Source organism: Thermobia domestica, chromosome 9 (genome assembly GCF_964235325.1).
Source record: "Thermobia domestica chromosome 9, izTheDome1.hap1.1, whole genome shotgun sequence".
Lineage (NCBI taxonomy): Eukaryota > Metazoa > Arthropoda > Insecta > Zygentoma > Lepismatidae > Thermobia > Thermobia domestica.
Genome location: NC_137462.1, coordinates 39,609,673 through 40,164,672, shown reverse-complemented (window position 1 = coordinate 40,164,672; position 555,000 = coordinate 39,609,673). Strand labels below are relative to the sequence as shown.

General features: G+C 35.9%; 8 protein-coding genes across 11 annotated transcripts in view; 6 read left to right on the top strand and 2 right to left on the bottom strand.

Moving 5' to 3' along the window:
* The window catches only part of LOC145694597 (uncharacterized), a 27,907-nt gene extending 4,711 nt beyond the window's left edge, over positions 1-23,196 (top strand). The window contains exons 2-11 of one of the 4 annotated variants that reach the window (XM_081770968.1): positions 2,195-2,391; positions 4,427-4,544; positions 9,638-9,729; positions 10,714-10,850; positions 13,811-13,877; positions 14,957-15,122; positions 16,289-16,479; positions 16,927-17,092; positions 20,047-20,186; positions 22,849-23,196. In XM_081770968.1, coding sequence (XP_081627094.1) covers positions 2,195-2,391; positions 4,427-4,544; positions 9,638-9,729; positions 10,714-10,850; positions 13,811-13,877; positions 14,957-15,122; positions 16,289-16,479; positions 16,927-17,092; positions 20,047-20,186; positions 22,849-23,193 — 1,619 coding nt within the window. In that variant the 3' untranslated portion in view covers positions 23,194-23,196. Of the gene's footprint in view, positions 1-2,194; positions 2,392-4,420; positions 4,545-6,759; positions 6,782-9,637; positions 9,730-10,713; positions 10,851-13,810; positions 13,878-14,956; positions 15,123-16,288; positions 16,480-16,926; positions 17,093-20,046; positions 20,187-22,848 lie in introns of those variants that run through there. The other 3 variants (XM_081770967.1, XM_081770970.1, XM_081770969.1) reach the window with 3 other exon arrangements.
* The window catches only part of LOC145660795 (putative fatty acyl-CoA reductase CG5065), a 75,583-nt gene extending 41,411 nt beyond the window's left edge, over positions 1-34,172 (bottom strand). The window contains exons 1-2 of the mRNA XM_081726204.1: positions 33,958-34,172; positions 30,579-30,827 (exon numbers count right to left, since the gene is read on the bottom strand). Coding sequence (XP_081582330.1) covers positions 30,579-30,827; positions 33,958-34,170 — 462 coding nt within the window. The 5' untranslated portion in view covers positions 34,171-34,172. The remainder of the gene's footprint in view (positions 1-30,578; positions 30,828-33,957) is intronic.
* Positions 34,173-100,164: 65,992 nt separating this feature from the next.
* Positions 100,165-102,072, bottom strand: LOC145660794 (ionotropic receptor coreceptor Ir76b-like). The gene has a single exon (XM_081726203.1). It carries the CDS (start codon positions 102,070-102,072, stop codon positions 100,165-100,167), a length of 1,908 nt encoding a protein of 635 aa, XP_081582329.1.
* Positions 102,073-174,854: 72,782 nt separating this feature from the next.
* LOC145660793 (uncharacterized) lies at positions 174,855-175,769 on the top strand. Its single transcript, XM_081726201.1, has one exon. The coding sequence runs from the start codon at positions 174,855-174,857 to the stop codon at positions 175,767-175,769; it is 915 nt and encodes a 304-aa protein (XP_081582327.1).
* Positions 175,770-223,091: 47,322 nt separating this feature from the next.
* LOC145693969 (chymotrypsin-1-like) lies at positions 223,092-373,346 on the top strand. Its single transcript, XM_081770129.1, has 7 exons — positions 223,092-223,365; positions 336,119-336,182; positions 341,570-341,756; positions 345,542-345,726; positions 359,693-359,791; positions 366,231-366,367; positions 372,982-373,346. The coding sequence occupies exons 2-7, from the start codon at positions 336,122-336,124 to the stop codon at positions 373,147-373,149; spliced, it is 837 nt and encodes a 278-aa protein (XP_081626255.1). The 5' UTR covers positions 223,092-223,365; positions 336,119-336,121; the 3' UTR covers positions 373,150-373,346.
* On the top strand, positions 324,542-325,516 carry LOC145660791 (uncharacterized). Its single transcript, XM_081726200.1, has one exon. It carries the CDS (start codon positions 324,542-324,544, stop codon positions 325,514-325,516), a length of 975 nt encoding a protein of 324 aa, XP_081582326.1.
* Positions 373,347-381,261: 7,915 nt separating the features above from the next.
* Positions 381,262-491,633, top strand: LOC145694596 (multicopper oxidase 3-like). The gene is made up of 12 exons (XM_081770966.1): positions 381,262-381,491; positions 402,684-402,786; positions 413,485-413,605; positions 429,111-429,321; positions 449,755-449,975; positions 457,762-457,966; positions 465,422-465,609; positions 467,255-467,450; positions 469,467-469,688; positions 484,923-485,147; positions 488,533-488,677; positions 491,470-491,633. The coding sequence occupies exons 1-12, from the start codon at positions 381,386-381,388 to the stop codon at positions 491,525-491,527; spliced, it is 2,001 nt and encodes a 666-aa protein (XP_081627092.1). The 5' UTR covers positions 381,262-381,385; the 3' UTR covers positions 491,528-491,633.
* Positions 491,634-537,384: 45,751 nt separating this feature from the next.
* LOC145694595 (G-protein coupled receptor Mth2-like) overlaps positions 537,385-555,000 on the top strand; it is a 54,317-nt gene continuing 36,701 nt past the window's right edge. The window contains exon 1 of the mRNA XM_081770965.1: positions 537,385-538,222. Within this exon, the coding sequence (XP_081627091.1) occupies positions 537,448-538,222 (775 nt within the window). The 5' untranslated portion in view covers positions 537,385-537,447. The remainder of the gene's footprint in view (positions 538,223-555,000) is intronic.

Here is a 555,000-nt window from a genome sequence, read left to right as displayed (position 1 = left end):
TCGGCCACCTAGCATAGGTTGCTTTGTGTTTTCTGACAATTATTTCTGGTAACAGAAAGTGTTTGTTTAGGTATCTGGGGCCTACCTGGACGTAACCAAATCTACTCTAAGTAGGCCAATCGACAACATAGTTTGCGAAAACAGTAATCCTATTTACGTATATTTAATACAGTCGTGTGTAGTAGTAATGGCAAAATTATTATTTTTTGTGCTACAGTTTCGTTTTAGTCACATGGCGATGCTGAAGAAAGTGAAAGCGGCTACCCTGAGGACCCAACGATAAAAATACTCCTCCCCTTTTGGCTTTCAGCCCGCAAATCTGCCTCCGCTTTACATATTTGCCCGTCATTACATTTGAAGTAATTTTTGAAGCACTTTTGAGATACCCAATAAAGTAAACTTGTTCCGCCACTTTGTTTGTACAGCGTTACCTAAAAATATCAATAGGTTAGATTAGATCTGTTTTTCACCTTGTAATCAAGGGGTCCAGGTATCGATTCCCGGTGGGGCCCTATAAATTATCTCATTTGCAAAGCGAGTAGTGATTAGGATGTCAGTTGAAACAGGAAGGCTTTTAGTGTTCATTTAGCACCCATAGCTTCTTAGTGGCTGAACTAACGTGGGAATCAGTGTACGTTTTATCAGGGTTGGCTGGTTTAAACCAAGGTGGTTTAAACCATGGTTTAAACCAAGGTTTAAACAGCTGGTTTTTTCAAAAAAAACCAACTGGTTTAAACCAAAAAACAAAAAAATGTTCGTAAAAGTGTAAGTGTTTGTAAAATCTTGATGAACACACATTTGTGGGTTACCACGTTTCACTCCCGTATATTATTCGTATTATATTCAGACCTAAATTCCCCATTCATTACTCAAAAAGATTATACTACAAAAGCAACTTTTTTTTTTTTACAAGTTTATAAATGTTTATTTTGTGATTTTTTGTAGTTATTATTATTGTTATGTAATTGTAATCGAAGAAAAATTCTAAATATTGTTTCGTTTCAATGTTTACTATTGATAAAATACATCGAAAATGCCGTACTTTGTGTGTGTGGGGGGGGGGCGTCATACAGACCCCACGAGAGGCATTTAGTGAAATGAGAAGTATCTTTGGTATCTATTTATGTATAAATGAGTCTGAGCCAAAGTGGACTCAAATAATTCGTATCTTTAATCACTTTTCTTACTGATTATTTCTTTAATTTGTACGAATAAAAGTCGTTGTTAACTAACTTGAACTAGATTAGTTCTTCTGTACTCCGTCGTACTTTGAAATTGTTCATATGTAATTAATTCTGTGTAATGGTTTCACTTGTGCAACTGTTTATCTTTTTGTCCTTCTGAAATGACTCTTGACAGTTATATTAAGAAGCATGTAAAGATCAGTACAACGTATTTTTTTTTTATCAGGATTCCTTCGTGAGTGAGTCGGCAGACGTATCGCATTTGTGGCCAATTAGTCCTGGTTCCGAGTTCAAATGGAGGACAATTTCTCTCGGATGTAACTCGAGAAGCGGTTTTTATTCCGCTTTAAGCTTATGTGACCCCTTCCAGCATAACCCGGTTGTTGCATAATAACATCAAGGCGAAACAAACTTATTTTTGTCCATATATGATATGAATATATAGAGCAAATCATTTAAACCATATACCTTAAACCTGGTTTAAACCAAAAAAACCGGTTTTTTTGGTTTTTTTAATAAAAACCATGGTTTTTGCCAACCCTGCGTTTTATAGTAGGATCTTATTTTAGTTGCATGGCGGAAAACGATTAGATCATTTGAAATTAACATTTCGACCAGGATATTTATGATGTTACTTTGATTAAAGTGCGTATTCTAAGTGGGAGCTGGAAAGTCAAAATTGGTACGAAAAGTTGACTATCTCACGATCTTTTCAAGCTACGAAGATGAAACTTGAAAGATTAATTGCATATTAAATATAAGTGGACGCGTGTCCCAGTGGTTTTGAGAATTCTCATTTTAAGGGAAAGAAGAGGGCATTTCCTATGATTTCTTCATGTTGATAGCAATGCTGCCTGTTGTTTCTGATCACATCAGAAGGAAACGGTTGAACAATTTGAGATAAATGTATGAACATTTTTTGTGCCCACCGTAAGTCTGTTCTTATCATTACTTTGATTCAAGGGCCAGTTTTAATACCTTAAAAATCATCACTGAATTCGTATTTACAGATGAAGAAATTGACGACGACACGTTCCAACATCTCACTCCGGATCTTATAAAGGAGTTAATCCCAAAGGTGGGTCCACGAATTAGATTTATGAAGAGCTACGAGAAGTATAAGGAGGATATGAAATTACACCAGCCGATATCTTGTTCCACTCCAGTGTCAGAAACAACGGAAAGTAGTAGTTCTTCTGTTAATGAGGTACGAAATTCAGCAGAAATACAGTTAATTAACTAAGTACGTTTTTTAGGGTATTTGTTCGAGCTTCCCCAATTAGTAATAACAGATACTTTATCAATACACTAATTTTAATACAGCGCATTTCCTAAAAGCGAAAATATCTAATTCATTTGTTAATATTCATAACTGTTGGATCACACTGATGACAATCAAGTAAGGTACAATATGTACTCATTTTTGTACTAAGTTTAGCTCCAATCAGTTCATAATTGTTCCTGTAATTTTGTTTTTATTTACAGACTCTCTTGTGTTGCATATCAACTGAAGGGCATTGCAACAACTTTAAAATGGGCCGGAAATTAGTTTTATATGACTGAGGGTTACGGACTTATGACAACTTATGTATATAAAACTGCGGAATTTTTTGTGGGGTTGGGCAATTTTCAAAAATATGTTTAAAAGTAAAAAAAAAAAAAAAAAAAAAAAAAAAAGGACTTCTGTCTCACCGTGTACTAAAAGTTAAGTGAATCTGAAAGGTTCAAGCTTAGTGTTGATTTGACATGGAATGACTGCAATATGGATGAGCGTTTGATCTTGTATCTCAGTAGCATCTTCAAGTGAATGTTAAAAGTAGAACTCCGGACACATATCTCAGAAGTGATTATGATAGGATCTACTTTCAGATAAATATTCATAACTTTAAAACTGCATATGATTATACGTGACAGGTTTTGCGACAATTTCTTTTTTCAGGCTGCGCCATTCTGGAAAAAAGCACGTTATTAAAACCCACTAAGCTTTGCACATTATCTTATTGTCGGAACTATATCTGAAATACTGATCTTTATAGGAAGGACAGTATTGCAAATACATGAATTTTAGTATTAGATATCAAGGTGAAATGACTTCCGTGATATTTTTTTCCTGTATATCTCCCTGATTTAAATCAGTCCACAGTGCAACATACTAGTTGTTTGGTTTTTGATCTACTTACCTAAAACTTTTTTTTTCTTTGTGAGCAACATCTTCGGGACGGTGTTCCTTAACATGTTGAAAGGACCATATCTCAGTATGACAGAATTGCCTATAGGCTATTTCTATCTTGTTGGAAGATATTGGTCCATCAGCCACGCATCGTCGTTTAGAAAAAATACCATGCTACAGGTAGACTTTTTGGAAAAATATCATCTTTTTTTGTCATTTGTAAAATACGCCTATCGACATTACGCTTCTAGTTCTACTTGTTTGATAGAGCGATCAATTGGAAGAAAATATTCTCTACAATACGATACGGAGTTGAAGAAAATATTTATCCAACGTGTAGCTATGGTTCAAGATGCTATTTATCCAACGTATAGCTATCTTTCAAGATGCATTCTTTTCGCTTCTCCAAAACTTATTTATGTAGTTATTGTCTTGGTGAGGGCCTTAATTCACTTTGTGACACATAACACTGACCGAGTATTTCTACTGTGAGGAAAGAGTGGATTATTCAGTGGCCTCTTTGTATTCTCGACTTTCTAGTCCAAAAGAATGCTGTGGCGACGAAGCTATGGCTAACATGATATATATTTAGATAGACGCATGGCGTTGATTTCTGCGAAATGTTAAGATCAGTTTCTGTGCTACAGGATCTACTTTTTTGTGTGTGTGTATGTTTGTTTGTTTGTTTGTTTTGTAGTGGATTCGTTTTGTTTTTTAGCCTCAATGAAACTATGTCTTTAAACATTATACAATGCGTTTCTTTGTATTGAAGATTGAATTTGTAATAACATTCAAGTCATTATAGGATGCTTCATGCCGAAAATGGTAGATTTTCCGAAAGAAAAAAAAAAAGCTTCACGAGATGAAAATACGTTCTAAATTTATTGGTACCAAGAAATTAATTCAAAAACTAACAAACATATTAACGAGTCTTTTTAATGCTAAAATATACAGCTATTATCTCTTTAAAAGATTACACATGTAACTGAAATATCACCAGAAACTGGCATGTATCCTTTGTACAACGAATGAATCTATTTTCAGTAAGTACTGCATATAATTTCAGTTTCAGGTGTGTGACTTTACTGTTATTACCGCTGCTGCTGGTGAAAGCGCTGAAACGTATTTGTACGAAAGTTTAAACTGTGAAGACGTGTTGGATTCAGCGGTTAATAACTCACCGGAGCCACGTAAGTTTAACTTTGATTACAGTTCAACTTCAAACCTACATTGTGCACATGAATGGTATGGTTATGGCAAATTATCATCTCTGTGATAAATTTTAGGGTAAATGGAAGAGTTTGTAACTTTACCGTACTCAAACGATGACCCTTATTAATGAGACAAAAGTAGGTATCTTTAGGCCTCAGAAAAGCTAAATATCTATTATTGAAAGGATTTGATTATCTATGAGAAAGACGTCGCAAAGTATGTATTTCAACCGTTAATGTGAAGTATTGTTACAGCAGCGGATATGGCCATTGTTGTTGAAATTTTGGCTACTTTAACAACGTTTTACAGCTGTCTGGATCCTATATTTTAAAGCTGCTATAACATACTGTATATATTTCATCGTTTTAGTGGTGAGAGCTTTAAAACTGCATTTCTTTCTTCGATCCACCCTAATAAACGTATTTACATGCTTTCCGGATAGTTTCTTTCCCTGAATGATCGAAACTCGCGATTTACACGGTGACCAGTCAACCAAGAAAACCGGAAAAATCAGGAAATTCTGTTTAGAATCTTTAATTTTGTGAAGATTTGTAATTTTATGTCGTTTCGAAACAGGGTATTTCTGTTTAGATGCAAATATAAGATACTATCTTCCAAAGATAGCCGTTGATTTGTGCTGTTCCTATAACAAAATCACCCTTGTCTCTTGGATTCTGCCCGCAGACATCTATTCAACACTTAATGATTACTATTGATGCGAAGTTTCGTCTTGTAGCTATACCGGTTTGAACTGCATAGTTTGGCATGCACTGTTGTCAGTCAGTCAGTATTCATGGGTTTTATAGTATACTAAAAGGTCATTGAATACTGCATGTGAATTGAGCTAGAGCGAGTGCTAAACAATTTTGTAATAAACACAGTAGCTTCGTTCGCTGGAGACTCAGTATGAACACCGTGCTCGTGGGTTTTCTCGGGGTTCTCCCGTTTCCTCCCACTTTCTTCATTCCACCATTTCATTCATTACTCATCATCACCGTCTCCTTTAGCCTAACCGTCATAAACGTGGGACGTAAAACTTAAAGATTTCATTTCATTTTTCCGTATGAACACCGCTCTGGAATTCGCCCGAGACCCCATTTTTCCCCGTTAGGAACTTTTCTCCAAACCACGTTTTAGCTCTATGGGTTTTTTTTCCCAGACCCCATGCTTTCTCTCGATTGTTACACCGCCCCTACTCTCTACGAGTAACATTTTTTCTCTAGAATCCAAATTTATTACTTCTTATAAAAGTTATCATTTGAAAGTTTCAGATTGACCTCAGAGATATTGCTAGTGTTATTAATATGAAGTTAAAACCTACGTTCTCAGATGTTTATGAGAGGAAAGGTTTCAAATGGTTAGTACTGCTGTTCAAATCACCTTCTTTTCCCACTGAAGAGGTGCCTGTAAGAAAATAGTGGTGATTTCAGAATTGACTGTGAATAAACAAGGTAAGTTTAAGTGAATAAACAATATTACACGTCACGTGAAAAGTGAATGACTAAACGGGGACCTTTGGCATACCGTGCCGATACATTAACCACTACCCTACTCAGAACAGCCACACACACACACACACGTTCACTCCTGAAGTCTGTGATCTCCACTCAGACTACAATCTTGTACTACGGCCTAGCTCTTGTGCTTGAATAATCCAGTATTCATGTATTGAGAACATCTTTGGTCCAGTCATTCATTTTTTCACTGTTTCTGTGTTATTGAATTCGCACCTACAGATGACGTGGTGCATAAACAAATTGGATTGTTCTCTCCTTTCACGAATGTATAAGTTAATTTTATCGTTTCTAGTGTCACAGGAACAATTTCACATCACCCCTCGTGTTGAGTATGCGCATAAATCCGGCATCTTCATCCAATGGTGAACTAACTGTTATTCCTTATTAAATAATTGGTATAATCGGGTTAAAAGGAATTTAAGTTCCGATAAACCTGAAACAGACATGAAGGATAAAGATGGATAGGATTGCCTATTTTTCCTAGACTGACAACTACATTAAATCAGGGTTCTTAATGGTCAGGGAAAACTCAGTGAAAATGGTGCAGGTGAGGAAACTCAGAGAAAAAGGCTGAAAATCAGGGAAAGTCAGGGATGTCTTATAAAATATATTTTTTTCTAACATTAATTGTCCCCAATTTCAGTTTAGCCAACCATTAATGGTCACAGTATGAGACGTAGCTCAGATTTTTATGGGAGGTAAGTGGAATGCACGATGAGCAGTTGATTACTATTTGTCTCTATAGAATAAATGTTCTCATATATATAAATATTCACCGTTATCTATTCTTTATTTATATGTCAGCGTCATCCGACATACGTCATGAAAAAGTCATGGAATTTCCTATCAAAGGTCAGGGAGAAGTCAGGGAAATAAATTTCTCCAGATCAGTAGGAGCTCTGGAAATAGTATCTACACACAATACGATTTACGTATAGGTTTAAAACCACCTAAAACGCTAGAAAAGCACATCACCCAATTTAAGAGTTATTACACAGATGCCAATGAGAAATATGGTATTTGCGAAATAAAATGCAGTTGCCAAGAGAGTGAAGGAACACATTAGAGATTCGAAAGCGAAAATCCGGTGTCAGGTTTATCGAAACATTTAAAAGAAACGCAGTGCAGGGTAGAAGATTCAAAAATTTTATTTGGAGCCAGAAATGAAGTAGAGAGACTTTTTTGAAATTTTATTTATTCATTTAACGAAACCAAAAGTAAATCTAGACAAGGGATGACTGAGTGACGAATGGGAGGCTGTTATCACAAAATTTTCACAGTATTGGCATTATAATAAAAATAACATGAGTTAGCAAACTTCCAACAGAAATAGAAAAGGCGCACAAACTGACTGCCATATTTCAGTTTGTTTCAAGACCATCTGCAGATAGCTGACGCACTTGACAATGTGTTTTCCACATATCTTGTCCTCTTTGTAAGTCCGTTCCTTTCTGTTCCTTGATGTTTCTGTTCTTTTTCTTCCTGCTTTTAACCTTCATGACCAAGACTCCAGGGGAGAGTTGAAAACTTGGAAATTTAAAACTTCAAGAATTACAGAAACCTGTAAATAGAATACTCTCCAAATTGCTCTTGTCAGTTTGGTTTCCAGAGGTGACCTCTCCATTACTTTCAATACAGATTTCTGACATCCTACGCGACAATCTTTTCGAAATTCAAGAATGTCTTTTTCCGATAGTCTTGGCTTTTCGTAAAACATCTTTCGGTGTATAAGTTAGTCATGTTTACAAACTTAGCTTACTTTACGTTTTCACTTTCCTTGAAATCAATCATAACTAATCGCTGGCTCTTCAAAACGCTATCTTTTACAAAACAACCAGCAGCAGACAATATACTGGCCTGGAGGGAATTGCAATCGGAAAGAGCTAAGCCAGCTTTCGAGGGTGCGGGATCTCAGTGGTCGAGCGTTCACCTCCGGTGCTTAGGATCCCTGCTTCGATCCCAGCTCGCGCCGTGTGGACTTTGTAATGGACAAAAACCGTGCTCATGGGTTTTCTTGGGGTTCTCCCGTTTCCTCCCACTTTCTTCATTTCACTCATTATCACCGTCTCCTTTAGCCTAACCGACATAACCGTGGGTCGTTAAACTTAAATATTCCATTTCATTTATAATTTTCTAAGCCAGCTTTCCCTGAAACTCGCGAAGAAAAGGTTCATCAGTCTTTGGTAATGTTAAAGAACGTAGCTTTGCAACAAGAAGCTTGTCATTTGTGAAATGTCGTACAGTATCAAAACTTCCACATTGTGGTACTTTCTTCTTGCCAGCAGCACTTGTTCTTTGTTCAGCATTATTTCCATGGCCCGAGAAGTAACATCTAAATGTTTATGTTCATGCTAAGCTGGAAATTTGTTTGGGAAACAGAAATTCTGCGAATCTTTTGTAGTTTGTTCGACGAGCTGGAAAATTGTTAAATAAGTTATAAGTGGTTTACAAATAATCATCTACTTTCCAGCACATTTATTGCATGGGAGCTTAGAAAGCACAATTGATAAAGTGCTTCCCACAACTTCCAATATTAAGAAGGATCAGATCTGAGGTGAACTAGGAAGTACGTTTTGCAGATCACTTAAGGAAAAAGATTTTCTCGAAACCGGGAAAATGTCACGGAATTTTGAAATCACGAAAGAGTGGTTACCCTGACTTAATGTATCATTGTTGGTATCTGTAAATGATTGTTAGGCGTTACTTATGGATATTGAAATTCACATTGTTCTTGCAGTTTAGTTAGGACCCTTCTATGTACTTTTCTTCGTCGCTGTCCCTTCTTAATTGAATGTTCAGACGCCTATTTTTTCATATCTTTGCGTTCTTAACGTCCAGATTCTGAGATATTACATTTTCTTGGGTTACGAATGATATTCTTCGTGTTCCCTCCATCTTGGCAATACTGTTAGATAAGAGTATACGGGAGAATCTCCTTCAGTTTTCTCCACTTTTTCTTTGTAATGGTATGCATGAAGAATTAAGATGGCGTTCATCGTCCAACGTAGCTCCCAAAAACGTGCATCCAAAGGAAAGAAAAAAAATCGTTACTGAAGTTAGAGATCGTCTGTGCTTAACGTATGTCTTCAAATATCAACATCAATTCAATTCCTGCTTTGTATGAAGATATTGCACACGCTGGTTAGATAACATATACTACTCACCAATATACAGGATCCACTTTTAACAATTACATGTTCCTGTAATATAAAGCTTGATCAACAAGCAGCTATCATCATGTTAACACCTGTCTTCTTACTGTCATTAGGCAAGACCCGCCATTTTGTATCAAAAGATTCCTTTATCAATCTTGCATGTAGTATGTGTATGTAAAATACGTAAGTGTACGTTTGTGTAAAATTAGATGTTTTTTAATGATGTTTTTTTTTACCTCTGTAATAAAATGTTCTGTGCCATGTACTGTTTTACTTGACCCCATACTGACATACTGTACCTCACATTGCAATTATGAGTGAAGATAGTATACGTTCCTGTACACATATATATGTAGATACATGGATAAAATAACCATTTTCTTTGCAATATGCTTCTAGCAAGAGGAGGAATTAAGACGGCTCAAGCTGTAGTACCGGTCAATGTAATAGGAGAAACCAGTTTCCAGGCACAATGTGTACTACAGAACTTTGTAAGTATTCAGACTGTGACCCACTGCATCATTTTGCGGTGTTACTATAGTTAAATCCTCGTAGGTTGGTCTATGTTCAAATTTAGATAGGACGTGAAAATAAATTTCTTCAACGCGTATTATAAGCATGTAAATTGTATTGAAGTTCAGACATTTGTATATACTATTACCTGATACATATGTAAACTTTATAGTGGTAAAATACTTAAATCTTTTAAACAGCTGTCGACGGAAAGTCTACATTTTAGGCATAAAATTCTAACCACTTTCCTTTCAATTTAAAAGTAATGTCACTCTTACTACTATTACCGCAAAATATGATAATGTATTTTAATACTGCATGAAAGGTATCGTAATATATGGTTTATTCTGTTGGTAGATTTGTTTTTTCCCTGATAGTTCTTATTGCATAGCAGAGGCGATTTATTTTAGAAACAGTTATTTATGTTTCTCCCAAATGATATTGCAGTCAACTCTTGCTCTTAAGAATGAACCACATTTTATTTGGATATAATCATTTGATTTTATCAGAAGGTAGAATGATCTTTAGAAATGAAAGTATTTCAAAAAGCAGAAATAAAGAATCAGAATTAGGCACAGTTATAAGACGTTAAAGGGTTAGACTTCCTTCTCTGAAACTTTCGACTCTTTAGGTTGCCATTTGTAAGAGCAAGGTGTTTTGAAACTTACTGGCAGAAACATAATCGGGTGATTCTGAAGCTAAGTATTGACAGAGGGAACCGCTTCAAATAATCTTCAAATAATAGTAATATATTTTGGTCAATTTTCGTTTGCCATCACCAATATTTGTGGAACTGATTGTGATAAAATCAATTGCTGCATATCACTAGGATTTCTCAATATAATGCAGATATTGATTTTCGTCATAGAAGTTGTATTTTACTTACAAATTTCCCTTATACTACTGTGCTCAATATTGTATCCTTGAGTTACTGTAAACAATAATGTAATGTTTTCTTGTAGGATCTGTTAACCATTTTGGAAAATTCTTTAGATGGAAGAGAAGTTTTAAGTGAGTACAAGATACATAATTGTTTGAGCTCCAGGACGAGAAATTTACTAACTGAAGTAATCATACGTCACATTGGCGCCGACAAAAGGTTTGTTCAGTAAAATACTTGAATAAAAGAGCAGTATTTTCTGTTTTTGTTTTGTTATACGTAAGATTTATTTATTAAAGTATTTTTAATTGCATTCTTATTGTAGCTCTAAATTTGTTTTATATTTTGATTTGTTTCAAAGTGTGATTGAAGTGTAATCATGATATAGAGCGTGTAGTGACGTGAAAGAGGTTAAGTGGTAATTAAAGTTTTTTGTTTTTTAAGAAAAACCTGAAAGGGCTAACATGTAATATATCTGTGTGGCAAATTAGTAATAACGTAATGACTAACCTTGAAGAATCTTAAATCTTGCGTACAGTGAGTGAGTCAAGTATTCGAAGTAGGATCAGTTCATGTGAAATCATCCAGTCCGTGTTGCTCAAAGTTTAGATTTGCTTGAATTTTTTACAGTTAATGTGGCAGTATATTGAAAATTCAAGACGAGGGTTTTAAACATTCTGAACTCTTGTTTTATTTCTTTCGTGTTTTTTTTTTTTTTTTTGTTACTATTTTTAAGTGATGACACGAGCTGTTTTTGGAGAAATTTATGTTCGACGGAAAACTTCATAACTATTATTTTTGGAGATATCAAAATGATTAAAAGTCCATTCGATTCAGCAAACAATGAACGTAATTCAGATAGAAAAAAAATTTTAGAAACTGTCAAAGTGATCGCTGAGAATTGACTTTCAAAATAGTTGATTTACCGTGGAGGAATAGTAGTTTCGACTTAAATTTCAGTAGAAGAAAGTGATACTCATTTATATATATATATATATATATATATATATATATATATATATATATATAATAGATATTCTGTACGACTGTTGTTTGGGTAAATATGAAATCTTTGCAGCTGTTTCTATTTTATATAGAGTAATAACGAGCAAGGGTACGCATTAACACTTTCAGCCCCATGTGTATCTTTTTGATACACAGTGAGGGTTTACTGATGGACCACGTGTATCAAATAGATACACATGGGCTGACGGTGTTCATAGCAAACTGTAGTCTGGTCCCGGGATGAAATTTACTCAAACAGGGTTGGGGCTGAGAGTGTTAAAAAGTATCATACATATGGTCCATGTGTGTTGTAATTCGAAGACTCCTCGTGCCATCACTCTTTACACATCCCACGTTAAAGCCAACGAAAATAAAAAAAAACTCCACAACCACCACAAAAAATGTTCTCTTCCTGTTTTTTTGGATGAAGAATGGCCGGTAAATTTGAAGATAGTTAAGAATGTACTTTGTCTCTTTGGCTTAATATCTTTTGCGTGTGTTTTCCAAACTTCTTCACAAGAGGCTTTTGCTTCATTGCTTTTATACCATCTTGTTTTTAAATGGTAATTCCCAAAGACTTTCTCATGACCGTCAATTCCTGGCACTAAAAGGAATTTTCCTTGATTCAGTCTTACCGATAGAGCACTGTGGGCTTTGTTGTGATACCCTATATTAACATTATTCGGCGCTCTCATTAAAAGAAAATAAAGTGGTTCCGTAACTCCTGTCTATCATTCTCACTCACAGCCAGTTTGCGTGATATAGATCCAAATCTTGCGAGGTGCAAGATGCTGAATTAATATCAGCTGAAACATACTACACTGTAAAATACACCTCGATCATTTATATATATCGGAAATGTCACTGTTCATCTGAGTGATCCCGAAAACTATGGATTAGACACTAATATAGGTCATTTTCGATCATTATTATATATAGCTCCCCCTCCTTGCTGCGGCACAGGGGCATCAGAATTGTCACTGTTAATCTCAGCTACTCCTAAAACTATGGATTCGACACTAATATTAGTCATTTTCGATCATTTTTAACCCAACTATCTGGGCTGAACTTGGATTGAAACAGCATCAGAAGTGTCACTGTTTCTCTCATCGACCCTGAAAACTATGGATTCAACACTAATACCGGTCATTTTTGATCATTTTGAAATGTCTCTCCCCCTCCCCTACGCTGCATCGTCAAACTGAATAGCCTAAAGTAATCCCTGCCCCTAAACTCATGTATGTTGAAACTTTGATTGAGATCGGTCGGGTGGTTCAAGAGTAATGAAGTCACAGAGGCAGTTATTTTTATTTCGATTGTGTTTCGTATATCTCCCCCCTCCCCTCCGCTAAGTTGGCTTGTCAAAGTGAAACGATAGAAAACACCCAAGGCCCGACCCTCGTATATGTTGAAAATTTGATCGAGATTGGTTATGTGGTTCAAAAGTTATTAGGTTTTATTAGTTTTTATTTATACGTCCCTCCCCCTCCGCTAGGATCTACCATTAAAGTGAAATTGCAAATATGTTTTCAGATCCGAACCTCATGTATCTTGAAAATTTGATTGAGATCGGTCGGATAGTTCAAGAGTTATTAAGTTACAAAAATAGTCACTTTCAGTCTTATATAAATTGATTTTTATATATCTCCCCCTCCTTCTCCACCCCTACGTTTCTCCATCAAATTAAAATCATAAAAACGACCCCAGACCTGAACCTCATCTATGTTGAAAATTTGTTCAAGATCGGTCGAGTGGTTCAGGAGTTATTAAATGTTATTTATTTTTACACCACCTTTCTACCATCAAAGTGAATAGTCTAAAACTAGCCCAGCCTCGAACCTCATCCATGTTATAAATTTGATCGGCATCGGTCGGGCGGTTCAGGAGTTTTAGAGTCACAAACATAATGATTTTCAATTATATATATATATATATATATATATATATATATATATATATATATATATATATATATATATATATATATATATATATATGTGTGTGTGTGTGTGTGTGTGTGTGAGAGAGAGAGAGAGAGCATTATTTATTTATTTATTTATTTATGATGTTCATGCATGAATCAGTGTCTTCTGGTTTGCTGAAAACACTCGTAACAGTAATATCCACATGGCATATATCGTACAGTTATGATGTGTTTGTATTTTTCATTCCAGAATCACTAGTCAAACGTTTTCAACAATTACTGACTCCATTGTTCAAGTCTTCCCTACAGAAAACAAGGTTAGTACGTTCACATATGGGTCAGTTTCTTTCAAGTAATCCAAGAACTGGTTGCTTGTTGATTCGTAAAATATCTCAAGCTTACTCTACTCTTCGCCTCATAAATTACGAACTTTGGTCATGTTTTTTTATTAAGCGATTTGTCTTTGGCAGCCATATTATTGCACTCGCCTATTTTCACTGTTGAAAGAATTGTCAAAAACATTAATTGCTAAAACAAAACATATTGTCCTAGGACAATGTAACCAAAAGCAGTTTGTTGGTAATTTATTATTGTAAAAGATGACTCTGCTGGTTTTTTTAATTTCTATTCTCATTTTCAAGACAAAATTAAAAGTAAACATAGTAAAATGTACTCACAAGGATGACATCCGAGTACTAGAAACTTAAAAATCTAATACGTAAAGCTGAATCATTCACGTTCTTTTACGTTAGTGATTCACGTTAATTTATGTGATCTTTAGATTTGTAATAAAACAAATAATAAAAATTCATGTGTGAGGCCTTATGGCGTTGGGACCGTCCCAACGACATCTGTTAACGATTGGTGAAACTACATCCGCCTGAGTAACTAGGTGGGGGTCACCCGCTTGCGTCACTGCCCGCCAACAGGCGTATCAGGAACTTTCTAGACTAAGTTGTTATCAAGTCTGTATCTAGGTGCCTCCCCAGTTCGCCGCCTGACGCTGGATGGGCCCTAAAAGTGGTATTCTCCAGCCGGAAATTGAACGCAGGACCACGAGGACACTGGTCGAACACCATAGACGAACCATAGGAGTCCCCTTAATTTTTAATACTCACGTTTCTCTAATCATATTTACCTTTTCCTTTTACGTTTATGCGTGATGTGCAGATTGTCTTGCAGAGTCGAAAGCTCTCATCTAGTGTTTTTAGCTTCGAGAAATTTGGAATTTGGTATCCCTTGGTGAATACATTTTACAATCTTTTGCTTACTGCGCAGATATAGTGAACACAGTTAAATATACTATGTGAACTTTAAGTTAAATTAATTTGTTTTGTTTATTTATCTTTTGTTTTGTTTTGTGAGTCACACCTAATTTTAATTTTCTCTCAAATAGCATACCTACTATGTACCATATAGTGCATTTCAAGGAAAGAAGGTGTTAGCAAGAGGAAAATTATGGGATAAATACAATAATCGAAAGCGACATCTTAGACACAGTGGAGTTCTTCCGATTAAAGGAAAAAAAGATACTACTCCAAGCAGTCCAATTACTCCCGAAGGTAAAGAGTTTGATATAAATGTAGATATGTTAAATTATGAATCCCACAAATATTGTAGAACGTGCGATAGAACGTTCCAGGTGCTTACAAACCGAGTAATCAACCTTTTATACATTTCTCCCATCGTGTCGTCTGTCATTTTTAGAGCCTTGTGAATCAAGAGAAAATCGCCTCGCGAGGTCACGGTTGCATCCATCCGTAGATTTGAACTGTGTTAGTATATCTACAGTTATAGGGTTTCAGGAGCCAGTTCTCATTTTCGTGAGTTATCGGGGTATTATGATAAATTTTCGAATTATAATATTTACATTTAAGTGGATACCTAAGAAAATCAAAATTTAAGTGTTAGTTTAAATAAGTTCTTTATTTAGAGTATCACTTCAGTTCGATCAATATTAAAGCACAGTTACGTGTTCAATGGCAAGTGGTAGAAACAAGATATCTGAATAGTTAGAAGCACGTAGGGCATTACAGAGTACCGGTGTTTTATGGACCTGACTTCGTTGGTGTCTGCGTAACGAAAAAACATTCACAAGAGCGCATTCACTTATGTAGATCGAAAACCAGTCTTCTATTTTCCAAGTTTTTGCAATGTATGAAGTGATCGATAAATATTAGAGAATCTTTAAACGTACAATTAGTTGCTTGATATGGTTATTCATTATTATTAAGTCTTTAGACTATATTGAGTGTTGAATTCCAATGGACAGCAGATTCCTCGAAGCTTAAACTACAAATCAAGAGCTTTCGATTGTACAACACAATCTTCTTCGGTTTAAAGTTAAAAGGAAACTTAAAAAGTATAGATGGTAAACGATGACCGACGTTCAAATCCTAAAAAATCACGTTAGTAAATCAAGCAGTGCGTCAGTGCTTTAGTTTTACTTAATGTGATATTTAGATTTTGAACTATCAGTCGTCTTTTACCGTTTTTACCTTTTAGTCTCCTTTTATTGTTACGACCGAAGAAGACAGTGTTGTTCAATCGAAAACCCCTGATTTCTAACTTACACGTTGAGCAATCTGCTGTCCGTTGGAATTTGGTCTCCAATTGGTGATGACATTTTATATTATTTTCTTCACTGAGCAGATAGTATGTATAATGGATATTATTGATCCATGTACATAATTCACACTACTAATATTCGAAATCCTGATAATTTTAGAGAATGACGAGGAAGACCTTGAGGAATGCATTCTTTGGTTAAAAAATTCCATGGAACCTTGGGAGAAGGTCTGTGAATATTGGAAGAAAACTTCATCCAAACGAGTAGCTGATCTGCGTAACAGCAGTAAACCAGTTGCAGAGTATTTTTCGGAATTTCCAGTTTTAAAACAACCGTTGGGATATACATTGGTAAGTGATAGATATGTAATTAAATCTATGATTAAACTGTATAAAGTTGCATATTTTTTGTATTTCAAAATCATGTATACCGAGTGTGCTGAAGTGGGGTCAGCCCTCAAGAAACTTCTCTCCGGATGCATCCACTTTTAATTGCAAAATAAAACTACTTAGATACATCTGTATGAAGATTATTCACAGCTGGTTAAACAGCCAGCACCGGAAGAAACCGCTTTTACGATTACATCAAGCTTAATACTCCCATTTAAAACATATCTGGTTTTCTGTCTTTCACTGATGTTTCCCACAAGTCTTAGAACACGGATGGTCAAAATATATCATACGTTTAAGTTTAAGTCATAAGTTTAAAATATGGTCAAAATAGGTTGTGAAAGCTAAATAACTTCTTACAATTTTCGAATAAAAGTGATCTTATGTTACTTATTGTTCTTGTTTTAGATCGAAAGTGATTTTACCAAAAGGTTTCCTGATAAGGAAGTGTCTTTATATGCAAAATGGAACACAGAGAGTGAAAAGTTGAAACACATTTTCTTGAAAACCAAGCAAAGTGCACCAGACGCAGCGATCTATGCAAGACTTCTTGAACAGAATGAGTTAGATGTAGGTAAGTAGCACATTCACTCAGCGCATGTTTAACTGTTGTGAACTGTAACAGGAAAGCTCAATTATTATCAGTATTGTAGGGAGTGTTGTTAACAGAAAAAAAAAAAAAAAAACGTTCGTATTTTTTCAGAAATGAACATTTTTTTTTACAAAACAAAACATTGCCTCTCGTTTTTTTCTGAATTTCGTTTTTTTTTTTTTCAAATAGCCTACGCACAGCGTTACCAACTATGGATATTAAAGTTTCCCTAAATTTGGAAAAAACTTCGAGAATTTTGTTTATAAATCCGTACTTATATGTCCGAGCGCAAGTCAACTTACGGCAGTCGAACATTGGTCCTTACTGAACAAAAGCGGGTACAGACCGTTCCAGTGGAGTAATTAGGGGGCGCACTAACAATTCGTATTAGGTTCTAACCCTTGATTTTTTTTTTTTTTTTTTTTTAGATTTTCTCTACTTTTCTGTTGACCGTAATCTATTTTTTTGTAATTAGAAGCTTTGTTTCTTAAATATCGCCATGATACTTGTAGGCCATATTAGTGGTGTACCAATGTTCATTTTAAGATAGTTTGCGTCTGTCTGGTAGCAGTGTTGCCAGCTATAGAAAAATTTAATTCCCGATTTTAGAGGAAAATTTTGAAAACAAAATCCGTTTTGTCTCCATTGTTTCCTTCCTGTTGGCTACATCGGGACGAACGTACCAGCGTATCAAAGAATCGTTTTTGCTCTATACAACAACAGTATAGGAAGTTTCAATAGAATAATTGGGGGAAGTATAGTTGAGGTTTACAGTAGACCTTGTTCTCTAAGTGGGAAGATAACTCATACTTTTATAGGTAGAATGAGATATTTTTAAATGGCATGCTTACTTTATTAGATACCGTCACGATACTTGTAGGATATATTAGAGGGATGCCAAAGTTTATTTTAAGATAGTTTTTGTGTGTCTGGTAGCAGTGGTGCCAGCTAACAGAAAATTTTATTTTCCGATTTTAGGGAAAATTTTGGAAAATCTCCCTTTTGTCTTTATTATTTCCCTCTTGCTGGCTACATTGGAAGAAACGTACCGCTATCTGAAAGCCTCTTCTTTGACCTAGAGGATGCACCATAAAAGTTTCAATAAGATAATTTATTAGGGAAGCTGTAGCTCCGATATATCTTGATTTTTGCTCCTGAGGCGTAAAAACTGTCGAAATTTCATGTGTATGATGACAGATTTTTTTTCTTTCTCTCCTTGCATCTAAGCCAGCGACTTCAGGTTTTCACTGTACCTTATCAACAGACCAAAAATATTTTTAGGTGATTTGGACCGATGTAGCAACAGTGGTGCTGAATACAAAGAATCTTGAAAATCGGTTAGGGAAGTTTTTGTAAATTTTCACCCTACATTTCCCTCAATATTTCCCTCCCATTGGCAACAGTGCAACGTAACCTACATGAAAAATAGCAACATCCCTTTTCTAACAAACTAGGCCTTAACCAATTCAATCGGATTAATGGTTTTTGAGCAATAACTCACTAACTGAAAATGTAGGGAAACGCCAAAAATGACCTGGGTCCGAAAGGGATAATCAGACAATTTTTTTCGTATAGGTACAAAGAAATGAACGATATGTAAGTTACGAGGGCTTCGACTCAAGTTCTGCTGATTATTTCACGTATCTGCAACATAAATCAATAAATAATAGTTCTCAGAAAAAAAACACATTTGAAAAAAAAATGAAAAAGAACGGCTTTTTATTAAAAAAAAACTTCACAGTAAAAAAACGTTTTTTTACAACACTAATTGTAAGACTCACGTAGTATGTTAAATATAATTAAGTATTTGAGTGTGTGAGTAGTGCAAATAAGTTTCATTTGGTAATACAGGAATGGTTTTCCAGTACTTTATGTGAAGCGAGCAAGTGTTGCGAATTTTTTTTTTTTTTTAAATGATATGTGCCATCCTGGGATCGTTCGTCAGTCAACTTGGCAATATCACACGCCTGCTTTAATACGCTCGCCGAACATATGTACATGATTAAATGTACATTTATATGAAAATCATAATCTACACTAAACAGTTTTAGGTTTAGCTTGACATTTCACTGAACTTCAAAACGAGCTAAATCTCTCTATTGATACGCTTTCTCAGTTCTGAAGAAACGTTATCTTACAAAATATACAAGAACTCTTCTGAACAACATCAGATCAATTTAAAACTTGATATACGTATTAACAATAAACTTCTTTAAAAGCTATCATAGTTTGGTTTCGAACAAATGAGAGTAATTCAAGTTATGAATTGTTGAAGTCAGCCCTCCGTTCCAACTTGTCGAAAACCAGCACTTTGTTTTAACATACGGTAGACATTTAACGAAACCTTAAAACTTGTTCTTTACTTAATTTAACCCAGATTTTTTTTTAGCTTAGCTTAGCTTAGCTTTATGTACTTCTAGGAGTAAACATTTTATTTATATCTAAACTCGTGTGTCTATAGTTTCCTCATGACAGCAAATATGTTATAAATTTCGACGCGACCACATTTTAATACCAGCAATAAATTTTGTAAAAATTAATGATTAAATTGTGGCTATTTTCTGTGAATTAAACAATTAATATGATCGTACTTGAATTGTACATCGTACTTGAATGGATTTAAATGTCAGTCTACTTCTCTTTTCACCCTATAGAAACTGAAAGTACACCGAATGTCAACCTCACTTTTTAGTCACATTCGTATAGTGTAAAATCGTAGTAAAAATGGAAACTACTCATTGGATCTGTATCAAAACTAATCCAACGTATGCGTAGTTAGAAACCAATGCAATTAGGATATGGTATTTGGTATTCAATACATTGTATCCATTAGGTTTCGTAATGTGATATTATTCATGTTATATAGGCATATTCTTTTAAGACGTTACAGTTTAAAGCAATTGTACTAATTACATTTACATTTTTTATACTTACAGGAGCCAGAAATGTAATTCTGCTGCTACTTTTAGGTAGACATTTTCCTCCTGTTACTTCGTCGGTAAAGAGGAAAGATAGCGGAGGATACTGGAAGCCAACAAAGTTAGAAGCGCAGCAGGGATTCCTTTTTCATGTTAAGGTATGTTGCTTTTTAAGTTAAATACCGTATAGTAGAAATAGAGAAGTATATGGATCAAATAAAACCTGAGGAAGAAATAAAATGAAAAAGTGCAAAGGAAGAGTGGATGTTTGCGTCAGATCAATCGAAAGATTGTTTATCCGAGATACATTGTTAAATGATTCAAAAAGGTGGTCTAAATCGAGTAACTGTTTCTTCAAGTTTCATAATAAATTTTCGAAATCCCATAAATATTCAGTTATATATATTCGAATTATATATATATATATATATATATATATATATATATATATATATATATATATATATATATATATATATATATATATATATATATATATATTGCTGTAAGTTATATTTCAAATTTTCTGAAAGAAGAAATGCGAAGGTTTAGAGAGAAAGAAATTACTAACACTCATTCTCTCTGTCAGAACAGAGGAAATATATATATGACACTTTAGTATTGAGTCTGACGTCACTTTCTTTTTCAACTCTTCGCATTTCTTGTTTCAGATAGTTTACAATGTAACCTAGCAGCAACCAGCAAAATTTAAATGTATGTGAAATTAATTTTTATGGTTACGTTTCATCGAAAGTTTGAGGGGACACATTACATTTGTTGGCACTATTTAATTATTCACATGTACTTTTGCACAGCCGAACGTGAGTTTCGTTATCGACGCTGCAGAAAGGGGAAAATTGATTCTCAAGTTTTAAGATCATTTCCATATTGCAGCTAAAGCGAACGTAGCAGAAAAATCAGTGTAATGTCAAAACTCACAAGTTCGATATAAAGTTGGACGGTGCTTTCTTGTATAAAACTTATACAGCTGGATAACGCGTCTCAAACTGGTTCAGTGTACGGAGTCTAATTTTTCGCAATCTCTTAGTCATAGTGAGACCTTCAGGTAGAAAATGATGTTACTTATGTCCAAACGCATTATAGCTACCAAATATCAATTTGGTATAAAATGTGTCGTTGTGGCCAAATTGAAAGCGTTCCGTACTCACTTCCAAGTCGGCTACAAATACACTTCACATGCATTGATACTAGGTGGCTCTTGTGCGTTTGTTACATTACATCACTTGCAACCTCCAAATTTCGCCCTTGATAAGGGGCTGCGAAAAATGAAACTCCCCTACACTGAATCAGTTGGTCACGTCCTCCGCCACCATAAGTTTTATACAGCTTGGCGCCCCACTTCGTACCGTATTCTTATCACTCATTGCGCAACATAATTTTATATGAATTTACACATAAAGCCCCAAAAGCAGGGGATGAAAATCGTGTTTTGTGTGTGTGTAATTTTTATCAACGAACAGTTTTTTTTTCTAATTCTTAAATTAGAATTGCGATTTTATCTTTTTGTTTAGTGGCACAGTTCCATTGAATGCTGCTTATAGCGAATATGTGGTTCTAAACGAAAATCATTGTATTGGTACTATTTACCCATTTACTTTACTGAATTGTGATATTTGTACTCAATCTAAAACCCGTCTATAATGCAACTAAATCACGCAATATGCCTTTTTATTTTCGAATTATAAGTAATGTTTAAGGACTGTAATTTTACTAGGTAAAATGTACCCTTATTATCTTTCATGGCTTTGAAAATTTACAGAAAATGCATGAATTTAAGGACCATCGTTTTTTTTCTTACTCTTTCCAATTTCCCTTTAAGTTCATCCCAGGGGCGAATGCAGGACCGACTTCTGGCGGGGACGGTGGGTTGCCATACTGTTACTTTAAGGGCTCCAAACTTTGGGATGGGTTTTATTTATATATATAAAATAAGAAAGTTTCCTCTTCTGGGGGGGGGGCAATTGCCCCCCCCCTTGGATCCGCCCCTGGTTCGTCCTAGATAAAGGAAGGCACAGTTTTCATCTTAATACCGTGTTTATATTGTCTCAGAAAGTAAACAACTGCGTCAAGTGCTATATCACCTTAAACGCACTCCCGTGTTGCGGTACAATACCAAAAGTGAAGAAAAAATAAGAGTTCATTTTGATACGTTGAACTTCAATTTACCTTTTCCAGACATAAATTCAACTATATGAGCATATGAGGAAGATTTTTTCACGCGACAAATTGTCAGACTTTTCTTGGTGTAGTAGGAAGCGAATTTTAGATGAGACCTAAAGAAAGACCGAAAGGATCAAATACTCCTAGTAGCTAGTTAACTTTTTCCTCCGCAGTAGTGAATAATTACATAAATGTAATTCCGAAATCGAACCCATTGGAAAGGTTTCATTATCATGTCCACATGGTAATTTGTACATTCTTTTATTATTGGTTGGAACGTCCAAAACTCAAGAATCACGAATCATATTGATGCGCATAAAAATAGCGGTAACCTCACATGCAAACATAAGAAATGCCCCCAGGACTTCTATAATGAAGAATGGAAAGCCAATAAATCACCATCACTTAGCTAGCACCTCGAACCAATACTTCTCGCTAAACGAAACTTCCAAGGCGAAGACTCACTTTCATTGGGCTAATGCTCATACATCCATTGTCTGCAGTATTTCCTCATTCATTGAGCAGAGGGTCCGCATAAATACATACATTAAGATTGTCCCTACAGTAGGTTTTATTTCAAATGCATGATATTTATTCCAGCTTTTGAACATAATCTTATCAAATATTTGTGTTTTGCAGGAAGCATCTGACCTCCAGGCAAATTTAGAAGCACATCATGAGAAGATGAAAAGATTCGGCTGTGGTGTTCAACCTTTGCCTGTAGTTATAGCGAAGGATATAAAAAATCCAGAAGCATATTTCGTGTGCATCGAAACTCAGTTATACAGGATGGAAACAATTTTGAAGGCCATGGATATCTGCTTCAAGTGTTTCCATGTATTACACTTGCAGTACCCGAAGGAAAGTGAACAAGCTTGGATATTCATCCAACAACATATCTACGAAATTTTTACCCAGTGGGACAAGAAGTTCACAGCTGTAAGTAGTTTAATAACGCAAATAAACTGCAGCAGCCTTGAATAATGTTTTTGCAGTTGGACAAATATACAGCTGTAAATGAATTTATGTTAGAGGAACTGCTGTAGAAATCAATAGTGCGTATTTTGTTTGTTGTGAAATATTGACATAAAGTAAAATGCCGAAGTGTTATATATGTAGATGTAATGTCAGGTCAGTTAAACTGTTGTTGCAACATTTCAAATGTATCCACAATTTGCACATAAATAGTGTGTATCGCTGCGGAGAACATTTGTGTGGGCGTGAATTTGATATTCTTAATTCTTTTCGTAAGCATTTACATAAGCAGCACGGCTTCCCAGATGTTCTGTCTATGTCTCATGTTGTTCGAAATAAAATACATGTGTCTAAACATAAAACAACTTGTGGTGTTGATACTGATGCTGCTATAGTAGCAAATGAAAACATAGATGAAAAAACAAATGAGAGACTTTCAGAAAGCAGCTTACCTGAAATCTATCAGGAGGCTATGGAGGAAGAAGTATTTTATTTTATAGCCAAACTATACAGTGAACCGCATCTCACCAGAAAGCACATCCAGTATATTTTACAATGTGTAGAGGAGCTCTTGAACGGCAGTATCGTACAACTTCTCAGGGATAACATTTTCAGCAAGTTATACACATTTCAGACTGACGAAAGAATCGTCAAACAAGTAGAAAACATGTTCACCATTGTGGGATCTTCATTTCATAACTTCAATAGCGAATATAAGCGATTAAAAAGCCTGGAAAAAACTGGTGACCTTATAATGCCTCAAAATTACATCATAGGACAAAGGCAGTGTTACAAAAGAAAAAAGGAAAAAATAGTTTTAGAAAATATACCTGTGTTCGGCAAATTTGTTCCAATGAGACATGTACTAAAGCGGTTTCTGGAAATGCCTAACGTCTTGTCAACATTGATTCATTTATCAGAAACAGCTCTCGAAGAGAGTAGTGTGCTTTTCTCATGCGTTCAAGGACGGCATTGGAGAAATATTTTGACATTTTCCGCTCAATTAACTTTTCCTTTGTTTGTTTATTACGATGATTATGATACAAACAATGCTTTGGGAAGCCATGCTGGTTTAAAGAAAGTTGGTGCTGTATATTACACTGTTGCGTGTTTGCCTCCAGAATTCATGGGGAAACTGGAAAACATATTTTTAGCTCAACTTTTCTACACGAAAGACCGAAAAACTTACGGCAACAAACAAACATTTTCTGTTCTCATTGAAGAATTACTCTTTCTGGAGCGTATAGGTATCTTCATACATTATGGTGAAAATGAGATAAATATTAAATTTAAGGTATGTGCCATACTGGGAGACAATTTGGGGCTTCATTCGGTTTTGGGTTTCACGGAATCCTTTTCAGCCAATTTTCCATGTAGATTCTGCTTAAGTACGAAAACTGACATTCACAGGCAGGTAAAAGAAGACTGTGATGCTTTACGAACAAAGGAAAATTATAAAGAACAACTTGTTATTGGAGACTGTTCCCAAACTGGTATAAAAGAAGAGTGTGTGTGGCATGTATTATCAAATTTTCACGTTACAGAAAACTATAGCGTAGATATCATGCACGATCTGTTAGAAGGCGTATGTAATTACGATATGAGCCTTATCTTAAACTATTTTGTAAACGAAGTACGAATTTTCACCTTAGAAATGTTGAACAGCAGAATCGGAACCTTCCGAAGTACACCAAGTAATGTTAACAAGCCGCCACCTATATCTTCAGACCACCTTCAAAATAAAAAATTGCATGTATCTGCTTCAGAAATGTTATATCTTGTACGATATTTTGGTTTGATGATGGGAGATTTGGTTCCTTCAGATAATTCTGTTTGGCATTTATACATATTGCTAAGAGAAATCGTAATCATTGCTACTGCAAGAGTCCTTAACGTAAATTGTTCAGAATTGCTTGCTGTTCAAATTCAGGAGCACCATGAACTTTACGTATCGCTATTTGGAGAGACACTAAAGCCCAAACATCATCACATGATACATTATGCACGTATAATTCGTGAAATAGGTCCACTTGTTAACACCTGGAGTATGCGCTATGAATCGAAACATCATCAATCTAAAATGGTAGCCCGAGTTTCCTGCTCCCGAAAAAATATTCTGAAAACACTGAGCCTAAAACATCAGTTACATCTCTGTTATCGATTTCGTCAAAACCACGGATTACATTCAGATCACGAATTAGGACGTGGATCAAGGGTGTTTCTAATGAGAAGTAATCAGTTTCTCGACTATTCAACGTCTCTGCCTCCTTCTTTGCATAAAGAATGCCTTAGTGTAAGTTGGTGTAGATATAAAGGGTATGTGTTTCACGTACAGATGGTTGTCTTCGAAATTGAAGAAGACGGTCCAGTTTTTTACTGTATACATCAAATTTTGTCGGATGAATATTCCAACATTTTCCTTCTGTGTAAATGCTTAAAAACAGTGGGATACAGTGAACATTATTGTGCTTATGAAATAAGTTTCACCGACCAGTGGAACTGTATCGACATTAATAATTTTCTTTCAGGACCCCCTACTTATTTTAAAGAGATGAGTAATGGAGCCTTATACGTTTCTGTTTGTTTGTAATGTATTTTGTTATTCAGCAACATGAAAGATTTTGACAACTAATACTGTGACAATACTAACTGATATTAGGCCTTAAAGGGTATTAGTTATTGTTTAGAAAACAACATTGGCACGGATAAATTAGGTAGGGCTTATGAAGCATAAAGAAGTGAAGTATGAAATACAGAAAGGCACAAGTTAATATTACAGTAAAGGGGGCGCAAAGATGTAAACATGGTTACACTAACGTGTTCGTTTTCAGCCACACTATGGTTTCCACTGACTTGGAAATCCTTAGAAAGTCAGGGAATTCTTGAAACTACAAAAACTGGAAATATGAGGCTTTATATATATGAGGATTTTACAGGTCTGCTGCGTTTATTTGTGCCTCACCTGGCTATTTGGTAGGTGATATATTACAAAAGAAAGTAATTTGGTTTGCAAATCTTTCGTATCTTCAATCACACAAAAAATATACACATGTACACACAGCTTGGAAAGAGAATACCACCTTTATTCGGCACATTCTTCAAACTTAGACAACAAACTAGACGTGGACGATTTTAGTTCTCTTTTTATAAATATTATTAAATGGGTATCCCTATTAATAAAAAAGAAACTAAAATTGTCCGTATGTGATTGGAGGTGCTCTTTTGGAGCCGTGTCTACATGTGTAGATTAAGAAACTCTAGTTGGTTGGTATTGTTTCTTTTACATTATATATAAATCTTGGAATTTGTAATTGTGAACCTGGAAAAGTCAGAGAATTCTCCATCGTGAAAAAATTAGAACCCTGCTAACAATTCTCAGAATGTAACAATTTATCCTTGTGTTTTTCCATTATCTACTGTAATCACTAATGAAGGCTTTCTGCATTCTATACTTTCTCAGTTCTTTATTCAACCTTCCTACCTATATACGCGTTCCCATGTTGCTGTTTAAACACTAACTAATACTCATTAAAGCACAATGATGTTCTGCAAAGTGTTATTTTGCAACGTATGTAGATAGATTGTAATGTCTTACAATTACGATTTTATATACAATGGTTGATTGCATACAAGTTACAATATAGTAATTTAATGAACAGTTGGTAATAAATTAAAGATTTAACGTTACTGTCATACCATTCAAGTTTCTAGTACGGTCTCGTCTATCATAAAATTCTTGTGGAAACAGTTAAGTAATTTCTACTAGTGTTACACTGCACGTTTCGCCCAGACATCTTCTGTCCATCCCTCACAAGTAATTTTGGGGCTGTGAGTTAGATTTGGGTGGCTTATGGAAGATTTTTTTGTAGCGTCAAAGTGTATACGATCATTCTTGTAAGTAAAATGCCAACAAAAGCTGTCTCAGAGCGATGTAATTAGTAAACCATGGGGAGAAGGTGGGCTTCTATTGAAGTTTCTGTAGCTCAGGATATTGCCTGCAAATACTTTTATAAGCATGCCACTGCGATGTTAAACCTTTTCCTTGTCGTCTGTTGTTTCTTATTTGAAATCTAGTTAAAAGCTACATAATACTGGTACAGTTACATATAAAATTGACTAGTCTCAAATAAATGTTTAGTTTGTATTTGAAAGTTTTATTACGTATACAGAGTGGCCCAAAAATAAGTATACAGTCCCGTACTGATCGGCTCATGACATTTTATATCATTTACTTATTATTATCCATACATGTTTAACTTAGTTTCTTCGTTATTTGTTCTTAATTTCTTTTCACTTATACCTAAAGCTCGGAACAGACCGAAGGAAATAAATGTATTATCTTAATAAGTTAAAATGTCAAAGTTGATCGATATTGGTCTATATACCTACTTTTGGGCCATCCTGTAGTTTATTATCAAGTGGTGTGCAATTTAGTGGACGACCATGACGGTAGTGATTTAAGCACATTAAAGATATTGTCAAATTCTTTTGTACTGTTGCATAATACTAGCTGGTGAAACATTTTACACAACAGATGTGTTCTTAATAAAGTCTATCAAATTGTGTATGAGGTCTGTTATATTCTTTAATAACTGGAAGTCCCCAGTAGGTTGTAATAAACATTATGTAATTAACACGTCCATGTTTGTATGTTAAATACTAAGGAAAAATTTATTTTTTTAATGCAAATGTTTATATGGTAAATGTATTATTCGTTGTGAGCATCTGGAAAAATGCTCTGCTTTTGTTTCTGTACAATGTGTTCTTGACTAAGTAAAGTCTATAAATGTCTGGTAAAAGTACAGTGTGTAAAACAGTCTCTAGTAGAGTGTAATCAGAAAGTTTGATTGCTAATGTTCATGTTTGTATAGTAAATATTCAATGAGAAACATTCCTTTTAAATACTTATATGGTAAATGTAAATTTAGTTTTTATATTTAGCATCTAGAAAAAATACTCTTCTTTTGATTTCGATGTTGTGTGCTAATAGTATAGTATTTGATACGAAAACACAAAAGTGTAGTATTTAGTAGGGTTTAATAAATATTTCAGTTAATTCACTTAATTGTGAGAATAAGTTTCATTTATAACGTTTCGGTAGTAAAGTGAAAGTAAAATATGTCTTTGTAAAGTTACGTAATTGTCACTTTTCTTTTGAAGGAAGTTCTAAACAAATTCTGTATATATTTTTTCATAAAAACATGTTACTCAAATGAGTCTTTCTATTACGTCTAACCTTGCTTATTCGGGGTACGTGGGGGTTCCACCTCATAATCTTCTTTACTGCTCTACAGTCTTCCCTCATTATTGTAAATCAAGGTTTACGGAGGACAGAGTTTGTAAAGGCAATCAAGTAGAATTCCCGGTTGATCCGTCACTCGATAATAAAACTTTTCCTGTGTGGAAAATAAGTTTGTAAATAAAGTTTAATTATGGTCTTTTGCTTTAAAAACGCTTTGTTCAAGTTTATGGTAGCTTCTGTCGTCATCTGGTAGGCAGATGTGAAATTCATTTTTCCCCACACTTTCGGAGGTGTATAGCTATGCCGCTTCCCACTTCTGAAGTTCTTTCTTAAATAGGCTTTGGTTTCATGCGAGGAATCTCTGGTCTGAGTTTTTAATATTGTTTATGAGACGCCCTGTACATTTTTTTTTACCATGGTCCTATCGTTTGTCGTAAACCATTCATTTACACTTCACTTATTCGATTCTGTAATAAAGAAGTGATCAAGAAATATACCGTCTAGGGACCGAGATCGCTGTTGAACACATACAAGAGAGGAAATTAGTGCGAGGTATTACATGCATAGAATTGGAGAACATTCACTGCTTTCCCACCTGAAATTTATTTTGAATGGAATGCATGTCCTGAGTCTGTATTGTATTTGTTACTATAGTGTCTTCATACGATATAATGAAAGTGTATATTGCATTGCTGGTATAAGCAACGCATTTTTCAAGTTTCCAGAGTTTTTTTTTTTTTTTCAGAGGCTATATTGTACCTGTTACTATACTATGTTTTCGTACGATGTAATAAAGGTTTATATTATATTGGTAATAATTACGGCGCTAATTCAAGCATCCGTAGTGCAGTTTTTATTTTTTTTTTATTTTTAGCTAAAACTTATACTTTTGCCCTTGTAGATACAAATAGCAGTGTATCATTGTGAAAACAAAATACATGAAAGAAATTGAAAATTTGTGTGGTACAAATTGAAAAAAGTTGCTATTCAAGGGTAGGATACAATAGAGCAAAATAGTTCTTATACAGGGGCAAGGTAATACGTAACGTAATCTTGTAAGACACGCCTCCGTTTCTCAGGACCAAACTGCGTTATGGAAGCTAGAAAAAGCGCTATCGAAAGCGTGTCGTATGCACTATCAATGCTATGTAGACTTTCAAGCCATCGTACGAACAGCCACATAGCATGGTAATAGGTACAATAAGACACAGGTACAGTAAGGGACACTTCAGGATGGTACACCCATATGGAAATTTACGTCAAAAGTGTACCATCCAGAGGTGTCCCTTACTGTACAATATAGACTCTACAAAGATTTTACGAACAACTATACAGTCTAGTAGGGGGTACAATATTGGCTTTCACGACATGGTTCGACCAACTATATATTATAGTATCTGGTACAATATGGACTCTCAACAGATCGTACGAACAACCATCAAACATAGTTGGCAGTACAATCCAACATCGTTCCAGCAGCAATATAGTATAGTGCACGATACAATATGGACACCACGGATATTGTATTGCCAACAATGTAGTATTGTTACAGTTGCCATGCTGTATGGTTGCAGACACAATATAAACAGTGAAGATATTGTCAGGTGTACCACACTCTATGGTCACGACAACAACAATATATTGTAATAGCAACAATACAGTATGGTGGAAGCTACAATCGTCGCTCCAATAATATCGTATCTCTAGCAATGCAGTACTGTTCGTCTTACAATATTTTATCGTCCTCACAGCAATACAGCATTGCATTTTCAACTATATAGTATTGTTACGTGTATTGGCTACTTTTGAGATGTGGTTTTTGCAACTATACTGTATTGTACTTCCAGCTACATCTTGTCTATATAGTTGGAAATACCAGCTAAAACCGTTGTTCATTGAACAATAATATAGTTCCTTTACCCCAATTTTATTGTAAATCTAGCTATATCATTTCAACAATATTTTATGGTATCAGTAGCCTAGAAGCATGGTCGTCACTTTTTTAACCATGCAGTATTGTAACTGTAACCCATTTTCTGGCTTTTCTAACTATACTTGTTTTTTGCGTGAAGGTGCAACAATATAAACAAAAATCTATCCATAAGAAAACTCATAATTTCTTCGAAACTTGCAAAAATTTTATTTTACTTACAACAAGCTGAGTCATTTCCTTTGCTACATCAAGTAGGTTTCTGGTGCCAAAAACGTTAGTTACAAAGAGCGATCGTGCATCTTTCATGAAGGATACTTCTGCTGCTGAATGAAAAACTATTGAAACATTGTCCACCAGCAATTTGTGACTCTCAAAATCCAGTCCTAATCCTGGGGAAGCAAAATCTCCCTTAATGGCAATCACTTTTTGAAATATTTCAGGTTTAGTTTCTTTCAGACGAGCGAAGAGCTGTTTCAAAGTAAAATGAATAAACATGATATAAAAATAATAAACAAACATTAGGAATAATAGATGTATGAATGTAACGTTAAAATGATAATTAACTGGTTGTGAATTTTCTGCTGCTGACAGAGATGCTAAAATGTTTGAAAAAGTAATTGGTCCTTAATATTATTAATACTTTGTATATGACGTGGAGATATAATGATCATGATGGTGTGTTTTGTCTAGTGGTGAAAGTCAAAATCTATCAGCCACACGACTTAGATAAGCGTGGAGAGTCTGTAACCTCTTTGTTATTTTGCTTATCAAGAACTTATTAACTCTGACGAAACGTTTGAATAATTAGCACACTTTAAATTATACACGTTTATCTAGCAATTTTAAATCCTGATATTGATGTTTCAATTATATATTCATGTCGATTTTCATTCAATATGATGTCAAATTCACTGGACGTCAAAACTGCAATTAATTCCGTAATCTATATAGTAACAATGTTAAAATAAAACATTTTTTTAGATGGAACAACCAGGAACAATTCCAACCTGAAATTAGCGAATATTGGGGTTTTTAAAACCACATCCCTGCCAACTTGACGTTATATATATATATATATATATATATATATATATATATATATATATATATATATATATATACGCGTTCAGGGCCTCAATGCAAGAATATAAAGAATAAAAGCATATAAAAGACTAGTCAGAAAAGCCTGATTGTAGAGATAAGGTCAATTTAATATAATTGTTAGAATTCATCGTAAGGTGGCCACACTGAATAAATCAAGAAGCAGGTTTCTTAAATATGTTCAGGACCACAACACGACATAAAAGTGTATCTGCGACTATCCTGAGAAAAGCCTCATTATGAAGATGAAGCGAATTTTATAATTAGTATAATTGATATATTAAAATAGTATTTAGTATAAATGATATTAGAATGTGTTCCTTAAATTATTACAACTAATTACCTTAAATTGAACCTTTCTGTGCAATTAATCGCTTCAAACTAAAGTAAAAGATAAGGAATTTTCTTGTATCCAGACCCTGAACACATAGGCGAGGTTTAATTGTTTTTGACGTCATATTGCATAAGTAAAAGTCCAAATATACATGTGACGTTTATTGGTTAGGTAAAATACGAGCATTTTCTTGAAGTAACTCGACTTGAATATAACTGAACGACAAAAACTTCAACGTACTCCAAAACTCGAAAGCAAGATAGGGATTTATTTGTTCCTGATACTGTGCGTATTAGTAATATTTCACAAAAGCTACCTCGAGAACTGGATATGAGGAATATTTAAAGTAAAAATTATTGTAGCGAAAAGATCCACCAGTTTATGAAGAGTTAAAATATCAACTCGTCGATGGTGTTTTCTATAGAGAAGAATTACAACCAGTACCTCTACCTTCCATGTTCTTAATTGTAAAATTTTGTATACAAAAACAAAAGGTCGCAAAGGTCGTCCAGTGGAAAGAATATCCTAATTTCAATTCGCGGATCTCTGTAACTTTATTGGGGAAGAACAATGGAACCTGATCATGATTTTTACGTTAATTCCCCCAGTAATACTTCCATGGATTATTTTACAGAGGATATATTGACTTCATATATTACGTGCCGTGTAGAATTCGTCAGAAATAGGATGTGGCAATTGTGGAAACTTCCTTCCCATATTCTTTACTGAACATTAACAGTGAAAACAATAAAATATATTACAAACTATCAAGTAGTGATAAGGAACCATGGAAGATTGTAACGATTCTTATACGCTTTTATAATAACATACTGAATCTTATTCATGTAACGCATACACATGCAATGAAACTAATTTATTTATATCCTATAAAGGAGTTAATATTGTACGCATAATAAGACATCTCAACAAAGAAATTCATACTTCTGTATAACTCTCACCGAATGTTGTTTTAATGTTTGGCTTTGAACCGAAAAGTGATTTAAAAGATATGGAAAAGTGGACAACATACACCTGATGTACGATTAGTGTTACCATCTCAAATATACATCTACTGTGACATTGTTGAATTTGCCATCGCTGGAGATACAATAGTACCATTGTTACTGATTGCCAACGTGGGTCCTACAAATCATACATTTGGAAGTTATACAATACAAATCTTTAATCTTCGATATTATGTTCTGATGGAAAAAATAAATTACGAGCAAATACAAATCAATATAAGGGATGGTATAGGACAATCGTATGTCATTCACCTTTGGAACTGAGTGAACAAAATGACATTTCCGTCGTCGTCATCTATCATAGAAAAGAGTTATCTGGGATAGGAAATGTCTACGTGGGAACTCCCTGTTAAAGTTTACACGGAACTGCTCTGGTGCGTAGGGTTGATGGTTCGTTCCCCGGTCAAGTAAGTTTGTGGTGGACAGCATCGTGTAAGTGGATTTTCTCGGGGCAATCTCGTTTTCTCGGTCTCTTCATTCCGCCATTCATCCATCAACATTCACTTACTTTAATCATTCGCTCCCTTAGCCTAAATGGCATAATCATGGAACGTTGAACTGAAAGATTCCTGTAGAAGGGGCACTGTAGGAAAAGAATTATTAAAATCTGGTACCAATATGTTTAACGATGTCATGGTATTAAATATTCCCATATCCTGTGAAAGGTAACGATTCCCTGTACACACCCATATAACTATATAAGATAATAAGACCTCGTGAAAGAGGGTAAAATGTGTCAAAAACCTCCGAAATTTACATTCTTGGCAATTTTTTGCCCATGAAAGGGAACGAGATGGACCACCAAAACTTACAGGGATACGTACTACCATACCGAATTTCCAGTTTTGGACATTTCCGAACTTGAAGGAGGTGTCCTATGTATTCCTCCCGGAATGGGCCAAGGTATCCCTGCCCAAAATTTAGAAGGGGTGACTCTATGCATGCCTAGATCATTGATCCCTGGACATCCAAAGTTATTGCTGATTCAACTAGATATCCAACTCCCCCTACTATTGCTAATATGGTACCGGTATATAATAAAATAATTAGATAGACAGACAAATAGATAGATGAGAGAGATATGAGTTCAGAAATAATAGTTTTGCAATTGTAATAAATGTATAATATTTGCACTTACTTGAGAATCAAATAACTTGTTCAACCGTGCATAAATATCATTTGATTTCTTTGGTCTCAGAATGACGTAAATCTGATCTATTCCTGGACATGAGTTTAGAAGTTTCTCCAGCAGTACAGCTCCAATGAAACCTAAGGCTCCAGTTATAAGGACACTTCTTCCAGTGAAGAATCTTCCTATGCTGCTTTCAAATTTTGGAGGATCAGAAATCATGTTGCTTTCTGCTACAGTAAGAACCGTAAATTAAAAGAAATGACTATGTTTTCTAAGTTGTTATCCAATAAACCCTATTTTGAAAATGTTGTAATGGTAGATAAATAAACCACAAAAACAAGAACAGTAAAGATACGAAACAAAGTATCAAAAGTAGTTAACAATAATATTATCATCTTATTTATAGGGCTTGCCTGTCTCCACTAGGAAAGTTGCGTAGCTGAGAAGGAAGGATAAGACGATGAAATGTGGCGATAGGTGACAGCTATGTGTTATTCAGTCAAACGCAGCAATGCCATAAAGTACAGCAGACTCCAAGTATTCGGCCTAATATGGCGGAAGGGCAGGCCGGATAACAAAAAAGCCGGATAGGCCGGAGTTCTATGAACTTATTTCTTTGCAGCACCCATACCAGAAGACAAAGTTCTTATACCAGAACTCACTGTTATAATACACCGTTATATTTAAATCTTCACTGAAGCTCATTTAAAAAAACATTAAGCATGCTCAAAGAACAGATTACTAATACAGTACTTTACAGTTATAATCAGGAACAGCGGTAAGCGTACTATATTAAGGTCCGTTACACCCTGACGAAACAATGAAGTGAACAAGGAGCAGAACGCTGCTCTTTTTCTGTCTCAGCTAGTATTTTGCACACGACCGGCAGTGGGAATATTCCCGGTGGGAAGGAATATAAAAATGGGAATATTCCCGGGTTTTTTCCCTGGCATATAAATTCATGGGAAGGAATTTATTTCCATTTCTTTACTTTATCTTCCAAATTATAGGAACCATGTGACTAACTATTTTATTTTCATTTATTACTGTTTACTTCTAGGTTTTAAATAATTTGCAGGTTAAAAAAATTAAAATTTTTGACAGTAATTTATACAACTAATAATATGATATTTTAAGTTCCATTTCCATTTCCACAAAATAGTAGCAAAGTACTAATTTACAAATGATTTAAGGGGAACCAATTGTAAAGCAATAAAGAAATTATGTAGAAATAGAGATGAAGCACTGTTAATACACCCCGAATCACCGTTAGTAGTAGACGTCTTTCTGTCTCCTGTCTCTGACTTGAATTTCAGAAAAGGTGATCGGACTTCTCTTACATGTGAATTAACGCATGAAATTTCGATAAATAGGTAGGAAGAAAGGTCGTATGTGACAATATTACGTGCAAAATTATAAAACTAAGTCAGTATCCTGCAACTATTGTGAACATAAATATGTATGCGCAAATGTGTCTTCTGAGACATGGTGAGTCATGTGTCTTCTGACAGTTACCAAACCTATTTTTTTTATAATATTTAAAAATTTAATATGTTTGTAATATCAGTAGTAGATACAATTTTAAAAAATCCACTTACATATAAATTTAAACTGTTTAGCTTTGTAAATGTATGTGAACTTACTATACCAATTTTTTCATATATTTCCTTGCACAGAACATATTGTAAGTAAATATACATTTATGCGTACTCTATAAATATAATAAAATATTAATAAAATAACATAATACCGTTCAGAATATACATTTTAGATAATCCTCTGGACATAATAGTAATAATATATGGTGATAAGAAAAGAATTTACCTTTGAAACCACAATATAGTAATAGAATTAAATTTTCTTTGTGTTTATACATAAATTCCCGGAATATTCCCATTTTGGGGAATCTTCCCGGGAATTTTCCCAGAGAATATTCCCGAAAAATGTCTTTCCGGGAATTTACCCATCACTACACAAGACACGTAGGAGGATCGTAGCAGAGCAGACGTCCCAGTGATGCCAACCGGAAACATTATGAAATCCCATGTCGAAAGGCAAAAAATCCCATTTTACGTATGAATTTCCCACGATATACTAATTAAAAGTACGCTATAACATTAAAAATTAAGTTTCTCTGCTTAGTCACTTTTTACAATATCTAACTGAATAAGCCATAAATTTCGATCTTCTCGAAAAGTCCCATATATGCTGCTTTTTATCTCTTTCCAAGAAAATAAAGTCAGAAACTCCCAAGATATGGGATTTTTTCCACAGGTTGGCATCCGTGAGACGTCCGCTTCCAATGCCTTCGCAATGTTGCCAATGCAACGCCTTGCCTTCCTCATTTTATTACAATAAAAGAAAACTAGGTCGGATAGTCGCAAATCAGATACTCGGGAGTCAACTATAAAGAAGGAAAGTGGTAGGGACGCGCACAAGGCGAGTCGAGACAGGATTTTCCTGACAAAATTCGAGTCGAGACACGGCTCATTTACGAAAGGCAAACAGCAGAAGTGGATCAAGCTTATAGGGGCATGTGAGTGCAGTGTGCACCAATGTTTTCAGGGAGTTCGTGAGGAACTTTTCCCAAAAATTAAGGAACAATTTCGCGCCAAACACTACGACACAAGAGAAGATAAAGTGTGTCCCAGAAAAAAATGTAACATGTTGTTAAAATAAGTTCTCGTAAATAACAAGTAGAACAGGACTCATTTCATTGTGTACTTGAAGCTTGCAGTTGTGAGTAGTGCTGTAGCTAGTAGACGTGTGGCGTTGTCAAACAGTCGTGCAAGATGGCATCAAAACAACTACAGACACGTAAACAAGTGATTTACAAATATGAAGAAAATCCTGAACGGTCATATGCATCCATAGCAAAAGAACTTAAATTGAATAGGATAACCGTAAGGGACATTATTCTCCGTTTCAAGGATACATTAACGTGTGACAGGAAGAAAGGGAGTGGAAGGAAAGCTGGTGTAAGTGACAGTGCATTAGTGCGAAAAATTGTGAGTGCACATCGAAGAAATCCAGCACGTCTGTACGCAGAACGGCTGAAAGGTATAATACAACAAAGTCAATTGTACAGAGGATTAAAAAACAGCAAGATTTAAAGTCGTTTCGAGCTGTTAAAGTGCCGGACAGAAGCGAGAAACAACTTTTTTATTGCAAAAATGCGTGCACGAAAACTGTATGCGAATATGCTTCTCAATTTTCGAGGTGTCTCATTATGGATGACGAAACTTATGTTCTGGCCGGCAGTCAACAACTGACAGGACCAAAATATTATGTGGCAAAGAGTCGAATGGACGTTTCTACAGACGTAAGAACCAAACGCACAGCAAAATTTCCACTAAAGTTCTTGATATGGCAAGCAATTTGCTCCTGTGGAAAGAAAAGTGAGGCGTTCATCACTTCAGGGACAATTAATCAGGATATTTACATATCAGAATGTTTAGAAAACCGGCGTTTGCCGTTTATTAGGCAACATAATGCTAATACTATTTTCTGGCCCGATTTGGCTACTCCTCATTACAGTTGCAGGGCTTTAGTATGGTATGAACACAATAATGTGAACGTTGTGCCGAAAGCTGCCAATCCACCAAACTCCCCTGAACTTCGCCCCATTGAAAAATATTGGGCAGCAATGAAAAGAAAGTTGAAGGAGAGCAACGTAGCAGCGAAGAACGTGCAAGAATTCAAACGGCACTTCAAATGTGCTAGTGATAAATTGGACAAAAACTTTGTAAATCGCCTTATGTCGCGTATTAAAGTAAAACTCATTCGTTTTTTTTCTGGGCGTATTGATTAGTGTTCTTTGGTGGTAGAAACGAACATACACACCCCAACATATGTACAGAACATCTTCTCACATCATTACAATTTTTTGTTTTTATACTCATGAATGTTTTAATTGTTACATTTTTTTCTGGGACACACTTTATCATCCATGCAATATGGTGAACGCCTGTGAGACATCGAGAAAGATTTACGTGATAACGGTGTACGACGTCTTTGACACGTGCGACATAAGGTGATATACTACCATCTATTGCTCTACAGTTTAATCTCAACCAGTGGTCGAAGTGAGACGGTATGCAGTGGTATGTCATACCGGCTCTGGTTTTTCAGTGATGAAGACATACCGCCTCTGATTTTTCAGAGATCAAGACATACCGTCACTGCAAAGTGGATGCTAATACACCTTTAATAAATCAATTTTTATACACAGCAGTTGATGAAGAGCTTTGCATGTCAGAGATCTTATTCCTTATGTAGAAATAATGTCTAAGTTGACAACACCAACATTGTTGTATTTTTTTTGTTTTTAAAATGAGGTGTCTACAAAGAAGTTCACACTTTCCTCCTATGAAAGAACTTCTGTTGGTTAAGTGTTACATAACAGAAAGGAGTGAGTCATGGGCCCAATCCAAACAAAAGGCAGTGTAATTGAGGTGACTTGTTTAAACTAAAATCGGAAAGTATTATTATAAGTTTGTTTCTTTTGTGTCTACAATGATAAGGAAATATATATAAATCAGTCCGGTATTAACGAAAAAAATATATGTAGTTTATGCAGTCAAAAAAAATCTGTTGCTTTGTTTAAGTGTTCGGTTATTATGCGATATGTTAAGAAGCGTACATTGATTCAGCTTGTATATTTCATTAAAACGTATTTTTGCGACTTTCTAATAATTGAATAACAAACTTCCGGAGGTCTGGAATACCTCTCAGTAGAGTAGGGAGTCCCACGGGAAATTGTTTAAACATTGTTAATATAAAAAGTCGGTTTAGAGCATTTTTGTATATAATTTTCTACAATACAACATTCGGGGATCCTTTTTTTTTTCATTCTCAGAAATTTGGAGACGGGGCAAAATCTCTCCATCCCCCCTGTAACTATTAAGAGTTCTCCCATGGTTTTGAGTCATTATGTAAACAGAAATGCAATATTTTAGGCAACATACCCTCACTGCATTTCAACATTTAGATAGCCGGTGTGTCAAGTGAAAATTATTTTAAAAAAACATACCACCTCTGCTTTTTTTCCACGTCGAACACTAATCCCAACTCATTCCATCTAATAACTCCTTTTCACTGGAAGAGGTTCTTATTATCAGAAACTAATGAACGGACAAATAAACTGATACGAGTGATACAAAGATAAAAAATATTGTGTTCGGTATCAACTGGTTTTGTATTATATATCAGTATATTTCTATATGTGATTCTTCCATCGTACAGGGAATGTCAATTGAATTCTTAAATGGCTCAGCATGTCCAAATCACAAGTGGTTATCGGGTTGGTTATTCGGGCTTTCAGCTTATCAACACTCATCATTTTTTCTTATAGACACTTTTTTTTTTAACATATTCTCAGAGAAAAGAAAATCCAATATGGTTATATTGGGTGTCTTTGGGGGTTACGGAATCAGAAAACCGCATCTTATCCATCTTCTTGGAGAATGTTTATTCAAAGAACTACAAACAATGATACGTTAGTAAGATAGGACTTCGTCCTCTTGGAGAGTAATGACCGACTAAAGCTCTTTGGTTTGTGGAAATACATTTTCAACGTGTCTCAGTAACTAATTTCTGCGACAGCCAATTTCGGAAGATAGAAAGAACCAATGACACGACCATACATAACAATACATCACATTTTGATTTTGGGAATCTCTTTCCACTTCATGCTATGTGTGCTCTCCGCGATTCACTATATATTATGACGATTCACTTGCGTACGAATACTTATCGGACGCGTTGGTACCTTCATTGCATGCGTCTAGATGCCCCGAACATTTCTGATCTATAAAGCTTTCAGTATTTTATTATTATTATTATTATTATTATTATTATTATTATTATTATTATTTCTAGAAGGAGGAGTTTCCTATTAAGTTCTGCAATTTCTCTGTCACTGTTTTGTGTCGTGAAATTATCAAACAGCTTGAGCCTTCGCCGGTGTAGTCGCCATTTTCTTCCATTTGTAAAGCTTCCCTGGTAACACTCTATAAACTCGCTTGTGAGATGGAAATGAGAATTTTTTTTTAAGATTATCTACCAGGTTCAGGTCAATATATATGTAGCCTATCTTCAGTAGTTTTTGATTTATGAATAGCTAGCAAATGCCTCAATATTTATTATAGGCAATACTGTGCGTTCTTCTTTCTACATTTTTATAGAGGTTTATATGAACTGGAAGTCTCGTACAAATTTCGAACGAGTCCTATGAACGTCTTAGAGATTCACCCCAATCACTTCATTATAATTCTAGCTCAAACGTAAACATACTTAAATATGTATTTAATTATTTTAGATAAAAGTTCCAAAGCAAATTTTATATCTCTAATTTAAGAGATAGCGAGATTAGAACATTTTATAATAATAAGAACAACCCTCTCCGCTTTTTTTCTCTTTTGGCATAAATATCAAATACGGTGAAACACATATTTAGTTATCCTAATGAAAGGTCTAAACACTACATTCCATTTGGTGCGCGGGATCTACCAAGATCCCCTACCGTATTCTTTCCATTATCAAAACTAGAACATCTGTTCTTCGCACAGGAAGAACACTTTCATTTTGCATATAAAGGGGTGAATTCAAATTTAAATGACATCGGAAATGTCACTGTTTGTCTCAGCAGACCCGAAAACTATGGATTTAACACTAATACCGGGTCATATTTGATTACTTTTATATATATATCTCCCCTCTCCCTCCCACAAGTTGAGGGGCTGAACTTCGATTTAAACGGCATCGAAAGTGTCACTGTTCATCTCAGTGACCTCGAAAACTATGGATTTCGGTCATTTTCAATCATTTTTAAATATTTCCTCCTCCCCTCCCCTAAGTCTCACCGTCAATGTGAAATAACATGAACCATCCCAGGCCCGAACCTGATCTACATTGAAACTTTGATCGAGATCAGTCGGGTGGTTCAAGAGTCATAGGGTTTCATCTATTTTTATATATTTCCTTCTCCTCTTTTCCTGCCCTGCGCGGTGGCTCAGTGGTAGAGCGTTCACCTCTGGTGCTTGGGGTCCCTGGTTCGATCCCAGCTCGCACAATGTGGACTTTGTGGTGGACAAACACCGTGTTCGTAGGTTTTCTCGGGGTTATCCTGTTTCCTTCCACTTTCTTCATTCCACCATTTCATTCATCACTCATCATCACCGTCTCCTTTAGCCTAACCGGCATACGCGTGGGACGTAAAAGATTTTATTTCATTTCATTTTCTTTCTTTTTCTTTTTTGAATTAAACAAATTGTCAACTGTAGAACCTTGTAAATGGAACCAGTTCTTAATCCATTGCCGAATCATTTCTTCAATTGAATTTTAAAAAAGTAAAGTCACAAAAATTGTCAACCTAAATATAGATTTATACGTTTGTAAAACTTCTAGTTTCTATTGGGCTTTAAGGCTTGGTTTGTATTCTAACATTTGTTTAGTTCTCCAATATTATTTTTTTTCCAACAGCATTACGGATTGTATATTTATCCAAATAGGTAAATACTTCATCTATTTCAACATATTTAATATCTATACTATTTAACTTTAGATTGCATGGATCATCTAACCATGATCGTTCATGAGGTTAAGAGATCCAAAGATATAGAGATCTTGTTCGAAAGTAGATCTCTTATCATAATAATTGTAGGTTCAACCTTTTTTCTGTCCACATCCCATTTTCTTCCCTTCCAGGAATAAATAAATAAAAAAAAACTCCGAAACATGTGTCATAATATTTTAAATGGGAAGTGAAAATACCAAATTTTAAATCCTTAGCCTTAAGAGATTCCCAGTTATATACTCCTCCTCTTCTGTTTTTTAACCCTCTTTTCTGGGTCAAATACGAGAAAGCGTTGGAAGACTTACCTAATTATTTTAAATGAGAATTTTGTAACAATATTTTATGTCACTAACCTTCATAAATTGAGAGATATATACACTCATATCTGAAATGATTGTCGCAAATCTATAACTGTCTTCTTGTAAAAATATAATTTGATAATTATTTTGCAGGGTACGTTTAATACTGATATTATGTGTATAATCGGGAAATGTATATCTGTGGTAAATTTCATAGGAAAAGAATTATAAATACGAAAATTGGAATGAGTAAAATAAAATTTTGCTAAATGAACAAGAAAGGTTTTCTTTCGTTATATTTTTCTTATTTACTGTTCTTTTGACATGAAATTTATCACATACATATCTTTGCCGATTATACACATACTAACATTATAAGAAATACCGGGCGAATTCGTTATCAAATTATATTCCTACAATAACTTATTTATAGACATGCGACAATAATTTTGGACATGAGTGTACATTTTAATTTAATAATTGGCACACTTATCCTCCTGTCTCCCGTCAAATTTCTAAAACAAAGATCTTTCCTTTAGTGGAATCTTACATCACAATTTCTATGCAATGTTCAAATTTCAATTTTTTTAACTTACTCAATTTAACCTGGGCGTGGAGTAGGCAGTCATTCACTCAGGACTCCTTTTTCCTTTATATGTATATATATAAACTGTAGAGAGAATAAAATGTCTCAGAGACGTTGTATACACAGTGTATATTAAGCAGTACTCACTTCGAATGTTCTAGAATTACACATTTAAGACGTATTCCTATTAATAAAATAATAACGACTATCAAATGTTCTGTAATTATTCTTAGGATTACGTAACATATTTTCTCACTTATTATGATGAACAAATTCACACGTTAGATAAAATTTCAAGGAAATGAAGAAGAGTTGCATGTACATATGCGTTATTCTGTAACTATATGAAGGAATCTGAATGTTGCATTTTCCTTGTGCATCATTTACATTTTATTTTTCTTTTTTACTATTTTTTGCAGTATAACATAAATATAACACTTTTCTTCTTTGTGTTAGTTGAAAGTGAAGCAAGTAACATTGTATTTTCTTTCGTTTTTTTTTAAACTAGCAAAGATATATTAGTTTGCATAAAATGCAGTGCATCTAGGTATGTGTTCTGGGATGGAAAGAGTAAAAGAAACATTAAACCAGGGCCGGCGCGAGGGGGGGTCGAGCCGTGCCACCGCCCAGGGCGGCACGTCTAGTGGGCGGCAAAATTTGAATAAGAAAACAATACTATTAAAATATAAGGCTTCGTAATAGTCCCACATGGAAAAATAAAATTGTGTTCCCTGAGAATGTAATTAAACTTACTTCAGGAAAATACTCACTTAGGAAATTCAGAGCATTCTCCCTCATTTCCAATTATCAAACTACTAGCCACAGGTATCTCGTTCAAGATTTCCCTTGCAGCGGCGTAGATAAGATTTTCAGCTAGGGCGGATAAGATTGTCAAGTGTCTGTTATATTTTTCTATTCAGCAATATTCTAACGCTCCACTCCAAGTACGCAAACGGTACACTCCCACTTGAGACAGGCCGTTCTAGCCTACAGCACCTAGAGACACTTAGGTTCTAGCAGCGAGTTTTTAACTAATTTACAAATTGTTCATTATCGTATCTTATCAACAATATATATATATATATTTATATATAAAATGATTTTTATATTTAAGCAATACAAGCTTGACAGCGTCATGGCCGAACACATTAAAAGAACCATGGGAGGACAAAATATATACCACCATTAGTAAGGAAAAGATGTCCAAAAAAATTTTATTCCAATTCTTAGTAAGTAAATTGAAAGTAAAATACTGCTTTTGTTGAAAGCTGCAACATATTATAGGCTACCATAATGCTAGACTGTACACCAAATATTTCTGGTACGGAGCAAAGGATCGTTCGTTTTGTACAAATTACATATAGTAATGGAGAATGGCTTGTAAAAAATTGCGAACACTTTCTTGGTTTCGTACCAGTAAAAGACATCACTGGTCTAGAAGTGACAGAAGTAATAATTAAACACCTAAAAGAAATGAACTATCGAAGACATGAAGGGCCAAAGATGTGACAATAGTTCCAATATGAAAAGCAAAAATAAATTCCAAGCCTTCTATGTTCCTTTACTAAACTTTGTCGTTAACGATTTGGTCACAACATCTTAGTCCACCGTTTCATTTTTTTTGTATAGTTAAAAACAAGTTTATGATGTTTTTTCTGCGTCAGTTCAACGTTGGGTCATACTGAAGGAACATATTAGCAGCCTCACTTTAAAACCATTCATCATCACAAGATGGGAGAGCCGAGTTAACGCTCTGACTCCACTTAAATATTAAATAGAGGTTTATGATACCTTACTTTAAATAAGTAACGACAATAGAATAGATAGAATGATCGCCCATGATGCTCTGTGTATAGCAAACCAGATGCGTGGCTTTACTTACCTTTGCTCACTCTTTATCGGGTATGACTTTTCACTCCACATAAACATAGTAAACAAAAGTATCCATGTGTTGGATGCAGTCGGGTTTCTTCAAAATATATCTAAGTACTTTGAGAAGAGCAGAAATTATGCAAAGTTCAACTTTACTTAGTTGATGCGATAGAGTTGGCATCAGCATTAGATATGGATGACCCACGGATAGGTAATGAAGTGCAAGCTCGAAGTCGAAAGAAGAAGAGACGATTTCAGTACGAGCCAGAGGATGAAGCTATTGAAGATCCACATAACAAAATACAAGATCGATTTTTATTACAAACTTCTAGACTTGATTGTGTTAGCTTTAAGAAAAAGGTCTGAGCAACGTAAACATCACTGCGAGTATTTCGATTTTCTTTACGATATAAGTAATCTGAACGATATGCCACCTGAACGTCTGTCTAAAAAGTGCCTGCATTTTAATACGCGAAGAATCGAAAGATATTAACCCCAGTGATTTGAAAGACGAACTGAAACTATTAACCGCTACAATTAAGCCTAAACGTTCACCAAAAGAGACTAAAATTAATTAAGAAATATGACTTTGCTCCCTATGTTAGTGTTGCAGATATGATTTTGTTTACCTTACCAGTAACCGTGTTAAGTTGAGAAAGAAATTTTTCGAAACTTACTCTAAGCTTATTAAAAACTATCTACGTTCTTCCATATCTCAAACACGTTTAAGTGGTCTAGTGCTAATATCAATGGAACATTAATTGGCTGAAACATTGGACTACGCGAATGTGATAAAGGAATTTGCTCATACCAAAACAAGAAAAGTTTTTTTTCAATTAAAGTATGATCAATTTGTGTATTTCTATTGTGTTTTAGTTCATAATAAGTCTTAGGCTAATTACTTACTTTTGCCGTAATATTTGATTCACTATATTATCTTTTTGCTCCATGCTATATGGGAAACACCTTTTGATATAAAATAAGCTTAAAAATTAAAATTCTTAGTCGGACTAAAGCAAAAGAAAAAAAATTAGGTAGGCCTATGCCCTGCTGTATATCACGTACAGCGAAATCGAACATACTGAATATTGTGACATGTATGGAGTCGTTTAAATATTACGTAAGCATTTGAGAAAGGTAGTTCAATTTTTTGTTTAATTTTCCTTTTCATATATGTTTTTAAATATGGTATCTTACTTTTCTTAATACCTGAACGTCTTCTGTCAAAATAAGGTTTGCTGATTAAAGGGGCGGCATTTGAAAATACCGCCCAGGGCGGCAAAAGTGCTAGCGCCGGCCCTGCATTAAACTAACGTAGGGCTCTCTCTGCACCTCCTCCGCCTTATGCAGAGTCGTTTTGACGTGTGATTAGAGTAGTACTAAAGGCTTGACTACTGCAGGAAACATATGTTAATCGAACTAAAGGGCTAATCATAAGGGGCTACTCGAAATCCAAAAGCCCCTTATGACTACTTTACTTGTCTTTCATGCACGGGTCCCCTTTTTTCAATCCTTGATCGAAGAGGATTGAACACTACTCTGGTGGGATTCCCAAGTTCGATTCCCGGCGAGAGCTCATGTGGTTCAAATTCCACGTTAATTAGTAGGTCGCGTCTCATATAGTCTCGCTGGTGAAAGGGGCGCTAAACTCAAATTTAATTCAACGCTTTACGGTAGTTTAGATTATATCCTAAAACTTTGTGTCCCACCATGAAACCAAAATTTTGAAATTCTCCTCTCTGATCAACTGGTTGCACAGTGAAATCAAGTTGCAGCATTGATTACTGCTGCTGTCTGCGGTACAGAAATGCAACTAACACTTGACCTAGATCAGCAGAAGGTACCACGCAACAAACAATAGTGAAAAATTAAAAACAATATTTTCTATTTAAAAATAATCTCAAAGTATAACTTTAATTATATATGTGCCATTTTCTTTCAGAATAATATTTTTAAAGATAGGCACTGCACTTTTCTGTGTGTCAACGAACGCAAAATTTGCGTTTTAGCGTAAAATAGTCGATATTACAGTTACATTTACTGTTTAAATTACTATTTGCGTTACGTTGCGATCCACAAATCTTGAGAACATCCTTACGGAATGGAGCTATGGTACTCAAATGATTGAATTCTCGGTCTCTAAGTGTTATATAGCCACGGTGGTAAAAAGGAACATTAACCTTAAATCGAAAACGACATAAAACTAAGATAGCACAGAAAAAATGAAAAATTTTACACAAAACAGAATTTTACAGTTCATTGACCAATGCGGCGTTTATAGACAGTGCATTTCTAGCTACGAACTACCTCAGGATGTTGTACCCAATGGACAATACTTTTTCAGGATTTAAGATTTAGGATTTAGATTTCTGGTCTTTCGGCATTTATGTCCATGTTAGCCCGTCATGTATAAAAAGATGACATCCCTCGGCGACACACTATCCGAGGAAAAGGAAGGAAGAAAGGATTGGGGAAGGAAGTGGCCTGAGACCTGTATGTTAGGTATCACTTCGGTGAATGAGGATTGGTGTGAATGAGAAAACCCAAGAAAACTTTATTCAGAATGACTGACCTGAGAAAGCTTTTTACACTTTTTTCGACCGAGTACTCCACCGGGAATAGAACCCGGGATCGCTCGCACCGAAGGCAAGAGCGTTCGCGACTACGCCACGTGGGGCCATTCATTGTTTTCTCAATGATTTTAGTTGACCACAACTGATCTATATATTTTGTCTATCTTTTCAGTTGTCTTTCCATCCGAAATACAACAAGAAGAAAAAACAATCAAAAGCTACTGTACGTGATGGATCACCATCGTTTTTGGTCAGAAATTGCATCATCAAAATTTAGGAATAGATTTCATTGATGAAGTGATATTCAAACCGGAAGTGGTTGTAAATAAGCCATGTTTACTTTTAACAGCGATCAGTATAGAGCAAAATATCTAATAGACAGGAAGAAGTGGTTTCCTCCAATAGATTAAGCACCCGAAGTACACAATTTATCCTTACTTCTCCTAACTAACTAACTCTTTGGCCTATGGAACCCGGAGGTTCAATGAAACGTTCAGAAAAGCTCTCCACTGACTTCTATCCTTAGCCAATTGGATAAAGTTTCTACTTTGTATTCTTATCTCTGCGAGATCCATCTTAACTTTTAAGTACTACACATATGTTTTGCCACATTAGTAACACGCGGAGTACTCCGAACAATAAATTGCGGACAAACCAAAAACACATTGTTAATTTTCGCACACACACTAAATATAACCAAGAAATTAGAGGAAGCGACAATCGGGAGAGGCGGTACAACGGTAGGTTACGGCGGAAAGCGGAGTCTGACAGACTCCGCGTAGTACTTACGGGTTTTAATATTGTCCTCCCATCTGCGCCTAGGTCTTCCTAATGGTCGTTTTCCGGTTGAACTTCCAGTCAAGACTTTGAAAGCGTTTCTACTTTCTTCCATCCTAGCTACCTGACCTGCCCATCTAAGCCTACTAGACTTGATGATCGTAACAATGTTTGGTAAACCTTATAAATTACATCCTTACCTCTACTAAAATCATAAAAGAAATTCAGCACAACTCCCACTTTCAATGCTGATGTATCATTCATAGAGCAATAATGATATAGTGAGAAGCATTATTTTCAACGAACGAACTTAAAAAGTTTTTTAGTAAATTCTCTGTCTCTCTGTGTGTCTGTCGTTCTGTTATTTGAGAACTTTTCAATTTTGAGCCCTCCATTTGATGTAACATTAAAAACTTTCTTAAACAAGTAATGGAATTTTCGCGACACTCTTTCCTTTCCCGAGATATTAGCGAAAAACGTTCCCATCTCGGGAAATTTAAGGAGACATATCTCGAGAACCGGAAGCCATATAGAGATGAAATTAGCGTTGATGTTTCAATTTTGAGCACTCCATTCAATAGAGAATCAAAAACTATCTGTAAGAAGTGATGGAGTTTTTTTGCGTCACTCTTACCGCCCCCCAAAAAAGTTCCGATTAATTCTTTTTAACTGCTTTCTGGCAATGCCCTTCGAGCATTCTCAACTGGGTTAATGTTACAATCGATTTAGAATTCTACAAATTAGTACCAACTCTCTATTAACGCAATACTACAACCGGAAGTGACGGAACTCAAGCAGTTTTGGTTTTATCGTTGATCAGTGTAAAGCAAGAATTGCCAATATATAGCGAGAAGCGGTTTTCCGCAAACAATTAATCGTCACAAAAATCATATTTCATGTCCATTCTAGTTTCTCTACTAAAACCAAAAGCGATAGTAATCCAAACCACTTTAGACTTCAATATTAATTGCGAAAATATCATGCCGTATGAACCAAACTCCTTCACTTCGGAGGGGCCATGGTGACTCAGTGGTAGAGCGTTCACCTCTGGTGCATGGGGTCGCAGGTTCAAACCCTACTACTGCGAAGTGAACTTTGTGGTGGACAAATACCATGTGCGTGGGTTTCCTCAGTGTTCTCCCACTTTCTTCATTCCACTATTTCATTCATTTTTCATCATCACCGTCTCCTATAGCGTAGCCGGTATAACTGTGGGACGTAAAACTCAATAAGCAACAAAGCCTGGAATGGATACATCCATCGTCTTTTGTACCCAAGAAATTCCAACATCAACTATATTGTAACAAAGTGATCCTAATGCTGTTTTCAAATGTTAAACGACCAACCTGGCGGAGTTACACCCGTACGGTGAAACTATGAATAGTATTGAAACCTGCAGTTCGTCAAAAGCGGCGAGGAATGTTGTCTAATGGAGAGATGGTCATTTTTCCTAACCCTCCCTCACCCTCACCATCAATTGACGCCCCTCACCCTCACCCTCCATTGATGCCCTCACAGTCACCTACCCTCACACTCACCCTCCATTGACGCCCTCACACTCACCTACCCTCACACTCACCCTCCATTGACGCCCTCACACTCACCTACCCTCACACTCACCCTCCATTGACGCCCTCACACTCACCCTCAATTACTTTATCACCCTCACCCTCCAACGCCCTCACCCTCAACTACTAAAATGAGGGTGAGGTGATGATGAGGGCGGCCGTCATGAGGGCAAAATGAGGGAGGATGACCATCTCTGGTCTAATGGGGTGCTCATAGTCCACAGCAATGAAAGGCCCCATGTATCTAGGGCAACAGTAGACACTTTGCACCAGATTGACTTTAACTTTTTGATTACCTTCTTATATTAGTAAAACAAATACCATTCGGCTAACCTAGACTTCGAAAACACACAGTAACATTTATGAAATTTTGTACATTATACTCAAATAAACGTAGTAAACAATATTAAAAAGTCAAAAGATATATTTTGATTAATTATCAAGTATCGTCAGACTTACAAGGATTAACGTGTATCATCATCAACACCACAATTTACGGTAAAAAAAAAAATAGTATCAGAAATACAAAGAAAAGCGATAGAAAATATCTTATATCACAGATCATAATGAACTCAATGGTATTGCAGGATGCACCATATGAAGTCCTCCTACAAGTATTTGCTTGGGACAAAATTTCATGGATTTTTTTCCCATAAGCTTAAAAGTTACAAACGTGTTTGAAAAATAAATGAAATGTAATCTTTGAGTTTTACGTCCCACGGTTATGCTGGTTAGGCTAAAGGAGACGGTGATGATGAGTAATGAAGAAAGTGGGAGGAAACACAAGAACCCCGAGAAAACCCACGCACATGGTGTTTGTCTACCACAAAGTTTACTTGCCGGGAGCTGGAATCGAACCTGGGACCCCAAAGCACCAGAGGTGAACGCTCTACCACTGAGTCACCGCGGCCCACAAACGTGTTTGAAGGTGAATGTTTTACTCTGTGTATATGTACTGAGTAGACCATTTATCTTGAAACACTGTTGTAACTTTCAAACTATTAGACCAACATTTATTCAAATTTGTAGGATACATATCTTCGAGAGCAGATATTGTGTGAAACACTCTACAATACAACATGGTTACTAGTGTTTCCGACCCCACATAATATTGTTCGGGTTACAAGTTATCCGTCGAGCTATTACATACGTAAAATCTACATATTCAACAAAAATTCTAGTAAAATTCACAACATACAGTGTTATAAAAAACAAAAAGAATGCTATAGTATCACAAAATCCACAAACGTCGCGATTTTGAACGCCCCTACAACAGTAATAACGCAATTGAGATGTGCATGTCAAAGCATATCGGAAGTATCTTAACATGGCCATAGTATGATGTATTTTTAATAAGTATACAGATAAGCATACTAATAATGTTAATACGGAAAATTGTGGAGGCGTTAAAATATTAAATAATACTTTTAATAAAGTGGATACTTTCAAATATTTAGGATCAATATTAACAGGCGAAAATCATATTCACGAAGAAATTAAATGTCGAATTAAAAGCAGGGAATTCGTGTTACTATTCGATTCAAAATCTCTTGTCGTCGCGAATTCTGTCGAAGAATTTGAAGCTTAATATATATATATAACGATAATCATGCCTGTTGTTCTGTATGGTTGCAAAACATGGTCGCTTACTCTGAGGGAAGAACATAAACTGAAAGTATTTGAGAACAGGATCCTGAGAAGAATATTCGGACCCAAGAGGAATGAGAATGGGGAATGGCGGAAACTTCATAACGAGGAACTACATAATTTATACGGTTTACCCAACATTGTTAGGGTCGTCAAGTCTAGGAGGTTTAGGTGGGCAAGTCATGTAGCCAGGATGGAAGAAATTAGAAACGCTTTCAAAGTCTTGACTGGAAGACCCATCGGAAAACGACCATTAGGAAGACCTTAGGCGCAGATGGGAGGGCAATATTAAGATGGATCTCGCAGAGATAGGAATACAAAGTAGAAACTGGATGCAATTAGCTAAGGATAGAAGTCAGTGGAGAGCTTTTGTGAACGCGGCATTGAACCTCCGGGTTCCATAGGCCATAGAGTTAGTTAGTTAGTTAGTTACTAATAATGTTAGAAGGGATTGAAGATGTTACCTTCTACAAAATGTTCTACTTTGAAAACCTGCTTATATAAGTACCGCATCCAATTATATAGATGGTTTACAATAAACGTAAAGGTCATAATATCGTTTAATGGAATTTGATATCTGACTGTTCCGGAGATATGAGAAACACAGATAGAGAGTTTAGCTGTTTAGCTGTTTAAAGTTATAGATTCAACTTCGATCTGACCAGTAAGTAAATATTCTGATGAGCAACCTCCGTAAGTACATTTTCTGGATAAGCACACATTATACATGAAAGATTAACAATTTTTAACTAACTAGTTCATACTAGCTTTGCTATTTTAGATAACTTTCAGTAAAAATAGAAATCGCTGAGCAAATCAAAGTTTATTTATATAATAAAATAATAAATGTGTGACAGTTTCGCCAACTAACTGAATTTATTGGCTTCATCAGATACTATCTGTGTCACACATGGTGGATGAAAAAGTTTAAGAAATGTCGAAGATTGTCTGATAACGAACACAAGCTACCTCGAACACCGACAAGTTTGATCTACGTGTCGCTCAACTGCATAAAAGTGGTATTAAGTACCGACAATTAGATGTGTGTAATATTATCCTAGGATTTAGCACTTCCATGCGATCTGTTTTGACTGTTCTAAAGGAAGATCTGAAAACGCGAAAGTTTCTTTAAGATGAATTCCCCGCAGGCACTCTGCTCAAATAGCAATATGTCAATTAATGGCAAAACAAGATGACGGCATGAATTGCGCTTGCTTTTCATGAATTGTCAGAGACATTAAAACACTTCTCACTTTATAAACAAGACTATAGTCGACAGAACGCAAGCTTATAAACTTCTCCCTACTCAACAAATTTCAGGTTACGGTTACAACGGAAATATGTTTGGGGAACAGTGAAGACGTATAATTCACACTATTGTGTTCCAGAATCCTCTACAGTTACTGCTACATCTTAGCAAGATGTTTTGAAGTATAAGTTATTCCAACTTATTGCAAGCAAAACGACCAAGAAGCGACCATGCCTGGAGCGCTTTATCATCAAGAAACAGTTCATGCTCATCGTACGCTCGAAATACAATTTTTTCTTCGTCGCAACAACTGGAGTGATCTCCCATGTTTCTTAATCAACATACCACGACTCTAGCAATTCTTGCCTGTTTTTGACAATACTGTGAAGGATTTTCCGTGAACTTCACTGGCCAGTCGAGCCATTTTTAAGTCATCAATTTTCCAATGATTAACCTACCCCTAAACATGCGTTCTTGGTATCCATATAATCATGGTGCCGCTGTACTGATACTAATCAATTGAAAGTTCACTTTAAAGTGATAAAATATTTCTACTTTATGAGGCAAGGAATTAGTAAAATTAAAAATACGGGAACTTAGAACTTAAAAATAACGTCTATGAATTTACTGAGAAAAGAAAAATTTGAAATATATATTTTTGTATTATCACTTGCAAGGTTATGCACGATAGAATCAAACATAGAATGCTTGTATAAATGACATAAATATCAACTTTTACAAAAAAAAGTCTTTACTTAGGGATGTTCTTATAAAATAAAAATAAATTCAATTTCTTATTCTCTGGCTATTTTCAAATCTCTCTCATCATTTCTTAAATAATTATCAAAGTATGCTATCTTTGTATAAAAGTTCATGAATGATTGTTAAATGATAATCAAAAATAGCCCACATCATCATTAGTAATTTCTGTAAAAGTAATCCAATAAGTAAGACATAGAACTTATACTTACGAACGAAATCCTTGATCCAATGCAACTAACCAATTGTATAAAATGCTTCGTAATATATACAATATATAAAAAAAACTTTGACATTTCACGCAATGTTTTACCTCTTTCATGATGTGTGGAACAAACAAATATATTAAATATGTATTTTTTCCTAATGTACTATTTTGGTTCATAACTATGTGAAAATCTTTTGATATTTTAGTTTTCTTTATGCTAATGACCAGGATGTCACATTACACAGTAACATTTTCTTAAAAATAACCTTGACACTGTATAATCATAAATACTCAGTCCATATACTGGTTAGAAAATATGGATATCTGATCTGCATTAAAAAATCGTTTTAAAAAAAGATAAACTACACAATATTAAATATCACTTTCCATTTGACTTAGCACTCTTCGAATGCCTTAAACTTAGCTCTCGTTCTCGATATACTTAAACAATTATTGAAATAAGAATGTAAAAAGTCGAAGTAAAACATGTATGAATCAGTAGTGTAGAATTTACGAGCATACAATGGTTTCTTTCATTGTACATATAATAATCTAGTATATAAAGAAATAATGCAAGTAGAAATATCGTACGCCATCTTACTGTCATTTGTTAGCCAAAAGTTGAATGCTATTGACAGGTTTTAGAATTTAAAAACTTCCCTTCCTCCCGAAATAAAATAAATCAATAGTAGCAACAGAATGAAACTAATGCCTCACCAGTCACCAGCGTATTAATATGTTAAAATTAATCATTACGAACCTGTAAATTTAGACTTCTAATTGTGCTATTAAATAAGATGAGAAGTTTTACAGAATGTCAACTTCTGTGGCCGTCTGTCTCTATACATGGTTTCAGCATCCGAGTAGTAGCTGTTATACATGTCCTTATTCCTGTACTGAAACCAGAAGTAACAGGCGTCTCGGTTTCAATGTGATTCTTATAATTTAGAAGTATATGTTTCACAATATAAATAACTAATTTATATGATTATTAGAAGATTTGCTTAGCATGACACAAGTAACTAAGAATAGTAAAGAAATACAATATATATTTAGTGATTGTATAATGAATGAAGTCTTACAGAAAAATACACTGAGAAAAATGTTATCCACACAGAGATACAGTATATTGTATATACATATAACCTTGGAACACACTCACGTATTGAGTTCTTGACTAATTAATACACGAGAACATTTTCTCACTTAACCGCTTATATTCATTCAATTACAACATGTAATGATACCACTTTTTCATTACTTTATTTTTAAAGTTCTGCGTACTACTATGGTGCTATGCTCCAAGGATAAAGAGACTCTATTAATAATAATGAAACACATGGAATTAAGGAAGTGAGAGAGAACAGAAATACCCTTAAAAAAAACATATGCACATGGTGTTAGTCCATAACAACTCCTACTTAGCGCAAATTAGGAATAAGCTAGGATTAGGGATAAAATGCTTCGTGTCTAGTATTGTACTGTATCGCTCAGAAACAAGGACATTACGCAAAAATTATGAGAAACGTCCGGAAGCTTTCGAAGTGTGGGTGTGGAGAAAAATAGAGCAAATTAGCTGGGTTGATGGGGAAAGCGAATGAGAGGGTGTTATAAATGGTAGGAGACAAAATAGCAGTTTTTGATATTATTAAGAAGAGGAAGAGAAACTGGTAGGAAGGGATAATAAGGAACTGTACCATGAGGGACGTATCAAAACAGAGAAATCATACGTCAAGACGAAGAGGTTAGCGGAAGACCGTGGAGCTTCTCAGTTGCAGAAAGTGACCTGCCAATACGGGCAGAATAGCATACCAATGATGATGATAGACGAATAGCCTGAATTTTCCGGAATCCGGGTTTCGTAAAATTGATTTATCCGGAATCGGAAATTTCACTTTCCAGATTTCGGGAAAATTCCGGAATTTTAATGAGTTTGAATTTTTTCGATTTTATTTATGTTTTTCGCAATCCGAAAAGTGAAAATTTCGGAGTTGGCCATCCCTAGCCAAGACTGAAGACGCTAGAGATGAGTGCTTTATAATTGAACCAAGGAGCCCAACTTATTTTATTAATATTACCACCATGGGAAAGCTACTAGGTACACAGAGAAAAATCCGTTCTCCGGACAGCGGTATGTTGTACAAATATACGGTATCCTCTTGCTTACTATAGAAATCAGTGCGGAGCATGCGTTATTCGTATGCTACATATGCACTGCCCTTAGATGTTACATCATGCTGTTGCAGGATGTCTGACATCTAACAGTTTTCCGTATATCACATACAAATACTTATGTTACCTTCGTCAGCTATATGTTATATACGTCCATTTGTATGTGAGATTCTGACCGCCTATATTGTTTCATACAGAAAGTACGTATAGATGGAACACTTATACAGAAAGTATTATAAAACATGCGTTTTCAGTTATGCGTCTGCTGTACGTTAAGTCCAAAAACTACAGGAATTACGCATGTAACCTATCTTTAAGTACGCCACCTACAATTTTTTTTCTCAGTGTACTCCATCTGAATCTGAATCACGGTAGGACATCACGTAAATGCATTACTATGTACCGAGTTCCAAAGTAAATGGAAAGTCCGGGCTTTCTGTAACCTCGGTACTGAAATAGGACGCTAAACTTCATAAAACAAATAAACAATCTCCCAATTGACTGTGACCAGTGACTTGTGATCTGTTAATTTCACATTGGAAAAATACAAAAACTACTGCCTCTTAGTACTTATAAACATTCTGTGTTAGTGAACATCTTTTTATGTTCTGCTGTGTGCAATTAACAGACTACACGCTACTAGAAGGTTATAAAACCAGTTAGGATTGTAAAGTAGCTGAAATCGGTATCGGTATTTTTCAACTCCGAAATTTCAGTAGTACTGATAGCAACATACTGAAAACCGAAATATCCAAATACCGAATCATACCGAAATATGAAAATGCCGATCAATGTCTTAGTTATTTTTTTCTCTTAATTTTCTCACTTGTTCAGTGGCGGTTCCAGAGTTGAATAAGTGGGAAGTCACAGCCTCAGTGCAGGCTTTTCCCCTCCTCGCAAGCCCCTTCAAGCTTTGGGGCTTATAGTGATTTTTTACTTTGAAGGCAACATTTAAATCAGCGTTTCCCAACCTTTTTCAACTTGCGGCACACTACAGATGTAACTTGAATTCTCGCGGCACACTATATAGATATTATTATTATTATTATTATTATTATTATTATTATTATTATTATTATTATTATTATTATTATTATTATTATTTGTAAACATAAAACACCTTGGTAATTTTTTCTGTGATTACTGATATCTGTTTCACAGACAAGAAAGTTCGATCACTGGTTTCAATCCGTGATAATCATTATGCTTATTTTTCATTTTAATTTAAAAATAGAAAACAATTACATTGAAATATAGAACTCAGGTTTATAAAAATACACTTTCTTTTTCGAAAATTGTATCCAACCTTTCACTAAGAAGGAAGATCACTAAATAACGAACGAACAAACAAATCTCTTGTACTTTTAAAACACAAATGAAAGTAATTTGTATGCAGGTTTACTTTCTCGAAATGATTGAATAATACACTGCTCCACAAAACTTAAGCAACCCGAGAGAACGTGGTATAAGTAACGTGTGGAGCCCATTCAACACTGGTTAGTGACATGCACATACACAGAGACACACAAGCAAGGCGAGCACCCACTCTATATCATAATCAGCACCGTTGCAAGCGCGGTGAACAACTTATGCCATGAGGCGTACACCACAGCCCAGTAGTGTCCGAGGCTCCAAGCATTGAGTTACTGGTTTTTGTGTGGGGTACACACCTTGCAATGACTGGTAGACGACATTTGAGTGTCTTTGACCGCGGGCGAATAATTGGTCGGTTGGAATTGGTCCGATCGCAAGTGGAAATGGCGCAGGAATTCAACGTGAACAAAAAATTGTGTCGAGGCTGTGGAGTCGCTTCCAAAATGAAGGTGAAGTCAATAGACGTCATGGAAGAGGCCGTCCGAAGAAGACGTCGGCCGTCGATGACCGATTTCTCACAATTGCTGCCAAACGTAACCGTCAAGTTTCGTGCTCTCAACTGGCCAATGAGTTGTTTCAGGCTACAGGACAACGCGTGAGTCGTGAAACTGTTCGTGGGCGGCTCAATAGAGCATGACTGTATGCAAGAAGGCCTGTGCTGTGTGTGCCATTGAAACTGGAGCACAAACGTGCGCGTTACACATGGTGTCTGGAACATGTTGCGTGGGGGGAACACCAGTGGGGGCGTGTCATGTTCTCCGATGAGTCGAGGTTCAGCCTGTCGTCTTATTCTGGTCGAACTTTAGTGTGGAGAGAGCCAGGAACACGCTATCATCCAAACTTCATTGCTGAATGGCCGTCCTATGGCGGTGGTTCCATTATGGTGTGGAGTGGAATTATGCTTGATGGGAAAACGGACCTCCATATTGTGTAGCATGGCACTTTGACAGCACAACGGTACCGGGATGAAATTCTCAATACACATGTGCGCAATTTCCGCGGAGCATTTGGCCCAGACTTCCTATTCATGGATGACAATGCCCGCCCACACCGTGCACATCTTGTGTCCGAGTATCTGGAGTGCAAAAACATTACGCGTATTGCATGGCCTGCATATTCGCCGGACTTGGAACCCATCGAGCATGTGTGGGATGCTCTTAGGCGGGAAATAGCGCAGTGCAGTCCACCAGCACGCACTCTCCTTGACCTGCAAACAGCTCTCCTCGAGGAGTGGCGCCATCTGCCGGAAGACTTGATCAACACTCTGATTTGCAGCATGGAGGCCAGATGTCGTGCCTGTATAGCTGTTCGTGGTGGTCACACGCCATATTGACTCCCTATGCCCTCGCACAATCCAGCTTCACCTGTTGAGGTATCGTTGTGCTGAACTTTTTGGTCACTCTGTACATCCTAACTGTATTGTTCGTCTTCACTTGTGCTGCATTGTGCATCTGGACCCTCTGGTTGTTCATTATACTTGCTTCAGTGTTCGTGTCGTTGTATTTTCTGCCACTTTCTTCGAGTTGCTTAAGTTTTGTGGAGCAGTGTATTTTAAAATTTCAAGTTACGAAATAGTCTGCAACAATAAAGAAGCAATAATGGTGATAACAATTATAACAAATACCTTTTTAACATTGACAGAATAGTAACACAGTATGGAACTTAAAATTGTAGATTCATAGTAGACGCTCAAAGTAATGTGAAACACAAATATACATTTTCCCCCACAAATATAATGTGAGACACAATGTCTTGCAATTTAATTGCAATAGAATTAATAATTATATTTCGATTTCCTCGCGGCACACCAGCGGCCTATTCGCGGCACACCAGTGTGCCGCGGCACACCGGTTGGGAAACGCTGATTTAAATTCTTCTTTGAGACGCAAGTATTACAAGAAAACTAACAACGAATTGCATAATCATTATATTCAGTATATGTCTTATATACAGAATTATCGAGCTTAAATTTAAATTCAGTGCAGGCCGGTAGCCAGCCAAAAAATGTGAGGGGGCCTGGTAGAAGTTAGGGGGGCCAATCCAACCATATTATAGTTCATCACCACATTATAATTAATTTGCAAGCCTACCGTGAAAATTTTAGGGAGGGCCGCTAAAAATTTAGGGGGGCGCCCCCTAGATACGGGTCTGATTCAGCATGAAGAATTCAAGCTATGCAAGAACTGGAAAACAGTTGACGATATCTCAGTTTATTTCTTCAATTTGAGTTGTTAAACCGACTCTTTAAAAATTACTTAGTTACATACGCATTAACATACTAACTAACCACTACCATGATACCTCTTATGAGTCTGAGCTGCTCCAATGCCATCTGCTAGCGACTGACTGAACAATGTTCAGCTTAGCGACGTCACGTGGTCAACGCGCTGTGTCGCCCTCTCTAACAGACATATCAGGAAATCTCTAGACCTAGTAGTAAGTTATTCACGTGACTCCCCAGTTTGCCTCACTACGTTGGATGGACGCCACACATTGGGAAGCACCGTCCAGGAATCGAACCCCAAACAACGCAAACTGGAATCCAACGCTCTAACCCCTATACTATATTATCCCATGAAAGGTTAAGAAACTTTATTTTTCGTACATTTATAACATTTATTAAATTGTAAAGTGTTGACATGATAATACTTGCACACTGTATTGAAATTCATGTATGTATTCGATTTTGAACGTTTCTAACACAATTCATTTTGACCATTCATTTTCAGCACCAAGACTTAAAACTACTGTTTATCGTAAAACCAGAATAACGCGTGCTCCTATTCCATGCCGAAAACGTGTTATCTACGAGGAAAACCAAAATTTGCATGATGTTTCACAAGTATTACCGCGGACAGAAATTACTGAACCTTTTCTTGTGGTTGTTAGCCTTAAGCGAACATTACATGCCAACTGACCCAAACCCACGATGATTCTGACCTTCAGACTATAAAAACAATAGAAATTCATGTTTATGTAGCCAATTTCTTCGTAAAGTTCGAGATTTTATTTCTTGAAATTTACCTATTCTTTTACCTCCTGATTGTTTTATAATTATATATTTGAATTAAAAATGTAACACCTACTTTGTATAGCTGTGACCTTGTATGCACGTTTTCCCAGTAAGACTTCAGATTATATCGCTTTAGAATGCACTTCAAGAACATTTATTCAATCGTAAAATGCTTTAAAAAACAAAATGTTACTTACGTACATTAAGTGTTAAATTTCGTAACCCTAAAATACATTGAGCAAGTTTTTATCTCCCTTCATAATAATTTATATAAGACCGCTGTAAAGCAAACACAATCTTTCTTTGGGAACTTACAGCAGAGCGCTCTCTCACCCTTGAAACAAAATGACCCCACGAGAAGCAGAATAAAAATTCCTCTTCCGAGAACCTCTCTCCTTCCATGCAGCCGTAACAGAGTTTAGACTGAGTTACCACCCTATTACCTTGTCTTCCCTCTGCAACAAGGCGGTGCAAAAAGAAAAGAAATACCACAAGATGTGTGATTGTATGTAAGTCCAGATGTTTAAAGCACTGTTCTGTGACACCCACGTACATAACAATAGGAACGGCAAAGACAGAACTCGTGAAGAGAAGGTAACATCAAGCATTGTGACTTGCGGTATGTTACCATACTTCTCATGGACATCAATGGGGGTTGCAAACTCCTTATTGAAATAACTAAAAAAAAAAAAATCACGTGTCCTGTATTATATGCAGGAATAAATGGCAATAATATTGTTTCCTTTTTCTTTAATATATTTTCCTCGCAAGAAAATCACGGAACTTTGCAACTACTTTACGAAACCGCTCCTGCACTTGCTAAAGCACAAACCTAATATTGTTTTGTTAGCTCCTTTACGAACAAGCCAAACTATATTATCTTCACTTTTGTATACATAAATACATTTGATCATAGAACGACTCATACTTTTTGTTTTATTTTCCTTTATTTTTTTCTTTCTTTCTTTCGCTTTTTTCTAAATGCAGTTGCGTAATCTCAACGTACAGTCAGTGTTGCGTAAAGTTGCAAAACACCAAAAGTCAAGCTTAATCTGACACATTAGTGTTTTATTTTTTCTAAAATATATTATAGAAAGTGATACTTTAGGGATTTCTGCACTTAAAAAATGAGATAATTTTCAAGACATTCTGTAGTATTTTAGAAACTGAATTAATTGTTCTTTCCAAACTTCTGTCTTTTACCGAAGCATGTGTAACACTTGAAATGTCTAGCTATATTTTTGTTGTCATTATAGCCTATTTTAATTTTCCAGTCTTGACGTCTTTCTGTATTTTCAGTTTCTCCGAATTTTATTATTATATCATCATCATCATCATAGGTATTCTGCCTTTATTGACAGGTCACTTGCCGCAGCTGAGAAGCTTCCATGCTCCACGGTCCTCCGCTAACCTTTTCGTCTTCGCGTATGATTTTTCTGTTTTAATACCATCCATTAATTGTAGTCTCCTTCGCCCCCTCCCTCTCTTTCCCGCCACCATACCCTCTAGGGCGTCCCTCATGATACAATCTCTTCTTAGGCAATGTCCCAACCAGTTTCTTTTCCTCTTCCTAATAATATCTAAAAGTGTTATTTTCTCACCCACCATTTCTAACACTCTCTCATTCGTTTTCCGCTCTACCCAACTAATTCTTTCCATTCTTCTCCACACCCTTTATTATATAGCTAACTGATGGGTCAGATAAAATATCTAGTAAAAAAAAGTGAACAACGAAAGGTAATATCGGTCATTTTCTACTACTTTTACATATCCGGTAAACAAAGTCTGAGACCCCCTGGTTCGAATGTTTAAAGAAAAACGTCTCTGGCCCGCAGCCGCTTGGGTCTGTATTTAGAAGTCAAGGTCAGTGAGAGTATCACCATTCATCTGAGCGACCGCGAAAACTATGAATTTGACACTAATATCGATCATTGTTTACTACTTTTACATGTCTCGGTAAACGCCCTCCTGATATCTCCCTAGTTCGAATTAAAAAGAAATACTTCGTCCTCGTCTGAGACCTGGACCAATGTACCCGTGACCAAAATTTGGTAACTCTCAGTCCTCTCATCTGGACCCCAGGTAACTCTTTATTTTATTAGATACGACTTTCTCTTGTCTTATGCTATTTCTGGGTTGGTTGTATTGATGTACAGCCCTGAAAAGAGAGTGTTTAGTGGCAGACCGTATACAAGGTGGGAGATAAGTGAGGACGAAGTGCGAACGTAGAAAATATCTAGAAATGCCATGATAATTTTGAAACAAGTAGAGGAATTGGGGTCAAATGTTGGACATGAGGAATGTATGTAGAGCTCCACTGAATAGACGTAATATGAATCATGGAGTATATCTGAAAAGCAGTCATGTTGGAATTAGCGCAAGAAGAATATACGGGAAAGAGGTCATGTGGCATATGGCTCTTGATACACACCGTCTATTGAAATCAATATTTGCCAATACAATTTGAGACCTCTGTTTAATTGCAACTGTTATGCAACTTAAGAATGATTGCGCAGTTGATACAAAAATGGAGACAATATGTGCGCATTTGAAAAACGATAAAGATGGACAATCGTCTCGTCACAGCTGTCTCCGATATTGAAATTGAAGCAGTAGTAAAGAGGTGTCGAATGCGTCAGATGCTGTTTCCACATATCCAATTTTGTGGAAGGCATATTTAATCATAGCTTGGGACCTTGATGCTGTAAACTGGAAGTGCGTGAGTGATTGTATGTTAATGAAGTCGTATCGTTGTCATATCTTGAAGTCAGATGACAGAAAAACGTGTCTGTTATATATTTTACGAAATTCTTATATGGACGGGAAAAAGAACACATCCAACAGTTATATAAATGAAGTGAAACCTTCAGGGATAATGAATCGGGCAAGTTCAACATTGTCCGGTTTCTGCATCAACTCTTCACCTTCATTGGTTCTACATGAACCAACGAGGAGCAGCTGTTTCATCTGCTCTATAGAAGGCCAGAAAACGTCAGTTCTTAATTCTTTCAGGCTGTCCTTGGTTATATTTGAATTTTTACCAGTATCTGAACAAATATTAGGTGAATCGGGACATTTGTGGGCTGGAAAGTGGACTCATTCACGTTTGTGGTTTGCATTTGATCTGATTCCAAACAGTTATCGTCAAATATACACGGTTAATGGAGCACTCTGATTAGAAATATTAAAAATACTTCAACGATTTATCACTCTACAAGCTGTGTCTTCACAATCGTCTCCGTGGCGAATTCGGAAGAACACGCACCTAATAACCCTAAGGTTGGTGGTTCACGCCCAGCTCAGGGCACTTTATTTTTACTTTTTTTAAAAATGTTTGTAGACTCACCTTAATGCAAAGGCGATTTAACGTATTTTAGGGGAACAATTTTGTGGTTCGTTGGCGTTCCGTCGCTTCTCTGCCAGTGGTGGTATAGTTTTCAAACCGGAAGTGGGACCAATTTTTGGCTGGGGGACCACCAATTTTTGGGGACATGTCGCTAGTTGCCTATCAGTAGTCCACCGACGCTTACGGCATGGGGTTGTCCCCTCACAAGTGAGGCAGATTGTAATCGACCAAGAGTGCTTGGGAAAAATGGGAAACATCTTCCGACTTCGACTTCTGAATAACCCGTTTAGCATCAAGTCGAATCAAGGCTGAGTCACGGGAAGGTAGAACAAGTGAGGCAATCTTTCCAAGCACTACGCTGAAGAGCCTCTGTCTCATTCAATACTTAGACTCTCTAGGAAAAGTAACAAGTTTATTACTTGTAATTTATTCTTTGAGTCAAAGTATTTTGCAATAAACCATCGTTTTGTAAGATATTTTTACGATTGTATACTATTAATTTCGAAAATTGTACACATAATATAATTTCCCATCATGGATTTGAAAAAATCAAAGTTCGAACAAAGAAAGATCTTCGATCCACATGTCTCTTTCATTATTGACCCTTAATTTATTTTAGTCCTAGGCAAAGCGAATCGACGGGATGGCTCTAAGTGAAAACATTCATTTAGATGGTTAAGTAATCTGGAAATTCCTGCTGTTATTTCACGAAACACAACAAATCTTGAGAAACAAAAACAATTTTGCTTACCAGGGGAAGGGAATAAATCATCTGCTTACGTTTGCTTAACTAGGAAGAAGGCAAGGGGGCCGGGCCCCCCAAAGCTCATGTAGGCCCCCTTTGTATTTATGAATATACAATATTTGGCATAATTTGAATGCAATTTGCCTTAAAATCCTAATATATATCGTCTGCATGTGAGTGCCCTCCCAGAAAAAAAAAATTACAGAGAAATCGGCGCCCTTTGAAGAAGGTTTAGTGAAAGGAATAAAAATGTGATAACGTAATGCTTGAACAACTCTATCTAATGGAGAAAAGTAAATTAGTATTCAACACTTCTTTCAATTTTAAGCATTTCAAAGATTCTCGTAATTTAGTAGCGTCCCGAATTTGCATTTTTGAAGTACGGGTACTCTATCTATACCTTAACGTTTCAGACCACGCACTTAAGCCGCTTTACCACAAGAGGCACATAGGAGTTTTTCTTTCGATTTCCTTAGGAATATTGAGAATGGTATGACTTTTAAAACTATGTTTAAAAAAGAATACATATCGACACAATAAGATGATAATCTAATACCTAGGAAATATATTGAATTGTTTTTAATTTGTTCTCACGCTACCAAAACAGTATTTATTTATTTTTTTATTCCAGCCTTTTAATATAAGCATTTCACACTATTGTCTGTTCTAGGACAATACAATTCTAGTTCATGTATATGCTAGCTTTGGAAATACAGTAGAATTTCGCTTATCCGACATAAACAGGCAGGCAGAACGCTGGATAATATGGATGTGTTAAGAAAAGACCTGTTAAAAGTAAAACTTATGATATAATTTTACATATTACACATCTAATAATAATGTTTTATAACAAAAAACTGCACTGCACTGAATCAGGGACGTATCCAGCGTGAGGGCCTGAGGGCTGTCCCCCTCCGAAACTCAAGCACTTTTTAAGAAACATGCTTTTACCCTTTTGAGATTCTTTTATATCAGTTCACTAATAGTCAGTGTCCAAACTTTGGGCAATGTGCTGTTGTCTTGTTATAATTCTAAGAACATATATTAATGCCATTATACCATTTGGAATTAAAGAACAGGAATTAAATAGGATTAACATTTTGTTTCCGTTCTGTTTTTAACTTTAATATATTAGAACGATACAGTCAATGTCTTCTTGCTATTTTTGTTATGTGATATACGTAGCAGACAGTTTTCTTTAGTTACATTTCTCTCGAAAATATGTTTCATTTTGTTTGTGCTTTAATGCAGTTTCCAAAGTAAACCGGTTTATAAATGAAAAGTAGGAAAAAGTTTAAGAGAAATACAGAACTGTTGCATTATTATTATTATTATTATTATTATTATTATTATTATTATTATTATTATTATTATTATTATTATTATTATTATTATTATTATTGATATTTTTAAAACATTAGAATTACGTGCTTACGAGGATTCGTGTTGGGCCCCCTCCGAATAGAAAACCTGGATACGTGTCTGCACTGAATGATAGATGTATGAGTCAACGTGTAGACGGGGGCGCTAGGCGATATACTCCAGAGCATGAAAAATATATTAAGACCACAACTTGCAGTTCCTCTTGCCGATTGGTGCTTTCTGCAATGATATATCGGATCATACGGTATGTGTAACAAAGGATGGTCGGATAAACGAGACCATGGTGTATTGGTGTTTCACGCACCTAAACCTGTAAAATGTTTGTATAAACGATTATCTTTCACTCCCTAGCTAAATTTGTGGGTATGGTCACACACCTTGCCTCATAAAGTATAGTCTTATGAAGAAAAAAATATTTTTTTTAGCTAGAAGCTAAAGGGAAGTCAACTTCAGTAATTTACTTTAGTTTTTTTTTTTTTTTTTTTTTTTTTTTTTAATAATGGCAAACTAGTCCATTTCATCACGATAAATCACGTTTGATATTAAGATGTCTTTTTCTGTCTGTATATATCCTTTACATTTTGTTGGAGACAAAATTGTTATTTTCCCAAGAAAACAGGGTGAGAGAAGCTATACAACAACATGAACTGAAAACAATAGCTATTACCAATACTGTAATCCTGGATATCAATAAGTTGTCCTTAGTATATTGCTTCGGTTCTTATTAACATGAAAATTATAATGTTTTGTAAAAAAAAAAAAAAAAAAAAAAAAAAAAAAAAAAAGAAAGAATGGGATAGGATGGGATTCGATGTGGTGTCAAAATAATAAAATATCCACGAGTCCGCCACTCTATCCACCTAACCACAGAGGCTACATTATGTTCGTTCTTTTTTCTTAAGAAATAATCTTCACAACCATGGTGCGTATCGCTTCGAACCTTAACATAAGAGTTTTTCTGTTTAATTCTATATTTTCGTACGACATCTTAGTTACAGAAGCTAATTTATATTTGGCAGGCAATCTACACACTAGGTTTTAACCAATAAATGCAACATTTTAGTTCAGTATCCAGTTCCTTCATCCATCTCCTCGACTTCCCTACTGAATTCCCTCCGCAATCATGCTGTACTACTGAAAAAATCCCTAGAAATCATCGTTGCCAGTATACACAAAACCGAGCATAATTTTGTTTTTTGTTTATATTTTTATTATTTTATTATATTTTTTGGAAATATCTCCTTAGATGGATTGCTCTCTATTATCTCCACATACTAATAACTCAATTTTACCCATAAACGTAAGGGAAAAGGAATATATACGGAAAATCGTGAGTTACAGTATACGCGCATTTTTTTTTTGCGCATGGGAGTACGTATAACCTTGGAACACACTCACGTATCGAGTTGCTTGACTAATTAACACACGAGAACATTTTCTCACTTAACCGCTTGTATTCATTCAATTACAACATGTAATGATACCACTTCTCATTACTTTATTTTTAAAGTGTTACGTACTACTTTGATGTTATGCTCCAAGGATAAAGAGACTCTATTAATAATAATGAAACACGTGGAATTAAGGAAGCGAGAGGAAACAGAAATAATCTGAAAAAAATCATATGCACATGGTTTTAGTCCATCACAACGCCTACCTGGCGCAAACTAGGTATAAGCCAGGACTAAGGATAAAATGCTTCGTGTTGAGTATTGTACTGTCTCGCTCAGAAACAGTGTTGAATTCAGACATTTTCACCCGGGGGGAATGTCAACTCCTCGGGGGGAAGGTTGTTTTTCTGTATTTTTGCAAGAAAGCAGCATATTTAACAATTCCATTCACACGAACATCTTACCTAATATTGACAAGGTACATTCGCGAAGTGTCCCCTCGGGATTCGTCTAAAAATTTATTTAAATGCAAAGTTTTCCGCGGCCCAAAGTGTATTGTACTAATTTTAGCGGCCAATACGGGTAATTTACATATTTATGGGCCTTCATATATCCGGAATTCATACATTATTATAACGCTTGGTCACAAAATTGCTTTTAGTTTCTTTAGATGTAACTGAATATGAATGTGGGCATATGCAAAACAAATTGGATCAAGTACTGCTTCTCTGACAGGTTTTATCCACACCGGCCGCCATCTTGGATCCGCCAGAGTGAATTCAACTTTTGGTTTTTCAAATGGGAATAGGTGCATATGATACATCAAATTCATACAAAATTTTCTCGGAAATTCATTGGTGTAGTGAGTTTTAAATTAGTTTTACTTGAATCCCGAGGGGACACTTCGCGAATGTACCTTGTGAGACTAATTGCTGATAAATATTCTATGTGAGATTACAATTGAAAAAATCAATCCTTTAATTTTATCTAAAACATTAAATAAAGACTGGCAAAAATATTTTAGACTAAACTTTAACTGCTATTTACAGTAGCTATTTTTGTTATTATTTCCTTTATTTAGTAGTTACTGTTTGTTACTAATGTAAAAGCTTTTAAAAGATTTAAATTAACTCAAATATTTTTGTCCTAAAACAAACATACATAGGAATATCTTAACAAAAAGTTATCATTCTTTCTCACACTTCTGATTCTAAATCAAGCATATTAGCCTTGGTTTCTTCCCTGCATACACATCAATCGTTTAGTTTACGAAATCTTCAGTTGGATTAGTGCCGTGTCGTGGAAAAACAGCGCTTGGCGCGAGTGTATACGAAGTGCACCCCCGTATGAGGTCGACGGACCAGCCGCGAAAGGTAAGAAAATTTTAAAAAGTAAACCCTGCTTTTCCTTGATTTTGAGCACTTTTCATTACTTTTTTCCTTTCATTTTATATATGTGCACATGCCAACATTGCACTTACTTCGGCGCCCGAGGCCGTCGCCTCGCTTGTCTCTCCCACATGGCACGGCATTCAGCAGGATTTTTCATCACCTTCAATAGCAATCTTTCATTTATATACTACTATTATATTGATAAATTCTATATAAATCTCTAACCCAGGAAAGATAATTGTTCCTCCCTGATCCCTCTAAATGACGCCCTCTGAATCTCACCCTTTAACTGACTTATTTTTAATTAAAGAAAAGTGTGTTTACTTTAACAATCGTAAAACACATTACGTCTGTTACTTCCGATGCGAGAAATGGGATTTAGGCGCTCTATTTCAGATAATGCAAGAACTGTACATTTTCAAGAACTGAAGTCTGCTGACATCAGAGATCATATAGAATGATCGAAAGATCTTCTCTATCTTTCCCTTCCTATCTCAATCTGTGCTAGTGCTACCTACTAATATATAATATAGGGCGAGAGTATATGTTTCTAGTACCTACTAAAATACAAACCTTTCTTCAACAGTTAACAATGTCATGTTCTGCCAAACTCGGTCATAGCGTTAAGAAATACAAGTTTTATTCACTATTTGGTATCCTATCTTAGATGTTACATGTTTAATATTTATATAGAATGGGTCTGCGTCATTTATGTATATTGAGAGATCGGATTTCGTCTGCACGTGCACGGAAAGAAAAGCAAATAATTGGATGAAGTAATTTCTACATTTTGTGACTGAAATGTTTTGTTTCTCCGGGGGGGAATGAATTTTCTTCGGGAGGAGATTCCCCCCGGGCCTGAATTCATCCCTGCTCAGAAACAAGGACATTACGCAAAAATGATGAGAAACGTCCGGAAGCTTTCGAATTGTGGGTGTGGTGAAGAATAGCGCGAATTAGCCGGGTCGAGGGGGAAAACGAATGTGAGTGTGTTATAAATGGTAAAACATTTTTTGATATTATTAAGAAGAGGAAGAGAAACTGGTTGGGAGGGATACGAAGGAACTGTACCATAAGGGACGTTTGAGAAGGTATGCTGACAGGAAAGACAGGGAGGTGGCAAAGGGGACTACAATTAATGGACAATTTCGAAACAGAGAAATCGTACGTCAAGACGAAGAGGTTAGCGGAAGACCGTGACGCATGGAAGCTTCTCAGTTGCAGAAAGTGACCTGCCAATACGGGAAGAATAGCATACCAATGATGATGATGGACGAATAGCCTGAATTTTCCGGAATCTGGGTTCCGAAAAATTGACTTATCCGGAATCAGAAATTTTACTTTCCAGATTTTGGGGAAACTTCCGGAATTTTAATGAGTTTGATTTTTTCGATTTTATTTATACTTTTCGCAATCCGGAAAGTAAAAATTTCGAAGTTGGCCATCCCTAGCCAAGACTGAAGACTAGGGATGCGCACGAGACGAGTCGAGACAGGATTTTCCTGACAAAATTCGAGTCGAGACACGGCTCTTCCAATAGAGAAATATACATTTTTCGAGTCGAGACATCACTTTTAAGGCACATTTTCGAGTCGAGACAGCCACAAATCTTGTCTTGTGCGCATCCCTACTGAAGACGCTAGAGATGAGTGCTTTATAATTGAACCATGGAGCCCAACTTATTTTATTAATGTTACCACCATGGGAAAGCTACTAGGAGAGAAAAGAGTGGTATTACTCCATCTGAATCTGAATGGCGGTAGGATTTCACGTAAATACATTACTATATCGAGTTTTATCGTAAATGGAAGGTCCGGGCCTCCTATAGCCTCGGTACTGAAATGAGACAGAATTTCAAAAACAAATAAACACAGTCACCCAATTGACTGACTTGTGACTTGTGACCTGTTAATTTCACATTGAAAAAAAAAAAAAACTAGTGTTCGTTAGTACTTATTATAAACATTCTGTGTTAACACTGGCGGATCCACGGGGAGGGCGGAGGGGGCGACCGCCCCCTCCAAAGGGTTTTTTGAACTTTCATCATTTATCATTGGGAAATACTAATATGGTCTTTCTCCCGACCGATCAATCTGTGTGACAAGCCTAGCAGAGTCTAATCAAAATGTGTGGTACTTAATAGTACTTAATACAGACATATTTGAATTGTGAATACTTCTCTCCCTAGTTCCTTGGGGCAGTCACCGTAAGTCCCAAAGTAGCGAGAATATGATTCATTTGTTGAACGAACAACTGTAATATGGAGGCAGTGGCGTATTTACGATTTTGTTTCGGGAGGGGCTTTGCTAACTTTCGGGGGGGGGGGGCTTTGCCTGGAAATGTGAAAATTCTGCAAGATATTTCATTTACTTTACTATACTAAGTAAGATTTCGGGGGGGGGCTTAAGCCCGGAAGCCACCCCCCTAAATACGCCACTGTATGGAGGGTAAGACGGCTCACTCTTTGTACTAAAAATGTGTTATTGTGTCCTAGAAAAAGGATATGAAATGGATTTCGGAATTCCGGATTATAACCTCAATTACCTTTACCTTTAATAAAGAGAAATATAAAATCTTCAGCGCTCCTTACCGAAAAGCTCTCTGAATCTAAGAGGAGACTTTTCGGTTGGTTGATTGATTGATATGTATTTACGTTGATTGTCAAATGCGATGCTTTAAGAACGAGAACTAGAGTTTAAAGTTGGATAAAGTTGGCACTGTAATGCGTTAGATGCTCACTCACTGGGAATCAAATCACAGAATCTCATCAATGAAATATATCAAAGATACATTCGCTAGCTACTAGATCAACAAAGAGAGTCGTGACTTTTGTTGTTCAACACGGAAACATTAGGAAGGGACCAGGGATTTATTGTGACTTCAAATGGCATTCCATCTTTTCTTGAGAAATAACACAAGCTTGTTATTGTAATTCACACATAAAAGACAAAATCCTGAGTGAGTAACTTCGCACAGGCCAAACCAATTAAGCTAGAAACTGGAAATTAGGACAATATAAGATTTGTTACGTAGGGTATCACTAAGGGAGGATTTTTTTTTTTTTAATTCGAAGAAAGGAAGGGAGAATGGAATGGAAATTACTTAAATAAGATGTTCATCTCTTCGAATCAGTTAAGACTAGAGACTTGAAATTTGGCATTGGGTTTCTCATTTAAAATAATTTGACACGTGTTTCAACTTTTTTTATATTATAGTAAAACGGAGAAAAATGAGATGGAAAGAAAAAGTGGCGGCGATTGCAAATATTATAATAAGATATCAATATCTAAGAATCTTTGAAGGTTAGAAACATGAAAATTCGTATATTGACTTTCCACTTAATTCAATACGTATAGCAGCATTTTTGATATTTTACCTAGAAGGGAAGAAAAGGGGTGGGATTATTATTATTATTATTATTATTATTATTATTATTATTATTATTATTATTATTATTATTATTATTATTATTATTATTATTATTATAAGATGCCATATCTCGGGTTCCCTTGCGGTTAGAAACATGAAAGTTGGTAGTTTGATTTTTCATTTAAAATAATTCAACATGTATTTGAAGTTTTTTTTTCACTTAACGTAGAAGAGAAGAAAAAAGGTTTGGGTGATTCATTAAAATACCTTACGAGGTGCTGGAATTTCGTGACAGTTTTAGCTCAATTCAATTCTATATGAAAGACATAAGGAAGAACGCGAAATATTGTGCCACAGTACCACGTAGGAGCATTTGCTATATATGTGCAAGGCCGTATGCCGAGCAGATTGGAGATCTGGGTGCGAGCCCCACCTAGACGAAGGCTAGTATAATATACCTAAGTAATTTTATTGTTGTAAACTTAATTATAGTTATATTATGTTTCGTGGACCCCACACAAATATAGAGATTAAATTTTTGTAACTGTTGTCCCGCAATTGTTACTCAAAATATAAATGTTTAGAGCAAATTGTACACTCTTTCGTTAAAATGAATGATATCGTCAATACAGTATTTTCTTTTGTGCAAGTACCGTGTCAGGCAGTGCATCTCATATGTTGCGGTGACTGTGTGTGAAGTGAATCATGACACCGTCACGCCTCCGAAACGGAAGTACGTATTTAATTTAAATCTACAGAGAAAATACTCCCATTCCCCCCCCAAAAAAAATAACTTACAAGTTCGGGTCCCAAAGTGGATTCTGGGAATCATTTTTACACCCACCCCCCTCCAGCCCCGTATTCATATGAGTCTCATTCTTGTAAATTAAAATTTTGGTCAACTTGAAGTTACGCTCATCTTTGAGAAAGCGTACCGCCCCTCCCAAATGATCCTTCTGGATCCGCTAGTGTGTGTTAATGAATATATTTTTATATTCTACTGTGTGCAATTAAAAGACTACACAGTACTAGAAGGTTATAAAACCAGTAAGGATTGTATTGTAGCTGTATTGTAGATAGTTTCGGTATTTTTCAACTTCGAAATTTCAGTACTACTGATAGGGACATACCGAAAATTGAAATATCAAAATACCGAATGATACCAAAATATGAAAATGCCGATCAATATCTTAGTTATTTTTTCTCTTAGTTTTCTCGCTTGCTCAGTGGCGACTTCAGAGTTGAATAAGAAGCAATCACACCGTCAGTGCAGACTTTTCCCCTCTTCGCAAGTTCCTTCAAGCTTTGGGGCTTATTGTGACTTTTTACTTTGAAGACAACGTTTAAATTCTCCTTTGAGAGGTAAGTATTACAAGAAAACTAAACGACGTGGCAAACATCTTGGCATTTGAAGGCAGCGCTCCAAGTTCCCTTTAAATGCTGCTAGCAAATGAGAGGCCTGCGGTATTGCCACGTTTATTTTGTACACAATCACTTCGGCCTATTCCCTACCACCTGATCGCACTGTAGTTCGTCTGCTTAGCCAATTCATAGTCGCATCCCGTTACCACTTGGCAACGTCGCGTCAGAGCTTGTGTTTTATTCGTTTAGCTGAAATGCCAAGATCTTTGACACAGGCTTTAACAACGAATTGCACAATCATTATATCCAGTATATGTCTTACATACAGAATTATCGAGCTTAAATTTAAATTCAGCATAAAGAATTCAAGCTATGAAAGAACTGGAAAACAACTGAGAATACCTCAATTTATTTCTTCAATTTGAATTGTTTAACCGACTCTTTAAAAATTACTTAGTTACGTACGCATTAACATACTAACTAACCCTTACCATGATAGCTCTTATGAGCCTGAGCCTCTTCAACGCCATCTGTTAGCGACTGACTGAACAATGTCCAGTTTAGCGACGTCACGTGGTCAGCACGCTGTGTCGCCCTCTCTAACAGACGTATCAGGAAATATCTTGACCTAGTAGTTAGACATATCAGGAAATATCTTGACCTAGTAGTTAGACATATCAGGAAATATCTTGACCTAGTAGTTAGACATATCAGGAAATATCTTGACCTAGTAGTTAGCCATATCAGGAAATATCTTGACCTAGTAGTTAGACATATCAGGAAATATCTTGACCAAGTAGTTAGCCATATCAGGAAATATCTTGACCTAGTAGTTAGACATATCAGGAAATATCTTGACCTAGTAGTTAGGCATATCAGGAAATATCTTGACCTAGTAGTTAGACATATCAGGAAATATCTTGACCTAGTAGTTAGACATATCAGGAAATATCTTGACCTAGTAGTTAGACATATCAGGAAATATCTTGACCTAGTAGTAACTTATTCACGTGACTCCAGTTTGCCTCACGTCGCTGGGTGGACGCCAGAAATTGGGAAGCTCCGTTCGGGAATCAAACCCCAGACAACGCAAACGCGAGTCCAACGCTCTAACCCTTATACTATATTGTCCCATTAAAAGTTAAGAAACTTCATTTGTTTTGTACATTTATAACATTTATTAAATTGCAAAATGTTGACATGATAATACTTGCACACACTTTATTGAAATTCATGTATATATTCGATTTTGAACGTTTCTAACACAATTCATTTGACCATTCATTTTCAGCACCAAGACTTAAAATTATTGTTTATCGTAAAACCTGAATAACGCATTCTCCTACTACGAATTAAACCCCAGGTATTCCATGCCGAAAACGTGTTATCTACGAGGAAAACCAAAATTTGCATGATGTTTCACAAGTCTACTGCAGACAGAATTTACTGAACCTTCTTGTGGTTGCTAGCCAACATTACATGCCACCTGACCCAAACCCACGATGATTCTGACCTTCAGACTAGAAAAACAACAGAAATTCATGTTTATGTAGCCAATTTCTTCGTAAAGTTCGAGATTTTATTTCTTGAAATTTACCTATTCTTTTACCTCCTGATTGTTTTATAATTACATATTTGAATTAAAAATGTAACACCTACGTATATATCTGTGACCTTGTATGCACGTTTTCCCAGTAAGACTTCAGATTATATCGCTTTAGAATGCACTTCAAGAATATTTATTCAATCCTAAAATGCTTAAAAAAAGAAACTGCTTTCACTTTGCTTTAACACACATACATCAAGTGTTAAATTTCGTAATCCTAAAATGCATTGAGCAAGTTTTTATCTCCCTTCATAATAATTTATATATGACAGTTGTAAAGCAAACACAATCTTTCTTTGGGAACCTACTGAGAGCGCTCTCTCACCCTTGAAACAAAATGACCCCATGGGAAGTAGCATAAAAATTCCTCCTCGGAGCCCCTCTCTCCTTCCATGCAGCCGTAACAGAATTTAGACTGAGTTACCGCCCTATTGCCTTGTTTTCCCTCTGCACGCGGTCCAAAAAGAAAAAAAAATATCAGGAGATGTGTGATTGTATGTAAGTCCAGATGTTTAAAGAACTGTTTTGTGACACCAGCATACATAACAATAGGAACAGCAAAGTCAGAGCACATGAAGAGAAGGTAACATCAAGCATTGTGACTTCTCATGAACATCAATGAGGGTTGCAAACTCCTTATTGAAATAACTAAAAAAAAATTTCGCGTGTCCTCATTTAAATGCAGGAATGAATGTCAGTAATATTGTTTCCTTTTACTTTAATATATTTTCCTCGCAAGGAAAAGCACGGAACTTTGCAACTACTTTATAAAACTCCTCCTGCACTTGCTAAAGCACAAACCTAATATTGTTTTTTACTCCTTTACAAACAAGCCAAACTATATTATCTTCACTTTTGTATACATAAATACATTTGATCATAGAACGACTCATGTTTTTTTTTCCTTTATTTTTTTCTTTCTTTCGCTTTTTTTCTAAATGCTGTTGCGTAATCTCAACGTACAGTCAGTATTGCGTAAGGACGCAAAACACCAAAACTCGAACTTAGTATGCCCCATTAGTGTTTTATTTTTTCTAAAATATATTATAGAAAGTGATAATTATGGATTTTTGCACTTAAAAAATCAGATAATTTTCAAGGCATTCTGTAGTTTTTTTAGAAACTGAATTAATTGTTCTTTCCAGACTTCTGTCTTTTACCGAAATTTATGTGATACTTAAAATGTCTAGTTATATTTTTGTCGTCAGTATAGCCTATTTTAATTTTCCAGTCTTGACGTCTTCATGTATTTTCAGTTTCTCCGAATTTTATTATATAGCTAGCTGAAATACCCATTCTTCGCATGGGTCACATAAAATATCAATGTAAATAAAGTGAACAACGAAAGGAAAAATATCGGTCATTTTCTACTACTTTTACATATCCCGGTAAACACCCTCTGAAACCCCCTGTTTTGAATTTTGAAAGAAAAACGCTTCTGGCCTGCAGCCGCTGGTTTCAGCATTTGGAAGTCAACGCCAGTGAGAGTATCACCACTCATCTGAGCGACCGGAGCTCCTCCGTGGCTGTGGTTAGCGTACGCGCCTTAGGCGTGGGAGACCCGGGTTCGATTCCCGGTGGGAGCTCATGTGGTTCGGATTCCACGTTAATCAGTAGATCCACGTCTCATATAGCCTCGCTGCTAAACGGGACGTTAAACCCAAAATCAACTCAACTCATCTTAGCGGCCGCAAAAACTATGAATTTGACACTAATGTCGGACATTTTGGATTATTTTTATATGTTTCGGTATTCCACCTCCCGGTGACCTCCGGCCTGAAGTCGAATGGGGTGAATTTGGAAGCTAGTGCGATCGAAGTTTCACCATTGATCTACAAATATTTTCCGTACTTTTAAAACATCTTTAAATCGATAACGTTAAATGTTTATTTATTTATTATCTTTGATTGCTAGGTTGTTTATTAGTTCTTGATTCTTTTGTTACATGTGTGCACAAAATACATAAAAAATATACTTTAAATCACTTCCTTTATCAAAAGAAAATATTTTTCTTCTGAGAAGAAAAAGGAAACAGCAGTACAGTGTACAGCAGAAATGCCGCTCATATTCAGTTTCAGTGCCCAAAGATGGGATTTAATTAAGAAAGTTATTGGATGTTATCTTCAAAGCATGTCAGATACACGTTGGTCTGCAAGCGTAGCATGTGTGAAGCCATTTGCAACTAATCTTCGGAGGTAAAAGAATGTACCAGCGATCTGAAAGAGGTCAAAGTCAGATAATTTTAAGATAATTTGATAATTTTAATTTTGATAAGTCCTGAAACTCTGTATGACATAAACGGAGTTGAAAGTTACGCAAACACGTTTGAGTATATACACTTATGTCATCAATATGGTTTAAAATACTGACAGCCATCAACTACAGGAAAGTTGTCTTGCAAGCAAGATAAATTACTTTGGATGTCGAAGTTGACAATATCACAAGATTGATACAAGATCTCATATTACTACGCAATAAATGGGAAAACATTTTGCAGGAATGTTAACTTGTGAGCAGAAATCTAGTAATGACTTCAGATTTTCCGGAAAAGCACATATCAAGAATCGTTTAGCAGACGGAACTATTGAAGAACAAGAAAGAAAGAACCGCGAAGGAATTTTTAACCATTTTTTTTTTTTTTTTTAATTCTGTATCGAGTTACAGTCAACCTTAAATGCTATAAGAGAATACATGATCTAAACACGAAATTCAATTTCTTGTGGAAGTATCCAACGTTGAGCAATGATCAACTTAAGCGAAAAGTAAGAAAGTGGTTAGATTTATAAAGTGATGATGTATCAGATATCATTATTAATGAAATGGTTCGACTACAAATGATTCATCTGCCAACTTCAGTGCTGCTCTGACACTATTTCAGTTGCTCAACACAATTCTTGACCAAAAACTAGTCAACATTTTTTCGAATATTACTATTGCTCTTCGTATTTTTTGTACCAAAGGATCCAATATATTTGAGGCAAAAATTTCTTGTAGGCCTTATATCTCGAGAACTACATATAGTGTAGCCAAACCTAAATTAACAATATACTCAGTATTATGTGCTTAGTCCGTAAAAAATGTGAAAATTCGATTTAGGGACCGTTCAAAAATTTTATGACCCTTGATCCAAAAAATTCAATATATTTCATTCAGTCAAACATTTCCTTGTACGCCTTATATCTGGAGAACTACATATAGTGTAGCCAAATCCATACTATCACTTAACTCAGTTTGGTTATTCCGTAAAAAATACGAAAATCCAACTTCGGGCCGTTCCAAACTCTTGTGACCCCTGATCCAAAAACTAATTATTGGCCAAGGTCGCGATCTTTTGATCCATTTTTTGTGTCATTCCTAAAATTCTTGTTTGTATTCTACAAATGTCTGTGGCGGAAGCTGAAAGATCTTTTAGTGCACTTGCAAGGGTAAAAAGACGAAGAAGAAGAAGAAGAAGAAGAAGAAGGCCTCCGGTCATTGATGACAACAATTTTATCCGACTTGGAAACTCTTATAATGGAGTCTACTTTAACCCATCAGCTAAACTTTAGTGATATCGTAGATACATTTGCTAGCAAGAAAGCAAGAAAGGCTGTTTTGTAAAGTACGAAGTGCAACTCTAGTAATGTAATTAGTATATGCATTTAATGTAATTAGTATAATGCAACTAGTAAATATGCCTATATGAGTTGGCAGTTTTTATACCGGGCCCGATGATATCTCAACCCCGGGGTCCCAGTTGGCTTTCGACGGGCCTGCCCACAATAGGTTAGATGGTCAGAGCGATTAAGTAGGGCAAGTACCGAGTCAACCCTTTAACATCTTGACGGGTAATGAAGACTTTTATGGTGGTAACCCATATTCCATACATGGATTACAGGATGCTTCAACTACAAGCATACAGTAGATACTTTATTTATAAATGTAAGTTTCGTGCACGTACGCATCCATGCTGGGAAACCACCAGGTCCGGACCTCCTAAAACTGCATAATTTAACTAATCAAGGCTATAAATATTCTTAAAATACATTTTAAAGTTATTTAATCTTAAATGTTACTGGAAAAACGTATATGCAAGTCACAGATGCATATGTAGGTGTTATACTTGTAATTCACAGAAATAACTGTAAGACATTAACAAGTTGAGAATAGGAAAATTTCAACAAATAAAATTTCGAAATTTACGAAGAAATAGGCTACATAAACATGCATTTCTATTGTTTTTTTTTTTTTTTTTCTAGTTTGATGGTCAGAATCATCACGGGTTTAAGTCAGTTGTCATATAAAATTCGTTTGAGGCGAGCAAGAACAAGGTGGTTCAGTAAATTCGGTCTCCTATAGCAGGGCTGATTTAACCCATCTTGAGGCCCGTTGCTAGAAAAAATATTGGCCCCTGCTGACTTCGCCTAATAGTTTTCTGTGAAAGTATAGTACGAAAGTTAAGGAAATATCTTTCATACTTTTGGTCATATTTTATTTTATGATAATGACCGTATTTTCATGATTCTTTTTCAGATAGTCACTTGAGATTTTGATCAGAGTAGAGACCCCTGTCCAGCTGGAGGTCCGAAGCTATAGCCCCCTCTAAGACCACCTGAATCCGGCCCTGTCCTGTAGACTTGGGGAACGTCATGCAAATTTTGGCTTTCCTCGTAGATAAATGGTTAGCAAACGCGTCTTCGGCATAGAGTCACGTGGTTTAGCCCTAATCCTTGATGGGAGCACGCGTTATTCAGATTTTACGTTAAACAGTAGGTTTAAGTCGTGGTGCTGAAAATGAATGCCCGAATGAATTTTACTCACTTGTTTTTGAAACGTTCGAAGTCAAATACATACCTGAATTTCAACACACCGTGCAAGTATTATCATCTTCACATTTTACAATTTAATAAATGTTATAAACGTACGAAAAATGAAGTTTCTAAACTTTTCATGGGACCCTGTAATCTAGAGTTTAAAGCATTGGACTAACATCCGCGTAGTACTACTGGCTTCGATTAGGGATGGCCATTTCCGGAAAAAGAGTTTTCCTGTTTCCTGAAATCACATTTTCCGTCTTCCGTTTTTCCGGAAAATTTTTCGTCTTCCGCTTTTCCGGAAAATTTTCCGTTTTCCGTTTTACCGGAAAATTTTCCGTGTTCTGCTTTTCCGGAAAATTTTCCGTCTTCCGTTTTCAATTTTCCGGTTTCCGGAAAAAATATTTTTCCGTTTTTCCGGAAAATGTGGCCATCCCTACCTTCGATTCCCTGTCGGTGCTTTCCAATTTCCGGGGTCCATCCAGCATCGTGAAGCGAACTCTAGAGTCAAGTGAATAAAAGACAGCTACAACGTCTAGAAACTTCCTGGTACGCCTGTTAGAAACAGGGAGACGCGTGTTTGCCGCTAGTCTGGAGTTACAAGTAACGCTTTGGTATCGTCATGTACGTCGTGGTTCGGAATAACTTTCAGTCTCTTATTTTACTTTTCCATTGTCCAACCAGCAATGATCTGTAACAGCATGTAAATCGAACTGCAAAAGTCCCGTTTTCTGAACTCAAGATAGCAATCAGAAAGGGAGTCGCTGTTTCCACATTGTATGTCCATATATAACCATGAAATCGGACTGAGGCTCACCAACACAAACGAACAAAAACATACCAAAGCGATGAGAGAAGAGTTTCTAGAATGTTAGGAAATATACGAGGCTTGGTTAATAAAGTTTAAAATCTATCAATTTTTTTCCTGATTCTCCTCAAATGCAATAACATAGGCTGGGGGTTGGTGATAACTTACAAGTGTAACACTCCGATTTTGATAAAAGTTTGGCAGGTAGATATTACACATGAAATAAACGAATACCTTTTTTTTTCTGTCGTAAAACGGTTTCAGGGAGCAAAAGCCTTCACCCAAAATTTTGGATTTAGACATCCGAAAGGCAAAAACAAGTGGACTGATGTGAACGAAATTCCTGGAAAAAAAAATGGTTCGGTGGGGCACGGATCAATCCAAACTTTTCATCACGAAATATCAAAAGTGCTAATAACAGTACGCCAGATGTGTGTAAAGAACATGAAGAATTGCAACGAAACTTTCTATAGGGAAATATGCAATAAATAAATAAATATAAAAATAAAAATAAAAATAAAAATAAAAATAAATAAAAACGGATTTTTTTTTTACTTTCCGCGGAAAAACAGTTTTAGGGGCAAAAGCACCCACTTAAAATTTTGGAAGTTGAAGCTCGAAAATCAAGAAGTGGACCTAATTAAATTAAATTGTGCACAGATATTGTAGACGTAAAATGAGGAAATATGTGTTTCCTTAAAAAAAAAAAAAAAAAAAAAAAAAAAAAAAAAAAAGGACGGTTGGGTGTAGGGACAATTTGCAAAACAATAAACGAAACTTGTTTTAATTTGTGCGGAGAAAGAGTGTTAGTGTTACAGGCGCGTCCTTAAATACTATAAAATACGCTATACTGTTTGTTCTTACTGTTGATCTGCCAAATTTGAAGAAATCGGATGGGGACACTTGTGAAACACTGAAGTCCTTGTTTTACATATACAATATCTACACACAATTTCGTCCGCTTCGGTCCACTCCTTCCAACACCCAACGCCTTGGTCCACCGAATAGTTTTTTTTTCTTTTCAGGAAAATACAAAAAAGGTATTCCCTCATCTTACCTCTAGAATATCTGTATTCAATTTCATTCACTTCGGTCTACTTCTTCTTGCCTTCTGGGGTCAAATTTCAAAATTTTGGGTGTGGGCTTTTGCCCGTAAAACCGTTTTTTCGCAAAAAATAAAAAAAAGGTGTTCGTTTGTTTCATGTGTAGTATCTACCTGCCAAATTTTATCAAAATCGGGGGCGGGTTATATTTGGTAAGTGTTACTTGTTATTTCAGTCGGTCGCAAACAGATAGTGTCGGAGCAGCTCAGGCTCATAAGAGCTATTATTTCACTGGTTAGCTAATATGTCGGTGGTTATGCAACAAATCAATTTTTGAAGAGTCTATTAAGGAATTCGAATTGAGGAAATACGCGTATATTGAAGTAACATAAATTGTTTTCCACTTCTTGAATTAATTCTTTATGCTGAGTATTTAAATTTTAGCTAGATAATTCTGTATGTAAGATATATGATTATTTAGTTAGTAAGATATATGATTATATATGATGATCGTATACCTGATATATGATTATTTAGTTTGTTGGTAATTTTTTGTAATACTTGTGTTTTAAAGAAAGCAGAAATTAAACAATGCCTTCAAAGTAAAAAGAAATCACTAGATGACCCAAAGCTTGCAAGGGCTTCGAGGAGGAGAAAAGCTTCTACTGATGGTGTGACTTGCCTCTTATAGAACGCTGGAGCCGCCACTGAAGAAGTGAGAAAATTAAGGAGAAAAAATAACTAAGATATTGATCGGTATTTTCATGCTTCGGCATGATTCGCTATTTAGATATTTCGGTTTTTGGTATATCGGTGTGAGTACTACCGAAATTACGGTACTAAAATAACGAATACCGGTTTTAGTCATTTTACAGTGCTAACTGGTTTTATAACCTTCTCGTAGCGTGTAACGTTTAGTTGCACACAGCAGAACATAAACAGGCAGCGGTGGATCAGTGGTAGAGAGTTCACCTCTGGTGCATGGGGTCTCTGGTTGGATCCGAGCTTGCGCCAAGTAAACTTTATGTTGGACAAACACGGTGTGTGTTGGTTTCCTTGGGGTTCCTCCCACTTTCTTCATTCCAACATTTCACTCATTTCTCATCACCATCGTCTCCTTCAGCCTAGCCGCATAACTGTTAGACGAAAAACTCAAAGATTTAATGTAAATAGCTAAACATAAAGAGATGTTTACTATTGTTTATAATTAGTACCAGCGAACAGTAGTTCTTGTGTTTTTGCAGTGTGAAATTAACAGATAAGAAGTTTCGAGACTGCTGTTTAATTATTTCTTGAAGTTTAGCGTCCCATTTCAATACTGAGGCTATAGGAGACACGGACCTTCAGTTTACGGTGGAACTCCATCCACAGTAATGCATTTGCGTGAAGTTCTACCACTATTCAGATTCAGCTGGAGCAGCGTTTCCCAACCTTTTTTAACTCGCGGCACACTACGGGTGTTACTTGGGTTCTCGCGGCACATTTATAGATATTATTATTTGTAAATATAAAACACAGTGGTAGTTTTTTGTGATTATTGATCTCCTTCTCACAGAGAAGAAAGCTCTATCACTGGGTTTTCCCCGTGGTAAAACATTATGCATATTTTTCATTCTAATTTAAAAATAAAAAGCAATTGCAAAGAAATATTGGACTCAGGTTTTCAAAAATACGCTTTTTTTAAAAAAAAACTGTATATAACCTTTTACTAAGAAGGAAAATCATTAAATAACGAACGAACAAACAAGTCTCTTTTACTTTTAAAACACAAATGTAGGTAATTTGTCGAAAGCATTGAATGACATTTTAAATTTTCAAGTTACGAAATAGTCAGCAACAATAAAGGAACAATAATGGTCATAACAATGATAACAAATACTTTTTTCAACTTTCGAAATGTACAGAAGATTAACCCGGTATGAAACTCAAAATTGTAGATTCATAGTAGAGGTTCATAGTAATGTGAAATACAAATATACATTTTTCATTACGTTTTCAATTTGATTGCTACAAAATTAATAATTTTGTTTCGATTCCTCGCGGCACACCGGCGGCCCATTCACGGCACACCGGTTGGGAAAAGCTGAGCTGGAGTAATATCATTGTTTTCTCTCCTAGTAGTTTTCCTATGATCGTAATAAAAAAAATAGTCGAGCTCGATACTTCAATGATCTTTAGCGACTGTAGCCCTGGCTTATTCCCAGTTTGAGTCAAGTGGGCGTTGTGGTAGACAAACACCGTGTGAATGTTTTTCTCAGCATACTCCTGTTCACTCTCACTTCCTTAATTTCGCAATGTCGTTCATTTTCATCATTACAGTTTCCTTACCTTCGGAGCATGACACTATAGTTAAAGGTTAAAATAAATACAACTTTTAAAAAAATGTAACGTTACATGTTGCAGATCGCATGCAGATAAGAGAGTTAAAAAAAATGTTCTCGTGTGTTAATTAGTCAAGCATCTAGACACGTGACTGTGTTCCAAGGTTATATATACATACATAATTGAATGTTGATAAAAATACATTCGTTTTAAAGCGCATTTGGGAACAATGCTATAATAGTTGTTAGAAATTATGCTGATTAAAATTGATTACACAATATCATAGGCTCACAGATTTTTACTCATTTTTTTTTTTTTTTATAATAAAGAGGGCAATAAGAAAGCACATGTGTACCTAGTAAAACTAACACAAAGAAGTGGTAATGCTACATGTACATCACATGGAAAAGTTTGGTTTGTATGGCATGATATTTTCTAAGTTAAGATTGAAATCGGAAGTAGTTGTGGATTTTTATCACTTTCGGTTTTAGTAGAGAGACTAGAATGAAGATCCATTGTTATGATGCTGAATCATGCCTCCCCTCCCCCCCCCCAGGCTCACGAAAATTTACAATATATATTTCCAGCACTGGGATCCGAAGTGGCACTTTTTTTATTATACTAGCTCCACCGATAGACACAAGCAGGTCCGTGTTTATAATATTTTTTTTCTTCTTTTGTTATTAAATTTAGATTTCTGTGAAATGAGAGAATTATTTGGAATATTGCATCCGATATCATACGAAGTAATTTAACCTAAGCAACTAAGTCTTGGAGGGTGTTAAGGATTAGTGTGTTTGATCACCTCATCTTTCTGCTGCATTCTCCGGAGGTAAGATTCTGGTTTTCGAAAGTATTCAGTTGCGCAAATCGTCTCTTCTTGGCTTCTCTCAGGGTTGCCAGGACCCCGATTGATTGATTGATTGATGTTGAGTTTTACGTCCCGTTCAGCAGCGAGGCTATATGAGACGTGGACCTACTGATTAACGTGGAATCCGAACCACATGAGCTGCCAGGACCCCGAGTTAGGAGTTGAGAAGTTGACATAAGAAGCTGGTCGTTACGTATTTAGACTTGTAATTAACGTTACACCTTATTATTTGTTTCCATTTACTTACCTAAGATGAGTATATCTAAGTGAAAAATGAACTTCAGACACTTTTGAATATTGATATTTGTAATTGTAATAATAGCAATATGACTTATACTACTGCTTGGCTTTCGAGATATATATCCTGTGAGTTTTTAGAGAAGCTAACTACTGGAAAAAATAGTTTTTGAATCATTGTAATATATAAATTATTATATAAAAAATTGAATGTAACTATGTGTGCCTGATCATCACGGCCAAATTGCAAAGTCAAATGAAATGACTTTTGGTATATAGTTAGGCTTTAATCCAAACTTCGATGTTATCATATCGCTTTCATTGTGATACATATTCTAGGAGTAGTGGAGATCCAAATTTTGAGAAAAAAAATGAATATCTCGGAAGCAATTAAAGTTACGGAGCTGAAACCCAATATATTAACTCTTTATTGAAAATGAACAGAACGTGTCCGAACATTTTTTTTTAATCTCCTTTATGGATTTTTAGGAGACGGCACTTTCTATATATGGAAAATTGGTAGTGGGTTGGTTTGCAAAAATAATCGAAAACGATCGATATTCGTTGAGGAACAAATTCAGAAACAATTATTAACCCTTTTAAATTTTAGGGTTTTTTAGGTATTTTGTAGACTTCCAATCAATCAGCTATTGCGTCAAGACTATTTATCATAGAATCATGATTCCTACCTCGTTTTGTTCGTAATAAAGACGTGTTTCCAACTATATCAGTCACATTTCTCTACTATGTACCTAAGGTGGGAAATTCCCACCGAAATCGGGAAAAGGTTTTATTAAAAGGGCCTTGTCTATCGCGAATTTCTCCCCTCAAGTAAGTGACACGAACATGCGAATAGTACCAAAGGAAACTTTGCTTCATTGTGAAGAGAATGAGGTACGAAGGATGGTCCGAGAAAAAATAGGCTTGACACTTTAGCCAATTTACCATGTTTCCTGGATAATACATTTTCAGTCAATGTTTATTCAATCATCTTCAGCATAGACTTTTCATTATAGGAACATGAATCGTCCCTCGTTTTCTTCAGAATGAATCAGGCTTTCAAATGGTCCCACTCGGATGTCGGTACCATGAACTTCAGGAGAGAAAATTCCTTAAAAAGGGGATTTTTTCAGAAAAATCTCTTTTTCGAAATTCTGGGCCTCTCTGGGCGGCCCCTGTGCTAACGCCCAGTTCCCAAAATCACCAGAAACATACTACGTAATGTATGTAGTAGCTGTGCAAAATTTTAATCTTATATCTCGGGAAAAATATTTTCCTATTTGTAAGGAATATCCCACGTCCTTTTTCACCATGACAGAGAACAAGATATTATATAAAAATTTCGTGGGAGATCCCTAATTACCATAGTACCATGAATTGTACCTCGTTCTATTCAGAATAAATCAGCCTTTCGAACGATACCACTCATATGTCGGTACTATGTACTTGAGGAGAGAAAATTCCGTAAAAGGAGATTTTTTTGTGAAAAGATCCCTTTTCTCAAACCAGGGAAAATTCTTTGCTCATGTACATGGTACCGACATGCGAGTGGTACCGTTCAAAAGGCTGATTCATTCCGAAGAGAACGAGGTACGATTCATGATTTTAGGATAAATAGTGATATGTAGTTACTTTACTAAACTAATTGAATAAAAATATGTAAATAGGGAAAAAAATTCAAACATTCGAAACTTTTTTGACACATCCTAGGATCCTAGGATCATGATTAGTACCTCGTTTTGTTTCGAATGAGGCTGGGTTTCAAACGGTACCACTCGCATGTCCCTATCGTGTACGTGAGGGGATAAATTCTCGGAAAAGGGAAAATCTCTCCCGAAATATCCCGTTTTCCAATTTGGACTAGAGTTTCTCGCTTCTGGTACATAATAAGGAAATCTGAGTGGTACAATTGCAAACATTGCTTATTACGAACACAATGAGGTACGAACCATGATCCTAGGATAAATACGGATATGTCAAGATTTTTTTTAAAAAGCTCTAAAATTTATCCCTTTCCTTCTTCCATATTTCTGACGTCACTGTCCCCAGGTATCGCAAGCGTGACTGCAAAATGCGCTGGAAACATGTTCTTAAATGCTTCCATTCTTAAATGAATGCAAAAAACCCGATGTGGAAAGCTTTACTAGAGATTTATAAAGCAAATTCCGAAGGTTGGCGCCATGGTCGATATATAAGCCATAAAGTGTAAAAGGGTTAATTGACAAACAAAAAATAGAGTGCTTCGCTTCATGTATCCATTGCTTTATACTATAATAATTGCTGAAGCTTATATTTATTATATGGAGCGCTTAGAGCACAGGACAATCAACCCATAAAGTTGTGACAAAAATAGACATATAATAAAATTTGTACTTTAAGCTTAATTACACGGAAATATTTTAATTTTGAACTGTATGCATAATTATTTGGAAAATTTCCCACCTTTTTTCCCTTTACATTCGTCTACTTACCTTGAATTTGGAACTTTCAAATTTCATCCTTTTTTTCCACTGAAAAATATCTAACATTCAACTTAATTTGGTCCATGACAAACATTTTTATATCGTAAAGGCCAGATCCACCATGATTGTAGCAGAGCAATGCTTGAGTGATTGACTGTAGAAATTCAAACACCGATTAGTTAGAATTCCACAACATAGTTTTATTACAAGTGTACACCATTTATTCCAGCGTTTCCCAACCATTTTCAACTCGCGGCACACTACGGGTGTTACTTGGATTCTCGCGGCACACTTATAGATATTATTATTTGTAAATATAAAACACAATGATATTTTTCTGTGATTATTGATCTCCTTCTCACAGAGAAGAAAGCTCGATCACTGTTTTTTCCCCGTGGTAAACCGTTATGCTTATTTTTCATTCTAATTTAAAAATAGAAAACAATTGCAATGAAATATTGAACTCAGGTTTTTAAAAATACGCTGTCTTTTTTAAAGAACTATTCAAACTTTTACCAAGTAGGAAAATCACTAAATACCGATCGAACAAACAAATTGTAAATTCCCTGATCCCTGGAAACTAGCTAAAATTCTGCCATTACCAAAAAAGCCTTGTATTAAATCAACTAGTGACCTTCGGCCAATAAGTATATTCCCAGTTCTTTCAAAGGTAATTGAAAAGTTAGTGCTTCAGCAAATGATTTCATATATTGATAGATCTGGCATACTTCCATTCGAACATTCTGGGTTTCGTAAATTTCACAGCACTTCTACTGCTTTGTTAGGTATTAAAGACAATGTGCTTCATGCACTAAATGACAAATGTGTGGTCATACTAGTCTTATTAGACCTCTCAAAGGCATTTGACCTTGTACAGCAAGGTGTTCTCTTAGCAAAAATGAAATACTATAACTTTTCAGTAAATACCATGAAATGGTTTGAATTCTATCTACATAAGAGAAAACAGCAAACTACTTTAAGTAGTTCCTCTCATTATAAAATTTCTGAAGCTGCTGTACTTGATAGAGGTGTTCCACAAGGCTCAATTTTACGGCCAGTTTTGTTCACCTTATACACTGCAGATCTGGTATCTGTTGTACAGCATTCAAAGATGTATTGTTACGCAGACGACACAAAATTGTTTATAAAAGCCTTGCCTCAGGACTTATCACAAGTTGTTCGACTCCTTAACCAAGATCTTAAGGCTATCAGTATCTGGTGTATTGATAACGGTCTTGTTATTAACCCCTTAAAATGTACTTATACTGTTCTAGGTTCCGCTAATCAACTTAATAAAATTGCTCCTGACAAATTATAATTACAGATAATGGACTCAAACGTTAGCTATTCATCTTGTTGAGCTGAGCGAAGCGAAGCTCTTATACTCGGGTTAGCCGTTTGGTTGTCCGCGAACTCCTCCTAGACCGTTTGGCCGATCTCAACCAAACTTAGCACGCTGATAGAGTATGTCATGCTGAGTGACAACATAGGTTGAAATCAAAAATCCGATGTACCATCGAGGAATAATCACCGAAAAACGCTTCCTCCTAGACCGTTTGGCCGATCTCAACCAAACTTAGCACGCTGATAGAGTATATTGTGCTGAGTGACAACATAGGTCGAAATCAAAAATCCGATGTACCATCGAGGAATAATCACTGAAAAACGCTTCCTGATTACGTAGTTTAAGCTCGCTCAGCTCATTTCATTGCAATCGGGTATATCCATTGCATTCCTAGTGTTAAAAGTCTTGGAGTAGAAATTGACGATAAACTTTTTATGAACAATCACGTCTCTACTCAGTGTTCAAAAGCCCTAGGAATACTAAGAAACTTGTACAAAATGCGAGACTGTCTGTCCAAAGATACCAAGCTACTCCTGACACAAACGCTGATACTGTCTTCGTTTGATTATTGTGATGTGTATGGCCCGCTTCTAACTAAAAGCAATGCCATCCTGATCCAAAAGGTACAACATTCATGTATCCGCTTCTGTTAGAACATTCGAACATTCGATCATATTTTGCCTATTCTGAACAGCAATAGCATGCTGACAATTTCCAAAAGACGACAATTGCATTATTGCTCTCTCATTTATAAAATTCTTAAAACAACACGCCCCGCGTATTTATACAAGAAACTGCTAGGTCAACTATTCACACTAACTTAACACGCAAAAGAAATACGTTTGATATTCCACACCATAGACTCAAGCAAACCACTGCGGCATTTTCAGTATTAGCACCAAGGTCATGGAATGCTCTATCAAATGTAGTAAAACAAGCTAAAACATTTAATTCTTTCAAGAAAATGTTAAAATTTTATTTACTCAGTCAACAAAATTTAAGTTCAGGTATCCATTATTTGTATTCTATCCCTTGAACCACGTAAATGAAATCAGACTTGACTTGGTACATATGCATTGTAAAAATATTTCATCACCCTCCTCCCTGCATTGTGAATCACAAGCATAGCTTATTTTGTCTCTATGTTATTGATCGGTATGTGTTTGTTTTCATGTTTGTATTTGTATGCTTCTTTTTTTTTTCTTTCTTCACTTGTACTTGTGCGTGTGTGTGTTTTGTTAAAAGTACCACTTTTTTCTTTTCTTTTTTTTTATCATCTTACTGTATACCTGTATTTTTGTTGTATATAACCGCTCAATTGATTGTATGTTTTTTGTATAACTCTATGTACTTCCTTGACAAGGGTTAGGTGGTAGAGCAGGAATATACTGAACCTCGCCCGCTTGAATAAAGTCTTTTTCAATTCAATTCAATTCAAATCTCTTTTACTTTTAAAACACAAATGTAGGTAATTTGTCGAAAGGATTAAATTATATTTTAAATTTTCAAGTTACGAAATAGTCTGCATCAATAAAGAAGGAATAATGGTCATAACAATGATAGCAAATACTTTTTTCAACATTAGAAATGTACAGAACAGTAACACGGTAAGAAACTTAAAATTGTCACAACCACAACACAGAAATTGTCACAACCACAACACAAAAGGACAAAACCCCCACACCATCGGACAAATCTCCCTCACTTTGAAATGATCCTCGTTGGACGTCTTGTAAGTTTCACACGCCGAACATATTAAAAAGAAGTCAAGGGAGTTTTGACCGTTCGTGCATTTGGGAGATTTATCCGTTTGTGTGGGAATTATGACCGATTGTGTGGGCGTTTTGACATTTCTTGAGTATGGGAGTTTTGGCTGTGGGAGTTTTGTCCATTTGTGTGGCGGTTGTGACAATTTCTGCGTATAGGAGTTTTATCCATTTTTCAATTTTGCGGGTTGTCTTTGGTCCCAGTTAGTCCGGACAAACGAGGTTATACTGTACAGTACATTACAAATGGAGTGTTCCAATTTTGTATCAACAAGAATGCCTAAACTGAAGTGCACGTTTTCTTCTAATTTGAAGGAGAAGTACCCATTTCTGAAAGCAATGAATTTGAACTATGAAGTTGACGGCAAACTTCGCAATGTTGCCTTTCCATTGCACCTGGTGGGAACTCGGTCGCTCTCCAACAGAAAAAAACAAACAAACTTTAAATGGCCGCCATATAAGCAAAGGGAAGAAGAGTGGCTTTTTCTCCAGCAAAATATTAGATAAGAATTATAAACAGGGCCATCTCTATCATATGTGCAACACGTGTATTTGCAAGGGGCCTTAAGTTTTGAGGGGCAACAAAATTGCTCATAACTATATTATTTAAAATAAATATTTCTTGTTGGAAACAGACTTTATGATTATGATAACTAAATTTATTCAGCTGACCTTCTATTTGAATACTACATAGATAAATCGTGTTTAGGTCGCATTAGTTTAAGATCACGTGGACAGTGCTAAAGCAAATAGTCAATCAAATCCCAGCATGAATTGCTTGATTGGCCAAATACAAGAACTTAATTCTCGAACAGTAGCGAACACCTATTCCGTTTAGTTAGTTATCACAGTGTTGACATGAAACCTACTCTTGCTTTGTCTCAAACAATTTCCTTATCATTGAAGGTGGAAACAATTTTTTCTATAGATGCTAGTTGCACTGGAATTGCAAACTGATATATTGAGATTGAAGCTCGATATTGCATTCTATAAAAAGAATTATCTTTTCCTTTGTAGGTGTGTTTGCTTTATCTTTCAATGATATAATAGATTATTTAAAGAAAAAAGACAGACAAACGAGATTGTATTCGCAGTGCTTAGGCCTTTCTGAGTGCTAGTGCTATTTCTCTCCCCTTCGTTGTTCATGATAGAATGGCATACTTAAAATATTGTCTTTTATGATTTATTCTTTCTGGAGAAAGGAGAATGCAAATGATGTCATTGCACAAAGTGGTAAATTGCCTAGGGCCAACCCTGATTATAAATAATATTTTTGAGGCTATGTTCACAGAAGTGTGTTTTGGTCTAGTGATTAGAATTATGTAAGTCCGGCCCTGACAATTACACGCGACACAAGAAGAAACCTAAGCTCTTTCCACCAGATTAAACTGACAAACAAAATTCTGGCAAATACAGCCATAAATATAAATATTGCTAAACACAGCAAGAATATTGAAGGTAGATTGTATCACTCATTTGAATGAAACGAGATTATTTGTTAAATAAAACGAGGCGATTCTTTTGTAAATAGTTGAATTGTAAATATCTTCACTCCGTATAATGCTTCCCGTTTATTCTTCTATGAGAATTTACTGTTAATTGCAGAATAGATGCTAAGAAACTTACACAAAAGCATTGCATAAACCACATTTTCATTAAATAGCTTATTTTTTAAACTAGTTCACGATTATATAACTGAAGAATTCAGTGCTATACATTGTAAGGTTTATCTTTTTTATAATAAATTTGATTGATTATTTTTTGTACTTCTATCTCTTCTTTTACTCCTCGGATCGATTCAGATCTGATCGCTTTATATCTACATGAAAACCATAAACCTAATCGAGATTCTTTATCCACCACTCTAACGAGTCTGCCAATTTTACCTTACAACATAAGAAATAAATTCCTTAAGAAATAATTCGTCCGCTCGCTGTTGTCTAGGAAACAGGTTCAAAATACGATTGAGTTAAAAATAACAACTCAAGGGATTTAGGTGGATAACTAGATTTATTAAACTTAATATTTCTTTAATTAAGGTAAGGTGAGTGAAGAGAATTTTGAGATTTAAAGAACGTTACTTTGCCCTTGAAAGAAAGTCTTTAATATTTTACTCGGCTTCCCAAAAAACTCATCAGGAGAGTTCAAGGAGCACAGACTCTAATTTAAATATCACAAATCATAAACAACAAAAAGATTTCTCCAATATTTCTTTGGGAACTGCGGTAATATGGAAACTAGTACTCTCTCTACTCTAGTTTCATATTCCTTGCTTTCAAAGACTGTTTAACTTCACTACAGTAACAGTATGGCCTACACCTGGTTTGGACTCAACACTCTGAGAAATCCAGAAAAGGAAACTAACTAAAATCTTAGGATTGGTAAACGTAGGGAATTAGGAGTAGCAGCCGTCACTCATGGCCCAGCTATATTATTACGTCTTCCATTCAAGACTCTAGGTTAAAAGGTAAACACACACTCTGATACTTTCAAACACGAAAGTCGCAGTGTGAAAACAAAAACACCGGCCAAGCCTCACTATTGTCTGACTATACGGGGAACGAACCCAAATCGCAACTTGGATTCAATTTTTATGGGGGGAAAAACCTCCAGCACCTGGAGAGTTTTAAAACCTAAGTGCCCTGGGTTCACTCTCTCCCTAGGGTCACCCCAAGAGTAAATTACTTTTCACTCCTTCTAACGATTAACTAGAGCCCATTTAAGTCAGTACTCTGACGTAGAGCTCAAAACTCCTACTTTATTCTTTAATTCCTATTCCTAACTCTGGAATTCACCTAAGTTACGGCCAGAGACCACTTTCCCTAGCGGGACAGGAAGCCACGAACTAACATATCCACTGGTCATCCAGTAGCTAATCTAAAGGAAAAACTCCCAGGAAAAAGCTTACTTGCTGATTCCCTTTGGACTGAACAGCCACCAGCTTAGACCTGTACTCTACAGGCCTCCCTAGCTGAAACACACTCTTAAAAATTTCCTTGCTCAGAAATGAGAAAAATGCATGTTCAAAACAAAATAAGTAATTTTTACTCATATTTGAGGAAAAATGTCTCATTATTTCCAAATGTGTTTTCATTTATGAGCTCAAGGCAAATTTTTAGGTTCCCATTTATAAGATTTTCTCACTTCTTAAAAATGAGAATGGAATAGTGCGTGATTTTCAATATCATAGATGATTTAAAAAACAACGATAACAATCTTACCGAAATAATATTACTATGTTTTACTAGGGAGTAATATTATTAGGGCTTAATTACTATTCAGAAAAGGAGATAAAGGATTTCAGCTGTAGCAGAGTGCGAATGGATATGAGTACGCAGTAGGTGATGCAGCTGAGGTGGCGTATGAATACACGTCATGTGACAGTGGCGAGGAGCAGCGTACATATCAACTTTCGAACGTAAGTTTGGGTGAATTGTAAACACTACCATACACTAAAAGTTACTGTAGTATACTGTAGTATAGTAAAAGTACTGTAGTGTAGAACGCTGACCCCCCCCCCTTCATACAGGTTATATAGGCTATAGCAGTCAGGTTGGCTCTTTATGTATCAAAGCTCAGTACTCAATTTACATAATAACGAGTGCAGCAATAACAAGTGAAGGCGGGTTAGAGCCCCGTAGGACACGTTGTTTTCTATATTACAATAGAACGGGGAGGCATGTCAATGTTTTACACCCTTCGTCATTCGTTATAATGTGCAAAATAGCTTATGTACGGAAACAAAGAATACATAAGTCATCTGTGTAGTTAGAAACAGCATTACAAAAGTGTGATTTATTATTATGGAATTGTAATACAAAGGTACTTTGTACTGATCACCTAGCATAGCTTGGCGCCTCCGTTCTTTCACTAAAAGTAATCGTTTTAATGACACGCGTTTGCTGGTTATTTATGACATAGTACTGTACGCATTTGCTCTTGATTTAACGTAGAGGCTGCGGTAGCTCAGTGGTAGAGCGCTAACCTCTGGTGCGATGAGGCCCTTGGTTTGATCCCAGGATTTCCAGCTTGCGGCAAGTGGGCTTGCTGGTGGATAAACACAGTATGCATAGGTTTTCTCGGGGTTCTCCCATTTCTTCCCACTTTCTTCATTCCACTATTTTTTTCATTCTCATCATAATCGTCTCCTTTAGCCTATCCAACACAACTGTGGGAAGTAAAACTCAAAGATTTCATTTATTTTTTTTAACCCAACGTCCCAGAATTTTGCTCCAAGGCTAAAAGAGACAGTGATAGAGATGGATAATAATGGTGTAATGAAAATGTGGACGTACGTTTCTTGGCAGTTTTTGCATGGGTTTGTGACCTTGTTTCCAATCTGAATTGAATCCTAGCAGTGGAGTTTCAGCACATTTATGAGGGGCACAAACTGTCGCATTCCCCTGCAGTAATGAAGAAGGTGGAAGGTAGGGGGTGATTCCTGGAGCTCCGGACCTTCCCCGAAATCGCTACTTTTATGTAAATTTTATCTAATTTTAGGTACAATTTTACATGTTTTAATACAATTTGTCCTCGTATTGAACTTGGAGCATCTCCGAAATAAATTCCTGCGTGCGTTACTTGTAGGAGGAAACTGAAAAATCCTGGAAAAACCCACGAACACGGTGTTTCTCATGTAGGTAACTTTTTTATGGTAGAGAAGTAGGCATATTGGACTGCGATAACTCAGTGGTAGAACTAAACTCCGATGCATGGGGTCCCTAGTTTGATTCCACCTCCGTCAAGTGGGCAGTGTGAGTAAACATATTATGTATGTTTGCTCGGGATTCCCTCACTTTCTTCATTACTGCATTTTCGCTCATGATCATCATAACGTCTCCCTGAGCCTCGTAGCATTAGCGTGGGACGTTACACTCCAGCTGAAATTGTGCTGTTATTCTGAAGTAGACGGATAATTATTGAATCTGAATTATCAAGAAGTTGGTATAATGTTGGATCAAACGGAACAATCTTGAGTAAACCACGTCGATGAAAAAGAAAAGTCTTGAGAAAGTGGACAGTGATGAAAAGAAAAATGTTCAACTGTCTGATGCAGTAGGAATAAGTAACGCACCTAAAATACAAGTCATCGTGGTATTCGTGGAATTTTCATGAATTGAAGTGAAGATTAAAATGTTATGTTTTAAAAAAATATCTATAACTGTAGGTGTTTATTTAATATAAATTCTGGGTGTACTAATAGTTTGAATATTTTTGCAGGTTTATATTTTGTTTATATTCTTTTCCGTCTTCTCGTATTTGAGAACCCTGTTTCTGTGCACCGTTTCTCGCTTTTGAGGGAGATATTTCTCAAATCTTTTTGAGAAATGTGTTTCTCAAAATTGGGGCTATACGTCTCATTTCCTCAAATGTTACTTTCTCAATTTTAAGAAAAAATACACTTTTTCTCAAATTTGAGAAAGCATTTGCACCCTTAGAAATGAGACATAATTCCTCGCATTTGAGTCATTATTTCTCAAAATGATTTGAGAAAATCGAAATCTCACTTTTAAGAATGTATTACTCGGTGCACAGATAAGAAACGGATGTTCTCAAATACGAGGAATATTTTCTCGAATTTAAGAAACCATTTTTAACAGTGCAGCAATAACCATATAAAAGATCCGCATTTTTATATGTTTTGCCGGGGACAGAAAAAATGAAGAAAAAAATTAAGTATTCAACGGTTCTAAAAACTTCTACGGCAGTGGAAAATTACTGGAAAAGCAAGCAAGAAAGAGAAATCTTCAAAAAAAACTAGCCTCTCTACCAGATCTTTAATCAAGTGGGAGCGAGAGTAATACTCGATCTAACTAACTGAATCTTAATCTTAAAAGAAAATTTGGCATATATAAAGGATTGGGATAATGCACTAATTGATATTTACATACATTTACATAGTATAAACATAGTAAGATTATATATTACGCTATACTTTTTAAATAAATAGTACTAGATAAATGCGTTAGATAAATACGTGTCAGACCTGACTTACTAATTAATATACACAATTATATATATATTAACAACCTTCTCACGTCGTGCCTATTAAATTTGGGGATTATTGCGTGTTGACGTAAAGAAGTTGCTGTTACCCATTGTCTGAAATGAGTAGGATTGAGCAAGTAGAATTTCTAGCGAGAAGATTATCTAGTATATCACAGAAACATTTTAATTCATTTAAACTTCATGTATTTGAACAGTGAATGTAATAGTGTAAGTGTGTGGAACTTAGTGGATATGACTTAATCGTTCAGATCACAGTATGTCAAATGTCTGGAGCTTCGATCGCAAGTAACACACATAACTGAGGTACACACACCTTGATATTCAGGCTTCAGGCTGGAACGACGAATATCCACTGCTGGGCTCTCTCTCTCTCTCTCAGGACGATGTTTGTATCGGCTATTCGGCTTCCACAGTTAGCCGACTAATGGCCAGCCATTAATAGATGGTTGTTCGTAGTACTTGGAACTCAAGATTAAGATCTACTTCCGATCTACTTCCGATCTACTTCTGATCTCCGTCTGATCGGCATCTGATCTGCGTCTCATCTTGATACCATACAGATCTGGGTTTTTGTTTCCTTCCACAGACGATGGAATTCGTCATTTCGTGATTCGACTTTGTTTACCTCAGCTATTGGCCAAACCTTCGTTTCAGACCGTATTACATTGTGACCTAATTCCCAGACTATCAATCTCTGCAAATCTGAATACTATGCCATATCCGAATTGTGTCAATGTTAACAAATGGTTTCATTACACATTTCAAGCTGACATTTATTTTCTTAATTTCTATTTACATAATCCTGCGAGTTAGCGTCTCGCCAGGATTTCACGAGTATCAAAACATAAGCATAACCATGTGCAACTGCATATACAAACAGACAGACAATAACAAACAATAACACGTGCCATACATGTCACAATTCAACATCGTTGTAATATTCTGAGCTTAAGTTTGACTTTTAAATTATAATTATCCCAATCACCTAATAAAATCTTATAATCTTTTAATATGTATCTACAATATATAAATTTAATATTAAAATGTATAACATGAATAATCAAGCAAAGTAACCAAGTGTCCCTTGCAACATTGAGACTCCATTCCAAAAAAAAAAAAAAAAAAAATGTCTGGTGTGTAATGAAATTATCGTATGAAACATTTTTCAACTCTTCTTGATTAAAAAAAATGCAATAAGTATGACCTGTGGAATCCCAATATTTGTGACTAAACATTGATTTACGTATGTATGGTGCATAGAACGAAAATTACATTGAAATACTCAAAGAACTGTATCACTGTTCTTCTCCACAGTGTTTCTTCCAGACATGTTTTTGGGGAGGCACTGCCCCCCCGGAGCTCTGTGAGTGCCCCCAAGGACATCAAAATAATACGTCTATAATATAATAATAAATAGAGTAGTACCAACAGTGCTTCCCTCCCTCCAAAATATTAAGAGTGTCCCACGGAACATTTTTTTTTCTTTCTGAAAGAACGATTGCTCCTGCATAAATTCGGTAAGTGGACCTTATGTGGTAGTCGAGAGGTAATACAGGTCGATCAGGATTGAACAGAGAAATCTCATAAAACTGAAAAGCAACATTTTGAATTCAGCTTTAGAATTAGTATTTTTTTTTTACTGGAAGTAATCGATTAGAAACTAGAAAAGACTGGAAGGTTAATACCAGAGTTTAGACAGGTCTAATAAACAAGATAGTGCCCTTCTAGCAATTGACAATTACTTTATTTATAGGCTCTATTTATTAAAGCTTATTTCACCGTTTCATTATGTTTTCCTTTTTCTTATTACATAAATTTCCAATTTATTTTCGTTTAAAATTTATATTTTGGAAGAAGCTTTTAGACTCCGTAGCGCTCACATTAAGTCCTCGCTTTTAATTTTAAAGTCTATAGATCATGGTTATTATGAAATATTATAGAACCTAGAACCTTTAATATATGGCAGTAATGTTTCAAGACAGGTACTTTTTTTCTAATCCAATTTAAAGCAATTTAAGAACAAATTATTGAAATTAAATCTCATCCTTTCCTTCTTTCCGAAAGATAAAATAAAAGTAATATTATTTAATAATGTTATTGGAGATATTTCTTGCGTATTTCCCAATTTTACAAAAACAAAATAATTATCTGTCAATAGTAAACGAAGAGAAAACGAGAGATACGATATTAAACAAATACTGTTTGTTTCTGTCAGCCATCATCGTTGAAAGAAACTATTCAAACACTGAAGTAAGAATTATTTTACAATATAACATAATTTCGAAATCAGTTATATTACTACAAGCATTTTTCACTACGAGTTCAAAGAAAAAGTCAAAATATATAAGTATTTTACTTACACACTATTAGCTACTTTCGTATAGGAAACTGTAAAGACATTCAATTTATTTAGTTCAATAAAAAATATAAATTTTGTGCGCTATTCTATGAAAGCAACAGATCAGCATAAAAATTACAGTTAAATGAGATTCATATTTCTCTTTTACAGATTAGCTATCCACCTTCATAACTGATTATTAGTCACTATTCCTCATATAATTCATTTTTCTAAAGTTTTCCGAAGTTTTCTGAAAACGAATACGTATACAAACTTCATCGATGTTGAGAACCAACTCCATGCCACTAGCGCGTGTTGAATGAGAATTTTTTTCGATTCCGTGTCAAGCATAGTTAAGTCAGTGGAATGTACGAAATTAAAAAAAAAAAATAGTAATAAAGTAAAAAATGAGTTTTGATCTCTGATGACCGCAAAGTACCAAAATACACTTACTTTGTCAACATGCTATATATACGTAATGTGCAATTAATTGCTCATATATTTTCACTCACAAAGCCAGATCTCCATATTCGCCATTTCTGGAGAATAACCCATATATATAATGTTATCCTGTATTGATAACGTATAAGTATGTACAAACTATTCATACCTGATGATAATTGAAATCTATAATTAAGTATTAGATGTAGTTTGTGCGTAACAACTTTATGTATCATTGTTATGTAAGGTCAAACAGTGACTTGCTACTTGACAACCTAGTTTACTACATAAACCATTACCAATTAATTACAGCAAATAGAAATATTGTGAATTAGAATTAGAAACAACATACTTCTAAGCGCAACAAAACTTAGTTTTATTAACTTTTTCAAAAACTGCATATAAGAATTTTCCTTCAAACACGTTAAATTTTCAGCTCGATAAGCTCTTATCCAACACATACACGTTTTCACTTTAACAATGCTTAATTAAATAATAATTAGAATTTAAGAATTATTTATAATTTTCGTTCGTATTTCATTAACCATATTTTTGTGTTGCTAGTGTCTTAACGGTAGGTTTACTCAATGTCACTTTTATATCAATAAGCGACATGCTTCTCGCATAATAACATATTATATGTTTACATATGAACTGTTTTTTATCATGAGAAATACGCATCAACTTTTTACACCGACACATATAACTTTGATGAGCGCAGAAAGACCTATCGTTTACCATGCTTGGGTATAACGTTGCAGAATAATTATATTCCTCTCCTTAATCAGCTAAGTGTGAAAAAACATATAAAAATAAATGTATCTTCCTTTACGGTAGGAAATTAAATTCCATACCATATACTTCTAACAGAAAATTTTCTGCAATACTCTTGACATTTAGTGGTATTCTGACTTTAGAATTTGCATGTGGAAGATATCAACATTTTGGTCTTATTTACTATTGTACTGGAATAATTCACCCAAGAATTAAAAAAGTACAAAACGTAATCTCACTACCTATTTTGAACCTAAACACTCAGTCACAGTTTCACTTAGAAACATGCCTTATAATGTTTAAGAATTTGACCCGAAAAAATGGGATGCATCACCATTATCCTAGCATAATAAATTATTAAATGAATACATTCCTCAGAAATAAATTTTTCATGCATTTATAAGCCATTTCTTGACATGATTACTAGAAAAGTTTAGGTATAGTTGCTGATTCTGTGATAACTTATGTAAATTAAATACACTTTATAACCTTCACATGCAGCTGTTAATAAATACGTTTCTTGTTTTACTTGAAGGTTGCATCTTAATAGGTGTTAAGATGCTTTGTGAGTGCAGCCTTTTTATACACTATAATCATTGATATACAACTTCATTATACGATATGTTGATGAACTTTCTAAATAATTTCTCTAATAACTAACTTAATATATATTTTAATATTAACACCTATACTTTAGTTTCAGTTATTGCAAGCCTTTAATCACCTAATAGCACACACTTATTTGTGTTTCTTTAACTGACAAATACTTGTAAGTGTTAGTTCAAATATGAATGCCAAAATACTGACACATAATCCTGAGATAAGCAAACCGAAATGACCCATTAAATCCATAAGAGAAATCACTATCGCACTATCTTCTTTGTTACGGAGCATAAGATTTCGTTTCCTTATACGAATATCATAAAACAAGTCCGTTAACCATTTCTCACGTAACCCATTTTCTACACATTCTTGAATAGCTTCATTGAAAGGAGTCACATAAGGAGAACTTTTTCGTAAACCGTAAACAGTAGGCAGAGATGCAATATTCTCTTTGACTTTATGAATCAAAGGTTTACCATTAGAATCAAACAAGGAGTTTGTGTATATCAAATAATCAACAGTACTAGATATGCAAACAATTCCCCACTTTTCGTCTCCGGAAAGATATGCTATCTTTTTCGTTAAAACATCCCAAGAACTGAAATTCTTCCATTTTTTTAGAATTCTTTTCATAAGGTGATCAGAAGGATCACTGAAAAATCTTCGATGTTCTGCAAAACCACCAAACGGAATACCTGACTGTAGAAGATCATTCATTGTATTAATCGGCGGGTGATGTTTTGGTTTGGTCACAAATCCAAAAAGAGATGCGTGGTAGCAGTAATTTAGAATGAAAGAACCAAGCACCCACATTAGAAATATTAGTTTCAATAGAGGTATACGAGGTGGCTGTGGTACAGAAATACCTAAGAGTATTGCCAAGTTGTACAAGGAAGTAGAAGAAAATATTAAATTATTTTCCTTTTTAACACAGGTTTTCACTACTTTGGTGTAAATAATGACAACACAGTAAACCGACATAAGTACAATCCAACATGGAAGCTCGAAAGGAAAAAATATGCTCATCCTTTTTGGGTATATAGAAGGTTGAGGTACTACCCATACCACGTGGTAGAAATCTCCACTCATTATGGGGTGAAAATATTTATCATGTGCTAAACTTGCGGTCACACCTACAAAACTGCCCTCCATCACACCTGAGAAAATATCTACGATATCGCCAGTCCAGGTTCCGTTAGGATGAAGCATGACATGGTCTTTTATATTAATTCTATTCACCAGTTCCCAAGTAAAGTTCATTTTCTTTGCAATTGCAAAAAGTATATTTGGAGTTGGGCCTCTAGCAATAATATTGCCATTCGTATCGTTTTCCAGTACAACTGAAGGAGGTAAACTGGTTGTTCCGCCTTTCAATATACATGAATGTAAGTTTCTTATCTTATTCGGAAATAACTCTGATCTGTTCAACATGTGACCTTTGTGCCATTGATCTATAAGTATTACTCTGCCGATGGATTTACAGTGAGTTTCTGAGAATGGAAAATATGTATATATGTTGATGGTTTCCAATGAAGTCATATCGTCTACTGTAATAACAATTATGTTGAATATGTCTTTTCGAAACGCACTATCTAAAATGTAAGTAGCCCCGTTTGCTGATTTATTATCTTTACCAATAACAAGTATGAACTTACTTCTAGAACTAAAATAGAACAACTTTAGTTTATCAATTACTTCCAAAAATTCATCGCTTCTGTACAAGAAGAGCAAGAAAACTGTTGAGTCTTCGGTTAATTCAGATATCTTCAACCTTGATACATTTAGTACATGTGGTAAAATAGAATTAATAACTGATATAGCACTACTATAGTTCGCTATGATCATATTGAGTGCAGTTGTATTCTGTACATAAACTGCTAAAGTTCTTGTGTAATTCTCTTCCCTGCGTATAATATATGATACACAATCAAACAATTCACAATTTGGCACTTTCTGAGGAAGAATATCATTAATATTTCCTTCCATTAGAGCAATGTTTGAGATTGCTAAAATCACCACATTAATCAGAATACAGTTCTTCATTTTAATATTCAGATATCTGAAAAAGACTAGAAAGACATTTTAATAATTAGTGTGTTTTTTTTTATTTTTTCATAATTTGTATATTTGTCTTTTAGTGAAGACCGGAAATGTAAAGAATCATTAATAACTTAAAGGAAAATACAAATACTTCTTCCTTCAATCGTTACTACCATGTTATTGTTTTCAGAATCAATAACAATAATGTCGAAAATGTTTATTTAGCAGCATAATGCTTGTGCAGCCACATCTGCTATGAAAATGAATAATATATACATACACACACACACACACACACACACACACACATATATATATATATATATATATATATATATATATATATATATATATATATATATATATACCCTCCATTCCAAAAGAAACCGAAGTTTTGAAAACAAATAGTACCACTAGTGCCATCTGTTGTAATATTTTACCGGTAGATGGCGTAGTCCCTCATTGACAACTGGTATAAATGTCATGACTAGGCTTCGGATTTTTGCATATTTGCATGTTTTTTTCCTGATGTGATATTGATATGCTCTTAAAACAGAAATTCGTTTCAGATGTTTTGGGATAAAATAACTAAGCTTTATAGTGCATATATTTGCATATTTCGGAGGTTAGTGCATGTTTATGTCGTTACTGCATATAAATGCATATCTAAAGGAACGACCAAATTGATAATTTTTAACGTCCAACAACTTTCCTCATAAATGGAATTTCAAGTTTCTAATATAAATTAGACTCAAGAACTTAAAATGGTTGATTGTTGTCGGTTTAGAATATCTTCCAAGGTCATGTGAAATAATAACAAAAGGGTGAGTGATTCATCCTCCCCGCAATGATGCGTGACTGTCACCTTTTTGAAAGAAGATATAAATAACGGTGTCAAATCACTCACAATAAAATTTCCAAGTCATCCATCTCAGAAGTTAAAGTTGTTACTGTTGTGTGTGTGTGTGTGTGTGTGTGTGGACAGTGCCGGTCTAGAGCAATCACGGGCCCTCGGCTAAAGTTGGTTGTGGGCCCCCTGATCGAGAAACTTTTCACAGCGTATCTTCGGTACTTACAACAATGATTAAAGGTTTGTTTATGAAAAAAAAACGTTTCTGAAGTATTTTAAATCTATCTATGTTATGATAAATGACAAGGTAAAATATACTTAAACAATATAACGTAGATATACCGGTAAATCATGATATAGGTTTCGGCGTCAGTTCAGCATTGTACTATATGATGTAATGAGGCTATGAGTGAAATAAAGGGAAATGTGTTGATATGGCAAAATTATGCGAAACCCGTACAGTTATAAACATTTTTTTTATTCTATGAGAACTAATGACAAATACTTAACGTGTATTACAACATTTATATGACCACATATAACTGTAAAAAGACGAAAATATTGATATGCACTAACAAAGTGAAGCTTATTCTACATTTATATTAATACAAACAGGCAAATTATTGATTACTACTAATAAATGATTACAATATCATAAAGCACATAATTGTAAAATTGAAAATGACTCAGACACACACAGGAATTACAAAGTATCAGGAACATATCAATACATTAATTTTCTTTTAAAAATTCGCTTGTCAGCACAATTTCATAAATGATTTTATTTTTGTCCAAATTTATAAACAAGTCTCTCTCAACATTCATCAACATTAAAGGAGATAGTAAGTTCTCGCTTAAAGAATATCTGAGTCTGTTTTTTTACAATTTTCAATTTCGAAAAAACTCGTTCACAAGTCACCTGAGTGAATGGAATGGTCATTATATATTTAAAGACAGTATATAAATTACTAAATAATCCAGACTGTGACGATAGTTCATAAAGAATGGGAAATGCACATGAGAGACATCTGAAACATTTCCTTTTAGTACCACATTGAGTTTCAGACCTTTTCTTTTAATCTTCAGATTCTTCTTCAGATGTCACACTTTCATCTGAATCACCATCACCATCATTACATGTTAATTCCCACAAATTTATACACTTCTTTCTCTTCTGGTTCTTCAGACTTGTCACTAAAATCTGCACTCAAATTACGATACTGGCTTGCAAACTGTTTCAGTTCTAACAACAACTCACTTCTATTCATGTTTGCTAATTGAGAAACACTTTGCAAGCAATCATCTGGAAAATCTTCTACCTGCATTGCAACTATATCCTCGTACCTTTTTGAGTCTAACCAGAAACAATTAAGCAGTAGAGTCTTGTTGGGTACAAACCGTTCTTCTATACTTTTACTCGCATAATGGAGAATGTTAAAGTATAGTGCTTTGTATTTCTGGTCATGTGACAAATTTCTAGCCTCGTCAGAAACTTGTTCACAAGGCATTTTCTTCACCTTGGGAATTCTTTTTTTCTGGAAAATCACCTTCTATATCAATTTCTCCACTCCTAAAATAAGCTTTGATGTCTTTAACCAGGGACTTGCATTTGTCATGCAATCTTTTAAAATTTTTGTCACTTCTTCTTCTAATTTTGTCTAATAATGCATCTACCGACTGCCAGGCCTTTGCATAGTCTAAAGACTTGCTTTGGAGAAAGATGAACACAGAATAAGTAACTGAAAACATGTCTAGCATGACTACAGCTAGAAACAAATTTTCGAATTTGCACCACTGTCCTAGAAGGGAACGCACTGTAAATTTTGTTTTGCAATCGAAATTGCCTGTTGACATATCTAACAATACTGACAGAAATGTAACTAATTTAGAAGATTCAACATTATCATAATGTAAATCTATTATGGATGATAAAGCTTTGTGTTTGCTCCACCACCTAGTTTATAATTATTGTTACTTTTGCTCACCTGTACTTGAGAAACAGTAAGACTGATTTCTGTTGTTCACTCTCAGCAGAACGACGAAAATATGAATGAATTAAAGTGTTTTTTTTTTTTCAAATGTTCTTCTCTTTCATTTCTCCTCTTCCGTTTTGCAGCACCACTTGTTGAACTCATTTTCTACAGCTTGTTACATGTACATTCTCAAAATCAACTCATAGTCATTACAAAGGACTTTTCAACTTGCCGGACGTATAGATTACGAAATACGAATCACTAACAGTTTCGTTTACAAAACAAGCCTGAACGTACACGAATATATTTTGCTATACACCACTTCTGATTTGTGCTTCCGAAATGCTATCGCGTGACCTCTGACTTAGCTTCACCTAATAACAATCACTGTTCACTGGTTTGCATCTACATGCACCTGACTTGAGATGATTCATTGACCACTGTTGTCAAAATAAGAAGCAAAAAAGGGTGGGGCTTAACACTGAAACGAGGGTGACAAGCTAACGCTGACCTCACCCCACTGTAAACATCCAATAATAGACTAAGCTACCGCTTCAATCTTTTTTCTAGTGATTAAATGACTGTTTTAAGGAAGTTATACATGCAGAGAACACACACAGGAAAATATGTTGGAATTTAAAAAAATGTTTAGTAAACTATTTCACTCGTTTTTGTCGGGAATTAATACAATGTTAATGTTAGAGAATTTTCGGAAAAATTTTGAAAAATACGAAAAGAAAGGAACAATAAATCTATGAAAACTGTCACAAAGGAAAGTGCGGCAACTATAAAGTCCGAAGGGAAATAGTATAACAGATAAATAGTTTTCGGTACTGTATCTAGGTAATGTTATTAGAGAAGATACTGAAAATTAAAATTAGATAGGAAAAAATGTCATTATATCCAACTTACTTTTTTAATATTTTGGGGCCCCTACAAGAGTGGCGCCTTAAGCTATAGCTTGTTATGTGTAAATCTGTTACTGTTTTTTTTTACTGGTTTTCAAGCATTACATTAAACTATGTTGTTGTGTTTTAAAATTATCAGTAGTTAATTCTGTTTTTGTATTCTAAACATCTGATAACTAAAGTTATTTTTTAAGTTTTAAATATTTATTTTCCTATGCGTCCGGACCCTCCCAAAGTCTCTCGGGCCCTCGGCGATTGCCGAGCAGCCGACCTAGCCAGACCGGCACTGTGTGTGGATTTGAAATTGCGTGGTCTTGTGGCAGTATAAGAATGTCAAAAGAAATATCTGGGTCCATTTAGTTGTAGTGCGACATCTTCAAATTCGAATTTTAACTAGCTCACAAGTAAGGGACCATATGGTTGTCGCGCAAATAGATGCAGACATACGCCATCTGATTGAGCATGAAGAGATATGGAGAACACAGAAATTTAAGGTGCTAAGGGCCATAGGGAGCGGAGCGAGGAAAGAGGAAACATTGAATGTCGGCAAAATTGAAGAAAGTCAGGAATGACGGGAAAAGTTAATTTCTTGCAAACAGGGAAAGAAAGTCAACCAAAAGAAAGAAACTAAACATAACAAGGGCATCAAGGACGAAGAAAGATCATAATTAGGGTTGCCATCCGGCCCGCAGTGTTGCCAGCTCTGCATAACATTGATATGGAAGATATAGCACAGTATAGCAATTCATGCAAAAGGAAAAATATTAGTAACACAAAAAACAATTGAAAAGACTCTGTACACGAGCGTAAAAAGGTTTAACGTAGTCGTGACTGAATATTACACCCGCGTGAATACAAATGGAGGAAAATATAGAACAGTACGCACCATTTGTAGTTTAATGGCAGTTGACGTGAAGATCACGAATGCATGCGTGGTCAACATACAAACATTTCTGACAGTGAGCACAGCAGATAAAAGCAAGCTGGTCACACGCGTCTCTGCAGCATTTCTCTGTGAGTCCTTTTGCAAAGCAATATGCGGAAGGTGTTTCAAACGGTCCAGGATGTTCATTGGAGTAGCCACATTTGAAAAACGCAAAGCGTATCATCTTTTGGAATCGCCTAGAGGAAAACTGGTAATGAACAAATGACTGAAGGCGGAGAAAGTTCTCACGTTGCCACACATTAATACTGGAGAACACTAACGTATCTGTGATGAACGATTATCATCATCATCATGGAACGATGCTCCCAAACACTTTCGTTTCTGTGTTATCATGTGTACCCCCTTCACTTTCATGTCTATATTTGTCCTCCCTCATGTACATTGTTTACTCACAGCTATCGTTAAACCTTTTTACGCACGTGTACAGAGTCTTTTCAATTGTCTTTTGTGTTACTAATATTTTTCCTTTTGCATGAATTGCTATACTGTGCTATATCTTCCATATCAATGTTATGCAGAGCTGGCAACACTGCGGGCCGGATGGCAACCCTGATTATGATCTTTCTTCGTTTTTGATGCCTTTGTTATGTTTAGTTTCTTTCTTTTGGTTGACTTTCTTTCCCTGTTTGCAAGAAATTATCTTTTCCCGTCATTCTTGACTTTCTTCAATTTTGCCGACATTCAATGTTTCCTCTTTCCTCGCTCCGCTCCCTATGGCCCTTAGCACCTTAAATTTCTGTGTTCTCCATATCTCTTCATGCTCAATCAGATGGCGTATGTCTGCATCTGATTTGCGCGACAACCATATGGTCTCTTACTTGTCAGAATTTTGTCCAATTTTTGTTCACCCACGAAAGAAATTTTTTACCATTCAAATAAACGAGGGAGGGCCATTTCAAAATTTGTCTTCATCGATCACCTGTATTGCGGCGTCTTAAAACTTGAATTTTAACTACCTCAGAATTTTGTTCAATTTTTTGCCCTTTTTTGTCCACCCAAGAAAAAAATTTGTACCATTCAAATAAACGAGGGAGGACCATTTCAAAATTTCGGCCACTTCAATTACCTGTAGTGCGACATCTTAAAATTCGAATTTTAATTAGCTCAGAATTGTGTAGAATTTTAAAACATTTTAGTACCACCAAGAATAAATTCTGTACCATTGAAATAAACCAGGGACGGTCATTTAAAATTTGGCCACTGAAATTATCTGTAGTGAGACATTTTCAAATTCGAATTTCAGCTATCTTGATGGTACAAAAATCTACAAAAAATAGGGAAAATTCTAAACTAGTTAGAATTCGAATTTAAAGATGTCACACTACTGGTGATTGAAGTGGCCAAAGTTTTGAAATGGCCCTCTTTTGTTAATTTGAATGGTACAATTTTTTATGGTACAAAAATGTAAGGAAATTGGGCAAAATTCTGAGCTAATTAAAATTCAAATTTGAAAATGTCGCACTACAGGTGATCGAAGTGGCCGAAAATTTAAATAGCCCTCTCTCGTTTATTTGAATGGTACATTTTTTTCTTGGGTGAACAAAAATGGACAAAATTTTGAGCCAGTTAAAATTCGAATTTGAAAATGTCGGACTGCATGTGATCGAAGTAATAAAAGTATAGAAGTATAACAATATACACTTCTCTCTCATACCTATTCTGTCTATCAATACAAAACTTGGTACACACATTTCTTATCCCCTATACTATTTTACATTTAGATTGTCTACTTTTACCCGAGGCCACTTCAGATGGGTCCAAAGTTGATGAGAGGGATTTTTGGAGGGAATTTTCCCAACATTTTCTCACCTGTTCAAATGCATTATGGGCCCCAATACATAGCACCTCTGGAAAGCTTGTTTCATGCTGAAGAGAATGAACTATAAACCATGATTTTCCAATGAACAGTGTTGATGCAATAGCTATTTCACTGCGATTTTCTTTATACCAACGGAGTTAATGGACCACAGGGACTTATTCCGTTGTCCATGGTACCTAATTTTTTGTGCATGAACATATCTTTATGTTTATCGAATAGACTAGGTTTGATTCGGATGTCCGGATGGCACGTTCATGTCCGTTCCTTGTTAGCTAGTTAAAATTCAATTTTGAAGGTGTCTCACTACAGGTGATCGAAGTGGTCGAAACTTTTAAATGGCCTTCTTTTGTTAATTTAAATGGTACAATTGTTTTCTTCGTTGGACAAAATTCCTGAGCTAGTTAAATTCAAATTTGATGATGTCGCACTACAAGTGATAGAAGTGGTCGAAATTTGTAAAAGGCCCTCTTTCATAATTTGAATGGTAGATATAATTTTTTTCTTGGCTGGACAAAAATTGGACAAAGGCGTCGCACTACAACTAAATGGGTTCGAAAATTCTTCTAGAAGTTATCTTCTGAAGCAATAGATTGAAGCTGAGACACGTTAACAATTCAACATGAAAATATATTTGGCAAAGTGTATGTTAAACAAGTAATACTTTCAAAGTAAGTAAGCTTGTTTTCAAAAAAGGACATTTCTATTTTGTACGACAACAAAAGCTCAAACTTCAGCAACTTTTTTTCTTATATTTTCATAGCAGTTTCAAGTCTGGTAAAAAGTTTACGCAACTATGAAACAGCCTAGATGTAGCTTTCTTTTGGCATACTTGACAGAGTTCATCCCAAAGAAACCGTTGAAAAATTTATTTCGGGAAGAAATGAACAACCTTTTTAAAAATGAGCTCTAAATATGAGAGTATTTAAATATAAGCTTGTGTGGCTTTCATACACACCTCTGTCTCCAAACGTAAATTCCCTACTAAGTCTTCAGTTATGTTTTCGATAACTTTCCCTTCTTCCAATTTATTCCTTGTTCAAATAACTTTATTCCATTTAAAGTATCAATATTATAGTCTAAATTGTAAATTATTGCCGTTTGAAAGGACAATGTTACGGCAGCAGAAAATTGGATACAAAAAGTAATTTCAAGTGGATTTATTTTCTTTTAAACAAGAACATAAGGGTTTTTAATATAGACTTTTATTACAGTAAAAATTGCCTTCAACAGACCTTTTATTAAACGAAAATTTATTTTAAACGGAAATATTTCACGATCCCATGAATTTAAAGGTAAATAAAATGTGTTAAATTCTCTTGATTAGGCGTAACCTGTGTTGCGAACAACGGATATTAAAATGCACTTTTTAACGGAAATTTTCAAGTTCCGTAATACAGTGTTTACATTTTTTTAAAACATTCTGTGAGAGGTTAGGTATATGAACTACATTGTAAAGGTCTTCGTTTACTTGTTACCCTACACATTTACTCTTTAGTCCACCACCATGTAAGGCCCTAGATACCGTGCGAGTTTTTGAACGAAGTGCAATTTACATAGTTATCTGCAAATAACAATAACGCGTTCTCTAGCTGCTCTAGAGACAGGAACAAGGAGCATAATATACACAATAGATCAAAAGGGAGCCAAAAGTAGAGGGAGGAGCGCTGAAAAGGGCATACAGGGTGTTTACTAAAATTCCAAAATAAAATTTTGTGACTTTTTCGTGACCTTTCCTTTATCAAACCATAAAATTTCGGAACATTCTTAAGAGCGAAGTTGGATGCGAATTGGGCCGAATTTTCATGCGTGCGATTTGGTAACGATTTTGTAGCGTCTAAAGCTGATCATAGACATCTTTCGTTGTGAATTTTGATGTTTTGTAGAACAAAATTTTCCAGTCTTTACGTATATTTGTACAGATTTAAAAAAATCGTGACTCAAAAGCTAAATTTCTTGACTTTCGTGACCGTTTTCTCATTTCGGGACTTTCGTGACTTTCGTGACCGATAGACACCCTGGCATAGCATCTACTTCTTGTCTTGGCCTTTGAAACCGTATGTAGGCTTTTTTTTTTGTTTACTGTAAGTTTTATGTGTATTAATTCGTAGCATAATATAATTGAATACGTTAGGCCTATATACAACATTTTATTTTATCTCACTACGTCCATTATATGTATGTACCTTATTTATTTTTCTAAGCATAGAGCTTTCTTGGTTAACTTTGAAACCTTTAACGGAAATATTTGCGAGTCCTGTTCAATTTCGCTAGACAGGTTTTATCATGTGCTTATGCCAGAAATGTTTATTTACTTCTCCTAGTATATTTATTCTTTATTCACAGATACTTGGCGCATTATTTGTAAAACAATGACGGATCCAGGATATGATCAAGGGAGGGGCTAAACCATAGTTTGCAGCTTTATCCAGTGTTAAGCAGGATTGAAATACATTTTACCCAGTTTATGCCTATATATATATATATATATATATATATATATATATATATATATATATATATATATATATAAGTATATAAGTATAAATAGATGTATTTTAATTTCACACACTGACTGTGAACTGTTTGAACCCAAAGAAACCAAATTTATTTAAGAAGCCTTGAACGCTTGCGGAGCTGAAAACATTAAAAGCGACCTTGCGTTTATCAATACTCATTTCAGTTCATAACGAGATTAGAAGAGCGAGGATTAGGACTTTGCAGTGCATTTGAGCTGTTTGATTCAATAAATAAGCAGACGCCCCCAAGACCAATCGCAGAAGCATTTATTCAAAACGTACATTCAATAAACGCGAAAAATTCTGGCATAAAATTCTTGTCTAATGTGAATAAAGTGTTACTGGGAACAACGACGCACGGATTTCAGATTTATCGGGAAGTAACATTGTTTCTTTGAAATACTGTCCCTTAACGACCCGTGACACGGAAGGAACATGTTCCATGTACAGTAATGTTTTAACAAATAAATGAAAGTTTTAGCAAGGAAACACCGAAAACTACATAGTTGTATATTGTAGCATGAATGCATCATTGTTATACACAAATACATGTAGTTTAAGTAATACAGCCTTTTTCTCTAAAGATAAAAAAATCCTCATTTAACTTTAGCTTTTGATTGGTGCATATTTACAATTTTTAGTGCATATTTGCATATTTTCAGTGCATATTTTCGTGATTTTTAGCGCATATTTGCATGCATATTTTGCCGGCTTTTAGTGCATATCGATCCGAAGTCTAGTCATGACATTTGGATGCAAGGCAACAAAGTTATTGCGTTTCAACTGTCAGTGTGTTGTGTACATCGGTCGGAAAATGAGTTTCAAACAACGAGTTGCAATTGAGTTTTGTGTTAAACTGGGTAAAACTTTTAGTGAAACGCACCAAATGCTACAAAATGCATATGGTGATGAGTGTCTATCCCGTACGCAAGTTTACGAGTGGTTCAGGCGATTTAAATCGGGTAGAGAGACGCTGGATGATGACGAAAGATCAGGCCGTCCCAGAACCGGATTATCGGAAGAAAACATCGAAAAAGTGCGTGAATTCATCAAACATAACAAAAAATCGTCGGTGAAAGTTATTGAAATGGAATTAGGTATTCCTCAAAGAACCGCATACCGCATTTTGACCGAAGTTTTGGGCCTTAAGAAGGTTAATTCGCGGTTTGTACCACACAAACTCACCGAAGACCAAAAAGTTGATCGAATTGCGCATTGCAAAGACATCGTTAAAAGTGCTCGGCAGGATCGAAACTTCTTGAAATCGATTGTAACTGGTGACGAGACGTGGTGTTTTGAATATGAGCCCGAAACAAAGCGGCAAAGTGCTGAATGGAGAGCGCCGGATGAAGGAACACCCAAAAAAGTCGCTTGGTGAAGTCAAAAGTTAAGGTGATGCTGATTTGTTTTTACGATTCAAAAGGAATTATCCACAATGAATTTGTCCAGGCCGGCCAGACAGCCACTGGAGAGTTTTACTTGGGCGTCATGAAGCGTTTGCTGGCAAGAATTCGTCGTATTCGGCCCGAATATCGCGAAATCGGCAGTTGGACTCTTTTGGACGATAATGCACCATCACATCGTTCGCGACTTGTAACTGAATTTTTGGTCAAAAATCACATTATTCGGTTGCATCATCCGCCCTATTCACCAGATCTCGCTCCGTGCGATTTCTATCTGTTCCCGAAACTGCATTTGGCGATGAAAGGAAAGTGGCACGCATCGATTGATGCCATTGAGAAGGCGACGACCGCCGTCCTAAAGACCATTCCAATAAAGGACATGGAGAAGTCGTTTGACAACTTGTTGGAGCGTGCAAATATGTGTATCGATGCAGAAGGGGAATACATTGATTAATAAAAATGATTTGTTCCAAAATGTACATTGCTTTTTTGTTTTTTTAAAACGTTCGGTTTGTTTTGGAATGGAGGGTGTATATATATATATATATATATATATATATATATATATATATATATATATATATATATATATATAAAGAAAGAAATACAAATACAATACATAAGAAACATACGATAATAATGTCATACTAATCATGCTCCAAATTTAAATGTACAAAATATTATTAAAAGATCAATGTATGATCAAGTATAGTACATACATCGGTTATATAAACAATACTCATGGAGAACTTAGAAAAAATATAAATTGTAATAAAATAAGCAACTTAAAAATTATAAAACATAAGTGAGAGAAATTCTTTTAGAAGTCTAGGCATCCGTCAGAAAGGAGAAAAGAAAGAGTGAGGAAAAGAATATGCAAAAGAAGCATAGAAAACAAAAATAATTAAATAATATAATATTCATTTCGGACCAATGTATTATAATTAGAGCTACATGATCCTAAGTTGAAATAACCGATAAAAAAGTTTTACTATCACCAGCATACAACAAACATATATGTTGTATATTGTGACATATCATTAGTGAACAAAAGAACGTACAATATATCCAAATTGGAGTCCTGAAATTCACCTGAAATAATATTACAAATAAAAAAAAATTATATTACGTAAACTTTCCTATTAGATGAATATGAGGCAAGCCAATTGATAATACAGTTTGATAAATATATATTTCTGTAATTTATAAAGGAGTGAATGGTGAGACAACTTGCCAAAAACCTTTAAAAAAATCGAGAGAAGTGGTATCAATTTGTCCTCCCATTATGAATTACAGGAAACACATTATACAAATAGCTTGATAAATAAGTTACTGCGGGCTCACCGTTCATTAATCTATACGGATTAATATATATTTTTACAGGTACTATTTCAATAATATTTAAATGTCGTTATATATATATATATATATATATATATATATATATATATATATATATATATATATAATTTTAGGTTTCTAAGATAATTGTTTCTGTTCTAAGATTACGAAGTTCCTGTAACAATACAGGCTAATATTATTGAAAACCCCTTACATTAGTTCAGATCAAATCTCAGAATGAATACATGATCGCTTATGACTGAGACTTGGTTGATTTTTTTTCCTTTGTCCACTATCTTAATTTCTAAATTGTTAAAATCATTTACACCACAAGCTGCTCCATGAGTATGATTATCTATAAGATTAGGCATACATATGCAGATATCACACTTATAATAACTTGAGTAGTGTTCGCATCTTTGCAAAATAGTTCCAGAAATGTAATGGCTCTCACGTAATCATAAAATACGTTTTACAGTTGTGTTTCCATAATTCGATTGTTTACATAAGGCAATGCAGGTGGCTATGTATACATAAGATTACAACATATTGCGAAAACATATAATAGTATTAGCCAGTAGGGTGGAATCAAACAGAAGATGAAATTAGAATTTGCTTGTCGAGTGTTAGAATATGTAAATAAATGAAGATCTCACGAATCCTCAGAGGCAATAGATATGAAAGATAGGGATAAAAATGATGAACAAAGATGAAATTGTTCTATTCGGCCATTGTGAGCTCTGTTGCGACATCTAATCATTGTAATATATTCTAACAGCCACTGAATGACTAATGCCATTCAGTGTTAATCAGGGTCATGAGCCAAAGATATATAATGAGAACTAATAACAAGCACTTTGTCACTCTTTGAGAAAATGATGGCTGTTCAAGTTGAAAGTTGCCATATAATAAGAAAATATTTTTTTCTAAACAGAGTTCCCATGGAGCCAAACTGGGACAAAATAAATTAATAATAATAATATTGCATTATAAAATTTTATTGCAGTATTATTTTTGTTAATAGCTGATAATATTATATCTAGTATGCAATGCAATTATTTTAGTTATTTATTTAACTGTAACCGAAGTTTTTAGGAAATTTAAAATCCCCACTAGCTTTGTACAACCTAGGCCTACTTTGCTGAAATTAGATAAAGAAAATAAAATTTGTAACTGAAAGAAGCAAGAAATTTAAATTGAAAATTAATAAGTAAAGCAAAATAAGGAGAACCGTAAATGATAGGGCAACGTGAAAAATTTTTACAGACTGAGTAGTGTATTCTTTTTCAATACGCTTATACAAGATTATAGAAATTGAAACCGATGCAACTGCATAGTGACCAGTTGTAGCAATGAGAAATTGTATTCATTGCAAGGCAATTTACACTTTGAGATTAAATTACTGCACCTTAACGTCAGTTGATTACCAAAGTGAAATAATAATTTCAAAGAAACATCTAGACTCCAGTTCTTCCCACAAATGCTGATACCAGATCTATCTACTTGTGCCTTAATGAATATTTTTTCTAGTGTATGAATTTCCCTAAGAACGTAGGATTACCAGAATACCTTCCAAAACAGTTTTGAACTACATGTTGAGTTTTATTAGTTATCCAACCTATGGTATCCATAAGTGTCGGAATTCTTATAGAACTGCTTTCTCTGTCCGTCTTTCGACAGGTATCTAAGATAAGATATATAGAGATGCTTGTTCTTGGAATCGATTCAGAGTCCCAAGAATGGCTATGGTTACTCTTTACCCCAAATGGAAATGGTTCAAATTATCCGTTTTGGTTTCAACATTTATCAGCATAGAACAAAATGGTTCTGTCGTCATTCAGACTCTCAAGAACACATACCATCACAACCCACAACACTCTAGCAAATCAGAAGTGCTTGAAATTAACGATTTCCGTTTGCAGACTTCTATTCCAATTGATCAAATACAGTAAAGCATAGCGACTGTATATTGATATAGATTCAGCTTTCGATTAGCAGGCTCAATCTTTAATTTTATTAATCTATTGTGACAAGTAGTTGTAGATGTACCACTTCAAATTTGAGTATTTAATTCTCATAGCTGGAAATCTACCGTAGTCTCATACTGTGAAACAGAATTTACTTATTACACATGCAGTCACTTGTTAAGGATACCGTCGTGGGTCGAAATGAGTGGTATTAAAGTTACATCTAAGTTGGTAGGCTCCACAACAATATTGTGTACAAATCAGCATTGTAGCTGAAGTATGAAACTCTGTATCAACGAAGTAAAGAAGTGAGATCGATATTAACCTAACTGCAAAGTGTTCTAAGATTATGCCCCATAAACAACAGACAATTGCGAGTTGTATTTCTTTAATAGTATTTCTTTACGACTTCAATCTCAGAACGTTTATTTTTTCGAAACTAGACGAGACACTCATCGATCCTGGCTCCACCCATCTAATATTACTTGCAAACATAAGCCGTGACGAAGCAACTAGAAATTAAATTTAACAAAAGACGTCAGCACACTAGTACTTAAATTATACAAATACAAGAAAGAGCAGCAAATTAGAGCGCATAGTATAATATCTGTATTTGAGGAAAGAACTGATAGGATGTTGTAGCACCTCTCTGCGTATTCCAAGGTTAGGGTGATCATAAAGAATGGCATATTTCTGTAGGCAAAACTAGGATTGGGTACACATGTTTCTCAGGCAATATTTATCTTGTTAACAGTCCGAATACAAAAGTAAGATATGTTCAAAAGCAGAGAGAAGAAAGTGATTTAAGAATCTAATAAATGTGAAACAAGGCCGATTTGAACCTATGATATGCATAATTTGTACAGGTAGAAGGGCAAAAGGTGAATATAAAACTGTTCCTCAAGTCTTAGTCCGATTTAAAAAGTTTAAACTCTGAATCTTCAAATTGAATTTGAATGAAGCACCTACAATTAGAAAGCAAGAAAGCCTACAATCATACATATATCTAGTTCTTCTACATATCATCCAATTCTAAAGTGTTGAATCGGTTTCAGAACACGAGAAAAATTTGATACAGAATGTACAGTTATTGTAGTTACATCACGTTATCACCTCACAAACGTTCAATTCGGGCTTTTTCAGCCACACATCAATTCGATAGTACCTTGAGCACCGACGGAAGTTGGTGAGTTGACCGACGGTTGATGGGAGATGGTGGGAGATGTTAGTTAAGTATGTCGATCCTATACACTATCTCCGCCAACTTGAAGACTCGCTCTTTCGATCTCTATGTACTTGATTCAAATAGTATCAGTCGTTTTCAAATTATAACACTTCGCAATCATGTGAAGACTGTAGAGATATCCTGTATTTGGCAGTATTTATGCAAAAGCCATGACCCGGGAGAACTAATTTTTTTTGGGATAATTTTCTCATGAAATTTCAGTAGACTAATCTTCTGTGTAGTCGATCACGGGAAAATAGCTGAATAGATTGAGATGGTTTGTCGAATATAGCTATCACCTACCGCAAACCGCTTTTTTTTTTTTTTTTTATCATGTTCTTGATTCAAACGAATATACTCCACAGGTTTTCTATTATTTTCTAACATTATGTTTGTGTGTTCAGTTTCTACTTTGATGATCGTTATCAAAATCTCAAGCTGCAGAGAGGTGTCATTAGAGAGACTAAACCCACTTTGATCATTTCCAGCTTCCTTAAAACGTATTTAGATAAATATATGAGAAAAATGAACAGTCGAGAAATTCTTATGTCGTATTTCTTTGTAAACGAAAAAACTTATTCCATTGTGGTGCGAAATAAAGGACCAACAACTAGCGGATTCTTTCCTCAAAAGCAGGCAACAGTTTTATTTAACTTGATCGTTCTATCATGTTTTTTAAAGTACAAGTTTTATTAGTTAAGTTTTACCATTGCTTGTCTTACTCTATTTGAGATTCTCTTCTTCTAGATGATTTATTTCTGTTTTTGACTTCACAACGATTGCTTCTTTTATCGTTGAGGAAGGAATAGAACTAGTCATTTCTTGTTTTTAGAAATGCAAGTGCTTTGTCGGAAGAATGTTTAGAAGCTGGCAAGACTACATTAAACTGTGCTAATTGTTCAATGTATTTCAAATGATTTTGTTTCTAAATGATCTATTAAAGAAAACAGTGTCTCATATAATAACGTTTGTTTACTTGCACACTAGAAATATAGCCTGCGGTAAATTTAACTTAGCTCTTCAAGAAAGTTTTCAACCTCACCCAATGTCTTATTGCTCTGCTTAGAAGTGATTATAGCATACGGAGTGGATATGGTCTTCTTTCTAGAGACCTTTCGTTTACGAAACCACTTCTTAATCGCAATATATTTGCAATAAATAAACACTTGCTAAAAACGTTTATTCCTTGTTAGTGGGAAACGTTTGTTATATAACCATGTGATGTACGTATTATGAAAAAGTGGAACGCAAGGAAACTAGGTCCCTGATATCCTTTGCAATAACATTAAAACTAGCACAATATTACTCAACAAAGATGTTTACCTGGCTATCAACACAAACTATACGAATCCTTCCAAACTTCTCTGCGATGAAACCTATGAAATAAGCTTAATATTCTGATTTCTTCACAAATAAAGTTTGCTCATGCCGTTCCTGAGCGCATGCAGTCGACTGGAATGTAGACACAATGGCGCTGTATTAGCTCACGAAATGTCAATAGCAACAAATTAAACGTGAATATTTAGAAAAATAGTATCACGATATAGTTTTACCTGAATATGTATTCCGTTTGTAATAATTTTATCGACGTTATTAAATATTCTACGAACGTTTATCACGCAATGACTATAATTGTAATAAGTTGACTTCTGGGCTCTGATAAACAGAATAACAAAACAAAACTATAAAGTAAGGTCTAAATACTAACTTATGTATATATATATATATATATATATATATATATATATATATATATATATATATATGATACAATTATATCGACTAGCAGACAATTATACAGTAAACTTCTGTTTTGCAATATGTGACTCGACAGTAGTGTCACTCTTTCAATTACAAAGAGAATAATACATTCATATGCATTTTCCATAAAATAAATAAATAAATAAAATTAAATGAAATGAAATCTTTGAATTTTACGTCCCACGGTTATGCCGGTTAGGCTAAAGGAGACGGTGATGATGAAAGATGAATGAAATGGTGGAATGAAGAAAGTGGGAGGAAACGAGAGAACCCCGAGAAAATCCACGCACACGGTGTTTGTTTGTCCACCACAAAGTTCACTTGGCGGGGGCTGGGATCGAACCCGGGACCCCAAGCACCAGAGGTGAACGCTCTACCACTGAGCCACCGCGGCCCAAAATAAATAAATAAAATAACGCTTAGTAACATATATGTGACCTCAGTGACTTTCTAGTTGTAACTATAACTAAAACAGATTCTTGCCTATTCCACAAGCAGACAGAGTAGGATACAGAAGATGGGTCTTATAACTTAAGTATAGTACAATGCGCCAAAAATGTCGCTCCTGTAGTGAATTAGGACAGAGATGCATTCTAATACTCCATTATATTAAACGTTAAAAAAATAAGAATTATTTTACTGTTAGTTTGAAGGCACAAATCAATCTTCCTACACGTTTTTCCGAACACTTGAGTTAAAGACTGGTGATCCCTAAATTGTACAGGGTGGCCACAATGTCCCGTTATATCTGAAAATAAGTAACATATAATACTGAACGTAGGTAAATAATTACAGGGAAAAAATTAAATGACATGAAACACAATACTTTCGAGAAGCTTTATTCAGATAGGAAACATTAAGTGTCCAAGGGATCAGTCTGTCCACCGTCCTTGTCTTGACAAAGGATGGCGACATGTTTACGCTCGTGTGAATGATCTGTCACTTCTTTCCTTATCCTTTAGGTCCGTTACATAGTCACGCAGAGGCCTGCGCGTGGCCTTATCCGCGCTCCGTCCTCCGAGAGGCGGATAGGTCCATTGAGCAAATGGGTGCTTACATAGTCAAGCGGAACTCCGTGAGCGGAGCAGCCACTTCAATTTAAAATGTAAAGAGCAAGGTGCATAGTAGCAAAGCCAAAATGGAGATTGATCCAGAAAGACTTATTACAGAAGTTGAATTAAGACCATGTTTGCGGGATCCCGCTTGCGTAGCATACAAAAATCGTGAGATTCCCAAGTTTTCCAAATAATTCATCGAAGACCGGACTGACATGCGAAAATAATTTAAGAACTTTTTCTCATCTTCTCGCAAACCTACATATAGAGTCACAAAAGCTCCCTTCAAACTTCTTTGAGTAACTAAGGGGTGACTTTGGAACCGCCTATTTTTCTGTGTTCTTCGTTTTCTCTTCTTACAGAGATAATAAGAAGCCAGTATTGTCGTTTCGATCTTACTCATGTTGACTCGCAACACTGACTGAGGAGAATTGTGTATGTAATCATGTGAAGCTTAGCGCGTAGTTACGGATGACTGTGTAAGCACACACGCGTAACGCGGAGGGCGGAAGACGGAGCGCTTGACTGTGTAACGGACCTTATAGTTGCTGTAGCGAATAGTTTCTGTTCCCATCGTAAAAATGGTTGTTTCGGGGAAGGATCTCGTTGAAACCTTCTCCGAAAGTCTGCACGCACTTCTGCCAGTGTCTTACCTGTGTGGTTTCTCTCATGCTCCCAACAACTTGCGATAACACGTCCTTTAATACTTTAACTAGAAGTATCAACCATTGTTCACACCATCTGAAGCAATGAAAAAAACCTTACATTAGCATTTAGAAAGGAGTAACGGGAAAACTTACATTAACATTTATCAACGGATAACGGGACTTTGTGGTCACCCTGTATGATCCGTAGGTATGACACAAAAAAACGAGACTAAATGTGTAGTTTGAAGAAGGAGTGGAGATGGTGACAACTGTTTTGATGACGTCATCCCACATATCTCTTCTATCCATGCGGCCAGTTTCGACTTACGGCATGTTGGAAGTACTGCATCATTGAGTGAACACTTCAACTGCATTCAGCCGGAAAAATGTCTAATGTAAAACCAAACAGCGAATCAACAACAAGTTTCTCGTGAAACTTAAGAAATCAGCCCACGGAAACATTTCAAATGTTAACCGAGACTTATGGATATGAAACTTTGTCTCGTGCACGTATGTTTGAATGGGATAAACGATTTTAAGGGGGAAGAGACAGTGCACGCATGTCAAAATCAAAATTCAAGGCAATATTAATTGTCTTCTTCGACATTTATGGAATTGTAATGATTGAGTGGGTTCCCAGTGGTCATACTGTTCATCAACACTGCTACATTGAAGTACCAAAAAGACTCGTTAAAATATTATTCAAAAAAGGCCACAGTTGTGGCGTGATAGATGGCTGTTGCACCAAGACAATGCAGCCGCTCACACAGCCCTATCTGTCAAACAGTTTCTGACCAGCAAAAACATTACTGTGATGGGATATCCTACTTATTCAGCTGATTTGGCTCCATGCTACATTTTTTTATTTCCCAAAGTTGAATCTTGTTTAAAGGGAACCCGTTTTACCTCAGTTGAAGAGGTTCAGGCGAAAACGGAGAATCTCCTGAAGGGTCTTCAAAAAAAACTCGTTCCGGAACTGTTACCAGCAATTGCAGCACCGAATGCAGAAGTGTGTGAATGCTGAAGAGGACTACTTTGAAGATGATAGTATCACGGAGAACTGATTTTGTAAGTACAATTATTTATTTTACCGGTCTCGTTTTCTTGTGTGCCATATGTGATAGACTCCTTCGGTACTTCAATAATTTTAGGTCGATATTAATACTGTTCAATCAATACTATAGAGCTATTCTTCAATGAGTAGTGTCTTCCATATTCCTCTTCCACACGGATCATTTGCTCTGCTTAAAAAAAAAAATCCTCTATTGTTAGCGTTGTAACACATCTATATTACTCGATGCTCAACAGAAGTCTGGCTGACCTTTGAGCACAAAACTGGTTATATTTGACCGTCTTCACTGTGCAGTGTATGTCTCTATTCAGTTGAAGGACCGTTTTTCGTAAAGCTTTGTGTTTGTCTGTGTTGGACATTCACATAAGAAAACACACATGCATTAGGATAAAAGTGAATGTTTCAAATCTACCCTAACAATTATGTGACTACATCCTTAGCGAAGCAAGTTTTTGAACGAATTGTATACTAATCCAAATTTATTTTTTTCTAAAATCTTCAATTATAACTTAAATTCTTCTCTCCATATAATTTCATGTTGAAACTGTTTTTTTCTTCTTTAAGTGTCTATCCTCTCTCACCCCTCAATATTAATTAACTACTCTACCTCTCACCATATTGTATTCAACGCCCGGTAAGTTTATATAAGTTCCGTGCCTATATAAACTGGGGAACCTCTCTTCTCATCGTTCCAAAGGAATCAAATACAATTGTATATGATACTTCTACATGATGGTGGTCATGCTCTGCATTTAAAAAAGAATACTAGGTTTTAAAGAGGTCAATACTGTTGGACTGAGATGTAGGTCGGTCCAAAAGTCGTCACTTCTTCGAGTTCCCTCAGCCTGCCACTTACACATTGTGAGTGCCACACTTGATATTGGTCTGTTAAATTTATTGTTTCCCGACCCCTCGAATAACCAATTCCAAAACATTTCTTTTTACGATTAAAGCACTACCGAGGGCTCCATGGGCGAGTATTGAAATTTCAACGCAATATAATGTTTCCAATTTCACTTTAAACTGTAGGAATAAGTCTCACATAGCCTTGGGGCTGAAAGGGAACGCTAAATTTCAATAAACAAATAACAAAACCATATCGAAAACTGTCTTATCTGAAGTATGTGTAACTACGTAGTTCCGTTGCATATAGAAATACAACACACACGATTCACTATATTGATATGGGGTACACTATATATTAACAATATGATTATGGTAGTAATACGTATGTTAGAATTCATAAGCTTAGGACCTTTTCATCAATTCCAAAAACAGCTTGTCTTCATCCGAAACGTAAAATCAGGATAAAAATTAACAAATATAGATTTCTACTTTTGAGCAACATAAGGAGAGAATAAAGTATAGTGATCGTTGAAATAATTGAATTCGAGATTTCAACAGGTTTCGTACCCCATAGATATCGAAAACGTTATTTTTCGACTGTCTACCTGCTCGTCCGATTGTCCTTAGCTACACTCGCCTAGAGGCAATACCAGTCAACATTTCTCAATTAAACATTAGACTTAAGTTGTTTATTGATTCTTCTGTTTTTCTTTTTATAATTTTCTTTCTACCATTTAAAGTTAGAGTAGTTAACTGATGGGTGAAAAAAAAATTTGGAAGTTTCTCAAAAACGTCCCTAATGACTTCTCTTATTGCTAACAAAACAACAGACCAAAGCAATGAATACATTTTTAGTAGTATATATCTGTGTTAAGATAATGTGTCTGAGGAAGGCTGTGTTACATAGCCGAAACTTTAACATATATATATATGCACTGCCTTGGTCATTTGGAGTTTTATTGGCAATTTTCAATTTTCCGAAGCTTATATTTCATACATCAATCTTTTAATATAAATCCCGTAATGTAGTATAATTAATTTATCTGGGAAAATGAAGAAGGGGTAGTTTTCTCTTAAGAGTATATTTTCTTGGATAATTTTCTCAAAACCGACTGAGGCGATTTTGTTCACATTTCGTTCACAAATATGTTATTAATAACGCATAACTCATTTGTTCTTACAAAATATACAAAGAAAGAAGTATATTCTTGGGGTTTAGTTTTTCGAACTAATTTTCTCAAAAACGACAGTGGTGATTTTATTCATATTCTATAAATACATATTTCATTAATAACCTGAAAATACGGTACTATTTGTCCTGGAGAAATACACGAGGAAAAGCGTATTCTTGAGGCGTGTTGTTTAGGGACAATTTTCCTACAAAAGACTCAGAAGAATTAGTTCATAATTCATAAATAAATATTTCATTAATATTTCTTCCATCTCTCACAAGAATATCCTTAAAGGGTAGTTTAATCTTGAAATAAGATTTTTGAGTTTTGTAAAATACAATTCATTTGATTTTGTTGTTATTTTATAAACAAATACTTCATTAATAACCCTAACATATGTCATGAGTCATTTCTTATGGAAAAATCTATAAGTGGTAGTTTTCTTTTAGAGAAGAGATTTCTTTGGGCGGTGTTTCGGAAAAGCTTTATAATTTTGTTCGTATTTCATAAGAACTAAATATGATTTAGTTCTTCAGCTAAATATGATTTAGTTTATTGTAGTGAAAAAGTGTAATGTGTTCATTTTATTGTGCTTTCGTACTTAGTGTTTCTTATATCAGTTCGCTCCATCCATTAAAGCTGTTTCAATAGAATACACTTTATGTGGCCTTAATGCATTCAGAATCAACTAATGTACATGAAATTGATTAAATAACATTTCCATTAACGTACTATGTTTGTTGCATGACTAGTTTACTGCGTTGTTTGTGATCTTTACCTTTCGATATATGTATACAGTATATTTATCCTTTTCGTCAGAAACACATATTTAGATTGGCCTCCTTTAAAACACAAGATAGATTCACTAGTAATTGTTTTAATATTCTTGTGTTTGTACTTATAGCAAGTGAGGACACAATATTCTAGCAAAGTAAGTGCTCATGATTTTAATGTTTCGTGTATATATATATATATATATATATAACATTTTCAGTTATGCTTTAGCAAGATGAGTATGTGGTAAATTTTAACGTTAGGTATTCTGAAGAGAAACATGTGTGTGTTAAATAGAAATTCTATAGTCCAACCGATTTGAAAATTTAATGCTCTACATTTAAGAAGTTTGGTTTACCAAAACATCTTAGTATATTTATCCTGTCCATGTGTCCGCCCGGGAAACAAAAAAACTTTAAGTACTACTTGGTGGATCATCAATTTGATCATAAGTAAGTTAACAGTTAGGAATCGATCTATTGATATTCTAAGAGTAAGAAATCAACCACTTCGAGTATTAAGTTGATCATTATAGAATGAAAACATTAATAGAAAGGAAGAACAGACTTTCTGTAATCGATTAAGTGTTCCAACAATAAATTGGGTTCATATCTTTAACTCTCTAGTAAACTTGGAAGAGATAGAAATTCACTACAAGTTCTGCTTTCAATTGATCTACAAAGAACAAAGTCGATAAGAGATAGTGAGAAGCGGCTTTTTGAATCTATTAATTATTCCAAAAATACATATGTCTTCTCTCTCCACTAAGAATGAAAGCGGTAGAAATATTCTACTACTTCTATCCTCAATATTAATTCATAAAATATCAGTAGTGCAAACCAAACTCCTTCATGTGATGTACACGTGATACTATAGTTGCATAGTTACACTGGTTTACGGACCACTTCGTTAAGTTTTGAAACGTGTTATGTTACGGTTGGTTTTCATAGAAGTTTTTAAAATATAATATTCGAGTATTAATTCTTGAAGTCTCAACTAGCAAATGCTAAGAACGAAAAGCAATTTTATTCAATCAGAACCTGTACCATCACGAGACATGTCTTGAATCTCTGCGAAAACGAAACAAGATTCAAGTTTATACACGTTTTGTGGGATTCGAGACGAGGCGAGGGAAACATCTACCTCTACTCGAAAGGATATTTATCTTTGAAAAGCGATTTATCTTATGGATACTGATAGTTTCCACCGTTAAAGAAGTCTGTACTAATGGTTTTCGGCGTCATAACACTTATATTTTGTTCTTCATTTTGTATTTGATTATGGCACGTATGCTCTTTCAATTTCTTAATATTTTATAAATAATTTCCTTCAAAATTCGCTTTAATTCTTACTTCTTCAAAATATGACGTTAGAAGAAATATGTTGAGGGATACTGTGTACGGAGTTAATCTAATAATAATTTTATACATTTGCATTCTGAAACATGGCTATTACTTCGTTCCGTGTTAACTGATAGCTGCATCTTCATGACTACTTCGCCACCACATCAATGAACTTGGAAATTAATTAAACTTACCACGATTATTATACGTGGTGAAGGCTCAGTTAAAGTTACAAAGGTCAATTACATTCAATTACAACTAATACTACTGGGACTTATATTTTTACGTATCAAATTCATTCCATTTGACAGAATGGTGCAAGTCACTTGTAGAGTAAACACGATGCTAATATAATGCCATTTTTCTGATTTCGTTCCACTGGCAGCTATATGGTATGATTACATGATTTTTATTTTCAGATAAACTAGAATGAAGAATTAATAATATAAAACTTTTATGTTATTTTCTGGATAGTTTACCATCCGAGTACCTCTTCTGCTCTGCATCTTATATGATTTCATTTGTATTTCAATCATGACCTTCCCTGGGTACTTTTCCCTGTGCCTTTCTCCGTATAGTTAACAGTGTGATTCTTTCTTGTCACATAATGTGTCCATCATCCTATATTATATTTTCGAAATAGTTATCTGTGTGCACCCTTTCTGTCAAATATTCCCATCACTCAATTGTATAATCACGCGTCAAATTTTCAACAAGTTTGTAGAAAACTACACTTTGAAGGCTTCAGTTTCATATGTTTCTTCATCCCTATTTACCAATATAAAGGCACACACATACACTATTGCCAGTTAAGAAGAATTTAATCAAATTTTTGAAAGTATCTCACAGTGTTGTACATAATTGTTGTTCTTCCGATAAATATAAAGAACCAATGCCAAGTAAGAAATAGAATATTAATGTAACGGAAATTTTTCAGGTAGAAAAGAAAGTAAAGTATTACCAAATTAGATAACAAAACATAGGATTTATCCTCCTATATTTATTTGACTTGTTTTAAATTATTCAGGTTATTCAGGATAATTCAGACAGCTTAACACATGTCTCACTAGTCACATCTTGCCATTGAATTTTCTTTTCATCATAGGTGCTAACCGCAGATGAAGCTATTGGAGATAATCAGTGCGAATTTAGACGAAATCGATCAACTATCGATCAAATATTTACAATTCGAAAAATACTGGAAAAGAAGTGAGAATACAATACCAAGGTACATCAACTATTTATTGATTTTAGAAAGGCCTACGACTCGGTTAGGAGAGAAACATTGTACAAAATTCTTACACAATTTGGAATACCGAAAAAGCTAATTAAATTAATTACGATATGTTTAAATGAACCCCAAAGTAAAGTCCGGGTAGGAATATTTTGTCCAGAATAGCCTGAAGCAAGGAGATGTATTGTCGCCATTATTATTCAACTTTGTTCTGGAGAACAGTATAAGGAAAATTAAAGATAGCAACCAGGGCCTAGAGTTGAATGGTACTCATCAAGTTATGGCGTAGGGTAATGATGCAAATTTAATAGGGGTTGATAGGAGAACAATAGAAAGAAATGCAGTTGTCTTGTTAAATTTTTGCAGGGACATGGGTTTAGAATAAATGCAGAGAAAACTAAATACATGGAAGTTCACTGGAATCGCAATACGCAAATTTTGGATGCGTTAAAATATAAAATAATACTTTTGATAAAACGGATACTTTCAAATATTAAGGATCAGCATTAAGAGACAAAAACCATATTCGAGAAGAAATTAAATGTCTACTAAAATCAGGGAATTGGTGTTATTATTCAGTTCAAAATCTCTTGACGTCTCAAATTCTGTCGAGAAATTTGCAGTTTAAAATATATAAAACTATAATCATGCCTGTTGCTTTGTATGGTTGCGAAACATGGTCTCTTACTCTGAGGGAAGAACATAGACTGAAAGTATTTGAGAACAAAATCCTGAAACTAATATTGGGATCCAAGAGGAACGAGAATGGTGAATGGCGGAAACTCCATAACGAGGAACTACATAAGTTATATGGTTTACCCAACATTGTTAGGGACGTCAAGTCTAGGAGGCTTAGGTGGCCGGGTCATGTAGCTAGAATTTAAGAAAGCAGGAACGCTGTCAAAGTCTTAGCTGGAAGAATAATCGGAAAACGACCATTAGGAAGACCAAGGCGCAAATGGAAGGACAATATTAAGATGAATCTCGCACAAATAGGAATACGAAGTAGAAACTAGATCCAGTTGGCTAAGGATAGAAGTCAGGGGAGAGCCTTTGCATTGAACGTCCGCTTTCCATAGGCCATAAAGCTAGTTAGTTGGTATGTACTAACACATTCTTGAAGACTATCCTCTGCGTCCTGAAAGTGCCCCAAGATACCTCTCTGGTTATATTAATATAATGCGTTCTGAGATGTCGTTCACATTGAGTACGTAGCTAGGTTTTCAGCATATGCATTTTTGTCCAAACCTCTCAACTAAAACTTATATGTGTAAAATCAGTTAAACGCGTTAGTTAGATTTTCCTTCAAATATAGTGCATTATCTCATATCTCTCTCTGATTTCAGTTCCTGGACATAGGAGTAACTAATTTAGAAAGTCTTGGTGTTTTATTTATTTTTTCGTGAAATAACGGATATTTTTTATTTCAGCAAATACATCTCTTGTTCTTCATTTATTTCAACATCAAGTAGCGGTTATGTTCTAATACTCACATACTCAAGTATCTAAGAACACTCATGGAAAATATATGCCATATTCCATGACAACTGAAAATTTTATTAAGAAAAACTTTGTTCAAATGGGTTATGACATAAGATTATGTACATGCTGAAACGCGGAAGTTAGGATTGAATTTACTCCGTATTAATCTTTATATTTTGATGATAAGAAACTGGGAGAACTTTAAAGCGAAATTATATCATTTTACAACAAAATTGAATCAACTTTACTTTCATTAACGCAAAAATAATTTTATCTCTTTATGAATATCTCCAAAGTGGGGACAATTTTACAGTATTTTTCTGTCTTATTCTCATGTTTTACTCTAAGCGATAGATTCGAAAAAAAAAATAAGTTAGTTTAAATACTATGTTTATGTTTCGTAAAGCAACCAAAATCCGTGTAACGTGGGTTCCTGTCACCACGGCATGGCGCGTCCTCAGGTTGCGGATCGAGGAGAAGGCCTCCAGATATAGAGGTTAGCTGCGAATATACTGAATAAGCAGTCGCGGACAGACGACTAGGAGTGGTCCTCCAGCTTGGGGGTTTGGGTAAGGCTAACACCCTCATTCTGTAAAAAAAGGTACTTGTTCAGAAACATTCACAAAAGCCTCGGACAAGGACTGATAACTTGGCACGACATCAGCAAAAGAAAATGGACATGAGATTTGGAACATGGAATATTAGAAGTCTTTATAGGGAAACAGGCGCGTTAAAATCTGTAACGAGTGAGTTAGAGAAATACAGGATGGACTTAGTAGGAGTTCAGGAAGTTAGGTGGGAAGGAAATGGATCTGAGAATTCCGGAAATTTTACGTTCTTTTACGGGGAAGGAAATAAAAATCACCAGTTAGGAACAGGGTTTTTCGTTCACAACCGAATATTACCAGCAATTAAACGGGTTGAATTTGTTACAGACAGACTTTCTTTTATTACTCTTAAGGGACGGTGGTGTGATATTATTGTTTTAAATGTACATGCTCCAACTGAAGATAAGGGTGACGATATAAAAGATATTTGACGGGAACGGATATTTGACCAACTCCCGCGATACCATATGAAGATTCTATTAGGGGATTTCAATGCGAAGGTAGGACGAGAGGATATTTTCAAACCGATTATAGGGAACGAAAGTTTGCATAAGGAAAGTAATGACAACGGTGTTAGACTCGTGAACTTTGCAACATCCAAAAACCTAATCGTGAAGAGTACAAAATTCCCACATCGCGACGTTCATAAATACACTTGGACATCACCAGACGGAAAAACACATAATCAAATTGATCACGTTTTAGTAGATAGAAGAAGACAATCTAGCATAATTGACGTCCGGTCGTTTAGAGGGGCTGATTGTGACACTGATCACTACCTGGTAGTAGCGATAATACGGGAAAGATTATCGTTGAATAAAGGTAATATTCAGTGTCCGAAAACGGAGAGATTTAATTTAAAGAAATTAGAAGAGAGCCAGGTAAGAGAGGAATACCAGACTGAAGTTTCGAATAGATTCGCGGTTTTAGAAGACTCGGAGTGCACTAGTGTTGAGGATACTTGGATTGAAATTAGAGATAGCATTAAAAGTTCAGCAATAGAAAAATTGGGACACGCGGAAATACGTAGGAACAAACCATGGTTCGACCAAGAATGCATTAAACTAGCAGAGAAGAGAAAACAGGCAAAATTACGGTGGCTACAAAATCCGAATGAAACAACTACACAAAATTTCGCAGATATCAGGCGGGAAACTTCCAAAACTTTTAGAACAAAGAAACGGGATTTTTTGAAAGCTAAAATTAAGGAACTAGAAGATAATAGTAAAAATAAAAATATTCGGGACATGTATAAGGGGATCAGCGAATTTAAGAAAGGCTATCAACCTCGTGCTTATATATTAAAGAAATCTGACGGAACAGTTCTCACCGATACGGATAGCCTCTTAAATAGATGGAAAGATTTCTTTGACGATTTGCTGAACACGCAGCCAAAAACTAATGTGCGTGGAGAAAAGGAGATACACACCGCAGAACCGTATATTCCAGAACCCAATCGAATAGAAGTGGAAGCCGCTATAAAGAAATTGAAGAAACACAAATCTCCGGGTGTAGATGAAATTCCGGCTGAGTTAATTTTAGCTGGAGGCGAAAAATTGTGGAACAAGATACACAAACTCATTCTCCTTATCTGGAACAAGGAAGAATTGCCACAAGAGTGGAAAGAATCAATCATTGTTCCAATCCACAAGAAAGGCGACAAAACTGACTGTAATAATTATCGAGGCATTTCTCTTCTGTCAACATCCTATAAAATCCTTTCAAATATTCTGTTAGCAAGATTGACCCCATACGCAGATGAAATTATTGGAGATTATCAGTGCGGATTTAGACGAAATCGATCAACTATCGACCAAATATTTACCATTCGCCAAATACTCGAAAAGAAGTGGGAATACAATACCCCGGTACATCAACTATTTATTGATTTTAGAAAGGCTTACGACTCGGTTAAGAGAGAAACATTATACAACGTTCTTACAGAACTTGGAATACCGAGAAAGCTAATTAGATTAATTAAGATATGTTTAAGTGAATCCCAAAGTAAAGTCCGGGTAGGAAAATTTTTGTCCACGAGCTTCCACGTCGAAAATGGCCTGAAACAAGGAGATGCGTTGTCGCCATTATTATTTAACTTTGTGCTGGAATACGCCATAAGGAAAATCAAAGATAGCAACCAGGGCCTAGAGTTGAACGGCATTCACCAGGTTATGGCATATGCTGATGATGTAAATTTAATAGGGGATGATAGGAGAACAGTAGAAATAAATGCAGAGATCTTATTAAACGCTTGCAGGGACATGGGTTTAGAAGTAAATGCAGAGAAAACTAAATACATGGAAGTGCGTCGGGACCGTAATACGGCAAATTGTGGAGGCGTTAAAATATTAAATAATGCTTTTGATAAAGTGGATACTTTCAAATATTTAGGATCAATATTAACAGACGAAAATCATATTCACGAAGAAATTAAATGTCGACTAAAAGCAGGGAATTCGTGTTACTATTCGGTTCAAAATCTCTTGTCGTCGCGAATTCTGTCGAGGATTTTGAAGCTTAAAATATATAAAACGATAATCATGCCTGTTGTTCTGTATGGTTGTGAAACATGGTCGCTTACTCTGAGGGAAGAACATAGACTGAAAGTATTTGAGAACAGGATCCTGAGAAGAATATTCGGACCCAAGAGGAACGAGAATGGGGAATGGCGGAAGCTTCATAACGAGGAACTACATAGTTTAAACGGTTTACCCAACATTGTTAGGGTCGTCAAGTCTAGGAGGCTTAGGTGGGCAGGTCATGTAGCTAGAATGGAAGAAAGTAGAAACGCTTTCAAAGTCTTGACTGGTAGACCCATAGGAAAACGACCATTAGGAAGACCTAGGCGCAGATGGGAGGACAATATTAAGATGGATCTCGCAGAGATAGGAATACAAAGTAGAAACTGGATGCAATTAGCTAAGGATAGAAGACAGTGGAGAGCTTTTGTGAACGCGGCACTGAACCTCCGGGTCCCATAGGCCATAGAGTTAGTTAGTTAAAGCAACCAAAATGTCTTAAACCAGAGCTTCAATTTCAAAATATTCAACTTCATTATTTAGCCAATGTTTTCATGTATTTTATTTATTTTATTTTATTTTTTTTACAGGCAATCAAAATTCCGCTATGAGAAGACACCTTATAATGAGTATGGTCATATGTTGTTTAATTGTAAACATAGTGGCAATGGTAGAAGATATTATAATACGTTGTCAAGAAAATCATATAAATTCTGAATTGTTTGTTGCAGTTCTAAACATTATACAAATGCATCGTAATAGTACTAGAATTTTAATGGTTTCCTCAGAAAAGACAACACCGGACCTTGATATGTTACTAGCAAGCTACGGTGGTGCTTATGCAATTGTTAATAACAAGTTGCCGGCTACATTGATAATATCAAAATATAATACTTTTCTATTGGAATTGTCGGAAAACTCTGTTTGTTTATTATTTTTGGATAATTCTGATAACTTTCTGGTTTTCCTCCATAAACTGAAACAACTTTATGTAAGTTCTAGAAGTAAATTCATTGTCGTTTTTACAAAAGAAACTTCTTCTTCAAGTGAAATTGGCAGTGTGTTCGTTACTGCATTTAAACAATACATTATCAATGTTATCGTACTTTCATTAAATAATTCAAGTTTGGACAATGTCACCAATATATATTCGTCCTTTCCATTCTCCGAGACAAACTGCAAATCAGCGAATACCGTTAGACTAATAGACCAATCTCATAAAGGACTTTTGGTAAGAGGATCTGATCTATTTCCTAATAAGATCAAGAATCTACATTCGTGTCCGTTAAGTGCAACAACATTTCACTTACCCCCTTCTGTTATATTAAAGGAAATTTCAAATGGAAATGTCAAAGCAACTGGTGTTACCCCAAATATACTTAATACAATTGCAAACAAAATGAATTGTACTTGGAATCTAATCAAAAGAAATGAAAGATCGAAACATGGCTACATTTTTCCTAATGGAACCAGTTCTGGTGATGTGAAACAAATAGAACTAGGAAAATTGGAAGGCAGTTTTATAGGTTTGACTTCAACACCAATATTCTACAAAGCTCTACAACCAATATTGACTGGAGATTTTTGGCGTATGGTATGGGTGGTTCGTCAACCTTCCACATATCCTAAGTGGATGAGCATGTTTTTTCCTTTCCAAATTGCTTCCTGGATTTTGATTGTAATTCTCTATATTCTCATAATAATTTTAATAAAATTCATTAAATATCTTGTTAAGAACAAAAGTAGGTTAGTATTTCGGTCTACTCTTATGTATAGCTTTTCAATATTACTAGGAATATCTGTTGAAAAGCCACCACGAATACTTCTGATACGACTAGTATTTCTCATTTGGGTTCTTGGTTCTTTCATACTGAGCAATTGTTACCAGGCTTTGCTTTTCGGATTTGTAACAAAACCAACTAAATACCCTTACATAAACACAATGAAGGAACTTCTTGATGCTGATATACCGGTTGGAGGCGTTTTTGTACATAAACGATTTTTTACAGATAATTCAGATCAAATAATGAAACAAATTCTACAGAAATGGAAGAGTTTTCCTTCTGGCGAAGAATTAGAAGAAAATTTACTGAAAATGGCTGAAAATGAAAAAATTGCATTACTATTTGAGTCGGGTGTAACTGATTATTTCATGTACGCACACTCGCTCTTTGATTCACATGGGAAACCTTTGCTGCACAAAGTTCAACAGATTGTTACGTCAATACCAACTGTTTACCTGTTAAGTCCAGGTTCTCCTTATGCTAATAGTTTCAGTAAAATTATTCAAGACTGTGAAGAATTTGGCCTACGTAAGAAATGGCTAACAGATGCTTTATTTGATTTCCAGACACGCCAACAAAATTATTCTTCAGGCAACAAAGAAGAAAATATTATAATTATTTCTATCGGGGATGTGATGGGTGCTTTTGGTTTATTAATTTTTGGATTATCTTTCAGTGCAGTTGTATTTTGTGTTGAATTACTACCAAACAATTTGTTTCAATTCAGAGAAACTAAGCAAAAGTAATGTTTTTCGATATGATTACTCTGAATTGATTGTGCATGTCTTACAAAAATTGGTACTTAAATAGCGTTGCCCGATAAGTACAGCCTAATCCAGAAATGACATATAGACCAAATGATAAGCATCTAATTCACTGAAATATGAATGTTCACTTTACCAAATAAGCTCTCATGCAAATGAAATGTGCTCTAAGATATTTGAGATAAAATAAATCGGAGATAGGTAGTTAATGAGAGGTACCTATCTACCCGGTTTGAAATACGAATGTGAAAGAGATTTCAACCAACGGTTTTCAGAGGGAAACAGGAAAATGCCAAAATATATCCTTTTGTCTTTTTAAGTTTCAAGGCAGAGATTGAAACTATTCTCGAAATCAATGTTGTTTCTCTAAATAGAGGGAATCAGTGAATATTTCCTACTATGATTGCAAATATAGCTCCTATATTAAGTAACTGTAGATAATGATGTAGATAATTTGGTCCAGTGATGATCGAATGATAGTCTGTAGGCCGTATCTGGGCCGTGAATAAAAATTTTTAAAAATGTATAATTTATTATTTCTTTAAATTAATGCATAACAGAAAAAATGTAGCTGTTCAGCATAATATACTTGAGTCGAAACTCGACTTATAACTTTGAAAATACTTCGATTAGCTTTTGTGCATTCCATGTCCATTATGATGATCAGATCATTAGTTCCGAGACGATTTTTAGAAAAATACAAGTACTGCTTTCAAATCTTTCAAGTTCAGCTCTAATTCTGCATCCTAGAGCAGTGGTTCCCAACCATTTTGGACTGATGACACACTTTACTGAGCACTTAGGACTTTGCGACACTTCACCTCTGGCACTTGAAGTCTTTGGTTCAATCCCAGCTTCCATTAAGTAGACACATTAGTGGACAAACTCCATATGCGTGGGTCTTCTCGAGGTTCTCTCGTTTCCTCCTCCTTCCGTCATTCCACCATCGTAATCCATCTTGCCATCACTGTTTTCCTTATCCTTGATAAATAATATTCTGATGTTAAACTAATGAACATCACGACTCTTTTGTTTGATTTAGTATTAATAATAATATATATCATTAATTATACGTACTCATAATAATAGTAATTTATAATAGCTTAAACCTATAAGTTTTATTACAATAGTGACTTTATATAGTACTAAGCATTGTTCCTTCCATTAAAGCGTCTACATAGTCTGTATCAAAATTAATTTCAGCTAATGACTATATGCTTCTTGGTTCTCAAATTATAGAATTTTGAGACACATCCGTCTGTAACTATTGTCCTAGATACATGAAACAAGAGGCAAGATACGCACAATAAAACAAATTCCGGTAACTTATAACATATGCATATTTCGTGAACCGTCGCTTCAAAGGCGAAGGCGGGAAAAATGGATAATGGATCGAAATAATGGCTCTTATATCATTAAGGGCTATAGTGTATCATAACTTGGCCATCACTATCTAGAGCATGCTCATGTTTTAAAAATAACATAAATATGATGAAGTATAAATTACTACTTTCATAAAAACAAATACTGACATTTATACTGGTGACAGTCCTGACTTGCAAATTTTAATTAAAAGTGGGTGATTATGAATTTTGGTTGCAGTGTTGCAGAAAAGCTTTTAGGTATCTATTTGCTGTTTTCCTGGCTCGGAAAACAAAGAGAACACACACAGAACAACACTGATACACACAATTACTAATTTATTCCAAGACAATGTTTTACCTTTGTATAATTTTGATTTTCATACTGAAATTCTCACGCTAATGCATTAGTATGATGGGTTTTGCCAAATGCAGAGACTATCTGTTTTTCCGGCTAGTCTTATATACTGAACACAAGCGAAAGAATCAAAGTGCTAGAAAATTGCTTATCATCAACGTTCTGTAAATATACTATTTCACTCATACTATTAGAGCTGAAGATAATTGAAATTTGTCAAGAGAAAAATCTTGAACATTGTGCTGTCTTATATGCTGTAGTAACAACATTATTAATTACGGGATAAAGAGAGCAAGAAGAAAAAATTTCCAGCTCTAAACTGATCTTGCTCTGTAAAATAAATTCGTGTAGTCAAGAACATTTCGAACGAAAATTGTATCAAGTGAAGGAATAAAGGTAGAATGGATTTTGGGTAATAGAATAATTGAAATCTCATCTATACGGTATCCATACCCAATAATACACTAGAATGGAATAAAAAATAAGCACATTAACATTAAAGGAAGAAAATACGAAATAGACCGAACTATGTGGCCGAAAAAGAGAAGAATCTAATGAAGATACTCTTATCAGCTCGATAGGAAATAAAGGCAGATAAGTCAGACTAAAACAGACAGATAAGTCAAGTGTTTGTTAACAAAACACAAAGCAAAAGCAGCAAATGAACAAGAGTATCAACAGGTATGAAAGAAATTAAAAGCTAAAGGCAACTGAAGCTCATATGAGAAGAGAAAAAAGTATGTGATCTTAAAGGAATTTTTCGATGGTACAGTGCAAGACAACCAACGAATTTGGTAAGATCGTAGCATGGTAATAACATTCGAAGAAATCAAGGAAAAGAAACAAACGGTATATCATGACAGTCAATATACTTACCAAAGATATTTGGGAAGATCTATTAAATATTAAAATAATAAATGATTAATTTAAAACAGAGAAAAGCTTTCAATTTGTAAATTACAGTAAGGATTTTGCACGAACAAGATGTCATGAACATATTGGTTAAATTAGCAAAATATGATACGAGGGAAATATATATTGTTAATTGGAATGAAATAACCCAGACAGCCTCGAAACAAAATACGTACATATGATGTTGTTCCTCACAAACTCGTATGGACATGATTCAGATCAGGGACTCTCATCTAAGTTCAATGCTCTATCACTGAGTCATCGTGGCTAACAGTTTCGCTTCGTGTACCATTGACAACCAAAAGGGATGGTGAACTCAGATCAATAAATCAAACATGGCAATGCCATTTCCGCAAATCTTTCGTAAGTCGTTTCTTCGCATTTTCCTGGTACTGGTATCCTAAGAAACATAATAAGACAAGAAATATATAGAAGATCCTCAGAATGTTTCCTTAGATATTTGCTGAAGAAAAAGCAGTGATCAATGTGAGTACTTTCTGCTTAAGTATCTGTTGTAATGGTTCAGTTCTTGCTCAAAAGTTTACTGTTCTTGTATGTGATTTTCAAAATAAACGGCAAGAGACTCTTATACACAGGTGGGCAATCTCGATCGCTGTACGTTTTGTGTTAATTTTTACCACTACTACGTATTTTTCTTTGACGACGCCCTATTTCAAACCTAGTATTGAACTGGAAATGGATAAATGTCAGGTTATCTAAGAAGTATTGTCATCGGAGGTCAAATGTAAGAATACATTAATTGTTATTTGAAAATAATAGTATGAAAACAAATACTCGTGATTTTGTTCAACGGCCTTATGGCTGCCATTTTCTCGATAATACCACAATCTCCTATAGAAGTACTCTAGATTCTGGGCAAAAATTCTGACACGTAGTTTTCATAGATCTCCTTTCAAACTAAATTAATAGAAATCAAAGAGCTCACCATAGGCCTAAGCAAATTATAGCCTAACAGTGTCAGATGTGGGCTATACTATGATTGCATTAAAACTGAAAGCCAACTTCTCTTAATTTCTAACGGATCTCCAAAAATGTAAACGGTCTGGCGTTCTCAGCGTGGCATACAATTACCGTATTCTTTCTGCTGATTAGTTCCGTTTCTTTTGAATTGCTAGATACACTAGTGCTAATTGTCGATAGTGATTGTTAGAGTTTATCTTTCTGCCCTGCGGTTGCAGCTTCTGATATGCAATGCCCTTTCAATAGCACTAAATACATAGAATAATCTTCCTGGGTGTCATTGTGGTCTTTGGCGTAAACTGTGGAGTTTTCCCTCGCTTCGACCACAGTTTCTTTTGCATATTTGTATCGTGAGCTATCCCAACTCTTCAGAAGTGCCTCGATTCGTTATGTTCTTTTAGAGGTACGCAGATAGAAATTCAATCTAGCAGATGTTTCTTGAATCAAATCATATGGCGCAGAAACGTCTAGCTTATTTTTATAGCCAGCTTCCATCCAATTCTTTAACTGCAAGTGATGGATGTATAAGTATAGGTGATGCCATAATTGTTTACATGCCAGTCTTGCTTAACTTTTGCTAGAATATTATTCGTGTTTTCCTATGATTAATCATCTCAGAAATTCAAGTCCATGTTATTATATTCTATTTAAAAATTTATTAATTTCAAAAATATATGTTATTCTTTATCTTATTTTTGTTAAATATTAATATTTACGTAACATAAATAAACATGTAAACTCTGATATTATGTTTCGTAACCTGAAAAATATAAAAACATCATGTTACGCTACATATATATTATGATGCAAAGAGTTGTGATATAAATCAAGAACTCAACATTCGATTATACTCATGTGTATAATAGCCTCTGTTCATTTAAAAATAATAATAACAAAGTCAATTAGACATATTGTAGTTGAAATAACAAAGGCATATCTCAAAATTTGCGTTATGATCTCAATACCGGTATCTTTTACGAGATTCACCGATTGCTGTAATTATCTTTAAGAACAATAGACAATGGAGACTTCGTGCTTGAAATAACGAGTTGATTGGATGGCAGAGGGCTCTACAAATCTCGTAAGAGGTACAAATGTCAACTCAAAATCACAATTTTAAGATGTGCCTATAGATTATTTCAATGGAAATATATCAACAAAGATTTAGAGTTAAAACTATCTCAGGTTGTCTATAAACTTAAGTTTGACAAACGCTAATTTTAACTATTCTGTTAAAGTGTTCCTATACTAACATAAAAATTTTAACAAAACCAATCCACTACAGTTTGGTAAACATAGTGCTCAAAAACTATATTGTTTTAAATTTCAGACCAACATAAAATATAAAAATCAAACTAAGTATCAACTTCACCAAAAATGCCATTCTCATCTGTAATTAGTGCAAACAAGTCATATTAGTCCTACCTATAATAATCACGGTGATTTAGTGGTTGATTCAAGTAATAACCATCTTGTGGCGAGCGTGTTAGAATGCCTTGCTAATGTGTTTTGCTGAGTGAGCCCCTTGATATTGGAAACGTTGCTTTCTGTTAGTGTGATAGACTGGGCAATAAATACAGTACGAAAAAATATTGTCAAATTAATGTATGATCAAAATTTAGGGCTTTTAAGACCAAAACCTATTAAGGTTCATTTATAGCTTGAAGACGAACTACGTAAAACTCTTTTGGATAAATTTGAAACAGTTTAACTTCATAATGAAAAATATTCTATGTATATTAAGCCTATAGCTCTCATAACATATGATAACCGTTTGTGTACAACCCTATACAATTGGACTTCACGTATAATGACAATACTTTGAGCATCATAAGTATTATGAGTGCAAATGAGGTCAACCGATGGAAACTTTTGGACTTGCAGATTAAATTCAGTATTGAAGTGTTTCATGCAACGTTAAACCCTTGTGAGTCTTCATCTAAAGCAGTAAATAAACAGTGGTCCTATAAATGTCGTTGTCTTGTGTATGATTGAACCCGAGTGATGCATTTTGTTCTAAAAGGCACACCCTAGCTAAATTGATATTTCAGAATTGTTCGTTATAGTTTTGTATCTGGAGAGACCCCTGCATGCTATCTTTGTAACAGTAGTTCTTGAGCTTATAGCAATGTACTATACTTCAGCCTCGTAATATACCAACTTGACATTCACCAGGTACCTCATATATTGCTCAGTTGTTTAGATGTCCTTTACCCGAAAACCCTCAGAATCCATGCTCTACTACGTCTCGGTCTAACATTGTCCCAAGTAATGAATGTGTCAGAGCTAGCACTAGTGTTAATAACATGCCAGGTGTACAACTCTTCCTCTCAGTAGAGCTCCTTCGTGGCTAAGTGGTTAGCGTACGCGCCTTTGGCGTGGGAGACCCGGGTTCGATTCCCGGCGGGAGCTCATGTGGTTCGGATTCCACATTAATCAGTAGGTCCACGTCTCATATAGCCTCGCTGCTGAAAGGGACGCTAAACTAAAATCAACTCAACTCAACTCTTCCTCTCAGTAAATCCGAGTGCTATCTCTATGCTGAGTTGGAGAATTTACAGAGGTCGCCAAACTCCGAGCCATAGGCAATAACAGCGGATCCTCTTCATTGCAGGCATTTTTCTAGCAGCGTGTGCGAGCCGAAACTTTGTGCCGCATATTTCCGTATAATACGGTATGCAGTGGCACGACCTATACGCACTTGCCACATTCTGCGATAAACAACGCGGTGAACTTCACGTTGAAAAGTGCCGCAATGAACCCCTCTCAGAATCAGAACCGGCAACAGACTACTAACGAGATACTGTTGCTTGTCTCTTGGCAATCTCAGGGCAATGAACGCATGCGAGATAAGTTGCACATTGAATTCGGGTCAATATAAATGAACCAATCTCTGAAAAACGCAAGGTATCTAACAGCTTCAGAACGTCATGTGACTTTCGTTTAGTCAACACAGAAGTAGATTTTTTCTAAAGCACCAAGTGACTCTCAATTTCAAACAATAGTAACTCTATTAATTAATACTCAGCTATAGTGTTTAAATTTTGTGTTTCTCTTTCTGAATATAGTGTGGTACCCAATAATACTTCTCTGAAAAATTACCTTCTCATTAGTGATACTTTCTTTACTTAGCTTTCCTCCCAACGTGCATTAAGTTTCCTTTACATCTTTTACCAATTTCAGGGTTCCGGGTTTGACTTTAGGTAGGAACATTCTGTCAGAAAAGTATAAAAGTCTTTTCAGGCCAGGTATTCTAGGTAAGGGTTTTATGGGTTTTCTTCATGGACACCAGGTAACTGTTAGGATGTTACTTAACATATGAATCTCAGGTCGCTTTCTTCCTTCCCCACTATTCAGGATAATACGATCACAAAGAGACTTTGTCTCTCAAACGTGATGAGCTGAAATGGACATAGAATGCCGACAACCCAGAAACATTTAGATTCCCTAATCCTTATTCATCAATTTAAATTTAACAAATCAAATAGCGATCTCATATTTATTGTTTTACAAAATCTTTTACGATAAGATTCAATTGATGTGTCCGTCGAAGTGTACATTTTGACAATGTTTTCTTTTTATGCATTTAGTAATTTGCTGATTAGTTTGATTTGAGGAAATAAAATCTTAGATGCAATTTGGTTACCATCGAAAAGAAGTAGATATTCATATAAGCAATATGTTATATGCAACCTACTAAATGCATGTATTCTTTTACTCCTCTAAGAAGAATGTTATTAACCCGTACATCAAACAGAATATCTCCCTATACACAGGCGCAAACCCGGGGGGATGAGGTGGACATGTCCCCTCCAATCTTGGAACTGGATGGGACTGTTCCCCAATTCGATTAATTGTTTTTTTCTTCTTTTTGTGGAGGAATGTGATGATTTGTGTCTGACTGCCACTTCATCTACATCGCCTGATATATAATATACAACAGGTTCACTCAGAAATTAGATTCATCTACCGTAGTATGAGATTTATCTCACCCCCCCCCCCCAGAATAAGCCTTAAATCTGCCCACCTCCCAATGTTGAAGACAACTCTGCTCCCCTGATCCTCTACAGCACTGTTTTTCAACTCCATAAATATTTTGAACATCGCTTAAGAAGAAAAAGATTATGGGAACAATTTTAACCGCCCCCCTCCAATATTGATGACAGATTTGCGCCGCTGTTCCTATATATATATATATATATATATATATATATATATATATATATATATATATATATATATATATATATATATATATATATATATATATATATATATATAATTGCTTTGAGCAAATGGATAATACGTCAGACTTAAAATTACGTATGATTTGCTTTTGACGAAAATTTTCTGTATCATTAATATACGTGTTATTCTTCCTAATAGAAGTGCACTGTATTGAGAATTGGCATAACATTTTATCATTATCTCGACACTGGTATCGAATTATTAATTGTTTTAGTATTGTTTCCTGAAGCTTACACCACCAGCAGTCTTGTGGCTATGAAATATTATTGTAACCTTTTCTCACCCAATTTGATCAAAATATTGGTGTTTAAGTTTGGTTGTTTCAGAAATTTAATGGTTAGACTTATGGTAAATACAAAACAAAAGCCAAGTATCATATCAGATTAAGTACAATTATTATAGAAAATGTTTATTGATGTTGAAGTTGATGTCAAAAATTAAAAAAAAAAAGATATGCATATAGGAAAATTTACAGCGAGATCAGTTTTCATATTGTTGCAACTATATGAATATTGAACACTTTTTATATCATTCCCCTTTGACATCAGTAATGAAGATTAGGAAAGTAAGGAGTATTAGATCCAAAGATTAAAAATGACTTTGAAGTGTAGACCTCTATCAAAATTAAGATTGCACATGTAACTTTAATGTAAATGTACGTAATACATAAAATATATATCCTAGTATACCAATAAGAATTGAGTATTCCTCACAAAAAGGGGTAAAAATTGTGACAACTGAAAATCGAGACAAATGTAAATTAGATGTGAGCCCAACTATCAAGCTGAGTGTGTCGTGATTAAAATGGTACGTATGTTATTTGTACCGTTAGACGGCAAGGTATTACACGCAAAATTTGGAACAAATTTCTCACAGATAGTTTCTTCAACACATTAGTACATGTCAACAATATTTTATTGATAAACTATTGTATTTATAGGTCATTACGAGAGAATTTCGGATACTCAAGCCGAATTTTCGTTAGCAATTTAATCATATCTACTAATTTAACTGTGAGAAAAAATTATATTGTACTAATAATATAATCTATTAGTCATTTGGGAAGCAGAGTGTAAGTGAATTATTGGTTAAGACATAAGTGTAAGAAATCTTTAGGGGATTTTACATGATTTCAATTGTGACAGTGGTTTCACAACGACCAAAGTATGCTCGGGTCTTCAAATGCTCCTTAATATGTGCACTTGGCAAAGTTGTAGAATAGGAATACATATAGGATGTCCGGGCCCACATCAGCCAGAACAAGGATTCTCAGTTTGATGACTAAAAAGGTAGGAATTCTTTCTACCCATATCAGCTGGAGAAGAGGAGGTGAGATTGATCAGTCAAATGATGACTGATACCATTGAAGGTGCTGCACGTCCTTTATACTCTATTCTCACGTTGATCCATGTTGATCGTTGTTGGTTATAAGGTAGGGACCGGATTTTAAGTCTTCATCCCGGCGAAATTAAAATACCGCTAATTTTACAGTAATTATGTGATATCTTCAAATAGATAAAAGATAGTTGAAATATGGAACAAGAGCGCCCTAGACAATATTATTTTGCGTGAGGTGCCGTTATCACGAGTCACCTAGTGGCTTCCCGTTTTCAGCTGTTTAGAAACGCGAAAATAAATGCCGATTTTCAAAATGGCTCGAAATCGAAAGCAGATAAATGAGTCGTGATAACGGTTTCTCATGTAAAATAATATTGTCTAGGGCGCTCTTGTTCCACATTTCGATTATCTTTTACCTATTTGGAGATATCACATAATTACTGTAAAATTAGCGGTATTTTAATTTCGCCGGGATGAAGACTCTTAAGGTGCAAAAATGTGATAGGCAAAAGGGAATAAAACGGCTGATAAATCATTCAAAAGGGTGCACAAAAGGTGTTAATAGGATATCATTATTAAGTGCTATAGTTTACGGGTACATGAACATTCCTCATTCATTACACAAGCAAATATTGTTAAAATCTTGGCTTTAAACATTTGACATAAATTGCAAAATTGTTTTATTTAAGCCCAAACTTGTACAGCATTCAACATTCTTGTAATAAAATTGTGGTTAAAACAAACTCGGTACCAACTGATTAAAACCAACAGAAAACTTTAATTTAGCAATATTGTGGCTTGAGAAACAGTTACACATTACTGGGTCTTCAGAAACTGGTTATACTTCATAATGCACAACATTTCTATGTTTTCGAATATTAGATTCTGTCGCTTGGGGCTCAGGAGATCCTTGTGTGCGAATTAACTTCGCTCTACATAAACGGAAACCAGTGGGTCATATCTTGTAAGCACATGCACAGGAAGTTCAGTTTGCATTACAAAGGTTTCTGTCACGATTGTTTCTCTAATTCAGTTCAAATTTATCCCTAGCCAATCCGTGAAGATTGCGTCTAAATTTATGGAATGTTATGTGTAAACTATTGAAAATAAAACATATTGTTCTGTCCAAATTTTAAAAAAACAGAGAAAAAAGGAATAATAAAGGTGCTGAAGGCTAAAAGAAGTGGAAAAAGAGGAGAGTTTATTAATCTAGCGAAAAAGGTGTGACATTGACTAAAAAGTGCAACAAAATGCGTTCATTTCAGTTCATTTTATGCACGAAAATACATATTTTGAACTTTGGTTGTTATAAAAACTTCATTTTTAGAAAAGGTGCTGCACCTTAAATTTCGCTCTCAAGTTATAACATACTCCTCTTCGGGTCACATGCAGATGGCACAGTAACAAGCCATCGTCTTTTTCTGTTGATGTGTATATCATGCACGTGGAGTTAGCAAAAATGTAGAACTTCATCATACGTAGAAAAAGCAAAAAATAAGCTGTATCAAATTTTCTCTGAATTTAACAGTGATTACTTACCATTATAGACAGTACTATTATACGTATTGCCTTCACTACTTCATGTAACAAGACGTTTAGTACTTATAACGTAGCAATTAGTTATAATTGTCTGTATTATTATTTTATTTCTTTATGCTATGTAAGAAAATTGAATTGCTACGGAATATGCCTCCATCGATAACAAGTTTCTAAAAGTTATGTTGAGAAACATTATACTGAGAAACAACCGCAAAACCAACATGTTTCTTTTAACTTCCAATATTCAACTTTATTTATCAATAGGTACTAATACTATTCAAAATAAGTATCTCTTAAGAAGAGGAAATCAACCTTATTTCTTTAATATTGATATAATACTTTGTAATTCTTAAGGTCGTATTTCAATATAATAGTTGCACATTTTTCGTAAGATGCCATGTTTTTTTTTTTTTTTTAACAAAACCTCGCCAGTTTATTTATTTATTTATTTATTTATTGAACAATTTCCCAGATACAGCATAACTTTGCCATTTAATAAATACTTAAAACTATGGCTGGTATATTACGTCATGTAAGCTAATCTATATATATAAAAGAGAACGCACAAAATCCTTTGTCCGCTCATCACGCTAATACGGCTGAACCGATTTCTTTCATTTTTGGGGGGTTGTTAGGATTTGGACCCTAGATGGTTTTTATCATATCACTTTAATTTTCAATTACCAGTGTCTTGAGATAATTGACCAATCAGGTGTCAATACGTACAAAAAATCCTTTGTCCGCTCATCACGCTAATACGGCTGAAGCGATTTCTTTCATTTTTGGGGGGTTGTTAGGATGTGGACCCTAGATGGTTTTTATCATATCACTTTAATTTTCAATTACCAGTGTCTTGAGATAATTGACCATTCAGGTGTCCATACGTACAAATCCTTTGTTATTAGTTCATCATAGGTATAAAAATAAACGTATTTATATGCAACCCGCATGACCCTGTGACTCGGCGGGTTAACATAACTGACAGGCGCTATAAATCACTTGAAAGCGAAAAAGTAAAAATTATCTAAGTAACAAAGTTTATTGCGTTCCGGGATGACCGCAGCGAAGCGGGGCGGGTTGGGGTGACCGCAGCGAAGCGGGGCGGGTTAACATAAATGACAGGCGATATAATGTTAACATTTACTGCAATCTTCTATGGTTTTTATCATATCACTTGAAAGCGAAAAAGTAAAAATTATCTAAGTAACAAAGTTTATTGCGTTCCGGGGTGACCGCAGCGAAGCGGGGTGAACGCTGCTAGTTCATTATAATTCAAATGAGTAATGTTAAGTAGTAAAATGGTGCCTAATTGGAATTACGAAAAACATAAAGTGTAGTTTACTAGATAAACAATTCAATGCTGAACGTTCAACCTTAGAACTACAGCAATTTCGCAACATATGTGTAGCACATATCTAAAAGTAACGGAAAACTCACTTTAAGTGTGTATTAGAAGGATAGAAAATATCTTAAGCTTAATTTCCTTTCCCCAAAAATCTAAACTCTTTGAAATGTGTATAATAAGCCAACACATTTGACTCCCAGCTACATTGACTACACCAGTCAAATTCGGTTCATAAAATTCAAAGGCCATTGATTTGAGGTCTGTTAAATCGTATACTTATTGTATTTGTATTTTGTACAGACTCAATACACCAAGTGTCGTGCCTCCACATCCAGTATTTTAAAACTATACACAATAACAGTAAAAACCTCTCATTTCCTCCAAGAAATAAAAAATAAAAATGGATATAACGTATTTCAAGGGTACACATTTTATCATCTCTTTCAATCTTCAATAAGAGAGCAAAAAGTCTTCCCTTGCTCATCCAACCGAGAAATGTCTTTGGAAGTAATCAGATAAGAAATTTTGCAGGTGTCCACTCAGCCGTGGACTCAACACCTCTCGTTATCTTTCGATCAGCTTTTTCTTCAAGGAAGTGATTCATTGTCACGCATTAAAAATAACAAAAAATCACTAACTAGTTCATGTTTAAAATACTGATTTCATTTCACAGGTAGGGAGGTATATGAAGACACAATTATATATAAATCTCCAAAATTGAATTATAAATTAGATATTTAAAACAAAAAATCTGTGCATTGAGATTTATATAAAATTCGTTTATATGAGTTTTAAACTCGTAAGCAACAAAAGCTCAAGTTGCTATTTCGATTCTAATTGTCTAATATATATGATACATACATATTCCTTTTTTTGATATGCGAGACGGGACATAAGTGGATCTGAACCACTACTCAAGTTTGTATTTCCCCGGTTAACACGGTTCTATAATTATATCCGGAGGAATTGGTGCGAACATAAATAATCATACAAAATCAAATTCCTCGTAACGGGGAACAAACGCATCAATAATTATGTGCCCATTAACTCTACAATCAATTAGTAAATCAAAAATCATGTTATATGAGTATATGGTAGATTTTTCTTACTACTGTTTCTCGCTTCCAAGAGATGGTTTAGGGGAGCATTTACATCCGTTTGAATACGATATACGTATATACTTTGAATTTTCATTATCTAAATGTAAGTTTAGAGACCAGATTCAAATAAATGCAATACCTATAAAAAAAAACCCGAGTTAGAGAATAAGAATATAAATAGATTGTTCAAATGGAAACATAGAACAGATCATGGGCGTCTCTGGCGGGGGGACGGGGGGGACGCGTTCACCCAATATTTTGAAGTGACACAATCTAAAATTCCACTGAGATACTAGCAGTTAGATCATTTCCTTTGATGTCCCCCCCAAATTTTACATGCCAGAGACGCCAATGGAACAGATTACTAGAATACTTTACGATTTATGAAATTTAGAAAAGGAGATGCTAGATGACAAAAATTACAATATTTGAATGTGTTTCAAGTACCAGAAGTAGGCTAAAAAACAAGCGAATGTATCCCAACCTTCCTCTCACGAATTAAACACTAAAATTTAGTATGTTTAAAGCTTTGAATTAAAAAAGTAAAAGGAAAGAAACTTTTGGATGTAATAGTACGCAAGAGATCAAAGATAGCCACATGTTGTACTAATATATCTAATTATTTATTGGAGGCAGTTAGTGAGGCCAGTGAGACCATAGGGGTTAAAACCTAGGATCATGTGTCTCTAATGGTGTCTTCTTGTTTGACCAATTTTCTTGTCGCCTGCTGACTTAATTACCAGTTTACACTATGATTTTTATTTCATTTTAGACGGCGAAATGGTGTATGTCCATTTCACTGACGCTCACTCAGCAAAGCATATTTAGTCTGATGGAATTTCTAACAGAGATTTATTAAGAAGATTCATTTCTCAGAGTAAACAACAGCACCCACAGCCATCTGTAACAATATATGTAGTGATGTGAGGTGGAAAATTTTCAGCTATATTTTTCCGGAAAATTTTCCGTTCTAAAAAAAAATATCAGTAATCAATTCCTCAGCAATCATAAAATTGGTTGAATTCATGTACAGAAATGTAAAAAAGCGAAAGATCGTTTAAAGAATCTGAAAATTTGCATGGCTCACATAATTTTCAGTAGTATGTAGGAACAAGTTAAACAATTTTTCATGACTCGAAATATTTTCTATCTTATATGTAGAGACCGGATGTTAGGCAAAATGCCTATTCTTTATTATTAAAGATATGATCAAAAATAACGTTTTAAAGTTTATATGGGGGTTTATACTTTCGATTTAAGTCAATTTTATTTTGCCTATTTTGCCTATTTTGACCTTTAGTGCCTAATATGGCCTATTCTATGCATTTTCTTCAAAATAAGCCTTCATTGGGAAAATATTTAATTTATATAACATAAATAATACGCACATATTAAGTGTTTGTAAACACGAGCACGTGGTACGTTACGATATATATACATGGTGAACTTCAAAGATGTGCACATACTTCGGGAGATGAGTAGTAATATCAAAAGAAGACAAAATGTTTTCTTGTATTTTGTCGAACTCCGTGTCTTCTACGACTGACAGAGTGCCAATTTGGTATTGAAAATTGAATCCTGACAATTGGAACGGAACCGAAAGATGTGCACATACTTTGAGAGGTGATTCGTGACATGAAAAGAAGAAAAAAAGTCCTCTTGGATGTCACGAATCACCTCACGAAGTATGTGAACACCTTTATGGCTCTTTCCAATTGTCAGGATTCGATTTTGGATTCCAAGTTGGCCCCCCTGTCACTCGTACACGACGCAGAATTCGACAACATGCAACAGGACTTTTTGTCTTCTTCTGATGTCATGAATCAGCTCCCAAAGTATGTGCACATCTTTCAGATTCACCCAGTATGTATGAAATGCGTAACAAGCTTCGTTTTTATATATACAATAAAATAAGATATTAACAAACAAGTATGTTTCTATATTCTTTGAACATTATCTATGACTTGAACCTATTTTTTAATGGTATTGAGTATTTATCTTCATTATTTCGAGTTACATTTTAGTGCCTATTTTACTGCCTATTTTTTAAATTTTTAGTGCCTATTTGCCTGCCTATTTTCCAGGTTTTTAGTGCCTAAACATCCGGTCTCTACTTATATGGAAAACTTGAAGAACTTTTTATGAGTCGGAAAATTTTCATCATTTTGAAGCAAAAAGTAAAACAACTTTTTGTGAATCGGAAAGTTTTATTGCTCTGTAGAAACAAATGTAAGGAATTTTCATGAATCGGAAAATTTTCATCACGATGTAGAAGCAAGTGGAAAAAAACTTTTCATAAGCCAGAGAATTTTGGATATTATATATAGTGATGTTAGTTGGAAAATTTTCCACTATAACTGCACATTCAGCTACAAAACTGAATTTCTGTAGAGGAAAGTTAGTCAGCAACAAATTATAATTTTCAATTAGCTTTCGCGAACCGGAAAATTTTCTAATATTTCAAGTTGGGAAGTGAACTTTTACACAGTCTTTCTCTCTCTCTCTTCATCTGCGACCTCCTTCGTTGCAAAGCGGTTAGCATACGCGCCTTTGGCATGGGAGACCTGGCTTCGATTCCCAGCGGGAGCTCATGTAGTTCGGATTTCACGTTAATCAGTTGGTCCCTTGGTCCAGTCTTATCTAGTCTCGCTGGTGAAAGGGACGTTAAACTCAAAACCAATTCTGGGGGCGCGGTGGCTCAGTGGTAGAGCGTTCACCTCCGGTGCCTGGGGTCCCTGGTTCGATCCCAGCTCGCGCCGTGTAGACTTTGTGGTGGACAAACACCGTGCTCATGGGTTTTCTCGGGGTTCTTCCGTTTCCTCCCACTTTCTTCATTTCACTCCTCTCTCATCATCACAGTCTCTTTTAGCCTAACCGGCATAACCGTGGGACGTAAGACTTAAAGATTTCATTTTTTCAAAACCAACTCAATTCAACTCCTCTCTCTCTCTCTCTCTCTCTCTCTCTCTCTGTGTGTGTGTGGTGTGTGTGTGTGTGTGTGTGTATGCAAAGAGCAGAGAACATGAGTTCGTAGAGTGCAAATATCCCATTCTATTAATTAAAATTTCAATTTATTAAAAGTCATGAATATTTTCCGATTCATAAAAACATCCTCCACTTATTCCTACATCGTTGTTTAGCCGTAGAATTTATTGGTAATAAATATTGTTTTAAAAAGTTTCATGAAATGAAAATCTAACGATTCTTCATTTCAAGAATGTTTCAAAAACTTCAATGCGTTCTTCCCTCAGAATCCACCTTTGATCTTACAATATTAGATTTCGTCAGTTTAATACGCATAAGACGGTTTTCTCATAGCTTTACTACTTTTATAGATTTACACTCTGCAACATTTAGAAATAAGTAGATATAAGAGAGAGAGAGAGAGAAAGAGAAACACTATGTAAATTTTTACTTCCCAACTTGAAATATTAGAAAATTTTCTGGTTCCCGAAATCTAATTGGAAAATTATAATTTGTTGCTGTCTAAGTTTCCTCTACAGGAATTGTATGTCTCAATGTGCAGTTAAATATAGTGGAAAATTTTCCACCTAACATCACTATTATATAATATCCAAAACTGTTTGGATTATGAAAAGTGTTTTCACTTGTTTCTACATCGTGATGAAAATTTTCCGATTCATGAAAATTCCTTAAATTTGCTTCTACAGAGCAATAAAACTTTCCGATTCACAAAAAGTTGTTTTACTTTTTGCTTCAAAATGATGAAAATTTTCCGTCTAAAAATTTCTTCAATTTTTTCATACAAGACACAAGATATTTCGATTTATGAAACATTGTTTCACTTGTTCCTACATAGTACTGAAAAGTGTGTGAGCCATGAAAATTTTCAGATTCTTTAAACGATCTTTCCAATTTTAACATTTCTATACATAAATTCAATCAATTTTATGAATACTGAGGAATTGTTACTTGATCACTGATATTTGTTAAGAACGGAAAATTTTCCGGAAAAATATAGAAGAAAATTTTCCACCTCACATCACGGCTAAACAACGATGTAGGAATAAGTGGAGTATGTTTTTATGAATCGGAAAATTTTCCGTTTCAAAATACCGGGCAAATGCTAGGTTAGTACCTTGATCTAAGGCTCTGGAAACCTTCCTTTCATTCCTTTTCCAATGTTGTTTTCATCTGTTGATTACTACAGTGTAAAGTGGCCTCTGAGGATGTATCTGATAGCTTATAGTAAATAAACAATAACGACATAATATATCTTTACGAAACGTGTGGGTTAATTTAACTACGGCCTTACAGTCCCAACAGATAGCTCAAGTTTTAATATCAATTTCCTGACTCTTAAATACTATTTTTATATTGTTTTAGCTTCCAATTGTCTCATGTGTGTTCCCACCGAGAATTGAACCTGAGATCACATGAACAAATGCAAATATGTTAAATATTTTTGAACACTTTAATATACAAAACACAAAACGCTTCAATGATACGATGCATGAATATGTTTTGGTTACGTCCTGCCATGTATGATAAAAGAAACCTCAGGGTGAAGAAAAATAACAGAAATCTTTTATATTTACTCCTTCAACAAACTCCCAACCTCAGAAGGGCAAGCCATAAAGTACGTGATAAAGTCACACAACGAACACTTTTTTTAATGCTAATAATACTACATAACCATATCGCTTTCCTGAAATTCTCGTGTGTATGTTTAAAAATTTACTGTTGTTCCTTGATTCCTTGAAACGCTGAACCGATTTCCAAAAACCGTTCGTCCCTATATATTACCGTTTTTATGGTACGGCTATCAACGTTAAAATTTGAAATTGTTGATTTTGACACTCCTTGTTTCAATAGAAGGTTAACGGAGTAGATAGCATGTATTGTTGGGACGTTTAATCGATTCCAGGAAAACATTTCTCGGTATCTCTCGCCGTTTTTGCTTAATGGAAATCAATAATGAAACCAGAGGTACTAGTAAATTTCAAAAATGTTCGGTTTTAGAAGAATGTTAAGAGTAGAGATGATATATTTTATTGAGAATTAGATTCAATTCTAAAAATACAGTTTCTAGCTATGCATTATCGTTTTTTGTTCTATGTCAATCAACGTAAAGCCCTAACTTGAACGTCCATATATGTCTACACTTTTATAAACTATTCCCAATGATCAGCAATAAGAAATTCAAAGCAAGAATATTTATTTGAAATATATACTAGACGACTTTAACTGGAATAGCAGTGAAGTTTGGAGATTCATATACCTATATAATTGTGTCTTTATGTACCTCACTACCTGTGAAATAGAATCAGTATTTTAAAAATGAACTAGTTAGTGATTTCCTGTTATTTTTAATGCGTGACAAGGAATCACTTCCTTGGAGAATGTTTACAGTGATCTTAGAAGAAAAACGCTGATCGAAAGATAACAAGAAGTATTGGGTCCACGGCTGGCAAAATTTCTTATCTGATTGCTTCCAACGACATTCCTCGGTTGGATGAGCACAAGGAAGACTTTTGCTTTCTTATTGAAGATTGAAAGAGATGATAAAATGTGTACCCTTGAAATGCGATATATCCATAAAAATTAAGAGCACCTGACAGTTTTATGTGATATTTTCGTTGCTTGGATTCCTTCCGAGGTGCTAGATACTGAAATTTTCGTAATTAGAAAATGTCCTATGGAAATTAAATATGAAGTTCAGTGGTAAACTTTTATCTTATTAATATGTACGATAACATTATAAAAGACTAGACCCATTTTCTGAGGTTTAAAATTACATAAATATTATGGAATTCTATTGAGTAATGTTGCCATGATCAAAGGAATAGAGATGTTATTTCTTACTTATAAAAAATAAAAGAAAGCCACTGTACATTTAATTCACACCTACACCTTATGTTATAGGTCAAATATATCGTTATTGTATTTAAAAACCTTAGATAACTTAAAAACACTATTCAAATGTACCTGAATAAAACCATTGTATTTTTTTTTAGAATATCAGGAATTAAATGAAAAGTTTTGGATTAATAACACTAGTCAACAAAAAAAAACTTTTTCTCTGGCACACGGAAGAAAATACCTGATTCTAATAGAATTTTTCACTTGGATTATAACACTAGTCGGCAAAAAAATACTTTTTTCTCTGGCACACGAAAGAAAATGCCTGATGCTAATAGAACTTTTCACGTAGAATTCGAATCTGCAATCAGTGTTTCTCCATCACTCTCAGTTTCCCCGTGACAAAGGGATTTTCGGGAAATTTCCCCTCAAATTTCCCTTTTTTTTACCATTTTCATACCTGCAGCTCGGGTACCCTTAGGTATATAAACACACCTATTATATTCTATGTTAGCTTGATTTATACTTAGTTTGCCCTCTAAGTTTCATAAGAATCGCATTATTCTTTCTAGAAAAATAAGCATATTTATATAAAAATATGCTAGCTGTACTGTTCATTTTATCATATTCATTAGTGCAGATAAAATCACATATAACTTCCACGAAAATTATAATATAAGCACGGTTTATACCTCATTGGATTTGAAGTAAAACATATTTTCAATGATGTATACACCGTGTACCATTTTATATCTACTTAATAAAGAATGCAAAAGAAGTGAGTGGTATCTTCTTAATAAATGAACACTTACTTACCTTAACTAAAATGTTTTAGTTGCCAACTTTCTTCTGTGTTTGGCTTCTGGAATATCTCTTTTGAGTGTCCAACAGTAATCAGCTAGCATTTTTGAACTCCACTGTCCCTGGTATCTCTTCTCCATGTAGGAAATGTCCTTATGAAAACGTTCCCCATGCTCATCACTAACAGTACCAAGGTTTTCAGGAAAGAAATCCAGGTGGGAGTCTAGAAAGTGAACTTTAAGGCACATGTTGCAACCCATTTCTTTGAATGATTGCAGGAAATCACTCAAAATTTCACGTAATTTGGGGCTTTCTGGTTTCTTAAAAAATTCTCTCTTAAACATTTAAATGAACACCAAGCTGCTTTCTCAACCGGAGTTAGATCCCCAAATTTTTGGTCACGAATGAAACATCTTATTTGAGGGCCTACAAAAATCCCTTCCTTGATTCTAGCGTCACTAACCCGAGGAAATTTTTCCTTGAGGTAACAAAATCCTGCAATGCTTTTGTCCATTTCCTTAACAAAGTTTTTGAAGAGCCCCAATTTTATGTGAAGAAGAGATAGAATTATCTTATCAGGGCTCACCAGTGAGGAATAAACAACATTCTTCTGTCCAGGAGTTAATACACGCTTTGGCCATTCCTTCTTGATGTAATGTTCTGCTTTGTTCATGCTCTCCCATTCACAGAGGAAACAATAATATTTCGTATAACCAAGCTGCAAACCCATTAACCAAGAAATAACTTTTAAATCACAGCAAACTGTCCATTTGTATTTCTCATATTGAATTCTTTGTAACACTATTTTCATGTTTTCATAGGTTTCCTTCATATTAGTTGCATACGCCAAAGGCACTGAAGGAAATTTGTAGCCATTATGCAAAAGGACAGCCTTCAAACTAGTTTTGGAAGAATCAATAAACATTCTCCACTCTGTACTTATATGTGCTTGTCCGAGTGTATCCACCACAGCACAGACATTATTACAATACACTAAATCATTTTCTTGAGAATAGTAGTTTTGAAACTCTGTATGAAGGTTTCGAAAAATACACACTTCAGTGTCACGATGGAGCAGATTCCAGCCTTTAAGTCTAGAAGCAAGAAGTTCTGTCTGTATCTTGGAGAGTTTTAAATCCCGTACGAGGTCATTTAGGTCACCCTGAGTTATCAGATGGGGATCCAATGTAGATGTGCTTCCTACATAAGTAGGATCATCTTCTTCATTTGTAACTTCAGTAGTTGCCTCAGGTACGTAATCCTCATTTACCGTAAGATGAGCAGGAGGTACTGGTACAGGTAATTTTGTACTGTGTGGAACTGGCCTAATTGCTGATGGCAAACTAGAGTACTGTACTGTGTGCTTAGATTTACTGGTTATTCCTTTTATCTGTGTCATACAAAAGTTAGTAGCAGTCTGAAGAATGATCTTTTGGTTCCCTCCAGATCATCGGTACTGCGAGGTTCATGTTTCGTTCACAATTTGCCCACCCTGTCAGACCTTTCATGCTAGTACAAGAAATGTAGTGAGGAGCCCAATTCTTATCTTGGTCTCCTACACAGCAACCAAAATATAACTGATAACACTTCCTCACAAGTGAAGTAAGACATCGACGTAGCGATTTAAATGTCAGCTCCCCACATGCATAAAAGAAATTGTCCGGGTGATTTACACACTTTCTCGGCATCTTGTATCCTGTAAGGTATCACACACACATACACACACGAACCTACACTCCATCAATCATGAAGCAGCATAAACGTAATCTAACTCAGTGCATCACTACACAACACAATCTATTCGAAGTCCACAATGCACAAACACTTCAACTTACACGCGGCCACATCTAAAACATGTCCAGCTTGGACCGTCACTCAACGCTACTAACAGTTATCAGACTACGTGAGTCATCAATTTTTTAAGCAACATTGCTATCTTATAGATATACTGTAGCAGAGTGTGCCAAACAATACCACCTTGTCTATACATAAAAGTTACACTTTTTCGTACACACACACACACACACACACACAAGAACACAACTCCCTATAACAAGAGAAAGTTCCATATTCTGGTTTATTAATTCCGTGTGAAGCATAGTCACCTCCGTGGAATGTACGAAATAAAAGAAAGTATGTTGTTTAAACGTGAGAAATGAGCTTTGATTTCTGCTGACCAAAACGCCAAAGTACACTTTCCGTAACAATATGCTCCAAAATATAAAAGAAATTACGTTCTTGTTCAAACATTTTGGTATATATACATATGCAGGTGTTAACGTGCACAGTTGACAACGCTTGGGAGGTGGATATCCTCGAAACTACTAGCCATTGAGCTGAGACAGATGTTATTTTCTTGCACTTGTGATTTGACTTATTCAAAATTGTATGAATCAAAATTCTTTTAGTGAGGTGTAAGGAACTCATTTACAGGTAGTGAGGGATTTCTGGATATTATCTTATGATAGGTAGGTAAAATTCATAACGTGACGATAGTAACAAACATTTGTTGACAAAACATCGACATCTTAATCAGAATGTAAATGAAGAAGGGTTTTTTAGGTGTTTTTGAAGTGCTTACATAACTATAGAAGAGAATTCTTGTAACTGATGAAATGAAATTAAACACAATTCTTTATTTTGTTACATCATCATATGATATGGGTTAAGAGAGACAGATACTTATGATATATAATAATTTTGAAAGAATTTGCGCATTGGCAAAGTGCTAGAAAATAGGAGTATCCAGCACAAGGAAACATGAACGTGACAATCTCCCATTACAAGCTCACTTGATCTGGGATTAAATGTAGTACGCCTTCCAGTAGAATTAATTATTTGTAATAACTGCTAACAAAATGCGCTGTCTGCTTTAAAGTATTTCATATTGTGAAAGCTTTTCTTAGTTTCCTCAGATACAAATATTTGGCACCTACATCATTTAGAATTTCATATATATATATATATATATATATATATATATATATATATATATATATATATATATATTATGTGATCCTGTATTGTTAGCGAATAAGTACGTACAAATCACTCATAAAATACTATAAAGTAAATCCACAATGAAACATTAGAAGTAGTATGTGTGTAAATAGAATTTGTGTTATTATATGTAAAGTCAAATAACAATCTGCTGGCTAACTGTGTATTCTGCTACATATACAGTTAACAAGTTATTCCGGCAAACAAAAAGGTATCAATTTGAATTGACGACAAACGACATATCTTTTAGCGTAACAAAATTTTGTTTGTTACTACTTTTTCAAACATTACACGTGAGAATTTTCCTTTCAACATGTTACTTTCAGCTCGATTTGATTTATCGATTGATATATATATTTTTTTTTGTATTTTAACAATGTTTTATTTAAACAAAACCTACAATTTTACACTTAATGATAATTTTAATTCACAATTCACTAACCATGTTTTACTTTTCTTGCTAGTATCTTAACGAAGAGCTTAATAAAGGTTTTCTCAATATCAGTTTCATCTCAATAAGAAGCATGCTTCTTGTATAGTAGCAATTCTTCCGTATACAAATGAATTATTGTCTATCCATTTTCTTGAAAACTACCATGAGCTTTTTCACACTGCCACATATCACTTTGTTGAGCTCAGTAAGAACCGTGGGTTTGTATATGCTTAGACTGTTTGTTGTTGTTAAAGATTAATAATGTTGTGGAATAATTATTTTGCTCGCTTTAATCAAGTAAGTGTAAAATACATCTAAAAATAAATATATATTTCTATTACGGTAAGAAATTTAATCATGTGCCGTATACTTCTTAATATATTGACATTATCTTTTAATTTTTTCGCCAATACTCTTCAAATTCAATGGACCTTAATAGTATTCTGCATTTAGAAATATCATGTGTAAAATATCAACATTTTGGGCCTATTTACTGTTATGCTGGAATAATTCAAACAAAAGTTCTAAATTATAAAAAGCAATCTTACTATGTATTTAGAAATCTAAACATTGCGTCAGGATTTTATTTAGAAATATTAATTTGTACGTTTAAGAATTTGATCTCGACACAAAATGGCGTGCTTTGACACTTATACTATCGTATTAAGAAACTAAGTTTATACATTTCTCAGAAACATACTTTTCTTTTATTCATACACCATTTCATATATTCATACACCATTTCATTTCTTGGTTACTAAAATGTTTATTTATAGTTTTTGATTTTGTTACATAATATATAAACGGAATAACATTTGTAATGTTTCGATGCTGATGTAAATAAGTAAGTTCCTCTTTCACTTGAAGATTGAAACGTAACAAGGTGTTAAAATGTTTTGTCAACGCAATATTTTTGTACACTATAATTATTCCATTATGTGATATGTTGATGAATATTTCAAATAATTTTTCTACTGCCTTAAACAATGTATATTTTCAAATTAACACTCAAATTTTATTCTCACAGCTCATTAGCTTCAAATCTTTAATTATATCATGGAGTTGAGTTGATTTGAATTTTAACGTTCCTTTCAGCAGCGAGGCTATATGAAACGTAGACTTACAGATTAAGGTGGAATCCGAACCACATGTGCTCCAGCTGGGAATAGAACCCGGGTCTCCTAGGACAAAGGTGAATACTCTCAACATTTAGCTACAAAGGAGTTTAATTATATTATGCAATAGAAGGATTAATTATGTTTCTTTAACTGACGAAAACACGTAAGAGCAATCTCTAGTATGAATGACAAAATACTGATACATAATCCTGAGATAAGCAAACCGAAATGGCCCATTAAATCCATAAGAGTAATCACGATAGCACTCTCTCCTTTATTATGGAATACTGGATATCGTTTCCTTATACGAATATCATAAAAGAAGTCAGTTAACCATTTCTCACGTAACCCATTTTCAACACATTCTTGAATTACTTCATTGAAAGGACTTATATAAGGAGAAGTTTTTCGTAAAACATAAATAGTAGGTAAGGATACAATATTATGCCTCAATTTGCGAATTAAAGGTTTACCATTTAAATCAAACAAGGAGTTTATGTACATCAAATAATCGACAACACTGGAAGAACAAACAATTCCCCAATTTTTGTTTCTGGGAAGATTTACTAATGTTTCTGTTAAACTGTCCCAAGAACTAAAATTCTTCCACTTTTTTAGAACATTTTTCATAATATAATCAGAAGGATCATTGAAAAATCTTCGATGTACTGAAACACCACCAAATGGAATACCTGATTGTATAAGGTCATTCATTGTATTAATCGGTGAGTGACTTTTTGGTTCGGTCACAAAGCCGCAAAGCGATGCCTGGTAGCAGTAATTCAGAATGAAAGAACCAAAAACCCAGATTAGAAATATTAGTCTTAACAGAGGTATACGAGGTGGTTGTGGTATAGAAATACCTAGGAGTATTGCCAAGTTGTACATGACAGTGGAACGAAATATGAAATTAATTTTCTTTTTAACACAGATTTTCAAGAGTTTTGTGTAAATAATAACTATACAATAAATTGACATAATTAGAATCCAACAAGCAAGCTGGAAAGGAAAAAATATACTCATCCATTTTGGATATGTGGAAGGTTTACGTACTACCCACACCATGCTGTAGAAATCTCCCGTTATTATTGGATGGAAGAATTTGTAATAGTTTCGTGATGGAGTTACACCTCTGAAACTTCCTTCTAACTCACCTAATAATATTTGTAGAAAGTCACCAGTACAGGTTCCATTGTTGAAGACGCTGCCATGATCATTTCTATTAATCCTTTTCACCAGTTCCCACGTAAAATTCATTTTTGCTGCAATCGTAGTAAGTACTTCTGGAGTTGGGCCTCTGGCGATAACATTGCCATTGGTACCGTTTTCCACTAGAACTGATGGAGATAAACTGGCCGTTGAGCCTTTCAATATACATGAATGCAAGTTACTTATTTTATTCGGAAATAACTCAGATCTCTTTAACATATGACCTCTGTACCATTGATCTATAAGTATTGCTCTGCCGACTGATTTACAGTGAGTTTCTGAGAATGGAAAATAGGTATATATGTTGATGGTTTCTAACGAAGTCGTATCGTCTACTGCAATAACAATTACGTTGAACATATCTTGCCGAAATGCAGTGTTAAAAATATTAGCAGCCTCACTTGATGGATTATCAACTTTATCAATAACAACTATAAACTTACTTCTAGAACTGAAATAGAAGAACTTTAATTTCTTAATTACTTCCAAAAATTCATCGCTTCTGTGCAAGAAGAGCAAGAAAATTGTTGAATCTTCGGTTAATTCAGAAACCTTCAACTTTGAAATGTTCAATACATCTGGCAAATGAGAATTAACAACTGATATAGCACCAGTATAGTTCATTAGAATCACATTAAGTGCAGTTGTATTCTGTACATAAACTGTTAAAGTTCTTGTGTAATTCTCTTCCCTGTGTATAACGTATGAGACACAACCAAGCAATTGAGAACTGGGATCTGTTTCAGGGAGAATAGAAATATTGTTGTCGTCTGTTAGAACAATGTTTGACATTGCAAACAATACCACATTAATCATAATGCAGTCCCTCATTTTAATATTTATGTATCTGGAAAATATTAGAAACATATCTTAATTAATTAGTATTTTTTTACGATTTTAGCACAATTTAATTATCCAGCTTTCACCGAAGATTGTAACCATAAGAAATGATTAAGAATTAAAGTGCAACACAAAGAATTCCTTTCTAACCGACTTGTTCCTTCTATTTCCTTACTTCTAGAATCAATGATGATAATGTTATTTTGTTGGCTTATTTAGCAGCAAACATCTTCTATAACCACATGTGCTCCAAGAGCGATAAGAAACATGCAATAATAAAATCATGCTCGAAATACAAATATTTTAAGTATGATAAAGTGTGGCATACATCAGTTATATAAATAACGTGCACAAAAAATCTACCACATAATACAAACAATCATTAGCATACAACAAATACATGCTAACAGTGATATATGATTTATGAACAAAAGATCCCATAGTAGATCCAAATTGGAGCCCTAAATACACCTGAAGTAATATTATGAATAGAAGAAGTTCTTCCATCTTACCTTCCCGAATTTGTTTCTGTGAGACAAATGTAATGCAAGCCAGTTAAAGATACAATACAATATAAGGTATTTTTTTTTTAATTCTTTAGTAGTATATGGTGGGGCAACCTAAGATAAACCTGAGAGAAATCAAGATAAGTGAGATCAATTTGATCTCCATTATGAATTACAGGAAATATACATTAAACTTGATTAATTAGTTCATGAATACATGTTAATTAATATTGCATGTACAAATGTACAAAATTCCCTCATGTTTAAATGTTGAGTTTCTTTGATTTGGTATACACTCATATTTCCCTTCTAGTAATTGTTCTAATAATATATTCTCTGTTTTAAGAGAACTAGACGTTGAAATTCCTGTAACAACACGTGGCTACAGGGTCGTACTGGCCAGGCAGGGACCGGGAAATTTCCTGGTGGACCCTGTACGGTGAATATTTTAGTGGGCCCTCCGCCTTGTATCGTAATTAGCTGTAGACCTATATGTAAAAAAAAAGAAAAAAAGGAACACTCACCCACTCCGTGCATACGGAAGTAACGGAACGGAGGACGATAACACGTCGAGTACCGGCATTACATTCAGCTAATCCCAGACCAGCATTGCTAGCCTATGATGTTGCGAAAACAGCCTTTCACATTTTTCGTAATTCAACCATTCAAAGGTTTCTGACTTCCCCCTCTGCTTTATAATTTTGCTAATATTGAAGTATTAATCTAAATTGAAATCGCAAATGTTGCCATAACTTGAAACTAAATAATCATTTACATTTTACAGCACCATTTTTTCCTTATAAAAATATACAGGGCCAGAGTAAGACCATTGGGAGCCCTGAAGCAGAAAACTACAAAGGGGTCCATCAAAAGCTTTTATGATGGGCCCTCTCTCAACATGTTAAAATAGGGAACATGAATTATATGGGAAAAACTTATGTTTTTCAAACTTTTATGGTGAAAACATTTCAGTATATTTTTTTTAATTTTGGGAGCCCTCTTTTTCACGGAGTTCTGGAATAAAGAATAAAAGCTCAGTTCATTTTTCTTTTTCTAAAAAAGAGGAAAATGTTTATATCTTTAGAGGAAAATCACAAAAGCAATAATTATGTTGCAGGTTTTAAATTATGTATTTTAAAACATGTGTTAAGAGCATCATAAGGGACCTTATGCAGATGCAAATTTAAGTAAGTTTTCTTTAAGTTCTGCCAGAAACGCTTAAAGGAAATAAATAAAATCCATTCATTCATACCTTACTTTATAAGGTTTTACCTACGTAGGGTTTTCCTAAGGACTGTGTGGTTCAGTGTGAAATAAGTCCTTTGTAGGCCCATGATCTTGGCTTGTGCGAAATAATACATTTGCTTCGTACATGTTAGGAGAGGGCCAGTTCATACATGTGCATTGTCCCCCTAGAAAGTACCTACCGATGGGCCCCTGGGTTGTAGTATGGTGCTGCTGGCTAATTCATTAAAAGCTTACTTTTAGCAGGTTAGATAGAAACTCAGAATGAATAGGTGATGCTTATAACTGAGATTTGATTGGTTTTCTTTCCTTTGTTCATTGTTGGAATTTCTAGGTATACAACCAAAATTTAAACCAGAAGTTGCTCCGAGGTATAATAATCAATAAGATTGAACATCTGTATATAATTCTGACACTCATTTAAGTAGTTTTCACATCTTTACTGTGTAGGTCCAAACATGTAAAGATGGCTCCCATTTAATCGTAAAATTCAATTTACAGTTGGACTTGCATATTTCGATTGTTTATACTTAAGACAATGCAGGTGCCATTAATATGCATAAAGTTACAAAACATTTCAAAAAGAACAAGAAAACATTGTTCTATTATCTAGTAGAGTGTAATCAAACAGAGGATGAAGTTAGAATTCACTTATCGACCTGCTAGGGGATCTAATCTAGTGAAGATCTTACGAACCATCCTGAGCAATACAAACCGGCGATAGATATATAAATGATGGACAAAAATGGAATTGTCCTGTTCGGTCATTGTAAGCTCTGCTGTAATACCCAGTCTTTGCAACATATTGTAACAGCGACCGGTTGACTAATTCCATTCAGTGTTAACCTGCCCCACGAGGCAAAGATGTATAAAAGGATCCAATAACAACCACTTTGGCACTCTCTGAGCAAATGACTAGTGCTCAAGTCGAAAGTTCACCAGATGATAAGAAAGAATCTTCGGAAATGGAGTATCCACGGGACAAAATAAATTAATAATCTTAATATCACATTATTATAATATTTTTACTAAAAGTATTAATTTAATATTATACATAGTATTGGCAAGGTGACCAGAACGTTTACTTTTAAAAACGGGACGCATTCGAATCGGCGACCGGCTCGGGGAACTTCCATATTGCATTTTGGGACTCAGCAGTGTTTTCAATTTACAAAATACACAAGAAAGAATGATAACATAGCATTTCTAACTTAAGTACTACCCAAAAATACTTTTAACTACTTCAACACTGAGAATTACCAGTCAATTTTCATTTGAACCACAGAACACTCAATGTTCATTTGAATATTCAGAAGTTCTAGCCACGGCTGAACCTTCCCAATGAGTGTTGGTACGGAAGAGTATAGAACTAGCATTAACCATTTATATTTTGAATAATAATTACGAGACACCTGGGTCATGTTTGCTTAAAAACGAGACATTTAGACGTCCCGTTTGAGAATCAGAAAAAAACGGGACAACGGTTGAAAATAAGGGACTGTCCCGGCTAAAACGGGACGTCTGGTCACGTTGGGTATTGGTTGCAATTAACTTAATTATCCTACTTAACCGAAACCGCATTTTTTAAGAAAATATAAATCCCTGAATTCATCTTCGTTCAAAGCGCTTTGCTGAAATTAGATAACGTAAAATAAAATGCTAAATGAAACAAACATAAATCTAAATGGAATATTATCAAGTAAGGGAAAATAAAAGGATTATAGTGAATTGGGAATGCAAGAAATTTGTGTAGAATCAGTGGTAGGTATGTACTTTTCACATTGTTGATGCAAGGTGTATGGAAAGTAAAATCGATGCGGACGCATAGCGAATATCTGTAGCAATGATAGATTGTATCCATTTGTAATACAACGGACACTTTGATATTAAATTATGTGAACTTGACGACAGTTGGTGTCCAAAGCGAAATAATATTTTTTTTTAATCTAGACTCAAGCTCTGTCTGCTGTTCTAGTGGGTAGAGCGCGATTATACTGTTTTCAGATGATTTTTTTTACTTGTTCCTTGGTCAAGGTGACCAGACGTCCCGTTTTAGCCGAGACAGTCCCTTATTTTCATCCGTTGTCCCGTTTTATTCTGATTCTCAAACGGGACGCCTAAATGTACCGTTTTTAAGCAAACATGACCCAGGTGTCCCGTAATTAATATTTAAAATATAAATGGTTAATGCTAGTTCTATACTCTTCCGTACCAACACTCATTGGGAAGGTTCAGCCGTGCCTAGAACTTCTGAATATTCAAATGAAAATTGAGTGTTCTGTGGTTCAAATGGGAATTGAGTGGAAATTCTTAGTGTTGAGGTAGTTAAAAGTATTGTTGGGTAGTACTTAAGTTAGAAACGCTGTGTTATCATTACTTGTGTATTTTGTAAATTGAAAACACTGCTGAGTCCCAAAATGCAATGTGGAAGTCACATACCCCCTCGTCGCCGATTCGTATGCGTCCCGTTTTTCAAAGTAAAAGTTCTGGTCACCTTGTCCTTTGTGAATGAAAATTTTTCTAGTACATCCGTTATCAATTTATTTAAAAAATCCACAGCCGCATTGGAAAAACGTAGGATTACGAAAATACCTTGCAAATCACAGTCTTGAACAAAATATTGATTTTAATTACACATAGAGTGAATAAAAGTGTAGCAGGTCGAAGGGTGAAATGAGTTTTGTCAAAGTTACATCCTGATTGCAAAGTCGCATAGCAATGTTGTTTATAAATTAGCATTGTTACTGAAACTCGAACTCTAGAGCTACCAAGCGAAGAAATGAGATGGGTATTGGACAAAGTGCAACGTCTGTAACCGTCTTTCTTTGTTTAAAGGTGAATAAATCTCGCATAATTGTTGTTGCTTTTGTAACTTTTGACTCTGACAATTTATGATGTAATCGTCGTTTCTTTTACAGTTAAGTGTTAAATATAAGAAAACTTAGAATTTAATACTACAATTAGCATTGAAACCCACCGATTTCCCTCCGAATGACTCTATTAAAGTATTAATAATAAGTTTGGAAACACCTTTAAAAAAAACTAATTTAAACAAAGAAATAACTACCATGTTTTTATGTATTCATGAAAATAGTGTATAAGTCAAGCAAAATTTGACTTTCGATAAGACGATCTTACCAACTATTAAAATATGGGGCATGGGCGCCCATTAGGGGGGCCAATTGGGGGCACTCGCCCCCCCTTGATGAAATTATACTACGGAAGATCGAAAACCCAATAGAATTTTTAGAACGGTTACCGCAAAATTTGAGACTATATTTGAAATGTCTCTTATACTTGCCCCCTCTAGAAACTACAACATGGGCGCCCTTGATATGGGGGTACGAATTCTCAGTAGTACAACGTTCTCAACAGTTTTAGGGTAATGAACGATGTTGTACCGTTTACTCAGACATGCTCACTCAGTTAATTTCTTCCCTAATCATTCACTCTAATTAACTATGTGCAGTGCCGGATTTACGTATAAGCTAAACAAGCTATAGCTTAGGCCCCGCTCTTGTGGGGGCACCAAAAATTTTCGACAAAAACGGGCTGCAATATAATTTTCGAATAATAAGAAAAAGTAAATAAGATAAAACGCACATATAACAACAGTATTTTGTGTTGCTATGCACTAGGGTCTTATGAAGCAAGTAATGAGAGCCTCGCTTGTAATGGGGTCCTGTTTCCCAGCCCTGCTTGTAACAAGACCCCTGTTATCGTCTCGCTTATAGTTGGACCACCGTTTCTCAACCCAGCTTGAAATGGGTCCCGTTTCTTAGTCTCAATTGTATTGGAGCCTCTGTTTCAAGGCCCTGCTTGTACCGAGGACCCTGTTTTCCAGCTCCGCTTATAATGGGACCCCGTTTCCCAGTTCTGCATGTAATGGGACACCTATTTCCCAGCCCTGTATGTGATGGGGCACCTTTTCCCAGCCTCCCTTTTAATGGGGCCCATGTTTCAGAGTCCTACTTGCAATGAGGACCTTGTTTCCCAGCCATTACATTTAGCTACTTTAATAAGACTTCACAGTATAAGTGTTATGGTATCTTGTACTTGTATGCTGATAGAACTCAAGTGCTGCCCTTCCTCGCACTCTTTGAAATACAACAAGAAATCAGGGCTGGTAACGTGGATTCATTAAGAAGATATGAAACCACAAGCTGGCGAAATAATTGTAAAATATCAAGAAATTACAGCTGAAGACATTTGAGACAAACTCTATCACGACAGTATTTATGCATGGGTATAAACCGGGAGAATAAATTCCTCAGGATAATTTTTTCCATACTCCAGTTCTGGAAATTTCAGAAACGTTCTATGTTCGCGCGTATGAATATAACATGAGATCTCTACACCTATAATATCAATTATCTTTAACAATATAGAATAAACTTCTTGAAAATTGAATCACTGGAAAACTGATGAACCGAAAATGATTTTTCGAATATAGTTATCACCTATGGCAAACTGGGAGCTTATCGTGTTCTCCATTAAAATGCATATTCCATATATTGTACAGATTTTCTGTTATTTTCTAATATTATGTTTGTATGTTCCCTTTCAACTTGGATCCTGGTCAATAGAACGTCATGCTACGTGGAAGTAGATGAGGGTGAGTAGAGGAACTTAGGCGCTCTTGACCATTTTTAAGCTATCATGAAAGCTCCATTTTTTAAGACAAACGAATTTTTAAAATTAAACCGTCGAGAAAAACGCTGATTGGATAGTCGTGTGGAGTTGAAAACCAACAACTAGCCCGTTCGTTCCTACAGAGAAGGTAACAGTATTATTTGACTTGATTGGTATGTTATTTTCAACATCTCTGTTGATGTGACAACGATTCCCTACATCGTTGAAGAAGGGATGGATCTATTCATTACTTGTATTCAGAAATGCAAGTGCTTTGTCAGAAGTTGGTAAAACCACATTAAACCGTGCTAATTGTTCAATGTATTACAAATGTATTTGTTCGTAGAGGACCGATGAAGAAAAATATTATCTCATATAATACAGTTTGTTTGCTCGAACTGTAAATATAAGCCAAAGTTAAATGTTAAGTTAGTACTTCAAGAAAGTGTTTGCGCTCGGCAATTGTCTTGTGGTTCTGGTTGCGAGCCTGCCAGGGTATATCTTAGAGGTGAATGTAACATCCGGAATGAATATAGCGTTATGTTGCAATGATTCTTTTTACTAAATAACTTCTTAATAACAATATATTTAATAATAAACAAATATATTGTACATATGTTTATTCTTTGTTAGCGGAAAATAGTTTGTTATGAAATTGTATGATCTACGTATTAACAAAAAGTGGAACTCTAGCAAAATAAGAACTCTTTCTCTTGATACCCTTTAAAATTACGAGGAGCATACTGAAACTCATGAGCAACATTTTTTCACAACCGTAATCTTTATTTGTAACTGAAACCATATATATCATCTCAATCTACAGACCTTCCTTTCGTTTTTCCACAGATTCTCCATCGTTCTGCAGGTTTGAAAATACCCTTGGGGTAAAATTCCGTTCCAGCTGCCCGTAGACACTGACGTACTGCTTGCCGAATATCCTGCAGTGTCTCGTAAGAATGGCCTCGCATCTGTTCCTTCACAAAACAGAAAAGATGGTAGTCGGAGAATGCCATGTTAGGGCTGTAGGAGGATGTGGAAGTGCTTTCCACCCAAATCTCCTGATCTGCTCCATAGTAGCACGTGCAGTATGCGAAAGCGCATTACCGTGTCGAGAGATGTACTTATTTCCAGGACGTTTATCACGCAAGGCGCGACGAAGCTTCAAAAGTGTTCGGATGTAGCGGACAGAATTTATAGTTTGTCTAGGCTCAAGAACGTCAACCAGAATGCAACCCTGTGCATCCCAGAAGACGCTTCCCATAACTTTCCTTACCGATTGCACTGTCTTCGCTTTCTTCTTCGGTGGCGAATTCAAATCGTGCCATTCCATACTCTTTCGTTTTGTTTCGGGTTCATAATGGTGGAACCAGCCTTCATCTCCAGTCACAACAATTACGTCAAAAAAAAGTCATCAGTTTCATGTCGAAATCTCTGAAAAAGGGTTTGGGCAATGATTAGTCTGTGACGTTTGTGGTCCTCTGTTAATAAACGTGGGATTCAACGGGCATAAACCTTCCGATAACTTAAGCTGTGAATCATTTCTTGCAACGCACTATGTAAAACACCAAGTTTTGTAGCGATTTCATGCACAGTGATACGTCTGTCTCCCCTAATCAGCTCATCAACAGTTTCCTTGTTTGCTTTTCGTGTAGTCAGTTCGAGGGCGTAGGCTGCAAGGCTCATCTTCGATATTCGTGTTTCTATCCTTAACCCTACAATGCATATTGTATCATATTTGATACAAAATAACTTATGGCTTGTATTAGTGTTCAGGTCGTGAGCTGTATCACAAATACACATTGTATTATATCTGATATTTCTCCTGAGCACATAGTTCACCATATAACCAGTAGATGTCAGGAAAATGTTTCTTCAGTACATAGAGAAAGAAGTCATGCGCGTGCTTAGCGAAGGTGAGAGTAGAAGAGCTTACGGGTCGTCTACTCTGAAGGACAAAGAATAGTTTCGAAGTTGCAAAAATTCCAAGTTCATAAAGTTTCCTAATTGTTTTTATGTATGCTATAATTAGATTTTGTAGGAGAGAGGAACATGAACTGTTGATGCATAATGTATCATAAGTGATACAAAGTTTTTTTAAAAAATATTATAGCACGAAAAATTCCTTTAGGACATTTTTCTATTCGGATATTAATTAGAAGTGTCTTATCATATGCCTGTATATTATCTCACTTAAATACAAAAGAATCATGCACTCTAGGGTTAAAATGTTTTATCCATCTCCTAACATTGCTGGCACTCATTCACACATGTCCATAGGTACGCTGCAGTCTGCGGAGAATGTCACAAACAGATAGATCCTCTTTAACAAGGAATTCAATCACAACACGCAGTCGAAACGAAACATCGCTGCCCACCATTTTGGACATCCTGCCTGTGGTTTCGTGCTACCAACAAACAGCGTCAACATCTGGAAATAACGAAATAAAGGTCTGTAGATTTAGATGATATACTTGGTTTCACTTACAACTAAAGATTACGGTTGTGAAAAACACGTCCACTATTTTCAGTATGCTCCTCGTATATATTAAAACTAGCAAAGCATTACACAATACGGAAGTTTACCTGCCTACTAACACAAATATGTACTCACTTTTGTCCAAAGAACTCTATCCTACTTCTCTGCCATGAAACACATTAAATAAGCCTAATATTCTGGCTTCTTGGAAAAGGAACTTTGTGACGCTGTTCTTAAGCGCAAACTCTTTAGTTGAATGTAGACACAAAGGTGCTGGTAACTCATTAAATGTCAAGGTTAAACAACAGCAAATTATATGTAAATATATACGAAATCCATTTCACAATATCGTTTACTTTGATATTTGTGATTGGATTGATAAAAGAAACGTATTCCGTTTGTAATATATTTTTTATCGACCTTATACTTATTAAATACGGTATGAATCCCTAACACGCAAGCAGTATAATTTAATGAGAATATATCTGACCTTTGATGAATGGAAGAACAAAACTATAAGGTGTCAATATTAACTTTTATATATATGCAGGGGTTAGACCAAAAAATATATAAAACGTTTGCAAAAATGTGAAAATCATACCTAATATGGTGTTTCGTCTCCTTTTGCGTCCAAAAGAGCTTGAATCCGACGTGGAATGGACGTATACAGCTCCTGAATTGTGGTGTGTGGAATTTTGTACTATTGTTCCTCCAAAACATGCTCCAGTTCCTTAAGGGATGCTGGTGGAGGTTAATGAGGCCGAACACGCCTTTCTAACTCAGACCACTATTGCTCAATGGTGTTTAGATCTGGTGATTGTGGGACCCAGGGGAGGTGTGATAGCTCCTGGTCATGCTCCTCAAACCATGACAGGGTGCCAAATCATTTTGGTAGATGCCATCAACATAAGGGAACAATATTTGGGCTATGGGTAGAACCTGGTCCTCCAAAATGGCCTCATACGCCTTAGCATTCATCATTTAATGCAGGGCTATGATGGGACCTACAGAAAAACACGATATCACTACCCATACTGTAACAGAACCACCCCCACGCTTTACAGTTGGGAGCAGACAGTCTGTATCATAGGCCTGCGACGCTGTTCTCCATACGTAAACACGAAAGGTTGTTGGAAACAAGGTGAAGGTCAATTCATCGGACCACATTACGTGTTTCCACTGCTCATGAGTTCACACCTTGTGGTCCTTGCACCACTGGATAGGCCTCTTCGCATTTACTGCTGTGACCAGGGGGTTGGAGATAGCCACCCTGCCATGAATTTTCATTTTATGAAGTTCCCGTCCCACTGTTTTCGATCAAACCGAGTTCTGTAGGCCGGAATTGAGTTCAGACGTAATTTTCATTGCTGTGTTCTTCTTTTTAGCTGCTACAATCATTTTTTAATGCTCTCCGGTCCCTATCTGACAGGATTGTCTTTCGATCACTGTTGTGCTTTGCAGACGTCGTTTGCCCATGAATTGTGTATGCCTTCGTGACACTGGACACGGTGCCTTTCGATACCCTCACAATGTTAGCCAATGTTGCCACTGAATCTCCAACCAGACGAGCACCAACGGTCATACCATATTGGAAGTCTGTCAGGTCCCCATTTTTACCGCGCCACTTTGACACCACGACACTCACAGGTGAACTGGTTACTTCTCACGGAAGACGAAGGTTCACATGACACATTGAAAACAAAAAACGATCGGTAACCGCAACATGTGTTGTACAGTGGAGGGCCAAACTTACGAGTTCTGTATGAAGTGTTTTTAGATTTTTTTCTACCTCTCTCTCTCTCTCTCTCTCTCTCTCTCTCTCTCTCTATATATATATATATATATATATATATATATATATATATATATATATATATATATATATATATTTGGGAGGTGATTCCTGACACCGAAATAAGACAGAAACTATAGACCAACCTGGGCGTACAAGTACTTAATTTCGGAGTTATAGACTACTGAAGCATAATATTGAACTTTAAAAGTCCATATGGGACAAGACTTCACTTAGGAACTAGTATGTGCCTTATCCAAAATTACATGTTTCAAAATCCTGTGGTACTTCCGCAACAGTTTTTATAGAGGGAGTTTGGCTACGGGCATATCATTTGAAGTACTCACCAACTACCTCTATAAAAACTTTTGAGGAAGTACCGCAGGATTTTGAAGCATGGCTATTTGGATAGGGCACATATTAGTCCCTAACTGAAGTCTTGACTCGACTACGGTTGGCACTGGGTTTGGAGCTACGGATATTTAAATTTCAATTTTTCTTGATTTCGTCAGCCTATAACTCCGAAAGGAAGTATTTGTGCACGCAAGTTGGTCTAAAGTTTCTGTCTCATCTTGGTGTCAGGAATCACGTCACAACCTTTGTCGTTGTTGTTTTGAAACACCTTGTACACTGCATATATATATATATATATATATATATATATATATATGTGTGTGTGTGTGTGTGTGTGTGTGTGTGTGTGTGTGTGAAACAATATTAGCCACTAGTAAATACTTATAGAGTACATTTTTTATTATTTTCCCCGACTCAGCAGTAGCATCAGTCTATTAGCTACAAAAAATACATTCATACATGTTTTCCATAAAACAAATGTTCCAAAATAAATAAATAAACCTCCATAACATAAATATGACATCTATGACCCTTCAGTTGAAGATGTAACAAAAACAGACTGTTGACTATTCCGTAGCAGATAGATTAGGATACATAAGCTGGGTCATGTTTTAAGTGTAGTATAGGGCGTTCAAAAACTCGCTTCTGCAGTGAATTATGACAGAGAGATAGCATATTAACACTCCATTATAATAAACGTTAAAAATATTTTATCTTAGCCAGAAGACACAGATCAAACCTCGTACATGTTTTTTTTCGAACACTTGAAGTAAAGATTGGTTATCGTTCAATTGTATGTTCCTTATATATGATAGGATTCCTCGGTACTTTAGTAGCTTTAGTAGTTCCCAATACTGTTCAATGAATACTGTTGAACCACACCATTCTTCAGTGAGAAGTGCCTCAAATATTCCTCTTCCACACAAAACACTTCCTCTACTACAAATATGTTGCTCTATTGTTAACATTGCAACACATGTCTATATTATTGAATCCTCAACTGAACTATGACTGAACTTTGAGCACAAAATTAGTTATAATGTAAAATGAACCGTCTTCATTGTGCAATGTAAGTCTCTTTTCACTTGAAAAATAAAGAAAGCTTAGTTTTTGTCTTGACTGGACTTTCGCATAATAAAGCACACTCATGCGTAAAGTGAATTGTGAATGTTTGAATTGAGGAGCTCAATTCCAAGTAGAAAGTAAGTAAAAAAGAATCAGTTTTTCAGGAGACGATTTTTTGGGTGTGTTTCCATCATTCTATTTCTGTGAAAGAAAAGTAATCTACTCAAAAAAGAAAAATTGTAATTGCCTACTTTTCGTAAGATAACGGTGAAATTATCATCTATAGCAAGAGTTATATAAACGTCTTTAGGCATGACCCAGAAAATAACTTCAGAGAATACTGTTGACTAAGGACATTTTGGAAAACAACACTGTTTTCTTTTGAATACAATTAATTTGATTTATGAAGTTTTGGCATAAAATCCAGTTTAATATACGGAGATGCTGAGATGGAACTTAAAAGAACCAATATCTCAAAATTGACAAAAATTGACTTAGGCTCTTTCGGAATCCACCCCTTCTTTTTTCTACTCACGTAGTCACACTTTCTTTTGAGAAGCGACTTCTTGAATTCACTGTATATTAAACTAAATTTAGTTTCTCTAAAATATGTAATTCTAGCCAGAAACTGTCTCGTCATATAAGTTCCTGTTGAAATTGTTGACAGATGTGTTATTAAGTGAAGAAAGTCTGTTATTTGCTTGCAGTGTTTGCAAATCAGACAAAAAGTGTTGTGGTTAATGAGATACAGACTAAAATTATCTAACTCTTAAATTTTAATTTCTGTGTTACTAAAATGGTGTCCAAGATGACATATATCAGTTATAGGTCACACTGATTTCAAAAAAATGAACAGCTTAAGGGAAATTTTGATGAAAATTTAAGATAAATTAAGAAAATCGAAGGAAACGATCTTTCATAGCGTTAAAAAGTCTGTCAATCATTAGTAATAATAACTGATACCTTCTACTTCGCTGGAACATATTGTTATTTACATATGTACCTGGACCCCTGACTGTTATAATTCCATTACTTGGGGTCAAGGTCATTTGCAGTTGTGAGACAGATGCAACCCAACTTACACGTAACTTTTCTCGGTACTGACAGCAGTTGATAGCACTGAGTCAGGTCTTTTTGCAAGTAAAATTCTGAGTACATGACTCACGAAACGTTTTTCCATTCTGAGATGAATCTCTCTGGTTCAGAGCGTGTTGTTCAATGAACATCATATCTTAAACTCAATATTGCTGCGTATGTAATATTTTATTTCAATATATACTGTATATTCAAAGAAATAAAAACACTGATCACACATGAATCAGAAAATGATTGAAAGTAGACGGAAATATCAAATCTAGAACAACTGCTGGAAATAAGTTTGTAAATCACTGTCCCCATTGACAGGCCTCTAATTGTCTTTATTCCAACATCTTTTTCGTTCTAGAGAAGAGATCTTGCTTTTCACAGTGAGTATGGAGAGAAATTGAAATTGAAAGAGAAACACTTGAAAAGTTTCAGCCTGGCCGAGATTCGAACCCGGGTCTACCGAATAGAAGTTCAATGTGCTAACCACTTTTTTTTAACAGTCAGTTTTGTTGCGAGAAATTACATTACATATATGTATATATAATAAGAATAAAAGAGTAATCACAAATTACAAAAAGGATACCACTGCAATACAATTGAAAATCAATCACATGAAGTATACACACAAACACACACACGAAAAAAAATAGTAAACAGCAGTCGGGTAGTGGGCAAAATGACGCAAGCGTAGATCTGAAGGTATTGTTTTTAAAGAGCACTGTAGTCTAAAAATGTACATGGCTTGTGTCACCAGCTCATTTTCGGTAAGTAGGATAGCCGCTGTGTGAATAGTTATTATTTGCTCGGTTCGGGACTATTTCGAACAGGAAAGGGACAATGGAGGACCCATTATCTCTGTAAATAAGGTGCTTGACAGGACTGCCGCTGCTGTAAAAGTAAATAAATGTACCATCGTGAAAATTGGCAAGGAGAAGTTCGAAAATGAAGAAAATCAATCCGGGTCTTCAAAATTAGAAACTCCAGGCAAGAAGAGAAAAGTAAGTAAACGTGTGACGAATTTGGATACTTTCCAAAAAGACGCTATACGGCGACATATTTATTCTTATTATCAAAAGAAGGAGCACCGCACTCTCCTGAAATTACACGCGTCACTCCAAGAAACCGAACTTTTTCAAGGAAGCAAAACATCCTTGTATAGTATTATTTAAAAGTTGGGGTTTTCGTATAAGAAAATAAATGGAAGGAGACTTTTAATGGAGAAGCCGGACGTTTCTGCATGGCGATGTAGATTTCTTCGGGAAATATTAAAACATAATTTTGATAATATAGTGTGGCTTGATGAAACCTGGGTGAACGTGAACCACAGCGTTAATAAAGAATGGACCGACGACACGCTTCAGGGCACAATGGGATTGCCGTTAGGTAGAGGGGGAAGGATTATACTTCTTCATGCTGGTACGTCTTCTGGGTTCCTCCCAAACTGTTCCCTTCTCTTCACATCGAAGAAAACAGGAGATTATCATGAGGAAATGAACCAAACGAAATGTCTTCAGTGGTTTCAGGAATCTCTTCTCCCCGAACTGCACACGCCATCCATTATTGTTATGGATAACGCAAAATACCATTCAGTTATTGCTGACAAAGCTCCTACTATGGCCACTAGAAAAGAGGACATTGTTCGTTGGTTAATTCAACGCAACGTGGAGGTTCGAGATGATTTGAGAAAAGCAGAATTAATGCAACTCGTGCAAAGATACAAACCCCAATTCCCCACATACGTCATTGACAAAATCGCTACTCAACATGGACATAAAGTAGTGAGACTTCCCCCTTACCATTGTCACTTCAATGCCATAGAACTTATTTGGGCACAAATTAAAGGGTACGTTGACCGTAAAAATAAAAGTTTCACCATGTCGTCTGTTGTAAAATTAACAGAAGAAGCCATAGCCTCAATTACGCCAGAAAACTGGAGAGATGCAGTTAACCATACGTATAAAGTTATTCAAGATGCATGGAAAAATGAAGGTGTGCTTGAAGAAAGTGTAGAACAATTAATAATAAGTGTTGGTGGTTCCAGTGATTCATCTGGTGAAGAGGAGCTTAGTAGCAGTGACATCAGTAGTAATGATGGTGATGACTTGAGTGGAGTCTATCCACTGGAATAAATTACATTTCAGGTATGTCTGATTCTAAATTATGCTTGCATTTACCTTTCTAGGCCTATACTGAAATAAAATGAAAATAGTAGTTCTTTCAGAAAATGTGTTCCGGGGGGAGGACATATGTAGTATTCTGGGGGGCACTGCTGGTACTATATTATTTATTATTATATGATAAGACGTATTATTTTGATCTCGTCCGGGGGCACTCTCAGAGTTCCGGGGGAGCAGTGCCACCCCAAAAACATGTCTGGAAGAAACCCTGAATGACAAAGCAAACTTTTTTTTTGGACAGCACAATATATATAATATGTTCCAGTGACAAAAAATTGAAAAAGCAAAATCGTCGCAGGAACCAAAAATTGTTTACTGATCTCATTGCAGAAATACTTGTTTCTTACGTTTAGTCAGTATAGTACCGTAGAACGGGGTGAAACAGATCACTAGCACACACCTACATTGAAAGAGTGCTGTCACCTACCGTTTCAAATTGAGTGTAGGAAATATATCATGAAAAGAAGGGTGATTAGACACGAGATCTGTGAGCATAGAAAGTTAGAGTATGATGCATGCAGATTGTGTGTATAGTGCAAATTTGCTTAATGGTAAAAACGTAATTATTGCAGAACCCTGTTTCCGTTATATTGGTGTGACTACAGTACGCAGTTATAGCTTTTAGCATCTGCTAGAGAAACAACATAGAAAACTAAAAAACTAAAGATCATTTATTTGTAAATATTTGTTGACAAATTTCTAACAAATGCATATTTCTACCAGCCCCAAATTTCAGATGAATCCGGACATTCAGAAGTGTTTTGTAAGTTCTTTTTATCCTCATGATTTGTTTATATTTTTCATTTATTTTTTCCTCATAAGCATTTAAAAGATGTTCTACTGTTTAAAAAAACACATTTAATAAGAATACTTTCTTTACAATCACAAGCAACATTTCATTTCTCTCTCTCTCTCTCTCTCTGTCACATAAACACACACACACACACAGCCCTCCCCCTTCCCAACATGCAGAAACTGGGACGACAAACATATCATTCCATCCATCCAAACAAATCAATATTTAGAGATTTCCTTTTTCGTTGACTCACAAGACAGTTCTAGCCCGAGAACTAACCGGGATGCGCACGAAGTGGCAACAGCGTACCACGTGCTTCTCCAAATGTCAATTTGCTTCTAGTTTAGAATGGACTTTAGTAACCCATGAGGCTCTGCCGAGTTTTACCTCAAAAACGTCGGAAAAAGGCAGGAAATGAAAAATGTGTGCAAGTAACCTGATACCTACGTTACGGGGACACGTGACCAAGAACACGGCACTAGTGTCACACAAGCAGTGTTGCCATCCTAACACAAACTTATAGTTTTTCAAATAGAACTTATACTATTTTATGGTATTAAAACACTTGGCATAAAACGCGAAAGAAAAATAAACAATAGGTGAGTGTTGCCAAATAAGAGAGAAATGAGGCTCTAAATTTCAGAAATTACGGGGTCCGTACAATGAAACAAAAAATGCACAACGACAACAACAACACTGCAGGCAGGGTGAACAAGGCATTTTCGCACCGAGTGACTATCACCACGATGATTAGCGATCCACAATTAGTCAGGGTACCAATTTCCATAAATATTTAGATGTCACGATTCCCTTGTTAGTGTAAAACTGGCTATCTAGTATTCACTGTAGAATTAGTTCAAATAATCTCCAGAAGAATGCGCGTGTCTATATATTGCACCAGTTCTGAAGTAACATTTAGACTATTTACTCAATATTTTCGTTTTGGCCCTTAGCACGGATTATATTAGGATGAGGTTTAGGAATTAGATTTCCGGCTGTCGGCATATAAGGCCATTTAGCCCCTCACGTATATGAGAGATGACGTTCCTTGGTGAGCCCACTATCCTGTGAAAAGAAGGAATAAAGGATGAGGGAAGGAAGAAGTGGCCTGGGATCTGTATGTTAGGTACCATCCCGGCATTTGCCTGGTGGGAGTAAGGGAAACCCAGGAAAAACCTCACTCAAGATGGCTGGCCAGAAATAAAAACTGCTACACTTTTTCGACCGAGTGGCTCCACCGGCAATCGAACCCGGGACCTCTAGCATCAAAGGCGAGAGCACGAATTTTATATTCAATCTACAATTGTTCAGATGAGAGAATGAAATTTCTAATTTTCTAAGTTTCAAGATTCATACTGATTATTTGTAATTAAAGAAAGTAATTGAAGCACTACGTAAAAGTTACTTTATATTATTTTGTAGGAATATCAGTATTTCAAACGACAATAGTTCTGTAATTGGTTATTTCAGTAGGCTTGGATATAGGTGTAACAAGTAGACAGTTAATATTTATGATTGTTAGCATGTGAAATTCAATAGAGGAAGGTAAGGTATTGTGTGCCCCGTTGGGAAATGTGAACCTTTATTTCGCAAGTGGATTTTATGGCAGTTTCTTTTATGATAACATTAGTCAACAAAAAGAAATTGTTCGCGTAGCCCTTACTAATTCGGGCCTACTTAGTGCTAAAATGTAATTAGTTTTCCCCTATCACCATCCGTTTTATGTAACAGTGCTTCTAGAATAGACATATCTAAATACAAAAAATAGTGAAGCATAAATTTCTTCACTCTGCTCTTAGAATTAAAATTTATTTCATGCCACAAAAGCATTTACTAATGTGGCCTAGCATAAATTTATACCATAAAATACCCGATGGACGATGAAGTTGTGGTAAGTCTTTTTGATGATAGTTGTTCTCTATCAGGTGTATGTCCTTCTCTTTTAGAAAACTAACAAGAGTGAGTCAGCATTTTAGCGTTCCATATACTTCTACATTGACTTTCCCCTCACAATATGTCCTAGTGGGACTTTTCTCTATGCTCGCCATCAATAAGATAAACTTTTTGCTTCTTCTTTGCATAAGTATGTATAACAAACTAGATCATTCAGCTTCACATGCGTTAGTACAGCATTTCTCAACCACTGTGTCGCGAATAGGGCTACATGTTAGGTGTGTCTCGAAATTTTTAAGTCTTCTAAAGTCTTCCACAAAGACATTATCTTTAGAACAAAATAAAAATTTGTAGCCAATCGACTTGACTTTACACTTGTCTTCCAAGTGTAATGCTGGATACTTTGCTTTTAACGCTGTTCATTTTTCTTTGGAAAGAAACATTGGACACAGAAAGTAATTTCAATAACACGATTCTTGGTGTATTATTATGTATATTTATGTATTATATGTATATTTATGTATTTCATGCAGGAAAAATTCATATACAGTGGTATTTGAAACGTACTTTCGCATGTCCTAAAAGCAAAAAGATTGAGAAACGCTGTATTAGGAAATATATTATTTGTTTTGAAATCATTTTTGTTTATTTGTTTAAGATTAAGGCTCATTTTCAACTTCATAAAAATATGTATTGAGACTTTCATCTACAGATTAGTATGGAAGCCAGACCACCAAAATTTGTTCAAATTTCAATGTGGAATAACGTTATGGATACCACCTTAAATTGTATGTCCATGTCTCCTAACCTCGATGCTGAAAAGAAAAGCTAAACTTAAAAAAAAAATACACACACACAAATCAACGGAATGACTTCCTACATGGATAAAGCAATGCTAACTGAGAAATGTTCTCCATGCCGTACACGTCCAAACGATGATGAGAGATTTGGGTTCTAAATACTATTGTTCGAAAAACAGGTAACATTGAGCAAACATATGCAACAATCTCAACGTTGATTTTGAACGCAGGTCAGATTGGTAGCATTCCAAATACTTACTCTTCTGTATTTGTACTTATAACAAATCACGAAAGTGTTATATTAGTTTTAGTCATAATTTGAAAGCCTGGGGAACGTGACGGACACTTTCTGACTTCATATTTCATTTCACTTTACGATATACCATTTAATTCACTTTCTCTGTACCAGTTGACTAATGTAATTCACTTTCATTCATTATTCGTCCCCTTTTGCATACAAGGCATCAACGTGGGATATAAAACTAAAATAATTAATTTTTCAGTTTTTGTTTTTCTCTTTTTTGATACGATTTTCATATGTTTAAAATAATTTTACAACGATATTTGTATTTATACTTGTATTTCAATCTTCACTTGTATTTGTTGACAGAATTTACTTTTAAATTATGCATAAGCTGTTTAAGAAAAGAAGAAGAATATGAAAAAATATATAGATGTAATTTCTCTTTCAGTTGATATACTTTGCATATTTGTTAATATAGTAATTCGACGATGTGAAATTGGTTGTCATAGCAACAAAAAGATAAATAGATATAATTTTGGATCCATCTTGTGTAAGCTACATGAACAATTCTAAGGAGTGTAATTGATTAATTTGTTATGTTCCATAATAAAAGGTAATATTTAAATACAGTACGTAAAATGTTTTATGGTGATTTGCCGTAGCCTTACTTATATAAAGGAACAAACTGAGGACCTTTGAATAACGACGTTAGTTATATATAAATTGGTGTTTCATTCAGAACATTTTTCGGTTTTTGAGTTTCGTCGTGATATAAATTTGGTGGTTTACCGCCAGGACCTTAGGAGATTCGTATGAAGTTAAGTAGTCAATCTCATAAATAATAAATTCCATGTGTGCAGATTGACTTTAAGGCTACTTAATGATTTTGTTAAAAGAAATTCAAAATGGAGTATACTTTATTAAGGAGTGCCACAATTTGTTTAGAAATATCAAAATGAGTCGCCCTGACATTGGAAATGCAACAGTATCAAATGGTAACAGGGAAATGAACTTTTCTGACCTAGCCGATCTCATAAAACAACTAGATAGTTAAATCGATCAACGGATGAGACAATTAAAGCAAGATTTTGGTGATCGCATGGATCTACAAAAGGAAGGAATGAACCAAATTGATAGTAAAATCGATCAACAGATGGGACAATTAAAGCAGGATTTTGGTGATCGAATGAACCAACAAATGGAACAAATGAAACAACTTGATAATAAAATCGACCAGACAAACCTACAAATTGAACAAAGTGACCTTAAAATAGAACGAATCATACGTAGATTCACTGAGATGCAAAATTTCATCGAAGTGGTAGAAACTGTAGTTAATGATACCCAAATAAGTGAACCTAAACCTTCCGCAGAAACTATGGGGAATACAGAACCTGAATTTGCATCTACGAAGAAGTATGACATCATTGATTTAAATGTATGGATGAACTTTGCTGAGTGTTCACAAAAACATACTGCAGTATTGATTGAATCAGATTATCCCGACTTCTCTCTTCATTCGAATGTTTTGATTGCCTTACTATTGCCATGTGTAACGAAGATTTTAGTATGCATCAATATGCAAAAGTTATGGCCATATTCGTCTAAAGAATGAACTGCTCAATGATGTGTACCCGACATGATTCATGTAGCAGGAAGAAAATTGATTCCAGTATTCGTGAAATTCAGAAAGAGAACGGTGATTTTACAGAAATGTGATGCAATGCGTTGACCTCAATAATCTAGGTATGACATTACAAAATTTTGAAAATCCATCAATGGTGCAATACAGTACTAACCTGAACCAAACTAACTTTAATCGAAACCAAGTTCGAAATATCCATGTGAGATTGAAGTGTGATCCCAATGTAAAAGGTGATGTTAAATTCATGTGTACCGGTAATGTAACCGAACCTAATCACAGAGGAAACAAAAACCGTGATAGGATAAATTACCGTGAATATTGTGGAAAGAATAGGTACAGATCTGTTAGGAGACACGATATTTCTCCACCAGTAAAACGAATGAGAACTGAACCGAATTTTACCGGTAAGATAACCGAACCTAACCTTAGTAATAACAGTAATAGTAATCGCGTAACCGAACCTTATCCTAGTGTAGTACGATTACTTACATTTAGAAAGCATGTACTCATTAGATTTAATTTCCCTCGAATTGGATTTCGTAGAAATTCCATAGATGGCAGAAATTCTCAAAATAAGAAACTATAGAAGTAATTAAGTAACGCGCAAGGTTGTATTCCGATTTATGACCTTCAATGCAACTTGAACGAATTCGTTGGTCATGTAACTAAAACAGTTCTGCAACGTTTCAATACGAATAAATCAACTCCTGAAATAGAAGAATTCTATTAAACAAAATTGCGATGCATAACAATATAGTCAATATAGAACAACAAACGATAAATAGATACAAAATGTATTATCAAATCAGCATTCTGCAGCAGCAAAAAAGAAAGATTTAACCAGAATATTAGTAACAGAGATAAATAATTAGTAATGGATTTTTAGTAGTTTCTGTGGATTTAGGTTAGGTTTAATTTACTTAGGTTGCCTGTAGAACTAATAAGACTAGATAATAGAAGTTTGTCTTGCATCAGTAATTAATGTAAATTTGCTTCTTGAGTAGAATACCATAAATGTTAGTTGAATGGACTCGAACCTCGATATGAGCTCCCTCGTGCCTAAGCGGTTAGCGTACGCGCCTTTGGCATGGGAGACCCGGGTTCGATTCCCGGCGGGAGCTCATGTAGTTCGGATTCCACGTTAATCAGTAGGCCCACGTCTCATATAGCCTCGCTGCTGAAAGGGACGCTAAACTAAAATCAACTCAACTCGAACCTAGATATGTGATACATAAATACACGCAGGTAAGCTAAATCGCCTTCGTAGTAATCGTAGGATTATTTTAATTAGCATCATTACCGTAATATCTTCACTCATACTGAATATTCTATTACTCATATTTATATTTTATTTATAATAATAACTTCTTGTCTTAAATAATCTTGAAGTGTTTTATATTCATTACCATTGGAAACATGCGTTTATTATTACCTATGTTATTAAATCATAAATGTTCTTTCTTTCAGGTACTAGACGTTACCAAATGGTATCATGGTACTATAATGCAAAGCTTCCATGTAATGACTATATACTATAATGGTATTAAATTGTACATAATAACTTTCGTGTTTCATTGATTATTTGTTCAATATTACACTCTTTAATATGTGTATTTCTACGGAAGCATGTGCATAGACGCATTAAAAGGTGCAAACTGTTTGACAACTAATTCTTTGGTCGTGAGTTGCTTAATTACAGAACGGTATAATCGCATGTTCAAAAACTTGACTTAACTAACTACGCGGATTTTGAACGTAGTGTGAAAGTATTACATTAACACGATTTTTGATGATTTGATCATTGTCCCAGGGGCTTCAACAAAAGAGGCAGAGCCCCTCAATGTACTGTTTACAAGTTCATGTTATTTTGACGAACATATATAGTCACGCTAATTTAACAGGAATATACAATAACATTCAATTACTTCTTTCTAGTAGTAGATGCACAAATTTAGTGGCATAATACATAGACTATAGAAATAGAAATACCGTAATGAAGTCTCTAGAAAAATAAGTAAAATTGATAATATTTGTTTTGGATTCTGTTACAAGAATTTTCTGAAATCACTTTTACATTAAAAGTGTACTTAGCACTTGTAGTTATGATATTGTTTACTTGTTTCTTTTGTAGTAGAGAAGAAACACCTCTTCCAGTTCCCTTCCAGGCGGCAACCTACCAAGAACTGACGAAATGTTGCCACGTTGGAATGGAATGGCTGCCAGACGGAAAAGAATTTATAACATTTTTTACATCGTTTACTGAAACTCCTTTAACCTTGTTTTGGTCTTCTGGAAGATCGGTAAAGTAAATGTGCCAGGATGGGCTGGATGTTTCTGCAACAACGTCTCAAACATTGAAGTGTCAGGGGTTGCTGCTGTATCTTCTGACATTAGTAAACAGGCTGCTCCTTGGATATCACCATCTGCTAGTTTGTTTTTAATAATTTGGAGATTTGATACGTTCTGTTTAAGTATTGATTTCTTGATCTTTGGCGAATGTAAGGTTAAGGAGTCAATATCTATATTATCCTAAACAAGAACTCATTGTTTTACCTATGAGGTAAGATTCCTTATATTTTCGGATTGTTTGGGAGCAATTAGTACTAGAAATGGAAATATAAAAAGGTCTATCCATTCTTTTTCTCCATTTGAAATAACTACTTGCTGTAACAACTTGGAAAGTGCATCGGCAACCTCAGTCTGAGCACCACGAGGGACACGTCTTAGAATGTGTGTAGACGATCTTAATGACGTTAACGGCTTACCCAAATTAGATAACGTTAAATCCTGTGTATACTTAGTGCCTTCATTACACTTAGTGGTGCTAATATTTATGGCTCTACTATCAGGAAAGCTATTATTATTGAAATGAAGACATTCCTCCTCTGCATTTATAATTGAATGCTTTTTATTCTGAATGGCTAATCCTCTTGCATTCACATAAAAATTCCACAGTGGGGACAAGGTAACACCTTCGCAGATCTAGGAGTGGCTGAAAAGTGGCCTCGGGCAGACCTGCCAGTGCTAACGACCAAGTCATTGCCGGGGTATCGGCTACACCTGATTCCGCTGGATTAAGTGATGGAGATTGAACACTGGCAATGCTGTTTGAAGATTTCACTAGTTCATATTGTATATCTATATATAATAAGGTGCGCAATAAAAGAAAATATTTTTTTTAAGTAACATTGATAAAGAAGTATTGATGATATTAAAATTTGAAAAATTCTAAGTATTCGTTTTTAACGAATTTCCGTAGCTCTTTATTTCATTGTTAGAATGCTATGTCGGATTTATAACGTTCGATAGTTCTTTCATGTCTTTATAAGAAGATAACCACTAAACCTTTTTTTAAACGGATTTCACCATTTTTGTCTAGGAGACGTCGTGCACACACATATATAACTCAAACACTTCCATCAAAAGTATTTCCTATCTTTTGACCAAACACCTTGCAGAGAATATCCTTAGGCTCGTACACTGATCACAACAATCATGTTATTTATGTAAATTTCGACTTCAAAGCACCAAAATTGATACGTTTGTAAACTAACACGTATTCCCTGATTTTAACTTCAACCAATAATTAATTTTGTTTTGAAGCTACAAAATAGTTAATTCGTTCTTCCAATGCTCCAAAGTCCTCAACAGATGGCAGTACTATATATTTAGAAGCTTAATTTTCGAGTCTTCAGAAAATCCTGTCTATTATTACCTTTATCTTCACCTTCATCTATTGATAGGTGTTGTAATTAGCAGAGTGCAGACATAGTCTGTTTCACCCACATCCTTGGAATTGCAAGCGGAGTACCATTGTGTTTGTTGGTTAGAAGGTGTGCTTTCAACTTTTCCGGTATAAATTGAAAAATGAGAACTGGAATAGTGATTCCTTGTTGTTGGAATATATGAGTGGTGTTAATTCCGTTATCTACATGAAATATACAGGGCTAGTATGTCCTAGTGAATATATTTTATTTTATTTATTTTTGTCCACCGGAAGATGAAATGAAAGAGAAAAAAATGATATTATTAGCCAAGAAATGATTAAAGTAATTTAAAGGACAAGTCCATTATCTTGAAAACAAATATTAAATGTTTCAAAATATCATTGTGCGTCAAAATTTGTTTGAAGGTGAAGGGTCCATAACCATAGATTTTATTCAGCGCTTCCATAACTTGAGTTCTACTTTTAGATAACAAATGACATTGGAATATGAGATGATTCAGAGTTCCAACCTCTTCGTTGCACCAACAGAAAGATGAATCTGTCCGATGAATTTTGTACAGAAGATATGGAGTAATTGCAGTGTTGAAACGAAGTCTATAATATAAAATGATTTTTGACAGTGACCAAGTGCGAAGTGAATCAACGAAGTTCATTCCAAGTGGTTAATTGTAAAAGTTTAGTTTGCCAATAATATGTTCCTGGTCCACTTCTGATTTTGTGTTTTCAAATTACAGTTTGCTCCGAGATTATCTGGTCAATATGAAATAAAAAGTAGAGAGTTGATAATTTTATATTGGCTGAAAGACCAGAGTTACGAGATTTTTTTGGATAAATCATCGACAAATTGATTCGGTTTTATATCAACATGGCTTAGGACGTTGATAAAATGAATGATATGACCCATTTTCAATTAATAATTGATAAATGGATTTTGTGTTTAGGAAAGTCCAACTAGGTCTATCATCTTGTATCCTGTACGTTCAGGATATAATTTTATTATTTAGCTTCAAGAGATTCGGACAAATTTCAAGTCATGTTTACATGTACAATGGTATAGATTGAGAATAATGTCATCTTCCAGAATTAAAGACAAATATATTAACAACCAAACAGAACTTTCAAAATTAAACAATGAATAAGACATTAACACATTCATGATGATGCAGGATTGTAATGCGTACACCAAATGGTAAAGCATTACAACTGAGAAACCACATTTAAAAAATACAAAAAGCAATTTGACTACATATTTATAAACTTAAACAACAAGTCAGGACTTTATTTACAAATATTCGTAAATAGTGTTTAACAATTTGATCTGAACAGAAATAGAGTGCTTTGTCGCTTATGCTAGCATATTAAATTACTAAATATCTACATTCCTCAGAAATATACATTTCTTTCTCTTGTCTATAAATCACTTCATGACTAGTTAATACAGAACATTAGTTATAGATATTGAATGCATGATAAGTTATAAACATGAAATAAAATTTATAATTTTCCTATGCAACTGTTAATAAATATATTCCTCGTTTTACTTCAAGATTGCAACTTAATAAGATATTAAGATGTTTTGTGAACTCAAGTCTTTTTTTAACATTATAATCATAGGTATATAATTTCAATATACGATATGTTGAAACTTTTGAATATTTTTAATAACTTGCCCTATATAAACTTTGATATTAATACCCAAACTTTATTTTCCCGGCTAATATGAGATGCAAACCTTTAAATTATATCATGGAATAGTACACACTTATTTGTGTTTCTTCAACTGATGAACACATGAAAGAGTTATTTCTAATATGAATACCAAAATACTGACACATAATCCTGAGATAAGCAAAGAAAAAGCACCAATTAAATCAATAAGAGAAATCACTATTGCATTGTCTTCTTTATTATGTAATATAGGATGTCGTTTCCTTATACGAATATCATAAAACAAGTCTGTTAACCATTTTTCACTCAACCCGTTTTCTACACATTGTTGAATTGCTTCATTAAAAGGAGTTACATAAGGAGAGCTTCTTCGTAAAAGATAAACAGTAGGCATAAATGCTATATTCTCTTTGACTGTGTGGATCTAAGGTTTACCATTTAAATCAAACAAGGAGTTTGTGTACATCAAATAATCGACAATAGTGGATACACAAACAATTCCCCAGTTTTCGCCTCTGGAAAGATTTACTACCGTTTCCATTACAACATTCCAAGAACTAAAATCCTTCCACTTTTTTAGAATATCTTTCATAAGATAATCAGAAGAATCACTGAAAAATCTTCGATGTACTGATATGCCACCAAACGGAATACCTGACTGTATAAGGTCATTCATTGTATTAATCGGCGGGTGACTTTTTGGCTTGGTAACAAATCCAAAAAGCGATGCTTGGTAACAGTTATTCAGAATAAAAGAACCAAAAATCCAGATTAGAAATATTAATCTCAACAGAGGTACGCGAGGTGGCTCTTGTACCGAAATACCTAAGAGTATTGACAAGTTGTACATGAAAGAGGAACCAAACATTAAATTATGTTTCATTTTAGCACAGGTTTTCACGAATTTTGTGTAAATAATAATAATACCATAAACCGATAAGGTTAGAATCCAACATAAAAGCTGGAAAGGAAGAAATATACTCATCCATTTTGGGTACATAGAAGGTTGAGGTACTACCCATACCATGTTTAAAAATTCCCCGGTCATTATTGGGTGAAAAAGTTCATAATATTTTAAAGCTGGGGTCAAACCTATAAAATTGCTCTCTATCACTCCTGATAAGATTTCTGCGAAGTCACCAGAAGCGGTTCCGTTACGGAAGACTCTGCCGCGGTTATTTCTATTAAATCTTTTCAGTAGTTCCCAAGTAAAATTCATCTTCGTTGCAATCGCTCTCAGTATGTATGGAGTTGGACCTCTAGCGATAACGGTGCCATTCGTACTGTTTTCGATCAGAATTGAAGGAGGTAAATTGTCTATTGAAACTCTGAATTTACATGAGTATAAATTTCTTAGTTTATTCGGAAATAACTCCGATCTCTTTAACATATGACCTTTGTGCCACTGATCTATAGGTATTGCTCTGTCGACAGATTTACAGTGAGTTTCTGAAAATGGAAAATATGTATATATGTTTATGATTTCCAATGAAGTCATATCGTCTTCTATAACAACAATTATGTTGAATATGTCGTTTCGAAACGCTTTGTCAAAAATGTTAGCAGCCTCATTTGGTGGATTATTATGTTTACCAATAACAAGAATGAACTTACTTCTAGAACTAAAGTAGAATAATTTTAGTTTGTCAATTACTTCTAAAAATTCGTCGCTTCTCTGCAAGAAAATCAAGAAAACTGTTGAGTTCTCGGTTAATTCAGAATCCTTCAGCTTTGGTACTTTTAGTACATCTGGAAATTTAGAATTAATAACTGATATTGCACCCCTATAGTTTATTAGAAGCATATTGAGTGCAGTTGTATTCTGTACATAAACTGCTAAAGTTCTTGTGTAATTCTCTTCACTATGTAAAATATATGAAACACAATCAAATAATTGGGAATTGGGTTCTTTCTCAGGAAGAATACAATTAAAGTTGTCTTCTTTTACAGCAACGTTTGACATTGCAAAGATCACCAAATTAATCATAATACATTTCTTCATTTTAATATTCTATCTGAAAAGAGATTAGAAATACATCTTACTTAATAAGTGTTATGTTACTATGTTACTATTTTGGCGTAATTTAATTATCCCTTTTTTACTGAAGAGCGGAATCGTAAATAATCATAAACTTAAGGAGCAATCAATATAATTCCTTCTTCTATCGCTACTGCTAGTTCACTGATTGTAAGAGAACAATAATAGTAATATTAATATACATAATATAATATTAATATACATTATATTAATAATATTAATAAACAAAAAGTGTTTATTTGGTAGTATACAGTTTGTACACCCAGATGTGCTATGAGAATGAACAATACGTATATGAATATAGATAGATAGATAGATAGATAGATATAGAGGTAGATATACATCGTACACATACAGTACATAAGAAACACATAAGAATCATGCGAATATAAATCTCTAAATTAATATTAAAAAATCGTAGAAAGATAAAGGATGGTACTATCTGTTAAACAATTATATGCATGTTTTCCGAACAAGATATCACTTGAAGCACGTAGTTCAAACTTCGCACTCTGTACGAGTCTCAGCTCAATTTTGAGGTTATATGAAAGCTGCTACTCCTTGTGAGCTCATGCCTGTTCCAGGGCGGATGTCCAGTGCCACCTATACTTAATTATTAGAGAACACGCTACTACCATTCCTTCAAAAATATTTCCCGGAACAGAGCGAATTCATTTTATGCACGACAATAGTACTGTTCATGCATTAAGACAGACGACGGAATGGTTCGATGATCATCTTGAATTGATCTGTATAGATTGGCCTCCCAAATCTCTATCTTGACACCATAGAACATATGTGGGGTTCTATTGTTCATGAATGAAAATAAGTCGACAGGACCAGCACCAGGGACTTCTTCAGGCTCACGTGATGGAATTGTTATCATTTCCGAGTTTATCCGGTAATATGTTCCAATCTGGTAGCCAACAACAGGAATCGCTTGTCTGATGTCATTGCCGCAAATGGTGGTTATACCAAGTTTTAATGTCTCCATGGAAACATGACGTGGATTCTACCCTTTCCCTTTTCGGGACAGTCATAGGGGGCACGGTAGGTCAGTGATAGTGCGCTCACCTCTAGTTCCAAGTTTCCTTTCATGTGAGTTTGGGGTTAACAACACCGTGTTCGTGGGTCTTCTTGGCGTTCTCCTTTCCTCCTACATTATATATTCCACCAATTCTGTCATAAATTATTTGCATCGTCCTTATCGCCTCTATACTCTAATCAGCACAACTATGGAGAGCTAAAGTAAAGTTTGCTATTGTAGTTGTATGTGAAATATTTATTTCTTTCATTTTCTCTCTTTATCTTGTTTCTTTTGAAACGCTCAGGTATTTAAATTTCTTGTTATGCTTATTAATATAAATTCCACTAGAAATTCTGGTAAGAGTGAAGTATTATTTTTGGTTGGTTTTATATAAAAAAAAAACTTTTCTTACATATTTTCTATTCATGTATTGTTATGATATTTTAATAGTTGAATAACTATTGCCTCAATATCTCAAAGAGATATGTTTTAGTTTATTTCATTATTTTCTGTTGACGTTTCTAAACGCGAAATAAACTATCTCTCACACTCACACAAATTCAAAGTTTTTACTTTTTTAAATGTATTTTTATATACTATTCCTCTTTCTATTAAGAGTGAGGCACTCCTCTTGTTTTCCAATATAATATGGCCAGTGGCGTATTTACGATTTTGTTTCGGGGAGGGCTTTGCTAACTTTCGGGGGGGGGGGCTTTGCCTGAAAATGTGAAAATTCTGCAAGATATTTCATATACTTTACTATAGTAAGTAAGATTTCGGGGGGGGCTTAAGCCCGGAAGCCCCCCCCTAAATACGCCACTGAATATGGCTATTGTAGCTCCTTTTATTTAAACTTCACTCCTAGACAGAGACAACACATCTTTTCCCCATTTTATTGTTTCTTTAAACAAGTCACATAATGATCCATGCCTATGTTTCGGTATTACTTGTTAGCTTTAGACTTCATGTGCCCCGATTCGTTTTTTCTTTACTTTCCTACTTGTTCTCAAGAAATAAAAATTGTTCGGCGTGTGCAGGGATCGATCCGTGGACCACAAGATCTTCAAATTACCTTTCTATCGAATACTCTACGAGTAAGGATGGCGAGAGGAGAGAAACTGATTTTTTTATTGAAGAGACATACGCACATTACTCTTTCCTCGTTAGTTTGATCCGTGTCCGAATTTACACAACTGACTCCGTCTTCTAATTTTACTCGTAATTTCGCCAATAACTTATTGTTAGCTTTAACGCTACATGCAAGGTTCATAAAGCATTAAGAACGATTCTATTCAAATGTCACCTCATCTTTCTACCGAGAAAAAGGCCAGCGTTCCATTCCCGGTGGGAGCTCATGTTAGGATTGTACGTTAATCAGTAGATCCCATCTCATACACCCTCGCTTCTGAAATTGACATTAAATTCAAATCAACTCAACCTATGTAAAAGAAAGGCGGAACAAGATTCATTACTATTACCAACTATCAAATATTTATACGCCATTTCTTGTTGTCGTAAAATACTAGTTATATCTGTCAATCCATAAATGTAATATTACGTTCATGTGTAAACCTAAGAAGCAGCTAACATAAGGTATATCACTTCTGTTGCTATCAATGGCTTCAACTATGTCTAATTTTCTTTCCTTCTTTTGTCGTTCTAGTAATAATAATAATAATAATAATAATAATAATAATAATAATAATAATAATAATAATAATAATAATAAAAATAATAATAATAATAATAATAATAATAAATAGACTGTTTTCGTCAGAAACTTGTGACTTTAAGATGTAAGAGCTTTGCCGACGACAACACACTGGACACTGTTTATGAAGAAATCGAAAAACGTTATTCACTAACTTATTGTCCACGGTTTGAAACTGCAAGAAATGATATTTTTTCGCGATAATGTGAATACCAAAATGAAATGCTGTGTTTTTGCACAATTTCCTTTTTTCGTATAAATGGATATTTTTAAAACATTCTTTTGTTGTAAAGAAAATATTTACGGGATAGATTTATAGATGTTTTCAACGGGAATCGATGTGAGGACACCATGAACTTGAGTCCACGTTTTACCTATTACACCATCAAGACCTGCTTACAAGGAAAGTGATACATTGAGAGATTTGTCGAGAGAGTCAAAAGCACTTTACACGGAATTAATTTTTTTTCTTAGTTTCGTTTTTATTGCGTTCACTCTTTGTGTGTTTCGTATAATGCATGAAAAAAAAAACAAATATGTTTTTCGCTACGATGTCCACGATCACTGTTTTAACTGATCAGCAAATAGGAAACTACTGGCAAAAGGATATTGGGTAATGTGTAGTATTATATGTTCACACCATTGATAGCAGCAACGGGCAAGGTACTATCCCGCAGAAAACATGCATATAATTATTTAACAGATACTTGATTCATCGATTCTACAAACAACATCCATGTGGAATCTATAAAAATGATATAAATTGTAATCAAATAAATAACTTGAAGAAAATTCTTTACACAGTCTGCGCACTCACCAGAAGGGAAAAAGCAGAAAAAAGAGAAAACATTACGCAAAGAAAATACGAGGCTCGTCCAGAAAGTAAGTCCCGTTTGGTAATAAAATTAAGATGTGTACAGATATAGAAAAATTATTTATTGCACAAAATTCTACAACTCTTAAACTACTTTTCCACATAACTGCCGAAATTTTGCAGGCATTTGTCATAGCGTGGCACAAGGGTTTGTATACCTTCTTCATAGAAGTTTGCCGCCTGTGTCTTCAACCAGTTGGAAACAGTTTCTTTCAGCTCGTCGTCATTGTTGAAGTGTTGACCGCCAAGGAAAGACTTGAGATGTAAGAACAGATGAAAGTCGCTAGGAGCGAGGTCAGGCATTCAGCGCATTCAGAAAACGAATCACCGCTCTGATTTCACAAGCGGCGGGATTTTCAATCAACAGCGACATTGTAAACAAGCACAACAAATCATACGTGACTGACAGCGATCTCCAAATAGTGCATGTTTCTTCTCCTTGATACAGAGCGTCTACCGCGCATGTGCGGAACTGCGATCGCAGCACTGCAGCGCAGATAAATTGAAACGGAACTTACTTTTTGGACGTGCTATGTAGAAAATAAAAAGAAGTAATTAAGTAAAATTCATTTCAGACCAAAGTGCTATATTATTAATGTTCTGTAGAACTACATAATCTTGAGTTGAAAAAAATCGAAGAAATGGTTTACTATCATCAGCATACAACAAACATAAATGTGATATATCGTAATATATCATTAATGAACAAAAGAAAGTACAGTGTATCCAAATTGGAGCTCTGAAATACAATGAAATCATAATAATAAATAGAAGAAACATTTCTTTCTTTGTATCGAGACGAGAACGAGACACTCTTCAATCTTGTCTCGTTATGTCTTGTGTGCATCACTCGTAAACATATACCGTGAAAAGAACTACTAAAAATTAAACTCAAGAAAATACGTTATCACACTAGTAGTTTAAGATCAGAATAATTGCCCAATGAAACCCACCCTATTTCTCTGCTATGAAACCTATGAAATAAACCTAATATTCCGACTTCCTGAAATAGAATCTTGGCTATCTTCTTAACTGTACTCTCTAGTTGAATGTAGACAGAATGATGTCACATTAGCTCATTAAGTGTGAAGGATATAAATGGAAGGATAACAAATTATATATTAATGTATAGGAAAACAATATAACTGTATCTCTTTACTTGAATATATATTATTAAAAGTTTATGAAAGAAACGTAACCCGTTTGTAATATTTCTTCATCGATATTATACACTGTACATAAATGAGATTTTATTTATTAAATATTCTATATATGGTTATCACGCACGCAGTATAACTTAAATAAGTATGTTGCTGGGTTCTATAAAGAATAGGAAAAGAACTATAATTGAAGGTCTAAACACAATATTATCGACTGACACAGAATTATAGAGTACGTTTGTGTATTACGATAGGCGACTCAGCATTAGCGTCAGTCAGTCTTTCAACTACTATAAAAAGGCAAAATACATTTTCCATAAAATAAATCTCTTTAAAAACAAATATTAACCCTTAACGCATCAAGCCTAAAAAGTCAACGTTGTTTACCAAGCTGGTGTCTTCTAGGGACCCCAAGTATTATTTAATCTCTCAACTTACTTTTTTGCACTTTTTTAACGAATGTATCATTGATCTAATTATGTAGCAGATATCCCAAAAGGATGAAGGGCACATATAAAAATCGAGAATTAAATTGATTCTTATAGTTGCAGCACTATTACCAAATATCACCCTCTAGGGTCCCTAGAGGATCGCGCTTGGTGTATTAAGGATTACTCTCATTAACATAAATGAGGCCTCAATCACCCTCTAGTTGAAACTATATCAAATATAGACTTCTGGCGATTTCACATCAAACCCAGGTCACTTGGAATTTAAGTGTTGTACAGTGGATTCAAAAGTCGCTCTACTGTGCATTATGGTAAAAAGATACATAGAAATACTGAATTACAGCCAATGTTAAAAATGTTTATTGGCTTGAAGGAATAGATCAATTTTCCCACACGTCTTTCTGAACACTCCAGTAAAGATTTGTGATCTGTAAATTATATTAGTTATACATGTTAGGCTCCCCCTGTACTTTAATACTTTCAGATCGATCTTGATACTGTTCAACGAATACTTCTCAACCACTCTTCAATGAATAGTATCTCGCATGCTCTCTCCCACACGAAAAACATGCTCTCTAAAAAATATTCATCCTTTGTTTATATTGTGACAGGCACCTATATTACTCGGTACTCAACAGGACTCTAGCTGACGTTTTAGGTCAAGACTGCTTATAATGTAAAACGAACCGTCTTTGTTGTGCAGTATAGGTTTCTATTCAGTTGTAAGATAAAGTGAAGCTTCGTTTCTGTCTATATCAGAGATTTGCATAATACAGCATTCACATATGTAAGAAGAAAAATGAATGTTTCAGCCATTTTCTTACTTTTGTAAGTCACTACATTCACTGCGGAGCGACTTTTGAACGCACTGTATAATAATATATTTTGTAAAATCTCTGGTTCTAGTTAAGACGTGTTATGAAGTTAAGAAAACCTCAGTAAATTGATTGCTCAGTTACTAATTAGATTACTGTTCCTCAACAGCTTTTATCTCATTCCAGATAGAGGAAGTCACATACACAGCAATGGACAAACTAAATAACTTAAATAACTTAAATAAATAATACGCAAATAAAAATAGGCCTATATATGGAACAATAACTCAAAAAGTACTTTATTTAATTATCTGTATTTTTTTTCTCACTTTGTTCAACCGATTTGCATTGTGGGAAAGCTGGGTTAAAATAAATTGTACACTCTACAATATGCAAAGAAACGTCGTCAGTTATCGCTTCCAATCCTGAAAAAAAGAAAAAGATCTGTTTTTTATATATAAAGAAAGAAAACAATATAAGGATTTTTGTGCTTATCGCCTTTGCAAGCAGACGCCACTCGGATGTGTGCTGACAAAACAAAGTAAAACGCACACAGTTGGCTGGCTTTCTCACCTTTTTTTGTATGTGCAATCTCTACGGGTGGGGGTGGAGGTGGCGGTGAGAGGGAGGTGATTGGAGTGGCTAAGCTTTATCATTTGTTTCTTAAATCGTATAAAAAATCGCTTTTGCATGACTCGATGGCTATTCCGCCACTTCTTCCTTCAAACAAACGGGAAAAGGATTCAGTTTCGCGACCGGTTTGTTAGTGTGCGCGCTTGTGACCGAGTCAGTTTCTTGTTTTCAATGATGGCTTCCTCTTTAGCGTCAAAATTGAAATCGTATATAGCTATGGATGACGCTTATACCACAGACGGTAAAATTGTTCTCTGTCAAGTATGCGATAAGAAAGTGGGCTGTTCAATGAAGTCGCAATTGGATCAGCACATGAAAACAGCTATTCACATGAAAAACAAGGTGTTACAGCATGCCGCAAAGCAAAAACTTTTAAACCAAACAAAACCAGCATCTGAAATCAGCAGTGAATTTTACAAGGACCTTTCCAATGCGTTCATAGCAGCAGACATACCGTGGTACAAATTGCAAGTCCCACAGTTCGCGTCCTTTTTTGAAAAATATTGCAAGAGACACATTCCTGACGAATCTACTATCCGTAAGAATTATTTGGATGTGTGCTATGAACATACTATCAAACACATTCGAGCTGAAATTGGTGATTCGCATATATGGTTTGCGGTAGATGAAACTACAGACGTATTAGGACGTTTCGTTGCCAATCTGGTGGTAGGAAACCTTGACGCTGATTCTTCATCACGACCATTTCTGATCAGTTCAAAAGTTTTGGACAAAACAACCCATTCCACAGTTGCATGTTTCGTAAATGATGGACTGAGAGTGTTGAGGCCACAAAGTGTTCTTGCAGAAAAAGTGCTTCTGATATGTTTTGATGCTGCAACGTACATGTTAAGAGCTGTCGATGCACTTAAAGAGTTCTACCCAAAGCTCATTCATATGTGGTGTTTGGTCCATGGATTACATCGTGTAGCAGAGGAAGTGTGGATCAACTTCCCTGAAGTCAATGAGCTCGTGTCTTCTACTAAGAAAGTTTTTGTGAAAGCCCCTGGCTGTGTGCAGTGCTACAACAATATGCTACCAAATGTGTCGCTACCACCGCAGCCTGTATTGACACGGTGGGGCACCTGGATACAGGCTGTTAACTTCTACAATGAAAATTTTGATGCTGTGAAGTCAGTTGTCACCATTTTTCCTGCAGAGTCCAGTGCAGCAGTGCGTTATTCTAAAAGTGCGTTCAAAAATTCTGTTGTTCAATGTTCACTAGCGTACAATGCAAGTAATTTCTGGTGGATTGCAAACGTTATCGAGAAACTAGAAACTTCAGAAATTACTTTGAAAGAAGCGATGACAACAATGGATGATGAGGACAAGAAACTCAACATTGTGCAGGGAGAAACAAGTGCGAAAATTGCCCGGAAGTTCCAGTCAGTTTTGAAGAGGAATCCAGGATACCTAACATTGAGGACTGCATGCAGTATATTGGATGGAAAAGAAACGGAATCAACCCAGGAAATCAACCCAGGAAAATGTCATTTGTTGAAGTTCGCGCCTGTCACTTCCTGCAACGTGGAGAGGTCTTTCTCAGCCTATAAAAGGATCCTGATTGACCAACGACTCTCTTTAACTCCTGAACGCCTGGAAAAGTATTTAGTGGTTCATTGTGCATCAGCAAAGTAAGCGCTTTTTCTAAGATTTTTTTCACATCATATACAATAATGTGATTTTCATTTTTCTGTTAGATAATTTCATTTGTTACTAGTGAAAGCTTGAAGTATCTGTGGCAAGTTAGTGAATTTTTCGAATACCTTCATATAAAAAACTTAGTGGTTCATGGTGCGCTCCGAAAGTAAGCGCTCGTTATTTTAAATAATATTTTTTTCTATTTCGATATTCAATAATGTGATTTTCATTTCCCTACTAGACAATTTCATTCTTTTTTTAATTTGAACGTATTTGTGTCAAGTTAGTGACACAAAGTGTTTGAATACGCAGTTCATTATATAAAATATTTAGTGGTTTATTTTTCGTCTGGAATGTAAGCGCTTTCTGTTTTAAAGATTTTTTTCTATTTTGATATACTATAATGTGTTTACAAAGTTTATTTGTTCTTTGTTAAAGCTTGAACGTATCTATCGAAAGTTAGTGAAGTTTTCAAACGCGCAGTTATAAATTTGAAAGTTCCAAAGGTTCTTTCTATTAAATATTTTTTTCTCTTTTGATATTCAATAATGTGATTTTCATTTCTCCACGAGACAATTTTATTTGTTCTTAGTGAAAATTTGAACGTATCAGTGACAAGTTAGTGTCAAAGTTTTTCCATTGCGTAAAATTATTTAGTGGTTCATTGTTCGTCCCAAAACTAAGTGCCTTTTGTTTAAATAAATATTTTTTTATGTTTATAAGTTTAATAATGTGATTTTTTACTTTCTTGATACATATTTTTCATTTGTTTCTCTTGAAAATGTGTACGTATCTCTAGGAAGTTATTTATACTTGTTAAGCTTTTATTACATAAATATGTTACAGTATATTTATTAGCTAAGAAAATAACACAGACACAAAACAAACACGAAAAAATATTTTTACATATTTTCATATTTTTGACATATTTCTTATAAATTTCATTGGTTTTTGTTACATATTTCGGTACTTTGTACTACATAAAAATCCGGGCCTTAGTCATGAATATGACACTTATCCGAGAATCCCTCGGATATATATAATCGGATTATGTGGGGTTAAAGAATAAGTACGTACAAACTCTTCATACCTTCATACCTGATTGTAAACTACTGTAAATCCTCACGTGTAAAGAGAATGTGTTACTGTTATGTAATGTGAAATAACAACCTTCTTCCTAATAGTGTATTTTCGTATGTATACAATTAATAATCTATTCCAGTGAAATAAAAACATTCTCAATTATAATTTACAAGAAACGGTATACCTTCCAGCACAACAATTTTTCTAATATATATATATTTTTTTTTAATTACACATGAGAATTTTCCGTCGAAGGTGTTACACTTTCAGTTCGATATAATCTATCGACTGACATTGTTTATGTTTGTACAATATCCTCTTTTAAAACAAAGTCTAGAATTTTAGAGTTAATGTTAATTCACATTTCATTAACCATACTTTTCGTCTTGCCAGTGTCTCTTATCGAGGAGTTTAATAAGGGTTTACACAATGCCAGTGTCATATCAATAAGTAGATATCTACACAGAGAAAAATTTGTTCTCCCGGACAGCGGTATATTGTACAAATATACGGCATCCTCTTGCTTACTATAGAAATCAGTACGTAGCATACGTTATCCGTACGCTACATAGGCACTGCCCTTAGATGTTACATCATGGCGTTGCAGGATGTCTGACATCAAACAGTTTACCGTATATCACATACATATACTTATGTTACCTTCGTCAGCTATATGTTATATACGTCCATTTGTATGTGAGATCCTGACCGCCTACATTGTTTCATACAGAAAGTATGTATAGATGGAACACACTTATACAGAAAGTATTATAAAACATGCGTTTTCAGTTATACGTCTGCTGTACGTTAAGTGCAAAAAGTACAGGAATTACGCATGAAACCTACCTTTTTAAGTACGCAACCTACAATTTTTTTTCTCAATGTATTTTTAAGTATACAAATGAATTGTTTCCTATCTATTTTCTTAAAATACTACTATGAACTTTTTACACTGACGCATATCACTGTACTGAGCACAGTAACAACCATGGATTAGTAAAAGTTTGGACTGTTTCTTGTTGTTAAAGACTAATAATGTCGTGAAATAATTATTTTCTTTGTTTTATTGATTTGTAATCAAGTATCACAGAGTTTCTGAAAATAAATATATCTTTTCGTTATGGTAAGAAACAAATTTCAGTGCCATATACACCTTAATATATTAATATCATCTTATAAATTTTTTCGGCAATACCCTTCAAATTTAATGGATTCTAATAGTATTCTGCGTTTAGAAATCGCATGTGTAAAATTTCAACAATTTGGACTTATTTACTGTTATGTTGGAATAATGCACACAAAAATTAAAAAGAACAGAACGTAATCTCACTACATATTTGGAAACCTAAGCAGTAAGTCATGATTTTATTTACAAATATTTGTTTGTAGTTGTAAAACATTTTACCTAAACACAACATAGAATGTTTGGACGCTTATTCTAGGATACGAACATCACTAAATATTATATGTACATACATTCGTCAGAAATGCAATTCCCTTCTATTTCTAAGTCATTTCATTACTTGCTTAGGGGAAGGTCGTTTGGTACTGTACAGCGTGTAGTATCGGACAAACGCAGTTTTCGTGATTCCCCGTATGAGACAGCATCTGTCAAGCATGCAGTGAGTTGATCGTAATGAACTAACCAAGCCCACGCTATAGTGGATTTGTCCCATGAAAGGTGTGTCTCGTGCTTCGAGTTGTTTTTGTATTTTTGCGAGTGATTTCTTGCACAGAGGTAGATTTTTGTGACTGCTACTTATTACAAAGTAAGTGTATTGATATATTATTGATTTCGCAACATTTATTAGGGTGTGTATATTATAATTAGGCATATAGTTGCATTCGTGTTGTTACAAGTTGGTAAATATGCATTCATACGTTGCAAGTCGTTCGGCTCTTATCGAACAAAGTAGAATCTAGTGGTATAGGACATTACACTGGTAAATTAAGTTGACGTTTTTCAATGATTTCTGGCTTTTTCAGAAACCATAGGGGAAATACGTGGAAACTGGAATGAAAAAATATGAAGTTTGCCATAGAGAAAATTATTTTTAAAGAAATAGCAATACGTGCAGCTAATGCCAGATATGGTGTTCTTAAGAGTACATTAGGAGATCGTGGCAAAAAATGTTGGAAAGGGAAGATGCAACAGCTAAGCCTTGCTGATCGGATAACAAAAGCACGTTTAGTAAAACGTTTGATACAATCATGTAAAGGCTTTTGAAATGCCACTAAGCAAATTAGAATTTTTAAAACTAGCTTACAAACTTGCTGAAAAACTGAACATTGTTTTTGTTGAAGTTTGAATACAGTGCAACATATGTAAAGACTGGGTGCATGAACAATGTACCAATGTTGAAGATACACTGTTTTATAATTGTGATTTGTGTCAGAATAAAAAATAACCATTGTTGATGAGACCAATAGGATCTATATTTTACTTTTATTTTAGGCTGTATTTGAAATCCTAATTAAGTTGTATTTTGTGTGTTTAAGAACACCTGTAAGTAAACCAGGGGTGCCCACAAGGGGGGGCTAGGACGCAAAGTCGTCATTGAAATATTTGGGGGGGGTTAAAAAATCTGTATAAATATGTTTGAGGGAGTGTAAAAATTAATCGAAAAGAAGATTTTTTTCATGGAAGAACACCTACGGGTAGACAATTGGGGGGGTGCGTCATGGACATAAGGAGGGGGTGGGCACCACTGAGTAAACAGCATTTGAAATTTGTTCTGTAATTAAATTACCTCAAAAGACCACTTTTCTATAGTTTTATGTTTGTCCGATAACACCCTCTACTTTTTAAGGACGCTAATTTGTATAACCTTTGATTTTTTTAAAACAAATATATATATATATATATATATATATATATATATATATATATATTATTAGTTTTTACTTGTCAAATCACATTTAACATGTTATGAATAAGATACCAAGCTATCATTTTGTTTATTAAGTAATTGGATATAAATATTTTTCTGACTGACAGACTAAAAGAAGCTAAAGTGTCCGACACCAGACAACCTCTACATATAAAACTTTGATTATAGATATTGATTCCGTCATAAATTATATAAATGGTGTAAAATTTACATCTTTTACATGTGGATGTTAATAAATACGCTCATTTCACTTCAAATTTTGCAACTTCTTTAGATGTTAAGATGTTTTGTGAACGCAGTCTTTTTTGAACATAATATTTTAATAATAGGTATGCAATTTCATTATACGATATGTTCACAAAGTTGTTAAATATTTTTTCATAACAACTTACCCAATATATATTCTCATATTAACACTTAAACTTTATTTTTATGACTCATTAGCTGCAAATCTTTAAATTATATCATAGAATAACACACTTATTAATATTTCTTAAACTGATAAATACTTGTAAGAGCTAGTTCTAACATGAATGTCAAAATACTAAGACACAATCCTGAGATAAGCAAAACAATACCACCAATTAAGTCCATAATAGAAATTTTTATCGCACTGTCTCCTTTATTACGAAATACAGGGTATCGTTTCCTTATACGAATATCATAAAAGAAGTCAGTTAACCATTTCTCACGTAACCCGTTTTCTACACATTGTTGAATTACTTCATTGAAGGGACTTACATAAGGAGAATTTTTTCGTAAAACATAAATAGTAGGCAGGGAAGCAATACTCTGTTTGACTTTACGAACCAAAGGTTTACCATTTAAATCAAACAAGGAGTTTGTGTACATAACATAATCGACATAACTGGATAAGCAAACAATTCCCCAGTTTTCGTATCTGGAAAGATTTACTACCGTTTCTATTAAAACATTCCAAGAACTAAAATCCTTCCACTTTTTTAGAATATCTTTCATAAGATAATCAGAAGGATCACTGAAAAATCTTCGATGTACTGACATACCACCAAACGGAATGCCTGACTGTATAAGGTCATTCATTGTATTAATCGGCGGGTGATGTTTTGGCTTGGTAACAAATCCAAAAAGCGATGCTTGGTAACAGTAATTCAGAATGAAAGAACCAAAAACCCAGATTACAAATATTAATCTCAACAGAGGTATGCGAGGTGGCTGTGGTACAGAAATACCTAAGAATATTGCCAAGTTGTACATGAAAGTGGAGCGAAATATGAAATTCATTTTCTTTTTAACACATTTTTTTACGAATTTTATGTAAATAATAACCATACAGTAAACGGATAAGATTAGAATCCAACACGGAAGCTGAAAAGGAAAATATATGCTCATCCATTTTGGGTATATAGAAGGTTGACGCACTACCCATACCATCTGGTAGAAATCTCCAGTCATTATTGGATGAAACAATTTGTAATAGTTGGATGATGGAGTCAGACCTCTGAAACTTCCCTCTAACTCTCCTGATAATATTCGTAGGAAATCGCCAGTGCAGGTTCCGTTAGGGTAGGCCCTGCCATGATCCTCTCTATTAATTCTTTTGACTAGTTCCCATGTAAAATTCATCTTCGTTGCAATCGCTCTAAGTATGTATGGAGTTGGACCTCTAGCGGTAATATTGCCGTTTGTATCGTTTTCCAGTAGAACTGAAGGTGGTAAACTGGCTGTTGAGCCTTTCAATATACATGAATGCAAGTTTCTTACTTTATTCGGAAAAAACTCAGATCTCTTCAACATGTGACCCTTGTGCCATTGATCTATAAGTATTGCCCTGCCGGCGGATTTGCAGTGAGTTTCTGAGAATGGAAAATATGTATATATGTTGATGGTTTCAAACGAAGTCATATCGTCTACTGTAATAACAATTATATTGAATATATCTTTTCGAAACGCACAGTCCAAAATGTAATTAGCCTCGTTTGGTGATTTATTATCTTTCCCAATAACAAGTATGAATTTACTTCTAGAACTAAAGTAGAAGAACTTTAGTTTATCAATTACTTCTAAAAATTCATCGCCTCTGTGCAAGAAGAGCAAGAAAACTGTTGAGTCCTCGGTTAGTTCAGAAACTTTCAGCTTTGATCCGTTTTGTGTCTCTGGCAAATTATAATTAATAACTGACATAGCACCACTATAGTTCTTTAGAATCATATTGAGTGCAGTTGTATTCTGTACATAAATTGTTAATGTTCTTGTGTAGTTCTCTTCTTTATGCATAATATATGATAGACAATCAAACAATTGAAAATTGGGTTCTTTCTTAGAGAGAATACCATTAATCTTGTCTTCTGTTAAAGCAATGTTTGACATTGCAAACATCACCACATTAATCGTAATACACTTCTTCATTTTAATATTCATATATCTGAAAAAGATTAAAAAGACATTTGGGATAATTTAATTTTCTTCTTTTGCTAAAGATTGGAATCGTAAAGAAACATTAATAACTTAAGGACATATATAAAGAATTCCATCTATTATCCTTATTAGTATTTCATTATTTCTTGCATCAGTAATAATAATATCAAAAGTTTTCTTTTTTTGCCAGCCTAAGCTTGTACATAGAGATGGGCACGAGCGAGTTCGAGCGAGTTTTCTTTGAAACTCGACTCGACTCGAAACACACATCTTTGAACTCGACTCGAGAACTCGGCTCGAAAATTTTCCTCCAACTCGACTCGAACAGCTAGAGTCGGTGGCTCATCCCGACCGAGCCGGCTCAGGCCATCGGCTCAATTGAACGGAGCCGATAGCTCATCCCAACAGAGCCGGCTCTAGCTGTTCGCTCAGTTGAACCGAGCCGAGTCGGTTGATATCACTACCTGGGTTGGGCTTCTGCTTAGGTTCAGGAATTCGACCGTGCAGGTCTCAGCCTTGATGCTAAGAACTACAGTACATACTTAAATTGGTGCTCACGACATTTGAGGCTGTCTCTTTATAAAAATCTATTGTAGTCTCGTTATCGAGACGAGATGAGATGCAAGCCGTGTCCCCTCTCGTGAGCAACACTAAAACTATTCCATATAACGGCTTACATTTCTCATGGCTATCGCTTTCCAGTTTAATCAGGTCATGATTTCAAAACGAGCTAAACGAGCGAGCCATGTATCAAACTCGACTCGACTCGAAACTTGATGTCAAAAACAGTAACTCGGCTCGGAACTCGACTCGAGAAAACTACCTTTGACTCGACTCGTGCCCATCCCTACTTGTACAGTCACATGTGCTCCAGGAATGAATACCATATATATAAAAAGAACATACATAATAATTATATGATATCGTCATACTAATTATAATTCAAATATATATATATATATATATATATATATATATATATATATATATATATATATATATATATATATATATATATAATGTATTATAAAAAGATCAATGTATGATACAGAGTGGTACACACATCGGTTATATAAACCACATCCTTATAGAATGTAAAAATATAATATAAATTGTAATCAAATAAGTAACCTTAAAATCATAAAAATAAAAAGGAACAAATTCTTTAAAAATCTCTATGCACCCATCAGAAAGAAAAATTAAAAAATACAAAAAGATTACAGAAACGAACGTAGGAAAAAAGGTTTTACTATCATCAGTATACAACAAACATAATGTTATGTACTGTGATATATGAGGCGCCTAGTATCAAAAGCTGCTAAATCCATTTTTTTGCAGTTCTTCTTTTTTTTCTATCAATTCTGCTACCAAAATGTGGCTTTTATCTCCTCTGTTACACCTTTACTGAAATCGGAAGTGGTTCAAATTAAGCATTTACAGATTCAGCGTTTACGGCCATAGCATGGTATTAGGTAGTGACCAGCAGTTGTCTGCAATCGATGCAGAATCTCAAGAATACGTACCATCTCAACTTTGAACACTCTAGCAAAACTAGTAGTGGTTGAAGTTAACCCAGACAGCATGCCTACTTGTCACAAGCTTGCCTGTCACTTTTATTTGATTTTATTTCGCTTTCGCTTATACACAAAAGCTTATTTTTGTTTAGCGCAAGCTACAGAGGAGGCAACACAAGCTTCACTTGGAAGACGTTTTTCTTTAAATTGAAGTAAAAAGCCAGAGCACGTTCGATTCTCAATTCTCAAAAACCACTAGACGCTGACTTCTTAACTTTCGTCGCCAAGGTAGTGGTCGCGTTGTTAGCATCATTTTAGCATTCCCCTTCAGAACAAAATTTTAGTATTTTTTTTTAATTGTGCTGTCTAGTAATCTAGTCCCACGTACCTATAATATCGCTCTTTATTTCCTCATATTTCGGTAACCATGAGGCATAACGAATCGTGGTATTTATGTATAAAGCAAAAATGTGAACATAGATGGCAGCAGGTTTGAGCCTACTTATTTCGCGAAAGAATAGAGAACTGTTGCAAATATTTTAATATGAACTTAAAGTTCTGAATGCTGTGTTTAAAGTTTAAATGTTTTTCTATGATTTTATATAAAAAGGAGCGGTTAATATAGCAAGACGTTGGATATTGGTAAAAAGCAAAGCTGTGTTGCTAATAACAAACTCGTTATAATTATGATTACTTACTTGTGTGTGTGTGTGGGTGTGGGTGTGTGTGTGTGTGTGTGTGTGTGTGTGTGTGTAGAAGCACAGTGGAGTCAGCCATGTTGAGGGATAAATCCCAAGGCGTAGGGATTTTTGTAGTGGTGAGGGATTGTGGGATGATTCTGGTAAAGGGTCTGAAATGTAGGGATTTTCTGGCTATCTTACGCTTGATGCGTGTATTTTACTTCAAGGAATTTTTAAATCGAGTTTCCTTATTTTTGCTTTCGGTTTCTAAGCAGATATCCGTTTTTATTAGTCCCTCTCTCTGGTCGTTTGTGAGGCCTGTACACCGCCCATGGGATTCACTAACCCTCCTCCTCGCTATAAAAGAAGAGGAGGCAGGTGATATGTGTAATAAAGCAGCATCCCCAAAGACCATTGACCTTGCCAGTTCCCACTCTTCATTGAGAGAAATTCGTCTATCTTCCCTTCCACCACTTCTGTTAGAATGATTCAAACAGAAATATAAATGAATGAATATATATGGGGCCAAGGCAAACGAAAAAAGAAATAATATATGTGTTCTGCTGTTTTGGCGGGACAAGTAGGCCTGCCAATTCCCCCTCAGAACGATTAATTTTCATGTTATTCTTGAAATTATTTTCATTTGCTTGCATGTTTATTATCAATAGCATGTCCACGATTAGTTTTGCGTAAGTGATGTAAACAACTCTTCAATGCTTATCAATATCTTAAATATCATATAGTGATTCATATTGATTTCTGAGGGAGAAAAAAGATGGCTCTGTGGTATAGCGCTCAGATCTCGTGCGAAAGGACCTTGGTTCGATTCCAGGCCATGTCAATTTGTGGCGGAAAACGCCGTGTTCATGGGTTTACTGGGGATTCCACACTCTCATACCAGCAACTATTCATAATCATTCACTTTCTTAATTCATTCGATCCCTTTAATCTAAAAGACATAATGATCGGATGAAAAGCTAGAAAATTTTTATTTTCTACCTTAAGAACTGAGATTGAGATTTATATAGATTTTATTAATAGAATAGTAGTAAATCAATGAAAAACGAGAAATTTTTACTTATATCAAGGGGTCTTGCCCCTTCCCAAGAAAAACCTGAAATGATACCCCTGGTTCATGGCTTCGTCAGACAGTACGAAATATTGATGGTAACAACACTTTACTTTACATATGTCTGTATTCTTGTAATATTTTTCGTAAGTAGAAGCTTTACTTTGTATATACTTAAACACAAACAAACTATTTGCCGAGCAAAACAATATATTGACATAATAAACTACATACGTGTTACAGTTTCGCCAACTAACACTTTGGCTTCACCAGATACTATCAAGTGACGTCTATTGTCTGATGAAGCTAAAGTGTTAGTTGGCGAAACTGTAACACGTATGTAGTTTATTATGCCAATATATTGTTTTGCTCAATATATTGTTTTGCTCATCAAATTGTTTGTTTGTGTTTCAGTATTCTTGATATATTCCACTATGCTATAGAACAGATGCTTATGTATAAATAATTTTGTCAGCATTTTTAATTTGGGAATTCGTCATTTATTTAACAGAAATTCAAAGTTTATTATACAATTTTATTCCTATGTGGGATGTATCGAGTTTTGATTTTTTTGTTAACCTAATATTTTATATATGAATATGACATTGATCTACACAGTTTTTTGGGGGAGAGGAGGAGCAAGGATATTCAAGTCGTAATGGATTTATTGGATTTTGAAAATGATCCGGAAATCTAATCAATCTAAACTAGCACTGTTGGGGGATATTTTAGATAATTTTCGTATATGTATAGTTTAGTAATTAACTTTGGACGTCCACAAAATGAAATCTGGTTTTGAATCCTAAATCAATTAAATTCTTATGATATTCTTTAGTAATCGACTAATGAAATGCTCTTGGAAAAAATGCTGCATACCCACTAGGATTTTCATTCAGAATACTTTATAGAATATAAAGAAATGATGAATGGCCTTCTGTGTTTCAGGTGTCAATTAAATGAACGTTCTTTTACCATCGTGGTTGTAAGATACAATATCATTCATGCTTCTTGTGAACTATGAGGCAACGCTGATTCAATTCGCAATCGAACTCAGACTCTCGAGGGAGTATTTGAGCATCTTGCCATCAATATACATAGAATATCCTAGAAATAAGATTTGAAGCTTTCCTGGCGGCGTATATGATAAAGTTCTTCTCGGGCAATCAGCCAGGTGAAACACTGGATTTCAACTCAGCCCCCTGTGGAACCCGGTCATCAGTACCACAGCAAAGAAAACGACACACAAACATCCAGATAACCCTCGGCCAATCAGTACCACGGACTACGGAACATAGCCAGCCAATCACAGCTCCAGTTTTCAAATTGAATCAGCCAATCAGGAACCAGCATTTTCGCAAGTCCAGAGTATATATTACTTATATCCGCTGTTGCCCTGATGATGAGAACGATGACAGCTCTCGAAACGTTGGCCAATCCACCAGTTTTCACCTGGCTGATTGACCGAGAAGAACTTTATCCTAGAAATAAGTTGTATGTATCGAGTAGAGCCTTGTGAGTGTAACAGCATTTATCTGTTAAAGGATCTGCATAAAATGTACTGTCTATATGCAAGCAGAAATATTCGTTGGATATGCCTTTCAACTAGTATTGCATGTAACTTTCTTATGCATATATGCAATAGTGTCACAGTACTACTTTTTTGCTTCCTATTTAAAAACGTATGATATGAATATGTTTGAATAGTTGGCGGAAGAAGCATATTATTACTATTATTTCTATAGGTAATACCGTACTAGCTTATATTCTTAAACCTCCTCTAAACCTAGTTGATGCTGTCATTGTGAAAATACCTAGACAATGTGCACTCATCAGGTTAATATTTTCTGAATGTTCTGTAGCAAGGTGCAATTTGCTCTTATGTTTGATACACTGAACTCAATAAATACAATATGATACAATAAAATTTAAAAGAAAGCCATTTTTTCAATAGAACATTTTTATCACCATACCCTTCACCAATTTTAAACCCATCCATCAGGGGGGATAATTAACTCAGAGAATACACATCTCAGTGGTAGAGTGTTCACTTCTGGTGCTTGGGGTCCCGGGTTCGATCCCAGCCCCCGCCAAGTGCACTTTGTGTTGGTCAAACACCGTGTGCGTGGGTTTCCTCGGGGTTCTCCCGTTTCCTACCACTTTCTTCATTCCACCATTTCATTCATTATTCATAATCACCGTCTCCTTTACCCTAACCGGCATAACCGTTGGACGTAAAACTTAAAGATTTCATTTAATTTCAGAGAATACACGCCCTGATTCAATATTGTTTTTTTAAAAAACGAACGAGACCGTAAAGCACTATCTTAAAACTGGGGCCAGATGTCAACCAATAATAATAGACCTCACTAAGATATCTCAAAGAAAACACACAATGTCTCATGAAAATTGGCTATTTAAAAAAATATATTTAGGGATTTAGGATTTAGATTTCTGGGCTTTCGGCATCTAAGACCATTTAGCCCGTCATGTTTTGAGGGATGACGTCCCTCGGCGAGTACACTATCCGGAAAAAGGAAAGGAAGAAAGGAGTGGGGAAGGGAGGAAGCGATCTGGGACCTATTAAGTTATTTACCACCCCGGCATTTGCCCGGTATGAATGAGGAAAAATCAGGAAAACCTCATTCAGGCTGGCTGACCTGAAAAAGCGTTTCAGACTTCTTCGACCGAGTGCCTCCAAAGGGAGTCTAAAATTACATATAACTTAAAATGCTTTCGGAAGATTAGAGAATTTCTTTTGATTAATTTCAAACCAAAACAAATGAAATGAAATCTATAGTTTAATGTCCCACGTTACACACCAAGGCTAAGGGAGATGGTGATGATGAGAAATGAGAAATGAATGCTTTACCACTGAGTCATCGTGGCCAAAATTCAAAACAAGAGTACCATGAAACGATAGGAGTAAATTTCATGTTTCATAAAAATCGCAGAATTTAAAAGAAATTTTAACGGATTTTAAATTGATGAAAGCTAAAGTCACTTCTTCATTATTTACCACCCGAAAAAGCAGTGAATATGATTAAGAAGTCACAGGAAAAATATACACCATATTCGAAGTCAGAGCACATAATAGGCCTACATAGGTCTATAAGTTGGATGCCTCGAAGAAATTAACGACACATTGCATCAAAATGGAATAGTTTTGATGAAAATTATGTAGAGAATTGTTCTATCATGTTATTTGATAATTTGGAAACTTCCCTGGTGCAGACAAAACACAGATATATTATTCGAAAAGAGTTGCGCACTTTTGGAATGAAGGGTCCGGATTCAGTGTCCCCAGCTCTTGCGTTATTCTTCTATGTAATATCTTTTCATACTAAATGTAGGAATATTTTTCCAAAATCAGGGATATTTGACGCTACTTAGAGGGTTTTTTACCAGTGAAAACCTGGCAACACTGGGAGTCATGAATGTTTCACAGCTGTGCTTTTGCTGCGATTATTGGACACGCTGAGGTGTCATAGATATTTTTGATGTACTTAAGGATTGTGACATGTATTTCTTACTGTTTTATGTAAATTCGCTTGACCAAGCTTGCATATTTCTTTTTTGGTGTCTCTTTCGCTTGCATTTAGCTGAATTAGACTTACCATGGAACAGTTTTGCTTACTTTGGCTTGCGTTTCACTTGTTAAGGCAAGCTTGCAACAATTCTTGCCCTGATGTAAATAACTACCTTGCCACAAAGTTGCAGCAAGTAAATTGGCTTGCATAGTAAAGCTTGCTGCAAGTTAATTGACCTGCAACGACAAGCTTGGTGCAACCTTGCGGCAAGTTTAAATTGCTGTCTGGGTAACAATTTGAAATTTCAGCAAGCTTAGCCTTTACGGCATAACGACTAATGCCTTTTTGATGTGCAATCTGCGTCCGAGAAACATGTTATGCCTTTAATTTTCTTAATCCAATGAGATATTTTAAATAAGTAGTTGCACTACTTCAAGTAGTTGCACTACTACTTGAGTATTGAATTCCTGTAGTTTGGAAATCTACCGTAGTTTCATACTGTGAAACAAAACTCACTTGTTACATATAGAGTCACTTGTTACACATAGCGGGTCGAGGAGCGAAATGAGTGATGTTAAAGTTACATCAAGGCGGCAACGTTAGAATACAAAGTTGTGTAGAAATCAACGTTGTTATTGAAGTACGAGACTCTGGAGCTAGAAAGTGAAGAAATGAGATGGCCATTGAACTAACTGTAAACTCTGTAAGCGTCTTTCTTTGTTTAACCGCTTAACGGTTTTACCCAAATTATTACGTTCAAGGGTAATATGTAAATCTTGATTATCCCGAGTTATTACGTTGAAACTATATTTTTCCGTTCGAATCTGTATTTAAGCGAAATGTGTCGTTGTGAGAAGAAAAGGTGCAGGCAGCAAATCTTAACAAGCAAATTAACCGTCTTTTGTTTTGGTTTATTGACTTTTACACCAGGCGGCAGTGTATTACTCCTGCAGTGCCCGAAATATTTCGGGATAATCCCGATTGAATGTTTTCACGTTTTAAATAGCCTCAACTTATAAGACGATAGAAATTCTGCCATGATTCTGTTCAGGACTTAGCAGATAAAGCTTTTGTTTAAATAAAACATATTTTTTCAGCACGCAAATTCATTTAATCTTACAATTATTTTATTTTCAACTGTGCCCGAAAAAACTCTGGATAATCCAGAAGTAGTATTTTGAGGGGTTATAACTTTCGAAATTTGGTTCTGAATGACAATTAAAATAGATCGTGTTAGCACGCATTTATGATAGATTTAAAATATGAAATAAAAAAAATATAACCTTTTTGGGACGTTTCTCTAAAATAAATTCGACCGTTAAGCGGTTAAAGATGAATACGTCTCATCTAATTTTTGTTGTTTCCGTAACTTACGAGTATGAAATCTAAGATGTATCTGCGTTTCTTGTACAGTTTTGCTTTTGAGATTTCATAATTAGCCAGACAGAGTATCATTTAATGTATACAGTATATCAGATATATAATTTCCTTTCACTTTGCAATTAAATTATTTTATTACCAGAATTCGAAATGTATGCCCTATGGGCTGTAGGAGGTCATGTAATATGGGATGAAGTGGGTATAGCTAATTTTAATTTATACTGATGGCAATTCATAATATAAGTGTAAATGATAAGCAATTTACATAAATTCCTCTTTCGTTAAATATTGTTTCAGAGATTTGCAAGTTCAAGCTTCGAGGTTTACGAAGTTACTATTAAGTGTTGACTACATACAAACTTACAATGTAATACTATGAATTACATTCTAATAGATATGACTGACTAGTTGGAATGAGTTCCCTTCCATTATTTTCAGTCTCTTTGAAATTTAAGTTTTTATTTAGATAAACATATGCTAAAAATAGACAGTCGAGAAATTCTTATGCCTTTTTTAATTGTAAGCAAATATAGATAGATAGATAGATAGATAGATAGATAGATAGATAGATAGATAGATAGATAGATAGATAGATAGATAGATAGATAGATAGATAGATAGATACAGATATAGATATCCTGGTTGGGTTGTGGTGAGTAAAAGAGTACCAATAACTAGCTCATCCTTTCCTTAAGAAAAGACAACAGTCTTATTTAACTCTACGATTGCTCTATTATTTTGCAGGTTTCTGTCGTTGATTTGAACGCCACTTCTAGCATTGTTAACCCTTTTAGGATTTTTGGTAACTTTTGTTACCATGGCGTAGTATCGTTTTGACCGCTTATTTAGGTTCTATAATAAGTATTTAAGCGGGATTTTATTTTTATTCGTCAAGTCAAGGATGGACCCAAGAACACCCCAGATGCGTTTTGTAACCAGATGGTCAACTTGGCGTTGCCAAGTGGGGACGGAGGGACGTGACTGTTTTTCTTAAGGCAAATTTCAAAATTTTTTCACGCCCTTAGTTTTAAGGTATCAGATTGAAACTTTGCATACGCTACCTTTGGGTATTTCTAAAAATTTTTTTAGATCCCTACGTGAAACCAGGGCCGGTAACAAGGGGCGTAAGTGTTCCGAATGGGTTATTTTTTCAGAAAAAATTCCGGTTTTTCCCATTTTTTCCGGCCCAGGGATATGATACGGACATGTGAGTGGTACCGTTGAAACATTCTCGTCATCCTGAAGAAAATGACGTTTGAACCATGACTCTACACCAAATAATAGGGTGTTTCAAAACAACACCGACAACGTTTGGGAGGTGATTCCTGACATCAAGATACGACAAAAAGTATAGACCACCCTGGTTGCACAAATGGTTCCTTTCGGAGTTATAGGCTGCCGAAAACATGAAAAAATAAACTTTAAACCTCCACGGCTCCAAACCTATGGAAGCAACCGCAATCGGGTCAAGACTTCATTTAGGAACTAATATGTGGGCTATCCAAAATTACATGTTTCAGAACCTTAAGGTACTCACAAAACAATTTTTATAGTAGTTCGGGTACGGGCATATAATTTGCAGTACTCACCAACCATCTCCATAAAAATTGTTGCGGAAGTAGGGTCCACTGCAGGATTGTAAAACTTGGATATTTGGGTAGGGGCACATACTAGTTCCTAAGTGAAGTCTTGACCCGACTACGATAAGTTTCATAGTTCTGGAGCTATGGACCTTTAAAGTTCAATTTTTCATGTTTTTGGCAGCTTATAACTCCGAAAGGAAGCGTTTGTACACCCAGGTTGGTCTATACGTTTTGTCTTATGTTTGTGTCAGGAATCACCTCCCAAAATATTGTCGGTGTTGTTTTGAAACACCCTGTATATATATATATATATATATATATATATATATATATATATATATATATATATATATATATATATATATATATATATATTTAAATATATTAAAAATACGTAACCTATACAGGGCCTAAATTCAGAAATTCAACAATTTGTTCTGCCCTTTGTTTTCAAGATACAAGATTGGAATTTTGCACACGTATTATGTACATAATAATGAATGTTTTTTTTTAAATCACATCTTTACTTCACCCACGCCCGGACCAGAGGGGCAAAGTGTATTGGCGGAATTTTCAAAAACGAAAATCTGGATTTTTCCCGAATTTTCCAATTCAGGTGTATCATAAGAAGTGGCACCGTTGGAAAGGGCTCCTTGTACTGAAGACAATGGTGTTTGAACCATGACTCTAGGTTAAATAGTAATAGCGCAGTACATTTTTGAAATATTATATGAAATATTATATTAATATATATGAAAAAATGGATCACCTTCAGAGTTTCAAAAATTTCTCCCGACCTTAGTTTTCAAGGTACAAGATAGAAATTTCGCACACGGATTACTTATGTAACAATTATTCTTTTAAAAAAATCAGATTCCTACGTGAACCCAGGGCCGGACTACAGCTGCGCAAAATTTCAATTTTTTTCGAAAAATCTCCATGTTTTTTCCCGATTTTCCCGTTTTTAGTGTATAATACGGACAAGTGAATGGTATTGTTGGAAAGTATTCTCTATAACGAAAACAGCGAGGTATGAACCATGATACTACGATAAATAGTAAGCAAGCAGTAACTCTTTGAGTGAAAGTCTAAAACGTATCTCAAAAAGTGTTAGAGAAGGGATGGATTTAGTCATTTGTTGTTTTCAAAAATGCAAGTACTTTAGCGGAAGATTATTCAGAAGCTGTTGAAATAACATTAAAGTACGCTAATTGTTGAATGTACTTCTAAAGCTTATATTTCTACAAGGCATGTTACGGAAAATATAAGACTTACACATATACAAGCGTTCATTTATTTACACAATATGTATATAAGGAAAGTTAGTCCTTCAAGAAAGTATGTTTCCCCCTTGTCATTGTTCTGTTTGCAAGCCTGTCACGCCACGGGTCCGCGGTAGCTCAATAATAGAGCGTTCACCTCTGCTGCACGGGGTCCCGGGTTCAAACACTGCTCCGGCCAAGTGAACTTTGTAGTGGACAAACACCAGTGCATGGGTTTCCTCGGGGTTCTACCGTTTCCTCGCACTTTCTTCATTCCACCGTTTCATTCATTCCTCTTCATCACCGTCTCCTTTAGCCTAGCCGGCATAACCGTGAGACGTGAAAGTCAAACATTTCATTTCCTGTCACGCCACATCTTACAAGGAGAAGGCACACATTGGTAACTGAACTTCGGGGCCATTTTTTGCGAGGTGGTAGTGAACATTTAAAGAGTTAATATTACAAACTGAGAGAGTGCAATGGGCAAAAGTGACGGAGAAAAACGTCTTAAAGTTTTCTACTCGAAGCATATATCGTACGACGCGCAAACTTATCAAGTGACGGCGTCGCAGAGTGAGAAGAATCAGCGACTCAAGTGCAAAGAGTCCCGTTCGAGTCAAACTTTTTTCTTGTATTTTGCTTCAACCAATAAAGTACGCATTTGTAACTATAAGTAAAATATTTATTCACCATATGTTTATAATGAATAAAACAATAAAAATTTTCAATCACTTGTAAATTCTTTTGATGTTCCATGTTAAATAGAAACAAAATTTAATCTTTTCCATAAATATTATTGTTACTGCAGTCGTTGTGTACAAGTGTTCTTGAAGCTTCGTGTCTACATCTGTTGAAAGTGTTAGAATTACAAGAGGAAAGAGGGGAAAAATCTGCTTTGGTTATAGCAACATCCAGTATTAGCAAAGGGGATTTCCCCCCTGAACTACTTTGTAAATCACACACTGTCAACAGATGTAGATACGAAGCGTCAAGAACATTTATAACACAACGACTGTCGTCAAGTGCGCCGATCTTGGGGGCCGGGGGCACTTCCCCCAAGCTCATGTGGGTCCCATGTATTTTTATGAATATGTATTTTTTATTGTTACATGTATTGTTTTATGTATTTTTCATAAATGGGCCCCTCCAAATTTACAGAGAAATCGGCGCCGTTGACTGTCGTAACCATAATACAACTTGTGATATCAGTATATTTACGGAATAGATTAAATTTTCTTGGTAGTTAACATGGAAGATTGAAAGATTTTACAAGTGATTTTAAAATTTATATTGTTTTAATACATTATAAACATATGGTGAATTAATATTTTATTTCTAGTTACAAATAGTTACATTATTAGCTGAAGCAAAAAACAAAACAAGGATTGACTCGAAAGGGAATCTAAGCCGGGACCCTTTGCATATGAGTTGCACACTTTACTCACTCTGCCACGCCGTCACTTGATAAATTTACGCGTCGAACAGTATATGTGGCGAGTAGAAAGCTTTTGAAGACGGTTTTTCTCCCTTATTTTTGCCCATTGCGCTCTCCCAGTTTGTAATATTAACTCTTTAAATGCGCACTACCTCCTCGCAAAAAATGGCCCCGAAGTTCACTTACCAAAGTCTGCCTTCTCCTTGTTAGAAATGGAAACAGCGATCGGAGTGATATGACGTTCTCTTTCAGTTACTTTTGTATTTCGAAATCACAATACATTTATAATTACTAAATAAATACTTTGTAAGAATGTTTATTCTTTATTAGCGGGAAATGGTTGATATAATATTATATGATCTACGTATTAAGAAAAAGTGGAAATCATGGAAAATAGGTTCATACCCTTTACCATAGATTTCCTTTAGAATTACATTTAAAACTGGCAGAACATTACACAATAAAGATGTTTACCTGCTGTACTAACACAAAAATATATAAATTATTGTTATCCAGCAAATCTTTCTCCACTTCTCTGCGATGAAACCTATGAAGTAAGCCAAATATTCAGATTTCTTGAAATAGGACTTTGGTCATGCTGTTCTTAAGTCCAAACTCTTTAGTTGAATGTAATGGTGCTACAGTAAGTCATTAAATCTCAAGGCTGTATAACAACAAATTATATGTCAATGTATTCAAAAATAATATCACAATATCTCTGTACTTTTATGTGTATGATGGGCTTGATAAAAGAAACATATTCCGTTGATAATGTTCTTTTTCAGCGACTTTATACTTATTAAATGTGTTATCAACGTTTAACGCGCAATAAGTGTATCTCTAGGCTCTGAGAAATAGTAAACGAGACTATAATTGAAGGTCTAAATACGAACTTGGGTGTATGTATATGATACGATGTTATCGATTGACACACAATTGTAGAGTAAATTTGTGTATTACGATAAGCGACTCAGGAGTAGCGTCAATCATTTAGCTGCAAAAGAAAGAAAACATTCATATACATTTTCCTTAAAATAAATCTTCCAAAATAAATAACTACCTCCTCGATAATATAACCGAGGCCACAATGACTTCTAGTTAAAACCCTAACCAAAATAGACTCTTGACAATTCCACAGCAGACAAATTAGGACACGAAGCTGACTCTTATATTTTAAGTCTTGTACAGTGCGTTCAAAAAGTCGCTCCACAGGGAATAATGGGAAAGAGATACATAGAAACACTAAATTTCAGTAAATGTGAAAAACGGCTCATCTTAGCTTGAAGGTATAGATCAACCCTCCTGTATGTTTTACTGAACAGTCGAAGCAGAGATCAGTGATTGATAAATTGTATGTTCCTCATATGTAATAACGTTCCTATTGTATTAATAGTTTTAGATCGATCTTCATACTATTCCACGAATTCTGTTTACAATAATTTATGTTTCGCAAGTTATCTATATTTCTTACCTGTACGAAACAAGTCCTGAACCAAATAAAGATTGTTGCTATATTGTTAACATTGTAACACACAATGTTACTATGTGTGTACTCGATACTCAATAGAAGTCAGGCTGACCTTTGAGCACAAAAATAGTTATAATGTAAAGCTAACCGTCTTTGTTGTGAAGTATATGCCTCTATTCAGTTACAAGAAGAAAAGAGAATGTTTCAATCTTTTTTTTTTTTTTTTTTTTTTACAACCGTAAGTCGCTACATCTATTTCGGAGCGACTTTTTGAACGCACTTAATATTAATCTAATTTTTTTTTTTTTTTTTTTTTGTGAAATCTCTAGTTTTAGCCGAAAGGTGTCGTCCCACTTGCGACATTCCTATTAGCGACAGGAACTGTTAACTGTCCTATGAGCGACCGATTCGATCTATTAACTGCTCTATGAGTCACCGTATTCGTTCATACTTAGATAATGGAATAAGACAAGGTTTTCTCTTCTTTAACTTGTTTCATGCTAATGCGATTTAGAACCTAACAAAATATACTATGAAAAATTTCGCTCTACCTGAATTTAATACGTGAGACCTCTCTCATTACACTAACAATATTTTATACATTTTTCCTAAAATTATATTTTTGAATTTCTTTCTATGAATACATTGACTATATCAAGGGGAAAACTAACTAAATATTTACAGTAGGTCCGCCTTTGTCTATGATTCTAATATAATTAAAAATTTCATGTTAAAATGATGCGGAGCATAAGTTTAGATTGAATATGTTTATGGCATAAGAAAGAAATCAGAAAGAGGTAGGGGCGCCTGAAGAAAATTTTCTAGGGAGGGGCATGTTCATGGTTGCTGTACCATGTCTGGTATATCTGGTATTTAATATACGTGGTTTGCTATATTACGTATTCATTTTCGTGAGCCAGGGGGGTGATCCCTGCCTTCCCATCGGGCGCCCATGGAAAGAGGGTGTTCACCACTTGAGGATATCAAAGAAATCTAAAAAAAAAAAAAGTTACAAATCTCTCGCAGGACTTAACAGTTCGTCTAGTTATAAGGGATTAGTTCAGATTGCTATACGACAAGCTTTAATGTATAAGTCAAAACAAGGAAGGAAGGCAAATTAAGCAATTAGTTTACGTTTTAGTAGCTTACAATAGGGGGGAAGGTAGTTTAAAGAGTTTGTTTACCTTTTGGATTGTTTAGACTGAACTGCATTGTAATTGGTGAGATTGGTTGAGAATAGCCAATCAGATGTAAATGATCTCAAAAGCTGTCTTTTATCATTGACTTCTTTTTTCTTTTTTTTTTTTCATTTTATTCAGTGTCTTTGGAAGTCTAAAAAGTAGATAGTTGGCGAAACTGTTACACGTTTAAGTTTTTCAAAATAAAATATATTACTGTGCTTAGTGAGTAATTAGATTTGAATCAAATTAAGTATAGAAAACAGAGCTTTTGAAGAAAGGGGATATTACAACTGGATTTTCAATAATTACATAGGAATATACTTTTCATGGAAATATCGCTATTGTCTCGCTAAGTTATTTGATATGTTTTGTGTCAAATCTAACTCAAAATTAAAATACGTTTTATTTGCACTCACTGTAGAGGGAAAATATATTTGACGAACAGTATCACTGGAACGTACATATTTCATACCAAGGTTGTTCGGCTGCTAATAACGCCAGGGAACGTACATATTTTACGAGATGGAATCATATCATCTTCCATCATCTCAATGTAAATGAATCGGTCGCTCATAGGACAGATACCAGTTCCTGTCGCTAATAGGACTGTCGCTTCTGGGACTAATTCTAGCCGAAACTAGTGTCATCAAATTCTTTCCTGGTGACATTGTTAACAGATCTTTCATGAAGTTAAGAAGACCTGAGTAACTTGATTTCGGTGTTTTTATCTGAGTCCAGATACAAGGAGTTACGTACAAAATAACGAATAAAATAAATAAATTTAAGCAGTTTTTCTGCACACGAAGGCTGTAAGAAAAGTTCAATATATTGCCCTACATTTCTTCACTTACATTAATTTTGTGGAAAGTTAATAAGCTCATTTAGAGGTCTAATCACTGTGAGATAAAAATGCCGCTAATTTTACATTAAATTACGTGATATCTTCAAATAGATAAAAGATAATCGAAATGTGGAACAAAAGCGCCCTAGACAATACTATTTTGCATAAAGTACCGTTATCACGAGTCGCCTACTAGCTTTCCGTTTGCAGCCATTTAGAAACGCGAAAATTAATGCCGATGTTCTAAATGACTGGAAATCGAAAGCAGATAAGTGTTGAGTCGTGATAGCGGTATCACATGTAAAATAATAGTCTACCTGTAGCGAGCTCTTGTTCCACTTTTAGATTACAGTATATTTGATCTACTTGAAGTTATCACATAATTACTGCAAAATTAGCGGCATTTTAATTTCGCCGTTATGGGGCCTCTTAAAATCTTCATTGTAACATATAAATATTTAAGCTGTAATACGCTACAGTACGTGTTACACATGCATATTTTATCATAATCAATTGATTACTCAATTAAAGTATTTATACATGTAACAAATAAACAAACTCATATCTAAGTATGCAAATTACCTTGTCACATGAGAATTTTGATATTGCTAGCATAGTTTAATAATTACATATTATTCCTAGTTTATCAGTTTATTTGAATAAATTGACTAATGAAACAAAGTGAGCTAGATTGGTCCTTACAACAATTAAAATGTATACAATAATGCTAGACACGAATACCTGCTTAATTTTTGAACGAACTACCTATCGTGATTACATAAATATTAACGCGATATTTGTATTACATAAATCTGCTTCAGATATTGAAAGTTAAGTTACTACTTAACTTTTCTCATTTTAAATGAATTTTATGTTATTCTGACAATTAGTAACAAAAATGTGAGTAAACACGAGTCCTGGCTGGCACACAAAGGCCTAAGGTGCTTGAGGATAATTAAACTAATTCTACTACTGGTAGTCATTTTATGCTAGATAGAAACAACAAAGAACTAATTTCCAACTTACATGTTCGCAGTGGCGTATTTACGATTTTGTTTCGGGGAGGGCTTTGCTAACTTTCGGGGAGGCTTTGCCTGAAAATGTGAAAATTCTGCAAGATATTTAATATACTTTACTATAGTAAGTAAGATTTCGGGGGGGGCTTCAGCCCGGAAGCCCCCCCCCTAAATACGCCACTGCATGTTCGTATCTATAAATAAATTTAATAATAATATCGCAAAATAAATTATTAACTCGTGACTACAGACTCGATATTCCAACCGACTAACAAAGCTCGTCGATCATCAACTCCTTCTCTCGTAGAATTTACCAGAGATTATATACACATTTGTTTACTACTTTACATTCTTCTGTTCTCTATTTCTGGACTATCCTGACCACAGAAACTTGTTTTCTGTGACGTAGTTACGGACGTCCTTGTTTCTCTTGTCTCAAATATTTTGGTGAACGTGTATATTTTCCACTACACACAAAGTTTCTTTTCCCCTTTACTTAAGATATTTACTTTTTAAAATAGTTTATATTCTTGTTATATATGTGAATGTACTTTCAAAACCCTTTTTTAAAGAATAAATTGCTTTATGAAAACACTAAAAAAGATTTTGGTCTAGTTTTGTATTTACGTAATAATTATGACACTGGCAAGATGACAGAACAAGGTGTGCCTAATGAGATACAAACTAAATTATCATTTTTTTATAACTCTTAAATTTTAATTGCCGTGTTACAAAAGTGTTGTCCAAAAACATGATATAGCTGTAGTTGATCACACTAAATTGAACAAACTGACTTGCTTGAAGGAAGTTTCATGAAAATTTCATTAAATGAAGAAACTCGAAGCAAAACGATGTTTTGCGTCTTACAATCTTTGATAATAATAACTGACATTTTTAATTTTCATGAAGGATTATTGTTTATGTATTGTGTGGTTAGCTAAATTCAGAATTAACTAGGAGATTGAAACTTTTGCATGGTTGTCGTCTCCCAACAGCGATACACATATTACCACCATAACATATTTGTACCCGTTACACATATGCTACACATATTTACAAATATTTGTAGCCGTTGACGAGTCTGTTTTAAACAAAGAGTAATATACAAGGTAAACATCTAATCAGAGGAAATGTTAACGTGCATCATTATATGTATTGAAGGGCAACAAAGGTCAATGCAACTTAGCAAAAGTACAATATGCGACAAAAGAAACAGTACTTAAATCACACTCTTGACATTTATTTATTTATTTGTTGTACAACATAGTGAAACATGGGAAATGTTGCAAAATGCATGTCAACTAAATGTTACTCAACACATTTTGATTTATTTTTTTAAAAAAAAACTCCTGTACATTATGTGTTCAAACTGATGACAGTTGCACATATTCACAGTGGTTCTGTAGATCGATGAACATGTTAGTGAAGCGGGTTGCTGGAACGATAAAACAAATGACCGAATCTTTGCTCTTAACTCCTGTGTAGTGGTAGGGGTTGTATGTTCGGAAAATAGCTTTCTTTAGCACACCCCATATGTAGGAATCTAGAACCCTGAGTTCAGGGAGTAGGAACGATATGGAAAATCTGATCCATGGGAAATCAAGCGATGTTTAAACTTTTGTGTGTAGGAGGGCAAGTGACTCACTTGCAGTGTGCTCAGTAGCTTCGTATTGTTGCATTCATTGTTGTTGTAAAGACAGATTTTTGTTGCGGTAAAAACCGCGCAAATCATGCAAGAATCATGTTGTTGCATGTAGGAATAGGGTACACATTGCTTTTATCATTGAATCATATGTTGCTGATTAAATTTTCATCTTCATCTGTCATAATTACACTCCTGAGCAATACAATAGACGTGCATACTCGTCTCCTGCAGTGAGACACTGCTCCACACCGTATGACCTGAAATAGTGCTCAATAATAAACATCTTCTTCACTGTTGTGAGTAACATTACCTTCGCACTAACTGCACACTACGCTAGTCCACACACACTTGAGCAGACATGTGGTGGTCACTGCTCAGCATATTGCACCTTCAGGTCATCCGTACGCAAATTTCAGTACTATTTGTTTTGCCACATACTGTTATTTTGGAGTAAAGATATTGGGAGTATTAAGTTATGATGGATTTATTAAGCAATTGCTAAACGTGTTCAGCAGATATTGGTTATCTTGGAATTTTAGATCAGAAAGTAGACGCATTGATACTATAAAGACAAGGTTTCTTTTAGATGTATGCATACAAGAAAATGGTGCACCAGCTCAATATTCGAAAAAAGTACGCCAATATTTTGTTGACTGGTTTCTCAGTATTTAGATCAGTTTTCGGGATTCAACTGAACAGCTAATTCACGTACTTGACTCCTTGAAAGTACTTAAAAAGATATACTCTGGAGTTACACCATTCGAGTTGCCATCACTAAATAATTCAACTGACTTTATATTAAAATGGATTGTAAATCATGTAAGAATCTTATATTACATCTATCGTTGAGCTGGCATTGACTTAAATCTAATTCAAATCAATCATTAACTGGAAATCAAATCAATTGTAACTGTCATGACTACGACAGTATCTAGAGATCAGAAACGATGTTAAAGTAATTTATATAATCCAGTCAATTCGTGACGCTCATATAGAGTTTCAATACGAAAGTAACTTTAGTAGAGAATGTATTTAGTGAGAGCAAAAAACAACACAAAGGATAAACAAAGCAAAAAAAAAAAATAGTTAGGAAAGTGCAAATCGAATCTTCGATCCTCAAAATGACTGGCATTATGATAGCTATTCCATCATTTCTTACAATTTTGTGTCGCAACTGTGTTGTTTAATATAAATTTGATAATTATATTTGAGTATAATTAAAACTTTTTTAAAACTCATTTAAACATAAAGGCAATAGCAACACTCTTTGAAAACCAGATATTTCATCAGACGTATAAATCTTTGTAAACAACTTGGTGAAAGGGAAAGTGTCTTGCCACAATCATATAAAAGGACTCACTTTTAACAACAAGTTATGAATTGAAGATTCGAGTTGATTCGACAACCAAGGTTCTTACGAAGTCTTTCAAGAATGGCAGCACACTCTCCTGGCCAGTAAGTTATCCTTTCTCTCCTAACTGCTTATTTGTTAAGATGACATTTGCTATGCCAGATTGTTGGTAGGTCTTCCAACAACAGGTTTCACTTATACTACTGAGCATTTAGATTTTATAATTTGTGTGATTAAATAGTACATTTGTTTTGAGAATGCAAATCTCAAGTTGGCTCCCATTTGTTAATGTGTTTGTTTGTAAGATATCTGCTAATGCTAATGGCACATATATATATTTAATTAAGTAGTCTCTATAACTGTGCCTATAATAGCGAAAAGGCAGAATGTGACTTTGTATTTTATCTGTTTATTATCAATATAATAAATCTGTTAACAGATCCCAACCATTTCATTTAACATAATAATAATTATATAAGGAAACAATAGTAAAAGAGACGAAACACAACAGTTAGGAATTTCCCAAGCATGATCTTTCTGTCTTGGTGGAATACTAATAGCCATATACATCAAATTCAGCCATTTCCGCCATTTTCTCATTGATGACTACAGGGAAAGAAAGAACACAAGTAAGTTTATATATATAACTTTACACAATTGCCCAGTTTTCCATTGATTTGCCTGCTTCTTCCCTTGTGGGCGAAACATTTAGCATTAAATTTCTTAGTGACTAACCTTCTTCTTACTGTGAGATTTAGTCCATATCTTTCAGGCTACGTTATTCTGCTGCTAACTCATTTTCGACCATTTCTTGACTTATCTCGCTTTCCCCCTGTGGTCTTCATTTAATCTCCTGCGCAGTCTTGGGAAGTAACGTAACGCAAGTAACGCGTTACTTTTTAAGTAACGTTTCCTAGTAACGAGTTACATTTTTTCCAAAGTAACTGTAACGGTAACGCGTTACAAATTTTTAAGTAACGTACCTAGTTTGCGTTACTTTTTTCGCGTTACATTTCGGATGAATAACTACAATATATGTACTTTTTTCGGAAACAAATGTTTCTTTCCTGTAAGTGAATTTCTCAGAATGAAACAATCGAGCATGAACTACGTATGTCAGTGACCGACAGTCACAGACACACAGAGAAACAGATAAGTTGGTAGTGCCACTTGCTGTTTTTTGAAGATGAGGACAGCCTTAGGGAAATCACGTGTACTGATTGCAAGCACCTGGAAGATTCTGTCGTAGATTTTGACAGCTCCAAATCAATACATTTAGTGAGTGAACTAGGAGTGCAATGATACCGGTAGTTTATTTTACTTTGATTAGTGTTGTTTTTATAAAGATGGAGAAGGAAAATATTTTAAGGTTCGAACATTTGAAAGAATACTTTTTTCTTAAGAGTTTAGGATGATGGTGGACAGAATTTAAAAGTAAAGTGTTTGAAGTGCCCGGCGGGAAATATTTATCAACAACTAGGATGCCATAATTAACGATATACAGTAAGCGGTTAATATGAATAAACTGTGTTGTGATGAGTAGGCTACTTGATTACTAGAAAATAGTTTGCTGATGGTATGTAATATTGGAGTTCTTTCAGATCAGTTTGCTTATCCTAGAGTCCTGTTGATTATAGAGTTTGAAACTATCTTTAAAAAGCATGTATCGATTTTAGAGTTACTCGCAAGTTTTGATTCACTCCCAGTTCATGTGTTCTCATTTTATTAGTTGTAGTGTAATGTTTCTCTATATTCTGTACTAGCAGCGTTCACCCCGCTTCGCTGCGGTCACCCCGGAACGCAATAAACTTTGTTACTTAGATAATTTTTACTTTTTCGCTTTCAAGTGATATGATAAAAACCATAGAAGATTGCAGTAAATGTTAACATTATATCGCCTGTCATTTATGTTAACCCGCCCCGCTTCGCTGCGGTCACCCCGGAAGTTTTCGCTTTCAAGTGATATGATAAAAACCATAGTAGATTGCAGTAAATGTTAACATTATATCGCCTGTCATTTATGTTAACCCGCCGAGTTACACGGTCATGCGGGTTGCATATAAATACGTTTATTTTTACCTATGATGAACTAACAAAGGATTTGTACGTTATGGACACTTGAATGGTCAATTATCTCAAGACACTGGTAATTAAAAATTAAAGTGATATGATAAAAACCATCTAGGGTCCAAATCCTAATAACCCCCCAAAAATAAAAGAAATTGGTTCAGCCGTATTAGCGTGATGAGGTAACAAAGGATTTGTGCGTTCTCTTTTATATATATAGATTTTTAATTTTACATAATATTGTTATTATTATATAATTAGTTTAGCAGAATAATAATAAGCAACCATTTTTTCTAACGCATAGGGATGAGCACGAATCAAGCTAAAACTCACTCGACTTGAGTTCAAGTCGAGTTTCGAGTCAAGTCAAAGGTAATATCCTTGAGTCAAGTTCCGAGCCGATTCAGTTTTTGGCGTCGAGTTTCGAGTCCAGTCGAGTTTGATAAATGGCTCGTTCGTTTTAACTCATCTTGAAATCATGGCCTGATTACACTGGAAAACGAAAGCCATGAGAAATGTAAGCTAAACAGTAATATGGAATACTTTTAGTGTTGCTCACGAGAGGGGACACTGCTCGCATCTCGTCTCGTCTCGATAGCGAGACTACAAGAGATTTTTTTATAACAATCTCGGCTCGGTTCGGCTCACTTGGGGTGAATCATCGACTCGAGCTGGCTTGGTAGAGATGAGCCATTTGCTCGGTTCGGCTCAACTGAGCCGAGGGCTCTAGCCGAGTCGGTTGTGTGAGCTGTTGGCTCGGCTCACTTCTCGGTTCGGGTCGATGGTGAATGAGCTGTGATCCGATCTGCTCGAGTCGTTGACAATTCTAAACCCAGGCCGAGCAGTTTTGAACATATTTGGACAGTGCCCTATAGCTTTTAACAGTGTTTGGCTCGAGCCCGAATACTCAACCTCGACTCTCAACCCAAATTCAGAAGCTCGTGAACAATGTTCTTGACTCCAAGACAAGGTTGGCAATCAACTAGTTTTTCAGTATTCAAACACAAACCGCCTATGTTTCATTTTTATATACAGTGTTATTATTATTATTATTATTATTATTATTATTAATAATAATAATAATAATAATAATAATAATAATAATAATAATAATAATAATAGCAGTAATAATAGTAGTACGGAAAATTGTAGTCATTTTTTTCATATTTGTAAAGTTTGGACTTAAAAGTAACGCGTTACTTTCGAAGCAAAGTAACAGTTACTCTTTTGGGGGAAGTAACGCGTTACTAACGCGTTACATTTTAAGAGAAAGTAAAGAAACTTGTAACGCGTTACATTTTAAGAGAAAGTAAAGTAACTTGTAACGCGTTACATTTTTACAAGTAACTTACCCAACACTACTCCTGCGCACTTTCCAACCATATATCCAAAATAAGTTTCCTCACTAAAGTGTGTTCATTACTATTCCTATTTATATATCTTATTTTCAGAATGCTCTTTCTTCATTCATCTTTTTCTTTTGTGAGTTTCCAGCCAGTATTACGTACTATAATGTCGATGTAACATAAAACAATACAAGTAATAAAGCTTTATTTCGCTCTTTACACACAACTATAAAACTCATTTTTCTTCTTCCTAAAAGCTTCGTTCATTGTCCCAAATATTCTTGAACATAGTTATCGTTCTTCAATAATTTCCAACTGGGTGCTCTGTGATGTCACCATTTCCAGCTTCCGTTCTCAGCAAACGGCACAAAGAGAACAAGAAGTGAGTAGCAATCCTGGAGTTACTAAAAAGTCAGTGGTGATAAGCACATTTGATGCTGCAGTTGATAAGTTTGCAAATACGATACTTGTGGATTCCATGATTATTGATACATTGTCAACATCGATTTTCGGTTAAAGTTCACGTGGTTCGGACACCCCACATCAAGCTACATGTTCACTTGTCTTATTGTCACTGTGGTAAACAGAACGCTAAATTCGAAATCAATCAACGCTAACTTCACTTTTTTTTTTTAAATTGTATTCTCCTACCTCGTCAATTCCCTCATTTGCTTCACCTATTATCTATGTCTCTTCTACGATTGTAAAAGTCAGTTCTACGTCATACATCGGCCAGTTGAAATTCGCCGTTGTTTGCAATTCGTGCCTTAAATAGTAATACTTCTGAACAGAAACTAGTCAGTGATATATTAACTGAAACATTCTCTTCGCTTCCGCTATCTTTATTCTCACCTTTCTTTAACATTTAATAAGATCACACAGTGAGAGATTCTACTGTTAATCCGTTCGTCCGTTACTCCACAGGATAACCTTTAATACTATATTTTGAACTCTGTTCCTTGCAATAGTCAGTTACAGCAATTATTTCGACCGAGTACATTAATGAAGTCGATTCGTCAATATATTTACATATACTGGTGACTTTAACGGTGGATATCCATATCACATTTAAAATCTATGATATTTCCTAGATTCTATGCAACCTGTACAGTAGCAAAGAAATGTTGGTTGCCGATAATAAAAGGATGTGGAATCATATCTTCTTTACGTCTTTTAGCAGTGATTATTTCTAGTTCTCGTATTGTGTAAACAACTTGGTTTTAGAATGAGTAGATCATGACAAAATGTTTAGATTTTACCTTTTATTCAGTGCAATGAATGTTCATCCTCTTAGAAGTTACAAATTTCAAACTATTAATATTGACTCTAAAAGATATTTGTCCACTATATTAACTACAACTTTTATCAAGAGTTAATCATAAGACAATGGGCTAAGAAATATTTACTACCTCTTTCCGATGAAGCCTAGCAAATAAATATTAAATTTTATACTTTTTAAGAAGCAAATCGACGGAGTTCTATAGATATAATATTTAGATCAATGCACCAATCACCATGCTAAATTAACTGTATTACTCCTCTTTAATTTCAAGTTAAAAATTTAAAGTTCAAAACAACTAAGTATATGCCAATCATACTTAAACATTATACCTAGTAAGATTATTATGTTGTAAACCCTATTCTGTTAAAATTATTTTCTATTTTTAACATACTATTGTTTGTCGCCTACCATCTATATATTAAAACGCTAGGTTTATATTTGTCTCCAAAGAAAAGTTTATATGTTTGTCTCCAATCCCTTCGACAATGAGGTCTCGAAAACCACAAGTGCTAGAAACGTGCCGTTTTCGCAGGTCGATTCCAAATGTTGTGTAGATTGTCCTGTTTTAATGGAATATTTTTAACAAAACCTGGCCCTTATTTCTTTTTACGCATTTTAGGTTTACACTGCAAGTGTTGAAATTTAATAAAGGTAAAGAACCATATCCTATGGGTTATGTATATCACAGGTGTTTGTTTCATTGCCAAATGATAATGAAACACGAAGGATAACCATTTCTCCACGCTAAGATTAATCTTTGTTGTTTGGAGTGTTTTACCCAATGAACACCATATATCACTCACATTATAATTACTGGTCATTGTGTATGTGACGTATTTGCTTATTACATACTGCATACAAGAAGAAAAAAATGATCATGCATGAGTTAGAAACTCCAACCGGAAGTAGGCTCAATCTTGCAAACGGTGCGAGATATTGACAAAATAATCGAAAAAAATCCCCCCTTTATGGTTCCCCTTGCCGATTATTTTATCAAGACGTCTTTCACTTGTGTGTGTGTAAAGGGATATGTACAGATGTTGTGAGGAATGAGAAGGAGATTTATGCTCATATGTGAATGAATAGCTGTGTAGAGAGCGCAAGTTCAATTAGTAGATATTAAATATTGCACAAACGCTTAATACGCAATTAAATTTGTTTTTCAATAAGAAATAGTTATTTACACGGAAATTGACAGATAAAAATTATTTACACCATACAACGCTATTGATTGATATACATACTTTGAAGTTACACTAGTGATCGCGACGAGTCGTGAAGCTCCCACTCTTCACGAAACATAGAGCTGTGAGACAATTTTACGGGCCTGGCTACGACAATTAATAAATCAGGCTGGCTACGGGCCTGTGGTGCTAGGTGGTGTCACAGTGGACATGAAACAAGATAAAAACAGGTGAAGAACAGCTATCTGAAAAGCCGACCACAGCTAACTAGGAAAAACGGCTTAGAAAAAGAAGACTTTTATAATATATTACAATAAGTAATGTTGTTTTGTGTAACTAATATGCTAGAAATACAAAATTATGGAACAACAAACTGGTATTCTTAATAGACAATTAGTAATGTAATAAAAAAAGTGTATCGTAACTTATTTTGCCCATAAATATTCTGGAATTGCATATATACAAGAAACTTTATAAAATTTACTTTAAATTATGAACTAATTTAGTAGTTAGAATAACTGACCGCAATTTAGAATCACTTCTCGTGTGTAATAGTTTTTTCCCCTTTCAGGTTAAACTTTATATTACTGAACTTATCATATTGAAAAGTAAACAATAAAAGCATCTTACTGCAAGAAGTTTGGAGTGATTCGATTCTTAAATTTTTGTTTCATATATTCCAGTTGTAGATATTTGATAAGCGTTTTCAATCTCAGATAGTGAACTTACGATCACGAGGAAATCAGAGCCTGGAAGTAAAGCGCAATAATTAATCCGTAATCAGTGGCGTAATTAGGGGGCAAAGGGAGCTTGTTCCCCGGGGACCGGATTGGTGGGGGAGCAAAACTGGACAAATATTTATTTTCACTTTAAGTCCAGGACAGAAGTATTAGCAAACTAAAGATAATAAAAGTTATCTCGGAAACTTAACAGGATAACAACGACTCACCAACTTTAGGATCATACCTATAGAGCTATCTTTTGAAGACATAGTAAAAAACCTTTGCTGTTAAAAGAGCCCGCAAAGTTAAATCTTAGTTCCAGTTATTTGTATTTTCATTTAATTTACATCGATTTAAGAGATATGCAAAATGTCCGAGTATAATACTCGAGTCAACAACTTGACTGTCATAATCAAATATTCTATTCTAAAGCAACAGACTGTTGATTCATTCTACGCATATGCACATCCTGATATAATCATAAAAACATTGTGAATTGCAGGTATTATGATAAGATTATAAGAATATGTCACCCATGCTACTCTCAGATTATTTGGCGATCAAATACTAATTAGTTTGGTGTTTTGCCTTGTGCTAAAAATTAAATTACGTACTACAACTTTGAAATCAATAGAAAACTTACTGTGTGATGTAGTCGGGGAGCGTTTTGGTATGGTTTTAGTCAGGTGGGAGGCCCTTAGGCGAGCTCTTGCACCGGGCGACAATTATCATAGTTGCGTAGCTGTACGTAATTGTTAAATTTGAACCACAGAAGGGTTCGTGGTTCACTGAAGTATTTGTAACTCTAGTGATACATAAAATTGCGTAAAACAATATATGCAGTTCTAACTTCTATGTCAATTTACACAACTGTGTAAAGACTTCCTTTGTGCCGTGTTTCTCTGTGAAGTAATTTATTGTACAATATACATAATAATAATAGTGCTTTTTCATACACAGAAGGACATTTATCTCAAATTTATCAAATTCAGTTCTATACGAATATATAATAATTCATATGTTGCTTTATCACTTATAATGTTATTCTGACATTTCCTATTCTACTTATTATCATATTTCCACCGACAACTTCACTCTGCATATTTGTAACTGGAGTACATATTCTGCGTAACATGTGAGGTGAAAATTCGTATGGGAATGAAAATAACGAATATACTATAAAAAAGAAATCCTATAGTCGGCTAACATCAAGCATCTTTCTTCGTCCATGTTCGCTGGCTGTCTTAAGTGAAAGATCTAGTTCAATCTAGATTTTTAATGGTGACGGATAGAGATTTAAAAAAGCCCCTTTTCGGGGGAGGATGGAGGCTTTTCTCTCATAAAATTACAGCTTCTTTTAAGAAAATGATTTTTTTCCTTATTTTAACATGTTATGACTTTATTCTTCAAGTACCATGTTTGAGCTTCGTAGCTAAGTGCTTAGCGTACACACCTTTGGCGTGGGAGGCGCGGGTTCGATTCCCGCCGGGATCTCATGTAGTTCGGATTCCACGTTAATCAGTAGGTCCCGTCTCATATAGCCTCTCTGCTGAATGGTACGTTAAACTCCAAATCAACTCAACTCGAGTACCATGTTTGTTTCCTTATAGGGAATACTATACTTAAAGAAGTGCATTTACAATATCCAGCACTTGAGAGTTATAAGTCCAGCCCGGGGCTTGGTGACTTGATTAGCTTTCAAACTCGCATTGTAGTGATTACCAGCAGTGTGTAAGTTATGCAACTCAAATATAGCAAGTGTCGTTTCGGTTGTTTAGCCTTTTCATCAACCACTTGGAAGTTATGAATCTTCTTGTGTTTATTATTTTAATATATTTAATCTGACAGAAAACAAACATAAACCAAGAAACATACAAAACCATTTCTATTCTGGTAAAAGAAAAATTCTTGTGTACATCCTTCTCTTCGTTCAAGAAGCATTTCATCCTAAGCTTCAAAAGGTTCAGTTTACAAAATCAAAGCCATAAACTAGGGTTTCTCAACCTGGGAGTTGCAACAGGGTTTCATGGGGGTCACAAAGATAAGCGGATGAAATAAATATAATTAGAATCTAATATCGAAAACTAACTAACTAACTAACTAACTAACTCTATGGCCTATGGAGCCCGGAGGTTCAGTGCCGCGTTCACAAAAGCTCTCCACTGACTTCTATCCTTAGCTAATTGCATCCAGTTTCTACTTTGTATTCCTATCTCTGTGAGATCCATCTTAACATTGTCCTCCCATCTGCGCCTAGGTCTTCCTAATGGTCGTTTTCCTATGGGTCTACCAGTCAAGACTTTGAAAGCGTTTCTACTTTCTTCCATTCTAGAATATCGAAAAATATTTTTAAATATTATTTTGAATTAGTTATGACAGTTTTTTTTATTTTTATGCATTCTGTTAAGAACAACAAAAAATAGGTCTACTAAATATTTCCAACGGGCGCAGAGTTGTTTAAAAATCAATTTAAATGAAAGAGATATGATATGAAACTAAGGAAAACTGCATATTAAAATACCAGAAAAATACAAAGCCAACAAAACCTGCATATTCAAATAAAATTAAAATTGAGAGATAATGAGATACCTGAGCATGGGGCTATTTCACTACCTGAGCGTGGTGTGAGTGCGGCAATGTCCGGTTCAATCTTCATGACGCACATTATCAAGGCATTTAAAACACTCAATAACATTTTTAACTACTGTCCAAGTTTTCTGAAGCAAAATTAGAAATCACTTTACATTTTTTGTATCATATGGCCCAAAATTAAGGAAGTTATGAAATTTTAGAATTTTCAAATAGCCTCCAATTTAAAATAGTATTACGGATCGGATTGATATTTGTAATATGAATGAACTGACCCAAAGTTAATTTTAATTCATTCTCTTTTAGGGAAGTTACTGTATCCAATATATACAAGACATGGATTCTACTATATTAGCAATAGATCGATATCGTGAAATCTCCACAATACACTGAGAAAAATCCATTATCCGGACAGCGGTATATTGTACAAATACAAGGATTCGTTATGTTTACTAAGGAAATCTGTACGGAGCGTACTTTATCCATATACTACATAGGTACTGCCTTTTACCCGCTTAGATATTACATCATGTCGCTGCAGGATGTCTGGCATCTAACAATCTTCCGTATTTTACATACGTATACGTATGTTAAATACTTCAGCTATATGTTAAATACGTCCATCTGTGTGTGAGATCCAGGCCGCCTATAGACACCTCTTTCTTTCGCCATGGCTGACGTCATTGAACTACCGTCTTTTGCTTGCGAAACGAGGTTGTTCACAAACGGAAAAGAAGAGAGGAAGGAAACAAATGCCTGGGTAAGTACACTAGTTAACTAATACTTTAGTTAAATATTCCATTAATTATATATTCTTTTAGTGTAACTTGCTTTAATATAGTACTAAGTAAGTAATATAGTTTATGACTACAATTCTTACTATTGTAACTCGTTAATGATTGAGGAGAATGGAATGGGTGAATCTGAATTTTGAGAAATCTTAGAATATTAATGTTTTGAAAAATTTTACATTTCAAGGTAGCAAAATGAATGTTATGTGTTTATTCATTCCGTTTTATATGTGACGATTTATTACTTGGTGCAGATTTACTACAGGGCTGCTTAACATAATTGCTAATAAACCGTTTTCAGCGCGAAAATTCCCTTGTGTAGTGAAGATTTAGGATTTAGATTTCTGGGCTTTCGGCATCAATGGCCTTGTTAGCCCGTCGCATATGAGGGATGACTTCCCTCGGTGATCACACTATCCGGGGAAAGGAAGGGAAGAATGGATTGGGGAAAAATGGGGCTGCGGTGGCTCAGTGGTAGAGCGTTCACCTCTGGTGCTTGGGGTCCCGGGTTCGATCCCAGCTCCCGCCAAGTGAACTTTGTGGTGGACAAACAACGTGTGCGTGGGTTTTCTCGAGGTTCTCCCGTTTCCTCCCACTTTCTTCATTCCACCATTTCATACATTACTCATCATCACCGTCTCCTTTAGCATAACCGGCATAACCATGGGACGTAAAACTCAAAGATTTCATTTTCATTTTTGGATTTGGGAAGGAAGAAAACGGCCTGGGACCTATATGTTAGGTACCACTCCGGCATTTGCCTGCTGTGAATGAGGAAAAGCCAAGGAAACCTCATTCAGGATGGCTGGACTTAAAATCTTTTGATACTTTTTCGACCGAGTTCCCCCACCGGGATCGAACCCGGGACCGTTCGCACCGAAGGCGAGAGCGTTAGCGACTACGCTACGCGGGGCCACTAGTGTAGTTTAGAAAACTCATTTTTACTAGGATATTTGCAAGATTTTTTTTTCTTTTAGTTTAACGCCCCATGATTGTACATCAATGTAAGAGAGAAGGTGACAATGAGATACATGATAATGGTGAAATCAAGAAAATGTAAGGAAACTGGAAAGTCTTAAGAATAACCACACCTACAGTGTTCACCAAAAGCCTATTTGTCGGGAGCAGGAATCGAACCAGGGACCTACCGCGTCAGAGGTAAGCGCTCTCAGAGCTTTCTTTTGTTTAAAGAACTTGTTTACAATGAAATATATATATATATATATATATATATATATATATATATATATATATATATATATATATATATTTTACGAAGATATTGACATATTTTACAGCCTCACTGAAATTTAAAAAAAAGTAGTCATGGAGAGCTTACTTGTCAGGTTTTTATTTTTTAATTTAATTTATTTTTAATTATTTATTTTTGCTTTGTTATGTTCCCTAGTTAATTAATGTTTGGGTTACTGAAAATTAAAACCTTTTTAGTATTATTGTTATGTCATCACTTTGGAACCAAAACGTTAGATTTTTTTTCTTGTGTTTTCATATAGGAAGTTGGTGAGTTTGTGCCTTAGCATTGGTTTGGTTTCTAGAACGTAATTGAAGGTCATGTTGAGTTGAGTCTTGGTGGGTTTGAGTTCGTGAAGTGTCAGGCACTGCTTGTGCCCCTGTCTTCTGTTTGTGATGTTTCCTGGCTTTGGGTTGTGACGTATTTATGTTGAGGAGTACCAACGCAGGCCGCGTGATATACAGGTAGCTACAACACAGCTTCAACAGTTACGAGTGCCAGGTCTTTGAATTTCAGCTTTCGTTACGGCGTGACTAATGCAGTATAGTCCTAGGTTGAAATTCTATGGGTGGTAAAAACGGTATGGTAAGAAATACAACGTAATTGTTATTAGTTTAATTAGTGTTTCATCATAGTATTGTTTCACTATTTCTAGAAGGAATTAAGTATTAACGAAGTAATGAATAAGCAAAAGCACACATTGATTGACGTTTACTATTTCTCATACTTCATTGAGAATGTTTTGATCCTCAGTTGCGCAAACATCCAGTGTGCGTTTATTTTCTTTCTTTTTTGGGGGGTTTACACTGCCTCACAGATGAGCTCCCTCGTGGCTAAGTGGTTAGTGAACACGCCTTTGGCGTGGGACACCCAGGTTCGATTCCCGGCCGGGGGCCGCGATGGCTCAGTGGTAGAGCGTTCACCTCTGGTGCTTGGGATCCCGGATTCGATCCTAGCCCCGCCAAGTGAACCTTGTGGTGGACAAACACCGTGTGCGTGGGTTTTCTCGGGGTTCTCCCATTTCCTCCCATTTACTTCATTCCACCATTTAATTCATTGCTCATCATCAGCGTCTCCCTTAGCCTAACCGGCATAACTGTGGGACGTAAAACTCAAAGGTTTCATTTCATTTTTTCTTAATCTCTTGCACCGACCGACCGATCTCGATCAAATTTCCAACGTAGATGCGGTTCTGGCCTGGGAGTGTTTTTAGCTATTTACTTTGACAGTAGAACTTAGGGGAGGGGGAGGAGGGGGACAGAAAAAATAAATGACTTAATTTACTTTGAAGTGTAAAAGTGCGAGCGTTTTCTTCTCTCTCTCTCTCTCTCTCTCTCTCTCTCTCTCTGTCTCTCTCTCTCTCTCTCTCTCTCTTCACTCCTCCAGTCTCCTCTCACTTTTAGGGCCGCGGTGGCTCAGTGGTAGAGCGTTCACCTCTGGTGCTTGGGGTCACGGATTCGATCCTAGCCCCGCCAAGTGAACCTTGTGGTAGACAAACACCGTGTGCGTGGGTTTTCTCGGGGTTATCCCGTTTCCTCCCACTTACTTCATTCCACCATTTCATTCATTTCTCATAATCACCGTCTCCTTTAGCCTAACCGGCATAACCGTGGGACGTAAAACTCAAAGATTTCATTTCATTTTTTCCTCTCACTTTGACTTCATGATTCGCACTCTGATGAAAAGTATTAAATACCGCCAGGAAAAGTACTAATATATAACCTCTCTTTTAGGCGACCCTCCAACCACGCGCCCGGGACACGTGCTTTGCTTGCTCGCCCATAGCTGCGGCTCTGTGAGCTACATAAGTAACATACAATGCTTACGTAATACTTTGGGTAATAAGTACTATTAAGAAAGGAAGAATTGCATTTTTTTAACTTTGGGAAAGAAGCTACTATGGGATTAAAGATAAGGTAGGAAAGGCAACACATTCCAGTCTATGCTTTCACCCAGCAGACATATTGTTTGGAACCAAAAAAATGTGACTTTTGGAATCTTGTACTTAGGTTCACAGCGGAAGCGACGAAATAACTTGAATCATCCATTGTATCTCTCCCCGCAACCAGTTTCTAAAATGTTGGCAATAAGTTTGCGAAACGAGAGGTGACGACTCCAATTTTGGGTGAAAAGTCGCTATAAGAAATAATCGAGAAATTCATTGTCTATAAGCATTGTAAAAGTTGTAGATGTAAACTAAACAATATGTTCTACTCACTGGCGCAAATCCCGGGGGGGATGACGGATACATGTCCCCTCCAATCTTGGAACTGAGGGGGACTTCTCCCAAATAATCCGATTTGAAATGTGTTTTTTGGGAGAAATTTGATGATTTTTGTCCGATTGCTACAAAGGAACGTGAGATAAAATAGATGTCCCCCATAATAAGCCTCAAATCTGCAGCCTCCTAACGCTAAAGACAACTCTGATCCTCCACAACATTGTTTTTCAACTTCATAAGTATTTTGGACATCGCCAAAAAAAGTATGGTAACGGTCTAAACCCCCCCCCCCCCAATGTTGAAGACAGATTTGCGCCGCTGGTTCTATTCACATCTTTGTAAACAGGGCGCAACCAATCCTTTAATTCAGGGATCATTTCAGGTTGTTTCGGGTACTTTTGTTCATGTTGTGGTCAAAATAGTTCCGAAATAATTAACACTACAGTACTTACGTTAAGCAATTTTTTGTAAAAGAAAAAGGGCAGAATAATTAAAAGACCCCAGAGGACAAATATAACAAACACCTTCTTCGCCTTTATTCACGCATTTATAGCTAATCTTGTTGCTATCGGTAATGATGTATTACGTGTGTCTCTCAACGGAAACTCTGCGAACTAAAGGACATCAAGTTTGTAGTTATTCTTCGTTAGAGGGCAAGGGTAACATAACAATGCAGGATTGTGGAGTAGTGAGTACGCTGTATTTCCAAACTCTTCATCACTTGCGCTGATTAAAACAAACAAACAGAAAAAAAGAACGTAAAAACTGTTTTGAACTAATAGTGCTTCTCTACAGATGAACATTTTGTTTGCAGCAAAAAGTCGCTAAATGTGTAAGTAGCTAAATCGTCATTTAAAAATCACCCAAAAAAGTCTCCAATCGGAAATTCTTTTTGTCGCTATCGTAGGGCGACCATACGTCCCGTTTTGACCGGGACAGTCCCGTTTTAGGGGCGTGTCGCGGCCGTCCCGTCAGTAGATGGAAAAAAGTAGTATTCGTCCCGTTTTATGTAAATGAAAGAAGTAAATAACAAACCCAGTACCTTTACTCCTTTTAAAAGTATTAATAATAACAAAGCGGCAAAAATTGAACTGAAAATCCCTATATTAAACATACTCTATAGTTCGCAGTACTGCTCGAAAGGCAGCAGAGGTTTTAGCAGTTGGTTGTGTGTTAAACAAACTTCAACGTGTCTTTTGTTTTTCATAAGTACCCGCTCTGTAACGAAGAGAGAGAGGGGGAACTCTGATATCAAGGCACTGATAAGAACAAAGGTAGATCTAAAAGTCTAGTGTTGCAAGAACCTGTCCCGTTTTTAACTGAAAATTTTACGGTCACCCTACGCTATCGTTGAGGTCGAATTCCCCTTATTTAGCGACTTTACCCAAAATTGGCAACATTGACCCCCACCGAACAACACCCCGTCATCTTGAGCCTAGCCAGCATAATAGTGGGACGTAAAACTTAAAGATTTCATTTCGAACAACACTCCCAGAAACCTACTGTTATACTATTCTCAAACCACCCTTTCGTACAGTTCTCCCTATTCGAAAAAAAAAATGTAAATAGCAGTGTTCATACATAAATATGGAACTCAATTTCCCTGAATTTTGCAGGTTTTCCAGGTATTAATTTTGCAATTTCCAGGTCTAGTGGAAGAAACTAATAGTACGAGAACACATAAATTTTAAGAATACTATATTTATATATTTGAGAATGGCCACCCTTCTCCCCAATGAACGATTGCAATTAAATATTGAGTCAAAAGAAAATAAATAATTAAAATAAATAAAATTTAAGTTGAAAAATATTAAGTTGAGAAGCCTACTAAGGGAATTATATAATACTTTTGTTCCATACTTGAATACATTCAAAATATACAAAAAAATATTGGCTTGGGGAAGAAAAAAGGGCCCGCGAGATTTTAACTGATTCTTATAGTACTCGACGACAGAAATAGATTACTGAAAGAATTTTCAAAATCGGCACAGGCAAACATGAAGAAAATCGCATTTTCAGGTACCGGTTCAAAATGAGAAGAAAAAAGGGCCCGCGAGATTTTAACTGATTCTTGTAGTACTCGACGAGAGAAATCGATTAGTGAAGGAATGTTCAAAATCGGCGCAGGCAAGCATGAAGAAAATCGCATTTTCATGTACCGGTTCAAAATGGGGAAGAAAAGAGGGCCCGCGAGATTTTAACTGATTCTTGTAGTACTCGACGACAGAAATAGATTACTGAAAGAATTTTCAAAATCGGCACAGGCAAACATGAAGAAAATCGCATTTTCAGGTACCGGTTCAAAATGGGAAGAAAAAAGGACCGCGAGATTTTAACTGATTCTTGTAGTACTCGTCGAGAGAAATCGACTAGTGAAGGAATTTTCAAAATCGGCGCAGGCAAGCATGAAAAAAATCGCACTTTCATGTACCGGTTCAAAATGGGGAAGAATAAAGGGCCCGCGAGATTTTAACTGGTTCTTGTAGTACTCAACGGGAGAAATCGATTACTGAAGGAATTTTCAAAATCGGCGCAGGCAAACATGGAGTAAATGGCATTTTCATGTACCGGTTCAAAATGGGGAAGGAACAAGGTCCCGCGGGTTTGAACCGCTACGATGTATGTTCACGAATGTGCCCGTCTTCTCAAATTTAGTTAATTACTGTGACACTGAAACCTGTGACACAGAGTCACATTGTGGATGACTCTGCAATCGGCAACCACTGCACATATACTCCTCCCGCCCCACAGTTTGATTATTTCGATCCATTCCTCACGTGCTAACGGCATGGTTCAACATCTGCAAGAAAGAGGTAAATGTAACGTTCAATTGGCAATAGCTTTTCACCAAATTAAGCTGCATGAAATCTGATTGCATATTTGACATACTGAGAAAATTCTAGCCCGTGGCCATATGTATCACATATCCCACCAGTTCATAAAAATTTTGAACACAAAATTACGGTCGTCCGTGTGACGTACTCCCAAAAGGCCTAATGTGTACCACCCACCTCACATTCAATGTAACCACATCCGTGTAGAATTTAGAAAGGAATTTCTTATGATGTATACAGGATGTCTCAAAAGTTCCCTAACATAGGGTTACTCTGTTATCAGAGTTACGACAAAATGTAAGAGGGAAAAAAAATCTCGAAATATGACGTTTTCAATCTAAAGTGAACAATTTAAAAAAAATCGGACGAGATGTTTGTGCTGTATACTCTTTATGCACCCAATTTTAAGTGAAAATGCAACGTTGCCATTTACCTGAACCCACAACATAAGTGAATGAAGTTACTGTTTGAAACGGGGGCTGGCCATCGACATGTTAGCGTAAAAGACAGTAACTTCACTCACTTCTGTTGTGGGTCCAGGTAAGTGGCAACGTTGCATTTTCATTTCACATTGGGCGCATAGAGAGTGTACAGCGCAAACGGGTCATCCGATTTTAAAAATTCCTTCACTTTAGATTGAAAACATCATAATTGGATATGCTTTTCCCTCCTATATTCTGTTGTAACTCTGATAATAACAGAGTTACCCTACGTCAGGGACTTTTAAGACACCCTGTATACCTTATTTAATGTATGTTTGATGTCACTATAACTGTAGTATAATTTAGTTTGTTTAAATTTACAATTTAATACAAGTAGATTCGGATTTACATGCGTAGGATTTTGTATGCATCTAACTAATGAATTCTTTTATTTTTATGCTTAACTTAGTGACTTGGCTTTGGACTGCAACTGATTATTGTAACCCATTATTGCTTGAGAAGAAACAAGATATCCGAATCTTCATTTGGAGAAATCAAAGGTCTATTGGAAAGCTGGGGATTACAATCATTAATTTCTACATTTCAAGGTGCGTAGTAAATTATATATTGTGTTTATTGTTAAATTACTATTATTGGGTTTAGAATCAATGAAGCACTTCATGATATTTTATGGGGATCAAGATGGGTGCCGGATAGATAAGTATTTGAGCGTCAGGCTCTTATTTCTTTTCAATTTAATATTTAATCAATGATTATTTTTCTCCCTCATTATTCCACCAAATCGTATTCCAAGATCATATATCCATTTTTGTTCGATATATCCATATTTTTGATCTCTTTCATATTTCTATATTTTCGATTTTTGATATTGTTTATATTTCGATATTGCTGTATTTTTCGATATTTCGAACAAGTTTCGATAGTTTGTCGACATCGATTATCTATATCTAAATTCGGATATCCCAAAGCCCTATCGAGCACCCTCCGAAATGAAGTTTTTGGCTATGGACCTGATTAGGGATGCGCACGAGACAAGACGAGACAATTTTTGTTACGAAATTCGAGACAAGATAGAGCTTTTCCAATAGAAACGGATCCAGTTTTCGAGACGAGACAACTTTCGCGGCACCTTTTCGAGAGGAGACAACCTCAAATCTTTTCTCTTGCGCATCCCTAGACTTGATCATGAGTTATCAAAAAAAAATGTTAATGAGAAATAACATGTAAATACAATATAGGTAGCTAAAACATTTTTGTTTTCATTCTTCAGTAATGCATTGTTATTAATCTCAGGGGGGGCGGTGGCTCAGTGGTAGAGCGTTCACCTCCGGTGCTTGGGGTCCCTGGTTCGATCCCAACTCGCGCCGTGTGGACTTTGTGGTGGACAAACACCTTGCTCGTGGGTTTTTTCGGGGTTCTCCCGTTTCCTCCCACTTTCTTTATTCCACCATTTCACTCATTTCTCATTATCACCGTCTCCTTATCCTAACCGGCATAACCGTGGGACGTTAAACTTAATGATTTCATTTTTTATTAATCTCAGCATTTTATAGTGTATTCTTAAGCTTAAGGTGATGTATAATTAAATTTTGAATTCAGTTAACTTATTTTGTTTCTCAGATTGTTTTTAAAATGTATGTACAAACGTTTATGTTCATTCTCGAGAGTTTAAAGTGACGTATAGTTATTAAACATAGTATTTAATATTGTACTCTTAACGTGGAAGTGATATACAGTTAACTTTTGAATTCAGTTAACATTTTTCTTTCTGAAATTGCTTTAAAAAGTATGTAAAAACTTTTTTATTTTCTTTCTTGAGTGCTAAAAGTGATGCAAAGTTATTAAGCTTACTACTTTATATTGTATTCTCAACCCTAAACTGATACACAGTGCGTTTTTGAATAAATTGTCAAGTTATTTGAGTGATGAACACTGGTAGAAAATCCTGACTACTACTGGAACATTTTGATTTTAAGGTGACGACTACTGGTGCAAGGATTTTAAAATATTGTTTTTCCTTCAAGGGCTACTCCTTTTTGAATTCTGACTACATGGTCACTATAGGAAGGATCAGTGAGTCTTTCCAACTATGGTACAGCTCCGACAGATTCACGACGCTCAGAGAAGAGACAAAATAGTATGTTTTCAAACTTAAAGTGAGAACCACTGGCGTTTTTACCTTGCTATGCAAAAGTAAGTGAGTACTCCAATGGGGTTCCAATGCGGTACCTAATTTCTGCATTTTAGATATATGGAAATACATGTCTCTAAAATGTAAAGAACTGATTTTTTTGGGGGGGGAATAAACTATAGGTATGTGGGGCTTGCATACTTGACGCTACAATTCGGAAATTGAATTAAAATATGACTAACGGCTATCAAGATGTTGTCAAATAAAGGGAGGACCAACACAGTTAAGGGGTTTTCGTGTTAGATGCTAAAATTTCCGAAATCGGTCATGGAAAGTTAATAAACGCCAGTAGCAATTTCATATTAAAGTAATTAGATATCTTCATGGGGTGTTAGAACATCATGGAGTCTACCAAAATTAAATTTTAAAAGCTTTTGAAAATATAATCTGACATTTGTAAACAGTATTTGAAATATGTATTTACCCAAAACTTCCAGCTAGTACATCTAACATCTGGAGAAACACTGTGAAATAAAAGCTTGAAATTTCGGAAACAATTATTGGTCGCAACAAAATTAAATAAGATGATACTTCTATGGGTTAAATCAGTACCTCAGTACAATTTCGATCGAAAGATTAGTTCAGTCCTAGGTTTTCTTCAGGCAATTCCAAGGGTTCATCGAGCTGTGCAAAAGAATGAAAATTCGCTGTCAATATCTAAGATAGTAACTAAGATATAAGGAATTATATATTTTATGACGTAAAAATAGAGATCTTTATGGATTTGTACTTTTGGGTCTTTCCTATAAGAAAAAAAATTCAGAAAACTACTGTATATACCTTAATAGACAATTCAGTGGGCGGCGACACAGTAGCTTAGTGGTAGGGTATTTAACTAATCTTTTTTTTTTTTGCAGAAACTATTGGAGTATTCACTTAACCCATAGAAATACGATCATACTTAACTCCCTATTTAATTTTAAAATTAAATAAAAGGAAATATTTCAGTGTAGCGACCCACGATTATGCATTTTAGTCTCAGGGAGATTATGATTAAAGCAAGTGAATGTTGTTGACAGAATTGATGGAATGCAAAGGTGGGAGGAAAGAGAGTACCCCGAGAAAACCCACGAATACGATGTCCACTACAAACTGACTTGGCCGTGGATCGAACCAAGAACCCAATACACCAGAGGTAAGCACTCTACCACTAAGCCACTCTGCCCCCGCCCATTTAATTGTCTATTAAGGTATATACGGTTGTTTTCTAAAATTTCTTCTTCTTACAACAAATACTCAAAAGTACAAATCCATGTGGGTCTCTATTTTTACGACGTCATAAAATACATAATTCCTTATATCTCGCTTGCTATATTAGATATTGACAAAAAATGTTCACTTTATTTCAGAGCCCGATGAACGCTTGGAATTGTCCAAAGAAAATTTAGAGCTGAATTAATCTTTCGATCGAAATTGTACTGACGAGTCTGAGGTACTCACTTAACCCATATAAGTACCATCTTATTTAACTTTTGTTAGGATCAATAATTGTTTTCTGAAATTTCAAGATGGTGTATGGTGTCTCTCTAGCTGCTAGATGTACTAGCTGGAAGTTTTAGGTAAATACATATTTCTAATACTCTTTACAAATGTCAAAATATATTTTCCAAAACTTTTAAAATTTAATCTTGGTAGACCCCATGATGTTCTTAAACTCCATGGAAATACCTAATTATTTTAAGATGAAATTGATACTGATGCTTATTAACTTTCCATGACCGGTTTCGGAAATTTTACCACCTAACACGAAAACCCCATAACTGTATGGATCCTCTCTTTATTTGACAATATCTTGATAGTCATATTTTAATTAATTTTCTAAATTGTACTGTCTAATATGCAAGCTCCACGTACCTATGGTGTCGCTTTTTATTTCACCATATTTCGGTAACTGTTAGGCGTACCGACTTGCGGTTTCGGTAAACACACACCTCTAACGTTATTTAAAACGTTATTAAGACATATTTTAGAATATTTAGAAATGAGAGTTCTGCGAATATCATGACACCCGAAAACAACCATCAGGGTGTGTGTGTAGTGTATTTAATTAAAACTACTTTTGAGGTTGTTGTAAGCCCTCGTAATTACGTTTCCGAAACTGCACCACCTAGTACGCAAACCCCACACTTCTATGGTGTCGCTCTTTATTTTCCCATATCTCAATATCCCTAAGGCTTACCGAGTTGAGGTTTTCGGTAAACAAATGTCAGTTCCCTACATTTTAGAGACATACATTTCCACATATCTAAAAAATACATACATTAGATACCCCATGGTACCTCGAACACCATTGGGGTACCCACTTACTTTTGAATAGTAATACATTTTGAGTTGTTGTTCAGCATCAATAAACACTTCATAGTTTTTCTACGTGCAACCCAAAAGTCCATACCTGACCGAACAGATTTTGTCCATTTAATCTCAAAAATGTTAAGATACTTTGTATTGTTAAGTACAACCAAGTTAAGCACACTGAATTTAATATTTTAAATATTTTCTGATTTTTGTTTCAGGTATTTTGTGCATCAAAACAAAACCAGGATTCTGCTTGGAAGACAGTGAAAAGAAGCAGTGTAGGTTGTGGCTAAAAGTACGTCCTTTCTGAAGACAGACCCAATTGTATTTACATTCTTTTGTACGAATATATAACCCTAATAAAAATACTGTACTACAAATTATTATTTCTTTCTTCCATAAATTAGAATAAAATATTATCTCTGTTTAAAGAAAATGTTTGTTAGTGTTAAGTCATTTCAACTCTTTTTTCTCTGTAATAAGAATATTATCCCTCGCAATATTTTTTATCTTTGTGCTATTATGATTGGATGAAGTAAAATTCTATACGAAGCACTATTATTTCAGACATGCATTAAGAACTAATGTATTGTTCTGTATGTAAGGCAATGTGTATACTGAACATGTCTAGCGAAGGTGTTTTAATATAGAATCTATAACTCAGCTTTTCAGTAGTCAACTTCATTGGGAATCCGAAGAAAGAAGTAGATATATATATATATATATATATATATATATATATATATATATATATATATATATATATATATATATATATATATAAAGGTTGGACTAACCAACGTATTTGTTCGAATTCTGGACTAATCCAAATTATCCAGAGAAATCATTATATATTTCTTTGTTGATATTTCAGATGTGTCCTTTATCCAAGTCATATGAAACGGAGACTTCATACATCGCTATACTTTGTATGAACTATGTTCCGTATTTACTTAATCACTTTGTAACTTTCTCTAGGGTTGACAAGGCCGCAGGTGTCAATCGAATAGTTTAGTATTTCACTCATGTCACCTTGTGACTAAGGTACGTCCTGTCGGTATATATATGGTACTGGGTTCAATTAGCGATAAAATACATTTTTAGCATTAAACAAATGTAAAAATCTACACGAAATGAGATACCATGATCTCTGACTTACGGATAACACCAAGCAACTAATGGTACTGAGTGTGATTGAGTTTACTATCTGGCTAAAATCAGTGTTCCTTTAGCTATACTTCTTTTCGTGCTCTGAATTGCAAAGATTGAAATAACCGTTTTAAATTATTGCATATATATCTTCTGAGTAATTCTGAGAATCATTGCTCTTTCTTTAAGCAATGTATGAGACTGTTAAACTGCTCGTTGCTTAAAATGTTGCACTAAGAAGGATGCATCCCGGAAAGTCCAAATTTGCAGAATGTCTAGAGCAGGGAAGGATAAATATGTTTAGTCGATGGCTGCACAACGCCTCCGCTGTCACCACGTTGTCACAGCGAATACAGCGGACGTTTAAGAATATTCTGCACTTACTATTAGGTATCTGCCTGGGAACTTTGGTGCAGCTACCCAGTCTCCTTCTTGGTGTCGCATTTTTAATGGCGAGTACTGAGTAGGAATCATCTTGTGAGCGAACACGTTTTCGGCTGTCAGCATACTTTTAATTATTGCGATATTAAAAAAAACATACCTGTTAATTAAAATGTACAGAGAAGTTATTTCTGGAAAATTCTATTCAGGCGTCTTGTGGTAACAACTGCACTTTAGAAGAAGATACTATTAAGGAAAAGAATGAGGTAAAATAATCTTTATATCGTACAAGAAATGGATGATAACAACTTAATAAATGATTGTACGTAAATCTTGTTTGAGTTTGAATATAGGATTGTATATGGCTGTGCATTTTGCATTAATATTGAAGTGCTGCAACTAACTAACTGCAAACCATATGATAAATTCTTACAGTAATATATCAGATATTGATTTACTCTGTATGAAAACGAAAATAGTTTAACATATGGTTAACCTTCTTTGTGCCCATAATTTTAAAATTAACACTTGTGTCACTTTTCAACACTTGGCTTTGCAGTAGCTTTCCAACGAATTAGCAGGAAGCCCAAACTTACAGGACACCCTGCAGGTAAATACATTTCTTTTGACAGTTTCACTGCTCCAAACTAAGATTTGAAAAGTGTAGTATTGTTAATTTTATTATTATTGGCACAAAGGAGATCAACCATATTTTAAACTATTTTTGTTTCCATACAGAGAAAAACAATATGCGACAACATTACAGTAAGAATGTATCATGCATTTTGCAGTATGTTGTAGCACTTCAATAATGGTGCACTATACGTACAATCTAGATCCTGAATATGTCCAATCCATATATTACAACAAGGCAATACGTATGCGATACAGGTAAAATCCGTATATTTCATATGGACAATCTATAAGCTACATACATCCAATCCATACATTACATATGGTCAACCTGTACGCGACATACGTATAATCTATATGCTGCATGCAGACAGTCTATAAGCTACATATGTGCACTCTGTATGGTGCATACGGATATTCTGTATGCTGTATCGGGACAAGCTGTGTGCGACATAAGGAAAATCTGTATAATACATACGTACAATACGTATACTGTATCTAGTCGTACGTACGGGGCACAAGTACAATATAGATGCTGCCTCGGGGTTGAACGCAAGAAACACACGTACAGAACGTATATTGCATACTTCTTGAAATTATGCTCCGTCCTGATAGTCAGTGAGTGTCGTCATTATTAACCGACATGCTACATACGATCCTGACGTCACAAAGCTAGATATCACCTCCGTATATACTTGTTACTGCAGATGACGTCACACGAATGACGTCATTGCACTTATGCAGACAGTACGTATAATACATACTTTTTCAGTTATACGTTTGCTGCAGGATGTTATATACGTTTGTACGTTAAGTCCAGAAACTACAGGAATTACGAATGTAACCTACGTTTTTAAGTATGCCACCTACATTTTTTTTCTCAGTGTAGATATATTAAAAATCCCACACATGCTTGTTACAAACCAGAATATATAATGGAGTCGCTGGCAAGAGGGTGTGATAAAATAGGGTCATGATAGGAATTAGGTAGAAAACAACTGTCATAAACAAATGATGTTAGCGTAAGATCATTATTCATAGATAATTCATTCCCTCTTTATCTTATCTTTGTTGTTAAAAGCTGAAAGAAAATCCTATACTCTATAATAGGGCCCATACACGGTCCACGGTTTGTGCAAACCAGGCTGTTTGTGCAAACAGTTTGCCCGTGTATGCTGCTGTATGAACTGTTTGCGCAAACGTTTGTGCAAACATTTTCCACGTCGAACTCGTTCGAAAATTGTTTACACGAACATGATGTTTGCGCAATCACATGGACCGTGTATGGGTATGTTTGTGCAAACACGAGATTTATTTCCGATCAGGAGGCCTATTGTACAAACGCTTATTTCTTGCGTTGTGGCGTCAATGAATAGGATTCAAGAATTCTGGAGAGAATTTATTGAACTTTATCGAAATTTACCTGAACTGTGGAAGGTAAAGAGTGAAGATTATAAAAATAGGAATCTGAAAATTGCGGCCTCACATTTTTCTATAGTAATTTGTCCAAGCGTTTGGGGTGCAATGGTATTTCAAATTTAAGTCCTCCTACGTGTTTACGCACACAAGATAATGCAAAGTGGCAAACAACCTCTGATCGGGAGATATCACATCTCTCATATTTGCATCCTGTTTCTGAATAAGAGGCGTGATAATTTCCAATATTTCATCAAATATAGTTGAATCCATTCGTAAATAAGTCCATAGTCGAACTTATCTCAAGCTCAGCTATTAAATTTTGATGACTAAACTAGACTGTTTCTTGAACCACTCTTTCATACACATCCTCTTCTTCATTATTGGTTTCGCGGGTCTTTCCCCTTCCAAAGCACAAGCAATTACTATCGCTAAACAAGCTGCTTCAGTGGATATGTTTATGCGATCAAACTCAAAATTGAACTGAAGTTTGTGCAAATAGTTGAATCGTGTATGGTCGAGTGTTTGCGCAAACACAGTGTTTGCACAAACCGTGGATCGTCTGTGGGCTCCTTAATAAACATAGCAATGGTTGTGTTATTTCTTTGTTTGTTTGAAGATTAGAATTCATTTTCAGCAATGACAAGTCAGCAGCGCACGCAGCAAAATGTTCTCGAGGAGATTCAAAGGGCCGGACTTTTTACATAGTAAAACCAGACAAAATGTCTTCTTTCAAAGTATAAAATTATTCATAATTCAGAATATGACTTCTACACACATATATACCGTTTTGGAAGTCGGTGAGATGAACAGTAACATTTTTATGATGCCATATAAATCCATATTCAGCCCCATAACTTGGGGTACGGTATATATATGATAAATTGATCGATAACATGCTAAATGCATAGGTTTTGGGATCGCTGAGATGAACAGTGACACTTCTGAATTTTGTTTAAATCCAAATAATGACCCGCAGCTTGGGAGAGGAGGAAGGGAGATATGTGAAAATGATCGAAAATGACTAATATTAGTATCGAATCCATAGTTTTCGTCGTCGCTGAGATGAACAGTAACACTTTTGGTGCCGTTTAAATCCAAATTCAGCTCCTCAACCTGGGAGAAAGAGAGGTGATATACATATATATATATATATATATATATATATATATATATATATATATATATATATATATATATATATATATATATGATCGTATATGATCGAAAATAACCAATATTAGTGTCGAATCGGTAGTTTTCGAGGTCGCTGATATGAACAGTGACACTCTCAAAAATGTTAATATGGCACTACCCCTTATGAACGGAATTTTCGAAAGCGCTGAAACATGTTTTCTCTTATTTTTAGGTAAGAGTTTAAGTACGGAATTTGGTACCTTCAATTTATATTAAACACTTTCTGAATAAATATTCTGAAATTCGAATATTATAATGTTCTATGAATTTGCCCCTGTGAGTGCTGAATCTTCAAAAAAAAAAAAAAAAAAAAAAAAAAAAAAAAAAGCTGCGACGCTTGTTCATTTATTGTTAACGGGAAATTCATATGTCGACTTTCATTTTCCTCACTTTGGGAACTCGTAAGATACACTAATCTTGCCCAAAACATTTGAATCTCCTGTGCTTAGAATACGTATTTCGAAGGTGGTTCTTTCTTGTTAATATGCACACCCCGATCTAAATCATTATACGCATCAGTGGCGTATTTACGATTTTGTTTCGCGGGGAAGGGGATGCTAACTTTGTTCCTGAAAATGTTAAAACTCTGCAAGATATTCCATTTACTTTAAAATAGTAAATATAATTTCGGGGGAGGCTTAGGCACGAAATACCCCTTAAATACGCCACTGGCAGTGACATAGGCAAATTTCAAGCGAGAATCCAAGCACTTAATTTCATTTCCTTTTTAGGACCATTCAATTTCACTCATACATATTGGATCTTTATTTCCTATAATATATTGATTAAGGGAGAGGTTCAAATCACGAAACCCTCCTTCGTACGCCATTGATTACAAGGAAATGACACATATAAACGTTTCAAATTTAGGCTTATAAATATGTATTTCTTTGTCTTCTTAAATAAGCATTATTCTATGGAAATTTAAAACGCATGTGTTAGATGTTCATTCACAATTGTTGAGAGTAGAATTTTGCGAAAACTCCCATAAAATCTTCCCTTGTTTATTCTTTATTCAAAGGTCGGCTTATTAGATGTCTGCCACTATGTCGCATTGAACTTGTCCTTTGTCTTCCACCGTTCTTTGAGGCAAATATAGTTTGTAGTTAAGACAATATAATGCCCTGTTACTTTTTCAGACCTTGTTTCATTTAGTCTATTGGAAATCCTAATATATGCTAGGACAATCTAAACTGTGACAGTCCCTTGAAGGTCAAAATGACTGAGAGTACCCAGTAAGCTGTAATCCTACACTTTTCCTAGGATGTACGTTGTTTTGTGTAGGCTATATATATGATTGGCATAAATGACATATATGACAATAGGGCAATATTTTTCAATGTACAAGCTTTGCTTTCAGTGGATCTAAATCTAATTTAAACTACTCATTGAGCAAAATAATACGCTTATTGTAAAAGGTATTAATGGGTAACAGTTTAGGCAACTAGCCAATTGACTTCACCAGCGACAACGAGACAAGAAGTACATTTGTTAAACTCAAGACGGGACGAGACGAGAATATTAATTACAGTAGAACCTCTCTAACACTTATAAGTATACATCAGTCAATTTGACCGATGGGCATTTTTACGTCCTGATGTTGGCAACACTGGTTGATTTTGGCGCTCGTCGTTCACAATACCTTCCTGTCTTCCCCGTCTCTATCACCACGCAGAATAACGCAAAACAATACAATACTACTCAACAGGTTGAATGCGTGCCTGATGATCGATTTCGGAAAACATGTCAGAAATGCCCACCAGAAAGTGATAGAAAATCCATCAAGACAGCACAAATGCATCAAGTGCAACCTCGCAATATATGAATAATGTCAAAGAAGAGTATGTACAGTGCTGTGCTGAAGAATGTTTGTGAGTGTGAGCAAAGAAACTGAGGGAATTTGTGAACTTTACCTTACACCAGTATATAATGTCAATGCTTGATAATTTTCAATAATAACAAGTTTTTGCTTTTGAAAAACTTTCAAAATTGTAATATTATCAATCATGTCTAATAATTTTTGTTTCTTAATTTAAATGTTCTTTAATATTTTTGTTGCTTTACGATGTTTCTAAATAGTAAAATAGGTATAAAAAAATCATTAAAAATGCATATATACAGTCAAAATGACCGCATATGTACCTTTACGTTATAATGAACATGTGTTCCTATAGGTGCTAATTCGTCAGCTTTGGGACTGGGTATATAGTCGGAACGCACAAAAGGTCGGATTATCAGAAATATACAGAAAAATACGGATTTACAGTGAAATAAACCAATCTATGAACTCAAAAATTACGGTATTGTTCTCTACAGTAAAAACAGACGAATAGTAAGCACTAAAATCTGCACAGTACGGTGCGGTAACAGCAAGTAAACAAGAATGCTACGATTGCAGTAAACGACAATGGGCCTCGTAACTCACCGACGAGTCGGGACAAGTTCAACTCAAGCACAGTGATGCCAATTTAGCCTATTTTTGGCTAAATCAAGTCTATTTGGAGAGGCATTTTGCCATATAAATCTAGGAAATACTTATAGCCTTAAATATAGCTTATATTATGAAACTCTTTTGCCATTTTTGAATCTTTTATTAGCCGTTGAATAAATTCCAAAAATACTTTTTCTTTGAAAGTAAAGTGCAATTTTTAAATATTAGCCTATTTGTCATTATATTATCGTATTAATTGATTTCCCTAGACAGAAAGTGTTTTATTGTGCAACAAACACTTGTTTTCCATTCTTTTCCTCTCTCCCCGACTCAGAAAGAATTTTAATGGTGCTCCCATAACAGCCCCCTTTGCTACTTTTTAGTTATTTTAATTTTCGCATTTCATTGCAAGAAAGTTTTCTAATACAAATTTAGTAAACTGTTCGATTCCTTAAGCCACAGAGATTGTTTTTGTTTATTAAAGAAAACAAATAGGATATCTAATTAGCTTGAAAACTCTTAATACAATTATGATGATTCATGTCGGTGTACGGAGAAATTTGAAGTGTTTTTAAGGACTATGACCTGCCGACAAGGTGACCAGAACTTTTACTTTCATAAACGGGACGCATACGAATCGGCGACGGGGAGTGGGGGCATTCCACATTGCATTTTGGGACTGAGCAGTGTTTTTTATTTACAAAATACGCAAGTAAAAATGATAACACAGCGTTTCTAACTTAAGTACTACTCAAAGCACAGAACACTCAATTCCCATTTGAACATTCAGAGGCTCCAGACACAGCTGAACCTTTCCAATGAGTGTTGGTACGGAAGAGTGTAGAATTTGCATTGACCATTTATATTTTGAATAATAGTTACGGGACACCTGGGTCATTTTTTGCTTCAAAACGGGACATTTAGGCGTCCCGTTTGAGAATCAGAAAAAATCGGGACAACAGTTGAAAATAAGGGACTGTCCCGGCTAAAACGGGACGTCCGGTCACCTTGCCTGCCGAAAGAAGTACTACTGAAAATTGGGACAATGGCAGTTTATAGAAACAAAGTTAATCTACAATCCAACGATGATGCATCCAGTTATAGCACCTCGGCTAGCTGTGACGTAATCGATGATAACTTATTTCAATTAAACTGATAATATGGCAGTTGACTTTCACAAATTAGACGAGTTGTTGATGGATTTTATTGTAATTTAAAGTTATGTATGTTGCTTGTTAGTTTTCAGCGGATAAAAAGTTCATTTCAAATGTTACTATAACTTATTTATAATCCGACACACAAAAGTGGGGTTTAAAATCTACAATATTGGTTATAGGTTAGCTGTAAAAAAAAATCTAACCATTTTTTGCTTAAAAAAGCTCATTTCTGAAGGCCGTCTAGCCTATTTCCTTCAGTGGTTGTTGGCAACACTGTTCAAGCACAGTCGAATCAATTAGAATGGCGGACCAGCCGAGAGCGGATGAGTGAGATTCTACTTTACCACTAAAAGTAGACATATTTGAAGCATTAGCTAAATATGTTGAAAATGCAGACATTTACACTACTGTAATATTTAAACTTTTATTTTGGTACACATGTTTAATATTAATACAGTATAGTGTATAACAACAATGTCTTGATTTTTATTCATAAGCAAAAGTAAACACATTTGAACAGTCCTCTAATAACTTTCTTGAAATCTTTCCAAAGGTATATATGAAAACCAATCTTATAAATTTTTACCAATAGTATTACTTAATACATGATCAATTTTTTGCTGTTTCCAAATGTACATACGAATGCGCTGACTTCGAGCATTGCAGACGGACTTATCTTAATGACTAGTACTGCTTGCGTTTCTTTTTTCCTTTCTTTGGATTAAGACAAAGAGACGTATGTCATCAATTTGTCCACCAGTCTGGTAAATTGTGACAAAGGTCTTCAGTTCAGATACAGATACGAAGAAATTTTCCACATTTCCTGTCACAGATACATTTTTAAATTCACAAATCGGGATTTTATCAGATCCAGTCTTAAATTGTGAAGTCCGATGTAATATCTCGTACTGGAAATGTTTTGCCTTTTCAGCTTGCCCGAGATACTGGACATAGATTCGTGTCGATATCTCATTCTCATATTCATGTGTGACTGCACGTAAGAGAAACAGGCCCCATCGTGGTGCCCGGCAGAGAGAGAAATGAGTCGAATCTACTCTCGGTTTAAATATCGTTTGCCAGCTTACGAAGTCTCTGATCGAGTCAATCTCGCATTTTTGAGCGCCATGGGTACTCACAAGATGTTCTTCGACATTATCTTCGTCAAGGCGCAACCTACAATTCTCATTTGGGCATTTGAAGAGCGGTAGTTTGCCTTTCACACGCTGTTTCTTACAGGAATTTTCAAGTCCTTGGTCACCTTGCATCTGATACATTTGCCCAGCTATAATTACATAGATACTATATCCGAAAATGGTTTAATTTCTACTTGTGTTTTGAAGTTACGATCTAAACAAAACCTAATTTAATTAATAAGCTTGCGGTCACCAACGCAACGTTTCAGCAGTGATTCATAACACTGTTACTGTCAACAATGTAACATAATTAAATAAGACTTTTTTGATATCGTAATTGTAACATTTTCGAGTAGATAATACTAAAAATTTATACCAAGAAGAAGAAGAAGTAATAATATCAGCCCAATGTTTCTCAGCAGCACGAGTTGAAAAACAGTGATGCCAACTCGTGGGAAAAATCCGAAATTGTGGGATTTTTTGACAATTATTTCTCGAAATGGAATAAAGGGAATTTTCGTAAAAAAAAAATCGGCAGGACTCATGGGATGTTTCATATATCTATTCATTCCCGCCAAGAAAATTGTCTATGGGAGAAGAGTAGACAAATAAGTCTTCAATAAACTTGAAATTAATGCTAATTATCAAATTATGTTATTATAAAATGTATGTTTGTATTAAAGAGATTTATGCAATGACTTGTAAATCTCAAAAACAAGTGCCAAGAAAAGTTAACTATACTCTTGTATCACACAAAGATAAATGAAAGATAGAATAGCATTGACGGAAGAAAATAAAACAAGAAAGGACCGACTTACAAAACGAAAATACTTTTCCATAAAACGTAGACGATCGGAATTTTTGAATATTCTCATATACTCTCATATATTGAAGAAAATGACTCATATACACTAATTTCGCTGTTTATGTTTTCTAAGCTTAGAACATTTTCTTATTAGTATAGTGTGGGAAATTCAAAACCAACATGGGAATTTCTGTCTCTCAAGATGGGATTTTAAAACATTTCAGGTTGTTGGCAACACTGCTTCCAAAAAGCAGCAATAAGAACGGGTCCCCGAAGCAATAAGAACGGGTTTCCTGTTATTAGAAACCACAAAAAGTAGAAGGAAGGGTTGAAAGTTTGACACATCTCGAAGTATGTACACTTTTCCTTCTCGATTTTCTTTTAGGTTGGTGTCATACTCCGAGGTTAAGGGCGAACAAGACGATGGAATAATGGAAGAAAACGGGATAATCTCAAGAAAACTCAGATACAGGTGTTTGTCTACCAGGAAGCCTATTTATCACTAGCTGAAATTGAACCTGAGTCCACATGAAAGAGTATGGAAAACGTCGATATTTAGCGTGATAAAAAGAGAATATTTAAATTCATGCTGTCATTCTTAGGGTGTAGTTATAGCGGAACTTTCTTTTTTCATCCTTCCCGTTTTCTCCTTTTAACTGAAAGAAAAATACAAAACAAACATATTCTTTTAAATTTTAAATATTATATCCCTTACAAGTGTAACGTTACTAATAAGAACAAGTAAAATAGGAACTCGTACCACTATGAAAAACAAATTAAGATACATAACTTAACCCAGCATGCTCTACTGACCTAAGCTAACCACCCTGCTAACCTAATATAATATACCCTACTAACATAACCTAATGTATTCTATTAACCTAACATAATAAGCGTAGATAAAGAATAGCCCCTCAAACTAACAACGCATTTTCTTTCATTTTTCTTGTTTAAATTATTATTGAGACATTCTAGGTTGCAATTACCTTGGCACATACTCACATAATTGCATCGAGATCATAGCGTACGGTATTTTAAGAAATTTTCACTAGGTGGCACTACAACTTGAAAACAGCTTGCATCATGATATGGGTATTAAATTAAAAGTGCCATCACATAATAACTCTTTGTATCACGCTGTTGTGTTACATCGCCTAGAAGGATCGTGTGAACAAGGAATACCATAAATTTATTAACGATTTTCATGCAAAATTTATTATGTACCAGGATCAATTAGACGCTTCGCTGAGTTAAATTTTAAAAAATAATAATAAAAAATAATAATAGTAATATGTTCCGTTAGTCAGACATTTTTTTTTACGATTACTAATGCGCTCTCTGATATCGGTCATTTTCGATCATTTTTATATTTTCCCCCACCTCCTCCCATGTTGCGAGGGTGAATTTGGATTTAAACGTCATCGATAATATCACTGCTCATCACAGTGACCCCGGAAACTATGGATTCAGCACTATCATTTTCAATGATTTTTACACACACACACACACACACACATATATATATATATATATATATATATATATATATATATATATATATATATATATATATATATATATATATATATATCCCATTCCCCCATGTCGCGGGGAACGGCATCGGAAGTGTCACTGTTCATCTCAGCGATACGGAAAACTATGGAATCAACACAGATATTTGTCATTTTCGATCATTTTTATATATAGGCCTATCTCCCCTTCCCCAAGTCGCATGGCTGAATTTGGATTTAAACGGCATCAGAAATTTCACTGTTCATCTCAGCGACCCCAAAAGCTATGGATTCAGCACTAATATCGGTCATTTTCGATGATTTTATATATCCCCTATCCCGTGTTGCAAAGCCCCATCGGAAGTATCATTGTTCAATTTAGCGACCCCGAGAACCATGAATTCGACACTGATATTGGTCATTTTTGATCATTTTTATGTATCCCTCCCTCCCGTTTTCCAAAGTTGAGGGGATGAATTTGGATTTAAACAACACTGAGAAGTGTCACTGTTCATCTCAGCTATCCCGAAAGCTATGGATTCGACACTGATATTGGTCATTTTAAATTAGATTATTTTTATATTTCTCCTCCTCCCCCAGCCTCCAAGTTGGGGGATGAATTTGGATGTAAATGGGATCGTAAGTGTCACTATTCATCTCAGCGAGCCCAAAAACTATAGATTCGACACTAATATCGACCATTTTCGATCATTTTAAAATGTCTCTCCCCCTCCCCTAAGTTGCACCATCAAAGTGATATGCCGAAAACCATCCCTGGCCGTAATCTGATCTATGTTGAGAATTTGATCGACATTGATTGGGTGGTTTAAGAGGGATGAAGTCATAAAGACTGTCACTTTCATTTTCTTTCTTTCTTTATTTCTCGCCCCTTTCCCTCCCCTTAGTTACACCGTCAAAGTGAAATGACGAAAGCATCCCAGCCCCGAACCTTATCTACGTTGAAAGTTTAATCGAGATCGGTCGTTTCGTTCAAGATTTATAAGTTTTATTCATTTTTATATATTTCATCTCCTCCCCTCCCCATCCTTATGTTCTGCCGTCAAAATGAAATTATAAGAAACTTCCCAGGTTCGAACCTCATCTATGTTGAAAATTTGATTGAGATCGTTCGAGTGATTCAAGATATTAGGAGTCATAAACATAGTCACTTTCAATTTTATAATATAGATTTGCGTATCATTTTCTTTAACATAATAATCAGGTGTTAGTACCAGGGGCGGATCCAGGACGAACTTCTGGGGGACGATAGGTTGTAATACTGCTACTCACAATCAGAGCTACGTTTAAGAGCTCCAAACTCTGAGATGGGTTTTATTTATATATAAAATAAGAAAAAGTCCTCTTCTGTGGAAGCTACTGCCCGGATCGTTCCCCTGGATCCGACCCTGGTTAGTACCAACTTATGTCATGCGATAAGAAAGAAAGGGCTGTATATGAAAATAGTGGCATACTATATTGAGACAGAAACAATGCAGAAACGAGCTAAGACTATTGAAGTATGTTTTAGAATATGGCAACTAAATAAATGTGGATCGAATTTGTGAATCCGATTCATATCTCGGCGTAGATGACTTGCAGTGTAAAACAAAATTTTAGAAAATAAAGAAAAAAATACATAAATGACGTTATTAAACACTAAAATAAATACGTTAGAGGAATTATTAAAGAAAGAGTGTTAAAATGATCAAACTTGAAAATTACTGATCATATCTGATCAAACAATGATAAAGATTGACATGATAAAGTATGCAAGTGGAGTGTAGTAAGGATAGATCTTATTTCTTATTCCTTATATCTCTGTCAGTTGATTAAACATTAAAAATTATTGGTAAAACCTGACCAAATCATGATAAAACTATTAACATTAAGAAATTTCGAATTATCTACCTATTTAGGTAATAGGGGGAAGCTAGGGTGTAATTATCTTTTGTACTAAAAAAAAATAGTTGATATTTATGTTAGTAAAGCGAATGAATCGTTGAAAATTGTGAATCATACATGATTAAACGGTAATCAAACATTTGAAATAATTAAGGGTTGAGCCGGAGGTGTAGGGGGTTAAACCCTTTTCTACCCTTTATATCTCATGTTAATAAAGTTAATCTAACGATGGTAATTGTTAGTTAAACCTGAACAAACCTAGATCAAGCGATAACCATCGAGACAATTTAAATGTCCGTGAACCTGGCCCCACTCACATCGCCACTAATTTTAAAACATATGCCAAAAATTAGTGCCCAATTACTGCTGATGACCTGTAAGGTTAAAAAAAATTGTGCCGTTACACAGACTTCAAAAAACAAAGATGATTCTGGGTGGGGCTAGGTTCACGCTAGCCCCACCCACTCAACCGATCGAGATGAAACCTATACCCAAGGTTAGTGTTAAATTAGTGCTGTCGATACCACATAAAAAGAAAATTAGTGCTATTATCACAAGGCCAAAATATATTCGAAAATGTTCAATGGCGGCATCATCAAAGAAAACCAAAGATCCCTCATTTTTATGATAATATATATAGCACGAATCTTCTTTCTATGCAATATCGTCAGCACTAATTTTGCACTAATTTTTGGCATAGTTTACAAAATTACTGTTCCATTATTAAAAGTGGGTGGGGCTGTCTTCACGTGAACCTGGCCCCACCCATAGCGGCACTAATTTTAAAACATATGACAATAGTTAGTGCCGAATTAGTGCTGACGACCTGTAATATTAAAAAAATTAGTGCTGTTACACAAACGTCAAAAAACAAAAACGATTTTGGGTGGGGCTAGGTTCACGCTAGCCCCACCCACTCAACCGAGTGAGATGAAACCTATGCACAATGTTAATGTTAAATTAGTGCTGTCGATACCGCATAAAAAGAATATTAGTGCCACTATCAGTACGCCAAAAATATTCGAAAATCTAATATGGCGGCATCATCAAAGACAACAATCGATCCTTATTTTTATCATACTATACATAGCACTAATTTCTTTCTATGCGGCATCGTCAGCACTAATTTAGCACTAATTTTTGGCATGGTTTTCAAAATTAGTGCTGTTACACAAACGCAAAAAACTAAAAAGAAGTGGGTATGGCTAGCGTGAACCTGGCCCCACCCACTCAACCGATTGAGATGAAACCTATACACAATGTTAATGTTAAATTAGTGCTGTCGATACCGCATAAAAAGAATATTAGTGCCACTATCAGTACGCCAAAAATATTCGAAAATCTAATATGGCGGCATCATCAAAGACAACAATCGATCCTTATTTTTATCATACTATACATAGCACTAATTTTCTTTCTATGCGGCATCGTCAGCACTAATTTAGCACTAATTTTTGGCATGGTTTTCAAAATTAGTGCTGTTACACAAACGTCAAAAAACTAAAAAGAAGTGGGTATGGCTAGCGTGAACCTGGCCCCACCCACTCAACCGATTGAGATGAAACCTATACACAATGATAATGTTAAATTAGTGCTGTCGATACCGCATAAAAAGAAAATTAGTGCCACTATCAGTAGGCCAAAAAATTCGAAAATCTAATATGGCGGCATCATCAAAGGAAACTATCGATCCTCATTTTTATCATACTATACAGAGCACTAATTTTCTTTCTATGCGGCATCGTCAGCACTAATTTAGCACTAATTTTTGGCATGGTTTTCAAAATTAGTGCTGTTACACAAACGTCAAAAAACTAAAAAGAAGTGGGTGGGGCTAGCGTGAACCTAGCCCCACCCACTCAACCGATTGAGGTGAAACTGTAACCGCCTGGAGTTCAAGTCGCTGTTCGGGCGCCATTTATTTGTAATCAACTGGGTGTCAAGTCGCTGTTCGTGGCTCATTTATTTGTAATCAATAGAAGTTCAAGTCGCTGTCCATGTTCTTGGCTCGTGGTACTACCAATACGTATCTTCCTGATACTTTAACTTGCCTGGACAGGACGATGAAGGACCTCTCCAAGAAAAGGTTACAAACTGTTTTCAAATTGCCCGTCGGTCTCAATAATATGAGCATTAGGCGCCGAGAGGTTCGGGTGTCTCGTCTCGAAAACCTCACGGACGATCAGACGGTCATCCAGACCATAACGCACACAAACATCACTCATACAAACAACGAAAACACACTGGATTAAATAACACTATACTTATTTATTAGAACACTATAAAAAAAATTAGCGAAGAGGAATGGACACAACACTGAACACTGAGAATGCATAACAATTTTAGTCGCTGAAATCACACTTTGCCCTTTTCGGGTAATATAGCCCTTCATATATATATGATTATAATTCAGATATCACTACAAATGCTTCGCTCACACCATTAACACACTTGGGGAATTCACACTGGGGAAACGTTGTCGGGATCGTCTTACGATGAATCCAGTTGTTACGCCGAACAGTCCTACAGCGTAAAGGTGAATCTTCAGCAAACACACAAAAGAAGATCTCCACAGTGGAATACTGATATTGGAGGGCGCGTATATAACATTTTAAACGCACAAGGTCTGAGGACCTGGGATTTCACTGATTGGGGCTAGCCGTAAGAAATCGTCCTTCACCGGCTAAATAGCTTGTGCCCCTTCACAATAAGTCGTATCTGTAGCTCGACGCGATGCGCGTAGTTACGGCTTCCAGACCTGGAGTCCAACTCCTCGAGCATCCAAGCTCAAGGAACGGGTTGCAATGGTTAACTGAAAGTGTTGGCAGTTCATTTCAAAAATCACTCAGTGAACTCACCTGTATGTATCCTCGTCGCCATAAGTGCCTTTACATCGCAGTAACGAGTATGTGACCGCGCAGTACTCCAAGGAAGGGATGGTTGTATAAGAATTTGTGATTAATTTTGAAGAGTTTTTATTTAACTAGGAAATTAACATAGGTGAAGGGAGTAAAGACACAGATTTGAAGCATCAGTTCACTGTTATTGAAGCATCAGTGCACGAAAAGATTCGTATTCTCAGTTTTTCTATTTATTGTTTTATATGTTAAGTTAAACACCACAATATGTATCACTGATATCGCAGATCGTATTATTTTTTAAAATCGTGTTTGTAACCTATTGTCAAAACATTCATCTCCAGACATGATGTAGAGAGAAGAGAAAGAGATACGACATCTGTAATATATGTATATGTGATTCACTAAGTAACTGTAGAAATTAGTTAAAGGACACATAAGAGAGCGAAAAGGAGCTCTAGAAGTCTGAACTTTTTAGAAACGTCTTAGATAGGTGAAAATATAGTTAAAAATTGCAAAAGGTATCATGTAAATTACCTCTCTTTTCTTATATTCTAGTATACTTTTTCTTTCACATCCAAACATCTCTATTTAGAATTACGAGATAAAGGCGAAGAGAGAAACATTTCGATTTCAAGAATTATATCAGGAAAAAAATGTTTTGACTTAGACTAGATTCGAACTCGCAACCCTCGAATCCATGGCTCAGCGCTCTACCGATTGAGCTAACAACTACTGTTAGAAAAGCCAGATTTCTACAACTACCGGTTGCTGAATGGTATGTATTAACCAAGTTTGCCGAGATAATTGCTTCATATAGTTATAATAATAATAATAATAATAATAATAATAATAATAATAATAATAATAATAATAAAGCAGAAGAAGAACAGAATCTAAAAAGTCACATATGTTGAAAGTTTGACGTGCAGAGTAAGTCCTAATATGAGATTTTATTAATTATATATAATAAATGTAAGCGTGGTTTATTCGTGCGTGCTACTCAAACTGCGCAACTCACTACCTAGTCCCATAAGGGTTGTACGCGTATGGTACAGTAGCCTTGCGTCCTCCAACCGTGAAGAATGTTTCTGTTTGAACCTATACGTGTCCTAAGAGGAAGGAGGAGATTGAAAGAAAGAAAAGTGGTTTAGAAATTATGCAAACGTAGAATATGTCACGAGGCGAGGTGATATAGAATTCAGCGTGTCTTTTAGCTACTACTTTATACAAGACGTGCATCTACGACTTAACGTGGAACCCGAACCACACGACTCCTGACGGGAATCGAAACCCGTATCACCTCTAGTTCTATCATGGGAGACACAGGAACATGTAAAAATAATCAAAAATTTCTTCTATCTTTCTGATAAAGAAAACAAAGTTGATACCAGATATAAATAACGAAAAAACATATGAATTTAAATGTAAAATTTGAGTCCAAAATACCCACTTATAAACAACTGCTGAATTTTAGAAAATAAAGACATGTAAATTGAAGTTATGTGATTAACTTGGAGCTTCTAAAACCAACACCCAGAAACCGCCGTGTAAAGTCTAACTGATGCAATTTTTTTATTGCATAACTTGCTTTCGGCTAGGCGGGGAGTCCGCCCCCAGACGCTTGCATTTGCTCTTTCTCCGACCTCTCACTTCTCATATCCCTAAGACCTCTGATCTTAAGTGGTTTCGAGATATGGCTATCTTATTGTAACAATTTCAACTCCCAACTTTGTCTTCCTGCTGTTTTTCTTCTAACCGTAATATATATATATATATATATATATATATATATATATATATATATATAAAACGCTGAAATACATCTTTAATCAAGATGTTTCTACTCTTAAGGGATTTTGGAATATGGCCATTCTATTTTACCAATTACAATTTAAACCTTTTTTTTCTAAGGAAAAATGAAAAACGCAGAAACATGTCTTTAATTGTTTTAATTGCAAAACCTAAACACCAATTTTCATTCCCGGCGGGAGCTCATGTATTTCGAATTCCACGTTAATCAGTAGGTTAACGTTTCATATAGCTTCGCTACTGAATGGGACGTTAAACTCAAAATCAACTCAACCAATTTTCATGTCAATAACCTTAACGATTTTCGAGTTATGACCATCCAATTATAACAATTGTAACTTTACCCTATTTTCTTCCTTTCTAGGGCAAATATCATAAAAACGCTTACATACATATCTAATTATTTTAAATGAGAAGTCCATATACCAAATTTCATGTCGTTAACACTCAAAGATTCCAAGGTATGGGCATTTTAAGATAATTGCCACTCCTCTTTCTCCCTTTTCCCTTCAAATTTCCAAATATTCTTCTTTTAGTGGGACCTTACATTACAAATCATATGCCCTTTCTAAACTTCAAGTTTCTAGCTTAAGCGGTTTGGCCTAGCGTTGATCAATCAGCCAGCCAGAACTTGTTATTTTATATAGAAAGATACATAATAAGCAAATTAATGACAAAAATATTACTACAAAAGCAATATAGCAAAGAACTCATATACTGTGTTAAAATATGTAGATATTCATTCATTTGGTAAAATTCATAAAACTAAGGGCACAAGCTTAGCGTACGCGCGTTTGGCGTGGGAGACCCAGGTTCGATTCCCGGTGGGAGCTCGTGTGATTCGATTCCACGTTAACCAGTAGGTCTACATATCATATAGCCTCGCTGCTGAACGGGATGTTAAACTCAAAATCAGCTCAGCTCTGCTAAGGGCATAAGCAGCGTGGACCTACGGCTTTTTGGGTCCAACCACAGATGACAAAATTACACCCCTATTGCTTTACAATTGCTGTAAAATCTCCCTGCTTTGGAAATGAACGGAACTTGACATTCGCTTCACCAACTTTTCTATTTCGTGTGTTCATTTTAAAGCCGTACACAGCGCATGAGGGCATTGCTAAAGTTTTCAAAGTCAATGTAAGAAATACAGATGAGTTCTATTTACACAATGTGTACAGTAGAAAATATTCAATAATATTCCACATAGAAAATATCATACACAACAGTGTGTAAGAAATTCATCAAATGTTTAAAAATCAAAGAAAACGTACTTCAGCACAAATGCAATTAAAACCTGACTCTGAGAGCGCAATAATGTTATCTTGTTCGAAGGGTCAGTGACTTTGTGTCGAACAGGCTGAGCGTGGGCTTACCCTGTCTTATGTTTAGCAATATTGCTCTTGGTCAAGTGGTTTATTGCTTGTGCCTTTAGGTATTTGCCCTAAAGCTATACAGCGAGTTGTGTGCGTTCTTCCTTCCCTGCCCCTGGCTGGCGAAAGGCTGCATTGGGATAAGGGGCAAGACAGCTTGCGACCTTGGAAGGGAGTAACATATAAAATGATCGAAAACGACAACCGATGTTCATGTAGAGTTCATAGTTTCGAGGTCGCTGAGATGGTTAGGCGTAAAGCTATCAGCTATTTTCTTTTAGTGATTTCTTCATATACGTCTACCAAGTTAACGAATCAGTGATAGAACGTTCACCTCTGGTGTTTGGGGTTACGGGTTCGATCCCAGTCCCCGCCAAGTGAACTTTGTGGTGCATAAACACCGTGTGCATGGGTTTTCTCGGAGTTCTCTCGTTTCCTCCCACTTTCTTCATTCCACCATTTCATTCATTATTCATCATTACCGTCTCCTTTAGCCTAACCGGCATAACCGCGGGATGTAAAACTCAAAGATTTCATTTCATTTCATTTTCAAGTTAACGAACCTTGACTTACCTGCGTACAGTGGTTGGTTAGTGTGTCCTCGATGGACTTTTTCCATGATCATCCCATACCATACAGTATTTTTTTGTTTTGAGAAAGCTTGATTCTATCAATTCGTTAAACAACAATGTTTTTTTTCTAATCATGTTTCTTAGTATTATCCTCTTCATTCTAACTAATTTAAATATTTTCAATAATTCAGAATTTAGACCAAAAAAATGTTACAATGATCAAGAATTGTATAAGAAGAGGACTCTTCATTTCTAATCATTGTCATAACCGGAAGGGAAAACTTTAAAAAAATTGAAATAACTTAGCAGACGTAGAAAATCGACGGAAATAATAAACATCAACTATTAATTGACTCTTAGAAGTATAGTATATAGTTCTCAACCCAAGTAGAAGATGCACTCTTTGCTTCATGAAAATAATAAACATTTTCCAAAAATAATTACAGAAAAGTAATTTCATGACATTTACTGAGCGAACGTAGGTTACTGGTTAGCGTTGACCTTTGTAATTGGGAGTCTCCAGGTTCAAATTTCGATACGAGGCATCCTGACTAGTGATTTTGCAGTACCACTGGGCGAATACCGGGATACTTTTAATACATAAGCTTTGGCAAATTTTCTTGAAAACTTTGTTCTTGTGTTGTTAATGTTTCAGTGTGAAATGGCATTTTGCTGCATGGAAAATATTTTTAGTAAACAAAATATAGTAGATGAATGGTTAGTATAAGGGACTCCTACTTGTTTTCTTTAGATTCAAATCCCGACTGTTCTTATTGATTTTTTCTTTTAGTTACGCTCATACGTTGCGCTCCAGAAGTTTAATTTTGAATTAAATGTAGTCGCAGCTACTTTAAACTGAAATTATTTTCAAAACTTTTTGCTATTATATGTTTTTGTTTTACTTGCGATTTTTCAACTTTGATATTAGATCTTAGACCTTAATGTAACTCATTTTCCTACGTCATATTATGATGAATGTTTTCACAACAACGATAGTCGGGCGGTAATATAGAATTCCATTGTTACTGCAGGGCCGGATCTTGAATCCTGCGAACTACGCGTTCGCAGGAGGCGCCAGGTGAACAGGGCGCCAAATTAGAAAAATGAATTTTGTTTTAAATGTAAATATTCATTTTAAAAAATGTTATGATGAAACATTTTCCTCATATAGCTTCGAATAAATATTGTACAGACTGAGATACAGATAAAATACATCAAAAGGACAATAAAGTCGAATCTTTGCTTGGTTGGCTGTAAAACACCCCTTTACAAATGAAATGGACTCGCACATCAATTTCTTGCTGTACTGTACTGTGGAGTTACAACCACAATTATTTGCTCAATTATCAGTTCTTTACTGAAAGAATGTGGGGATAGCACTTCGAATGGCAAGAGAGAAAGTACGTGGGGATCTGAGCAGTACAGCGCTGAAGTAATTAATTGGGGATGAATGAAATGAAATGCATGTTTTCTAATAGAAGAAATCACAGAGACACAAAGGTTAGGAAAGGAAAGGGTTTTACTGTACCTCAGCCATTTCGATATGATGAGCCTCTTCAAATATCGGGTGAAGCCTTATCCTCCAATTCGTTGAGTGTTTCCGTCTGGTATCGATCCCGGACCTCACGTTCGAGAGTGAAGAACCTCTCGACCTCAGGGCAACAGCTCCCAGATGTCCTGGCCTCTTCAGAATGACACCTCTGTCATGCAATGGTTGGTGAGGGCCCAGGCGTGCCGACCGTCTTTCAATTGCTGCTACGACGACTCTTCTGAATAGGGGTCCAAAGTGTGTTTCTGGCGGCTTCTGTCACACTTCTCACCTCGAGGGTCCCGTGTCCCCTGGTTTTGTTCTACTTCTTTGCTTTCGCTTCTTCCTGGTGCTCCGCACGTGGATGACTAGCTCATCACAATTATCTTGGTCAATAGGGAAGTTTGTTAATTGTTGAAACGGCGTGGCTGAGCTTGTTTTGATGAAGTTACGGAAACTAGGAAGAGAATGGTAAGCATGAATTTGTATTGGGATGAGGTGACAACACAGGGAAGTCTCTTCTTTATTATTTAATAATTACAATTTCTTGTTTGAAGAACAATAACAACATACAGGGAGAATTCAAAATAGGCGCTAAGCCTGATATCCTCTAGAAATTGATGCCAATGCCACACTCACAAGAGATGCTAGTTTGAGGAAAATTTCCATGGCACAGGATAGATCTTTTAAAGAATGAAAAGGGATATTTTACGAATATGAGATAAAATCAATGTAAATTTAGCTTTCCAATAGATGTTGTATTAAGCACTATGACCGTAGAGCTAAAGACTGGTATTCTTTCCACAATCCCACCATATGCACAAAATACAAATATAACAGACTCTTCATTCCTTTCTCAACAGTTAAGGGTTGAGAAAGATCACCGTAAATGAAATGCACATTATCAAAGTTGAAGCAAGCATGGGCACCCAAAAGGGGACGAAAGGGCCAGGCCCCACCTGGCTTACGACAAGTATAATGTATATGTATAATTTCTTAAGATTTTCTTATTACAAATAAAAATACCAAACGTAATATAGTAACGAGGGAGATGACCACCCTAAAAACATTCTTCGGGCCCCCATGCAAGCAAGTAGGCTTTCTTGTCCATTCGTCCAGGGAGTGGAGCGAATACTAAGAAAAGACGGGCGGTACAAATGGGTTCTTTAAAAATCATTTCTGAGGGAAATTTTAACTTAAGTTCCTAATGACTCACAATCGCTGTCCAGTGCTTAATGCTCACTTTGTTAATATCTATTAGTCATTTGTCATTCGTCAACATTTTCATTTCTATCCTAAGTCATTTCGTTTTTGTTTATATTTTTAATTTATAATGATGTGTGCTTTCACTTTTTAATAGTACTTTGTTTTTCATGTAATAATAATGACCAACGATATAAAACCAAGTGAGCATTTTATCGGAAAAGAAAACTACAAAACGTGAAAGAAGATAAGAGGCAACCGAAGGCTCTAAAAGAGTTTCTTTCGAGTGCTGGACAAAATTAGACAAATATTGAGGTGGGGATTTGTCAATATCAGTCACTGTTAACGAAGCATTTGCAGGTCGACATTCTTTTGAAGCTGGCACATTTATTTTAACCTGATTGCAGTAATTTAATTGTTGAATTAAAATGGAACGATACGGTCATTTCGGTTACGGGTCTGAATTAAATTTCATGTATTTCAAAATTTGTTTGAATGCAATTAGTTTTCACGTGGCATGTAAGTATAGAACTTGAAAGGATATAATCGAAAGCGACGAAAGGTCATTTGGATGACAAGTATTTTTTTTTCAGTACTCTCACTTTCAATCACAGCAGCGTATACAGATGCTCGTTTTATTATGACAGATAACAATAATTATTAATCCATTCTCTGCTAATAAATTTAGATGGAGCGATATTTTAAATTAGTAATAATTCTAATGCAAAGTAGAGTTTTGATTATTAGTTACTTGTGTTCAGGGATGTACCGACATAGGTGCTACGGATGCGCAAGGGGCCAGGTCGAGACAGAATTTTCCAGACAAAATTCGAGTCGAGACACGGCTCTTCCAATAGAGAAATATACATTTTTCGAGTCGAGCCATCACTTTTACAGCACATTTTCGAGACGAGACAGCCACAAATCTTGTATCGTGCGCATCCCTAATAGGTGCAGTTTTCTATTCAGAAAACATCTTCCGGGGGGCACACTTAGTAGGGCCACTGCTGGTACTCTTTTATTTATTATTATATTATAGACGTATTATTTTGATCTCCTCCCGGGGGGAGTGGCCCCCTAAAATATGTGTGGACGAAACACTGAACAGGCAGTCTGAGAGTCTGGATCCCCCAATTAGCATAATTTCAGGGGGCAAATACACAAAATTATTTGCATTTTGTAGGCTATTCCGAAAAAATCTTTGGACCTCAATGGGTGCATCATTACTTGTGTTTACATTGTGTTACTGCCTGATTTCGAACGTCTATGTTGGAAAGAAACATGAAAGAATTGAATTGTTCTATAGGCATAAGGGGCCCTGAAAAGAATTTTTGCGGAGAAACCTGATTTTAAAGTTCTGCCACTGATCGGGGACAAATTACATATAAATTAAGACACACTTTTGTCATTTGTTGTGTATTGAACTAGTTTAACTAAAATTAATAAAGAATTATTTGAAATCAAGTATATCTCAAGAACGATTAAATGGACTAGCTTTGATGGCCATTGAAGATGACATTCTGAATGAAATTGATATGGATGCAATAATAAGAGATTTTGCCAAATTGAAAGCCAGAAAAGTGTCTTTATAACATGAACTTTACAGTAACAAAGAAAACGAGAAATTAAGCTAATTACCATATTTGTATCACTAGAAAACACTATTTAAATATGCTTTTAATGAAGTGTAAGAGCATATCTCTTTGTCAAAATCAAACCTGTGATAATGTTAGACTTGAAGCTCATTACTTTTATTCTATTTCGACTTTTATGTTTCAACTGTATTTGTCAAAATACATCTTAGATATACATTTTAGTTGTTTCCTGTGCTTATTTAATAATAATAATAAGAAGAAGAAGAAGAAGATATAAATTATTAAAGCTGGAACTTTGGTCATGATTCATCCACAGTTAATTAGGTTTAATTTTGCCATCTTCCTTTAATACTCACTGGAAGACTGAATTATTATATATTGAAGAAATTTGTAATTGTAACAATTATCTGAAGAATTTTTGTCCATTACAGCATTCAATTCTTTTATTATCATATAGGCGGGGCGCCTAAATATTATTTGCTTACAGTTACGAAATGTCTACAACCGACCCTGTTACTGTTATATATATATATATATATATATATATATATATAGAGAGAGAGAGAGAGAGAGAGAGAGAGAGAGAGAGAGAGACAAAGTTTTGACTCAGAAAAAGTACTGTTGAACGTACGATGCTACATGGGTTCCTGGAGGGTGCACAATTTACCCCTAAAAATGCTTTCGATCACTGAAATAAATTCCTGCCTCGCCCCTGTAAACCAGTAAGAATGTTAGGGACTGATCAGGGGGTAATGCCTCCCTGGAGCAACGACAGTTCCCCAGAAATCATACCTCTGATAGGTCCGGATGTGACACCAGTATTTGTGTGTTACCACTCTTCCCTCTCAGTGTACTGAAACTTAAGTCAAAGGAACTGTTCTGAAATCTTCACCGATTCTCTCCTCTGAAACCGCATGCGAATGGGGCCGACCTTGGTCATATACCACATCTGGAATATTACTATTTATGTCAGAGATACCGAAAAATATATATTCGACACAAATATAGGATGTTTCGATTTTATTTTATTTATTTTTTGCCTGTCACCCTCCCACTCTGACCTCCATACCAACCAAGGCTTAACTTCTACCTAAGCAACATCGACAGCGTCACTATTCATCTGCGACCACACTATGATTTCGATACTAATATTGTTCATATTGAGTACTTTTACATGTCCCTTCCCCCTTATTACGAACGACTTCAGTGTCTCGCCTCACTGGAGCAATTTCAACAAACTTAAGTATAGCTATAAACCACCACCTGTAAAATAAATGTGCGGGTGATCTTTTTCGGAGAGGAATTCATTAGCTGCTTTTCCAATGTGGTGGCTTTATTCGCTTCCCATGCTCAAGATTGCCAAAGAGCTCAACTTTATTTGCACCACTGTGCTATGAATATAGATTTTAATGGTATTTACTTTACTGAATGCTCGCTTAGGTGTTGCTCCCGTCACAGGAAAGTGAGATACTGTTATAAATGAGTAGGGATATAAACAAATACGGAAAACTATTAGCAATGACACCACTCGAAATGAGTTTTTGCAATATAATGGGGCAGTATTTTATTCGAAGGTGAAGGAAATCATTGCGTAAATTGTCCCTTCCCCTCCTTAGAAGTCTAAGCTACAATACGTATCTGATAATTTTGAATTAGAAATATATGAATCGAGTTTCATATCCTTAACTTTAAGGTGTCCTGAGTTAAGTAAATAAATAAACTTCCTGCTAACCAAAGAGTAAAGCTTTGGGCTTTAATAGTATCGGGAGTGTAATTATGCATTTCAGCGACCCCGAAAGCTATTGAATAGACACTCATATATTTCAATTAGGAATTTTTAATTTTCACCCCTCCCATTAAACCTCCATGCAGATAATGCTAAAATTTGATGGGAACGATATAGAGGGTATCATACATAATTCATGCACTCAAAAGCTATGGATTTAACATTAATATCGTTCATTTTCGATTATTTTTACATGTTCCTGTGTCTCCCATGACAGAACTAGAGGTGATACGGGTTTCGATTCCCGTCAGGAGTCGTGTGGTTCGGGTTCCACGTTAAGTCGTAGATGTACGTCTTGTATAGAGTAGTAGCTGAAAGACACGCTGAACTCTATATCACCTCGCCTCGTGACATATTCTACGTTTGCATAATTTCTAAACCACTTTTCTTTCTTTCAATCTCCTCCTTCCTCTTAGGACACGCATAGGTTCAAACAGAAACATTCTTCACGGTTGGAGGACGCAAGGCTACTGTACCATACGCGTACAACCCTTATGGGACTAGGTAGTGAGTTGCGCAGTTTGAGTAGCACGCACGAATAAACCAAGCTTACATTTATTATATATAATTGATAAAATCTCATATTAGGACTTACTCTGCACGTCAAACTTTCAACATATGTGACTTTTTAGATTCTGTTCTTCTTCTGCTTTATTATTATTATTATTATTATTATTATTATTATTATTATTATTATTATTATTATTATTATAACTATATGAAGCAATTATCTCGGCAAACTTGGTTAATACATACCATTCAGCAACCGGTAGTTGTAGAAATCTGGCTTTTCTAACAGTAGTTGTTAGCTCAATCGGTAGAGCGCTGAGCCATGGATTCAAGAGTTGCGAGTTCGTCTAGTCTAAGTCAAAACATTTTTTTCCTGATATAATTCTTGAAATTGGAATGTTTCTCTCTTCACCTTTATCTCGTAATTCTGAATAGAGATGTTTGGATGTGAAAGAAAAAGTATACTAGAATATAAGAAAAGAGAGGTAATTTACATGATACCTTTTGCAATTTTTAACTATATTTTCACCTATCTAAGACGTTTCTAAAAAGTTCAGACTTCTAGAGCTCCTTTTCGCTCTCTTATGTGTCCTTTAACTAATTTCTACAGTTACTTAGTGAATCACATATACATATATTACAGATGTCGTATCTCTTTCTCTTCTCTCTACATCATGTCTGGAGATGAATGTTTTGACAATAGGTTACAAACACGATTTTAAAAAATAATACGATCTGCGATATCAGTGATACATATTGTGGTGTTTAACTTAACATATAAAACAATAAATAGAAAAACTGAGAATACGAATCTTTTCGTGCACTGATGCTTCAATAACAGTGAACTGATGCTTCAAATCTGTGTCTTTACTCCCTTCACCTATGTCAATTCACTAGTCAAAATAAAAACTCTTCAAAATTAATCACAAATTCTTATACAACCATCCCTTCCTTGGAGTACTGCGCGGTCACATACCCGTCACTGCGATGTAAAGGCACTTATGGCGACGAGGATACATACAAACAGAATATAGAAAACAATTTATGTTAATTTTAGCAAACTGCCTATAATGCACTAGGCACGGCGATAGCACTGGCGTGAGAAAGTACAGATAACGGGCTACGAAACAACGCAGTTGGTGCCACTTTGGCTACTGGGACATCTGGTCAGCCCGTATTTCTCTAATCTATTATAATGTTTCCATAAGTGATTAACGAAAGCACTTAATTCAGTTCCAAATAACTGCAGAATAAATACTGTGCATATAATAAGCCAGGGAGAAACACTGAGATGGTTAGTCACTAACTGAAATGTTCTCAGCAATAGCAATGTTTTAAATATATATATGAGAAAACGATGAAAGACTTCTTTGTCCAATTGTGTGGGAAAGAAGCAATTCCCACCAAATAAAGAACTTATGTGCGTTGTAGAATAAAGTATAAATCGAAAATAAAAATCACTCTCTTTACGAAATATACAGAGTGTCCACAAAAATCCTTCTATAACCTGGTAGCGGTTATATATGGTGTCCGAAAGTGGAACGACCTGTCAAGTGCACACGTAGACAGGTTGAGAACCCTTGGCCGTATAACGAAATATGAATAAAATTAGGTTTTTCACCAAAAAATTAAAATTAGTTAGTTGGCAACACTGTGATATGGTGTGAGACTTACGTGTATGAACGTTGAATGGTTTTTCACCTGAAAAAGGGCTATTTAAAATAGTTAAATAACTTGTTCAGTCACTACAACATGATGAAGTTCCTGCATGAGCAATGTCCAATCCAAGTGTTCCATAAGGTAATAAGATCCTTTTGAACAATTGGTGCAGTTGAGTTTCCTTATCTTCCGTTTCTTCACATGTTGAAACCATGCTGTCTTTCTGTGTTCCATGATCCATGATTCTCCAACGATGAGTTGATGAGGGGAGAAGGTTTTTTTTCTTTTTTTTTAACACTGGTGTGAGAAGCGAAGTATGGTTATAACACCTGTATGATAACTTCACTAAAAATGCGCAAAAAGCGTTTGTAGGGCTATTAAAATTCTTACTTTTTTTAAAAAAAAAACTGTAATTGTCTTTTTTTTAACACTTGTAAATACTTTTCGTAAAATGTTTAAGTGTTCCGTTTCGATCACTTTATTTTGTGCAATATGAAATAAATATACACACACAATAACTATTCATGAAAACATCGACTTAAAGACTTATCAAATATCTCAATAAAAATTAGTAAATATACTGATATCTGTATTTAAAATATCAAAATGTGAATGAATAAGCAAATAGCAAAACATGTTAAAGGTACTAAAATATTAAAATTATTGTTAAAGTTTCGATATCACTATAATATATTTGAAAATCATTGAAAAAGTTAAAATGAATGGAAATGTAAACACATGACAAACTGACAATATGTAAACAAAATAAGATTTTCACCTGTATGTCCTTTTTTTTAAACTGTGCCTCGTGTTGTTTGGCAGAAAAGAACGAAAAATCGTATTTCAAAAATTAAAAAAAATAAACATAAGTGTCAAAGATGACGTTCATAGTAATTCCAAGAAACAAGCATGATTCTATGTATCAAGAAAAGATCGTGACTTCGTTGACATGTATGAAGAAAATTCGGCACGCCATAAGATCAAATGCTATCTGCTCGTCGAGACTTTAGTTCGATAATGCTCAATACAACTAATGATTTTATTCTGAAACATATTTATTATTAGCTTAGGCCTAAAATAATGGTTGCTGTACACTTCCAAAAACGTAAACATTGTAGGGTTACCAGAACATATGGGTATTATCTGCAAGAGAACTTATTAATAAAGCGTTAAAAACTATTCAATATTGATCCAAGTTTTTCGAAGGTCTGAATCAAGGAAGTTGACTCACTAGTCCAAACATTCCTGAAAATAAATAGTCATTACACCATGAATTGACCAAAAGCATAGGTGGGAAAAATGTGTAATACTACACGTACTTACACACACAATATGCCATCGACACCTGCGAGGCAAAAAACTAGAAACGTGGAAAGGCCTGCGACCATAGGCACTTACAAAATGTTTCTATACATAACTGAAATATCAACACTAATATTCAGTAAAATACACGTATGTTCCCTGGAATATAACGTACATCATCCACCTGGAAAAGATGTGTAAACACACGAAATACAAATGCTCTCGTAGCATCGTAAAATATGTCTCTAAAAGACAAAATACATGAGACCTACTAAAAGAAAAACATGGGATACAAACAAAAATATAGTCAATGACATTACAACTTTCTGGTTGGTCTGAAACATCCAATTAAATTCCCTACAAAACAGTTATGTCACTCCACGACAGTTAAACTTCCTTAGGCATTTTCGCTACAAAATATTCAAACTGGTATTATTAACGCATTAAAATTCAGTCATCGAGCATATGAAATAATTAACAAAATAATTTTTCATAAACATTATGGCTTCATGCTGTTGGAAAGAAAAAAATAAGTTTGATTTCGGGACTTATAACGATATTTCTAAGACGGCTGAAACCTCATAAATAATGGGCTATGTCGATTTTTGAAGAAAATCATCCGTCATTGGTAGTATGGCTGAAACCTAAAGATTTATATTCCAAAACCTTTGGCCATGTTGATTTCTGAAGGAAATCCTCCATACTGTTTGTTATGGCTGAAACCTAAAGGTTTGTATTTCAAAACCTTTGGCCATGTTGATTTAAAAAATCCTCCATAATAAAAACAATTTTACTAATAAATTCCAAATAGTTTTGGGACATACTGTGACTAAAATATAACTTTCTCAGAATTAATGTATAAACTAAACATTATAATATTAGCATACAATTGCGCATAATAAAATTACGATTCATAAACATTAAAATATTCACTGAAATGTTACTAGACAATAACATACACTAAAAAAAATCTAACCTAAGAATACACATGGTTAGTTACGGGTTACTATAAAAGAAGAAGAGAAATGAAAAACTATATTTTGCGATTGATGGCGAAAATACAGTTAGCTATGGAATATCCAATGGATTAGCCACATCCATTTTTGCAAGAGATCTGCAATTCCAGGAAATATTGCCTCCCTGAAAAAAAATATTTATCCCCATAAAATATCCTACCCGAAGAAGTTTCCCTACGGTCGTTCAGTGGTCTAGAGAAGACGAGAAAAAAATGTTAATTAGAAATTACAAGAAAATATAGAGGTTAAACATATTTCCGCATATATATTAACATGGGAGAAAAACGACCGTTTACCATCACATTATCTGTTCATATAGTTCCTTCTAAAATAAAAAGATTACTGCTTTCGTTCGGAGAATATACTATTCACACGACATTCCTACACACACTATTAGCTACCAAGGAAATGCCTGTTTTCACTTGTTTAAGGCTTAGCCTACTTTCCGTTCTAAACTTTTCTCTTCGAACAAAATATATGTCACATCCTGGAAATTCAAATAAGTCAAAATCGGGTAAATAACGTAAATGAGGTTCAATAAAATTACAGTAAACACTTCAAAATGAAAACGGGAATCTAAGATTAACACTGAAAAATAAATTTAACATTGGTAATTGTAAAGTTTCATGTTCTACGCATGAGATTACGTACTAAGTTTTAATCACAAATATACAAGTGTACATATAATGAATAACTAAAAAATTTCTCTTCCTGGGCACCTCGATGCATTATTTTAAAAAAATCTAAAAGAAAATCAAACATTAATTGTGAGTTATACATATGATAGCATGTTTAAAAAATTGGAAAGTAGGAAGGGATTCTAAAAAGATTTTTTTTAAAATGAAAAACAAAAGAAATGTTATAAGGACAAAACATCTTCCCACTAGCTGAGGTACGGATATCTCGCCAAGATATCAAACCGTTTTTGGCTAAATACGGTCCCTCTACGTATATGATTACATACTAAATTTTAATTATAAACGTATAACTATATATATGTGTAACAACTAAAATTTTCTGATCCTGCGCATCTGGATACATTCTTCTTCTTTTTTTTCTAAAAGAAAATCAAATATTTATTGTAAATAACATGTAGTAACATATTTGAGAATTTCGAAAGTGGGAAGGGATTCTAAAAAGAATTTTAAAAGAAAATTTAAAAAACAATAAAAATATGTTATAACGCCAAAACATTTTCCCACTGGCTGGGGATACGGAAATCGCGCCAAGATTTCAAATTGCTTTTAAAATGCAATTCCCCTACGTATATACCGTAATTATTTACTAAAAAGTCTAAATTCAAACATCAAAAATGAAAACAAGAAAAAAAAATTAATGACATTAAACTAATAGTAAGTCAGTGATAAGGTTTGCAACACTCATACACAGTTGACTGAGGTATGAAGTACTACGTTGAGCAAAGACACACACATACACACACACACAAAGAATCAATCAGCTGTGTGTCGTCCGTCATTCATCGACATTAACAGGTGATCGAAAATGCAGCGATTATCTTATCAAAACAAAGAAAGAAAAACGTGTTATCTATTCTTTGCTGAACAGTTAAAAGCTGGAAGCAAAAAGGAGTTTAAAAGAAATGCGTAGTTCTTCTTTTCGTACCCAGGTGTTCTGATCAAAAACTAAAAGCAAAAAGGAAGAAAAATGAATGAATGTCTATCGCTTAAAAGTTGAAAGAAAGATTAAAAGAAATGCGTTGCTTTTCTGAAAGAAAATTCGTATCAATACACAAAGTCTTGGTTACTTTTTTTTTCCTACGATTAAGGTTTCTACTTTGATAATTACGGTTTGTTCCTCTATTCCTACAGCGGTTACCTCTATGTACAAATCTATGCTTAATGTCACACAAATTGCGGTTCCTGTCTAGTATGTGATAACTCAAGTTACGTGGCCGTAATTTACAATTTCTTTTGTATCTGTTATTCTTTCGTATGCGCTCTTGATTCTGATTCCCTTTAAATTTTGTATTGTTTACGATCTGGTCTTTGTATCTTTGCTTATTGCTATAACTGTAACTTCGTTTACGCTTTTTCCCTCTGTGGTTAATGGTAGTTATTCTTGTGCGCTTACGACCTCTGTCGTCTGCAATCATATGTTCGTGGATTTCACTACTTCTACTACAAGCGGCGTCACTATATTCTGAATAGATAAAATCGTTGCCAGATTTGTTACGAGGTTGGTTTAGACTACCTGTCTCTGGTTGGAGTTCAGATTCCTGCGTTTCCTTTTCATTAGGAGTGTTAGTTTCTAGCTCAGGTTCCAATTCCAATGTTTTATTTACACTAGGAATATCAGTCACTAACTGAGGCTCAAATTCCGGTGTTTTGTTTTCGGTGGGAAAATCTGACTGTAACTGGGGTTCACATTCCGATGTTTTGTTTTCAGCATTTACTATTTCCTGGTCGTTTTCACATTCTTTCTGTACGGTGTCTAAACTCTGACCTGATTCATTATTAGGCTCGAGAAAATTCTCTTTATTTTCATTCCTAACTTCTATCGACTGATTATGGTTCTTTCTCCCTTCTTCTACTAATTCGTTGATATCCTCATTAGTTAAACCCATTTTTTGTAAGAGTAAATCTAGTTTCTCATTAAATAAAGCTAGTTCTTCTTGTGTGTATGGCATCTTGAACAAGAATAAACTTAAAACGTACCATAAAATATACTATCACTAAAGAATATGATTAAAATCACCTGAAAGAGATTTTTTTTTAAATTCCTGGTACTGAGCTGAAAGAGAAATGGTATATTAAAATATTGATCTTATGAGTATTCGAGCACCAACGGTCTCGATTCGGGTCGGTAGTTCGGGCGTCATTTATTTGTAATCGCCCGGTGTTCGGGTCACTGTTCGGGCGAACATTTATTTGTAACCGCCTGGAGTTCAAGTCGCTGTTCGGGCGCCATTTATTTGTAATCAACTGGGTGTCAAGTCGCTGTTCGTGGCTCATTTATTTGTAATCAATAGAAGTTCAAGTCGCTGTCCATGTTCTTGGCTCGTGGTACTACCAATACGTATCTTCCTGATACTTTAACTTACCTGGACAGGACGATGAAGGACCTCTCCAAGAAAAGGTTACAAACTGTTTTCAAATTGCCCGTCGGTCTCAATAATATGAGCATTAGGCGCCGAGATGTTCGGGTGTCTCGTCTCGAAAACCTCACGGACGATCAGACGGTCATCCAGACCATAACGCACACAAACATCACTCATACAAACAACGAAAACACACTGGATTAAATAACACTATACTTATTTATTAGAACACTATAAAAAATAGCGAAGAGGAATGGACACAACACTGAACACTGAGGATGCATAACAATTTTAGTCGCTGAAATCACACTTTGCCCTTTTCGGGTAATATAGCCCTTCATATATATATGATTATAATTCAGATATCACTACAAATGCTTCGCTCACACCATTAACACACTTGGGGAATTCACACTGGGGAAACGTTGTCGGGATCGTCTTACGATGAATCCAGTTGTTACGCCGAACAGTCCTACAGCGTAAAGGTGAATTTTCAGCAAACACACAAAAGAAGATCTCCACAGTGGGATGCTGATATTGGAGGGCGTGTATATAACATTTTAAGCGCACAAGGTCTGAGGACCTGGGATTTCACTGATTGGGGCTAGCCGTAAGAAATCGTCCTTCACCGGCTAAATAGCTTGTGCCCCTTCACAATAAGTCGTATCTGTAGCTCGACGTGATGCGCGTAGTTACGGCTTCCAGACCTGGAGTCCAACTCCTCGAGCATCCAAGCTCAAGGAACGGGTTGCAATGGTTAACTGAAAGTGTTGGCAGTTCATTTCAAAAATCACTCAGTGAACTCACCTGTATGTACATACAAACAGAATATAGAAAACAATTTATGTTAATTTTAGCAAACTGCCTATAATGCACTAGGCACGGCGATAGCACTGGCGTGAGAAAGTACAGATAACGGGCTACGAAACAACGCAGTTGGTGCCACTTTGGCTACTGAGACATCTGGTCAGCCCGTATTTCTCTAATCTATTATAATGTTTCCATAAGTGATTAACGAAAGCACTTAATTCAGTTCCAAATAACTGCAGAATATATACTGTGCATATAATAAGCCAGGGAGGAACACTGAAATGGTTAGTCACTAACTGAAATGTTCTCAGCAATAGCAATGTTTTAAATATAGGGGAAACCATACAGTTATTGGCACTTTAAGGATTTGTTTTCCTTCATATCTTTATAATAGACTTATTTTATAACATATACTGTCGATTTTTTAATATATACTTTCTGGGAATCTCTAATTGAATAATATGTTGAGAAATTACAATACAAATGCACAGTTTGTCAATGAAAATGTATTTTATAATGCGACAATTATCTTACAGTTATTGGCACTCAAAAAACAGTTATTGGCACCCAATGAGGACAGTTATTGGCACCATTGTAAAGCATACAGTAGAAGATGCGATTGACAGAAATAAGGCTTGTAGGCCTAACAGAAAGTAATATCAATTATTATATTTATCAATACATAAGAAATACACAAGGGTTTTAGACCTTGGACATTATGAAGTAAAAACAAATTGAAACCGGGGAATGCACAACATATTTTTAAAATTAAAAAATAGGAAATGCACAAACAAAATTGTATGTTTCAATGATTTATTTCAATCCGTTTCATTAATCTGGTCCTCATCTGTGACGCATTCACTGTCATCCTATAGAACGTAGCATACGTGACACACAAATCCATCTTCTATATCTTCCGGTATGTGTTCCTTATGGAACTTTGGAATGCAAGACTGTGATATTTGTTGTGGCACAACTCGCATTCAAGATCCGTCCTTCCCCAAAAAAATGGCTAAAGACAGTATGTGCAGGATATTACGTTTCTTCGCTCAGCCGATTACGAATCGAAGTTCATATACCTTGTGAGCGTTCCATTTTCTAATGATTCAGTCAGTCTTTTGTCTTTTTCAAGGTTAGAATTTGAAGGACCGCTTATCTTCGTTGAACAATCGAGATAGACCTCATGCTTTGATTTCTTTGCAGATGCTTTTCCTCTGCGTTTTAACTCTTGTTCATTTCTCTTAGACATCTTCCTTGTTTTCTTTCTGATCTTTCCTTGTTCAGCTAATTGCTTTTTTCATTTTTTTCGTGCAAAATAGCTTGATATTTATGAGACGTTATTACAAACGGCAGTCTTTGTACATTTCGTTTCTCCTTTCTCTTAGGAGTTTCTGGCCATACTAAAACATCTTGCAGCAACGGGTGTTCGGCCTTTAACTTTTTTGGAGTTGAGCCGGAACCTTTTTGTAAAGCATTTGCATCTGCCATTGTTAGGTGTACTAGGGTTTACTTCACAAAGAGTATGAGCATCACTAGCAGTATCTGAGTGATTGAAATCATTGAGTTGCATACATGCAGAGGATACAGGTGAACCTTGTTGAATGTTCGCCTGCACCGACTGAACGTTAACACATCTCTCTAACGAAGATTTAGGCCTACTATTATCTATAAAATGATGAAATAAACGATAAGTACATGGAATTCTTCGTTCTTATTTACAAGGACTTGTTCATCAACTTCCTGAAGTCTTCTCATTACATCAGTTCCTACTATACTTTCAAACTCGGTTTTGGTTAATACTACATCCTTAGTTTGCTCATTACCACCGCGTATTTCTTGAACTGTTTGCCTTGGTTTTGCGATCCATTCAGTGTAATCTATCTTGTTGGGATCAAATGGGTGTAAACCGCATGCCCTAAATCCATTTTGTATAATAGATGGCGAAATGTAAGTATCAAGTGCTTCTTTCAATAGAGGAGCAAATTTAGCTTTCATCAGAGAATGCAATTGATTATGGAGTTGCCATTCTCGTACCACTTGCTTCCAGCCATCCTTCAATAGTTTAAATACGGCAACGTCAGCAGGTAGACCGAGGAACGCCATACTGCTTGATGTTGTCTTTATTCCTACACCTTTTGATATTGCTTCAAGGGCAGCACTTCTCTGTTCTAGTGCGTATCTTTTTCTTCCAATCTTTGGCATTGTGTGCCGATTCCTGCAACAATAAGAAAACGGTTTGTAATTCATATTATATGAAACAATTTAAGTTTGACATAGATCTAGGTCCTACCATTTAAAAAAAGGTAGAAACTAAACGCCCATGTTGCTAACACCAACAATGTCCATAACCGTCCAGACGTTTGGGACTAACGTTTCGAATCTCACAGCAGACTTTTCTTTACCGGAGTTTCTTTACTCCGTTATTCACATTGACTTAGGCTAGCTTGCCATTGTTAATAACTATGCTTGGGTCTGACCACGCGCACTTCATGGCCGACTAGCTGAGTTTTGAAAAATACTTTCTTGCTGCAACTCAAAGTTCAAACTATTATAATAAATTTTGATGGTTTGCTAACTCTGTAACTCAGCCAGGTGGGCCAAACTTTGTCAGTCCGCCAATGAACTAGACTACATGAACAAATAATTTCAATAGGCATATTAGACATATTTCATTACTAGAACTTATTCTGCTGCAAATCCCTACAGTCATTGGCATGGTCAGTTATACAGTTCTTGGCACTGTGCCAATAGCTGTTACTTATTAGAGTAGGAAACCAAAATTTTGACCAAGAATAGATGTAGAAATGGAAAGCATTATCGGGCAGTTTTCAAGCTATTTTATTCTTCAGCATCAGAAACAGTGATTGGCACTCTAGTGCCAATAACTGACATTTTATATTTTTATTCGTACAGTTATTGGCACCCCATGCATTTACTCGAATGACAAACAAATCGGTTGAAAATGAACCATTGGAATGATTAGTAGACCCAATTGCTCTCGTGCAAAAAATACTAAAACATTTCAAACAATAGCAAACTAATTACATTTCTCTTAAGCTGATAGATATCCTTAACAAAAAGTATAAGAATTACCTGCAAAATTGAAAAATCCAAGTAGCTTCCACTGTCGACTAGAGCTTGCCTCCAACTGAAAGGTTCTCAGAAAAACAAACAAAGGGAACGCGGGCAGAGAGGATCAAAGTAGCCAGCTGCAGGAAATTTTCACCAACACGTATTCATTTTTCCTTAGTAAAGAGAAAAAAACTAAGGGAAGTGCCAATAATTGTCAGAGTGCCAACGACTATATGGTTTCCCCTATATATGAGAAAACGATGAAAGACTTCTTTGTCCAATTGTGTGGGAAAGAAGCAATTCCCACCAAATAAAGAACTTATGTGCGTTGTAGAATAAAGTATAAATCGAAAATAAAAATCACTCTCTTTACGAAATATACAGAGTGTCCACAAAAATCCTTCTATAACCTGGTAGCGGTTATAAAACCTATACACAATGTTAGTGTTAAATTAGTGCTGTCGATTCCGCATAAAAAGAAAATTAGTGCCATTATCATTAGGCCAAATATATTCGAAAATCTAATATGGCGGCATCATCAAAGAAAACAATCGATCCTCATTTTTATCATACTATACATACCACTAATATTCTTTCTATGCTTTATCGTCAGCACTAATTTAGCAATAATTTTTGGCATAGTTTTCAAAATTAGTGCTGTTACACAAACGTCAAAAAACCAAGAATATGTGGGTAGCGCTAGCGTGAACCTGGCCCCACCCACTCAACCGATTGAGATGAAACCTATACACAATGTTAGTGTTAAATTAGTGCTGTCAATACTGCATAAAAAGAAAATTAGTGCCATTATCATTAGGCCAAATATATTCGAAAATCTAATATGGCGGCATCATCAAAGAAAACAATCGATCCTCATTTTTATCATAGTATACATAGCACTAATTTTCTTTCTATGCGGCATCGTCAGCACTAATTTAGCACTAATTTTTGGCATGGTTTTCAAAATTAGTGCTGTTACACAAACGTCAAAAAACCAAGAATATATGGGTAGGGCTAGCGTGAACCTGGCCCCACCCACTCAACCGATTGAGATGAAACCTATACAGAATGTTAATGTTAAATTAGTGCTGTCGATACCGCATAAAAAGAAAATTAGTGCCACTATCAGTAGGCCAAATAATTCGAAAATCTAATATGGCGGCATCATCAAAGGAAACAATCGATCGTCATTTTTATCATACTATACATAGCACTAATTTTCTTTCTATGCGGCATCGTCAGCACTAATATAGCACTAATTTTTGGCATGGTTTTCAAAATTAGTGCTGTTACACAAACGTCAGAAAACCAAGAATATGTGGGTGGGGCTAGCGTGAACCTGGCCCCACCCACTCAACCGATTGAGATGAAACCTATACACAATGTTAGTGTTAAATTAGTGCTGTCGATACCGCATAAAAAGAAAATTAGTGCCACTATTAGTAGGCCAAATAATTCGAAAATCTAATATGGCGGCATCATCAAAGGAAACTATCGATCCTCATTTTTATCATACTATACATAGCACTAATTTTCTTTCTATGCGGCATCGTCAGCACTAATATAGCACTAATTTTTGGCATGGTTTTCAAAATTAGTGCTGTTACACAAACGTCAAAAAACTAAAAAGAAGTGGGTGGGGCTAGCGTGAACCAAGCCCCACCCACTCAACCGATTGAGATGAAACCTATACACAATGTTAGTGTTACATTAGTGCTGTCGATACCGCATAAAAAGATAATTAGTGCCATTATCAGTAGGCCAAATATATTCGAAAATGTAATAACGTGTGCTACAAATTTCTAACCGGAATGATTTAGTATCTTAGAAACTTTTCATATTTGGGGGCAGAGCGTAGCTCATCTGAAATTTGTAACACCGTGTATTTAGACAACTCGAGGATGAATTTAACAAATCGTCTTAGGATAAGAAATGAAATACTCAATTACTTTTGGATATTTTCGACATCACACCACAAGCTATTAGGATTCGAAATGGTCTTAATTATAGAAATCTACTACATCGTAATGGCACAGAAACTTAACCATTATGGTTATCTAACATCGCAAATAGATGCAGTACTCACAGGTAGTTCAGCTCAGTTCAACTCCAAACGATGTCCTTCCACTCTCCAATCTTAATTACCACTCCCGATTCTAGTCTTCGTCCTCAACCAGCACAACCCCTTTCCGGGATTCAGGTGCTTCCTGGTTGTGGCGAAGAGCTTAGCTCAGGTCTCTTTCTGCAATCTCTTACTTTCTTATTTCCGTATAGGAAAACTTCCTATAATTGTGGTGTGATGCCGACGTTATCTGTTTTTATTTTTTTTTCTAAGCAGTATGACTATAACTTCCTTGTTTTATAATAAACAACATAAATTAGACAAACACATGTAAGGATTTTGGGTACTTTACATTACCCCTGTCTCGAAATTTTGAGCACGATTCTATGTGCCAAAAAGGAAAAAAAGGATTACTGTCCACCTGTATAAACATAAAAAGTAAATAATAATTAAGTTCGTCCATTATCTTCGAACACTCTGTATATATAAAGTTTTCTTTTTACTCGTATGTATGTATATATATTCCACCACCAGCATTGTCCGTCACCAATAATATGAATATATGTTGTTTGTATCACATGAGTATTCTGCTGACAAGGTAATATTACAATAAATGTAGGTTAATGTCACTGTATCCTGTCTGTAAGAAAGAAAAAAAAAACACATTGTCACAAAACACTTCGCACTCTGAATGAAACAAAACACTCAGTTTATTTCACTAGTTATGTGTGAGTTTGTGTTTTTCGTCATCTGTTCCTTCCTATACTGGAATACATGTTACTTGGAGGTATGTATTCTGTCATATGTATTTAATTGTCATTATCACTGAAGTCCTCACTTCGATAATTGGTAGTAGTATTTAATCCTTTGAAAGCATAGATTCCTCAGGATCCTGTTGTTCGGCTCAGTCCACATGGTCCATTGTTGATATCTGGCATTGAAGATAAGGCATCTATGGGGAACTGCTACTGTTGCTGTTCTTTTGTTGATATGTTGTTGTGTAGGAATGATTATTGAGTGTTTTTGTTTATGCGTGTAGTAAATACATTTATTTACAGATATTAAGACAAGCACAACTGTTAAGTCTGCACCATTACTTAGAAGTAGTGAAATGAGTCCCTTTTTTAATGTTTGAATAACACGAAGTTAGAAGAAATCATTGACATACCATTAACATTAAGAATTATAGTAGGCGTAGAAGGCTTAATTGTTGGATATACATTTAATGTATCATCATAGAGGTGTATCGAAGAACAATCTGGGGTTACGTGTGAATCTGTTTTTGAAGAAACATATTTGACAGATCGAATATGTGAATTTGAAACGTTATTTGGGGTTAATTTAATTTTGAATAATTTGTATATTATAAATGACAAAATTATTAAAATGATTATTAAAATAGTAATTATAGGGATGACGAAAGTATATGATTGCATTGTGGAGCGTACCTAGAAAGGCAAAAGAAAAAAAAAGATTCAGAAAATGAAGTTGTTACTTGGTTATTCTTCTTTGAAATATGCTTAGCATAATTTTAATAATAACCAAATATTTCTTTCTTTCTTTCTCTCTTTTTTTAATTAACTAGTTTCTTTGAAGGATGCTTTGCATACCTGTTGCCTAGTTAATCTGCTGTGAAATAGACTCTACTTGAAAATTTGCTTCGCAAAATTTATATTCATAGCCTACTCACGTTTCAATAGCAATATTGTATTTCATTGTTTATTTCTTTAATCATTTTCAGGCCTGTGAATATGATTACTTAGTTCAGTTACTATCTTATTCAGCTTGTACATTTTAATAACTAGAGCTACAATAAGAATTAGTAATAGAAATCCTACTAGTATAAAAATAATTCCAATGCTATAAGTAATATGAGTATCAAAGTGAGCCCATATTGGCATAGTAGGGTTCACTGTCAAATTTTGCGTACATCCCATTGTGAAAATGAAAGATTTATAGGTAACTCTATGTGATGATATGTAACTTCTACGGTATGTCTACTATCTAAGATTATTTGATTTGCAATCACTGAATCGAACGCATTGTAAGATAAGAAATAAGCTCTGTGTTGATCGTCTGAATAATTTGAATAAACCGGTGTTTGGACATTTCTAGAGACAACATGAACAGTTGTTAATGCTGAAAACAAAATACCTACTGGGGTGTATAGATAAATAAATTTGGAGTTTGTTTGAGATGCTTTTACGGTACATGATTGCGTCGTATTTCTATACACCAGATCAGTTATACATCTAGAAACTGGTGTAGTTGATATTTGAGGTGTATCACATAGGAAGAGATAGCTTTTCCAAATGCATTTTTCATGAGAAAGAGGATAAAGTTGTTTTTCATTCAAATAGGCCATTTCTGGTAGTTCTAATTTAATATGTTTGTCCTGATGTAAATAACCTAAATTTGAAATCTGGAATAAGGGACGTACATTCGTAGGTAAAATAAGGGGTATTTTTAAAAGTACTGTTAGAACTTGCAAATCCATATTATATTCTAAAAGTGTCGTATGAGTAGTCGAATACAATAAAGCTAGGTCCTGTTTGAAAATTGTATGTTTCAATAGACTATGCTGTTCAATTATTTGCTTTGCATGGTCCGTATCTAGTATGCGAAAAGAAAGAATATTTTGATAAACATCTGCAAAAGTTTGAAGAATTCCCTCATGAAGCTGGTATGTAGTCATAAAAGCCATTAGACTTGCTTCGTGGGTAAGAAAATTACAATATTGTGTGGTCACTGCCAGCTTCAAAGATTCAAAAGATCCTTGAATGGCGAGAATGACGTCATGCTGAATTGAAAGAGCTTTATTAAAATTGGTTTTCATTTGTTGAAGTTCGAATTCCATGATTTTGTCATGACGTTCAAGGTTATCTACTACGTGATTTAGACGATGTAATTGATAAGCGTTATAGGAAGAAAGGGCTAAGCTTCCTAGTCCTAGTAATGAAGCAAATAAAAATCGTTTGTTTCTTTTAGACTGGCAAGTAACAGAATTATTTTCCGAAATAATAAAATGACAAGGGATTAAATTTAATATCTTTTGTCTAAATTCGGTATCTGTTTCTTTAGTCGATTCTAAATATTGGTGGAATCGCGTGCATGAATTCCTTTTGACCGTGTCGAACTGTAAATCAAAGTGAATGCGCAACGGTTGATATATATATTGGGAGACATGAATGCTAAGTCCCCTTTGTGCTAATGCTATGCCCAAATTTCCAATGGTGAATTGCGATTTCTGTGTCAAGGGGTCTTGTTGTGCTAGTGTATGTTGTACTGTCATGATGGTTATTAAAATTAGTAAATTCATATTTGTGGACCTGCAACAAAAGGAGAGAAAACAAATTTTTTTAGGCTAAAGCAATGTATGTTCGTAGTATACTTTACTATATAATAACGACTAATTAAAAATAATATGAATAAATATTGAAAAAAAATCTTTGAAGATTTTTTTTTATTAATGCAATCACTCTAAGTTTGTTGAATGTCTATAAATAGTAAATTCTCTAATTTCCTATATCGCGAAATAAGAAAGTTTTCGGCCTAACTAGCTTATCAAAGAAATAGAATAGTCCCAGGAAAGAAAAATAAGGGTATTGATTCCTTTGTGTTCGAAAAGGAAAACCGTAAGGCACTTACACTCACGGTGTCCGAAGAAGAGAGACTGTTATCGCGCAGTCTATTCGCCCTTGCTGAGTGAACAAAAGAAATCAATACGAAAGGCTTTCACCAGAGTGACCTAATATCCCTATTCTAGACTAACATATGATCCTCTTCTTTTCCAATGTACCATCTCGATATTCGTCCAGTGGTTCTTGATTTCGCTTCTATTGGTGGTCATCTTTCGTTGATTGAAGATCTGGTTGACTCTCAAAGTTTCGGCGTGGGAACATCTTAAGTTGATAGTAGAAACTTATTTCTTCTTTGGGCGTCGTCTGTGTCCACCGGCGTCTATGGGTGTCATCTAGCGTCTTCGCTTGTCCTGTGGTGCTGATCACATCATTCATCATGTTTCTTAGTTGTAGATGTTGAATTGTTTCTATAGATGCAAATCTTGGAGAATTTTCTTCGTCCCATGTGTTGTGGAGCAAATTGCCTACTTTCCAGGCTAATGGGTGTTTATGTCTCAGCGTCTTCTTCTCTTACTGATGAAATCTTCTTTAAAGATCTGATGTCCACTTCATCACGTTTGGCGTTATTCTTCTTATTTTGATATTCTACGACGATTTTGTTCGCACTGTTAGTGAAACCTACAACTGTAGCTTTCTTGTTATATTTGTGACTGAACACTTCTGGGATCCCTTTCTTTTTCTGATGGTCCTTCACTAGGACAGCATCCCCAATCTGGAATTCTGCTTGTTTGTTTTCTTCAAGAAACTTCTCAAGTTGCTTTTGATAATTCTTGATCATATTTTGATAAGCCTCTTCTCTTATCGTTTTCAAAACTTCAATGCGGTCTGCATTTTCGATGTTTTGCACTGGAGTCTGAAATTCATTTTCCAACAATGACCTTGGCTGATAACCATGTAGCAAAAAGAAATTGCTAAATTTTGTTATCACGTTTGTAACATTATTTAACGAAAAGGTGAGTGCTGGTAAAAATAAGTCCCATGTGTGTCCTTTAGACGATACATAGTGTCGTAACGCTTGCTGAATAGTGTCTGCTGTTTTCTCCACCAAACCTAAAGATTCGTGCTGATTGACAGCTATGAAATTCAATGTGGTTCCCAACCTTTCTGAAAGTTCGGCCATTAATTTACTGCGGTGTCCGGGAAGTCTGTCCAAAAAAATTTTCTCTGGCAAACCATACTTGAGAAATACTTTCCGATATAACGAGTCAGCAATTGATTCTGCTGTTAAGTCTATTAAAGCATCTGTTACAATATACCTAGTACAAAGATCACATGTGATGAGAATGTATTTGTTATGCTTTTCAGACATTGGGAAAGGGCCTACCTGATCGATTTGGATAGTAGAAAAAGGCTGTGATTGAGCATATGTCTGTGGTAACATTTTTGGAGGTTTAGTGACTCTCTTATTTAATAAACAGGATGGGCAACTTCTAACCTTGTTTCTAATGAACGTTTTCATGTGTGGAAAATAAATTCTATGCAATGCATAGTTATATGTTCTCGTTTGACCTTGATGAGCAGAGGTTAATGGCGACTTATGAATCATATCAAACACTTTGTTTTGTAACTTAAAAGGAATACATAGTAAACGTTTGGCTACGTTTGCAAACTTATGTATTCGGTAAAGTTTTCCATCTACTAATTCATAGCATTTCGACATTCGTACTGCATTGGTGTTAGATGAAACTTCACCCGTTTCTAAATATTTATAAATATCTCCAAAGAATGTGTCCTCTCTTTGATAGCGGCCTATATCCTGTGGCTCTGTGAAATTCACTAAACATTTGTCTTGATCGATATTTTCTACTGAAAGATCTCCCGGCTGTACGGGAAGTAGTGTGTAACGGCTAAGTCCGTCAGCTATATTGAGCTCACTTTTTACATGTATTGGCGTGAATTGATAATCTGATATATAAAAATACCATTTCAAAAGTTTTGGTGGCAAATTCTTACTGGTCTTCAGAAATGTTAGAGCTCTTGAATCTGTCTTCAGATAAAAATGTCTTCCAAGCAGGAAGTAACGAAATGCTCGAAATGAAGCTACCTGTATAATTGCTAGAAGTTCAATTTCTAAAACACTCATTTTTTTCTCTGATTCTGTTAACAAACGAGAGTAGTATGAGATAACATACCATTCACCTGAATTTGCATCATCTGTCTGCAGCAAAATTGAAGAAATTGCTGTCCTTGACCCGTCAGTATACAAGCACAAGGGTTTGTTTTGATCGTACGGTGCAAGAGCGGGGGCTGCTAGCAATTTCTGTTTCAAAAGTTCAAAAATTTCTTGATGTTGAGCGGTCCATTCAAACCTTTCTCGTTTACGAACGAGCTTTTGAAGCGGTTCCGTGATTTCTGCATAATTGGGCAAACATTTTCGAATATAATTACAAAGCCCTAAGTAGGATCGTAATTGTTTCGTATTTTTCGGTGGAGGATAAGTTTCAATAGTTTTCAAAATTCTGTCTGAAACTTCAAACCCAAATTTTGAAATTTTGTGTCCCAACGCTATGATTGATTTCATGAGAAACTGTGATTTCTCTACCGACACTCTTAAACCATAGATTCTCAGTCTATGCAACAGTTGTTCTAGAACTTCTACAAATTTCTCTTCAGAATTTGAAAATAGAAATAGATCATCCACATATAAGGCTATATTGTCGGGCTGTAAATTAGCTAGTACAACTGACAGGAACGTATTAAAATAAAAAGGCGAATTTACATAACCTTGTGGCATACGAAGGTATTCGAATTTTCCAAGATTTGGAATGCTAAATGATGTAAATTTCCTTGATTGAGGCTCTAATTCTAATGTGAAAAGGCATTAGAAATATCCAAGTATCCGTAGTACAAGTGTCCTGACATAGTTGACAGTATTTCACTGACAGGAGGTAAACTAACACTATGATATAAAACTCGTGAATTCAATTCTCTCAGATCAATAATCTTGCGCAGTTTTCCTGACGGTTTCCTAAGAAACATAACCGGAGAATTATAAGGCGAATTAGATCTTTGTATCACCCGTTGTTCCAATAACGTATTTATAAATTGCGTAACTTCCGATTTCAGTGCATGTGGAATTGGAAATTGTTTGCGTGAAAACGGAATTTCTGTGTTAAGTTCAATTTTACATTGAAAATGTCTTGCTTTTCCGATCCTGTTAGGATTCCACGTAAACACATCAGCAAAGCGGTAGCAGAGGTCTATTATTTTTTCTCTATATTCAGGACTGGCATCTTGACCAATATTTAATTTAGAGATTTGAAATAACTGTTGTCCTTCCCGTAATAATTCCTCATCCACATAATTTTCATCTATTGATTGGCAACATTGATTTGACTCTTCAATTTGAACGTCTTCCGCTTTTCCGATTACAAAATTCTTATGAAGAACGACTTTTGTGACTAAAGGGTTAATAATTTCAACTACAGGTTCGTTTTTATTTAAAATAGCTCGCGGCACTAAAATTCCTAGTTTCTCAATTATAGACATGTCTGGCTCTAAAATCACTTCTTGACCTGATTTCGAATTAATACATCTAAGTGGAACAATTATTCTTGTCCTTGGAGGAAGATACGTCCTCTTATGAATGACAAACTTTGGATCATATGCCTCTGTCAACAAACAAAATATTGGCTCTGAAACCTGATGACCCGTATTACTCTGTTGTTGTGTGTTGCGAGGAGGCTTTCCATATCTAAACAAAGATAGCATCTTATTAAGGTAATCAACACGGGCGTTATGAAAAATAAAGAAGTCATTTCCTAAAAGAGCTTTCGGACCAAAATTTTCCACTATTCTAAACCTGTGATGAAAGGATCGACCGTTAATTAGAAATTTGATTATGGCTGTGTGTTTCAGCTCTATAGGTTCACATGAAACACCAACAACTTTCGTAATTTCCTGTGACAATTTAGTTTTAGGAGATAGCAATGATTTATCTAAAATTGATATTGTACTTGCCGTATCTGCAATTATTTTTAATGGTTTCTTTCTCAGTTGAATTGTAAATCTAACCATGTCCCCTTCAATTTCTAATGGAGTCTGTATCTCTTCTCCCTGAACATTCTTTTGTTTATATTGACGGTGTATACTAGTATTATTGATATCTACGGATGGGCCCTTTTTCTTGTTATCTGTACATCCACCGTCTGCATGTACAGACGTTGTCAGTTTAAATTATGAGTTCCCTGTACCTGATTCATTTGGGAAGGGTTTTGTACAGGAACATAATATGTTGTACCATTACTTTGCATGTGATGTACACCCTGCATTTGATTAAAACTAGGTACCTGTTGTACATGAGGCACATTAGTATGATGACAACAACACTGGTTGTTATGATAATTTGCGCGTCCTGATCTAAAATTACCGCGACCACCACGGCCTCGAAAATTGTTATTTTTCCCTCTAAAATTGTTGTATTGAGTATTGTTTCTACCCTGATTATTCTTAAAATTGCCTCTCTTACTACCTCGAAAATTATTTCTGTTATTCTGATAGGATTGAGAATTATTTTGCGCACAGTTGGTGTTTAACTTTTGCGAATCTGAAGAACCGCCTTCGATTCTCAGCGACAATTTTTCTATTTCTTTCTGTAACTGGCTAATGGAAGATGTAACCTCGCTACTTTGAGATGATGATGAAGGTGTGCTTGTGTTCTGAGTTTCCGAGTGTTCTGTTCTGTGTTGTTGTTTCTCTACTAATTCTCGAATTGCTTTCCTTTTATTTTTCCTGTGCCTATGTGACGTAATCTCGTCCTCGGACTCGGACGAAGAACTGTCAGTAACCGTAGATTCTGATTCAGAATCAGATGACGAACACCTACATTTCCCTTTTCTACACTTCTTCTTATACGCTTTCTTAATACGTGCATCTATTTCTCTCTTTTTCCTATTTCTAATTTTACATTCATTTGCTTCTAACGTATAGAGAGCCTGGATAAACGCATCTAAAGTGTCAAAAGACTCATAACCTAGGTGTTGAATATAGTACGGTTTCAACCCTGCTGTAATGATTGAAATGATCTGCTCTTCTGTCAAAGTCGGAGCATGTTTGTCTACCATGGATAAAATATCATAAACAAACGACTGAATGGGTTCATGCTTTTTCTGAATCCTATTCTGTACGGTAGAGAAAAAATCTACAGTATCTCTAGCATTCTTGAAACATTTAATTATCTCAGCTTTACAATTCGCGTAGGTTGTTTCATCTGTAATGTTCTTTCTCTTTAACAAAGTTCGCAATTGTGCTTTTAGTTTCCCTGGAAACGCGGTGATTATCATTTGTTTTGCTATTTTATCAGTCCAATTATTTAACCGTACACAGTCATCATATTCATCAAAGAACTGCTGTATCGTGATTTTGTGGGGTTTAAATTTCGGAACTGGATAATGGGAATTGTATACATTAACAATAGGATTTTGAGCTCCCTGACCTTCACTGTGTTGTCCCTGCATTTTCTTAGACTTACTGTATTTCCGTTTTAGGGGAGGGATTTTTACTTTTATTGGAATCTTTTTGTATCTTAACGTTCTAAATTGTCCGTCTGAATGTTCTGTATCACTGCTGGAAGTATTATTCATATCCTATATACGAACAGAAAATAAACCTTCTCATTGCGGCTAATTTTGCAACCTAAGCAAAGTACACTGACCATTAATTTGTAAATGCAGCAAATTCCTATATGACAACAAGAATCTTGGTGTATTGTCCGTTTCTTTAGTAACAAGAGGAAATGAATCTCGCAAGACTATATAGCATTATAACAACTGACGTCTGTAATTTCAGCATACTATGAGAGAGAGAGAAAAAACATGAAACTCCTTTTACTCAACTTGACAAACTGATGTTATCGTCTAAATAATTTAAACTACGCGTGATACGCTTCATTCCCATATGTATGAGGCATCGGAATCAAGCATGATGTATCTAATTTAATGTAACTTGAATGGCCTATAAAATAAGCGAGATCTCCGAAATCGAAACATATGTGGTAAATGACCATAATCTAATTAATGTTGTCCGGAATCTTAATTTTACCCATAAATGGATAAAACCGGATGCTTCCACCATAACGTGTGCTACAAATTTCTAACCGGAATGATTTAGTATCTTAGAAACTTTTCATATTTGGGGGCAGAGCGTAGCTCATCTGAAATTTGTAACACCGTGTATTTAGACAACTCGAGGATGAATTTAACAAATCGTCTTAGGATAAGAAATGAAATACTCAATTACTTTTGGATATTTTCGACATCACACCACAAGCTATTAGGATTCGAAATGGTCTTAATTATAGAAATCTACTACATCGTAATGGCACAGAAACTTAACCATTATGGTTATCTAACATCGCAAATAGATGCAGTACTCACAGGTAGTTCAGCTCAGTTCAACTCCAAACGATGTCCTTCCACTCTCCAATCTTAATTACCACTCCCGATTCTAGTCTTCGTCCTCAACCAGCACAACCCCTTTCCGGGATTCAGGTGCTTCCTGGTTGTGGCGAAGAGCTTAGCTCAGGTCTCTTTCTGCAATCTCTTACTTTCTTATTTCCGTATAGGAAAACTTCCTATAATTGTGGTGTGATGCCGACGTTATCTGTTTTTATTTTTTTTCTAAGCAGTATGACTATAACTTCCTTGTTTTATAATAAACAACATAAATTAGACAAACACATGTAAGGATTTTGGGTACTTTACAGTAATATGGCTGCATCATCAAAGGAAACAATCGATCCTCATTTTTACCATACTATACATAGCACTAATTTTCTTTCTATGCGGTATCGTCAGCACTAATTTTTGGCATAGTTTACAAAATCAGTGCTATTACACAAACTGCTAAAACCGCACTAATGTTTCCTTTATTGCTTATCTGGAGGTGGTGAGTTATATGCCATGAATCTCCCATATGAAATACATGGGGATATTTTATTTTCCAAATCCTATCACATTCGGAAGCTTTAATTACCTCTAATAGTGCAATTTTTAGTGATTCGTAAGTGCTTGGTAGTGCACCAACAACTGAAGTTAATGTTTTATTAGTATAGGTGCTACAAATAAAATAGGTTTGAACGTTAGGATGAAGTTAGTTGTCCCACTTCAAGTACTAACTAAAAATGAGTGGCATTCGTTAGTACATCGTTAGTGCTTCAAAAAACTAACATTTGCAATAATGTTGGACTATTAGTTTAGTTATGGCCAATTACATGTCACGAAATTCACATAAGAAATGTATGGGGAATTTTTCATTGCATTGATTCCCACCAAATTTATATGCACTAATAATCTCTTCTAAGGAAATCGTTAATGCATTTTTAGTTCTTCTTTGTGCACCAACACCTAATGTTAGTGTTTCGTTAGTATAGGCTGTGCGTGAACCTTGCGCCCCCACTTCAAGTACTAACGTAAATATTAGTACCATTCCTTAGTGCATCTTTAGTGGTTGTATGAAACACTAACAATTTCGTTAGTGCTTCACTGTTAGTGTATTTATGTCCAATTACATGTCAGAGAACACAGATAAGAAATGTATGTTGAATTTTTCATTGCGTCAAATTTCCGCCAAATTCAAAAGCACTAATGATCTCCTCTAGTGCAATCGTAAGTGCATCATTAGTACTTCTTAGTGCAGCAACCACTAACGCTAGTGCTTCATTCGTGTAGGTGCTAAAAGTAAAATATCTTTCGAGGTTTGCTTGAACTCCCCCCCGGAAAAATTAGTGATATTCATTAGTATATCGATAGTGCTTCCATTAAACACTAACAGCTTGTATGGAATTTGATGTTTATGAAGTTGGCCCTTCAATAAAAATCTTCAATAAATCTCAATATATGGTAGCACTAACGTTAATGCTTAGTACGTTTAAATGCACTAACAATGCTATAACAATTCACGTTAACCCCATATTTCTACATCAATTTGTATAGATATGGATATTTCTGGAGTTGTCCCCCAAACAAAAATCTCCAATAACTCGTAAACTCTGATACCACTAACGTTAGTGCTTAATGCGTTTACGCGCACTAACGATGCACTAAGGATTGCCATTAACACCAAATTTCTACGTCAATTTATATGGAATTTGATATTTTTGAAGTTGGCCCCCACCAAAAATCTTCAATAACTCGTAAACTCTGATATCGCTAATGTTAGTACTTAGTGCGTTTAGTGGATAATGATGCACTAACAATTGCTACGTTTGTTGTAATTTGGAAGGTGGGAGCCAAACTTCAGACACGTCGCATACAAAGAATATTAGTGCTATGTATAAACGTGCTTGTAGTTGGCTCCCATCTCTTCCAAATTACATCAAACGTCACACATCGTTAGTGCATTGTTAGTGTACTTAAACGCTTTAAGCACAAAGGGTAGTGCTATCTGAGTTTACGAGTAATTCAAGATTTTTGGTGAGGGGCGAACTTCAGAAATATCAGATTCCAAACAAATTTATGTAGAAACATGGAGTTAACGGCAGTCGTTAGTGCATCGTTAGTGCACTTAAACGCACTAAGCACTAACGTTAGTGCCATCATATTTTGTGATTTATTGAATACTTTTAGTATTGGGGCTGCTTCAAAAATATCAAAATCCGTACAAATGGACGTAGAAACATGGGGTTAACGGCAATCACTAATCCATCTTTAGTGGGAGAATAACTACATATGAAGTTAGCCCCTACCAAAATCTTCAATATCTCGTAAATTGTGATTGCACTAACGTGTACTAACGATGCACTAACGATGTACGACGTTTGTTGTAATTTGGTAGAGGTAGGGAGAGGGCAACTTCAAACACGTCGCATAGAAATAAAAATATTGCTATGTATACACGTGCTTGAAGTTGGCCCTCCACCTCTCCCAAATTATACCAAACGTCGCACATCGTTAATGCATGGAAAGTGCACTTAAACGCAATAAGCACTAACGTTAGTGCTATCAGCGTTTACGAGTTACTGGAGATTTTTGGTGGGGGCAACTTCAGTACTATCGAAATCTATACAAATTGACGTAGAAACATGGAGTTAACGGCAATCGTTAGTACATCGATAGTAGATCACTTAAACGCACTAAACACTAACGTTAGTGCTATCATATTTTGGGATTTATTCAAGATTTTTGATGGAGGCAACTTCAGAAATATCAAATTCCATATAAATTGACGTACAACCATAGGGTCAACGGTAATCACTAATGCATCGTTGTGCCCTTAAACGCACTAAGCAATAACGTTAGTGCTATCACATATTGGGATTTATTCAAGATTTTTGGTGAGGGCAACTTCAGAAATATCCAAATCTATACAAATTGACGTAGAAACATGGGCTTAATGACAAATCGTTAGTGCATTGTTAGAATACTTAAACGCACTAGGCACTAACGTTGAGTTGAGTTGATTTTGAGTTTATCGTCCCGTTTGGCAGCGAGGCTATATGAGACGTGGACCTACTGATTAACGTGGAATCCGAACCACATGAGCTCCCGCCGGGAATCGAACCCGGGTCTCCAGCGCCAAAGGCGCATACGCTAACCGCTTAGCCACGGAGGAGCTCTAGGCACTAACATCATTGCTACCATATTTTTGTATTTCTTCAAGGCTTTCGGTGGGGACAAACTACAGAAATATCAAATTGTATACAAGCTGTTAGTGTCTTCTAGAACTAATGAATGACACTAACTTTCTCGTTAGTTCTTGAAGTGGGGAAAGTTCAAGCCAACTTCCAAATATATTTTAGTTTTAGCATCTACACTAATGAAGCACTAACGTTAGGGGTTGTTACACTAACAAGCACTAACACTGCACTAACGATTGCACTAGAAGAGGTCATGAGTGTTTTTAAATGTGGTGGAACTTTGATATACTGAGAAATTCCTCATAAATTTCTTATAAACACTAACGAAACTTTTTCTAGAAGCACTAACGATGCACTAAGATAAAAATATTGCTATGTATACACGTGCTTGAAGTTGGCCCCCCACCTCTCCCAAATTATACCAAACGTCGCACATCGTTAATGCATGGAAAGTGCACTTAAACGCACTAAGCACTAATTATTTCCTAAGTGCTTATAGTAGGGCCTAAATTCATACTATTTTCCAAAGTATTTTACATGTTGCACCTATACTAATGAAGCACTAACGTTACGTGTTGGTGCATTAAGAAGCACTAACGATGCGCTAACGAATGGCTCTAATTTTTCCGTTAGTGGTTGAAGTATTTGTAGCAGCGAGAAATTGTCCCACGAAGGGTTTTCCTTCTAACACCTTCATTAAGAAGAACTAACGACGTCCCTGAACATAACCTCCACATCACGCAGTAACGATAAATTTAGTGTCAATCGTTAGTGCATCGTTAATGATTCTTAGTGCATTAACGCCTATCGTTAATGCTTTATTCCTATAGGAGCTACAAAAAATAAAAACCTTTTGTGGCGTCAAGTTGACGATGCACCTGAAATTTCAAGTACTAATGAAAAACTTAGTGTCATTCGTTAGTGCTTCCTAGTGCACCGACAACTAACGTTAGCGCTCCATTAGTGTAAGCTCTACAACTAGAAAAACATTTGGGACCAGCGCAAATTTGGCTCCCATTTTAAGCACTAACGGAAAGTAAGTTTCATTCGTTCATGCATCGTTTGTGCTTCTACAAAACACACATTGTTTCGTAAATGCATAACTATTGATGTAGATATGGCTAATTACATGTCACGAAACTCCATAAGAAATCCATGGGGAAGTTTTCATTCCGTTAAATTTCCACCAAAATCAAAAGCACTGATGATCCCTTCCAGCGCAATTGTTAGTGCATCGCCAGTGCTTCTTAATGCACAACAACCTACAGTTCCTGATTTATTAATGTAGGTGCTACAAGTAAATACAAAACCTTTGAAAACAGCGTTAACTTGGCAAAAATAACGAAAATATTAGTGCCGTTTTTGTCGTTTGTGTAACAGCACTAATTTTGAAAACTATGCCAAAAATTAGTGCTAAATTAGTGCTGACGATAAAGCATAGAAAGAAAATTAGTGCTATGTATAGTATGATAAAAATGACGATCGATTGTTTCCTTTGATGATGCCGCCATATTAGATTTTCGAATTATTTGGCCTACTGATAGTGGCACTAATTTTCTTTTTATGCGGTATCGACTTCACTAATTTAACACTAACATTGTGTATAGGTTTCATCTCAACCGGTTGAGTGGGTGGGGCTAGGTTCACGCTAGCCCCACCCACTTCTTTTTAGTTTTTTGACGTTTGTGTAACAGCACTAATTTTGAAAACTATGCCAAAAATTAGTGCTATATTAGTGCTGACGATGCCGCATAGAAAGAAAATTAGTGCTATGTATAGTATAATAAAAATGAGGATCGATTGTTGTCTTTGATGATGTCGCCATATTAGATTTTCGAATATTTTTGGCCTACTGATAGTGGCACTAATTTTCTTTTTATGCGGTATCGACAGCACTAATTTACCACTAACATTGTGCATAGGTTTCATCTCACTCGGTTGAGTGGGTGGGGCTAGCGTGAACCTAGCCCCACCCAAAATCGTTTTTGTTTTTTGACGTTTGTGTAACAGCACTAATTTTTTTTAACATTACAGGTCGTCAGCACTAATTCGGCCCTGACTTTTGTCATATGTTTTAAAATTAGTGCCGCTGTGGGTAGGGCCAGGTTCACGTGAAGACAGCCCCACCCACTTTTAATAATGGAACAGTGATTTTGTAAACTATGCCAAAAATTAGTGCTAAATTAGTGCTGACGATACTGCATAGAAAGAAGATTCGTGCTATATATCTTATCATAAAAATGAGGGATCTTTGGTTTTCTTTGATGATGCCGCCATTGAACATTTTCGAATATATTTTGGCCTTCTGATAATAGCACTAATTTTCTTTTTATGTGGTATCGACAGCACTAATTTAACACTAACCTTGGGTATAGGTTTTATCTCGATCGGTTGAGTGGGTGGGGCTAGCGTGAACCTAGCCCCACCCAGAATCATCTTTGTTTTTTGAAGTCTGTGTAACGGCACAATTTTTTTTAACATTACAGGTCGTCAGCACTAATTGGGCACTAATTTTTGGCATATGTTTTAAAATTAGTGCCGATGTGGGTGGGGCCAGGTTCACGGACATAGAATTTAAATCTGCTGTAAAAGGGAGGGCTAGCGTGTAAGTAGTCCATTATTAAAATGGCTTGTATTTCTGTTAGTAAAGCTAATGAAACGTTAAAGATTGTTGACCATTCTTGATCATACGATTTTCATAATAAAGTGTAAAATCGTGAGTATAGAAGACTAGCACTCATTTTCTATACTTTGTATCTCTGCTAGTAAAGTTAATCAAGCGTTGGAAATTGTTGATTAAAAATTATCAAACGATTACCATTGAGAAATTTCGAATATGGTGTAAATGGGGGGAGGGGCTAGCGGGAAGTTGCACCCGTTAATAAAATAGCTTATATTTATGTTACTAAGACCGATCAAACGTTAGAAATTGTTGATTATACGTGATCAAACGATGATCATGCTATTGACATAATAACGTATTGAATTGGAGGTGTAGGGGATAAGCTCATCTTTTACACCCATTATACCTGTGTTAGTAATGTTGATCAAAGGATGGAAATTGTTAACCAAACGATTTGGATAGAGATATTACGAATCTGGAATAAAGGAAAGATAGCGTGTTTTTAGTCCCCTGATAAAATATCCTTTATTTGTGTAAGTAAAACCGATCAAACGTTAGAAATTTTTGATCATACCTGATCAAACGATTGACACGAGAATAATTTTAAATTTAGTATGAGCTTAACTATATGCAGGTAATTTCAGTTCTACTTTATACAACCTCCTTCTCTTTCCTTTTATTAATAATTAATGAGAATTTTCTCTATGGTTTCTAAGAAGAGATTCTGCTCTGTGCTCAGATAAGAAACGATTTCTTAAAGGGTCTTCCCTAGTAAGATAGTGAAATCGGCCCTTGATCCAAATTGGGTCGCTATTAATCCAAAAGGTTACCCTTGACCAAAAACTACCTCAAAAAAATTTTTGACCCCTCACCCCCTCCCCTTACCGAATTATCGTATCATACATGCTCAAAATTGAATATTTTTTAATTTTGGTGGAGGTGATCGAAAAATTTTTAAAGTTTCACAGATTTTAGATACTATTTAGATGTAAATGTGCAATTTTTTTTTAAATCATCTATACGTATTTTCTTTATTTTTTTGTGTTGAAAATTTCAAAAATTTGTAGGAAAAAAATTTCTGGGGGGACTCGTCTCTGATTTTTTGGTTAAAAATTTGTTATACCCTTAGGTACAACATATATTTTTTTCCGGGGCCTGAAAGTGATGGCAATATTGTCAAAAATAAATAAAACTGAAAACAAACGTGTTGTTTCGGGCTCAAAAAACCTCGCGTCGGCTGAACGTATCTATCAGTGCTTGCTTCGCTGGCCGCACACACTGGCGCTCTTTACCGGTAGCGCTCTCTACCGCGAGCTGAGTGTAACTTTGTTGTGCAAGAGTCGTTAAAGTAGAAGCATTGTTACAGAGATATATTTGGTGTTTCTATTCCGAAATGGACCCAATCGAAGCAGCCGAAGAACAACAGAAGCGGAAGGGACGCAAGAGAAAGGAAAATTGTCAACTTTGACGAAGGATTGTTTGAAGGGGCCCTCACCTTCAGGGCAATAAAATGGTGGAAGAACTGTGCAGAAAACACGTTTGTTTTGAGTTTTATTTCTTTTTGACAATGTTGCCATCACTTTCAGGCCCTGAAAAAATATACACGGAAATATACCCCTAAGGGTATAACAAATTTTTAACCCAAAAAATCAGCGACGTGTCCCCCTCATAATTTTTCCCTACATTTTTTGAAATTTTCAACACTGAAAAAATAAAGAAAATACGCATCGATGGTTTTGAAAAAAAATACACATTTACATCTAAATAGTATCTACAATCTGTGAAACTTTCAAACTTTTTCGATCACCCCCACCAAAATTAAAAATTATTCAATTTTGAGCATGTATGATACGATAATTCGGTAAGGGGAGGGGGTGGGAGATCAAAATATCTTTTGAGGTAGTTTTAGGTCAAGGGTAACATTTTGGGTCAATAGCGACCCAATGTGGATCAAGGGCCAATTTCACTATCTTATTAGGAAAGACCCTTTAAGGAAGTATTTTTGACTATGCATAAATCTTGAATTAACAATATTTTGAAATTGTTTACGTTTGACTCATTTTAAAGAGTAATTCCAGACAGGTTATAAAATGATACTTATACGTAAACTTAATAGAGCACCTTATAACAATAACGAATTTCTCAGTACTGTAGCCAAAAATTACATTTACATGTGTATCCTTATAAGCAGATCAAATAATAAATCTGGTAAACAGTTCATGAAAATTCCATAATAATTTCATCAAGAAAAGAGAGGAATAAAAGTGTTGTGTTAATACCATATAAATAATAAGTAAAAGCAGAAAGGTAAATTTTAACACTAAGCAATAAGAGTTTACAAAGGGTTGGAAGGCGGAAATACAAACTTAAAATGTTAGTTTAGAATTCATGGAACTATTTGAGTCTCTTTCAGGGTTAAATTCCAAAGTTGGGCGTCCGTTTCCAGCAAAATTTTTAACATTTACAGGAAAGATATGGATAATTTGATCGTTTGTGTGCTTGATAATATATAAAAGTCTCGAAAAATCTGTTTATTTGTTATATATATGCGGCTATAAACATGGGACTATACGGTGAGCGGAGGGAACTACTTGGCGCAAGGTAACCGAACAGTTGCATTGTGGGAAAGAAACGAGCATTTATGTTATCAACATGGCGAATGTACAAGGGCAATGAACTAACAGTTTTAACATTTGTGAAGCAATACGTTGATAACGAGCAATTTTTTTTAAAAGTTTGTGAAGAGCACGAATTAATGAACCTAATAACAAATTACACAAAGTGTGCAGAGGAGATAACAGCGAAAAAGCGTGGCGAAAGCGGACGCCCAACTTTGGAATAAATGCCCTCTTTCATATAATGTCTTATCAACTAAACCTTGTATTAACCCTTATTTTTTGTCCTAAATTTTTTCGTATTCTTTTGTCGTGGGGTCTCACAGACCCCAATATCGTAGTTTGTATCTATATTGATAATTACCACTAACAATTTACTATTACAATTTATAATGACAATTTTAGACTGTATCTATATTGAAAATGACTACTAACAATTTACTATTAGAATTTACAATCACAACTAACTTAACCTAACCTAATATCGTAGACTGTATCTATATTGAAACTAACGACTAACAATTTACTGTTACCATTTACAATGACCACTAACCTCACCTAACCTAACCTAACAACTTATTATTTAGCTTAACATTCATTTAAAAAGCAAATCCTCTTCTGTTTTACAATTTAATCTTTAATAATGCTCAAAATACAATTTCACATTTGGTACATTTCAACCTATTTGTTATCATTAGAGGAGAACAGCATTTTTCACGTTTATTTACATGTTGCACAAATAAGTGCTTGGTGCTCTGCACAAAAATGTTTGTTGCATTTTTCACAGGCTAGCCTACTTTTTCTGTCCTTCTTTCTATCACAAAGATGACAACGCTTTCTTCCGTTTGCAGATGACGCTGAATTTGCTGATGTGCTTTCAGTTTTGGAGACTCCGAAGTGTTTCATTGCTTCAGTCACTGATTTGATAACCGAGCTGACATCTCGCATCTTCGCTGCATGTGAGGCTTTACCATATCCTCGACAAGGCTGGATAAAAGTTTACGCATCGCATTGGGTTTATTCGATAAATCTGGATTTTGAATTTTGAAAATTATAGATGCATTGAGCGCAGAAGCATCTACCATATTGAAGAGCGCAGCTAATGGCCACCTTCTTGTTTGCCGTTTTGTTGTGAATTCTCTCACCATTTGGTCAAATTTATCCACCGCCCCTTTGGTCTTGTTATAATATAGAATTATATCTGGCTTTTTCTTACCTGTGTCAGATACAGCGGTATCATGATGCTGCGTGCTGAGTAAAATCACAGCTTTGCTTCTCTTAGGTGCATAACTTACGATCGTTAGGTCTCCGTTGAATCCGAAGACAGATGTCAATGGACTACGAGATTTACTAGGTTGCATAATGTCCGGGATTTCACGTTTGTTCTTCATCGTTCCAACGAGAGTGAGATTCTGAGTTAGCAGGTACTGAGCAAGTTCAATACTTGTAAAATAATTGTCCATAGTAATGTTCCTTCCCCTTTTGAACAAATGGTTTGAAAGTTTCTTCACAACATTCTGAGCCAGATTATTCTCCACAGTACCTCCTGGTAGCTTTCCTACGTATACATAACCATTGAGTGCAAAATAGTTCAGTGCATCACATAACCAAAATATTTTTATGCCATATTTAGCTGGCTCATTAGGCATATATTGAACGAAACTGCAGCGACCACGAAATGGAACCAGTTGTTCATCCACTGTTACACAATCACCTGGAATATAATAATTTCTACAGTTTGCAAGAAAACATTCCCAAACAAATCGGATGGGGGCAAGTTTGTCTTCTTTCAGTCTATTTGCTCGTTTTCGTTTATCATCAAATCGAAGAAACCTTAAAATTTGATAAAATCGCATCTATGACATAGTCGCACGATACAAATTACCATTTGCACCTTTGTACAGTTCTATTACAGGACAGTCCCAATCACGATCAACCCCTGGCTGAATGCACAGTCCTAGAAATGCAATTAATTCTATCTTATCTAGTGGGTGTGTCCACTTAGCGCTTGAATCGGCAGTAGTCACTCGCCTTGCCTCAAGATTTGTGCATTGTACTATTTCGTCAAGAATAGTATCACTGAAAAATAATTTGAATGCTTCCCATGGCGTAGGAAGGTGTACATTCTTTTTCACACCAATCGAAGATGAAATTATGTTATGTCTTCTAGTTTGTGTAGGTGGCGGCGGCTCGGGATTCCAGTACATTCTGTTTTTCGAAACTCGCTGAGGATCACCACAATTGTTCACAACAATATTTTCACTTCCTGATTCTTGATCACTCACGTTTGATTCACCCACCTCATCTTCACTTTCACTAGTTTCCTCAATACCAGCTGAAGGATCGTCATAGTCGTTTTCTGGTGGCAAATCTTCGTCTTCAGAATCAGTTTTATCTTCGCTGAAATTTCCTTCACTTTCTTCGTCACTATCTTCAAACAGTACGGAGCTAACAGTTCGAGGTCTCTTAGGTTCAGACATAATAAAGAAGAACAAATATTTTTTTCCGAAAAGCTAATTGTTTGGAAAACTAATTAGGCATACACTACACTATAATGATTGCTTACAAGGAGAGACGAAAACAGCGATCACACTGGTAGATGAAGAAATTCTTAACATTTTCCTTCTCAGATTGAAAGAAATTGCGATCAACTAAGGTCTGCTATACACGATCAAACTTTCGGTTTACTTTGCATGCATCAAACTCTGGATGGGCGTATTCCTAATTCGATCAAATAACTTCGCCAGTGGATGCAAGGTAGATAGCACATTTGTAGATAACACAGTCCCACCTTCTAGATTGTCAATGATAAATTGGTGAGTCACACGTCACTCGGCAATTTGCCAGTGATAATGTTGAGGATAGGACTGTGCTATCTACAAATGAATATACCTTGGATCTATCGGTGAAGATATCTAACTTGCCTAACTGAGGTACGGCCGCTTGGTCGATTTGGTGGTAAAATAACACACATAAATACGCTGAAAGGAAGCAAGATTTCTCCCATCAGCCTTATTTGGAAAAATTCCGTGATTATTAGAGTAAAAGAGAAGTTAAAAATCACAAATTTATAAATTGTCTTTTCCTAGTACTTTCCATGTAGCAACAGACAGATCGCTGTAGTCCTTCGCACCATCAACCAGTGACGGATCTAGGAGGTAAAATTTTGGAAGGGGGCAACCAGATTCCAGTTTATGATAGGTATATCCTGAGTTTAAGTAAACCATTTTAATTTGAAAAATATATATATAAATAGTAGCTTCAATTATTTTTGACATTCAAAAATTTTGTGGGGCCTGGACCCCCCAGTCCCGAGCTAGATCCGCCACTGCCATCAACAAACAAGTACGAACTATTTTGAATTCATTTTACACGAGGTTAATTGCCAGAAAGTCTCAGTAATATAATTTAAACTTTCTTCATAACTATTAGCAAACTGACTCCCAGTTGGGGTCACACAGACCCCACGACAGAAAAAGCAGGGTTATTTACAACTAAGTCAGATAATTATGGCTTAGGCGATAGAAAATTTGTTATAGTCATAAAATATACTGTAAAATTGAATTTCTGAAGATGTCAGAAACGTGCTGTGTTTTAACTATCAAAATAAGGAAATAATCGAGCGGTATGACTCCTTGGGGTCTGTGAGACCCCACGACATAAAACTGGGGTTAAGTATAATTGTTTGTAAACATACTATTCATTGTTTCTCCAATATCTGGATTTATAACATAAACTCCTGTAAATTATATTTTCGATATACCGGTGCAACTTACTACATAATGCATGTACTACGAGTCACGTTCACACACTGAACACATTCCTTTCTGTTGTTCTGAAGCATTAGGTGAGATTTAAGTTTATACACACGAGTATATATTTAGATTAGAATTATTAAAAGTACATTTCTAGATAGCAAGTAATTTTAGAATTCAATTCGGAAGTACTTTAAATCATAACTTGAACCAATCCGATTACTTTTACGATACGCAATCACACTAAGCTACGTAACCGCGCCAGAGATAATTGTCTTTTATTTAACAAAGCTTGAAGTCTGTGCAAATACAAATGAATGTACTGATGTTTGCTCGCTCACTCTTTCGAGGTGGCTGCACTGATTTTCTGATTGTGGAACACGAGTAAACATCGGTACGAGTAAACATGGTCCAATTTAGGTTATTCTCACATTTTCGGCAATATTAATTGAAAAGGTGAGGAAGGAAACTTAAAATGTAAAGGTAATCGAAAGTGACCAATCTCCGTGTGCAATCGATCGTTTTTACTGGTACCTGAGTTGAAAAATGACACTTCCAATATCTTAATAAGTGAAAATTTCTCCCACAGCGGATTACAGAGGGAAAAATAGTGTGAGAAGTAGATGACAAGTTAAAGTATTTCAAAAGAAACACCCTATTTTAGTGTCCAATCAATAGTTTTCGGGGTTGCTGAAACACATAGTGGGTCTCCTGATACTGTTTTAGTCCAAGTGTATGCCCCGTTGAGAAAGGGACTCTGGGAAGATGATGAGAATGAGTTGACATGTAAAAATAATGAAAAAGTCCGATATTTATACCCATTCTATTGTTTTCTGAGTCGACACTCCCAATACTGAGTCAATCCTTTTCCATCCCTATCCTAAGAGGAGAAGAGGTTCAGAAACTTTCAACGAACCTATTCTCCTTGTGCGAAGAACAGACACTTCAGCTAGTAATACACTTAATAATTGTTTATGTCTCTCACCTCATCAGTTATTACATTTAATTGTACTTGCATGATATCTATAGACTGTTGAATGTCAGACACCCTGCAACGGTATGATGTAACATCTAAGGGCAGTGTGTATGTAGCAGATGGGTAACGTATGTTCCGTACTGATTTCTGTAGTGAGCAAGAGGATTCTATATATTTGTATAATATACCGCTGTCCGGAGAGGGGATTTTTCTCATTGTGTTACTAAATGTGTCGCAAAGTAGGATTAATAATTATATGACACCTTGGATCCCCAGTAACAAAATTAACATCAACACTTGAACACAAACGGATATATGGACATTTTCGATGAAGGTTGTGGTTGCTTCCTTGATTGATTAAGATGTTAAAGGAGCCCTAGGACCGAGGCTATTTGTCACCGCCACTAAAAGTTAATGACGGGCGAAGAGTTAATGTTTCACGTAAGAAAATAAACTTTCCAAGTAAAGAAAATCTCCAAAAATACAATTTCTAAAATGGTCAAAATGGACTCACTAAAACATCGTAGATTTTTTTTAAAGTTCGCGAGGAAAATAATAAATTATAAAATATGAAGCGCGTAGGAAAAAGTGCAAACAAAGAATAATATTAACAATAAACAAAACAAGTAAAACCTAAAACATATGAACTATTTCAATAGGTTGAATATAAGCCAGAATACGGACACTAAATATAGGATTATGACTAAAAACCTGACTAATACTATATTGTAATCCTAAAGTTTCTATGAGGTATGAGTACTTCGATCATTCTATAATAACGTGTCCCATAGATTCTTTACAATATGGGCGGTTTATATCACGCAGTAAACACACGTGTGAGATAAGAGTGCCCGATATCCAAACGCAATGTTTCATCTCGGCAATATACCCTTAGTTATTTAACTTATCCCATCATAGTAAAGAAAATTTATTTCGGGTATATTTACTCCCTGAACATAGATTGAAACATATTTGGTTTATACTAATAGTGTTTTCGTAATGAAACAGTCACTTCTTCGTATGATAAAATTTAACTTGTTTATTGTACCTAGTAATTGAATAGGAAAAGGTGTTAAGTGAACTTGTGTCACTTTCAGGTGCTCTGCACTTCCACATAACAACGAATCACATCATTATCATATGGTTTTAATAATGCAGAATATAAACCAATTGTTACTCGTGTTGAAAAATGTAAGCAAATCCAGTTTCTTAAGACCATTTTGCGACCTATGGATATTTAATGTCAATTCTTTTAATTAAGATTCCATTTCAACCGCCAACACACCCTTACAATATTATATTTTAGCAAATTAAATAGAAAGTATCATCTCTAAATTTAAGTTTGAATATCTCTTTTAAGGTGTTGCCCATAATGTGTAACTTAATAATATTTCCTTTTCATTTCGTTAACACAGCGTCAAGAAAGATTTTCCAGTATGATCGTGGTAAACATCGTTCTAGGCTTTTTGGCTGTTTCTCTAGTGGAAACTTCAAGTTTAAACATTTCATGTCTGGAAGAATCAAGTTTAAACACTGACATCCTTATTCAGTGTATGAGAAGAATTTTAGAACAATATTTCATAGAAACAAGATCGTTAGTGGTGTTTGTTCCAATTAGAAAATCTAGCATAAGTAGTTCTTTAAGGAAAATAGTTAAAGTACCACAAATAATTTTAAGGTACGAAGGGATAATTCATACTAGTCAAATCGATTCAACGGAATGGCCATTGAAAAGCAAAAGTTTGAATTACTTCATCGAATTATCGGAATTAGATTTATCGGAAATTATAATTCAAACTGCTATGTCACTTACGATCTGGAATTCAAATGCAAAGTTTGTAGTAATGCTACTTGGCACTACATGTAAAGAACAAAATATTAGGTCAATTTTCAACATTTGTATGAGAGAGGATATGTTTAATGTCGTACTTTTATGTCAGTCATCTCAAATGTATGCTCTTGGTAAAGGAGAATATCAACATAAAAGTAAACCACTTTCAATTTTTGTTTTCACTTATTTTCCTTTCAATGAAAATAATTGCAAACAATACACGAGATAAGTTCTATTGGATGTATGGGCTAATAATCGTTTTCTGAAAGAACAAAATATATTTCCTGATAAGCTCAAAAACTTATACGAATGTCCTCTTCTGTTTGATGTTACTCAAGTTCCGCCTAAGACTTTGTTTAAACAAAAAGCTAACTCATCTGTGGAACTTATAGGTCAAACAGGAAAATTAATTGAAACGTTCTATGATAAATTAAACTTTACGTTCAACATGAAACCCATTTGGGAAGAATATGGATTTAGAGATGCTAATGGCTCATACAATGGACCTTTCAGAAAAATTATATCCAAGTCATGTGAAGGCAGTTTCACTATTATCACTATCGATGAAGGAGTGAACAAAGATGTTGATGCTATATTTGCCCATGATTTTGCATGCAGGATTTGGATAGTTCCTACACCTAGTTATTATCCATCTTGGATGAACATAATATTCCCATATCCTTTCATATATTGGGGTTTTATCTATTTGGTATTCGTATCAAAGACAGGCAATATTCCCCAGTAATAAACATGGAATAAATGTAGTTATACCACACCGTTTGTGAATGCCTCATGGCATGGAAGGATTCTGGTACCTTCTAGGGGAAGTTAAGAGGCCTCATGCTGGTGAAATTAAAATACCGCTAATTTTACAGTAATTATGTGATATCTTCAAATAGATAAAAAAAAATAATCGAAATGTGGAACAAGAACGCCGTAGACAATATTATTTTTCATGACATATCGTTATCAGGACTCACTTATCTGCTTTCGAATTTCGATCCATTTTGAAAATCGGCATTTATTTTCGCGTTTCTAAACGGCTGAAAACGGAAAGCCACTAGGTGGCTTGTGATAACGGCACCTCACGCAAAATAATATTGTCTAGGGTGCTCTTGTTTCACATTTCAATTGTATTTTATCTATTTGAAGATATCGCATAAATACTGTAAAATTAGTTGTATTTTAATTTTGCCGGGATGAGCCTGTTAAGAGAAAAATCAAGTCATAAATTTTGTACATAAATTTTCAAGACGAGATGAGGAAAACATTTCCGGTACAGAGACCATAAAACATTCCTTGAGAATCGAGACAAGGAAAGATATACAAAATTTCCGAGACAAGACAACCTTATTTCTCGTCTCATGGATAACACTAATTGCTACACAAAAGTACACCTTGAAGTTATGAGTACTTATTACATCTCAGTTCGTATTTGTTGTTTAAGTATTTTATTTATTACTAAGTTAAGTTGAAACATACACCAATCTGAAATTTCAAATCAGTATAGTTGAGCAGAAATGGTTTATTTTATATCACAGTTCAAAATCACACATTTAACTGTCATGGCGATTCTCTCAGTTATTATAAAACATCTCCTTGGCAACGGTTGACATCACTATAGCAACTTACAAAAAAATATCTACCAATCTACAAATACTATTCACATATCTTTCTTCTTCTTTTTCTACAAAATGCTTGAGCACTGCTGACCGACTATAGACAAAAATATATAAGATACAATGTTATCGTTGTACAGTATCATAGTGTTATGACAAGTGCCATTTGTCAGTATTCTTGAGTAATCATTACAAAATCATAAAAGTTAAAATTCTGAATGGTTGCCAGTCATGCGCGGCTACTACGTGGGTGCTCCGGGGCTCCAGGACTCACACAAATAATCTTGTGGGTGCGGCACACCCACAAGATTTTTTATTTTGATAGAAACAAAATAAAAAAAATATTTCTCACTTGTAATTATCAAAAAATAATAAGCAATTGAGACATTGAGATGAAGTTAACATATCTAATCACTAAAACAAAATTGTCTGTTTCAAATGTGTTTGTGCAGAGGCACCCAAGCAAGAGACTTAATTTTGTCACTTTGTAGTTTATGTTCACAACAAAATCCTTGAAAGTTCTTTCTGCAATATCATTAAAATTATTTGCTTTTATGAAGATATTTTTTTTCATTTTCACTTGTATGAATGCGGTAATTTCTTTTGGTAACGTATTGATAATATCATTGCCTCTTGTAATCATTGTGCAACATGTAAGTTGTTTTAAAGTATACTCTTTAATGTTCGGATTACATATGTTGAGAATATTCATTACAGTAACTTATCCTTATCCTTGGACCCGGGTTTGAACCCGTTTCTCTTGCGTTTAAGTCAGCCGTGTTACCGACTCAGCTAGGGCAGCCTCAACTTAAGTGCCGATATATTTTACTTTGTCACAGCACAGCCCTTTATGACAGTATACATAGAAGATTTTAAGTAAACGGAAATCAATCAAAAAAAATGTCGACACCCCCTTGAAAATATAACTCGTTCCGCCATTGATATGTACCCACATAAATTTTTAGAAAGTCGGCGTCATTGTTGCCAGTTAGTACAGCACAAGAGAATAATTCTTCCCTTCATCAAGCACAGCAAAATTAACGACACTTTCTGAAGTTACAATGAATTCTTTCTATGATTTTGTAACGTAGTAAGCATACGTCATTGCTTATTTGCTTTATACTTTTAAATATATGTGTAAAGATTTCTTTCCCCAAAACATAAAGCGTTGCTCTTATTATTCTCCACGCAATCAAGATACAATTGTATTGTTTACTATAGTATGGTATCTCAGTCAGGGGCGGATCCAGAACGGACTTCTGGGGGCGGATAGGTTGTAACACTGCTACCTAGAGCTACTTTTAAGAGTTTCAAACTCTGGGATGGGTTTTATTTATATATAAAATAAGAAAATTTCCTCTCCGATCGCCTTTTCCTCCGGATCTGACCTTGATCTCAGTAAGTACAAGCACCAAAAATTTTGTTCACAATGAATTATTTTCTCTTGATTGATTACAGAGAATATATTTTGCTTCTTTTCTAGCGTAAAGAAATCCAGAAAACTATCAAGTCGTTAATGAACCAGCAACAACAGACACCATAATATGATATATAGCGCATTACTATTTGATATGCTCATGTTCCATTATACTACCATGTTGTTACAATACATAAAGAAAAATAATAGAGCATATTCGTTTCAGTATTTTAACATTTCCCAAGAACAAAGAAACTGAACTTAATGTAGGCTCAATTGCAAATTGAGGAATATAAGGTTCACTTCTATTAGTTCGCTAATGGTTCCTGTTCCGTTCTTATTAAGATTCGTTCATTGAGAACATGTTCTCCCTTAATATACATATATTAATGAAAGATCGTTATTGTTCTTTGCAGTTACATTTTTTTTTTTCACTGATCCAAAAATAGTTCCAGTTGGCTATCAGTTTTGCATTGAACTGCGTAAAATAAAATAAAATACCTTTGGTATTTCAAGTACTTGTTAAAGAAACTGATTCGTTTCCTAACATGTACTTGATTCGCTGCACAATTAAATAAGCTTAAAACAATTGAATGAAGCAATAAAAAAATTTCATGGAAAATTTTAATTCTTCCAATATCTAGTAAATATCTGAAGATGGTTGTATATGCGTGAAATCACACGCAGAGATAAATAAAACTAAATGTTCGTTTTAGAAAAGGGAAATCAGTGTTGATTTCAGTTTTAGTGGCAATTTTTCCATCAGTAAATAAAAGGTAAGGAAACATACATATTATGTTTTACATTTTTAGATGGCATTAAAAATCACAGTAAACACTACCTCAACTTATCTGTCTATTATGTCTATAGCTGGTAAATAATGGATTAAATGAAATCTTTCAGTTTAACACCACACGATTAGTCCTTTAGGCTAAGGAAAACAGATGATTAAGACAAGTGAAGGATAAGGTGGAATGGGAAAATGGGAGAAAACACGAATACCCTGAAAAACCCACGGTTTTCCACCACAAACTTACTTGGCTGGAAAATGAACCAGGGACGACTATACGTACCAGAGATAAGTGCTTTACCATTGGGACACATTACCCCATATATAATGGACAATGAATTGTAATTAATTATATTATTTTTTTTTAATATTCGAATATAAATATCTCAAAGTTGCTGAGGTGGTTTAGTAGAGCAGTCTAGGCCAAACATGACCTCGGTTAGAGTCTCCATAAAAATCATAAAAGTGTTTAATTGTCCACGATGTTTGTGAGTTCGCCTCTGCGTCGAGTTTGAAATGATCAAAGTATAAGGCTAGCTACACGTTCACCAGAAGACAGCCAATCCGAGGCTTGGTACAGGCAGGAGACTGTGAACATTCGAACAAAGCCTTGTACCGCATACTCACCCGAACATGTGGTAGACAAAGACCTCACATATTGACCAGAAAGCAGTGAACATTCGAACAAAGCCTTGTACCGCATACTCACCCGAACATGTGGTAGACAAAGACCTCACATATTGACCAGAAAGCAGTGAACATTCGAACAAAGCCTTGTACCGCATACTCACCCGAACATGTAGTAGACAAAGACCTCACATATTGACCAGAAAGCAGGACCATAGATGTTCATTTTACTTCGACCTCACTCACCCTCGCCCTCGTAGTAGCAGTTGGCCCTCACCCTCGTTCACCCTCGCCCTCGCGAATGGAATTGTCCATCGCCCTCGCGCGCCCTCACCCTCGCTGTCAAAACTTGTCCTCGCCCTCGCGCACCCTCGCCCTCGCGGCCAAAACTTGTCCTCGCCCTCGCGCACCCTCACCCTCGCCATCGAAGCTTGTCCTCGTCCTCGCGCACCCTCGCCTTCGCTGCCGAAACTTGTCCTCGCCCTCGCGCACCCTCGCCCTCGCTGTCGAAGCTTTTCCTCGCCCTCTCGCACCCTCCCCCTCGCCATCGAAGCTTGTCCTCGCCCTCGCGCACCCTCACCCTCGCCATCGAAGCTTGTCCTCGCCCTCGCGCACCCTCGCGCACCCTCGCCCTCGCGATAGGAGTTGTCCATTATCCTCGCTCGCCCTCGCCTTCGTGCTCAAAACTTTTCCTTGCCCTCATATCATTGAGGGCGAGGGTAATTGAGGGTGAGGAGACCTCGAGAGGGCCTCCTTCGTGAGGATCAGAGCATCAATTATTCAACCTATTTGTTGAATTATTTCCTTATCGTCAGTGGCGGATCCATTGGGGGCGATCGGGGCGATCGCTCCCCCCCCCCCCAGAAGAGGAAACTTCTTTATTTTATATATACAAATAAAACGCATCCCAGAGTTTGGAGCTCTTAAAAGTAGCTCTAAGTACAGCAGTATTACAACCCACCACCCCCACCAGAAGTCCGTTCTGGATCCGCCCTTGCTTAACATACGTCCTAAAGAAAGGAAACTAAACATATCATCGTATAACTTACTGTGGAACACCTAAAATGGAACAACTGTTACAATGGAGATCTCGGTCGATAGTGACGTTTACATCATTTATCAACAGTATCCAATGCCTTTACTTCAAAATGTTCCTTGAACTACGATGCAAGCATAAGTATTCAGCCACACAAGGGCGGCTCTCATGAGGGTGAGGGTGAAATCAAGGTTTGATGAGTGGTGGTAGAGTGACTGCCGCGGACTATCTGTCAGAATTTGACAGTCAACACGTTGGCCATCCCTGATGTATGTAGCGTAACTGAGGAATTTGAACAAATTCAAAGGGAAAGATCTAAAGAGCTTAATTTTGAAACTTCGTCAGCAAACAAATAAAATACTTCAGAACACTATTGTTGAATTATCACTCGGAAATATATACCCACTCTAACCTATAACATGAATGACTTCATTGATTTGAATGTGAATCTAAGTTAATTGGTATTTTAAAATATAAACTGAAATGTGTCAATGTGTTTGTAAGGTTAATTTCGATGCTCAAATATTGTTAATATTCACCACTAATAGAGATACATTTGTCCTACCTTAACAATGTTAAGATTTTGAATTTTTTTTCAATAATTGCCATAAATATGAAACTTTGTCTTAAGAAACTACCCTAGGGGCCAATTTGTGCACTTTATCACTTTGGTCTTGGTTCATTTTTGGCAGCTATCATTGTTGGAAAGTTTATTTTCAGTAATTCCCACAATTATGAGATTATATCTTTCAAACGTTGTCTCAAGGATTCCTTACACTACAAATACGTAAAGGCAAATGAAAAATGAAATCTTTAGTTTAAGATCCCACGATTATGCAAGCTAAATGCTAAAGGAGACAGAAGTGAATGATGAAAGAAATAGTTGAATGAGAATGTGGTAGGAAACTGGAGAATCCCCAGAAAACCCACGAACACGATGTCCTCCAACACGAACATACTTGGACGGGAATCGAATATGCGACCCTTCGATCAAAGGTAATTTCTCTATCGCTGAGCCACCGTTCCTCCCTAAATGGCACGCTCAGAGCTTAGCGCCTCCAGGGGCCTTGGAAAGATTATCGAGCCTAAAATGATTTAGCACTGACTTTTATAAATCCACCAATTCAACAATTAATAATGTCGTGCAAACTTTAAGATTGTAGTAATGAAAGAAAAGATGAAATCTTTAGTTTAGCGCCCCAGAGTTATGTAACTGCTAAAGGAGATGGATGAAATTGCAAATGAATGATGATGAAAGAAATGGTGGAACGGGAAAGTAAGAGAACAAACCTTTATTTTCTTTAGCACAAATAATTAAATGTGTAGATTAATTGATTTCCAGAAATTTTATTATAATTAGCAATTAAAAACTGAAAGGGCGATCACAAACTTTTCTTGCCCAGGACCTCGCAACAATTTGTTACACGCTGCCATACGGTACATCATTAAAACAGGAGTAGAGTGACTGAATTATTTTGCTCTGTGGTTGAAAAGTAATAATGCAAAACAGAGAATTATTGACTTGAAGAGATAGGATAGTTTAAAAATTCTGACTGGGGAATAAAATCTTCATTTTTACGTCCTACGATTATCGCAGTCTTGTAGCCAACCTGGAACGAAAGAGATTCAGCCCACTGAAGATTCTTTGCGAATATCATTTCAATGTGAATTTCGAACAGAGATCTAAGCTTATCTTCATGCTTACGTTACGTCAAACAACTAACATATAAGGTGGAAATTATTCAACTTTTTTCATAAGATGTAATCCAGCTGACTAATTAAAATTTTATAAGCTTTATGTGTTATATGTTGATTGATTAAATGTTGCACCTGATAATATGTAGTCGTTACTGCTTGTTACATACAGTAGTATTAGCGTGTGTAATGGTTGTATGGGGGAGAGGAGTATTTAAACGCTAATATTCTAAAGTGAAATATTTACATAAAAATTAGGATATAATTAAACATTTTCAATAACTCCCTCTTAGACTTCGACTCTGGTTATAGGTCGATTACCGGTGATTACTGAAAGTTAATGATATTGAAATATACAAAGGAAGTTAGTATAGTGTCTAGCAAGCATGTCTGCTTTGCAGAAAAAGTCTCAGGTTCGATTCCCTTGAGTGAAGTTTGAACGCATTATGGTGGTTCGGATCCTACCATAAACTATAAATTCACGTACCATTTAGCATCGGCATCGGTGATGAATTATAAAGGGACATTAACTCTAATACGTCAAAATAAAGACAGATCGACTGATTCCCAGATATTAATAAGTAAAACTTATATTTTCCAAAACAGCAAATTACGTTAGTAGAGTGCTATTTTTTCTAAATATAGATCATGAACGGTTTGAAATTGTTTATTCTGTTGTGTGAGAACGTTTCTCTATAGTTAGAATTGAGGACATCCTCGAAAGTTCCCCTTCGGGAGGATGAACACTAAGAATCATGAAATTATAGGTGTAAACCTGAATGCAGTTTTACCCACTTATCTCAATAGTAATCTATGTAAATGTAAGGTCACTTGACAGGTCCAAATGTAAGGTCACTTGACCAAAGGCTTAGATAATGTCCCCACAACCTCCACGATGCAGGGCCACCAACTCCAAGGATGTAAAATATATAGAAAATGTTTAGAAAGTAGAGGCGAATAACTAGGGGCTGCAGCGGGCAGGGGCTGTGTTGCAATAATAGACTATCAAAAACTTCCTGCTCAAGTCCTAAAATTTCACACGGCGTACACCATAGTCTTAAAATTTTCACAGAGTATACGCTAGTTTTAAAAATTTCACAGGTTATATATGCTAGTTTTGAATATAGTACTACACGCCTTGAAGCAGAAAGTATGCGCAAATGACTAAGAGTGAGCAATACACCTTCGTATACTCTTGACTACACCCCTGAATATATGCTTTTATTTTCTTAGTTTGCTTACATACGTGTGACGAAAATCTGGGAGGAACGCGACCACCCAAGCCCCTCGTTACGACGCCCATGATTAGATGAACCATAGCCGAATACTTCAGGTAGTTTTGCTTCTTTATTTCTAAGTTTTCCTATGCTTTGCTGACTAAATATCAGTTGTCAGGGAGCTTTAAAACTTGCGATATAGAACCAAATCATTCTATTTTAATATCCTATTTAGCAAAATAAATAAATAAATAAATAAAAATAAAATAATAATAATAATAATAATAATAATAATAATAATAATAATAATAATAATAATAATAATAATAATAATAAAAACGTCGATAATGAAGGGTAACAGATCACAGAAAGAAGCCTACTGGACGCCCAAAATAGTCTCCCTTTTCAAGACTGTGCGCTGCATATTCTTACACTATATTAAAAACGCTTTCAGAGATACCAATCTTAAAATAAAATAAAATAAAATAAAATAAAATAAATCTTTAGTTTAACATCCACCGGTTATGCCTTCGATGGCTAAAGGAGAATGATTGAATTGCAAGTGAATGATGATGAAAGAATAGGTGGAATGAGAAAACGGGAAAATCCCGAGAAAACCCAAGTATACGCTATCGTCCTCCACGAACTCACTTGGCCTGGGATCGAACGAGTGACCCCTGAAACCAGAGATTGGCTGTAGCACTGAGCCAACGTGCTCCCGTCCAATAATACCAATCGTGTTAATCGTTTAATTGCAATAAATATTTTCGTTTTTAGTTTTCAGTATTGACTTAATAGTTTTGCAACTGGGTAGTTGAAAAACGGATAGGATTTCAATTAAAAACAGTTTGTGGGCTGGTCTAGATAGTTGCGATTTACACTTAACGTAATTATCTTAGAATGAGATTTTATTTACAAAATTGACAATTCAATTAAACCATTAACAGTAGTGATTTATAAGATAATCCTAATTTAAGATCAATTAAAATTATTGATCAACTAATAACTGACTTCGATGAAGTGGATTACACTAAGTGTTATCAATTTACGGTGTCTACATTTAATTCATTTAAAAGGTTCGTTATTGAATTCTTCGCCCTCGCGGCTTCGCTTTTCCTCGCCTTCGCGCACCCTCACCCCCGCCATCGAAACTTGTCCTCGCCCTCGCGGATCCTCACCCTCGCTGCCGAAACTGGTCCTCGCCCTCGCGCACCCTCGCCCTCTTCGTCGAAGCTTTTCCTCGCCCTCGCGCACCCTCACCCTCGGCATCGAAGCTTGTCCTCGCCCTCGCGGATCCTCACCCTCGCTGCCGAAACTTGTCCTCGCCCTCGCGCACCCTCACCCTCTTCGTCGAAGCTTTTCCTCGCCCTCGCGCACCCTCACCCTCGCCATCGAAGCTTGTCGTCGCCCTCGCGGCCAAAACTTGTCCTCGCCCTCGCGCACACTCACCCTCGCCATCGAAGCTTGTCCTCGCCCTCGTGCACCCTCGCCCTCGCGGCCAAATCTTGTCCTCGCCCTCGCGCTCCCTCGCCCTCGCGTCACTGTGGGCGAGGGAACTTGAGGGTGAGGATGCCCTCGAGAGGGCCACCCTCGCGAGGGTGAACATCTCTGAGCAGGACACCCAATCCAACGTGCACTAGAGACAGGAGACTAAACAATGGAACAAAGCCTCGTACCGCATACGCATCCGAACACGTGATAGACAAAGACCTCACATATTCACCAGAGAGTAGGATGCCCAACCAGAGGCGCAGTAGAGACAGGAGACTGTAAACAATGGAACAAAGCCACGTATCATATACTCATCCGAACACGTGAGAGACAAAGACCTAACATGTTGATCAGAGGACAGGACGCCGAATTTATCCCTGATTTTCATTTTCCGAATTTTCATATACAATTTATTAATGCTAAATACTCGATTTACGTGAAAGCACTACTTTTTATGTTTGGAATAACGCGCAGGGCATGGAAACACTATGCTACTATATAAGTGCATTTTACCCCGATTGCTGTATTTATCTTAATGATTAAATTGCTTAAGTGAATATTTTATTTGGTTATTTACATTTAAATTCAAACTTAAATATTTCAACAGAAGAAACTATCTTATATTTTTCTTGTATCGCGGAGCTCATTCGTGGCTAAGCGGTTAGCGTACGCGCCTTTGGCACGGGAGACCCGCGTTCGATTCCCGGCGGGAGCTCATGTGATTCGGATTCCACGTTAATCAGTAGGTCCACGTCTCATATAACCTCGCTGCTGAACGGGACGTTAAACTAAAAATTAACTCAACTCAATTCTTGTATTGCGGACACCATGCCGATCACTTGGTATGTTTATTGTACTTTTTTAAGTTACAGCTACAAATTTAATCATTTTCAAAAATTTTAGGCCATTTTCGCATACTTCTCAGGGTATTTTATAGGTCGTGAACTTCTGTCTCATTGTAATATTAGTCAGTGGCGGATCAAGGCCAGGGCCGGGGATCTAGGCCCCCAGTTTTTTGAGTGACAAAAATAATTTAAGCTATTATTTATATATTTTTGAAAGTTTATAGTCCTATCATAATTCTGGGTTCTGGCTGGCTCCCCCAGTTTTTATCTTCTAGATCAGCCAGTCATTAGCACACATCATATTTAAGTAGGTATCTATATTTTCGCAATATTTTTCTTTTAGTATGTATATCAACATTAATATTTCCGATTATTAAATTAAAATTTAATAAGCTTTTTACGCTCATTACCAGAGGATTGTAGAAGTACATCTTTATCATAATTTGGAGGCCGGTAAGCAGTGTTATACATTTTTTTTTTCAACCATTGGATGTCCACAGGTTCCTTCCACTTGCATCATCAATTTCAGGTTCTCAAGATCATTTACGTTTACCGACTTGAGCTGCCATCTGACGATATTCAGCGTAACTGCTTGCTCGATTCGTAAAGTAGTCGTGATTGTTCCAAGTTTATCTACGACATTGCATATAGAGATTTTTTTTTTTTTAAGTTCTCCTTAACGTCTAAAGGAAGACCCGAAGGCCTATGCAATTATAATAACAGTTTCACTTTATTTTCAACTACAGAATAGTTCAGGGCCGGCGTTAGCACTTTTGCCGCCCTGGGCGGTACTTTCAAATGCCGCCCCTTTAATCCGCAAACCTTATTTTGACAGAAAACGTTCAGGTATTAAGAAAAGTAAGATACCATATTTAAAAACATATATGAAAAGGAAAATTAAACAAAAAATAACTACCTCTCTCGAATGCTTACGTAATATTTAAACGACTCCATACATGTAACAATATTCAGTATGTTCGATTTCGCTGTACGTGATATACAGCAGGGCATACAGATTTTTTTATGCTTTAGTCCGACTAAGAATTTTAATTTTTAAGCTTATTTTATGTCAAAAGGTGTTTCCCATATAGCATGGAGCAAAAAGATAATATAGTGAATCAAATATTACGGCAAAAGTAAGTAATTAGCCTAAGACTTATTATGTACTAAAACACGATAGAAATACACAAATTAATCATACTTTAATTGAAAAAAACTTTTCTTGTTTTGGTATGAGCAAATTCCTTTATCACATTTGCGTAGTCCAATGTTTCAGCCAATTAATGTTCCATTGATATTATCACTAGACCACTTAAACGTGTTTGAGATATGGAAGAACGTAGATAGTTTTTAATAAGCTTAGAGTAAGTTTCGAAAAATTTCTTTCTAAACTTGCCACGATTACTTTTAAGGTAAACAAAATCATAACTGCAACACTGACATAGGGAGCAAAGTCATATGTCTTAATTAATTTTAGTCTCTTTTGGTGAACGTTTAGGCTTAATTATAGCGGTTAATAGTTTCAGTTCGTCTTTCAAATCACTGGGGTTAATATCTTTCGATTCTTCGCGTATTAAAATGCAGGCACTTTTCAGACAAAAGTTCAGGTGGCATATCGTTCAGATTACTTATATCGTAAAGAAAATCGAAATACTCGCAGTGATGTTTACGTTGCTCAAACTTTTTTCTTAAAGCTGACACAATCACGTCTTGAAGTATGTAATAAAAATCGATCTTGTATTTTGTTATGTGGATCTTCAATAGTTTCATTCTCTGGCTCGTACTGAAATCGTCTCTTGTTCTTTCGACTTAGAGTTTCTACTTCATTACCTATCCGTGGGTCATCCATATCTAATGCTGATGTCAACTCTATCGCATCAACTAAGTAAAGTTGAACTTTGCATAATTTCTGCTCCTCTCAAAGTACTTAGATATATTTTGAAGAAACCCGACTGCATCCAACACATGGATACTTTTGTTTACTATGTTTATGTGGAGTGAAAAGTCATACCAGATAACGAGTGAGCAAAGGTAAGTAAAGCCACGCAGCTGGTTTGCTATCCACAGAGCATCATGGGCGATCATTCTATCTATTCTATTGTCCTTGCTTATTTAAAGTAAGGTATCATAAACCTCTATTTGATATCTAAGTGGAGTCTGACCATCAACTCAGCTCTCCCATCTTGTGGTGCTGAATGGTTTTAAAGTGAGGCTGCTAATATGTTCCTTCAGTATGGCCCAACGTTAAACTGACGCAGAAAAAAAGTCATAAACTTGTTTTTAACTATACAAAAAATGAAACGGTGGACTGAGATGTTGTGACCGCATCGTTAACGACAAAGTTTAGTAAAGGACCATAGAAGGCTTGGGAATTTATTTCTGCTTTTCATATTGGAACTATTGTTACATCTTTGGCCCTTCATGTCTTCGATAGAAGTTCATTTCTTTTAGGTGTTTAATTATTACTTCTGTCACTTCTAGACCAGTGATGTCTTTTACTAGTACGAAACCAAGAAAGAGTTCGCAAATTTTTACAAGCCATTCTCCATTACTATATGTAATTTGTACAATCCGCGGCAAAAAACCTGCAACATGAGCATATAAGTTTATTGGGAAATGACGAAGTCTTTTGCTCCAAAATAAGGGTGCACGGGAGGAGGCCAAGGTTTATCCTGGCGTGATTCTTTCCATTTAGACGTTATGTTCATTCCATGTGCTGTTAGGCGTAGTTTCACAATAAACTTACATCCTCAGGTTGCAGGTTTTTTGCCGCGGATTGTACAAAACGAACGATCCTTTGTTCTGTACCAGAAATATTTAGTGTACTGTACAGTCTAGCATTATGGTATAATATGTTGCAGCTTTCAACAAAAACAGTATTTTACTTTCAATTTACTTACTAAGAATTGTTTTTTTTTTTTTTTTTTTTTTTTTTTTGGACATCTTTTCCTTACTAATGGTGGTATTTATTTTGTCCTCCCATGACTCTTTTAATGTGTTCGGCAATGACGCTGTCAAGCTTGTATTGCTTATTGCTTAAATATAAAAAACATTGTATATATTTTTGATATACACCCTCCATTCCAAAAGAAACCGAACGTTTTAAAAAAACAAAAAAGCAATGTACATTTTGGAACAAATCATTTTTATTAATCAATGTATTCCCCTTCTACATCGATACACATATTTGCACGCTCCAACAAGTTGTCAAACGACTTCTCCATGTCCTTTATTGGAATGGTCTTTAGGACGGCGGTCGTCGCCTTCTCAATGGCATCAATCGATGCGTGCCACTTTCCTTTCATCGCCAAATGCAGTTTCGGGAACAGATAGAAATCGCACGGAGCGAGATCTGGTGAATAGGGCGGATGATGCAACCGAATAATGTGATTTTTGACCAAAAATTCAGTTACAAGTCGCGAACGATGTGATGGTGCATTATCGTCCAAAAGAGTCCAACTGCCGATTTCGCGATATTCGGGCCGAATACGACGAATTCTTGCCAGCAAACGCTTCATGACGCCTAAGTAAAACTCTCCAGTGACTGTCTGGCCGAGCTGAACAAATTCTTTGTGGATAATTCCTTTTGAATCGTAAAAACAAATCAGCATCACCTTAACTTTTGACTTCACCAAGCGACTTTTTTTGGGTGTTCCTTCATCCGGCGCTCTCCATTCAGCACTTTACCGCTTTGTTTCGGGCTCATATTCAAGACACCACGTCTCGTCACCAGTTACTATAGGGAGCTAGCTTGTTTACCAGCGGGGGCTGAGGTAGAGGGGGACAAATTCCAACATGCTTTCTGCCTGACTCTTGCGACACTCCCTTACCCTCCTTCTATATGTCAGCGTTGCCAGAGGTAGAAAATTGTCACGTGAATGTCATTCTGAAGAGTTCGTGTGAGTTGGTTATTTATTGAGTGCTGTTGTGGTTGCGGTTTTATTGCTTATTAGTCGTTTGACAATGGCTTCACAGCGTAAGAGAGGGCAAACTATACACAGCGAAGCTAGGGAAGTAATAAGGATGGTCATAGTGCAGTGCGACGAAGAAGCGAGGGAGAAAAAACTGAAGCATTTATTATCAAATCCTAATTTGCGTGTGTCCACGTATACAGGGATCTCTGTGCGAAGTGTGACAAATATAGGGAAAGAGGGACTGGACGCTGGTGAATCATCACTCACCACTCCAGGTAAAAAACGACCTAAAGCGGAAAAGTATAGGTTTCATTGTGATGAATTTGACAGGTGCGTTATACGTGATATTATACAAGACTTCTATTTGCGGAAGAAAATTGTTCCAAGTGCACCAAAGTTATTGTCAGTCATCAAACAAAAAGTTGATTTCCCGTGGAAGGTTCACACTTTACGACTTTTGCTTCACAGTATGGGGTTTCAGTGGAAAAGATGCAGGAGTAATAGGAAGATTCTCATCGAGCGTCCAAATATTGTGAATTGGAGGGGAAGGTATTTGAGGGCCATTAGAAATTACAGGTCACAAAATGGAAATATCGTTTACATAGACGAAAGTTGGGTAGACAACAATCTGACTTTTGGGAAATGCTGGCAGAGTAAAACTTTACACGGTGTGTCTTCAAACCCAAGTTCTTCGAACAGGTTGATTTTAGTGAATGCTGGAGCAAGTAGTGGGTTTATTGATGGGGCAAGTTTAACTTTTAGAGCAGGAAGGGCTTCTGGGGACTACCACGGACAAATGAACTCACTTAATTTTGAGAAATGGGTTACAGAAAAACTTGTCCCGAATCTTCCTAAAGAAAGTACCATTGTTCTTGATAATGCTCCCTACCACAACATACAAATTAACAAACCACCATCAAAGTATGCTGTAAAACAGGAGATGATGAACTGGCTTCAAGACAACCAAGTTCCCTTTTCCCAAAATATGAAGAAGTTTGAACTACATCAGCTGATTGAACAACATAAGCCACAGGAGAAAGTATATCGCATTGATGAATTATTGAAGATCAATGGTCATAACGTACTTTGCCTTCCGCCTTACATGTGTGAACTTAATGCCATTGAACTAGCTTGGGCAAAAATCAAAAGAATTGTTAGGGAAAATAATCCAACAGGGGATTTGCCTTTGACTAGATTGGAGGAAGTGACCAGAGATGCTCTGAAGTCTGTGACACCGGAGGATTGGGAGGGGTACAACAAACATGTCATTAGAGTGGAGCAGCAGTTCTGGGAGAAAGATGGATTAATAGAGGATACCATAGATAATTTTGTAATTGAACTTGGTGGTATTGACAGTGATGATGATGATGATATAAGCGAAGAGGACGAGAATTCGTCTTCGGATTCTGAACTTGCTCAGCGCATGTCCGATAGTGATGATTAGAGACCGGATGTTAGACAAAATGTCTATTCTTTAATATTAAAATATAATCAAAAATAACGTTTTGAAGTTTAAATCGGAGGTTATAGTTTCAATTTAAGACAATTTTATTTTGCCTATTTCGCCCGTTCCTGCCTAAATAATTGCTTTAGTGCCTAATATTGCCTATTCTATGAATTTTCTTCCAAATTAGACTTTATTAGGAGAAAGTATATAATTTAGAATTTCAAGAAAGGATTCTGCCTTTTCCGAGAAATATAAGTGTTGTTTATATTGATAAGATGCCGTAAAACTTTGAACTGCTATGCGTACTGATAAAGTGGTGTAAAAGTTTGGACTGCTATGTGTGCTGATAAATATATAAAATTTGTACTGTTATGTATAGTGAAAAAGTGCAGTAGAGAATGTATTTACCAAATATACTCGGAATATATGGCAAGCCTCGTTTTCATATATACAGGAAAAGAAGATATTCACAAACAGGTAGCCTATGTTTCTATATTCTTTGAACATTATCTATGACTTGAATTTATTTTTTTAATTGTATTGAGTATGTATCTTCATTATTTTGAGTTACATTTTAGTGCCTATTTTATAAATTTTAAGTGCCTATTTGCCTACCTATTTTCCAGGTTTTTAATGCCTAAACATCTGGTCTCTAGTGATAATGATTAATTGAACGTAAACATAAAACATACCAGTATATTCTTCATTGCGCTTGTAAACTGTTACGTGTTAATAGGAATGTATATAATTTATTTATTTCAAGTGTTATATATAAGCTCTGTGATTAGGTTGTAAATAGATATATTATACAAAGACAATGCTATTTTTAGAGCCAACAAAATATCTTCGAAAGAGCGGAATATTCTTAGATATAATTATTATTAATAAGAATTGAAATTATTATTAATAAGAATTAAAATTATTATTAATTATTTATAAGAAATAACGCTCTAAACGAGCTTAGAAGCTTATAAATGTAGAACTACACTTTTTCTTGCATAAAGTGGGATTTGAACCATTCCATTCAGCTGTCCCCAGCGGAATTGACCCCTTTATGTTGGAATCGGAGACTAAAATGCTAGACCACTCCGCCACGCAAGTGGCTATAAAATATAGAAGTGAATAATATGCAAAATGTACCCAAATACGGTAACTGCTTATGCAAATTTGTAAATGACGAGTTAAAAAAAATCTTTCGATAGCGATTGCATGATTTGCATAAACTCTTTGAATTAAGTGAGTATTAGGTGAATTTTTTTACAACGAACTGGCAACCCTGCCCAGAACCGTCGAGTGACCGTTTCGTGGTGACGTGAGCGGGCCACCTGTTAATCAACTCTGAATTCCTCAGCCTCGCATTAAAGCTAGCTCCCTATTACAATCGATTTCAAGAAGTTTCGATCCTGCCGAGCACTTTTAACGATGTCTTTGCAATGCGCAATTCGATCAACTTTTTGGTCTTCGATTAGTTTGTGTGGTACAAACCGCGAATTAACCTTCTTAAGGCCCAAAACTTCGGTCAAAATGCGGTATGCGGTTGTTTGAGGAATGCCTAATTCCATTTCAATAACTTTCACCGACGAGTTTTTGTTATGTTTGATGAATTCACGCACTTTTTCGATGTTTTCTTCCGATAATCCGGTTCTGGGTCGGCCTGATCTTTCGTCATCATCCAGCGTCTCTCTACCCGATTTGAATCGCCTGAACCACTCGTAAACTTGCGTACGGGATAGACACTCATCACCATATGCATTTTGTAGCATTTGGTGCGTTTTACTAAAAGTTTTACCGTTTAACACAAAACTCAATTGCAGCTCGTTGTATGAAACTCATTTTCCGACCGATGTACACAACACACTGACAGTTGAAACGCAATAACTTTGTTGCCATGCATCCAAATGTCATGGCATTTATACCAGTTGTCAATGAGGAACTACGCCATCTACCGGTAAAATATTACAACAGATGGCACTAGTGGTACTATTTGTTTTCAAAAGTTCGGTTTCTTTTGGAATGGAGGGTGTATATTGTATATATTGTTGATATATATATATATATATATATATATATATATATATATATATATATATATATATATATATATATATATTGTTGGTATGTATGTTGGTATATATATTGATGATAAGATACGATAATAAACAATTTGTAAATGGGTTAAAAACTCGCTGCTAGAACCTAAATGTCTCTAGATGCTGTAGGCTACAACGGCCTGTCTCAAATGGGAGTGTACATTTTGCGTACTTAGAGTGGAGCGTTAGAATATTGCTGAATAGAAAAAAAAAAAAAAGACACTTGACAATCTTATCCGCCCTAGCTGAAAATCTTATCTACGCCGCTGCAAGGGAAATCTTGAACGAGATACCTGTGGCTAGTAGTTTGATAATTGAAATGAAGGGGAATTCTCTGAATTTGCTGAGTGAGTATTTTCCTGGATGTGAGTGAAGTAAGTTTAATTACATTCTCAGGGAACCCAATTTTATTTTTCCATGTGAGACTATTACGAAGCCTTATATTTTAATAGTATTATTTTCTTTTTCAAATTTTGCCGCCCACTAGACGTGCCGCCCTGGGCGGTAGCACGGCTCGACCCCCCCCTCGCGCCGGCCCTGGAATAGTTATGCCTTGGTGCTGTTCAGCCGGTTGGCACCGGTTACATAAAACCGGTTACTAAAATATTTCGAATTCGTAGAACCGTTTGTTATTGTTATAGGTCTACCCAGATATAACAGTAAATTTTACTCAGCGGTCTCGGTCTCGGTCTCGTCTCGAGTCAAAAATCGCCGTCTCGGTCTCGGTCTCGTCTCGAGCAAGAGATGCTTGTCTCAATCTCGGTCTCGGTCTCGTCTCGAGCAAGAGATGCTTGTCTCAATCTCGGTCTCGGTCTCGAGGACCAAGTCTCGGTCTCGTCTCGAAAGTCTCGAAATAAATCGTGTGAAATTAAAATTGTGAAAAGGAGCCGCGGTGGCTCAGTGGTAGAACGTTCATTTCTCGTGCTTGGGGTCTCTGGTTCGATCCTAGGTCGCGCCAAGTGAACTTTGTGGTGGACAAACACCTTGTGCGTGGGTTTCCTCGGGATTCTCCCGTTCCTCCCACTTTCTTCATTCTACCATTTCATTCAATTCTCATCATCACCGTCTTCTTTAGCCTATTCGGCATACACGTGGGACGTAAAACTCAAATATTTCATTTTCATTTTTTTAAAATTGTGGAAGTATTATTATTGTAAAGTCTGTCGTTTCCGCTTTTTTTTTTTTTTTTTTTTTTTTTTTTTTTGCTTTGCTTTGCTTTCATTTTGACAGTATTATGGTATGGTGTACCTATTCATAGCTAATTTGCTTGCGCTAATGCTTTCGAAGCGTTTATTCCATTTCAATCATCAGTGGGTATATCATACCTGGAATAAAACCCTAATAGTAACCCATTTCACTTTCAGCGATAGCTTTTGTCTCATGTAGCCTCTGTACTGCCTATACAATTAAACTCTATTAAATTAACTACAGTACTATACAGGGTGGTCTAGAAGTGAGCGTAGCCCCTTTTGGTTTCAACAGTATAGTGTTAGTTATGGTAGAATGTTTGTACAGAGTTACCTTGAAGCCTTAAGAGTCATAAATATCAGTATGATCACCATCCATGTCGTAACACAGCTGAATTCTGCGCCAAGTTCTCGCAGATGTTTTGCGTAGATATTCGGGAGTCACGAGGGTGAAGGCGTGTTCCACAGCTGCTCTTAACAGGCCGGTATCCAGTCCAAAAATGTAGGGGGGGGCCGGCTGAAGTTAGGGGGGTCGATCCAACCATTTATATTTCATCACCATATTATAATACATTTGCAAGCCTACCGTGAAAATTTTAGGGGGGCCTGGCTCCCTGGATACGGGCCTGTCTCGTAATTCCTGCGTTGTGTGATATCGAGTATTTCTTACTTGTTGCTTTATGAAACCCCAGAGAGCATTGTCTGGTGTCGTCAGATCGGGACTTCTTGGAAGTCCGACAAAGGGAGCTGGTGAAGATGCAAAACCTCTTCCAATCCAGTGGCCAGGAAACGTCTGATTCAAGTAATTGCGCACGTGAATCGCGAAGTGCGCTGGTGCTCCATGCTCTGGTAAGCAATGTTACCAGACAATGCCAAGCAATGTTACCAAACAAATGTGGATAAAACCTAAAACCGTCAGAAAACACCAGTTAGGGGTACGCCCACTTCCGGACCACCCTATACAGTAGTTTATTTCCTTCCTTTGAATCAGAATTATTCAATACCTTCTAATGGATAGCGCAACACATAGCAGCACGAATGTATTTAATCGTACCGAAATTGAAATTGTACAGTTTCTCATCTATTATCCAATACATTCTGCCTTGACTGTCATTTTAAAAACAGAATAGCTATAACGATCATTATCTTATCAAATAGGATAAATTATTACTAAAATATGTTTTGTTTCAAATTGATCAAATGCTTTATTACCGTTTTACATCTCCATGTTTAATTGACACATTATAACAAGAACTTCCAGAAACTTGTAATGGGAGCTACGACACTCATATTTGCTATGTGTGGTCTCGGTTTGGAGCCAGGAGAAAAATGGATCTGAAAAGATACCGGGACGGTAGGTAGCGGTATGACGTCACTCCATACCCCTGACTATCTTTGCCCATTATATTTTTGTAGGAATTGGAGAGGACGCCGTACATATATTTCGGAGGCGGGGGAGCGGCATTTCCTTGCGTTCCCCATCACTTTTACCCCTGGTTGGATCATCAAACAAGTTAGATTCAAAGTTCGATGTTACGCATAGTTTGCGTCTCATTTGAAATACATTCTGTCTCTTATACAAGTTCATAAAGTCATAACATTACATAAGCGTATATCCAGTGCTATAACATAGGCTAAGTTTATTCCTGAGCTCTCAGCGGTGCATGTGATCTTTATTCGAGAAAGCTAATCGTGCGTTCATTACGTTGAAGTTATATATTGATTGAAAATTACTTGCGAAACATGGACATACATATTATATAAGTATATAGGTAATTCGAACTATCTGTATCTATTTTCTCTCTCGCCAAAGCAAGTGATTCTTGATTTTTTAGTTTTCTTTTGTATTAATTTTCGTAGTTTTACTTCAACATCAAAGATTGAATAGTCAAAAATATATTTTTCGCTGTACGACTTTCCTTAAATTTTGGATCCATTTTTACCCTACCATAACTACCCTTTTTACCCCTTTATACCCCCATATATATATATATATATATATATATATATATATATATATATATATATATATATATATATATATATATATAGAGAGAGAGAGAGAGAGAGAGAGAGAGAGAGAGAGAGAGAGAGAGATTTGTATACCTTTCAACTCATCGTCTGGAGAGACAAATTGTTCTATGTAGCTACGTCTCAAAATAAAGAACCACCTACTAGATCTACCAATCTATCAAATAGTTATATCGATTCTTTCCAGATGGCAGCTAAGTCGATATTGATTGACACTAGCGTCACTTATTAGTATAGCAATCGATTCAACTGCTTGTTGTATTCGTAGAGTAATGCTAATGGCTCCAGGTTAATCTGCGATGTTGCCGCATTGTGAAATTTTGGTTCTCCATAGCGGCTGAAGAATGCCTGGAACAGCATTTCATCATTTAGCATTTTCGCTTTATTTTGGCCTGTAGAATTGTGCTCTGTGGTCCGTGGGCACCATTTTTAGAACACCCGATATATATATATATATATATATATATATATATATATATATATATATAGATAGATAGATAGATAGATAGATAGATAGATAGATATGAACTTTAGACGTAGATTCGTATTTCACTTTTTGGTCGAAATTGAGTTAAGAATACTTTTTAATAGACTATGTTCTTTCTAGTGCTGTAATACTATAAGTCTGAAACCATCCTACTACTTTGTAACTACTTAGTATAATTTGGAAAACAGTACTATAGGTCTTACTTGAGAAACCGGGTTCTCGCTTCTGCTGTAAAATTACGAAATTATAATTTGGTTTAGTTTACCTCTGAGGCCCAGGTATAATAAAATCATAATCATCATCATAAACAATCAATCCACTGCTGGATGAAGGTCTTTCCAAGTCTCCTCCACAACTATCTATCTTGGGCATATCTTTTCCAGGTTACTCCCCTGTGGTTCTTGACCCGTCACCTCTTCTTGTATGCGGACGTTTCCTAGGATGTTTTTGTCTCGTGGTATCCAGTCTGCAAATGTTTTCGTCTATCGAAAATAATTTATTCTTGCAATACGTGCAGCACAATTTCCAGCTCATGTTAAAATTATTTCATTAGTACCCGTCGTTTGTTGCCAAATAATTCATTTTTTACAAACCCATAAAAGTATACTTGATCAATGCAGGGGTGCATACCTACTTTTGGGCCACCCTTTTATATTTGGACTACAAACAGTTCAAATCTGCTACTTTCGGAGCACAGACACGCTACTTTTTCATCTTCAGATCTGGCAACACTGACCCAGTGATTTAAAACAACTCAATGTGAGGATCCCCATTTGGTCTAGTGGCTAGTACACTTCACTTCGATTCGCGTGGTCTCGACTTCCATTCCCGGTGGAGGTACAGTTGAACGACCGAAGTGGTTCGGATTCCACTATAATCAGTAGTAGTGCTCTCAACGGGTCGGGTCGGGTCGGGTTGATTCGCGTGGTCTCGACTTCAATTCCCAGTGGAGGTACAGTTGAACGACCGAAGTGGTTTGGATTCCACTATAATCAGTAGTAGTGCTCTCAACGGGTCGGATTTCCGTTCTGGAAATCGTTGCACAAGATTTGGTAGGAAACACGAAAAATCATAGTTTTCCACAGAAAATTTCCCACAATTGTCTTAACTTTTGCAAGGTGACAGGTAGAAAAAGGCAAGACTTGGGGAATGTAACATAATTGAGATAACCCATACAAACGCACAAATTCTAAGCGAGATAAGAGGCTAAGGTTACGAAATCGGTGTTGGTCAAAAACATAAGTTAGCCGATTGACTGTAAGGCCAACATTATTAGTTAGTAATAATGCCCACCACACTAGAACTGAAAGTCTCCCCCAAGATTTTAACTGACGGTTGTAGCTGTCCAATGGAAGTAGTAGTAATATTGGTTGACTTACCCAGAGGCACTACGTACCTTTTATTAGGGTTAAGCTTGACTTCGGATACTGATTCGTAGAGCCGTACGTGCTGTAATAAAACGTTGAAGTCGGCGTGACCAGTCGTGAAACATGTAACATCGTCCATAAATGAGTAAACTCGCACAGAAGTATGACATATAGTGACACCATGAAGGGCATGTCGGACATTATATAGAAATGCCCCTAAACTTAGAATAAAAAGCTGACAGCTCACGGGAGTGCCCTGTTGTATGCCATTACTAATGCGAAAGGCAGAACTCAGGTATCCATTAATTTTGAGTTTAATTGTCCAATTATAAAATAACAGCTTAATCAAATTACAGAAGTCAGCGCCAAATCCATAGGCTTGAAGACAAGAAAATAAATATGTATGGTTCACTCGATCAAAACCATTAGAATGGTCCAAAGCAACTAAAGCCGCATCACATTGGTCAATATCTTGATAGTAGGTGATGACGTCGCGTATAGCAGAAAGAATATCTTGGGCACGTTTATGTGGTAGGGCACCATGTTGGATAGGCCCAACAAGCTGGGCAATAACAGGTTGTAATCGGGCACTAATACATCGACTAATAATTTTATAATCGCAGGTGAGCAAAGACATAGGTCTATAGTCCGTCACTGTACGAGGATGAGTCTTCTTCGGAATTAACACAATGACAGCAGTTCGAGAAGATTCTCTCAAAATACCTACTTGCAGTACATAATTCATCCATTCAGTAAGAATGGGCCCCATTAAGTGAAAAAAGGTCTTATATAACTCTACCCCTAGGCCATCTATGCTAGGCGTTTTAGAATTCGGAGCTGTGAGGAGTACTTGCTTCACTTCCTCCTGAGAAAATGGTTGAGTGAGCGCTTGTCGTTATTCCGCCTTTAATCTATGCGGCAGATGGGCAAAATAGTCAATGGGGATTGCTGCAACAACATCCTGCAAATTTAATATTTTTTGTAGTAACGAAGGATGATAGCTTATATATCAGAAAACTTAGTGACGGAGTCTTCATGTTCATCAGTAATACTTTCAATAAGTTGGGACCTAGAGCGCTGACGCTCACGCAAAACTTGATATACAGACACACACTCATCGGAATCCATGGATGGTTTTACTACAAATGTGAATTCCCGCTCGCTAACGACGACCTACTTGGCAACGGAGGCCATGAAGCGAACGTCGCTTGTAGAGGGATAAATAGTTGAGGTCTTTTGAATTTGGCTAATCAGAGTGCTCCTTTAACCGTGTATATTCGATGATAACCGTTTGGGATAAGATCAAATCTGCTCCCCATGTAATTTTATAACAAAATGACGAGTGTCTATTTACTTTGTTCCATGGTTCTTCCATATTCACTTTCAAAAGATTGGCAACAGTTGGCATTTAATAAAGTTGATGCGGTTATTGCTTCTAGTACACAATCGCTTACAAAAAGAAGCAACAAATGCATCAAATGTGGGAGATGGATTTAGAACACCTAAATGGCGCATGCCTAGCACATCTTGTGCTGTTAGGATATCTGAAACAGTATGTGCCTAAAAGGCGTACCTAGAACATGACAGAGATATGTCCCAAGTGACGATATAAAAACAAATGACTGTTAGAGTGCAACACTGAGCCAGTTATATAAATGCTAAGTTTGTGGTACATAGTTGCAAATATCAATTGGGTGTAACGAGTACCTAAAACTGTAGGTAGCTGAAGTACATACTTAGCACATGAATATCATATGTGCCAAGTGCCAGGTACCTAAAAAGTAGCTGGGATATCTAAATGGCACATACCTAACACATCTTGTGCTGTTAGGGTACAGCCCTTCAAATGTTAAAAAAAAAACAAATCAATACAAACATTAGATATTTTGAAATGGCGTAAAGGTATAAGTATCAAGTAAAAATATAGTGCAAGACCAATTATTTCTATTTTTCGCCTGGAGTCGCACTTTTGTCGTTCGTCCTTTTTGCATTTTCTCTTCTGCCGTGCTACCATTGCCAGAAAATGTATAAGAATATAAGTAAATAAATAAATAAATACGATTGTTGTATTACAAATGGATTGTTGTTGTACATTTATGTGAATGGGTGGGAAATATCTCTTTGCCCACCCATTCACATAAATGCTTATTCATCCTTATTGGTTAGTCATTACAAGCTAAAAGGGAAAAAATATCAACTTCCCTGCTATAGAAGCACCGGCAACATACTGGTAATCTGGATCAATATTTGAGTCATCAATTTCAGATCCAGAATCAAAAGCAAAACTCATCACTCATATTCCATATTTCTTCTTCGGATACATTTCCCATTTTGATTCAAAAATGCATATAAAGACGCGGGAAAAGTATGCCAATTGTTATCGCTCCAACTCGCTCTGCACCGGATGCACTGACACCTGGACTTTTTTATAAATACTAAAAGGAGCAGAAAGTGAGAAGTCGAAAGTCGTCTACGGATAGCCATCCAATGTTCAAATTAACGGAAATTTCAGCACGTCGGGGAGACGTGATCCGCCCACTGAAGGAAAGAAAAACATCACGGCTATGTGACGTGCTGAGACTTGAATGTGTTAAACGAAGATTAAAAGAAAATAGAAAAATAAAAACGGTTATACTGACAATTGTGTTTAGATTATTTCGAGAAATCTTAAAGAAAATTCTGATTAGCCCGTAGATAATTAATTACCTACATCAAGAATCACAGTTTAATAAGGACCTCTGGTAACTCGACTTCGTGATAATTATCCTGAATAACTTAAGTAATAGTTTAAATATGATTATGATAAATCTGAGAATTTTTAAAGCATGTAAACTGTAATGTATTTCAGCTTAAAACATACAGATTGTCCGATAAGCCCCTGTACTCCTAAGTTTAAGTATCACAGAGACCAATGTGGGACTAATTTTAATTCATGTATTTACTACGTAGTGTAATTCAGCACATACACCTATGAATTATCTATCCAGTAGATTCATATGTGCTCCATCGTGCTGTATCCAAAGATGTTTGCGTCTCCATGTCCTATTTGAACTGTTCCGGAGCATCTGAGGCGTTATCGTTCGAAAGGCTTCTTTCAGATTGTCGTCCAAATCTTCATCTGTTCTGTATTGTCGATGAAAGACACATTACTCGGTTATTCCCCATAATGAGTTGTCTGGTGTTGGTGGTTCGTGAGGGCCATTTCAATGGGAACGGAAATATTGGAGAACCACACCCAAGCCTGCTCTCAAGCAGTGTTTGAAAGCATAGATAACAAACTGTGATGTCTGTGATTTTGAAACCAGTGTTATCAATACCACGACTAAAATAACACTAATACAGTTCTCTGAGATATTCAACCCTAGGTGTACGGGGACTTCTGGAACGCTGTACAAACTGTTTCTAAACGTTGTTTTCTTAACCCTTTTTCCTTGTAGCGAATGTTGCTTGTTTTTGTCTTAATGTGCATGGCAGTCGGAGAAACACACTCTCAAGATCAATGTAAGTACTTTTCCTTTTTTTCTTAATAGTAGTTTGATGGAAATTATCTATTCACAGTTACTAATACACGCAAAGAATGTGACCAATACCATGTTGTCATATTTATACCTTGTCACACTTTAGTTTTTATACGAATTTTAAGACGAAAAAATATCCACAACTGGCATAAATGTATTTATTTTTAGGAACCTGTGTGCAGACTGAATATATTCTATTTTGTATGATTAATTTCATATATTGGGGATACGAAGGCATGATTTATTGGATTAAGTGGAAGTAGAATATTTATTGCGTTAAATCTACATCTAGCGGGGTATGTCTGGATTTAATATATATATCGGGTGTCAAAAAATTCCACCGACAAACTTCGGGAGTTAAATCCTCTCATACGAAGAAACAAAAATGCTTAGTAAACATGGATCCGGAAACGCGTTGTTTCGGAGATATAAGGCGCCGAAACCGTGGGAAATGAATCTTCAAATGCGTATATTTCAGAAACTCTTCAACGTAGACGGTGCGGTTTGAAAACTCACCAGCGAAGTCATACCTGCTCTTGTTAAACATCCATGTTTCATAATCTTGCAATGCCTGCGGAAGGGATTCCCCAAAGGAGCGTAGGGATTCCCGGATAATCTGCCGAGTGAAGATGGCTCGAAAGGGATATGAATGGACGACTTCCTCACCTGTTACCAGTACCTCCTTGTACGAAGACGATAACTCAAACGGATACAAAATGGTGGACACTTGTATACCTGCTGTGTGTGGTTGCATAACCGCCACATACGGATGGTGCCCAATAATGAAGTTTGGAATATTAAGTACTGTGAATATGCAGTCGAAAGTTCGTAGTAAGGCACGTGCGGTGTTGCTACAGCATAACACATGAAGCAGAATGATTGAAATTATGAAAATACTTAATGCAAAGGAAAACCCCAAATAGCACGATAGCGAATACAGTCAGCACATTTCCAGATATAAGTAATGTTTAGCAATGGCTAGAAATATCGTTATGTCTAGTGAACTGAGTGAATGTCACTAAAGAACGAGACCCAATATTAGGTACATTACATGAATGATCTGATTAAATGTATAAGAGATTTGTGATTTGAAATCATATGCATTATCTTAATAAGTCTGCAACCGTCTACCTGATTTCAATGGTACTTGTTCCTTTCAGTTGTTGCACCGTTACGTGATAAGCAAGGAAGCAACAGAAAGCAAGGTTGCACGTTGACGCGCCGTGTCGCAAGGTCAATCCCCACTAAGAGTCCAAGCTTTGGACTCAACAACCAAGAGATGGATCGGATCGCATTTGAAACTTTAGGTCCCGTCTCCATATAGCGCCGCTGCTGAAAAAGGACGTTGAACATCTTAACAAATAAACAATCAAACAATAAACAATTGTTATAAACGTACAATTGAATGATACTGTAGTGCGCGAATGTGATATGTAAATGTTACCGTTTCGGGTACCCAAGCCGCTCGTGTTAACGAATTCCAAAATATGTAAACAGAACAATAAACCACCTTCATATTTTATACCTTGTCTTTATTCCTCCATTTAAAGTTACATCAAGATTGTCTTCGTGTCCATTTTGTTAGGTCTATAAGGCGGGGGCGTTATTACAAAATAATAATTATAACGTTCTCTTCTCATGTTTGTTTTTACCATTCTGAGTGGCTTTCTTCAGTTTCACAAGTCGAATGCCAAGATGGTACCTCTATAAACGCTCTGGCCCCAAGATCGCCTACATTTGTGTCTGAACTTTAGTCGTCGGATGTAATTAACTCTCATAATGTAAACAGATTTAGGCTGCATTCAAATGCACACGCAGTCGAACTCTGGAGGGTATTGTCGATCATTAAAAACAAAAACAACATTGATTATCATTTTACCGTGTGTAAGGAAATTGGTTTCTGGTCTTCTTTAAATATTAAAACATATTTAATACTCTTCTCATGTTTGTTTTTGCTTACAATGCAACTGCTGGAGCCTCAAATCTATACGCCTATTCCAATTTAGCACACCAGAGTAGATTAAGTGTAGAGAGAACCGGGTAGATCCTTGTGTTCAGTAGCCGATCTTGAAAGTAAAAACTGGAGGGGGAGGGGTGTCGGTATTTTGCTATGTAAAATACGTAATTTGGACTGCGTTTAGGTATTTATGACATTAGCGATTTTCTAGTAACGCAGCAAAATTGGGGGACCAAGGCCCCCCGACCCCAGCCTAGATTCGCCACTCTTTGTTCAACCATTCTGAGTGGCTTTCTTCAGTTTCACAAGTCGAATGCCAAGATGGTACCTCTATAAACGCTCTGGCCCCAAGATCGCCTGCATTTGTGTCTGAACTTTAGTCGTCGGATGTAATTAACTCTCATAATGTAAACAGATTTAGGCTGCATTCAAATGCACACGCAGTCGAACTCTGGAGGGTATTGTCGATCATTAAAAACAAAAACAACATTGATTATCATTTTACCGTGTGTAAGGAAATTGGTTTCTGGTCTTCTTTAAATATTAAAACATGTAAGAATTATTTCAATTTCACACGATAATTTTAACTGAGTCCAGAATATTCAACAAAAAGACATTGTCCTTGAAATGACAGTACATAGCGTTTTTCTTACGTCCGAAACTGTTTATAGGAACAAAAATACAATAGAAGAGATAAAATAAACATTGACTAACAGAGTCATGCTGTTAGTGGGATTCGACTCTAAGCCATATGACAGACGAGCACATAAAGAAGCTAATCTACCGAAGACTGACGTGTATTCTGGAAGCGACTGTGCTTGTGTGCAGTGCTTACTGTCAGTGCTTTATAAAACACCGTAGTGGGAAATGGAGTTTACTTGGGCAGAATTAAGTGATATGCATCTGGCATATGATGCAGCTTTGGGAAATGCAAGGCAGGCACAAAGATTGTATAGAGAACGTTTTCCAGAACGACGGTGACCCCATCACACTACATTTATGTCAATTGATCGGCAGCTGCGAGAATCAGGTTCCTCACATATTCACCGGCCTGATGCAGGAAGACCACAAACAGTGAGAACACCAGCATTCGAAGAGAATGTGTTGGACCAATTTGAACAAAATCCCTCAACAAGCACGCGGGTCGTTGGACATGTGTTGCATGTTCATCACCAGCAAGTGTGGAACGTCCTACATGAAGAACATCTCTATCCATATCATCCTGAAAGAGTACAAGTTTTGCGTCCTACAGAATATCTCAAACGTGTGCGATTTGCCCGATGGTACCTGCGGCAGTGTGTGGAGAATCCGCAGTTCGCGCGGCATGTTTTGTTCACGGATGAGAGTAGTTTTACTCGTGACGGATGATACAATGCTCATAATAGGCATGTATGGGCAGCAAACAATCCGCATGCAATGTTTTGCCGAGGTTATCAAGAATGATTCACAGTTAATATGTGGGCCGGTATAGTGGATAATGTGTTAATAGGACCTTATGTACCTCCACGACTGAACATGCATACTTACAGTGTGTTTCTTTCAGAGGTACTCCCGGATCTGCTAGAAAATGTTTCCTTGCAGTCCGGCGACAAATGTGGTTCCAGCATGACAAATCTCCACCCCATCGGCCGCGGTGTGTTCAAAATGTACTTTCTGATATGTTTGGGAATCGATGGATCGGGCATGGTGGTCCTGTAGCATGGTCTCCTAGATCACCGGATATGACACCTATGGACTTTTACCTATGGAGATACATCAAGGAGTTAGTCTACCAGACACCAGTGAAGAATGAATTGGATCTTGTGAGCTTGTCGAGGCTTCCACAAGAATTCGTGTTAACCACGACGTTTTTCCTCGTGTGCGAGACGAAATGCTTCGACGCTATCTCTTGTGCATTGAAGTCAATGGTTCACATTTTTAGTAGATTTCGTAACGTTGTAAGGTACAAAAGAATTACAAACACCATTTCCTGTATTGACTCGTCTTCTTCTGTCTTTGTGCTTTGTGTATTTTATCTGTGTGACTGGAGGTTATGCTTTACAGCATTGCACGCCATTAACTATGCCACTAATATGCGAATCACATTATCGCTGTTCCCAGGAGGGCATTTGTCAGCTGCTTCTTACGTATGTTAATACTATACTCCACAATGCTGCATATCTTAACATACATTTGTCCACGATAATTTATGTACATTTTGATAGCGGGTTTGCATCTAGTTTCAACAGCTCTCAATCACTCTGCTTCGTGAGTGTTATGCTATAGCAACACCGCACGTGCCTCACTACGAACCTTCGACTGCATATTCACAGTACTTCATATTCCGATCTTCATTATTGGGCACCATCCGTATGTGGCGATTATGCAACCACACACAGCAGGTATACAAGTGTCCACCATTTTGTATCCGTTTGAGTTATCGTCTTCGTACAAGGAGGTACTGGTAACAGGTGAGGAAGTCGTCCATTCATATCCCTTTCGAGCCATCTTCACTCGGCAGATTATCCGGGAATCCCTACGCTCCTTTGGGGAATCCCTTCCGCAGGCATTGCAAGATTATGAAACATGGATGTTTAACAAGAGCAGGTATGACTTCGCTGGTGAGTTTTCAAACCGCACCGTCTACGTTGAAGAGTTTCTGAAATATACGCATTTGAAGATTCATTTCCCACGGTTTCGGCGCCTTGTATCTCCGAAACAACGTATTTCCGGACCCATGTTTACTGAGCTTTTTTGTTTCTTCGTATGAGAGGATTTAACTCCCGAAGTTTGTCGGTGGAATTTTTTGACACCCAGGATATATATCCAATGTATCCCAACTTATTGTTGTATCTCCATTATAATACCAGTACGTTATAAAGTGGATACTTCATAATTCACAATAATCCTACAAGCGTCCATGTTACTTTTTCAAAACGATCCAGAAGATTTATTATTATTATTATTATTATTATTATTATTATTATTATTATTATTATTATTATTATTATTATTATTATTATTATTATTAAAGCGCATGTTCAACAGAGCATATTCCTACCTTTTCTGCCTAGGGCAATCCGAATGATTTACGTTTGTGAAACATAAACAGAACTCGAGTTGAGTTGGTTTTGAGTTTAATGTCCCGTCCAGCAGCGAGGCTATATGAGACGTGGACCTACTGATTAATGTGGAATCCGAACCACATGAGCTCTCGCTGGGAATCGAACCCAGGTGTCCCACGCCAAAGGCGCGTACGCTAACCGCTTAGCCACAGAGGAGCTCAAAACAGAACTCGAATGCGGGGCGACACCAAGGGAGTGGCTATGAAAGCAATAATATAGTACGGTATATTGTTCTTAATAAGATGTTAATTCTCCAAGAATGTTCTGAGACATTATCATAGTAATTTTTTTAAATAACTTCTTTTTAAGGTGAAGTGAACAAAACTCATTATAAGTCTTATTCATCCCGCATTTCTGGGGGACTATATGCAAAGCGTGGTCAGTTTCCCTTCATGTCAAGAATGCTTTACCTGGAAATAGATAACAGTTATCGGGGATGCGGATCCACCATCCTCAACGAAGAATGGATTCTCACTGCAGCTCATTGCATTCCTAAGTAAGTTATTTTCTTAATTTGGAGTATTTTTTTTACTGTTTTTTTTTAAATCTCCAATATAAGACGTAGACATCAAAAGTAATATACACAATAAGTAAACTTGTCAAAATGGGATAAAACTGAAATGGTAGTAAGATAGTTGATGTCATGTGAAAATAGATGTCACACTTTTACGTATATCAAATACACGGTGCTAAGTTCTTAGATGAAAAGATTTAATTCTTCAGCAAATGGAATATATTTTACGTTAAAAGTATCCAGCTAGATATTTTTATATATTAAGAGAAAATTGGCCATTCATTGGTTTCCCTTACCAAATCTTTATGCTAAATACAGTAGACTCCGAGTATCCGGCCTAATGTGACGGAAGGGCAGGCCGGATAACAGAAAAGCCGGATAGCTCGGAGTTCTATGAACTCCTTTCTTTTCCACGCCAATAATTTCTCCTCCATACAACTTTTTCCCTTTATCATCCATTTTCAAATCTTTACTGTAGTACACTTAAAAAAAAAATAACCATACCCCAGGAACTACGAATACACACAACTGTACGTAAATCAGCAAGCGTACTGTATTGAGGTCTGTTACACTGAAGAAACAATGAACAAGCAGCAACACTGCTCTTTTCCTGTCACAACTTGTATTTTACATACGACATGTGGATGAAATTCCGGCTGAGTTAATTTTAGCTGGAGGCGAAAAATTGTGGAACAAGATACACAAACTCATTCTCCTTATCTGGAACAAAGAAGAATTGCCACAAGAGTGGAAAGAATCAATCATTGTTCCAACTCACAAGAAAAGCGACAAAACTGACTAATAACTATCGAGGCATTTCTCTTCTGTCAACATCCTATAAAATCCTTTCAAATATTCTATTAGCAAGACTGACCCCATACGCAGATGAAATTATTGGAGATTATCAGTGCGGATTTAGACGAAATCGATCAACTATCGACCAAATATTTACCATTCGCCAAATACTCGAAAAAAAGTGGGAATACAATATCCCGGTACATCAACTATTTATTGATTTTAGAAAAGCTTATGACTCGGTTAGGAGAGAAACATTGTACAACGTTCTTACAGAACTTGGAATACCGAGAAAGCTAATTGGATTAATTAAGATATGCTTAAGTGAATCCCAAAGTAAAGTCCGGGTAGGAAAATTTTTGTCCACGAGCTTTCACGTCCAAAATGGCCTGAAACAAGGAGATGCGTTGTCGCCATTATTATTTAACTTTGTGCTGGAATACGCCATAAGGAAAATCAAAGATAGCAACCAGGGCCTACAGTTGAACGGTATTCACCAGGTGATGGCATATGCTGATGATGTAAAGTTAATAGGGGATGATAGGAGAACAGTAGAAATAAATGCAGAGATCTTATTAAATGCTTGCAGGGACATGGGTTTAGAAGTAAATGCAGAGAAAACTAAATACATGGAAGTGCGTCGGGACCGTAATATGGCAAATTGTGGGGGCGTTAAAATATTAAATAATACTTTTGATAAAGTGGATACTTTCAAATATTTAGGATCAATATTAACAGAGGAAAATCATATTCTCGAAGAAATTAAATGTCGACTAAAAGCAGGGAATTCGTGTTACTATTCGGTTCAAAATCTCTTGTCGTCGCGAATTCTGTCAGAGAATTTGAAGCTTAAAATATATAAAACGATAATCATGCCTGTTGTTCTGTATGGTTGCGAAACATGGTCGCTTACTCTGAGGGAAGAACATAGACTGAAAGTATTTGAGAACAAGATCCTGAGAAGAATATTCGGACCCAAGAGGAACCAGAATGGGGAATGGCGGAAACTTCATAACGAGGAACTACATAGTTTATACGGGTTACCCAACATTGTTAGGGTCGTCAAGTCTAGGAGGCTTAGGTGGGCAGGTCATGTAGCTAGAATGGAAGAAAGTAGAAACGCTTTCAAAGTCTTGACTGGTAGACCCATAGGAAAACGACCATTTGGAAGACCTAGGCGCAGATGGGAGGATAATATTAAGATGGATCTCGCAGAGATAGGAATACAAAGTAGAAACTGGATGCAGTTAGCTAAGGATAGAAGTCAGTGGAGAGCTTTTGTGAACGCGGCACTGAACCTCCGGGTTCCATAGGCCATAGAGTTAATTAGTTAGTTAGTTCACGTAGGAGGATCATAGCAGACGCCCGCTTCTAATGCCTTGGCAATGTTGCCATTGCAACGCCTTGTCTTCCTTATTCGATAAAAGAAAAGTAGGCCGGAAAATACGGTGAACGGATTGTCGCAAGCCGGATACTTGGGAGTCTATTGTATACACTACAGTTACTTACTAGCTATTCCCCCCAAAAAACGATAACTATTTTTTAAGTATATTGTCGCCTATATTCTCATAGAAACAAACTATTGCTTCTACAAGAAAAGGATGAGTACAAATGAAGAGTAAGAGCAAATCTTTAGACTACGTTAATCATATCTCTGCTAAAGTAAATATATATTTTCTTACGAAAGGAGGCACGGTGGTTGAGTGGTAGAGAGCTTACTTCTTGTGCGTGTGGTCCCTGGTTCGATCCCTGACAAAGTAAAATTGTGGTAGACAACATCGTGTCCGTGGGTTTTCTCGGGGTACTCCCGTTTCCATCCACATTCCTGTTTAACCTATTCTTCCACCATCGTTCGATTTTCTTAATCATTGCCTCCCTTAGCCTAAAGGGCATAATCGTCTCACCTTAAACTGATATATTTCACTTTTTTTTTTAATCAAGAAAATGAACAACTGTCTGCCAACTTACGAAGTTTGGGACGGGGTAAAGATGCCCCCTCATCATTGCCTTCCTTAACCGTGATATGAACGATTAACAGGTTTGCCTCATATGCAGGGTGTTTCAAAACAATACTGATAACGTTTGGGAGGTGATTCCTGACACCAAGATAAGACAAAAAGTATAAACCAATCTGGGAACAGAAATTCGTCATTTCGGACCTATAAACTGCCAAAAACATAAAAAAACAAATGAACATTAAAGGTCCACAGCTCCAATACTATGGGGCCTACAGTAGTCGGGTCAAGACTTCACTGAGGAACTACTATGTGCTCTATCCAAAAATAAATCTTTCAGCATCCTGTGGTACTCACGCAATATTTTTATAGAGAGAGTTTGACCACTGGCATCTGATTTCAAGTACTCACCAAGCATCTCTATAAATATTGTTGCGGAAATACCGCAGGATTCTCAAACATGGATATTTGGATAGGGCACATACTAGTTCCTAAATGAAGTCTTGACCCGACTAAGGTAGAACAGCACAATTACATAGCAGGCCTATGCCTGTCATGTTCCCTCAGGTACATGGGAATGTGTCCACTATGTGCCTTATATACTTCTGAGAAAGAAATCACATGAATGGCAAGTGATAGTCACAGTCTACGTCCGCCCCTAGGCACATGCCTGACATGTAAATGGGGAACGTGCCTAGTATGTTCTAGGTATGTTCTCCATGCCGTAAGCGTCAAAGAACCACAAAATTACTCCCCCAAAATATGTTAAATCCCCTATATGCCTAATGTGTTTACATTAAGGTGAGTCTAAACAACACTGTGGAAGCGCGGGGAGAAGTATGTGCACTACCAAGGAGATGTTTCGGATTTCCAAATCAATAAATCTATTTTTGTCAACAAAAGGTTCGATATTTTCTGAATACACCTCGTATTTTTGAAATGTTTGTTAAATATTATTCTTTTTCCTTAAAACGTATTTTTAGGTAAAACAACTAACTTTTGTTTTTTACATTTCAGAAGTAACATTAGTAAACGTCATATAATCATCAGATTAGGAAGTCTAAAACGAACAGGCGATCTCTTAAATCCAGATCTTGTGATAATGTCCACGAGTAAAGTTGTCGTCCATCCATCACATTTTCGAAAACACTACTATAATGACATCGCCCTGATTAAATTGACCAGGCCTATTAAGTTTACAGGTAATAATTGTATTGTTTTCTCAAGAATTTAACGCAAAATCTTATATATAATATTTCTTTGCATCTTGGTTCCCTTAGAATATATCTGTAAATGAGATTTATATATAAAAAAATAGGTACGGACTTCCCCCATTCAACATTTACACAGTATGTCGGAAAAGTAACGAAACTTTTCTTCGTTGCAGATAACCACAAGCGCCATCTATTTAAACAACATATCATCGGAAAACGGGATATCTGCTGAACAAAACGAGACCACAATCATGAGAAGCTATTAACGGAGTGTCAAGTTATAACAAGAAACGTGAGTGTATCTGGTGTCATCTTGTCACAAACAGACGATGGACCAAAGAGCCAACATTAAATTTTGTTTCAAGCTAGATAAAACATTTACACAAACATTAGAAATGATGAAACAAGTGTATGGTGATGAGTGCTTATCTTGTACACGTGTGTTCGAGTGGTATATGCGATTCCGGGACGGTCGGGAGGCCTTGGAAGACGACCCAAAGCCAGGCAGACCGAAAAACAAAAATCGCGATGAGTTGGTGGAACAAGTGCATGAAATGATCGCCCACGATGCGAATTCTACTGTGAGATGGATGGCGGAGAAATTAAATACGACTAAAGACAATTCATGAAATTCTGACAAAGGATTTAAAGAAACGGAATGCACCATGTCACAGAACCGTCGCAGTTCGTGACTTTTTGGCTAAAAACCAAATCTCTGTGCTCCGTATTGGCCTGATTTATTGCCCTATGAATATTTCCTATTCCCAAAATTAAAATCGGCTATGAAAGGAACATTTTATGACAATGTTACACACGTTCAGTCTGCCGTCACGAGGATCTCGTGAATGTCCTTTTTATTCAAAATACGTCTGCCCTCACGAGAATGTTCAGTCTGCCGTCAAAAGGACATTCAAAACTCTATGTTAGGTTGAACGTGCCTAGCGGTGTATTGATGCGGAAGAGATGTATTTTGAATAAAAAGAACTACACTTGGAAAAATACCTAATTCTTTTTTATTATAATTTAAAAAAGTTTCGTCATTTTTCCAAGATACTGTCTATTTCCGTATTAGACCGAACATAGTACCCAGTAAAAAAAAATGGTTGTGCAAATTCCACACAGTGACTCTGTGTTCCTCGAGTTGTATTGAATGTTGACACAAGCCTGGTGCTACTTCAACTCCATTGCGCTTTGGAGTTAAGTGTTAAAATGTAGTCGTTATATGAACCGTCTGACATGATGAGGAGTCATTTTAGTAACACACCATAGTATTGTTTTATATACAGTTGTGAAAGCAATTCTTTTAGAAAAGCATTTTCTTTCCCTTTAAATGGACATAACTCTTACGAGGACAATAAAGTATGGCGTAAATTACTTTTAAGTGTTTACGAGAAACAAATATAGTCGGCAACGAAGATCATATTGCACATAGAAACAACAGATGACAGCATTTCTACTGACGTAAATGTTGTCATAAAACTAATACGCTCATAAAATCATTTTCGTAAAAGACTAAGAAATATAAATATGTTCTTCTTTGATTTGTATAAATGTTAAATATACCACGTAAATCTTTGCTTTGAGCAAAATAGGAAAAAACTAATTTACATTCTCAATGTTAGTTACTAAATGTTCATGATATCTTTGGAAGGTAATGTGCTAAATCATCACATCTTCAGGTCGATATCACTATTGGTCTTATCAGCTGTGACGTACCAGACGTCAGTACGGCTGTTTTTTGCGATCCTATCCTCTTCCTGGCTGAAGAAGCTGATAACTTGTGTGTTTGTTCTGGTAGACTGATCTAGCCAATACCAGAGTAAACCGACGCAGAATAAAAGCGACTTCAAGCCTACCTGAGAACCTATCCAAACGGGGTTCTCTTTACCTACATTATTACCTCACCTGGTCATTGTGAACACATATATCAGGCCGGAGTGCCTGCATCTTCATCATGGCGTCTCAATCTTTGGTTGGTCGTCATTCTAATCTGCCACCTGTTCTCCTTGCCCCCTCAACCTCTGGGAAACCAGGGTTACGGAGGGCACGATCTCTGGAGAAAAATCTAGATAGTAATTCTCGTTCAAGATCACCTGGTAAATCTTCAAATATTACTCCACAACCACCAGCCAAGAGACCACATAAGCTTCATGATAATTCACCAGCAGATACTTCATTCATGTATGTTGACATGACTGACACGAACCAGTTTCCAACTTTGCAAGAGACACTCAAGCCTCCAATTTACTCATTTCTTTTAGAACACTACGATCCTAAGTATGAGGATCTCAAACGTCTGTTTCTGCAAATCATCAAATACATGCCACGTTCTGCTATTACTCAATTAGTTCGTACTCCAAATGGCATTATTATTAAGACTACTGATTCCGAATTCTCTCGCAAACTTTTGAATTCCTATAGCTACGAAATCTTCGGCACAAAGTCAACTCTCAAGACGCTCTCTACTTCACGTCTAAAGCAACCACCCCCACCTCGTAGATCACCTACTCTCTCTGTGGTCATTCGTGGAGTAGATCCTACGTATACTGACACAGAAGTTCAAGAGGAACTCACCCAAGAAGGTCATAATATTCTTAAATGCCTGAGAATTCGCAATAACCAAGGCCCGACACACATGGTGCGGGTTCTCACCAATTCTCACAAGTAAACCTTACGTTTGGGTGAATCGAGTTGCTGACTGAGACACATGTGAGAAAGTAGTACTAAATGTGGTCAGTATTTCAGTGAAGTTGTAGGTGCGAAGCTCCAGGGGTTTAGGAGATACAGCTACCAGAACATCACATGGAAGTACAGAATAGTCTTTATACAGTTGGAGGTAAAAGCTCTGTAAGAACTCTTGTAACGACAAAAGGTGAATAACAAATATATGGGTACATATTAGGACTAGGGGAAAATCATATAGTAAGGGTATACCTGACGGCGGCCATCTTGAAATCCGCCATTTTGAATTAAGGTTAAGTTTTTAAAATAGGAATATGGTCATGTGATACATGATTTAAGGCGCAAATTTAATCAGAAGAACAATGGTGACGTTAATTTTGATTTACGTGCAATTAGTAAAAAGTTACAGGGAAATTAAATATTGTTGTAGCATATGTATTAGTGCTTTACCCCATCTTGTAAATTTTGTGTTAATGATAATAATTAAATAAAAAGCAGGTGGATAAATATTAGGTCTATAGTAAGAATTGCCTTGATGGCGGCCATCTTCAAACCCGCCATTTTGAATCAGGCAAAAGTTTTAAACAAAACGCATAACATTGACACCTTATTAATAGCAAATTTTACCATAACTCCAACTGTATAACCATTTTTGCTTTATCATTAACCAGCACAAAATTAAATGGATCGCTCCTTACGACTACTGCTTTGACGGAATTGTTAACGACAAATGTGTCAAGTGTAACACGATTGCCTTTGTCAGGTGTGCTCACTGTGAGCAGAGCATTCGTGAAAGTCATGCACTCTTTTATGAACTATATTGATTGTACTAATTGAGGACTTTTCTGGAAGAAAGACCCAAGTTCAATTATGACTCAATTCCACTTTGGTCATTTTTCCTTAAATTAGCAACTTGTTTATGCGATAACAAATGCTGGTTAATGATAAAGCAAAAATGGTTATACTGTTGGATTTATGGTAAAATTTGCTATTAATAAGGTGTCAATGTTATGCGTTTTGTTTAAAACTTTTGTTTGATTCAAAATGGTCGATTGGAACATGGCCGCCATCAAGGCAACTCTTACCATGGACCTAATATTTATCCAGTTGCTTTTTATTTAATTATTATCATTAACACAAAATTTACAAGGTGGGGTAAAGGACTAATACATATGCTACAACAATATTTAATTTCCTTGTAACTTTTTACTAATTGCACGTAAATCAAAATTAACGTCACCATTGTTCTTCTGATTAAATTTGCGCCTTAAATCATGTATCACATGACCATATTCCTATTTTAAAAACTTAACCTTAATTCAAAATGGCGGATTTCAAGATGGCCGCCGTCAGGTATACCCTTACTATATGATTTCCCCCTAGTCCTAATATGTACCCATATATTTGTTATTCACCTTTTGTTGTTACAAGAGTTCTTACAGAGCTTTTACCTCCAACTGTATGAAGACTATTCTGTACGTCCATGTGATGTTATGGTAGCTGTATCTCCTAAACCCCTGAAGCTTCGCACCTACAACTTCACTGAAATACTGACCACATTTAGTACTACTTTCTCATATGTGTCTCAGTCAGCAACTCGATTCACCCAAACGTAAGGTTTACTTGTCAGCAGACCATTAACGATCTTTAGGATCTAAGAGCTTATATTTACAAGAAGCGACATCGTGTAGAGCCGTCTCACACATCTAAACCTTTGCCTATTAGATGTGAGCGTTGTCAAACTTATGGCCAACATCCTACCAATCAGTGCCATAATCAACCAAAGTGCGGCTACTGTGCAGGACCGCATCTGACCCGTACATGCTCCAACATGCAGCAATTTCCTCATTGCTCTCTCTGCCCAGAAAAACATCCAGCCTATAGCTATAAATGTCAGTCTAAACCATCACCAGATCAGTCCAAACCAGAGAATGTTGTCCCATTACGTCTGCCGGAACAAGCACAACCAGCACCACCACCTTCATTGGACGCACCTGTCACCATTTCACAATTGCTTTCTTTCATCACCTTATCACTACAAAACATCCATCCGTTTTTGCGAACTCATATCTTACATCATATACAGTTAGCTGCCAAATATGTTTTTCATGCAAATCTCCATGCCACATACACTGGACCGTATGTTTACTTTCACTCCAACACTCAGGAAACAGCAGTTTAATTCCTTCATTATCCAATACATGTTCTTTTTTCATTATGGGGCTCACATTTTTATTTCTAAATATTCGTTCTTTGCAACAGCATAAACTACTGTTTCAAGCCTTACTCCAAGAAGAACATGTTGATACATTCATTCTGAATGAAACCTGCCTTACTTCCAAACTCCATTGTCGTCTTCCTGGGTACCAGCTTATCCGCCATGACAATCCACATGTATTACGCCGTGCCAATGGTGGTGTTGCTATTGGCTTTTCGCCTGCCATTCCATATCGTCAGCATTTTTCGCCTGTCCTCAACCTTCCTGAACACCTTCTCACAACTGTTTACTATAAGAATTTCTACATAACCTTAGCTACAATATACGTGCAGCCCGGCCATAACATTCCATTACCATTCTTTCAATATATATCTAACACCTTTCGTACTTATCTTATAATGGCAGATATTAATCTCCATAGCCGTTCCGAAGCACAACGAAACCGCTTTCATAACTTTATCACCGGTCATACGACTGGCATAATACTTCCTCTACCGAAACCTACTCGCCCAGATAGTCGAACTACCCCAGACTTTGTCATACTCTCCTCTAATCTTGCATCTCAGTTTACGATCGATGTTCTAGATCTCATAGGCAGTGACCACGCTCCTATCAAGCTACGACTTCATTCCAGACCAGCTACCGTTGATCGATCCAACCCCTCTACTTGTACTAGGCTGCGTTTTGATCGAGCCGACTGGGCAAAATACAGACTATGTATACAGTAAACCGTAAATACTGTTTTGCCTCCTACTTCAGAGTCTGAACTTTATTCTTGTGTAGATACTATCACAAATGCTATCACCTCTGCCACAACCCAATATATCCCTTCATCTAAATGTTCTTTCTCTCGCCCTCCCCTTCCTCCACAATATATTCCTCTCATTAAACGCTCCCGTCAGTTATACAGAGATTACTTACATACTGGCAATGTCGAGTCCCTTCACCATCATCGTCAACTTCTTCGCACAGTCCGCAATTACATTAAGGCATACAAGTTACGCTCTTGGATCAAAACTTGTAATCAATTAGGCACTACAGCACATCCCAGTCAGTACTGGAAGCGCTTTAAGACTCTTACTGGGCAGAACACTCGTATCACCTATCCTCTCATAGACCAAAATCAACCTCTACATACTGATCTCGACAAAGCCAATGCCTTTGCTAATTATCTGCAGGATATCTTTACTCCTCTCCCGTCTACAAACCCACATCGCCCACATCCAGCTGATCATCTGAACCTAAGCTCACCTAATCTTCAACCCCATATAGAGCACACACTTCATGACACTCCTTTAACAGCACCAATCACAGTTCCAGACATCACCTCCGTTCTCGCAAACAAACGCAACACTGCTCCTGGACTGGACAGCATTACATTTCGCCAGATCAAAGAGAGTCCGTTATCCCTTCTATACCTTTTGTCGGCCATCTATACCTTCATCCTACGTACTGGTTACTTTCCCGCTCAATAGAAAACCTCCAAGACGATCATGTTTTTGAAACCACAGAAACCTCCCGCCGACACCAAGTCATACCGTCCAATCCAACTCACATCTACATTTAGTAAAATACTCGAACGCATCATAGTTAAACGCTTACATATCTTTCTGTCGTCTAGAAACATACTCCCCTTTCAACAAGCTGGCTTTCGTCCATATTATAGTATCAACGATCAACTTCTCAGGCTCAGTAATTACATTACCAATCACTACAATACTTCACGCCCTTCCTGTTTAGTTCTCTTTGATCTCGAAAAGGCATTCGATAAGGTATGGCATCCTGCACTGATCTACAAACTCAATAAGCTTAAACTTCCCATATCTTACATCCGATTCATCTTCAACTTTATTACCTGTCGCCTGGCCTACGTTTGCATTAACTCCACCTTGTCTTTTCCTATATTCATCCACTCTGGTGTTCTTCAGGGCTCTGCACTCTCTCCCCTTCTTTATATTCTGTTTGTCGCTGATTTCCCCCCTCTTCCAACAAATGTCCACTTATTTCAGTACGCCGACGATACTGCCCTACTAGCCACATATAAAACTGTTCATCAGCTCAATGTCTATATGCAACAAGCCATCGATACATTCGTCACGTGGTGTCATCACTGGCGCTTGAAGATTAATGCGTCTAAAACTCAAACCATAGTCTTCCTTCCACCTCACGCTCGCTCCCGTATCCAGCGCAACCCTACTCTTCTCCATCTTTCAGTTGACGGCACACCCTTAGTACCTTCAAAAACAGTTAAATATCTTGGAATTACATTTGATCTTCACCTCACCTGGAAGCCTCACTTAAAAGACATTACTAATAAAGCGTATATTCGCCTCAACCTACTGAAGCGTCTGACAGGCACTACTTGGGGACTTAACGCCGACACGCTTCTGAAAACGTACAAAGTTTTCCTTCGTCCAATCCTCACATTTGGTTTCACTGCCTGGCTGTCTGCTTCCTCTCAGTATTACGAAAAACTCAAAGTCCTTGAACGCCATGCCTTGCGAATTGCCTATCGAGTTAAGCTTCCCAGTCCCACCCGAGAACTCTATGAGCGACTCAGTTTTCCCCACATCTTATACCATCTTGAAGACCTTCGCACCAAATATATCTGCCGCCGCCTTGCGCTAAATCAACCACTTCTCCACGATATTTTGATGCACATGCTCGCAGTCCCCCTCCATTGCTTACAACGGCTATGCCTACTCCTCTCGCTTTGCTGTTCACTCTTTATCGCTTTACTCTTCCTCCAGACCACCCAGATTTTGCTTGCTACCAGCCATATTGCTCCGATGAAATTCTTCCTTACTTTTGGCCATCACATGCACAGTGACACCTATTGTATCTAACAGGGCTCCCACTGTCTCTCATCAATGCCTAGTGTCGCCCCTAGGCGAGAAGCTAACCTGCATCTGTCTATCTAACACTTACCCCTGTGATGTGATGTGAACGTGCACTTCATTCTCATCCCTTAAATTCTACCCTTCCTCATGATTATGATCAAAAGATCATAATGACCAAATGATGTAATATACTTAATAAAGCCGATGGTAAATGTAAATATGTATAAACCCCTAAGCTCCCAACAACAAATGTTTACAACCCATTCATGATCAGCTCACAACTCTTCCCCTACAGAGGGCGTAATCCTCTTCGGGTAGTTGCTCACCGATGGTGGGCCGGTAAAAAATAAAAATAAAAAAATAAAAAATAAATCATCCTTTCCCAAAGCTTTGTTCTGAAGCGCCACTGAATGAACAGTGACGAGTTTTGAAACATCCTTCCTTTTCCTGCTCCTGAGCTTTTCCTCTGTCTCTTTTGCGCGAACCGTCTGTCATACTGATCAAGCCGGTTCTACAGACTGAGGCTTACCCCCTGTCTTCGTCACTCCATCCGCTTCGACCACGAAGGTGGTCAAAAGAAAGGATAAGGGCACTAGACAGCGATCGCAGTCGGGCAGTTCAACTGCATCCACTGCTTCAAATGTGTCCACTAGATCCAGGTCTCCAAGGCAGCAGCTACTCTACGCTGACACTATTAAACAGCCTCACCATCAGGCCAAGAAACCACATAGAGATAATACATCAGAAACGTCTGACATGGAAACTGGAGACACGAGCTCTACTTTGATTCCCCAGTCTCAATAATCGATCATCAACCAGCCTCCTAAACCCATACTTCACTCCTTCATTCTCCAGCAATTCGACACTAAATACAGTAACGAAAAATTTATTACCCTATAACTTCGTAAATATCTTCCAAGTATACCGCTCACAGAAGTCATCAAAACTAGAAATGGTTATATCTTAAAATCCACAGATCCACAGTTTGCCATCACAATTAGGAATAAGGCTTCTTTCCAAATATTTGACAAAAATCCTACCATTACCACTCTTTCTTCTGGACGTCAGAAGCAACTACCGCCACCTAGACATCCACCTTTCTTGTCTGTTGTCATCCAGGGGTCGATCCATCCTATTGTGACAATGAGATTCAGGAGGAACTCCAACTCGCAGCCACACCATCCATAAAGTCATGCGTATACGTAACAATACTGGTCCCACATATATGGTTCGTGTACTTACCGCCTCACAAAATACCACAGATTTATTGCTCACTACTGGCGCTTACATCTATTATCGTCGGCACAGGGTCGAACCCTCACGCTCGCCTGCTCCTCTTCCTGTGCGTTGCGAAAATTGCCAAACTTACAGTGATAGTAGAACAAATAGTTGCAAGAATCCGCCAGTTTGTGGTTATTGTGCAGGCCCTCATCAAACACGCACTTGTCGGAAACTCGAACGGCCACTTGAATGTCCAACTTGCCACGACCAGCATCCGGCCTATTGCTATAAGTGCAAGAATAAACCACAATCTGAATAACAACACCCGCATTTAGTAGTTCTACTTCGTATCCCAGACTCTTCACCTCCTCCCAACCAACAAACTACCGATCCAGTTACCATTCAACATCTCCTTCAATTTCTAACTCTCACTTTTCAGAACATCCATCCCTTTCAGCACAATCACATTCTACAGTTCTACAGCAACTCACCAAGGCCGCTAAATCTGTCTTTAATGTTAACTTCTACGCCACTTACACGAACAACTGCGTCCATTTCCATACGTCTCCACAAGAAACAGCCGTTTAACTCTGTACATTCTGGATTTAGTCTTCCTTTGTCTTAATATCCGCTCCTTACCAAAAAACTCTATTTGAAGCATTTTTACTTGAAGAACACATCTCAGCTTTCTTGTTGAACGAGGCATTTCTTACGAAAACTACACCCTGTAACATTCCTCGTTATACACTTGTACGTCACGGCAACACAGCGCCAGCATTAAGGGCAAATGGAGGCGTAGCAACCGGATTTAGAAATCACATACCTCATCGCAATCACATTTGTCCCATTCCTCACCTCCCAGAGCATATCATCACTACCTTATATTTCAAGTCTATCATGATTAGCTTCGCTACTATTTACGGTCGCCCAGGACACCCTATTCCACTCGCGTTTTTCAGTCACATGTCTCACACCTATAAACAGTATATCATCCTCGCTGATATCAACTATAAAAGTCGCACTCCTGTTGAACACACACAATTCTTAGATCATATAACCACTCACACCACTGGCATTCTACATATTCCTCCGACTCCTCCTAGATCTGTCTCAAATACCACTCCTTACATTGCTATCACTTCAAATACTCTTGCTGCTAACATCACTCTTACAGTCCTCGACCTTCTCGGCAGTGATCATGCCCCGATCAAGCTCTCATATCATACGCGCCCTGCTCGACCTCACGATGCACGTCCGCCAATTCGAACTCCACGTTTCGACAAAGCTGATTAGGATCATTATCGTATCTATGTTACCACTGACGTAACTCACTTGCAACCTCCCACTACATCAGATGAGCTTTACACACATATTGAATCGATCACTTCAGAAATCACCCATGCATCAGAACCGTATATTCCCACCACCAGTTCCATGCCATATCAGCCTAAATTGCCTCCGCATTACCTCACTCAAATCAAACGTTCCCGGCAAGGTTATCGAGATTACATAAGAACACAAAATCCCGAAGCTCTTCAACTTCACCATCAGCTGCAACGTTAAGTCAAAAACTACATTGAAGCATACAAACGCCGTCAATGGATCAAAACTTGTAATAACCTTGCCGACAATCCACATCCTTCACGTTATTGGAAACGTCTCAACGCATTCTGTAGAAAGTACAACAAAACCTCATACCCTCTCATCATCGACAACAGTCACGCACCATCTGATCAAGATAAAGCAAATGCCTTTGCCTACTATCTACAAGACGTCTTTACACCATCCCTTCACGACCACATTTTGCTCATCCAGTCGATCATGTCAACACCGCACATCCAATCTTTCAACCAAATCTTAATCATACTTTGCCGCAGCAGGAACTCACAGTTCCTGTCACTGTCACTGACATCACAAGAGTCGTTCAACATAAACGAAACTCTGCTCCTGGTTTTGATTCCATCACATATCGTGATATCAAAGAAAGTCCTGTTCCTCTACTTCTTCTTCTAGCCTCTATTTACACTTTTATTCTTAGAACTGGCTTTTTCCCCACTGACTGGAAGTTGTCCAAAGCCTTCATGTTTCCGAAACCAAACAAACCTCCCAGCGCCGTCTCTTCTTACCACCTATATAACTTACTTCCACTTTTAATAAAATTCTTGAGCGCTTCATCCATACCTCCATGCACGTCATCTCATTCCCTCTTTTCAAGCCGGATTTCGCCCGTCATATTCCATTAATGATCAGCTTCAACGTCTAACCACTCTCATTACAAATAACTATAATTGAGCCCGTCCATCCTGCCTTGTTCTATTCGTCCTAGAAAAAGCATTCGATAAAGTCTGGCATCTTGCACTTATTTTCAAACTCATCAAGCTTAAATTACCCATATCTTACACTCGCTTTATTTTTCACTTTTTCGCAGGAAGTATCACATGTGTTAATATCAACAATCGTCTATTGCATCCTATGTTCCTAAATTCTGGTGTCCGACAAGGTTCAGCTCTGTCCCCTCTGCTGTATTTGCTGTTTATTTCCGATTTTCCTTCTCTTCCAGACGACGTGTACACTTTTCAGTATGCAGATGATACAACCTTCCTTGCTTGCCCTTGGTCGCACCATCAGCCATATCAATATCATCTTACAAGAATCTATAAATCGTTTCTCGCACTGGTGTCATAAATGGCACCACACATAAATGCTTCGAAAACACAGGCCATAGTGTTTCTGCCGCTATGCAAACACTCCAAGACCCATATAAGTCCTTCGCTTCTTTCTCTGACAATTCAAGATGCACCGATCCGTCCATCTAAAACTGTTACTTACCTTGATATTGTTTTTCACCACCATCTCACCTGGCTTCCTCATCTTCACTACTTCAAAACCAAAGTATATAATCGATCAATATTCCATTAATGATCAGCTTCAACGTCTAACCACTCTCATTACAAATAACTATAATTGAGCCCGTCCATCCTGCCTTGTTCTATTCGTCCTAGAAAAAGCATTCGATAAAGTCTGGCATCTTGCACTTATTTTCAAACTCATCAAGCTTAAATTACCCATATCTTACACTCGCTTTATTTTTCACTTTTTCGCAGGAAGTATCACATGTGTTAATATCAACAATCGTCTATTGCATCCTATGTTCCTAAATTCTGGTGTCCGACAAGGTTCAGCTCTGTCCCCTCTGCTGTATTTGCTGTTTATTTCCGATTTTCCTTCTCTTCCAGACGACGTGTACACTTTTCAGTATGCAGATGATACAACCTTCCTTGCTTGCCCTTGGTCGCACCATCAGCCATATCAATATCATCTTACAAGAATCTATAAATCGTTTCTCGCACTGGTGTCATAAATGGCACCACACATAAATGCTTCGAAAACACAGGCCATAGTGTTTCTGCCGCTATGCAAACACTCCAAGACCCATATAAGTCCTTCGCTTCTTTCTCTGACAATTTAAGATGCACCGATCCGTCCATCTAAAACTGTTACTTACCTTGATATTGTTTTTCACCACCATCTCACCTGGCTTCCTCATCTTCACTACTTCAAAACCAAAGTATATAACCGTCTGAATCTTCTTAAACGTCTCACTGGCACTACCTGGGGCCCCACCTCAATCATAGTTCTCAACACCTATAAAGCATTTCTCCTTCCTGTCCTTACATACGGATTCACCGCTTGAATATCAGCTCCCGCCTCCAGCACTACAAACTTACATCGTTTGAACGTAATGTTCCGCATTGCTTATCGCATTTCTCTTCCCAGTCCAACTAGACACCTATATTCACTCATTACATTTCCTACACTACTTTACCACATCGAATCTCTTCGCCTAAAATTCATCACTGATATATACAGCAGCAACCACTTTTCCTAGCCACTATGCACTAACTTGTTTCCTGTTTACATTGTACTGTTATACCTTGCCGCCAAACCATCCCGACCTAGAAGTATTGCAGGATCATCGATTGCATGTTCATCTCCCGCATATTTTTCCCTCGCACCAAGCACAGTGATTTCCCTCTGTCTGAAACAGGCCTCCCTCGTCTTCATTGGCCTAGCGTCGCCTCTAGGCAGAAGATAAACCGCATTTGTCCTGCTAACATCCCCTACGTGTTGTGGCGTCATCCGCACTCATTCTACCCCTCATGTTCATCTATGCCAATAAAATATTTTTTAACCAAATTATTCATTAATATATAAGGTATGTATGGTATGTTTTCTTCTCTATGTTCTATGTATCCTCTGCCTCATTGATGATTATGGTCGCAAAGACCATAATAACCTGACACCTGAAGTGTGTATTTAATAAAGGAAAGTCTCATAGCCCAACGTCCGTAATCCCATATCCCTAAGATTCCTTTGCAACTCTTTCCTTAAAGAGGGTGTAGCCCTCTACAGGGTAGCTAGCCTGCGGGCTAGCCATTAAAAAATGTACTCACTTAGCCTCCATCAATACTATAGCACTTATCCGAAGAAAAGGCAAAACCCGTTAAACTGACAACAGACTAAAAAATCACACCTAAAATTACAGACTATCTGTGACACAGACTTCTTCAAATTGAGTAAGTAAAAATATATTTAATATTCAATTTTGGGGAAGAAAAGGGCGTTCCGGAAGTAGTCTTAGGGTACCAGAGTGTATTAATCCGGCCGTGGTCATACAAGCACGATACAATACTTTACAAATTCTCTGGCTGCGAAGTCTATTCAACATCATTGTATTTCTGTAATTCGGAATGTACGATTTTGTTCAAAAAAATTATTGGCCATTCAGAAGGCAACACTTTGAGAACAGTACGTATGAGTAAAATACTATAATATTTTGGCTGTTAATACATATCTCAATCCATCAAAGAAAATCCTCATCTATTTGATTTAATTTTAACTAGGTAAGAGTGCAGGGCTTTTCAAAAAGAGATGGGTGACCAAGTTTTTCTTGAAGAAGACTATATGTGTTCCAAAATTTTGATCTTTGCAGATGTCATTCAACCGGTGACGCTCATTACACGTGAGTTAGCTCAAAAGGACTTCAGCAACTCCACAGTGACAGTTGTTGGTTGGGGACATACTAGCAACAGTGAGTATGTTTTGACTTGTTAGTTTAATTCGTAAATGGTACCTTATTGGGAGGTCCAAGTATATTTATGTATGTCGCGATGAGGGAATTTTGTAAGGTTTTTAGATGTTGTAAAGTTCATGAGTCTAATGTCGTTGTCATTACTCTCCTTATGTAGACTTTCATTTACTATGATCCTCTCGTCCTATCTTTGTATGAAAATTCCATAGTAGAATTTCCATATGGTATCACGGGAAATGGTCAAATACACGTTCTACTTCTTCGTAAAAATTATCCATTATATTTTCATCTATATCTACCATTGGGTCATCTACATTTAGAACAATAATATCGCACCACCGGTCCTGAAGAGTGTAAAGAGAAAATATATCATTCACTTCGTTTAATTCTGATGTTATTCGTTTATGAATGAAAAACCATGTTCCTAGTGGTGATTTTGTTATCTTACCAATAAGAATCCGTAAAATTTCTGGTCTGCATTGCTCTCTTTCCATTCCGGTTAACTTGCTGAACTCCTACCAGGTCCATCCTATATTTCTCTAACTCATTTGTTAGCGTGCCTACCCTATAAGACTTCCTGTATTGCACGTTCCGAATCTCATATCCATTTTATTTTGCTAATCTGTCAATTTTTCAGTATTGGGCTGAGACGTCTGTGAATGTTTCTGAACAAGTGTCTTTCTTGCAAGGTGAATTTGTTATCCTCACGCCAAATCCTAAGCTGGAGAGCTACCCCTTGGCATCTATCCGCGGCTGTTTATTCATTATACTAGCAGCTAACTTCTATATGTAGAGATCCTCCCTCGATCCGCAACCTACGGACGCGTCATGCCGTGGTGATAAAAACCCATGAAGGACATGGAACAATAATAATGTTAATAATAATAATAGCTTAGAAATAAGAAAGATTTTAAAATGGAACTTCCAGCAGCCAATGAAATCACAAATAATTAGATTCAGATCTGGGGGGAATCGAACACATGACACCAAAGGTAACTCCCTTAAAGAAGAAAGAAATAGATCTTAACTTTTTCAATATACGGATCAATTCTACCAGGCACGTAGCCAGGATTTCGTAATAGGGGGGGTCCGAGACATGAAATACTGTGCTTATCATACCAGAGTTCGATTATTCTAAACTATTTTACTGGTAACATTCTAAACTATTTTATTGGTTCGTTTAGTCAGGATTTCGTGATGGTGGGGGGGAGAGTTTGATATGAAATATTGTGGTTATCACACCAGGGCCTTGATCAATTTAAACTATTTTACTAGCAACATATATTGGTTTGTTAAGACTTTAAATTAGGACATGTTAGCAAGGGCGCCGATTTCTCTGTAAATTTGGGGGGGTTCATTCAGATGCAGAGGGCATATATGAGGATTTTAAGATAAATTGCATTCAAATTATGCCAATATATTGTATATTCATAAATACAACAAGGGGGGCCCACATGACCTTTGGGGGGCCGGGCCACCTTGGACCCCCAGGATCGGTGCCCATCCATGTTAGTAAGTATTTTAGTAACAAACTATGAAGAAATCTCGAATAAAAGAATATTTATAAAAATATTTTTAAAAAATTACAATATCTACGTTCCTTCTTCTGTTCATCGAAATATAACAATTTTTCTTTCACTATGACCTCAACCATTTTTTTTAAAAAAAAAGTACGTATCGAATAATGTCTTGTAAAATATTTTATATCTGCGTTCCTTTCTCTGTTGAATCAAATGTTAATAGGACTTGCTTTCCACATAACTTTTTGTTTTCCTTATTCCGTCAATTATTGTCTGTTCAAAATGACAAGTTAAAGGAGCAGTAGAAGACCGTTTCTGAAATAACATGTTTGATACTACAGGGAAGCGATTATAAAAAAATATTTTTATTTTTAGCTTTATTTTTATCTTTATATTTTATCGCTGATTCTTCCTATTTCTTGTTTCTTTTTGTTTCGTCCTTCCTTATTTTTTTAAATTTCTGGTCTCGAAGGGGGGGGGGGTCCGGACCCCCCTGACCCACCCCTTGGCTACGTGCCTGATTCTACGTAAGAGAAACGGATTTCAAATAAGCATTTGAAAGTCTCCAAACTGGAAATATGTTGGCTCTAAGTATATTCAGAGTTTCCTGTGCATACAATTCATCACTAAATATTATAACAGCATTCTCCAAATATCTAGCTTTCTAACCAACATAAAAAAAAATTCCTCTACCAAAATAGGAAGAAAAATTTCCTCTACCATGAATCCTGTGAACTATAGACCAATCATATGCCTTTCTACGATGTTCAAATAATACATGATATCAATACTAACTGCGGAAATACATTCTTATCTGCAGAAGAATGGAATTATGGCATAAGGAAAACAAAGAATACCTCAGAGTCAGCGAGAAATGCAAAGACCAGACCATAGTAGATACAGTGCTTACTGAGGAAGCTCAATTCCAAAAGAGAAATCTCAATGTAGCAATTATAGACTTCTAAACAACTTCGATTCAATCCTCACTAATTTCTATCAGAAATATTACAAACGTATAAAATACACCCTGCAATATTCGATTTCTTGAGAACAGCTATGAAACAATGGTTTAGAAAGCACCTATCCAATGATCAGATCAAGACAGTGTTCTGAAGAATATATGTGAACAAAAGTATATTCTAAGGGCTTATCTCAGTACCCTATGGTTCTGTTGAGCTCTCAAAGCTACACCACCTACGTCTTTACAGTAATATCACCCAACAAATCATATTGTATTGTCTTCTAGGTAGAATGAATAATAGTATGGGATTAGCTCTCCACTAATTTTATTATAAAATATAGTTTTTGCAAGATTAACTACAAAATCTCTACGTAAAGTACAAAGTGAGTATTTTAATGTATGTCCTTAGCACACGTAAAGTACCTCAGAAGATGAAGGAAGGAATTACTTTTGCACTGGAACCTCTTCACTCATGGCAGCCTCCGGGATGTCTGTAGCGACTATAAAATTGGTATTATTGGTAACATCCTTGCTCACGGCAGCCACCAGAAGTTTAGTTGTCATTAGGAATCCCCTTAGCTCACGGGAGCCGCCAAGGACTTTAGGTAATGTGAGAAATCCCTTGTCCAGTGCGACCTCAGGAGTGGATGTTGTAGGTCAAGAGATCAGTGGACAACTGAAAATTTGAATGTATCCTGGTCCTCTTTTATAGGTGACTCCTGGGTGATTCGTCCCGAAACGTATTCCGTCGTGTATGCTTTGCATATTCCTGTTTATTTCGTGTATCATCTGCTTGAATTGATTATTATAAACAATAGCACATGTTTAATAGATGTAACATGTGATCGGCGAAATAATACGCACTAAAAGTTGAGAATCCTTAAAATATAAAATAAATTATCTGCTATATATGAATAACGTAAATCTATACGCCAAGAATAGTAACAAATTTTAATCATGACATGGACTTAGGAAAAACAAATGCAAGCCAATACATCTTAAAGAGGAGAAGTAATATCACAGAAGATTTCCAATTAATGAACGCTCTAAATAGAAGACTTGAAAGAAGAACACTATAAATACCGATACCTAGGATTACTGTATCTTCGAGGCATTGAACGAAACACAATGAAACATACCTAAGATACCTTTGCAGTCAAAAATTAAAGTGATACTCAAAACTCAGCTTACTGACGCCTTCAAAGTCAAAATCAGCAACATATTTGCAGTATCCCTCCTTATACATTCATATTGGCTTAATAAAATAGCAAATATTGGTTTTAAAACCTTCGCAGAAATGTCTGGACTTTAATTAGATAATTCAGAATGAAACACCCAAAAGTAGCAACAGAGTGAGCTTCTCACAGACGAAGGAGGCATTAGTTTAGCAAATATACTTAAAGTCCATAAAGAACAAATTCAAAAACTACGCCAATATTTCACCAAGAAGAAACAAATTAAGCATCGGTTTCATGCAAGATGTAACGCAAACACAAGAGCAACATCATTTCATCTAGCCAAGACACAATTCACAACAAACTATGAATCAGATGAACAAAAACATAGCAAATGAAGAGTCAAAGAACTTCACGGAAGCTTTAAGAACCACCCAGAAAACAGCAAACCACATAAATGGCTCGCTCAAGGAGCTAGAATGTTTTCTAAAACAGTAGAATTTATGTCGGTCATCTAGGACAAAGTGATAGCAGCTTGAGAGTACTATAAATACATATTAAAGCTAGAAAACACTAGATTAGACATGCAGAAAATGTGGAAACATGTCGGATACATCGCAGTTCTACACTTGCCAGAGACGGCGGTCAGATTATTAAGTTAAAACTGGTTTAAATAGAGATATGCTAATAATAATAATAATAATAATAATAATAATTATTATTATTATTATTATTATTATTATTATTATTATTATTATTATTATTATTATTATTATTATTATTATTATTATTATTATTATTATTATTATTATTACAATAAAGTATCACACAAGTTGGATCATGCTTAACCTCATTGATAATATTTCACATTCTCGCCTTTTTTGTGAAGGAGACCCAGATACGAGGGTCACTACGAAAGTTTTGAGATACGCATTGTTGTGGCACAGTATTTGAATTCAAAACAATTTCGTTCGGTAGTGGTATCCAGAGCGAAAAAGCGAAGCAAGTTTCAACTCGCCTCGCTTATCGGCGTGGCCGTATCGCCTTCACTTGTTTGTTGATGTGAGTAGTATTCGGCTGTCTAGAATGGAGCTCGAAAGGGAACATCTTCGGGCAATGATCCTTTACGATTTCAAAAGTAGTTTGAACAAGACACAAAGCCTTGACCGTTTGCAGGGGGCATTTGGGGACCTTGATCCTTCTCGTGCTACAATTTTTCGATGGTTTGGTGAATTCAGAAAAGGCCGATATCGCTTAAAGATGAAGAGAGAGCTGGACGTCCGACAACAGCTCTGTCAGATGAAAACGTTGCCACTGTGGAACAAATGATTCGAGAAGATCCTCGAACAACTTTCAAGGACATTGAATCTACAGTGAACATTGGATAGCCAGCAGTAACAAAAATTCATGATCATCTTCTCAGGAAGGTTTCATCTCGTTGGGTGCCTCACACTTTGACTGAACAGCAGAAACGCATGCGTGTGGAATGGTGTGAACAAACCCATGCAAGATTTGATGGAGGCAATTCTCGACGCGTCTCTGACATTGTTACTGGTGATGAGGCTTGGATCTATCAATTTGACCCTGAAAATAAACGCCAGTGTACAGTTTGGATTTTTCCAGACGAAAATTCACCCACGAAAGTGAAGCGACCGCGAAGTGTGGGGAAGAAGATGGTTGCAACTTTCTTCTCCAAATCTGGTCATGTTGCAACTGTTCCACTTGAACGACAAAGGACTGTTACTGCTCAGTGGTACACCACTGTTTGCTTAACAAAAGTGTTCCAGAAGCTTCGGGAACGGCGTCCAAGAACTGGATTGCGTGGGATCCTGCTTCGTCATGACAACGCGTCCGCACACACGGCGAACATCACAATTCAGTTTTTAGAATCTACGGAGGTCAATCTTATGACTCATCCGCCGTATAGCCCTGGCCTGGCCCCGTGTGATTTTTTCTGTTCCCCAGGATCAAAGATCGCGTGGGAAGAGATTTTGCAGCCCTGAAGAAGCTGTAGTGGCTTAGAGAATGAACTTTCAACACTTGAAGAAAAAGACTGGCAACACTGCTTCCAAAAGTGGTTTTCGAGGATGCAAAAGTATGTACAGTGTAATGGTGAATACTTTGAGAAAATGTAAGGGTTAAATTGATTTTAGGTATGTAAGTTATTTCTCATCTCAAAACTTTCGTAGTGACCCTCGTACAATCCGGGGAGTTGAGTTGGTTTTGAGTTTAACGTCTCTTTCAGCAGCGAGGCTATATGAGACGGAACCTACTAATTAACGTGGAATCCGAACCACATGACCTTCCACGGGGAATCGAACTCGGATCTTCCATACCAAAGGCGCGCACGCTAACTACTTAGCCAAGAAAGAGCTCTACATTCCGAGGATACTGGGTTGTTCGAGCCTTGGTTGATTTATAAGTCCAACGTATCACATATTATTAATGATAAGAAGAGATTTTAATCCCCAAAGAAACAAGTTTGAAATATACTGCGAACTTCTAGTGTTCTATCAACTATATGTACTTCAACTACGAAACAAGATTTATAACTGTGAACGTGGTCTCCGAACTGAATTGTTCATATTTTTTTTTTTTTTTTTTTTTTTGAAAGTGGGATTGGGGTTTATGATCTTTTTTTTAAAATCCAAATTACAGTAAGATTATAATTTTTTTATCTAAGATTATAATTTAACTTAATCCTAGCTCAAATCAAGTCCGATTGTTCTTCATCTAAGATTGTAATTTACGTTTACTTGCTTATGCCAATTGATTTTTTACAGGTGGCTACGGACCCGATTCCACTTTGAAATGGCTTCACTTGAAATTGCTGAGTGCTGAAGACTGCAAACATTGGTGGCCTTGGTCTATCCATTCCCAGTTGTGTGTACAGACCAAAAGGGGGAAAGGACCGTGTACGGTAAGTTGAATTCCTTTGATCGAGCGTTTTATGATGCACACAAACAATGGCAAAGAAATATTCAAATTGCAGTGCAACATATGACAGGGTAGCTGAAAAGTTCCTAGCTTTGTTTCCTTTAATTGGCAGTAGACATAAAATTATTGGTATATGAAAGCCTCATATTTTAATATGTAACTATGTTAAAGTCAATTGATTCCTAATTGTACAATATCTGTCATTGCAGATAGAAGGTGAGATGGAAGAGGCCCAGAAGTTTCACGTCGCCGGAGCTGAGAACCGTTATAGAGTTCTTACGACTCCAGAGAAAGTCTGCAAAGGAAATTCATATGGAGATGTGCCAAACACTGGGGGAAAAAAGTCTTTCATATAGCTGTGTTGAAACTTGGATATCAGAGTGTTTTAAGACTGGCCATTTCACTGTGGAAGATGAGCCCTGCAACAGACGCACGTCAACCTCAACAGACCAGCAAACATGAGATGGTGTCCATGCGCTGATTCTTGAGCACCGTCGAATATCCGCCAAAAGATTTCCCAGATACTGGACTTTCTACAGGAAGCGAGTTGATTATATTATAAGCACAGTCCTAAACATGCGCAAGTTTTCAGCGAAATGAGTGTCGTAACCTTTGAGTACGGATCGAAAGAAGGAACGTGTCGAAACATCCAAAGCCATCTTGGCCATTTTGAAAAGACAAAAGACTTTTTTTTTTCTAGACTAGTGGCAGAGGATGAAACCTGATTCCATATTTATGATTCTGAAACAAAGAAACAGTCAAAGAAATGGCTTCCTCTGTACCCAGAAATCGGCCAGAAAAAGGTTCTGGCATCCGTTTTCTGGGACAAAGTTGTCATTATAATGGTGGACTACCTACCGAATGGCGCCTCTATCACCGGAGAGTATTATGCTAATCATCTAGACCAATTGAAAGAGGCAACTAAGAGAAAACGCCGTGTAAAGTACAAAGAAAGGATCATGACGTAGCACCGTAATGCACCCATCCACAAGTCAGATTTGTTGCCAAATTGGCCACCCTGGGATTCCAATTGGTCCACAACCCACCTTACTCCCCAGACCTGGCTCTTTCTGACTATTTTCTATTTCCCAACCTAAAAAAATACCTCAACAATCACTGTTTTGAGGACATTTCTGACGTCAGACAGGCTGGCGAGAGCTGGTTTGAGGGACAATCAAAATATTTTTTGCATGAGCTAGAAAAGCTTCAATAACGCTGTGAAAAGTGCGTTAATCTCAATTGGGAATATGTTGAATAATATATGTAATCTCGGACATCTGTATTTGTCTTTCTTGGCAAAACCAGGAACTTCTGAGCACCCCCTCTTCAGAATTCAAAACTTACATAATAAAAGAAGTTTCCATAAGTGCTCTCTCTCCTAATAAGCTAACTCTCTATAGTATGACTCAGTCCGTCATAGTTTTTATGGTCCTTTCTTTAACTTTGTCATACATTAATTTGTCCTATCTTGCTTTTTACTCTGCAATAACTTGTTCTTTTATGTTGATGATCAAATCTGTATTTGTAAATTGAACAGTACCTACAAGCTTCAATCTACCTAAATACAGTATTTAATATTTAAGTCCAAGCTGATCTCTTTCGATATTTTTCGATTCTCCTTTCAATGTAAACTTTTGGTGTTTTATCATTTCAAATAATCGTACATACTAAGTCAACCTATCCCATTTCGGTGAGAATGGCATGTACCATGGGATTTTGTATGATTCAGACACAGGATTCCATTAAGAGGCTCGATACTCTACTCTACTTCATACAATCTGCATTATGAATACCACTCATTCTACCTTTGGAACTTCTTGTATAAATTAAAAGACAAATTCTGACCAAAGCATATATTAACTAATAAATAATAGCGTTACAATTTCGGCAAATTAACTTTGCCTTCGTCAGACACATTATGAAATACAATTTCTAAGATTACAGCTTATATACGTCTTAAAATGAGAGGAGGTCATTCCATGAACCAATCATGGAAAGGTTAAAGGAAAGGACAAAAACTGTTCTTTTGAGGACAAATGCATGTAAAGATTAGGATATTCCACATTTTACTTAGGATTCGACTATATCCTAATCTTCGTTATTTTGTTAGTCTTTCTTCTCCTCTCTTTTCAGTTTCTACTTTATCAGCCCTTCCATAGATATTTCTGCTTTGTCAAGACATTTTCGATCATATTCTTGAAAATTGCTGTTGTGTGAAAACCCTTCATGCACTGTACCCAAACTCTTTGAAAACTCCACTTTCTGCACCAAAAAACGGGATATGGGACAACGTTGTCAAATTATATGACGTTAAATTTTCATTAGTGCTCTGAACCCTGGCGTGAAGACATTTCTTGATAATCCATGAGTCAGTAATGTCGTGCAGTTTTTCTTTTGTTATGGTTATTCCACGAGTTCTTCAACACAGCATATGTTTTGGTTTGTCATCGGTTAGTACTTTGAAAACATGATTGCCACTCGATTTTATGCATTCCTCAAAAATCTTTGAAGTTTACCCTAAAGGCTTTTTTATAACGCACTTGCTGGTTATCGATTTCGTTTCCTCCATCCTTTAGTTTGTCTTATCTCAGGTGAGTAATACTGAACATATGATAAGAAACTGTTTTCCTAGGTAATTACAAAATTGCACCACAGTTCTAGATGAATATTAACTTTCTGTAAATTTTCTTTACAGATTCATACCCGGAGCTTCCACCATTTCGCTTCCTCCCCTCTTTGGTACCTTAGGGGTGAAAAAGTAGTTATTTCTAATACCAATGAGAGTGAACGATTTCCACGTACACTCTATTGTCAGTAGTAACTCTAATAAGTCTAACCCCATTTGGTTCGCTGTGTAGTGTACAAATGAAAGATATGAATACAATAGTTTGATTTAATTTAATGTGATTTCAATTCTCTTTGGATGTTTGAGTGTATGTGTGATTTCAAGTGTCTTAGAATACACGATTTACCATTGAGCGTAACATCACACATGAGCACGACTAACCTGCCTATTCCAACGTGTACTGGAACACCTTAGACTTCCCGGTCTCCGAAATGGTGGACCTGGTGACTCCTGTTGGTCTGCGGCCAATGAACCTGGTGGAGTCCTACTTGACAGCGCTTATGGCGGTTTAGTCTCTCTCTTCCTCAGGCTGATGTTCGTGGATGGTGTCATGATTCAATTAAAAACTGTTGGTTGGTCTTTGATTATGACTGTGAATATTGACTAAACTAACATTCTGTCTCTGACTCCAAATCAACTTTCAAGACAATGAAGAGTAAGTCTTGTACTGACTGACTGGTGAGCAACAGTTCGAAGACTAATAATTAGAATGACCACGAGGAAAGACCGTGAGCGAAGACCTGATGAAAGATCTCTGGTAAAGAAACACTAATTCTCCCAATCATAAAGTTTTATATGAAATTACACTTCCTTGTCTTCATTGAACATTTTATTCTGGAATTGGATTTTTTCTTTATTATTTTGATGTCAGATGGTTTGCCACCTTATGGCTTGCTCAATATTTGTGAGTAAGATAAAATTATGACAATTCGTGATTCTACCAAGCATTCCTTGAAAACACATAGGAACTTACAATGTCAATGTTTTCTAGCAGTTCTGCGTTACAACATGTTTACACGTTAGCATTTACATTCTTGTAGAGTATAATGCCTTCTTATAATTTCTTGCTTGTTCCTGGTACACTGGCCTAATTGACATTTGAACAGTGAACTTTAAAATTTAGAATATTTTTACAAATACAGAAAAACCAAAGTGATGCTTAGGATTATCTTTACATTCAGAAATGCTTGTCTTTTTCAAGTCTTATTAGATCAACTCATCCAGCTTGTTTCCATCTTTCTCCTTTGCTACATGTTGTATAGCTTTCAATATAGATATTCTTTAGGGACTACATTTTCTGGTTTTCGTATCCATGTGTTAGCCAGCGAGCTCTTTGTTATATGTATCTTACTATAATTTCGCCATTCTCAATTGAATCTAATTCTATGCTATTCCTTATTCTCCACATGTCGTTTTCTTTAAGTAGTTCATCATACTTATCAAAGCATTATTCTTCCAAACATACTTATCACTTTCCCATTTCTTTCAATAACCCCCCATGTTTCAGCACCCGATACGTAGCTTTGTATCTCACCAAAATTTGGTATATGTTATCAAGTGTTCTGCATGCAGGCAGATCCAGGGAGTAAAAGAACGTTTAAAAACATTTGTTATATTTTATTTGTTTATTTTTCCTTAAGATACGATCTGAAAATATTTCTTCCATGATCCCGATCTTCAACCTCCTTTTTTTAGCTTCCTATATTTTCTTCTGTTCAAATAATTGACAGTTGTATTCTTCTTTTTACTCTTGAGTTTCTTTCTATTTTCCCCTATATGGTGTTACGAACAAGGTAATTTCTTAGCAAGATGTGTCCAATAACAATTGGTCGTCCTAGGATGGTGCCTGGTTAGAAACGGCCTCTCCCTCCTACTTGTTTTAAATTAATCCGTTCTGTCCTTCCATTTTATCTTCCTCACCGTTCTCCAACTACATTTCGAAGCTACCTGAATATTTCTTCTCTAATTTCTGTAACGCCCAAGTCTCCGAATCATACAATACCATACTCGATATATAAAACGTGATCAACTTCTTCCTTAGTCCAAGGTTAAGCCTGCTAGTTAGAAGTGACCTTTTCTTTTTGAATATCTCTTTGACTATGGCAAACCTTGATCTGTTCTCTTTGATATAGAAAGTGACTTATTGAAGTATACTCAGTTTGCTCCTTGACAATATTATAGTCAAATATTTAATAGTAGCCTGTTTTCATTACATTTTTTTCATTAATTTTTATACTACAAGGTGGCTGTAACAATGAATACCTATTTGTATAATTAATATTTCAAAAATTAAACAACCTATCACTGTTTTATTTCCCGTGAATACATTATTAAGATGTACCATTTGGTTATTAAGTTACATTTCAACGTGCGCCCGCAATTTGCATAAACTTCTGGAATCTTTTAGGAACAGAATCCAAGGCTTTTCTTAGCATCTCAACTTGAACATTTGCAAACACTGCACGAATATTTTGTTCAAGGTTGTTAATATTCCTTGGTTTTAACTTGTACACTTGTTCCTTAGCCCAATCCTAAAAGAAAAGTCGCATTGGGTTAGTTCAAGGCTGCGTGCAAGCCATTCTGTCGGTAACCGGTGGCCAATCCATCTGCCAGGGAAATTATCAATGTCGAAGACCGTCCAGATCGACTTGCATCTAACGCGTTACCAGTTGTCATTAATTTCTTATGACAGTTTTTTTTATTGTCTTAGGGTTAAGCGTTGCATTCCTGCCTCGCTCTTACCTCCACCATCTCTGCATTACCACCATCGACATCCAAACTTCATACCTGGCGGCAATCTGAGCTCTGTTTTCTATGCTGTATACACCAGCTAGTTTACGGTTTTCACTGCATCAACTTCTGAAATTATAAATGGTAAATCTCACAGTAGTAAACAGTGTTACACGCCAGCAAGAGCTGATGCTAGTTTCTAGCATAATCTAAATTTAAAATAGGTATTGAATTTAGAACCACCCTATATTATAGCTTGTTTACTTGTAGAGTTGCCGAAGTATCGAAAGTTAGTCGCCATTTTAAATTACTAGTGCTTTGTCTCCATTCTATTGTGGATATTATTTTCCGTTTGACTATTAATTTCCTAATTCTGAGTTGAGATAAATTTGCTCTAATTTGTTTTATGTCCTAGATATTATCACTAAAGTGTGATCCACTATTAAGTCCCTAATTTTAGTATACTATATAAACCTGTCATTAATGGTATTACATGGTTACATAATATCCTATGGTCCTTGCCATTTCATATGTCAACGTGATTATACGCATTAGTAACACACCATCACAAGAAGTTCAACGTTCATAATAGACCGTTGCAACATATCGCATGACATGGACGCACCGTGCCTATCAAATGGAGTTACATGGTTAGTTTCAACGTATAATATCCTATGGTTCTTGTCATTTCATATTTCAGCGTGGGGATCAGCATTAGTAACATACCGTTGCAAGGAGTTGAACATTCGTGATAGATCGTTGCAACATATCGCTTGGCATGCACGCACCCTGCCTATCAATACTGTCAAATGCCTGTATAAATTTCACAGAAAACATATGCAGTTCCAGATTATGTTTATAAGGTCTCCCTACTGTCAGCTTTATTGAAAATGTTTTTATAACTGATGCTTTTATAACTACGAAATCCACACACAGAAAAAAAAACAATGAAAGAAGTAGTAGGTATTTTCAAATATACTTTCTATGTTTACCACTGAGTAATTTGACAGTGTCTTAGTATATTTCTAAGTGCTATAAAAGCCAAATTTTGATAGACTCATTTTATTGAAAAAAAAATAACTCATTGAAATATAAAATTCATAGAGACCTCCTGTTATAATATCAAGAAGGTAGTGTATCGATAAACTGTCCTAAGTTAAGATTTCTCTGTTACATGGTAAGAAACCTATTACTATACGTTTTTTCTTCTAACATTAAGATATTTGTGTTATTTTCCACAGGGCGACAGTGGAGGTCCTTTGCTACTAAATTATAACAACATCACTTACCAGATTGGAATCTCCTCTTTTGGAAGTACAGGATGTCCAGGCTCAAAACCAGATGGGTTTACAAAAATAGCGTCATTCCTTGATTGGATATCGAACGTTACAGGAATTACACTACCTTAAATCATATCATTCTCTGTAAACAAACTTTTTTTCGTCTTAAAAAACATTTTTGTAGTAATTTAGAAGAGATTTTAAAATGTATGTATAATTTGAGCAATAGGCATATATCAGAAATGTATGTTGGTTCTCCATTGGTTTGGTTTTTATATGTACTATACGTTTGTGAAATAAAGAACGTTCTAAAAGTGAAGTTTTGAAATGTGAGGAGAAATTGCTTACTTCATCTCTTGCCTGTCACCCACTGCATAAGGATCTTGCGTGTTTTCCAGTTTTATGATAGAAAATATAAACACAACATATAAGGTGTGATCAAAACGGTGAATAAATTTTATTAGAAACACATTATTAAGCTTACATGGAATTTGATTTTATCTTATTTAAAGTACTGTCCTTGGCTAGTAATGCACTTCTCCTAACGTTCAATTTATTACTGGAAGAATTTCTGGAAGGCTTCTTTTGGAAGGGCGTTCAGTTGCTCTGTCGTGGCCCATTCAATGTCAGGAATGGTATCAAAACGTTTTCCTTTAAGGGCGATTTTAATTGTTGGGAAGAGCCAGAAGTTGCAGAGTACTATATCTGGAGAGCACAGAAAATGTAGACAGACAGCAATAATTTTTCAGTCAAACACTTGCAGATCAAAAGCAAGGTGTGGCACGGTGCGTTTTCATGGTGAAGAAGGAAGCCATTTGCCCATTTAATCGGCGGTTAACCTTTGGTAGAGTACGTGGAAGTTTTTTACAGCACACGCAGAATTAAGTGCTTCACCAGTCATGCGATAAACTCTAGCGCGTGAATTATTGCCATAAATGGTTATTTTCATCTCGTCACTAAACAGAACTTTGCGCCACTGCGCCACTGGTCACTTTGCGCCTTGTGAGTTTGGCCCACTCTACGCGCCTTTTACGTTGTTCCGGTGTAAGATATGGCTTCCTGACAGCTTTATGTGAACGCAAACCCATTGATTTTAACTTGTTTCTCACTGTTCGCGGAAAAACGTCGACACCAGATGTTTCCCTCCAACTTCTAGCAAGATTTGCTGATGACTCAAACCAGTCTGCAAGACAACCGTCGCAATGCACTGTTCTGTCTAGGAGAGGATTTCATTTTTGACCACATTTGCCAATTCTTTCACTTTTTATGCACCCTGCTTCCTGAATCTTGGCCAGCTGTCTTCCCACTGTACTTTTATGCAGTTCCATAATCCGGGCTATTTCAGCATTAGTTTTGCCACACTCACTTAATGTTTTAATTCTAGTGGCTTTCTGTGGTGTAATGTCACACGTTTTACCCATATCGATGCCCGATATCAATAATTTATAAGCGGTAAATCAATATTTATGGGTAAACTATCACTTTAAAATTTGTCAGTAAAAATAACACTACTAGAACAATCCAATTACGTAACCCAGGGCACCTACACAATAAGTAAGGAAGCAGAAACTATACTGCACGCTTGGAACGTGAATTACCTTATTGACCGCGGACCTCACTGAAAACAACATCGAGTCATCCATTAAATGAACGTTTAGCATGACGGATTTGTGTTTCCATTCCCACACATTTGTTGAATATCATCAATTGTTGTAAAGATATGTAACTTCTGTCAGTAGATTTGGATTTTTGTACACAAAATTTCCTTTAATTTTATGTATTTCATTGCATATTTGTGCATGTTTAGGTAGAAACTTCTTAAATGCGTAAAATTCCAAGGAGTTGCTATTAATTTTTTCTCAATATATATCTTATATATAAAAGAGAACGCACAAATCCTTTGTTCCCTCATCACGCTAATACGGCTGAACCAATTTCTTTCATTTTTGGGGGGTTATTAGGATTTGGACCCTAGATGGTTTTTATCATATCACTTTAATTTTCAATTACCAGTGTCTTGAGATAATTGACCATTCAAGTGTCCATAACGTACAAATCCTTTGTTAGTTCATCATAGGTAAAAAAATAAACGTATTTATATGCAACCCGCATGACCGTGTCACTCGGCGGGTTAACATAAATGACAGGCGATATAATGTTAACATTTACTGCAATCTTCTATGGTTTTTATCATATCACTTGAAAGCGAAAAAGTAAAAATTATCTAAGTAACAAAGTTTATTGCGTTCCGGGGTGACCGCAGCGAAGCGGGGTGAACGCTGCTAGTATATATATATATATATATTAGTAATAAGTTATTTTCTGCTTTTTACTGTTTCTTTAATCCCCTTAGATAGATAGATAGATAGATAGATAGATAGATAGATAGATAGATAGATAGATAGATAGATAGATAGATAGATAGATAGATAGATAGAGATATATTAACATCTCCCGCATCCCCTCCCCCCCCCCCCGCAAAAACTTATGACTCAAACAAGGAAACAAGCCTTGATTTTGCAAACATATCATCCCCTTGATTACAAGGCAACGAGTTAACCACTTATCCATTGGGAACACATTCTCTCAATACTGGCATGAAATTTATTCATGTAGGTCTTAATTTACTGTCCGGAGAAAATGCATTCTATTAATTCTTAATCAGCTGTCATATAATTTTCATATTTCATAATTTCACTTGAGTTGTGATTGAATTTCTTAAATATTTACTGTTATCGTTGTGATAGTGAAGTATGGAATTTAAAAAGGTCTGTAGTGCTTTTCAACTCGAGAACCATAATATAGAAACATGAAATTTTAATGTTTTAAACCTCTGAGAAATGATCCAAATTACTTGTTTCAGGTCCCTAGGTCACACATGAACTGAGATATGGGGGTGCAAAGACCACATAAGAATATCATGGGGGTATTTTAAAAATAATCAAAAATAACCCATATTAGAGTTGAATTCATAGTTTTTTGGGTCACTGAGACGAATAGTGACAGTTTTAATCCAATTCAACTTCAAAGTCATAGCCTACTCCACTTACCAGGGAGGGATGGAGATTTTGAAAGTAATCGAAAACGACAGCTATTAGTGTTGAATTCATAGTTTTCTAGATTTTTGGGTTTAACGGTATCAGTTTTCATGACGTTGAAGCTCATCCTCACCCTTGGGGTGCAGATGGGAGAGCATGATTTTTTTAAAAAAAGAAAATAATCAGATAAGCTAGCTAATTAGTAACTACTGTAATTAGAGCAAGTTAAACACATTAAAACATTTTCTCGCGCGGGACTCTGCCGGTTGCTAGTTTTAAGTATTACTTTATTGTGAATCTTTTAAAAAATCTATAATTTTGCCGCCCCTAAATTCTGCCGCCCTATGCTCGAGCACAGAATAGCACTTACCTAAATACGGGCCTGGTTGTAAGTATTGTGATCCGGATAAGAAGTCTCAATGGGCAAAACCACCAAGCCCTGAACATTTGACCACAATGAGACTACTTTTTCTAAAACAGCAGAAATTAACGATATTCTGGATTTCGATTGAATTGCTTGAATCCGTAATATGTTGTAACTATTGTGATCCTGAAAAAAAAAAAGTTGTGTTTTTTGGAAAACAACTTCTATTCTCATGAACCAATCTCAAATATTAAGTTTGCTAAATATACTGTTTGTAAAGAAATCGAGAACTTCCAGCATGCAATATCATATAACGTATTGTCCGTTCACTCTAGGATGGAAGATTGTTTACAAACAACAATTGTAGTGCGAGCGTCAACACTTTGCTTCTCACCCCTACATGGTAAATTCATGGTTGTCAGGCACATGAATCGCCGAACCGAATGTACCTACTTCTGCAAAGTCATAGAACAATTGTTATTACTACATAAATTGCTGCTTTTGGGATGACTGAGATATTAACGTTATGACAAATCGAGTTAGTTATTATGTAATACAATCTTACATATAATGCACACTCAATTTTGTACAAGTGTTCTTGTTCGAAAGTGTGCGAAAACCTTGTACGCCTGGCAATACTGGAAGCATGCAACTTGTATTGTAAACAATAAACAGAGAAAGCGAACACCGTTAGGTTCGCTGGACAGTGTTGTTTTCATGATAAGGCGACAGAAACATCTTGTACTGATTGTAAACAGAGGCTGGGAATTTCGATGCGAGTATAGGTGGAAATATTCTTGCCACATTATTGCCTGTTGGTGAAGGTTTGCAATGTTGCAAACTGCTAAGTCTAGGATTTCATACTAATTGAACGAGCTTTGAGAAGGATTAGTATGATGCAATAATTATAAATATTAACAACCATAGACTTAAAGTATTAGGAAATAAAGCATGCTGCTATAAGAAGAATATAATACACATTGAATTACGTGTTCAAAGTACAGTATAAAGCGAATTTTCACATGTAAATATTTTAAAACAGTACGCATTTACCCTGTTTGGGTGCCCTTACCAGACACTGTCCAACACAAAAAAAGGCATTAAAATAGGTAGATCAGCGTGGGCATGAACCCAGCTCTGGCTGGTATTCGTTATTAAGGTTTTACTCAGTCCCACGAGGTGAATGCCTAGACGATAGCTTCTGTAAGGCAGGGGCGGATTCAGGACGGACTTCTGGGGAGGGCGGTGGGTTTTAGTACTGCTACGTAGAGCTACTTTTAAGAGCTCCAAACTCTGGGATGGGTTTTATTTAAATATATAAAATAAGAAAGTTTCCTCTCCGGGGGTCCTGATCGTCCCCTGGATCCGCCACTGCTGTAAGGCCAGAATTGGGCCAAACACTGAGGCCCCAGAATTGGCGGGAAATATATTACGCCAGAATGTTGCCAACACTTCCACAAATATTATGGTCGTGGGTTCCGATATCTCTTTTTCGTTTATGTGTTTAAATTCATTATGAAGTAAATGTAGAAGTGATTCTTTCATTCTCTTTCTTTCTTTCTTCTCATTTTTCTCATCCTCGCTCTCTTTTCCTCACCTTCTTAAAATCTGAATACTATCCTCCTGTAAGATTGTTTCTCTCCACGACCCAAGGTTTAAAGAGACCAACCTGATATATTTTTCTAGTTAACTATTAGCAGAACTGTACCAATAAATTCACATTAGAGAAAGCGCCGTAACTTAAATTTTTTCTGGGGGGCAAGCATTAATACGTGTATTTGGGCCTCCTAGAAAAAGTTTTTTCTCATTCTAAGGCCCCCCTTTTCTATCTTTATCTTACTATCTATGTCCCCCGGAGCCTGTGGCCCTCCCTCACGGCAAGGTTTGCGGGGCCGTTACTTACGCCCCTGGGCCGCTTCCATACATGACAGGGGACAATATTGACAAATCTCAAAACCATACGAATAAATGTTATTTCTAGGGCCCCTAATAGTAGACGTTTTTTACTGAAGTGGGCCCACGACTCACTTTTGTCTATTTACCTTTTGTGCGCTGCTTTATGTAATGAAGTGAAACTGTTTGATGCTTCATTTATAATTTCATGTTCGTATCGTATATGGATTAAGAAAATTTTGCTTCAAAATAGGCCCCTTCGAACGGCGAGGAACCTCCCTGGGGGCAGTTGCCCCTCCCCTGCTCCACATAAGTTACGGGCCCTGATTAGAGAAGAGGTAAACTGTTTCGAAATTTACGCAACTTGCAAATACCAAACTCTACTAGTGCTAAAGTTGATGAGTTAGTGCCACTGTTACCACTGCGATAAGGGGAAAGAAGGGGAAGGACTGCTAAGATTCGCTAGCCAGTTTTTGTATCAAAACACAGCGCCAAGCTACAGTAAACGGACAATAACATACAATCGCTTGTTCTTGCTAGTTTCTCAGGAAGTCGGTTCTTTTTCTATTGCGTAATTTGAAACAGTTGCAGATAATCTAATCTCCGTCAGTGATAGCTGCTTTTGTTTGTGCTCCTTTTCATAAGCTGAGACATCATTGTCGTAGTTACTAACTCTGACAAACCTTTTTTTTTTCTTTTTTTTTCTCATCATATGATGAACTCGTCAAAGGCGATAGATAGCTCATTCTTGATCCTGTTTTCTAAACCTGGAAGTACCGAAAGAGACTGGAAACTAGCTAAAACACTAGTTTCATCATTATTCTCCAACATATGATTGGGTCTATCAAACCTAACACTAGCTTAAGAGTCTTCATCCTGGCGAAATTAAAATACCGCTAATTTTACAGTAATTACGTGATATCTTCAAAAAGATAAAAGATAATTGAAATATGGAACAAGCGCGCCCTAGACAATATTATTTTGCGTGAGGTACCGTTATCACAAGTCACCTAGTAGCTTTCCGTTTTCAGCTGTTTAGAAACACGAAAATAAATGCCGATTTTCAAAATGGCTCGAAATCGAAAGCAGATAAGTGAGTCGTAATAACGGTTTCTCATGTAAAATAATATTGTCTAGGGCGCTCTTGTTCCACATTTCGATTACCTTTTATCTATTTGAGGCCGCGGTGGCTCAGTGGTAGAGCGTTCACTTCTGGTGCTTGGGGTCCCGGGTTCGATCCCAGCCCCCGCCAAGTGAACTTTGTGGTGGACAAACACCGTGTGTGGGTTTTTTTCTCGGGGTTCTCCCGTTTTCTCCCACTTTCTTCATTCCACCATTTCATCCATTACTCATCATCACCGGCTCCTTTAGCCTAACCGGCATAGCCGTGGGACGTAACACTTAAAGATTTCATTTCATTTCCTTTTATCCATTTGAAGATACCACATAATTACTGTAAAATTAGCGGTATTTTAATTTCGCCGGGATGAAGACTCTTAACTGCATTAGATGTACTTTCCAGATATACTTGCATAAACGTTCTGCAACCTTAAGATGCTTTTTTTGTTTGTTTGTTTTTTTGGTTTTTAGTGGTCTGCTCCAATAAATTATTGAGTTTCATCTTCTGTGATCAAAGAATAGTACTAGCAAACTATTTGTACATCACAAAATCTAGCAGCACAAAGTAAGTATGTGGTGGACAACATCGTGTTCGTGGGTTTTCTTGGAGTACTCCGTTTCCTCCCACATTCTCATTCCACCATCATTCACTGACCTTAAACACTCGTCTCCCTTAGACTAAAAGGCATTATCGTGAAATCTTAAAGATTTAATTTCATTTTTTTCATAACCCTCATGGCCTTGAACATAATTTGATTTATCAAATATTTTTTTTAGATTACACAGGAAATAAAAATAAGCTATATTAATTTTTAATTATTCTATCAGGCCTTGTTTCCATTTTGTACTAATACACAATAACACACTGAGCAAGGCTATGTGATAATATGTAAAAGAACAGTATCACGTAACAGTTTCAACACAATAAGTGTGTCTTCATATCAGACTTCCACTCCTTGTACTCCTTAGCAGAAGGAGTGGAGGTCTGATGAAGACACTGTTACTGTGTTGAAACTGTTACGTGATACTTTTTTTTTTTTTTTTTTTACATATTATCACATAGCCTTGCTCAGTGTGTTATTGTGTATTAATTTTTTATATATGTACAAATTTTAAGTATAAAGCAAAATTATACGTTAAAAGTTCATAACTTTTCATCTAGCTCTAAGTTTTCTCAGGAAGAAAAAGAAAATAAGTTCAAATATCCATTTTCTTAAGAATGTTCTCTTACATGACAAATTAGACACGTACTGTCCTGATATATATTTTTCAATTATTATTATCAGTTTCTCTACAAGTTCGAGACACGTTCTCAGCATTGTCATGCTTACCAGTTCTGTAATATACTTCTGCGCAGTATTCCCCACTGTACGGCATCCCCCCACGTTTCCTTTACATCTAACATTGACACACATACATATTTCTTAAAATAATGAACATGTAATGCTAGTTTTGCTATAGGGAAGCCTGTGGATAGGAAGGAGTAATTTTTTCTGTTATTTTTGTTTTGAATATCGCCTTCACATTCACAAATAGAATTAAATGGTTCCACAAAATTGATATGTTATTGTTATTACTATTGTTATTGGAAGAACGATAGCAGTCCCACTTTTTTGTGTCTGCGGAGAACCAAAGAAATGTTGATTCGGTCCTGATTGACAGAGCAAAACTTTCAAATATGTACTAAACTAACAATATTTACAATTTTGATATAAGTTTGTTGCTTGCAACACTGAATTTCGCTGTATTTTCCTGCTAGAAATGTTGACCAATGAAATTCAAGATTGATCTTCCTCAATTTCTTTCATTTTGTCCTTGCAACTCAGAGCGAACGAAAGAAAAGAAGGGGAAAAAAAGCTAGAAGGAAATTTCACTTAGTTCTCATTTGTTATTCACCAGTTCATCGTTCAGTGTCCCACGCTTTTGCTTATGCTTTCACTCAGCCTGTTAAATGGGGACACTGCAAATGCAAAACATGCGGTCAAACAGGTTACTTTCTGTGTTTGTGTTTGTGGTACTTGCAGCTTCACTAGGAAATAACAATGCTACATTACAAGGTAAGTTGACTAAATGTACTTCAATTTTTACCAAGTAGTTTAAATTAATAATTCAAACAGTTCATACAACTATAAAAATAACCAAAAAAAGTTTCAGACATAGACAAAAAGCCAGAAAAAAAGTAATAGGAAGCAATATTTGTAAGAAAGGCATAAGGAACTATAAGGTAAAAGCGCGAAACTTGTCATTCATTTTGCAGGACTGAACAAGAAATGGTGGAGGGAACCAGGGAAGTCAGAATTAGCCATCCTCGTTACGCGCACGCCTTTAATAGACGAGGTCTCTAGTTCGATTCACGGTAGGAGACCATTGAACCCCCACTAGAGTGGTTCAAATTTACTTTAAACTATAGTTTTTGTCTTATATGGCTCTATTTCTAAAAAAAAAAAAAAAAAAAAAAAGGACACATACACCAATTAAATCAATTCCGAATATTCGGATTCGAGCTTGAGACTTCACAAATAGAAGGGCAAACACTAACTACTCACCTAGAATCACTTGGTACCACTGTATGTTTCGTTAAATTAATTATGGCAATTAGGGTGGTCAACTTTTGAAAATGGAAATAATGGACACCCTTCTGGAGTACGTATACTCTTAAGATTGTCACATCATCGCTCGTCAGAAAAAAAAAATATATATATATATATATATATATATATATATATATGAACAACCTGGGAATGGTTACTTTAGTTACTTTTGAAGAATTTATTAAACTTACTTATCCCAGTTTTAGTAGAGTCGGCCGGTAGTCAGCTCAAAAATATAGGGGGACCGGTAGAGTTAGGGGGGACCGATCCAACCATATTATATATAGTTCATCACCATATTATAGTTCATTTGCAAGCCTGCCGTGAAAATTTTAAGGGGGTCATCAAAAATTTAGGGGGGCCCGGCCCCCTAGACCCCCTGTGGATACGGGCCTGGTCGACACATAGCTATATTTTTTGTAGTCTACCATCAATAATATACTTCATTTAAAACAAGAAAGCAAATGTAATTGGCAATATAAGTATGTCATACACAAAATTTATATCATAAAATTAAAAGTGACTATATGTTTGTGACTTAATCTCTTCAATCGCCCAACCAATTTCGATCAAATTTTTGACGTATATGCAGTTCCGGCCTGGGAGTGTTATTAGCTATTAATTTTGACGGTATAACTTAGGGGAGGGGAGGAGGGGGAAGTATAAGAAAAATAAATGAAACCTAATAACTCTTGAACCAAACGACCAATCTCGATCAAACTTTCAACACAGATAAGATTCAGGACTGAAATGTTTGTCATTTCACTTTGACGGAGCAACGTAGGGGAGGGGAAGGAGGGGGATATATATATATATGTCCGTCAGTAATAAAGCTTGAACCGCCCGATCGATTTAAATCAAATTTTCAACATAATGGGTCTTATGCAGAGTCGTTTTGAAGCGCTGTTAGTGTCATACTAAAGGGTTCGACTAACATAAGTCTCCTGCAGTAGTCAGTGTTTTAGTATGATGCTAATGATGCATAAGGCGGAATGTGTTTCGAACCTGACAAGTTTTATTTATCATTTCACTTTGACGGTAGATCCTAGGGGAGGGGAGGAGAGGAGGGGAAATATAGGAAAACGAATAAAACTTAATAACTCTTGAACCATCCGAGCGATCTCGATCAAACTTTCAACATAGATAAGGTTCGGGGCTAGGATGTTTTCGTCATTTCACTTTAACGGTGGAACTTAGAGGATGGGGAGGGGGAGGCGGAGATATATTTTGAAAAATAAAAATAAAAGTGACTGTCTGTGACTTCATCATGCTTAAACCACCCGACCGATCTTAACCAAATTTTCAACATAGTTGAGGTTCGGACCTGCGGTGGCTTTTAACATATCACTTTTACGGTAGAACTTAGGGGAGGGGAGGGATCTATAAAAATATATAAAACTTAATAACTCGAACTACCCGACCAATCCCGATCAAACTTTCAACAGATAAGGTTTGGGCCTGGAAAGTTTATATATATTTGAACTAGTTGCAAGTTTGATCGGGATTGGTCGGGTAGTTCGAGTTATTAAGTTTTATATATTTTTTAGATCCCTCCCCTCCCCTAAGTTCTATATATATATTCACTTTGATGGTAGAACCTAGGGGAGTGGGAGGGGAGCGGGAGATTTATATATAAAAATAAATAGAACTTAACTCCTGAACCAAACAAACGATCTCGATCAAATTTTCAACATAAATGACGTTTGGGCTTGGGATATTTTTTGTCATTTAACTTTGACGGCGCAACGTATGGGAGGGGGAGGGGAGGTATATGTAAAAAAGTGGAAATGAAAGTGACTGTGTTTGTGACTTCATCACTCTTGTGCCACCCGACCGATCTTGATCAAATTTTGAACATAGATCAGGTTCTGGCCTGGGATGGTATTTGTCTATTCACTTTGACGAGGAACTTAGGAGAGGGGGAGGAAAGAGTTAAAAAATAAATACAACTTAATAACTCTTGAACCAAACGATCAATCTGGATCAAATTTTTAACATAGATGAGATTCGGGCCTCAGATGTTTTTATCATTTCACTTTGACGGTTGTACTTTAGGGAGGGAGGGAGTAGGAGGGGGAGATATATAAAAAATAAATAAAACTTAATAACTCTTGAATCAAACGATCAATCTGGATCAAACTTTTAACATAGATAAGGTTCGGGCCTGAGATGTTTTTTATCATTTCACTTTGACGGTTGTACTTTAGGGAGGGAGGGAGTAGGAGGGGGAGATATATAAAAAATAAATAAAACTTAATAACTCTTGAATCAAACGATCAATCTGGATCAAATTTTTAACATTGATAAGGTTCGGACCTGAGATGTTTTTTATCATTTCACTTTGACGGTTGTACTTTAGGGAGGGAGGGAGTAGGAGGGGGAGATATATAAAAAATAAATAAAACTTAATAACTCTTGAATCAAACGATCAATCTGGATCAAATTTTTAACATTGATAAGGTTCGGACCTGAGATGTTTTTTATCATTTCACTTTGACGGTTGTACTTTAGGGAGGGAGGGAGTAGGAGGGGGAGATATATAAAAATTAAATAAAACTTAATAACTCTTGAATCAAACGATCAATCTGGATCAAATTTTTAACATAGATAAGGTTCGGGCCTGAGATGTTTTGTATCATTTCACTTTGACGGTTGTACTTTAGGGAGGGAGGGAGTAGGAGGGGGAAATATATAAAAAATAAATAAAACTTAATAACTCTTGAATCAAACGATCAATCTGGATCAAATTTTTAACATAGATGAGGTTCGGGCCTGAATTGTTTTTTTATCATTTCACTTTGACGGTTGTACTTTAGGGAGGGAGGGAGTAGGAGGGGGAGATATATAAAAAATAAATAAAACTTAATAACTCTTGAATCAAACGATCAATCTGGATCAAATTTTTAACATAGATGAGGTTCGGGCCTGAGATGTTTTTTATCATTTCACGTTGACGGTTGCACTTTAGGGAGGGAGGGAGTAGGAGGGGGAAATATATAAAAAATAAATAAAACTTAATAACTCTTGAATCAAACGATCAATCTGGATCAAATTTTTAACATATATAAGGTTCGGGCCTGAGATGTTTTTTATCATTTCACTTTGACGGTTGTACTTTAGGGAGGGAGGGAGTAGGAGGGGGAGATATATAAAAAGTAAATAAAACTTAATAACTCTTGAATCAAACGATCAATCTGGATCAAATTTTTAACATAGATAAGGTTCGGGCCTGAGATGTTTTTTATCATTTCACTTTGACGGTTGTACTTTAGGGAGGGAGGGAGTAGGAGGGGGAGATATATAAAAAATAAATAAAACTTAATAACTCTTGAATCAAACGATCAATCTGGATCAAATTTTTAACATAGATAAGGTTCGGGCCTGAATTCTTTTGTATCATTTCACTTTGACGGTTGTACTTTAGGGAGGGAGGGAGTAGGAGGGGGAAATATATAAAACTTAATAACTCTTGAATCAAATGATCAATCTGGATCAAATTTTTAACATAGATAAGGTTCGGGCCTGAGATGTTTTTTATCATTTCACTTTGACGGTTGTACTTTAGGGAGGGAGGGAGTAGGAGGGGGAGATATATAAAAAGTAAATAAAACTTAATAACTCTTGAATCAAACGATCAATCTGGATCAAATTTTTAACATAGATAAGGTTCGGGCCTGAGATGTTTTGTATCATTTCACTTTGACGGTTGTACTTTAGGGAGGGAGGGAGTAGGAGTGGGAGATATATAAAAAATAAATAAAACTTAATAACTCTTGAATCAAACGATCAATCTGGATCAAATTTTTAACATAGATAAGGTTCGGGCCTGAGATGTTTTTTATCATTTCACTTTGACGGTTGTACTTTAGGGAGGGAGGGAGTAGGAGTGGGAGATATATAAAAAATAAATAAAACTTAATAACTCTTGAATCAAACGATCAATCTGGATCAAATTTTTAACATAGATAAGGTTCGGGCCTGAGATGTTTTGTATCATTTCACTTTGACGGTTGTACTTTAGGGAGGGAGGGAGTAGGAGTGGGAGATATATAAAAAATAAATAAAACTTAATAACTCTTGAATCAAACGATCAATCTGGATCAAATTTTTAACATAGATAAGGTTCGGGCCTGAGATGTTTTGTATCATTTCACTTTGACGGTTGTACTTTAGGGAGGGAGGGAGTAGGAGTGGGAGATATATAAAAAATAAATAAAACTTAATAACTCTTGAATCAAACGATCAATCTGGATCAAATTTTTAACATAGATAAGGTTCGGGCCTGAGATGTTTTGTATCATTTCACTTTGACGGTTGTACTTTAGGGAGGGAGGGAGTAGGAGTGGGAGATATATAAAAAATAAATAAAACTTAATAACTTTTGAATCAAACGATCAATCTGGATCAAATTTTTAACATAGATAAGGTTCGGGCCTGAGATGTTTTGTATCATTTCACTTTGACGGTTGTACTTTAGGGAAAGAGGGAGTAGGAGTGGGAGATATATAAAAAATAAATAAAACTTAATAACTCTTGAATCAAACGATCAATCTGGATCAAATTTTTAACATAGATAAGGTTCGGGCCTGAGATGTTTTGTATCATTTCACTTTGACGGTTGTACTTTAGGGAGGGAGGGAGTAGGAGTGGGAGATATATAAAAAATAAATAAAACTTAATAACTCTTGAGTCAAACGATCAATCTGGATCAAATTTTTAACATAGATAAGGTTCGGGCCTGAATTCTTTTGTATCATTTCACTTTGACGGTTGTACTTTAGGGAGGGAGGGAGTAGGAGGGGGAGATATATAAAAAGTAAATAAAACTTAATAACTCTTGAATCAAACGATCAATCTGGATCAAATTTTTAACATAGATAAGGTTCGGGCCTGAGATGTTTTGTATCATTTCACTTTGACGGTTGTACTTTAGGGAGGGAGGGAGTAGGAGTGGGAGATATATAAAAAATAAATAAAACTTAATAACTCTTGAATCAAACGATCAATCTGGATCAAATTTTTAACATAGATAAGGTTCGGGCCTGAGATGTTTTTTATCATTTCACTTTGACGGTTGTACTTTAGGGAGGGAGGGAGTAGGAGTGGGAGATATATAAAAAATAAATAAAACTTAATAACTCTTGAATCAAACGATCAATCTGGATCAAATTTTTAACATAGATAAGGTTCGGGCCTGAGATGTTTTGTATCATTTCACTTTGACGGTTGTACTTTAGGGAGGGAGGGAGTAGGAGTGGGAGATATATAAAAAATAAATAAAACTTAATAACTCTTGAATCAAACGATCAATCTGGATCAAATTTTTAACATAGATAAGGTTCGGGCCTGAGATGTTTTGTATCATTTCACTTTGACGGTTGTACTTTAGGGAGGGAGGGAGTAGGAGTGGGAGATATATAAAAAATAAATAAAACTTAATAACTCTTGAATCAAACGATCAATCTGGATCAAATTTTTAACATAGATAAGGTTCGGGCCTGAGATGTTTTGTATCATTTCACTTTGACGGTTGTACTTTAGGGAGGGAGGGAGTAGGAGTGGGAGATATATAAAAAATAAATAAAACTTAATAACTCTTGAATCAAACGATCAATCTGGATCAAATTTTTAACATAGATAAGGTTCGGGCCTGAGATGTTTTGTATCATTTCACTTTGACGGTTGTACTTTAGGGAGGGAGGGAGTAGGAGTGGGAGATATATAAAAAATAAATAAAACTTAATAACTCTTGAATCAAACGATCAATCTGGATCAAATTTTTAACATAGATAAGGTTCGGGCCTGAGATGTTTTGTATCATTTCACTTTGACGGTTGTACTTTAGGGAGGGAGGGAGTAGGAGTGGGAGATATATAAAAAATAAATAAAACTTAATAACTCTTGAATCAAACGATCAATCTGGATCAAATTTTTAACATAGATAAGGTTCGGGCCTGAGATGTTTTGTATCATTTCACTTTGACGGTTGTACTTTAGGGAGGGAGGGAGTAGGAGTGGGAGATATATAAAAAATAAATAAAACTTAATAACTCTTGAATCAAACGATCAATCTGGATCAAATTTTTAACATAGATAAGGTTCGGGCCTGAGATGTTTTGTATCATTTCACTTTGACGGTTGTACTTTAGGGAGGGAGGGAGTAGGAGTGGGAGATATATAAAAAATAAATAAAACTTAATAACTCTTGAGTCAAACGATCAATCTGGATCAAATTTTTAGCATAGATAAGGTTCGGGCCTGAGATGTTTTGTATCATTTCACTTTGACGGTTGTACTTTAGGGAGGGAGGGAGTAGGAGTGGGAGATATATAAAAAATAAATAAAACTTAATAACTCTTGAATCAAACGATCAATCTGGATCAAATTTTTAACATAGATAAGGTTCGGGCCTGAGATGTTTTGTATCATTTCACTTTGACGGTTGTACTTTAGGGAGGGAGGGAGTAGGAGTGGGAGATATATAAAAAATAAATAAAACTTAATAACTCTTGAGTCAAACGATCAATCTGGATCAAATTTTTAGCATAGATAAGGTTCGGGCCTGAGATGTTTTGTATCATTTCACTTTGACGGTTGTACTTTAGGGAGGGAGGGAGTAGGAGTGGGAGATATATAAAAAATAAATAAAACTTAATAACTCTTGAATCAAACGATCAATCTGGATCAAATTTTTAACATAGATAAGGTTCGGGCCTCAGATGTTTTGTATCATTTCACTTTGACGGTTGTACTTTAGGGAGGGAGGGAGTAGGAGTGGGAGATATATAAAAAATAAATAAAACTTAATAACTCTTGAATCAAACGATCAATCTGGATCAAATTTTTAACATAGATAAGGTTCGGGCCTGAGATGTTTTGTATCATTTCACTTTGACGGTTGTACTTTAGGGAGGGAGGGAGTAGGAGTGGGAGATATATAAAAAATAAATAAAACTTAATAACTCTTGAATCAAACGATCAATCTGGATCAAATTTTTAACATAGATAAGGTTCGGGCCTGAATTCTTTTGTATCATTTCACTTTGACGGTTGTACTTTAGGGAGGGAGGGAGTAGGAGGGGGAAATATATAAAACTTAATAACTCTTGAATCAAATGATCAATCTGGATCAAATTTTTAACATAGATAAGGTTCGGGCCTGAGATGTTTTTTATCATTTCACTTTGACGGTTGTACTTTAGGGAGGGAGGGAGTAGGAGGGGGAGATATATAAAAAGTAAATAAAACTTAATAACTCTTGAATCAAACGATCAATCTGGATCAAATTTTTAACATAGATAAGGTTCGGGCCTGAGATGTTTTGTATCATTTCACTTTGACGGTTGTACTTTAGGGAGGGAGGGAGTAGGAGTGGGAGATATATAAAAAATAAATAAAACTTAATAACTCTTGAATCAAACGATCAATCTGGATCAAATTTTTAACATAGATAAGGTTCGGGCCTGAGATGTTTTTTATCATTTCACTTTGACGGTTGTACTTTAGGGAGGGAGGGAGTAGGAGGGGGAAATATATAAAACTTAATAACTCTTGAATCAAATGATCAATCTGGATCAAATTTTTAACATAGATAAGGTTCGGGCCTGAGATGTTTTTTATCATTTCACTTTGACGGTTGTACTTTAGGGAGGGAGGGAGTAGGAGGGGGAGATATATAAAAAGTAAATAAAACTTAATAACTCTTGAATCAAACGATCAATCTGGATCAAATTTTTAACATAGATAAGGTTCGGGCCTGAGATGTTTTTTATCATTTCACTTTGACGGTTGTACTTTAGGGAGGGAGGGAGTAGGAGTGGGAGATATATAAAAAATAAATAAAACTTAATAACTCTTGAATCAAACGATCAATCTGGATCAAATTTTTAACATAGATAAGGTTCGGGCCTGAGATGTTTTGTATCATTTCACTTTGACGGTTGTACTTTAGGGAGGGAGGGAGTAGGAGTGGGAGATATATAAAAAATAAATAAAACTTAATAACTCTTGAATCAAACGATCAATCTGGATCAAATTTTTAACATAGATAAGGTTCGGGCCTGAGATGTTTTGTATCATTTCACTTTGACGGTTGTACTTTAGGGAGGGAGGGAGTAGGAGTGGGAGATATATAAAAAATAAATAAAACTTAATAACTCTTGAATCAAACGATCAATCTGGATCAAATTTTTAACATAGATAAGGTTCGGGCCTGAGATGTTTTTTATCATTTCACTTTGACGGTTGTACTTTAGGGAGGGAGGGAGTAGGAGGGGGAAATATATAAAACTTAATAACTCTTGAATCAAATGATCAATCTGGATCAAATTTTTAACATAGATAAGGTTCGGGCCTGAGATGTTTTTTATCATTTCACTTTGACGGTTGTACTTTAGGGAGGGAGGGAGTAGGAGGGGGAGATATATAAAAAGTAAATAAAACTTAATAACTCTTGAATCAAACGATCAATCTGGATCAAATTTTTAACATAGATAAGGTTCGGGCCTGAGATGTTTTGTATCATTTCACTTTGACGGTTGTACTTTAGGGAGGGAGGGAGTAGGAGTGGGAGATATATAAAAAATAAATAAAACTTAATAACTCTTGAATCAAACGATCAATCTGGATCAAATTTTTAACATAGATAAGGTTCGGGCCTGAGATGTTTTTTATCATTTCACTTTGACGGTTGTACTTTAGGGAGGGAGGGAGTAGGAGTGGGAGATATATAAAAAATAAATAAAACTTAATAACTCTTGAATCAAACGATCAATCTGGATCAAATTTTTAACATAGATAAGGTTCGGGCCTGAGATGTTTTGTATCATTTCACTTTGACGGTTGTACTTTAGGGAGGGAGGGAGTAGGAGTGGGAGATATATAAAAAATAAATAAAACTTAATAACTCTTGAATCAAACGATCAATCTGGATCAAATTTTTAACATAGATAAGGTTCGGGCCTGAGATGTTTTGTATCATTTCACTTTGACGGTTGTACTTTAGGGAGGGAGGGAGTAGGAGTGGGAGATATATAAAAAATAAATAAAACTTAATAACTCTTGAATCAAACGATCAATCTGGATCAAATTTTTAACATAGATAAGGTTCGGGCCTGAGATGTTTTGTATCATTTCACTTTGACGGTTGTACTTTAGGGAGGGAGGGAGTAGGAGTGGGAGATATATAAAAAATAAATAAAACTTAATAACTCTTGAATCAAACGATCAATCTGGATCAAATTTTTAACATAGATAAGGTTCGGGCCTGAGATGTTTTGTATCATTTCACTTTGACGGTTGTACTTTAGGGAGGGAGGGAGTAGGAGTGGGAGATATATAAAAAATAAATAAAACTTAATAACTCTTGAATCAAACGATCAATCTGGATCAAATTTTTAACATAGATAAGGTTCGGGCCTGAGATGTTTTGTATCATTTCACTTTGACGGTTGTACTTTAGGGAGGGAGGGAGTAGGAGTGGGAGATATATAAAAAATAAATAAAACTTAATAACTCTTGAATCAAACGATCAATCTGGATCAAATTTTTAACATAGATAAGGTTCGGGCCTGAGATGTTTTGTATCATTTCACTTTGACGGTTGTACTTTAGGGAGGGAGGGAGTAGGAGTGGGAGATATATAAAAAATAAATAAAACTTAATAACTCTTGAGTCAAACGATCAATCTGGATCAAATTTTTAGCATAGATAAGGTTCGGGCCTGAGATGTTTTGTATCATTTCACTTTGACGGTTGTACTTTAGGGAGGGAGGGAGTAGGAGTGGGAGATATATAAAAAATAAATAAAACTTAATAACTCTTGAATCAAACGATCAATCTGGATCAAATTTTTAACATAGATAAGGTTCGGGCCTCAGATGTTTTGTATCATTTCACTTTGACGGTTGTACTTTAGGGAGGGAGGGAGTAGGAGTGGGAGATATATAAAAAATAAATAAAACTTAATAACTCTTGAATCAAACGATCAATCTGGATCAAATTTTTAACATAGATAAGGTTCGGGCCTGAGATGTTTTGTATCATTTCACTTTGACGGTTGTACTTTAGGGAGGGAGGGAGTAGGAGTGGGAGATATATAAAAAATAAATAAAACTTAATAACTCTTGAATCAAACGATCAATCTGGATCAAATTTTTAACATAGATAAGGTTCGGGCCTGAATTCTTTTTTATCATTTCACTTTGACGGTTGTACTTTAGGGAGGGAGGGAGTAGGAGGGGGAAATATATAAAACTTAATAACTCTTGAATCAAATGATCAATCTGGATCAAATTTTTAACATAGATAAGGTTCGGGCCTGAGATGTTTTTTATCATTTCACTTTGACGGTTGTACTTTAGGGAGGGAGGGAGTAGGAGGGGGAGATATATAAAAAGTAAATAAAACTTAATAACTCTTGAATCAAACGATCAATCTGGATCAAATTTTTAACATAGATAAGGTTCGGGCCTGAGATGTTTTGTATCATTTCACTTTGACGGTTGTACTTTAGGGAGGGAGGGAGTAGGAGTGGGAGATATATAAAAAATAAATAAAACTTAATAACTCTTGAATCAAACGATCAATCTGGATCAAATTTTTAACATAGATAAGGTTCGGGCCTGAGATGTTTTTTATCATTTCACTTTGACGGTTGTACTTTAGGGAGGGAGGGAGTAGGAGGGGGAAATATATAAAACTTAATAACTCTTGAATCAAATGATCAATCTGGATCAAATTTTTAACATAGATAAGGTTCGGGCCTGAGATGTTTTTTATCATTTCACTTTGACGGTTGTACTTTAGGGAGGGAGGGAGTAGGAGGGGGAGATATATAAAAAATAAATAAATCTTAATAACTCTTGAATCAAACGATCAATCTGGATCAAACTTTTAACATAGATAAGGTTCGGGCCTGAATTGTTTTGTATCATTTCACTTTGACGGTTGTACTTTAGGGAGGGAGGGAGTAGGAGGGGGAGATATATAAAAAATAAATAAAACTTAATAACTCTTGAATCAAACGATCAATCTGGATCAAATTTTTAACATAGATAAGGTTCGGGCCTGAGTGTTTTTTTATCATTTCACTTTGACGGTTGTACTTTAGGGAGGGAGGGAGTAGGAGTGGGAGATATATAAAAAATAAATAAAACTTAATAACTCTTGATTCAAACGATCAATCTGGATCAAATTTTTAACATAGATAAGGTTCGGGCCTGAATTGTTTTTTATCATTTCACTTTGACGGTTGTACTTAAGGGTGGGAGGGAGTAGGAGGGGGAGATATATAAAAAATAAATAAAACTTAATAATTTTTGAACCACCGGACGATCTCGATCAAATTTACAATCTGGATGAAGTTTAAACCTGAGATTGTTTTTGTCATATCACTTTCACGGTGTAACTTAAAGGTGGGGGAGGGGAGAGACATTTCAAAATGAACAGTGTCGAAAATGGCCGATATTAGTATCGAATCCATAGTTTACGGGGTCGCTAAGATGAACAGTGACACCTCTGATGCCGTTTATATCCAGATTCAGCCCTGCAACTTGGAGGAGTGGGGTATATATATATATATATATATATATATATATATATATATATATATATATATATATATATATATATATATATATAAATTATCGAAATGACCAATATCAGTGTCGAATTCATAGTTTTCGGGGTATCTGAGATGAACATTTCCGATGTCATGCCTTGCAACATGGGGAGGGGAGCGGATATATAAAAATCATCGAAAGTCACCGATATCAAAGCGCACTTTACTAATAGTATAAAGTGACTAACTAACGGAACATATTACCATTTATTCTTAATTTAAATAAGCGAAGCGGGTAATTTATGCTAGTATACTCTAAAAATAAGTCTTACCAGCTTCTCTGAGACTGGTAATGTGTGATAATCCCTATGTACTTTAACTGGATCTGGATACATTATTTAATTGGAAGATGTAGTTAAGGATGAAACAGTGGTAGCTGCTCTCTTGAAAATGACCTTTAGCAGTTTTGATAAGTTCAGTAAATTTTTCTGCCTTCAACTCTTCAGCAAATTTCGTGCACGACAGATCGATATCAAAGCGAATTATAAGCTCTGCTTTTAAGCATGTTCATTGACAAACGATTCCTTTCGTCACTCCAAAATAATCTGAATAGTACAGAGAATTGGACTAGCAAGAGGAAAAAATACCGGAAACTTAACGTCCGGTTTTAAGGTCATACTGGACACCGTACAAGGAGGTTAAAAACCGAGCTTTCCGGTAAAACACCAGACGGTTGGCAACCCAAATAGCAATATCTGGTATCATAGATCATAAGAGGAGAACTTGGCCTAACGAAACTTCATTTTTATATTTTTGTCAACAATCTTTATGCAAATTTAGTGAATGTTCGTGGTATTATTATTATTATTATTATTATTATTATTATTATTATTATTATTATTATTATTATTATTTAAATTAGAAAATTAACATATTTCATTTTTAATATTCGTGGATGGAGTAGAGCAGCGTTTCCCATCCTTTTTCTACTTGCGGCACACTATAGGTGTAACTTGAATTCTCGCGGCACACCCATAGGTAAATTATTATGCTTATTTTTCATTCTAATTTTAAAATAGAAAACAATTGCAATGAAATATAGGACTCGAGTTTTTAAAAATCCACTTTCTCTTTCGAAAACTGTATCTAACCTTTAACTAAAAGGAAAGATCACTAAATAACGAATAAATAAACAAATCTCCTATACTTTTAAAACACAATTGTAGGTAATTTGTATGCATATTTGCTTTGTTGAATTTAGTGAATGATATGTTAAAATTTCAAGTTACGAAATAGTCTGCAACAATAAAGAAGCAATAATGGTCATGACAATGATAAATACGTTTCCCAACATTAAAAATGTACAGAAAAGTAACACAGTATGAAACTTAAAATTGTAGATTTATAGTAGAGGTTCATAGTAATGTGAAATACAAATATACATTTTCCCCTATGCCTTGCAATTTGACTCCTATAGAATTAATAATTTGTTTTGATTTCCTCGCGGCACACCAGCGGCCCATTCGCGGCACACCGGTTGGGAAACGCTGGAGTAGAGTCTAACGAGACTATGTGAGACGTGATCTACAACTTAACGTGGAATAAGAACCCTAATAGATCCCGTCTGTAATCTAATCTTATTAAATAAACGCTTAAAATAAACTGACAACCGTTTCGAAATCTTTTGCCATAGACCAGAAATTTGAGTGCTCATAATTGTTGGGCACCCATACGAAAGGTCTTGAAACAAAAATATTAATCTTACTTAATATAATAGCGTTTTGCAATTACTATCTAACTAATGTTGTCTACAGTAAGGAAATATCTTTAAACGTAGGAACATTTACACATCTTTGCTAACCGTGTGGACGTAGGAGCAAATTTCGTAGGAATCGTTGGATTTAAAAAAAAAAAAAAAAGAAAGAAAGAAAACTCAATGAGTGAAAGTGAATCGCAATAAACCGCCATAGTGGTAATATTCATTGAGCACTGTCACTGTGCTTTACACTATCCTGACAAAATATAATTTTATCCTGAGTTACCAACCATGGCTTCGATCATTCAGATTCTAACTTCCTAAAAGAAGAGAGAAAAGTACCGTGGAATTTGAGTTGACGATAATGAATTTTCTCTATGTTGGATGTCACTAAAATACAGAAGAAAAACAAAATGGACTCGCAATTTCTTAATTCACTTTTAGTCATAACTCCCTGCCTGAAAGTATGTACAAGAAAGAGACCGTAGAACTTTTGACATAACGGATCAACATATAAGTACTATGAAGATTCGCTTGTTCTTTACGAGATTCGAACTCAGTGGTACTGGAAAAAAGCTATTTGTGAAAAAAAAGCCTGTCTTTCAACGTTTTCAGAAAATCATAATAAACAGAAAATGACATAAGCATCCATAAGGGATTTTTGGTGGTTAAAAATACTACATATTACGTAACTTTATGCATTAAAGGTGACATTTGTAATGCATGTTCGTGTAATTTCTTAATATTTCCGGTACGAACTTTTCGGCAAAAAAATAGGAGTTTTTAAATTTTATTCCAAGGACTTAACCAAATATTCTTGGCAACACTATCTATTTGATTTTCTGATTTTTTTTGTTTTTTGGTGAAATGAAATCTTTCAGTTTTACGTCCCACGATTGTGCCAGCTAGGTTAAAGGAGACGGTGATGATGAGAAATGAAAGAAATGATGGAATGAAGAAAGTGGGAGGAAACGGGAGAACCCCGAAAAAAACCCACGAGCATGGTGTTTATCCACCACAAAGTACACACGGCGCGAGCTGGGATCAAACTAGGGACCCCAAGCACCGGAGGAAAACGCTCTACCACTGAGCCACCACTCTTTCGTATGTGTGTGTGTGTCAGCTTAGAAGTCATACACGAACACCCTCCCCTCGTATCCGAGGATGCTTACCATCCAGCCCTACTAATTGAATATAAATATATTAGCTTTAGAAATGCTAAGTGTACAACGAAAAGTGAGGTAAGAGATTATAATTTTTTTAAAGCTGACTTTGATAAAATATGCCACGAAATATCACAAACAAATTGGGAACCTATCACAGATAGTTTGACTGTGGACGGCTCTGTAGATTCTTTCTATAATATACTCTATTCTATTTTTGACCGGTGCATCCCGAGAAAAAGAGCTAAATTCAATTATCCCATTTGGTTTTCAAGTGACATAATTAGATTAATTACGAGCAAATCATATCACCATAAGAAATGGAAGCAGGGTTCTTGGGACGCACTGTATCACTACAATAAATTTAAAGAATTGAGAGCTCTTTCGAAAAAAGAAATTTCCAAGGCATACAATGCATACTTAAACAACTGTGAGGCCTATATTGTAAGTAATCCTAAGATTTTCTGGACGTATGTTAAGAATAAAAAGAGTAATTCGGGAAGTAACTTGTTTCATTATAATGAGCAAACTTTGAGTGACGATGCTGCTATTGCAAATGCATTTATGGCAAATTTTCAAGTGACATACAATAAATCAAGTTTTAATCTTATTCCTATGGAGCAATACAATAATTCGGAAATTCTGGATAAATTAAATATTAACTTTATAGACATCGAAGATGCTGAGAATGCTACTAAAAAACGTAACCACGGTCATCTTGTGGGCCGGATAAAATACCACCGTATATCATTAAAGGCTGCTCAGAAATACTGAAACATCCCCTACAGGTTATTTTTAACAAGTCAATAGCTTCTACGTTTCCTATGAAATGGAAGATTGGTGACGTCTGTTCCATTCCCAAAACAGGTTGTCCTACTGACCAAATAAAAAATTATCGACCGGTAACACTGCTATCTGCCCCATCTAAGGTATTTGAAATTGTTATATATGAAAAAATTTACTCACATGTACGGTCAGTAATATCTCCTTTTCAACATGGTTTCATACCAAAGAGGTCAACTGTAACTAATCTCTCAGAACTTATACATTTTATAGCTAATCAAGTTGATAAAAAGGAACAAGTAGATATGATTTATACAGATTTCTCCAAGGTGTTCGAGAATTAATCATGATATACTTCTAAGCAAACTTGTGACATTCAATTTTTCACAAAACCTTCAACAATTTATAGCGTCCTATCTTGGCCAACGCAAACATCGCGTTCGATACAAAAATATTTTAACTGAGGAATATGTCGTAGACTCTGGTGTGCCTCAGGGATCGAACTTAGGACCTCTATTATTTATATTATTTGTTAATGATTTACCACCTGTAATAACATCTTCCACAAACCAGAGATGGAGTGGGTCAGTGAGTCGGTGGGTCAAGTTTTCTGAGTGGGTCGTGGGTCAACAGCATGTGACCCACTGCGACCCACCACCCACCGTGACCCACTGCGACCCACCACCCACCATGACCCACTGCGACCCACCACCCACCGTGACACACTGCGACCCACCACCCACCATCACCCACTGCGACCCACCGACCCTCTCTGCTCACTGCATTGTAGACAGTATCTTCTGAAGACTGGTAATTTGTCTTCGTTTTACTTTCAAGACCTTCATTTCCCTTCCTTTTCCACTTGTTTCTGTCTACTTACCTGAGGTGAGTATATCTAACCAAGTGAAAAAGGAACTTCAGGACTTTTGGATATTGATATTTTTAATTGTAATAATAGCAATAGGACTTCTATTACTACTTGACTTTCGAGATCTGTGAGTGTTTAGAGGAGCTAACTACTGGAAAAAATACATTTTTGAATACTGTAATATATAAACTATTATATAAAAAATTGAATGTAACTATGTGTGCCTGATCATCACGGTCAAAGTCAAATGAAATTACGAGGGCCGCGGTGGCTCAGTGGTAGAGCGTTCACCTCTGGTGCTTGGGGTCCTGGGTTCGATCCCAGTCCCCGCCAAGTGAACTTTGTGGTGGACAAACACCGTGTGCGTGGGTTTTCTCGGGGTTCTCCCGTTTCCTCCCACTTTCTTCATTCCACCATTTCATTCATTTCTCATAATCACTGTCTCCTTTAGCCTAACCGGCATATCCGTGGGACGTAAAACTCAATGATTTCATTTCATTTCATTTCAAATGAAATTACTTTTGGTATATAGTTAGGCCTTAATCAAAACTGGTATGTTATATTGCTTTTATTATAATGCATAATATCCTAAGGAGATAGAGAGGATTCGAATTTTTGCGAAAAAAAAAATGAGTATCTCGCAAGTCTTAGTTAAACTTACGGAGCTGAAATTCAGTGTATTAACTCTTTATTGAAAATAAACAGAATGTGTCCTAGCATTTTTTTAAATTCTCCTTTATGTGTGTGGGGGTATGCACTTTCTATATATGGAAAATTGGTAGTGAGTTGGTTTATAAAAATGATCGAAAACGATCGATGTTATTTAAGAAAAAAAATCAGAAACAAAAAAATACAGTGCTTGGTTTCATATATCCATTGCTTTCTACTATAATAATTGCTGAAGCTTATGTTTATTATATAGAGCGCTTACAGCACAGGGCAATCAACCCAAAAAATTGACTACAATAGGCATAAAATTTGTACTGTAAGCTTAATTACACGGAAATTTTAAGTTTGGATTGTACGCATAATTATATGGAAAATTTTACACTTTTTTTCCCTTTTACGTTGGTCTACTTCCCTTGATTTGGAACTTTCAAATTTCATTCTTTTTTCCACTGAAAAGTATTGATAATTCAACAAGAAAATAATTATACTATGATAATTTAATTTAAATTCATCGTAATTTGTCACATGGCAAACAGCAGTGTGGTAATTGAAGGGGAAGAAGGAGGGAAATTCCCATTCACCTCTAAACACTCCAGGAACCTCGTTCCCTTTCGCTTTCTAGACGGGGGAGGGAACTTGGTAATGGCATCAAACCTTGATCTGTGATTGCGAAAATAAATTTATAAACAAATAAGAAATCATCAGTTTATCAGGTTGTAATTGATAATTTATTCACAAGATTCCCTATCGAAGGTGTGGTAGATGAAGTTTCTGTTCTCCATGGGTCGACGTTGCCAACTGACATGGTCGATATGGAAAGGATGTTGTATGGTGATAGAAAGATTATACTTCTTGCTGAGTATTTCAAAACTGACCAAGAAAAATCGTTATCAGTCTAACAAGCAGATTGTCGATGAGGAGTTGCAGAAATCGGGTAGAAGTATTATCAATTTCCACGACAGAATGCGAACGGGGATTTCCCCTTATGAATTTACAGATGACTGATATTAGAAATAGACTAAGTGCTCAAACATTGTCTAACTTGTTGTTCATCAATGTTAATGGCCCACCGCTAGACAAGCTCAAAGTACACGAGCTAGTTATTTCTTGGCTGAAGGATGGACATCATTCCGCTGCGGATGATTTACCACGAAAAAGTTACCAACAGGAAATAAACCCGATTTCAGATTTGTTTTAAGGTGGAAAATTACGAATTATGGAAAATGTATACTTGTATTACTAATTCAACTTTGTACCTAATTTTTAGTAAGTCTCTTCTATGCTTTAGGCAAACTACTTTGAATAAATATTCATAATAAGTGCAATTATGCATATTTGTAACTTAAATTTAACGTGGTGTTTTAGTGATTAAACAAATTACAATTATGAGCATACTTTATGGAGATGCTCTCACATAGAGTACCCGAGCACCTTTATAAACTATGAAAAACTGATTTTTCAAGTTTTTTTTTTTTTTTTTTTGTGAGAAAAATACTGTGAACTGAGAAAACAAAACCTTTTCCATATTACACAGGGTTATTTTCCTGCGAATAGAAGTTTCTTTTGGAATGCGTTCAGAAATTAACACTTGCAAGAATACTCTCTTAGTACAAGTATATTTTAGGCACACACTAATTTCCCCGTTCAGAGTTGATGATGGATTTTGGTTAGTTAGAATAGGTCACAGTGGATGAGAGTGGGTCACCGTAGGTGGTGGGTCACGGTGGGTCAGAGTGGGTCACCGTGGGTGGTGGGTCATGGTGGGTCAGAGTGGGTCACGGTGGGTGGTGGGTCAGTGGGTCATGGGTCAAGTTTTCATTGACCCACGCCAACTCTGCCACAAACTATTGTTTGCTGACGATTTAAAAATATATCGTAGTATCTCCACGGAATTAGATGCTATTTCTTTGCAAAGCGACATAAATTCTATTTTCCAATGGTGTGAATCAAACAAATTGCTGTTAAATATTAAAAAATGTAAAGTAGTATCATACACCAGAAAAATGAACTATGTGCGCAATGTATATACTATTAATCAAACACCAATTGAGAGAGTGGATTATATAACTGATCTTGGAGTCACTCTGCAGTCAAACCTATCATTCGATATTCATGTCAACTGAGTAGTTGGTGAAGCCTTTAGGAACTTTGGCTTTGTGATGAGATTGGGAAGTGATTTTTCTAACACCAATGTCCTCAAAACACTATACATTGCCTATGTAAGGTCTAAAGTGGAATATGCAGTGATAATATGGGGTTCTGATAGTAAGAAATATACAAATAAAATCGAAAATATTCAAAATAAATTTGTGCGCTTTTTAACATATAAAGAAACAGGGATATATCCGAACTTTGAGAAGTATGAAGATCTTCGAACCAAATATTCATTACAATCACTTAAAAGCAGGAGGACTCACTTTATTTTATCTTTCTTACATAAAATAATTCATAGTACAGTAGATTCAGAATATTTATTATCAGAAATCAAACTTCACGTCCCACATAGAGCAACCAGACCCCATAATAGCATATTCCATCTCTCAGCGCAAAGGACTAATTCATTGGATGTATCGCCTGTCAGAAAAATGTGTTTATTGTATAATAAGATGTCAGAAAAGCACCCAGAGATAGACATTTTTAGCTATAGACAGAATTTTACTCTAAATAAATAAGGTGTAGATCATGTTATATGTATGTTAAAGTATTTTGTTATCGTATTATTTTGTTATCATATGTGTATTTTAAATTATATTATCATGTTGGAAAACTGTAATTAGGCATCCGCCTGTTGTTTTCTGAAATAAATAAATAAGTAATAAATAAATCCAGAACATCGTAAAAAAATGTGTTTGAGCAAGCATGGACGGATTTAGGGGTTTTCTGCTGTTGGGGCGGCTCCTACAGGGGTTTGAAATATCCATCATTCGAGTTGGGAGTCAGGAAGTTTTCCTCAGGAAATTGTTAATATAAGAATTCGGTTTTTGAGAATTTGCGCGTATAATTCTCTATAATACAACATAAGGGGATATTTTTTCTATTTCTTTCAAAAAGTTATTGGCGATAGATCAAAGTCCCCTCCGTAACTGAAGAGAAGCTCCCCAATAGTTTTCAGTCATTGTGTAAATAGAAATGCAATGTTTTAGGCAATATGCCCTCACTGTATTTCAACATTTAGATAGCCGGTATGTCGAATCAAAATCGTAATAAAACATACCACCTTGTTTTCTTTCCACTTAGAACACTGATCGTTACGTTTATTAGAAGATGATAACATGATGTAAATACTAAGTTCAGACGACAACAAAGTGCACTTATTTTTGTCAACATTTTCAATTGTTTTTTTCAAAATTAACAAATATACTCACTCAGAAACTATTTGATAAACGTAGAAGATTGGTATATTGAAGAAAGTAAGTGATATACAATAGTTTCATTTTCATATTTCATGAGTTTTTTTCTTCTTTTAATTTTGTAATTACTATAACGTGGGAAATTCAGAGTAAAATGGGAATTTCTACCTTTCGAGGTGGGATTTTATAACCGAGGTGGGATTTCAGGTTGGCATCATTGATCCAGGTGTCTTAGCTAGGATGCAGTATACACTCATGCAAAAATTTCCATATGTAAACAAAACTTACTGACTTGGCGTATGAGATCCGGGTTCAATTCCCGGTGGGATCTCATATGGTTCGGATTCCACGTTAATCAATAGGTCCACGTCTCATGTAGCCTCGCTACTGAACGGGACGTTAAACTCTAAATCGACTCAACTCAAAACTTACTGAACATTAAATCTTTGAGACATCGTCATTGCGAAATGTATACAACATTCATTTTAATGTATCTTTTTCTGTTATAGGTAATGAAGCGTCACATCCGTGTGTAAGGGAGTGTGTGGAGGGCGAAGCACCTAGAGAATGTTCATATGACTTCACGTTGGAACTGTACCAGACAATGAGCAGGTGATTTATAATCTTTCACTAACAAGAACCAACATTAAAAGTTTCTAGCTGGGGCCGCTGGCGGGGGCTCTGCAATTCACCTCCCTTGGAAGTGAGATAGTGTGACAGGGATTGCTCTTGCATGATGGTCTTTGCACCTGCCAAGTCCCACGGACTAAAGCTCAGAAACGTTATTCTTCCCGTGCGAAGGACAGACACATGTGAAGATCATTATGAAACATGAGACGTATTCCTCAAAATCAAAATATTTTCATCGTTTATCGCACTCTATTATGACGAATAATTTTCATTTAGAACTTTCTGAATTATAATTGTGGCCTTCTCGTCCTTTATTTGATATTTCTTTCATGTTAAGGACAGTTTACATCTTATGCAACCTACAGAGCTCATACAATTTGGACTAAACTTGGCAGACAATTTTTCTGTGAAAACCTTGTAACGCCCCGCTTGTATAGCGTTACAGTATTTGTTTATTTTCGTTCTAGAAATAATTAATTTGTTTTGTTTCATTTTCGTTCAAGTATTAATTTTGTAATCATTTTAAATAGTTTAATTTTCTCTGCGATCAGCGATTTATTTAATGAGCACAAATTGATACTACAGAAAAGAAGAAGAAGAAGTTTATTTTATTACATTTAATTAAAAATTTCGATTATCGGATGTTAGTGGATTGAATAAGAAAGAGTTTCCAGATTACTGTTTAGCAAGAAAAGTTTGATGAATTTTAATATATAAAATAAACAGAAACAAGACATAGTTAATCTTCAAAACTAAAAAAATAAAATAATTATTTACAAAACCTATAGTAAAGCCAAGTTTAGACCTAGTACTTTTAAAAAGTGCATAATAAGTGTGGAAAACAAACAGGTAAATCTTAAACTTTAAATAGACAAATTTTTTGAATATTTGTGTTGAAAGTCGTGAATAGAAAATAATGATGCAGCAGTAATAACATTATATGGGAAGGTCCATTCTTCCCATAATATAATGCCACTAATTATGAATGTCGTGAAGATCTAAGACATATTACTGCCTCCTAAATTCTAGTTAAAATGACTTCAGAATTTCGGTAATCTCACAGATCTTTTCTGGATGCCGCATGGTTAGTAAGTATTGAGTGATTGAATGAGATGGTTATTTATGAACACCTTAACCAATACTTTTGTATATTGATAGCTTGATGAATCCCATAACTGCATATTATTGTAGCATACCTTCATTTTAAGAAATATAATACAATGCTGTTGACATCCCTCCTATTCCATATCAAAATTGTAATTTCAATAAATATGTATATTATGAAGAATATGTTAGCTTGCGATTGCAGCTAAGAATTATGGAGATTACGTGGCGATTATAAATAATATTTAAGTGTGGTGCCACAATGTTGATATACTGTATCGTGGTTAAAACGAGTACTATATTAATAACATATTTGGAACATGTTGGATGGAGAGGAATCAGCTGCAATTCGTTCGGAATCTGTAAAGAAAATTAAAATACATTATTTAGCATGTTTTAAAAGAATCAATATACAAACAATAAAAGAAAACTAAGTATGTTACTATATTCAGTACTGATTTATAGAGGTTATCAAGCATATCTTCCTTTTTGCTGAAACCTAACCTAACTTCCAAAGAAAACTTCGAACTCTACTTACTAACTAAACTACTTTTTAAAATACAGTCCATCACAATAATTTGTATCAACTAAGTAACAGTATTACAATATAAATAAATACAAAACCCTAACTTCTGGAAAAGGAAAATAACGTAACCTAAACCTATTCTAAAGTTACTATTACTACTACTACTATCATCGAAAATTCTATGATTAAACTAACTTAATCTAATAAATATTTTCTGCTAAAACTGTTTAAGAAAATACTTACCTGTCTTGAATACCTTGGAATACGTACCTAAAACTGATGGACCGCTGTACTGGAATCCTGCCTTGCATATCTTCTATAGAGCTGTAAATAAAAGGAATGTATATGATTAATTTGTTGTATCACTGCACTATTTCCAAATTGTGTTCTTTTTTTAAAAAAAATATATATTCAGATATAATAAACTAACAACATTTAATTTCTTGTTAAAGAGTAAATTATTTATGTCAATTACTGAGGTAAATCATAGACTATAAGCTACATATATTATGATAAATGGCTACTTACCGGAACAACTTTTGACGTTTCCTTTACGTAAGGGTCGACATCAAAAGAACCTGCTGTTATTATCGTTTTCGCGAACGTCATCGCGAATGGCGACACTGGGCCTTACTTTGTTTCAGTTTTCCAATAGGCATTCTAGCATGGAGCTGACATCGTAATTATTAATCTTTGAACAAATTAAATATCGGCTGTACCTTGAAGCACAGGTGCAGTTACAGAAAATGGCGACAACCAGCACTACGGATTTATTGATGTCGTCTAAACTTTCGTAATAAAGACGTCAATAGCTTATTACAGGATTTAAACAATGTCACAATCCATTCGTAGAAAAGAAGGAAAAATGGAAAACAGTTATAAGTGAAATATTAACTTGGATAATTTCGTCTGGTAAGAGAAGCGAATTCTAAATCATATTTGTTGAAAGGAACATTTGAGATTATAACTAGATTATTTGTTTGTCTATATGTGAAATGATACAATATTTTCCTTAATCTTTTATGTGTTGTGTAACAATATGAAAGTAAATAAAGTGGCAAATGGGAGATGGTGGAACTTCCCTGTAATAATGAAAATATTGAAATGTTGAAGAAAGATAATAAAGTTATTGTCTATATGTGCTGTCGAAAGACAGATTTTGCGGGTGAAAAGGGTGCCCGAAAAAGGACACTACGCACCGCGAAGGCTATTGAGTGTGCAAGATGCAAGAACTCTTTTCATCTAAAGTGTTTACAAATGCCTGAAGAAAAATATGAGAAATTGATGGACACAAACGTCAAATGGACTTGTGATGAATGTGAATTTCTTGAAGATAAGAATGAAGAATCTGTAGAAACTTTAATGGAGTCATCTGAAGAAGAAAATGATGAAACACGAGTAAAGAAGCCTGAAGAAGAGAAGAAAGGCGAGAAAGAGAGTGAAGAAAAGGAGAAAGAAAGTGAAGTTGTGACAGTTGAAGATGAAAATGAAAGAATTGCTGAACCGAAGAAAGTAGGAAGTGGAGACGCTAAAAAGAAAGATGAACAGAAGGCAAGTGGAAAAAGTTATGAAAAAGGAATGGTCCTAAAAATGACGGAAGCCTTACAGACGGAACAGCAAACACAACCTGAAGAACCTTTGTTACTCGATGACATGACTCCCAAGGATATAATGCTCATGATGATGAAACAAATGAGTATGTATCAGGAGCAGATGACAAGAAATATAAAAGAACTAAGAACAGATATGAGCGCCTTTCGTGAGGAAATGCGAGAAGACAAGAAAGCCATGATGGAAGCTCTCAATGCTGATATAAAGGAATTGAAGCTAAGAGAAGAGACTACAGAAAGAAAACTGATCGAAGTAGAAACTATCGTCGGCAACTTAAAAGAAATCCAAGCAAAGACTGAAACTGATGTAGAAGATGTTAAAACGAAACAAAACAACCATGATCAGAAGTTAGACGACCACGATAAGAAGATTCATGATTTGGCAGACACTACAGTGAATTAGCTGACCACGTCAATAGGAGAATTCATTCATTGGAAATGGAAGTTAACAATCTGAAGCTGAACAGTGATGACAAAAGAAACAGAGTCGAGGATGAAGATATTGTAGAAGTTGTTCCGAATATTCCCACAGTTTTAGGTTCGGAAACTGTTACAAGTACAACAGTAACCACTGTTTCCAGCAGTTTAAGAAATGTTGGAGGATCTAACAATATTTTCATACATCCACCTGTTACTACGACTACTTATGGAATGCAACTTCCACCATGTAATTTAACAAGTCCATCTCCAACTCCTGGTTATACCACGATACACAATCCTATTACTGTATCGAAATGTATATTGGAAGAACCGTTGTCTCAGCGGGAGGAAGCTAGCGAAGAAATCAAACCAGAAGTGACGTCGAGTACAGTTGGAAATATCATCAAATTTAGAGATCTACGAGACTTCCCAAAATTCAGTGGACAGTTCAATGGACACGCGAAGAACTTCCTCGAGGAACTTACTCAGACATTGGAATTATTTAAATTAACAGACAAAGAGAAACTAGTGATCGCCCAAAGGTGTCTCACCAGAGGAGCAGGAGCCTGGTTTCGGAGTGTTCAAAAGGGTATACATACATATGAGGATTTCGTAAGAAGTTTTAAAAGACATTATCTATCAGCGAGGTTGGAGCGAGCTCACAAGCGACAATTACAATATATGAGATATGATCGTACTAAATATGCAACTCTCTCTGATTTTGTGTGGGATCTCGTTGAGAAGTACCAAAGTATCTCGACGAATGTAGATGAAGATGAACTTATGGACCTAATACTAACAAGCATACCATCTGAGGATGCTAAAATACTAAGATCAACCCCGAGCAAAAATGTGGATGATTTGCTTCTACGCCTTGCAGAAATACAAGATTACAGCAGTAACATATTTCAACAGAATAAATTTGATTCTCGAGAAGGAAGGAAGATATTCCCTAGACCGAGAGTTAACTTCGTGAAAAGACTCAAGATAGACTCATCTTCGCAAACTGATACTTCGAACAATCAGGATACGACTGTGCTATCACAAAGTACCGATATCGCTAAACCCAAACAGAGATTCGACAATCAACCTTCGTATAAGAGAATTTATCAACCAGGAACTAGACGTCGAAGATGGGACTACAATTGGATGAATTATGCACAACAGACGCCTCCATGGTTACAAAATTATTCTATGCCACCGCTATGGTTCAGAGGTAGAGGACCAAGAAATAGAATAAATGGTAACACGTCTATTGCAGCGCAGGAGGTGATGAGTAAACCATCAACTTCGAACTTAACTAACACCCAACATAATGAAGAAGGTAGAATGCCGACTCTCCAAAATGGACCCGAGTCGAACAACTAATCATGCAGGTTGAAAATGGTATGTCGGGCCATATATAGTCCACAAGATATAAAGAAATTGTGCTATAATAACTTTAAAAGAGGACTTAAACCTTCGAAAATTTTACTTATCATAAAATTTTCTTTTATACGGAGGGGAAAACTGTAACGCCCCGCTTGTATAGCGTTACAGTATTTGTTTATTTTCGTTCTAGAAATAATTAATTTGTTTTGTTTCATTTTCGTTCAAGTATTAATTTTGTAATCATTTTAAATAGTTTAATTTTCTCTGCGATCAGCGATTTATTTAATGAGCACAAATTGATACTACAGAAAAGAAGAAGAAGAAGTTTATTTTATTACATTTAATTAAAAATTTCGATTATCGGATGTTAGTGGATTGAATAAGAAAGAGTTTCCAGATTACTGTTTAGCAAGAAAAGTTTGATGAATTTTAATATATAAAATAAACAGAAACAAGACATAGTTAATCTTCAAAACTAAAAAAATAAAATAATTATTTACAAAACCTATAGTAAAGCCAAGTTTAGACCTAGTACTTTTAAAAAGTGCATAATAAGTGTGGAAAACAAACAGGTAAATCTTAAACTTTAAATAGACAAATTTTTTGAATATTTGTGTTGAAAGTCGTGAATAGAAAATAATAATGCAGCAGTAATAACATTATATGGGAAGGTCCATTCTTCCCATAATATAATGCCACTAATTATGAATGTCGTGAAGATCTAAGACATATTACTGCCTCCTAAATTCTAGTTAAAATGACTTCAGAATTTCGGTAATCTCACAGATCTTTTCTGGATGCCGCATGGTTAGTAAGTATTGAGTGATTGAATGAGATGGTTATTTATGAACACCTTAACCAATACTTTTGTATATTGATAGCTTGATGAATCCCATAACTGCATATTATTGTAGCATACCTTCATTTTAAGAAATATAATACAATGCTGTTGACATCCCTCCTATTCCATATCAAAATTGTAATTTCAATAAATATGTATATTATGAAGAATATGTTAGCTTGCGATTGCAGCTAAGAATTATGGAGATTACGTGGCGATTATAAATAATATTTAAGTGTGGTGCCACAATGTTGATATACTGTATCGTGGTTAAAACGAGTACTATATTAATAACATATTTGGAACATGTTGGATGGAGAGGAATCAGCTGCAATTCGTTCGGAATCTGTAAAGAAAATTAAAATACATTATTTAGCATGTTTTAAAAGAATCAATATACAAACAATAAAAGAAAACTAAGTATGTTACTATATTCAGTACTGATTTATAGAGGTTATCAAGCATATCTTCCTTTTTGCTGAAACCTAACCTAACTTCCAAAGAAAACTCCGAACTCTACTTACTAACTAAACTACTTTTTAAAATACAGTCCATCACAATAATTTGTATCAACTAAGTAACAGTATTACAATATAAATAAATACAAAACCCTAACTTCTGGAAAAGGAAAATAACGTAACCTAAACCTATTCTAAAGTTACTATTACTACTACTACTATCATCGAAAATTCTATGATTAAACTAACTTAATCTAATAAATATTTTCTGCTAAAACTGTTTAAGAAAATACTTACCTGTCTTGAATACCTTGGAATACGTACCTAAAACTGATGGACCGCTGTACTGGAATCCTGCCTTGCATATCTTCTATAGAGCTGTAAATAAAAGGAATGTATATGATTAATTTGTTGTATCACTGCACTATTTCCAAATTGTGTTCTTTTTTTAAAAAAAATATATATTCAGATATAATAAACTAACAACATTTAATTTCTTGTTAAAGAGTAAATTATTTATGTCAATTACTGAGGTAAATCATAGACTATAAGCTACATATATTATGATAAATGGCTACTTACCGGAACAACTTTTGACGTTTCCTTTACGTAAGGGTCGACATCAAAAGAACCTGCTGTTATTATCGTTTTCGCGAACGTCATCGCGAATGGCGACACTGGGCCTTACTTTGTTTCAGTTTTCCAATAGGCATTCTAGCATGGAGCTGACATCGTAATTATTAATCTTTGAACAAATTAAATATCGGCTGTACCTTGAAGCACAGGTGCAGTTACAACCTTTAGTTCCCAAGTTAGTGGCCATTAAAGTTAGAGTTTAGGGTCAGTCAAAGTTTCCCAAAAATGCCACAAATTGTTATTGAGAAGAAGAATTAGATGTGAGATGCAGCATGGGCTAGGACAGTTAAATGTCTGTTCAAGTCAGCTGCAGCGTGTATTTATAACAAAGATTTGCTCAAATCAATTAATTTGTTCATGAAATCAGGAATCTACTTACAAGTTATTAAAATAACTGACAAATAGAGGGCTAAATGAGTGTGTGTGCTACACACAAACTATTGCTTCGGTTATACATTTGTTGAAAGAATAGCGATACGGAAAAGATTATGTTCAGCGCCAGTTAGTGTTTCACACATAGTTGGTGTTTGTGTCTGCATCAGACAAAATAATCAATTTATTGTTATTATCCGAAGTTAAAACTTTGTCAAGTAAGTTATTTCCTGTACTTCAAACATACTGAATATGAACTTTTAACTCATTACTTTCAGTGCAAACAGAGACGTACCAAGCGGTAACAGAAAAAAATCTGTTTGCTCCCAGTAGAACTAGGAGGGGGAGGATTTTTGTGAATCCGCACGTTCTTTGGATAAATGCAAAGAATATGACGTATAATCTTCCACTCGTTTCTCTCTAATAGGCTGTATTCTCAAAGCCATGTATAGAATTATTATATCATTTTTAAAATATGAAACAAAGAGAAAATTATAAGGATTTTTAAGCAGAGTAGGTAGCTAGAATTATTTTGAAGAAGGCTGTACTTGTGAAGTTAAGTGATTCTGCTGTACTGTACACTCAGCGAATATAGATTTAGTAGTGGTTGTTTGGTAAATGTTACTATTTTCATATAATTTTCGAAAGTTTGACGAAACTGAATTATTTTTGCTTCTATTGTAGATGAGGGGCCGCGGTGGCTCAGTGGTAGAGCGTTCACCACTGGTGCTTGAGGTCCCAGGTTCGATCCCAGCTCCCGCCAAGTGAACTTTGTGGTGGACAAACACCGTGTGCGTGGGTTTCCTCGGGATTCTCCTGTTTCCTCCCACTTTCTTCATTCCACCATTTCATTCATTACTCATCATCATCGTCATCATCATCGTCGTCCATTACTCGTAAAACTCAAAGATTTCATTTCATTTCTATTTTAGATGATTCTGAGTAGTATTATTAGTAATGATATGAATTGTGAACGTGAAATAAAAGCAAAGATACGAATGGCGAAAGAAACCCTTAGGAGGAAAAAAGTACTGTTATGTGAGATCTTGAATAAAGAGTTGAGAAAAAACTCATAAAGTTCCCCGTATGGAGTATTGTACTGTGTGGATCAGAAACATGGACATTACGCAAAAATTATGAAAAACGACTGGAAACTTTCGAATTGTGGGTGTGGAGAAAAATAGAGAGAATTAGCTGAGTCGAGCGGAAAACGAATAAGAGGGTGTTAGAAATTGTGAGGAAGAGAAAAATAATTGTAGATATTATTATGAACATGAAGAGAAACTGGTTAGGACATTGGCTAAGAAGGAACTGTATCATGAGGGATATACTAGAAGGTATTGTGACAGGAAAGAGATAGAGGGAGCGAAGCAGTCTATTGCAATTAATGGATAATATTAAAACAGAGAAATCGTACGTGAAGACGAAAAGGTCAGCGGAAGGCCGTGGAGAATGGAAGCTTCTCAGTTGCAGCAAATGACCTGCCAAGAATGGCAGAATACCTATGATGATGATATAGAGTATTCTTTCATCAATAAGATATATAAAATCTAAAAACTTTCTTAATTGTAAATATAATGCTTTAATAGTGCATCGGCAAAAACAATCAAGATATACTAATTATTCAATTCTCATCTGAAAAGGAAATAAGTAGGCTCCAAACTTTCAGTTAATGAATATACTGTTATTCTGCTTTCAAAAACAAAGTTTTCTTTTGATTATGGCTCCTTGAGGGGGATGAGGCTGAGTAAATTCCGTCCTGTCCGCAATAAATATGAATAAATAACTTTATATAAAGGGTACAGGATATTGCATAACGTTTAGTTTTGCAACAACTGTGTAACAAAGTACTCCTCTAGAAATTAAAAACTAAAATTTGTTTTTTTTTTTTTTAAGATTTTGTGCCTTTGAAAAAACGGTGGGGAAACATTTTTCCTTCTTCAATTTTTTTCGATTCTTTACAACACAAGATGCAAATAAATGCTGGTTGTATAGCTTAGCTCACGAATCTCTGCCGCGGCTGACGACATAAACGTATTAGAATCGCGGCAGAGATTCGTGAGCTAAGCTCTAACCTTGGAGGAATGTTAATGGAACGATGCTTGAAGATACTCTAGAAAAACAGATGGTTTTATGCTGATTTCTAAATCTCTTCTTCAAAACATAATTATTATTACTAGTGATGCTGTGCGTTGTGCAAGCGAGCAAAGGAATTATTATTATTATTATTATTATTATTATTATTATTATTATTATTATTATTATTATTATTATTATTATTATTATTATTATTATTGGAAGAGGAACAAGTTCCATCTCCTACCTCATTATTCTTTTACAACCGAAAGTGGCTGAAACCGAGAGCCACTTCCGTTCCAAACCAGTAGAAATGGAAATAGGACTTGAAAAACGATTCTTTGGTATGGATTCAGGAGCCCACAACTAGATTTCTCATTTTTCTGCTGAAACCTGAAGTAATAAAAAGCTAGTACAACTACTGTTTCTTGTATAGTAAACATTGTAAAGAAAAATCGAGAAATTGTTTTTGATTGTAATTAAACATCTGAAGAATAGAATCCATCTCTGTCTTTTCTATTGCATCCAAAGTGATAGATTTATTATTTCCCGCTTCCAGAGCTGAAATTTGCACACTTTGAAATCTACCGTAGTTTTACTCCAGAGTTGCTAACCTTAGAGAACAAAATTATCGATTTTTGTATTTAAAATTATCGTATATTACAAAGCCTTATGGTATATTCGTTATGCTATTCGTTATAATATTGTAGAAACAGGCATAATGCTACTAATAACAGCAATAATATATAGTAAACTTGTCAGGTAATCTTCAGATTAGAACTCCAAATCAGCGTCACTGTGCTCATCATTAAAAAAAAAAAAAAAAAATATTAACACTGCTCTGAGCAACAACATATTTGCATCCCCTCGTAAATGTAATTGCGTTTAAAGAATAGATGTAAGATTGTCATTTGCCAATTCTGAAATCGTTATTGATCTATTTGAGCTGAAATAACTGTTATAAACCTAAATCTATGTGTTTTATAATTATTTAATGCACATCTACAATTTATTTACACATTCAAAAACTGCAACAAAAAATGTGCATTCTAAAATTACGGTAGGCTATAGGCCTATTTACCTAATCACAAGGGCACTATCGATAGCATCATAGCTTTAATTATTGTATAGTTGGCAAGCCCCTTTTGCTCTGTGAAGTGAAAATCGTTTCTTTTATCTTTCTGTGAAACAGTTGCCATCTGTGATGTGGCATATAATAAATGCATATTTTATGTACACAGATTACTTCTTGTTCTTTCGTTGCAGAGCATGTTTCGACTGTCCATTGAACAAAAGCGATTGTCTGAAGCCTCATTGCATAACAGCAGATGGCATTGAACGAGGACTCTTTACGATAAATAAACAACTTCCTGGGCCTCTCATTCAGGTAACAAAAGCGTATACAGTTGTTGAACAAAAAAAAATCACGGAGCAATTTCAGATAATTGACTTGTAGTTTTCGATTTTTGATATGATGGTAGCACCCAGCTTATCTTTCATACTGAACTTCCTTACTACAATCCTACTGCTTTAGTAGGCCCTAACTAAAAACAAAAATATACAGAATGTACAAAAATATACAAAAATATGTTTAGAATCAATTTTGAAATATGGAGGAATATTTTGTTGTTTAAAGTATCTTGATAATTACTGTATTACTAGATATATTTAAAATATTAAAATTAAATACTTCAAAACAATGTAACTACATTTCCCCTTACTTCTGTTTATGATTGAATGACGTGTAAAATCACTGTTGCCAGACTCACAAAACCGAAAACCGCACACAGGAAAAGAATGGATCATTTTATCGTCCGCAGGACTTACACAATAATTTTTTTTATAAAGCACTTTACTTTCTAAACATTTGTAACTTTTCTTATTTTATTCAGACGTGTTTATTGTTTTGATTGGAAATTATCATGATAAAGTAAAAATAGTAATTGAACTTTATGGCAAGTATTTTAAAATGTTAGTTTACAGCATGACAAAATAACAAAAAATAAGAACATTCACCGATTTCTTAAATATCGAAACAAAACATCTTCATCTTCCGCAGTTACTGTAGAGTACGGCGTTGTGTTAGAATTTACGTAGGCAAGTTGTTATGTAGTTTACCCCTTTTAAGTTATAGTATCTATTTTTAGGTACTAACGTAGTGTCCTCATTATTCGATTTAAAAAGTACCAATCAAGCTTTTTACTTCGGTTTTTCTGTGTCTTTTTTCAAGCCTGGAGGCATTGTAGAAAATGTTACGTATGGTTTGACGCTTTCCTGCGTCGAGACATAGGGTGTAATGACGTCATAACTTTAAAAAAATATTTTTATTATGATTTTTGTGATGTTTGTAATTTTATGATAACAAAAATCATTTTTTCGCGATTTTCCCGCCTCAAATATATGATGGAGACATATGAATGGTACCGTTTGAAAGGCTGTTCTATTCTGAAGAGAATGGTGTACGAACCATGATCCTACGACAAATAGTAATGTCTCAGGGAATTTTTACCTGAGATCCTGCTTTATACAGAATTCTGGAGTATTGTGGGAATATTAGTTTTTGGCGGGCTTACTTTTACACGTAAAAGATTAAAATTTTGCACACACATTCAGTGCACCCCTTAGTATTTTTCAAAATTTTTCCAGATCTCTGCGTTAAAACAGGGAGTCCAGAGGGGCAAAATGTAAACAAAAGAATAGTTTTTAACAAAAAATCAAATTTTACTCGATTTTCCCGCGTCAGATAAATGATGGAGACATGTGAATGGTACTGTTTGAAAGCTTTTTCTATTCTGAAGAGAATGATGTACGAGCTATAACCCTAGGATAAATAGGGATGTCTCAGGATTTTTTTAAATGTTCCATCTGGGTCTTTTTGAGAAATCTGGGGCATTGTGGGGATCATTGGTAAATATTTTCCCGCCCTTACTATTCAAGATAGAAGCCTGGAATTTTGTACACACATTTAGTACATCCCTTAGTATTTTTCAGTTGAGTTTGAGATCTGTGCGTTAACACAAGGGGTCCAGAGGGGCTAAAAATTTGAAAAATTTCCCGCCTCAAGGATGTGATAGGAAAATGTGAATGGTACCGTTTGGTTCGTACCTATTCTGAAGAGAATGAGGCACGAACCATGATCCTAGGATAAATAGAAATGATGCTATAGCTGTTTGACTGAAAGTCTATAATTTACGCCGAAAAGCCATAATTTAAAAGGGTTAACTTGTTTTGGTATGCTGTGAAGCTGTTACAGCTGGATTCATTTTGTTGCACACTAGCAAATTCTGCCACATATTACTGATAGCAATATTTTGCGTTCTTCCTTCTGCAAATTTCATATGGGGAATTCGTCTGAACTCCATCTGTTGCACAAAATTTGAACGTCTCGTATGGGCTTCTTAGAAAAGCACGTCCACCCCTTTTTCTTCCATTCTGTCAAACATATAAAATCACTAAAACACATGAAGAGATGGAAAGTTCAAACACCAAATTTCAGGTATAACCTTAAGGGATTCCGAGATATGAACATCTTATAATAATTATAATCCCACTCCTTTTCTTCTGCGCACCCCATTTTCTTCCCTTCTAGGTCAAATATTTTTAAAAAGGTGAAACACATATTATTATTATTATTATTATTATTATTATTATTATTATTATTATTATTATTATTATTATTATTATTATTATTATTATTATTATTATTATTATTTTAATGAGAAGTCCAAACGCCAAAGTTCATGTCTAAGAGATCCGAGATATGTGTGTCTTATTATTATAGTTGTAATCCCCATCGAGCTTTCCTATTAACCATCTTTTATTATCTTCGAGTTCAAATATTTAAAAGAAAAAGCTTAAACACTTGCTTAATTCCGAGTATTTTAAATGAAAAGTTCATATACCAAATTTAATGTGTCTAACCTTCAGAGATAACGAGATATGGAGATTTTAATAGCTATCTTAATTACCATCCCCAATTTCCGTACTTTCTCGTCGAATTTCCCTACTCTTTCTTTCTTAGTGGTATCTCACGTTACAAATCTTATGCACAGTCCAAATTTCAAGTTTCTAGCTTAAGCGGTTTGGTCCGGACTTCTAGAGAGATACCGTAGTGAGTGATTAAAACATCTGCATTCACTGTCGAGAGGTAATCAATTTATTTCAGATTTCCCCTTTTTTAGGATTATGCTAGTGCACCTTATAAGATTGCAATGTTAGTACTTTTGTACGTATGTCGGTTACTCCACACTTGCCTCACAATAACTCTTGAATGAAAGCAAATTTTTGACTTCTGTTTATTGCATTAGGCAGCTAGAGCAATTAATTCAGCCGAGTTCTTTAACGAAGTAAATCTGTTAACATCTTCTCAGCTAACGGTGACGTCAACGGGGGCTATCCATACCCCATACATGGAATACTTACCGCTTCAACTACTAGCATAAATACTTCATTCATAAGTGTAACTTCGGTGTGTTTCTCTATACTATCTTTAGCAGAGATAATTAGGGCTCGAATTTTTATGTGCTAAAATAAACTAAAATATTTATTTTTATGTGCTAAAAATGGAAAGATATTTGCTTTAAAAAATAAAAAAAAAATATTTAACAAAAAATAATAAGGAAAAGTATGGGAAAACGCCCAACATAAGAAAAATAAATACTGGTAATCACCAATAGCTCCTATTCATCAGATGTCGAAATTCCATGGGCATTGCAGTGAATAACTAACGTCTTTTCCAAGTTGTCTATCATAAAACCATGCCTATTGTCACGGAATAATGGCTTATATTGAAGAAAGGAACGTTCTACATCAAACGATGTTAACCTCACGTATTTAAAAAGGGGCATATCACGAATATTCACTCTATCAATTTGACTTGTGTTTTTGCAGGTCAAGTCACTACCTGGGAACGTTTATCTGCACCTACACGCTTCGAACATGATTGACAAAATAAGATTTTACCGTCGGTGATAAAAATGCTTTTCTAGACTGAAACGCGATAATATTACGGAGAAAAGATGTTTGGCATCTAAAAGCTTGTGGTAAAAGAGCGACAATTGGAGTGGGATTTTGAAGCAGGACTGGAAGCCCTAGCATCATCACGACTGACAAATCACGTGGTCGTGAAGGCAATGATAACGCACTTTAACCCTTCTCATGCTTTAGTAATATACCTAAAATAAAAGTGCTGTGCCTACTATTACTTCCCCTTCACCTACGGTCATTCGTCCTCCCCTCAGTTTTGGCTTCAAAGTACAAAGCGCTCCTTTAGAAGCTCTTTGTTTGGCACAAGTTACCCCAGCGCTGCAGGTGGGAAATTGCTTGCAAATATGATGGGTAGATTTATGTAGCCTATTCTTTCCCCGATGTTAATTTCTTTCGAGAGAAAGAAAAAATCGTTATGAAATTTAGAATAAAATAAAATATTAAAAGTATATATTTATTACAAAAGTGTCCACTATATTTATTTATATAGCTTTTTTCAGAAAATATGTATTTTTATGTGAAATAAAATTTGTAGTTTATACTTGCAGACTCTTACTTGAGATAATAAACTTTGTTTTGGGCTTGTACAAGTTTGAAAAAAAATATGTTTTTACATACAAATCCGGGCCTTATATATTACATATGTTTTACTAAACGGCGCGGCGAAAGGAAAGTCAACGCCCAAAGCATCATTAATACTGTTTGCGATAAATTGTGAGGGAAAAAACGTCATTGGGAGATAGGAACCGTGGTAGAAAATAACTTTTTTTGCTTAAAAATATAATTTGTTACAAAATCTCAGCAAGGCCATACATAACCCTTACGACCAAGCAATTGGACCGTATACCGTACAAAAAGTGTAAATTACTATTTCTGTATGGTCCAAACTGTACTTTTGGCAACACTGCCATCTGTTACAATCAGCTATGTCATAGACTACGTTTGCCACATCTAAGTGACTAAAGGTACAAATTACTCATGACCAATTGGAGAATGCTTTCAGGATCAGAAAAACGGCACAGAGAAACATGTAGAGTAAAAGAGGGGGGAGACGCCGTAGGGGAATGAAATAAACAAGTGTAGTCAGTACACTATTAGTCACTGTTCAACCAGTAACCAATATGCAAAACTATCGACTACGCTATGATAAACTTGTTTGATTGTTGTCACTGCTTTTATGAGTGCACCAGGTTCTTCATCTGTTTCCACACCATTTCCAGTATGGTTTACTGAGAATGGGGCAAGAAACTGTGACGCCATAGAGCACCTAGTTAAAAATGTCTGATCTAAACAAAACAAGAGCCCTTGTTAAAGTAGTAAGAAATTTAAATGCGATCCATTCTTCAAAGTACTAAACGGCGTGACAAACATGTTGGCATTTGAAGGGGGCGCTCCAAGTTCCCTTTAAATGCTGCTAGCAAATGAGAGGCCAGCGGTATTTCCACGTTTATTTTATACACACCCACGTCTATCCTCTGGCACCTGATCGTGCTGTAGTTCGTCTGCTTAGCCATAGCCACTCCTCTTAGCACTCGACAACATCGCGTCAAAGCTTGCGTTTTATTCGTTTAGCTGAAATGCCAAGATGTTTGCCACAGGCTTTAATTTGAAGCTCTCCACTGATTTGTCTTGCCATTAGTTCCCTATCTATTCTATTATAAAACCATGTTAAGAATATTAAGAAATGTTAAATATTTCTTAATATTTGTAAGTTCCTTTTTTATATATTTTGAAACAGTGAATAGATTACTAAACGAATAAAATATCGACTAAACGTAAAGAAAGTCATTAATCATGGAAATCTTATTGAAAGCCATATCTAGGGAACGGAACTTCATGTGCTATATATATATATATATATATATATATATATATATATATATATATATATATATATATACATGTGTGTGTGTGTGTGTGCTATAAATTTTGGAAATATGTTATAAACTATCTGGTGTTCCGCAAGGGTCAAATTTGGGTCCTCTACTATTTGTAATATTTATAAATGATCTTCCTAGATGTATAACGTATTCCCACAAATTGTTGTATGCAGATGATCTCAAACTTTTTAGATGTATAAGTTCCATAAATGACTATAATCAACTTCAAGATATAAATTCAGTAGTGAAATGGTGTCAAAGTAACTTATTGAATGTAAATATTAGTAAATGTAAAATTATGAGTATTACAAAACGCACTGGTGCAATTTAAATATTCAATTAATGAGATTCAACTACCCGTTGTAAGTACTGTCAATGATTTAGGAGTAATGTATGATACGAAATTTACATTTGAACCTCATATTGATAACATAATAAATGAAGCGAACAGAAATCTTGGGTTTATTCTAAGAATTAGTAGGGAGTTTCGTAAACCTGCCACGCTTCAAAAATTGTATCAAACTTACGTTCGATCCAAACTCGAATATGCGACGCTTGTATGGAACCCAGATACAAAAATTAACTCACTAAAAATAGAAAAAATCCAGTCCAAATTTCTTAGATATCTTGTATATAAGGAAACAAACATTTTCCCAAGAACTGAAAACTCTAATTCATTAAATAGGAATTTTGAAACTCTAACACTCAAACAAAGAAGGACGTTATCTGACATGATATTTTTATACAATGTACTTAATAATAAGCTAGACTGCAACGAATTGCTTTTGAGTTTTCAAATGAACGTAGCACGTAGAAAAGACATCCAGAAAAACTATAACTTCTTTCATTGTGCAAAAGCAAGGACGAATATCCTAAATAAGTCGCCAACATGGAGGAATAGTGCAACCTACAACAGACTCTTAAAAATGACAAATAATATAGATATTTATGCTGATTGCCTCAGAAGGTTTAAAATGGAAATTTTAAATATATTATTTCATGAAAGCTGAGCACTGTAATTGGGTATAATATCTGTTGTGTTCTGTTTCAATAAATAAATAAATAAATAAAACCAGAAAAATATGTGACAAAAACAAAAATATTTCGCAACAGAAACTTAAATATTATGTGTATTGTGAACACCTTAAATTCAGTTTTAAAATACTTATGTTCTAGTGAACTATTCTTTGGAACCGTTGCAGTGGCCCACCATAGTTTTCTCCAACTTCACCATTGTGAATTTGTGACGATTATCCCTTAAAAAAAAAAAAAAAAAAAAGCATCTTATGTTGCGAGAAAGATCGCTCCACGTCACAAAAAACAATTCTCACATATTTGAAACACGAAATTTCGCTAATACTGAAATAGACCCATCTTCCCTCACCACTTCCCCTTCCAAAACACGTGCAATTTTACACACTGTTTGAAAACCTAGTTTTTTTTTTTTTTTTTTTTTTTTCAAAAATGTCTGTAAATTTAGACATTAGCACTTGTCCGTTAGCTCAAGGAAGTTGTTTCAGTTTCGTTTCTACTATGCAGATTTCACCCACTGAAGCTGACAGTGTTCGATGATGATTCAAGCTTTCCTATGCAACGAGAAACAAAGGACAGGCTTGTGGAAATGAATGCTAACTCGAGTTTTACGGAGGGATCTTTTAACACTTCTTGTAGAATTTCTATAGACGATGCTCCGTCTTTGTTGAGATCATTTAGGACAAATACGAATTGTTCAAAGTTCTGGGCGTAATATTCAACGGCGTCCAACCAAGTGCCCCATCGCTTAACTACAGGAGCGGGTGGAAAAGGAATCCCAGGACTTTTTTTTTTTTTTATTTAAAATGTCTATTCTTTTAGGTGACTTGATAAAAACTTTCTTTTCATTTGAAACTAGTTTATCGACCTTAGGATGAAGAACACTTATCTTTTCACATATTCTATGCAACGCATGAGCCACACAGGTAACATGCATTATTTTGGGATAGCTAACAGCAAGGCTTACTGCAGCTGCAGCACCTGTAACATGAAGAAGAACATTGTCAAATTTTATGCCTTCTGGCCACAATAACTGCATTGCTTCGTTGAAAAGTCTTGCTATCGTTACATGTGTAGCAGCAGATAGCTCTTTACACACTAGCAAATAATTTTTCGTTAACACAGTTTCGTCATCATTACTTAGCACGCTTACAATCACGTTTTCTACATTTTTTGTACCCACTGGACTCTGTAGTTTCGTCCATACATGCCCAAATATTTTGATGCGCAGATTCCGAGCGAATATGTTGTATTTTATTTTATGCCTTACTGTAAAGTGCCCTTATTTTAGGCATTTTACAGTAAGGAAACACACACACGCACTGTGCTGAAACACCACTCAGAACACAATAAACGAAAAGACAAGTAGTAGATTCAAGGTTCTGCAATGTTGTAACTGGCTTGTGCCTGGGTACTCAACAGGACCTTACAGAAGTCTGCCAGTCAATGTGCTCAAAGACAAAACAAACTTGACACACTTGATATGAAAGAGGCGTGGGAAAATAAGCATTTCTTTTCTTTCGAAGATTTCGATGTAGCAGGTCTCAATGAGAGATTTTATGTTTTTAAAACAAAAATTCTTAAAATATGTATTTACATACGGAAAACTGGAAAATATGTGTTTTTATGTAAAATAAAATTTACTGTTGTGACATAAAAGGATGTGATCAACATTTTGGCAAAAGAAAAGGCCTCTATCTCAGTGCAGAAAAAAACATATTTAAATAAAGTTCTGTTCCCTAGTCATATCACTACTTAATATTACCAGAACACTGTTATGCAATATTTTCAAGTTCTCACACTCATCTTTTGTCTCGATGATGACATAAAATGTTTTCTCGAAGCTAAGTATTATATACAGCAACATAAAAATTATCAAACTAACATCTGTTTTAGCCTTCCCCATTAGTTTTCTGCCTAGTGCGAGTACCTTTGGTGCACGTAGTCCCGCGTTCGATTCTTGGTGGGAGAATATTTTGAACAAATTACAGTGGTTCGGAACCTGCCGTAAAGTGTAGATTCATGTTTTATGCAATCTTGGCACTGAAAAGTGAAACCAAAGTTCAACAAACTACTGTGTACTTGATGCAAATTCTATTAATTACAGTACAGTAGTTTCGAGAAATGTTCTCTCTGGAAAAGGACAGATAGCAACAAAATGTTAAGAGTGCTTAAATTGGTATGAAACAATTGACTGTAATAGAAGAAAGTCATAAGAGAGAGGTTCTGTAGAGAAAAAATAAATAAAACGTCATTTTAATTGGTATGAACTTGAGGATTTCAGGAAAGACGTATGGCTCCTTCCCTATATCTCTCCTTGAGAAGGTCTTTGTATGAACTGTCATATGAAGATTGTACATGTTACAAGCTTGTGTTCCAGTTTAATCGAGCAATTATTTAATTAGCAGTTTAAATTGGCCTTGCATTAATCTCCTTTAGTTTACCAACACATCTATGAAACATCTACAGAACACATCTAAAAATAAATAAATAGATGTCCACATGGAAAAGTTGGGTGTATCCTTAATATATATTGGATTAGCAAATATAGCAGCGTTTCCCAACCTTTTTCAACTTGCGGCACACTACGGCTGTAACTTGAATTCTCGCGGCACACTCATAGATATTATTTGTAAATATAAAATACCGTGGTATTTTTTTTCTGTGATTACTGATCTCCTTCTCACAGGGAAGAAAGCTCGATCACGGGTTTTCCCCCGTGGTTAATCATTATGCTTATTTTTCACTCTAATTTAAAAATAGAAAACAATTCAATGAAATATTGGACTCAGGTTTGCAAAACTACGCTTTCTTTTTCGAAAACTGTATCCAACCTTTCACTAAGAAGATAGATCACTAAATAACCAACGGATAAACAAATCTCTTGAGCTTTAAGACACAAATGTAGGTAATTTGTATGCATGTTTACTTTGTCGAAAGAGTTGAATGATATTTTAAAATTTCAAGTTACGAAATAGTCTGCAACAATAAAGGAACAATAGTCACAACAATGATAAATACTTTGTTCAACATTAAAATTGTACACAAGAGTAAAACGGTATGAAGCTTAAAATTGTAGATTCACTGTAGAGGTTCATAGTAATGTGAAATACAAATATACATTTTCCCTTATGTCTTGCAATTTGATTTTTATAGAATTAATAGTTTTGTTTCGATTTCCCCGCGGCACAACAGCGGCCCATTCACGGCACACCAGTGTGCCGCGTCACACCGGTTGGGAAACGCTGAAATATAGTGTAAATTCATCTCAAAGAAAAGGAAAAAAACAAGGAAGATAAGGCTTCACGGTGTAGAGTACGTATGATTTCTAACCTATTGATTGAATGGGAAATTGCTTTCTATTGATTTGTTTTCTTTGAAATGAAATGAAATTTTAATGGTTTGATGTTACTTATTTTAAAGCAGTTTGGTTTATATGTTTACTCTGTCTGTCTGTGTGTTCTTCCGGGAGACAAATGTCACAAGAAATTCTTGATGGGTCACCAGCATTTTTGGCTACGATGTAGGGGGGTCAAAATTAAGAACCAAGTGGAGGTGATCCATCCACTGGAAGTGGTGAAAAATGAAGTACAGAGTGCCCCAAAAGTAGGTATACAGCCCCGTATCGATTAAATATGACATTTTAGATTACTAAGATGAGTTTATTTGCCTCAGTCTATTCCGATTTCAATGTATGGGTGAAAAGAAATGAAAAACAAATAATAAACTAAACTTGTATAGATAAGAAGAAGTAAATTATATAAAATGCCATGGACCGATCAATATGGGACTGTATACCTACTCTTGGGCCACCCTGTATTTCTGGTGTTAATCTTGATCAAACAGAAACGGCAATAGCCAAGGATGTTATAAAATAGAGGATCTGCCCATACAAGAAAATCGTGTAGCCATACGTCACAGCTTCGCCACACCTACTCTGCTCACTCCATCGCAATGTTCCGAGCCAACAATCATGGCGGAAACGAGAGTAGCCAATCAGACGTGCCGGCTCAGACGATGCTCGGTTGCATTTTGGCTTCATTGAGTTCATATGATGAATATATGTATGGGCAGATCCTCTATTTTATAACATCCTTGGTAATAGCTATCTAGCGAGAAGCGTCTCTATTCTAATCCCTATATTAAAACCGGATATGATAGAAATCCTCTAAAATTTTCCGTTTGAATATTGATCTACTAAGGGGAGACCCAAAAGAAAACGAAAATTTGTTCTAAAAGAATTAAGTTTTTTACAAAATTGTTTTATACTTCTCCAAAATACTCTCCATTAGACGCAATGCACTTCTCCAGTCTTCTTTCCCAATGTTTAAAGCATCTCTGGAGCTCTTCAAATTTGATCTCGTCCAGTGTCCTCTGCAAAGCTCTTCTGACAGCCTTCATACATCGAAATACTTCCCTTTAATTTTTTTTTCTATCCTCGGGAACTCATCACCTGTAATGACTTTGATCAAAAGGTCTGGGTCATTTTCAATCTGATTTTTCAAATTCAGACTGGCTCAAATTCAGACGAATTTCTTTTTTAAATCCTGTGTGAGCAGACGAGGAACAAACTTTGCGGCAACACGTCTTATTTCCAAATCCTCAGTCAAAAGCTCTCACTCACTCCTGTCTGTTCCTAAAATCAACCACTTAACGGTTTTAACGTTAATTACCATCGAGTACAACGGCATAGATAGCAAAAAAAGAAGTGTTTTCTGCGGTCAATTAGCCCTCGCACTACCTAGATCCTTTTTGTAACGTAGACTACCACGAAGGGTCATTTTGTGCCCACCTGTTAAGATTAAATAGGGTCTATATTTCGCAAAAGAAACTAATTAGAAACTCTCACAAAAATCTACGGGGACTGAAGTGAACAGTACACAGGATAAGATTAACAACTATTTATTATGCTGCCATCTAGGAGTGGCACTTCTAAATGTCACTCACATCTCCTACCAACTGGGGGGGGGGGAGCTTTGTGTCCACCAACTTAAAATAGCAAATTTTATGAGACACCTCTATACATTCAATTTAAACGACCGTAAGTATACACCTCAGCTAAACATGTTGAGCAATATCATATTTTCCTACAATTTAAAAAAAAAGGATTAGAAGAGTAATTTAGAAACAATATAGGGGAGACCGGGGCACATTTGCCAACTTTTTTAAAAATTGCATGTGTGGTATTTTATCTGAAACCTATTTAGAGGTAAACAGGATATCGTTATGTTTCTTGTACCTTTATGAACGAAGTGGAACAGGTATTTTTTTACAAAATGACTATTGATTTTCGCTACCAATGGTTAAGTGTGGTCATCGGGGCAAGTTGGCCAACCTACTAAAACTATACAGGGGCAAGTGTTCCAACTACTTCACATGCTAAACACAAGTAATAAATCGTTGCTTTTACTGAAAATGTACCTTTTGTTTATTGCTTGGACAGTATACAGAAGTGAGATTATGGTAGGCCTAATCAAAAAATTAACAAAAGTCATCATTGTCTGAATCACAATGAATGCAAACAAAAAATACAACATCTCCCTTTGTACAGTTTTCGTGTGCCCAGTTGTATTTGTGCACCTCACCCACTTTTCCTTTGCCTGAGAGTTGGGGAAAGGTTCAAAGCAATAAATGCATAAACAATCTTCATCATCTTCATCGCTCGATTGAACGTTTCTTACATAATAGACTATGTGGTCAATGGCAAGCATGTATTCAGTAATTTTTGGGGGGAGGGATAGGGCCACAGCAGCTTCGATATTTTGAGGGGTTGTTCGGACGTCATTTTTGCACGGCATTTCTACAATTATAGAAATTGACTGAGACCGGGAAAATATTGGAATACGTGCCCCGTATGTTGCTGGTAAACCTGCCCCATCGCCATTTTTGAACTTCAACATAATCTTGAAGAGTAATGGTGTATATTATTTGCAAAACAAACACATCATTACGTGAAGGAAGAACACCATCTTTAGTACATGCAATGTCAAAACAGTACTTTTAACACTAGTAAATTTATTTAAGTTTTAATGCAAACCTGATACTTTACTCAACTTCGAAAAAATGATTTTACAAGATTTCCTGCCTACGTCAACACAGCTACTCAACTGAAATTTGCGTAGATAGCGTGCCAAGCATTGCTGCTTCAGCCAGTCCAACCGCAGGACGATCTACCGGATCCTTTGAGAACTAAAGCCAGTTGCGAAACGTGTCCCTATAGAAAACGTGCCCCGGTCTCCGCTATTGAAGTGGACACAAAGTATTTCCCCCGTTGGTAGTCCAAGGGATAAGCGTCTCAAGAATATATTCTATCTCCATTTTAATATCTTTACTAAAACCGGAAGTTTGTAGTAGAAATCTACTACCATTTCTGGTTTCAATATTAATTGATCAAATATCACGCCGTTAGTAAATCTTTGCCAGGGAAACATTTTTTTTAATGAGCCGTTAAAAATTTAAACTTCATTTGTACATTGTACACTCTGGCAAACTAAACCCTTTCCCGTGATGTACACTCATGTCCAAAATTATTGTCGCATGTCTATAAATATGTTGTTGTAAGAATATAATTTGATAACGAATTCGCCCGGTAATCGGCAAAGACATGTATGTGGCAAATCTCATGTCAAAAGAGCAGTAAATAAGAACATTAAAACAAAAATAAATTTTTTTCATTCATTTAGCAACATTTTGTTTTATTAATTCTAATTTTCGTATTTATATTTTTTTCCTATGAAATTTACCACAAATATACATTTCCCAATTATACACATAATATCAGTATGAAAAGTACCCTGCAAAATCATTATCAAATTATATTCTTACAAGAAGACAGTTATAGGTATGCGACAATCATTTTGGACATGAGTGTACATTGCGATATTACTAGTTTATTTTCAACTCTGTTTAAATGCCCCTTGATTTGTGAAAATCAAATTCTGACTTCTATAATTTTAATACTTAATAATTAAAGTAATTTAGTTTAAGTAATATTATTCTAAATTATTATAGGGCCGCGGTGGCTCAGTGGTAGAGCGTTCACCTCTGGTGCGTGGAGTCCTTGGTTCGATCCCAGCTCGCGTCAAGTGAACCTTGTGGTGGACAAATACCATGTGCGTGGGTTTCCTCGACATTTTCCCGTTTCTCCCACTTTCTTCATTCCACCATTTCATTCATTTCTCATCATTAGCCTAGCTGGTATAACCGTTGGAAGTAAACCTCAAAGATTTCATTTTTTTTTTTTTTTTAACTATTGCAGAATGCAAATTTATATTGAAAAAAGCAATTGACATTTAACTGGATTTGAAAGAGAAATCAGTTAAATCACGTCATTAGAATTCCACTTCATTTCAAAGAAAAGACAAAAATAATTTCTCATACAAGTCAATCGATTAAAAAGATTGATGGCGTATGTACTCAACAACGTTAAGTTAGTTTTACTTGTTTTATTTGTATTTTCGTTCTTTGTTAACAACGAAAATGAAATGAAATCTTTAAGTTATAGACGCTAAAGAAGACGGTGATAATGAGAAATGAATGAAATGGTGCAATGAAGAAGGTGGGAAGAAACTGGAGAACTCCAAGAAAACCTCCAACACGGTATTTGTCCACCACGAAGTTCATTTGGCACGAGTTGGGATCGAACCAAGGACCACATGCACCAGAGGTGAACGCTCTACCACTGAATCACTGCAGCCCCCTTGTTAACAACGAATCTATATAGAGTTTCCGATTTCTGTGGTACGCAAGCTGCCATTAGTACTAGGCACAATTTATGATGGTAATAATAATTAATATGGATTTGGCGGTGCGGCAGTGGAAAAGGTTAAGAACCCCTGATATACAATGAGATTTGGAGCCGCGGTGGTCAATAATAGGGCGCCCACCTCTAGGACGTTGTGTCCCTCAGCCTGCGCCAAGTAGGTTTTGTGGTGGGCAAAAGCACCGTCTGTATGAATTTTCTTGGAGTTCTCCCGTTTCCTTTGATTTTCTTCATTCCGCATTCTGTTCATTATTATCTTCATCGCTGCCCTTAAGAGGCCTTATCACTGCGAAATTAAATTACCGCTAATTTTACAGTAAGTATGCGATATCTTCAAATAGATGAAAGATAATCAAAATGTGGAACAAGATCGCCCTAGACAATATTATTTTGCATGAGGTACCGTTATCACGAGTCATCTAGTGGCTTTCCGTTTGCAGCCATTTAGAAACGCGAAAATAAATGCTGATTTTCTAAATGGTTGGAAATCGAAAGCAGATAAGTGAGTCATGATGACGGTATCTCATATAAAATAATATTGTCTAGGGAGCTCTTGTTCCACTTTTCGATTATCTTTTATCTATTTGAAGATATCACATAATTATTGTAAAAATAGCGGTATTTTAATTTCGCAGTTCGAGCATAATGTCGGTGGAAAGGCGAAATGGTGTAACTCGAAAAACCGTGATTTGAATTAGGAACACCATCCATTCTTATTTAACCTGCTCTACCAACGATAAAACATTCATAGTTGAATTCTTTACATTAAATGGAGATGTGAACTTTCTAAAAATGGCGTGTCTTGAAATAAGTAGCACGCTTTATCGTTAAATATGAAAATTTAAACCACTCTTCTGTAAAATTATAAAAATCAAGATTTCGCCATTTAGCCCCTTTATCGACGAGAACGTTAAACTAAAAGACAGGATGAGACGTACAGTTTAAAGTGTTGATCTAAACTAGTGTAGTGCGCTCGATGCTTTCCTACAGGGAATTTAACCTGTTACTCGTATTCCGAAAGCACACGTACTAGCCACTTAACCATCGAGGGAGCCACCAAGTCTTAAAGCAGTCGATGTATTAATATTTAATATAACATTTATAATACCAAATATAAAATATCTGTGACTTATTATTTGCCTTACCTTATCTATATTGCAAAATTGTTGATAATGATAATTGAAATAGTTATTTCTCTATTACCCATATGAATAAATGAATCCTTGCTACAGGTATGTGAGAATGATACGATTGTGGTAAACGTTGCCAATAGAATCCACGGGTATGGAGCTACTATCCATTGGCATGGAATACACCAAAGAGGAACACCTTACATGGATGGAGTACCCATGATCACACAATGTCCAATACCAAGTTTCACCAAATTCCAGTATAAATTTCCAGCTAATATTCCTGGAACACACTTTTATCACGCACACTCAGGTTTGTAGTCAACTTATATTTTATTTATTTGATAAGAAACTGTGTTAGTTTTCCATAAAGCCGCTGTGTCGTATAGCGTCTAATTACCAACCAGGCGGCAAAGGATTTGATTTCCAGTGGAGGAGGAATACTTGTTTCACTATCTTCAACCTTGTATTGCTGCACAGTGATTCGACCAGTGGCGACATAAGGGCGGGGCGAGCGGTGCCCTCGCCCCGGGCCCCACTTTCTGGGGGCCCCGGCGGTAGGTAAAAATAATTAGTAGGGAACTTTGTTAGCATGAGCCGTACAAGAGCCGGTTTATAATCCACACAGTAGTAGAAAATGGATCGATCTGGCTCAGACCTGGCTCAGTTTTAATCAACTCACAAGCCACTGGGAAAATGACCACCTTGCACCGTGAGCCCATGGCCTTTTACGACCTCCATTTTAGGGGTGAACTCATTCCCTTTTATGAGCATATTTTCCAACCCCTATGAACAAACAGCAGAACATCAGACTACGTAACATAACGAACATACAGAAGAGCAAATTGAACTCGTTCCCTTTTATGAGCACTTTTAAGAGGGTGTATTCGTTCTCTTTTACGAGCCCATTTTAGGGGTGAACTCATTCCCTTTTATGAGCATATTTTCCAACCCCTACGAACACAGCGAAGAGAAGATAACACATAACACTACGTAACACACAGCACAACAGATAATACATAAGAATACGTAACATAACAAGGGTGTACTCGTTCTCTTTTATGAGCATATTTTTCAACCCCTATTTTAACATAGCAGAAATTACACTGAGATTATGAACACACAGAAGAGAAGATAACACATAGCACTATTTTAACATAGCAGATAACATATAAGATTACGAACACATAACATAGCAAGGGTATACTCGTTCCCTTTTATGAGCATATTTTCCAACCCCTATTCTGAACATAGCAGATAACACACAGAAGAGAAGATAACACATAGCACTATTTTAACATAGCAGATAACATATAAGATTACGAACACATAACATAACAAGGGTGTATTCATTCTCTTTTATGAGCATATTTTCCAACCCCTATTCTGAACATAGCAGATAACACATAGAAGAACAGATAACACATAGCACTATTTTAACATAGTAGGTAACATAAGATTACGAACACATATAAGAGCAGAAGACTACATAACATAGCAGGCCTCCATTTTAGGGGTGAACTCGTTCTCTTTTATGAGCATATTTTTCAACCTCTATTTTAACATAACAGAAATGACATAAGAATACGTAACTCATTCCAACCCTTATTTTAACATAACGAGCAAAGATTACAATCGAATACCCACGGTCTACATATAATCATTTTAGAGGGTGTATTCATTCATTCTCTTTGATGACCATTTTTTCCACCCCTAATTGAAATTACATAGCAGAGAAGATAATACATAAGATTCGTTCCCTTTTATGATTACTTTTTCAACCCCTATTTGAATATTTTAACATAGCAGAAAGACACAAGCATGTCCCCAAACTACTGACCATCGTGAACAAAGGTCAAACTCAAAAACAAAACAACATATCGAGGTGCTGTTTCCACATTTAGTAATTGGTCATAAACTAGTACAAGTTCCAAAATAATGACCATCGAGGTCAAAGGTCAAAACTCGAAAATGGATCCACATATTGAGGTGTCTAGTAACTGGTCATCAGGTACCACAAGTTCCAAAATTAGTGGTCATTGAGGTCAAAGGTCAACATACTTAAAACCTAATATCTCGAAAACGGAGCCACATATTGAGATGCTGTTTCCACATTGAGTAATAGGTCATCAGGTACCACAAGTTCCAAAATAGTGGCCATCGAGGTCAAAGGTCAACATACTTAAAACCAAATAACTCTTAAATGGATCCACATATTGAGGTGCTGTTTCCAAATCTAGTAATTGGTTATCAGGTACCACAAGTTCCAAAATTAGTGGTCATCGAGGTCAAAGGTCAAAATACTTAAAACCCAATAACTCGAAAACGAAGCAACGTATTGAGGTGCTGTTTTCAAATCTAGTAACTGGTCATCATCTACTACAAGTTCAAAATAGTGGCCATCGAGGTCAAAGGTCAGCATACTTAAAGCCTAATAGCTCGAAAACGAAGCAACATATTGAGGTGGTGTTTCCACATTTAGCAATTGGTCATCAACTACCACAAGTTCCAAAATTAGTGGTCATCGAGGTCAAAGGTCAAAATACTTAAAACCCAATAACTCGAAAACGGAGCCAAATATTGAGGTGCTGTTTTCAAATCTAGTAACTGGTCATCATCTACTACAAGTTCCAAAATAGTGGTCATCGAGGTCAAAGGTCACAGTACTTAAAACCTAATTACTCGAAAACGGAGCCACATACTCAGGTGCTGTTTCCACATTTAGTAATCGGTCACCAACTACTACATGCTAAAAAATCATGACCATCGAGGTCAAAGGCCAAAATACTTAAAACCAAATTACTCTTAAATGGATCCACATATTGAGATGGTGTTTCCACATTTAGCAATTGGTCATCAGGTATTACATGTCCCAAAATTAGTGGCCATCGAGTTCAAAGGTCAACATACTTAAAACCCAATCACTCGTAAACGAAGCAACATATTGAGATGGTGTTTTCACATTTGGTAATTGGTCATCAACTATTACATGTTCCAAAAGTACTGACTATCGAGGTCAAAGGTCAAAATACTTAAAACCTAATAACTCGAAAACGGAGCCAAATATCGAAGTGGTGTTTCCACATTTAGCAATAGGTCATCAGGTACTACAAGTTCCAAAATTAGTGGTCATCGAGGTCAAAGGTCAACATACTTAAAACCTAATTACTCGAAAACGGAGCCAAATATTGAGGTGCTGTTTCCAAATCGAGTAATAGGTCATCAACTAGTACATGTTAAAAAATCATGACCATCGAGGTCAAAGGTCAAAATACTTAAAACCTAAATAACTTAAAAACGGAGCCAAATATTGAGGTGCTGTTTCCAAATCTAGTAATTGGTCATCAACTACTACAAGTTTCAAAAATAATGGTCATCGAGGTCAATGGTCAAATATTTAAGCCTTAATAGCTTTAAACAAAGCCTGTGTGATCTAGTCAATTTTGTACAAGTGAAGAAGGAATAAATTTGAGTGGCTTATTTAGTTTTGTATTAATGAGAAAGAAATCCAATTTTAACTAGCGCAGAATTTCTGTAACAAGAAAGAAAGCAAAGATATGCCATATTAACTAGCTGAGAATTATATGTCATCTTGTATTATTTAAGCAAAACGAAGAAAGCGAACATGGACCATTTTACTCAAATTTGGATGGAGTATTCATCTTTGTATGAACCAGAAAAAAAATGAAGAAGGTTCAATATTTCTATACACAAATAAACGAAATTTTATTTTTGCATCAATCACAAGAAAATCAAATAATAGAGGGAACAAATTTCAGTGGTCTATTTTATTTTTGTACCAATCAGAAGAAAAGCAAAGATATACATTTAAACAAACGAAAAGATAAATTTGAATGACCTATTCAATTTTGTACCAACGAGAAATGCCATTTTATACCATTTTGTATTACTCCAATAAACGAAGGAATACCAGAAAAAAAGAAGTGAAGATTAGGTGGATTATTTTCTTTTGTACCAACTAGAAAAGAGAAGAAGAGCAACTTTAACTAGCTCATTATGTACTGTTTACACAAACGAAAATTGACCATTATGTAACTTTTGAACTACTGAAATGTTCTATTTTTGTATCAATCAGAAAAACCCGAAGAAGGATCATTTTAAGAAGTTCATAATTTCGATGTTCTACTTTTTATACCAACGAGAAAAAAATGAACTAGCTGAATATACAAAAGAATAAATTTAAGTGACCTATTCAATTTTGTACCAATGCTGAAATGTCATTTTTAACTGGTTCAGAATTTTACTACTCAAATAAACAATGGAATATTGTACCATTTTGGAGTTTTATAATTTGTGTCAACTTCAACAAACAAAAGGAAAAAGCAAAAAAGGATCATTTTAAACTAGTCTATTTAATTTTGTAGCTGAGTATTTTAACGAAAGAACAAAATTGTACTAACCAGAGAAAACCGAAGAAGACACACTTTAACTAACTGAGAATTTCTGTACCTTTTTGTACTATTTAAACAAACGATGGGATAAATTTGAGTGGCCTGTTTTTTTGTACTAACCAGAAAAATCGAAGAAGGTACCTTCTGTACTAGCCCAATGAACGAAAGAACAATTTTGGGTGTTCTACTTTTTTATACCAAACAAAGAAGAACCATTTTGTACTACTCAGATCTTTATACCATTTTGTGCCATTTAAAGAAATGAATATATACATACGGATGTTCTATTTCCTTTTGTACCAACGAGAACCATTTATAACAGGCTTAGATTTTTATGCCTTTTTGTAATATTTGTACTAAACAAAGGAATAAATTTGTAATAACCACAAAAAGCGAAATCTCATTTCCAGGCCATGTTTTACTATTTAAACAAACGAAGGAAGCGAACATGAACTCAGAATTTTATATCATTTTGTAATACTCAAATTTGGATGGATTATTTAGTTTTGTACCATGCAGAGAAAAGGAAACGAAGGTATAAATTTGTACTGACCAAAAACGGAGAAGACATTTATTGAGGTGTCCTATTTCCTCTTTTACCAACGAGAACCATTTTTAGCTGGCTTAGAATTTTATACCTTTTTGAAAAATTTGTATCAAATCGAAAAAAGCAAGGAAATACAATTTTAAATAGCTCAGCATGTTATAGCTTTTTGTGTTTTTGATCTACCCAATTTCTTGACCATGTTGTACTATTTAAACAGTGACCTATTCACTTTTATAGCAAGCAGAAAAAGGAAAGAATAAATTTGAATGGCTTAAGCAAAGAAGGTCAATGGTAACTAGCCTATTGAAGAATGAATAAATTTTGTTTGTAATTAAAAAAGCGGAGAAGGTCTACTTTCTGTACCAACCATAGAAAAACAAATTTGTTTGACCTATTCACTTTTATAGCAAGCAGAAAAAGCACGAAAAAAAGGGAAGAAGGTTCATTATAACAAGCTCGGTATTTTTATCTTTGTGATGCTACATTTTGTATTATTTTTGTGTCATCCAGAGAACGATTTAAATTGCCTCTCCCGTCACTAAGAAAGGCTCATAAAATATTTGAACGTGAGATTTGACAAACCAGAGTTGCGTAATAATTGTGTAGAACAGACTACATAGCAATTTGTGTACTAAAGAAAAAAAGAAGAAAGAGCATACTTGACCAGCAGAAGAAGAGATTATATCAAAGTAAGAGAAGTTTTCAAAGTTCCATGTTGCTGCGGATATTTAACATTTGTACTGCTAGACTTTCCTTCCTCATCTAAGTCAAAAAGACAAATATATATTTTTGCATTTATGTATTTTATTATAATGGAATATAAATTTATGGAGTATATTTGGAAATAATAGAACATACATCACGATGTTGTATTGTTTTGGAACATATTATTAAACACGGAGAATGCATAGAATGTTTTTATTGTAGATATATAAAATTATTTATTTGATTTGTTTTTGCTGAAGAGCAGAAAAAATGACTAGCAAGGAGATTGTTTATGTTTCACCTAGAGAAAAAGAAATTCAGCGTGAAAACGAAAAACCTATACTGTTAATTCACCCGTCTGACCCCGATTTGCCAGATGAATTACGTGATAAAGTGAGAATCATATATCCAACACAGGAAATAGAAGATGTGTATTATTTTAGACGCTATAATAGATATAATGATGAAATACTCCCGGAAAGTGATGATGACAGTGTTTCAAATATTACCTGTTTTGAACTGGAAGCTAATGAGTGCGACTGTACTAGTGAAACTATTAGTGATACATGTGTTATACAATTATTTAATGAGTATACACCAAATTCAGTATTATTATGTGAAGCATGTTCTAAACATAATGAGAATGAAAAAGATCACAACTGTTTGCTGCAATATGATTACGAATTATTGCAAAAGGTGTGGACGATCTTAATTAAATCTGAAATGAGAGAGAAAATCTATAAACTTTATATAAAGAAGCATTTTAAAGGTTGTAATATTAAGAACACATATACTTTGGAGAAAAAATTTAATCTGGTATATGAATACATTACAGAGTGTGATTATTATATCAACAAATTAGTAGAAATGTTTTTAGAGAAAGATAAACAATTATTTAATCCTGTAAATGAACACTGAGCCCACTGTAGCATATGCATTTGATTGTGTAAGAATAGAAGAACTTGAACTGTTAACTGGATCAATTTGTAGTACTGTAATATTAAGAATTTAATAGATAACTAACATTGGACTCTGGCAACTGATTTGTCAGGAACAGGCAATTTAAATCGTTCTCTGGATGACACAAAAATAATACAAAATGTAGCATCACAAAGATAAAAATACCGAGCTTGTTATAATGAACCTTCTTCCCTTTTTTTCGTGCTTTTTCTGCTTGCTATAAAAGTGAATAGGTCAAACAAATTTGTTTTTCTATGGTTGGTACAGAAAGTAGACCTTCTCCGCTTTTTTAATTACAAACAAAATTTATTCATTCTTCAATAGGCTAGTTACCATTGACCTTCTTTGCTTAAGCCATTCAAATTTATTCTTTCCTTTTTCTGCTTGCTATAAAAGTGAATAGGTCACACAAATTTATTCCTTTGTTTGTTTAAATAGTACAACATGGTCAAGAAATTGGGTAGATCAAAAACACAAAAAGCTATAACATGCTGAGCTATTTAAAATTGTATTTCCTTGCTTTTTTCGATTTGATACAAATTTTTCAAAAAGGTATAAAATTCTAAGCCAGCTAAAAATGGTTCTCGTTGGTAAAAGAGGAAATAGGACACCTCAATAAATGTCTTCTCCGTTTTTGGTCAGTACAAATTTATACCTTCGTTTACTTGATTAGTACAAAGTGTTAATTCTTTCCTTTTTTCTGCTTGGCTATTTAAAATGACCCTTCTTTGATTTTCTTCTGATTGGTACAAAATTGTACAGAAATATTGAACTAGTTAAAATGGTCCTTCTTCACTTTTTTTCTGGTTCATACAAAGCTAAATACTCAATTCAAATTTGAGTAAAATGGTTTATGTTCGCTTTCTCAAATTTAGCCCTTCGTTTTGTTTAAATAATACAACATGCACTAGAAATTCTAAGCTAGATAAAAAGGTCTTTTTTTCGCTTTTTCTTTCGTTTATTTGAGTAGTACAAAATGGTTCTTATTTGTTTGGTATAAAAAGTAGAACACCCAAATTTGTTCTTTCGTTCATTGAGCTAGTATAAGGGACCTCCTTCGATTTTTCTGGTTAGTACAAAAAACAGGCCACTCAAATTTATTCCATCGTTTTGTTTAAATAGTACAAAAAGGTACAGAAATTCTCAGTTAGTTAAAATGGGCCTTCTTCGCTTTTTCTGGTTACTACAATTTTATTCTTTCGTTTATTTGAGTAGTACAAAATGGTATAAAATAATCCTCTCGTTGCTACAAAATTAAATAGCTCACTCATATTTATGCATTCGTTTATTAGACTAGTTAAAATGGTCCTTTTTTGCTTTTTCCTTTTGCTTGTTGAAATAATACAAAATGATATAAAATACTCAGCTAGTTAAAATGATCCTTTTTAGAGTTGACACAAATTATAAGTCCTTTGTTTATTTGAATACTCCAAAATGGTGCAATATTCCATTGTTTATTTGAGTAGTAAAATTCTGAACCAGTTAAAAATGACATTTCAGCATTGGTACAAAATTGAATAGGTCACTTAAATTTATTCTTTTGTATATTCAGCTAGTTCATTTTTTTTTCTCGTTGGTATAAAAAGTAGAACATCGAAATTATGAACTTCTTAAAATGATCCTTCTTCGGGTTTTTCTGATTGATACAAAAATAGAACATTTCAGTAGTTCACAAGTTACATAATGGTCAATTTTCATTTGTGTAAACAGTACATAATGAGCTAGTTAAAGTTGCTCTTCTTCTCTTTTCTAGTTGGTACAAAAGAAAATAATCCACCTAATCTTCACTTCTTTTTTTCTGGTATTCCTTCGTTTATTGGAGTAATACAAAATGGTATAAAATGGCATTTCTCGTTGGTACAAAATTGAATAGGTCATTCAAATTTATCTTTTCGTTTGTTTAAATAGTTAAAATGGTATATCTTTGCTTTTTTTCTGATTGGTACAAAAATAAAATAGACCACTGAAATTTGTTCCCTCTATTATTTGATTTTCTTGTGATTGATGCAAAAATAAAATTTCGTTTATTTGTGTAGTACAAAATTGTATAGAAATATTGAACCTTCTTCATTTTTTTTTTCTGGTTCATACAAAGATGAATACTCCATCCAAATTTGAGTAAAATGGTCCATGTTCGCTTTCTTCGTTTTGCTTAAATAATACAAGATGACATATAATTCTCAGCTAGTTAATATGGCATATCTTTGCTTTCTTTCTTGTTACAGAAATTCTGCGCTAGTTAAAATTGGATTTCTTTCTCATTAATACAAAACTAAATAAGCCACTCAAATTTATTCCTTCTTCACTTGTACAAAATTGACTAGATCACACAGGCTTTGTTTAAAGTTATTAAGGCTTAAATATTTGACAATTGACCTCGATGACCATTATTTTTGAAACTTGTAGTAGTTGATGACCAATTACTAGATTTGGAAACAGCACCTCAATATTTGGCTCCGTTTTTAAGTTTATTAGGTTTTAAATTTTGACCTTTGAACTCGATGGTCATTATTTTGAAACTTGTAGTACCTGATGACCAATTACTAAATGTGGCTTCGTTTACGAGTAATTAGGTTTTAAGTATGTTGACCTTTGACCTCGATGGTCATTATTTTGGAACTTGTAGTAGTTGATGACCAATTACTATATGTGGAAACACCATCTCAATACGTTGCTCCGTTTTCGAGTTTTAACCTTTGACCTCGATGACCACTATTTTTGGAACTTGTAGTAGTTGATGACCAATTGCTAAATGTGGAAACACCACCTCAATATGTGGCGCAGTTTACGAGTGATTGGGTTTTAAGTATTTTGACCTTTGCCCTCGATGATCATTATTTTGGAACTTGCAGTGATTGATGAACTATTACTCAATGTGGAAACAGCACCTCAATATTTAGCTCCGTTTTCGAGTTTGACTTCGATGGTTGACACTTTTGAGACATGTGGTCTTTGGTGACCGATTACTAAATGTGGAAACAGCAGCTCAATATTTTGCTCAGTTTTCGTGTTATTAGGTTTTAAGTATTTTGACCTTTGACCTCAATGACCACTAATTTTGGAACTTGTAGTAGTTGGTGACCAGTTACTAGATTTGGAAACAGCACCTCAATATTTGGCTTCGTTTTCGAGTAATTAGGTTTTAAGTATGTTGACCTTTGACCTCGATGACCACTATTTTTGATATTTCTAGTAGTTGATGAACTATTACTAAATGTGAAAACAGCACCTCAATATGTGGCTCAGTTTTCGTGTTATTAGGTTTTAAGTACTGTGACCTTTGACCTCGATGGCGACTAATTTTGGAACTTGTAGTAGTTGGTGACCAGTTACTAGATTTGGAAACAGCACCTCAATATTTGGCTCCGTTTTCGAGTAATTAGGTTTTAAGTATGTTGACCTTTGACCTCGATGACCACTATTTTTGAACTTGTAGTAGTTGATGACCAATTACTATATGTGGAAACACCATCTCAATACGTTGCTTCGTTTTCGAGTTATTGGGTTTTAAGTATTTTGACCTTTGACCTCGATGACCACTATTTTGGAACTTGTGGTACCTGATGACCTATTACTCAATGTGGAAACAGCACCTCAATATGTGGCTCAGTTTTCGAGTAATTAGGTTTTAAGTATTTTGACCTTTGACCTCGATGGTCATTATTTTGGAACTTGTAGTAGTTGATGACCAGTTACTAGATTTGGAAACAGCACCTCAATATGTGGATCCATTTAAGAGTTATTGGGTTTTAAGTATGTTGACCTTTGACCTCGATGACCACTAATTTTGGAACTTGTAGTACCCGATGACCTATTGCTAAATGTGGAAATACCATCTCAATACGTTGCTTCGTTTTAGGTGTCATAGAAAGGGCGTATGCCACATAAACTATAGAACCCAGGTTGAAAAAGGAACGAGTTCACCCTTGAAATGGAGGTTTTTGTGTGTTACGTACTCTCAGTGTAATTTCTGCTATGTTCAATTAGGGGTGGAGAAAATGAATACACCCCCTGTGCTATGTCCGCCATGTTTCGTAGTCTCTGTCATGTTGAAATAGGGGTTGGAAAATATGCTCATAAAAGAGAACGAGTTCACCCTTGCTATGTTATGTGTTATCTGCTCTTCTATGTGTTCGTAATTTCTGTTATCTTAAAATAGGGGTTGGAAAATACGCCATGCTCTTTTATTAGCTGTGCTATGTATTATCTGTTGTGCTGTGTGTTACGTAGTGTTATGTGTTATCTTCTCTTCTATGTGTTCGTAATCTTATGTGTTATCTCCTATGTTAAAATAGGGGTTGAAAAATATGCTCATAAAAGAGAACGAGTTCACCCCTTACAATGGAGGTCATAAAAGGGAACGAGTCTTATGTGTTATCTGCTCTGCTGTGTGTTACGTAGTGTTATGTGTTATCTGTTCTTCTATGTGTTCGTAATAAGGGTTGGAAAATATGCTCATAAAAGAGAATGAATACACCCCTAAAATGGAGGATGTTGTGTTTGTTATCTGCTCTGCTATGTGTTCGTAATCTCAGTGTAATTTCTGCTATGTTAAAATAGGGGTTGAAACGAATACACCTCTTCTATGTTTCATATTCTTATCTGTTATCTGATCTGCTGTGTGTTACGTAGTGTTATGTGTTATCTTCTCTTCTTTGTGTTCGTAATCTTATGTGTTATCTCCTATGTTAAAATAGGGGTTGAAAAATATGCTCATAAAAGGGAACGAGTACACCCCTTCTATGTTTCATATTCTTATCTGATATCTGTTCTGCTGTGTGTTACGTAGTGTTATGTGTTATCTGTTCTTCTATGTGTTCGTAATTAACATATGGGTTGGAAAAGTGCTCATAAAAGGAAATGAGTTCACCCCCTAAAATGGAGGTCGTAAAAGAGAACGAGGTCACCCCCTTAAAAGTGCTCGTAAAAGGGAACGAATTCACCCCTAAAATGGAGGTCGTAAAAGGCCGTGGTCTCACGGTGCAAGGTGGTCATTTTCTCAGTGGCTTGTGAGTTGTCCTAATATGAGCCAGGTCTGGCCCAGATCGATCCATTTTCTACTACTCCACACCTTCCCTAAAAGGAAACGCAATTAATTGTCAATCAATATTACACCAAATGACGGATGTAACAGAAATATCTATCTAATAAAGCTAACGAGTGAGGGATTTCCGTATAATCTATACAAGCTATAAGCTTCGGGCCTCACTCTCTTGGAGACCCGAAAGAAATTTAAAGAAAAAACTGAATGTAGATTAAAAATAAATAAAATAAAAGTTTCATTATCTTGGAGGCTCCCAAAGAAATTTAAAGAAAAAAGCTCTGAATATAGGTGAAAAATAAAGTAAACGTTTCACTTTCTTGGGACCCCCAAGAAAATCAAAGAAAAAAGTTGAATGTAGGTGAAACATAAATAAAATAAAAGTTTTACTCTCTTGGGGCCCCAAAGAAATTTAAAGGAAAAATGTATGTGGATTAAAATATGAATAAAATAAAAGTCACTTTGTTCAATAACCTCAGAGAAATTTAAAGGAAAATGCTGTGTAGATTAAAATATAATAAAAGAAAGTCAAAGTATATTGTGTTGTTTACATTCTAAGGTCTTATGATGCAAGTAATGGGGCCCCATCTGCTAGCCTGCTTCCTAAAACATCACTGGTTATTGATTTATTTATTCACATATCAGTTCAAGAGAAGGGTAGAAAGAAGGGATGAACGTAATGCTTTATTAGGGTACTACCATTCTGTTGCTAACTAAAAGCTCTTTGGTGCAGACGCTATAGTCGCAGATTCACTTGTTTTCCTTCTGCCTTATTCTTTTGTCCTTTACAAGTCGAATTTTCAGCGAGCGAAAACCTTTTACTTAGCTGGTTTCCCCATTTCTACTCTTGTTTTTTGGCGTATGAATTTACATTTCAGCCCACAAATTTAGAGTGAAGAAAATGTTCAATAAGAAAACAGGTGTTCAAATATTCAAAATACTTCAGAATTATATTTAATTCAACTCCTGATTGTTCTCATGTGGAACAGTTATCACAAATCATTGGATTTGTTGACATACAACGTGATTCTGTTCAAGGTCGGGAAGCATTTATTGATTTTATCTCTGTCAAAGGAAAGACTGCAGAGAGTATTTCTGCTGAAATACTGAAGTAACTACAACGTGACAGGCTTGATATTAAGATTGCAGAGGTCAATCTTGTGATAAAATCAGCCTACAATGACCAGGCAATATTCTGGAGTTCAAACTTTGATACGGAATATAAGCCCTTTGGCCATTTTCGTTCCTTGTAACAATAATTCATTGAACCTTGTGGCTTACATGCTGCGCACGTTAACGTTTTGGCGAACACTTTGTTTGGAGCAATGGAACGTTTTTGATATTTTTCTCTAGATCTACTCACCGATGGAATGTGCTGCAAAATCACGTAAAAATTGGTCTGAAACGCAAAACTGACACTAGATGGGGTTCAAAAACAGAAGCTTTGAAGGCACTTTCTAGTCAGTTGGATGAAGTAGTTGATCTGTTGGAAGATCTGCATGACACTTCGACTGAAACACTTGATACTAGAGGAGATGCTGGTCTTCTTCTTGCAAGCATCCAGTCATTTAACTTCATCGCTTTACTATATTTCTGGTCTGCAGATCTCTCATATATTGATCGGATCCAAAAATGCCTTCAATCTCAGGATGTGAGTTTCAATCAAACTCTTATTCAGTTACAGAGCCTGGTTGACACCATTGATACCTGGAGACTTCAGCTGGGCAAGGAAATCATATCTGCAGCTGAAGGAAGTTGCAGGGCATGGAACATAACCGTGTATACACACAGGAGAAAGAAATGCATACCTGGAGAAGCAAAGAATGAACCCCTGACTGCACAGACCAAAGTGAAGCGCTCTATGAATGAAATTCTAGATGAGATGAGACAACAAATGTATGATCATTTTACTTAGATGCATGAACTCAACGACAGATTTGGATTCCTGTGTTCTATGGTCAACTTTATGCAGCAGCTAGATGATGAGAGCAAGGAAAGACTAAAAGCATGTTGCTATGATTTGGCTTTGTTCTACTCGAATGACCTGGATGGCTTAGAATTATTTCAGGATTGTAAAGATATAGTCCGTTCACTAAGGTGTGCTCAGAAAGCTAAAGAACAGGTTGACTTTTCCCCACAAGGCATCCTGAAATATGTATCTTCAATGGAGCTTGAACTAAAGTTTGCCAACCGCTCTTCAGATTTTGATAACACTGCACGTATCTGTCGCATCGTGTGAAAGGTCTTTCAGCAAAATGAAATTTATAAAATCATACTTGTGTCCCACAATGAGTCAAGAAAGACTCACGAATCTGCACATTCTTTCTATCGAAAATGAACTAGCATCCACTTTGGATTTTGACAATATAGTTGAGACTTTCGCTGCTACCAAAGCAAGGAAGGAATCATTCTGAATGTTGGTGGAACACAAGCTAATATGGTAGTGGAACTACTGTCGAAAGTTGTTTCATGTTTCAAGTAAATGCAATAAAAATACAAAAGTACCAAAAGAGTAATAAAAAGCCGTTAAGATCTGTCAATTGACTGATGATAGCTGGTAATGTAAAGTAGGATGGTATAACACGTAGTAGAATTCTGTGCTCACATATTTAATCTATAATATATCCCCAATTATTCAATACATTCAGGATTTTTTGTTATAATATACTCTAATACTATGTTAGTAAGATATAATGGAAATAGTCATAAGTGACAGAATATAAACATGACTGAATTATTAAATACAAGATAATATAATCATAAAACAAGTGTGAAATTTGGAAACAATAGTAAAATAGACCAGCAGGAGAGAAATATTCTAGTGCTTAACTATTCATTGATACTTCGGCAAAAGTAGTGGGACTAAATAGATCGTACATTATCACTGGAGAGAAACCTAGTGAAAGATAAATGAAGACACACAGGATAGAAATCTATTCTAGCCATTATTCACTGATAGTTCGGTTAAAAAAAAAAAAAAAAAAAAGTGTTTAAGTATTGTGTATGATCACTGGAGAGGAACCTAATGTTAAAGTGAATGAGGCTAATTGTAGAACAAAAATTTAATCAAATAAAACCCATGTCGCGGAAATTCAGACAGGGAGAAACTATAAATAAACTGGCTCATATGAGAAATTGCGCAGGAGAAACACCAAAGGCGAGAACCGAACAAAGAATTCTAGAAAACATAGAGCTTACATTTAGAAATCGCATCAATTATATTATTATTTGCAATTTTTGCAATATCAGCTCATTGTTACATTTTGGAGGTAAATTTATCTCTAAATGTATTATTAGGAGCATTACTTCCACTATTCCATCTACTTACAGTACGCGTTGATACTAGGATAGTATAGGTGTAGGATAAATTCTGGATTCTTGATTGTTAAGTTTTGTTCGTTCTTAACATTACGTTATTTCTGCCGTGGGTTGTAGTTTCCGTTACACTTGTATCCTTAATCCTATTTCTATCGTGTCCTTTGTTTAAAAATGAATACAAAAGAAAACAATATGCAATGATAGTCATGGTCCAGTTTTATTTTAGATACCAACCTGAAGACGGTTGTAAGTATTAAAAAATAGACAGGGATGCTGAACTTCACCCCATTTGTTTAATATATATATATATATATATATATATATATATATATATATATATATATATATATATATATATATATATGTGTGTGTGTGTGTGTGTGTGTGTATCAAATTAAAATGATCTAAACACATACACCAACGGGAAAGGGGGAGGAGTAAACACAAAAAATGATTATGTAAATGAATGTCAAAAATAGAAGTGTATAAATCACGATTGTTCGAAAAGGGGCTCCGATCTACTTCACTGGCCCCGGGCCCCAGTTTGCCTTACGCCGCCACTGGATTCGACCAACATCTTATCTGCTACATAGTCCGTAATATTTGCTACATAGTTAATCACAGAGAACAGTAACTAAAAGTTGTTTGTTCTACATAAAAGTTGTTGTTATAAATAGATGTTAATGCGTTTCAGATACCATAGGGAAGATACCTGGGGCAATCAAAGTATAGGCGGTTGGAAAGTGGCTGACCACATTACTCTTTTGTGTGTCAAAGTCTCTGAAAGTGTTAGAACTAACCTGTTTGCTCGGATTTGAGTTGAGTGTTCGTTTCAGCACCAAGGCTAAGTGAGACGTGGATCTACGGTTTAAGGTAGAATCCAAAGTACCGTAATGTGGTAAAATATCAAGATTCTCCCACCGGAAATCGAACATAGGATCCTATGTGTCAAAAGCGCGTCTGCTAGCCACAAGACCAGCGTAAGGGCTACCCTACTAGCACACGTGGGTCAGCAATATTATGTCTTGAATGAGGGTGGACCTGTTCGGTTTTTTTTATTATTATTATTATTTGATATGCGTGAGATTTTAAGTGAAACACTAAAGAAAACATATTATGGTTATGATATGTGTTATCTATTATTAACATAGAACGGGACGTACGCAAGAGGTATCGTAGTCAAAACAATAACCAAATTTTCTTACAAATTTAAACAATGATATTTTGTACACCAATATTTATGAACATTTGTTTACGGTGAAATGAAAGAATAGAGTTTTGAGGAAATTATTTTAATATGAGTAATTTTATGTTTATTTGTGTCTGTTGAAACTTTCCAAATAGACCTACTGACTTATGACTAGAGCCTTTTTATTTCAACTGTGCCCCTTCTGAGCACTACTGTCGATGTGTATTTTCCCGTACCTCCCTCAAAAGAGAAGAGACAAGTTGCTGCGGCCGAGTTCTTTCGATTGTTGGATGCAGAAGTGTTGCCATAATGAATTATTTCACGGACTTCGCTGTGCTCTGTTTTGTTAGTCATTCTAAGTAGCCTACAATCTTCACTCGTCAAGACCAAACGACTGAATGACAAATTGGCAACACAGCTGAGATCATTCACTTCTTTTCCAGGGAGGATTTCCTCGTAAGCAAAGGGAGGATTTCCTCCGTCAAGGGGTAAGCGGGGTGGAGCCGAAGTATGTTTCGCATATTTTCCGAGGGCACATCTGAAATGGACAGGCTCTAGTCATGGATAAATATGAAACTAGTATATATGTTAGACTTATATATGATGGTTAAGTAGAAGTCTAGCAGATTATACACTTCACTTTTGTGCTTTTTTAATAATGAGATTTACTCTAAAGTGTTACGATGGTGTTTTTAAGATTTTCGTCGCAATTATTTCCGACTTAGGACAACGAAGTAGTTTCGTTTCTCGACACGTACTGAGGAATAATGCACGTACTATACTCGTGGTGAAATCGTAAGTACGTGTATCTACGAATATACTTTTCTCATCATATTTGTCACTTCATGAACTTACACAATGACTTGGGGGCGCGGTGGCTCAGTGGTAGAGTGTTCACCTCCGGTGCTTGGGGTCCCTGGTTTGATACGAGCTCGCGCCGTGTGGACTTTGTGGTGGACAAATACCATACTCGTGGGTTTTCTCGGGATTCTGCCGTTTCCTCGCAATTTCTTCATTCCACCATTTCACTCATCTCTCATCATCACTGTCTCCTTTAGCCTAACCGGCATAACATGGGACGTAAAACTTAAAAATTTCATTTCATTTTTACACAATGACTTCTGAAAGGTAGATGACTCCAGTACTTGGAAACAAATTTAGAGACAAAATTACGTAGCAGCTTTTACAGACAAAGAATCTACAATTCAGTTTTGAAATATCCAAAGTTTCCTTTTTACTGTTTTTTGTAAATCATTTGAAGAGTAATGAACTAAAAATACAATTACGAACAGAAGTTTGATTTGAACAGAGTCCGTGACAATATTTCTAAAAATATAGCAATTAACGTTATTCCCAGCCTTTCGAATTTATATTCACGGCTAGTATTTAGCGCCACTACTCCTGCGATTTGTTAGGAAGTAAACAGTCCTTGAATAAATTTTAATATTGATTATTTTGGTGTTCCACATGATGATTCACTCAGATGTGTATTGAATTAAGAGTCTAAGTGTGTTCTATACTATTGGTAAACCAACCAAATTTTCTGGCGGGTAATATCTTAAGGTAAATCATATGTACTCTTGCTTGCTATACAGTTCAAATATAAATTAAACTATTTATATGTGTTCGGAGTTTAAATTCAGTCTTTTCATGTAGTATATTGTGAAGTGACCCATAGTTTGTGTACTTCTGTTACAAGTTCACCCGTCAAGACCAAACGGCTGAATGACAAATTGGCAACATAGTTGAGGTTATTCACTTCTTCTCCAGGGAGAATTTCCTCGTAAGCAAAGGGAGGATTTCCTCCGTCAAGGAGTAGGTGGGATGGGGTCGAAGTGTGTTTCGCATATTTTCCGAGGGCACATCTGAAATAGACACTCACAGTAGTCATTGATAAATATGAAACGAGTATATACCTTAGACTTATAGATGATATATTGATTAGTATATATTGTAGTATATAGTATATATTGATTAAGTGATTCAGCAATAATCACTTAATCACTTTATTTTCATTCTACAAGTAAATTTTATTAGAATTATTGAAATCTTCAATTCAATCGAGACAAGACTCCTATTCATGTTGTACAATCCACGGCAAAAAACCTGCAACATGAGGATATAAGTTTATTGTGAAACTACACCTAACAGCACAGCGAATGAACATAACGTCTAAGTGGAGCGAATCACGCCAGGATAAACCTCGGCCTCCTCCCGTGCACACTTATTTTGGAGCAAAAGACTTCGTTATTTCACAATAAACTTATATGCTCATGTTGCAGGTTTTTTGTCGCGGATTGTACATTTCCAGACAACTCAAGTAAACATGTATTTCCTTATTCTCATTACAAAAGCTACCAATAAATGATAGACTAGTTTCCCTTGCTTCCTGAAATGAATTCCTTTCCGCCTAGCCAAAAACTTCCTCGCACGTTGATCGCAAGTCATCGCTTTCTGATTAAACAAAACCATAGAGGACACCGTATACAAGAGGTATTCATCATGAAGATTTGATTGTGTAAAGAAGAACACCATACCATTGGAGACGGTCCAGCTCCATATCTTTTGAAATATCATTCTGAGGGTTCATAACCATAGAAACACTTTAGCAGAGATGAAGAGCTATGTTCATGGCAGATTTGATTCAACGCTCTAGCAGTTTGACAGGATTGGTTCCAGTTGTCAACTAGCTTTCATTTCTCCAGTTACCATCCAGAGAGTGGAAGACGCCGGAAAGATACATTCGTCATTCCAGACCACGAGCACGACGCCAGTCACCGAAGAGTTACACAAGCTAGTGCTCATCCTTTATTCTTATACCCTTACTCTTTTTACCTCGCCTTTCAAACTAGTCACTTTTCTACAAAATTGAATCATTTGAATTGTATTCACATTCAAACATAGCCCTTTACAGTTAAGTTCCGTGCAGGACATCAGTTTTCATTCCCATATTTTATATCCCAAAGTTTGATATTTAGTAATGATAATCTGAGCTATTAACTGTTGTTCCCACCATGGCACGTACAAGATTGACAGCATTGGTTTTTCCAATCAAACAATCACATATTACTTATTTCAAATTTTTGGTTTAATACCCATTAATCAACCTTCAAAATTTAAGATTTACCTTTTCAAAGTAATACGGCAAAGGAAGGCAAGTCAAGCAAAGGTATTCACTTAATCTATGTATTTAATTTTCACATCAATAACAATAAATTTATATTTAATACTTTTTATTTGATTCTATGTATATATATATATATAAATGAAAGTTCCTATGTTTGTGACTTAATGACCCTTAAACCACTCGACCGATCTCAATCAAATTTTCAATCACTGATCAATGGTTTTTATCATTTCACTTTTGCAGTGCAACTTAGGGGAGGAAAGCGGGAAATATTTAAAAATGATCGAAAATAACGGATATTAGTGTCGAATCAATAGTTTTCGTGGTCACTGAGATTAACAGTCACACTTCCAATGCCATTTAAATCCAAATTCAGCCCTTTATGTCCAAACTCAAACGTATTTTTCCCGTGCGAAGAACGGTTATTCTACTAGTATACAATATAAATAGCTAACTTAATGCTTGATTTTCACATTTCTTTTGAAGAAAGAAAACAGGGTGTTTCAAAACGACATCGACAACGTTTGATTTGGATTTCTGACACCAAGACAAGACAAAAGTATAGACAAACCTGGATGCACAAATGTTTCCTTTCGGAGTTATAGGCTGCCGAAAACATGAAAAAATTAAGTTTAAAGGTCCGTAGCTCCAACACTATGGAGCCTACCGCAGTCAGGTCAAGACTTCACTTAGCACTCACTTAGAAACTAATATGTGCACTATCTAAAAGTACACATTTCAGAATCCTAAGGTACTCACCCATCAATTTTTATAGAGGTAGTTTTTGAGTACTTCAAATTATATGCGCATAGCCAAACTGCTTATATAAAAATTGTTGCGGAAGTACCGCAGGATTCTCACACATGAATATTTGAATAGGGTGAATATTAGTTCGTAAATAAAGTCTTGACCCGACTACGCTTGGTTCCATAGTATTGGAGCTATGGGCCTTTAAAGTTCATTTTTGCATGTTTTCGGCAGCCTATAACTCCGAAAGGAAGCATTTGTGCACCGAGGTTGGTCTATACTTTTCGTATTATCTTGGTGTTAGGAATCACCTCCGAAACGTTGTCGGTGTTGTTTTGAAACACCCTGTGTTTATGAGATGTAGACCACATGAACAGTATCTTTTATGGGAGAATTGCACCGAATTGTGACCTAATTTCAAAATGTTTCTCTGGAGTCGAATGTAATTATGATGTTTATTAAAATGTAAACTTCAAAGAAACAGAATGAGAAAAAAATAATGTTCGTTACTTTCTAGGATGACGAAATATAATTTAAGGGAAATTCTGGATATTTCGGTTGCATAACTTGTGACAGGTATCCTAAACGACTTGCCATTTTATTCGCAATTCATTCTATATATGCTGATTTGGTACAACTATGAAATAATACTCTATTGATGTCAGAAGTAGCCGTTAATGATCACAGCATTCTCTTACAGGCTTGGAGAGAGCAGATGGCGTGTTTGGTCCATTGATAGTTCGTCAGATCTCTTCACATGATCCGAATGCAGAACTCTATGATTACGATTTGTCCGAACATATTCTCATTCTATCTGATTGGACTCACGTCATGTTGATGGCAAGATATGCAGGAGCGCATCACTCTGGTGGAGACGATTTTCCTGATTCTATTTTAATAAATGGAAGAGGAGTGTACAAGGTAATTACAATGCATACAAAGTATTAATGCACTATATCGACAAACTGAAAAAGGTGATCCCTCACATCGAAATAAGAGAAAAAGTTAGTCTGAATCTGTAGAGAAAAGTACATAGTTTCAGAACTAGGGCTATCAAAGAGACAAATTTCAACACGAGCTATTCTGAATTCGAGAAACCGTGGAGTGGTGGTCCATATCAGCGTAAAGCAAGTCATACATACGGAATATAAAAATACTTATTTCACCAATGCGTAATGGGTGTATAAAGGATTCCGTACAGAATATATATTTCCCAGACTTGTTCCCAACAGAATTCTCAGATATGCTCTGATTTCAAGATATGTTTAAAGTAGGCAAAAGACAAACTTTGACAAAAGTGGATGTGAAATGTTAAGGACCGCCAGCTTCACGGTTCCCCGTGTTCGGAATAATGTGTGCTGCGATGTAAGTTGTCACAGAAATAACATTCAATCTGAGAATACTTCAAGGATAGAAAGTTATGATCCACCTGTGTAAAATCAGAGTGTTAGGATATGTCTTTGGGATGAACACTTTAATACACATTATATTATTATTGAGTATTCTGCCCTTTTGACAAGTCCTGGAGCTAAAAAGTCTATTTTTATTTATTTTATTTTTTAAGGTTTGTGCGTGGAAATGTTTCCTCTACGTCTGTCGATCTTCAGCTTCCTCTTTTAAGTCACAATATTTTCTTCTATTTTTCAAATCATCAATCAGTTATGTTCTTCTTCTTCCTACTCATCGCTTTCTTTCCATCTTTTTTTTCTATGATGATGTACGTAAAGAAGACAATTTCTTCCCAAGATGTGTCCAATCCAATTGGCCTTCCTATGAGGAATGCTGACTAAAAGCGTCCTCGTCTCTGTTATCCGTTTTAAAACATCTTTGTTTGTTACTCTCTCTGTCCCTTTCATCTTCCTCCAACACTTTTCGAAGCTCTCTAAATATCTCTTCTCTAACTTCCTTAATATCCAAATCTCTGAACCATAAAGTCCAATGTTCCATATACAGGGTGATCTACAATTATATCCCTTCATTTCATATTACATTTTCGTTTCACTATTATTCTGTCATTAACAATGTTACATGGTTGCTGTCAATTCTATTATGTACTATGATCCTTGCCATTTCATTCAACGTAGGCACCAGCATTAGTTGCACACCATTGCAGTCCTGGCCAACAGGCACGTAGCCAGGATTTCGTGAAGGGGGGGGGGGTCCGTCACATGAAGTACTGTGGTCATCACACCAGAGGCTCGATCATTCTAAACTATTTTACTGGCAATATATATTGGTTCGTTTATCCAGGATTTCGTAACGGTGGGGGGGAGGGGAGGTGACATGAAATTCTGAAGGCCCAGAAGCTCGATCAATCTAAACTACCTTACTATTAACATCTATTGTTTTGTTATTACAATAAAATGAGGATATGTTGGTAAGTATTTTAATAACAAACTATGAAGAAGTCTCGAGTAAAATAAAAAATGTATTGAAAAAGATTTTACAATATTTACGTCCTTTCTCTGTTCAAATGCAACAATTTTCCTTTCATTATGACCTCTACTATTACAAAAAGTACATATTCACTATTATAAAAAGTACATACTAAATAATGTCTTGTAAATTATTTTGCAATATCTGTGTCCTCACAGACCATTGTAACATGTTGTTTGGTACCCGTGCCTGCTTCCAAAGTGTCCTAGTCACCTCGTGGTTTTCCGGCATACACTTCATCTTTCAAATACCCCGAGAGGAAAAAGCCCAATGGCTCAAATTTGGACTTCTCGGTATCCACTCAACAGTTCCGCGACGTCCAATAATGCGGCCTGGAAAAGCATTGTCAAACCATTCTCACGAAATCAACGCAAAATGGGGAGGTGCCTCATTATGCATAAAGTACAAATTGTCCACTCCGTTACATGTTGAAACAATGGGTTAAACAAACGTTTGTAGCATGTGCACATACTTTTCCACATTCATTGTTTCACGAAGAATGTAAGGACCGATACAAGTGTCATCACGAATACAACAGTCAGTGAAGGACGTGACTGCAATTTTTCAATTATAGCTCCAGAACTGTTGTTACTAGAGGCCCAGTAATGGCAGTTATGGCGATTTATGAACCCACCCACATGAAACACTGCTTCGTCTGACCACAGAATATTACTCAGGATATCTGGTATTTCTTCCATCCATTTAACTCCATCCTAATATCACAGTCTTCTGGTGACAATGCCTAGACAAAATCGGTTTTTATTGTCTCTAGTCATCTCACCTTGTGTCTAGTCTATTGATCTTCATTAGCTGATGGACCGAACCACACGATAAACCAGATTCCCTATGATATTATCCGAGGGACTTCGTGGAACTTTGCTCAAAAGCAGCAGCAGCGTTTGCTTTAGCCTCCTCAGTGACAACTCTCTTTGGGAGCCCAGCACCCTTTTGGTGAGTAACCAAACCTGTACGCAACAAGTTCGCTTGCAGTCTCTTTATTGTTTTCACGTCCAGAATCGCGTGCCTCCCCTTCTCCCGTCTCCAATATCTTTGTACCATTACAGTCGACTTCCATATGTTCATACTTCCATCCTCGCTGCAATCCGAGCACGGTCAGCAACGTTCAGTCTCTGCACCATCTTCATTTAATTACTGTTTAGACCTGCAACAAACAACAATAACGTAATAATTTACATAATGGTACGTAATGGCATAGAATATAGCATAACCTAACGGTAGAGTTATTTATATTACATCGTTTGTGATAAAGTAGCAGTAAAATAAAAATAGGGATATAGTGGATCACCCGGTACAACACCTGACCAACTTCCTTCGTAGTCCAATATTAAGCCTGGTCTCAGATACGTATATTCCAAACATAGTAATAGCTTCTCATTTCTAATCTTATACGATTCCTTTTCACTCCTAAAATGATTAGAAAAGCTTCTTGTTTCTTTAAGTTGAATGAACCCTCTTATACCTTTCAACAGAGGTGAAAATGGAATGCTAGAACTAAGGAGACACTCATTAGTAGATACAGTCTGATCGAGTTACGTTACCAGAATAGAAGTCGGGAGAAGGGGGAAGAGGAGCACAAGCAAACTTTCTTGGACGACTGACAAAAGCTCCACTGTTTGATACAGAACAAATTACAACTAAACAAAATCAAGATCTATAGATACTGCAATACAACGTCTGAAATATTCTTTAATATAAGTATGTTATAGAAAACAAGTTCTACTCGTGAAACCTCAACATAAAGATGTAGAGCAGCAGTGGCGAAGCCAAGGGGGACCAAGCCCCCTTGCTCAAATTCTTGCCCCTCCCCCTTCCTAGTAGCCCCCACACAGTGATACATAGTCATATTGCTATTTCGACAAATGGTGAGTGGGTCGTGGCCACAAGTTAAGCTACTACCAAAACATCTCTCGACAACAGGAGCTACCCATTGCAGAACACCGTATGTTGCAATAGTCTTCGGTCCGAGTAAAATTCCTCCGCTCGTTTTTACCTGTAGTACAGCAAGATCTAATTCACCGAAATCTGTAGGGTGCATATGCATTGACCTCACCACCTGAGCATTCCTTTTAACCTCTATCCCTTATCTAGTTATCTCATTTGTTTTTGACAAAGAACCAGAAAGAAAAGCAAAATCAGTCAGCGTTCTCATTCGCTTCAATGTTGAAGTTCATACTAAAATATGATATGCTTACTTACAAATAACATACACTGCAGTAAAACATTACACTTGTGTTGGACGAAAGAAGTTTTCGTCTACTATAATTCGTACACTAAGTAATTAATTCCCATTGGTTATGGCGGCATAGAACAAATTCATAGCATCCATTAAATAATTTGCTATTATTATTTTCAAAGCATCTTAATATCGAGCCGTCTTGTTTAATATACAGTAAAAGAAGAGAGCAGAAGTTTTTATTATTTCTGAAATAATCATTCTCTCTGTTGTTCATAGCCCAATTGTTTGAGAAAAATGAGATACTGAGTACTACCAACACCTACTATTTGCTACCGATACTAGTTCTCCCTCTTGATTACATAATAGTCTTGGCTCTAGTACTTCTAGTTTACTAGCGCTCTCGGCCGTTGGCAACTCGGTAGAAACCTTCTGCTATGATGTTAACAAGCGATACTAGCGGCCTCCAGGAAAACAGTCAGCGCTTGATGAACCTATACTACTAACTAAAACCTGGGGAAATGTAGTAAAATCAGTTATTCTTTGTAAATAAATTATTCAGAAGTATTTTCCTTTAAATATTTCAATTGTTGCTTAATCCCTAAAATGATACTACATGGAGAAATTCAAAAGTTTGTCACAGAGCCAGTGTTACAATCTGCTGATTACTAACCATCAGGTAAGATACCGAGATACCGAGATGATGCAACTTGGTCGGGGCAGTAATGATACTTTGTGTAAAAGTGGTGGTTACTCCGGTTACCAGATTGTGTCATCCTGTTATATTATCTGATGTTTACAGAGATATATCAGGAGTTCGTGGGACTGGTCCACATATTCCATTCAGTGAGTTCATGGAACCCAATTTTATCGCAAATTTATATTTGTTCTTCGTCAAAATATGCTTAAATTTCTGAGAAAATTTTTTAGTTCGTTTAATAATGATTGGCACCCCCCCCCCCCATAACTGGTGCCAAGTAGCAGTTTGAAATGCTTGTTGATGTATGCATTAAGATAGACTATAGTACTTTCAAACCCCACTAAATTGTTGTGTTTCTTTCCGTAGGTAGCACATTGTAGCAGCAGTTGCTCCAACTTGCCAGGACGCTGGTAGACAGCGAAAAGACAGCATGGAAGCAGACACACAAGGGGAACAGTGGACAGTGTTGTTTCTCTGGAGGGAAGGAGTGAATACTTCAGACATCCACAACAGATTATCAGCCGTATATGGGGACACAGCACCAAGTCGCAGATCCGTTTCTCGTTGGGTATCCGAATTCAAAGAAGGCAAAGACAGTGCAGCAAAAAACAAAAGCACTGGGCGTCCAGCAACTGCACGCAGACCAAGTAATGCCGCGCGAGTGAATGAATTGATAATGGAGCACAGGAGAATCACGTTTGATGAACTAGAGAAACAAACAGGTCTATCACGGGGTTCCCTCTACACTATCATTCATGAGGATTTGAAGCTGCATAAGGTGTGTGTACAATGGGTGCCTCCTGACTTCACCGTTGTACAAAAACAAAAACGTGTGGAGATTTGCCAGCAGTTGAAGCAACAGTACAGTGAAAATCCGACCGAGTTCTTTGAGCGTCTGGTCACCGTCGACGAAACTTGGTTCCTCTACGAGACTCCAGAAAAAAAAACCCGGCCCATGGAATGGAGGCATACTGGAAGCTCTCGACAAAAGAAAGCACGGATCGGACTATTCGTGTGGAAATAAATGGCGACCGTTTTCTGGGATCATGAAGGGATCCTGCTGATGGAATGGCTCCTTCCCAATACGTCCATCGACAGTGAGGGCTACTGTAGTTCACTGCATAGACTTCGCCGACGCATCCAACAACGCCAACAAGGAAAATGGGGCCGTGGCGTTCTTCTCCAACACGATAATGTACGGCACATGTCAGTCGCCAGATAATTGCCACAGTGCATGAACTAGGGTTTAGTGTACTGCCGCATCCTCCATATTTGCCAGATCTGGCTCCTAGCGACTATGCTTTATTCGACACAATGAAAGAGGGCATGAGAGGTAAAAAGTTCAACACAAATGATGAATTCCACGCATTTGTCCGCCAGTGGCAGGGAGATACCCCCAAAGAATAGTTTGCTACTCAGATAAGGAAGCTTCTAGAACGGTGGCAAAGGTGCATAGACATTGCCGGGGAATACCTCTAAAATAAACTGTAATCGTTTGTTCAATAAATGGTTCCTGTCAAAACAAATTAATTGTAGTGCCAATCATTTCTGAACGCACCAAATACATTGTAGGACTTATGCAGAACAGTAAATCAGTGGTGACATGAATTTTCAACAGGATATACTAATTAATGTCGCTCCTTCATATATAATTTCAAAACTAACAAAATTGATTTAGCGTCGACTACAGAATAGTAGCGTTAATTTACTTCAACTAATTTGAATTTATTTTAAGGCTTTAAAACGTCTGATGCTCAAATGAGAAATGAGGGGAATGAATCAACTGGGCCATAAACATTTCCCTAGCGAAATGAGGAATAATCTTGGTAAACTCCTAAGTTGAAATATTTGCCCACGAGGGATCGATCTACCATCTTCCAAATCTGAAGTTATTGTTCTACCGCTCAGCTCAAATGCACATATTTCATCATACCTTTGTTTGTGTATTCATACGCAGTTTTATTAACTACATATTTTTTGTAATGTAAACTGGTGTTGATCGATGCTTTTATGTACCTGGTATTACAGCTGTCAAGCTGACACTTGACAGCACACAAGTAAAATTAGTTTATATTAACAGGACAATATAGACGAAGCACTGTTACTGAAGTTTATAATCTCCCACCTTTTTTGAAATAATACTGTCCGTTCTACTGTTCTCACAACACAAAATACTTTCCGTTGTCACATAATAATTATAATACTTGTGTATTAAAAGTTTTAGAAAGGTAATGAAAGTATGTATTTGAAGTATTACTTCTTATTATTTCTTTTCTTTGTTATGAGAGTGAAGAAAATCATTTAGGATAAAATAATTTCTCCAGATGAGCATTGATTTCATCTTCATTAAGATAGCTATTAAATATTATTTATCTATTGCAATAAATAGAATAAGTTCAGTTTACTTTTAATGGAATGTTTTCGGTAGTTTGTTCGTAAGAACCTAATATAGCAATGTGCATATTAGCTTGATTCCAAAGTATGAAGTTCTGCTGGCTCTGCCTTCGTGTGTAATAAGTAAATCCCTATACTAACTAGCATCAAGATATAAGCTGCAAATTTCAGCGAGGCACTTTGTTCCCTTTTGATTTTAAATGTGTGTTCATTTATTATTCTGCTTCCACCTAATCAACCAGCCACACATATTTTAAACGCCGTGATTAAGTTACTACTTACTTATATTAAAATGGAAATCAGATATCCTAGTTGTTTGAGGTAGTAAATTCTTGTTTTGTAAACAGTAAAATCATGAACAACAGAGATAGAAACATTCACTTTAAACACACACACACACACACACACACACATATATATATATATATATATATATATATATATATATATATATATATATATATATATATATATATATATATATATATATATAAATATAAATTTATGTAAATCAAGTTTTTCATTCATTGAAGATGGCCTGCACAAAATTTTCTTGTTCCCTTCCTTGGCCCCCCTGAAAATTTTTTTTAGCTACGCTACTGTAGAGCAGGGATCGGCAAACTACGATCCGTGGAGAAAATACGTCCCGTAGTATCTTTTTATCCGGCCCGCCAGATTCATTTTGCTGTTTACTAGCACTTACCGTTAGCAATTATTTTTACGATATGGCCCTACAAAAAACCCTAATTAAGAGAATTATGTTCTAAGAGGGTATGCAACAAAGAAAAAATACGTAAAATTCTTTTATGGTCACATCTTCCTGTGATTCTAATATTTTTTTTTCTTTCTTCTTTCGCGTCCTCCCTCATTTTAATACCTGCCTTTAAATCCATAACACTTGTCTCATAATTAGACAAAAATTTAATACCTGTTCACAAAAAGAACAATTTAATAATAAAATCATCTACCTTGTATTGTTTCAGGATTCGGATACAGGAGTGCAAACAGATATTCCGTTTACACAATTTAGAGTAAGTCATGGGAAGAAATACAGATTTAGAGTTATCAGTGCAGCATCATTAGATTGCCCTATATTACTCTCAATAGACAACCATAGCTTAACTGTGATAGCAACAGATGGAGCAGCAGTCAGGCCAGAAACAGTCAATAGCCTTGTTATATTTCCAGGTAAGAATATTCGTTCCTTTATACTTTCTAATGTATTACAAGCATTTATTATTATTATTATTATTATTATTATTATTACAGTGAAACCTCTACTAACGGACACCTCTGTAAAGCGGACACCTCCCGTAACGGACATATTTTGTAATCCCCGTACACTGTAATAGGAAAAAACATATTGGCAAACCTCTCTAAAGCGGACACTCTCTAGTACGGACACGGACAGTCTTTTCTGTCTTTAATAGGTACTATTTACCTCCGTATTACGGACACTTTCTCTAAAAACAAGTTGAAAAGTACAGTAAAAAACATTTTAATAATTCATACATGTGTCACCAAGGAAACATTATGACAGCATTTTGTCTTTTCAACTGTCTGCTTGCAATCCAGACGAAGCGCCTCTGTTTAACCACACTCTCATGTCTTTTGCTTGCATCTCACTCCCACCCAAGCTGTTTTAGACACAAAAGTGATTGAAAATTGTCCGCCGTTTGGAATGATATGCTATTCTACTGTCCCGCTGGAATCTCTAACCAAGCAAAAAACAAGTTTGGTATTTTTTGCCCGCGGGCACGCATATTGTCCCAAAAAAGACACTACTGGACTGTAATTAACCACAAATTAAAGCGACATACTGAAAACGTAGTAAAGTGATAAGTGTAAAGTTCAGAGAACTATAACATCTTATTTCCATGTTATCCCTCGAACACAGAGTACTGGATGGCGGAGGATAATGTGGGTACAGTAACATTTTGGCAACATTCGTAAATATATGATTCATGCAAAAAATATTTGTTTCGAATTGCATATTATCTTGTTTACTCATTTACGTAAGAGGGGCCGCGGTGGCTCAGTGGTAGAGCGTTCACTTCTGATGCTTGGGGTCCCGGGTTCGATCCCAGCCCCCGCCAAGTGAACTTTGTGGTGAACAAACACCGTGTGCGTGGGTTTTCTCGGGGTTCTCCCGTTTCCTCCCACTTTCTTCATTCCACCATTTCATTAATTACTCATCATCACCGTCTCCTTTAGCCTAACCGGCATAACCGTGGGACGTAAAACTCAAAAATTTCATTTTTTATTTTCATTTACGTAAGAAAATCTTGAAACCTTCCTAAGGCGGACACCTCTCTATAGCGGACAATTTTTTATTCCCCACGGTTGTCCGCTTTAGAGAGGTTTTACTGTATTATTATTATTATTATTATTATTATTATTATTATTATTATTATTATTATTATTATTATTATTATTATTATTATTATTGGCTGTGGAAGTAGAAACTCAGCTTTGAAGTTGGGTACATTCGATAACACTCTTCGACGCATCCAATTCGGCCACTAGTGTGCTACCTTAGGGTTTACTGGTTTTGTAACAAAGGTTCAGTCAGGCACATGCTGTCATGTCACGTGTATCAAGTGTAGAAGAGATGGGGGTCGATAACCAATTTTTTCACCATTGCATTCTCTTCTGTTTTCAAATGAAAAATGCGGGGCAAGTAACAGTTGATTAATTCGACTTTGGGTGAACATTCTGTGAATCATTCAACAGTTAAAAAAAAAAATGGTTTGCAAGATTTCGTGGCGGAATGGTCTGGAGGACGATCCATGTCCAGGAACAGTGAAAATATTTGAAACCGAAGAACTTCAACTGTTACTGGATGAAAATCCATAGGAAACGCAAGAAGAGCTTACTGAACAGCTATAGTGCTGCCAAAATGTCTTTAGCCGTGGCAAAAAATGCCAACTAAAGCTCACACCTTCGACACACCCACGCGTTGAGCCAATAAGGATTCAGCTGTTGCTAAGGGAGAGAGCTTTGGCGAAAGGAAGTGGAATTTCTTCAGCCGATAGCAGCGCCTGGAACGGAAGACTAGGTGTCAAGTCAATTTGGTATATCTTTAGGAGTGACTCGCCAAGCAATATCACTTCAATTGCATGCAATGAGAAAGATACAGAAGAAAGGTAAATGGGTTTCTCATGAACTGAGGGTTTCTCATGAACTGACAGAAGAAAACAAAAAGCAGAGTTCAATCTGCATGAATTTGCTTCCGCGGTACAAAAACGAAACCTTTTTGCAGGAAATCATCACGGGCAATGAAAAGTGGATTTTGTATGACAATCTTAAACGTCGAAAAGTGTGGGTTGATCCAAGCCAGCCATCAATATCAATTGCAAAAACGAATACTCGTGCCAAGAAAGTGTTACTGTGTGTCTGGTGGGATTGTAAAGGTGTTATTTACTACGAGCTTCTGGAACCTGGTCAAAATGTGACAGCTTAACATTACCAAGCCCAATTGATCAAATTAAGTTAAATGCTAAAGGAAAAACGACCATTTGCCGGCTAAGGAAATCAGAAAGTGCTATTGTTGATTGAAATCGCTCGTCCACATACAGCAAAAGAAACCCAGGAACTCATCTTCGCCTTAAGCTAAAAGTTCTCCAACATGTGGCGTTTTCTCCAGACCTGGTATTGATTGCTATTAATTCAAATCCATGTTGTCATCTTTGAAAGAACAGCGATTCACACAAGTTGAAGATGTGCGAAAATGTCTCGATAACTATTTTGCTTCGAAATCACTAAATTTCTATCGCGACGGCATTCATCAGTTTCCATATCGCTGGCAAAAGGCCATAGATAGTAATGGCGAATATTTCCATTATTGATCTTTGTAAAAAGTATCTTTTCAATACAGCGCAATTTGACCCCCAAAGAACCGAATTTCTACTTGCACATCCAATACTTACAAAGAGATGCCAGTACTTTACAAGACCTTGTTACTACAGTACTTCCACACTTTTAACCTTCCTCCGATATGTCCTCGTCGTCCTCAGATAACTTCTTTCTTTTGGTATCAACTCCAGAATGACGACCTCGTAGTATCCATGAGTCCATATTGTTCGCTAAGGTTAAACTGTGATAGGCGGCTCTACTATAGTGATGAACAATAGTACAGAGGTTGTTCATACTATACGAAGCTACTGTAAGATTCATCTGATAGGACTCCCTTTACCATTCACAGAACGATGTTGCAATTGAGTCCAATGTGTAATTTACAGGATATAGCATATACGGAACTTTTATTTTCTTGAAGATATTCACGGAAACTACGAACTGCTCCTCCTCCAATTACGTGAGACTTTTGTGTTACTGTAACTTCCCAATTTCTGCTTCACCAATATCAGACCGGGATTTTCTGGCCAATACTGAAAGCTTAAATCTTAGTATGTGAAGGCAAATCAATATTGTATCAATAAAGCAGACGCTTTCCAATAGCTTCTTTCAAACTAGTATGATTTTTTAAAAGAAAATATGACTACAGAAATCGCTTTAGTATTTTTTCTATAGCTTCAGAAGAAAGATGCTGATGCTGAGTATCATTGTTTACCTCCATAAAAGAATAGTGAATATAAACAAGTTCTCTAATGACTGTGCAATTTAAGAAAAGGTTCAATGTTCTTTTAAAAATGTATTAACTAATAATATGGTATATACTTTTATTTTCCAATAGTACGTAAGAGTCTTTTTGTTCCAAAATATCTGTAACTATTATATGCAGTTAATATTTAAAATTAAAATATTTTATTTATTTCATGTAATTTGCACAACAAATCTGAAGGTTACTTGAATATCATAAATACCGAATTTATTTCTAGGCACTGATTCGATTAACATATGAAGGAAAGATACATGGAAGGTCAGAAATATTTGACTGATTTTCTTTAATTAAACACCAAATTTGTTATTAGTAACTATTTTTACGTGTTTTGAATAAAATAGTAGTTTTTGAGTTGTTGTTGATTCAATACGTTCATTTGTGTGCTTTGAACATGTGCTTACCTAAAGGTTAGTATTAATCTCTTTTAAAATTTTAACAAATATCTTGAATAGGAGATAGTTTATTTATTAAATCTATATATTTATTTAATAACGAATGAAATATATGTTATAATATTAGGGCCTTTATTCCTCCTTAAGTTCAGAGTTATTTCGACATTTTTTTTTCACACATGAGCAACACAGTGCCTCAATCTTAATAACAGCCAATAACAATACTGTATTTATCTGGGATAGAGTTGTACTTTTGTAACTTATATTCATATTTCCTAAATTTGTCTCCGGTCATTACACTGGTAGAAGAAATGAATTTTTTGAGTTTTACGTCCCACTGTTATGCCGGCTAGGCTAAAAGAGACGGTGATGATGAGAAATGAATGAAATGGTGGAATGGAGAAAGTGAGAGGAAACGGAAGAACCCCGAGGAAACCCACGCACACGGTGTTTGCCCACCACAAAGTTCACTTGGTGGGAGCAGGGTTTCAACCCGGGACCCCATGCACCAAAAATGAACGCTCTACCACTGAGCCAATTATACTGGTATATTCCTGTATATGATATACCTATGTGACTGTCCATATGGTGCATGTATTAAGTTGACAGATAACTCTTAATACAATCAGTAACCAATGTTATGCTCTTTGAGAACAAGTATTTAAAAGTGGAGCAGCTATGAAGGAAGGTTGTTCCGAAAATTATAATTTCACCTCTTCCACTTTCAGACAAAACCAAGAATATGAACTGTTTCAATAGAAGATATTAAACATGCTTATATTTAACGACAATAAAGAAAAACTACAATAGATTTCCTAAATAAATAAATAAATAAATAGGCTAATTTTATTTAAATATCTATTTAACCCTTTCACTGTGGAAGGCGACGGAAAGAAAATTTCCCTAACTTGCGAATGTCGATTATAGTCGACGTGTTAAAATTTGTCTGTGTCTCGGTTTTTGTCGATTGTAGTCGCCAAAGGTTTTCTGTGAGATTTCTGTTGTTTATCGAGAACAATAGAACACAAAAAATTGAACGGTACAACTTTGGCGACTACTCTCGACAAAGCCAAGATACGGACAAACAAATTTTAACACGTCGACTATAGTCGACATTCGCATGTTAAGGAAATTTTCTTTCTGTCGACAAAAGTCGACTTCCTTTGTGAAAGGGTTAAAGCTAAAATATAATCAGCATCTGATAAATTACTTAAATTTACTCCTATAACATTTTCTTAAATGAAATATTTTCGAGTTTGTGTTCAGAGAAAAATGCTGTATAATTTTACTTGATTGTATGTGCATCAATCTATTTGAAAATAACTGTCAGTGGCGCTCGTGTTTCCGAACAACGCCAAGGATGTAGGCATGTTATTCACCTCGTTGTGTAACTAGAACAACTCGCCGAACGATGGTTTTATTCACTAATGAACAGTCAATACACGTGCGAAGAAAGTGTGTAGACAGGTTTTTGAATTGCGAGTGTGGCTATAAAAATGAATCAACGTTGTGCAAGTTGATATTGCATTTGACGCTATTTATCGGCCACGGTGACAGAGAAGAAGATTAAGGGCTCCAATAAAGAAGAACGTTAAACTGAGAAGATAATATTTCGTTGGCATAAAGCGTTTGTTGAAGATCGCTGCATTTGACGCTATTTATCGGCCACGGTGACAGAGAAGAAGATTAAAGGCGCCAATAAAGAAGAACGTTAAACTGAGCGGATAATATTTCGTTGGTATAAAGCGTTTGTTGAAGATCGCGGCATTTGGCGCTATTTATTGGCCACGGTGACAGAGAAGAAGATTAAGGGCGCCAATAAAGAAGAACGTTAAACTGAGAGGATAATATTTCGTTGGCATAAAGAGCTTGTTGAAGATCGCGGCATTTGACGCTATTTATTGGCCACGGTGACAGAGAAGAAGATTAAAGGCGCCAATAAAGAAGAACGTTAAACTGAGAGGATAATATTTCGTTGGCATAAAGCGTTTGTTGAAGATCGCGGCATTTGACGCTATTTATTGGCCACGGTGACAGAGAAGAAGATTAAAGGCGCCAATAAAGAAGAACGTTAAACTGAGAGGATAATATTTCGTTGGCATAAAGCGTTTGTTGAAGATCGCGGCATTTGACGCTATTTATTGGCCACGGTGACAGAGAAGAAGATTAAAGGCGCCAATAAAGAAGAACGTTAAACTGAGAGGATAATATTTCGTTGGCATAAAGCGTTTGTTGAAGATCGCGGCATTTGACGCTATTTATTGGCCACGGTGACAGAGAAGAAGATTAAAGGCGCCAATAAAGAAGAACGTTAAACTGAGAGGATAATATTTCGTTGGCATAAAGCGTTTGTTGAAGATCGCGGCATTTGACGCTATTTATTGGCCACGGTGACAGAGAAGAAGATTAAAGGCGCCAATAAAGAAGAACGTTAAACTGAGAGGATAATATTTCGTTGGCATAAAGCGTTTGTTGAAGATCGCGGCATTTGACGCTATTTATTGGCCACGGTGACAGAGAAGAAGATTAAGGGCGCCAATAAAGAAGAACGTTAAACTGAGAGGATAATATTTCGTTGGCATAAAGAGTTTGTTGAAGATCGCGATTATAATCTCGCATGTTGGTCAGCTGTCAATAACGATTACTGAGATAAAGAGACATTCTCAGTTCGAATCCTTGAATCATTAATGTTCAATCCAAATACATATATCAATCACGTTCTTTTTAAGTACATGAACATGAAACGAATGCACTTAACGTAGGTTCCTCACATGCTGACGACAGAGCAGATGAATAATCGAATGGTTATTTGTAACCAGCGGTTGAAGATAGTTGATAGCATTTCATATTTCTTCTTTGATGTCATCACATGCGATGAAAGTTGGGTTTATTATTTTGATCCCCTGATGAAGAGAGCACAACCTGGAAGACACAAAGCACACCAGAAAGCCAAAGAATTCAATTGTAATAGAAAGCAACTAAGTTGAAGACTTGATGGGTAATACATCACGATAATACGCGACTACACATATCGAATATTATGAAAAAAAAATGCAGAAGAAGAAAATCAAGGTACCTCCGCAACCTCACTACTGCCTAGACCTTCCCCTGTGCGATTTCTGGCTCTTCTTGGCGTTACAGAAAAGATTACACAGTGTTGTCAATTTGAAATGGATTCTGAGGTAAAGATTGTGATGAAATCTTTCGTGAAAAGTGTGCCCAAAGAAGAATTTAGTGAGACCAAATGGCAAGAAAAGATATGTATGTGCCAAAAGTGCAGGCTGTTACTTCGAGAAAAAACAAAAATGTAAATTACGTATGATTGCATCTCTCTAGCACCCAGAATCTTTTGTCTAACCTAAGTTAATTTACTTGTAAGTTACCGCGGAAATCGGTCTGTAGTTAGCTAATGAGTTGGACTATACGCCTACATCGTTGTCAAGTCTCCTTGCTATATTGTTCAGAAATACAAGTGCCACTGACAGGTGTTTAGAAACAACCTTATTCACTAATTACATATGGATTTATGAGTAGTATTTAAGTAATAATTCACTCCTTGTCTACAGTTGATGTTGGTTAAACGTATTATGTTGAAAAGGCTATACAGAGCAATAATAATTTTTTTCAAAGGTGAACGCTACGATGTTGTGATTTCTGCTGATCAACCGGTTGGCGCCTACTGGATAAGAGCCAATGGATTAACAGACTGCGAAGATAAGCAATGCCATCAAGGAGCTGTTTTACTTTATAATAATTCAGAGAATGGGGTTCCGGAATCAACACCTCTTAAATACGATCCAGAATATCCTGAAGGAAAGGTAAAGAGTATACCCATATATATATAACAAATTTCTATTAAATTTTGATATTTTGGAATTTTAAATTAATAAAATAAGGGAGGATTTTTTATTCAGCGACTTCGATATGAAGTCGTTGATCGACTTCAATATATATATGTATACCTTGAGGAAGGGTATGAATAAGCGAGTGAAAATTTGTAAGCAGTGGCTGAAGATGATGACTCTGAAATTACTTCCATATTTAATTTTCTTTCTAAAGACGAAGTTTTACAATATATCCTGTGTTTTATTTCACTCAGGGCCGAGAGCGTAGCGCACTATCGGTAAACGTTGTAGGAGTTGACTGAAGAAGCAACCTGCTTAGAGTCGGTAAAATATAACATTAGAACTAGAATGTATAAAGTACCTTTTAACAACTAAAAAAATTAAATTAATGAATTATTAAACAGTGAAATTCTTTCAACCTTTCCCGTTCTATTGGGATTTAATGCATATACTGAAATTCCATTCGAGCTTAATGATGGTACTTGCATTCGAAAGAACAATAGCAACACTTGAATGATTGTTAAAGGTATCGTATCTTACACCGTGTACTGCAATCAGAGGCTGAGAATGTATCCTTTGTCTCATTCTCACACGTTAAATGTAGCATTTACAGATAATAGACGGATAACTCTCTCAGCTGACAGCGAGAACAAGTAAGATTTTTAAGAAAAATCATTGAATTTTAATTATAAAATATTTTAATTACCTTACTATTAAAAGCATTTCATCTCACTCACAAATCCTTATACGCCTCACTCTCAGGCTCGAGCGGGAAAAATGCACAGTATGACATTAGTGGAGATATTCAGATATCAGAAATTTTCTCTCATTTTTCTGGAAAAACAATTCTACCTAGACTACAAGACTGTATCCCTCCCTGCTGGTCTAGTGACTTGAAGTGTGCCCTCCGAAAATATGTAAAACACATTTCGGCACCACTCCTGTATTCCTCTTGAGGAGGAAACCATCTCTTTGCTTTCGGGGAAAGAAGTGAATGACCTCGGCTGTATTGCCAATTTGCCATTCAGTCGTTTGATCTTGACGAGTGAAGATCGTAGGCTACTTTGAATGGCTAACAAGACAGTGCACAGCGAAGCCCGTCAATGTGGCAATCCTGTCCACACTCAACTATTGAAAAAACTCGGCCAAAGCAACTTGTCCCTCCTCTTTCGAGCGAGGTACGGGAAAACACACATCGACAGCAGCGCCAACGGGATCACACTTAAAATAGGAAGGTTCTAGTACGTGTGCCTTTGGTACATGTGATCCCAGCTTTGATCCTCCGTAGGAGGTCACAAAAATAGCTTCATAATCTTCCATTAATTATCCGTCTCCTTTAGCCTAAAGGTATAACCAAGGAACATGATTAAAAAAAAAAAAACAAGATTGTAATGTTCATGTACAGTTAAAAAGATACATTCAAGTAGTATTATATTATCTTAAAATTATGAATGATACAATCTTACATGAATATTTATGGAAGTAGTGTGGACTAAATGGTTGCACATTATATATATAAATAAGCCTATTTATGTTTAAATACTTTATCGAGTAAACTATAGACATGCCGGTAGGTAAATTACTTGTATTCATTTGTAATTCATTCTTGACTTCGCAGGTATTGAATGCAGTAAACGTAAATTGCTCTGAAGATGGGGATTACATCTGTGTATCTAAACTTCAAGGAATGGAAGCCATATCAGACGATTTAACTTTAACTCTAACTGAAGAACGTGTGTTTTATTTGGGAATTGATATGAATACTATCGATAACATCAATTTCTATAATCAGGATCATTATCCTGTTTATTTAGGTAAGGTTATTTATCATAAATCAGAATACGCTATTCTTACATGCTATTAAATTAAGAAAAATGAGGCTTATTTAATACGACGCGTGTTGTTTATTGAAATTCAGAACGGTTTCAGTGAACATTGTCACCTTCCTCAGTTGCCGAATCTACGTGTAAAATTCCTTTCCACATTCCTAATTCGTATTACAATATCTTCATTTTAGTAACGGATTAGAGTTACTAACTTGCAAAAAGTGCAAGAAACTCGTACATCTGAGTTCAAGTTGGATGTATTGTTTTCTTTCTTCGAAAACACTAACTGTGTGTATTTCCCTTGAATTGAGAGAAAGCAATTACGGTGAATCTTCACTAAGTATTTTGTAGAAAGCACTGGGGAGAAACTAGGAAAAGAATTTAAGATATTGACACTATTTATTTAGAAAAAAAAAAGTGTTTTACTTATGCTACGAAACATAGATGAGCGAGCGTCAGGACGACGTGCAGTTTCTCACGGTGCAATTTCACACGGTGTTCATTATCGTGCAATTTCACACGGTCCTGTTTATCGTATGAATCATTCTGTAGGTGTCGTGCATTTTCACATGATCCTCCTGTCAATCACGTGATTCATCCTGAATACGCTTTCACTATAGGCGGAGGAAAGATACAGAACAAATGTGCACTAAGTAAGAACGGAAAAAGAGCAAACACAAGTTAAAATAAATGCCAACAGTTGCAATTAATACTAGAGAAGGAGAGCTTAGAAAAATGTTTCACTTTCACAAAAAGAATAATAAAGAAAATAACCGGAAATTAAAATGTGAAACAACAAGACAAAGAACAAAAATGATAACATAATGAATAAGAAATTGAAATAAATAAGTGAAAAATGATAACAAAAACTATCCCAGATAAGAAAGAATAGCATATGAAAATAAATAAGAACAGAAAAAGAATAATCAAAACAATTAGGAACAGAAGATGGAATAGTCACAAATTAAAATAAATAAAGAATAAAATAAGCTGCACATGAGAGAATTCAGTCAGGAAGTTTAAAAATCGAATAAAAATCTGTCCGTTTTAGAGCATAAACAAACGTTGTGATTTGTGAAACACATTAGTTCCATATTATAAGAAGAACTTTGTCATTTTGTTATTTTCCGAGCGAACGGCAGGTTGTAAAGGTGGAATCTTCATAAGTCTGTACATCGTCAATAAATTTTGTATAATTCATTGCTCACTATTCCAGCTTCTGGAAAAAACTAACGCTTCTCAAGCATTTTCTAAAGTCTCCGCTATTTCCTAGTTTCTCCATGACTAATTACAAGTGTAAGTGTAAGTCAAGACGGATGTAAGTGGATTTTCCGGATTACAATCTAAGCCCTGTCTCATAAAGGAATGAAAACTAGACGTAGCATCTGCTTTTAGTAAACTTGCAAGCATCATGAGTCAACGTTGCCAGGTCCAAATATGGCCCTGCAGAAGTTGCTAAATAACTAAAAACCTTGAATACTTATTATAAGAACCAGTTTTGCGACAGACAATGATATTATTTAAACCGTTCAGATGCCAAACCGATTAACTCTATCAAATGAGATTTTTCAGTAGTGAGCATTTTAGTAACTTACAATCCGCCTTATGCAGAGTCGTTTTGACAAATGATTAGAGACATGCTAAACGCCCGATTCCTGCAGGAAGCATATGTAAGCCGAACGCTTTAGTATGGCACTAATCATACGTCAGAAGGACTCTGCATATGGCCCAATGTATTTAAATCGAAGTAATCAGAACGTTTACTCATTCTAATGGAAAATTGTTAAACTATGGAGTTAATCGATTTTGCCTCTGAAAATATTACATCTTTTCCAAGCCAAAAATGTGTAGAACTGAAAAGTTACTTAAAAAATGGAGTTAATCGATTTGGCTTCTGAACGCCTTATTTAAAAATAAAAAGTAAAGAAGCTTTGATTCCTGAAAAAGTACGAATAACATAAGATAATATTTTACTGATAATTTAGCCTCATATGTCTTTCTCAGTTGCAGACGAAAAGCAGATGCAGACACCACAAATCAACAATCTATCATTCATCTTTCCACCATCACCTCTCCTTTCTCAACGAGAAGCGATACCAGACAAGTTATTTTGTAACTCAGTGTCCGAAAGTTCGATTTGTGATCCAAATATCAATTACTGTGAGTGCGTTCATATGATTAACATTCCCCTGAATGCAGCAGTTGAGTTTGTTCTCGTTGACGAAGGTAAGTTGAATTTTCTTAATTGTACACTCTAACGTATGAAGTTGTGTACGTATTAAACAAATAACAATAATAATTAATCAGGCTAAACGCATTGTATAGAATCTATATCTTGAACCGTTGGTTTTGAATACATTGATTACAATTGACCATTAAGTATATGTTTAAAATATCATGTTTGAAATTGTTTTCTTTTGTTTCTGTATTACAAGTTTGATTCTCGGAATGGCCTCGAAATAGATTTAAGAAAGTTCAATACCACATTCTATTTCTTGAATTTCGTGAAGCTTTGCATTGCATCTCGTAATAGTTGAGTATGAATTACTCAGCTTCGTTTTAGTTCGATGATGAAGAGATGTTTCTGTAATATTCTTTCATTCACTTTGATTTTACTAGCTAAACTAGTAAGTTTCCTTAGTGCTGACAATAGTTTTTCAATTATTCTAGCAAAATCAATTATAAAGTACACATTGCATTTATAAGAAGACTAAGTGTCTCATCATTTACTTTCTTAAGGCTAGAATTAATGTTCAATAGTTTTTTCATATTTTTTTAATTATAAATGGTAATTACAAAATGTTTGCGCGTAAAGTTGAATAAGTCCAAACCCTAATTTTGATTACACATAACTCAGGAATCAAAAGTCTGCACAGAAAAAAATATTTCACACGCATACTAAATAGGTCACACAAGGTCTATCTACGTTTGATGAAAATCGGATGAGTTTGTCTGAGAAGTATGTGTTACTTACTGTCAGTGTAATGTTGGTCCTTCAAAATTATAGCTAGTGCCACGTGTATACCACGTTTAGGGGGGTTTGATTTGCAAGGTGTGATAGTGAGAGCAGATTTCTACCACTTCCGGTTTTAAAAGAGCAATTCGAGTAGATATGGAATATACATTCTTGGGACGTTTAATTAATTGCAGACAACCACTTCTTGTTATTTATTACATTTTTTTATCTATAGTGATCAACGTGAAAACAGAAAATGATTGATTTCTACCACTGACCCTCTACATCCCGCTGGAAATTAATGGTGACCCATCAAAAGTTCTTAAGATTTTTGTCTCCCGGACGGACAAACATTCAAACGGACAGACAAGATAAATAACTACTTAAGATGGATCACTAGGTGTTCTCGGTGCTATACTAAACCCTGCTTGAATAGTGCGGAGTGTTGAGTGTTTACTGATATCAGATAATAAAGGGAGTAATCATGGAATTCTGCTTAGATACTTACTGGAGAAATTTATTTTTCGACCCTTACCGCGATTCCTCTTCTCGAACTGCAACGCTAGAATCCAGGAATTTTCTTATTGTGACAACTACAATAAACGTACAAATTTGGGAACAACGCATTATGGCGTTCTGCGCAAGTTTCGTCTCAAAATCTATTCCCTTAAATGTAAATTAATATTTAAATAAAATATGAAACATAACACGAAAAGCGGTCAAACAATATGTCTATTTCGTGATAAGGTTGTTACTTGAAAATACTTTACAAACACAAATAAACATTTCATTAAACAGAGCACTTCTAGTAAGATCTAACAGCAAGTGCCATCTTGTGTGCTCATTGTAAAACGAATCAAATATTTTCTTTTATTTGTTACATTTTTTGACATCAGAAGGCACAATCAAATGAATCAGTGCCTTGTGTTGTAGCTGAAATGCTTCATTGCGTGGTAGTTAAGAGAATGAGCTATAATATGTACTGACTTCCGGGTGGTGGTCCACCTTTAAAAAATGCACTTCATGTGTTAATGTTTTAATATCCATTATTATGCATATTTAATGTCGTAAATGATGGAATAAATAAATAAATAAATGGCCGGAAACTTTGGTCAATGTTGCTAAGGATGAAATTTAGAAAACGTTTCTAAGCAGGGTTTCCAAAGAAAGATAAAGCATTTAAGCATACAGAACAATATTATCTTTGAATTACTCTTATGAACATGAAACGTGAAAATAAACAAAATTAGAAGTGAGAATGGAGGAATTCGTATGTTATTTACAGTTGTAATGAAGTTTACTGCGCCAAAGCTTAAGAATACTTCGGCTAAATTGTTTTATACTACCATATTTAACGCATTTAAAATAAGGATACGTAAATTGTGTAATATTAGAGTTTCGTATTTCACGACATTATTTCCATTTTATGATAATTCCATTTTATTTCAATTTTTCCATTCCACTTATCACTCATGATTAAAAGGAATTTTGATCCCAACTGCGCCAAGCGGACTTTATAGTGGACAAACACTGTATATGTTGGCTTTTTCGAGGTTCTTCCATTTCCTCCTACTTTCTTCATTCATTTCTCATCATCATTGTTTCCTTTGTCTTACACGGCACTACTGTGGGAAGTAAAACTGAAAGACTTCATTTCATTTAAAAGGATTTTTTAAATCAATGACAATGACGGAGGCTGATATTTCAGGTCCTCGTAAAAAGTTAATATTTTAAAGGATGTTCAAATTTCAATGTTACTTTCAATTTGCTAAATAAACACACAAAAGAACGAAAACATAAAAGTTTAATTTTGGAATGAAAAGAACTTTTGTTCCAGTTAACAAAGAAATATGATGTCAGACAACTAGCACTCTCTAGAACTACGGCAAGTTATCAGTCTTTTATTAAAAATTTTAATGACATTTACTTTAAAACGCACGTCAATTGCTGCAATAGCATCGATATGTTGTCCTTAAGGTCCTAAGTTGTTTGTAGGTTGTTGGCTTGTTACCATGCCTTTAAATTTGAAAGAATAAGTGTATGCCAGCAATCCACAAACAATTCACAGCCTCATGAATAACATTACGAGGGCGGGGTGAAAAGTTTTCGGCCTGACCCAGAGATAGCACTCCAATCAGCAAAATTTTATTGTTTTTGCCTGGGGGTGCTTTTCAGTTGTTCGTATAACAAGTGCCAACTTGTTCTCTCAAGTAGTTTGTGTGTAGGCATTGTTGCAGTTAGACGTTTTGCGCGTTAGTTGTGAAAATGGATAAAATTGAATATCGTGTGGTAATCGTTTTGGATGGATTAACCCCTACGGAAATTCATCCGAAGTTGACAAAAATTTACGGGGACTCTGCTCCTTCCATGTCAACTGTTAAAAACTGGGCAGCTGAATTTGAACGTGGTCGCACATCCCTCGAAGATGACCCGGTATAGGAAGGCCGAAAATTGCAACCACACCGGAAATAATCGAAAAAGTGCATGATATCGTGTTGGTCGACAGGCGAGTGAGCTGAGAGTGTGGGGATATCGAAGGAACAGGTGCGAAACATCTTGCACAAAGAACTAGGGATGCGAAAGCTCTGCGCAAGATGGGTACCGCATTTGCTGACTGTCGACCAAAAGCAAATGAGAAAAGATTTTCGCAGCAATCTTTGGACTGATTCAAAAGGGATCCGACCGATTTTGTGCGGCGATTTGTGACAATGGATGAGACATGGGTTCACCACTACACGCCAGAAATGAAACAGTAGTCCAAGCAGTGGGTGGAAGCCGGTGGTGCAGCGCTGAAGAAAGCGAACGATTGTATCGGCCGGAAAGGTCATGGCCAGTGAGTTTTGGAATGCGAAAAGGATCCTGTTAATTGATTACCTTGCAAAAGGGAGAAAAATTACAGGCGAATATTACTCCAACCTTTTTGACCAGCTGGATGCCAAAATTCGAGAGAAGAGGTCTGACTTGAAGAAGAAGAATATAATCTTTCACCTGGACAATACAACTGTGCACAAGGGTGCGTTGGCGATGGGAAAACTGCGGGATTTGGGGTACTATTTGCTCGGCCATCCGCCCTATTCTCCTGATTTGGCACCATAGGACTTCTATCTGTTCCCAAACTTGAAGAAATTTCTGGAAAGTGCTTCACATCGAATGAAGAAGTTGAGAATGTCGTGGATGACTATTTTCACAACCTTCAAGACTCTCACTTCCGGGAAGGAATACTGATGGTAGGGATGCGCACGAGTCGAGTCGAGTCGAGATTTAAGCCTGTCTCGACCCGTCTCGAGAAAATGTTGTCTCGACTCGAAAATATGTTGCTGTCTCGACTCGACAGTCTCGACTCGACTCGAATTCGAGTCGAGATGTCTCAAAATTCGAGTCGAGACAAAATATACGAGTTAAAATATACACACACATCAGCCAGACCATTATAACTACCTACCTAATTGTTAGTATGTCCACCTTTTGGCACGAATAACAACGGCAACGCGTCTTGGCATGGTCGCAATGTTCCTCGGTGGGTCGCTGGAGAGAGTTGGCACCGCATATGCACACTCAGGTCATCTAATTCCCGTAAATTCCGGGGAGGGGGTGATACGCCCTCACGTCACGTTCAATCACATCCCAGATGTGATCGATTGGGTTCAGATCCGGAGAGTTTGGGGGCCAGCACATCACTTGGAACTCGCTCCTGTGTTCCTCGAACCACTCCATCACACTCCTGGCCTTGTGACATGGTGCATTATTTTGTCGAAAAATGCCACTACCGATGGGAAACATGGCCGTCATGAAGGGGTGTACGTAGTCTGCAAGCAGCGTGCGATGCCTCGGCCGTCATGGTGCCTTGCTCGAGCACCACTAAACACATGGATGCTCACCTGAATGTTCCGCAGATAATAATTAAGCCCGAGCCAGTTTGTCTCCGTCCCTCAGTACAGATGTCAAGGAGCTGTTTTCTTTGAACACGACGGATTCGCACCCTCACATCGTCATGATGAAGAAGATGTCGGGATTCATCAGACAATGCAACGCTCTGCCATTGTGCCAAGGTCTAGTGGCGATGGCCACGTGTTCATTTCAGTTATAGTTGCCGATGTCGTGGTGTTAACATTCACCATCGTTAGGAGTGTTCGATGCACTGTATGTTCAGACTAGTGTTGTGAAGGCCTGTGAAAAAAACGGAAATTTTGGGTTAAAAAAAAAGTTTTTCTTACGGTTTTCCCGAGCTGGGGAAAAAACGGAAAATTTGGGTATTATCAGAATCATCATTTTTGTTAATCACAAAATCATTTTAGTTAATATGTTAAATCAAACCTATATTTCATAGAGATAGCTTCATTGTTCTATGTAAAATTCCGGAAATTTTGAAACCATTAGAAAAAATCATTGGTTCGGAAATATTGGCAAAAACAGGAAAATATAGTTTAAAAACTATTTGTTGGCCTGATGCTAGTAATCTTACTTGCTGTAACATGTCTGCAACATATACAGTGGGAAGTCGAAAATCCAAATTAATTGGGACCACAGGTATTCGGATTTTCGAAAATGACCAAGAAAATGCCATTTAGGTTTACATGTACTGTACGGTATGTTCTTCTATCGATACAGTGGTTATTCAGTACATACGGTAATTACAATACCGTACGTAAGGCTACTTACGTTTAATGTTTCTGAAGAACTTGCTTGTACTCTAAATAACACTGTTCTTGTAAGTCACACTTAAAACTTATAGGCCTAAGAAAAAATAAAAATACATGACAAACAATTACATATAAATGAACTTTTGTAAAAACACTGACTTCACATAACGTCGATGGACACGAAAAGCTTCTAGGGACCGCGTTCAGATTTTTGACGTTCGGATTATCGACGTCCTACTGTATATACAATGTATTTCGCTAACGGAAAAATACTTAAAGCAACAGGTTTTAATTCTACTTTACACACATATACCGCACAAGTGAGTAAATTTGAGCAGCGAGAAATATATTAAGTGAAACTTCTGTTAGTTATTATTACAGACTAGGAGAATATCCGTTCTTCGCACGAGGAGAATATGTTTCATTTTGGACACAAAGGGCACCAAAACTGTTACCAATGAACTTGTGGAGCCCCAAAACTATGAATTTGACATTAATATCGATAATTTTCAATTATCTTTACATGTCACCATCCTCCTTAGAGTACTAATGGGGCTGAAATTGTGGATTTAAACGGCATCTTCTGTTCATCTCAGCGAGTATGGATTCGAGGCCATTTTCGATCATGTATATATATATATATATATATATATATATATATATATATATATATACCGCATATAATGCTCAAAAAATTAGGGGTTCAGCTGAAATATCACACAAGACCTTAAAATAATGTATGAATAAGCTTATGTTTGACTCATATATATCATACAAGAAGGAATGCTTTAAGATACACTAGAAAAATGGGGCACATACTGGTGTTGGGGCACGGAAAACCTTGTTCACATGGCTCATGACACAAGACGGTTATGTGTGCACCTCTCGAACTGCTCACAAACAGGCAAGGCAACAACACTGATTGTTCCTTAATATGTCATATGATCACTTCGAATAGCCAACAGAGCCTCGCACCTGCGTGGCATGGATTCAATCAGATTATCGATGAGTTCTTTGGGGATATTGTGCCACTCATCCAGAAGAGCGACTTTCAGCTCTGGAATGGTTGTTGGATTTACTGGCCTAGCGGCATTTCGTCTGCCAAGCATATCCCAGACATGCTCAACTGGAATGAGATCCGGACAGCATGCTGGCCACTTCATCCGAGCGATACCCTCAGCATCCAGCATCTCATCCACTAACCGAGCTCTGTGAGGACGAGTATTGTCATCCATGAAAAGGAACGAATCACCAATGGCACCAGCATAAGGAAGAACAAGACTTTTCATGATCTCATCCCTATATCTGAGAGCCGTCAAAGAGCCATTTCGGATGATGTAGAGCTCAGTACGCCCACCAATGCTGATTCCTGCCCACACATTCAGTCCATCACCATGATACTGGGATCTTTCTCGCACAAACATGGGATTGTGTCGTGTTCCACACTCTATCCAGATGAAAACACGTCGATTATCAGGCTCTACACTGAATCGAGACTCGTCAGAGAACAAAACGTTGCCCCATTCATTGCGTCCCCACCCACGATGTTCCTCCGCCTACACTCTTCGATCAACACGGTATCGTGCAGTTAATGGGATACACACCATAGGCCTACGTGCGTAGAGACCACCTTCTTGAAGGCGTTTGCGGACCGTTTGAGTGGATGTTGTGCGTCCTGTTATTGTTCGGAAGGCTTGCGGGAGCAGAGTTGTATTCTGACGCCGGTTTCGACGGGCTGTTAACAAGAGATAACGATCGTCTCTGGCTTTGGTTGCTAGTGAAAAGCCCTGTCCTTGTCTTCTCCGAACACTTCCAGTTGTTTGAAATCGATTCCACAATCGGGTAATCACACTTTGTGCCACCCCTATGGCATGTGCCACCTCCCGCCGTGACTGACCACCTTTCAACCTGCCGACAGCTCGCCATGCCAACGATTCTGGCAAATCACGTTGTTGCACAATTTCACTACGTAGATTTGTGGCACACTAAACACAATGAGAACAAAGGTATCCTGGAGCTGAAATGTGTCGGCAGCGCCACACTACAAAATGATATCTGGTAGCGCCACGTCACTGATCACGTGCACAGATGTTCCAAACGGTTCGTTTGCACGTTGGGCCTTCATGATTTTAATCTGAACTGGACAAGATACAGTGTTCTCACATTATTCGTAAGAAGTTTTACATGTGTTTTCATCTGATTCCCTAATTTTTGATAACTATATATATATTGTATATTAGCTAAATATTTTATATATATTAGCTAAATATACCCATTCTTCGTGTAGAAGTCAAGGCCTGTGGAAGTATTACCCTCATTTCCGCGACTGCGAAAACTATGGATCTGAGACTAAATCGATCATTTTGGATTACTTTTAGATGTCTCGGTACCCTCCGCCCCCCTTCCCGCTGACTCCCGGCCCGCATACAATGGTAGCTGAATTTGCAAGTAATCACTAATGAAAGTGTCACCATTGATCTCAGCAACCGCGAAAACTATGCATTTGACACTAATATCGGTCATTTTGGATTACTTTTACATGTTCGGTTTCCTCACTCCCCCCCCCCCTCCGCTGACTCCCGACCCACATACATTGTAGCTGAATTTGCAAATCATCGCTAATGAAAGTGTCACTATTGATCTCAGCAACCGCGAAAACTATGGATTTGACACTAATATCGGTCATTGTGGATTACTTTTACGTTTCGGTATCCCCTCCCCCGCTGACTCCCGGCCCGCATACAATGGTAGCTGAATTTGCAAGTGATCACAAATGAAAGTGTCACCATTGATATCAACGACCGCGAAAACTATGGATTTGACACTAATATCGGTCATTTTGGATTACTTTTATATGTCTCGATATCTCACCCCCCCCCCCCCGGTGACCCCCGGCCCGGTGCAGCATAGCATGAATTTGGAAGTTAATGCTATCGGAGTTTCACCATTGATTTCAGCGACCGCGAAAACTATGAATTCAACACTAATATCGGTTATTTTCTACTACTTTTACATGTCCCGGTAAACGACCCCTGGTTCGAATTTTGACAAAATCGTTAAACTCAGGTCTGGAGTCTGGACCAAGGTATTCGTGACTAAAATTTGGTAACTCTCGGTCAATTTGTCTGGTTCCCAAGCCGGTTCCGGTAAACGCTCCCCCTGAGACTCCCCTGGTTCGAAATTTGAAAACAACTTTTCGTCTTGATCTGGGGCCTAGGCCAAGGTACCCCTGACCAAAATTTGGTAACTCTCGGTCCACTCGTCTGGTCCCCAGGCCGCACACAGACAGACAAACACACAAACAAACTCTTTTGTTTTATTTATATTAGACAGCTGAATATACCCATCCTTCGCATGGGGGCAGTATTTGGAAGACAACGCCTGTTGAAGTATTACCATTCATTTCTGCGACCGCAAAAACTATGAATCTGACACTAATATCGATCATTTTGGATTACTTTTACATGTCTCGGAATCCAACCAGGGGGTCTCAGGGAGGCGTTTACAGGGACATGTAAAAGTAGTAGGAAATGGCCGATATTACTGTAGAATTCACAGTTTTCGCGGTCGCTGAAATCAATGGTGAAACTTTGATCGCATTAACTTCCAAATTCACCCTATTCGGGCCAGGGGTCACCGGGGGGCGGATACCGTCTCCCTGAGACCCCACTAACTCCCGGCCCGCATAAAATTGTAGCTAAATTTGCAAGTCCTCGCTAATGAAAGTATCACCATTGATCTCAGCGGCCTCGAAAACTATGGAATTGACACTAATATCGGTCATTTTGGATTATTTTTGCACGTCTCAGTATCCCCCTGCTGACTCCCGGCCCACATTCAATTATAGCTGAATTTGCAAATCATCGCAAATGGAAGTGTCACCATCGATGTTAGCGACCGCGAAAACTATGGATTTGACACTAATATCGGTCATTTTGGATTACTTTTACATGTCTCGGTATCCCCCCCCCCCGCTGACTCCCGGCCCGCATGCAATTGTAGCTGAATTTGCAAATCATCGCTAATGGAATTGTCACCATTGATTTCAGCGACCGTCAAAAATTTGGATTTAACACTAATATCGGTCATTTTGGATTACTTTTACTTGTCTCGGTATCCGACCCCCCGGTGACCCCCGGCCCGAATAGGGTGTATTTGGAAGTTAATGTGATCAGAGTTTCACCATTGATTTCAGCGACCGCGAAAACTATGAATTCGACAGTAATATCGGCCATTTTCTACCACTTTTACATGTCCCTGTAAGCGCCCCCTGAGAACCCCTGGTTCGAATTAAAAAAAAAAAGATTCGTCTTGATCTGAGGCCTGGGCCAAGGTATCCCTGACCAAAATTTGTTAACTCTCGGTCCACTCGTTTGGTCCCCAGGCCGCATACAAACAGACAAACACAAACAGACAATTTATTTTTTTATATTAGACTAGATTCTTGCAATAGGGGGGCACGGTGGCTCAGTGGTAGAGCGTTCACCTCTGGTGCTTGAGGTCCCGGGTTCGATCCCAGCCCCCGCCAAGTGAACCTTGTGGTGGACAAACACCGTGCTCGTGGGTTTTCTCGGGGTTCTCCCGTTTCCTCCCACTTTCTTCATTCCACCATTTCATTCATTACTCATCATCACCGTCTCCTTTAGCCTAACCGGCATAACCGTGGGACGTAAAACTCAAAGATTTCATTTTAGATTCTTGCAAATTATGCCAGATTTTCATATTATCTTTCCCACTAATTTTTAAGACCCCCTCCTACTTATCTTTATATATATACACAGTATATCTATATTTATATCTATATATATGTATATAACAAACGTAGGAATTTCCCCCCTAAATAACACTCCTCGAGGACCCCTTTCTCAAAAAATTTGCTGGGGAAACACTTGTAGAAACTTGTTTTCGTGCCGGACGATTACCAAGACCTGGTGAAAAAAAAAACTTTTGCGATCGAATTTTAAAAAAATAATTCTCCTCAGGTTAGTATTCACTGAGAATATTTTTATAACATTTAAATATGATGGGTAAATCAGTGGGCTTTGAATACATCCACATCGTATCCACTGAGTTGCGAAATTGTGTACCTCCAGACATGGGCGGCCGAAGAAAATTTTTTAGGGGGGCATCTTCAATGTTTGCTATATTAGTCTGGCATTTAATGTGCATGGTTTCCTATATTACGTATATATTTTTGTGAGCCAGGGTGATAAATTCTTATCAAACACGGAGATTATGAAGGAGCAGATCTACTGTACAAAATATAATAAAAACATCTCTTTCGGATTTCTATCATCCCGCAGTCCAACCCCGAGACGGAAACATAAGAGATAGGCTTTTTGTTTTTAAACAAGATAACGTGCCTAGCGAAGGCTTTACATTGTGAAGATTATACAGGTATTAGTGAAAATTAAACGAATATAATTTTACAACTTAATATACATATTACTAAATGTTAACCTCCCCGTTCCTATGTGGTTAGCGTATGCGCATTTCTCGAACGAGTTTTGATTCATGGTAGAAGCTCATGTGTTTCAAATCCGACGTTAAACTGTACGCTCACGTCTTGTAGAGCTTTGCTCCTGAAAACAACGCTAAACTATAATCTTACCAAGGTGACGTCAATTTGGCAGTCATCAAATCCATTTTATACTTTCACTTAATCCAGTGGATATTAATGTAACAATTACAAGACACACGCGCATATAAATACTCAGAAACAAGCACATATACACGTACACATACACGAATATGAACACTTCAAATATATTTACATGTGGTGGACTGCACTGCATCAAGCACTGTTATCTTCGTTATCATCTCCTCATGTATCTGCATTATTTGATTCATCCACAGATTTGTTATTTGTACGCATCATTCATTTTTGCATTTTCGGGAGGGTTCAGGGTTCTTTCTTCATTTAAAGAGTCGGTTCTCTGTATTGGAAGAGAATCAGGGGAGGAAGGGGGAATTTATACTTTATGAATGGATAACATTTTAAGAAATATATACAAAACATGCCGCTTCCGACGCAGCACTGAAGCATTTCTTTTAGCGGTGTACTCTGACGATCATACCCCCTCCCCTCTCAAGTTGTAAAGTGAGAAGGGACAGAAACATTCCCGACACTCAGGGTTCAGTTGACAATAATAAAACTATGGGTAAGTAAACATCTTGTGCAGAGTCACGTTTTGGTTATTTTTGAACATTTCTGTGAATTCAACAATACAACAGCGAAATACTAAGTGGTTTTATTACTCCAACCATCGCTTCAACTAAGGGATAATTCCCAACGGTCAGTGAGCCATCTAAATTTTCGTTCTTTTTCTGTTCTCCAGAGGAAAGAATGACAGTTTGCCAAGATGCTAAAGTCAAGAGCTAGATGCTAAATGGGAGTGAATTATGCTAGATCTAGCATCAAGATGCTAGATATGGCTTCACTGGCGGGCTTCGATATCTACAGAAATTTCTGCCAAAGCATACAAAAAAAAACAATAGCCCAATAGCTTCGATAACATCTGTGTGGTCCTTCGGTAGGCTACACATCCGGTAAGAAACTCAATCCAAAGAGTAGTTTGGACTGCACCCGTAGCTGGCTAACAAAAGAATCGTAGCCGGCTTGTATAGATAATTGAATTCATATTTTCAAGTATCCATTTACTGAATGCCCATATCGTGTATGCATACATTTGCATGCATTATTTAATAAGTAAATAAATTACACACACAATTAATTATGTCAGTGATAAACGGTGTTTATTGAAAAGAAACCTCTCCAAACAATGAAGATTAATCTTAGACTGGTGAAATGGTTATCCTTCGTTTTCATTATTATTTGGCCATGAAACAAACGCCTGTCAGACATACAACCCCTATATACAACTATGTGATGTTGGAATATATAACTCGTAGAGTATGATGCTTTACTTTTTCAAAAATTTCAGTACTTCTAGTGAAATGAAATCTTGATTTTTCGTCCCACGGTTATGCCGGTTAGGCTAAAGGAGACGGTGATGATGAGAAATGAATGAAATGGTGGAATGAAGAAAGTGAGAGGAAACGGGAGAACCCCGAGAAAACCCACGAGCATGGTGTTTGTCCACCACAAAGTCCAAACGGCGCGATCTGGGATCGAACCAGGGCCCCAAGCACCGGAGGTGAACGCCCTACCACTGAGCCACCGCGCCCCCACAGTAATTCTAGTGTACCCCTATAAATGTAATAAAGAACTAATGGCCATGTTTTTTTTTTAATAAAAATATTAAATTAGAACTGCACAATTTACACAAAATTTGGAATCGACAAATGAAAACGACACGTTTCCAGCACTTGTGGGTTCGAGATCTCATTGTTGAAAGGATTGGAGACAAACATATAAACTTTTCTGTGAGGAGAAACATATACGCGTAAATCTAGTATTTTAATATATAGATAATAATTGGAATAGTTTTATTTTCGAGTGCTATTTTTTAATATTCGCAATATTGAAATTTTTGAACTTCATTTTTCGCGTGTTTGAAAAAAAAGAGATATCATTACTAGTAAAATTAACCTAATACAAACATATTTATTTTTTTTTTTTCAATTTTTCCGGAAAATCGAAAAAGAAAACGTTTTTTTAAAAAAACAGGTTCAAAATTTCCGGAAATTTGACAACACTAGTTCAGACACACTTGTACTTTGCCCAGCATTAAACTCTGATCTTAGTTCCGACGCAGTTCGCTGCCTGTTCTGTTTTACCAGTCTGCCCAGCCTACGACGTTCGACATCTGTAATGAGGTGGGGGGCGCCCAACCCCTCGACATTTGGATGTCTTCTTTCCCCTTGGTTTCGCCACTTGTTGAAGACAATCACCACAGCACTCCTCGAACACCTGACAAGTCCTGCAGTTTGATAAATTCTCGTGCCGAGTGTTTCTGAGCGAGTACTTTCTTCAAAATATTAAAAATTATAGAAAAATTTTCGAGACATTCGAGTCGAGTCGAGATTTTTACCAGCTGTCTCGACTCGACTCGAAAATTCGAGTCGAGAAATACGTTTGACTCGACTCGTCTCGAATTTTACAAAGTGTGTCTCGACTCGAATCTCGACTCGAATTCGAGTCGAGTCGAGTCGAGATTCGAGACATGTCTCGACTCGTGCTCATCCCTAACTGATGGAGAAACGCTGGACCAAGTGTATTGAAGTTAAGGGAGATTATGTCGAAAAAATAAAATCATTTTTGAACTGAAATTCGCAGTCTTTCATTGTCAGTCCGAGAACTTTTCACCCCACCCTCGTAACACCACTAGCGCAGCAATTGACGTCCGTTTAAGCGCAAATGTTATTGAAACTTTTAACAAAAGCCTGATTGCTTACCGCAATTCCAGAAGGGACCACCTGTCTGATATCATCTTGTGTTATTAATCGCCACATGTTCTTTATATTCCAATATTAAAGTTTACTGCTAAGCGGTTAGCGTACGCACCTTTGGCGTGGGAGACCCGGGTTCGATTCCCGGCGGGAGCTCATGTGGTTCGGATTCCACGTTAATCAGTAGATCCACGTCTCGTATAGCCTCGCTGCTGAACGGGACGTTAAACTCAATCAACTCATTAAAGTTTACTCTTTTGTATTATTTTGTGCAAGTATTTAGCAAATTTAAAGTAACACTGAAATTTCAATACTCTTTATTGTTTGCTTGAACAATAATAGAATTGTTATTTGAAAGAAAAAACAAAATGGAAGATTGTAGTCTTTCATTATTATTTTTAATCAATCACAAGGATAGTAACCTATATATTCATTAAACTCGTCCAACATTAACGGAACTTATTACAGTATTAGACTTTGGCAAGCTTAATACAAATATTAAATATCATGTTGTGCAAGTCTTTGTTTTCCGAGTTATGTGCCTGCAAAGCTGAGTTTCAGATAGATCTTCAAAGCCTTTTCTCTAATCGCGATTTGAAAAAAAAAATACATAGATCAAATTTCTTATTAAATGTTAATCTGAAACATAAGGAAGTAAATTATGAGGTGGTTGAGGTGGTAAATTATGAAAAAAGTAAATTATGACTAGTTATGTTGTAAATGCTGCATTGTGTGTTTATAATCATAAAAACATTGCATTTAGAAAGCAATGAAGTACGACTTTCTTCGTTATCGGGAAACTTACCTAGTTAAATCCTCTTCACTTGTAGCAAAATATACAGATATAATGTAACTTTAATAGGGTGTCTACTGATACTGGAAATACTTGAATTATGCTGGAATTTAATTTTCGTACTGGAAATACTGGAATTTTACTGGAATTTTCATCACATATGGGAAAAGTCTTGAAACTGGTAATTTGTAATAATCCTTTTTTGTAATTGTGTTAATAGTCTTAGAAACAATTTTGTATCCATTGAATTGTAAATTCTTCCAAAGCAAGAGTTATATACATGTTGTAATTAGATATTTAAAGCAATGGGTGAGTGGAGGGCTGTGAGGGGGTTGGCAGACAATTTAAAAGTGTTTAAAAAATCAATATATTTTTTAAAAAAATCAATTCTAACTAAATTTATTAAAAATATTCCTTTGATGGTAAAACAATTACAAACCTGAAATCATCAAGAGTTTGATTATTTCTAAAGAACTTTAAAAAATCATTGTATTAGGTATTGGAATTTTGCTGATAATTATATTGAATATAGGCCTACTGGAAATATACTAGAATTTTGAAAATGAAAGTCAGTAGACACCCTGTTTAATCAACAAAATTTCTGTCGACAGAGTATATCGCAGTAAGAATGTAAATACCTTTAAAATCAGATCATACGTATGTTTTTTGTGTGTAAGTGCGATTTGATTAGATGGTATACAATAACGTTTGTATTGTAGGTAGTGGAGGAGATGAAAGCCATCCTTTCCACCTTCACGGATACAATTTCTATGTGGTTGGTATGGAAAGACTTTCAGAGAATGCTTCTGTGAATATCCAGAAAATCAGAGAGATGGATGCCGGAGGAAAATTGAAGAGAAACTTTTCTAATCCTCCAAAGAAAGACACAGTATCTATTCCAAACAAAGGCTACACCATTATCAGATTCAAGGCAGATAATCCTGGTAGGTTAAACATTGTGCTTATCCTGGATTCAGCATTCCAGGTGCAAATTCTTATAATTACTCTTATAATAAGATAAATGTGATATGATTGTTTTTTTTCTCCTGCCCCCAAAAGCAAATGGATGGACTTATGCTATCTCTCAACTCATTCGAGAGTGGTTACACTATAAGTAAGTTAGACTCCAATCTGGTAAAATTAAAGGGTGCACCAGTTATCTTAAGATACCCTTGTAACTTTTCAACTAATAAATGAAAAACCCTGAAATTTTGTACAGTACAAATATTGATAAGCAAAAACTCTTGACATGCTCTGTAATACTGTCAGATTAACAGTGTTGCCAGCCAAACATAAAGTTATATTTTTTGCAAATAACGTTTCCTCAGATTATTAAATAATGCAAATTTACATGTTAAAAATTAACAATACCACGTGTTGCATGTGAAAGACTCTACAGAATCATGAACATCCAAATTTTGGAGGCCTCTATAACTTAACACAAGTGATAAATAAAAGTATATTGGAAATGTGTATTCAAAATACCTTACTGTAAGACACTATGATCATGATATCACACATTTCTAATAAAAACAGTTATAAAGATATATATATATATATATATATATATATATATATATATATATATATATATATATATATATAAAGAATTCATTTTGAAAATAATACTTAGTTGAACACCTCATTCAGTCAAGTAATTGGTTTTCAATAGACGTAAAAGATCATAATGCCATTTAAAGCAATTGTTGGGGTATTAAATCGTTCCTGATATATAAAACCCGTTAATAGAGATTGCTAGATGAAGCTTAAAATATATAAAACGATAATCATGCCTGTTGTTCTGTACGGTTTCCAAACATGCATTGGCGCAAATCCCGGGGGATGAGGGGAACATGTCCCCTCCAATCTTGGAACTGGAGGGAATGTCCCAAAATAATCCGATTTGAAATGTGTTTTTTGGAGGGGAAAAAAAGTGATTTCTTTCCGATTGCTACAAAGGAAATTGAGATGAAATTGATGTCCTCCCAGAATAAGCCTCAAATCTGCCCGCCTTCCAATGTTGAAGACAACTCTGCTCCCTGGTCCTCCACAGGATTGTTTTTCAACTTCACAAATATTTTGAGCATCGCTTAACAAAAAAGAAAAAGAAAAGAAAGACATGGTCTTACTTGTGCCCCCAATGCTGAAGGCAGATTTGCGCCGCTGGAAACATGGACACTTACTCTGAGGGAAGAACATAGACTGAAAGTATTTGAGAACAAGATCCTGAGACGAATATTCGAACCCAAGAGAAACGAGAATGGGGAATGGAGGAAACTTCATAACGAGGAACTACATAACTTATACGGTTTACCCAACATTGTTAGGGTCATCAAATCTAGGAGGCTCAGGTGGGCAGGTCATGTAGCCAGGATGAAAGAAAGTTGGAACGCTTTCAAAATCTTAACTGGAAGACCAACCGGAAAACTACCATTAGGAAGACCTAGACACAGATGGGAGGACAATATTAAGATGGATCTCGCAGACATAGGAATACAAGGTAGAAAATGGATCCAATTGGCTAAGAATAGAAGTCAGTGGAGAGCTTTTGTGAACGCGGCATTGAAACTTCGGGTTCCATAGGCTATAGAGTTAGTTAGTTAGTTAGTTAGTAGAGATTGCTATACTGCTTAAAATGGCGTATTTAGTGGGAAATTTTAAAATGATTGTTACTTTGTTTTGCTTCTATAACATTACAGTATTAGTTTGGTAGTGCTAATTACAATAAATTCTTGCAATATTACATTTCAGGAGAGCAAAAAAACCGTTCTGCTTTTACATTATTTTATATGCGATACGAGGTTTTAAAAGTTAGTTTTTCACGTTTTTTATAGGGTTTTCGTTTACGAGCTTTTGCACACACGTAGATTCAAATGTGGGGAATTGAATGCAACCAAAATCTAAAATTCAAAAAAAAAAAAAAAAAATGGAAATACGAGTACTTGCACTTTCACAAAGCAATGTTGTAACCTTTCACAATGTTTATCGTATCCCTGGAACGGTTTGACATATCAAATCGCTGTAAAGGGCATTTTGATTTTTATATCTATTGAAAATCATGGAAGTGATTGCAGGGGCGTCATTTAAGGGAGTAGGACGGGGCAATTGCCCCCCCCTCCAACAGTTTGAGGAATACACATACTTTAATCGATTGTCTACTAATATGCTGATACAAAACGTGAAAGTCTTATGTCAGTGGTGCTCTTGCCTCCCTCAAGTGAAGTCTGAAATGACGCCCCTGCGTGATTGTGATATCTATCTAAATTTTTCTTTACGAAATATAGCCTTTTTGAAAGAAATCAACTTTCCAAACCGTGTTGGCATTTGCATCCTTCAAAAGTTCAGCGATTTTAAGATCTTTTTAGTTTAAAAGTTGCAAGTGTGTTTCAAGTTAAATAGTCCACCCTGTATGTATATACGAGGTGTGTTCAAAATGTATCGAACCTTATTGTTTTCTGCGCAAACCAATGAAACGCGGGATACTTTCTTCAGTGTAGATGTAGAGGGGACACTTATGCGCAGTCGTAAATTTTATCCCACCCGCAGAAAATGTCAGTCGCTGGCAGTCGGCCAACAAGTGAAGACGTGTAGTGAGAGGTCGTCGGATTTCTTTTATTTATTTATTTATTTATTTATTTATTTATTTATTTATTTTGGTAAAGTGATAGAAAAACTTGAGCAGTGACATTGCATCAAATTTTACCAAAAACTTGGCAATACCCAAGCAGAAACTATTCAATTAGATCGGTACATTCAATTTTGAACGAGAATTTTTGCATGAGGAAAGTGTCCGCGAAATTTGATTCAGGTTTTCATCGCGAAACTCAACATTCCTGTGTGTTGCCTGGCTTCCTATTCACCTGACATGGCTCTTGTGACGTTTAGTTATTTCCCAAGCTGAAAATCCACTAAAACGGATTGAATTTGAGTCAAGAGAAGACATCATGCCAAATGCGACGGCACGGTTGCTCACTATTCCAAAAACTGCGTTCCAGAAGTTTCTCCAACAGTGGCAGGAGCCCTGAGAGAAATGTGTGCATTACCAAGGAGACTACTTTGAAGTGTAGATTAGTGTTTCGAATTTCCAAATCAATAAATGTATTTTGTCAACCAAAGATTCAATACTTTTTGAACATACCTCATGATATATATTCCTATGTTACGATGCTATAAATTTGTTTATATTTTTGTCTCCTGACTAACAAATTAATGAATTAAAGGCATTAATAAATTAACAGATTAGATTTTTTAGAAATTTCAATTCTTCTGCATGAGTGTATTGGACCTTATTTTAAATTAATAACTATCCTCTCTTTCTCTCTCTTGCAGGCTATTGGCTATTCCACTGTCACGTTTTGTTTCATTCAACTCTGGGAATGAGTTTAGTTGTACACGTTGGAGAACAGCACCAAATTCCTCAAGTACCTGAAAACTTCCCACAATGTGGAAATTGGATACCAGTAACGAATAACAAGTAACTTTTTTTTTTTTTTTTTTTTTTTTTTTTTTTTTGTTAACCTATAGTATAGTTATCAATGTTTTATTTGGCTGAATAGTAAATCTTCTCGCCTTGGATGTGAGACACTTAGATCCGATTCTCGGTAGAAGCATATGAGTTTGGGATCTCACGTTAACATGTAAGTCAGCTATTTTGAAATATCCGATCTATGATGTAGAAGTGTGATTTCACGATGAAAGCCAGGATAGTGAGAACAGGTTCAGCAAAGAAGGGGAGGGAACAAGGTAGATGGACTAGAGTAAAACAAGGCTGCCAACGGTACGGGTTTAACAACTCAGATACGGGTATACGGGTTGGTATTCAAAATGTACGAGTAAACTAATAATTTTGACACTACTTTTCTTTTATTAGATAAAAGCAACAATTCGGTCATAAATAAAATTTTATAAAATAGTCTTATTTGCCTATCCTACTGAAATCAGAATCACAAAGTAAGATACGAACAGAGTTGTAACTTTGTATAAGCCAATAGTAATTGCCTAGCCCCCATGCAACCAGCAATTTTGTTTCCCGGTATTGAATTACGTGGCTCCACGGTGGCCAGTCTTAGAATGACGTTTCCCCACGTGCGGTCTACTTGCTCCTCTGTTTCTTTCTGATCTAAAGCGCGGGCCATTTATTATTTTATGTTTATACTTTTTTGTTACGATCTTCAGTGTGAAGACAATGTGCGATCTGTGTGAAAAATCTGGGTATCAGTTTTTACTTTTAAGTATTTATCATCGTTATTAGATACTCAAACAGTAGACTATAAATTTGTGAATGGAGTGATAACTAATACTGTTAGAAAAATCAAGAAACTGTACGAAGTGTGGACATGCGGCGTGTGGAGCTGTATAGAATACTTTTTTTAAAAAATGGCGGAACGGAAATGACAGGAGAGTCACAGAGCGTTTAGTATTATAGGAAATGTTTAGACTGATGCAATAAAATTGTATGTCTGAAAATTTGCTGAAATCTGAACTAACGATAAAAAAAATTAACTTCCACATAACCTGTAAGGAATTTTACTCTAAAAAAATCCTGCTGTATTGAGAAATGCTAAAAATAAAAACAATTGTGTAAGTTTAAATCAGTTCAGAAATAAATGTTAATTACAGTTTCAAATCAACCGTATTTTGTTTCTCTAACAAATATTGCTAAACATAGATTTAAGAAAAACATACATGGATGTGTTTAACTGAAATAAGGTTCTAATTTAATGAAATTGAATTTGGAGGACTTAAGCTGTGAATGTTCAGGTGAGCAGGTTTGAAAAGTTGGCAGCCCTGGCGTAAAATGATTAGTCATGAACCCGCGTCATGAACTTAATCATAATGTATTTGCAAAGCCATCAACTATGCATTGTTTTTCCTGTCAATGCTGTCTTTTTTCAACGCCAGATTTCTTGTCTTCTCTTTGTTCTCTGTGTATCATTTACTGAGAATACGAGCAGCAAACTATGACGTCGCAGACCATCCAACTGAAAATGAATTATACTCATCAATGTCTCATGTAGACTTGGTGATAAAAGAGATCTTAAACTCCGAAAAAAAACACAGCAATCTTTACTAAATTACATACTCAAAATCATCTTAAATTAGCAGCTTTATGTGTATTCGTTATTCGGTACCAGCAATAAAAAAAATGTAATTAAATGAAACGATATTTTTAGTTTTACGTTCCACGATTACAGAATACTAATGAAGATGGTTGATTATTGAAAGTGAATGTAAAATGATTAAATGAGATGGGCAAAAACGGGAGATGATTTTCTCGAAAACCACGCATCAGAATTTAGTCTCAAGCATGTCATAGTATTAAGCTCGATGTTATGTATGGACTGATATGTTATTTCCGTATTGTGTCCATAATTATATTCCACAAATACACGCACAAAGCACGCATGTTAAGCACTTGCCTATAAAAAAACACATATAATATACTATTAATACTAAAAAAGAAAAAACTTTGATAGGTTTCTATTCCCTGTTCAGCGTAAGCTCTAAACTCCAATAAACAAAATATTTTGAACCTTCCGCTTGTCACAAATACGATTGGCTAGTGATGTATCATTCCCACTCCCCACGGGGAGGAGCAAATTATACATGTGCATTTTGACAATACTGTCTCGTGTTGTTCAAATACTTACAGCAGCAGCAGAAAAGAAGGAAAAAAAATCGAAAGATTAAAAAATATATATATTTGAATTTCGCTGGTATCAATTGTTGCTTAGTGAGTAAAGGTTTACCTTGGTGTTTCACCACAACACTCGTTGAACCTGGATTCATGCCAGCCATCTTTTAGACTTAAAAGCAGAACACACCTTCACAGTTGAATTGGCACCATAATTGCTGGGCATGCTTAATGTTTATTTCTATTGTTTCATTAGCCAAACTTGATTGCAGCATTATTAGATAATCCGTATTATATTTTTTGTCATTTATAATAATGTAGCAGTTTTATATGGAGCTTCATAGTGAAAGTAATAATCAAATCATATGAACTATTTTGCTGAGGAGTACAAGCATCCGTAAGCCAACAGCAAATCAGCTAGATTTAGTTTCACGTGGCTTTGTTTATTGCAGTTTAGAGCTTAGGCCGAACAGGGTTTAGATTACAGTCTCTTTAAAATCCAGAAAATGAACTGATTACTTACTACTGCATACTTAGCATATGTGTTAATTTATCTCAATTGTATAATAATTCTTTAAAACAAAATCATATGATTGTTTCTTAAAGTAATTTATTTATTATTTTTGTTTCAGTGAATCGATTGATGAACCTGTTGCAACATCATCCGCCGCCCCAACAATATCCTTCTGACTATTTTGAAAAGAAAAATATTCACTTTATTTTCCCTATGTGTAAATGTTTGCAAGAAATATTTTATTTGAATAAAGTCTTAAAATCATGTTCTGGATATAACACATCATGTAGTCTTTTTTTCTTATTATTGTATTTTATGGTTTACACTCAGTGTTGAATTCAGGCATATTCAAGGCGGCTAAGACCCCCCTAGAAAAGCTATACACATGCATTGAAATATCTGCTATTTTTCTGTTTACTTTTTTCGGAAATAAAAGTCTTAAAAGCAAATACTTTTGTTCTTTTTTGGAAAGATAATTAGTTTTTCATTTGCTCAACCTAATTGTTCTATTTAACAAACCGTGTTCTTGTACAAAGTCCAAGTTAAATAAAAGCTTGAAAATTGGGTACAGACACATACAAACGCTTTACAACGTTAGTTAGGGAGAAATGGAAATATGTTGGTTATTGCAACCCACCAGACAACAAGTCGCGAGATTTCTTGCGACAGACTTCTGCTGCTCTACTGTAATCTATAACAGAGCCTACCCTTAAATTTTTATTGCCTCCCCCCCCCTCTTGTACAAAAGTCTGAATTCAACATTGTTTACACTATTCTGTAGTATTAGCTCCTCTAACACACACAAATTATTAATAACAATAATTTTTGTTAAGTATAAGATAATGAAGGAGTTGACTGAATTTACTCAGATTTGATCTGATCAATTCCTAAGACAGGGGTGCCCACAAGGGGGGCTATGACGCAAACTGCGTCATTGAAATATTTGGGGGGGTTAAAAATCTATATAAATATGTTTGACGGGGGGGGGGGTAAAATTAATCGAAAAGTTTTTTTTTCATGGAAGAATACCTATGGATAGACAATTGCGGGGGGTGCGTCATGGACATAAGGGGGGGTGGGCACCACTGCCTAAGAAGGTTGTTAACGATAACGGAACTGTTAGGCACAGATGGGTTGTACTGGGTTGTTGTTCCAGAAATGGAATGCGCCTATATTTCCGGGTGCAGAATATGACGAAAGCGGTTTTACTCAGAAAATTCATTCAGAGCCCGGAACTAAAACCGATTTTCTGATAGTGAAGTGAAATTACAGATTATAGAGCAATAGGTTTTGTAACAAAACTGCCATAGTTGGCTCTTTCAAGCTATTGTTTTACACTTGATCAACCTTGTTTGCAGCTTGTAACGATGTTTGGAAACGTTTGTCAAAACGCATTTCAGCTCTCTTTTGGAAACACACTGAATTATGCTTTTCGGTTTTGCCAACGGAGCTGATATGTCGAAATGTATTTTGTTCCTCTTCATAAAGCACGCCATACTAAAACTTTATTTAGGTCCTTGGGCCAGAAAACAAAAAGGCATTTTTAATTCCGTTACTTCTAATAACCCTGTTCTATACTAGGAAACTGATGAGAAGATATCTACTTTAAAAGCGATCATCATTTCGTTTTTGGTATGACTTTCGTGGAAATCGATCAGATTGACATACACTGCTCAAATCTAGAAAGCACATAAATTTCTATTTTGATTAATAACTATATTTCCATATTTTGCAGTGAAATTTTACAGAATTACAAACAAATTCACGTGAAATATTATTTTAAAACATAAACATTGAAAGTTTAATTAGACCGTATAATAAACATGTGAATTGTAGATACAAAGTGGATGGATAAAATTAATTTAAAAAATCAACTTGAAGAATAATTTTCAGTCAATAATACCGGTAGTTTGATACTTTGAACCATGATGTTTAATATTAATTTTAAATGCATACCAATGAAAAGAAATATATGTTCTTTTGTTCGTTAGGGACCTACACTGGTCGATTACTGAAATATGACCACCTACCTAAGGTCCGTTACATAGTCAAGCGGAGCTCCGCGCACCGCCGTCCGCGCTACGCGTGTGTGCTTACCAGTGGCGGCCGGTGGATTATGGTTTCGGGTGTTGCAGTACGAACGATAAGAGACAGAAGATATAAGTTGACTCATTGACTAATCAGCATAACTTTAGATGCAAATGCTATGTGACATGTTAAATTAAATAAAATTCTGTTTTTTGAAAATAAAAAATGCAGAACATTTTATCCGATTAACCACCTTAATTAATTAGTAAGTTCATTCTCCTCTCTTTGATTGGAGTAAATCTGTCTAATACAAGCTGGTTGAACTCTGGTATTCTTATTGTCAGGTCTGTTTCGATGGAAAGTATAACCAACGGTGATAACCTTTCTTGGGACATTCAATTCCTTGAAAGTGTCAATTCTTTCTCATGTGGAAAAAAACTTTTCGTCTTTTGCTGACCATAGGTACAGTTAATATTAATTTCAGAAGCTTTGTAGATTCACTAAATATTTTTTCTAGATTTTTGAACGATCCATTCTAGCAAACTCAGTCCCTGACAGTGATCCGAATTCCTCTTCAGCGTTGACTGAAGAGAGTTAGTAGCAGAGATTAGTGTTATAAAAAAATATATACATTGAACACACTTTATCCATAGTTTATCCAGCAAAATTTAAAATAAATTGAGGAAATGTATCTGGTGCAAACAACACTACTCCCATAAGATATCCTGTAAATTTAAACTGGATTTTTTTTGAACACTCTCCTGAATTGCCCTTTGCTTGTTTTGTCTAAGCCTTAATTGCAAATTGTTCCTCAGTTGAAAGCTGGTCAATGTTTTTTGTAAGTTATTTACAGAAGCCATGGTATACAATTCATTCAGAATTTGTAAGTTATTTACAGAATTAAAGCGCACATAATAAAATTAAACCTAATAATTAAAAGCCAAAACAGCTGATACAAAAGAGGTGCTGGTATATGAATTCCGAATGTCACATATTCATACATCAACACACACACATGTACGTAAAAGAAAAAACTACATTCCAAATCATCCGTCTTGGTTGTTACACAATGCACAATGAACACAATATACTTCCACATGAGGCGAAACAATGCCTACCAATGTGATATGTTCTGAAAAGGAAACCTCGAAACCCGTCAGATGAAGGATCAGCATGTAACAGAAGCCAAAAATCAAAGAACATAAAAACAAACAGCACTGCCAGTTTTACACCTAGAAATGTTAACTGGGAGGGGTCCAAAGTATTTGAGGGAGGTCCAATACGTCTACATAATATGGAACCTCTCTTATACTGCAATCGAAAAGACGATAAGTAATTCTTACTTACTGTCACCTATATTTTTAGAAAAGATGATAGAATGATTATTTTTATAAGAAAAGAAAGAGTACATGATGAGGTGTAAAATACAATATTTAGCTTGCATCAATCATTTCTCTGTTAAACAAGTATAGTTCTTTAAGAAAGTCTACAAATGTTAGTCGAGTTTCGAAATTTTGGGGAGGTCCGGACCCGGTGGACCCCCCTCGTGGCTACGCCCCTGAGCATTGCTAACTAGTCCCAAATTCAATCTGGCGTTTCCCATCAAACAGTTTTATGTGAAAGTTATCAAGATTATAAAATACACTTATTTTATAAAAGAAATATGTTTATACTAAAATACTATCTCCAGAGGGGGGGAGAGCGATTCTACATACTGACTTATTAATATTTGATTCAAAATTACTGTAGAAGAAGCCTTCATTATCAATATAAGCTAAGAATTAACTTGTAAATGCGGATCTACTTTCATTTGTTTTCTACTCTACTAGATATTTTCTTTCTTATTTTGTAATTCTGCAATCACTTTTTTAAATTGTCATTATATTGATTTGCTTCAGTATCGTCCCGTAATTTAAAAATATGAATGCATAAAAACAAATTCCGTTTGTTAATTGCTAGTGAAAGAAAATTTAGAACTCTTATTTAGCGCGAAAATCCTTCTCGTTCACTGGAAACCGTGCTGTGTTGCAGAAGCACTGCAACGACCAGTCCCTTTAACTTGCGAGATAGGGGAAAGGAGACTTAACATTTGCTCCAATTGCCGCGCTGAAGGAATCTGGTCGTTGTAAGCTCGCTGCAACACAATATCAATTAGAGACTCTGTGACGGATTACTTTTCGCTTTTTAAAACGGATTAACGGAACGGACAATTACAGAAGTAAAAAATATGTTATTTAAAGTGTATATATGCGAGTATTAAAAAGTATTCTTTCTGTTCTTTACTACTATTGATAATAATATTTGTTTTTTCTTGAAATACCTTGGTCGTTGCGCAACGCTGCAACACTAAAATTAGCTGCCACCGGTGACGTATGTATTTCCTGAAAGCTTGGGTCAAGGTAAAACCAAAACGGTTACCAAAATTGGGGAGGTCTCAAACATTACGCTTAAGGGCAGCACGTTACTCATTTTTATTAAAATCTTTAAGCGTGTCCTTAAAGTCCGTTGCAACCCCGAAAAATCTGAAACGGTGGGACAGATATGAAAATAGCAAAACATGTCTTTCATCATTTCAAAAGTACAACGTATCAAACTAAACTAAATTGCCACAGGGTCCCAGACGGGGTCCAACTCAAAATTTTTAAATGGAAAGGGGGATCAACTTGTATATCGTATGAAAGTTGGTGTTAAATAAAAGAAGATAAATCAAGTCTCGGCTCTCTACGATAAGCCTGTGCAAAATAACGGTGGGTCAAAATATCAACACAATCTTCATTGCAAAGTCTACAGTCACTGATATGAATCTGAAACGGCGGAATGATGTAGAAACAAAAACACAGGTAAGTCATTATTTCAAAAAGTATAATGATTCAAAGTTTTTAAAAACGTTCCAAGGTCCCTCGCAGGGTCCCAGACGGAGTCAAACTCAAACATTTGAAATGGAAAAGGGTTCAAGTTGAGTACCGTATGAAAGCTTATGTTAAGTGAAAGAAGAAACAAGTCCCGACTCTTGATGAAAAAGTCTATTGGCACTCCTATTAATCTGAAACGGTGAGACAGATGTAAAAACAAAACAAAAAGAAAAACTAGTATGTATTAAAGGAAATGACAAGCTGCCATTTTGCAATGTTTATCGACAGTCGAATGTCAAATTCTGTATCATTTAACAGGTGCTTTTACATGATGTGCTTATTTACGCCCCCCCCCCCTTGGCAATGGAAACTTTTGAGTTTGATCCCGTCTGGAACCCTGCGAACGCATTTTGTCTGACCCCGGGGTACTTTTGGTACTTTTTTTTATTGTTTTCTAGACACTTTAATGTAAACAAATCACGCATATAAACACGCATTTAACATATTTTGGGGTAGTAATTTTGTTGTTCATTGGTGCTTCGTCGCGTCTCTGCTGTTTGCATTATAATTTACAAAACGGAAGTGGGACCATCGCGAATACGGGGCAGCCAATTTTTGGGAAGACGTCTCTATACTTGCCGCGACCTTATCCTGATAGCCGAGATACGCAACTTCAATTCGGGCGACTCCGCGCATGTTACATAGTTCTTCACGTTACACACGTAAAACATTGCTTAGGAGATCAGTTCAAAGAGCTAATTGAGTTCAAGTATATAAAAATGTTAATACAGAAACAATATTTAAAATAAAAGGTACTAGATTTATTAGTAACGGGTTATGAAAATGACGTCACGACTCAGAATCGGAAAGAGAGAAGGAAAGAAAAGAGTGAAAAGCCGGTAGCTAAGATGCGAGTCTCTCGCAAGTGTTGCAAGATTATAAACTTGAAAAATCTTATATCAAAAACAGAAGACCAGTAAAATTAGTTAATTGATCAATGTTAGAAATCGTCAACAATGGATAGGAAATGGCTTAATATTTTTATATGATATATAAATTAAATAGAGTTGCTACCCCGTAAGAGACTTCTGTGCCTGCTGATAAATTAAACAAAAGAAAGAACGGGACTCACATGTAACTTCTGCAATTTTTGTGCAGAGAGTAACACTGCTCTGCCAAATATCGTCTTCGCGCGTGCGTTAGTGTGGGTGTAGTGAAACTGAAACCATGGAGAGTGTTAACCGCGAAATTTAAATCATGAATGAATCCGAATTATCTTCTCAGTATTATCGCAAACACGAGGAAGGGAAACCTCTTTAAAGTCAAGCAAAGTAAATTGTCAACAATGTGTACTCTCGACTAAGAGAAAAATATGCAAACAAAACTGTTGAAGAAAATGTTGATATGATTGTTGCCGGTTCGCAGCTGGTTTACTCATTGCTAACGTAGAGCTGCTGTGCTTTGAGGGGGAAAACAATCCTATTTTTAATTTATTATGTGGGAGGGTGGCTGCTTGTGTGTTTCTGTTTATGATTGACCTTTTCCAGGTAGATACCTTTCTTACCTTAATCAATTGAAATAATCAAAATAGTTTTCATGCTCTCGAGTTTTAATTGTGAGGATTGCAAATACATCACGTGCGAATTTCCAATACATTTATTACTGTTGTCGTGTCTTTATGAATTATTAAAAACAAATAAACCAAGAATCATTTTTCGTAGCGGCAGGAAAAGAACGAGAAATTATATCCGCGTATATCAGTGATGTGCCGTAAACTATAATTTTACGTCTACGCGATTGTCTACTGTAATCTATACGTAATCTACATTACACCTTTTCCCGTGTAGACTATGTAGACTACCACTATCAAATGTAAGGAACAATTTCGTTGCTCGTTTGTTCATATTTCCTCATTCAGTTGTTTCGCTTCGGTGCAGCGAGCATTTTTGCCGATCCCAAACGTTTCAGCATTCTTGCCAATTTGATGTCGAGAACAGAACCCAAACAACCCCTGCTGAGCTTGTAACCCGTTTCTACTACTACTACAACTACTACTACATTAGCTGTGGATCTATATAGTACAAGGGCAACGTATTACTACTACATTTGCTGTGGATCTATATAGTACAAGGGCAACGTATTACTACTACATTTGCTGTGGATCTATATAGTACAAGGGCAAACTTATTTTAATGAAAGAAGTTTAATGGAAATTTTTAAAAAATGATCGTTAAATCACTTTTTGAATATTATTTTTAATCTTATTTTAACGAAAGAAGTGTTATAAAAATTTTTAAAAGTAGTAAAAAAACTGTCCGTAGACAGGATTTGAACCCACGCCAAAAACATTTTTTTATTAGCATGTTGCGCCAACCCACTCCCCTACCAGAGGCGATACCACTTGCTGTTTACTTTGTGCTATATGTAGATCATGTCTTGTGATATCGTATCTGTATCGACCAATCAGATCAGACGATTTCTGAAACGTTTGGGATCCGCAAATATGCGTGCAGCGAAAGATTAGGGAAACGAATAACATATAAAAAGTAGAGTGAATTATCTAATCTGTATGTTTACTCTGATCTGCACATACCACTTCCTTAGATTTTCCACTTCGAGCACTGCTTTTATAATGAAATTTACAAAACTAATTCTCACCTGTGAGCTTTCAGTCTTGAATATGCTGTATTTACCAATTTTTTCTTGCATATTTTACAAAATGCATAATATTTTTCATTTTCCTTCATCAAGACGAAACTAAGTATTCGAAAGTTACTATTCGCTGGTCTAAGCATTTTATTTTGTACGCAATTTCGCAAGGTAACGACAAAATAAAGCTCCTTTATTGTCCACGATGCCATATTAAATTACGTGTTGTTGACATATTCTACATAGTCTACGTTGTTTACATTGTCTACGCATAGTTGACACGTAAACGTAAACTATCGTTTTTTACGCGTAGACGCACATCTCTGGCGTATATCAGCTGAGACCCAGAGCAGCGCCAGTTGAAACCCTGGCGAATGAGAACCCAACCAAAACACACACACACACACACATACAAAGGCTTCCCTGCGGAAAGGTTCGCGCGCCAACATGTAGTAATGCGCTTGTGATTCGGCTCTCAAGTTAACATTGCGTTTAGTATAGTTGACGATCTGTGGTCCACCTAAATTTACGGCATGAAGTGGGGAAGAACAGACAGGTAATGCATTGAGTTGTCGAAATGCAGAAACTCATTGGCAAAAGAGGGCTCAGAGAGAAAAAAGGAATGAAGCAGCCTATAGATTGGAAAACACAGCTGCAGATCATGGAAACTTTTTGGATACTATTCTGTTATTAAGCAAATTTTACCTTCCGCTTTTAAAGTAATTTAGAGAATGTCATCGATAAGAGTATACTAAGCCATGTACGAGGAAGTAAGCAAGATGGTGGTCACATAACTTTCAAAAAAACACCGGTGAATTACAGTTTAGATGCTATCAACACACTTATCACAGAAGATATTTCGAAAAAGTCTCTCAAGCTGGAATGTTTCCTTTTCTATTAGATACTACTCAACACGCCAGGGCTCTGTTATTTTACGGTATGTTGTTAAAACTGTTGTTAAAGAAAGAATTGTTGCTATTGTAAAATGCATATCTATTACAAGCCAGTATCTTTGCGGTTTGCTGCTCGAAATTATGCAGAAGTTGAACTTTGATATTAAGAAGTGTATTTGAAATTCAATCTTGATATTAAGAAGTGTGATAGGCAAGTATATGCAAGGACACCATTCGAATTTTTCAAAACACTTATCATCAGTTACACGTGTCGTGTTACGCTCATTAGTCCTTGAGCCAGACCCCGAAAAATGGGGTGTCTGGTTTCATTTAGAGGGAGTAAATACCACCTGCATTTCTGAGTAGCTAATATTCTGAACTTTCAGATTTGGCATGATACTTCTCTTAAAGCGGTAGCTTTCAGGGGGTAAACTCCCCCAATTTAGAATCTTACAGACATTTTTTACTTAGCTCAGTGGTCGTTTGAAATACCTATATATCTGTCCACTTTAGTCATAGAACAATGAGTTATACCTCTTTTGATTTGGAATTAAATAGGCTTTAAAGTGATGTAACACACTTACCTATAGTACTGACGAAAGGGAAGTAATGAGGGAAAAATTAAGAAAAAATCCCTAAAAATTCCCTTTTTACCATTTTCTTTTCTTATTACGTGGCAACACTGCATGAGGAGTAAAGGACACCTATATTTCAGAGTAGCGAATACTATAAACTTTCATATATGGTATGATACTTCACTGTGGGTGGTAGCTTTCAGTTGCTAAAACCCCCTTTTTAGATTTCTAATGAAAATGGTAACGAAATCCCCTGGTCTTTCGAAATTCCTCTAACTATGTTCGTTATGATCACAGAAGTAAAAATTACGTCTCTTTAGTTTTAGAATTACATTGGCTTTTAGATGATTAATACAGTTTTCAATAGTACTGACGAAAGAGAAGTAATAAGGGAAAATGTAAGAAAAATTCCCTAAAAATTCCCTTTTTACAATTTTCTTCTCTTATTACGTGGCAACACTGCATGAGGAGTGAAAAACTCCTATATTTCAGAGTAGCCAATACTGTAAGCTTTCAGATATGGTATGATACTTCACTCTGGGTGGTAGCTTTCAGTTGCTAAAACTCCCTTTTTAGATTTTTAAAGAAAATGGTAACGAAGTTCCGTGGGCTTTCGAAAGAGAAAGATGATCGTGTAGCCCTATCTGGAAATATTGTTCCTGGTAAATTTACTCAACTTGCTTGGGATAACATTGATAGGTTGGAGGAGACCCTGTCTGGAGCGGGAACCACTCATCGTGTGAATAGAATAGCAATACAGTTAGAATCAAAGTCACAAATTAGTAGTCTGGTTATAACAAAAAAAGCAGTAAAGACAACAAACTTTTGTTGGTGCCACGAAAGAGCTAACGCCTTACATTCCTGGGAAAAGAGTTGGTCCAGTTGTAATTGGGTATGATGATCCTATTTGTGAAGAGTTCGTTGCAGCGTCAAGGTCTAAGAATTTATTTTGGATTATGTTGCGGTGTATAGATCCCCAGAATCAGCTAATTCCAAGTTGGACTGGATTCAACATTAATCTACTGAGGGAACGTGAAATTCAACCAACAACCAACAATAAATTCGCCAGCAACCAGTATGACTACAATACATGAGATACTAAATCGTTCACTCATCATAAAGAAGCAACTACAACTTCAGTCTTTAGTTCTAACTGCAGATCAAGCTATTTACTCAAAAGCAAATGAAATTGTATGCAAGAATACTGAAAAGTACCGGACAATAGTTTTAAATCTTGGAGGATTCCATACTATTTGTAACTTCATGGGCATCATCGGTAGACCATTTCAAGATTCTGGCTTGCCGGAGCTCTTATCCGAATCAGGAACTGTTGCTGAGGGATCCATAATTCGAAATTTACAATGGAAGCACTATAACCGTGCTATTCGTATGCACAAGCTAGCATTTGAGTCACTGATGAGAATAATCCTCAATGAATTCCGGTTATGGTTACAGTCCGAGTACATAGATATCTTTCCTGTGCTGAGTCTAACATATCTCAATTGTTCGAGGAAATAGGAGACGCCACTACTGAGCACTTATCTCAAATTTTGTCAGAACAGTCTTTTGTAACAATTTGGAAAATGTTTGAAGCATATCTGGACCATCTAAGGCACGAAAATGGTGACCTATCTTCCTTTTGGATATCCTACGTCGATATGGTAGATGTTCTTTTAATGACAGTTCGCGCAACAAGAGAAGGTAACTGGCCGCTTTATCTGGTAAGTATTCGAAAGATGATCTCGTGGTGTTTTGCATCTGATCATCTAAATTAAGCACGCTATCTTTCGGTATATTACAATGAAATATTAGGTCTTGAAAAAAATCATCCAACTGTGTATGAAGCATTTCAGAGAGGCGAGTTCTCCGTCCAAATGGGGACAGTCAATCCATTTGGGAAAATTCCTGCAGACCAAGTAATTGAAGAGACTGTCAACAAAGATACCCAAGGGCCTGCTGGAATAATCAAATTTAGCACTCGGCAGGCTGCTGTTGAAAGGTACTATTTAGTTTCAGATGTAAGGGCAGAATTTCTACGTATCCTTAGAGAAGCCACAAATTATTCGCTAAAAAGTAAATCACTTATCATGACCTTTCACCATCGAGAATCAGGAAGGATGAAAAAAATGTTTCGTCGATGGTTGAAATATTGACGAAGGAATGGACAAATCCTTTCAAGGAATCTAATCTGCTAAATATATCTTCTGGTATGGTAGCTTTTGTAGACATCACAAACGACTTACTTAATGCTTATGAGAAAGGTGAGAAAGCATATAAGAACTTTAAAGAGTAACGCCTCCAGAAAGATCTGCAGCCAGGCGCATTCCACGCTCCAATGCGTAAGCAAGGACGTTGACCCATTCAAAGAAAAGTAAAACTATTAAAGTTAAAGGGAGAGACGTTATTCTGAAAGCAGGCAGGGGTATTTTTGCCCAGATGGCTATAATAGCTCAAAAAAGGAATCTGAACATGAGGGAAGTGCTTGTTTATCCTCTTGGACCATTACCTTGGTCTCTGGCAACGCCACAGGGAACCATTAGGAAAACCGTCAAGTCAAAGTTGATGCATATGTTAAGTAGAAACTGCGAGTCAGAAACAATACCGGAAGAGACTTCAGCATACATTGTTGACTCAATGAGCCAGGTGCACAAATTAATGGAAGTACCTAAAACATTTGGCCTCCTAGCAGAAAAGTTACTTTCAAAAATATTACTTGATTCTGGTCGTTGCCCTCGTGTTGATATCATATTTGATACCTATGAAAGTAGTTCTATAAAAAATGCAGAAAGAATGCGGAGGGTCTCTGAGGACAGTATGTATATTCAAAACATCATGGCTGGACATCCAGTCAGAAACTGGAGAAAATTCTTGAGCAACACTAATAACAGATGTGAGCTCATTCACTTTCTGTGGAAAGAATGGCAGCTTTCAAAGTATACTCAAAAACTGGGTAACAAAATTGTGTTTTTAACATGCGAGAAGGAGTGCTGTCAACTGTCTTCAACATTACCAGTGACAAACATTCCAGAATTATGGTCTTCACAGGAGGAAGCAGACACAAGACTTGTGCTTCATGCGTTTCATGCTCTTAGATCAGGCTGCTCTACCATTATAATCAACAGTGAAGATACAGATGTTGCAGTCAAAGTACTGAGCACCTTTGACGAACTAACAAAGCATGGAGGACATATTTTCCTGAAGAGTGGAACATCTAACCGTCTTTGTTACCACGATATGAACAAGATATATCACGCAAATGGGGAAAACATTTGTGCAGCCTTAGCTGGATTTCATGCTATCACAGGCTGTGATACAGTGAGTGCTTTTGCTGGTAAGGGAAAGTGTAAAGCTTTTACACTTTTTAAAAAGGGAGAGTTTGTACAGGCACTGAAGGAACTGTCAGAAAGTTCTGAACCCAAGAAAGAGACGATGGATATAGTAGAAAAGTTCGTTTGTAGGTTGTATGGTCACAATGCGAACTCTGTAAATGAATTAAGGTACTCGCTGTTCTGTGCAAAGAAAGGTTTAGTTGAATTCCATCTGCTACCACCATGCAAGAAGGCTCTTGAGAAACATATCCAGAGAGCTAACTACCAAGCAACCATTTGGAAGAAAGCACTGGAAACGAATCCTAACATACCAAGTCCCAATCTTCATGGCTGGAGGACAAACGCATCGGGTGAGCTTGACATCGATTGGATGGATTGTCGGCCTGCACCAGAAGAAGTGATGGAGCTATTGTCGTGTACGTGTACTAAGAACTGTGTGCCATCCGATTGTGAGTGCATCAAACATGAATTAAAGTGTACTGACATGTGAAAAATCCAAACATGTGCCAATTATCAAGATGAAGAAATATCTGAATTGTTAGACGAAGTTGTAGACTCAGATGAAGATGAATGAATCAAAATAAAGGATATAAGTATTCAGCAAATACTGTGAATATGCAATTGGCTACAAACTATATCTTAAGTTGTAGCCTATTTTTCCATGTGATTATTATTTTCATGGCATCTTTGAATGATGATCAACATAACTAATGTAATGTAAATAGAATGTTATTTAGATCTTGATATGTGAAGAATATTTCTAATGATGCTGTAAACATTACCATACTGAGTTACGAACTTCTCTTTAACTTACATACCGCCATGATATTTTACAATCAAAATATTTTCAAAGTTAAAATATTATGTTTTCGAAATGTTTATAAAGCATACAGATCTATTCTCTTGCACCATTCAGTTCACTTCAAACATCAAGCAATATTTACGAACGGTCTGTGAAAAAAAAAAAAAAAAACTGAAACTGAAAGACATAACCCCCCTTCCTGCCTCCGCTTCTCTTTCCCTACAGAAACTTTAGAATTTTCTGATCTTTCATGGTAAGTTATTCAATTATATAAAACCAGGATCAGAAAACTTATTAGTTTTTTTTTTTTTTTTTTTTTACATCAACTTTCTCGAAATCATTACTAAATTTTCTGCCTCTCAAGGACTAAAGAATCTGAAAAGGAGGTTTTATTCCTTTAAAGCTACCGTCCACAGGCAAGTATCATACCATATCTGAAAGCTTATAGTATTGGCTACTCTGAAATATAGGAGTTTTTCACTCCTTATGCAGTGTTGCCACGTAATAAGAGAAGAAAATTGTAAAAAGGGAATTTTGGGGGGAAGTTTTCTTACATTTTCCCTTATTACTTCCCTTTCGTCAGTACTATTGAAAACTGTAGAGGAATTTCGAAAGACCAGGGGATTTCGTTACCATTTTCATTAGAAATCTAAAAAGGGGGTTTTAGCAACTGAAAGCTACCACCCACAGTGAAGTATCATACCATATATGAAAGCTTATAGTATTCGCTACTCTGAAATATAGGTGTCCTTTACTCCTCATGCAGTGTTGCCACGTAATAAAAGAAAATGGTAAAAAGGGAATTTTTAGGGAATTTTTCTTAATTTTTCCCTCATTACTTCCCTTTCGTCAGTACTATAGGTAAGTGTGTTACATCACTTTAAAGCCTATTTAATTCCAAATCAAAAGAGGTATAACTCATTGTTCTATGACTAAAGTGGACAGATATATAGGTATTTCAAACGACCACTGAGCTAAGTAAAAAATGTCTGTAAGATTCTAAATTGGGGGGTTTACCCCCTGAAAGCTACCGCTTTCAGAAAAGTATCATGCCAAATCTGAAAGTTCAGAATATTAGCTACTCAGAAATGCAGGTGGCATATACTCCCTCGAGATGAAACCAGACACCCCCTCTGGCTCAAGGACTACATACTCAATCTTGTCATATGTGATCTGACGAAAAGTATCATTGATTCTGTTTCATTGTTTGTTTTACTGAATGATTGTGCGCTATTTATGCGTGAGTACTATTTGCGAATGAACATTTGGAAGATCAAAAGTCAACAAAGGTGTCTTACAGTTATTGAGGAAACAAGTTGGTGGAAAACACTCTGCTTCGCATGAGTAGTTTGGTCATTTTTCGAACCCAGAAAGTGCTTTGTATATACATAGAGTTGACCACAACAATGTAGAAAATCGCTTCTCCGGAAAATATCAAACCAGAAGCTAAGTGTAAAGTGAAAGGATATATAAAAGATCTCAAGTTCAGCACTATTCTGACAGCACTTCTTGAGAGTATTTCAAGTGACGACCCCGCTGTCAAACTACCTCCAAACACAAGGTGTTGGTGTATCGTAATCGTATCTTAATGGTCAGACTACTCTTTCCCAACTGAGAGAGCATAAGTTGATTTTGAATCTACTAAGAATGCAGCGTTAAGATTTGCAGAATGGGTAAATAATAAAGTAGAAGAGTTATAACACGATGTCTTTGTTTCTATTCTCCTGCCGACAATTCGCCCACGGCGGTGGAAAAGAATGTTTCCCTGTATATGTGAAGATGAAGCTGCTTCTGATCCAGTGAGAAGGTACTGCATCGAATCATTCAGCACAATATTGGATATAGTAAGTTCGAGTATTTCTTCAAGGTTCAAGAAGCAAACTTTTATGATTTGTTTGAACTCTGAAACTTCAACCAAGTAAGATACTTCCAGACATGGTTTAAAAAAAATAGTAGAGAAGTTTCCAAATATTCTATAAAAGTCTTCTCTTGGACTTTTCAAGGAAGTGGAATTCTTGAGAGTCAGTCTTGATGACGAGTACAACCGAGAAGAAACGACTCATTGTGCTGATGGCACAAGTGATTCAGAATTAGAACAAAATATATTTCTTCAGAAGGAAGGCGAGTGCAAAACGTGTTGCAAAAATTGTCCTTTTTTTTTTAATTTTGCAGAGTTGTACTGTATATAGTAATGCTTATCCAGCATACAAATTTCTATTTACTTCATTGCATTGGTAACTCAGGTAGCATGTGAAAGACGTTTTTCAAAGCTGAAATACATTAAAAATAGGTTAAGCAGACCATGTCTCAGAAATATTTGGAAACATTTATGTTGATGTCCATTAAAAGAGATTTGTCAAGGGATGTTTCGAATGAAAAGGTGATAGATACAGTAGCATCAATAAGTAGTACACTAAAATATCTGATAATTTTGTAATATAGTGTACGTACTTCTTGAATTTCATGTAATATTTTGAACAATTCAGAATATTATACTGATGAAAGAATATAGAGTTTTGATTGTTAAAACTATTGATTTACTGAAGAAAGAAAAGTGTGCAACTTGATTTGTGACATTAAGATGCTAGTGGCCCTTGTGAGGAAAAGCGCCTGCGCTCCCCTAATGATGCCTATCCGCCCCCGGTCTGCACGAAGCTCCACAGCACTGTCATCATTGGTTAGCATCCCATGGATCGGTTCCAAAACAGCCGAAACCAGCACTGCAGCAGAAGAAGATCCTCCTTCATATTTGGTGGACTGCTCGCGGGATCGTGCATCGGGAACTGCTACCAGCTGGTCAGAGCATCAATGCAACTGTGTACTGTCAGCAGTGAGCCGTGTTCAAGAAAAACTCAAAACTCTGGACCCAGCACTTGTGAATCGCAAACTCATCTTCCTGGTACAGGACAACGCTAAGCCCTACGTAGCTAGTATGACCCGGAACACCATTCTGGGCCTTGGATAGGAAACACTACTACATCCGCCATACTTCCTGGACATTGCACCTTCCGATTATCACCTGTTCCATTCTTCAGACAATCATCTTAGACGACGTCAGTTCAAATCCCTACCCTAACAGCACAGTCACACAGCAGGCATATGCCTATCATGTTCCCTCAGGTACATAGGAATGTGTCCTGTATGTGCCTTATATACCTCTGAGAGAGAAATCACATGGATGGCAAGTGATAGTCGCAGTCTGTGTCCGCCCCTAGGCACATGCCTGACATGAACCTAGGGAACGTGCATAGTATATTCTAGTTATGTTGCCCATGCCGTAAGCGTCAATGAACCACAAGATTACTCCCCCAAAATATGTTAAACCGCCTATAGGCGTAATGTGTTTACATTAAGGTGAATCTAAAAAACATTTTAAACAATTCATGTGTGAGATGAATTTAAAACACCTAAATATAGCATGCATAGCACACCTTGTGCTGTTAGAGTATCTGAAACAGTATGTACCTAAAGGACGTACCTAAAGCATGACAGATATGTGTCCCAAGTGACGACATAAAAACAAATGACTGTTAAAGTGTGAAACTGAGACAGGTATATAAATGCTATATTTGTGGTACATAGTTGCAAATATCAATTAGGTGTAACAAGTACCTAAAACTGTAGGTAGATGAAGTACATACTTAGCACATGAATATCATATGTGTCAAGTGTCGGGTACCTAAAAAGTAGCTGGGACACCTAAATGGCACATGCCTAGCAAATCCTGTGCTATTAGGGTAGTAGAGGTGGAAAAATGCGCTTGATACTTTCTTCGTTTCACGGCCCATCAAGTTCTACCGCGATAGAATCCATGTTTTTTCAGAACATTGACAGAAGGTCGTCGATGCTGATAGGGATTATTTTTAATCTTTCAAATACGGCTTAGGTAACATATCGATGCTCAAAGGTGATGGATGAAAAGGCGACAGATTTTTCTTTGTTACCTTCTAATCAATGCAATTTATGATTTTCTGTATTTTACACTTGGTAGTTTACAGCTCTCTACCCACGGTTGAGCATTTCAAAGTGATTTCCGGTACTCAGAACATCTTGAACAGTTGTCTTTGCAACAAGAGACAAGATGAAGCAGAGCTTCTAGGGCAATGATCTTCGAAGCTAGTATAGGAAGCCCTTTATTGTGATCCCAGATAAATAGTTTCCTTTTGCATCCCAGCGTAGACTTTTTTTTTTTTTTAATCATACTTTCGTTTGCTTAACTTAGCCTGATTTTTGTTAGGTTAGGTGTTTCATAAGAAATTTATATTTACCTTCACCGTAGATCAGCAACGGATTCTTTTTTTTTTAACCTAGTTTTAACCCTCCCCTAACCCTCCCCGGAACCCTTTCGTTTTCTTCCATTACACATATTGCATTTCTATTATTCACTTCACAGATTACTCCCACATTAGTTGTCCTTCTGTAACAACAACTCGTTTCTCCTGTAAGCATCCTGTTTTCTACCTAGTTTTGGAGCCCCGAATGGAGAATTAACACTATGATTTTTTAAATGACAACGTTTATAATTTAGGTCACAAGTAGGTATGAGGTACTTCTAATCAGGCCCGTAGCCAGCTCAAAAATGTAGGGCAGCCGGTAGAACTTTGGTGGGGGGAGGGCGATCCAACCCTATTATAGTTCATTTACAAGCCTACAGTGAAAATTTTAGATGGGCCCCGGCCCCCCGTGGATACGAGCCTGTCCTAATGATAAGAGTTTTTGTTCAAAAGAAAATGGAATAAACCATTGCATTTATGAATGTTCCTTCGGTCAGAATTCTACAGTGTTACGTTTTCTCAGTGAACTTTGTTGCTAGTTCTTACCTTCAAATAAGACAAATCTTCAACAAATGGCAGTCGTTTTAGGTCCCTTTGTTCGACTATTGTTGTCACATACCATTTCCCACAGATTTAAAAAATTAGATATCGATTCAGAAGAGGTGAAATTTCAAAATCAGAATTAGTTCACAGAAAATAAGACTCTGAATACGTAATGATCAAAAATAAACATTCCTGTTTATTCTCTATGATTATGTGAATAAGTTGTATAGCAGTTTTCAGCAAATTTGATGTCAGAATGAACGTACGCCAAGCAAACAGAGAAAATGTAATCGCAAAATAAACATAATGTATTTGTATCGCATCAATCATTATTAGGTCTAATATCAAAGTATGCAGCCATTACTGGCAGGTCACCTGCTACAATTTAAAGAGTTTCCGTGCGTGCAATAAGTCTTCCGCCAATCTTTTTACTCTTCTGTGAGAAATCTCCTCTCTCATATTGTCAATTATTTGCTTTCTCTCTCTCTCTCTCCGTCTCTCTCTCTTTCTCTCCTCTTTTGACCTTCATCATATGAATGCATTTAGTTCCGAAGGAGCTAAGAGCCAAACGTAATAATTTCGGATATTAACAAAACACTACTTATACTCATACTATGATCATAAGCAAACGCCATCTTTTGAACATTACTCCGAACTACAACTACAGAGATTTGCACTTCGATTCTTTAGGTAGAGTTATGGGTTCCCGTTGGCACATAGACCCATAATTCTGATTCTGATGACTTTCTCCAATCAGTAATCAACGAACTTAAAAAGTTCGTTATTGAATTCTTTATGTCTGTGTGCGCGTGTGTGTGTCTGTCTGTCGGTCGGTCGGTTATTTGCATTTCTTTCAATTTTGAGCCCTTCATTCGATAGAGGATCAAAAACTATTTGGGAAAGTGATGGAATTTCTTTCACGTCATTGTTACCGTTCCCAATATATTAGCCAAAAATGACCGATTTCGGGACATTTAAGGAGCCATATCTCGGGAACCGTAACTCATAAAGAGATGATATTTTGCGAATTTTTCAATTTTGAGTATGCGTCTTCATAAAACAACGTATCGTAAAACATTTTAACAGGTTTTCTCCTTCGTATAATCTATACGTTCTCTCATCACTTCCGATTATACAGTTCCAGAAGTCTTGTGGCTTGTTGATGCGCGTTCTTGCGAACTCTATAAGTGAGCATGTGTATGTGCATCTGTTAGTTTGACGTACAAAGGAGAATAAATAATGAGTAGCGAACGAGTTTGCTGGGGTTAGCTTCAATAATCGAAACATTTTCGTCTTCTGTTGTCTACTCAGTTTCGATTTAGTTTGTAATTCCTGTTCGCCTTCTGCTTCGAATCATTCAATTCAATATCTTACGGTTTTAATATCCAGTCTCATGGCTCGAACAACTTGCTTTTTAGGCATTCCAGCTTCCCATACGTAATTATTCTTCCTAAGAGACAAATAGCCTAACATCTTTGGTTTGTTTTCCTTTTCTAAAAGCAATTTGCCATAGACAACAAACAGTGCTTTTTAGGCTCGTTCTAACAATGCTCTTGGAGCATTCTCAACTAATTTTTTGTTGAAAATGATTGGTCTTGGAACAGGCCCGTATCCAGGGGGGTCTAGGGGGCCGGCCCCCCCTAAATTTTTGCTGGCCACTTAAAATTCTCGCGGTAGGCTTGCAAATGAACTATAGTTGGATTGTCCCCCCTAACTTTAGCCGCCCCCCTCCCTACATTTTTGGGCTGGCTACCGGCCTGTCTTGGAATAGAGTTGTAGGAATATGTACTGATGAAGCTTCAGCAATGTTACGTTCGCATCCTGGATTTATAAAACTGGCAAAAGAAATAAATCCTGCAAGTATTGGGCGCACTGCTTAATCCATAGGTAAGCCTTGGCTGCAAAAATTTTGCCAGAGAACCTAAAGCAAGTATTAATATTTGGTTTTGTTAATTTTGTAAAGTCAAGTGCTCTGAATACTCCTCTCTCTGATGCTTTGTGTGACGACCACACTGTAAAAAATCGTTGTGTTATTTCAGCGACATGCCTATGTGTTAACACGATTGTGTTAAAATATAACACAAACAAGTGGTTAGAACAGCTCACCCTCCATTTGGAGTTGTGTGTCAAATGCCGGTAGTTGAAATGACACACAGCCTGTGTGTTAAATTAACACAAGTGTAGAATCTTCGGTGTTGTTTTCTGCGTGATTGCCAAATATGTTGAGCATCTAATTATAAAGGCTTACAAATTGAAGTTACAGACAAACACAGTAGAAAGAAATACTTAAACAAATCAAGGTATACACAAAATTTCAACATGCAAACCGCGCGATGTGTTTTCAATTGTTTTACATAATGTTCCTGAAGAAATATGTCGACAGCGAGAAATAATATCGTATTACTGTGTTTCTTCTACACTGCACTAGAGCTCACCAGTCGACACCGGGAACTGTGCTTCAAAAATGGCGGAAAACAAGTTAAATTACGATTAAGAGGCAAACAAATTATAAGGATATAGGTAAGTGTTTTCTATCATTCTTGAACAAGATGTTGGTGAAGGTTATGTTTCGCACTTCACAATAAATGTTGGGAAGGACGACAAAAAATTTTATGAAGATTGTCCATATGAAGTGTTCTGTAGTTTATTAAATTAGTATTCTGTAAAATTAGAATCTTCGGTAAGCGTAAGCATGCACACCAAATGGTTTTCCAACACAGAAAAATGGTTACATCAACACCACACATGGAGTTATTTCAACACCGAAAAGGTGTCGTAGTAACACAGAAGTGGGGTCGAACTAACACAAAACGGTGTTAATCTGGTGGTCTGACCTTGAATTTTAGCACAAGGAGTGTTGAATTAACACCAAAACGGTGCACTAGACCTCAAATTATGACACAGATTGTGTGTTGAAATAATAAGAAAATGATGTTGAAGTAACACAGGGACTGATACTTGGTACTTGATACTTGACATGGTGTAATATTAACACAAAATAATTAACACACTACACACTGTGTTACTTTCTTCGTATTGGTGCAACACCGCCATAAGTAACACTCAACACTTTTCTCGAGACTATCGACCCTGACATGGTGTCGACTCAACACCTAAAATACTAACACAGATCCGAATTTAACACCGCTCAACACCGGTTGTGTGTTAAAGACGTAACACTCCCCCTGTGTTAAACGCCAACACCACGGGATCTGTGTTGAACTAACACCGCATGGTGGTAGTCACGCTGGAACCACTGCCCTGAGTTAAAATTGAGTTAAATCAACACAACCACTTTTTACTGTGCAGTACTAAACATAAAATTTTACTTTTCCATACCGAAGTATTGTGTTACTCATAATTCCACATTTTATTTGTTATAACTTGCGCCCCCCAGTTTGGGAACCACTGGTCTAAATAGATAACCGATATAAAAAAGATTTATCAGAAAAATTTACCGATTTGAACATTCACTTATACCACACATGAGCAACCCATCGCCGTGAGATTGCCAGGAGGCAAGCAACATTATCTCGATACTCACGCAGCAAAAAAGAATGGTCGAACGCGCCAGATACTGGGAGGGGTTGATTATGGCCTTTCTTGACTCTAAGTTCACGGAATCGCGCATTGTAGAAATGTGTAATGTGAATAATTTTTGTGTAAGACATCCCATTACGGATCGTATTATACACAAATATGCGGCACAGAGTCCTGGGACAACCACACCGACGCACACTGGGACCAAAGCACTGAATACTTGGCAAAAAGAAGGTATGCGCAGTATGAAGGAGAAAATCGTAAGAAAACTAATTAGCCCATTTGTTCCCAGGACTAAAAAAATTTGTCCAATTTCGATAGTATTGATAGTTTAGGGTTAGATACCACTCACATGAACAATTTTGCTGACAAAATATTTTCTGGTAATTTGTAACAATATGGCGGACATTCCCAAAAATGGGGCGGTGGGAATGAAGTGGTAAGTGTTTTTGTATGTAATAACGCTCCATTTCTGGGCAGTGGAAAAAAAATGGGTAGGGGGTTTTTACTCAAGAAAACACGGAATAATATGTAATCATCTTTGCAGTCTTGCCAGAATAAGCATGGATAAAAACTGGATACATAGATGTTTTATCTTGGTAATACAATAATGATAATACAGCTTCCACTTTGGTCCACTAATATTACATGAGCTAAATTGTCCTAAGTGTTTTCCAATATTTATACTCTACAAAATAGTCTCAAACAATTACACTTAATCCTTATTTGTTCATTCTCGGTTACTGGTTGTACCCCACCTTTTTCACTCATGAATGGAGTTAATCGAAACAATTAACATGGCATCCAACAATACACTTCTTACACTTTTTAGTTATATTCTTGTGACATTCGACGCATCGCACGTGTAATGTAACATTACAATTTAATGTAATGATATTTTTGATGGGAGGGTCCCAGAAATTTTTACACCGACTGTACTTTCTATTTAGCAAAAAATTTCTTTCGGTCCATATAAGTTATTTAATTGTTCGTTATTTATTCCAAATTAACATGGAAGACGGTAAAAAATTCTTTAGGAATCATATTTTGGGGATTAATATCTTTATTTATATATTTAACTAATTATAAATCTCATATATGCATATTTTAAATGGACGATTACAAATCTCACGGTGTCAGTGCTATTCGGAAATATAGGCCCACCATTGGATGGAAGTTTTAGAATAATTAACCAATCTAAATTTTGGCACAATATTTTAGACTCTCCTCACCCCTCTTTTGGTACCAATGTTCAATCCAGATTTTACCATTTTTTATTCGTTTTAAATACTCCACTGCCAAAAAAGCTTTACTTTGATTGGTGCAGTTACCCACGCTACATATTAAGGCGCGATCGTCTTGACTCTACATCACCCACCGGAAAGGTAAAGATGCGTGTTTGATCGGCTAGCAGATTGGGAGGATTTTAGCAGAATAGCAGAGTAAACCAGGTAAATTGTATCTCCAGGTCGAAACTACATTAACCCGGAAGCGCAGGAGCTAAAATTTGGTAAATCTCCATAGCGAAAAACAGACTAAAATTCGGTGAAATGTAGCTGTCAACACAGGACGCCATGCTGGATGTAAACAATTAGTGTGGACAGGTTCGGCATTTAGGTGGATTAAATTTGGTGTGATAAACTCTTCATTTGCTTTGACTCAGTAAATTCAATACAGTGATTATCCTTTTCACCCCTCCCAATATCATATAAGGTCTAGGGCTGTTCCGATAATCGAGTAATCGATAACAATTCGATAAAATTTCAAAACCGTTTCATCGATAAAGAATTTTAATTTTATCGAATTATCGAACTTTCGAGACTCCCGAAATGTTCGAGAGTCTCGAAATGATCGAGACTCCCGAAATGTTCGAGACTCTCGAAATGTTCGGGACCCCCAAAATGTTCGAGACTCTCGAATCGTTCGAGGCACTCGAAATGTAAGAAACAGACAACTTCGAGACACTCGAACTCTTCGAGAGTCTCGAATTGTTTGAAAGCAGTAAATACAGAAATATATCAATATGATCGCATTTGTCGAGTCGCTTGAATATTTTGAAAAGTTCGGGATTATCGGAGTATTCGGAAGAAACAATGAATTCGAGGTTATCATAGTTGTATATAATATGTATTACATATATGCAGAGTGTTCATTTTAAAACTTCTCTCCTTAGCAATGAAGTGAAGGAAAAGTTTCTTCCCCACAGATCTGTATAAGGTTTAAGCAGTCTGTTAGAAGGGAGAAAGAGGAAGAGAAAACATGCATCGCCTGAATGGAATTGGAATCCAAGACACCATTAGTCTACTAATAGTCACTTTGCCGATTGCGCCAATAACGGGGCAGGCAGGAAAATAATTTTACATATGATTTCGAGGGTTTAACTTAAAGTTCTGTATAGAGACAGCTACTGATATAGCTAGAGATAAGGAAATTCGATAAGGCTGAAGACTTATCAAACTTCCGTTTCGAAAATTTACTATCTGGCGCTCGAGTATTTGAGATTGTCGTGAAACAAACCTTGAGAATTTTGGGTGCGAAGCTCCCTATTACAGGCCGTCCTGTCTGTCTGTTTGCATGTGGCATCCGACGATAACTTTCGAACGGATTGTCCGATTTTGATGGAACTCATTTTAAAATGCTCTCGTTTGCTTTCACCAGACACCTATTGTTTTGGTTGCCATACGACAAGGGGATTTTTTCCGAATTCAAGTATTTGTTCTTACTTTGGGTGTAGGCGTATGAAAGCTACGATAACTTTCGAATGAATTGTCCGATTTTAAAGGGGATTGGTCTAAATGCATATGTCAGATATCTGTTGCTCTTGGTTACTTTACGATATGTGATTTTGTACATAAGATGCCGTGCGGCTCTGGGCATTACCAATCTCAGATTCAATGCATACCTGGGAGGGGGGATGCGGCCGAAGCGTGGTACCACATTCATCTAAGACTGAGGGCACATTCCCTACATGCTCTCATGGCATGGTGCTATGCACAAGGGAGAACTTTACATATGACAGAACGAAGACTAAAGGAGAATGAAATGAAGTGAAATCTTAGTTTAATGACCTACTATTATGTTTGTTAGGCTAAGGTAGAAGTATGATTAAGGCAAGTGAATGATGATGGAATAATTGGTGGAATGTGAATGTGGAAGGAAACGGGAGTATGCCGAGAAAACCCACGGACGGACACGATGTTGTCCACCACAAACTTACTTGGTCGGGGATCGAACCAGGGAGGGATGAAGGGGAAAGGGGAGAAAAACACATCCTCTGACTTACATTTCAATGGCTCTGATTCAATTTCCATATCAAATTAAAATAACTTCCGATCACTTCTTAAGGAAAAATAGAAAACATTATTTCGTCAAGAGTTCTCTCAACTGCTTCGTATATTGTTGCAAACAGACTTTCAAAGAAAGATTGTCGTGCAGTTACTTGCATCGCAGTTGTTGAAAGACCCTATCTCTCCTGTCGTGTCCTGCATCCAATAGACTACTTATTACTGTTTCTTTCTTTTCCGAAACAAGAAGCCAATGTCTTTGAAATCGATTGCGATTACATTGCACTTCGGTTGTAATCAGAGTTTTCTATGGGAAACAAGGTTATACTGGTAATTCAAGCTGAAACGGTGTTGGAAAGTGTATTTAAGATACTGTAGTAAAAATGTCAGCGAAAAGATCATGTGGGATATTTGGATCATTCTGAAACTTGGATATTTGGATAGGGCACATACTAGTTCCTAAATAAAATCTTGACCCGACTACGGTAGATCCTATAGTATTGGAGCTATGGACCTATAAAGTTCATTTATTCATGTTTTCGGCAGCCTATAACTCTAAAAGGAAGCATTTGTACACCCAGGTTGATCTATACTTTTTGTTTTATCTTGATCTCAGGATAGGGTTGCCATATTTTGAAATTAGAAAAGCGTTGGATTTTAAACCATAAGTACTGATGCGAACTTGTGTATTACAAATACTGACGATCCTTCTGACCATTTTTTTAGTGATTTCTTTGTTAAGTGACACTTCCAATGTATTTTTCTAACAAAACTAAAGAAAATTTAGTTTTTGCCTTTAATGTTTTATTAAGTTCAACAAATGTGAGTCTCGAATTGTAAAGTAAGTATTAAATAAGTATTACAGTAAAATATCTCTAATAAGGATATCTGCAAGACAAGTTTTCAAAAAAAAAAAAAAAAAAGCAAGCGAAATATGGCAGATGTTGTTCATACGGTTTTCTCTCTAAGGAATACAAAATAATTTCTAAATTTTTGTCGTAAGAAAGCTAAAACATATTTAGGAGTCTTGGTCCATCTCTTATAAAATTTCTAATCATTTTCAAAGATTTATACTTGAAATCATACTAACATACGAAAATACCACAGTTTCACAATATATGAAATACAGTATAAACATTTTAAAAGAAAAAATACTATAATGAATCTAATCTAAACAATATGCTAAGGATCCGTAGGTTCAATTTGCAATCATTTCTGAATATATAAAGACTAGTTGAACATATAGATTACGTAACAACATAGACGTGTTCAGTTGAACTGGACAGAATGCTATCAAGGAAATATGCACCCATGAGATCATACATTAGTATTCATGGGTTGAACCAAAATGTGTATGATTATGCCAATTTTTTTTACATTTTTCTTTCCCTTTAACTTCCTTTAAAAAATCTCGATGGCATAAAATCTTATCATAAAATTCTACGCATGATACGTCTTTTATATTGTACAAAACCAGTAGTAATAATTTGACAGTTTTGCGTTCATCTTGTTTCTGTCATCTGTCCATTCGCAATTGAGATTGACACAGAAATGTAGCGGTTTAAGTTGAATATAACAACACTTTATCAACAAAGTCGTCTTAGATTTTTCTCCAATCCAAAAAAGCGGGCGGTTTTTCGTGATTAAGAGATGATTAAGCGGGGGACGAATATAAGACCTGAAAATCTATTGGTATCCGCTAAAATTAGGTAATATGGCAACCCAAACGTTGGCGGTGTTGTTTTGAAACACTCTATATAAAATAATACACCACGTTATTCTAAATTGATGCAAAACTCTTACGTTTTTAAAACCTACATTATTCGTCCAGGAAGCAATCTGCCTCCACCAAACGACGCTTCTGGATCCGCTAGTGTGTGGATTCATCATAATGTACAAACCAACTGTATAGAACATATGCTACACTGTATATTCACTGTCGAGGAAATAGATTTATTTCCGTTTTTCATCTTCATTAAACTTAGTGATGATTTCAAGGTTTCTCCCGGTTAGTCTTATCCTACGTCCTAGATTCAAGCCCGATCCGGAAAATTGTCTGGGATTAACTAATGCCCAAAATTTTAGGGAAAATGGAAGACGGAAATTTCGCTGTGTTTGGTCAAGTGCTTGGCTTGCAATTCTGTCTTGTGCTGATATTTATGAAAAAATCAATAGCGATAAGGTCTTCTTCACAAAAATACTTTACTTAGGAAAATAATTAAGACAATAATATAACAATATATTTTAAGTATAGAAAATGAGCATAAGCATTTTTGAAACTTAAGATTAGACTTTTCTTAACTTCTCAATAAACACACACCAAGGTGACCAGACGTCCCGTTTTAGCCGGGACAGTCCCTTATTTTCAACTGTCGTCCCGTTTTTTTCTGATTCTCAAACGGGACGCCTAAATGTCCCGTTTTTAAGCAAATATGACCCAGGTGTCCCGTAATTATTATTCAAAATATAAATGGTCAATGCTAATTCTACACTCTTCCGTACCAACGCTCACTGGGAAGGTTCAGCCATGCATAGAACTTCTGAATATTCAAATGAGAATTGAGTGTTCTGTGGTTCAAGTGGGAATTTTCTGAGTTTTGAGGTAGTTAAAAGTATTGTTGGGTAGTACTTAAGTTAGAAACGCTGTGTTATTATTCTTACTTGTGTATTTTGTAAATTGAAAACGCTGCTGAGTCCCAAAATATAATGTGGAAGTCCCCCCCGTTGCTTATTCGTATGCGTCCCGTTTTTGAAAGTAAAAGTTCTGGTCACCTTGACACACACCATTCTTAAAAATATCCAGAAATTATGGTAATCCTACCCCGGGGGATTTTGAATACACGGAGGGTGAAAGTAGGAAGAATACTAGTAAGCTACGGTGAACATGATCAGAGATATGTTTGTGGGGAAATATTCCTCCTGAACAATGCAATGAAATCACCACTGATTTGACTAACATTTATTTTACTGAAAGGCTAAAGGGGGAGTTTGCGCCCAAAGCATCATTATATCTGATTGCGGCAATGTGTGAACTAGTGGCCATTAAGAGAAAGCAAACACGACAGAAGATAACACATTTGGCTTAAAAATAAAATTTTGCTACAACATTTTAGCAACACCGTACATGATTAATATGGTTGAGGTGTTGGGCGTATACTATATCGTATGAAGAGCAAATTACCCTATTTGTACGTTTAAGACCGTATGTCTGGCAACACTAATACATTAGCTGTTAGCAAATAACAAACAAGAGATAAAATTCAGGGAAAAAATGAATTTTCTGTGTGGGGAAGGGTGGGGACGAAAAATCAATCCCTTTCTGTACGCTTTCCTTTCTCCTCACAAATACAACTTCGCAATAACTTATCAGATGAAAAAAGTTGTTTGACTAGTTTGGTTGCAAGAAGGAATCATTGGAGAGGTGAAGGAACCGAACTGTCCATCACTACTTTTGATAATACCCGAAACTTCGATAATACTCGAAATTTCGATAATACCAGAAACTTCGATAATACTCGAAATGTCGATAATACCCGAAACTTCGATAATACTCGAAATGTCGATAATACTCGAAACTTCGATAATACTCGAAATTCCGATAATACCCGAAACTTCGATAAAACTCGAAATTTCGATAATACCCGAAACTTCGATAATACTCGAAATTTCGATAATACCCGAAACTTCGATAATTTCAAATACTCGAAAGGTTTCGAGTAACCGATGACAACTCGATAAATTTTCAGTCCCGAAGTTCGATAGGTCCTCAGCCTTATCGAACACCCCTAATAAAGTCAAGACCTGTCCGTGTAGTAACTTGTTGATGTAGATAGCAAGTGATTTTTTTTTACTAACCCACATAGCGGTATTTTAAGCTTAGCAGTCTCTGTAACATTAGAATGAATGATCGCTTAGGTCAACTTTAAGGGCTCCTGTTTTAATCCCGAATTGGGATAGCTTCCAGTAGGGATGGGTTAAATATTTAATTCTCTAGGTTTCCTTCCCTTTTAGGGAGGGGAACCTCTAAATTAATAGCTTTGGTATGTCCCCTTGGGACACGTTTTGACCAGTAGCTTACAGAATATCATGAGTTAATCAGGACCAATTGGTTCAGTTTTCACTGTCCATTTCCTTCCTCTATATCAACTAGAGCCGATTTAAATAAAAATGGTAAACTCTGATGAGTTTTATTTGTGTTATATAGATAACAAATTAATGGTAGTGATGGTTAGTATGTATTAGCATGATATGTCTTGTAGTTTAAGTAATATGTGTGTATTCGTAATGTAGTAAACATTTTCTTGTAGTAGTAATTGTGGTAGTGAGTGATTGGGAGCGCGAGATAATTAAATATGAACAGTGTGGTATTTACTATTCGATTGTCGTATTCCGTCATTAAATGAACTCATTATAATCCATATCTGAAAGTGAACGTAATATAGTACAATAATTCAGTGTACAAGGTCATATTTCGTGGTTTACAGTTCGATCAAATAGTTACTAGCGCCCTTGTGTCGAAATTCAGTACTATCAGTCGTGCATTTTTTACCATTGAACGCAGTTAGTGATTTAGGTTCCACAAAATTGACTTTTATTTTCGAATTAAAACCGAGTAAACATAATTTCCGGCCCATATGAACAGATAGTTGAATAATGTGATTTGACGCTTTAATATTCTGAAAACTGCGACATTCTGTGTAGTCCAGTAATGAAAATATTTAAGTAAATAAACTATGCATAGATTCTTAACCGAAGTCAGCCAATGTGATGCTATTTCCGTTCTGAAATTATGATATTGAATTCCAATTCTTTTCTTGTGGTTGCAGAATAATTTTCATTGTTGCTGTCAGAATGTTATCACATTCAGCAATATTATCGCGCATATTTTATTTTTTGTGAATATATCTAGATAGAGATTTGTTTTAGAACAGCTGCGAAGTAAGATATAGGATGGTTTGTGTGGCAAAGAAGTCTTGGGTTCGAGTAATGTTTCTTGCGTGTTGGTCGGGACGCGATTTATAGATTTTCGAAGTATATGATGAAATGAATGTATAGTCTGGGCATAGATAGAAGAAACAGGGTGTCTAAAAAGAATACTGCGTTGTCAGAAATGAATAAATATATGAATAAAATGATAATATAAGTGAAGACACCCGCATAGTGTATACATGGGCCCAGTGTATTTTAGCCATGTGTTGATATATAGATGAAACGTAAATGCGTGGTGAGAATCGTTTCGAGTTCTGACCCCCACGCCGAGACATCACTCGACAAGGTAGGCGAGTTATATGTCAGAATATATTATTACTTCGTAGTTGAGTATGCTATAACAGTAGTATTTATTTATAACAATCTCGTCTGACAGCAGGGTAGGGATAGCATCATATAATGGCTAACTAAATGTAATTGCTCATCGATCATGATACCAAATAGTTGGTGTTTTGGGCTGTTGTGAATTATGTTTTTCAGTCGGTTATGAAAGAGAAGATCCTATGACTCTGAGATTTTTTTTCCTCATATTACGCTACCATACAGTGTTTGTTGAGTGTGAATAGGACAGACGAGGCAAATCAAATTAAATTAACCGCTAATAAAAAAAATTGGTTCATCGCGTACCCGGACGTCGACCCATGACCCTCTTAAGCGTTTTCGTTTCTTTTCTTAGTTTAATTAGTTGATGGAAATTAACGACGTCCCAGACTTTGGCATGTCTGCGCAGGGTAGCCATCGGTGATGTTTGGTCACTGAAATCACCGATCCAAAATTCAGTTTACTTTATTTTTTTTATTTTGGCAAACTATTAGTTAGGGATATCTTAGCTATTATTTTACTTTAATTTCATTACTATTCTGGATTCTTTTACTTTCCGAGAGGTCGGATGATTTTTTTCTTTTTTGAAATTCTAAATTAGCGCCTTCTCTAACCTTCCGGTGGATTCCGGGATCTGCAAAATGCGTTGACCGGATACGGTGAGTGGTGGGATTTGCCTAAAGCCTTTATCTTTCCGAAAATCCCATCGAGGACACAGACTCGTCTCGACGTAGCAGACTTGTTTTTCGGCTATTTATTTGGTAAGCCGAACCCCCTTTTTGCATAAAAGAGAATATTTGGTTATTGTATGTTGTAAACGCAAATTTGACCACTTATCTTTCGTAGTTGTAGTGTTCTGTCTCCTCTCTTTTACCTATTCTTTCTACTCCTTCTCTAAAGGTTTTTTTTTAATTTTCAACCTCCCCCCTCCCCGATTTTGAAAATATAATATATCAATGAATTAATGTATAATATTTTCTTTTTAACCGAAATGGCCAGCTGAGACGTCTTGGGACACGATTCGTTTGATGAAAAAGTTAGGGACGGGCTTACATTATATTTGACCCATCGCCGAAGTGAGTAACGATTCGGTACACCGTAATTTCCACTTTCATTCCTTCACCATTGTCCGTCTGGGATTCTTTTTTGATCCAGTGGTCACTTTCCATTTATTTGATTTCCGTGAATGTTGTTGTAATATTGGGCCCAAAGTTAAGATTAAAATTGTTTGGTTTATATATGTTCATGTATTTAGGAATGTTCTGTGTTACGTGCCTGCCTCACAATATTTTTTTTCTTTCTTTGATCTACTCTCCAATTGAATATGTGAGAATTTAAAGTTAATAGACGCGCGGTATAAAGGAAAATAATATTTTAGATGATATGTCGGAAGTTTTGTTTCTTGGTGTAATGTTGCAACCTTCTTCTTGGACAAATTATTGTTGGGGTTATGTAATTAAATGTGTGCGCGTGAATTAATATATATATATATATATATATATATATATATATATATATATATATATATATATATATATATATATATATATATATATATGTATGTAGACGTCGAAATGTAAATATGTATGAAATATAGAATATTAAAGTGAAATGTAAAATGTTAAATTTATAATATGGATATATGTAAGAGCACCGCATCTGCCCCATACGTTTATTGGTTGCCATGGGTTTTTAAGTAACGTTTTCCGACGAATGGAATGATGTAGCCTAATTTTCTTTTTAAGAATACCGCCGCGAACTTAAATGATTTCCTTTGTTCTGAATAAATGTAACTAGTGATCAGTAATGTAAACAGTTTCAATGGCATGTATTTCAAAATAACGGCAGGTCTAAAACGTAATCCAAACCATCCACAAGTATTACCCTTTAGTGATCAACTTTTTTTTTTTTTTTTTTTGGAAAGTGTACCTAGAATCCCCCCTGTTTTTCAGTGTGTATCCTATGACTTAACTAGTGTTTGCCACGATATAAATCACCATAATCATCAGAACTATTAAAGATCTTCTCAAATATGAATACTATGCGTAACAGTTATACGTAATTCACGAATAAAGTGTTATGATGTGTCCCAGTGATGAATGAGTAACGAGTAACCTGGAGTTATTAAATAATGAATTCAAAAATGGACTGAACCAAGAGGAGAATCCTCCTCTGACCAAATGTTGTCGTTGAAACCCCTAGATGGGTGGAATTTTTAGTATGCAAATAGAGCGACAAACTGGTAGTTCGTGTATACTTGACAAATGGTTATTATAAATCAATATATAATTGATATAAAATCAATATATCAATTATATAAACTAAATTAAATCGAGCGAAATGTGTTGGACGCTACCTTTAGTGCATTAACAGTCATCTTGAATGCTCGAGTTTGATGTACGCTACAGGACGTATAAGGATATTTTTTTTTAGTCTCTTGACATGAGACAGAGACTCATAAAGATTTCCATTATATTGTAAAAGTTTTTTTTTTTTTTGCTTTCCTCTTTGCCCATTTTTTTAAATATAAATATGAATGTCTTCTTCGTTTATGTTGTGAATTATAAATTTGATTGAGCATGCTTAAAACGTGGTATATGTAATTATATTAACATTTTTTTTCTTTCTTTCGTCAATGTGATTAAATATATGAAGCCAAATTCCAAGAAATGCCATTCGATTGATTAGACTTATGAAGGTATAACTTTATGTATTCGGTTGACACATAACTAAGAAATTGTTCTTTCAATAACTTTTTTTAATTCTTTATTCTTTTCCTCCATTAATGTAATAAATATTATGTAAAATCGTAGCTAGATGGTTTTCTTTAACGATATATACACTGTCCTGCGTGAGTGAGCGTGTGAATGTATGATAGAATTTAGTTTAAGTTTATGTCTTGTCGTATTAACGTTTATAATATATGTGTCATGATTTAATATGTGTGTTAAGGTAAATAACCGAGGTCATGAAAGACCGCTACTAACAAATTTAAAGTCGGCTCTAGGAGTGAAACCAAAATAACGGGATGAGCCTGAAAACGACGTTTTTTTCTTTCAGAGAAATTGAAACTCCTATTGATGCAATATATAAATATATTGAGTTGATAACTTTGATTTTTTTTTCTTCGGCTAATTCATATGTGGGGTCGATCTCAGATTATGGAGTTCAGATACTGGATAGTTATCAATTATTGTTTGAGACTAAAATTACAAATAATTAAATTCCATTTTCTCCACACCTGGACTGGGTTGGGCAACCGATCGGAGCGGTTGCTTGGATCCAGGTCGGGGTTGTATGTATGAACATGTGTCTCTTCCAAATCACTTCAAAATTGATTCTCCACTAATAGTATTTGGAATGATTTACCGGTTAATAACCATTCGAGTTCATTACTATATCTCCCAAATCATCCAGTAATCCATTCTCCTTTAAAATCCTCAATCTTTCCTTTTCCTTTTCTTTTCTTTTCTTCTTCTTCCTATTTCCTTCCCCTCCTTTTCCTTCTCACTCTTTCTTTTCTTATTTCTAACAAAACTGAAAACGGAGTCGTGACTGGGAGTGTAGTCGCTATCAGCACGGTCAATAAATTTGTTTCGATAAGTTTCTTCGGAAGTCCGATGTGGGATAATTACCTCTAAAATGAATATATACAGAAAGACTAAGAATAATAATATAAGTTATTCAAAATTTACTTTATTAGAAAATATTTATAATTTCAATTAGTAGTAGATATTTCATTATCACTCTTTTGCTAAATTCAGGCGACTCCTCCTTCAACCACGATGTGTGGTGTTTATTTATTTTTAACCGTTTTTAGAATGGGCAAACCATGACAGGATTGGTTACCATGGCAACCATGTTTGCTGTGGTAACAGATCTGAAAATGCTTATTGAACAATACAAGTTATCACGCCCAACCGTTTTCACACATGTGTTGCACTTTTCGCAGGTACGTGGCTTGATTCTATTCACATTAACATCATCGGTAACTCGTTTCTTCAAGGGCTTTGGTGATGGTGCAAGGATCGTTGTTCGTTTGTACTTTGTGAAGTAGGTGTTGACAATGTATCCTGTGAAAGCGAGGAGATCGAGTTTGTCTTCTTTAGCTTTCGATGTCAAACGATGTAACTGCCACGCATTATTATTTACTGAGTCATTTGTAGGGAATGCAATGAGGTGGTACTATCATTTTTTCATCCGGATATTGATTCTATAGTTGGCAGTGTTGTTGTCTAACCTGTCCATATCTCCCACGAAAGAGTTGTAATTCTCAATACATGCCGGCTGCTGAGTATGTATTTTCTTCCTATCCTTAGCGCTGTACATTTAGCCTTACCTAATGGAGCAACACCTTTGGATGCAACATCGAGAAAACGCCAAATTTACTCGCTCATTGCGGCAAAACAAAAACAATTGTCTTGCCTTGTCTTGTCTTCTTCACCGTTATCGGTGTTATTTAAAGGAGCATCAGCTTTAAGCCTAGTATGCTAAAAATGCGGATAAATTGAATTACTTGTATTGAAATTGTAACTAATTTTATAAATGGCGGAAGCCGCCATTTGCATTTTTTGGTCGACTTTCTAGTCGTATTACCTGTTATGTATAGTAAGAAATATGTATTTAAATATAAATTGTTAGTTATGTAGGTTAAAGTATAGAAAAAACAATTAGTCAAATCCAGGTAAAAAAAATGTATAGTCATAATCAAGTGTGAAAATGGTCAAAATCGAGAATGAGTTCCAGGGAGAAGAAGAGGGCCAGTTACCCAGATGTTCAGGGGGAAAATGTTGGATAAAGTGAAAAATAAATGAAATGAGTACGTGTAGAGTAATTGTGAATGTATGTAAATGTTTTCATGAATAAGTGTAAAGTGTGTAAATGGCGAACGATGAGTATTTTCCACTTTAACCAGATTCCTCTTCGGCAGATCACTATAGATGTTTACGCTTTAACACTCACCGCGGAACTTCCCAAAAACAATTGCTGACGACAGAGAATGCTGCATGTGTTGCCAGGTATATGTGTATATAGGGGTCTATATTCTACGCAAAGAAACGAATTCAAATCCAGAAGTAATTTCATGAAAAAATAATATATGTACCACCCCATTTTGGGGGCGCTGGGAATAAATTTATTAGTTCGGTGTGTGCAGTGGCTACAATAAAGTATTCAATATGTAAAATTTTGACATGAAATAAACGTACAAACAAATAACAAAAAATACAGTTTCTAGATGGCATTCACCAAGATGCACTATATGAGCGTGTCTTTGAAAGCGTTAAAAAAAATCCGTGGAGTGGAATTTTTATGTTATTTTGACATTATTTCATGAAAAACGTAGAGTTTTACATCACAAAAGGGAATATTCCTTATATTTGTGCCTAAATTATATAACAGAATATGTGATTGAAAGAAACACGTGCGTGGGCAATATGCTTTGATTTAGCAATTTACCATTGTACATTCTTGTGCGTGAAAGGAAAAATTGTAATTATATAATTCACAACTGATTAAAATTAAAGAAAATTCTTTGCTTCTCCAAACTAATTCAAAGTTGTAGAGGATTCGTTATGACAATGATGGTGCAAGGGTACTTTAATATAAAAATTATCTCATCATAAGTACTGGACAACATTATCAGATATATTAAACATATTCCGCCTTATGCAGAGTCGTTTGGACGTATGATTAGCGTAATACTAAAGGCCTGACTACTGCATGAAACATATGTTAATCGAACTCTTTAGTATGGGACTAATCACACATCACAACGACTCTGCATAAGGCCCATTATGATTTACACGCATCGGTAACCTGTTCAGGTTGTTTCATATCTTGCATTGTGCAATACGTGGGTTCATTTCATGGTTTTGATTGGAAGATTCTGAGCTGGAGCGAGCGGAGGCTCATTACAGTTGATTCCAATCTCACATCTGTACAAGCATCCCCCCCCAAAAAAAAAGAAAGGAAAGAAAGAAAGAAAGAAAAAACACTAAATTGATCAACACCATTTCTAATATGGCGCTACCTTATGGTCTGTAGATTGTTTAGCAAATATTGGTGTTTCAAAATGTGGCTACCATTAATCAAATATCGTTGACTAGATTTTATTTCTGTGGGTGAATGCTCAACAAGTATGACAATATATTGGGAACAAGATGGGGCCTGTGGGCGAAGGCAAAATTCCCAGAATTGACTTATAACCAACTTAGTCAATGCGTGCACGGGAATTACACGTCTAATAACCTAACGCTTACACTCACATTTGTCCCAGCTCAATTCAAAAGCAGAACTACACGCAGAATGCGTTTTTCCGAAAACACTTTCATGCGCTATATTTCCCAAAACTACAAATATGTCCACATTTTTTTTCTTTGCATACAGTAAGAACAGTGTTTCCGCTATGATATATTAAAAAATCACAAGACATGATATGACATATTTTCTACTAAAATGCCATTCTATTGTTTGACCATAGTTTATATGTTTTCAGTACCACAGCATTTTCCCAATGTGATATTATGTAGTACTACTACACACCATCAAAGTTCTAAATATACAAAACGATACATACAGGGTTTGTCCGGAAAGTAATAGGACTGAGTCGATTTAAAAAAAAAATATATTGAGCCAATCGTTACAATTCTTTAAAAACTTTCAAAATAGGCTCCTTCTGCGTCGATGCAGCGCTGCCAGCGCGATTTCCAAGCATTGAAAGCGTCACGGAAGTCATTCTCCGGAATAACCTTGAGAGCCGCGGTGCAACTTGCTTGGATCCCCTCTGTCGTCTCAAAATGCTTGCCTTTCATCGGGCGTTTCAGGCGAAAACAAAAAGAAGTCCAGGGGGCCACGTCTGAGCTGTAGGGCGGCTGCGGGAGCGTTGAGATGCCGGCCTTGGTCAGGTAGCTGTTCACAAAAAAGGCGGTGTGAGCCGGGGCGTTGTTGTGGTGCAGCTTCCAGTCGGCTCCGATGTCTGGTCAGACCCGATTGACCCTTCGTTTGAGTCTCTTGAGCACTTCCACGTAAAACTTGGCGTTGACGGTTTGTCCAGGAGAAACCAATTCATGGTGGACAATGCCTTTGATGTCAAAAAAGACAATGAGCATCGTTTTCACTTTGGATTTGCTCATTATTCCCTTTTTTAGGCGAGGAGACGCCGGCGTGTGCCACTTGGAAGATTGCCTCTTTGTCTCGGGATCATATTCAAAGTTCCATGATTCGTCACCTGTGATTACGTTATTCAAAAATTGGGGGTCACTTTCACATATGTTCAAATTTTCTTGGCACAATTCCACTCGCCGCAATTTCTGGTCGTCAGTGAGCACTTTTGGGACAATCTTCGCGCACACCTTGCGCATGTTCAAATGCTCCGTCACAATTTCATGAACCACAGTTTTTGGTAAATTTAACATCTGGGCAATTAAACGAATACTTAGTCGACGGTCTGAATTCAAAACTTCGCGCACACGAGTCACATTGTCGGTGTTTGTCGAAGTCGAAGGTCTTCCAGCACGGTCCTCATCGGCGACCTCTTCCCGGCCCTCCGAAAAGGCCTTGTGCCACCGAAACACACCACTTCTTGCTAAAGAATCATCTGGGTAAACCTGCTTGATCATATCAAACGTCTCTGTCGCAGATTTACCGAGTTTAACACAGAATTTAATCGCGTACCTCTGCTCTAACGAACGTTGCATTTTCGGCTTGCACCACTCACAGAAACACGTCGGGCGAAAAAGCCTGTCCTGACTCTCCGTGTGCTCGGAGACAACTGACCAGCCGCTCGTTCGTTAGCTAGGAACGCCCTTTACCGGATCCAGTCGGTGCGCGCACGCTCCGAAGTACAGTCATGGCGGAATAAAATCAGTCCTATTACTTCCCGGACAAACCCTGTACTGTGGGTCGGGTCACCATGTTTACCAGCCGCTGAATATCTATACGCGCTGTAGGGACAGTCGCATTCAAACTCAACTTAGTATCTTCTGTCACTAAGGTGCGCCTCTCCGTCTTCAGCGGATAACCATGTTTAAGCGTGCCATGATTTCATTGTAGGCTATTACCACTTCCTTTCCTTCACACTATCTTATGTGTACACTATTAAGGTTTCCTTATAACACATTATTTAGGGTCAATCTTTTACTTCATTTTTCGGGGTTTTGCCAAGAATTGCCTGCTTTGGTTCCACTGTGCGACGCGAGCAGTTAAAACCGCTTCCGAGCCAGTTTCTCGTCTCCGAAAGAAGGAACGGAACATTAAAATCAATGCTGCGTATTACCAGACTTGTGTAATAACTGAAATGTACCAGAATGAAATCCCAGTATTGTACGGACAAGACGTCAACCAGGTTGAACAGCAACAAAACAAGACATCCAGCCACACGCCGAAAACATCGCTAGAATTCTATCACCGTATAGAACAGGAAACTGTTATTTCGGCAATCCCCTTCTCCCACCTCCCTGTCAAGAGTTTAGATGCCAGTCCAATGGACTATTTTGCTTTCAAACTCCTCAAACGGTGTCTGTGCTATCGTCAAGTCCGCAACGTCTTCGGCCTGTGGAAATCCTGTAAAGAGGAGTAGGATGTAATACCCATGGTCCAGTTGCGACTCAGTCTTCTGCGATGGAAACTTCGGTCCAGGTAATCATCAGTAGAGATAACCTGCAGATCGAAGACAACCGATGGGGGAAACATTGCATTTACTAAGTAAGAGAAACATTCAAATTCGGCTCAATATTACTGAATCAATCTCTGTATTTATGAATATTACGCAAAATTTTGTCCATATTTATGATCGCCTACCTTTCCCAATAGTTGTAGATTGCTCTTCTTATTTATCTAGTAAGGTGATTCAGGAAGTAATATCTCCAAGCCCGCTACTTGGCCAATAGTACTGCAAAAATTCTGAACTGTTTATCATTAGTGCATTGATCTTTAAAAGTTAAGTGCCGCGTGCGACCATGTTGTTCTCACTTCAAATATTGTGGTGATATAGGTGGCCTTTAACCTGTTAAGCTATAGAATATCACTTGTTTCACCTTCCTATCTCTTCACGTTCCAGAGTAATGGAGCAATTCGTGGCATCAGTGATGACATCCGGTTGAAACAGCTGGCTGTCATTGAATTTCTGAATGCGGAAAGTTGTGCACCCAGGAACATTCATCGCCGGCGACAGGTCGTAAATATACAGTTACGACTTAGAAACGAAGTGTCAGTCGATGGAGTATCTCCAGACGTCCTCTCCTTACCAAAAAATTCGAACTTGTCCCATCTGCTGGAAAGTGTTGTTGACATTCTGCTTCATCCTGCCTATAGTTCGGATCTTGCGCCCTGCGACTTTTGGCTCTTCCCCAAATTTAAGGATCATCTTCAGGGCCAACGCTACAGTTGTAACGCGGAGGTGAAAGCAGCAATTTGGGCAATGGTGTCGCCAGCAGCCACCAATATTCTTCGCAGACGGCATGAAAAATCTTGTTTCGCGTTGGCGCAAGTGTATTGTCCGTAATGGGGACCATGTTGAAAAATAATGACATCATTTGTAGTTGTTATTGCAAGCTTTCCACTGATACCTGTATCAGTGCTATCTGTCAAACACAAATAAAGTATCACCTTGGAGACATTACTTTCCGAATCACCTTCGTATATAATAATATATGTATGTCGCCCTAATGTTAATGCACTAACTAAACTTATTAATAACCTTTCTCTTGTTATTTTAAGGTTTCTCTCCGATGGATTCTTCTCAATCACAACATCGTTACAATCACCCAATTTAAAGCACTATGTGAACCGTGGGGCCAGATAACACTTTTTTTTAAAAAAAATTCTTTGTAACCATACGTAAACCTCAAAATCGATGTGTGAACAATATACCCAAACTTTCTTTTCCTGTTTTTGTAACCATGTTTAAATCTAAATTTCTTTTATTTCATGTAATTCAGAGCGTATTTTGTGTGTCTAATCAATAAATATGTACTTAAAAAATACTAATTTTTACTTTCGAACAACAAAGGGAGAAAAAGAAAGTATGGTGATCGTGAAATAAAAAATCAAATTTGAGATTTCAACGAATTTACACGTTTTATGACCCAGACATACTGAAACAGTGATATTTCGCCATCTGTCCGTTCGTGCTGATATACTCTCGCCTAGAGGCCATACTGTTCAACGTATCGAGACCAAATTTTAAACTTAAGATTTTTATGTAATTCTCCAAAGGGAGAAGATTCGAATTTTCTTCCTACTCCTACAAATAAGGGTAGTTTACGGAAGGGTAAAAATTAAAAAAAAAAAAAGCTGTTTTCTGAAAAGCGGCTCTAAAGATTTTCTTTATGTTTCATGAAACATTTTTTTAAATAACAATTCTATACTGTGGTGTAAGTCATTTCTCTGGGAAGAATAGAGAAGGTGTAATTTACTCTTTGGGTGGATTTTCTTTACGTTTTTCTCAAAAACCACAGTATTTTGTTCACACTTCGTAAATAAATATTTCATTCACAATCTAACAATATAGAATAACTCACTTATTCTGAAAAAATCTACGAAGAGTAGTTTATTCTTGGGGTTGAGTTTTTCAGATGATTTTCTCAAAAACGACTCAGTCAATTTCAGGCATATTTCATAAACGAATATTTCAATAATAAATCTATAATCTTGTAAAAAATATTCCTTACAAATGGGGTGAGTTTCTTTTCAGATTAATTTTTCAAAAACGGGTGATGCGATTTTGGTCATATTTCATAAATAAATATTTCATTATTATTCCTGTTCATTCATTTTTCATCATCACCGTCTCCTTTAGCCTAGCCGGCATAACCATGGGACGTAAAATTTAAAAATTTCATTTTTCGTTTTTCACAGGAAAATGTTTCATTAATATCTGCAACACAGTATCATTTGGTTTAAGGAATTGGAGGGAGAAAGTTTAGTGCGGCCCACATCTTTTATTTGATTTTGTTTCTTTGATATAGTATTTTGTATTATGTTAATAATGCTGTCTCAATCTTGATTAGAATTTTCTTTATTGCTATTTAGCTTTGGATTATTTGCTCTTACGAATAATGCTTGAGATACATTTCTTTCAGTACTAAAGTTAGCGCGATGTAAAACTTCCAATTTCTGAACCAATAATTTGTTATTTGTAGATCCTTTTGCTAGTTTTCGTAGTTTGAACAATAAACTTGGAAAGAGCGGAAAGGAAACCCACTGGGAAGTCTTATTATTATTATTATTATTTTTAAAGTTTCCCCATCATTTAAGCCTCTAAAAATTTTAATGACTTGTTCTTTCCTCATTTTTATGTTCGTACGACTCAGACACGTAGTCAAGGGGTGGATCCGGGGGTTCCGGACCCACCCACCCCACTCTTTCGACAGCAGAAATGAAAAAATTAAGGAAGGATGAAACAAAAAGAAACGAGAAAAAGAAGAATCAGCGTTAAAAATAAAAAGTTACAACAAGTGTTTGGTTATTCTTTCTTATGAGGAGCTTCGTGTGGAGAAAAGGGAGGGGTCAAGTTAAAAATGGATATTATTGTAACGGAGCATTCCGAATTCCATCTAACTCCATGCTAATCCCATGGATTACAAATGACGATCGATAAACCGAGAACTTAAGAAATGCCCACGATCACCAATAATATGAGCTTGGCAACATAGATTCTATTTACACTTGTTAAAGAAATTTTAAATTTCGCAGCAACACTAATACATTTTATAGGATGTCTACCGCGAAAGAGGTCTCGATGCTATCCTTAACAGCATTCAACGAAGATAATAGAAAGAAGAAAGAAGACAAGAAGAACCGAGTTCGAATACTAGGAAGACTATATCTTTCTTAATACTTTTTAAATATTCTTTTACTCGAGATTTCTTCATAGTTTGTTACTAAAATACTTACTAACATATCCTCATTTTATTGTCCTAACAAACCAATATGGGTATGTTGCCATAAAATAGTTTAGATTGATCGATCCCTTGGTGTGTAACCACAGTATTTCATGTCACGTCCACCCCACCCCCACCCCCATTACGAAATCCTGGCTAAACGAACCAATATACATGTTGCCAGGAAAGTAGTTTTAGTTAACAAAGGTTTTGTTACATAAAAGAAAATACCTGTTCTTAAAGGAAATTTTTGCGCTGAATTCGAATATGCACTCGGTTTTTCTCCATCACGTACGATTTTCCCGTAACAGAGGGATTTTCGGGAAAATCCCTCAAAAATTTCCCTTTTCGATTATTTTACACCCCAAGATCTTGTCCCCTTGCATATACTAACATAGAAATTATACCTAAGTATACTTTGATTCATATTTAACAAACCCTCCAAGTTTCGTAATAATCGCTTTATTCTTTCTAGAGAAATAAATATGTTTGTATGTATACTGTGTGTACTGTTTATTGCACCTTATAGTAATGCTTTCAGATCTCTTAAGTTGAGGTAAAACGTTTTGCTTTATTACCACAAACACATATATAAAATATAATACAATATAATTTACAAGTGTGACAATTTACAATAAACAATAATACAAATGTACCAAAAGGTCATGAAAAGACAATCAAAACTATCACAATATATGAAACTTCCATTGGGTTACAAAAACGTACACTACTTCCTTCTTTTGTAAGAAATGTTGCATTCTCTAACAAGACCCCAACAATAGCCCCCCATCATTGAAAGATCCCATCGTCCCTGGTACCTTTTCTCCATTGCCATTATATCTTGGTGGAATCTTTCCAACTGTTCGTCGCTGAGAGCACCTAGGTTAGCAGGAAAGAAGCTGAGGTGGGAGTGCAAAAAGTGGATTTTTAAAGACATCCTACAACCCAACTCTTTGTATTTCTGTTTCATGTCCTGTACGATTTCTGTGTAACTCTCAGCTTTGTTATTGCCCAGAAAGTTGCGCACAACACACTTAAATGCTGTCCAGGCAGCTAGCTCAGCACTGTTTAACTTGCTGTCAAAGCTATCATCAAGCATTAATTTCCTAATTTGGGGACCAATAAACACTCCCGCTGAAATCTTAGCATCACTCAGGTTAGGGAACTTATCTCTCAAATACTTGAAACCTTCACCAGATGTGACCATGTCTTTGACAAAGTTTTTCATAAGTCCTAACTTGATATGAAGTGGCGGTAGTAATATCTTATTAGGATCTACCAAAGGAGCGTATTTGACGTTGCATTCTCCAGGTACGTAATTCACTCTAGGTTCCCATTCCTTCACTTCATAATGTTTGTCATCAGCTCGGCTATCCCATAAACATAAAAAACATTGGTACTTCGTGTAACCGCACTCCAGTCCTAATAAAATACCAACTACCTTGAGATCACAACATATTTGCCAACAATGGTCCTTGTAATTTATAAGATTTATAAGATTTTATTGGACATGCCTTTTCCTGTACACTGATATGTTCGTTTCAGTGTACTTGTTCGTTTCAGTTTCAGTGTACAACGAAAAAACTTGGAGAATTGTATATATATGTATTAAGATATACATATACTGTACGTTTAAAAAAAATATACGTTGGAAGTACATTATATTTTTATACACGTTTCTAATTTACAGAGAGCAACACAAGTGTGTTGTTGACTATTGTAAATATTCATTTTTATGTCTGTGTTTGTAGTAATAAAGCAAATCGTTTTTACCCCAACTCAGGAGATCTGAAAGCATTACTATCAGGTGCAATAAACAGTGCACACAGTATACATACACATATATTTATTTCTCTAGAAAGAACAAAGCGATTTTTACGAAACTTTTAGGGTTTATTAAATATAAATCATGGTATACTTAGGTATAATTTCTATGTTACTATATGTAAGGGGACAGGAGCTAGGGGAATAAAATATCTGAAAAAGGGAAATTTTTGAGGGAATTTCCCGAAAATCCCTTTGTTACGGGAAAACTGTACGTGATGGAGAGAAACCGAGTGCATATTCGAATTCAGCGCAAAAAGTTCCTTTAAGATCAGGTGATTTTTCTCATGTAACAAACAAAAAGTTTAAATTTGTTAACTAGTATAATCGTACCCCTAGTGTGATAACCACAGTATTTCATCACAGACCCCCCCCCCTCTATTACGAAATCCTGACTACGTGCCTGTAAGACTATAACTGTAACTATTAGCGAAATCTAGGCTGGTAATTCGTTTAAGTTCCTGCATGAGATCTCCATTGAATATCATCAATCTATACGCTCTAATGTACACTGATGTCCAAAATTATTGTCGCATATCTGTAACTGTCTTCTTGTAAGAATATAATTTGATAATGATATTGCAGGGTACTTTCAATACTGGTACTATATGTATAATCTGGAAATGTATATTTGTGGTAAATTTCATAGGAAAAGAATTATAAATACAAAAATTAGAATAAGTAAAACAAAATGTAATGTATGTAAATGGACAAAAGAGCTTTATTTTCGTTTTATTGTTCTTATTTACTGCTCTTTTGACATGAATTTTTCTACATATATGTCTTTGCCGATTATACACATACTAACATTATAAGAAATACCGGGAGACTTCGTTATCAAATTATATTCCTAGAACAACATATTAATAGACATACGACAATAATTTTGGACATGAGTGTACATCTTAATCCAAATGGTAGCTTTAACCTGCTGTGGGTAAACTGAAGTTTTGCAAACAAAGAAATCGTTTCCTATATATCTTTAATTGAAACATACGAGTGCTATTAAAAGTTATGTAAAATGTAACATTTAAAATACTTTTTTTAGTTAGTACGTTAACTATTTTTGAATCTATTTCTTGTGATTTTTTCCAAAAGAAAGTATAGTTAACCATCTTTGTACACTATAAGCGCATTGTCTGCAAAACGAAAATATTCATAGCAGTGGCGGATCTGGGGGGGGGCGATCGTCTCCCCCCCCAGAAGTGGAAACTTCCTTATTTTATATATAAATGAAACCCATCCCAGAGTTTGGAGCCCTTAAAAGTAGCTCTAAGTAGCAGTATTACAATCCATCGCCCCCCCCCCCAGAAGTCTGTCCTGGATTCGCCTCTGATTCATAGTATGTTTTAATTCGGGATTATCTAGAATGCAAATTCCTCGATGGTTAATCATTATGTTTGTCAATAGAGGAAATAAAAGGACTACCCATGGCAAGGTCGAACCAGCGACGACGCGCTCCAGCTACTACCAGTAACTGGAACACTCTACCAGGTTTTTTTTTTTTTTTTTTTTTTTTTTTAAGTTAGTCCCAACCAAGATATTAGTCTCCATGGTCATCTCAAGTACATTCTATATAATTCAAATAAGACAAGGCCACGAACACATAAACATCGAAAACAGTTAAAATTTCACCCATGCTCTTCAGGGGGACTCGAACCCCCAATAGGCTTCATTTCACAATCGTCAGCCTAACGCCTCAGACCGCTTGGCTACATCCATCGACAGTTTTAAAATGTGGGAGGAAAACGGGACTACCCCGAGAAAACCCATGAATACGGCATTCTGTCCACCAGAAACTTGCTTAGCTGGAGATCGAACATGGGACTCCAAGTACCAGACGTTGGCGCTCTACGACTGAACCACTGCGCCTCCTACCAGTGGGCTTTCGTGCTCCGTATGTGAATCTTAAAAGTAGATAGGAAGGATGTAGGAGATGGTTGAACGTAAATGCAATTTTTAATGGCATCGTATTGTTAACACTATTTTATTGTCGAATTACGTTCCGCACGTTCTGCAACTAAATGTCAAGTTGGCGTTGTTAATATGAATTGCATTTTGACCTAAATGAACAATGCAGTTTCTGTGTTCTTTTTTGTCGTTTTATTTTGTTCAGATGGCCGCGGCGGTTCCTTTTTGTATACGTAGCCTAAGCAGTAACGACAGTAGCGCCCCAAGTGTTCACAATAAACATTAAACAGATTGAAAAAAAAAAAGTGCAGTGCAGCTGCATTCCATAAGAAAGCAAGAGAAGCATTCTACGAGCGTTCGCAGAAAGTGCTAGGTGTTGTTATGTCTACGTCCGTCAATCATGAAAATAGATTTCGTCTTAATTTTGTTGAATTTGTTAGATTTCGGAGAAAATTTGTGCGCCGTGAAGCCTACAAAAGTAACAGAGAATGTGTTGATTAGGAAAGATAAGAATGACAAAAGTATATTGAGTGCTCTGGGAAGAAATTTCTCCAGCGACGAATTTTGGGAAGAGAATGGAGAATTGTTTGTTTGTGAATGTAAAGTTGGTCCGTGTATCCGAAAATGTTGTCCAATGGGTGAATACAGAATAAATAAACAATGTAGGCCTATATCAGGTGAACAAAACTTCGAGTTGGAATTATATAACGAAAATCTGACGAAGGTATCAAATATCTCATTGAGTAATTTCACAATTATTATAGGGTCTTCTTGTAAAGGGTATATACTTGAACCTAATTACTTTTCTGACGAAGAATATTATTTGTTATACGATGGAAGATTATTTTTGCCCCTAATGAAAGAAATTATGAGTTTCTCCCAATTCTGTATTGATATTTTCGATCGTGGTGGCAATCACACGAGTGTTAGACCTTTTGTGTGTTTTCCAGACGAAGAAGAAAATACCCTTTATATTATCTATCCTATTGGCTTAATTATTTCGGTCCCGTTTTTACTGGCAACGCTGTTCGTTTATGTTTTGATTCCAGAACTGCGGAATATACATGGACTTTCGCTTATGTGTTATGTAGCAAGTATGGTGATGGCTTACATCTCGCTTTCTGTAGCACAAATTGGAGGAACTGTATTACCAGCCGGATTTTGCGCTGCAACAGGTAAGAAACACATTTTTTAGAGCTAATATTTGCATGACTTTATAAATTCAGAAATTCCCTAGGTTGTGTCGTGCTGGTTTGAGACGATGAGTGTGTCTTCAAGGTTATGGTATCTTTCAATACTGAGGCCATGTGAGACGTGAATCTATTTTTTTAAACAGTGGCAGATTAGCCTGGGACCGGAGGGGTCTAGACCCTTCCCCCCAGTGTTTTGAGAGACAAAAATAATTGAAGCTATTATTTATATATTTTTGAAAGTTTATACTTTGGATTCTTGTCCCCCCACCCAGTTTTTACCGTCTAGATCCCTCACTGATTTTAAGGTGGAATCCGAACTACGTAATGTGTTCGGTGCTCTTCTACCGGGACCTTGTGCATCAAAGGCGCAAGCCCTAGCTACTAGACCAGAGACAGGATCTAAAGGAGACGATGAGAAGTGAATATTAATAAGAAATTAAATGGTGGAGTGACGGTAATGGGAATAATTTAGTTTCTGGGGATGGGAATAATTTAGTTTCCGGGGGTGGGGTATAATCAGCAACGAAACATATACAATCTATATATCAATCGATTCAGCTTGACAAACAAATCGATCGATACCAAATTTAACTACTTCCGGTTTACTGAGCCTAATGTAGTTTCCGGGGGTGGGGTGTAATCAACAACGAAACATATACAATATATATATCAATCGATTCAGCTTGACAAAACAAATCGATGGATACCAATTTTAACTAAATCCGGTTAACCACTTCCGGTTTACTGAGCCTAATTTAGTTTCCGGGGATGGCGCATAATCGGCAACGAAACATATAAATCTATATATTAATCGATTCAGCTTGACAAAACAAATCGATCAGTACCAATTTTAACTACTTCCGGTTAACCAGTTCCCGTTTACTAAGCCTAATTTAGTTTCCGGGGTCAGGTTATGGAAATGTCAAAATTCAAAGAATTCTTTCAATAAAGTGGATACTTTCAAATATCTACCATAACAGCATAAGATGTGCTAGGCATGTGCCATTTAGGCGTCCCAGCTACTTTTTAGGTACCCGACACTTGGTACATACGGTATTCATGTGTTAAGTATGTACTTCAGCTAGCTAAAGTTTTAGGTGCTTGTTACACCTAATTGATATTTGCGACTTTGTACCACAAATGTAGCATTTATATTCGTGGCTCAGTTTAGCACTGTGATAATCATTTGTTTTCCTATCGTCACTTGGGGCACATATCTTTCATGTTCGAGGTACTTACTTTAGGTGCATACTTTTTCAGATACTTATGACATAATTGATATCTACAGCGACACACGAATGAGAGTCAGCTCTTTGCATTTGCTCGTGTGCAGTAACATGCAACGGTTTCTCGCGCTTTTTGCTCCACTTTCAGTCCTAGTACACAATCGCTTAGAAAAAAGTACACAATTATACCCCACCCCCGGAAACTAAATTATTCCCACGGTAATAACAAAACAATCGTACCCATGTCAGCAAAGGTTTTAGTGCAATCTTCCTCCTCCTCTCAATTTACAATTCCCCATAATAGCATTATTTTCCAGATGTATCTTTCTCCATCCAAAATTTTGCATCCTCCACCGTTGTTAATGAAAAACTATGTCCCTCCAAATAATTTAATGGGCGCAACGTTTGCTCTACAACTCATCTGTAGGGCTGTGCGATATGTCGATATATCGGTATCAGCTTGTATCGATAATTGATATCGCAAAAATATCGACGTTGATATATCGATATCGTCGATATCGATATCCGATATCGTCGATATTCGATATCGATATCCAATATCGTCGATATTCGATATCGATATCCAATATCGTCGATAACGATATTTAATATTGATATCAATGTTGTCGATATTGATATTGTCGATATTCGATATTGGTGTTTGACACTGCCTCGAAAAACCCGCGGCGGGTTTTTGCTTTATATATATAGACCCTAACGCTTTTTGGCTCGCGGTAGCAGCTGCATTTGCATTTCTTAACCGAATGAAACCAAACTGCACGATACTCGTATGAGGCAGAAGAACTCCCCGTTTCATGAGTTAAATTAATGTAGGGCTTGGGGACTATGCCCCCCCCCCAACATTTAATTTTCTTCGTTGACTTCATTTCTTAACAGAATGAAACCAAATTTACACAGGATTAGTATGGGTTAAAAATGTGGTTCCTTTTGCAGATAGTCCAAATTGGAGGTGGGGTAGGGATGTTTCTACGTCTATTTAATCCACCTAAATATTGTATATTTAACTTACATTATCGGCTGCACTTCTTCACCGAATTAAACCAAACTTGCGCAAAAATTGTATTGGGCAGAAATGATGTTCCTTTCGAAGATAATGCCAAACCCAGTGCAGAGCCGGGGAGCTATGCCCTCCAAAGTATTTCTCATCATTAACATGGCTGCATTCCTTAACCGAGTCAACTTGATATGCCCACTACAATTAATGTTTGTGCTGTATTGTCATTGCGAGTGAAGAATCAAATGCCAGTGCTAATATTTGCTTAAATCTAAACAGACAGGGAAGACAGAGAAACAAGAATTACTCGTTTTTTGTGCAAAGTAGTAATTTTCCATTTATTTCTATGTGGTTACTAGATGTAAGTTGAGCCACATAACGCAGCCCACTAAAACCAACAAAAGCCTCCATTCTGTCATTTCACTACACAGACCTACATATTCTGTTTAGGTAGTATCAACACTTCTCTATTTCTTTGGATTTAAGTATTAGAATATGCATTATTAGGTGCACTATTATTAGGAATGACTTAGAACCTTTCTAAATTGATTTCATAAGCAAAACTGAATAATGGTATAAGACGTAAGCTTTAGCCTAAATTTAATGAAAACATCAACACTTTTAGATGTAAGTTTGCACAAAACCAATAAAGAAAACCTCTCCAGTTCATGTGGGAGATGTCACGTCTTTGCGTAAAGCTCTTTAATACAAAAGATTATCAATTTAATAATAACATGAAAGAGATCTCGATTGATCGCGTGTGTTTTTTAATTGAATATTAAAATAGAACACTACAAAAGAATAAGTCCAAGTGTTAAATTTGTAAAGCCAACGGATTAACTTAGAAAACAAACACATACATCACACACACAATGAAAAATGAACAATAACTGTCTTGTTTAGAAATATGCCTATTAGCATTGAGTTTTCAACTAGAAATGTATGACCCATTGAAGTTCATGACACTGCTGTTTAGGAACGAGCTTTCATGGAAAGAAAATCAGTTGTTTCGAATGTTCTGCACTAAGTGAAGTATGAGCATCAGTTACGATATTGCATCCACAACTAAATACTCGATAGAACGCTGGTACCTCCTACACAAACACTTACGAGCCAGAAGAGCTAATTTTGGAAAGTCACTGTCATGAGATTTCCTCCAATGAAGGAGGTTCTCTTCCATATCTGTAGGCAGTGGTGCTATTCTAATTTTCTAACAACTGGTTATATATATGAGAAAAAGATAGTAGATGGACACATAGAAAGATGTCTCTCTCTTTATCTCTCTCTCTCTCTCTCTCTCTCTCTCTCTCTCTCTCTCTTATGGGGCGTTTACACTTAGTCGATTTGCGTTCGATTCAGTTGAATTGACGTCACTTTCAACTTAATCAACCGTGTAAACGGGACTTCAACTTAATCGCTTGTTGATCGAAGGCGACTAATCGACTGGCAACTGAATTAAAAGACGTTCTATTTTCTGTGGTTGAAATAATTGAACACATCCATCAATCTGATTCGGCCTAGTTGCTTCGATTTAGTGGCAAATGCAGCGAGTCGATTTAGTCGTGCGACTAAATCGACTAAGTGTAAACGCCCCATTAGGAAGCAAATCATATAAGATAGACAAAAGCAAATTTTTCACTGGATACCACAAGTGACAAGTAAAATCCTACACAGCAACCTAATATAAGGTGTTGTGACGAAATTAGGTAGCACTGCGAATATCTTGGAAACGAATTATCCAAAACAGATGTTTGTCAAGAAGTATTGGAAACACCTTAACTTGGCAATGGATCAACAATTGTTGATAATGGTATGTATGCGTTTCAAATGTAAATAACCCTCACCACTGCACTGATGTGATCCCAGTTTTCATTCTAGGTATCTAACCAGCTCATTTGAAATTAAAGAAAAAATCGCTTATACCTTATTCTGAGAGACCATATATCTAACCCTGTAGCTGTAAGAATTTCTAAGAACAAAGCTAAACAAACTTAAACTTGCTCGTTCTCTGGTATAACTGGGTAAAATTTACTGTTATGTTTGGGTATAACAAACGGTTTAGCAAACTCGAAATATATTAACAACCGGTGCAATAGCACCACTGTTTAGATGGCACTGAAAGATATGCAACGATTTCCTGTTGCAGTAAGGCATCAAATGATTAGCATAAATGAGAAACGGGGATTCACCGATTTTGTTTTTGTTGACCAGGTACGTCATTCGTCCATCTCTGAAATGAAATGAAATTTTTGAGTTTTACTTCCAACGGTTATGCCGGTTAGCCTAAAGGAGACGGTGATAATGAGAAATGAATGAAAATGGTGGAATGAAGAAAGTGAGGGGAAACGGGAGAACCCCAAGGAAACCCACGCAACGCCGTTTGTCCACTATAATGTTCACTTGGCGGGAGCAGGGTTTGGACCCGGGACCTCATGTAACAGAGTTGAACGCTCTACCACTGAGCCACCGAGGCCCCTATCGTCCATATCTGGATCAAGTATTGTTTGCGCGTGAGCTTAAAATACAACGCAGGCAGCACGTGTTATGTTAGAGAAAGAACTCCTCTCTCTCTCTCTCTCTGAAACGCATACCGCCACACGTGCACATTCACAAATGCACATACATGAAATAAACACCTACACACAAATAAAACACGCATATTCTATGTTACCCTGTTTCACTCTCATTATTTCCGCAATGATGACCAATATGATAGCTGGGAAAGATATTAAATGACTATTTTTTTTTTTAACTTTTTCTGAGGAAAGAGTGGTGGATTAGAAGGAACAGAAGTCTGTTGTCTGTTGTGTGTAAGTCTCAGGAAGTATTCTGAGATATCCGCCATTGAAACGTTTTGAGACCAGATTGTCTATATCAACATCAATATTCAAGACCAATCAATATGTTGAATATCCATATTTGATGTTGTCGATATCAATATTGGATGTTGTCGATATCGATATTTGATGTCGATATCGATATTATTGATATAGATATTATCGATATTCGATATTGTCGATATTTGATATTTGATATTGTCGATATTCGATATTCGATATTGTCGATATTCGATATCGATATATCTATTCGATATCAGAAAAATATCGAATGTCGATATCGAAATTTCGATATCGCACAGCCCTACTCACCTGTACGCAGCCCTGCCCGTGCCCTGAGCAGGATTCAAATCTGCAACAGACAAATAGATTTTGTGATCAGTGACATCGATTTCTGTATAACTTTTGTAGGTAGATTTAGATTTGTCAGATAGGCTATTATTTAAAAGACACCAATGAAGATTGGGGCCGCGGTGGCTCAGTGGTAGAGCATTCACCACTGGTGCTTGGGGTCCCGGGATCGATCCCAGCCCCCGCCAAGTGAACTTTGTGGTGGACAAACACCGTGTGTGTGGGTTTTCTTGGGGTTCTCCCGTTTCCTCCCACTTTCTTCATTCCACCATTTCATTCATTACTCATTATCACCATCTCCTTTAGCCTAACCGGCATATCGTGGGACGTAAAACTCAAAGATTTCATTTCATTTCAGCAATGAAAATTTTAATATAAATACGTAAATTCAAGAAACTACAAGAGAGAAGGACCCCCTATGGATTGGCACCCTGCTAATCTCATCGACTCTTCAAGCAACTCAGCCGGCCAATTGCGTTAAAGTAACTCAATAAGGATTGCCAACTTTTGAAAATTGAAATACCGGACACCCGCCTGGAGTAAGTATAACTACTCTTAAGATTGTGTCATTATCGCTCGTGAAAACTATGAACAATCTGAAAGTGGTTATTTTACATAATATTAAGCGATTCGAAGTTCGAATTTAATAACTTTAGTTACTTTTGAACAATTTATTAAACTTACGTATTTCAGCTTTCATTGAGTCGGTACAAGGATATACGCAGGGGGTGGGTCCTGGGGGTCCGGATACCCCCCCCCCCGAAATTTGGACTTTTGTGTAAATGTAGCTTAATTTTAGGGGAAATTTCAGGAATTTTAATATAAAATATCCTCATTTGGAACCCCCCGAAATAAATTCCTGCGTACGCTACTGACTCGGTACATGTAATTTTTGTGGTCTACCATCAATAATGTATCGTATTTAAAACAGAAAAACAAGGAGCTCTTTCGTGGCTAAGCGGTTAGCGTACGCGCCTTTTGCGCGGGAGACCCGGGTTCGATTCCTGGCGGGAGCTCATGTGGTTCGGATTCCACGTTAATCAGTAGATCTACGTCTCATATAGCCTCGCTGATGAACGGGACGTAAAACTCAAAATCAATCAATCAATCAAGTACAGAAAAACAAATATAATTATGGTAATATACGTACATTAGCAGCTTCGCTAAGGCTGGTAATGTCTCCTAATGTCTACATACTTTTACTGGATCTGGATACATTATTTAATTAGAAGATGTAGCTTAGGATGAAGCAGTGCTAGCTACGCTCTTGAAAATGTACTTTTGTTGACCTTTAGCAGTTTTGATAAGTTCTGTAAAGTTTTTTGTCATCAGCTTTTAGCAAATTCCGCGCAGCACAGTTCGATATCAAAGCAAATTACAAGCTCTGCTTTAACCATGTTCATTGACAAACGATTCCTTTCATCACTCCAAAATAATCTGAATAGAACAGAGAATAGGACTAGTAAGAGGAAAAATTACCGGACATATAACGTCCGGTTTTGAGGTCGTGCCGGACACCGGAAAAGATCAAAAACCGAACTGTCGGGTAAAATACCGGAAGTTGACAACCCTAAACTCAATGGTAGAGGTGTTTCCTTTGGTGTGATAGGTTCTCTTCATTCAATTTCAGGGATATGATTGGTTCATGGAATGGCATCCTCTCATTTTAAGAAGTATATAAGCTGTAATCTTAGAAATTGTATTTCATAAGGTGTCTGATGAAGGCAAAGTTCATTTGCCGAAACTGTAACGCTATTATTTATTAGTGAATATATATGGTTTGGTCAGAATTTGTCTTTTAATATCAGTGAATCTGATAAATTACAGTGGACACCATTTCTAGTCCATGGATTTCCTCGGCATCCTTCCGTTTCTTCTCACATTCGCATTCTATTAATTATTCCATAATCATACATTTTTATTAATCATCCGCCACTTCCAGCCTTTTTTCAGTTAATATCATCATGGCTGAATCAAGATCCCTTCCGGCGGGGAAAGTAAGGCACTACCATATTTCGTATTATTATTATTATTATTATTATTATTAGTATTATTATTATTATTATTATTATTATTATTATTAACATTAATAATAATATATTCAGTGATTTTGATTAGCTTCCTCGTGGGTATATGGTCAGCGTACGCGGTCTTTGGAGCGGAAGGCCCGAGTTCGATTCCTAGTGGAAGCTCATCTGGTTCTAATCCTACGTTAAGCTGTAGATCTACGTCTCATGTTACCCTCGCTACTGAAAGAGATGCTGAACTTCAATTCCATTCACTGATTTTGAATTCCCAGGTCATTCTATTGGAGCATGTGATGTCGATATTCAAAACGGAAATAATACAAAAATTCACTCTTTCGTACCCACGTGCTTCCCCATAGCAAAATTAACATTATAACATTACACTTCTATAATTTGATTCCGTTAGCGTTCGTGTAACGTGCTAGCTCATGCCATATCTAGATTCATTGATCTTGTAGCCGTAAATAAGTTGCTTTTTAATTTTATTGAGGTCTCTGGATTTCAGAGAAAATTAAAGATAAAAAATAAAATTACAAAGTATATTGGTGTGGCCAAAGTGTACATACATTGGGACTTGAACGAGCGAACAGACAGGCACTCAACTGAACATTGCTTTTTCGGCACGTAGGGGCCATGAAATGTATAAATCCTTGACGAAATTTCGAATTCGCTTTATTTTATGATCCGCATATAGATTCTTCTCCCCTACAGTCGAACGAAGATAAAAAAATGAAATAAGATCGGTATGCTTTCAGGTTGTAGGAATAATTCATATCAAACCATATGATTTTTTTTTCTTCTTTCACCTGCTGATGTTTAAATCACGTATCCGCATTCTAAATATAACGGACATTTGCACATACATAGAATATTTTTACTGCTCTTAGTTTAAGCAAAAAGGAAAGAAAGAAAAAAATGAAAGAACTATTCAAATCTTTGTTTATAATGAAATCAAAACATGCCATTAAATGAAATAATGTCTCAAACCGAACCCTGTTAAATAAACTTGTTAATTTCAAGAGCAGTACCCACGTCCTTGCCATTAGTGAATGCTTTGTGCTCGGTTTCTGGTGTCAGTCAACACCTTTTCAACGATAACGAATGTTTATATCGGCTGGGTTTGATCTTGTTAGTTGTTGAGAGACTCCAGGCACGTTTCGTCTTGTTCTGGACCATAAATCCACACAATACATAAAGCGTGAACTGTAGCTATGTAGCCAGATGGAAGAAGGTTTCGTGTTTCATTATGAACTTTGTTCAACGGCTTTTGTTATGCATATACTGGTGTTCTGATAGGTGTGCACATGAACGTGGCTGAGACCATATCACAAATTCTACACAGAAATTATACAGCACTTCAAAGTCCAAACCGTTACTAAAATTAATTCTAAAATTTTTACCAATAGCAATCATCATATAATAATAATAATAATAATAATAATAATAATAATAATAATAATAATGATAATAATAATAATAATAATAATAATAATAATAATAATAGGGTAAAAGAGACGATGATGATAAAAATGAATAAAATGGTGGAATGAAGCAAGTAGGAGGAAACTGCAGAACCCTCGAGAAAACCCACACACGGCGTTTATTCACCACAAAGCCAACTTGGAGTGAGCTGAGATTGACCATGGGGACACTACACATCAGAAGTGAACGTTCTACCACTGAGAGACTGGCCGGTGTTAGTTTATGTTGCACTCATGAGTCAAGCATTTTCAATTTATCGATTCATACAGAGACACCGAACGAAAGTGGTATGGTCCAAGATTACTTGGGTATGGTCTATGTCAAACTCTTTCGCAATAGCAAGAACACTTTTTGATGTTCCGCCTTCACGATGCTCCTGAGGACTCATCCAAACATGATGCTTGTCGGTGCTCACGAGGCTTGTTTCGCAATGCTGTGTCACATAAACAAAATTTGATAAACTGACAGTGAATGCTGAGTTCATGTACCATTTCTAGTCCAAATTTAAGTTATTGTTAATGTTTTTTCATGCTTTCTGTGCAGAATACCACAATTTGAGTTTCTAAAGCAAAATCATCTGCAATTGCGTGTTCTGCATGATGCAGTTTCATACAGCTACATTGAACAACTCACTGTCTTCTGACTGGATACTCCAGTCTGTTGGCTGAAGGTGTACAGAAATTGCGACGTTAGATGCTTGACCTTAGTCAATCCCTGTGTTGTATTACTGAAGTGAATTTCCCACCAGTGTTAAAGCGGACATTTCATTCAAACCAATCTATCATAATAGTAACTAACACCTGTAGTAAAGTATTAACTACAGTAAAATAACTAGTAGTAACTAGTAGAACATTTTAACATCAATGGCCACATCAATATACTTTGTAATTTTATTTTTTATATTTAATTTTCTCTGAAATCCAGAGACCTCAATAAAATTAAAAAGCAACTTATTTAGGCCTACAAGATCGACGAATCTAGATATGGCATGAGCTAGCACTTTACACGAACGCTAACGGAATCAAATTATAGAAGTGTAATGTTATAATGTTAATTTTGCTATGGGGAAGCACGTGGCTACGAAAGAGTGAATTTTTGTATTATTTCCGTTTTGAATATCGACATCACATACTCCAATAGAATGACCTGGGAATTCAAAATCAGTGAATGGAATTGAAGTTCAGCATCTCTTTCAGTAGCGAGGGTACATGAGACGTAGATCTACAGCTTAACGTAGGATTAGAACCAGATGAGCTTCCACTAGGAATCGAACTCGGGCCTTCCGCTCCAAAGACCGCGTACGCTGACCATACACCCACGAGGAAGCTAATCAAAAATAATTGAATATATTACTATTAATGTTCATAATAATAATAATAATAATAATAATAATAATAATAATAATAATAATAATAATAATAATAATAATAAATACGAAATATGGGAGTGCCTCGCTTTTTCCGCCGGGAGGGAGCTTGATTCAGCCATGATATTAACTGAAAATAGGCTGAAAGTGACGGATGATTAATAAAAATGAATGATTATGGAATAATTAATAGAATGCGAATCTGAGAAGAAACGGGAGGGCGCCGAGGAAACCCATGGACTAGGACACAATGTTGTCCATTGCAATTATCAGATTCCCTGAAATTGAATGAAGAGAATCTGTCACACCAAAGGAGACACCTCTACCATTGAGTTTAGGGTTGCCAACTTCCGGTATTTTACCCGACAGTTCGGTTTTTGACGGTGTCCGATACGATCTCAAAACCGGGCTATTGTAACCTTTTTTTATAGTGATGGGCCCTACAGAGACTAAGTTGAGCACTTTGGATTGCAGTTATGGGCACCTTTGCATAACTTTCTAAATTTATTAAATAATGTGAATATACATTCCTTTGTTACATAAATACATAATACAGCATTCCCGTTTTGAAGTTTTATAGAAACGATTTTAAATTTAATACACAAATGAAGAACGTGTAGGAAATAAGATTCTCTGCTTGTTTAATTACTGTCACTTTCAGTTTCCTCTAAGAACTGTAGACACTAGATACAATAAAATATGTCATCATCACCGGAGTTTTCTCCATAGACTGTCTCCAGCAAGAAGGCAAGCTTTATGAAAAGCCTGCCCATAGAGTTTGCAGTTCATTCTTGGTAAACGAGGCCCTACACTCTGGCCATACTGGGTACAAAATCCAGAAAGTGGAAAAATGATTTTCTAATTGTTTCGTACTGTTTTTCAACACCTTCACTTTTAATATGTTCGAATCTTCTTTGCATGCTAACAGGAAGAAATTTCCTTATTTTTGTTTTCTTGCACCTCGCCAAAGAGCACTCGTTTTGCTGGAGGGACAGAAGGTAATTTCTCCACATGAGCTTCAGTTATACGTTCAGAAGAAAATAGACTACTACTAGGAGTATCTTCGTGTCCTTTTCTTCGTTTTCCAACTGGACCTGACTGTTTAACTTCTCTTTTCCTTTCTCCTTATCTTGTCTCTTTTCTGTATTTCTTTTCTCTTTGTATAGCTCTTCTTATTTACCTGATGTTATTACAAACGGGAATCTTTGAATATTGCGACCTTTCCGCTTTGGCGTTTCCGACTATAACAAACAGTCCTTAAAAAGCGGCATATTTGCTGTCTTAATTGGATACATTTTACCCTGTTCAGTAGGTATACTTTCCTCTCCTCGTGTCACCTCAACCTGTAGAGAAGTGCTTACTTCCTCAAACTGTTCCTCTGCTAAAATAATTTCAGGCTATTGTAATCTTGCTGAGCATGATGCTTTGCCTGACGGCAATTCCTCGCACGTGTGGAGTCTTATGAGGTTTTCATCTTGAGAAATTTTCTTTAAAATCTTACAGAGAGGGCGAAACTCTTCAAATTTCTCTTCATGACCATTTGTAGGTTTATCTTTAAACTGTTTTATTTGGTTAAACTTCTCGGGTCCGAGCAAACCACAAAACTTCTCATAAGTCAAACCTCAAAAACTTCCATTGCTGGAACGATTCGAGGATTCACTAGTTTTACCTGTATTTCTCTTCTTGCGTCCAAGACACTTGCTAAAATCAATGTTTTCAGGGTCCCACAGAAACAAACCACAATCTTTGAATCCAGCAATCGTAGTTTGCTGGATTCAACACACCTCCTGGATTCAACACTCATTAAGAGTTTCTGGTTTATCACACTTGTCTATTACCTCCGCTAATACGGGAGCAAATTCTTTCCTCGTGAGGACTTGCGACGAGATTTGACATCAAATCAGCACTTCTTCTTTCCATGTAAATTTAATTGGTCGGTATGCCGAAACATCGGCTAGTTGAAGGATTCTAGTAGCATTTGTAGGGATGCGCACGAGACGAGTCGAGACAGGATTTTCCTGACAAAATTCGAGTCGAGACACGGCTATTCCAATAGAGAAATATACAGTTTTCGAGTCGAGACATCACTTTTACAGCACATTTTCGAGACGAGACAGCCACAAATCTTGTCTCTTGCGCATCCCTAAGCATTTGGACATAGTATCAGAATGATTTGAAGTTCGGAGCACAGCTTACTTTCCTGAAGGGTAAGATGCGTTTTATAACCATCAACAAAAAGAAGAACTAGAAATCGTGTTCCATTTTCACAAAAAAAAAAAGGTAGAATATTTCCTTCAAATTCGAAAAATATTTCCGTCCTCATGCAGCCTGTGTCAAACATCCGATCCCCCATCCACCAGGAATAGAAATGGCTCTATCGGCCAAAAGTCTTTTATAGTTGTAGACTATCATTGGAGGACACATTACGCCATTCGCTCAGAGTGTGAAAAGTACTGTAAATGATTACTTTTCATGTCCTCTAAAACCTTCGTAGTCTTTTATTTTTACTCTTTTTGGTACCAAGACCTTTTGACTTTTAGGACACAACTGAAAATTGGTTTCATCCGCATTAAAACATCGAGAAGGGCCTTCAATAACATCAAGTAAGTTATTGTCCTTTAGGAACTGCTCAATTTCGTCAAACCATTTACGGATATTTGATTCACTAACACAAGATGATTTGTTCTCAAAATTCAGTATTTCAGAAGCATTTCAAGAGAAACGTAAAAGGTTTGCTAAGAAATATTTTGATGAACTGGCTACGGATAGCAGACTAGATGTATCGGAAGATACATTTCGTGTCACTGTATTTTATCCTATTCTGGATTTATTGTGTCACAACTTAGCACCATTTCCACGGCATGACTCAAGTACTCAATTGCTTTTCATTTCTCACCCCAGCAACACTGTTGTCTGCATCTGAGGAAGACCTTCAGAATCTGGATTTGACTGTTACAAAGTACAGTAGTGATGTAAGCTCAGATCTTCCACGGCAGTTACTAGTATTCAGAGATTGTAATAGGGTTGAAATAGATAACCTTCGAACAACTCGGGAAACAGCTTTGTTCTTACAAGGTACTTTTTTCTATTGTCACACGAAATGTGGAACGAGTCTATGGTCAATCGATTTGTGTTAGTGAACACGAAAATCCATGGGTGGGAAAAACCCTCGATCGCAACCGTGCTGTACTTACGGGGGGAGAGTAAGGGCATTGCCAACACAACACGTTGTTGATAATGAGACAAAATATGGCGCGAGTTCGATGAAAATTTGCATAGAAGCGCAATTAAACATATACTTCAATGTGATATTACATTCGACAATATTCTGACAAGTGAGGTGAGAGGTGTAGCACGTAACGACAGAGGAGGAGGACATGTAAATGATGTAGAATATTTGAAACGACCTTAAATTTTTATTATATTATATGGTACTTTGTATGTTTCAATATTTGAATCCATTACAATAAGTTTATTTCGAATTTGTTTCTGCAGTTGTGCAGTAGAATAATCTGCATCCATGGACCATTTTTGACCTTGAAAGTACTTACACTTTTGGTACATACTGTCGTTGAAGTAATGAATATTGTAATTACTCTAAGTACTCTCATTGAAGTAATATATTGAAGTACAAAGGTTCAATTGTAATTGAATTACCTCGGCTTTTTTTTACCGGTACTTTAGGAACAATTACTAACATGTAATTATGCTGTATCGGACTGTAGTTTCATTATTTTACCTACGTAATAACGACCTACATATTTTTTGTTCACTTTTTTTTATATGCGTTCCTTTGTAGAGCATGTTAAAGTGACAGGATGAATTATTTTTGATAAAGGTTTAAATAGGAAATTGAACGAAATGGTTGGCCGTGCTTGTACTTTATGTTGATTAATTATTTTTGTGTACTTTGTAACATTTTGAATGTCCAAACAGAGCTCGCCCATATATAAAGTGATAAGTAAATGCATTTGTAATGAGGGTGTGACATTAGATGAATTGAATCGGCAGACTTTGTAGTGCTTTGAATTATAGCGACAGATTTAAAGAAAACAACATTAGTTACTGAAAATAAATTGTTTTGGGTTTAAATGAGAAAATAATGTTAATTTAGTTCTGGGTAGGGTGGGCATTTTAATATAAAGGAAGTAATTAATAATGTAAAGAATTTACGCATGGTTCTTGAAGTGTATAATTAATGTTAACCGTTTGATTTTGATAGACTTTTTTGAAACGGAAACGGAATCCTTTAAAGATTAATTGTTTGGATAAACAGCAGGTAAACAAAACTGCAACGCGACAGGTTCAGGACGCGACAGGAAAATTAATTCAGAACGACAAGGGTTCTTTAAGAAAAGAGACCGCCATCTGTTTTAACATAAGTGCCCGCAGGGGAGGTTGGGCGACACAGAGGATGTAATATATGAGTTACGGAGAGTGAGAGTAATAAAATCATTTTAGAATTTCGTAGAATCTTCTGGATTTATTTTTGTTGGTATACAAACTTTGATGCAAATCAAGTGGTTACATTTGAAGAAATAAAAGCACGATGCGTTTGAGTTGGTGAATTGTATTCTGTAGAAGTTAACAGAGAAGAAGAATTTATCTGTAAGTATTGGCTTTGTTTGTTTTTTTTTTTCTTGTTTTATGTTTATGTTTTCTTTTTTTTTCATATGAGAAGGGACATTGAAAATGAAATACACGTAAACATTTGTAATTGTTGGGAGTATAAGGGGGACGGAAGTGTTTGTTTTTTATCGGGAATTGATTGCGGATTTTCCGGCATTGAAAAATGATATGACTCGGTGTACTTTTATGGAATTATAACGTGACTAAGATATAGTATAAAGTAATATGTAGGGAATCATCATTAATGATTGCACCGGGACTCGAATTAATATTCTCCCACGTGGAGAACCGTACGCTAAATATTTTTGCTTGCAGTGCGAACTTGTTACTTATACATAGCTATGAATTGTGTAAGACATAACAGGTATATATAAATTATATTGTACAGAAAGTTAGCAGAATGCGTCCCCGGGAATCGAACCAGAGTTCTTCCACGTGAAAAGCCGTACGACAAACATTTTGCTTAGCAGATGTTGTTACTTATATGTAGCTATGAATTGTGTAAGATAACAGGTATATATAAATTATATTGTACAGAAAGTTAGCAGAATACGCCCCCCCGGGAATCGAACTAGGGCTCTCCCACGTGGAGAACCGCACGCTAATTTTTTTTTTGTTCGATGGAGTTTTTACTTATATGGCACTAAAATTGAACACAACCTGTGACTTGCCGGGAATCGAATTATGATCTTCCGCGCCGAAAGCCAAACACAATAAACAAATAGCAAGGAATTTTGGATTGTTTGGACCTCTCCGTTAGGACGAGGCGTAGTTATTATTTTACATATTAAAAGAATAGTTGTATAGACACACAAACGGACACATTTTATAATAAATATGCGATTATTTTCTTGTTCATAGGACCCTAGCATATCTTCAGAATATAAGAAGTTAGTGTTACATGAAAAGACCATTAAATGATGTGTGAAACTGATTACTTATGTAATATGGTATTAATTTTTATTATTTTTGTGTGTGGTATTAACATTTACAGTAGGGGAAAGGAACTGGGTAGCCTACACCTGCTTTGAATTTTATCTTTAGTACTATTGAATTGAACATAAGTTTGAATTTTGAATAATATTTTTATAATTGTTAGCATATGTCAGTGGTTTCCAACCTTTTTCATTTTGAGGCGCATCTGGAAAAAAAAATGTTGTTTGTGAAATTCAGGAGCTGAATAAAAGCTTGGTATGTGATACTTTTGTAATCATTTTATGAGAAAATTTAGATTTTTTCTTATTGTTCCTTGATGGTACAAATAATCGTATTTGATTTGAAGTTTAGCGTCCCTTTTTAGCACCATAGTTATGTGAGACATGGACCTACTGATTAACGTGGAATTAGAATCCTTGAGCTCCAGCAGGGAATTCAATCACCACGCCAAAGGCGCGTACGCTAACCACGTAGTCACAAAGAAGATTTATTCGTGTTTGAAACAGTTACGTGAACTAAAATACGGTATATAGTTAATTTCTTTTGGTAAGCTTCGTGTTTTATATTATATATCCACCTCGTGATTTACAGCGGTCCTAAACTAATAGATAGGAGTTTTGTGTTGTAAATGAGAGGAGAGTATTTGAAAATGTTATTTAGCTCAAAGTCGCGTCTCAGTTTCATTAATTGAATGCCGGACAACCGCCTTTTGTAGGTATATAGCATGTGTTATTTCACTTTAACGCCTTAGGCTTGCACTTCCTGGCTATGAAAGATGGGAAACTAGTTTAAAAAAGTAAAACGATTATTATGGTTTATATGAAAGAAGCACCGAGAATTGAATTTGGGCCTACGTGTACGAAAAGCGCCCATGCTACCCATTAATTTATC

What these genes read in the sequence shown, in the direction of transcription:
- LOC145660794 (XM_081726203.1), bottom strand. Translation starts at nt 102,072, where the DNA reads ATGAAGAACTGTATTCTGATTAATGTGGTGATTTTAGCAATCTCAAAC.
- LOC145660793 (XM_081726201.1), top strand. Translation starts at nt 174,855, where the DNA reads ATGGAGAAGCCGGACGTTTCTGCATGGCGATGTAGATTTCTTCGGGAA.
- LOC145660791 (XM_081726200.1), top strand. Translation starts at nt 324,542, where the DNA reads ATGGGGTTTCAGTGGAAAAGATGCAGGAGTAATAGGAAGATTCTCATC.
- LOC145693969 (XM_081770129.1), top strand. Translation starts at nt 336,122, where the DNA reads ATGTTGCTTGTTTTTGTCTTAATGTGCATGGCAGTCGGAGAAACACAC. An exon ending in AACACACTCTCAAGATCAAT is followed by an intron (nt 336,183 to 341,569) that starts GTAAGTACTTTT and finishes CTTCTTTTTAAG; the next exon opens with GTGAAGTGAACAAAACTCAT. An exon ending in GGGGGAAAGGACCGTGTACG is followed by an intron (nt 366,368 to 372,981) that starts GTAAGTTGAATT and finishes TATTTTCCACAG; the next exon opens with GGCGACAGTGGAGGTCCTTT.
- LOC145694596 (XM_081770966.1), top strand. Translation starts at nt 381,386, where the DNA reads ATGGGGACACTGCAAATGCAAAACATGCGGTCAAACAGGTTACTTTCT. An exon ending in TTCCTGGGCCTCTCATTCAG is followed by an intron (nt 413,606 to 429,110) that starts GTAACAAAAGCG and finishes TCCTTGCTACAG; the next exon opens with GTATGTGAGAATGATACGAT. An exon ending in ATGGAAGAGGAGTGTACAAG is followed by an intron (nt 449,976 to 457,761) that starts GTAATTACAATG and finishes GTATTGTTTCAG; the next exon opens with GATTCGGATACAGGAGTGCA.